A 432,288-nucleotide genomic window follows, 5' to 3' on the forward strand; every position below is an offset into this window, starting at 1 on the left:
ATTCCGCTAAAGAAACAGTCACCGAGCATTCAAATGTTTGCCATGTTTGATGCACTACTGTAAAGCCAGTGGTGAGGTGCAGAGTGACATTTTGTCAACCACTCAAGCAGGATAACACGGGTTTAGTTAGGTGCACCTGTACCTGGGGATATACCTTTCCTCTGGGCTGAGGAGAACTGAGAACCAGTGAATCAAGCCCATACAGTTAGATCAGCATTGTCTCCCTTTTTGGATGACCTATTTTGCTTTCCATGTGTCATGCATTTCTGCTAACATAAAGTTGGATGCCAAATACAAAAAGTCATGCTATTTCTGCTGTTCCCATGGGACAGTAATGATAGTTCCTGTGGAATAAATAGCCAGGGGTTTTGCTCTTGAAGGGATGGGGAGGGTGAGGGTAGGGCTGTGAGTTCAAGAGTGAGTATGTACATTTGTATAGTTGGGAAGGTCTGTGCGGACTGTTCCTCAGATTGTTACTTTCTCAGCTCCTGAGTACTTTTGTTTCCCCTCTAATGTCATGTCAGCTACTTGTAGGACTATTCAGGGCATGTAGCGTTGTTAAAATATACTTTTCTAAGAACTTTACCGAAGTGAATCTATTTCCCTAAAGTATTTCAGAGAAGCAAAAGAAAGCAATGTGATGGGTGCAAGGATCAGTGGGGTTAGGAATATAGAGCCAGATGTCAAATTTCTAAAGGACAGAAAGGTCCAGAATCCTTCACATTGGAAGAAGAAGGTAGAAGTGCCTGAAGAGGTAAATAAGCCCCAGATCTTTCTGGCAAGCTCTGCTTAGGGAAAGATAATATTGTTTGTTCCATATATTTCCTCTAAGCATATGTAATGCAATACACATTGTTCTGGTCAAAATTATAACTTTCATGTAATTAGTATAAGTGCAGTCATATGGGACTCTTTCAATGCAAAAAAAGAATATCAGTTAAGAGTATTCTTAAACATGCTATTTCTGGAGCTGCCCATAGTTTTTTAAGCGGAATTTTGGAAATTTATGCTCAATTGAACCATGGGATCTGCTCATGTGATGTAGGATACAAGATAGCTGAAGTTACCTCCAAGCTAAACTGAAACTTTGATCCTTTGTCCATAAGTAAACATGTCTATACTATATTCTTCCCTAGATGAAGGTTATTTTTTCTTTTCTTCTGGAAATCAGCATAACACTTGAATTTAAACTGTCTCCCAAATATTTGTCATCAAATCTGTCTCAGAATTTAAAGGTGTATAAAGTAACCTTTTCATGTACTTAGGGTAGCCAATAAAGACTATTTAGCAGATTTCCCTTTCGTTATAACCTGGGGGATTATAATGAAATCCAGAGGTTATAATTCAAATACAGTTTAGATGGTCCAGAATCTCTCAAAAAGAACAGATCTGCATTTTTAAACCATTTTCCACATATGCCTAGCTGCTTTGGGCAGGAAATCTTCAACAGTGTGTTCTGATTTTTTTTTTCTTCTGAGGATGTACTGCAGTCTAAAAACTATGAAGGCAATATTACATTTTTTTCATTAGTGCTGGAGGACCTGTGTACCTTCATGCTAGTTCCCTGTTTCCACGGGTGTCTTTTCCAAACCGTGACAACAGAATACAAATCATGTTAGTAGTAGGAATATTTTTATTTGCAGCTTGGGAACAGAGCATCAAAGGAGGTCAAGCAAGCAAAACACCATTGAAAACAGACATAAACAAAGGTTTGTTTTTGTATATGTATTATTTAATAGATTAAAGAATCATACCATACCATATAATTTTTTGTTGGTTGTAATTTGGGGGATAACTTATAAGGGCACTATGGGCTAAATTAAGAAGTGATCTCAGTCTTTGTGGACAGTGTGTGTGACCCAAGAAGTCACGAATAGGCTGCAGCAGAGATACTGGCTGTATCCCATGTCCCATTCTTTCCTCTAATGATAAAAAGGTCTTGCTCTAAGTTAGCTGTGCTATTCTGCCTAATAATCACAGCTCACCTGCTTCTCCTCCTCTTTCCTCTTTAACCTCCGTTGCAAGGGAAAGCTGACCGACCCCTTTAAGTTATTTGCATTTTTGCCACAGCTTTCTGTAAGGACAAGACATGGATAGAAGAGGCAGTCTGAATTCATTTACTACCTTTTCTGGGTCGGAACAGACTGTTGATGCAGTCTGTCTCGAAATGAGTATTTCTCTTGCGGCGCAGCAACACCCATTTAACTTGTGTAAGTAAAACTTTGTCAAGTTACTCTCAAGATGAATTTAGAAGGGAAGAATGTGCAATACCAGGCAGTACTGGAAAGAAATAACTCCTGGACAGGATTTTCTTCAGGCAACAAAGTAAACTCTGTCACTGTGCCTTATGTTTATAATTGGTTCAAGGTGTTCTGCCTTGGGAAAGCACTGATGGGGAGGGAGGGGGGATTAAAAATGTTTGCTAGAATGGAATTTACATGGTGAAAATGAAAAATCTGAACATAAGTTTGAAAATATTACTTTCTAGAAAGCCATTCTTCATGTTGGCTTTCACAGCCTGAATGCGAAAGTTTCTGAAGAACACTGAAAATTATTGAGGCTTTAAGTACATGCTTCAACATCCTTCTTGTGTCTTTCTTGCTGTGCTAGCTCTATGCAATGCTATGTGCTCCCAGAAAAAGAGTAACAGCTGGTCCCAATTATCTCAACTACAGTGTGACTACACACACAAATGTCCCACATTTCCATTTAGTTCCATTGCTTAATGAATGAGTTATTAAAAAAAAAAAAGGAAAAAAAAAGAACTGTGGCATTTGTACTCTGCTCCACCATTTGTTTCTGTTTACTCACATCAGTGAAGCTCTACTCACATGATCTCCCTGATCAGAAGCCAGCATATTTGATCAGAGAAGAAAGCTTTGCAGAATTTAACAGGCACAATGGAAAAGACTGTTTGATACAGAATTACAAAAAGTTCCTCCTGGAACTAAATGACTTTTTTTTTTCTTTTTTAATAATGCTACAAATGAGGACAACTGTACTAATAAGAATATAAGGTGTTTTTTTTAAATTATTATTTCTCTTCTTTAATTATTATTTAATTATTTATTAGATAAAGGTGACTGAAAAGCACTCAGCCTTTTGGACCCGGATGACCTTTATCAAAGTCAAAGACTTCTGGCTACAGCATGTTATTAAGGCAAAAACTGCATTCTCTGTACTGTCCTTGATAAAGGTCACGTGAGACTAAATGTCAGACCTTTTCAATCTCTTCACCTTAAGTAAAAACGTTATTTTATGCACTAAAGCTGTCTCCATTCATTTAGTGTTTTAAGGAATTATTTGGGTCCAGCATGCCCAGAGGAGCTTTGTGTTAGTTTATAATAAATGAGATGCTGAGTTTGGAACAGGCAGCACCCTGGAGCACCTGCTTTATGCATTAGAGAATAAAGTCATGCTGTTTGCCTGCCCCTGTTTGGTACTCACCTTGCCCTTTAGAAGTCGAGTGAGAACGAAGAGGGAATGCTTTAGGAGAAACTCAGGCACTCAGAAATTATGGGTAGTAGTATGTCATTATTATCTTGCCAGTGCATTTGCAGGCTGTGCTCTATAAATAGGGGCATCAGGGACCAGTTTTTTTGCTCACATGATGCTCGCAAAGGTCCTGCACCATTTTTCTCATCAGATGTGGCCTCCTCTAACCAGCTGCACTCACTAAGTTCTAATGAACAGACTGCTTTGCAACTGCAAGAGACCCTGCTCTGTTCTCTAGCCACTCTTTACCAGTAGTTTGGTCAGAGATTTGGGGAAAAAGAATGGCTTGGAGTTAGTGAATGCATTTGTGTCCTCTTCTTTGAGCCAATACTTAAAATATTTTTCTTAAGAATTTCTTATCATTTATATAAGTATAGATAATGCATATTGTTTAGCTTTATCAGAGGTTATTTTGACCAGACTATCATGCATAATTTGGATTTGCAATATGGCAGGGTGTCTTATGCACGTCATTTCATCAGAGCGCAAACTTTGCCTCACTTGCTGCCTGACTTTAGGAGTGTACCTGGCAGTTCTTACTGTGGTGTGTGAAGCAAATTGTCTGTTAAAATCAATAACACAATTGTGAAATACCCATGCATAAAATCTCTAGATGGTTGTGAACTGTTCCTGAAAGGATAACCGCATAATCTGTTAAAGTTGGAATGAAATCTGAATTTTGCTTTGAGGAATCATTTCTTTTCTTAGTCATGTTTTATATATCATCTCTTACTTTTCTACTGTGTCTATTTATATCCTTCTGGATACCTGTCTATTTTAAAGAAATGGAATTAGTACCTACTTGATAATTCAGTTATGGTAAAACAGTATTGACAGCAGCGTTAGCAAAGTTGGTCTTTACTAGTTTAATTCAGTTCCTATTTAAACAATGCTAGTGCCTGTTTCTGACTCGGTTCAGATTAGTGTAAAATGACTGCAAGCTGCATTTGAAAATGCTACCTTGAAAGAATTACATGCAGATGTAATATATGGGATAAATAAACCTGTTATTTGCTTCACAAAAAGAAAGGGATGATTACAGCACAAACCGTTCACTCAGATCTATCCCTTATGTTGCTAAATAAGACAAGCGTTTAGAATAGGTCAATGGTATGCTTGCTGTCATACAATTTACTTGCATTCACCTACCTTTGAAATAATGGTATATGGAATTGTTTGTGTGTCACAATGTCTGGTAAATCATATGAGTGAAGAATACCATGGAAGGTAAGACAAAGGTTACAAGAGCCTATGATACCTATATTCCAGTATTTTGAGTCAAAACAAGATAAACAACAGTTGCAAATAAATTGAATGTTATTTATGTAATATTCATGCTTTAAGAATATTTTGCTGTGTGGAAGAACTACTGACCTGTGGGTGTGTAGTTTGGCTGTATGAGCTAAGATAAGAGATCTTGATGCTTATCTCCTATCTGAGTGGATTGAGGGAGGCTTTTTCGTTAGAAAAAATAATGCGGTGGAAAAGCTTCATTTTCCCTCTTGCTACAGGATGTGACCTCCTCCTTTCACTCTCCATTAAGCATATCTGAGGAAAGCAGTGAGCCTGGCAACTTGTCACTCACTGGGGCAGAAATCTTGTTTGGGAATTGCGTTGAGATCGTCTAACCCTGAGGCACAGGCTAGCTGAACCACTGAGAAAACGTGTTAGACTTTGTGAATATAAGAAGGGATTTTTGTTGCATAAAACAAGTCCATGGCAGCATTTTCTGTGATATCAAAGGAAGCTACTGTATGACAAGTAACTTGCTGAAAAAAAAAAAAAGAAAGGTTATACAAAAGACCTGTGTGGAAGTATCTCCCAGGGCAGCTCTGCATCAGAATGCTTCTACTACAGAAAGTTCTTCTGTAATAACACGAGAGAACGAACATTGATTCTCCTTCAACTGTGTGGTTACAAATGTTTTTAAGGCAATTAAAAAATGCCTAACGTTTTACCATTTGCTTGCACTAGTTCTGGCTGGCTGCCTAAAGTTCACAGAAACGTCTCAAATCCAAGTGTTTAATAATCTCCTGGGTTGTCTGTTCCGTATTTCAAAACACTAACACAGCAACACTTCTAGAATTATAAAAAACACAATCAAGTACCGCTGTATGCTTCCTAGTTTAGAAATAGATTGCTAATGTATGGAGTGTATTTTCAATTTACTATTTTCAGATATGGTATCGAAGAAAGCTTCTCATGGCCGTCAAAAAGTATGTTCATGAAGAGGTTATATTTAATAGTTATAAGAAATAGTTTTTTTCAGGCATATGGATTGCATTTTAAGGCAAAGTAACAAACTTAGTTGTACTTTTGGCGTCTTAGATCTAGTGAAAAATCTCTTTAATGGTGACTGGCTTTATTTCCTTCAAAGACAGTAGGTTTTTATTATTGATTTAAGAGTGTGCTGTTAAGTAGTGCTGAATGCTATTGGAGATTCCACCTACTTTCTAGAATAATCCATAGCGTGAATTAAAGCATATATCCATTTGCACTTCTCTGATTATACTGAGAGCTAATTTAGTAATAGTTGTTTCACACCTATGGTTTTGAACATTTTTATTTCTGTAAGTACTGGTGTTAGCTTTAAAACTCTGACTCTTGCTGTCTGTCCTCTTAAAAATAAGACTTTGGCTCCTAATTCACTTGGATGTTTGGAACATATTTTTTTTCCAGCTTCCTCTAGCTATCTGTTTCAAGAAAGGGATTTATTTTCCAAATCCATTTGGGATCCAACCATTCCCATTTTTCTGAAGCATTTTCATCTTGGGCCTCAGTTCTTCACATAAAATTAAACAACAAAATACTTCAACCATTAAAACAAAGGACAGGACAAGCCATATTCTTACTGTCTTAGAGTATGTAAGAATAATTCCTTAGCGTCTGAAGTTTTCAGTTATAAATCCATTTCTGAAGGAAATGCCTTATTCAGCAAGCCTTTAAAATTGCCTTACTGCCGTTTTTATGCCGTGATCCAAAGTGCACTCAAGTCTATGGAGAGGCTTCTGTGTCCATCAGCAGGGTTTGGATGTAGACCAAAGAACAATGTGCGGTCAGGTAAGAGTCTCTGCCAGAGCGGAGCACGGCTGCAGTCTCCAGAACAGGATGAATTGGCCAGGCAGTTCTATAAAGATTTCTTTAATAATATTACTCTTGGCTGAGTCTCAAGCACCTCGTCTTTCCTCCTTTCTTATAATACTCGTTTTGGCAGAGCTCAGAAAATTCTTGGCTCTTCCAGGGATTCTTAAAGTGTAGCATTTAAAGAAAAAAGTTTTGAAACAATGAGCTGCACCAGAAAGGCGCTAGATTCTCCATTTTTTTTCTGGCCCATATTCAATCTGTGAAGCAATTAAACAGGATGCAGAACAGAAAGTAAACAGCAGTTAGTAGTAGTATGGGAAAGTATCTTTGGATAATAATGAGAGCATGTTCTAAAGAATGCTTGATACTACTTCCTCATTGAAGTCCATATGTTTCAATGCAATTTAATTTATTTCATATTTCACTTTGTCTATTAAAAATATTTGGAAAAAATTGACTATTGATTGAAAAGCATCATTTTTTGTAACTTTAAACACCTGTTGCTGAAATACATACAGGTTATAACATGAAAAAAGAAAAATGCTGTTATATGCACTTCAATGTACAGAGAACAGTGGTACTTCACAGCATGGGAGATCAGCGTAAGTATAGACCCTATTAGATTTTTATTTTTCTGTGATGTGTAGAAGACTTGCAGTCATGGTCCAGTGGAACAGAGATAAAGAATTCAAACTGCTTAAAAATAGTTTTGTGTAATTTTCCCTTTCTGTTGGAAAGCACTGAAATAAAAATTTTCCTGAAAGGTTAACAGTACAATTCCCCTACACACAGAAGGACTTTGCATCTGGGCAATGATTCACTGGAGTTTTTAATCACATGGTTAACTACATGCACATCAGTAACTTCTTCTAGACTTGTTAGAGCCACTCAGATACAAATACTTACCAATGCACTAAGTACCTGACTATTGCAAGGCAAAACGTTCATTTAATTTAATTCTACCTTGTTGCACACATTTGTATATTTTGGAAGTCCTTCTTAGTTTTAAAACCTTACAGAAGCTTTAGAATTCAAAGATTAAAATGTTACAAGCTGGATCTCATTAATCAAATCAAATGGCTGATCCTGAAAATGTTATCAGCTGTTGTTTTCAGACACAGTGGTAATAGTTTTGTTATTGTTTTCAGCCAGTATCTAGGTTAGAGAAATGTGCTGAAAAAAAATATCTGAAATTAGAAGATTCATTATTAACTACCTATTTTAGTATTAAGCTCTGTGTCAGACACTGATTTTTATAAAAATGTACCTAATATTTAAATATGCAGACTGTGTATGATAGATCTTGGTATACTGGTAATTTAAAAAAGAAAATTATTATTCTACCATACTATAGAAACGAAATGGACAATTTCAAATAGTCTCTGAAGTATCGTTCATTTTAACATGCACAAGAAAGTAATTAAAAATACGTAGTAGTAGATGCCTCAGATTTAATGTATGTGCATTGGATTTAAATTATCAAGAATGCCAAGAACCACAGAGCTGTATCTTAGAAGTGTCGATGCAACCTATTAGTTTTTCTGAGATACAGACTGGGGAGCAAGTGAGGAGGGAGAATTATCTATTAGGCAATGCGTAAAGTTTTGTTTGGTTTCTTAAAATCTGGGACTCTTATCACCCTGTGCAGAAATAAGAAAATCCATGAAAAATATCTAATAATTATTTTTGTTAGGCACTCTTGACTGAACAAACCCATTTTCCGTTTTTTACGGTAGCTGGTGCTATCCAGTTGGTGCTCCACAGATTAGCAATCACTGCATCCAGGGGTTTAGATATGTAGTACTTTGTTGCTTTTCAGAATCAGTGTCAGTATAAGCATTGTCTTTAGGATTTTTTTGTGATTGTCCTAATAAAAGGAGGGTAAGAATGTTTTATTTCATTTTGTGTCCTTAAATTAGAATTAATAAATACTAAATCACAGAGAATATTAGGAAGTAGGATGTGTCTGAGAGCGAAAAGGTGTGTGGTGTAACACTATGGACTATAGGAGTACGTTAGACGTCTGGTTGAAGATGTTACTTCCAGTTCCTCTAATTACAAGCTAATTTGTCCTAAGATCTTTTCCAGTCTTTGATCTAACTCCATCTTCAAGCAGAAAGATTTTCTTTCCTTGCTGACATAAGTATGCTGCTTTAGTATCACACTATTCTAATCCTAGAAAAGTTTCCTTATTCTAGCCTTGTATTAATGGCCAGTAAATATCGATATGATCTTGTGCTAACAGAATGCTATATAGTAAATATCATTCTTCTATGATGTTTATCTGCTCAGGGAATTTCCTGAGGACAAATGGCTATTGCTGAACATTGTACCTTTGAATAAATGAGATAAGAGCTTTTGTTTAGTATTCACAGACAGATTCACCACCCAAACTATCCTAGAGCCTTTGCCTTTCTTAGATAGTAAGACACCATACTGAAAAAGGTCTCTGTTTCAATATGAGCTCATCTACCTACAATATTTGTGACAAGAAGTGTAAAACATTGTAGTCAAAGACACAGCAGTGTTTTATACATGACATAAACATTTTTCTGTTTTTGTGGAAATGTCTTTCTTGAGGCAGCAGAACTACATTTAGCTTTTTTTTTTTATTGCTTCCTGCATAGGTGGCTTATTGATAAGCAACTGATACATATGTGTTTTTCTGTTATTTCTAGTTGAAAAATTCCTAGTGTAAGGCAGGAACTCTTACTAGTCCATAATTGTGTGACCTTATACTGTTTGCTATAGCATTTCAACCCTTTTCTGTAACTTCACATCTGAAGATGCTCCTTTTCTTTGCATAATACATTTTCTTGAATTTACAGTGCATCTTGTGTTTTTATCATCAGGAAATTTATCAGCATGGTCCTACTTTTTCTGTCAAGATGATTAATGAACATCATGCATAAGATTGTCACAATAGCGATCCTTGAAGAACAGTATCAAAACCATCCTGTTAGCTCTGGCTTTTAATACAACCCTCTACCCAGGATCTTACCTATCTTACAATCTCTTTTCCACATATTTACTAAACCAACATTTCTCCATGTGCCATGTTGCTCAGTTCTTCACTGAAATCCAATACTATTTCCTTTTTCCAGAAAAAAAGTTATGTAGAAATTTAGCCTATCCAGTCAGTCTTTTTTTATACTATACACACATTCTCTCATTGTCAGAACATTAGCATATAAACCCATTTTTGTAGTTGCTTAAGAAAGTCATATTGCGGTGTATCCACCAAGGTGAATCAATTGATGTTCTTCTGAACAGTGTACTAGGACAGGTATTCCCGACAGCTATGCAGGAGGATTTAATACTTCTCAGAATTGTCTGTGCCCAGTTGAATATATTTAAGAATAAAAAGAAATTCATATGCCAGATTAGGATATGTACATAGTATTAAATTGATATTAGAGAAATCTTGCCTCTTTGATGTCAGTTTCTTTTCAACAGTGAAAACTGACTTACGCCAAGGCCCCTCCAATTGCCTAACTGATGTTCCAAAACATACCGGTATACTGTTTTCAGGCAGGAAAGAATATATTTCCAACATTTCTCTTACTGAATAGGAAAGAAAGACCTGTGTCACTTGTTTGGAAATGACTCGATCCTGCTTCCAATTAAAAATCATCCAACTGACTTTAACTTGCAGCAAGATTGTATCAAGTAAGTTTCCTTATTGCTTTCATTTTTTCCTCGGTTAAACTGTCATAGCTAAAACCATTCCTTTTGCCAAGTCCAAATAAAAGTCTCCCATTTCTTGAATGAACTCTTCCATTTTATGGGCCAGCTCTCCCACTTCAGAATCTGTGTATCTTTTGTTAGTTCTAGTATTCTGTAGAAATGGGGAAGAGGGGGGATGAAGGAGGGAGGGATGCAGGGGGGAGATGCTCCAAGAACAGTTACTGTCTTCATGAAGACAGCAAAATCTAGTGTGTTCTTTTGTTCTCCATTTCCCTTTCTGTGAAAAGTTAATGGAATGCATGGAATTTGGCATTGTAGGAGGTCATGTTGGAAGCTGTCATCATATCCTTTGGGGCAGTTCAAATCATTCCTTCTCTTCACTGTCCCTTTCTGGTCAACTAATGCTTCCTCAAAAATCTATATGAAAAACTGGTCTGAAAGTGTTCATTTACAGACTGGGAAAACCACTGGAGGAAGGGGAAAGAGAAAAAAGGGTTGACGTTTTTTAGAGGTTCGTACATTTTGTTTTTAGTTGTGTAATAGCTTAAGTTGATAATAGCCTAATATCAAAGAGGAGGGGTAGCCATTGTGAAATATTGTACCCAGTTAAGCTTTTCTTCTAAAAAAGGTGTGGAATTGGGAAAAAAATGTACAGCAATCTTCAGAGATAGTTTTCATTACCAGTGTATGTGACTGTTTGAAACTCTACTGCATTGCCATATGTTACATCTTTCTAAAGCAATCTGGAGATAAAAATGGAAGATGACTGCCAGAGAGGCTGTGGAGTCTCTGTAGAGATATTCAGATACAGTCCAGAGCACACTGCTTTAGCTGGCCCTGCTTAAGCAGGGTGTTGTCTAGATGATCTTTACCAGCCTGTCCTGTCCAACTTCTATGATTCTATAACACATTGTTGGTGACCAATAAATATGACCCTTTCTTGCAAGAAAATGAAGGCCAGATTAAAAAAATAAATAAAAAAACCTATAAAATGGCTAAGCTCTTAACCTCTTTTGCCAATCAAACTTTCATACTAGTACATGTTGATTTCAAAAATCTGAACCTAAATATGACATCAGTCATACGACCTCATTTCCAATCTCTGTTGCATTGTTATTTTAAAAATACTGACATTTCTGGTGTTCCACAAGGTCATACAATATAAAATATTTAATGAGCAACTGAAGTTGGTGTAGACTTGAAAAAGACCAAATTTGGCTAGCAAATCCCAGTGTTGTTCTCTGCTTGGCCAGGTGAAAGGGATATGCCATCATTAGACTGGCAGCCTTGGAAGGTCATTTGTCTCTCCTGAGTGTGGAAAGAAAAGAGAAAAAAAATATATCTGAGGCCTACCTGAGGCTTGTGTCTAGTAAACAAACATAGCTTTGGGGATCTGGGAATGCGACCAGGGGATAGGAAAGAATTTGTTTGGTTTGCAGGCTTAGTGGGTGATGGATGAGAAATAATGAGATGGCATCTAAAATTTGTCAATCATTTCTTAGAAAAAAAACACTTTTGTTTTTGTTTTCATTGTTGTCTTTCAATACTCTGCTGAGAGAGCTTTATTCAGAATCATACCATTAGAATGTAGTTGTGTTTCTTTTTCTGCTTGACTCATATCATCTTTTTCTCCAGATACTCATTTTCTCTATCATATTTGCTGTCTTTTGGCATAGCCAGGTGCCTTCTGCTGAGTATTATCTGTCTTACTTGCAAATAGCAGAGTTTTGATCTGAAGGCAGAAGGAGGTTTTGAAGCCAAGTCCTATGGAATCAGTCTCTTCAGGGATTTTGAATCCCAGAAAGTTTTTCTGAAATTAAACTTCCACTGATTTCAATTATTTTCATTTTTTTTATGCATCAAGAAATGTCTTACACAATCTAAATCCTGTAAATTAACTGCAATCATATGCTATTATCTGACATTATAGGAAGCATTCAGATATAGCATGTTATTGTACACAGATTTAGTGAATGTTTAATTTCATAAAAGAGGCAGAGAAGATCAATTGACTTTTTGATATGGATTTTAAGTTCCTGGATTAAATCTTAGTTTTCCAAATCTGTCTCCAAAGGGAAACAGAAATATATTGAAGTCAGGAAGGAGTGCAGTAGGAAAGGCTTAAACCGATACACAGCTTCAGTTCCAGTTGTCCCAAGGGAATCTAAAGGTTAACGTAACTTGGAAAGATAATGTAAATGTATACTCTGTATATCTGTATTACATTTGTGATATGGAGCATACTGTGTGGTTTCAAGGACATCAATTCATAGCTTTTAGTGAAGTACCAATGGGACTAATGTGTCCACATGCAAATTAGCATATATAAGGCATCTTCCTCTTGACCTAGCAGTTAGTTGTTTACCAGAGACTCTGCCAGTGCTGACTTGAAGCCTTGTTACTGAACATGGCTTAAGCACTATACACTCACAGCAGAGAAGAGTAATGTTTTAGGTTGATCTAATTTTCTGACAAATTATTTTTAATCAAGTACATGAGGAAGTGGCATTTATATAGATTGCATGTTGAAAACTCTGCTATTTTTTCCCCTTAGCAGAGCTGTAGCACAGCTCTGTAAACAAGCTCAGTGGAAACAGAAGTGGAAACAAGGGCATTTCTCAAATAACATGCCTCGGTTCAGCTTTTTTCCCTTCTTCCCTTTGCCCAGTTTTGATAGCTAACTAACTCTGACAAGCGCACTCCTGTGGTGTGGAAGTACAGGTCTGAGATTTTATGAAGGATTATAATTCACCATCTAAAGTTCAAGTCATTAAGGGAGGAAAAGTGACTTTTGTTATCATTTCAGTTTTCCTTGCATTAATTCCTACAGGTTTGCAATAAGACTGGCAATGTGTACATCATGCTGTGCTGAGAACAGGCAGTCACCATGAACTAATCTCTCAACACCCATGTGCAGCTCAGGAATTGCTCGACACTTCCCACTTCAAAGCATGTTCAGACTTCATTTCCACACCACTTCTCGAGTTTGGCTTGCTCTGTGAGTACCTAAGTGTGTTTTGACAGTAAGGCAGAATTTGCACTAAGTGTCCTCTGGAGTAGTTTGAAGCTACAAAATGAGGGAGTGAAAGCTGCAAGGTAGACAGAAAACCTCAAAATAGCATTGGTTCAAGGAAAAAGCTAGGTGTGAAAGCAAAACCAGTAGTAGGCATTCAAAGTACATAGCAAGGCACTATTTTCTGCATCTCCAGGTGAAAGGGTGCACAGTTCTATACCAGCTTCTAGGAAAAAATGTCTGACCAAAACCTGCAATGATTTAGAGTAGCGATGCAACTCAGTTCTGAGCAAGTCAGTTCCAGAATCAGAGAGAAGAGTAAAATTAGTTTACTGAGTTGATTAACAAGCTGAGAAAAACTTAAGTCTCTGTGATAAGACATCTCTTCTGCTTCTAGGTTTCTGGCTCCTTAGCTTTGAGTTGAATCACTAGCTATTGATATATAAGAAAACTTGCCTGGCTGTGATACTCACAAAACAAAATATTTTTTTCTTCATTCTGAGGTCAATATATTTCCATAAACATGATTGGGTGGAGGTCTGGCATTCATGCAAGCATTTATCATTGAAACTGGACCACTGTCATCTGACAAACCTACACATTAGTAGAAAGATTTGTTTGATAGTAAATCCACTGTATAAATAAAACCGAAAATAATAGATCTTAGTCACTTGATAGACTTTACAGACAAGGCCTGTCCTTTCCCCTAAGAAATAAGCTAATCCATTTGTAGTTCTTCTGAAACTTCTTCATAGGAAAGTGCTTTTTTAATTTTTGTTTTATTTTTTATTATTAAATCAGGTTTCTTTGTAGAAGCCCTGCTAATAGACCTAATGAAGAATGCATTTCCCTTTATAACGTTTCAAGTCTGAAAAGGCCTTTCAGACTTTCAAGAACTGTTTCAATTGTAACTCTGTATATGCTTTTCTTCAGTGAAGAATTCACATTTCAAACATATTTCTGAGAGGAATTGGGGGCTGTCTTATTCCAAGGGTCAACGGACAGAAGTGTCTATCTAGACCAAATTGCTTCTAAAGCTTACTTGATGACAGAAGAGGAATGCCTTGCTATTGAAAGGCTTTGAATGTCTTCACAACTGCCTCTTCAGTAACCGGTCAGAATTGATGACTCTTTCAGACGTCTGACTTTCCGGAAAAATGTCAGTATCTGAAATAAAATTATGGTACTTAGCCCTCAGCCCTATTCTTTCAGAAGCAGAATACTATACTTCCATTTCTTTAGTATGGAAGAATTTGACATTTGCTATATGGGTCTGATGACCCTTGCTTACTTGTATATGAATGCCTAAGGAGTGCACAAACTCAAGAATAGCCTAGCATGGAAAGAAAATGAGGATTGAAATTGTCAGGATAGATTTAAGTCTTCCTCAGCGCAATACTTTCCTGATATATGTATGGTATATACTGCTTATAATCAAGGAAGAGTAAGAAACAAAGGAAAAGAAAGAAGCTTCAGAAAGGAACGGCTGTCACAAAGATTGGACTAGTTTGTTTAATGTATTTTTTTATCACTGGATACCTCACGTAATGGAATTTCCCTGCTTACCTTTATTCTCATTAAAAGTATTTTTCCTTATTTGTGTTTAGGGTGGAGCAATTGTTTGCAATTTTCTTGTTTCAGGTCTTTATAAATTTCCTTTTTGCTCTCAGAGGTTCTGGCTTTGCTTAAATTAAGAGACTTTCCATTTAATTTTACACTTTTTTCTCTCTTTCTCATGCCCCTTTCCTTTTCCTTTTTTTCCTTTTCCTTTTCTTGTTGCCTTCAGCTTCTCTTTTGCTTTCCTTTTTCTTCTGCTTTTCTAATTCTAATTGCTGCTTTTGGAAAGTTAAAGTGAAAAAAGGGGCTTAAACACTTCTTTCCATAGCACTAACAGACATTAACTGCAGTATCTCTGAACACCTACCAAGAGCTTACGGAAAGAAAACTTCTTTCTTTTCTTTAAACTGCGCTCTAAGCAGTCTGAGTGTGCACTGCTATGTTGTAAGGCAAAATGTTTTGGCATAAGCTCTATAAGTGCTGCTACCTGTACTAGGGCTCTGTAAGCCCTAGTATGTAAGTTCTGTAATTATAAATTATTTTCACCATGTATCTTATGTTTTTAAGTAAAATCATGTGGCAATAATAGCACAGAACTGAAAGTGACCCAATGCTAATATTTGTAAGTATGTAATCATTTGATTTCTATCAGAAGGAAATAAAACTGTTGTAGAAAATGGGTGAACTTGCATTGGATCATCGTGATTCGAGTTACACTGATCCTGTGGGATGAGTAGTGCCTTCTGCCACTGGATGCTCAGGTTCCCAAGGCAATGAATCATGTTCTTGCAGGAGTGACCACTATAAATGAATGTTTCCTTAGGCTAGTTCAGCTTGTGCTGGGCCCTCATGATAAGTAATATGCTTAGCCTGAGGGGAAAGTAAGAGGAATGAGCTTGTTTGGATAAATTTTGCTACTTCACACTGACTTTACCCCTTTCATGTTCTCCCTCCTCCGACTCCTTTGCATGCTGCCTGCACGTATATTGACACATTCAGGCTGGCAAAAAATGTTCATGGGTGTTGGGAGAACCCTGTGAAATTATATGCATACTTTATGCCTTTTCCAACACACATGTTCTCTAGCTGTTAATTTTTTCCTTTGAAACAGTGACGTAAAACTCCCAACATTGGATGGAATAGTTTCATGAGAAATCTAGAGGAATGAATGCTAAAATTATCTGGGAGAATAATAAAAGACTTAGAATGATAAAACCCCTGCCATCTATAGGGCATCCCTGCCCTACATAGTATTGAATTTATACTCTGATTTTCAGAGTAAGGATATTAAGTAATTGTAATAAAAGTAGCTGAAGTTATATTGCACTGTATAGCTAGAAAGCTGCACTAATCTCATAGAAAGAGTGCATGATTTTAAGGGTTGGGGGAAATCATTGTCATTTCAAGCCTAAATAATAAATAGATGCAAAAAGTGGAAAGGCTGCTTGAGCATTCAAGTTGTTCAAAATATGTGAATATGTGTAGTGAAGGAAAAAGAAGTGGGCTGCATATTTTTATTTCAAATCTTCGTGTAATGATCTTGATTCAGCAGTACAATAATTCAGCATTAAGTTATGAATTTTGATAGGTTTTCAAATGGGATGGATTAAAAGCTGAAAATACTAACAGATATATCCATATTAAAATCTCTTCACTGTGTTGTAGTGTAAATGTGTATATTGGTACGAGACATAAGCAGCATAGCTTTGAATGACTTTGCTATGGTATTCATTGTAAAGACAGAGCATAAGGTGAATTATTAGAGAGAAAATAGCATGCTTATCTGCTGATGAAATTTAAACCTCCAAATTAAGCCTCTAAATTAAAGAAAAAAAATAGGAAGACTAAATCCTTCGTCTTTACTATTGAGTGGGGGACAGTAAGATGAGGAAGCCTGTTTTTTCCACGGAAATAAGGACCTTGGGGGAAGATTTGCAGTTCTAACAGTGTTGAATGGGAGTAGGATCACCTGGAATAGGAGTAGAGGAGAGGGGAGCTTGGCAATGAGAAAGGCAGAAGGACATCAGGATATTCAGGCACATCTGAAGCTTTTTAAAAGGGCTATCCAAAATAGTGGAGCTTTATCCAAATCACATTGTTTGTCTCCCTCTACGCTTATTACTTTACCCCTTAACTCAGCAGTTATCCCTATGCATCACTTCTATGGCAGCACACATCAGTATTTAATCTTTCACTTCAAACAATGCAGGAATTATTTTACATCCTTTCCATGTGTTCCTTATTAGTGCCTTGAAAGCAGAGAGACCGACCTCCCAGCATTTCCTGCTCTGAAAGCATTCAGTTTTAAATGTCTAGAGAATATCTGAAAATATTTGTTTACAAACACATTTTTAGAATTTAACTGCGTTTTCAGAGCCAGGCTGCATGTGAAGGTCGTTTATGGTTGTCCATATAGTTAAATCTGGAATGTGATTTGTTTTTCTACAGGAAGAAAGGTCTCGAACAGTCAAATAAAAAGAGAACTGCAATTTTGATAAAGCTTTGTTTAGTCAAAGATCTAAATAAATTCCTGGAGGTTTTCTCTTGCTCTCAGCTACTTGACGCCTTTTGATCATTTGCAGATGGCTCATGTGGGACTGTTGCGAGATCCAAAAGCAAACCTTCTACAGACTTCCAAGCCACTTTATGCTAACGCCTTATTGCAGCTTAGTTAATCCAGACAATAAGCAATAAATCAGATACTTCAATTCATTCTGCTACCATTCTGCAGAATGCAACTCCACATTTCAGGACCAGCAGCTGAAGCTAAGCCGAGCAAACAGGAATAAGGCTAGATCCGTGTGATGTCATTGCTCTAAGGATTAATAATTTGAGTGTTAAGTTTGCTTTATGCTTTGGCCATGTTGTAAACCATATAGCTGATGTGCTTTAAAACCTACTGTCTAATGTGAACTTCAAATTTCCACACACTATAAATTTTCAATATAGCCAAGAATTAAAGGAAAGATAATGATTTTTAAATTTAAAGATATTTCTATTGAGACCTAAAGGGTAGTTAGAAAAAAAATATGCTTGAAACTTTTAAACTGGCACATATATGTTAAAGACAGTCTGTCTGAATTTAGTTGTGGGATCTTGTAGCTGTGGTATCTTGTATTTGGCATCTTTACACAACTGGACTGAAAAAAAAAAAGGTAACAGTCTCGAGAGTTTGTCACTTCTCTGTTATGAAGTCCTGTGCAGATGGCCTTGCTGTGAACCAGATTTACCTTTCTCAAGAGGTAAAGATATTTTGTTTCCTTTCACATAAAACAAATCAGTAAGACTGTGTTGCCAGTTTTTTCTTCCATAAAGAGACATTTGAATTTAGTTAAAAAAAAAAAAAAAAAGACAGTGATTCTAATCTGCATGATTCTTCTTCCTAATAATAAAAAAGCTACAAGTAAACTTCTGCTACATTATGAGAGAAAATGTCAGTGTATCTTTATTTTGTATTCAAATATTAAATGTTTTTTCTGTGTGTTTTCCCAGGGAATGGCTCTCATTTGTGAAAACTGAATCTGACCAATAAGAATATCTATATATTTGCAGAGAAGTGAGTGAACTTACCATTCCACACCTCTTTTTTTTTCTGATTCTAAAACACATTGTCATTTTTCAGCTCAGTTTTCTGCTGTATTTTAGTTATTGCATCTCAAAGCTTTTTTCATCTTATATATTTAAAGAGGTGGTGGATTTTTTTTGTCAGATAAATTACAACACTGTACAATATTCAATTTTATATCTTCCCATCTAGAAACTGTGATTACCTGAAATTTCTCCAGCTATGGCACTCTTCCTGTTTTATGAGGACATCCCAGTACTCAGCAGACAGTTGTTATCAGGGCATCCAGTGTAAATTATTTCATGCAGCCTGGCAAAAACATGGTTGAATATCAAAGGGATTTTAACATTTCAGTTTGCCAAGAATGGCAGATCTGATTCAAAGCTGGCCCAGAAGACTGCAAATAATGGCCTGTTAAAGAAAGGTGACAGATTATTTCATGCTGTGTTTCATGTGCAGTCTAAAAGCATGCTGTGAGACCTGGCTAAATCTCTAAAGAGAAAAATGCATCCTATGGTAATATTCAGTTAACAACAGAAAAAAAAAAGGGGGGTGGGGGTGGGAGAAGAGAGATGCATGCAAATCTCAGTGAATTCCTTTAGTCCAAGTTCACAGGGTGGGATAATAATTAGTAAGGATTTTTACTGTGTTTTTTTTTTTTTGGCTCACAAGTGGCTTGCCATCACAGGACTGTGCAACATCTTCATTCATGCTTGCTTGCTGAATAACTTCTGTGAATAATTTGCAGCAGCTTGTTCACAAGCATTTCAGCAGTCACAAGTATTTGATATGCGAGCTGTTTCCTTTGGAAATGAAGGTCAGGGAATGTATCTGATCCCTTGTTGGAAGGTTTTGATGCAAATTTTTGTGATGAATTTAGTACTTTTTTTTTCCATTTGAAGACGCTTGCATTTCCCAACAGAACATGGTTCCGTCAATGTTTTTCTGATCAGTTTTAGTGCTGAATCTCTGAAAAAATAATTAGCTAAAGGAAAATGCAAACCATATGTCTGTACCTGTCTCTATAGAATGACATGCATATACAAATATCCAGGAAGTACTGTAGATCATAGGGGCCCTATTTAGACTAAATAAAACATGTTTTGGATCTCACAGTTCTTGGAAGGCAGTGCAGTGGGCTAACACACTAGTCCAGACTATTAATGTAAAATATTTTTTTCCAGAGTGCATGCCAAAAAACACACTTAGAGGAGTTGCAGCGAGGAAACCTGAGAGTGGGTGATACATGCTATTTCCTATCATGGGTCTGCCAGGCTGTTCTTGCATCTCCAATAAATCTGAGCTGCAAAACTTTTTGTGCTGTAATAAACTCCTTGCATCAGGATCTTTGCAGTTCAAAAAGAAGTAAATGCATCTTTCTTGGTAATGGGAATCAGATCACTTGGTGTGAGGCAGTCTTTCCTTCAGTTCTTCCTCTGACTGATGCAATTTCTGTCTTCCCCCTGTGAGCACAGTGCCCTTGTCCCATTCTTGTCCCATTTTAGCTTGTCAAGCTCAAAATGGGTGCATTCACTTGAGAAATGTGAACGGGGTTGCATGTCATTAGCTAGGGTTCAAGGTGTCTTGGCTGCCATGACTGTTGTAATTTTCAGTGTCGTTCAATGCATATTCACTGATGAGTCAATTTGCATAATAATTTCTAACAGTTTCCTTTGATCGAGCCCCATCAGCCTGTGGGCAAGTCACTGGAAGATGTAACTAGAGCAGATGAGATGCAGGTGAGAATGTGCTGGATATTTACAGCCATATGTTGAAAAGGTTTCAGTTATGTGATCTCTAAGGGAAAATCAGGGTGCCTGGAAAGGCACGTTGGCACTGAATAAGGGTGATGCTACACCCCCATCACGCTCCCTCCTGACTATTGTTTCTGTTGCTTCTGGTTGATGTTTCCTAGCATGGCTCTCCCAGGAGCAATGAGCTGGGCTCCTTGCAGGCTGCTTGCCATGATGGCCTCAGGCTTCCAGGATGAGAAGTCACAAATCCTCTCTCTGCAGTGCACTTGAGTTCTTGCTCTGTCACACTGTGTTTGCGTGTGACAGGCTTGCCAAAGGTACATGTGTCAGATGAAATGGCAGGTATTCTTTGCATCTTGGCCTTCAGGATTGGAGAAGACAGAAGGGTTCAGGGAATATGGCTGGCAGAGATTTCCTGGGATGCTTAACTGCAGCCACTGAAATGTTAAAACATCATGGAAGAATAAGACAGATTTTCAAATATGCTTGTATTTAGGAAGGTGTGGAGGGACACATTGTCATTTATTGAAAGAGTAGTCTTGGGGCATTTTATTTTTTTTGAGCAAATTGTTATTGAAGTGGTTATTGCAATAGCTAATCTTTCCAAAAGCATGTCTGTGAACATTTTTTTAGGTCACAGAATAGCCAATAATGAAAACATTTGAAAGAGCAACATATTTTTCTTGCAATGTTTTCCCATTATTGAAGCTAGATCAGTCTCAAATGACTATGAACAAAACAACAAGCAGAAAAATGAACTAAACTGCATGACCAGCTCTGCTTGGGAAGAGAATCATCTACTCGCCAGGGCAAGTAAGACCTCTGGATACAACAGTTTTTCATGTGCATGAATATCGGGTCTGGGGAAAACTGTCTGTCTCTGAGAACTACTTTGACATCTTTTTAAACAGTTTGTCCTATTGCTTACAATATAAGCTGAGCTTTTTATTTATTTATTATTTTATTTTACTAATGCAGAAATATCAGGGAATGAATGACCTGGTCAATGCATTCTCACATCTGCCTAAACTCACTGATGACAGTTTCCCAGTGGCATAGGCAAATAACACTTTTGCAACGATTTTTAGTTTCTACTTTCTTCTGAGCTTAAACTGAGCTCAGACAGCTACAGAAATATTTGTGGCTGGGAGGGAGGAAGCTGTAATAGCTAACTGTGATGGGCTGAGTATGCCATTCCCCTCTGAGTTCCAGGAGAGAGAACCTACAATAAAGTTTGTTTTGGGTTATGGTTATTGAAAGAATACTTCTTAGGGAACTCTGCAGTGTGGGGAAGAGTTCCAACAGTGCGCTGAGAATACCAGCTTTGTAATTCATTGTGTAATTCATTGTAATTCAACAATGGGGCTGCACTCAGTGTACAAATGGATACTCCTTTCCTGCTCAGAGTAGTAACAATCCTCATGTCTTCACCTTGGAGAGATGATTATAGTTCTGGTAGGGGAACAGTCTCATCTTTCTTTGGCTGTCAAATAACTTCTCATGTTCCTCCTTTGCAAGAAGGATTGCATTCTTTCTGTTGTCAAGTTTTCCACATTAACATAGGGATTGTTGAGGAGAAGAGTATTAACATGCTCTTTTTCATGTATCTGAAATGATCAAGAATTATACTCTTTATGGAAAATAAATCCATGAGATTTAGACAGGAGTTTTATCTTTGTTGATTTGACCCACTTGACGCAATGGCACAGGTGTAAATGAGAGGTGAATTTTGGTTTGTGGAAACATTTGGGCTTAGGCTTTACCATCAGCTGTCAAAAACTCAGCTTGCTGCAGATCCCAGCTGAGGTCCAGATCTGGCAGCTAGGAAAACTGTCTGCTAATTTGTGAAGAGCCACTCTACAGTTTGTTATATTTATCCTTTGGATTATTCTGGGGACCCTGATATACTTTACTTCAGTGCAGGGATTCATATATAGCAAATATCCAAATATTTGGAGGGTTCATCTGTCTGTGAATGTGGCAAGACAGGGCCATGGTGGTGCATCCTCTCCAGTTCCCTCTTCCAAAGCTCCTTGCGAAAAAAAAGCACTGCTGGTGAAAAAAGCACACACATGATGTTCTTCACCCTGCCCCTTGCCCTAAGGTTGTGAAGCAGGAGGAAATTATTTTCACTGACAGTGAATAAAATCTGATGTGGGAGCCACTGAATCACATATGTAAAGCCACGTAGTGCTGTTCTCAGTCTGTAACTGCACTTAACCCAAGCGATTTGAGTGTATGCCTCTGAGATCTGGACTTGCATGATAGGCCAGGTAATGAGCTAAATACATTTTGCACAGTAAACTGGTATGTGCTCTTGAATCAAATTAAAAGTAATGAGGGTTAGGTGTGCGTTTCATTAGGGGGACAGCCCCAGATCTCAAGAGTCATATGCAGCTTCCCTGCGAAGTGAATGCATTTTTGTACAGCATTGTAAGAGGCTGCTGGAGAGTGAGGGTTGCCATAGCAATGCCGAACAATTTTAAACAGCTAATACTTCCTACACAGCTGAATAGAGTGGGCTGAGTAGTGGAATCTGAAATCATCATCTGCAGCACAACTAAGTTCATTTCAAATGCATTTATTAAATGTGTTCTTATGTCACACTGGATATTCCCCAGACCCTCAAAGCAGCGCACTAGTGTAATGTATAATCTGGTACAGCAGTGCTCAAAGGCAGGCATGTTTAAGTGGAGTGATGACAGCTGCGTAACCCAACATAAAATGATTGAAATGTTGATGAAAAACTAAGTTTGACAAAGACAACTATCATGTGGTGTTGTGTCCATTCGGAAGAGATAAGGACTTGAATTTTGACAGTGTCTTCTGTAATCAGACTTCACTGTAAACTGCGTATTATAGGTGGCTGAAAAAAAAAAAACAACTTAGAAACTTATACAATGGGTGCTTTAGAGAAAGACATCATTTTTTTTTTCTTGCTCCATCCTGCAGCAGTCTTCTGCCACTGAAAACAGACAGTATTGGATGCTTTCTGATGTAAACACAGAGGAGAGAAATGGTGCTCCCTTCCCTCTTACACCTGTGAGGAGCTATCTCGTCAGGCAAACTGTATGTTTGATGCATTTATTCTGAGCTTTCTTGTTCTGTTGTTTGTGGGGTTGTTGTTTGTTTGTTTTAAATTGAATGTGTGGATCGGGTAGAAGTTTTGGGAAAGGGTGAGGGGAATCAGTGCTTTCCTTTAATCAGCTGCTGGGAGGATTCATGAGGTAGGGTGATGAGGCAGGAAAGATCAGGGAGTTCGTAGCCTTTGCCTTAAGCAGAGAAACTGAAGAAATGTCAAGAGGAGCAAGGAAATCCTCTTTTCCTACAGGAAGAAAATGAGGGCTAGAAAATCACATATGCAACTCATTACAATTGAAAGTTTTACTGAAAACCTCAGAAAGAGCTCCGAGGTGACGGAAGGAATTTGTGGACTTGAGGGTTGTGCAGTTTACTTAGAATCAGGAAGTAATTAAGTTAATTAAAGTCAAGTCTAGAAACAAGGCTGTATGTTTAAGAACAAATGGATAGGGATACAATTGCATATAAACTTTTTAATCTGTACTTTGCCTTAGCAGCTGTGAGCTTTCTGTACTTAAGTTGCCTATTCTAGTTTTTTATTCTAACAAACTCTGGCCTTTTTAGTTTAAAAGGCTTCTGGCCTCCTTCTGTTGGGGAGTTTACAGTTGGAAAAGTTTGAGTTGGAGGCATTTCACAGTTCTCACCAGCTTGGCATCCCGCCACAGAAACTCTTTGAGCATGTAGTTATATTCAGTTCATTCTGTTTAATAGTTATCAATTCACTTTTTGCCCTGTGAATTTGTGTAGTTTCTTTATGTACCTTGTTTTACTTTAGCACCCACAACATCTCATGGTAGTGGTTTCCATACTTAAACTCTAAACTGTGTAAGTGCCCTTTCCTTATGTGAGACATACGACCTGGTCATTTAATGTCTATCCCTCTATCCCTTTCTTGACCTGTGGAAATGCTTCCCAGGTCTCTGAAGGTAAAGAATCTGTTTAGGCTCTTGTACACAAGCTAGTGTGCCTTGAGAGTTCATCTCTTCTGAAGTGGGTAACCTGGACAATGCATAAAGCTCAACGTACAGGGTCAGGATCAGGTGTTCTGCTAGTCTCTTTTTCTTACTCTCTTGTTACATTATGATGATCATGCTGCTTTGAAACCTCATTTTTAAAAAGTAGCCAGCATAACTTCATGATCTGTTTTCTGAGTTACTGTGTCCATACAATTAGAGCTACTGGGGAGTGTGGGGGAGAGGTAGTATATGCATTTTTACATCAATTACGATGATGATAAAAACTTTTTGCATGCTCTAACAGCGAATATTGTATGCAATTTTATTATCCAGCTACTTAAAATCACAAGTCTCTTCTACAGCTCACCTCTATATTGATCGTCTTGAGTAATATTCTGTTACGAACAAACTTTCTTACCATTATTTAACGGACTTTTTTGATAATGACTATGTTGATAATGACTATGACTATTGGACTCAAAAGAGATCTTTGTGGGATTTGTGGCAGAAAAAATGTTTTATCTGTTGTGCTAACTGAACATTTATTTGCTTCCTGTCTTTAAACAGTGATTAATTCACAAGCAGATGCTTTCTTTTTTCCTTTCACATCAAGCAACATGAATGTTGGAGCTTATCTATGGGGTTTTGAACATTACTTTTTTTTTTTAATTCCATTCTTTACTAAATCCTACATCAATTTCTAGGGAACCTGAAGGTTTTCTACACCATATTTTTCCCTATCTTGGAAGGATAAAGTTACCAAGTTGCTAATAGTTTTCCCTTGTGATTAAAAGTGTCACAACTAGCCTACATCCAAATATCTCCTATGAGCATGTCCCAAATGCTTCAAATATTTAAGTCTGGCTTTTCTCAACCTTTTGCCTTGATTATGCGTTCAAGTGCAGAGACATTATTCCAGGCACAGCAGAGTTAGTAGGCTCAAAAGTCTTAGAACAAACACATTGTTCCAAAGTAAGTTTGTTATGAAATCACACTGTCTTCAGTGCTGACAGAGGCTATTTCGTTTTTGCTGAATACTGTACAAAGTAATGAATCCAGCTATGGAGTGGCAAAGTTACATTATACAGTCACCCAAGGGGGTTCTCCTTGTCCTTTTTGTGTGTACAGAAATGTGCAGTCTAGCAAGTAACTTGTATGTGGTTGCATATTTTATTTTCCCTCTAAACACTGTGCTGTCAAAATACATCTGTCCTGTCACATGGAGGAACCGTGTATCGAGTTATAACTAAATCTCTTTGAATAAGAATATGGTGCCTTAAGTGCATTCTTTTTTTTTTGATTTTTTTTTTAATTATCTTCACTGCATTTGCTAGCATGTGATGTTTTGCTGGCTCTGCCCACAACTTTAAGTGCAGACAGGCTCATGGCTCGCTGGATGCTTTCATAATCAGCACCAGCTGTGTTCATTTGTAAGCTGACATGCCTGCATATCTGGGCCTGATAGCTGGTGACTTTCAAGAGAAATCTAGTTGTTTCTGTAAACCGCAGATTTCTGCAGTGTTGTCAATAAGTTATGGTAAGTTTTTCCTTGTCAATAATCACAATAGATCTGTACCTTCTTCTTTTGTCTGTATTCTCCATCTAGTGTAATTAAAAAAAAAATCTAGTTTTTTAATTATGATTTCCCTTTGGAATGGCTTCTTGACTGATGCATTACTGAAGTTGCATTTTTTACTGTATGAGCATCTTTGTCCTGATGATCCCCCTAACAGTGATAACACAGAGACTGAGGAACCAAGCTGTCAACAGATCTGAAATCTTTGCCATCTGAGTGGGTTCAGCTCCCTTGCTCTATTTCTGTGATTGTAAGGAGTGAGATGCAATGAAATTACTACCATGAAATATATACAGATAAAAAAGATAGGTAAGAAGGAAATACACATTTGTCCTTGCTTCTTGTTTGAACCGAAATTCTGGAGGCAGTTAGCTCTAGCTCCTCAGTTTTACCCTTCTGATACCCTACCAGCTGTATTTTCTCAAACAAATGAATAGTGTTTCCACCCCTCTTAAATTTTAGAAAAATTCGGAGTAATTGGAGACATTGTTTCAGAGGATTAGGCAGCCAAACTGTTTTGATTTTCAATAAGATAGAAATCCTTAGGGATACAGGGTCACCACAGTATTTGCAGACTCCTCTTTTTAGTCTTGCTTTCCCCATTCCCACTCATATATTGAGGTATATGTCAGCAACAGATAATAATGTTATCATGTCTGAGTGGCTTCCTTTGATTCTGCTCCCATTTGTGCTTTCTCAGTCTGTCCTACTGAGGCATATTAAAATAGCAAGTATTAATAATCCTCCAGTTGCTTCCTACAAATCCTCCCTTCCCTGCCATGTCCCCAGAAGGAACAGCTTGGGGGCTAACGAGAGAGCAGCTGAGCTATACAACATGCAGGAGATGGCTTCAGAAATTTAGTGACATCCCCTCAGGAGCGCAACACCAGAACACAGAAGCACGAGGATGGCTTTAGAAAGTGACTGTGAACATCTGCTGCTAAGCTAACCCAGATGCTTGGGCCCCAGTGTCAATTATCCAAGTTTATGCTATAGTCCAGGCATGTCACAGATCTCTTTTGAAAGTGGATCTTCAGTTCCTCAGTGATGTCAGAGTTTCAGTAACTTTATGATCTCAGCCTACTTGCTTTTGCCCAAATCTGGAAGAATCATTGTAGATGGATGAACGATGAAAAACACTATTTCGGCAGAGAAAGCTCCAAAATCGTATTGCTTCTGCTATATAAGCTCTATTTTAAAGTCGTTTTAAATCAGGGAAGCCAGGAACACTGATTTCTTATGTAATATCTTATAGATTTCCTGGTTCTGAAAGTTTGCATAGAATATACAGCCACTTGCAGATGTATCCAATTAGAAAGTTTACCTGTAAATTATGTGCAGTTTTATAAATATTTGATTGTTGCACCCCTCAGAATTAGGGTGGTTAATAGAATTTTTGCTTCTTATTTATGAGTCTTCCTGTGAGCACTCAAATAGGAGAGATCCCTTCTAATAATGTGTTCTGAGGAAAAGAATACCAGAAAAGCCTAACTAAAAAATAAAATATTTCCTCTCCCCGAAAGTCCTACCACCAGGAGCAAAAAGACAGAGAAAGCAGGGCAGAATGAAAAAGATGTGAAACATGAGGGTCTTTCAGAAGGCACTCTCCAGAAATGAAAGAACACACATTTTCTTTGGCAATTGGGGACCGTGTTATAAAAAGCATAAAATTAAGCAATTCCCTACAGACATTCTGTATCATAGCACTGCTTTAATAATTAAAACAGAAGTTTTTTTTTAAAAAAGAATTGGTTGTACAACTCCCTCCTTCCTTTTGAATGCATTACCCTGACAGACTGGGAGAGCTTTACATAAAGCAGTGCCATGGTATAGCAGTGACAGGTTTGTTTTTTTTTAAATTTTGTAACTTCAGTTTGCTTCTTTTCCTGTTTCTCTTATAACCATCGATTTCACAAGATGATCCGACTTGATGGCCTTTGAAAGCCACAGTCTGAATAGCATGGTGTTTTCCAGAAGTACGCAGCCAGGGAAAGGGAAGCCAGGTGAAAGATTCCAGGGTTTCTTTACACAACTTCTCTTTTTATAGTTATATTGGACCACTGGGCACCTTAAATGTACATTTTCTGCATGTGAGACTTTGTGCACTCAGATCCCATTCCAAACGATAGGAACAGTGCATGTAGCTCTAATATCCCATTTATAAATGTATGCATGGACTGCAGTTGAAAGGTTGGCATGGCAAGTTTCTCTGCTACAAATGGATATGCTGGTCTGGAACAGCCTGGACTTCCTAAAATGCCTGTTGTCATATGGGTGGTTATGAAGCTTTTCTACAAAAGCTTTTCCACAAGATGCCCCAAGCCCACTTATGAAGAGATCCCACCCTGATTACCTGATGGAGAGGCTCCCACTGCCAGGTGCACCTGAGAGTACCAGGAAAGGGGAAAATCTACCAGAACTGCATCACTGAAAGCAGAAAGAGGATCTAGCATTTGTAATAACTGTGATTTTTGATTATAGTTTGGAGCCTCTGGTAAATGCAAAGACTGAGAAAGACCACAGGAAAAATTGTAGCTCCAAGGGTCAGAGAGGGATTGGTTAAGGGCGGGGATTTTGGTTTTATTTTTTAACCAAGTGAGCACTGATTGACAAATATCGCAGTGAAAATATTTTCTGAGGTTGCTTGTAAGTCTTCTTGGGTGACTTTTTGTTTGCTAGTGACACGAACAGAAGAGCTGTATCCAGTTAAATCTTCATGAAGCACAGGTGGGTAGGAATACACAAAGAATATTAGTGAACCATGTCTAATTAAGTAATCGTGACTTCACCAGAAAACAATACTTATAGGAATGTGGCAAATGTTATAATACATACAAAGGAACTAATTTTCTTAGTGTAAACAAACAAATCTTGTTAAGAATATAAACATATTTTGGTCTTTGAACTCCTACATCAGGAATGATATTTTTCAGATGATATTTTAACACTGTGGCTTTGTTGTAGAGCAGAACAGTAGTTTTGGGATAGATACTTGTTTTTGTTATTATGTGGGTGGGAAAAAAAAACTTCCTTAATTTGAGGAGGTGAAGGAGTCACCTCCACAGCTCATTTACTTTCTTAAGAGGTTATCTCTGACTAACTGGGAAGGTACCAAGTATCTTCATATGTTTTCTGTTAGGAAAAAGAAGGAGCTCTGGGAGATGATGTGGAATGCAAAGTGCAGAAAATCATGCGGCTCCCCCAGTGCACTTCTTTATATAAAGTAAAAGCCGTGATCACTGGTTAAATAGATGGCCACTTGATTGGCCCTCAGTCCCAAATGGCAAGCTGGCTATGCTGAACAAATGAGGAATCATATCTCCTTTTAAGAGGCTGTCCAGTAAAAGGTGTTACCTGTTTTTCCTTTTCTTTCTTTGTACTTCTTCAATTTTCTGTCTAAAGAATACAACAATGCACCTGAATTCCTTGTACTGCCTGGCTACAGTTCTTAGGATTTTTCATGTATTGGAAAAACCATAACTGGCCATAGGTTTCCAAAATCGTTTTCTGTCTTCCCACCAAGTTGTTATTGTTTTAAATTGTTATTACTACCCCCAGTCTATCAGAGAAGTCACAATAATGAATATACAGTTTAGCAGGGATTTTTCTGAAGAGTTTTTCGTATGTGACCTTTCCTTAAACTCAACCTCTCCTCTTTTCATCCTTTCCAAAAATGAAACATGATGCAGTGAGAAAGAATCCAGCATAAAGCAGTTTGATAACATTTCCATCCAGTGTACTAGCTATTTTTAAGACTTATTATTTCATATTTCACTGCATCAATTACTTTGGTCTGCCTTGAGCACCACAACTTGGTCCTGGTTATGCCTGAAAATCACACATTGGAAATATGATCTATTCAGTAAATGGACAAACAAGGGAAGGGGAAGCCATAGGAAAATCCTCAGAACAAATCCACTTTGCTGGGTTTTCTATTAAGGCTTTTCTTGGCTCACGTAGAAAATTAGACACCTAGATTTGTATTACGGAGTAATGGAATTTGAGTACAAGTCAGCGGTGTCCTTGTACGTTTACTTGTATGTTTACCCCCTGTTGTCTGAAGAAAATAAGATGCGTCATAGTATGGTTGGCCCAGCCCTGCCATGTGGTCACTACAACTGTCCAAGAAGGCTGGCAAGACCTAGAGTGCCCTTCTCATTGCCTCCCTTTTTAAATAATGCCAGTGCTATTCAGAAAAGCTTCTCTTGCACAGGGATTTTATAAAAAGGAAATAAACTGCTGGAGACTGTGTTTTCTACAGAATGCTGATATTTTTGAATTTAGGAGGGTTGCTGTTAATATCAAATAAAATAGCATATTTTCCTTTGCTCATATGGTGTTAGGGGGTGATTTTGTATTTCAATAGCCTTTTATTGAGAATCAGTGATTTTCAATACTTATATTTATCAAGAAGCTCTTTCTAAAGGAGTCAGAACATGCAAGATGTGCTACATGGAACTCACAATGTAAGTTACATTCTAAGTCATACAGTAGTTTTTCATTTTATTTTCTTTTTCCACACAAAATGGTCTCTTACTAATTTAGGGGTAGTAAGGGAAGTAGTAAGAGGGAATTAGGGAAGACAGTAACTTCAAGTTCTTGTCTCTTGCTGGAAAATGTCTTAAGAGGCAAGCCAGTTGTTACGCAGGTTTGGCATATTGAAGGTTTATATTGTTACACAACAGCTTTCCTTTATAAATCATTGTGATGACTAAAAAAACCCACGTATCATGTTCCTGAATCCAAGGAGTAAAAGTCTACATTTGTTTTTCTTCTCTAAGCATCTTCCCAGATATGTATTCTCCATCTGCATCATAACTTAAAATGGACCTCAGCTAATCTCTATTTTCAAACATTTAAAACTCTTGGAATTTTAATTTAGAAAACAGTAGTTAAAACATCAATAATTTTTAGATAGAAGTTGAAAAGGGATGAAAAGCAGAGGATTCAAAACAATTATGTTCAAAATCCTCTATGAGGAAGCCAGAATGGTCATAGTCTACCATTGGTAAGATGGATGGCACTTTCAGTACCACACTCGTTTAGGTCAACCTTTACAGAGAAATTAAAATGAAGGAGAAAATCATAGAATCATAAAGGTTGGGAAAGACCTCCAAGACCATCTGGTCCAGAAGGCTGATTGTCACAAAACAAGGTCAAATAGGGTGCTACTTTATTTTATTTCAGCCATCCTGCTCCCATTAAGACCATATCTTTTAATTTTAAGGAGAATTAAAATTGTCAATTCACATAGCCAGAACATCAGAAAGACCCTGAAAACAAAGAAAAATCAGAATCAAATACTTGGCACTTTTTGAGGTCCCTTCTACTCCCCTTCTCTAAAATGCCTTTTTTTTTTTTCCTTCTTCTTCTCTTGGGTATGACTTTTTCAGTCATCTAACTAGTCCTTTATGTCTCTGGTACAAAGGAATCCCACAGGATCAGATGCAGCACTTTTAAATCGCAGACAAGTTAATTCAGCATGCAAGAATCCAGCACAGCTCTAAGGAGCTGATATGATACTGTCCTGCCAGGCTACACCACTAAGTTGCTTCTTCAGCTTTAACTTCCCAAATCATCTTGAGTATCCTATTTAGTGATATTATAATCACTGAAGTCACAAAAGCTCGCTAAGGCCAGATCCTCCTCAGTGAGAAAAGTTCTTGAGTAATTTGACTTCTTATGCAAGTGTCACTGGGGTAAGTTGGATTGCTATTCCCTTGGTTCACAGAGGTTTCTTTCTCCCCCCCCCCCCCCCCCCCCCCCCCCTTTTTTTTTTTGAGTTCAGGCATTCAGAGGTAAATGCTCTCCTTCTGGTTCTGTGAAGAGCTTTTACATTTCAGAAGTCATACCATTATAATGAGTCAAGCCAACAGACCATCTGGTCCTGTATTTGATCTCTGGTAATGGCCAGCACCAGATGCTTCAGAGGGCAGAGCAGCAGAATCCACAGTTGAATAACCAGCCAACAAGAGAAGTTTTTTCAGCTCCTGTCAGTTAGTGGTTCATTTATGCCTTATAAAGTGAGCATTTTTATTTCTCATGCTTTTTGTCATCGAATAATCTTAATCTTATTCAATGGTATTTTTTTTATCAGGTAAAGGCAATTTTCAATAAAGAATAGCTATTCTAGATGCATTAGTAGTAAGACAGGTAATCCATTATTTGTTCCAGAGGCCATCCTGTTTCTCAGCTGCTACTTGCTATTTCACTGTAGCTCAGTGGGAATTTGTTTTTGTAGTGTTTGGAGTAGTAACTTGAACAAATCTTAATGAATACTGCAGCTGGATGTAGAAGGGATGCTGGTTGAGCAGACCCTGTTTAGATGCAGGGGTAGACATAAAATTGCATCTTAAATTCAGTAATTCAGGATTATTGAGTCAATTTAATATTTTGAAGCCCGAAAGCTCTGTAGATCTCATCTGTGTCTTAGTCACATGCTTCTACAGCCTTTGCAGCAATGGAGTGCTACCTTCATTAGTACCTTTTAGCTCCATTGCAGTACAAACAATATAATAATTTCTAACTTGCAGTTTTTGTAGGGTTAAGTAGCAACAAGCACAAACTGAGTTATTTCAGGCTGTTGCTTCCAGCAAATGTGTTTCAATGAACTGTACTAGTCAGGCAGTGGGATGTTATCAGTTAGTAATGGCTTGTATATTTCAACTCACTATTTTTAGTTTTTAATCATACCACTTATCCTTTCTTTTCATGAGAAAAAGGTGAACTACTGTGTCTTGTGAGATCAAATTTGATGCATTGATTTTCTCTGATCTGAAAGATCATTTCAAAACTTCATACCAGCTTCTGTATCATGCACATGCGATGGATAGGCAGAGCTGTTTGTCAGTGAGATTAAGTGATCAGGAACTGAAACAATGGCTAAAAACTCAAGTATCCTTTCTGAATAGCTATTGACCTCCTTCATTCACTTTAAAAAATGATTCGGACTCTCAGAATTTCAGTCTGCTCATTTCTCAGATGTTTTGATCTGACTTTTCCTACTTGTGCTGTGCTTTACAATTTTTCTTTCTCATTTTGCTATTCAAAATTAGTTGCAACAGTGAAAAGGACATTTTAAATTTTTTTTCCTTTTTTTTTTTTTAAAGGAAGGTTATCCAAGTAGGAAAGGTTCACAAATTAGAGCTGCCATATAGCCAGAAGAGTACTACAAAGAATTAATTAATATATAGAAGGAGCACAAAGTAGAACATGATTTCTCTCTGAGTGCACAGAACCAGCACGTTTATGACAGAATTGCTTTGCAGCTACCTCAGGGAACACAATATAAAAAATAATCTTATGCGTGAAACTAGAAATAGTGGAAAAGACTGCATGTTATTGAAAGTTAACTGTGGAGTCCTGAAGAGTAATTTTGTCAAGTGTGTAGGAAAGCTAATGAAGTGAAATAGCTGTGAAGTCTCACTGCTGCTTCATGGCAGAGACATGATAGATTTGGCTTCATATAGAACTGCATGTGTCAATAGATCAAAAATTCATGTACACCCTAGAAAATCATCATCCATTTGGACAGGCTTAATATGCAATATGCTACATAGTATAGATGCAAATTTAGGAGGTTTGAAAGGCTTGTAACATATAAGTGTAGGTACAGATTGGTTCTTAGATAATTGAACATGCAAATGCCACCTCTCTGATAGCTGAGTTTTAAGGTGATATCAGTAAGGTAGAATCAGTTCTTTTGAACTCTGCTTGGTATGCATATTTTAGTGTCTCTGTCATCTAACAAAACTCTCCCAGATTACACAGAAATGATATTGGAATGATTTTCTTCTTTGCTGAAGAAAGTTATCTTTGTTTTCAACTCAGTTATTAAAATGTACCAGCAACTTTTACAAATCACTGCAAGTTGTGGGAGGGGGAAGAAATGAGTAAAAATCTCTTTCCAGTGCAAATATTTACTGTGGCATCAAAAGACAATTGATTCTCACTATGATTAACTGCAAGAAATCCTAACATAGCAAAAAAGCCAATGATAAATTGACACCGTGAAGGGAATTGAATGAATGAAAGGGATAGGTTTTCAGTATAAGTATAATCTAAAGCATGGCCTCGAGTGACCAGATGGCTCAAGGGATTAGCAATGCTATATAGTCTTTTCACCTTCCTCCTCTGTCCCCTCGCCTTCAAGCAACAGGTTCAAATATTTGAGTAAGTAACATAAGCATCCAGACAGACATAGCTTAAAGAGTCTTTATCTACAACAGGCAACATGGTAAAAGTTGTCACTATCTAGTAGCGGTATCTCTATGAGAAGAACTATATGTCAGAATTATGCATTCATTTGAGTTACTTTGAAAAGCTTCAGTTTATTTTCAGGCTCTTTTAAAATACATCATTATGTTTATGTTCATTTTGTAAACTTTGAAACAAAATACCATTCTGAAATGAAAGCAGTATCATTTGAAAACCGCTACAAATCTCACATTTGCTCCAATTAGGTGGAAAGAGGTAGACGTAAAATATGAATCTGTGAGCATGCATAGGGAATCTTAATTTTCAACACACGGAATGTTGTCAGAGCTGTTTTCCCGAAGATTGCTCCTGTGCATACTACTTTCTTAGGGGAACACATAGAGAAAAGTATCATCATGAGGGTTAGTAAGTGAAAACCCTTTAGGAAATCTTAGCAGACTACAAACTACTTAAGACAACTTTTTAAGTCATCACACAAGGATGTGAGCTAGAAGGTGCTGAGTTTTCTTTTCCCCTGTATTTGTAGTACTTGTTTAGTAGATAGATAGAAGACTTTAATATTCATCTTGAGGGCTATAGGCTTTCGCTCTTTACAAGAGCATGAAAAGAAATAATCAGAGCTATTCATGTTCTACATTTAAATTATTAATAAAGATTATAGTAAAAAAAAAAAAAGAGAAAAAAGAGTGGGGAAAAAAGGTAAGGCAAAAACCCACTCAGGTCTGTGCGTAAATTTAATTCACGTTAGCGTACCATCTATTTTTGTGTGGTGCTTCTCTTGTTCTAAAAAATACATCTGCAGCTTGCATTTTCAGCACTTGAATGTTCAGGCAAACTCTTAATGTTATATCAAAGTTTCTTTTGTAAACGTTGACCTTTCAAGGCAATATACTGGCCCCAGTGAAGTCACTGTCAAAACTTCTTGGGACCTAACAGAGAGGAGGTTACCCTCAAGGGTGTTATTGTGGTAAGGCTGTACTGCTCCCAGTGAGCTCCTATATTCAGAGTGGATTCATGCTGGCTGTGATTTCACACTGTTTTTCGTCTGATCTAGTACATGCTGAACATTGTATCTCAGATAGCAGTACTTATGCACCAGTTACACAGTGATATTTGGGTACAATGGTACATGTGAAGGACAAAGTTTGGCACGTTAATCTATATTTACCATCGTAAGTCACAAACTACCCTTGTTCGGTTTACAGCTTGGTGCTATTCACCTTCCCCTTTTCTTGCCTCCAAGTATTTCAGTGATGTGTTTGCAGATTCTGGAGCAAATGTTGAGTTAGAACGGGTATAGCTTGGTGAATCTGTCCAACCCTAGAGCACATGGAAATTCCCTCCTTACTTAGCCACAGCATGCATCCTGTAAAGTTAAGGAGCTTCTCTTGCACCCTATATAAACATGAAGACCAAAAAATGAGGTCTATCTGTCCTTTGTCCATTTATATTTAGGCTATACTATTTATATTAAAAAGGGAGGAAAGGGGAATGCTTGACTTGAACAACAGTCCCTGGTTCTTCCAGGACCTTTCAATAAATCCTAACTTTGTGCATAAAGAAATCATTATATTAAATAGCTTCATGGAAGACAAGTTCAAAACAATGTGACAGCCACCGCTGAGCAAGCTCAATACTGAATAGGCAAATTTTTGCTCAGATCCTCTTACTGGCAGAGTCTTAGTATATTCATGATAACTAACGAAGGTAGAAGAATAATGTCAGAAAAACACACAACTTAGTGTTAGCTGATCTTGAATACAATTTGCCACCTGGAAGTAGGGAGTTGCAGACTGAATTGTATTGTCAACAAAGCCTGCACAGCAAGTGAGCAAGCTATACACAAGTTCACTGTAAGTCACCTGACAATAAGAGTTCATATCTGAGTAATCTATTAGAGTCTCTTTTGTCAGGCTGTTAAGATTCTCCCTCAATCTCATTTTCTCTAATTTAATACTTCAGAAGTAGTGTACTATCTTTTTTTTTTTTCTTTATCAACTTCTTTTTGCAATCTCCCTTGGAACATGAAGGATTGTTCTGTATTATACAGAAAATATACAATATATTTTGATACCAGTATGCCTACGTGGTTTTCAGCACACTTGCAGATTTAGCAATTTTATGGTATGGTAACTGCGATGGCTTTGGCAGACGTATGACCTTGCATTTATTATTCAGATAAAATTTCTATAAGTTCATTGAATGTAGTTAATCAATAGACACAAATCATGTTGATGCTGAATTCATGAAACTTACTTTAAGTTTATATCCTGTTCCCCCCCCCCCAAAAAAAAAAACAAAAAACAAAAAACACAAACAACCCGTTGCACAGTGGTGCACAGAGTTTTCAGCCATAGGCTTTTAGCTTCTGGATTTCTACTTCCCCTGGTTAACATGGGCTTCCTTTGGCTTTTTGAAGGTCACTCACCATTTTCTGTTCAGTTAAAATTTTCATTTAAGTGAGGACATGGGGTTAGTCTATTGATCTCTAGCCATTTTGAAATTCCTTAAATATGTTGGTTTCTTTGAAGTATCTGCCATGCAAAGTGATGCTCAGTTTGAAAGTTGCAGAGCTGGTATCTGAATTCATTGAATTTTATTGTAGTCACTATTTCTACCTAAACCGTTTTATGAAGTGCAGAACATAAAGCAATGGACTCCAAACATATCTGTACATATGGCAAAAAAAAAATTTTTGTTGATAAAAATCTATTCCTACTCTGAGTACTGTCATTGTTGTATCAAAAATATTTGAACTATAATATTATTTCTACAGAAAAAAATCTTTAAAACTAAATGTAACCAAGAGTAAGTGCAAAATTCAACCCCATGAGTTTGGTGCCAAAATCCTATGTATTAGACTTATTTTGAAACTGGGTAGTTTGGGACAATTTTACAGTTGTTCTCAGATTACAATAAAATTCAAACCAGACTATAGAAATGTGCAAATGTTATTGTTAGTCTGTCTGTCAGCTTTGGTCTCATAAAATAAATTTGAAACTGCAGATTTTCAGAAGAAAAGCATTCAGCCAGCCAGCCATTCAAGACCATGGGAGATAAAATAGAGGTGGGAGGACTAGCCTTTTTAGAGGTGGGCATAGGCCATGTAAACAGATGTGGCCGCAGTGAATGGGCAAGCCTTCAATAGTGGCATTGTTCCTCGCCTTCCCCGCGCTCTGAGCAGGGACCCTGCACAAGTCACACTTGCAGATGAGAGCTTAAAGTCTGCTAGTTAAAATTTGGAGGGAAAAAAAAAAAGAAAAAAGCCCACCTCCACCCAATCCGACTGCATTTAAGTCTATCAAATATCATGAACATTAGCTCCCCAGAGCCATTTCAGAGGCATTCCTAAGCAGTGTTTACAATAGCTTTTTTTCAATCTGTTGCATAGTTCATTTAAAAAAGACGCCATCAAAGCCACTACAAGAGGAACTTTTAGTCTTTGCAATTAATTTTGTAGTTTATTTTTGAAACTAGCTCATTTTCCATTGTCTGTGACTCATGATGGGCCTATAAATAGTAGCTCTAATACATACACGCATACTTAATGTTGTTCAACGGCTGTACATTAAGTGCATTCCACGAAGGAAGACTGGTGAGATACTATAAACGTATTTTATATAATTACATACGCCCTGCATTCAGTAAAAGCTTCCAGGCTGATTGTAGGGAGATGATTCAACTGTGTTGATACAATTTCAGCTTGAAACTTTCATGCCACTGCTGAGTTACTATACACATGTTCATTGATTTATTTCATAGGGAACTGTTATTGTTGAGTACTTGTAAAGGTCACATATACCAGCATTTGGAAGCTTGCCCAGGTTCCTCTAAATAACCCCAGGGACACAAAGTTTTGTGATTTCTGAGGCCTTTCTGGGGAAGAGGGAGCATTAGTAATGCAGCTCTAGTTTAAAGGTTTAACCAGCATTTCAGTAACAGTTCAGTAAGAAAATTATTCATAAATACATACTGTTGCATTCTGGTGCTCAAGAGTGGCGATTTTTCCTTTCCTCTAGTAATGAAAAAAGTTTGTAAGAAACATACTTCGGTCTTTCATTTTGTTAACTTTGTGTATAAAGATTGTGACTATTTTGTAGAATTTTCTGCGGACTGAAGCTTGCCAAACAACTCCAAGGCAGAAAAAGAGGAAGCAAAACATGAGGAAGAAGGAATGCATGAGTTGTAAGTGCCAGTTTCCATTTCTCTCATATTCAAAAATTAAGTGTAGTTCTGTAACAGCTAAGTGAGCACATGTGATATTAGGTCTAGCTAATTTTCCAACCTCAAAGTCCTTTGTCTGTATCAACAGCAGCTTCAGTAAGTTGAGAAAGTAAAATAAACCCAACAGTAAATAGTAGACTTTAAAATGTTTTTCAGAGTTGCCTTGAAAGTTTGCAGTTCTGCTGCAAACATGCACACAAAGGCAATGTACAGGGGTGTGCTCAATGCCCTTTATTTTTGGGATGGAGCTTATTTGTTTGCTCTACAGCACACTATTAAAGCCTGTTTCATTTTTTCTTTTAGTAGTATAATTCTATCTCAAAAAGAGTGATAGGGAGTAAATAAGGTGGCCTAATTTAATTTCTTGTTCTGCCACACACTCTGACTTTGTGTCTCATGTCATTAATGGATCTAATAGGATTTTGGCGTGAAACCAAGGAGGGGGAGGGTGGAGGGGATGAGCTGCAGAGAGAACTGCTGCCTTTCTTAACTCGAAAGCGATGTCAGGCCTATCAGCCTTCTCTTTAGTCCTCCCTGACAGAGCTGGAGGCATTTCTCTATACATGAATGTGTCTCATGCATTCATGAGGCTTTTTGACACCACAGCCTCTTTTGTTAAGAGCTAGATCACTGCTCTGCCCTTCTCCCAGCTGCCATATGGTGCTGTGGAAAGAGGCTTTCAAAGAGGGAGTGGAACTGAGGGACTGAGGCAGAGAGAAGAAAGAAATCGAACTGCGGCAGATGAAATTGATTTATTTTCATAGCAAAGGGGGCAAGTGACTGCAACTGGTGGAGAGGGGGATGTCTCTGAATATAAAACCGTCTTCAGAGCAGGCAACCGGGCTGTTCACATGACAGCCGTGCTGTGCTTCTTCTCCAGACACAGCCCTTGAAAATAAGCATATGCATTTTTGTTATCTTAGTAATGCTATCTGAGAATGACTTATAGCCCTGATGCCTCAGCACTGGACCTCAGCAACTTCATTTCGGTTTGCAATTTTAACTTTCTTTTTTTTGAGAACAAAATCTCTCTGCTGTACCATGTGTGCGTAACTGTCAAGCATTAGTCTGACAACATTAGAAGTTTCCAAAAAATAGCTGTGCCCAGCATGGCATTTAGAGAAGTAGTTTTTAATGGAAAGTGTCAGATGTTAAGTTCTTCTCTTTTAAATGCGGGGAAATCCACTAACATCAATTAAGTTTATTTAGATTTGCAAGGCATTACCTTGTTTTACTAAGGTAATTAAAAAAAAGAACATTAAAACCAAGTCAGATTTGCTTCTTATTTATTTATTGCTTGTACTTCATTTTGCTTCAAAAGGAAACCTGCTTGACATCTGCCTGTGGTCAGGTTTACTTCCACATTTGGTGATTTTTTATGGAGATTGTTTGAATTTTGTGGCAAATTGAACTTTAATCTTGGTGTCAATATGGATCTGCACAAATATGTATTTAACTGCGTTTAGGAAAACTTCTGATAAAACAGAGCGCAATTGCAATTCTTATTCCCAGAAAAAATGTTAAATCAGTGTAGCTATTTTCATACCTATAGAGGACTGAACTAAAATATGCAAAATATACAGAAAGGGGCCAACAGTATTATGTAGGTTTTTTTTGAATGTTTTGTTTTAAATTAATTTGGTGTCAGTTTTTGTCCCGTGAGCTTCTTCAAGAGACTCATGGGAATTGTAGTTCAAGAGATATGCAAAGAGGACCAGGAAGATCAAAGATATGAACCATTTCCGTAGGATGAGAGGATAAATAGAAGACACAATGAGACCATTATAAGATAAGTTCGAAAAACTGTGATCGGAATGATAGCTAGGGAAGCATTATTCACTGTTTCTCAGTGAAAGAACTGGAAGACACCCAATACCAATTTAAAATTGAAGTTTTGAAATGAATGAAGGAAAGTCCCTATTTCACACTATGCATAATTAAATTGAAACTTTTGTTGTTGCAAGGCGTTCTGAAGGCCAAAAGTATAAATTGATTTAAAAAACAGATTGAAATATTTATTTGAAGATGCATAAAGTAGATATTAGACATAGTGCTCTGGATGCAATCTCTAGATCAAGAAGTCCCAGAAATGGCACATTTTTGGAAGCTGAGACAATAAACCAGAAGAAACAATTAGCCTCTAATTTTGTTGTTTCTTTTTGCCCCTTCTGCTGACCAATGTCAAAAGCACAAATGAATTCTAAATTAACTTTTTATCTGACCAAGTATAATTATTTTTTTATTCTTATAAAATATTTATCACTTCCAGTAAGCTGGGCTCTCTTCTTACTCCATTTATCCTGTTAGACACCATTCATGTGCTTTCTTCCATAGTTCACTTTTGAGTGTTAACTAGAGGGAAGACGTTAAAGCATTTGGGAGATTTACCAGACAGGGTAGACCAGTTCAAAGGGGAAAACTCTGGTCTACACTTCCCAAGAGACACTGTGGGAAGCTCACATGGCTACTGAAAGAGTTTGAACTGGCTCAAAACAAAATACTACTCTGAAAAATCAACTGTTTGGCTTGGGTTTGAGACAAGGTGTGTTACTATAGACAGATTAGTTTTAAATCAAAAAATTACACTCTTTGTTACAGAATAAACTATTACACAGAGATTGAATTTTCCATTTCCCAAAGCATGCTGGGCAGTTTATTGATCATTGCAAATTGCTTTCTCTAAGAACTCAAAATAGTAACCAGGGTTACTAATAATCTAAAGATGGTTTTAACCCCCACCTCCGAAACAGCATTCCATATGTTTGGTTTGTTTCAACCTGAAGGTGGATCTTCCCTGACAAGGTTTAGGACCATATGGTAGAACTGACAGATGATGAAAGCAGTCGACAGGAGAATAGGAGGCATAGCCCCTGGATAAACTAAAAGCAGCAGAGAGAATATGAGAGCAAAGCCAAATGACTATGAAGGACAAGGGCTGTCACTCCTCACTCCATAAAGAATAACCCAGAAGAGCTGCTGTCCCCACAGATGTGTTACTGTGCTGTCATCTAATATCGGCATTCTGGGAGCTCCTGAGGCCCCCCTGTGTTTTCCATTTGTCCCTTTCACACATACGCAGCACGTGTTGTAGATGGTCTAACCGTAGTGTACTTTCTTGCGTGAGGGACTGACAAAAAAATGAGGATCGCTAAAGTTTTGGTGATTGCTGTTGGTAGGATCTTGCTGTGTTAGCAGCGTCTAGTAAGCTCAGTCCCAGCTGTCTGTCCTCTCATCTGTCCCTCTGTCTTTGAGTGTAGTCAGCCTGCAGCAGCACAGGAAAGGAAGGTCACTTTTAAAATGTCCCACACTGCACAGCAGACTTGTTAGGACAGACCACATAAGCCCACTGAAACTGTGCAATATTTTGTGCAGTGAAACAGGATTGTCTTTTCACCATATTCACTGATCAGAGTAGATGGAGAAAGGCCGGTCTGAATTCCTTTGGCTTAGATTCAGCAATGCCTTTGAGTAAGAGTCAGCAAAGCTTGTTTTGAGTTAATGATTGTGCTACATGCAGTCCTCATGGAGAACATGTGCAAGGGATCATGTTCCCCTTTTATGCGTATGTCAGCCCTTGAGAAAAGTAGAATGAGATGAATAAAACCACTTCATCGAGATTATTTCTGAGAATTTTCCACTGAGTCATCCAAGTTTCGTATCTTTCAGACTTTAAATGATCTATGTAGTTGTGTTTTGCCTTCTGCAAATACATACATATGCAAATAAATGAAAGGAAAGAAAATAATATTTTTGTGAGTTGTTGGTGGTCACAAAAAAGCTATTGTGTTGCTTGTTTGTTGTTGCATTTTTTTTCTCCTTGTTTGTCCACTCTAGGAGTGATTCATATTGTCAAGTGAAAAGACACTGCAATTACTAATCCCCTTAAAAATGCTGCTGCTTTTTGCAAAGAGAAGAGCAACATCTGGGCTAAATTCTGACCTCACGTTACAAATCACTGTTAGTCACAAACATATTTATTCAGTATTCTCCTTTACTACCTATCCTTACAGTAAGAAGAGAAAGGCAAGTTTACACAAAAGAACAAGTAAGTATTTTTTTTCTTTTCCTTTTTTTTTTTTCCCTTTCTTCTTATTTGTATTTTTATTATTTGATCTTAAGAAAGGAAGAAGTGCTCAACTGGGCAGACCAGTGGCCCATCTATCTCAGGACTATTTTTTCTAAGTGTCTATGCGCTTCCAGCAGTCCAGTCCCCTCATCTCCCTGACATCCAGAACTGTGGTCCTAGCTGTTTTAGGACTGGGCAGGAATACACTCCCTTTTAGTCCACTTGTTGACCTGTTGACTGTGAGTTTGTCTAACCCTTTACCTGCTGATCCCTCCAGAAGGGAAACTGAAAGAATACATTATCATCTATTTAAATCAATACTTTACAATGTAAAGGAAATTATTGAATAAAACACTTCATGTAAACAATTTAAAAATCATAGAATTTGACCAAGTAGCTCTTGATTTACACATAAGATGCAAACTGACTGTGGCATAGTTTGTGATATTCAGACTGACAGATTTAAAATGTATTTAAAATATATAAGCTATATGTATGAGTTTAATCCTCTCAAGAATGCCTGGTATGATCAAACAAACATAAAATTAAGTACTTATGAAATTAACTGAAGAGAGTCAAAGTACTTAGCACCTTGCTATATTCTAAGTTAACTGTTTATGCAGTATCATATGGCCAAAAACTGACTTACAAGTGAAGTAAAATGTTTTTAACAGGGTCAAGCAAATGATCTAATAATCTGAAAAGAGTCAGTTTCAACATAGATCAGACGCATGAAAAAAAAGATAATTACTTTTGACAAATTTTTTTGTTTCTGATAATTACTGTCTTGACATTGTATTTAGGCTTCCTGGTAAAATTTCCTTATTCTTAACAGCAGAGTGGGGGCTAGATATTAAGTTCTTCAAAGATGGGTTAGACATGTTAACGCAAAAAAAACCAAACAAACACATTTTAGTAGTCCCACAGTGTTTCTGTTATGACTCGCTTTTGTGAATCCCTATTACAAACCTATGAAAAAGGTATTGCATGTGGTTAGTTTGGCCATGTTTTTCAAAAAGGGGGCTAAAGGATTGAAGATCGCTTTTTCAGGTACTGCAGCTATCTAGAGTCCCTGAGGCCATGGGCTCTGAAGTAATGTTTGTCACTGCATAATGTTGTGGAATCCATCTTAATTTTCATTGAATACAGAGTCTGGGAAAATCATTTGACAGGACGTTAGGCAAGAGCTGATCTTACATATCAGTTCATGATTCTGATAGCATGGAAGTGCCAAAATGCATTGTTTTTCAGTTGCTGTTATTCATATATGGTTTTGACAAAGAAGGCATTATTATATCAGATTCATTCAAGTATCATCTTTAGGTGTCTCATCACTTTATGAAAATTGTCCTATCAATAACTGTAATTACAGTAGGTTTTCATATGGGATATCTGTAGAAAATATGCATATTTGGTATTTAAATTTACAACCTGTGGTAATCGTTATGCTTTTTTTTTTTTTTTCAGGGAAAATAACTGACAGCCCTCAATGTACAATGACTGTCCTGCGTGCTCCAGGTAGTTCCTTGCCATAGTTTGACTACTGGAACTGTTCTTGTGTTGTGCCTAGTGTAAGGGTGGGTGGTGTTTTTTTCTTTTTTTTTTTTTTGAGGAGGAGGGTTTATCAGCAGCCCATAGGAAAGGGCTACTCTGAAGGGATTAGTTGATTACTACTTTATCAGAGAAACCTTTCAAAGCTGTTAGTAATGATACTGAAAACTTCTATTTAGAGAAACTTAGGTGAGGAAGTTGTAAGTTTTATATTACATGGAATATTTTATGGAGCACTTAGTGTAGCACCTATTACTATGCATTACTCTTCATTTTATGAGCATTAAATCAGCAAGACTGCAGCAAATAGCTCACAGCCTAACTAAACTGATGCAGAAAAATTCAGGGAGAGCAATATGCCAGAAGTTGATACTAGCTAATCATATGGTTATCATGGAAACATTCTTTTCATTTCATACCCTGTATTTCCCATAGCAAAATGTAGTCAACTTACAGTTATACAGCAAAAAGTGTTTGAACAGTTCTGTTGAGAAAGTACTGCTTGTAAGAGGTGAGTACAACTCTGCTCCCCAATTAAATCAAATCGTTGTAGTTTTAAATATAATTAATAAGTATTAGTAATGAAAATAGATCAATAGATTGCAAACTGAGTGCTTAATACAATTTTAGGGACTCTTTCAGCCCGTATAGGAAAGAAAACATTTTTATGCAAATGTTACTATTACTGAGTTTGCTGTTACCAGAACCCAGTAATGTAGGTTATAACTGTTATTGAAGCAGAAGAAATCATTAGAAGTCATTGTGCTTGAAAATGTTTTAAAACTCAGGGAATAAATTATTCTTAAAAGTAAACAAAGGTTTATTTTTAGGACACAATATAGAACTGACACTGAGATAGGACAGCTCTTGACAATTACTTAAATCTTCATACCATATGAAAAAAAGCTGAAGGATATAGATCCTGCATCTCTTCTGCACAAAATTTCCTAAGTATTAAAGTCTTGACTGCTGCTCTTTGTGGAGATTAGTCTTCAACAATCCAGGTAATTTCAAAAGCCTGATACCTCCTTCGATCTCTGTTTAAATTTTGCTCTTGTTTATGTTATCTCTCTCATATCCACCTGCAATTGCAAACAGCATCTTCCTCTATTTCATATTCATTTGGGTTTAAATTGTAGGAGCAGGAAATGGGAACATAGAAGAGGCCAAGAGTTTATATTTTCACTCGTATCTTTACATCTTTTCAAGAGATTGAATAGTGGTGAACCCACAACAAATGGATCACAAAACATATGCCATATATGTACATGCATGTAGATACACTATTTCTACAGCGGGCAACTTCAGAAGGTGTAAATGCAATTAATGTTTTAGAAGCTCTATCTGCCATTAAAATATCGACGAAGTCACAATGGCCAAGATTTCCCCAGATTGTTGTCAGGTGTCCAAATCCTAACTTAGAAATGCAGGAAGTTAGTTTTTAAGAGCTCAGAAGACTTACTGAGTTTTAGTGATTTCAGCATGATACAAACATTCATGGATATTTTACATTTTTGGAGATAGCAGAACCCCAAGAAAAGCTGTGCATTTTGTATCCTATAAAGGAAGGAAATTTGGAGCTGTTCTTCCCAGCCAATATTCTTTACTAGAAACTTTGAGGTTCTCAACACCATTTGCTGAAAAATCATGTCTTTTACTTAAGTTTACTCACTTAAGTTACCATTTTTTTTCTATGTACGGACTTCCAAAAGTAGTGCACTTTTACAGTCAAAAAAAAAAAAAAAGTGCATACCTTGCATGTGGAAGTATCCAGTGCTTTTACCCACAGAGTTCTTCAAGGGAACCAGTACTGGTTTTGTCCATGGCCTTACACATACTGGGATATACAGGATCACAAACCGTGCAGGTTGGGAAGAAAAAAAGCCTGAGTTGCTTCTCCTGCTTAATGCACAGTAAATGTTAAAGTATTATATAATTACTTTGAGTCTAGTTTCATTAATTATTTTGCTCTCTGCATCACATATGGGTGACTTCTCATAAGTTAGAAGTATACTTTGCTCAGCAGCCAAAGTTTACTCCTACGTGTTCTTAACTTTCTGACACATAGTTTCTGCTAAATTGTGAAGGAAAAACAAACAAACAGCAGTAATAAATAATAATAATAAACTGCATACAGGTTTAACCTTAAATACAAGTCTTCTCAATTTATCCCCAAGTTAAGCACAGGTCACTGGCATACGTTTCTGCACTCTTGACAGATGCAGTAGGTGATCCCTTAAACAAACACAAGCCTAAGCAGAAGCAGTATTTGCACAGATAGCTATCAAGTCAAACAAAATAAGCCCCCTTTTCATTACTGAACGCAGTACAAGATGCACATCCAACCTCTGAACAGAAACACATTTTTCAGTCCTAGAACATATTGAAGGATGCCTGTAGCCAAATAAAGTTGAAAAGCTGTGTGTAATGAGAAGCAGGATATTACCCTGTTCCTCACTGTTATGGGGTTGCATGCCTTCTAATGTTAAAGCTGGATCATATAGCTCTGTAGTAATGCAATAAGTAAGTAAACATTGAATCACCCCTCTTCCTGTCCCTGCTTCTTCCTCCCCGACCCTCGGAGGAACTATGGAAAGATAGAAAGAGAGGGGAAAAAAGACAGCTTACATTTGCTACAATTTAGCTTCTGGCAAGGGACATTATAAAGAATTCATTTCCTGGCACATAATTTACATGTCCAGTCCTCCCTCCCACTCCTTTTTTTTTTTTTTTTCTCCCACCCCACCCCCATATCCCTCCCCAAGCTGCCTTCTCTGCAGTGTTCCCGCAGCTTCCTGCCTCATGTTTGCTTTCTATTTTCATATCCATGGGAAAGGAATCTGCTCTAGCGTGGGGCTGCTATCCTGCCTGTGCCAGCTGGGGCTGCCACCTTTAGCTTAGGCCACAGGTATGTGGACTTCATTAAATGGCGGTGAAGCATTGAGCAAATGATAGTCATTACATTTTAGCAGTGTCAGCTGCAGAATTTTTCTCCTCGCTTTGAGGTTTTTGCTTTCTGCTAGTGACTTACAGACAAAATAAAATAATTTTCAATTTTAAATATTTAATCTAAATACTGTTTTAAGGTTTTATTTTGGGGAAAAGACAGTTGTGTCCTTCTTGCTCATTAAAGGGCTCTCTGTTGTGTATCTTTGATGCTGCTTTGGGCAGCTCTGCTACTTTGATCCTCTTAGAAATAGGCTCATTACAACATCCACCTCACAGAGTAACACTTCAAAGAGCTTTGCGAAGGACAAAGGGAAGAATTTAGAAATGGAGCCAAGTGGCTCTCAAGTATCTTGACTAAATTAACTTTGTACTAAGAGTTACTGGCCCAGTTGCAGTTCTGAAGGGAGGAAGCACAGAAGTAACTTTTTGTGCTTCTTTCATGCATCTTATATTTAAATTAATAAACACACTCAAAATTATAGAACTCACTGCCATAACTTCTGGTAAACTAAGCAGACACTACAGTTTTCATATCAAACTTTACAGTTACTTTGGTGTTTTTGAAAAAGTGAATTGACATCACTACTTGATTTACGTTGTCAATCTGATAGAGGCAACATTATATGGCTAGTGAGAATGACAGAGAAAATGAGCACTTCTCAAAAACATTATCTCTAGAAATACCAGTAACCAAATTTGCTTTGAGATGTTCAGATCTACCATATTTGTAATGATGTAATTATTGGTCAAATCTAATTTCATTATTTCTGACATGTTTGAGTTAGGGCTTCAGTTAAGAATATAATACATTAATTATATTACATGCTTTCAGCACAAATCACAGTGCTAGGTGCTGTACAAATAGAAGCTACTTATGTGGCTTTGTCCCAAAGAAATTACAATGTCAGTTAGAGAGCTCGGCTGATACCATGAGTTGGCACTCAAGGTAGTCATACTGTCTAACAGGAGAGGGCAAAGCAATCTAGCCCCTGTGCGTGACTATGAGCTTAGACCCTCAGCTCATATTGCCACAATCCCTGCCATGGGAAGGGCTTTTTCTTTTGAAATAATGGATGACCATAGTTTAAGTAGTAATGATTATTAAAATAAACCCTTTGCATATCAAAGGTAGTTGGCATTCATTACCCTAATCACAGGAACCTAGTATTACAATTCAAGTTGTAACTACTACTGTGAAAGTATAGTGAGCATGGAATAAACAGAGATAAACACCAGGAAACCTACACCTCTTAGGTGCCAGGATGGAGGACCACAGGTGAATTGTTCATTAGTCCTAGACCACACTCACGATGTGATTTATGATTCCACAAGAAATGTCGTAGTCTCTTGCCCACACATGCTTCTACTGCATCTTCCTGGCAATCCTTAAAATGTTCTTACATGTCTCTTTTCCTCTCATTTCATCCTGTGGAGAAGTATCAGTGAATTTAATTAGTTATGATCTTACTGGGCAACAAAAAGATAGTATAAACTTTTGCTAATATACATTTCTTTCTAAAATACTAGCTGTTAGGAGTGTAAGAGTGCAGGCACCTGCAGTATAACCTAGATATGTTTCTGTATACATGCAGTTTATGTCCCTGCCTTTTGAGTGAATGAGAAAATCTTGACTCGTCAGTCTTGTTTTGGACATTGATTACTGCCATGTCTGGAAAATAAGGCATCCATACAGAGTCGAGTCTTCAAACAGCGTAAATGTCTATGGTATGCTGGGATCAAGTCTTCACAAGAATTGTTTTCCTGTTTCTAGTGAGCTTGATCTCTGAAGGAATTCCCCAGAGCAAAGACTAGGCTATAAAGCAATTTCCTAAAATGTTCCCACTTTTTATTCTGTCATGGGCCTGAGAGGTTATAGGCACTGACAACAAGGCTCAACAGCAATATTTTCTCCACCAGTATATCACTGACAGAGCCAAACAGGCCAAGCAGTGACAAACAGAGCCCTTTCAAAACTGTAGTTATTCCTCACTATTTCATTCAGATTCCTACTGGCATAGGCATGCTGTCAAATTTGTGATTTCAATACACCAGGGCACTAGCACAGTGGTCATTATGACCTTCTGTTAAGCAGAAAGGTGTTCCTTTCTTTGACTGTGCTAGTAAAGATAGAAAGCTTAAGGTATTATTCTACTCTTGAACTGCCCTTGTTATTTCTGTCTCTAAACCTATGGTTTATCTTTTTGCAAGAAACTCAGAAGTGTTTGAACAGCATCCAAGCACTTGCTGAGAGCTTACCTTGAGGAAATAAACTTTGGTAACTAAACTCCTGGAAAAAGCTCTTTTAGGGCAGCTGGAGGTTTACTGTCCTGATGGGCTACACACTATCTTGAGGGCTATTCCTTTGAATTTAGCAGTGTCTCTAAATTTCTCACCATTTTTAACATAGCTGACCTTTAGATAGGGAAATACTGGGTATGATTCACATGCCGGCTCTTCATGATTCTTCCCCCAAAAGGAGACCCTACATTTCAGGTTCTTTTTGATATCTATTCCAGGTATAGCTTCTTAGAGTAATAGACTGAATTTTGCAATGCTATTAGCATACCCAAAGGAACGTTAATGCCCAGTACGTGAGGAAAACCAACTTTTGCTGATCACCTTGGTCTGGTTATAATGTTCAAAAGCTACTGGTCATGTCCAAGCAAAATTTGTTGTTTGATATTTGTTGGTAATATTAGTACTTGCATTTCACTATCTACACTATTTTCCTACTTCACTGTTTCACTGTCTTTTTCATTATCAACTGCAGAAGACCCTAATAGGCTAAATAATTCTGTTTTAAAATATACTTAGTGGAAAGCTGATCTTAGTGCTTGTACAATTTAATTCTGTACTATTATGAGCAACATAGCAGTGTCTGTAACAGATTCTTCCCCTTCGGTCCTTCTCGTAAAGATGAGTAGATTCTTCAGATATAGCTGATTTAATTGTGAAGCAACCTTACCAGCACTATGAGTGCATCTAATTCATCATACAGTGTCCTGGAATGTCATCCTTCTACTACGTATACATATATTTCTATTTTTTAAGACAACTTATCACTTCCATATAAGGAGAAATGAAATCCTGACACCTTTCTTGAAATTGTGACATACCTCTCTGGGAGACTGTTCCTTAACTCCACATTCTGTTCTTAGTAAGTTTCTCTCTCAGAATCTTAGGTTTATTGACTTCGGTAATTTTCAAAAGCCCAAGGGAATTCATAGCCATAGGAATACATTCATGAATTGGGACTGCTTACTTATGGGAATTTATCCATTTGCTTAGTTCCTGAGGGAAACAAAAAACTACACTTGTTTTATCGGGGAAGTTGAGAAATCAGAAGCAACAGTAAAAGATATGATGGAAAGGGCTGACAAAGTGAGGCTGGAGGAAAAGGAATGGTTAGGCTTTTTATTTTCTGTCTGCAGTGAAATGTTAGTCCTTATTTTACCCCAATACTACTGTTCTTGTTTTCTTGGGGAACTACGTTCCCTTATTCCTTTATGGCAGATATAAAACACAATGATCTGAGATCTTTTCTGAGAACAAGGCTAAAAGGTGCAATTTTTCTTTGATAAAATGTTTTTCTAAAGACCTCTAGATAATAGAAATTATAAGCAAACTAATATTTCTTGCATTGTGTGCTGGCTAGTTTGTGAAATATCCTGAGAGTTGACACCTCACTGTGGTATCTAGGTGCTTGTGTTTACTATAGGTTTTTGTATCAGAAGCAGATAGATTTTTCTCTAGTCCATATCTTTTATAGTTTTCCATAGTAGAAATAAATTTTTCTTATAATTACACACATTTCATAGAAAATAAATATCTGTTTTAAATGCAATTTTTGCAATTTTTAAATATAATTTAATACTAGTTTATGAAGAAGCATATTAAAATATAGACAGATACATAAAAATAAGTTTCAAAATTCTATCTACAAAATGGGCTTATCAAGATTATATACAAACAGTAAATGCAATGTGCTCAGCTGTCTATTTTCTCAATGTGAGAATGCAGAAAAGCATCTTGTGGCTGATATAACTCATGTATAAGTACAGAGTTCTCTAGTAATTATTTTTCCTCCATGAATTCATGATTATTTGGTGTTCATGCAGCTTGGGATAGGCAGAGAGTTGTTAACATATTGAGGTATGTCAAATGGGACAGCTTACATCACCTGGGGTTACTGTGATATTAACATGATCACTAAGGAAGGAAGGGATGAGATAGCTGAGTTCGATGAGACAGTAACCCCGGTGGCTGGTCCTACTGCCGCCTGCGAGACCTCTGGGTTCCTCTCACTACCGTGGGGTCAACAGAGCAATCGTGGTGCCAGGCACTAGACAAAAGTCAGACAGCTTCTTTCTGTAAGATGAAAAATGAGATGGAAGAGTTCAGTGATTAAGGCAGTGGTCAAAGAGATTAATGTGACCAAACTGAGACACTAAACTGACCAGACATAATTCACAAACTAGTATTACTCCACATAGCATGACAAAGTGCTCTGGCCTGGGGAGATCTATTTTTGATGCACTGGCATCTGAACAAGAAAACTGGAATTAATAGTCACATAATTTGTTTCTCACTCCCACCCCTTTTAAATTATTGAACAGGGCTCATGGGAGAGCACAGAGGCTTACTGCCATGGCTGATGAAAACTGACCCATTTCAGCTTGTATGTGACTGAGGAAATGAATTTTAGAGAAACTGTGGAGAAAGCCTCATATTTCCACTGATGAATACCCTGCAATTGATCTCTCAAAGACAGCAGATGGGAAATAGAGCAAAACTTTTATATTATGGTGGGACAGAGAGGGACATTTTCAAACCAAACAAAAAGATGACAGTATAGTAAAAAGTACACTTTTATAAAACAAAGGATTATAAATTTAGCTATCAAAAACTATTGTTTTCTCTCCTGCAGTCAGCAGGATTGTTATCAGCAAATAGTACCTCACTAAATGCAAAGGAAATTTGTGCTTTATCTACTCATTGACCACAGACCACAGAACTACACGTACAGATGTATCAATTTAATGATAGTGTGAGGTAAATATTTTATGCTGGGTTTAAGGTACTGCTGTATTCCTTTTTTTTTCTTTTAACATATCACAGGACCTAAATTGATCCTATCAGTATGAAAAGGTGTGATATACAGTAACCTGTGAACAACGTGTATATATTCTTTTTCTACCAGCGTTAGTTTCAAAACTGTATAATTGTTATTGCTGAACGCTGGGCACAAGCTAATATGCATTGCCTGCACAATTTCTGGGCTGAAACTGTTGCTGAGGAAACAGATGCATCTTTTCCTATCCACATAAATCTGATACAAAGCAATCATACTGGATTTTACATCAGCTTGGCTAAATTGACTCATAATTAAAATCAATGCAAGACATTAGAAATGGTTCTAAGTTTCAGAATTGCAGGTTTCTTACAATACCTGCTCACAGCTGTGGAGCAGCAATCTAAGCATGGAAGGCTGCTATACTTATAAGTGACCATTCTGAATTAAACTCAGGTGAAAACAACTTAAAATGCTGTCCATAATTTGCTAAGTCTCATTTGCACAAGGGTAGTAATGTTGTTTTGAAGTGGTACCGTATTTCTACTCTACTGCTTATTGCTGCCTGTTCATTTTATTTTATTTTATTTTCCTAAAGAAACAGCCATTTTTTAATAGTGATCTTTGCCTGGAGCTGTGTGTTCTTCAGACAAAATGGTGTCATTTCTCTCTCCTTGGTGGGTAAACACTGTTCACTAGATGAATTTGAATATTTTTCAGGCAAGGGGACAGGTATTTAAGTGGTACAACCTGGCAATTAGCTGTTGAGAGCCAAGGTGGTTTCTAAGAGTCAGCTGTGAAATAACTTGCAGGCAAGTGACTTCTTTGTAGGTATATATGTCTATGTTGTATTTTCTTTCTAGCAGACCGATTGCTTTGCCCACCTTGTGTAGTTGCATTTGTGAGACAGCAATGTAATACATCCCGTTTCTCCCCAGTTCATTAAGCACGGGCTCAGCCCTGCACTAACCTGGCCATATAGTTCCCAAGCACCTCACAGGCAGGCTGAACTTGGGCTTTTTAGAGCCAAGTCAGACAGCACTCACATGTGCCTGCAAAACCCCATATAGGATTTAACCTTCATTATGTCAAAGGGGCCTTTGAATATTCATTTCTTTTCAGAAATAATGGTTCTGAAAGTTCCCAGCACTGGCTATATGGTAACATTTTGCTCCCGCTACTCTCACCTATAAGGATGAAGGTCAGAATCAAGTGGATGAGTTGATTGTAGCACAATGTAATGTCTACTGGCCTATTTTTACCCTTAGAAGGAGCTAGAACCCTCTATTCACATTTTATATTCATTTATGCCTATTTGTTAAGTAATTCTTTTCTTCTTCATCTTTCTATACCCTGACACCTTAATCTTGCTGACATCTTACAATAGTTAATGAGAAACAGCTCCCTGTCTTTTCGTAGCTCACTTTCTCCCTCTTCACACTAAGGCATCAGATGATAGTTTAGTTTGCAAGGCTTGGAAATGTTGTGTTGTACTTCTCTTTTGAAGAATACATATACATTAACACAGCTCAAACCAAGAACAATAATGACAGCCTTATAAACATGACTACTAGCTGAGACACGAGTACAGACACTCTCTTGAATGTATCACCCAGGTATTATTTTCAGCCCCAGACCTGAAAGCAATTTCCATATTTTATAGACAAAAACATGACACCTAGTTCTAGGAGAAGCACAACTGATCTAATATCTTTGGAAACACAATACTTCTTCTAAATAACACTGTTTCAGGGATTAAACCTGATTAAACCTTCTGTTATGAGGGTATTTCATTATTTCCAGCTCCTTTAATGTCCACCATCTAGTTAAGACACATATGCTTTTAACAAGAAAGATCTGTACCTCAAGAGACAAGGTATTCTGAGAAAAGAAACAACTAAAGTCAGTTAAGTTAGTGCACAATATTTAATGTAATAGACATTGAAAGAAGAAAAAAAAAAAAAGAAAAACAGGAAGGGGGTGAATTTGTTTCTCATCCTATTCTTGAGAAACTGAACTGTCAAAAAAAGATAACATGAACCTTGACCTGGTCTCTTGTTCCAAAGAGAAACATTTTCTGAATATCCTGAGTTGCTGTACCTTATGAAGATAAAGTATTCCTACTCTTTTTTTACTGGGCTTATAAGTCAGAAGGTTTCCTAAAACAGTGGGAGCCAACCAAGACATAGCAGCAGCTCTGCTAACCCAGAGATGGCTAGCAGTTCTTCAAACACTGAATTTCACTGCACAAGTTAAAACCTTACCTCAGAGTTGGACAGTGTATCAGAATGACTGTCATAAGTCCATGCAAAGACGTCATTGGTAAAATTCATGTAACTTTGTTTTCTCATACAGATTCAGATAACTTTCATGGCTCCATAACATATGTAACATAAAAGTCTGTGGTAAGGATGAAGCATTGCCTGAATTGCTAGCAGGTTACAGCTGACTACAAAACATGCCTATTGAATGCTTCATTCATCTACCAAGAAACTATCCCAGACACGGCCTAGAATACAATGATTCGTGAGCTTCAAATTTGAGGAGAAGCTGTACCAAAGGTTAGGGATAATTCAAAGCCTCCTTAAAATTCTCTTTTGCTTTTAACCACAGGCTAACTCAATTCTTCTTCCCTCTGGCCAGAATGCATGCCACTGAAGGAACAATTTATTTCCCGAAACCACGCTGCCTTCAGCAATTTCAAATAGCTTTAAATTATGTGTAAGTATCTCATTTCTTATCGATATTTCTCCTTTAGTGTTACTGAGTGCATAGGTCTGCACTATCCATTTAAGATTTTTTCTTATATATCAATTGTAAATTACTAACCCTGTTTGAACACTTAGAGTGTTTCAAAATACCAAGGATTAAACATCTACCAAAAGTTCTTGTGTTATTTTCTTCTCAGTCCTATCTCGTAATTTACTTGAGTTTATAAAGCCTTGCAAACCTCTGATACTTTTAACTGCCTGTCTGCATTAGCATTATCATAAAACCTTTTAACATTTCACCTTTGCATTCTTCAGGATGTGACTTTTAGCTTTCTCTGGAAGTATTAACATGAGAATTAATTCTCTCGCTCTCCAACAATATCAAATTTGTCTGCCACCAACATCCTAGTTTTGTTCTATAATTGTCCTATTAATTTCATCCTTGATAGCTTGCTGATTTATGTACAGAATTGCAGAGCATAGGTGAGAGTGCCTGGGAACAACTCCATGGATGCACTCCGGTATGAGATACGCTTTGTAACCTGTGGCACATATGCAAGCTTGAGTACGTTTCTGCTATTAATACAAAAGAACAGTGACAATGTTGAACAAAATCTGAACATAACTCAGTGTTTAAATGCCTCCTTATTCCTTGCAATAAAGTTCTTTGGGCCAGGATTTAGAGTTCAGTAATGTTTAATAGTAAAAAATGGAGCCATTATAAGTGTCTTCTTTAATGTAGTAATTAATGAAACATGACTATTGCTCTTTTAAAACTCACTTCTTTATTACTAATTCAGCTTATATATCCCTTTACATATTATATACTGATAAAAAGTCCCTAAGATGACTTTTCACTGTTTTCTTTCTCCTTTCTTAATTCTTTACATATCAATTTTCCAGAAAGAGAATGGTTGACCAGCTGAATGTGCAAATGAAAATAACAATAATAATAAAATCATTAAGCTATGTAAAAGAGAAGTTCCTCAGAACTTACCCTTTTTGACGTTTGTCTTTTTCTGCCTCTAGAATCGTCATTCCATTCTACTTTTATATTTTCCTGAAATAAAAGCCTTAAGAGTTGTTGTAATATGGTAAAGTGTCAGCTCTAATAATGCACCTGCATGGGATATGGTAGTCTTTCTCTTCTGTCATGGTTTTGGCTGGGATAAAGTCAAATTTCTTTGTATGATGTTGTGTTTTGGATTTTTGATAAAGTAGTAGTGATAACACAGGGATGTTTTAGTTGTTGCAGGGCAGCACTTGCACAGTCAAGGACTTTCCAACTCCTTGTGCTGCCCTGAGAGGCTGGGGGTGCCCCAGGAGCTGGGAGGGGACACAGCCAGGACAGCTGACCCAGGCTGGCCAGAGGGACATCCCATACCATATGGCATCATGCTCAGCAATGACAGCTGGGGCAAAGAAGGAGGAAGGGGGTGTGGTGTGGTGTCACATTTGGAGTGATTCATTAATAGCTTTTGCTGTGATAGTGAGGTTTTCTTGCTCTGATTCTTTAAGAATTTTAGGTTGGGGATTTTCCAATTTGCTCTGTTTGAGCATATGCTGTTCTGAATGCATTCTTTTTGTATGCAGGCATTTCTATTTCCAGGTTCTTGTTTACATTACCCATCCTGACTCTGTCTTTACATTTTCAGAGTTTGCCCCCACACAATAGTCCACTGGGAGGAGTGGAGGACATAGTACATCACAGGGGACTGTTACACTCATAACATCTGTGTCCAGTCCTCTGCTGATCACATTATTTAGAAATTAATATGATTCTGTTAAAGTGTGTAAACTTTTGAAAAGAATGTGCTTTATTTAGGCATCCAATTAATATTTTCATAAATAATAAAGCTGTCAGGCACAGATTTTTTTTTAAAGGTATTAAGTTTTAAATATTCAACTGGACTGGTGTTTCACCTGTGTCTAGGTACCTAACTCATTGATTTCAGTGTACTTTCAAAGTTTTCTGCAGGGATCATTCAGATTGTTGGACATTTAAACACCTTTCAAAAATTTTGCCTTGAGGAATTTCGTAGGCTTCTAAGGCATTTCTGAAATTTCTACCAATTCTCTATGGTTTAGTGAGAAATCACTGTGCAGTAAATTTATTTAATTCACCTCTGCCAAGGAACCCAATTAAAACACAGTTTTTATGAAGCATTTAAAAAGGAAATCCTACTGATTTTATACAACTTCATCTCAAGTTTAACCAAAAATCCCTCTCAGCTGTTTATAAATGCATCCTCCTGTGATCTATGCCTCTGTGTTATGGATAAAGATTGTAGTATTTGAAGATTACAAAAACAGACCTAACATTCCCTGTTATACTGATCATATTAAGAATACGCTTCCTGATTGAATATAATTAGGAAATCATCAGAGCAATAAGGGATAGCAGGCATAGCAGTAAAACGATGGAAATAAAAGGAAGAAAATTATGCATAGAAGTAAAGCTGCTACAAAGCAGATGAAAGAGCAAGGGATGCAGTTTTGCTCTCTTTTCCCTCTGAGTGGTTAATTGTTTCTCGGGTTTGTCAAATAAGTCTCAAATGAAAAAGTACTACTAAAATATGACTGTCTATGCAGGGCAGTGAGGTTAGTGATAGCCAAATGAATATTACAGATTGATAAATCAATATGAGAACAAATTATGAAAGCTCTTCCACAAGCATAATCCATTCTTTAAAGTTTTCTTCAAGTTTATGCATTACTGTTTTGCAGGGTTTTACCTGTGGAGAGGAGAATGACCATGTTTTGCCTGCTCCCTTCTATGACAAATTTGCCCACTCATTGTCTGATGCTTATGCAGCGCTAATTTATGCAGACAGCCCTTTCCTGGCAGTGGGATAAAGAGAACAGTTTAGAATAAAAGAGGATTCTGAAAGTTAGTTTTTATGATCTGAGAACTAGATTTTTTTCGTCTTCTGATAGCAATTCCTACTTGTGATTTCTTTATTTTTTATTTTTAGAGTGGAGATTTACTTACATTTGGTAAGCAAGTGAAATAAAAACAAATTCTTTCAAATGTTATGAGAAATGGGGCAGTATAGAAGCAGATATTCTTTCTGCAGCCAATGTTCACTAGATGACTAGTCTTTAGAGAAGTTTTCATTTAGAGTTTTGTTGAGAGAAGCAGGTTCCAGTAACTGTCTTAATTTGGTTGAAACAGCATATTTTGCTAAAACTATGAGTAGTTAAAAATGTTCTGGCCAGCTCTAGCAGGAACACAGAAATTATACCATATTGTTAGGCTGGTTTTCTGTCTGCTGACTTCAGTATGCTTTTATGTTGTTAAGCATCTGCAGAAGCGTGCTGCTGCTTTGAGCTCAACTCATCAAGAAAGCAAAGGAAGAAGCTGGAGCTTCTTATCAGGTCCTTTCTCCTCTTGGCCTGCCAGGTGGCTGGCTCTGCTCTCCTGCTGCTCCCAGGGATTTCTCTCCTTCTCTTTTGCTATACCAGCCTGTGCTGGCTGCTAATTGATCCCCCCCTGCAGCTTTCCTCCCAGCTTCTGCTCCTCTCTCTTCACTGGTCTTGAACACTGATGCTAGAACACCTTTCTGCTGGTCATCTGAAACACCCAGACAGCTATGATCTGGGCATCACTGCTTGCTTTTCCTGCTCCCCTCACCCCAAGACACTGTTTTCTTCCACAGTACGCATTCTGGAGGTGCCCCACAGCTCATTGAAGGCTCTTCCCTTTTCCATTCCTGCTCTTGTTATGAGCTGTGCAAATTCCCTTGATTGCACCCACTGTTTCTTATAGCTGGCAAGAAATTACTCCTTTCCTCCATCCATTCACATCCTGTTCCCAAAAGACACAGCTGGATCTTGAACATGATAATTCCATCCACATGTCCAACAGAGGAAAGTGAGCTTGTAGCCAGAGCTCCTCACTACACTTGAAAATCACAGCACTTAGGGCTTTGAGTGCCCTGAATACAACCACAGTTTGTCCCAGAAACTCACAGAAATCCGCTATTACATGACCCAGTGGGACCAAGGTATCACCTCTAAAAACCGCATAAACAAAATATACCACTTGCCACTGAAATGTCTAATTGTGAACATTCAGAGCATTAAATATTTTGACAGCCGGAGGAGAAAACATGTCCTGGAAATGTCCAGGACTGTTATTTACAAGTAATGCAATGTGCAGAAAATCTAGGTACTTTAATATCTGAAAAAGTGAAACCTTGCATTTCCTGGCAGAATCTAAATAGCATCTTCCATTGGAAAGGAAAAACGGCAGGTGAAAGAAATCCATTATTACCTAGTGACAAATGCTCCGATATCGTCTCTGTTAGACTGATCTGAATAACATTTAAGCCAGACAAGACCTCCCCTGACTTTATGAATCTTTGGATGAGGCTCTTAACCATATAGAAAAGATAGCTTGACATTCTCGTGAAATAAATTATCCTCCCTAGTTTTTATGCTGTTCCAATCTTAACCATCTTCCCTTACACAAGAAAAAAACATGCTCGCTCTGGCCGCTAGCATAAAGAGATTCATCAGAATAAAGTCCTGCTTCCTCCTCCCCATTCCAACACAAAAGGCAAATAAATGGGAGCAGAGGCCAGCTTTTATCACAAGAAAAATGAGTTATGCATTCAAGTTACCTAGAAATAAATTTGCTACAACCAGCTGTCTAAGTAGAGTATAACACAGACCTACAAGAGAGAGGATATTTAAACTTTGAGCATCTGATGCTATGTCTTTAACTTACTTAACTGTGCTGCTTTGCTGAGTGGAAAATCTAGTTACTTGAATATATAAAGAAAATGAAGACTTATATTTCATGACAGAATCTAAATAACATCTTATCTGTCCAAATGAAAATCATGTCCATTACACTAGAATGGTTATGTACATCATCCTTCTAGTTTACGTTGTTAGAGTGCTTCTACATCAAAGATGTCATTTTATCTCCCATCAGACATCTAGGGGTTTCTCATCCAGCCTCTCTCTCTTCCCACTCTGCCCTCATTGCTCATTGTTTTGCTACCAGGTATTACAAAAGCATAGGTATATTTTGCAGGCTGTTTTCACAGGTTGCAGTAAAATATATTTATAACATGAGTAAATTCTTCATTTTAAAACATATAAAAGTATTTCTTTATTCAGTAAACTGTCTGAACTTGGAGCAGCAAGTGTATTATTAGAAGCACTGTTACACCGTAAAAGCTTTAAACGGCGCCTTAAAGCTTTTTAAACACAGCATGTTGTCTTTGTGGCTCTGTAAATCACTAGCCTGTTAGAGGTCAAAAGATTATCATTTAGAGAAAGGTTTCATTCTTTATGAAGGAAACTGGTAAACCAAAGTTATAAAAATAAGCTGTCTGCCCCAAGACAGTCTATGCGGCAAAATATATCTTTGCAGTCAAATGCAAAGATGCTAATATGAAGACAGTACCTGTTGCTTTCCTGCAATGCCTGTGTATAGTAGCATTTTGTTTATTGTGACAAAGTGAGGTTCGTGGATCATATATACTCCCAATGCTAATAACTCTTCATCCTGAAAGACAAGGCGTTTACAGCAGACTGTCTACTATGGCCAGGTGTATGTAAGAAGGAAGCATGTCAGTAAAAACTCATTCATTTCCTTGGTTTATATGTTTGACTTTGGGATAAGTACCACATTCCAATAATATGATTATAGTATTATTATCTTTTTATTTCTTTCATCATAACATAGGTTTATAGTAAAATTGTCAGTGTGCCTGCCAAAATGTGTGCATACATTGCAAAGGAGTTTGTTGTGAAATAGGATACTTGAGTGTAAGGTATATAGAACGTTCAATAGGCTTCTTTGTAAACCTCTAACAAAATTCAAATAAATTCATCTATGAAGTACTCAAGCAAGGCAGCTTGGATGCTTGACTGTCCAATGGCTTTGCCTGTCAGCAACCTTATAATTAGGTTTTAAGAATATAGAAACATAAGGGGCTGCAATTTGTAATGCAGAATTCTAGATGCTTTTAAAAATCCCTTAAAACCAGAACTGAGGTGGATGTAAATGTCTAATTTCTATGAGCATGTCGAAGGAACTGTTTCCCAGGGAAAACATGAAGGCTTTAATTTATATTTTTAGTCTTTTTTTTTATTTTTATTTTTTTATTTCCCATACACTGGCAGCTTAATGCTGAAAGAAAGTTTCATTATCTGAGTTGATAGCTAACAGTCAAAGTTGTTCTCTTGTCTCTGTATCTTTCAGTGGCTGGGAAACTGATTTAAAACAATACATGGATGCACTGAATTAGAAAAGACAGTTTTAGAGCAGTGACATGTTTTTTTTCCTACAGTGCACACTCCGCTGAGATAAGTCAAATACACGCATGAGAGCTGCATGCACTTTGAAAGGTTCTCCTGCCCACTCTGTCATTTTCTTCCTTCCTTTTTCCATTTGTCCTTTTGCCGTCTCTGACTGCAGCTGGACAACTGCTCTGCTAGCCTGGGGGCCAAGTTGGAGGACCCTAAACCCTGCCACTTCATGCCCGTTGTTACAAAGGGCACAGCAACTGGTGAGCTAAAATCCTTGCTCATGAATCTAACTAAGCCTACCGGTTCAGCAACACAAAGAGCTATCACTGCTTTGGAGGTTGTATTTTATTTTTCAGGAAAAGTTAGATGATTTCTTAGTGATGCTTAAGTGTCTTAAACTGCTTCAAAGATTTTTTCCTTAACAAAATGTACATGTTTAAATAAATCTAATACTGTTTTTCTAGGCTGAGATAAGGTTATTTACAAAGGGGAATTTATATTCCTTTTTCATTATTTTATTTAATGAAATAAATTACAGTGATGCTATTTCATAGCAGTAAGCTGTGTATTCATGTCCTAAATATACAGACTGAGGACAATGTTTGCTTTCTACCTAGCTATACCTGGACAGCATAAGGATGTCCTCCACAGCCTCAGACACTTTGACACTTTTCTACCACTAAAACCTGCTTTTTTCTTTTTCTTTTCCCTAGCTCTTCCACTGTTTCCAGAATGCAAAAGGAAATTTCGTACTTTTAAAATCTTTCAAGTCCCATGAGCAAGACATACCTTCTTGCCTAAAATTATTTTACTTCTGATAAACAGTGAAGAACCAAGAACCTTGGAAAATTTCCTGTAAGACATCACAGTTTGAATCTATCTACAAGAAGATGAATCCAAGCTGAATATAAAATGTCTGCTTTCTCCAGCAGGCCCTGAGAGATACAGTTCAATATACAAAAAGTGAAAATTGCTGTGTGTATAGTGTGTGTGGGTATATATATATGTATATATATACATATATATATATGTATATATATATATACACACACAGGCATACATATATGCCATATACAGAAATTTCTGACATAGTCAAAATTGTTACATTCAGGATAGCTTTTGTCACAAATATCCACCTGACTGCATGAATGAACTTAGCCTTTCCACATACAATAATAGCCCTTGGATCTGATCTTCCAAGGAGGCCACCTTCATTTGTAACTGTTGGGAAACTGTATGCCATTTCTGAGAAGTGTTCTAAGGAAATAGTAAATAAGATTTATGAGAAAAATTTATGCATAAATGTTTGAAAAGAAAGATGACAGAAACCTGTGTTTTTCAATGACTAAATATTGGAGTTTCTTAAAAAAAAATGAAAAAGCTTATAAAACAATATAACTTCATAATGGAAGAAATGGCTTTCATTGGTCTTATAACTTAGAAAGGTACTATTATTTAGTAATTTTAGTATAGTACTGATTACATGTATATATGCATATGTTGTGTTCTTATATATGAAAAAGGTAATAACAATGGATTATGTTTTTGTTAGCAAATCTTCAAAATTGCAGAACTAACAATTAACTTATGTTCAGAAGAGTATGTAGGTTTCAGAAATAGCAGGTACGTGAACATTTACATTCAGCCAATGTGGTAAGATTTTTCATAGTTAAAATCAAAACTTTCAGGTCACTCAAGATTGCATTGTTTATATAATTAAGCAACTAATATATATTATTATTATTACTACTATTGGCATTTGTTTTGATTTTCCACAATAACGAGAATAATTCAATATAGATTTTCATCTGTCAAGGTTTCACCGAGGAGCTGGTCTGTAACACAATTTAACACAAAGAGTTAAGATCATACTTGCTAACAGAGTTATTGGAGAGGTTCCATCTTGATATAACAACTTCAAATGCAAACAGTTTTCCAGCATTTCAGCAGTATATTTTGAGTCCTACTTTTTGCTCAAATCTTTTTTTTTTTTAATTTTATTTTCTCATAAATTTGCCTTTTTTTTTTCCTTCCCTAGGAAGTTAAACAAAGGTCTTAAAATTTACAAGAAGTTCTCCATTTGCTGTGTGCATTTCTCTAAGGAAATTATTGCTTTTTTATCTGCCATTCATCTCATCCACATAGGAACAAAGTGGATTTTCAGGTCAGATGCTTCTCTTAGAAATCAATAAGATGTTGAAAAGTTGAGTTTGAAAGTATGTAAATGTATGTGACTTCTGTGTAAATGAGCTACTTAAATCTGCAATACTGGGAGATGTTTGGCCCCCTTGCCACCACCAGAACCCGAGTGGGTTCTTGGCTGGACCATACTAGTGATGGAGATGCAGTCTTACTACTTGTTTTTGTCAAGGAGGTGTGTAGGATGTTTTTTTTTGTTGTTTTTTTTTTTTCCAAGCAACATGTTCCTCGAGGTTAAATACACCAGTGTATGTGGAGAAATTGGGTCATACTCTATTAGATTTTACAAAAACATAACTAGCAAAAAGATGATGTTTTAACAGGCTATGGAAATACAACTGTGAGGCTGTGAGTACCTGGGCAGCATGAACAAGATTCAGCTGTATTGTGGGAATTAGTTTTGAATCATGATAATGCAGTTTCATTATTATTTTTTTATTGATCTGGAACATAAATAAATGATTTTTCAAACGGAAAGCTTTTAAAAATGAAAGAAACCTCCTGTTTAAACTTTACATGGAACCAATTATTATAATTGAGCTATTGAACTGATATTTAAATAATGGGAGTTTTCACAAATGAATCACTCCAAAGACATACCCCAGGCTGGCCAAGAAGGTATTGGGTCAATTTTTGGCTTTTTATCTCACTATTCAATATAAGCTTTATAACAAAACACCTGTCCATTGCCAGGTTTAAATTTTACATGGACTGAGAAAATGGGAACTGACTACTACCACTAAAGCATAATTGTCCTTTATTTCTCCTGATCATTTGTACTTGACTGGCTGTAGCTAGCTTATGAGGTGTTTGGCTATGAGGATATTTCTACACTGTGACGTTTGTTCCATCCTGATTGAAACTTAATCTAATTAAAGCTTATTCCCTGATTTTCTGCTCCTCATAAATGCAGTGATTCCGGAGTAGTTTAATAACATATATTTTAAAAAGTGCTAATTATCAAGTTTGATTCTCCTTTTTGTGCTAATGTGTTGGTTCTGACATTTTGTGATCAGAACAGGACTCCATACCAAAATGTTTAAACAGCTATATTTCCATGAATATATTAATTTCATTACTTTACTCATCCTTCCTCCAATGAGGACCTGAGACCTGTCTCCCACCTAAAATGCAAACCTTGTTATTACATATGTATACATTACATATATGTATATACTCATATATGGATATGCACACGTACCTATATACATATGCTTCCCTATATAAATGTAAGACAAATCTTGATATTCTACAAAAAGATCTCATATCTTCGGCAGGTCTTTGTACAGGAAATTTGCCACAATTCATTAATGCTAATAGATTCCACATCCAACTGGTGCTGATTCTTCAGTCTTTTGAAGAATTTCATGCTGTTAACAAAGTACATTTAGACTAGGTAAACTTCCCGAGTTTTCTTTCCTTTCCTTGCAGTAATAAGCAACAAAACAAAAAGTTTTAAGACATTTTCTTGACTTCTGGGCTCTTCCCAAATGTTTTGCTCTTTGAATCTTCCTCTTTCCTGCTTCAAACTTTCCTAACTTGTTTGGGAGTTAATGAGCCCCACATGTCCTGGCTCCCAGCCCAAGCTAGTCTGCATCAGCAGAACAACCTTCCTGCTCTGTGCAGGGTCATGAAAAATGACATTCTTCCTCAGTACCTTTGTCAAGTCATTTTTGTTGTTGTTTGCTTGTTTATACTCTGAGGACTATATTTGCCTGTCAACTGGCCCTGAAAAAGGTACGCTGAATTTAGAACACAGCAAATCCCTCATGTAGTTATAAAGACAGCAGACAAAATAGCATTGTAGTGCTCCGTTCTCTCTTGGCTTCCTATGAAATATGTTACCAAGAACAAAATTTTAGACTAGATAAAACCCTCTACAGTAATTACCCATTTTACCAAAGGATCTACTCTCTCTGCACTAACACAATTGCAAGGGAGAAAATCATAAGTGTGGCACCCACTTTGAATGGAACTGGTTTGATGGAAGCTGGTCCATGACCAGACAAGTTTACAGCAAGAACGTAAAGAAACAGACAAGGATTTATTTATTTTAAAAAGGTATATGTGTACATATACACATATCTAAACAACTTTTAAGCCATCTCGGAAAGCATCACAATGAGCAGTTGAGAAGCAGCAAAAGCAACTCATCTGATAAAACAAATGAGGGTAAGGTATCTAGATGAAATACAGTGAAAACCATGGTAAAAGGAAAAAAAAATCCCTGAAATCTCAAAGATAGGACTGATATATGGAGTTTTCATATGGATTTTCCATATCAAGGTGGTTATCTATATCTAACTGTGTATGTATTCTCTGTCACTGCCACAGAAATTGCTCTTAGCATTTGTATGCCATAACAACCCTATAAGCCACGTAAAGAATGGTGATTCACAGAAGTAAATTACCTAAACAGATTGGCTAAGGGAATGGTCAGTGGCTTTAATTACTAATAGTTTATACTTAAAAGTGTATGGGTGGGAATAGAAGTTTGATTAATTGTGAGAGAAGTATTTCTTCTTAGGGACTGTTTAACCAACACAAACCAGAAGCGAAGCAAACGAATGTAATCCTATTTCTTTCTAGATTTTATCAGTTACAGAAATGGGTATCTTAAAGGTAATTCACTTTGATTGTTGGATGATAACTGAGTGTATCAGACACCTCAGTATTAACTTGGTAAAGCAGAAAAACAAAACAAAACAAAAAAACCAACTGCTGAAAGAATTGACTACCATCAGTTTTGGGAGTAAAGTCTGATTTTTATCGGTTGTAAAATATGTGCACTATATTTGCCTTATGTAGTATACAGCATTCAGAAGCAAGGCCTTGTCAAAGAAAATATTTGGAATTGGAGATAATTTTAAGGCTGCAGGTTTGGATTTGTTTGACAGTTGCTACAACTGCACCATTGCAAAAAACAAGTTATTCACAACATACAGTGAGAAAGAGATGGAAGCAGGCAGGTTTGGGTGTATATCTTACCTGAATATATGTATCTTACATTTATTAAAATCACTAATTTAATTCAAATCTATATTTTTTTTTCTCATAATATAATAGAAAAGGATAGGCACATAGCTGGAATCTACATTTGGTTTCTTCAGCTTTTTTAACCTCTTTTGCAGTTGATTTTTTTTTCCCTTTAACACTCAGGATAGACATTCATTGGAAGTCAGGAGGACTTTTTTTTTCTGACACGCTGGAAAAATGACATTGATTAAATCCTAATTGTTCTAGACAATGAGCCCAAAGACTGCATAATGCTAAAGTAATGGAAGTTATTTTTCTTCACGAAGCAGAAAGACGATGAATAAGCCTGCTCTGTGATGAGCATCATAAAATCCCCTCACAATTGGTAGTTCATATACTAATAACTGTGAATCTTTAAAATGATAAAAAGAAGCCTGGTAGATACATCAAGAAAAATGTTTCACTTTTCTTTCTCAAAGTTTGTAAAGAGATATTTGGTCTTACAGTTACGGCTGTATTTTTCATAGTAATTTAGATGTCCAGGCTGCTTGGTAGAGCATACTGGCAACTGATTTCTCTTGTTGGTATATTAGGTCTTTCAATATTTTAATATTTAGACTTTCAGTGATTTAGAAGCACAGAAAGGGCTTTAAATACTCATGTTTTTCTACCCAGGGTTTATACAAAAACTTTTTAGTATTCTAAGAAGTTCCTGTTCACATGACTGCACGTGAGAGCCTCGTATGAAATTCTCCTACTATAATAGAAGCTGATAGCACTTGCATGACTACCCTCTTATACTTTCAGTTGTGTGTATAATCTGTTCAAACTGATTTAAAAAGAACTACAAAATTACTAACATATTAACCTCTGTTGTGCTCTCTTTACACGTGGTCCCTTTTTGCTGATCTTCTGGTTTTTATTAAATGTAGTCAAAGAGACCAAGAAGCAGGAAGGGCATGGTAACATTTCTCCTTTCCTTACCTTGTTCATTGTTTCCACTTTTCTTGTATGTCTTCCTAAACCTCTGCTCCCAACAAGGCCCATAAGGGTCATCATTTGTTATTACCCAGATATTTCTCTTTCCACTTTACCACCTGTATGCTGATGTTCAGGTCTGGTAGGACCCTTCCTTTTCCCAGGATTCCTTCTTCACTTCTGAGGTCCTGGTTTTGGTCAGATTTCCAAGCCATGGTGGATTCTTTTGATCCTTTTCAATGTCATGTTATTCTGGCTTGAAAACATGCCAACTACAATTATTATTATATTTTGTTTACTTAAGACTTTGATTTTGTTGCTTTGATTTTGCAGTCAGAAATTGGTGTCTGCTACTGTTCTGTTTACAAGTTTCCTTCATTCCCATTCTTATCATTTTTATGCTATACAATATAGAGATTTTACAGTGTACCTTTGAATAATAATGGTGCTGTCCTGAAAATGTCAATGCGCATCCCTTTTTCTTTCTCTCCCCTGTCCCTCTATGTTTTTTCTCTTCCTCTTCCCCTTCCCTTCAAATGTATATGCGAAGCTAATTTATATATCCACTTTCAGTTAGGGAAAGTTGGTTTTCAGCACAGCATGCAAAACTGGTATGTACCTGCTTATGTTATTTGCATGCCCAGTGATCACAGTTGCTTACAAATTTGCTGCTATCATCAGTAAGATTCATTGCTTGTAGGGAGATGGTGCTTACTGGCTGGGCAGTCCAAAATACTGTGAAAGCAATTTTGCATAATAACACAGAGCCAGGATTAGAAAATATATATGCTACTTAGCAAGGTAAGCACACCAGGTGGGAGCCTGAGAACTAAAAACTACCATAAATTAGTATTTTTTCAGTTTTCAACAAAAAGTAACGTTGACAGAATTTTTCTTAGGAGGCATGGGACAAAGATACATAATAGCTCTTGTCTATTAACAGAGTCATGAAGATTCTATACGATTCGTATAGAAAATGTATAGGATTCATATGAAAATGTATAGGATTCATATGAAAATATATATAGGTCTTCAGTTCAAGGCTGACTTCCAGTTTATTTTTTTTTCTCCTGGGATAGTTATGATTCTTATTTTAAATACATATTGCACCCATTTGTTTTAAAATATTCTAGACTTTCATGGTTTTACAATGTTAGGAAAAAATACGTATATTAAAATCCATAAGTGATAGAATTATTGTACTTTGCACATAGATTTTGCAGTAGGTTGATTGCACTGTAAAATGCCAATGCTAACGATGGGATGTCAGAAAAATGTTCTTTTTCCCTCTTTTCTTTCTCTCTCTTCCCCATTTGTGTATACATATAATGGTAAACCTAATGATCTCCAGGGTGCTCAGCTCCAATAAATTCATTTCACGATTCATGCATTATGGAAGACCTATGGAAAACAGTTTAACCACTTCTTTGTAGCAATTTAGGGGCACAATAAATTACACCTAGTAACTTGAGAAGTAACAAAGATCAAAACTAGTAATTTTCAAAGGTAAAGGGCTATGAAGTATCCTTCTCATTTCATAAATATGTGAATTGTAAGATTCATGAGAGCTCTGTTGAGAACAGAAGTCAGTCATTTTGGCCTCATTTCCACATGGATGATAGCACTTTATATATATATATATATATTTATTTATTTATTTCTGAAAAAGATATATTCCTTCAGCTGGGTTGTTGATGCTACAGTGCAAACTCTTATTTTGCATTTCAAGGAAATAAATCAATATATAAAAAAGAGTGTTCCCTTCAGTTACACTCATTTATAGCAAACGAGACATGAATGTGGCCCACATCACGAGCCATACACTGAGGAAGAGTTTATCTCATTAATTTCATCCTGTTAAAAGGAGAGATTTTAGTCCCCATGCACTCACTGGTGGCAATAGAATTTGGCCCAGTGGCAGATATTCTGGGAGGTGGACTTTACAGATGCAATCAAGTCAGTTAATGTGTCCAATCCAGGTGTTGGTTAAACCCACAAACACCGTACTTCCTACATCCCTTTCTGTCCACGACAGCCAAAGAAAGTGCAGCACAGCGCAAACAAATCAAACCATCCTGACCTGTCAGATCCTAACGTACTGAAATGAAGCTTGAAGAGCAGCTATGAGAATAAAGTCTGCTTGAAGTACTAGTTATGGATCATAACCAAGTTGAATTACTGTCAAATTAGCTGCTTGTCATAGTTGAGGGATGTTTAACCTGGGTGGAAATCAGAAATTGAATATGAACAGAACTTAGTTAAAAAGATATATAAGCTATAACTTCAAGAACTAAACTCTTAAAATATTATAGGCTTCAGATATGAGACCTCTGCATGATCTAGGAGGCTCCTTTAAACTTGGTCTGGATTCATTGGTATACGCTTTGGCTGAAATTAAACCACTAACTCTTCTGTGCACACAGTTACCCAACTCAACAGGCCTCTTCCTTGTGCTCAGATCAACAAAGACGATGGAATTTATTGTCATTAGCTGTAAACAAAAGCTAATGTTAAAGTCAGCTAAGGAAAAGGTTCTTTGGCATCCCTAAATCCATGTGATGTGATTCCTAGTGAAAATTAATATAAGCATTTAAGAAAAAGTTTTCCACAGTTGAAAAAGCAGGTACCCTGTTTCAGTGCCATACTACAGCAGGCCTAGGGAAACGTATGCTATTAACTTTCATAGCACGTATGACAGGTTACATATTGCTGAACAGGTTTAAAAATAGTGCACATTTTCTCTAAGGTGACTATAAAACAAAGCTAACAACAAAAAACATCAACCTTGTCAAAACATTGATGTTTTTCTTGGTATGTACTTTGTACATTTATTACTTGGTTTTATGGGATTTAGAATTCAAGTGAAAAATTGTGAGGAATTTTTATTGTTAGGTCTTGAACCATTTCTTACCAAGGCACTCGAAGAAAGGTTTGAACTAAGTTATAGAAATTACATATAAAATTAGTGTTTAAACAATGCAGGATGGCTAGGAGAACAATTCATAGCAATAATAATACTAAGCACTGTTTTGGAGGTTTACTTGTGTAACATTTAATCTCAATATACTCTCTATATAGCAATACTCTGTACTATAGCAATATACCAAATCTCCTTACTCTGTCCTTTATTTTTGTCCTTTATTTTTTATCAAGTTTTATTTATCAGTGGAATTTCTTTAATGGAAATTATCCATATGTCATACTGTATGTGCTTGATTTACTCTTCATTTAACAGCTTCATTTTGTGATAGAAGTCTGTGTAAGGGCAAAGCAAAAGGCCATCTTAATAGCACAGATGCCCTAAAAAAAGGCACCAGTGAACAACAATTGTAAATAATTTGAACTTCTTGTTTCTCTAAAAGTTGTACATATACATAAACGCATTATATGTATGTGTGTGTGTAACACAACTTATTTAATTAAAAAGCCTACACAGTTGCATTTGGAAAATGAGTGTATGAATTTACAGGACCATGCTTTAAGTTCCAGTCCAGTGTTAGTATTTTCTATTTTAGTAAATTTCTGAAAAAGAAATGCCAGCTGACTCATTGCATCATACCAAAGTGTTCCAAGATCTGACATAGATGTTTTGGATCACAGAATTAGGAAAAAAAGAAAAAGAAAAAAAAGTGGGTGTACCATGTTTATGTAGCCTGGTGAGAGAATACATTCCATTAAGTTAAGGGTATTTTGGAGTAGTCTTACATATTTAATTTGACATCTAATTGAAGCAAAAATCTTTCTGATGGATTAAAACTTTATTTAAACATCTCTAGAAAACCAAAACACATTTTTTTGTATTTCCTACGTATATTATATCTTTTTGATCACCAGGAAAATGCTCAATGTTATAATACAAAAGGAACAGAACTCTTTCATTTGAACTAATGGAGTTCTAATGAATTTTATGAATACTAATATGTACACAATACATTTCATGCAGTTGAGGCATAATGCACTATTTCTAAAATGGTTCTGCACAAATTAACTTTGAAGGGTGTCTGTGCCAGCCTTTCACCCATTAATTGCCTGATGCAAACCCCCACAGCAGCTGATTTAAGCTAACCCCGCCTGATTCTTGCCAGTGGAAATTTGCCAAAATGATTACATCAACTTTCAATAAACTACATGTGTGTGACAACAGTAAGCAAACAATTACTTAAAACCCTATAATTTGTAATTTAACATAACAGACTGTTCTTTCAGTGTTCACATTTTCATGACAAAGCCTCAAGAACTGGGGCAGTTCTGCAAACAAGCATGTACTCTGGATATCAGCAAGAGAGGTAGACCTTGTCTCTCATCTTCTCCATGCTCCTGGCCTGCAAAACTACAGCAGTGCCTGGAACCTGAGGTTAAAATAGTGACAGTTGTCATTTTGGGATGTACAGTAAAATTTCTTTCTTTTTAGCTCTGGGGGGTGGCAATGCCCAGCTTATGTTTTCCCTAACAAGACAGTGAGAGGGTTGAGGAAAATAAACTTGTACTAATGATTTATGGAAACAAAAACACTTCCTTGAGCTTTAAAAACATTCTGAAAATAAATGTCATGCCCTCACCTCATCCCCAGCTATATGCGGTATTTTCCCTCCTCTGGTGTTACAAAGATCTAATAAAGACAGAGTCTGAGGAAAGACATGCTGTGGTAAATTTATTTCTGCTTAAATCCAATATTTTTCAGTAAAGTCACAAATTGCTATCTATGCAACATTCACAAACTGTAAGATTACTGCACACTCAGGCCTTGAAGCCCTTCTCTTTTCTTTGTTCAAAGACAGAGGTCCTTGAGTTTTATTCAGGAGATGGATCAGTTTATATTCCTTGCCTGTTTCTCCCTCCCCTCCTCTCTGCTTTTAGCTGAGTGATTTATTCGAAAACTGTGTCACTTCTCTAATTTTCCATTTATGGGCAAGGGGTTTTTTGAAGCAATAAAAGGACATAAGGCCAGCAAGGAGGAATTATGCGGCATCTATTGTAAGGAAATGAAAAATAGATGCAGTTTTATATGAGCAGGGACACTTAAAGGAATGCAGTCTTTATCTGTAGATATGTGTTAACATTTTGTTTAGGCTCTGGCTGCCAGAGGAAGATGTCAATTAACTCCTACTTTCCCTGATATCTTGAAGAGCAAAAGTCTCATTTTTACTCTTGTTTCCAAATGAACTTAAAGGTGGGAAATGGACTTTTTCTGTATGTAATAATAAAAAAAAAAAAAATCGCAAATTTGAAAGCGGCTGAGAGTATGGAAGAACAATAGTAATATTGTGTAGTATCTTCTGAATCACTGAAAAAGCTTATAAGACACAGAAAGCATACAAAAATAGAAAAGCAAAGAATGTTATTTTTGGAATAAAGTGACTTATGCAGCAGGGAAACCAAAACGCCTTTGCTATGAACACTGAAAGTTTATCAGCAGTGCTGTATGTAAGACAGTTGATTTTAGGCTGTTAGTAACTATTATGTCAATTTGCTCTTCCTTCCTTGAGTGTTTCTCTATGTGATCTGTTTTCACAGACCCTTGGCCCAGACTTGGAGGCAGAGGAGCCCGTACGTTCAGATGAATGGTAATGAGCATTGTCAGAGAGGCAGGAAAATTGAGTCCCCGGCTCTGGCTGCTGGGCTGAGAGCTGCAGGAGCTAATTGTGTCAATGGTAATGAGACCGAGCAGGCAGCAGATGCTCACGTGCCTTTACAATCCAAATCCCACCAACAAATTCCTCCCACAGAAACTTTGAGGGACGTCTTGGCACCCTGGAGATGGTGATAGACCCGGTCCCAGCCACATGCCACCTGCTAGAGCTATTGTTTAAAAAAGGAGAAAAAAAAAAGCCTATTATGATAACAAAGTTGTTTGCTGTCTCTTGCAATGACTTTATGGCACCAGTTTTACCATACTGCAGCTATTGAAAAAAAAAAAAGAGGAACATCTGATTCTTTAAAGAGAAACATTTGTATTGAGCACTGTTAACAACTTACTTGGGAAGCCGGATGTTCAGTATATGTTTCATATTCTGCTGATAAACCATGCCTGCCTTTTTCCCATTACAGCTCCCACTGTGCCTGCTTCCTACAGCAGGTTTACATTTCCACATGTTTTCCCATGACATTGAAGCAGGGAGCATTTTTTTCCTTTTTTTTTCCCAGAAAAATCAGGAATGAAAAATGCAGATACCCATGTGTAGTGCTGTATAAATATTTATTGTGAAATAAAATAAACAACATATTTGGTCCTGATTCACAAAGCAGGCTGGGTGGTGAACTGTGCCTGACGTTTTATAGGGAGGAAGGCCGTTAGCACCCAGGTTCCCTTATTGGCCATTATTTGTAATGCAAGCTTTCTAAATGTTGCAGCAGGGAAAAGTTCAGATTCTTCCAGGAAGCATTTGCCCAAGAACATCTATTTCTGGAGAGGTCTGACCAAGTGTCCTTTATAGCCCTCAGAATTCGTGCCCAGCTTTGCACTGCTGTGAGGCTCACATTATTCAACAGAATTTAAACTGCCCCCCAAACTGTTGAAAATCCTTCCGTGGATCGGGTTGGTTCCGATCAGCAGCAGGGTCAGAGGAAGATAGAAATGCTTTACAAACTCTGGAGTTGCCTCTGGCCCCACCACGGCTGCATGAAGCTGAGCCCAGGCTCTGCTGAAGGTAACAGACCCTTCCCCTGCAAGAGAGCATCCGGTGTCCTCAGATGCAGCGTGTTGGTCGTGAGCAGCTGCTGGCAGTAGGTGCAGATGAGTGGAGTTGGACTGTTTGGCTTAGGCTGTCAGGGGAAGATTGAAGACATGCTTTGTCTGGTCTGAAGACACTTGAAACAGCAATCACGCTCCTTTTTTAAACTCCCAGGGGTAGTGGAGAAAGTTATAGTTCCTTAAAAAGCTTGGGTCGAGCTTTTAATTTGACAGACTATGCATTGTAGGCCTGGCTAAATTCACATCTGCACCAAACCTCAATCCCTTCCTTTACAGAAACCCCGCTCCCATGAAGAAAAGAAGTATCACAAATGCAGCTGCACTTTCTACCCTGTGTAAAGTAAGAATGGCGTTGAAAATATCATCACAAGCTAGTCAGTGTGCTGCAGGGTACTAGAGCAAGATGTTAGTCACAACAGAACAGAAATAGTGTGAGATGGATAGCCTTTAAAATTTATTTATTTTCAAACTCCAGTGCATACAATATATTAATTTGTTAACATCTGGGATAAAACCAGATGTGGGAAATTCAATGCAAGTACACCGGTGCATAAGGCTGAAAACCAGTAAGTGTACTTCAAGTAAACATCACAGATGTTGGCAGTGCTTTCCTTATGGGGAAAAAGAGGTCTGGGGTCTCCAGCTACACCAGTGACTATTCCAGCCCCACGGTAGATGCGTCCATAGGAAACAGGATGTGACTGGGCGTCTTCATTCCTCTACTCACACTGTGTATGGACTTGAAGGTTATAGCCACTGTCTTCAGAAGCATCTGGCTCTTATTACTATCTGTATTTGCAATGGGATAGATAGATGGAAAGAAAGAAGAAAGAAGGAAAGAGAAAGAAAGAAGCATTAGGATCTGGGCAGTTGTACACGACTGTACCCAAAGCTGAGTTTATCTGGCTTGTGAAAAAGTGGAACAGGGCTGCATATTGTTACCTTCATTTCCTTAGGTGTGAGGGGAAAGAAGCATGACATAGTTTTTAGTAATATCCCAGGCATAAATAATGCTGAAAATCTCATTTTACTGCAATGCATTTATTACTCTTAAAGACAATTTGGGGTAAAAGGCTATCAGAGATATTCTACTTCATGCTTTACAAGGAAATAACTAAACAAAAGGATAAACATAACGACAAATGCATTTTGAGTAATGAGACAATGGAATTTTCATTATATACTGTGCCACATTAATGACCGCTCAAAATAATTCTAAAGTGTCTGGTGACATGTTACAGACATTTTTTTGTAACAGAGATTCAGTAAACTGTAAGTCTCAAACATTTTTCTCTCTTGCACTTGGTAAAACTTTGAGAGATAAATGTCTTATTGGTACAGAAAGAGACTAAATATCTCAGTACAGCACTTACCATGCATGAAACATGTACGAGTTTAACTTGCTATTTTGAAGCATAATACTGTATTGCAAAACTGCCACAAAAATTTACTCATGTAGCAGAAAATCTGCTCCCTTGCCCTTTGCCACAATGATTGATGATAATGTAAAATCTGATTTCAAACTCACTTATCAAGAAAAAAATTCTCAACCATCAGCAAATGTATACAATTTAGTGATTTGGTATATTTTAATGAATGAGTATGAACTAAATTTCTCTGTTTATTCTTCTTTCTGGGTACATGGCCTTTTGCTTGAGGGGCTTCATCTGGGCTTTTGTCAGGGTCAGGAAGGTATTTTTTCCTGATATAGCTATTATCTTTACAGGTGTCTCAGAGGTGACAGCTGTCTTTGAGAATGCTGGATACTGCACAGAAGGGCCAGTGCTCTGACTGGGAACAGTTTGGCAGGGTTGTGTTAAGGTAAGGTGCAGATTTGGGGGAAGTTGGGATTGGTATTATCAAGTGGATTTCTGGCCTTTCTGATCTGCCTGTCAGCATCCTCTGACCCAATTTGGGATGGTTAGTGCTGTGCCTTTTCAGGTGAACCATGTAACTGATGCCTGATTGAGGTACGTGTTTTGTATTTCACAGATTAAAATAAATGCTCTAGCTAATGTAATTGGGCTTAAATAAGAAGACTGTGATGCAGAGAAAGCCATATTTGATAATCCAGTGGCCCATTCACCCTCTAATGTCTCTTGAAGTAATCCAGCCTCTAACGCACCTCAATTTTGAAAAAAGTATCAGGTGTAAACATGACTGATGAGATAGCTAATGGATTGGACAAATACAGTATTAATTCATGATGAGCTTATAATGCAGTTGTCCATGCAAAAAATCAGACTGAAATGTCAGCTTTCTTTCCTCCATCCCACTGAACAGTATATGGACCGGACCTTCTATCAATTTAGCAGTGGCTCCAAGAGTGAGTGTAAAACACCAGTTTACCTACATGGATACCCTTTTCCCATTTTGCACTCGCACTGCAACAGATGGAAAAGTACAAAGACGAGGGAGAGCTCTGTCATTAGTATTACTTTGGGAAACAAGCTTGTGTAGGAGGGAGGGAGGGACAGATAGACAGACAGGGACAGACAGAGAAGGAGAGCAGGAAGAAAGAGAAGAGACAGAAAAAGCCCCCCAACTTTGTCATTCATTGTAATGGAAATGTTCTTTTAAAATACACTTCTGACTTAGGAAGACTTGTCTTTCACATTCATTACACAGGTGTCAAATCAAATTTTATCTTGCTATGTCTTGTGCACTGGAGCATAGTGTGTCTGACATTTTGTAACATGATGCAACATAAGGCAATAAATCATACCGAAAGTGAATAAAACCTCATTTCTTTTTTTTTTTTGGGGGGGGGGGGGGTGGATGAGCCAAATGTCACTGTGCTAATTTCACTGTGCTTCTATCATTGTTAAGAAAATCATTTTCTTTCTCCCCTGTCCCTGGCGAGGGACTATTTCTCAAAGTAGCTCTTCAAAGTCAAATTCTGTCACCTAAGTTTTGAATATATACCATGCATCTAGGGCATCAGTAACTTTTGGAAGGAAATCTATGCTTGAGAGCTCAATAAAATTCCTTTGAGAAACAAGTCAGACTTTCGAGTATCTTGACCACAGAAGTAAGGCTATTTTCAGCTAAGTGAAAAATTAATTAATCTGCTGTGTAGTTGTGGTTTCTGAAGTAGTAGCGTAGGCAAATGGAAGTGCTGTTCGGAGATACTTTGTTTTTCTTCCTCAGGTACACTACCAGGGAATTTGAATGCAGCTTTTGAGAAGGTTGTGGTGAATAGATACATACTGGGTGGGAATAACCTAGGTTACTCTCCAGGAGGCCAGCAGCACTCCGCTCACGTGCCTAACAGCATTCACAATACCACTCTCTGCAAGAAGTGTCTGCTGGCTGCACGTGGGACTCTCCCTTTCCTTTGTAAGGGAAGTCTGCCATGTCAAAGGTGGGCTGGAATTTAAGAGACTTTCAGACAAAACTCTCTCACTGGCTATGTGAGGAATCAGCCTTGGGAGGGCTGTGATTGTTCCTAAGCACCCCACAGAAGTATCACTTCTGGAGGCACCATGCGCTTAAACGTTGCTGCCTCTAAACAAACAAAGTGAGGAGGCTGTGTTCCTCCTCACTTATAGGTTCAAATGTCTGTCAGATGAAAAAAAATATGATTAATGCTTTTTCATTACTTTAGTTCAGAATCCAGATAAGGATTATTGTGTCGATGACATCTTTATCTTCTTTGTAAGTGTAAATGGGTAGTGGCATGACAACGTGGACTTAAGTGATAATGTTACAAATAACCTGACTGGTGAACTTGGGGGAAATAAAAAAAAAAAGGGAAAGAGACTGCAATAGGTATTCTATCTATTAATATAGATATTGACATGAGAGTATCTCAGCGTATGTCTCTGAAGAAGACTAAGGTGATAAATTGAAATTACTATTTGGAAAGTGATAAAATTTGCATGAAGCAAATTCTGCATATCTAAATGTACTCAACAGTTACTTGTAAGAACATGTTATCATTTAAATATATATATATAATTTCAGCATTTCAGCAGGGAAATTATTTTTTACTATGAATTATTCATCTTCTGTACTCATGTAAAGGGGTAGTGACTTCTTTTATCAGCAAAATACTTTTTATTGACACTAAGAACAGCATTTAATTGCACCCATTTCCCCAATTATCGTCAGAAAAGAGTTTACACTGGCATTTTTGAAAAATGTTTTAGGAATATTTATCAGAGCTGCAAAAAAAGCTGTCCCTGGCCTAATGGAATTAGATTATCTTTGAATTTGCTCCACCAGAACTTAGAATGACCACTAATTCCTTTCTTTGCTCTTTTGGTGTTTGCAAAGGAGTTCACTAAAGCCTGAATTGATATAATTATTGGCTTGGATTGTTAGAGATTTAGGCCAGATGGCTATGGGTTTCTAAAGTCCCAGTTGCTTGTGTTAGCTTTTCTAGTTCCCCTATAGGGTTTGGGGATCAGCAATTTGAAAGGGCTGCAAACTTGTAAAACAGTATTATTCATGGGGGCAGAATGTTCATCGGCGTGACCCAGTACTAAATACATTCATTATAGACATTTCTATTCTGCACAATTTGCCACACGGCGCTGGTTTGTGAAAAAAGAGACAATGGCTTATAAAATGCTTTTGAATGCTTAAAAAGAAAGAGAGTTCACGCTGAGCCTCCTCTGCTTTCTTGCCTTTTTTTTTTTTTTTTTTTTTTTTCAGCAAGAACCTTCTTAGTGACTTTGGCTGGGCTCTGCTGAGAGTAAATTGGAAGAATCAGAGATTTACTTTTCACATTTCTGGATGGGGTGGGGAGGGGGCAGAAATATATGGGGGTAAAATCAAGAGAAGAGTGATGGTAAAATGTGAAACACCAGTAACCAAGTGGGTAAAGTTAGCAGAAAAAACAATGAAAAGCACGGTTAGGTTGTAGCTCAAGTGATAAATTTTAAAAGAAGTGCAAAAGAGGGGAAATAGAAATCACACTATAAATAGATACATTAGATAGGAGGTGGTATTGGCTTCTGTGACCTGGCTGCAGCATGAAGCCCACTTAACTTAGCGAACTGTAGCATTTCTGGAGTACATAAAATACATGACCAACTCAGCCATAAGGTATTGTGTGTGTCTGCAAACGTGTTGCAGTGTAAATAGTTTGCAGCTACAGAGGAGCGTTAAGGAAATTGTCCAGAACACTTAATCTGTTTTGTGGCTTCTTCTTCTTTAAAACCCTTGGCGTGGAGAAGGTGTACTTAGCACAGATTGTCATGGTGAAGCACGAAGAGCTTTTTCAACCAGGGTGAAAAAGATCTGAAGCAGCAGCACGGGGCCAGCCAAGAGAAAAGCAGGGGAACACACACACACAGGCACATGCGGGAGAACCACGCTCAGGCACACGCCGCTGCACAAATCGTGCAGGAGGAAGGCAGGGCATGGCCAGAAGCGTGCGGAAGGCCACTGCCTTGGCAAGCAGGGGGGAGAGCTCCCCGGGAACGGGGGGCAGCCCCTCTCCGCGCCGATGTCGAGGGAAGCAAGGCAGCTAACGGGGGGAACGAGATGGTGGGGGCGCGGCTGAGCCATCCGCCACCCCCGGCTCGTTTACCAGGCGGACGCCCCGAAAAGACGCCGGCTGGTTAAACGCGGCTCCTGCAGGCACGGCGCCGGGTGTGGGGCTGGCTGTGGGGCCGGGTGTGGGGCCGGCTCTGGGCGGCGCTGCCCCCGCCCGTCGGGGCTCATTGGCTGCGCCGCGGCTTTGTCCGAGCCCAAGTGAAGTTGCGCGGGGGGTTGCGGGCTGCCGGGCGCTCAGTCTGCCGCCGAGAGGGCACTGGGGAGGAGGAGGAGGAGGAGGAAGAGGAGGAGGAGGAGCGCTCCGGGAGGCGCCGCGGCGAATGGAGGGCGGCTGCGGGCGAGGGAGAGGCTGAGGAGCCGGCAGAGCGGCGAGGACGCGCGGATGGGTGTCCCGGCACGGTGCGTGCGGAAAAGTTTGGTGATCCGCTAAGGTACCGGTACGCGGCTCCTTGCACAGGGACCAGATGTGCGCGGGGGTTAAGGCGCCGAAGGAAGCTTTGAGATAATTGCTCTTTACTTCGCTCGGAGGGATGAACCGCAAAAACTTAGAGATGCAGAGCAGCGGCAGTAAGATGCACTTTGTGTTCGTTTTTGCACTGGTGGTGGTGTCTTTCGATAAGGCTGTGCTGGGCAAGAATTTGAAATACAGGATTTACGAGGAGCAGAGAGTGGGATCGGTAATCGCAAGGCTATCGGAGGATGTAGCGGATGTTTTATTAAAAATCCCGAACCCTTCCTCGGTTCGCTTTCGAGCCATGCAGAGGGGGAACTCTCCCTTGCTTGTAGTCCGTGAGGATAACGGAGAAATCAGCATAGGAGCTAAAATTGACCGGGAACAACTCTGCCAGAAAAACTTAAACTGCTCGATAGAGTTTGATGTGATCACTCTGCCCACTGAACATCTGCAGCTTTTCCATGTGGAAGTTGAAGTGCTGGATATTAACGACAACTCCCCACAGTTTTCCCGGGCTCTCATCCCGATTGAGATATCCGAGAGTGCAGCTGTAGGAACCCGGATCCCTCTGGACAGCGCTTTTGACCCAGATGTGGGGGACAACTCCCTTCACACTTACTCCCTTTCTGCAAATGATTTTTTTAGTATTGAAGTGAGGACAAGGACTGACGGCGCTAAGTATGCGGAGCTCATCGTGGTCAGAGAACTGGACAGGGAGTTGAAGTCAAGTTACGAACTCCAGCTCACTGCTTCAGATAAGGGGGTGCCGCAGAGGTCTGGCTCCTCCATTCTGAAAATAAGCATTTCTGATTCCAACGACAACAGTCCTGTTTTTGAACAGCAGTCATATATAATTCAACTCTTGGAAAACTCACCGATTGGGACTTTGCTTATAGACCTCAATGCTACTGATCCAGATGAGGGCGCTAATGGTAAAGTTGTGTACTCTTTTAGCAGTCATGTGTCTTCCAAAATTATAGAGACTTTTAGGATAGATTCAGAAAAGGGACATCTGACCCTTCTGAAGCAAGTGGACTATGAAATAACCAAATCCTATGAAATTGATGCTCAGGCTCAAGATATGGGGCCAAATTCCATTCCAGCTCACTGCAAAATTATAATAAAAATTGTGGATGTGAATGACAACAGACCTGAAATTAACTTAAACTTGATGTCCCCAGAGAAAGAAGAGACAGCCTACATTTCCGAAGGGTCACCCCTGGACACTTTCGTTGCCCTAGTCAGAGTGCAAGACAAGGACTCTGGTGTGAATGGAGAGATAGTTTGCAAGCTCCATGGCCATGGCCACTTTAAACTTCAAAAGACTTATGAAAATAACTATTTAATCTTGACTAATGCCAGTCTAGATAGGGAAAAGAGATCTGAATACAGCTTGACTGTAATAGCAGAGGACAAGGGAACGCCGAGTCTCTCTACGGTAAAACACTTTACTGTCCAAATCAGTGATGAAAATGACAACCCACCCCGCTTCCAGACAAACAGATATGAAGTTGTTATCTTAGAAAATAACTCTCCAGGAGCATACATCACATCTGTGACGGCCACAGACCCAGACCTAGGGGACAACGGGCAGGTGACCTACACGATTTTGGAGAGCTATATTTTGGGAAGTTCTATAACCACCTACGTGACCATAGATCCCTCCAATGGGGCAATCTACGCCCTGAGAACTTTTGACCATGAAGAAGTAAATCAAATTGCATTTATGGTTCAAGCTAGGGATGGAGGGAGCCAGCAGCTTGTTAGTAATACCACAGTTGTACTAACCATTATTGACGAAAATGATAATGCTCCTGTTATTGTGGGTCCAGCACTACGCAACAGCACAGCAGAAATCTCAATCCCTAAAGATGCTGGAATTGGCTTTCTTGTCACCAGGATAAGGGCTACAGATAGAGACTCTGGTATGAACTCTGAACTCAGCTGCTCCATAGCAGCCGACAAGGAAAACAGCATCTTCGTGATGGATCCCAAAACTTGTGACATCTCCATCAATGTGAGTGTCGAGTCAGTTCCAGCAAAACAATGGGAGTTTTTTGTGATAGTCCAGGATAAAGGCAGTCCTCAGCTTAGTACTAAAGCACTTCTGAAATGTACAGTTTTTGAGTATGTTTATTCATTTTCAAGTACAGAAGCTACTCTGGTAAGCCAGCCTTCTCTGGATGTCTCGATGATAACAATTATATCCTTAGGATCAATATGTGCCGTGTTGTTGGTCATTATGGTTATCTTTGCCACGAGATGTAATCGAGAGAAAAAGGACACCAGGTCCTACAACTGTCGCGTGGCAGAATCAACCTACCAGCACCACCCAAAGCGACCCTCACGACAGATCCACAAAGGGGACATTACATTAGTGCCAACAGTCAACGGCACTTTACCCATCAGATCCCACCACAGAGCCTCTCCATCATCATCTCCGACCCTGGAAAGGGGACAAATGAGCAGCCGGCAGAGCCACCACAGCCACCAATCGCTGAACAGCCTGGTGACAATCTCCTCTAACCACGTGCCTGAAAACTTCTCGCTGGAACTCACCCATGCTACTCCAGCTGTTGAGGTAAGGTCCATACCTCGTTTTGCACTCACACATTCACTTAGGAGCATGGAGGTGTTCTTCACACACCCTCTGAGAGCAACGGGCAGTTAGATTGATGCCTGATGCATTACAGATTTATCTTTAGCTGTCACAGCTTTGCAGTTTTACTCCAATGGTATCTGAATCCATTACCATGGGAAACAGGATTAAATCTGTTATTGGTAGCGTTAGTTCTTGGTTCTCCCCTGTAAGGCTGAAACAGTGGAGTGTAACATACACAGTAGCCTGCTCTGTTTTACTGAGCTTTCTCCTTCTTTGCCTTCCCTTTCCCTCTGCATAGCTCTGTTTAAGAAGGAATGACAGAGGATTTATATATAGGGACAATAAAGGACGTTTATTAATGGGGATGGAAAAACAAAAGGTTAAACATTGACACAGTTTAAGTACAGGTGTTCCAACACATTTCTGATACATGCACACAATATCTTTGACACCTCCCATTTCAATTTTTACTGCAGCTTCTGTGTAATGGCTTAAATGAGTGCTGAGTCCTGGTAACTCCTTACATGTAGTTCAATGAAATTTTACTTTGAATTAGGATCCTGGAATGTCAAAGGAATGTTCTAATCTATGAAACCAAAACAAAACTCCAATTTAATTACTTGTTTTACTTGTTAATGACTTAATTGTTATGAGTTCCAAGGCTAACGAACAGCAGTGCGTTTCCTCATTGTTAAATGTCTTCAGATGTTTTCTGTGGCAGACTGTACACTAATAAGTAGTCTGTTGTACTGCATTATTTATGTGCAGGAATTTGATTTAATTAAACTTTAAAAGGAAAAAAAAAACTGAGAGGCTAATTAGTGGTTTTACAACTAGGATTATGAGCTTTTATTTGAAGGAATCAGTCTCTTCACCTTTTCTTTAGCAGGTTTCTCAACTTCTTTCGATGCTTCACCAAGGCCAGTATCAACCAAGGCCAAGTTTTCGAGGAAACAAGTATTCCAGAAGCTACAGGTAAGGATCTGAACTGTTCCCCCAAATGTGCTTTTATATGTATCAGAAAATACACTAATGTATTTTTTAATCCAAGTGGTATATGGGATAATTATATTCCACAATCACTACAATTCTCTTAACAGATATGCCCTACAAGATATGGATAAATTCAGCTTGAAAGACAGTGGCCGTGGTGATAGTGAAGCTGGAGACAGCGATTATGATTTGGGTAGAGAGTCTCCAATTGACAGACTTCTTGGGGAAGGATTCAGTGACCTTTTCCTTACAGATGGGAGAATTCCTGCAGGTAAGAGCACAATGGAAGCTGAACAGGTTATTTACAGTGCTGCCTGGCTGTCACTTAGATAAAGCTACTACTGAGAAAGCAAAAATTCTTTAGCTTTCAAGTCTTGTGTTTCCTTCTGTTTCCTCTGCTTCATGTTAAATATTGAGCTGAAGCCTTCCCGTATCTAGCTAAATAAAAATGCAGATGCAACTGAAAAATCTGCCCACAGCAATGCCTACTTTTTACTGTTACTCACATCATCGTGAGCTGGCTCCAATCCTCCTCCTTCTCTCAATCCCTCCCCCCCCCCCCCCCAAAGCATGATTTGCTCTGTGTCCTTAGATTTTTAATGACTGGGTGGATGTTTTTTTTTAAAGCCAGGCAGTTGTGGTTTGTTAAAAATAGACTGAACTATAATTTAGGAGATGCGTTTTCCACAGTGGGTTTCATCCATAGGATATAAACTTCCAGAGTTCAGAAATGGATTCTGAATGTGGTTGAGAAATATAGATGGCAGAAGAAAGAAAAATATTTTTCCCACTTAAAAATGAATTTGAGGGGCAAGGGAAGAATCTAAATATGTGCCAGATTTTAAATACCACAACCCTAATTTTTACAAGAAGGAGCTTAAGAGAAACAATTCGGGTGTAGAGGGCAAAGCAGTTAAAAGGTAGAAGAGGTTGAATGAAAGTAAGATAAACACACACCTGTACAGACTCGTGTATGAAATATCATTGTTGAATGTTATATGTTGAGTATAAGAGGATATGGGAAATCATGCTGCATATAGACATAAGAACTTTAAAATGATTTTAATAATTATACAGCCACTGGTTGCACCCTAGATCTCGTACCCACATCAGATAATATTTAATTCTCCCTGTATAACCAACAGGGGCTAGATAACTTCAGTATGGCTTAAGTTTACGTCAAGACTGATTAATAAAGTAACCCTGTGCAGAGAAATGCTGCTTTATAGGGTGGTGCAGCACATGTTCCTTCCTATAGTGACCCCCTCACATCACCCAGAGAGAGCTGGAGGAGAGGAGATGCAGAGTAGTAGCTCGTTCCCTCTGCTGCCACAGAAAACACCAGTGGGGTAATTGTACCTCATCTTGGAACATTTTACACTAAGAAACGTGCTAAGCAGGAGCAAAAAAAAATGAGTGAAATTTCTTCTTCTTATGCATTTTAATATTTAGACATTAAAAATCTCTTTGCATGTTGTGCTCCAGACCAGGTCTTGTGTCACCTATCCGGATGTTCAGCTGTCTCCTCAACCTAGTCTTTGGCATCCAGTATTTCAAAACCAGAGGCCTTGAAAATTTACTGTTTTTTTTTTTTTTCAGAATCTTTAACTGAAATCTGGCGTCCTAATACTTTTTTTTCATCCTCATTTCCCTCAGTTCCTATTGCTTATTCTCCTGCCATCTAGCATGAGGCATGCGTCTTTCTCTCCTGTGGTTAGCAAAGCAGGGAGCGATCTGCTGCAGCTCTCAGTTGCCAGGGGAACTTCAAGTGCAGTGGTGTTTGCACTGGCGTCCGGCCCTGCTGCTGCCAAGGAATAGCTGTCCCCTTCCTGCTGGGCGGCTGGGGGCTGCCAGCAGGCAGGAGTGGTTATGCGCTGGGCTAGCTGAAACGCCTGTTACTCATTTTCAGCTCTTGCAATTCGCTCTCTAAACAGGAAGCCTGAGGGTAGGGTTTCCAAAAGTGCCTGGCCTCCACCTAATGCTAATTGAATTCAGAGTAAGGAAAACTCCTGCTGAGTACAGATGCAACTCAGTTTAGCTATAAAGAAGTGCATTTAATCTCACCCAGATGCCCATTTGCCACAATGTGGGGTATTAGTCCATCAGACAAGTATGCTGAGCTCATTCAGATGAGACATGAGCTGTTCCAAATCCCCAGTACAATCCAAAAGAAAAAAAAATCTTCCTGGAGGTTTCCTGTTCTCCATTTTGAAACGTTTCTGCATTGTTAGTCTGGACACAGGCTAAATGCTGTGAGAAAGCCCTTGCAATCTGTCACTTTAAGGTGGAACTGGAGAGGAATAAAGTCTTTGAAACTTTCAAAAATGGCATGATTAGAAAGTTTGATAACTGCTCATGAAAGACTTGTTTCTTTCTCTCACTTTTTAAATCTTCACCAATAAGTTTTAAGTTCCAGGGGAAACAGTTGTGCATTTCTCTTTTTTATTTTATTGCTGATTCAAGGGCAGACTGTGACACCATTCATTTTCCTTAGAATATCTCTTGATCTTATGCTCAAGAATGCCAGTATTTATTATTTTATACCTAAACTAATCCTGATAACATCAGTAGCAAAGCTCACAATGAGACAATCCTCACTGCTAATGAAATGCTAGACCACTGAAAGTCTCCCGTTAATTTATACGAGTCTTCTTAATTAGAAGAGTAATCCTTACCTTCTGGGATAAGTTGAGAGCTGGTCCAGGCACAATGGATCACTGAGATATCTTTTTTCCTTTCTAACTCTTAGGCATTTCCTGTAGAATAGCACGTGTGCGTTTTCAGGCATGGGAATAAATCACTCTAAGGCATTCCAGTCAGTCATACCAAAGTATCAGCCACTGATATTTTCTAAGTTGTGGGTGTTTTTTTTTTTTTTTTTTTATCAGTAGGCCATTTGCAATACCTTGTGCAGTCTGCAGCCTGAACCTACGTTCTTGAAGAAATTTGTACTTGTATAAGAAACGGAGGAAATTTACACTGAGAAGAATGAAAAAGGCATTAGAAAAGCAAACACTATGATAGGCTGTGTAAAGCAGAGATAAATAACACTGACAGTTTTAGGGTAGCACTTTATCAATCATGGGTACCTTTGAAGCTGAAATACACTATTCAGTTCTGCTTACACCATTGCAAAAAAACTTTTGATAAACTGAGTGGATCCAGAGCCAGATGGGAAATGTGATGAGAAAATGAGGAAAATCTACAGGGCATGACTGCAAACATTTAGTTTCAGAAGTGATGTTTCTTTGGTATTTAATATATAAAGGGAGAAAGAAAAAGAACTTCTGTTTTGCATGGGATAATCTAACTAGTAGTTGATGGGGATTAGGGGAAAATTTTCGTATGGTCAAAATATGTATAACGCAAAGCTTGGCATCGCTGAAAACTTTCTTTGGAATTATGTGGCTCATGTTTAAGTTAGTGGCCCCTGAAATGCCTCTATCCTTTCCAGTAGGTCTGCCAGGCACCCACGCAGCGCCCAGCCTCACGTCCAAGGCTTCATGTCCTAAGAGTCACTTCCTGTTGGAGAGGAAAATTTAGCCTCTCTCCTGGCACATGCCTCTTTGCAGATCTGTCCATCTGTCAAATAGGTCTTTCCCTGTCTCTGCTTCAAGGGGTCTTTCCCAGACCTCTGCAATGGGAGAGGTGTTTGTGGGCTACTCTTGCAGTGCCCGTCAGTGGGCCGGTCAGTCACTGGCCTCATTGTATGGCTTCGGCCTGAGACACAGCAGTAAAACTAAGCAGTGAAAGAGGGAATTTTCCACCCTTTGGCCCTTCTTGCTGGCTTGGATGCCTTTGGAGGTCCTTTCTTGCTGGACTGGTGCTCCCCTTGTGCCTACACCTGAGCCAGCACAGCCCAGTAACCTGAGCTGCAGAGCTGCAGATGCAGTTCAGAGTGACTCCCCTATAAACCCTGGGGTCACAGTGGATGTAAATTAAGTATTCTGGTACTGGATTAAAATGTAAATGATTTGGTTAATAGGGTCAGATGTTAGTGGATCACCCTGGTATTTCAACACGCACCTCATTGTCAGATCAAAAGGACATAAGTTAATGGAGATCCCTCTGCACATTTTTGTTCTTTCTTCTGTCTTTCCTCTGTCCGTTTACTCTTATTTTTTTTAACTCTCCTATGTTTCTGCACTTGCATGCAGAAGACTTCACTAAAACAATTGTAAGCTGGAAGGTAGAAACATCTTAATTTTGTTTATGAAACAGTACTGCAGAAAGGGATTGAGTGGCTTTAAGTCATGAGTGATAGTTTTCTCCATGGTTAAGATATGACATCACTTTCCTACATGTTCTGCACTTTGCTTTCTCATTTTCTGAGACTATTTAAAAATAAAAGTACATTAGGATCCAGAACATTTGCATTTACTACCTTCATACATACAGAAAATGAATCCAAACAACAGGTTTGAATGTCTCTGATCTTTAGAGAAGTTCAGCTTTTGTCTGCCTTGGGTGTTAGACGTTGTTAGTGTGATACCTGCAAACGAAGCAGGATGTTCACTCTTATTTTTTCTCTCTTGCAGCAATGCGGCTGTGCACAGAGGAATGCAGGGTTCTGGGCCACTCAGACCAGTGCTGGATGCCACCACTGCCCTCTCCCTCGACTGATTACAGAAGTAATATGTTCATCCCTGGGGAGGAGTTTCAGTCGTCGCAGCAGCAGTTGCAGCAGCAGCAGCAGCAGCAGCAGGGCCTTGAGGAAGATCCGCAGCCTGCTGACACAAGTGAAAAGAAGAAGAGCTTTTCAACGTTTGGCAAAGACTGTCAGGGTGAGGAGGAATCGGGGGACACCTGCACCTCCTCTCTCCTCTCTGAAATGAGCAGTGTCTTCCAGCGCCTGCTGCCTCCCTCACTAGATGCCTACACAGAGTGCAGTGAGATGGATCGCTCGAATTCGCTGGAGCGCAGGAAGGGACATTTGCCAGCCAAAACTCTAAATTATCCACAGGGGGTGGCTGCCTGGGCAGCCAGCACACATTTCCAAAATCCTGCCAACAATGGGCCCACTCTGGGGACTCACTCAAGTGCGCAGCCTTCCTCTAAATGGCTGCCAGCCATGGAGGAAATCCCAGAGAATTACGAAGAAGATGATTTTGACAATGTGCTCAACCACCTTAGTGATGGCAAACACGAACTCATGGATGCCAGTGAGCTGGTGGCAGAAATTAACAAGCTGCTGCAAGATGTCCGGCAGAACTAAGTGTTTCAAAAGCCTATTTTTCCATATTTATGGAAAACTGGAAGGAAAAAAAAGAACAAAAACCAGACTGACGAGAACTGGCATTGCCAATTAGTTGCATTTATCATAAATGTGTCTGTGTATGTTGAATATTAAAATACTGTATTTTCATATGTACACAATGCAAGTGTGATTATCTTTATCTGTATTTTAAAAATACATTTGTACCTTATATTTATGTGTAATTTAACAAATAAATTTTATTTTTGTACACCCACAGCAAGCATGTTTTCCTAAATGTATATAGATGGTACCATCCTTGTCAAACATCCGGCATTCTTGCCACACAGGCATGTAGTTTAAAAAAAAAAAAAAAAAGATACTGCTTTCCATTATTTCTTTTAAGTCTCAAATGTTACGAATACAAATCGAAACCACTGAAACATTATCCAAACATTAGTTTCAATAACTGATCCAACACCTTGTTGCAATGTTTCATTCTTTTAATAAAGAGTTGTCAACTCCCGTGAAGCCTAAAATGTCCTTTTTATTTTGATGTTTGGTCAATAGAGTCATTTTTCCATTTAATTAATGGGTTATTGTAGTCTTGGGTCTTCCTCAGTTTTCAGCAAATGTTTTCTCAAGTGGACAAATCATGGAATTCAGTGGTGGAGCTTCTAATACTATCTTTGCCTTAAAAAAAAAAAAAAAAAGAAAAGGTAAATTTGTTCTGCCATTGTTATTCTGCAAAGCCAGCTGAAGTGACTGTTGTATACCTGAAAGACAGCAATAAAAGCAGAATTTCTGACCTCAGGCTGAATTCTCACCCTATGTAAATAACAAATTGCAGATGACTGCTTTTATGCTTGTAAATGACACCAAAATAAAATGGATGTTGCATCTCTCAGGAAAACTATATTATTTTACATAGCAGCTATTTTTTCTCATTTGAGAAACACGAGTGGGTTCTGGATTCCTGAATCTTGTTTTGGGAGAGTGTTACGTTATGAAGAGCCAGACAGAAAACTAGTAGTTTGGCCTTTCATTCCAGGCTGCAGATGCATATTTATAGGATTTATTTTCTACCAGAAGTGTGTGTAAAGTCTGGCACGTACCTTTATTCTGGAGACCTGCACTTGTAAAGCTCACAAGTACACTATAGAATACTTTATAATTATAGAAACAGAAAATTCTTTTTAATATTAATCTAAACACATGCCAAAATTTTATTTGTCTGCATAAGCTTTATTTGTTTGGTCTGTGTATAAGATAACGTCAATCTCTTACTGGTTTCATAGTGCTGTAGCTGTGACATCTGTAGATGTACAGGTATTTGTTGGCACATAATGGAGAAATTCACACCTCCACACCTCAAGAGTTTACGAGTATGGCTATGCCAGTTAGAAATATCAAGATCTCAGACTTCTAACCAAGTATCCATATTGGCAAACATCATAATGAAGATGATATCACCAGCATGTGATTTTGTCAATATGACTTACACATTTAAGAGAACTGGCTTATCAGCATTGCTAAAAGAAGATTATTTAAAAGTGGAGTCTGTTTCCATCTTGGAGAGTTCTTATAGCACCTTTGATATGCCAACAAGACTTCAGTCTCATTCAACTACATCCAGTAACCAAAAAAGTCCTTTCCCAGGACTGTTGCCAGTGCCCAGCCAGAGCCAGCACACTCTCTTGGATCACATTTTCTCACTCCCAATCCAGCCTCTAATTGTTTCCATCCGTCTCCTTCCCAATGCCTGACACACAGGCTACGTTTATTCTTTGTACTTGCCTGGGCCTTGAGGGCTCTAATAGGCCTTACAGTACACAACCAGCCTCAGCTGGGCCTCCCCCACACCCTCTCTCTGCCCAAGGCCTCCAGAGTTCATTTAAGCTCAGCCCAGGGCCTCTGGCTGGTTGTGTGTTGGTTCTCTTTAGCTATAAATCCTGAATGGAGCTGGGATTTACTTTAGAGCAATGTCTCCAAACCCATCTCCAGTTGCTGAGTTGCTGCTGACTGGAGCCCTCAAAGAAACTTTTGTACTGTCCCCTCGCTACACTGGGGGAGCTGATGGACCTTGTTACCAACACCTGGCTCAACCCTCAGCATTCAGGTACTGTAGGATGACCCCATGGCAGTGAGGGTACTGCCTGTGCTGGGGTTGCCCTCAGGCTTTGGCCTGTACCCCTGTGGGGCAGCCCTGCTCCTGGTGCTCCTCGACAGTGGTCTCATGCCCTGTGTTTATCCAGATCCCTGTCTCCTCATCAGCAAGGTCAAGTTGGCTCTGAGACCAGTCTAGGTGCTGTAGCAGTCCTCCTAACCTTGAAGCTCATGAGGGCATGGCATCCTTAGCTAGGTGGTTTCTGTTTTATCTCAGTTTCCTCGTTCAATTTCCCTCATCTTTCTATTGGTACGGTTTTGGTCTTGCCCTCCAAATTCCCTCACTCCTACCTCATTCTCCTTTCACCTCATCTCTTTGGCTCATCTTCACTTAAGTCAGTCTTACCTGCGTGCTAATCCTGTAGAGCTTGTGGCTGTATTCCTGTACTTATGAAGTACTTATGGGTACTGCTAACATCAGCTACGACTGAAATTCCTCATTTCTACCTCTTCAGCTGGATCTAGTTAACACACATTCCTCAAATCCTTTCTTTCCCTAACTTTTCATATATAGCTGTAAACTGCTGGATTCCCAAGTTTCCCAACACCTTTTAATGGGCCACTGGACAGGGTAGTAGGGGGTGATGTTCCCACCACATCTACCTGATGCTGTCTTTGCACAGAGGTAGAACATGAAATGGAGGCTCAGGCAGAGCAACAACTCCTGAGACAAAATTCATGCCTGCTCAGGAAATCAATGGTTATTTGATTCTAGCCTGGAAACACATGAAGTGTGAGGTAGCACCAGGGACTGGAAGTTATGTTAAAAATGTACACCAAGGGAGTTTGGCAATAGCTAATAAATGTGGAAGTTATTTTAAGTTTTCTATTGGCATGGATAAAATGTTGCTGTCTGTCATGAAATCAACAGCAGAAAACAAAACTTGCCTTCAAATAGGGCAGATCCCTCCTTCATAAATAAATGCAGATATTACTTCCTGTTTCCAGAGGAGGAAATATTAGACCTTCAGGCTCAGACTTGTTTGTGCTGTCTGCTGATTTGCAGGGCAGCCTGATAAGCTCCATTTTCACAGTCCCACCATCCACCAGGGATTACCAACCTGTTTTAAATTTAAAATCCTTAAATCAGTTTATACCCACTGGCCCATGTCACACGGATAGACTCAATGATTTAAAGAACCATTGTTTGCGGAGAGAGCTTTCCAGCAAAAATATGACAAATGAATTTCTCTAGTATTGCTAGGCATCCAACTATCATAAAATACCTAAGGTTTTCCTAGAGGGGATTTCTATACCATCACACAGTAATAGTATTTGGTATGTGCATTGCTGCAAGAATATTATCATGTAAAGGGACCACCTATAAGACCAGTGCAGACTCCAGGAACAAAAGTAGTTATTTAGATTATATGTATGTTATGTTATTTAGATTAATGCAGCAGTCTGAGCTGTGCTTATTATCAATAGGAAGCTTGCTAAAAGTTCTGGAGGTTTTGATACTTGGAGAAAAATCTGTCTTAATTCTACTCTCAGTTTAGTCTTCCTCTTTTTGTCAGACTTCCCTCATAAACATGGAAAAATATTTTATACATATATACGTGTTAGTGTGAAGACACATGCGCACATATATACACACACATATAGGTGAATCCTAGCGCCAAATCTCTTCTATGACAGGAATAGTTCAAACTGATATTCCACAGATCAAAAAAGGTAAAGTATATAAAATCTTGATTTGCTACATGTTAAAAACTAATAGAGGATTATGGATTGATGATGTATTTTAAGCACCAAATGTGAGCATGATTATACTGTCCAGAACACTAGGTTGTTAAAACTGCTTTAAAAACAGCCGTAATTTTATTCTTGAAGCCAAAAAGTTTTCCTCCTTGGTATCATAATGATAGAATGGTCTTGAAAGTCATCAAACATTAATTACCAGAATAATGGTAAGTACTATGTGCTGGTGGCTCTGTCACTGGTGCCATATATGAAATTCATAAGACTTCTGAAGAAATAAAAAGCTTAATTAATAGATAATTAACCATTCCTTTTCTCCAGACTCCAAGCATGCTTTCTTTTTCAGTCATTTCTGAATTTGATACACTCAAAAATATACTGAAATAATGACTAGAGAAAGTAAGTTGTTTCACCACTTACTTAATATTATTTGAAGTATTTCTCTGACCACTGCATCACACTTTACTATTTGAGGTCCATTAGCATAAACACATTGAGAGGATGTGGAGGATGTGGCTGCAAATAATGTCTTTGTTGCATTATGCACCCTGATCATGTTTATAGTTACTTGGTTTAAGAACAGCAATTGAAAGCAAACAAAAGCTACCACAAAATATTTAACCTTCACTGTTTCCTATATTATTTTATTTAAAAAAAAAAAGACATTCATAGAAAATGCCAGGAAACTTAATTTCCTCCTCTTCTCTGCAACCTGTGGAGAATGTCAGATGTTTCCAAAGATTAGAAGAATTGAAATCCTCAGTTGTCAGATGCATATATGAAACAAACCTTCCAAACTGCAGCACCTAGACTGGGAAAAGTTTGTCTGCAAGCTGTAAAAAGGCTGGATTTGTGAAGAAAATCTTATACTTAAACTTTGTCAGGAACAACACACACATGAAGATTAGTTCAAGTTGTTTTAAAGAACAAACACTGAACTGTCTCTTGTTTAGTGATCATTAGAAGGCTAACATATTATCCAAACTGGGATCCCTAGGAGACTATTGCATAATACACTTTTTTTTTTTCCCCCCCCCCAACAATGGAGGTGGTTACAGGAAGGAGAGAAATTGTGCCTTAAATGGTATCCCTGGATCAGACTCTGTCCTCACATAAAACTTACCCTGCAGCATATTCTGTAACATAGTTTATATAAGTAAGGAAGTAATAATACTTTAACTTCAATCAATAAATCATTGTAATTAACAATTCCGTTGCACTTTACAACCTCGGAGCTGTAGAACCATAAATGACTGAGTGTTTAAAAAATAAAAAGAAATGACAAAAAGAAAATGAAAGAAAAAAAAAAGTATTCTGGGATCATTTAACCCATCATTGAAAAAAGAGGCCTCTCTGAAGAGGCACACAGGAACAGTTTAATCTATACTGTAAAACCTATTTACAACAGAGTTTGTAAATAATACCTTGTTAATTAAAACTCAAGGGACACTCATCAGAAATGTCTAATAACCAAAGCTGACATTTGACCAACGTACATATTATCCCCAAACTTGTGCAAATAGCACTGTGGGAAATACAGTGCAAAATGGCCATGCAAACTGTTTACATGAAGCTTTTAAAGCATCTCCATGCCTCCAGGTTCTTCATATGGCTTTTGTTTAGTATTGATTCCAGAGAAGAAAGCACTACCTAGATGCTCCTTGAAGGACTTTTATCATTGTAATGACCACACACAATGAATGCCAGGTAAACTTCAGAAGTTTACAAAGTCACAGAAGAAAATCTTACCCAAGTCAGATTTATCTTCACCCATTTATGAAGAAAAATGTTTTTAAGCAAGTGTTCTAGAGGACAGAACTGGAAAAATCTCTTGAGTAACCGTAAGTTCATCTAACAGTTTTTATCATGTAAATCCTATATATATAGAATCTCAAAATACGGATGTCATCTTGTTAGTTGAGTCTATTTCTATTACTTAGAGAAATGCCTATCACTCTGAGAACAGGGGACACTAACTACATATGTTCCCATGTAAATACAACATCAAGTTCTCTAGATGTTAACATATCTGTGGCTGGCCACACCAAGGTCCATCACTGACTGAGCACGCTAGGTCAAGTGATCCGTTGCCTAACTCTTTTCACAGGCTCAGTATAGTGGAGGTTTGCTGTCTGAGCACATTCACACAAAACTGGGCTCTGGAGAAAATTACAGGAACAGGGAAAAGAGGGCTGCACACTGCAATGGGCACTGGAAGTCAATTGTCTTCCTTTCCAGGTGGTCACCCCTGAACTCCCCTCATTGGCATGTTTTCTCTCTGTGGCTGGATAGTATGTGTTTTAAACATTAAACAGAGACAGCAGCATCAGTGGTAAGAATTGAAATCATATGGTAGGCTAGTAGTTTGGACAAAAAGTGTAAGATTCCTGAGAAGAGAAAATGGTTTGAAGCTGAAATTTCTTATAGCTCCAGTAACATTAAAAGCCCCCATTATAATTGCTTATATTTTGTGAGGAAAAAATTGTCATAAGCTCTTGCCCTGAAGCTAGGATTGATCATAGTGAATTTTTTTATCTTTTATTTTTAACTTTTAGCTTTAACTTTTTATTTATTTGTTGAACTTTGAGCTTTAACCCAGGTCCCATATGCTGCAATCCCATCTTCTCCCTCCTGCAGTTCCTGAGCATTCCTGCCTGTACTCTTTGCTGCCACTGTTGCTCAAACAAGGATATTGTGATCCAGTTGAAGGAGCTGATCTGGCTGAAAGCCAGTGGCTCGTTCATGATTTCACAAGTGCTACTGCAGCGATGTGTTGGGAGTATACAGCAGCCTGGGCTTTGGTTGGCATCGGCTGCTACAGAATTATGCTCTCGATCCTTGCTGAACATGCAGCTATTCTAGTTTGAGTATTGCTAAGAAGGCAGCTATGGGAGCATGGAGTACAGGGCAGGCTGCAAAATCTCTTTTACATGCTAAGTGTTTGGGTGACAAACTCCTAATCCTGCACTTTAGGGCTGCTCTGCTAGTAACACACAGCTGAAAATGGTTCAGACATGTCCGGGGAGGGTGATCTTTCCTTGTAGCGCGGAGGTTTAATCCATGCTGCTATCATCTGGTTTGCTTACTGACTGGTTCAGGTGTAATGTTCCCTGTCAAGGGCAAGAATGTCCTATTATATTGCACAGAAAGCGTGTAAGCACTATAGATCCCACTGTGTTAAGAGGTACAGACATTTTCTTGTGCATTTGGCCTAAAATTGCTGTAAAGATTAGGAAGAGGTGAGTCCTAACTCCTTCGTTTCATTCAAATAATTCCTTCCTCTTTTGTCCCTTCTTGGTGTGGGGACTAATACCCTTCATCTCACTGAAACCCTGAATGAGTTTGGGGTGGGAAAAATATAGACAAAGAAAAAACACATACCCCCTTCCCCCCTTTTTTCCTAAAAAAAAAAAAAAAAAAAAAAGGGAATAGTTGCAGGAAGTAAAGGGGGACTGAGAAGCTGGTGCTCTCCTTAGTGGTCTAGAGCTCTGTGCAGTTTGCATACAGTTTTTTACAGCAAATTGTGAAAGTGATAATTTTGCCTTTTTTTTTTTTTTCTGTTAAATTATTCAGTGCAAAATGGTATTTTTAAATTGCAATATTTACCCGCTTGGCAAGACTTGTTTCCAGCTGGTAAGCCAGTGTCCTGGGGTCCCCATGGCAATGTTAAGTGGAAACCATGAATTATTCCTTAAAAGGAAGCATTCTTTTGCTGTGTACAGAAAATAAAACAGCCTCTCACATATGGTGCTGTGGCGGGTGGCTATAATAACTTGGCATAAGTTAGTGTCTTTATCTTTTAAAAAGATAAGAATTCGGCAGTGATTATATTTAGATCTCAGAGTATTCAGCTATCCAATTATTATGTACAGAAAAAATAGCTACAACAAGGAAAATAAGCAGAGTCCATATAAGAGAGGATTATGTTTGTGTTGCCTTTCCACAGGCTCCAGCTGGTTTTGAAATAAAATGGTTGCTCTCTCTGCACATAAACAGATGTGTTACATGTTTAAAAGTGCATTGCCATAAACATGGCTGAAATGGGATGGGGGGGCGCATGTGGGCCTGGGACTCAATTTTTTATGTTTATGTATGGATCATGGTCAGACTCAATTTTATCCTGGATGGGGATCGTAAGAAAGGCTGATTGCTGATGCCCTGGAAAAGGCTAATTGTAAGAATTTTATACTCTTAATTAGCTGAAAGTACTGCCTGTGTGTGAGAGTATGTGCAAAAATCCACTTCCAAATTGTACAACAAGAAAAGGAAAGGAATAGGTTAAAAAAAAAAAAATGTTCTTTTTTTTTTTTTTTCTTTTTAATCAGGCCTATACTGCAACAAGTAATGCTTATTATCCCCAATATTTGAAAACTAGCAGGTAACCTGCCTGGCTTTTTTACAAATGATGACAAACAACCACAGCAGCTTAGTGCATCTCTGACAAAGAATGATGGGCACTTTTTATTCAAATAAAATGGAAACATAAGCTTGGTAAATTGGCAGACTTGAAACCACCTGGACTTATTTTGACCTATCTGGCTTTCTTAAATTCTTAGAATAATTAGGTCACCTCACTAAAAAGACCATGTTGATTTGTATCCACTCTAGAAAAATGCTAGTGGCAAAATAATCTGTTTGTCATTTTTTCAAAATATCAGTGGGTAATATTAAAATCCTTCTACAACCTCAGGTTTGGATTTTGTTGTTCTTGTGGAAGTTTAAATCTGACCTGATAAGTGCTATAACTTAAACTTTTGCTAGAAATCTTTCAGAAAGCTAATATAATTCAGGCATTACAGTCTCAGTGGTGAAATAGTTGAACGGCATTTGTACTGTGTTAAGAAACCAAGCTATACTGTCACAACCATGCCTTCTGACCTTTAAAACCCATTAAATAAAAAACAACTGTAAAGATGTATGTTGAAGGGCAACCAAAATTCAGGTCTCTTCAATGATTTTTGTCTCACTGTAGCACATAGGACTGTGCATTATTCAGCCTGTATTTCTTCAACATCATTTACAAAAGTCTTCAACAAAACATTCATGGATAATATACAGCAGTTCAGGTTAACTGTGCAGAGCAACAGTGAAGACTTGTCAGCCTACATAATTTTGCATTTTTGTATGTGTTAGAGTAAATTACTTCACTCCCTCATACCAGAAGAAAAACTGCTTTATAGAAAAGGTACATACATTTTTAACCACAATGTTAAAATACAAGCTTTAGGCAAAAAAGTAATATATCAAAAATGTGTATGAAAAAAGCCACCATGATTATTTGGCAATTAAACTAGAATGAAGCTTTAAAAATATATATATATATAAAGCATAGTTACTTGTATTCATTTAGACTTGACTCACAGCCAACTGCAAAATAAAAAAAGAAATAAAGCTTATCATTTAGATCATCTTCTTGTAAGTGACTGCACACACTATGGTGTTGCAATAAGCACTATTCTTGATGCAATTTCTGAGAAATAGATATATTTAAATATAAAACGAGGTGAGATTCTATATTTGGAAAATGTTACTGTTTTGAAAGTAATTTTTTTTTTTTCTTTCTTTCTTTTACTTTAGATTAAAGTATAAACAGATACTAAAAGAGAAAATGCAGAAGTATAGGTGATACTATTCTTTCTGGGTTGGGCACAACCCAGTGTGGGTTTAGTCTTACTAAAAGAAATAATTTATGGTATTATTTTATTGAAAATGACACTGAAATAGAATGGGAAACCATGTATCATCAGTACCAACTTTAAATAATATGTGAAAGAGTAAGAATAGATACTATTTCCCTTAAACTCAAAGGAACCCTCCCAAAAGACACTGCTGTTATGAGAACTTGAGTTAAAAAGAGCAAATAGAAAATACACATTCTCTTTGAATTCCTATCCTGCTTCTTTTCCCAAACTTTGAAGGAAAAGGAAGGGCAGAGGGAGGGCTTGGAGAGTGATAGTGCTGTGCCGTAACTGTGCTCCCGGACTTAAGTACCTCAGAGAAGGTATGGAGCTTGTTTGGAGGCTTTTAGCTAGATGTCCAACTTGCCTTTCTGGATAAGTCTTCTGAGTTGGATCTCGTAATTTGGGGCTGGTAGATCTCATGAGGTGTCTGCTGCCTTGCTGTTTACAATTCAGCTGAGGCCGTTGAGGACTGGGGGGGGTTGCCAATGCAAGAGCTGAGTCATCAAGCCTGGCGGCTCCAGCACGGTCTGCTCAAAGCTTGGCTAGGGACTGAAAGTGCTGGAAATCCATATGTTTTAGTGCGGGGAGTCTGAGTGAATCCAGTGTGTTGTTCCCAGGGCTGCTGGTTGCATGGGTGGCAGCCAAGCACAAGGTGAGCACACAGTGGGCGAGGATCCTCCAACTGGTGGGACCAGGGAGGCTTGCTCTGCTAGCCCATCTGCCCGCTGCCATGGTGGCATCTGCAGAAGGCTCTTTCTCACCTTGCTTGTTGGATCCGTGGCCAAAAAGATTTGTTTACACCCCGGAGGTCTGATTGAGCTGGCCAGGTAGCAAAGGGAGCTTCTGGAGAGAGCCCAGCTTGTAACACAGGCAGTGAAGAGTGTTCTGGGGAAGAGGAGATCTGGCATCTTTCTTTATTGAGTGTATTGTCGTCAGTAATGGTCTTTTTCACTGAAAGCAGCAATATTATTATTCTCTCTCTATGGAGTCAATAGGCAATAAATGAAAGCCTGTCTGACTTCAGAAATGAAAATTGATTCCTTCAATTTGGAGACAGCTTGTGTTCTCTCCATCCGCCTTGGAACTTGAACACACAGAAACTTGTGCCAAAATTAAGATGCTGCTGCAAGAATATCGGACGCAATGCTCATAAATATCAACAGCAGGCAAGCACAAACAAATGTGGGTGCAAAAGGGTAGTGTTCGTTCGGTCATTTTTGGGGGCAAATCCAGAATGAGAGAGGAACGTCACCCGGATGGAAGGTGCATGAGAAAATATTTCAGCCTTAATTTTTCTCTTGAGAGTTGTTCTGCAGTATGTTCCCAGGCAATTTAAAGAAGATTTACTTACTGTACACTGCATAGGGTTGGAAGAGTGTCTTTGGGCGATTTAGTTAAATATTGAGCCTGGGACTCATTGTATGAGACCAGTGAAATTCAATAAGATATGATAGATTTATTCTAAAGAACATTAGCAGCAATGTTATATGTTTAGTAGCATTACTCAGTTAAATGTTATCTTCCCACAAAGCATTCTTTGAAGAAATATCTGAAAGCAGAAATAAGGGAGAGTATGCTGAAGTGTGTTTCCAAGTCCTTAAAATGTGAACATCAATTTTGAGGGGTAGTGGAGACAACGTAATTGTCCTTTCTTACCTCGCAGCTTAGAATACTTATTTCAGAAGAGATTATCAATGAGAGAGAAATTCCAGTTGTAGTACTATAGGAATTGATTTTTCTGTTTTATTCCAACCTACCTGGGGATGTCTGCCTGGCTCTGACTCCCCAGAAAGTCTTCTTGCCCCTGTTGGTATTCTCCATAGTTTTAGTGAACTATTCTGTGTCACATGAGATTTTAATCATATTGGAAAACTCTCAGATGAGCCCTTAGTAAAATAAGTAATTTAGTACTCTAATAAAGTATTTAGAAAAGTAGCATTTAGTAAGCTTAATTTAATAAGCTTGCTTAGGCACAATTTTCTGGTGTCTCCTAGATCTCCAGTATCTGTTAACATGCTGTTCACTTCAGCCAGCGCTGGTGGCTCAATTGAATCACTGAATATTTATGGTTGTTTAATATACTGGGCAAATAATAACCTAGAATATGTATCACTGGGACTCAAATGTATTTTATAACACAATGTGCAAATCAGCAAAATACATTAATCCAATCTGTTTGACCAAGAGCACTATTTGCTAAAATATTTTGGATGTGTTTTCTTGGTATGGGATTGGTTTTTGTTTGTTTATTTTCAATGCATTTTGAGTGCATCAGTTCAGAGCACGTTATATATTAAAAATAAAAGCAGAAAGACTTACATCCCAAGCGAATTGAATTGGCCTGAGGACGAACAAAATATGACTGAACACATAAGTGCTTAAAGAGCTTTTCATAAACTGAACATCAATACTCTGATGAGTTAGTATGGATGTTCTTAACTTTACAAAAGAATAGATATTTTTTTCCAAATGCACTTATTTTGAAAGGTGTTCAATTAGGCCGTGGTTATTTAATTATGAGTGCATAGAGAATAGTGCTGCTCCAGTTTAAAACAAAACACCAACATAATTAGACCACTGACAAAAGCTCTTTTGTAGAAGGCCTTTGTAATCAGCTAAGTACATCAGAAAAGTGCAACAGGTTCTTTGGTCACAATGATCCTATATTGTAAAATAAACACTTTTCTTCTAAGCCTTATTGAAGGGACAAGTATAAGTAGTTCAGTGACTTGAACCATAGCCCAAGTGAAAAACACAGACTCTTCAAGTGACAGGTGGAAAAATAACAGACCAAGTGGAAAAGGTATAACAACTGTATCTGTAGCATTCATTGCACAAACAATGAATAAGATTCACAGCTTGCTAGAAAGTTAGTAAGAATTATTCCAGTTTTTACAGATGAGAAAAGTGATACAGACATAGGCAAGATCAAAGACCAAATGAAAACCGTAAGCAGGAATTAATGTATGAACAGGCAGTCTTCTACTCCAAAACTCAAAACAGAAGGTGAAGCATTTTCAATAGAGTTGTTTCAGACAGATTAACCAGTTCTGCTATATTGATGCAAACTTCTGCTGTACCAAGGCACAACAAAATTTGGAGAAAGGCAGTTCAAGCCAAGTTAAGCTGCATTGCTGATAATGAAAGCCGCAGCAAATGTTCTCTTACTGCATTCTGGAAAACCACAATTACTTTTTTGCTCAAACTTATTCATATTAATAAAGCAATTTAAAATTTTCATACTGGCATATAAAAATATGCTGCTTTCCAGGTGCAGTATATCTCAGAAGTTAGAAATCCAGGGTGGACAAATATCTCTTTAAAAAAAAATAAAAAATCTTCTGAAACAAGACAGATTCCACTAAAATTAAAAGTAAACCATACTCCTATATCTACTGGAATTTAATGCTGGAAGGCTGGATCTTAACTGATGTATTGATAGAGGAGTTAATTTTTCCGCTGGATAGTGAAAACGCGTAATCATTGGAGATGATCTTAATATAACTCTGAATATACATAGGCCTTATTTCCCTCCTTTTCTCTGTTCTCTTTTGAAATGCAGTTTATAAAGAAGTTATCTGGTTCCCTAATTGAGAAAACTGACATGTTAAAAGACCTATTTCCCATCTGTAACAGTAAAAGCAAAAGTTGAGACACAGCAAGGGTGAGGTGTCCTGGAACTTATTCAAAGAGGACATTAGCAAAGGAAATGGCACCTGGTTTACTGAACATGAAAGCTGATCTCCAAAACTTTACAAATGGAAAATGCACGTCTTCATCCTCCTCCTACCTACATCTGAGTTTGTTTTTAAAGTGACTCCTTAACACAGAACATGATCAAGAGAAAAGACTGGAGTATTAGCATCTGCTTGTAGGAGAGAAGTGGAGACACTAGGCTGGGCTGGAGGGGCCTGGAACAGCCTTTCTACCAGGGCATTCCACACATCGCAACCCTAAGTGGTTTGCTTCCCGTGCTCCTAAGCAGAGGAGTTGCAAGACCCTAAGATTTGCAGCTGTGCAGCTTGTATAAGTGACAAAGTTCTGGAGACAGTTTTTCTTCTTTTCTCACTACCATCTGTCCCTATGGTATCTCTTGTGCTGTTCTGTGTTATGGTAATTTGGTGTTCTCCTAGCACCGAGTGTGTTTATTTAGCTGGAGGCTATCGGGTACTACAGTGATGAACAACAGAGGTGCTTGCCAATAAAATGTTTAAATTTAAATATAGGTTTCCAGTTTGTTTTACATTTTTAGGACTTTTAAGAAATAAAACAACTTACGGGAATTAAGAAACAACTTCAGAAAAAACTTATAGGAATTGCAGGACTGCAAAAGGTAGTAAAAATGAATAATATGGTGATTAAAAATGAAAAAAAAAAAAGGAAAGAAAAAAAGAAAAAAACAGAGGCTGGGAACCCAAGTGAAGGAGCAGAAAATGTCCTTTAGTTCAGAGGCTGGAAGAAGCTCTGTGTAAGCAGTTCATTCAGCAAAGCGTAACAGCATGGAAATTAGAGACATAAAGTACTTATTAGGTTATGCAGGCCATTTCCCAGTGCTGGCAGAGGAGGAAAGAAATGGAAAGTACATCTCATGTCACCCACATGTCCCCTCTGGTTGTACTCAGACATGACAGCAATACACTCTGGTGGGAGCCGCACCCTGCCACTTCTGGCCAGGGGGAGCTTAGTGGATGTGAAATGGTGGTGGAGAGGGAAAATTCAGGGGCTGCTCATAGAGGAGGGAAAACCCTTTCCTTTGTGACCTGAGTGTGTTCAATTTATTGGCATTGGAAGTGAACAGACTCTGCAATGGTAATCTGGTTAGCTGTCAGATCTGTTCTCTCTCTGTGTCCGTACACCAAGTGCCTTCCCTCTGCCTGCCTTCTCTTGGGCTTCCATGGTAGAAGTTCATTTTTGGTGGGTGGGGGGTGATGTGCCAGAGAGGATACTTGACAGCAACTTGGAAATTATGCAAATAAGAAGAATAATGGCATTTGAGCTCTCTTTTGACACAGAAGACAGAAAGTTCTAAAAGTAATATCAAAGTTTCACTGTAAAAAAAAAAAAAAAATCTATTTGGTTGGCCTTAAACTGCTTTCAGCTAAAAATAACTGAATTTTAACTGAATGAGGTCGGTCTGTCTGTCTCTTTGTTTCCTGTTCAGCTCTGGGTGCTTTTTTATTCTGTTTTTGAAGTTAAATTCCTGTAACCACTACTACCAAAGCCAGGTCACGTGAGGCAGCAATTCAAGACTGAGTAATTTTGTGAGCCTTTTTCAATCACCCAGCCACAGGCATAACTATGGCTGCCAGAAAAGAATCTAAGTGTGATTTTTTGTTTTGTTTTGTTTTGTTTTTCAGTGGAATTTTATTCAATGTTTTTTTCTGGGTGTTATTTTATTATTTTTTTATTTGTGTATATTTTAAATATGATGGCAGATTATTCTGAAGGCACCTAACAAGGTCTTTGCTTTGTTTAGGTTTTTAGAACTGTTCAGCACATTTTTAGTTACAATCCCTCCCTTCTTTTTGCTGAGGCTGTTTGCCTTTTTAACATAGACTCCCCATTTTAAAATGGAGTTTTATGTCTGGAGTTTTATCTATTATATATATATATAAACAAATTGCTCATCTTAGCATGTGAAAGGTCCAAAGTGAGCTAGTTATGAGTTTTAATGATTAATGAAAGTTGTGTGGTTTTCTTTTGTTTGCTTTGGTGAAAGAGCTGTTCTGGCATTTTGAATGGTGACATGGCGGGTTATGCCAAAATCTACTGGGATCTAATTTTATTGCAAAGATTTTCTACCCTTTTCTGAAACTCTGGAGAGCAAATGTTTTTGCAATTGTTACCATACAGTATTGGCCAGATCTGGGAGTCATCGGTTTATGAGGTACAGTGGGTCTGATCTTTGTGGTGTCAGAACGGATGTGTCCTTTGAAGTTATAGCTGAGCAGATTTATAGCAGCTACAGTATCTGGCCAAACTGATTAACTGATTATTACTCTGGTTTTGGGAAGGCTTGTCTTTGATCTCAGGTACTTTTTGAGTTAAATGAGAGCCTAGTGGACAGTGCATTACTAAAAGGTTTATACTCTGTTAGTGCTTTACTGTGTGGACCTGCGGAAGATCCCAATTACCTTGTTGCTCTTTCAGCAGAAGGAGAAGACCTAAGTGATAGGCACTTTGTTTCAACAACAACAATGACAAAACACCTTTTGGAGAAGTCCAGGAAAGCTCCTGGTCGCCTTCTTAACCATGGGAGGAGGGTAGCTACCATTAGCCTTTCCCTTGAGCAGTGACCAGCAGAGGGGAAAGAATACATCCATCTGGTGTCTGCAAGCTGTGCAGGGCTATGAGGCTTCCAGTGGCTCCCAAAAAATTAAGGACTGCTTCCTGAGCAAGCTCAGACCCACAAGACTCCTACTAGATCAGATAAATAAGATTGTACTACCTCCAGGGGGTGAAAAACAAGCTAGCAAAACTAGATATCCATAGAATACAATTGTTGTTAAAAGTAGTATGAACTGCCTAATGGAAATAGATACTCTAATACCCAGATCAGAATGCTATGAAAAATAAAATTAGTGTTGTGTGTTATTCTTTCTTGCTTTTACTCCAGTTCCACTTAGGACTGCTTTAGGACCCTCATAATGAGGAGAGATGATGTCTTGGGAAAATCAGGGATGGGACTAATGATCGCATAATGAAAGGCCATTAAAAATAAGCAGCTACCAGTTTTTCTAGATGTTGTTCCTAGTTTATATTTTCACTTACAATGGTAAATAAGGAGGCATTTCTTTAACCTGTAAATCATGAATTGAAATTCGTTTAACTGTTAACTTAGAAACTCAACCAAATAGGTATTGTGGTTTCATTCTAGTTAAATGCTTCACAAGCATTCAACTGTAAGTCATTGAATACTGATTTAATTATGTACTGCCAAATCATGAAAGGTTTAAATACCTGTTGATTTTTCTCCCCAAAGGCTTGCCAACTTGTTTATTACATAGAACTAGATTAACAAACAAACAAACAAAAAAACAACGACACACCAAGCAGTTAAGATGTACTATGTGGTTGAGAAAGGTATGGATATGACTCAGACAATAATGGTGTTGTACTGCTAGAAACACTGATATTTGCAGTCATATAAATTGTATAATATTTTAAGTAAATGCAGTATTAGTAGAAACTGGCAAACACTATATCAGATATGGATAGTATAATTTTTATGTATATTTTCATAGGTATTGACACTCCAGATCAGTCTCTTATTGAGAATATGTTCTGACAGAGCTGAGAATAAAAGGTAAAACAGAATTATTGTGACCTGCATGTACTTTTTTGTCAATTACTGTGTGTGTTCAGAAACAAAAAAGCATGTAATGAAATTCAGTGACATGCAAAACAATTTTTTTTCCAGTGAAAAAATTTCAAAACTTCTTTGATTTACAAAAATCCTTGGAACTTTCCAATATTTTCTTTTACATGTAGCAAATAAGAAGTTTAGCTTTACATTTTGACATTTTTTCTATGTTTAAAAACTATAAATTTACACATATATTATTGTCATCTTTCTAAACAAAGAATGAAATTCAAGTGATATAACTAAAGGATTTTATTTTTTTTTAATGATACTTAATATGTATCCCTGAAATACTTCCTTTTTCTGGCAAATAAAATATACTTTCATTTTGTAATTATATAGATCATATTACGCTTTATTACACTATAATCTAAATTATACTTCCATATATGTTTTTTTTTTTAAAGTATACTTACTGTGTTGACTGTCTTATCTACATACCTTTCATATTAAAAAATCTTTAAGCTTTCAGACATAATTATATTTTATGGCAGTAAGTTCTGCTTAATTATATATTAAGAGGAATAATTTTTATCAGTTTTGAGAGGCATATTATATGAAAGACTACACAAATACTTGATCTGCATTTTGTTTCAATATTTTTAAAATTAAAAGCCAACATTCTTTAGGAAAGTGTGGATAAAAATCAAATAAAATTAATGTGAAAATAATTAATCATTACTAATTTAATTACTGAATAAGATTGTTCTTTTAACCTGTGTAATGTTAATAGCGCTAGTTTAAAGTACTTGAGTTACCAAAAACTCATGTCTTATAATTTACAAGACGATAATATTTATATTTCACAAGTGCCATATGTACTGACGAGATTTAAATACTACCAATGAAGATAGGAAGAGTTTTTCAAACTAACCTTTAAAAGGAGGTTTTCCTTCAGAGCATTACACATGTTGTATTGAGGAACTTAAAATTCAAATCAGTATTGGCATGCTATGCACAAAGTAAATAGTAACTCACTGACATTGGTAATAGTAACATAGGTAATAAGTCTACAATCATTATTAGCTTATATTGCGATGCTAATGCCAAACTTGTAAATCATTTGGATTAAGGCTGTATTTGGACGAGTAATCTTAAGAAATATAGAAAAGAACTTCAGGAAATGATTCTGGTACTGATGATTCAGTTGTAGTTTCTTATAACTTTTATTTGAGCAGGGTAGAAATCATGGCTGATTTCTAGAGAGTTGCAGTTCTAACCATTTGAGGGTGCCAATAAGATTTTGAAGTTTTCCTTAACAATATTATATACTGCTGCAAATTTAATCCCTGTTCAAACTACAGTTTAGGCATAACCAACCAACATCTGCAAAGTCTCTGATACCCTTTGCATATTCATCGACATGTGAAAGGATCAAGTAAATGACACTACAGGAACATAAACTATAATTAATCTGCCTTCAACAAGTCCATTTTAAACTATTGTTGCTAAACTTCCATCTATTTTTAGATTTAAAAGGAAAAGCTGGTCTTATAACATATCTCAATATTTAACAAGCCTGAAGTACCAGGGATGGCCTCATATATATTAAAAAAAAAAAAAAAAGCCTTAAGCACGGCTTAGATGTCTACTGGCTCCTTAGCCAATCATCCAAATCAATCCTTTTTCTTCAGTAAGTAAATTTTTTCAACCTCTCTCCATCTGACAATGTTTACTTTTGTGGTTTAATCTGGTTTTGGATGAGCTGGGTTTTTTTTTGTTGTTGGTGGTGGTGGTGGTTTGATTCTGCTCACATGAGTGATATATGCCTTGTTCAGAACAATGCATAGAGGCTTAGTTATCTGAACATTCTCTTATGGCAAAACCAAACCAAACCAAAAAAACTCTACATGGGATAGTGCAGCTGCTTGTAGGTTTTCCTGTAAACCAGATATTAGTAATGCACTTCATTTGAAAAATTATTGCCTCTCTGTGGAAGATAAATATCACATAAATATTGTATTATTTATTATTATTTATTGTATTATGCCTAGACTAACAACTAGCGGTCTTGCAGCAAGAGTGATAAACACGTGCTCAAGAACAGGGGCTTATCACGTTTAAATTTTTAATTCTTGTTAAATTTTGTTGAGTTTTTTTCTGAAGAGATGGTTAGACCTCAAAATGTTAGAACTATCTTATGATCTAAACATCCAAAATATTATTGAGGATAGCAACTTTCAGAGAGGAAAAGTTAATGAATTTGCAGCTAATGTATGCAGTACCTAGCTATATTTGCCATGATTAATGATTTGTATCATCTTTCTTCAAGCAAATTATTGGAATCAGTTCATTTTCACAGCTTATGCAGACTGTGACCCTGAAATATTTGAAAAAAAAATGGGGTTTCAAGGCTCAATACTGCAAATGTATGGAATTTTTATTGGCATGGAATAGCTTAATTGGCATGAGAAATTATACTGAAATTAACTTTGGTAGAAAGGCAACATATGTGGCCAGTGTTAATGCACAATTAGGCCCTCAATTAGAAAATACTTATATATGTGTAAATAATTTTACTATTTTAAGCGGAAAGATTAAAAAAAATCATGTGTTCAGAGATCAGGGTCTAAATTACTTGCACAGAACCCCCAAATACCTTTTTTTTTTTTTTTATGCGTGTGTGAAATTGTTGTGACTTATGTATTAGTTAAATTTCCATTGGAGTTCACGCAGTAGTTTAGTGGGTCTAATGATAAAGTTGCATAAACATTTGTGAAGAGTGAAGGCATCACCCTACCTTGGAAAAGGGGATCCTGGTCTCATTTCCTCATTTCCTAAGCAACTAAGTCATTAAATGTAACCTTTTTTTTTTTTTTTTTTTCCTAAGATGCAATGATTACTGTCTAGATACAGCAGTATGAATGACCAGAATCAAGTGTAATGAATTTGTTCATTAGTGTAATTAATTAATTCATGTTGGAACAGGCTACCCAGGGAGGTGGCTGAGTCACTATTCCTGGAGGTCTTCAAGAAATGTGTAGATTTAGAATTTAGTAACATGGTTTAGTGGTGGATTTTAGTATTAGGCTGAAAGTTGATTAGTCTTTTCCAACCTGAATGATTCTGTGAATTTCTTTTTATTGTATGTCTAATCCATAAATTTTTATTTTAAAATTATCCTCGGCCAATCTGTCCTAAGGAAATGCCAGTATTTTTGTTTTCTTAAATATGCTTTTTATTTTATAAGGAAAGAGAAGAAACTAAATTTCTTAGTAAAGCTGGTGAAAAACTGTCATTTGTGAGCAGCGAGGCACTAGACATGAATAACTCTGTGTGAAACTACAAGAGGGGAAGCACTTGCCTTTTTTTTTTTTTCTTCTTGCCTGCTTTATATCTTGTAAATGATAAATGAAATTTACTAGCAATGCTCTGCAGTAATATTTCAAATTATGTTACAGAATACACTGTAAAAAGTATTGAGTTATGGTAGAATCAAAGAAAAGGCACTCGTTTTTTTTCTTTCTGGTAAAGTGTGTTATATTAGAACATTCATCAATGACAATTTAAAAATTACAGGATGCTACAATGATTCAACTTCAGTGTGTTCAAACATTTTATTTAAATAACTTTAAAAAAAATTATGCCTGCTATTAACATTTAGACTTAGAAATTAAATGAGGCTAAATCTCTGTGTTAAAGTATAAATCTTGGTTGCTGCGGGTGCCACCTAGCAGCCTACAAAGCACTGAAGAGCCTGAGCAGCACAGACCTCGTAGCACAGTAGTGTGAACATTTTTCCTAGTGATGCTCCCCCCACCCAAGACACGTGAGAAAATTTGCATTGACACATTTTTATGATGTTTTATTTGTGGCTGTTGTTGAACGATGAAGACCAAGAAAAAGACATTATCCTAAAGTGGGGTTGTGGATAGTGCCTACGGTGTCGTTTAAGCCCTCTAAAACAGGATCCTTTTGTCAGCTCAGGCGAGTGGTGGCTCTTTAACATTCTGAACCTGCTATGGCTGCTGGGGCAGTTCATCACCAAAGAATAGAAAAGAGCCCCTGGCATATCACATTGAAGAAGAAGAAGGAAAAAAAAAAAAAGGCATGGGGGGAGAGGGAGGAAAAAAAAAGTCCTGGGCGCACAGACAGTGCATTGTGTAACCAGGGTTTAAAGAGCTGGCCGTTAGGTATATTTCATAATATGAAAAGACAGACCGATTTTGGCCCCCTCGCCTGGTGGGATCAGTGCTGTCAGTGCCATTTATTTTCAATCCCCCGTGATTTCTGTATCCCCACAACCCTTTTGCATAAAAATGAACCATAAAGGCAGTCAAAACACCTGCTTTGCTGACAGGCCCGATTAAAGCTTTGATTTATCCTTCCAAGGGAGAGCTGATCTGCTGTTGTGGGGGCCTCGCACTGGTGTGTAATTCATGGGAGGCTGAAGGTCTCCTTTCTGTGTCCCCGAGGTTCAGCTGTGGGCCTCTTTTGTACCTGCTGGAAAGTTCGGCCAACTCTGAGAACACCCACCCCAGCTGGAGGTCGGGCTTTTTCATCAATATCGGTTCGAGTTTCTCGGCTCCTGTTATTAAGTGACAGTAAATTACCAGGCTAATTTGGGAGGCCCCCAGCACACGGCTGTGCGTTTCTGAGGAGCCCACTCTGCTCCCATTGTGGCCTCTGGGGAGCTGCTGTGCCAGATGGAAAAGAATATTATCGCTTCCCCTCAGCGTTTTCCCATCGCTGAAACATTGACACTCGACATGTAAGGCTTATGTCATGTGGGAACCCTTTCTTCCTTTTTTTTATGGTGAAGTTTTGTGCTGTATGCTGAAACTTTCATTGCAAGGGTTGCCCTGACTTGGCTACCCACCATACACAGCCTCTCAAGGCTCAAAAGCAGCATAGCAAGTGGGAGCAAGCCTCCTTGTAATCACTTGTGTGTGTGTAGGAGCTTCAAAGCTTTATTGCTGTAACTGCAAAATTAGGTATTTCTTAAATGTGCTGGAAGGTTGAACTGGCTCTGCTTTTCAACATTAGGAAAAAAAAAAACAAAAAAAAAACTATTAGTGGCTTCTGGGTGTATGGAGTCAGTGAACACATTTTGTTTTTAAGTAAACCCAGACTGTATGCTGCATGTATATTCCTCCCTTCCACAACCCCTAAAGACTTCAGGATATTCTGGCAAAATTGTCTTGTGAGTACATTTGACTTATGCACTATCATTGATCCATTAAACCGCTAAGCTGTTATAGAATCATAACATGGTGTAAAAGAAGGCTGAGCAAATCATTCCTTGTGGATCAATGTTCAAGAATTTCCAGAAGTGAGACTTTTAATTGGAAAACATCTTTCCACTGAGACTAAAACAATCTAAGAACAATATCTGTGTATTATTATTTATAAATAAAATGGGAATAAATAGGAATTAATGCACAATCAAACAGCAAAAATATAACATGCTGTTTCATTTTGATAAAAGCAATCTTTCATTTGGCCAGGTGCAACATTAAAAAAAATAAATCTTGAGGGATAGAAAAAGTTCTTTGAAATTCAGCAAAATCCATAATAACAATTTCCTATTAAAAAATATTGTTTATTAATTGGAGAAATTGTTGCATTATTGGGAACTGGGACTTAAAGTGTGATTTAAAAATAGCTTTACTACAAGTTCTTTAAATCACAGAAAAAGACTGCAAAATTTACATTTGCAGTTGAACTAGTTGACGTTAAGTCTACAGTGTGAAATGTTCTCATTGTGCGGAGTGTGAAGTAAAAACCTAGTTGAAATTTCGAGGTGATCTTCAGTCAGGGCTTTCTAAACTTGTTTCCAGTCTGGGCTTTCCAAACTAGAAAGTTCATTAGAATTAAGACATGGTGCCACAGTCCTTCATAGACCATGTAGGTTATGGTGAAACGGCAGAATTGGAGAGCACCTGTCTGCTTCCTTCCTTCATGGTGAGAAAGGCAGGAGCATCTCCTTGTGGGGGTAAGTTTTTTGTACAAGAAGGAAGTCAGTGCACAGGAAGTCAGTGCACAGGACCCAACCAGCCTTGCCGGGATGTTTAAGGGTACCATTTCCCAGCTCCTACAATAGGCACCTGCTTCATGATGTAGAGGTAGCCCCAAACCCCCAGGGGACTTAGTAAGTGTTCATGTGTTCAGTGTGTTGGTTCCAATAAGAAGCAGGGCAAAGTTTTGTGAACTAATTTGAATAGTTTGTGAACTTACATTTTTACACTGCTGGACAGAGCACAGAAGACATATCTAAGCTAAATCCATCAGTCAGGTAGACTTGTATAGTTATATTAACTAAAGCTCTATGTAACAGTAAAAAGTCTGGTGTTGGTAGAGCACATGTTCTAAGGTGGCATTGGTTTGTCTATTTGTCAAGTTGTTGCTTGCAGGGAGGGAAAGCTTGCAGTCAGCTATGACTAGCTACTGCAGATTTAAACTCATTACATGTTCACTCACCTGTTACAAATACCACTATTCTTTTTCACTTATACAGAGCATTTAAAATTTTTTCAGGTCTCTTTCCTTCATCCATAGATTTGCTCATCTTGAAGGATCCTTCTCATTGCTAGTTCTTTGCTTATATTCCCTTCAAGCTACATTTTTCTTAACTGTCCATGAAACTATAAATGAGAATTGAGTGCTCTTTCCCTCCTAAACTTCCGTCTTCACCTATCTTCTTTCTCCAACCCTTTTCATCCCTATTTCTTTATTATCTGCATTCTTCCAGCTTACTCTTATCTTCATTCAAGCATATACTTCCCTGAAGTTTAATTCTTTGAAATATGAATAAAACCTTACCAACTTTCTGCCTGTTTCCCAGATACCTTGAAAACATCTTAAAAAGATTGTAAAATTCAAAATCATTTAGGAACAAGCCACTTTAAGGATTTCACAGATACTTCAAGTGCTGCTAAAACAAGTCTGTGAGAACATCAGCTCCTCCTTTGTTCCTCATGTATATCAACTTCAGTGGTGCACAGTAGAAAATAACATTGAATCCCATTAGTGTTGTGAATGGGAATTAAGATCGTTTATATATGTTAAAACCTATGCCCACCAGCCTTATGTTGCTTCTGCAATAGTACTGACATATAATGGCATGTCCTGATGGAGAGTTGAGGAGCAGGCAGATAGAGCAGTCGAGGACAACTTCTAAAAAGAAGGGGCATGAATGGCTTCTAAGGCACTGGCACGTTACTCTGTTCATGTTTTTGTTGACATGTCCTTTTTCTGGTCAAAATCTACTGCTAACCCCAAAGAACATCCCTGTACCCCTCATACATGTTTCAGGTCTAGATTTATCTTTCCACTTTGGCAAATTACCATTTCTCAAAGAGACCAGCCTCATAACAATCCTAATCTTTCTATCCAGTTTCTCCAGGTAGGATTTGAACACTGCTTGCTACCTGCTGTACCTAAAAGAAGGGAACAATCAGAATCTGACTGTACAACACTCTAAATACTGTGTAACATAATAGGTTCCAAGCCACCTTGTAAGAGATATTGGAAAATTATGAAAAAAAATTCATTTGACTTTCATTGTGTTGAGTAGAAGGGAGCACAGTGGATGATGTGTAGGTACAGGACCAATGATTCCTTATTCTTCTTTATTATGTTTTATCAAGCCTTTATTCAGAGTATTTTGATGTTGTTTTTTTACTCATAACTTGCAGGCTCGCACAATGGTGCTCTTTGCGAAAAAATATTAATCATTGTTACTAACTATATAACAAAAATACATGTAGGACTTGGTAAGCTCTTTAAAACAAAATGAAGAAAAAAGCTTCAGATGTAAATGTCCCAGAAAAGGCTTGGAAACCCTGAAGCAGATTTGTAGCCAAATCTCTTCAGCTTGAGGTAAGTACAGAAGAAAGCTCTCAGTGATATTCTGGCAAATATCCAAAGCTTAACTGTGATTGAAAAAAATGCAAAAGAAAATAGAAGAGAAACCCATACCTGTTATTACAGACGATATATCAGTTTTAAGGTCTTTTTCTGACAGAATGCTTAGTTTTATTTTGTAGAGTAAGTTTTTCTATATGAAGCAAAATTGCTTTCTTATACATACCAGAGCATCTTTCTGAATTTTAAATCACTCATCCATAACACATATAATAAACTTTGTATATTAGACACAACTGGTTTGAATAAAATATTTGCTTCTCTTTCTGGTCTTTAAAATGTTACTTAGTCTAAAAAACATTTAAATACCTAAGCATGTACATCAAAATGCAAAATTAATAGAGTATTTCTTTCCAGATACTCTCTTGTAATTGATTTTGCCAAGGGTAGTTTAGTTCAGATGCAATCTGTTTGTTCACTGAGAGCCTGCTCATTTTGTTTTATATAATTTCACTGTGTTCTCTATATCATGTATTTTTCATACTGTAAAAATTTAATTTTAGTCTTATTACTGAATGCTTCTATTTACTACTATATGCAACATAGACTTATATGAAAAAGGACAAGAGCAGCTTTCTGTCATAAAAAAGACAAACTTGACCTCACATGAATGTAGCATTTTCCATCTGTTAAAACTGGAACAAACTAAAGAACTTTACATAAAAATCTCATATGGGTCATAAATATTCTAAAATTGACTCTGGATACCACCCTGACTCTAAAGTTTTGCTGCTTACTTCAGGGGTACAGGGCTTTCCTGCCTACTTGGTGTCTTCATACTTGTACAGCTGATAAAAATCCAGATCTGCAATGGGGTCTAGTGGAGTCATGACTACAATGGGATTTCTTGTAACGCACTCATGAGAACTTATCTTTACTGGAATAGAATCAAAACTGGTGGCTAAACATAGGCATTTTGGAATGCTTTTGGAAGCCAGCCTTGGGAGTACAGCATGCCCAGAGAAAACTGGGTTTATTAAATATGCAGTAGTCGAAAAACAGGGAAAAAAGGGAGAGACCGGTAACATATCGTACCTAATGATGTACCACTTCATGTGACAAATTTTACTAAGGAAGGAGTATCTAAAATAGCCCAAGAGGATTGTTTTATAAACAAAATCAGAAAACTGAAAGGCCTGGCAAGACTTATTTTATCTCTTCTAATTTGAAATACTCTTCTAACAACTATACCACAAAATCTGTGCAACTATAACCGAGAGTTCGGTTATAAAAAGTTTCTCATGTACAGCCAGAGTAGACTACTCACCTCCCAGGGACTCGGATAGATGCAAGTCAAAGTCACCACAGGCAGTGCCTGACTGGGCTCAGTAAGTCCTCTCTTGACAAGATCTTTCCTAGGATAGACATCAGCAGAGAGAAAAACCATATGTACGGAAGCTACCTTATGGTAGCTACAAGTGAGCACAAGGACTAAAACCAAAAAAGAGTTTCTAGGATCAGACAGACATTGTAGTCATGAGGAGAGGAACTGGTGGAAATTACACTAACTGTGGAAGAGCTTGACTTGATAAAGGTTTAGCTTTGGTTTGTTTAAAATATCTTCCCTGAACATGTATGAGGAGATTCACTTCTAATATTTTTGCTTTTAGTTTGTTTACTTGAATTTACTCCTGAAAAGGTTGAAGCCAAAAGGGGAAAAAGAACATTCGAAAATGATGCAGAGCAACATCCCTTTTTGTCGTGCCACGATTTTTGAGTCTACATGGCTCTAGTTTTAAAACCTGAAGAGAACAGCAGCACTTATTCGATAATTCATGTTCTCTAATGAAACACTGATGATTGTGGCTAGATGAATTTTATCTTAAACAGAAGTGTGTCCTTAATGTTTTCCATAACAACAAATTGTCAGAAAAGAACATTAGTTGCTGCAGTCTTGTTTGCTTTCTCTGTTGGTTCAGAACATGACTATGGGTTCAGCACAGGTCTCATCAATTTCTTTGATGGTCTGTTCATGATCTTGGGATACTTGCCACCAAAATCTGACTTTGTATGCACATATCCTGAATAAGCTACATATTTCTAGGAAACAGATACTCCACGTTCTCACCGCCTGAAAATAGCTGATCTTCTGCTAACTAGGCTAGAAATGTAGCTTGAATGAATTTTGATGAGTCAAAAGATGTTTGAAAGCATATTGCAAGGAAAACAGAGCTTTGGCTACTTTTAAACAGGTGTCTAAACTCATGCATTTTATCTCCCTTCTTACATACATCTGCTTTTGAAATCCAGATATAATCCATATAAGCTACCTATTAATACTTCAGGCTAGTGCATCTATCCCGTTTCATCTCATTGTCTGCAGTGAGTTTTTCTTTACTGAAGACCAGTCCAGACTCATAAACACAATCAGGCTTGTTCATTTAGATGAAGAATACCTGAGGACTGCTTGTAATTGCATCGTTGATTACACAGGAGTCAATTGTCTGCCTCTTGTGAAGACTGGCTTAAAAGGGAAGGAAAACCTAGTTCCTTCCAAAATAAGGAAAATACAGGTTGTGGGGGGAGTGCTGTAATGAAAACTGAGCTACTGCAAAAATATGACAGCTGTATGTACTGTGTGTTGACTGTTGATATGCTCTTACAATCAAAATGGTGTACGTGGAATTGTGTTATAGCTGCGTTTGCATATCGAGTGTCCTTCTGTTCCCTCCAAAGATTGTCAAACTAACTTATACCCATGATCAATCTAATAGCACTATAGTATTAAGAAAGGAAGATGGTTTGTGGGGATATCTGGGAATATATTTCAGCTTTCTGAAAGAACCACTGCTTAGATCAGTATTTTTGTCTACACAATTGGCTTGCCGTCACACTAGTTGTTTAAGTAAAAAGATAATGATCAGAGACCACATAAAGCTTATAATACTACAGAGACAAAATAGAAGCTTTGGCATAACATAACAAATTATTGGAATACTTAACAGTTTCTTTGAAATTGTTCAAAAGCTGTTTTGTCAAAAGAAAAAAAAAAAGGAATAATTTCTGCCTGGTAGAGCAATAGGTGCAAGATTAATTAGTTTCTATGAAGGAAGGCAAGGGACAGGATTCATTACTGAATATAGTTCAAAGCCTTTTTCTGATCTTTCATGCTCAGAATGGTAACCTTAACATAGGTAAAACTACCTCTGAGTATACAGTATTTTAAAAATTATTTTCCTGCCCTTCAGAATTCTTTCATATTGCTATATATTTGCAAAGCACCTCAAATTTAAAATAGGAACTTTGAAAAAAATGGAAAGTGAGTGCATATCTCAGGCAATAACTAACCTAAAGTAAAACTTATGGAAGGGTTTTTATGCTGCCCATATCAAAGAGGCAGAACTCCCTGAATAATGCTGTTTCTATTTCTGACCTGAAAATAAGTTTGCTTGCTTTAGAGTTATTTTTTTTTCCTTTTAAATTTGTTATTTGGCCTAATAAGTGATGTTAACTACTGCATAATAGTAAGGTTTCATCACACCAGCAAGAAATCCAGTCTCCTTGTTGTCATAATTTCTAATGATAATATTTATTGGAACTTCCATCCAAATTTCTGGGCTTTAACATTAAATTTATCTTTGTACTTGGCTATATCTAGCAACAGTTCATGTATTCATCATAACTCAATGAAATCATTGAATGGCAAGGCACAGAGTTCACCGGCACAACTTCTTGCATGTCAGAATATTTTGATGAACACCTCATGAAAGACAGTCTACAATTTACCTGGAATATGAAATAAGTGACATGAATTTGGCAGGGCTCTGAGTTATCCTGTGCAAACATTTTGAATTGGCTTGTGACACTATGAAATATGTACCTGAAATACTGGATCCAAGGAGCAGGGATACCAAAAAAAGAAAAGGGGGGGGAGGGGGAGGGGGAGTAGTTTTGTGCCAATTTTATTAGGATTGTACACCATTTATGAAAATAAAAATATTCCTTCTCTAAAAATAAAGCAAAAGAGTGGTATTTTCATTTTGACATTGTCAGCTTCTGGCTCAACAGTGACGTGTGGATATTTGTTAGCCCAGAGGATATTTTTCCAGTAACACAGTGTTCTGAATAAGTTATTCATGAACACATGAGCACTGAACAAATTCTGTTAGCATTGCTTTTGATTGAGAAAACAACTGCAACAACTTATGTTCTCCTTTAACTTCCTATTCCAAACACTGGCAGACTAACCACAGATTTGAATGAACTTTCTGTGTCTGGTAAATCCCAAACCAAACCTGACATGGTTTAAATATTTTTAGTTAACAAACACTGTTATTGAGGAAATCAAAAAGACGGTGAAATGGTAGAAGTGATAATGCTGTATATTTTTTTTTTGAAAAAAAAAAAAAAGTCCTGAGGCACCAGGATATCTTTTTTCTTCCTCTCTCTTTCTCTCTCTCTCTCTCTTTTGATAGGGCTGGGATCTGTTGTTTTTCTTAAGAAATACATTTCAAAACATGAGGAAAATAGAGAATATCTTAACAGTTAATAGGTGACTAGAAGGTGGCAAAACCAGAAAGATAGTAAAAAGCTGTTTTAGAGCCAAGATCTTTTGAAAATTCTCAGAGGGTGGGAATTCATACTCAGCAGACTCAGTCTGCTTCTACCCCTAAGGGATGCTGTAAGGATGGAATAATGAATCTGAAATCTATTATCTAACTTTAAGCTCAAGTATAAACTTACATAGCTTGCAGGCTAGGAAGCTCCCTTTGTGAAACATTTCTGGTCTTTTTCCTATCCACCAGAGGTGAAAAATAAATTTCACTGGTAGAAGGTCCTCTACTGCAGGAAGGAATATTCCAGGACACAAATGAGTCTATAAATCATGCTGCAGGACAAATATAAGTTTATAATTACTTATATATATATGTATTTTCCAGTATTCATTATTTTAAACAGAATAAGGCTTGAGTTTAACAGGCCTAAATGGAATAAAATTTCCACTTTTAAAACTATTTGTTCTCCACGTCTCTTCCCCTGCACAGGAAACTCTTATTATGTGGCTTAATTAGAAACATACTTCTGGGATGGGAATGTACAAGACATAATGTTAGCCAGCTGAGGAACAGAGACAGGCTTCTTTGGCAATCTACTATCTGATTAAACAACAAAGGTTTGGAAATGAATTATTCAAGACCGTACTCAAACTATTCAGGAACCTTGATATGGGGCTTTAAAAAAACAAGCCTGGAATCTGTTTAGTGAATTTCTCCAATTCAAGTCTCCTGAGGTTTGATGAGCTCCCTACATGGGAGTAAGAAAGATATGTGTTTTTATGATCTTGAGAATGGGAGGAGAGGGGACATTATCATTAATGATGTGCCAGCATTTCCATCACTAATTCATATCTACAGGGAGGACTGCATCACAATTACAAGAATGCAGCCTGGAGGCATCTACCATGAAAAATAAATTAGATTTATATAATGTCTATACTTTGAGCCAAAGTATAAGAAATATTTTTCTGACAAAACAAATAATCTTGTGTAGGTGAGTGAGTGCACCTGTGTAGATGAATCCAATTTTTCAATGAGAAACTTCAAGTTTATAAGAAAAGCAAATATTTTCTGTGAAAGATGTTTTATCAAAACCTATTGTTTTATGGAAAAAAAAAGAAGAAGGATCTAGATAGAATAATTATACTATTAGATTTATAAATGATCCACTTAACCGAGATGTTTAGAGTTCTGATATGAACTCTCTAATTCCACACAGCTGTACATGAAAATATATTTCTTAGCAAGATCTAAGTTGTAATGAGCATTTGCCAGTCAACTCTGCACCATGGAACAAATTAATTAACTCTGAAGTTTTGATTCATCCATCTTTATTACTATGTATTAATATTTACTTCACACAAGTCAATAGCCATTTTATGAAAATACTATTTACAAATAATATAATCACATTTAAAGTCTTTATATCAATCATTTGAATGTTTTTACTTTAGCAACATGCCAGAGAGTTGAACAATTAAAGACATATTTGATTTCAGTTGTTGCTTAAATTTTAAGATCTACAACTATTTCAAGTGGAGTATCATCACTCCTAAAATAAGAAAATCAGCCTTTCTCCCATCACAAGTAACGTCACTGTAAACAAAAAAGCAGTCTATCACCAATTATATTTCCAATTAATAAATTCTTTGCTTATAAACATTGTAAAGTTTTACAACTTGTTTTTTACAAGTATTTACTTGTTCTCTTAGTCTGAGAGTACAGGGGCAATGGCAAAGAATGACAAAATGCAATCATCAATACACAAAAGCAGTTTGTGTGAATTAACATAAAATGGGACTAAAAACAACCTAATCTGAACACGAATAGGTTCAGTCCAATTTAAATCATTGAAGGTGCAAGGCATCCACTGCAGAAGAGTAATATAAGCTCCAGTTCTACCGTTAAGTTTCATCATCTTTATCTGCCTTGCTAGGATACAATGATAAAGTCACTATTAAAATAACTGCATCAGGGGATGTTAACAGCCAGATAAATCTGGGTCACGATCAGCTCAGAAGTGGCCAAAAGAAGCAATTATGGTGATGTTCCACTGATATGAATTAATCTCTTGGTTACTTAAGAGGTCTCAATCGCATTGCTGTAGTTACTACCTTGTTACTGCAATATGGTATTACTTACATGTGTTCATAAAGTGGTTGATTTTACACCTTCTCTTGAGCTTTTCTAAATATATGCATACATTTAAACGGCAAGTAATGTAATTTTATAATAGTAATGTATGTCACTGATTAACATTTACTGTTAAAAGAGCACTGCTTGTTTTCAGCTGTTAAATGGAAAAAAAAGATCAAATCACTTATAGATGTGTTGTTTCAATATGTGAATGAGCCTAATTTAAAGCTCAATGATATAAACTAACTTCTTCAATACACAAAGCTGTAGAACAGGGAGCTTTCTGGATTTCATGATGTTTTCTACACCAAATCAACTGCTATCAACAAAAATGCCTGAGGGGCTGCAAAGCCTCTGTCCTACAGAAAGTCAGTGTGATCTGAGCACTTCAGTCTCTTCTGGAAATAAGACTTACTCTTCGGAGCCCCTCACACACTGTAGAAAACATTATTTTATGCCTACTAATTTCACAGACGATTTCATGAAAATGATAATTATGTAGTGGAAACTTAATTATAAAATTTATGCTTTCATGTTAGAAAAAAATAGATACTAAATTAAGCCTGTTGTTATGAGAAAATAGCACAGAAATTTCATTAAAGTAGCTTGACTTTTAATTAAGAATGAAGATTAACTGTGTTCTAACTTCAGGCATTTAAAACACACAAACATTTGACCCAGCTTCTAATAGGCACCGTAATGTTTGTACTTGAATACTTGGTTGTATCAAAGGTGTTATTGCTAAGAGCAAAACAAAAAGATTGGAAATTCTCAGTTTTGTAAGTCTCAGACTAATTTTGGTCTGTATACCCAATATTATAAATGTAGACTGTTATTTTTCCTTGTCAGTTAAAACTATTTTTCCATTTTCCAAGGGTGAGTCACTTTGACAAATAAAAATAAGTTTGCTGAACTGAAGGAATTTTTTTTATGATACGTACTCCATGTATTTTTTCTTTCATTTCTTAAGCTAGAAACATATTAAAATATGTATGTTTTTTATTTTTTATTTATTTATCTTTATTTTCATAGTTTCTTTTGTTTCTCTTTTTGACACTGGAGATGAGGAATTTCTGCTTATATTACATTCTGATTTTGAGACGCTAATAGTCATTATAGTTTCATAGTCTGTGAAGAGCAGTAGTAATTTTTCCATGAAATTTGCATTAGACTAGATTCAGTCTCAAGGCAACTTTGAATCCTGTATCTTGTTTAAGTACCCTGGGAACATCTCCTTTATGGGATGTGTGTGAGATGGGCATAGAATTCCAAAAATGAGTGATGGAACATTGATAGGGAAAGTTCATACTGTGAAAGAGATCCCCATTGAAAAACAATCTGTAGAGAGAAAAACAAGCGGTGTAAGAGAAGTATAGTAAAATAATGCTCAAGAACGCAGATTAGCGAAGGTTGGTCTTAAAAACAGGATCTCGAGAAACTGTCGGCTGAGAAGACAAACTAATTGCTTCTGAATCCTACAGGAAGATCCCATTTTCTCACTTTTGCTCTTGTTCTCATTATTGCTTTAATCATTATCTGTCTCACACTGTATAATTCAAATTCACTGTATATTTCAAAGCACACTTTCAAATCTATAGCATACAAGGCCCCCTTATTATAAAGCACAGTACATTCAGAGTGTTTGTATTCATGACGACTAAGCTTTGTGTCAAGTCTTGAATGAATCCATGCCACATCATACTACATTATATAAGTATCTTTATTTACATCACAAAATTGGTTTGGCTTCAGGAATGTTTTCAAAGTATGACATTCATGACAATGGATGAATTTCTGCTCATTTAATTTCTCTGTGTTACCAAATAATATAGCAATAACTACTGTATGCTCCAGAGCTGTTTGCCTTTGCTACAACTCTCCTTGCACACCTCTGCCAATGCAAACTAGCCACAAGGCTTACTACCGACTAACCAAGGATGCCCAGAAGCAAGAAAACCTGCCATCAGCTTTTCTCTATATTATATATTAAGCTATTTTAAATCATGTCCAACATCCTCCTTAGTTAGAGCAAAAGTGGTATGAGTTGTAAGTCGAGATTCAGTGTTAGAAGGCCCTTTCTGTATCGCATCAAGTTCATACATGCCATTTTCAAATTATGGGTGGCCATAGTTCTCACTATTTTTCCTTCTTGCTTCTATCTGACCTGCATTATTTGCTGAACACTGAGTCCCATGTAGATTGGTTAGAAGTACAGCAAAAGGAAGTGTTGCTCCTTATGCTTGCTATAGTTTAAATGCTACATGAGCTACAACTGAGTTATACCCTCTTTATTTTAATTATATGTAATTAAATTTGCTATCAGAATTCCCTGCAGTATTTCCCCAAATGATTCTCCCTAATTAACGAAATGACTACTGATTTTTGTGGAAAAAAAAATAAAAAAGACACAAAAAGAAACAATCAAAGCAATAGATAAATAAATGAATAAATAAGGTCAAGCTGAGATATAATTCTTGCTTATCATAATATAGGAATAACTTACTTTTGGACTGACATTACTGAACGTTATATCTTTTATTAATGAAATTATCAACATAGGCAGCAGTGATAAACTCTGCAGCATAAGTATCCTCAGGGTACCCTGGCCGTGTATAACATTGGAAGAACTTCCTAAAATAGTTATTATGAAGAATTTTCCCCATTAATTTAATTGTGATCTCTGCAACTAACAAAAAGGGCATTGCTTACTGTAACTCAGTTTAATGAATATACAGTAGAGAGGCAAAGTGCTGTCAAGTAACCTATAAGCGTCTTAGTCAGCAGAACAAGGCAAGTTTAAGCAAAATGTTGCCTCTGTGGCAGAGCTAGAGCAAAGCACATGGCACTTGCTCCTTTGCCCCAGACTGTTTTGAGAGAGAGAATGCAGATTTCTCACCCCGTTCACCAAGACATTCTACCTGGGTCCTATGTACCCGCAATAAATGCATCAAAACTTTTCTTTGTGTCCAAGGAAAAAAAGTACATACAGCATGCTGCTGTCTGCCTGGCAGTGTGATCAAGGAGTCACTGAATCTCCCCTCCAAGCAGCTTCATGTGAATTTGGGCACAAGGAGTTATGATCTAGCTTAAACTCAGAGCTTTTCTTACATACTGAACCTAGTGACATTGGAAAAAAATGCAATGTCATATTCATCCACTGTGCATTGATAGAAACTGATAGGCATGCATTAGTCTTGACAGCAAGCAGTGAATAACTGAAAGCTGTGTACAAAAAAGTTGAATTACTGCCACAGATTAAATGGATGCCACACATAGATTGATAGGTACATAGATTTTTTTTTTTGAGGAACAAAAACAAAAACAGAAAGGTGGCTTACCCAAGAACCACATGTGGGATGAATTGCTGACAGAAGCCAGCTTAAACCAAAAAAAAACCCCAAACCCTCCAACAACACACAACTTTGAAAGGTCCCATGTTTATACATGTCATACCCTGACATCTTTCCCTTGAAAGGTCGGTTCATTTTATAATAAGTCTATGCACAATGTGTCGGCACTTTTAGGAATACTGATTGGACATCTGAGAGTTAAAACAACAGCTCTTGCAGTGAGGCTGCAAATATTTTTCAGGTTATTTATATTTATAATAGGGAAAGGTAGGTCAATGGTATCTAAAAAACAAAAACAAAACACAAGTCAAATGTGGAAATTAACTGACATTTATATTTTCTTAAGACAACTTCACACCTGAGCAAAATCAATCAATGAGAAAACTTGATGGTTCTGAAGTGCTGGCTTCCTCCCTGAGTACATTGGAATCTGCTAGGAGAGGACACTGTGCTCCCATGACAGTGCTAGCACATCTTTGAACTTCTTTTTCTGCCATCTCTTTTGAAGGGCTTTGTGGAAAGCCTGCTACACGAAAGCCTGAAGGCCCCTTCAGAATTGGCCAGAAATTCTTCTTCCTTGCTCATTTGCATGTGTTGATTGATGGCACAGGATTTTTCTCACTGTTAATAGATTTATGTTTGATTTGGTAAAAGGATGCCTTGTCTGATGTTGGTTCTTCTGTCCTCTCAATATAAATTACTGGAAAATCAAGAAATGGACGTAAATGCTAACACCTCTTGGTATTGCTTCATGTAGTTCATGGGGCACAAGGCTGCTGGGAGATGAAAAAGTAGCATGGTGCTTTTTCTTAGCAGTAAATCCTCAAAGGAAACATACTATTCCTATACTGATGCCCTTGTAACTAAAATAAAATGGAACCACTGGACTAAGGTTAATATAATATGTACAGAAGAGTCATAGGAGCCTGTGCATATGGCACATCAGCAAGGCCCTGATCTGTCAGAAAAGAGCAAGTCATGAGTCAATGATCCACGGTGCTTGGTTCCTGGCCTTGAATCCAGGTTGGTACTTTGCTGGCATCTGTGTCATTTTGCATCTCTTGTGAGGGAATGGAGCAGCGAGTGGCACAGTGAACATGTCCTGTTCAAGTTCATGTTCGTGGCATGATAAACATGCAATGTGAGAACAGCAGTCTCAAAAGCTCTCTGGGAACTTTCTACCTCCTGTATGTGCAGAGGGACACTGTGACTCTCATTTGTGGAGTGGAAAGAATATAAAATGTAGTGGTCTGTAAACCATCTGTGGGATGTTTGCTTACAGTCCACAAGGAACTAGTCGGTTACATGATACTATCTTTTTTTTTTTTTTTTTTTTTTCCTAACTGGGAAAAATAAAAGGAATGAAAGCAATAAAAAGTGTAAGGCATAAAACTGGACAGGCATCCAAAAACATAAACACATGCTGCACTACAATACTGGGAAACATGCTCATTTTACATTATGCCACATATTTTTATGCACTGTGAATTTGTCTCATAGTATACATATTTACATTTTTTTTTTTCATAGATAAGGGATTGCTATAGCTGCCTTGACATTGTCACGGTGTTGCAGTTCCCAAGCATTTTAAACAATAAATATAAGTTTGACAAGTACATGAAGAGATCGTGTCAAATAAAAGGGTTTACAACAGCAACAGGCCTGCAGCTTGCCTGCAGCTATAGGCATGCTCCTCTAGGGAAATCAGGATTATGGGAGGAACTCTTCTCTTTGGAAAGATCTCTTTGGTTAGATATATCCTGGATGACTTCAGTTAAGAATTATGTCTTCTAGGTATAGCTGACATCAAGAGTTAGATTTGCACTTAGACAGCATTCATCAGTAACTTTGGGCTACAGGATGCACAGTTTTAATTTAGTTCATATTTGTAATTGCAACTCTAAATTTTAATACAGGTGTTTACAATAACACTTTTGTTAATAAAGATCCCTAAACTATCCAAAAATCAGTACTCCTGTTAATTTGACAATGAAGGATGGAAAAAGAGTCAACATTCCTTTTTATTTTCAGCTATTATTTGCTTATCTTGAGATCTAAACTAGCCCCCAAAGCTGCTAGAGAACTTAATTTCTTTTATATAATTGTATGTAATTAATTAAATGTGTCTGACAGCTATGGAAGTTTATATAAAATACATTCCTTTGAAATTAAATCTGTATTTTACCTCAGATTTGAAAGAAATCAAAAGTAAATAAAGACTTAGATGAATATTTTCATTTTATTATTGCTTTTAAATAAAACTATGTAATCTTTTTAAGTTTGCCAGAGCTGAGGAGGCTCATATTTTGTAACTTGTCACTCTTTATGAATACTACTTTTAATAAATATCTACAATATAGAGGTGTACCTAGTTTTGGAGCAAGAAGTTGTGTTTGAAATGTCTGAAATGCTGTTTGAACACCATGGCACTTTGCATGGACAAAAGTCAGTAGAGTACCTTGTTAAAGTCATTAGAAGTACCTTGTTAATCCAAAAAAAACCAAACACCATATTGTCTAGCTGAACCATTGCCTTTAGAGATACACGTGGAAATGGGATTTTTTTTTTTTAAATCCCCAAATGATGTAGTTTATTCTGAGTTGTAGTGCAAACATTTTCAAGTATATGGAAATACAATTTTAAAGACTAATTCACCCAACTGAACCCAATGGGGTTATCTATATCTGACATTTCAATGTCTCGCTGCATTTTTTGAATTCCATTGTGATTTAAGAACCAAAGCTGAAGCTGTTCGTTAAGAACACAGTAAGGAAAGCAAGTGGTTTCACAATTTACAATAGTCCATATTTGATTACATCATTTCAAAATCTTCAATATTCATATGATCACTGTGTATAAAATCTGAGGAAAAAAAAATCCTAATAAAAATGCGGGACTTCATCTACCTCATGTCTATCTTAGGACTTTACATGTATATAAGCTATTAGGAAAATAGCATTGATTGTTTGGGAAGAGTCAAATTGTGGATGATATGTAAGGCATGATATTATCTGGTAGTTTTTTCTTTTTGTTTCATTTTCATTTTAATCTAATCTTCTGACTCATTGCTTCTTCACTTTGGTTTTGAACCTCCTGTGTCTCAGAAGTTTTACAGGTCCCTTTCCCAGTACTTGTTACCGGTTAAAAGTTCACACCAATGCTTCTAGTTTACTCAGAGTACATTTTTCCAGACACAGCACAAACTATGAATCCCAACACCAAATTTCCTTTTAAACTTGCAAGTACTAGGGCCCCAAGCGCACTAATATGTCTCACCTGGGCCCCCACCCACAGCCCTGCCCACAGGGCTGGGGACGCATTTAACCTCATCTCCGGAGCATTTGCTCTTTTCCTGGGTTGTGCTGGTGCTGTGCTGATATCCAGTCCTTTCCTTGAACAGTTCCTTTTTTTTTGTTGTTATTATTATTTTTTTCCACCCCCCTGGGTGTTGGTCAGGCCCTGTTTTCTTGCCTTTGTTTGACACTTGCCAGAAGGTTGGTAGGACCTGCTGCAGTTGCTGGGGTGCCCTAGCTGCCCCTGGGGAAAAGCCCTGTGCTTGTGAACCCTAGAAAACAGGTAGGTGTTTTCCTTGATCCTTCATTGCATGTGTGGGAACTGTAGGGGCTCGGTTGCTACTGTCTGCCTTCATAAAATGTCCCATCTCTTGGAGGGTAGGAAAGATGCTCAGAAACTGGAATTTCTCTGGAGAGTAAGAACAGGCTTTAGAAGTGGAGCATTGAGGCTGTGGTCTTAAACAAACAAACAAACAAAAAAAACCACAAAAAAATAGGTGCCTTAAATCCCTGGAAGTGGTCAAACTTGCTACCCTCTACTTGTCCTTGTGCCAGAGACTACAGGTGCCAAATGCATCAAAAATGCTGTTATTAATGACTCTATAAAACTTGAGTCAAAGAAGGAAGAAAGACAGTATTGTCACTTGTAAAATATAAAGCTTAATGCATGAGAACTGAGGAAGTTTTCCAGGTGAATGCAAAAGCATCTCCTTAAGAAATTTAGTGATGGATGACTTTGCCCTGTGCAAAAATGGAGCCAAAAAAAGGTCAAAGTTTAAATTAGCTGTCTTGAAGAAAACCACATAGATAGAAGTGGAAATAAAGCCACTGATAACAAATGTAACGAACCACTGATACTGATGGAGAGTGTCTGATACGTTTCCTCTTCCCTAATAAGCACAGAAGGCTCCCCAGAGTCTATGAAACAAGTCCCTTGATCTCCTTATTGTGAGCAGCCTTCCTCTAGCAGTGTTCTCAGCCCCAGCTGTTTCCTGTCAGGGTGCTTGCAGTGGGAACCCTGTGTCTTTGATCACACCAACCCAAGTGTTGGCCTCCTACTGCAGCTTTGGTTCCTGATATTTCCAGCTTCTCTGCGCTGCCCACAAGGGATGTGATTTCTCCCACTCCCTCAGAAGTCTGATATTGTAGCCTTTTAAGTTAACCAAACTCGCAGAAAGCCCCCACCTACAGTCACTTAATTGCCTTAAGCTTTCCCCTAGATATCTGCTTTTCTTTTTTTTCTTGTTATCATTCAGCTCTGTTTAGATGGTACTTAAGCAATCTTTCTTCCAATCCACGTGGGCGATGAAGAGGTAGTCAGTCATGGCTGATGAAGACAGGCAAAGAGATACCCTTGTTATGAGGGATGGGAGGAGGTATGTTTAGACCAAGGAGATCAGTCAGACTTTTTCTCTTCTTTATCAAATTGAAATCAGGCAGTTCTTAAGAAGTCTAGCACAGAGATGGTTTCCTGACTTATTTCTGATATTAGTTACCTTGATTAATGGTTGATCAGGCTACAAAGCACAGCAGAGGCGTTTTCTGAACTGTAGAGACTGGAATAAGGGGCCAAAAAAAAAAAAGTGTAGGTTATGTCAACAAACTGAGGAAACCTGTGATGAAAGATCACTTCTTAATGACTTGCAGACCTGAGAAATTTGGGGTAGCATTTTATTTTTGATGATGGCTTGTGACACTTTGTCTCCAAGGCAATAACACCGGATGTGGATATGAATGTGGATATGGACTTATGGTTAACTCTATTCGTATGGTTGTATACTTGCACTGAATTTGATTGCAACTGTCTCCTCTCAGTCCCTGATCACTTGTGGGTTGAATTTATTAAAAGTGTTTTCTGAAATATCTTGTTGCCCATTTTTTTGTTGGCCATTTCTTTTTTGACCATTTGTAAGTGTTGTCTCATTTCTACCACAGTTAGAAGTCCAGGAACTGGTGTGGAAGATTTACCTTGTTCTTGCTATCCCTAGTTATGAAAGGGAATAGAGGTGGAAGAGTTGATGATAAATGGGATATTTCTTCTTCTGGTTCATATACACTAGAGAAAAGAAAAATCTGTGATGCAGAAAATGTGTCTGAAGTAGTAGGGACCATGGCCGATCCACATGGCTAAAGTAAAAAGACAAGTTAACAGATGGATGAACTTGTGTTGAAATAATTATTATGGCAACTCTTGTTTCAGTGCTCTGACTTTGAAGTAAATGCATTCACTTTGAGCTGTTGCAGAGGTGTCTGTTAGTGTGTGGTCAGACTTTGCTATTCACCTGTTCTTTTCAAGAGCGTTATGAAACTTATGATCTTGACTGCTTTTTCTGTCTAAGCAGACTTGCAGACAAAATTGTTAGACTTCAGATTCATAAGCCGCTCTGATCTTTTCAGTGTATCCAAATTCTCACTCTTCCCCTGTTCTTCCAAGCTGAAGGGGAATGCTGTGAAAATGAGCTGGCAACATATCCCTCTTAAGTTAGATTTCCATAAAGTCTGTTTTGCATCACAAGGTCTGGGTCTCAAGTAGATTTCTTTTAGTCTTGCTGAATGTAAAAGATACGGCTACAGGACATTAGTGAGCATTGTAGAACTAAACTGAAATTAAGTTTCTGTTCTGCTGTTTCTTCCTTATTGAAATCCTGTTGCCCTGGTTGGGGTTACAGAAGGAATACATTTGGACTTATTACCACCTCTACAAATAACATACTGTTTGGATAGCAAGCTAAAATGTTTATTGCTGCAAATAGTAAAACTTCTAGAAAGTAAAAATATGCCTTCGAGACACTTTCCCATCAGGAAACTCAACTGTGTTCAAAAAACCTTGGATTGTGAAATAAAATGTCCACACGATGTCATAACAGTTTAATGTTGCCAATGTATCCCTCAGCATGCCTAACAGTTAGTATCAGATTTCCACTTCAGTGTGTATAAAGGTGTCCATGTGAGTCAAGCTTGAACTTGGTTTCTCTGCTACTTTTTCTATGTGACATAAAACTCCCAAACATAGTCATCTCTTACATGGGATTCTTGGATTATAACTATTTAATATTAAAAAAAATTAAAACTTTCAAATGAAAGATATTTTGTGTCATCCTTTTATTTTTAACTTCATGATATATCTGTATCTATATGGCTGTTCACAAGCACTTTGGACTTAGTGACTGTGGCATATATGAATATTTGGTACCAGCTGGTGGAGGAAGCCCTGTAAGCTTGAACTTGTCCTGAAGAGAACACCTGATTCTCTGTGATGGTGGTACAGGTTGCAGGATGCAGAGGTCATGTTCCCTGATTGCCCTGTGAGGGGAGTGAAAAACAACTCTCTCCCTCTGTCAGCATTACTGCAACAATCTGAGAAATATTGCAGATTGTTTCCTCTTTGTCCTACTCTTACTGGGTTTCCCATGGGAAAATGAAAATCTAACCTAAAATGTAGGGAAGCTTTTAGCATTAACTTCACTGGTTTTCATTATCTGGTAATTGATAATAAACACCTAATAAGTTTTTCACATTCCTTCACAATTTCTTTGCCAAAGCAAAAAAGAACAAAAACTTAAATGGTGGTGGGATAGAACATAGCAAGGGGATTTCAATATAAACAAAGACTGCTTCCATATAGGGATAAGAAGATTAAATTTCTTTAATAGCTGGGGAAAGGCTTGCTTGCTTTAAATAACTATAGAAGCTTCCTTTGTAATACAGCATTCCAGAGTGAGGCCACATAATCTCTTGTTGCATGTAAATTGCTGTGTGAATTATGTTCTAGTTATGAATTTAGAACTTTACTGTGACTCTGAAGGGAAAAAAAGAAGAGAGGAGAAAATCTCCCTCCATGCAGCCGTAGAAGAATTATCCAGACCTTAAGCTCTGGGACCTGACATGGGTATTGGTAACATCAAATTCTTGGATTCTTCTTAAGAAAAGGCAGGAGGAAAAGCAGGAAATATTTCACCTTTGTACATCAGCCCATGTAGATGGAAATATGTTGGATTCCAAAAAGCACTACTGCAGAAAGTGTTGCTATGTTTCTTCTGATGCTTCTGAAACAAGGGAGTCCCCAGAGGTACATTGCTTGACTGACCTGACCATTAGGTGCTGTTTTCCTTTTCTCTTAGATGCAGTGCACATGTCCTACATCCAAAGGCTAGGCCTGGAGGGATGATCTATCACTTAGCAATTAACAATTCATTAAAATAATGTAATAATAGTTGATATAAAAATTTTGATAGTCAATTTATTTTTTCCCTTTTTCCTGGATGACACACAACCTATCTCACTGGAGGGCCAGATTTTTTTTCTTGACTCCTGTTTCTTTAGTGAAGTGTATGTAAGCAAGCAATGCATATGAGATAATGTCTCTGGTATGATTCAGCCTTCAACACAGTGGAGTTAACCCATGAAATTATGGGTATTTTAAGCCTCTGAACATGCATTTTCTGAAATAACTGTGGAAAAGAACTACATTTAAAAGCATGGAACTCAGTACTTTAGTGGAAAATAACTTGAAAGAAAATACTGCATTCAAGTGAACATCAGAGACACATCTGTACGTTTTATACTTGGAAAGTAGCCATGAATTGTTGATGGTGGAAAGAAATCTACTGTTTCTTCCTGTTCTAAACCAGTGTGTTCTAAACCATCTGCTGTGTTCACTATACGCAGCTAGAAAGGACTTCTTAGAAAATAACTTAACAAATTGGAGAAATTAGGTATGGGCAAGGAAATGAACAAGCTGGATCTGAATAATGTAAAATCTTATTCAGGCTGTTGCATGAGATGAATAAAAAGAGTGTAGCTGAATAAAAAAAAGTGTAGCTGACTACATGGTTATTAGTGAGATTTACAGTCTTATTATTTACAGTAATTAATAATCATTTTCCTCATTTTAATATCTAAATACCTGTTATATTATGGTTAATTTAGCCCATATTACAGTCCATTTGTGCAATAGCTGATGGCATGGTTTTCATACCCGTTTTTGGTATCTATTACAAGATCCATTTAGAGAGTTGCAAGTGTGTTTACGAGCATTTTTATAAAGACTTATTGTAATTTGCTTTTACTGCGTGTATGTTGTAGGAGGCAATATACTGTGATTTCATGTAATTTGAGTGATAATGAGGGGAAAAATGGATATTGGTAATATTGCAACTGTACTCTGATTCTCTTCCTCATTCTCCTTGCAGTTGTGGAATATCTTTTTCATTAACTGTTTTACTGTATCGTTTTATCTTAGCTGCAGTCTGACTGTAAATTTTAAATATTTATGGATAGAATGTCAATCAATGCCACTTACTTGCATCTCAAGTATGTAGTCTGTAGTTTTTGTGTGCATTTCTGTGTTTACCTATCAAAAGCAACCATGCTGGATCACTTTGAGACCAGTCCTGCCAAATGAGTCATTGGAAGTTTTGTTATTTACTAAATGGAAAGGCCATTCTCCCTCTTTGGAGACTTTTGCAGGATTACATTATCATTCAGTTCAGCTGAGCCCTGGTGTATGCAGGTCACTTCAGGATATTCTCATGGTTATGACCAGATGGAAAATGTCTTTTGCAATCAACAAAAAGCTTGCATTGTTGACATTTCAATTTTTCTCTACAACTGTAACTAATTTGCTTTCTACAAAATTTAAGTGTCCAAAAATGATTACAAATACTTTGCAATGCGATTACTTCCATGGTTCAGAGAGTATGCAGTGTCACAAACTCACTTTATTTTGGTATGCTCAGGATCATCTTGAATTGAATCTGTGGTATGGATAGCTTTCCTGATTCATTATTTGACTTCCATGTGGAGTAACTTCATGGTCTCTCAGTCCACTAATGAAACCATCTTAAAACTCTAATCATGACCTGGTAATTGGATTTCTCTTGCAAATTGTTTCCTTCACAAGCAATTACTGTTGGATCATGTGACTAAAGGCCAGCTTCTACACATAAAGGAGTGCAGAAAAACAAAGGCAGGTGGGGGAACCCCAATAACCATGGCAGATAGGCACCCTGGCCTGCCTCCTCCTGCAGCTGTCCTTATCAGCTACATGATCTGAGAGCGGTGTCCATCATTGAAGGAAAGGCTTTCTAAAGCCACTTTCAGGCTGAGGGGATGTTGCCTGAAAGGGGTGTGGGACTCATCATGAGATGCAAGAGAAAAATATTGGGGTGAGATCATGAGTCACAGGTGTTTGATAGGCCTTTTTACTCTGTGGGTGACTAAGCAATGGAGCAGGCCTACTGAGTCCCTTCATTAAACCATGTCCCTTAGTGACACATCCACGTGTTTCAAATACCTCCAGGGATGGGGGCTCTGCTACTTCCCTGGACAGCCCATTCCAATGTTTGTCCAACTTCTCTGTGAAGAAGTTCTTCCTAATGTCCACTCTAAATCTCTCCTGGTACAACGTGAGACCATTTCCTTGTGTCCTTGCACTTTTTACCTGAGAAAAAGCTGACAACATCCTTCCAGATACTTGCTGAGAAATGAGGTTTCCTATCAGCCTTCTCTTTTCCAGACTAAACAAACCCAGTTGCCTTAATTGCTCCTAATAATGTCTCTTCACCAGCTTTACTGTTTTCTATGCACATGCTTGAGCACCTCACTATCCTCGTAGTGAGGGGCCCAAAACTGAACGCTGTATTTGAGGTGTGGTCTCACCAGTGCCACATACAAGGGGACAATCACTTCCCTAGTCCTGCTGGCCATTAGCTGAGAGACAGGGGGATCCAGAGACAGCTACTGGATGGATGAAGTAGACTAAGTCCAGAGGCTGGAGGGATCCACATGTGTGACCTTCAACCTGACCACCCCCCCCAGAGGGGGGGAGCAGGATGAGGCCATTGGTGCTGTTTGTGTTTGTGTGAGTGCTGAATTTTTGTTAATCTGTGTAATTGGTGGTGTGTATATGCATGTGTTGTAAATGTGTTTATGTATGTATTTATTGGGAACACATGCTCAGCCTCGTTACTGACTGGAACAGCAGCAGCCTTACCTCTATGGAGCTACTTCATTCAGAAGCTCCAGTGCTTACCACATTTCATTTCTTTTATCCGGAAGTGTAAAAGGCTGCTGTTTAAACTTCACACTATGTTCTTAAGCTCCATTAGGTGGTCATTTGGAAAGAATACATTAAATACAGGAAAGTCGGGCCTATTTGGTGAATAGAGGACTAGTTTGGGTGTCAAATCTGAATCTATATATCCAGTTTACTAGATGACCTGCTGTACAACTTGGGGAGTCACTCTAAACACATATACCTATTTCTTCGATACCTTCTTTCCATCATTTTCTTCCTGTTTCTCAAGATTGGGGGATAAGTTACTGTCCATTCTGACAGTAGTATTGCTGAATGGAAAAAGCATTGATGTTCTAGGCTGTAGCCTTGCCTCCAAAGATACAGAAGCTCCTAGGTTACTCTTATACAAAGAAAAATCCCTCACAAAACTAGGGAAACCAACTAGCTGCTTTGAGACCTCTCACTATATACTTGAATAACATTAGACAAAGACTGACCTCAGGTTACAGAACTAATGCACAGGATGGTTAAGAGGGAAGGGGAAAGTATTTACAAGCTGTTTACACTTGTTTTGAGATTTGCATGTGGAAATCTTAAATTGGCAGTTCCTAAATCTTGAAAAACACCCAAAGATTCTTGTAAAGAGAGATCATTCAGAAACAGGAGAAAGCAGTTGTATTCACTCTTTCTTGCTGAGGTAGGAATGTACCACAGCCTGCTCTAATCTCAAACACATGTCCAAATCGGCTGCCTCATTTACAGGGTTAAAAGGAACTTCTAGTCTCTTCCTGCTACAGGAGACCTTTGGGGAGCTTCCTTCTCTTTGAGCATAAGAAAATGTCACAACCCCTTATTCTCCTTTTTAGGCACCCTGTTGGTCATGGCCTTTGCTCAAGCTTTCAAATGACAAATGCAAGTTCTGGGGGTTATCTAATTAAGTTGTGCACACTGTTTCTGACTGTTTGCTTTCTCTGTAACCACATGCCTGCTTAACTGAATGCTAGCACTGTATGCTTTGGAGTAAGTTTTCTGTGTCTGGCAATTTAGTATCAGGTAAACATATGTAATGTGATGGGCTGATTCAATCAGCAGTGATTGCATACATGTTCTTAACAAAATGAGATATGAAAACCTTGCAATTTTAGACTAATAAAGAATAAATCCATGCTGTAAACCGGTAACATGAATTTAAAATAGCTTCTGAAATGAAATAAAAAATAAATGGTCATTACCAAAGATAATTTAAATTCTTTTTCTGCAACATGGCAAACACATAAACAGGCTTTGAAATCTTATAAAAGATTCCTTCTTACATCAACTCAATACATTTGCGTACAAGCTATGTAAATCAGATTTTCAGTTTGAGTAACTTTAAAGCTTTTTTCCCATAAACTGCTTTCAGCAAAATAAGAAAATTAGAAAAGCATTTCCTTTTCCTCTATTAAATATAAATGTCGTGGTTTAACCTGGCTGGCAGCTAAGCACAACACAACTCACCCTCCCTGCCCAGTAGGATGTGGGAGAGAATTGGGGGAAAAAAAATGAACGTTTGTGAGCTGAGATAGACAGTTTATTAAGACAGGAAAGGAAGGAAAATAATTGGAATGATAATAGTACTACTACTGTGTACAAAATAAGTGATGTACAATGCAATTGCTCACCACCTGCTGACAGATGCCCATCCTGAGCAGTGGTCCCCCCCTACCCTGGCCAGCCACCCCATATTAATTGTTCAGTATGATATCTTATGGCATAGAATATCACTTTAGCCAATTTGGGTAAGCTGTCCTGGTTCTGCCCCTCCCAGCTCCTGCTGCACCCCCAGCCTGCCCGCTGGCAGGACAGGGTGAGAAGCTGAGAAGTCCTTGGTTTAGTGTAAGTACAGCTCTGCAACAATTAAAACATCAGTGTGTTATCGACATTATTCTCGTACTAAATCCAAAACACAGCACCATACCAGCTACTAGGAGGAAAATTAACTCTATCCTAGCCAAAACCAGAATGATAAGCAGATTGAATATCTTCTGTTTAGCGAAACCAGTTTTCAGTATCAAAGAAGTAGTGTTTAGGTTTTAAATAAATAAATGATACTAATTAAAAAAAAATAAATATTCAAAACCTGAAAGTAAAGACAGGGATTTATGTGTCTGAAAGTAGAGAAACTTCAAGTAAATGCTCTCACTTGAGATCATGATCTTTGTTCACATGTGGAAAATGATCCAGTTTTGTAATCCATGTATGTAAGATCCTTTGCAGACCATCATCATATGTTTCAAAGTCAGTGGCACAGAAAAAATGGATCTAGTATTTACTTATCTTCTCCTTCCCAGAAGACGAACAAATGGGGTAAGATAGACATCTTCAGACTCAGTGTACATGTCTGTATTTCATGCAATATCTAAAGTATTGGTAGAGTATTTATTGAAGTTTATACATAGTTTTATAAGAATAATGCTAGTTTTATAAAATGTATATATCCAAGATTTTCAAAGAACTCTTTCCAGTTGTGTGATCTTCGTAGAAGGGAGTTTCATAATTTTATCTTAAAGCACTAGATGTTCAGCAGCAAGAGCCTGGGCTAGAGGATCCTCGGAATTTGGGGGTATTTTTCCTACATGAGAGTTCTCACTAAAACTTATTTTAACTTACTAAGTATGAAAAATTGCAATGCCTATGGACAACAAACAGTAGAAGAACTTAGTACAGTCATCTTTTTAGTGTCTCAAAGTCTTTACTTTCCTTTGCTCAAAGATTTCACAGAAAACTTAGCGAAAACTTAGTTTCATTCTACATTGCTTTTTTCCTTTTGCATACTGGTTCAATAGAATCTTTATTTTCAGTTCATTGCAAAATATATTTATTTGCTTGTAAGAAATATTAATTTAAGGAATTGTTTTTTCTCATCCAGGTTTGTTTCTAGAATAGTCTGACGTGTGTGCTCTTCAGTTTAGACCAATGATGTATATTACGTTGCTCTTCCCTGTATACCAAGCAGTTCTTGGTAGATACCTAACTTAAAATCTTAAAATGAAATGCAAGTTCTCCACCCGGGGAGAATACAAATGTGTCACGATTTAAAAATAAATGGAAAAAGTGGCATGAAATGTCTGTAGTACATAACTACAGTGATTTAAACACTTTTTGATTATTGCCTACCTCTCCAAGAGTTTGACAACCCTTTAAAGTCAGATGCCTAAGATATGAGGCAGTTCTTTCTATAAGAAATATAGTGTTCAGAAAGCTTGTTTTATACACTTAGGTAAAGAATGCAGTGGTGGAAAAGACACCCCCCAGCTGCAGTGCTTGCAGCAGTGGTGGGAAATGATTGCTCTCTGTGCTGGACTCCTGGGCTGTGGCTGTGGCAACAGGCAACGGGTGGGATGATTCTTCCCTATCTCTGAAAGATGTGCAGGACAGGGTGGGGAGCACAACTGTTTTTTTCAAAAGTATGACTACTGTAGCTGAGTCAGACCAGAATCAGCATATTCAGGACTTATTAAATGACAAGTACTTTTATTCTTCCTAGGTGGAAAGTGTCAGTCTTATTTTGTGATGACTGAATTGGAATGTTTCTTGGCTTGCTCTTAGAGCGTAGCAGTGCTGCTCTTCAAAATTAGGAAGGTGATATTGATACAGAATTTCAATGATTCGATCCCTTTGTCATGCTTAATTCTAATTTCTAAAATGGATTAAATATATCTACTTTGCTGGTATTTTTTCTTTTAATTTTATATGGCTTGAGACTCTTTAACATTACCTTTAAAGTCTGGCTCATGTATCTTGTTTACATTTACAAGAAAGGATGTCTTGTTTTGATGGGAATATTTACAAGCTACAGGTATTCAACCATGTTATTTTCATACTTCTCAGAAAATAGGAAGTAAGGAAATTGGAAGATTAATTGCAATGTTAGTGAGGTGTCTGCTCTGAATTGCTGAGTTGTATGTTTTACAGTAGCACAGGAATTTGTCTTGATTCTTGGTATATACTTCAGATTATCCTGAGACATCCTGTGGTGAGGAAAATGTCTTTGGCAGTGTCTGGGTGTTTAGTTATATGGATGAAAATATAATTATGATCATTTACAGTCACTTTCTTTAAAGCATCTATATGCCTGGGGTGATAATTCAGATAACCCTCACACATTACTCAATATATTCCTGACAATAGACTGTATCTAAAGATGCAGTGGTATTAATATTGCCTATTTTCGGCTTTTTTAAATCTATTCAGAGGAGAATGTTTTAAGTTATAAGAGATGGGTGGGTATGGGCTCCTTAATCAAGGGAAAAGCTTGTTAGCTATCCTGAGGAATTTACTTTAGAAGACCAAAGGAATATAACTTGCAGCAAAGTTTATGATGTTTCCCTAGATAAGCTATGAAATACTTGTATATCAGAATGCTATGTTATGTGGCAATGAGCTTTCCCTATGTATGCGCATGTGAATACTCGTGCTACCTTTCCAGCAGTGATCCCCGAGCTATCATTAACTTGAGCTGATGCCACAGCATTGTGCCAAGTTACTAGCTTGATTTTTGAAAACCGCATAAAGCCTGAATTAAGTTCCAGACTTGAAATGGGAGTAATCAGCTCAGGTGCTATGCAGGTCTGCATTAATGTGCCATGATTCTAGTTTTAGGGATAGAGCATCAGCCTTTGCAGAGCAAAGTCTGATACCATTGCATGCTAGTTTAGAGCTAGTATGTCCATCTCTTCCAAGTCTCTTGCAAACATTTATCCAAGATGAAAGTCAACCAAAAGAACAGACAGGGACGATTTAAAAAAAAAAAAAAGATTAAGCTGGAAAATAAAATCTCAGTCAAGGGGGGGAAAAGGAAAATGAACAAGTAATTTTTGATTGAAACTATTTGTCTAAAATTTAAGAATAATCTTAGTTTTAAGACATTTTTCCCCTCAAAAGAATTGGCTTTTTCTTTGTTTTTATTCACTCTGAGTCTTTTAAAAAGTAGAGTTAAAAAGTAGAAAAATGTCAACAACATTATCGTAATTTGTTGCTTGAGGCAGTGAGCCAGGTGCTTACTGTCCACTCTTTTTCTACAGCATATTAACAAAGAATTGTAAGACTTGAGATGCTTGAGGCTCTTTATGCCTTTGAATCTCAGCATTACAGCAGATCTGTGCCATTTTAAATAAACTAGACTTCCACCCCCTCAGGAATATTGTTATTAAAAGACAGAAAATGGTACATCTTTTAAATCAACATTGAGCATATAAGCAACTTAAAATAACACTTTCACTGTCACTACTTTGGAAATGAGAACTTAATTCATAAAAGTATGCCTATTACCATAGGCTTTTTAAAGTTTCCTTTTTTTTTTGACACAAATATATGTAATGGATTAAAAGATTACTTAATGTGCAGTATTTGACATTCTTACTGTACCCTTTGTAGCTTGCATTTATGTAAGCTCTCATAGTGTGCTCTGCAATAATATCTAAATTGCCAAATTTAAAAATGAGATTTTGCAAGAGTTTGTTCTTCCTTGTGGAAAACATTTGGGACTAGAAATTGGAACATATGTGAATAAAGTTGTTTTCATCTTATTTTGCCTTTTTACTCTAGGTAAGGGTGCCTTTTTTTTTTTCCTTGATGTAACAGCTTAAGAAAATGGAGGAAAAGTTTTGGGATTGTAACTCTATCCCTAATGGATTACTGGGAGAGGTTTCAATTATTTGTTTTTCACCAACTAATTCTGAGTCCAGTCACTCCATCCGTTTTAGGATTGCTAGATGAACTGGACAGGGTTAGAGTCATCATAGCTGTTGGATAAACCGCTTGAGGAAAAAGGGCTTGAGGGGTGGAAGCAGAAACACTATCATCACTTAGCAGTCTGCCTCCATGTTGTGGCATTGCCTCCAAATAATATTGGATCCCTTTCAGAAGCAAAACAGTACAACAGCTGGTTCCAATTATCCTAACTACAGTGTGTCTGCATACACAAATGGCTAGCTTTTCTAATTTGGCTCTGTGGTTTAATGAATTAGTTATTTAATAATTGGACAGGAATGCTAGTGTTGTGTTTAGCCATTTGCTTCTGTTTAATCTTATCTTTGGAACAGTGTTCATACAGTCTTGCCGTGATTGTTGACTGCTATTGTGATTTATTTACATGAGAAAATGAAATATTTTGGCAGCACATGGCAAGTAGATTTTTTACCTTAGAAGGCCTAAAAGTTGGAAGTTCATTTGATAAACAGGTTTCTCTATTTACGTGAGTTATCACTCAATACAGCCAGGAATGGGAAAAAATCATCACTTTTCGGCAACTCTCATCTTCTGAAAGAGGTACCCATACTCTACTGACCCTTACATGTTCACCTCAAACGATATCTTTTCAATGTTTGTATATGGTCTGCAGAAATCTAACTAGGAATATAGATAGGAGTTTACTCATGCAAGCTGTACAGGAAGATGAACAACTGTCACACTGGGATAAGGAAGTACTGCTGTTTGCACAAATGAGAAACACATACTATAAGCATGCAGCAAAAGCCTGCAAAGAAATGGTCCCAAATATGTTACAAACTAGAAAATACACCTCTTCGCTGTCAACACCAAGCCCTTAATAAATTACTAAGAGGTTGGGGTTACCAAGCAACCAAAACACCATCATTTGTGGTGCAAGACTGAATTCCAGCTGACTGGTGTGGATGAGTAGGGGTTGAATGATGCAACTTCAGAAGAGAAATTATTTTGAAGAGTTTTTTCAAAATGTCTCAGTAGCACAAAAAGCAGCAGCCAATTCACATTCCTGCTGTGCTGTAATAAAAAAGTTACTTTGTCTAGGGTGACTCTAGTGGGTCTCTGATGTAATAGTTGCAAATTATGAAAGGCCTTAAGGGAACTGAAAACTGGATGTTTCTTTATGTTCTCAGTGTTCTGTGAAGTAAGTCTGGGACTAGGGGTGGGTTCACATTTCTCTGGTATCACGAAGCTGGCAAAGCTGGGCTAAACAGGTTTACTGGCTAGGGACCTGGCCTGTGATATTACTGAAATTACCCTGGATCAGAGAGATTTTGCAGATGAAAGATTTAAATATCTGGATAGTATGACATTTTCATTGCTTTGTGATATGTAGATCCTGTGTTGAAACACACAAAAATCAATGGAATTAAACTTGAATTTGGCTTTTAGAAATGTAAGAAGCAAAATGCTCTGCAATGTGAAAACATGATCAAATGCAAATTATAAATCAAACACAAAGTTCAACAGCCAACTGACTGATAGAGCGCATTACTTTCCAAAAATAACTGAGAAGGGGTTGCAACAAGGAAGAAAATGATTTAATCAGCAACAGAGTATCTGTTTCTCTAAAGAAAATATAAGGAAAAGACACTCTAAACATAACTCCATAATAATAAACAATGCTTAGCTAGCAGTAAAAATGAGCAAGAATTCTCATAAGACTTACGGTAATGTTTTTATTTTCCAGTCATATTAATAAATGACATATATAAACATATGCAGTTAATATCTAATTCTTTTCAACTTCCTTTCTTGCCCAGCTGAGAAGAAATAGTTATTACGCTTATCACTGGAAATAAGTATTCTCTATCTGAAAGTTGCGTTGCTTTTTGTAACATTTGGTTCTAACTCATGTCATGTTTGAGCTTTTTAAATGTTTTAAATCTAGATGTAATTTAAATCTATATTTTCAAGTAGCTTTTGAGTTCTTATAGGAAGCTTGATGTGTGCAAAGGTGTGCAAAGCTTGTTAAAAGAAACAGCAGAAAATGCTAAGAGAACTGATTGTCAGATACCTCATGTTACCATAGCAGCAGGTGTTTGGCAGGGTTAAAAAGGAATTATGGGCTGTAATGCAATCTCTTGAGCTACAGAAATGACCACATTCAGTATGCAAGTGCTCAGAATTGGCAGTGGACTTTTCTTTAACCTGAGGTAAAGCTCTTCTCGAAGGAAATTATTTTCAAATGTTGCCCATAAAGACTGCAACAATTACAGGCTGAATGTAAAGTCTATCAGAAAGAGAGTAACATGATGACATGCCAGCAACTGGAAGTTCATGACTTTGCTTTTCATTACATAGGAAGCTCATGAGGTCTGTTTTTCAGCTTTCTCAGTGCACCTCACTGGATAAGAATGTAAGTTTTCCTTTCCACTGTTTCCATTGTAATAATGTTATCACCAAAGATTAGTATAGAAAATGTGTGATTTATAACAGTATCCATATAAATGAGATTTATCAAAGCACTGAAACTAATATGAGAACTGATTCTCTGTCAACCCCCTTCTTGTGTAAACACTGACACAAGTTAAAGGCACAAAAACTGTGAAATAGGTAAAACGGTTTTGCATCAGAATAACTGGCCCCAGAAAGAGACCTGAACTGCCACCAATGAGTCCTATTGGTGAGGCTATATTTCTTTTGAGGTAAAAGTAAAGCTTATTTAGAAGTCATAACAGAAAAATGCTTTTAGAGATTTATAAACAATAAATTAAAACAACACGACTATGAGCTAGAAACATTCTTTGCTTGGGAGCAAACATAATTAAAGGAAGACAAAATTTTAAAGCAACTGTTTCTTTTTAGTATGGAACAGAATCATTTTGAACATGTGGGTTCTACCTCAGTGGAAAAATCATTTTTTTATGCAATTCTAATTGGGAGACTTGCCACTGACTTCAAAGGGGGTTATATTGTCCACAGTACAGCTCAAAATATGTTCAGAGAATCTAAATATTTTACTAAGACACAAATACTTCTCTCCTGTGGATTTACAATAAGCATAAAAGTTATCTTATATAAAATGCCCTCTTTTCAGTTTTACTAGCTCTTGCTTAAATATTAAATAATGCTGACTGTAAGAAAAAACTGATGAAATTTCATATAATATAGCCATGAACACAAGGTGATCTAATCATGATTATCCAGATAAGCAGCTTAAATTCAGTTGTTATCACTCTAATTCAATCCTACATGGCCAATTTCCCTGGGAAGAAACCAAATTAGGCTGCAAGGATGTTACCATTAGAAAAAATGCTATTAAAACAACTTAGACTGTAAAGATGTGTAATAATTTGCAATTATGGGGATTTTTACAGTGTAGAACAAATACTGCAGAGCAGTTGCTGTTGATTTTAAGTTGCTGATGTGTATAAGTGCGCACAGGGATATACTGTACAGAACTGGATCAAAACTAGTCATATGTTAGTGAACTATAACTTTGTAGTCTTATTAGTGGGTTTTAGTGCTTCAAAGTAATAATTTGTAACTTGCTAGCCAAAGTTGCTCATGCAATTGAAAATAAAAAACCAGGGAAACTTTAATATTGCAATACATGTAAAAACAGAAGGACAAAGCTTTGATAAATTAAGACTTTACCATGTAGTAAAAGATACAGTGAAATAATTTCGGTTTCTCAGGTATGGCTGCTGAGCAACTGATAGACTTATTTCCCTAATGACTTTAAAAAGTAAGATGACTTTAAAAAGTCAATAGGAATTGGCTTAATAAAGATTGGATTTGACTTCGGCATATTAAATATTGAGTCAGATAGTCAAATGAAAAATCCAAGTTTTTAAAATATTGGAGGTGGGATTCAATTCACAATAGGTATTTGCTTTAGGATAAGCTTGATTATTTTCCAAGTTTTGTACTTTGTTTAGAAATGTTTGTTCATACCATAATGGCCTAAAAGTACATGGCTGGTACCACATGAGATGTCCAAAGGTATTCAAGATGACTGAAGTGCAAATAGGCTCCTGCACATAGGCAGCTTATTCCTGTCTTTGGTATCCATGAATTCTAACTGGAGCTATACATGCACATGGGTACCTTAATTTTATTCTTCAGCCGGATTTGGCTGGGATGGTTTGATTTGTATTTTCTTTTTAGATTTTTTGCAGATAAAACATTCATGCTCTCTACCAAGGTTAAAAATGTGTCTTTACTTCTGGAGGAGTCACTGTGGCACAGAAAATAGAGGAATTATTCTTCACTATTCACAAAATTCGTTTAAGCATCTGATGAAAGACAAACAGACAAGACAGATTTGGGGCATATTATCATACATTTTGATTACTGGTAATAATTTTGGAATTCTGCTCTTCCCTAAAAATACAAACTCATCACTCTAAAGGGAAAATACCTCATATCTGTTCGGAAATACTGTTGGAACGTGCTGGCTTTCATTAAATTGCCTTTGCATTCTTAGGATTTTTTATACCATGTTAACGTTTCTGGAATGAAATGCTTCGTTTTTCTGTGTTTGATTTTTTTCATCCTTCTAATTGTTCTTTGTGTTTATATTATAAATATAAAAAGACTTAAACCATAGTTTTTGATCTACGTGTTTTGTTTCAATTCTAACTCAATTGATTTTGGAAAATAACATATAGAAAATCTTGAATCCTTTTTAAACCCAAATCTGAAATAAAAGGCCTAGTCTTAAGTTTTCCATTCAAATCAGACAAGTTATTTCAGTGACTAGAAAGATGAATTTACCCTATATGTACTTAGTATACCCTAAGGTATGCAACTTGTGATTTGGGTATGCCCTCTGAGCATTATCTACTGAAGGTCTTTCAATATTATTCCTTTCATAATTCTCTAGCGTGTGTTACTTGCCTTATCTGAAGTATGGGAGGGTACAATACCAAAACTGTACCACAGATGCCATGAATATGGTTTAGTTTGTTTTACCTTCAGAACTCTATGAAATCCATGGCTTGCAATAGTATCTTGGCATTGTTAATGTTGGTGCTTTTGGAAGATCATGAGTTCCTATTATCATTTTCTTATTACTTCTGAAATTGTTTCAATATATCTGTTCTGGATCTCTTCTGGTGTCCTGTGCCTGTTACTTATAAAGACAGAACTTCACTTACCTCACTGAAATAATCAAATAGACTGAATCAAGGGGCTAGCAAAATAGTTTATATACACTGAACAGGGTTTATTTTAGATGCAACACCATACTATAGTAATTTCTACTTTTCTTTCTTGTGTTACAGTTACTAACTGATGATTTAAGCATCAGGAGATTAACTGAATTAGCCTAGGTCATTCAGAGATGGTGTTTCTGCTATGAGTGCAGTAATGGATAAAAAGTTCTAGCCAACTACAAGTTTTAAATAAAGTATATTGTGCAGAAAGTTATTTTTTAAAAAAAAAAAAACAAAACAAAAACAGAACAGCCTTTACCACTGGGGGGGGGAGGCAAAACTTTCCAGGAGTTGCACCTCCTGACACTGACATCTTAAATGTATAAGGTCATTAATAAAGGTTTCTAGCATTTGTTTAGATGTCTTAGGCTATGCCACCTGGCTGTCAGTGTTCCAGGAGTTCATGGGTCTCCTCCTGATTCTTTATCATGTTTTCCACTAGATGGATAGAGCCATTTCAACTGACATTAAACTCCTATGTTTAAAGTTATAAATGGTTCTTATGTTTTTTAATGTCCTGCTTTTTACATTTAGGCATATAATTTCATAGCAAAATCTGCAGCCATAGTGTCTCTAAATCTGCTATGAAATACATAAGTGACTTTGTCCTCCTGTGATCTTAACTTGAGGAAATGTTTCCAAAATCACAATGGCAAGCCAAGACAAATCAGGTAATTTAATTCTCTTCCAAGTCAAAAGATAATGCTATAATTGGACTGCTCTTCCCATTCATGGGATTAAACACCTCAGAGCCTCATCTCTTACCACAGTTTGGTCTTCTGCCAAAAGGTATTTAATTACAAACAAGGCTGGTAAGATCCAGAGACGTAAAATAATCCCAGATTGGAATTTCCATCTCCCAAGTACAATTTTCTGATGTCCTCCAAATTCATTTTCACAACAATCTCATCTAGGAATAAAGAAAAGTAATGATTAAAATGTGGTACTGTATCCAAATCCAAGTATTGCCAAAGCTCAGAAATACTGGTATTTGGAACTCTGTTTTGGACTTGTCTCTTTATTAGCTTTGTTACCACCCTGTTCTGGAAGGAAGTGTTTTTTGAAGCTCGTATAGTGGGGGTGTCTGTAGCTGGATAGACACATAATGAATCCAATTAATTGCTAGTAGTGGGGTGATAATATACCTCCATTCCAATCCCTCCATCTTCTGATTTGCTTTTCACCCAGACAGGTCCCGCACCTGCTCTTTTCTGCTGAGGCCCTTCCCTTGCATTTTCTCTGAACTGTAGAGCTTGACAACTCTGTATATGACATGCTAAAATGAAAAGTTTTATTACATGTCTAGGTGGTCTTGGAAAAAGGTGACAGAAATCCACAGAATTGATGGTGAGATGTTAAAGGCTTGCGCACACTACCCTTTATCATACACTGTATCATACCTATTTTCAAAAACCATTGTAACAAATTTGCCACATATTTCATTAGCCACTGCCTAGACGACAGGAAAAAAACTTGCATCCCCACATAATTTTCAGGTAGAGTTCTGTTATTTTGTGAGAAGGAAAAGTAAATTAAGTCTTGTCATGCTAGCAGCATTTTGGCTTCTAAGGAGATGATTAGTGCACTAAGTTCAAAAATGTCATGAGTTTATTCCTGATTAATTAGTGATATTTGTCAGCACTAATACTTCTGCAGCAAACGGCCTCATATCTCAGGAACATCATGCAAACAAGACTGCACAGCACTTTTTCTGTGTAAATTCTACTAAATGTACAAATATGAAGATTATCTGCTTTCCTCCAAAAACATAGTTTTGGCAAAGCAGCTTAATACTTATAAGCTCTCCAAGTTTCCTTATCCTCAGTGTAGCTATGACCATTTACTAAGAATATGCATCTTTATTTACATGTCTGTATATGTATATATAATTTATCCTATGCAGCAATTCTAACAATGTTCAATACATATCAGATTGTTTTTGTTTTTCCAGTTAATCAGGATAAAATTTTAAATATACTTTCTGATACTTCCTATGCTGCATCATCTGAAACTTGTTAGTCTTGTATTTGAGATGCTTTCTGAGAAAACAGATCTGACATGGTAGAAAATTCCTGTTTTATTACTAACTGAATGTAAGCTACTTGTGAATAATTAGTGTGGCAGAGATGGCTAACTCTGATTTGAGAAAAGGATAAAAATGAAGATTCTCAGGGTTTTTTATGACACTTTACATTTTTTTCAGTGACAGTGTGTGTGGGAAGGATGGTATTGTTTAACTAAAATGTCCAAATTAACATGTAGTTAGTTTGCAGTAATACTAGATATGTTCTGATTTCACCTTCAGGATTCAAGTAGTCAAACTTGACTGCAAAACTCAAAAAATTAACATTTTTTGAATATAAAACAAGACTGGTGATTTAAAATGTGGCCCCAAACGTAATTTTATTAGTTTCCTCTTCTCCTCTCCTGGGCTAAAATAAAAAATCTGGATTCCTCCAGCTCTACAGTTAGTTGTGTAATAACATTGCCCTTCTGAGAATCTTTTCTGGCTGTATGATTTCAAGATAGAACACCTGAAGATTCATTGGCCATATCAGTCTGGAGTAACAAACTTCACTCAATCCAAGAGAGAACATCTCTCAGTCAACGAGTTGTGTTGAAGATACCACACACAGTTTCACTGAGTCCTTACGCCTTCCAAACATCCTGCAGCACCCTGGGAGCCGGCATTGCTTTGGACCTAGATGACGCACCCTGTGTATCTCAGGTGTATGCTTGGGCTTGGTTTGGAGGAAGAAGCAGGGAGCCTTAGTTGAGAGCAGAGCAAGCATGCCTTTCTGTTTATATGTTGACATGAAATTCTTTATTTCTACTGCCTTGGATAAGTCTGCTCCCATAAGGTTCTTGTTTCAGGGTCCTGAATGTTCCCAAAAACTATTGCCCTATAGTATTTGTTCTCTTCAGAAATCCTTGGCTATTCTCTGATGAATCTGGCTGATGAGAGTTGTATATTCATTGAGTTCTTCAGCTGCCCCTTGTCTAGAATTGTTCTACCTTCCTTAAACTAAAAGCTTACTTTGCCCTGCACTTGCCTGAAGTATTCTAACAACAGGCAAGTTTAATTGAAAATAGCTACTGTTAAAGCTTTGATATATTTCTAGAGTACCCAGAAAGTTACCTGACTTTGGTCTGTTTAGATTGAGTTTTGGAAGTTTTCCAGATTTATAAGCTAGTCCCTACTGAATACAACCTGTTTTAGCAAAAATAAATTCATGCACACTTGAAAAATAATTTGGTGCTGACTTGTTTCTAATTTTCTTCTACTGGTATTAATTTTCTGAACATTTAAATGTCCAGGAACTGTTTTGCTGACATTCGTCTGCTCAAGCTGGAGAATATTAAGACTCATCAGCTAAAATGTTCCTACCATAATGTAACTGGAAATGCAATATTGTTTCCAACAGCTCTTTATCAGAACCACAAGCAGGGAAAAAAAAAAAAAAACTGGGCAAGAATCTGAAAATACCTATCACATCCAGGACAGTGCATGCTTAGGCAGCTACTTTATGTGAGTATGATCACAGAAAATTAAATTCAGCACATAATGTCCCAGTTTGTTCATAGGTGAATTATTCTTTCAATTTTATACGCATAATGTTTCAAGTCTACCAATATAACTTATGGTATATGTTCTGGTTTTAATTTACCTAAACAAAAGTTCAGTTTCACAAACATCAAAGATAATGAAAATGCCCTTTTAATTAGTGTGTTAGGATATACATGTTTATTCCACACGAACTTCCTTTATTTGTCAACCTAACACATGAGAAATGACCCCTCCTGTGCTGTTCCTGCTTAATGTCAAAGCTGTAGGGAAAAATGTTTATAACATTAGCTGCATTCTTTCACTGGGGGCTGGCAATTAACGTTGTGTCTGGAATCAGAAAACTTCAACATGTCTTTCATTACTACCTGTCTGGGTGGCAAGGAGGAAATGAAAAGAAGTTTTCTATTCTTGTCACATCTAGTTGCAGGATTTACTAGAAGCGGACCTTGTTCCAGTTATATGGAGTAAGATTATACCAAAGCTGCTGATCTGTTTTCAGAGGAATTGTTACAATCCTTGAGAGAAATAGCTGGGAGTAATAGAATTTTAACAGAAATGAATCTGTTACTAGCCGGGAAAAAATTGCTACAGCCAGATAGACCTGAGGTGCCATGCTTGCAATTTCAAGCATGGTATATGAAATTATGACTAAGAAGAGGGAAAATACATTGAAAGAAAGTTCTTCTAATCCAAAATTTAAACTCCCTGTGATTTACCCCATCTTACTCTTCTGCAGATAGTTCCCATCAAGTGGTTATTAGACCAGGCAATGAACCTCTCTTTCAAGTCACTTCACGCTCAGGCCTCACTCTAGCTCAACTAATCCAAGCAATGAGATAGAAGTTAGATATTTCATGCTTCCCTGCTACAGCTTTGCAGAAAGCATTTTACCTTCTGGGACCAGTCCTGAAAACTGAGGCACTGTGAAAACTAAAATAAAGCTCCAGCAGCTTTTGCTTGGGTTCATAACACTCAAGATTATCATATAAATATTAAATTGCTTGATTCTTGACATTAGTATTTTTTATCTGTCTTTGGATCAAAGAAGACTGTTGTCCAAAACTGTTACCAAAACAAACATTATTCTGTATTGGTTAGACTGATTGTTTTGTTTTGATCAGCAAAGGAAAAAGTAATTTCCATCAGAAAATAAAGTACCTTCAAGTTTTGCACTGGTAGATGTGGCTTATTGCTTGTTAAAAATTTGCCACTGATCTAAAAGAGATGTCTCTGCTGTGATAACAGGATCTATTAGTATGCCTATGGAAGGTCAAGAGATGGTTTATCCATCAAAATGTTTTCAGTTTCAGACTAGTGCTTGTTAAATATTTTTTTCTGCATATAATCCCTCAAACCACAATACTACTTATTGTTTCCAAATAATGGACCTCAATTATGCTGTATGGTAAAAGTCAAAAAGGACGTGGGGGTCCTGGTGGATGACAGGTTGGCCATGAGCCAGCAGTGTGCTCTCGAGGCCAAGAGGGCCAATGGGATCCTGGCGTGCATTAAAAGGAGTGTGGCCAGCAGGTCAAGGGAGGTGATCCTCCCCCTCTACTCTGCCCTGGTCAGTCCTCACCTGGAGTACTGTGCCCAGTTCTGGGCTCCCCGGTACAAAAAAGACAGGGATTTCCTGGAAAGAGTCCAGCGGAGGGCCACAAAGATGATACGGGGCCTGGAGCATCTTCCCTATGAAGAAAGGCTGAGACACCTGGGTCTGTTCAGCCTGGAGAAAAGAAGACTGAGAGGGGATCAATGTGTATAAATACCTGAGGTGTGGGAGACAGAGGGATTTGGCCAATCTCTTTTCAGTGGTTTGTGGGGATAGGACAAGGGGTAATGGCCACAAGATAGAGCACAGGAAATTCTGCACCAACATGCAAAAGAACTTCACAGTGAGGGTGATGGAGCACTGGAACAGGCTGCCCAGGGAGGTTGTGGAGTCACCTTCTCTGGAGATATTCGAGGCCCATCTGGATGCCTACCTGGGCAGCCTGCTCTAAGGAACCTGCTTTGGCAGGGGGTTTGGACCCGATGATCTTTTGAGGTCCCTTCCAACCCCTTCAATTCTGTGATTCTGTGAAATACAAGTTATCCTCTGTGCTCTCAAAAAATGGACGTAAGACATTTCCACAAATGCACCAGTTTATTGGCTTTATATAGAACAAAGCAGGCAAAGAAGGAAGGTGTGGGCTAAATCCCAAACCACAGGTGAGTTCACTGTGATGAGTATAGAAATTTCTAGTCAGCAGCCTGGGAGTCACTATGACTGATGTGCCCTCAAAGACATAAAAATGTAAAGCTAGGAGGATCGTCTCAAGTCCTTGTGCCAGACTGGATGTGCTATCCTAGTCTGTGCATACCAGACGCAGTATAAACTAAGTTATATTAATAAACTTGGCAGGACCTTTCCGTCTGATAGATACAGTTGAGGGGTACAGACTGAGGACAGTCTTAGGCCTGCACAGTGCCAAGCAGTGCCTCAGGACAAAATCCAGGTGTTGGCACAGATGAGCAAAGGCTAACACATTAGAACGATAGAAGCACTGATGAGAAACAATGTGAAATCAGCTCATGGTTGGAGATGTGCCCATAACAATATATTCCAGAGTGTTTGTATATTTTAATTTGTAAGCAGTCTGTCCAATACTGTCGCTATGTGTGTTCAGAAGGGGTCTACTCCCTCTCCTGTGATTCATCTAACGTTGTACCTTACATGTCATTGAACTGGTATCACTAAGAACACGTAATTTCACATCCTAGGGAAATTAACAGTCTTTACATGAAGAAAGACAAGCCATAGGAATCCAGGAAACTTTACTAGTTTTCAGGGAGAAACTCAGATTTTGGTAGAATTCAAGATGAAATCAATAACGTGTGGCTGGTGTTCACAGAAGCTCTCATGATTCCAGAACCCTTGAACATTTAAAATTGCAGGGATTACTGGCATTTCTGAAATATTGAACACCTTCGTATTAAGGATTCTGATTTAAAAATAAAATTCTATATCTTGTGTTAGCAGGCATGCTTAGGTTCACCAAATCCTGAAAAAAAAAATAACTGCAAGTGTAATAGTTAAACTTACATGTATTCCAAATGTATATGCAATACAAATATTCAAGAGGGGAGAGAAGAAAATATTTCTGAGCCTGTAAGTAGTCTCAACTGCTGTGATGCTGATAAAATGTCCACATCCTGATGAGTGGACATCAGCTATGTAAACAGATGTTCTGGAAGAGAAAAGGAAGTGATGAATAGCTGACTTATTTTTGTCACAGTTTTGCTCAAACTGACAGTTATGGGTTTAAAGAGTGGTTGCCATGGCCAGCAAATCCAGCCAGGCTTTTAAGTGCATCTAAATCCAATAGATACTCTCAACTTTACACTTTTGCCCTAGAGATGATTAATGGTCAATAGTTATTTTGAGTTATTTGAGGCTAATCAGGAATGCATGCACAGACGTTGAAAGATTGAATTTATACCTCTGGAATAGATTCAGGTGCGTTTAAAAATATGCTCTTATTAAAATTATTATTTACAATGGCTTTAAGACTGTGGCAAATCTCACTTTCTAAAAGAGATTTAACTGTTGCTTGACTTTCAGTGGACAAAGCAGAAGTATCCTGCTGAGGGACAAAACAGCATGGTCATTATACACTCTATCAATACTCTACTTTGCTACAACTATGTTGTAATGAAATAAAGTATTGTGTATAAATATACAAAACAACTTTGGTTGTTTGCCAAAGTTAGGTTTTATTTTAGTTTGAAAACATATTTTCTTTTTCCTTTTAAAATGCCTGCTTTTGGAAATATATATAGGCAAATCATGTTGCTAGCACTGTAGCTCTAAAAAATTAAGAAATATACTAAGCTGTATGGTAGGCAGACCTTAAAAATACTCCAGGAGAAGCACATTCTGCAAATTGAAATGCCCTGTTTGTAAGCTGCTCAGAGTTTTGGACCTTGATGGAACAAGGTGGCTGCATCTTTTTGTTTAACTAAAGGAGTACCAAGTAAGCAGTTGCGATCCTACATGGTGCATTCATTCTGCCACACAATGCCCATCAGGAGAGTATTTAAATGGCTTAAAGTCTTGGGGAGGGCGAGGGGCAGACAAAGCCCAAGCTGTATTTCAAACCTGAATGCTGAAAACTTTGTCAGTGTTTTAAAATTAAGTTTCATCTATTCATATGTTAAGACTTAGGGAGATGAATTAGGACAGCTGAGAAACTGATTACAGCATCTTGCTGCATTTTTTCTTTTTGCTGTTCACGTAGCCAAGATGACACGGCCCCTGCTGAAATACTTCTATCTCGTGATACACGTATAAAAAACGAATAGATAAGATGGTTGATCTTGTGCCTTTCTTGTTCTGCCACACGCTTTTTCTTCAAACCACATGTCATTAATAGAGCTAATGGGATTTTGGCATGGACCCAAAGGGGTGGTAGGGGAGAGGGGGTAGGGGGGGATGGATGGGAGTGCGATGAACTACTGAGAGAAGCACTGCTGCCTTTCTTTGCACTAAAGCGATGTCAGGTTTATCAGGCTTCTCTTTAGTCCTTCCTGACAGGACTGGAGGCACTTCTCTATACATGTATGTGTCTCATACATTCATGAGCCTCTTTGACACTCTTGCATCTTTTGTTAAGAGCTGAAAATGCAGATCATTGCTCTACCCTTCCCTCAGCTGCCATATGGCATTGTGGAAAGGGGCCCACAAAGGAAGGAGAGGAAAGTGGAAAAAAAAAAAGGGGGGGGAGAAATGAAACTACCACCAGATGAAATTGATTTATTTTTACCATTAGGGGGTAGGGGGTGGAAGCCTCTTGCAATATAAAACCTTCTTGCAGAGCAAGCAAACAGGCTGCCTGCATGACAGCCCTGGTATATGTTAAAAATAACATGGCTTGAAAATAGAAGCACCATTGTTATGTGCAACTACTGTAACAAATTTATATGAAATGGAATTCATCATCTAAAGTGAAACAACTGCCAAGGCTGCCAGCTTTTCTATTTTTCCCTGTTGTCTGTGAGAGGTAAAAACCATGAAACCCCAAATGCTGCATAGGTGCAACTGTTTGGCATCACTGTATATTTTTCTGAAATCTCTCAAAATAGCTTTGGTGTAGTCTGCATTTTTGTGGAGCTAAACCTTTCCTAAAGTAAGCAGCAATTAGAGCACTTTATATAATTGCTTTAAAAACAAACCAAAAAAAATGTGTTTGAGAAAAAGAAACTTGCCATGTCAATTCTTTGGTTATTTTTATGAGTCCATGCTTTATGAAACACTAAATAAATTCTTCAGATGAAATGCTATGTGGCATATGCTATGTATTAGCTAAACTAAATATTCTTACTTACCGCACCAGGTTTACATTCCCTGTTGATATAAATAAGCTCAGTCAGGGTTTAAGTGACTTCCACTTTCTTATGGTAGTGTGGAAAAGGTTAAAAACATGAAACTTTAATGAATCTATTTCCTCATTTTCCTCTATCTTTAATTTTAACGTGCCATTCAGTGAAGAGGTAGCTTTAAAGATTTGCATTGTGTACAGGAAGATCTGTCTGTTTTGTAAGGTTTGCTGTCAGGATTCTGTTCAAGAAGGTATACAGTCTTCATAATGTTATTTATAATACTCTAGTCATTCACTGAAGAAGAGCCATGCTGTGACTAGCAGGGAATAGTCCATACCTTGATAACTATGTGTGGTAAGTATTCATCAGTTTCTGTTACCAATCTGAAAGTAATTCAGATAAAAACAGAGTCCATTTATTAACAAAAGAACAAAAGCTATGGCAAATTTTAATCATAACAATAATCTACTACTACTAACATTTACAATTCTTTATGCACCATTAATAAACAATAACTAGGAAAAAAAAACTATTGATGAGGAGTACAGACAAAATTGTATTTGATGTTTTTTATGCCTTTAGGAATTAAAGAGGAAACAACACAATCAATGTTGAACATAGGTTTATAATGTTCTGTATGGGAAGACCATACATGGCACTAGCTCTAAACAACCAGTTTTGATTCCATTAAAATTTTCTTTTGTCAGCTTTCTTCAGGAACAACAAAGCTGCCATCTTCAAGGGTGAACCACATGAGACCAGGAGAGAATTTTCTGAGCATCTTCATCCAGAATGCAGAATTCACTTCTAAATGAATGGCTGTAAGTACGGTTACAGATTTTACTGTTTTCAAAACAAAATGTAAAGCTCATGTCTTCAGTTTAACCTTCAGTTTAATATCACAATAAAAGCAACAATGAAAAGTAAAGAGAATGAAATCATGTCCCACCAACTGTTTTGGGGAAAGAAGAGAGCAAACTGAATCCTGTCTGACTATCCATAGTATGGAAACTATAATTTGTAGAATACTGACGGATGACTTACTTGTGTTGTTGATCCTTAGAACCAATTCCTAAAATGCTTTTAAGTGGCTCCCTAGTCCTAAACCCCTCCCACTACTGGTCCTTAGTTTTTAGATGTTAAATGTCCTCAAGTTCCATTGCTCTCTCATTCTTAAAACTCCTGGGAGGACTTGCACAACTCAGGAATTCAGGGTGAAGTGTAAGATATTCTGCCTATCTGAAGACCACACGTGGATTGGAATCAAACATTAATTTTTAGGGGTAAATTAAAGCTTTTACTTCCCATCTGCAGAAAAAATGCTGCAATCAAATTTATTTTAGACTAAACAAAAGTGATGAGCAGCCAAAATATTCCATTGGGCACATACAATCAACACGTTGGACTGGCGAGAAAATATAACATGATTATGGCTGTTTGTTTAAAGCATTCTAGATGAGGGGAAAGGTGTAGGTTTTTTTTGGATATCAGACTATCTTGCTTGGATGGCTTGTTTTTTGCATTAATCGGCAGAAGAAACACATAACTTACTTTCCTCTTCCTCCTCAGTGCAAAACCTGCTCTCAAAAGAGTGTCCTAGACATTCACGCTCCGGTTAATTATTTCTTTTATGCAAAGTGTTACAGTCTCAGCAAGAGGAATTGAGCATGCTTCCTCAATGCAATTATAGCTGTTCCTTGGAGGTGTGAGTTTGAGTTTTGCTATGGAGAAGAGACTATTGTATATGGAGCTCTTGACCCCACTGGAATGCTTTAACAAATGAATAAAACAAAAGTGGATGTAAATGTAGGAACAGGAAAAACACCACCGCTACAGTTTCTAGCTGTGATATTTTAAGGAGAACAACAACTGTTTTTAAAACAAACACAAACATAAACATTTAATGCCACCGTCTATAAAGAGAGATACCTTTCCAATTCCATCCAAGTGCTTTTTCCTTTCTAAGAATATCACAATTTATGTCCATTTTAGTGAGTTGATGGGTTGATGTGGAACTTCAATATGTACTCTAATAAATAGACCTCAAAGTATAGATAATCTCTGAATAGATAAAATGTATAGGTTATGTGGAACTATTTAGGCTTATTCCATTCAAGGAAAACTAAAGAGTTTCAGAAGGAGTTAACAAACCAAGATCTAGTTTGTAAAGTCATTGCTTATAAATGTTAGACAATGTGCATGTGAAGGATTAATTTGAAATCCTAATACATGTAGCTGGGACTTAGAAAGATGGATCCAGGCATTATTGTGTCTGGTTTATTGTAAATCTGTCTGGTGCACAGTAATGGGAAAAAAGTATGTGTGTGTATATTGAGGGGGGATGAGAGTAGACCACAGTTAGATGAATAAACTTTCAGACTGATCCTGCATGGATGGAGAATGTGAACCAGCAATGTCCTGAGTAGAGGTGACTGCTTTGATTGATTTATTTGTTTATAAATGGTTCATGCACTAGTTTGAATGTAGGGTGACCAATTTATCTTCATTCCTCACTTCTCCTTTATATTCATTATTCTCATATTTTATTATTTGTATTTTTATTTATTTATATAAAGTCAAGATAGAAAGCACTTTGGAAGCGGAGATCTAGTGGAGCCACAGCAGTATTTTTCACTAGAAGTTAGTTGCTTGTGTTTACCCACTGCACTATTTTCACTAGGTGTTAGCAGGAAATCTATTGCTGTGTACCTGTAGAGGAGGGAAAACGGTCTTGATGTCGCTTAAGCAAATGGTCAAAGATTTGCAAATGCCCACCATTTTAGATGTAGTTGTAGGAATTCTGTGTTGCAAACTGAGTTCCTAGAAATCAGATTGACTTCTAAGAGTGCTATGAAAGATTAGTTCTGAAGAAGCTTATATATTTGGATGTGCATTATAATGTATATTTTGCAGTTTGAATATCTTATATTTCTTAGGTTGAAAGAGAAAGAAAAATTTCCTGAACTTTCCCTCTTACAGGCCCAGAATTTGACAGGGGGTTGTGTCTGGGGAGGTGGCATGTCCGGCCTGCTGACAGGTTATCCATCAGTATCAGCAAGCAGGAATGTGATTTGACCTTCACTTCTCATGCAACTGTCACATCAGAAGATTAACCAGAAATGGACCGATCATCTGAGGCATGTTTCTGAATTAGACTCAACTTTATCTCCCTTTTCTCCTTCACTGACAGTGCGGTTTGTGGTCATAACAGAAGCCTGTTTTAAAAGTTTAGTCTTTTTAGTCTTTTGAGAATTCTGAAGTTTAACGGTCCTGGAAAATTTAAATGAATGGAGGATGGGAATAGATCTTGTACCAACTAAACCTCTGGGAGGTATAAGGTCAAAAAGAAATAGGCAAAATGTAAGAACTCCTCCTTTTATGATCTGTGCCTCACAGTGGAAGGTTTTGAAAATGACAGGAAGTAAAGACATGGAGCAATAAAGGGAATGAATGCTTGAAAAAAAAATGAGGATTTTATTACATTAAAAAAAAGGTCACACACAATTAATTTTTCTCCCTATAAACCAATAATCAAACCTTAAAATTGGGTGAAAGACTCTACCGTTCGAGTCAAGATACTTTGTTGCTGACAGTAGTACGCTTCGGTATGTTTTCCCTCTCTCCCCTGTGCCAGTTGCTAGGAATAGACATTCCAGCTGAACTAGTGGGTTGCACAAGGAAACTGCAGTAAGAATAATATCCTTACATCATTTATATGTAAACGTTAGCCATGAAATCTCTTGCCTTCATGTTACTGTCTTTTCACAGCATGTTTGAAATTATTGGCATATATATATATTTTTATCTCTGCTCATAGAATGTATCTGACTGAGATTGTACCATATTCATTTGTGTTTGTTGTATTTTCTATGTAAAGGATATTACTAAAAATATTGATGGTGATTTCATGAGATAAGAAGAGTGAATTCATAGCCCAGTCATGTAGGTGTTCAAACGTTTGGAGTTCAAAAAACTTTGATAATAGTATTTAGAAAAATTATGAAAGTCTATCATGAACTGTTAATGCTGACTACAAATCAGACTTAAGTCCACAGTCTTTAGATTGCTGGAAACAGGGATTGTTTTCTAGGGGATCATCTTTTTCTATTTTAATAAGCATCTGCTAGTGGATACTGCCAGAGACATAGAACTAAGTCAAATAGGTCCATATTCATATTAAGCTTTGGGTAAGTGATATTTTTGATATTTTATTTACAGCTGAATATCAAGTATTTGTGATGTATATATATCTTTTTCTGAGACTTTAATAACTTGTGATACAGCTCAAGAACTAAACATGATCTTATATACCACCACTTTCAGAATTTACCTACCACTGAAACAGACAAATGTTTCATGCACAGCAAGGGGTCTACATTCAATGTCAAAAGAGCCTTTGGTTTTAGAGTTCTGGTGGAAATACAGCCACCAACATACCTCAAATGTCAAAAAATGTTTAAAAAAGTTTCATGACATTGTTTCATAAGTCTATAATAGAAGTAGGCATCTGTGTGTTTTTAAGGCATATACCATTTTGTGGACATTCCATTATCATAATCATATGCATAAGAATGTATATACAGTTGTAAAAGTATATATATAGTATAAAAGATAATCAATTTTAGCTGCATCATTTGAACAAAAGGCTATAGCAACTATCTACACTTACAGAGCTCCTGAAGCAGATAAAAAACAAATACTTTTTTCTTTTCTTTCTTTCTTGCATGAATATCCCTCTCTTTTCAATGTGCTTCTTTCAAAATATTTTGTCACAGAATATTTTATACTTGGTCTCAGGTTCCTTCCTTATGCTGAAACAAAGCCCCTCAACCTTAGTTTTGAGCATGCATACATATAGGATAAATGTGCTTTAGTACCAGAAAAAGGGAACAAAGTGGAAGATTCAATCATTATGAATTAATGCTTTATACAGCCTAGAGAAAGAAACTACTCAAAAGAACACCACTTTTAAAGTTAACTTTGCTTTATGTACACACCAGTGGTGGCATTATTGTGATCCTGCTGTAATGTCTTGTGAGAAATCATGTAGGATAATGCAACAACCATGAAATTAAAACGGACTACTTCTGTAAAGCAGACCATTATTATGTGGTGTCTTATTTCTCAGAGGGTCCATTATCTCTTCATCACCAGAAAAATCAGTCTCGGCAATGAAATGCCACAGACTGAGCCAGAGATGAGGCATAACAGTAGAGGAAAGGCCATGGGAGGACAGAAAGTACCAATGTCACATCTCACTACTCTTTATTTAGTGATCAGAAATTTGGATTTCAACAGTTTTTAAAAATTGTTTCATTTATAAGTGCCAGCTGCTGGAGAAGATAAGGAAAGAAAGTAACCTGTTTAAAACTAAACAACCCCAACCCTCTATACCTGAAAGTACTTTAGTTTGTTTTTCAGCACAGCCTTTGAATTTTAATGAAACATTTGGGGAAACTTGTAAATGAAAATGGAAATGTTGCTTTCTGAGAAGCTTGCCCAGCACCACATGTGAATTATTTAGAGACAACTTGTATTGTTTCTGCTTTTAAGGAGCAAAGAATTTTTTTTCTCCATTGCCTCAGTCTTAATTGTTTTTATTTCCTCATCACTGTTTTTAATTCCAAAATCTCTTCAAAACACAATAGCTATGCCTTATAGTAATTAAATAAAATTACCTAACATACTAGCAGTAATAAACTTTTATCTGCTCATCTACAACTAAAAGAGGAAAAAGAAATTTCTTGATAAACTCTGCCTGATCGCATTACAGAGATGTGAAAAGACCCTAATTATAAGGAAGAGTTAGGTAAAATCTTATGTCAGAAATATCATTGAATACCCCCAAAAGCCTCAAAAGATGATAATATCCAATGTAGGAAACTGAGGAACTCTTAGTCGAAGAAGCAAACTCTATCTATAATCGCAACAGTATCTAGAACACCTTTTTGATTTGCCTAACTTATGTTTTTTCTCTTCCTCTCTCCCTCTGTTATCCTCTTTTCTGTTTTATTCCCATCTTTCAACCTTTCGCATCTCTGGTCATATTCCTGGCTACTGTGTAGCACACGTGCACACATGCATTCACTGATTATTCCAGTACCTGCCATCTCTTCCTCACTTGTATCAAAGGAGGTTAAGCTTCATCTTAACTCTGTCTTTTTATGCAAGCAGAGATATTGGTGGCTAGGCCCAGTTCTACTCACCACCTTCATTAATAATATTTTTAAAATTAATTAGAAAAAAAATGTGCACATCTGTGTTATAATTGCTCATTTAAAACAAAAAAAAATCTACTGGATTGAGATTAGGTTTTATCTTTTGTTGTTCCTATGCAGACATTTAAAGTAAATCTAACCCTGTACAAACTAGGATTTTTCTTTTTAAGTTTATGTTGGTTTTAATCTTTGTATTAAACAGAAGCAACAGTACTGAGTCACATACATATCTCCCAATTTTCCAAAGTATTTTTGGAGGTACTTGTATAGAATAGAAAAATACAGGGCTATGAAAATCAATGCCAATGAAAATCAGAATCAAACCCATTCTTGATTCAAGACTAGTTTTGCTATGATAAATGAGGATCTATCAGATCCGGGGTACTGAAATGCACTTTCAGGTGCTAACTTTAAAACATTTCACAAAAACAGTGTATTTGATTCTGCTTATGTATTTATTTGTATGTGCATGCCAGAGATTAAATTTTAGAATTACATGAAAATAGTCCATAAATCAGGGGGCAGAGGTTCTCTTATTTCTCTGAAAGATTTAGTTAGTTAATACTACATGTAACTGATTCCAAATCTTGTCTTCTACTTCATCTGGCCTTCCTGCAGTTCAAGAGTCATGATGTTGAGACTTTGAGTATAATATTCCCCAGGTATAAATTTTTATATACAATTCTTGATAAAGAAGTCAACCAGTGAGGAGTTAGGCAGTGCAATAATTGCAAAATGTGTAATTTACACATGGGAGGGCAAGTGAAAAGAACAAACAGTTTGAAAAGTAAAATCATTAAAATACCTTACAATTTCTATTAGGCTTTTCTCCATCTGCTTTGTTTTCTTACGTAAGTAGGGAGGCGAAAAAAATCATTAATATTAGCTTTAGGGGAAAGCTCTGCTAGATAATTCTGTTCACTAGCTGCTGATGGATCAAATTATGCTCGTGTGTATGAGTAGTTTTTTATGCTTATATGCATACGTATACACATTCGTGCACACGCCTTAAATGAGTGGAGTTTCTTCAGATGTAGAGATACCTTACTGTATGACTAAGTGGTTAGATTCCAAAGTGTACTTAAAATTTGAATTAATTTGCAATAAAATAAATATTTGACATTTTATCAGTGAAATGAAAGAAATCATAGACCTAAGTGTACTTTATTTACTATGTCTGTGGAAAACATCTGTTTGGGATAAAGGTTTCAAATCTGTCTATTTAAATTACACCAAATCCTGCAAAGAGCTACTCACTGCACAAAACCAATGTGATTTAAGAAATGTTGTCCTCATAAAGTGCTTCCATCAATATATATGCTGAGGTCTAGTCTTAGGTTTGCGTTTGGCTAGTGTCTGAATGCTGTGGGTCCTTTAATATTCTGAAGAAATTCCAGGACTGCCATGTCATGCTTGAAGAAAGATTAGAGGGAGCTGAGTACAGGTAGACTTCTCTGGGTGCTGCCCAGGGCTTTATTCAGTTGCTCACATATAGGGATCTGGTGAAATTTGAAACCAAAATGACAACAGTCACCTGTTCACACTGTATAATCTCTGTCAGCTCCATGCAGTACCATATCTTAGGTACCTTGAAATACCTCAGATGATTCTGGGGATCCCCTGTTTAGGCAAATGAATCAAGCTGTCATGTGTAAATCAGAAAACTGTTTTCACTGATGTAACTTCTCACCCTATGGAGTGAGGACTGCGAAGTATTGCTTTTCTTACAAGAGCACTCAGAGGACCCTCAAGCATCCTGGTCTTCAGTACACCAGGATGTTCTGCAGACACAGATGAAATGCCTCATATCACCCCTAGGTTAGAGTCCTATAAACCCTGGGTGGTATACTGTCATTTTAGCTGCTATATAATTATAGAGAGTGTATAATGTTATTTTTAAAGTAATTTAGCATAGAACTCTTGTTTCTAAAAAAAAAAAAATATATATATATATTTTGCTTATAGATAGCTATATCCAGAGCAGATACAGACTTATGTCAATTATTTTAAGTTTATACAACATGAAAAGAAAAAAAATGGACCCTCATGGGAGTTAGTAAATACAGTTTCACAGGAGAATAAATTGTCATATTCTTACCTGAAGTAAAAAAAAAAGATCTTGAAATTTACACTTTGGTAACAAACAAAAAAGAAAGTCCTCTTAATATTATTTTTTTAACGTATTGAAGATTGGATTCTCTCATTTTACCGAGTAAAGTGCCTATATCTTTTGCATACCCCAGAGCTTCATGTTTCCTTTCTATTTTCATATCTATGGGAAAGGAATTTGCTCTTCAGTATTCAGCCCATATGCCTCCTGCTGCTGTTGCTGCTGTTGACTTAAGCCAGTTACCATGTCTTTTTCAATGATGCTGAACCACTGTGTGTTTTGCAGTCTGAGGATTCCAGCACAGGGTTCCCTAAAATGGGGCTTCTTACTGTCTTCTTTCTGGCTCATTTCTCACAGGATTTTCAGGTTCACATAGAACCATTTGAATGTATTTATGCTGGAATACACCAGGATAACTCCATTCAGTGCAGTTTATATTCATATAAAGAAGATCAGAATGGGGCTCAGTAATTTTTTTTTTTTTTAATTTATTTTTCTCTAAGGAAAACACAAGGTGAAGCCAAGTTGGAAGGCTTTTTTTCCCTATATCTGACAAGGATGATCTACTTTTCATAGAATCATAGAATCTTTGAGGTTGGACAAGATCTCCAAATAATCTAGTCCAACCACACCCCTATCACAAATACCACCCGCTAAACCATGCTCCTAAGTACCGTGTCAAACCTTTCCTTAAACACTCCCAGGGACGGTGACTCCACCGCAACCTGTTCCAATGCCTGACTACTCTTTAGGATGGATAAAGAAGATGGACCCCAACACCGACCCCTGGGGAACACTGGTCATCATCTGGTTTTAACTCCATTCACCGCCACTCTCTGGGCCCAGCCATCCAGCCAGTTTTTAACCCAGCAAAGAGTGTACCTATCCAAGCCATAGGCTGCCAGCTTCTCCAGGAGAATACTCGATGTTTTATGACATTTCCTAATCAACTATTCCTGTTGTAATTCTGATACTATTTCTCCTTCATTTCTATTTTTCTAGGTCAGAAATACTTTTGTTTATTCTCAGTACCCTCTGATAATGTGTGCAGAATAAATGTCTATTTGATTCTTAATGCACTTGGTAGTTACAGTGTCACTAAGAACTAAATCCTACATACAGAAGATCAGAACAAATTCTGAACTTTCAGTGAATCAGAGTTATTCTTTGCTAATGTCAAGAAACAGAAATGATTGCTCTGTTTTAGATATACTCAAGGAAGATTATAGCTTTAGAATTGCTGTCTCCAGCTGTCTCACATTTATAGTCTATTTTGTTCTTTATTATCTGTATGTCCTGAATGTTTTGTTCCCTTGCTTTCAATTTTAAACATGGTGCAGACAGCTTACAACAGTGTTGGATGTGGGGCTTTAAACTGTCAAAATTGTTCTTTTTATGTCCTCTCCAACCCTTTCATTGGATTTCATGCTTTAACTTTGCAAATATTTGTGATGATCATAAAGAGATCAGGGAGAGAAGTGTTCCAGACAAACGAGACCAGTATTTTTTTTTTTCTGAGTATGATTTGTTCTTGGTCTAGTCACCATTTATTTCACAAAAAGCCAGGAAGTCTGGACATTATGAAGCTTACAAGGAAACTGTGATATAAGATATTATGAAACTTAGTACTGACTGAAGTTACCAAACAATGAATCTGACAAAAAGCAACCACCAGAGAAAAGATCAGTGTGTGAGAGGGAAGGAACTAGTAGTTCCTAGTATTAAATTAGTACTAAATAATAAGGAAAGCTCAATATGACAATGTAAATAGGTCAGGTGAGATAACACAAAAATCTATGTGATCATTAGGATCATTAGAATTGAATCCATATCTGTGTCTGTATCTTGCACCACTTTTTACTAAACATTTTCCTTTGTGAAACATACTGATAAAATACGATGCTTAATGCACTGACTACATATCTTAGTTCCTTGCAACAGTTACAAACAGAGCTACTAAAATTACAGGATGCTGTATCAGAAAGTGGAATTAGGTGGAAACTTTAGAAAATAAGATGTATAGACTGGATTCTTAGTTTAACACTCATTTAGTGCAAGACTCGGTATAACATAGAACCAAAGCAGTTGGGCAGTAGGACTGGAAAATTCCCAGAGGATAGGGGAATGATCACAAAGCTAGTGAAAGTGACCCTGTTACTTTTTGTGACAGAAGAACCTTTTGAATGTCAGAGATGGGAAGAGACCAGAAAAGTGAAAAAAACAATAACCAACCAACCAAAAAACAACCAACAAAGCAAACAAAAAACTTGAGGAGCGTGGTACTGCATGGAAGATCCAGGCCTGTAGATAGCTTCAAACAACCAAGTTACAAACTTGAGTTTACAAACTATGAGTTACAAACTCAAATTCATACTCCTTATCTTTTCCTTATTCTTGTATTAAGGAAGCCAAAACAATATCTTGCCTATTTTGAGGGGTTTCATTCAAGCTGAGACTGTTTAAGTCTAAAAGCATTTTTTTTAAGTTAAAATCAATGTACTTTTAAAACAAAGTTCATTCCAACTCTAAGACATAAACATAAGACAAACAAAATTAAAAAAGACCTCCATGACAGGTTGATCAGGATGGGTATTCAGGTAAAAGTTTTTGTATTCTGAAGTATATGAGAAAGCAGATCATATAGTGAAAATATTGTAGGAGTACATAGGCAGGTAACAATCTATGAAACAGGAGAACATAAATGAACTAAGTTTTGATATTCTTAGCCATTAACAATTTTCATGAAGCACTTCTTTGATAAATACATGGAGTGAAGTAAAAACCTACCCTATACCTGTAGTGAAGCAGACATCTGACATACCACAGAATTTCAGAAATACACACCATTCTTGCAGTATAAATAGAGGTAATTCACTTTAACAAGGAAGAAAAGGAAAGAGATGTAGTTCAGCTGTTGTCACAATAACTGTAAGAAATTGGCAGATGAAAAGAGAGGATCTATTTAACAGCTACACCATTGAACAGTAAATTAGTCAATCATGGTTGCAGTTAGCTTGCAGCAATCTGCAAAATGCCTTTGGCCCTTTGCTTACATAGCCACATCAAGATAAGTATTGTCATATATTGACCAACAGTGGGCTTAAATGCATTTACATTAAACTGGGGAATCAAAACAATAAAACTGCCTTTATCAGCTTGGTTGACTACCTCACAATGTGAAAAAAGAAACATTCAAAGGTCTAAAACTAAGTGCCTCTATGCCTTTCTTTATGGATATATTGAATTAAACAAACAAACAGAGAATGTTTGAATTACTAAAGTTGAGACAAATCTAAAAAAAACAAAAAAGCAGAATGGGTTGAAGTTACTTTTTTACATCCGTTTATGTTTCACCCACAAATATCATGGGACTGTTAATCTTATGATTCCTTACTGTACAGCAAATGTTATAAGATTAAGAAAAACTAAGAACATCTGTGGTGTCAAAAGATAAGAGCTTTTTTGAAGTTTAAATCTCTTTTAGTTTTAAACAGGTAGCAGCTCATTCCTTTTATTTAAGTGGGAAAGATATGGAAGTCATACTTCTACATACTTATACTGTGTTTACATGTGCATCCATGTCTTGAAGAAGCTGTCATTTTATTATTTAGATGGCCATTTTTGGGTCAGGAGATACATGAGCAGATTTTCTAAATAGTTTAACTTTCCTTTGTGAGAAAAGGTACAGTGTTATTTTCTTCTCCTGTGTAAATGTGGCTTTTAGGGACCATGACTCCAATCAGAGACCATGAATATCTGTTGACAGAAAATAGGACCAGCTGGTGCCATTGCCTGGTACTTTTTACATTTTCTTTAGGGTACTGGTTGGGAGGGGGGAGGTGGAGGAGAGCTGTGCATAGAAGACAAGAAACAGAAGTTGTGACTGGAAAAAGACTCAGAATTGGCTACAGCAGCACTCCACCAGCTGCCATTACAATGTGTATTGTGTATATTTGCACGGTGTAGAATCTAATTCAGTTTTACAGTCAGAAAAGAATAGGAGGCAATCGTCAAAGCATCCATCACCAAACAGCATGATAAATAAGCTGTTATTTGGATCATGTATCTAACCCAGTCAAGAGACCTGAACTGGAAGAAAAAGCTGACAGAAAGGACAGAGTTGAAAAAGGAGAAAAAAAAAAAACAAAAAAAAAAAACAAAGCAAAACAACAACAAAACCCTCCTGTGAAATAAAACAGCAAGACAAAGAAGTATCTTTGGACCAGGAACACTGACAAGAGCTAATATATGATTGCTTTTTATGAGTTTAATTTGAAACTGGAAACTGCAGTAGTGTGAAATAGAAGAAAAAATCACCAGTTTTGTGAGGGTTTGTTGACAAATTTCCGGGAAGGTTCTAAATGTTTGTAATAGTGAAATATTTGCTTATTGGCAATACTTTGAAAATCATCCTGCATTTAAGTGAAAATATAGGGGGACATAAACACCTAAAGAAAATGAGTCTATTTTTCAAAAGTAACTTCTGTACTTACAGCCAATATTTAATGATATTTAGCCCTCGACAGATTCAGAAGGGTTTCTGGGTAAGTGTTTCAAAACCATCTATAAAGCTGGCTCCTGAAGGTTATTAACTGCTTAGGAATTTTTCTTTTTGTTTTGTGGTATATCTTTGTTTGCAGACACTTAAACAAAGCTTTATTAATATGGTTCTACACACATGTTCTACACACATATGTAGCAGCCAAGCTGGCCTTTAAAATGGAAAAAAATAAATAATAAAAAAATCCCTTCTCTAATATATCCTTATGGAATTTTCAAATAATCCATTTCCTCCTATGACATATTGCCTTTTAATATGTGATTTTAGACATATGAAATCCATACTCTAAGGATTTCCCAAACATGTGGTAAGAAATATTGGCCTGCAGTTGTTTAGTAACTCTTCCCTTGCATGATAATGCCCGGGCTCAGAGGGCACTAATAGGCCTTCCTGGCCCCAACCAGCCTCACCTGGGCCCATACCTCTGGGTCCCATTTAAGCTCAGCCTCAGGCTGTTAACCCTTCACTGAGTTAGGAAGGCTTTGCTCTGTCCCCTGGTATGTCAGGGGTTGTGTCTGAGCCCCATTACTGGCCCCCAACTGCTGCCTGTCTTGTTTGAGCCCTGTGGGACCCTGCCCAGTAGGCCCAGGCGTGGCTGCTGCCTCCTTCCCTGAGAAGAGCAGCCATCTTCCTGCTGGGTCTTGACAGGTAACTTCAGCAAACAAGTATTCAAGCATTTTTTTTTCTTTTGGAACAGGTCTAAATCATTTCAGAACTTTGGAAAGTATTGTTTTGTGTAGGTATATGGCCTGAGAAGGCTGGGGGTCACTAGGTGGGAAGGTGTGTTAAACTACACCTAATCATGATGGCCTTGCTACCACCTGCTTCATCTATGTTTGTAAAAGCTGCTATTTTTAGCTCAATAGCCAAACCAAAAGGAGAGATCTTCAGGCTTTTTGAAGAATTGAGGGAAACTTTTTGTCCTAAGATGGTTTCTTCAACATGAAAAGTTTAATGATGGTTTCAGGAAAAAACAAACATATTTATAAGAAAATAATTAAAAACTGAGAAGACCAGTCTGAAAGAAAAACTACTGAAGCTGTCAATATGGAAATATTCTTGTTTCTGCATATATGTATTTTTGAATTGAAGTGGTTCTCCAACTTGAACTTAATTCAGCAAGGATTTTGCTTCTTCTGAAGCTGAACTTTTCAAGAAATTTGTTTTTTACTGTTGGTTTTAGCTGTCTTGCTGATGCTGTTCTGGGTGTGGTTAGGATGCATTCTTTCCACTTTTAAGAGAAGCCACAAAATGCCAAGAGATATTTTTTCCATTATCATCAGTCTGCAACTAAGCAATTATATCAGTTTTTTTTTTTTTTCCTTGTGTTTTTATAAGCTGTCTTTGCAAGATCATTGTGGCAGTGAATGTGGCTTTTAGGTTTACAGTGGAGGTTGTGTACCATATTTCACATTTCAACTATAGTTCTTCAGTTTCAACATCTCGAGGTTTTTCTGCTAGGAATCTATCTCCAATTATCCTATTGCAGAATCTGAACCCCCTCATATAAAGGCTTTACGTAAGTCTAAAATGATCACTTAAAATTACTGATTTTAAACAAACAAACAAAAAACAACAACAAAAACAAAGAAAAACAAAAACAGAGAGCGACTGGGACAGTAAAGCTGCAAATCCACGTCTTAGTCTCATACCACTTGCGTCCCAAGTCCCAGCCCTCTCCCTCTATCTCAGAGGTTGAATGCCGTCAGCATTTCCCTATCACACCCAATAAGAAGCTCGTGTCAGTATTCCCCCACAAATTTCTCAGACTTCCTCCTCTCCCAGCCCACTTGCGTGGTCTTATAGTTCTCTCTCTCTAACACTTCCTTCCCATATTTTTGTCCAATACCTCTTCCTGCTCTAATCACATCCTTTCTCAGTTTAGGTTTCCACACCTGCTACAATTCTTTGCTTGCTACAGTTTCCTCCAGTTCTCCCTGGCTGTGTGTAGCTGTTACTCCTGCAGTCTTTTGCAAGCACTGATTTTGGACACATTCATTGCCTCTCCTCCCATGGCTTTTGCAGCCTGACAGATTCTCCTTTTCACTTGGCTATCAGAAAAAAAGAAGCTACTGGCTCTCAGAAAGCACCTTCATATTCTTCTCTCTTGGGTTTTCAGAAGTCCAGACACATTTGATACTTATGCAAAATGCAGGACAGGACTCTGAGGGCAGTAATGCAGAAAACATTAATCAGAAGTGGGTTTATTAAGGTTTTAAGACTTGTGAAACTAAATTCTCTATCATACAATATTTGCAGATGTGTTGGGTTTTATTTTTTAGTGGTAATTCGGAAACAAGATAAACCTTCAAGTTGTTAATGATAAATTACTTTTAATTAAAACACAGGGTTTTCTGTAGTCAGTTTGGAATTCTAATGAGTTATTGCAGCTGCCTAACATGTTCAATAGAATGGATTCATTAAATCAAAAAACTAAGATTCATGGGAATCTAATACTTTTAATGGAAAATGTTCTAAAGTATTTCTCAATCTAGTTGTTCAAGCTGCTTGTTATTAGTGCTGTGCAAGACAGGATGGGGCTATCTCAGTCTTTCTAGATGTTGTTCATTTTAGAGTGTTACAATATATGCTCAGCAAAATTGTATGAATATAATGTATGGAGAATAAGAAAAACACTTGAAAAATACGTGCTTTCCCCAAACTCTCTGCTGTGGCATGAAGCATTTTGAAAGGACTTGGGAAACTTTGTTCAAATTAAATTACATTTGATCTTTCCCTGTACTTCTACCCTTTCAGGAATACAGCATATAATGCCATGCCCGCACCCCGCACACACTGAAATGCATATAGACCTTGTTAAATGTGTATATACAGCACAAGCCGATGCGATTATTGTACGGGTGTAAGGGAGACACCTACTGGCTGCATAGCTGGATATACCTCTCGATTCTTCCCATGCACAGCTAAGTGGCCCTTCAGAACATACACTAACAGGGAAATGGCAAAGTCAAACTTAGGAGTTCATAATCAGTCCCATCGCTTATTTACAACAGCTGTATAGTAAGGAGAAAGATGTGTAGCACAAATTAGAGTGTAAGTTGCACCTTTCCTCCAAGCTGAATTACTGATTTTTTGTTGTTGTTGTTGCTAGAGTACTGAGAACAAGTCTGCTATTTTTGTTTGGAAGAGACAACCCCTCTGGCATTTTGATATAATAAAATCACAAAATTAAATGATATGATAGAGGAAAATGTAGTTAAACTGAAATGGAGTACACAGACAGTGAAGTCAAATGTATACATATGTATGTTTTAAGCAGTGTTCCACGTAGAAAGGCATAAGACCATGCTAACAGTTGAAGCAAAAAATAAATAATAAAAAATACTTAGTTGAAAGTTATTGTGAGGAAGATAGGTACATTTACCAAGAATTACAAATAGCACAAATGGGGATGTATTATTCTCTGATAAACTGTTATCAAAACTGTAAATAAGGTCTTATATTTTGACATGTTTTCAGACTAAGATTTTAAGGAAAGAAGGGAAAAAACAAACAAACAAACAAACAAAAAAACCAGAAGTCACTAAAGAGAAGCCACTAAAGCATTCCATGTCAGAGACTGGAAGATTGAAAAAATGTGCTAAATATAAAAGTACTAAACAGCTACATATAAATTTTATTAAATACAATGTAAAAATAATATATTCAGAAGTTGGGGGGGGAGGGGGTGGAGAGGGAGGGCTACAAAGCTTATACGTTGTCTCTAATTCCAGATGATTACATTTCCTCCAGTTTGTTATATATTATTTACAGAATTGTTTGGAAACACCTATTTATGCACTACGATGCTCTACGTTAATAAGTAAAATATACAGAGGTATGTGATCTTAGGTGTATTCAATGTCTACCCAACCATTCTCTAAGCATTTCAAGTCCATCTATACAGAAGTCACGGGTATATTAGATATATTACAGGCATTAATAGGGCTGATCTAATAACATCTAATTCATTCAGTAATGATTTTTTGTTCTCTAATTCAGCTGGCTGTGTAGCTAGTTTAACAGTGTTTTATTGATAGCTCGTTTCACTGAGGGATGTTATAGATGGACGGTTTATTTCCTGTATTGTTTTGGGTTTTTCTAGGTATCAGGTTGTTCTGATAAGAAGTTGCTATCCAAACAGAAATACATAATCCAGCTACACAACAGTGTTAGTTATTTATTTCCCTATTTTGAAGGGTAGTTGCACCACATAATTATCTATAGTGGGTATTTGGAGGACAGGCCCTTAAGGATATTAATAGAGTAGTCTTAGTCCCTTAAATTTTCAGGTTATTCGTTGTCTTCTCAACATCATTTGCCTGACTCTCTTGCTGTGTGGTAAGGTGTAGGCAACTTAAACTCATATAGACTAATTTGACGAGGTATAAACAAACTTCAGTCTAAAACCATAAAAAACCTAAGATGAGACTAAGGAATTGTTCAGCATTTGCTCAAGTCCAAAATGATAGAAAAAAGTTTCCAGTATATGTCCCCAAGTGACAGATTCAGCAGAGAATAAGTAACTGAAATTGAAGACTGATGTTAACATCTATTGGTGCCTTCTAAGAAAACTACTGAGCTTTTTTTGGAGTCATTTTCTATTTATAAAACATTAACAATTTTATTGTTTTAAAATTGTATAGTGCATACCCACTCTTCCCAGTCTTTCTAGAGTGGTAACCCAAAATCTATGAGGTCTTAAAAATATATATATACGAAAATATCATAATAATCATAATATAAGTATGCTCTTGCTTTCTACATCTAACTGATAAATACAAGAATATAAGGTAGATAAATGAAAATACTATTTAAAATTGCTGATAGTTCCAAGAAATTTTGGTGAGGGGAAAAAAATATCAATGAGATTCTAGTCACCAGGTGTGAAAAATGACAGTGTAGATCACTCTGAAGAAGGAAAGGTGCTATATCTTTTTAATAAAAAAGGACTCAAAGCTGAGGACTAAGGTTGCTATATCACTAAAGTGCTACACATTTTAATTTCTCTTCACATTGGAATTTCATGCCCTAGTGGGAGGTGAAGTGGGGAGGTGACAGTACTAGGGGTTTTCTGACTAATTTTGGAAGAAGGTGACAGTACTCGAAACTATGAAAAAATATAGGAAATTGGTGCTATATTATTACTAATTAAGAGGTGACTTCAGCCATTTATAAGTAGATTCCAACTAAAAACAGAAGCTACATCAAATAAGGATATTTATGAATAGGAAATTAAAAGGATCAGCCAAAGCAGTTAATTCTTGCAGGTGTCTCACATACTGCCCAAGGGGATGCAGCAAGTGAATTGCTGGGGAGACATTCTATATAAACAAAAAGGAAGTAATTAAGTTGTCATTGGCAAAGACCTGTGTAGTCACCAAAAATATGAATGAATTCAAACATTGCCTAGGCAAAATTCATGGGAAAACATGCTAATCAAGGGCTATTAAACAGCAATCTGGGGATATATTAAAAAAAAAAAATAGTATCATTATTTCCCAGCAGTATCAGTAGAAATAACTTTGGGATAAATTATATGTTGCAAATTGCAAATTGTGAATGGCACTCACACAAGTTCTGTGTTTGAGAATATAACCTGAAGAAAGTGTATTAGTCCTCTTTGATTAAAAAAAGTCGTTGTTCATTACAGAGATATCTGTGTATCAGTGTGCATAGTTAAAAGGCATTAAGGACAAACCTGCCTTCTCTACACTTCTAGGATGTGTCAGGAAAATAGATCCAGCTAAAAGGTTTGGTGTTTATTTAGCATCTGTGGATGAAGTGTTTTTAAATACTTTTAAGTGCCTTTTTTTTTTTTTTTTTTTTAATATCCCACCACACTACTTTAGTGAAAAAGTTCCTGTGTAGAAAAATCAGCAAAACTGGGTATTATTTAAATTAGACTGTGGCAAAAGGGTTGGAAGAGACTGTAGGTGTTCACTTTTTATACGCAGTCTTCAGAATAAGTTTGAGGTACGTGAAGCTTCATTTATGAAACTACTTTGCAGATTTATCAAAATCACTAAATTTAAATTATATAGACATAATAGATGCATTGTGCTATATATTTTTTCAATGATAAAGTTTTTCTGCTATATTGCTCTATAAATATGTTTTGATACATAGTGTAAATTATCACTGGTAATGAACACTTTATGCTTAACTAAAACACATTTTGGCCTGAATATAAGGCAAAGAAAATCTAAGCTAACTGACAGGCAAACGCTCCTTTTACCTAGCCAAAAACATATTTAGTGCTTAGTTAATTAACACACACTCATTTTTTTCCTTGATGTGCTAATAAGTGCCAATGGCTATTTTTTTTTTTTTTAAAGTATACCTTAATTACTATGGAAACCCCATAGGAAGAGGCATGACTACTGGAAACCCAAGTAAAGATGACAGTGACATAAAAATATATCTTAGATCTCCAAGTGGTGGCAGGACCATTAGAAGTAATTTTGCCTCACCGAGCATCTCTGTCCCCTCAAATTATATATATTCACTGGAAAGGCCATTTCTCAAACATGAAAATAGCACTACTATTCCATCCCGCTTCGAATATAATAAAAACGCTCATTATAATAGAAGCTGTGTCAAATTCCCTGACTTTACTTATTCTTCATTTTAAGCCATCTTTTTTTTTTGAAGAATTGTAACATTGGAGATGAATGTTTTCTCCTCTCCCACCTTTGAACTAAAGGAATGTGGTTATGAATGGTTTGAGATGGGTGAGGGAGGGAATAAGGAAGAAGGAAATTTCTTCATGTGGTAAAGGATGTATTTATCAATAAAAGGTTTGTCCTTTTATGTTAGGAGATGTGATAACTTTGACAAAATTACTCCAGGGGATATATAAAACAGTTTCAAGAAAAAGCTTGTCTTATTAAATTTTGTTCAACGTTTTAAAGGTAGGAGTTTCTAAAATATGCAATGTATGCATTATGTACAGGCAAGGTTTTGCTGATTACAGATATTTGGAAAGACTTTAAAAGGCATGCAGGTCTGCACCAGCTCCTATTGACTTTTTATACAATTTAACATGCAGTAAATTTCTAAAAGGAGCAAGGATTTTTAAGCTGAATAGAGATATTTCATAAATCCATTCACATTTGGGGACTTAGCTGCATTTTGGAGCAGCTGAAACACTTTGTCCATAGTTCCAGAGCTCTTCATATATCTCTTATCAGTACTGCATGGCTCTTAAAAGGCTTTATTAAAAAAAAATACAGAAAACCTTAGATTCATAGATGCACCATTTACCAATTAATAAAATATTCTCCATATCATTCTTCTCAGCATGGGAATCTAATTCTCCACTATTAAAAAATTCTTATTGTTGATACATGCTTCCTGCTGCATACGTGGGAAAATCCTGTTTGGGGCCAAGCAGTTCAAGGAGTATGAGTTGAACTTTAACCATCTTCCCATTTTTTCTACACTACAGTATGTGAATATTTAATATTTCAGCATTATTTAAGATAATTCAGTAGGAAGGTTGGTTGGCTAATTTCAAATAACCCTCATAAAAAGGAGCTTAGCAGACATGGGCAACAAATCCTACATTTTAGATATTTTTTTTTTCTGTGATTAATTTAAAAAAAAAGTTTGTTTTTTTTTTTTTTTTTTATAAAAACAACTTTTTTCCTTCCATTAGTGCAAGGCTTAAATACAGAATCAGTTCTTTGTGGATTTCTCTTGCAACTCTCAGCAGCGTTTTAAAGATGTTCTTCAATTATAGTCTTCATCATACTACCAGAACTGATGCTGACAGCTGGATAGCTTTGTGCTGGTATCACAAAATGTATGTCACTAAGTAATAGGCTATAAAAATGAGTTGCTATTCATCCTGCAAAAAGATTGGGCACCAGTGAAGACTCCTATACCGTGTACTGTAGAAACTTTACTTATTTATTGTAGACATTATACCACAGAAGAACAAGAAGGAATACAAAAGGGATAGCTTTGTGAATATTTAGGAGTACTTGCCAGGGAAAGGCTAAAATAAAGCACACATTTATTTTGAAAGGGGAAAAAAACAGGTTTTCCCAGTCAGAAAAGAGGATATTTAATGAATAGAAATTCATAATGAGACAGATTTGAAAAACTAGCTATCTGAATGAGAAGTGATATAAGTATAAATAAATAAATATATATATATATTTCCATTTTGATAATGTCTCTGCCAAATCTAGTCCACTGGACTTTGTTCTGCATATTAATTTGAGTTTATTCTGCATTCAGTTTTCCAGCAACACTGAAGATTTCTGTTTTAAAAGTGCAAAAATTATAACACCACTTCTACTCTGCCATACAATTAATGATCACAGAGTAACTGCCTTTGACACAAGTTCCAGACTGCTAGGCACATTTGAAGAGTTAACTGTACAAACGTAGGAAGTAATTTTTGTTACCCTTTTTATTGGTTGCAAAATGCCAGAAGTGGCTCAGAATGAAACAATTAGTGTGAATAGGAACATGAAATGAGGAAGTTTTGTTGCTATAGAAACATTATGTCTTCTTGATGCTCCTTTTTCTCTAAATAGCAATGAGCCTTTTTTTTTTTTTTTTTTTTTTTTCTGAAATGAGAGAAATTCTCTCACGGACAAATCAAGAATACCTCCCTGCATTACTACTCATTTGTACAGAAAGTCTCATGTTACAGAACTGATAGAGTGGAACTTTAAAACAGTTTTATTCTAAGCAAAAAGTTTATATTGAAGTTGAAAGAACCTTACTTTTTTGTCTCCCAGGAAAAGAAGTTATATGATGTACTGCAAGTAAGAACTAGTTTACTTCATTACTGATATCAGTATGTTCAGGATCTAAAATCTTGAAACACTTTGCAAGCCCTTTGTGCAACCCTGTTTAGATCTCGGAACAAAAATATAAACGGTATCTATGTTCCTGCCTGGTACTGGTTATAGAAAGACAACATATTTGGTTTCCACAAGATAACCACATTTATTGCATAATGGAACCAAGATACCACCATTGTTTTCTGCCTTACAACTGTAGTAAGACTGAAAAGAACACATTACCTTTTCTTGTATATAAATTGTTTATATATTGTTTGCATACATGGCTGTTTTCCCTTCCGAAATAAAAAGCAAAAATATGACATCTTGCTCAAGATTAAGAATATGGTAGAAACACTAATAGCATTTTTTTTCTTAAAATTGTTAGATTCTGGATTCAAGTGGGTTCAACTAATATAAGCAAGGAACTCTATTCTCAGTGCATAAAAACTGGTATCCTATTATGTCCTACACTAACCTGTCACTGAAGATCTTTACCAGAAAGTAACAGTAGTATCTCCTTTCTCTCTCTCTCTCTCTCTCTCTCTCTCTCTCTCTCTCTCTCTCTTTTAATAGAAGTCTGTCTTGACTTCTCAGTTCTTAATTCATTCCCTGTGCCCTTTATTCAGAGGCTGGTTGCTAAAGGGCACAACAGCATTAATTAAATAAGTCTCACCCACAAGATTTTAGCATGGCTGTTTGTATTTTGACTTTTGAGAGCAGCACTGTAAGATTGTTTGCCGAATGCTTTTTTTTTTTTTTTTTGTGCTGGAAAATACCAGTTTGAAATAGACATTTCTCAGGAGGACATTAATGTCAGTGAAGGTTTGCTTATGCAATGAAGACCAAGAGAACTCATGGGATGACCCTACTTTTCCACAGACAACCATTATATTAAGTGGGAGTAGTTGTCTGTGTGACTCTCTTGGAAGTGCCAACACTGCACTGCTTATTGGAAAAATGTGAAAACTACTTTTTAGGATGTAAAGCAAAGTACTCTTAGACTTGAAAGAATGTCATTTTCTCAGACCTTCAGAGTCATTGCTGTGCCTCATTCTCCCCACTAACTGTAAGAGATGCACCCGCTTTCTTACTACTATTTCTGTGGTTTGGAGATACTGCAGTAGGAAACAGATGCTTAGCTAAAAGATAGCAGATGAACAAAATTAATGCCTACAATTCTCCTGATTGTCTGTTCTACTGCAAAATTAGTACAATTTGTGAAGATGCTGGACACTGGCAACAAGTGTGTCTAGGTGTTCTAAGACACAGAGGATCAGTTTCATTTCCTTCTGAAAAATCAGTGTGATTTTTCTGAGGTGTGCCAAATCAGTGGGGTTTTTTTGTTTTTTGTTTTTTTTTAATGTAATTGTTCAATATTTTGGAAAATGACAAATTTGTCCCTTTCTTTCCTGACTTTCCCCGACTGCTTGTTTGAATTTTTTGTTTGTTTTGTTTTGTTTTGAACACTGTATCCATGTAGGTCCTTATTCTTCCTAAACTTCAAACCTCATAGGAAAAATTGAATGTGTAGTTTTATTTTTGCTCAAAAGTGGGTTATCGGCCTGTCCTTCTTCTCACATTATAACAGAAATTTTGTATAAGGGATCAAATTTTATTTGCCTAATTTTATTTGTGCCAATCAAAATCATTAAGCGTGAAGTCTGTTTGCTTTTCACAAACCACTGAAATAAATATAATGCCATATCTGTCATTTCCCATTTAAGAAGGACTGCGCCTTAATAGCTGTTTATATCTCACCATCGTTGCTCTCAGCCTGCCATCTATACTCTAACGTAAACATATAGTCCTTTTTGCTTGTAAATAAAAATTGATTAAATAATTGCTTTTAATACAAATTCTGAATAATGTGTTGTCACAAGATATGAGTTAAAGACCAAAACTCTGCAGAGTTTAAAAAGGTCCCACTTTTCTACAAGATTGACATGAATAAATGAAATTGTCAGGTAATAGTAAAAGTACAAAATGCGTAGAGACATAAATTAATCTCTAATTAAATAGCAGTTCTGATATTTGACATAGGTGAATATTTTACAAGTGATACTCTCCGTAGGAGATTTCACCTGAGCATTAAGTGCTTTGGTTTGTAATGCAAAGGAACAATTCAGCTATAGTCATTGAAGCGTGATGTTTTAACGTGAGGATGGTACAGGAACGGGGTTCTGCAGGTTCCTTGCTCAATTCCTGCTCAGAGCAAGGCTAACTTCAAATTTGAATGAGGTTAATCAGGTCCTTCCCCATTCAGATTTTGAAAATCTCTGAGTATGGGCATTCTGGAGAAACTATTCCAGTGTTTATAAATATATTTTTTTGTATTTTTGGACTTTTTGCTTCCCTTCTTTCTTGTGCACCTCAGCCTTGCCAGCCCGCACATCACCTGGTCCTGTCAGGTTAGTGTAACCGGAAAACGTGGTGAGGATGCACTCCCTCCCATTGTCCGACCTCTTGATGAAGATGTTAAGTAGGCTTAGCTCCAACATAGTTCCCTTAAAACCAACTATTAAAGCTAGCAATTACAACTGATAATAATTTGTTAATATTTGGTATAGATTTATCTTTCTTTCTGGGATGCTGAACGTAACATAAGCCAAGCTGTTCCATAGAAAATCTCTTAAAGCTGTAATGGGAGGCTCCATTTCACTAATCTCATAAATCCTTCAGACTAAATCTCACCCTTCAGTTACTGGAGAAATAGTGCAGATACAGTAAAACCAGCATATTTTACTAAAAATATCTTAATATCATTTTACTGTGTCTCTCAGGGTTGCAGAGCTGCTGCATAGGGGGAGTGAGCTGGAGGTTGGCAGCCCCACCATGACTGGACCAGCCAAGGAGCTGAGCTGTCCCACAGCCTCCGGGCAGGGTGGGCAGAGATGGGGGCTGGTTGCAGGGTCTGTGGCAGCCCATGACATGGTGAGGGGCTGGACTGGGGCCAGGAGGTTTCTACCAAGGGGTCCAGGTAGAGGTGAAGGTCCTGCTGAGGCTGGGCGTCCTTACAGCTTGCTGATGCTCACAGAGCCCTGAGTTGTCTCTCTACCATCCCTGTGGTGTTTAAGCTACCACAAAGATATTTGTCTGGCTTGAAAGATTTGTGTTAATTCATAACTCTAACCAGATATTTATCAAACAACTTGGCAAAGTGACCTAATCAAGCTTTTAGTGTAGCATGGAAAAGTCACAAAATAAAATTGTAATTGTCCTAATCATTACATATGCTAAAAGTTTTACTTCCTGAAGTAATGAAAGTCTTTTTTTTTTTCTTTTTTTTTTCTTTAGGAAGTAAAGAGACATTGAACTCCTTCAGACTTCAACAGCAATGGTTTGAAATAGTGAACATGATGTTCATTGATGAACAGTTATAAGACCTCTTTTCTGTCTTAACTGCCTATACAAAGTAGTATTTAAATCTTTCCAATAACAAAATGGAGACAGATATAAGGAACGTATCAAGACTACAGAAGACACATTGCAGCCTATTCTACTATTAAACAGTAAGTATGTTATTTGGCTTTACGGTTGTGAGTAATTCATCTGCGCTTTTTTTTTAATGTTTGAGTTCTCTTTTTCACCTTTCATCTCTTGTGCAGACATTTCAGGTAAGTCCATGTTCACTAAAAGAGTTTTTACTGTGAATTGTACATTATTTTCAGTAAATTGATGAAACTAGTAATACCTTTTGGGGGTGGGATTAAGAAATTTTGAAAATTAGAAATTTCAGTGATGCAATCGGTAAGTAAAATTATTCAAGAGAAACTCCTAGGGAAGTCACATCGAAGCATAAGAGAAGACCTTAAGTAAAATTGCATAAGTAAGGGATTAAAAAAAAGAAGAAAGTCTATCACGACATCAAAGAAAGAGGAGGGAGGCAAATCAAAATATCATTTAAAAAAATCCCCAAAAGAATGTGGGATATTTTTTCTTAAGGAAAAATATCTTACTTTTCAACATTTGGGGAGCATAAATTTCTTTGTATTCATCTGCATCCTATGCAATAAGGCATATTTGAAATTGGAGAAAAAGGTTTTCTTTTGTACCAGGAAAAGTTACGTTCATGCGATATGTTGAGAGGTTACTGAATGTTTATTATATAGTTGAGAATCATTCAAGAACATACTCATGATTTGTATGACTTGTTATTACTGTATCCTGCTCCAAAAGTATGCAGTCTGTTGCATGTTAAATAGCTAACATAGGACTTCAGTGTTTACATATAGAATATTCTTCCTTTTTGGCATTTAACATGAAAAATGAGAACACTTTATGTAAAGAGGAAAGCTTCCACCCTAGTTTCAAAACAAAACATTTCTCAAATAATAATAATTAAAAAAAGACCAACTCTTACTATGATAATGAAACAAAAGCATGCAAAATAATACAGCATATTCAAGAAGAATCTCCCTAATTGACAGTGTGTGTCCATGTCCATATCTCAGTCCATGTGTGAGACTGAGATAACTCCAGTATTTCTAGCCCTTGAAGGTACAAATTAGCTTTGTTTTCTGCTTAACCTTTACCCAATATTTTATACTGTCTAATGGTCACATGAAAATAACTTATGTTTATTCCTGGAATTACAAAGGAAATTATATTTAGAATGGAACTCTATATTATACAAGTTGTTTAATTAACAAAATTTACTGTGCTAAGGAGTTAGATATCTCATAGGAACCCACACTAACACTGCCTAGAATATTTCTACAGCCAAGCATTTTATAACGTCTACTTTTGATCAGGCTTTCTCTTTGGATTTGACAAAGACTGAAATCTTTAACGCCGTGGGTTCTGGCAACTTTAAAGCTGTTTCAGTCATACTCCCTTGTCTCAGTTTTGTTATCTAATTTCAGGGAGCGATATGAAAGAAAACCAAGGGAGAAGATTAATATCTGTGAACTTCATAATGTGACCCAGTTATTTAGAAGAGATCTTTATTCTCTTGGACAGAAGTAAGTGGCATACCAACAATGTGACCAGTTTAGGACAGGCTCTAAGAAGTTAGACTGTACTGGTTTATTTGTGGTTTTCACTGTAAAAGCTGTGTTGTTCCAGATAAAATAATTGTTGGACCGGTTCTTGCTGAAACTCTCATGACTGATCTAATTGCTGATGTAGCAGGACAATACGGGGTAAAGCCTTAACTAGTGGTTTTCCCTTAAAGACAAGAAATATTTTGTTTCAAGGGCTGCAACTGGTTTTGCTTGATATCGTATGTTCTTTGTAGAGCACTCAGCAAGGGTTTTCATTAACACACTGCCTTGCACTAAAAGCAAGTATTACATCGTTCTTTCAAAGCAATTCTCAGTCTGCTGCTTACCAGTCTGTTCCAACTGTGATATTTCTTGCTCCTCCAGCAGAAGTGATGTTATATCCCAAAACTGCCTGAACAGAACATTTTGAGTCACGTGTCCTGATGAGGGCATGACATGTTCCCGTCTTTACACCTGACTCAAGAAAGCAGTTAAACTATGTGCTGAGTATTTTATAATGTATTCAGTATTTGCAAAATATGATTGCATGTGCATATTTGATAGTGACCTGCCCATACTGGAAGGCATCAAATGGTGACTCAAGTTGCCTTTAGTTTTAGATAAGTCACAGCACTGATGCACCAGGAGAGATGAGAAGTAAATGGATAGGAAGAAATTTAAATGCCAAAATGGGTCTAATGTTCGGCTTTTGAAGGATTTGGGGGATAGGATGTCATCCTTGGAGGTTTTTATTCTGTATATTCGGAACTTGTTTGGGATACACTGTCATTCAGACCTATGCTACAGACCTATCTATGTACTCCAGGATAGGGCAGCCCCCCGCCTCTAGGGCCAGTTCTTGCAAATACTACATCATGAGATGAAATAAACCTTTTGCAATTCCACGGCAAGAATAAATAGTTCTAAAGTAGTTCTAAAATTTAGTGTTAATAGCATGGTGTAGGTGACTTTCAAAACCAATGAAACCAGACAACTGTAGAGATATTTTTTGTGATGCATTTTGCAAGATGTTTTTCAATCAATAATATTAAGCATGGGAAATAAGAATAACTGATTTCTGCACCTGCAATGAACTGCATTTTGTACATATGTTGTGTACCATGTACTACATTCTATATTGACACCAAAGGTAGAAGTAGAACAGGAAGGTAAGACAAGCATACAGAACATCTATTCTGTGATTTATTTCCTTGTCTAACATTTTCTCATTTCTAACATGAGATGTTAAAGATATAAAACTATCACACGTATGATTAATAGCACACTATTTGCCTTCCACATAGAGATTATTAAAAAAATATATAAAACAAAGAACCATATATCTTAACCAATGTTAGAAAAATCACCCTCTGGTACTAAACACTTTGAAAGACATTTAGAAAAAAATCCATTAGAACTTTGCTCAGTCATCAAAATTGGATGTTTTTATGACAGTGATTCCATTGAAGTAATGGCAAAAGCTAGGCAGGGTTACATTACAATGTGCTAGTGAATAAAGAGGTTTCTGGCTTCACGCCTCAATGTCTTTTTGGGCTGCTTGCTTAATTCTTTCTCTCTTTTTGAAGAAAACCCCTTCAGTGTCATTCTTCTTTACCCCATTTACACAGAAAACACTCAGGGAACCTGAGGATCTCCAGGGCCTCAGGATCCATGATTTTTAGGAAAAAACACAAGTCCAGGCTTAGTCTTCAGATTCACATAACGAAGAATGTGTTCTGTCCTACACCAATTGGTTGAAAGCTCCAGTGATCCTCTGACTTATTTCCTGAATGGAATAAAAGCAAAAATTATGCAAAACAATATACTTTCTTCTACACAAGATTTACAAAACTGTAAGTGCTAGTGAAGAAAAGACCTCAAAAACTTGAGTACCTCATATCAGTTAACCTTTAGTTATTAAGATTAACATTGTTTCCAATTTATTTAATTTATATATGTTTCTTTCACTTCTTTACATTTTTGTTCTTAGGGTCTCATTTTATTTGTGAACAGTTCTTTAACAGAAAAGAAGCATGATTCATATGCATTGTAGGAGTAAAAAGAGAATACTTAGGAAGAGTTTTGATCAGATATTTACATACTTAGTACTGTATATCTAACTGCACATTTAATTCAAACCTGAAGATAAGATTTTATTCCACATGCAGCCACTGTTTCTTGTTCTGTTTCTTGTTTCTTGTTCTGGCCAGCCAAAAAATCTGGGAAATACACTGTCTGCATCTGGCAGCCATGCTGTACAAAAGGTTCCAAGGGTTTTGACTCAGTTGTGTGTCTTCTGAGACCATTGCCAAGTCCTTTGACAACTTCTGTACTTCATGATTATTGTTGTGATGATTTTCCTGTTTTCTTTAGTTGTTATGCTAGTCTATGTCAGGCTTCCATAAAGAGTGGCCAGTGATTCATGTCAGGGGCCACCATCCTCTTCCTCAGCCAAATATTTTGAGATGTTCTAAAATGTCCATAGAAAGAGAGGTGCTATGAAGTATACATTATTATTTCTGCTTCTGACCTATCTGCGTTTGGGTTGCTCTCCTTCAACTGCTCCTCCCACCAAAAGGCTTATTAAAAGTGCTGATTTTAGTCATTAGATTGGCAATGTGACATCTGAGCTTAATGCTGGGCACATGGTACTTGAAGCATTTGGACATTTAAGGTTGTGTGCATTCCTTTTTAAAGGTTTAAAATAGTTCTCACTATCAACATTTCATGGTAAAGAAAAATATGAAAACTTACTGTATTGTATGTATCTGGCTTGTTCTTTGTGACAGGTCAGAACCAGCAAGGGGAATTGTGTATGAAAACTTTTTTTCATTAGACAATCAAATAAAAAAAAGGATTATTTCTCTGTGAAAGCTTTTCTTCCCTAAATGTTTTTACAGAAAAGATATGTTCGTCCCCCTATAGGCAGGGTACTAGCACTGGTTTGATTTGTCTTAAAAACAAAGAAATGGAATATTACTTGATCCTAAAGAGAGATTTCTCTTCCCCTCCAGCTATTTCAAAATTGGTAACATCTTTCCTGCTTATATGCCAACATCTCTGGACAGCAGTTGCAGCTGTCCTGTAGATGACACTTCCCTGCTTCACTTACAGTATTCCACAGATAACAACATTTGGGCTGGATGGACTAGACGGACTGATTTTTTTTCCAACCCTCCTAAACAGAAAATGCTGCAGTGAAAACACAGACTTCTCCAGTTGGCTGTTTCCATTCCGCTCCTTGTGTTTTGACAGAATTAGACATCTTAAAGCGTGTCTTATTGCTTTTACACCACATTAAAATTAAAGTGTTTTACTAGCATCATAAGATAAATATTTCCATTATACCATGCTTCGCCTTTTTTATTTTTACTTTTTTTTTTCGAAAGCTATTTAGATGGAGCATTTTGCGAGTCTTTGCTCTTTAAGCAAGTATATTTTTAGGACACAAGTGGAATATTTCTTTGAAGGTGTGAATCTGAGGTAATTTTTATGGTGTAAATAGTGAAATTATAGAAGAGATAATAAACAAAGGACAGGAAGCTTATCTTTCTGGAGTCCAGTGTGGTGACTTGGCAGGCATCAATAGGTCATGGACTGGCTGAACAGAAAACGCATTTGTCTGCCAGTGCTCTACGTTTCAAAACTTTTTTGGAGCCGGGGAACCGTAAGCAATGAAAAATGGAGTTCTCTTAGACCTAAAGCATGACATTGCAGCCAATTCCCACTTTGAGAGCCTAAGTTTATACACTGAAGTATACTACAAAACTTCACCCCCTTTTTTTTTTTTTTTTTTCCCTTTCCACTGGCTCATCATTAGAAATTTTTTCTTTGCTCAAATTCACCAGTGGTAAAATTTATGGGGAGATAAACTGAGTTTAAACGGGCCCTAAGAAAAGCAATTATAGTACACAAAAATAAGTGGATTACTTTAACTAGACACTAATGCTTCCTTTAACTTAATTTCTCCCATGTCTTTCATGTTTCTTAAAGCTGTCAGTAATTTAAGAGCAATAGATAAAGAACTGAATAACAGTCCATAAAATCGAAAGACTTGTCTAAAACAGAGAAGAGAGAAAGTTCCAGAGTCTTTTGAGCTTATTATGGATTTTATTGCATTTGATTTCACTTGTAAATAATTTAAATATTATGGTGACTGATAGTAATATAAAATCCAAAATAAAGGGCAAATATTTCAGATGTTTCTAACTCTGGATAAACTTGGATTCAACATTTTCTTTCAAGTCTTGGTTTTCTCTTGAAATAATGGTAAAGGAAAGACAATGCAAAATTTTTAATCTTGACCTAAGAATTCATCTTAAAAATAGTAATAACATCGCTCAAGAAATCATGTTAATTTTTTGTTGTTTGTTTGTTTTTTTGTTTTATGGTTTCTAACAGACCTTCAAAAAGTTGCATTTACTCTACAGCTACATCTCTCTTTGTATTTGAATGGAGCATTTGTTCAAGACCTTGTCAAAATCACTGTCCATGGTGAAAGGGAAAAGTTGAGCTTCTGTCCCTGGCCACCACATTGAGAACTGTAGGAGTTAACTCTGTCAATGATAATGAGATTGTGCAGGCAACAGATGCTCACGTGCCTTTACAATCCAAATCTACCAAAAAATTCCTCTCACAGAAAATTTGAGGAATGTCTGGCACCCTGGAGATAGTGACAGACTTAGTATTAGCCATATGCCACCTGCTAGAGCCATTGTTAAACAAACTGCAGGATTTTACAGCACTATGAAAAGTTGCTTACTGTGACTCACAATGAGACTTTGTCCCATTCCAAAAATTTATCATCTTCCCTTACAACCCCTTTTTAAATTACAAGTCATGCTAAATTGTAAAAATCATGAATGTATTACAAAAATAGTAATTTAAGTAATTCAATAAGTAATTTATTTTAGAATATTTTACAAGATATGCTATTTGCAATCGTTCATGTACAGAAATGTAGTGTTTGCTACAATGTGTTATTTTTCCTGTAAAAGCTCAAATACTATACTTACTCTTTCACATTTACAATTTCAACATCTGTTTCCTCAAAGGTTTGGCAAGGGTCTGTTGCTGTTTTCATGCATTATCTTATTTGATGCGATTCTGAGCTGAAAATCTATTCTGTAAAATATGCAAATTTCTTCATTTACAAAACCTGTAAACCAATGACACCTCACTGCAAAGAGGAGCACTTTTGAGAGCAGTAGAATGTCGTATGCATATTTGTAATGCTTTGCATGGTAAAAATAGTAATAGCAATACATGAAAAACATATTTAGACTTCATTTCTTGAACAGATAGGTATCCAAAACAAAACAAACAAAAAAACAACACCAAAAACACTGGCCAAAGTGCTCAGAAATAAGAGTCATCATCTTTCATTTCCCCATCAATATGATTGCACTAGTGCTTAATGGTACAGTGTGCCCTCCACTTACACCATAAACTCTCCTGCTTTTCCTGAGCTGTGTTGTACCTTCTGCTGTACCCAGCCTTGTACCTTGGTGTCCTTGCCCCTGTCTTCCTGACTTGACTTCTCTGCCTTCCCCTCAGAACTGCCTCATCTCTCTGCACTTGTCTGCCAATCTCTGGGCTGTCTTTGGCATTTCGAAAACTGCAGTCCTGACTGTGTTTGCTGACTCAGCACTAGTAAACATATCAATGGTACATGGTAATGAATGTTGTGTTGGAAAGTTTTGTTAGGAAATAATACATAAGACGAGCCTTTACAGGAGTAGCTAAGAAGGCCTATCTGAGCCTTCCTTGCCTTTTACTCAGCTGGCAGCTTAGCCAACAGCAGTTTATGGATAGTAGACATCTGCGGGAGAGTCATTTCTCACTGTATTTTCTGAATTTATTACCTTGAAACTGACAATTCTGTACTTCTCAGAAATATTTATTTCATGGGTTCAGATTATCCAACAGTGCAATTAGACTCAAATGTAGAAAGATTTGAGCCTGAGAACTGCAGCAGACCATTTAAAAAAAAAACAACAAACAAACAACAACAAACAAACAAACAAACAAAAACAGGAGACAATTTCATCATTTAGAATCATTTCAGGAATCTGAGACAGTGAAAATTGTCCTTGCTTCCAAATTACTGAGAGTTCCTAATATCATATGTTGAATATTCCATTCATTCAGGAACTGCATTTGGCCTTGTGTCTTTGGGTTGTTTTTATTTTACAGTCATGTAATGTCAAGAATTGTAAATCACAATTCTTAAGAAAAAACAAAAATGCTCAATTTAAGTTGAAGCTCAGCTGGTCTCTAAGTATAGGTTGGATGGTATGATTTAATGTCTTGGACAGTTTGCTTTTAGTAGAGAATTCCTAAAGTCTCCTCAAGGATCGAACTACATGTAACTGCTCATTTTAAAGCTTCAGCCAGTTGTGAGATACCTTAATTAAAAGAATGAACAAACTATTTGTTGATCCAACCACTGCAATGTGGCAATGTGGAATCACAAAACTCAAGGGAGTGCTTAGCAAACACGGGCATTTCATTTCTCTTAATTTCCCTTACTCAGTTCACTGTAGTAAACTTACTTTATATAGCGGAGATGCTGAAGTTGGAATATATATATATATATTTTTTTTTTTTCTTTTCCCTGAAGTAACTCATTGAGATTCAGGCTCAAATTTATTTCAGTAGGAAAAGATTGGGGTTTATGTATTTTAGAGTTTAGGTTTCAGCATGAAAAACAGTCTGCTTGTTTTATAGGTAAGTTCCAATTTCAGGCATTTTTTAATGTGGTGAGCAGACAGAAAATTGGAATGAATGAAAAATGAAAAAAAAAGTGCTTATTATTGGATTTATACTCATTTTCAACACTATCTCAACTTTTTGTACAAACATTCTAAAAAGTTTCATCATTTGGAAGAGTTTGTTCTCTTAAGTTTTTTTTTGTTTTGTGAATAAAAGTTGTTGCAATTCTTCTCTCAGAGAATTTTATTTTAAAAAATATGGAAGTAGAAAAATAATTATTCTTAGTACTGACTTTACTACTGAAAACATATTCATGACTTTTACCAACTCAGCATCCAGTTGCATGATTCAGCAAAATGATAACTGAAAGAGAGACTGTCTCACTGTAAATACACCATAGAGCTCACACCAACAGAGCACTATTTTCTGAAATGTCTGTGAATATTTTATAAGCACATTTAGTCTGGCAATTAGAAGATACTATAATAATATTCCTAACCATCAATAAAACCAGGTATAATGCAGTCTTTCAATGGAGTCATTAGGGGAAAAACTCTGCTTACTACTTGTAAGATAAAGTTGATGCGTTATGAAAAGGTTACTTGGTGCATTACCTGAGATAATAAGGTGCTGTTCATTAAGAGATAGAAAGCTCCTGATAATCCTGTATTTTTAAATACACTTGTACTTCTTTGTACTCATTCTTTGAGTATGTTAAATAGCTTCCACAAAGAATGCATTCTGCCTTTTGAATATTGAAGTAGCTGCTGCTGCAAAAGCTTACCATATTCATTTCAGAACAAACAAAGTAACATACCCAGTAACGAACTGCAAATCATGTGCGGTGTTTGGAAAGCCGCGAGTGTTACCGTCATTAAAAAATCGAGCAAATGATCTTCTAGGGTTTGCTCAGCTGCAAGACAACCAGCAAGGTGCTGACACCAGCTCTATAGTTTTACTTTAATGGAGATGTTCCACTCTGCAAAGCATCATTATTGCTTCTATTATATCTCTTCACCTTATACCTACTGTTTAGAATGATTGATTCAGGAAAATTGAACTGTTGCATGAGCAAGATTTTTTTTTCACTTATTACCTCCATATCTGGTCATTCACTGTAATACCTATGCAAAAGAATGTAGAGTTAAGATTGCAGCTTATCTTCAGGATTCAATACTGATCTGGGTTGACATTTTATTCTGAGTGCTCATTCTATTATGCAGAAAATTATTTTGGATCTCATTTCAGAAAGCTGACGTTCAACACATGGGTTCTTGTTTGGGGGACTGCAATAAGCCATTCCAGTTCCTTCAGGTAGAAGGAAAATCCTTGTTTTGCAGGGTAGCCTGGTAAATTATTTTCCATACATTCTATTTTCCTTATTCTCTCTCACATTCACAAGGTCCTGCCACATGGTTCTTGTTCTAATGCTTTCCCTCTGTCCTCCAGCTATGGCATCTAAACACTTTTTTCTGCAACCACAAACTATTCTTCCTTCTTGGATGTCCCTAAGAGACTAAATAGGGTAAAAATAACTAAGTGGGAAAAATAACAAAAGGAATTACCTTTCTATTCATGTTTTTGAAACAGAAGTGCTGAACATTTTTTTGAATTAGATTTTATAACATCCAAACACTGAACGTTTATTTGCTTATGACTAATATATTTACCCTGCTTCTGGAAGGTGTGAAATGTAATAAAATATTAAATAGCTAATGTTATACTTCCTGATAATATTCTAAAACATTTCATATAATAAGTAGAACCACAGAAGATGTTGATTAAAATTTCTCAATCTCTGGGTATTGTTTCAGTAATTTCCTATTTTTTATCATTTCTATCTTAATATGCTTTCATTCTGGGTTATTCATTCATACAGAAACTGACCGTAAAATTAATATAAATAATTTTCTTCCCTCAAGTGTAACTATGACAGTATAAAAACTGTTTAAATCAGCTTTTTATTTTCTTCCTTTTACTGTTAGGACAGAGTTTTTTTTTTTTTTTGGCAAAGGTATGGTTAGGGGACATTTATCACAGATTTAAGAAAAGCTCTAGTGGTATAATGAAATGTATTATCTTTGAAACATCTCTTAAAATGTCTTCTAATTCCCATTTTTTACTTTCTCGATCTTTTAATGAGCATCACTAAGAATACTGAATTTGTATTGCCTCAGATTGTTAAGAAGGTATAACAGATAGCTATGGCTTTCAAAAGCTTCAGTTTTTTATGTTGTCTTTTCTTGTCTGAATTTTGAATTTTGAATTGGGAAATGAAAAGTGCTGGAAAAAATGTATCACTCATAACAATTTATTATTATTATTATTATTATTATTATTATTATTATTATTATTATTAGGGTGGTGGTGGTGTATCAGGCAACATTCTAACTCACTACAAGACCCTCTGTCATCTTTCAGGGCTATCTATATTTCTGTCTTCGAAAAGGATCTTGGTCCAAATAACTTATTAAAAACATGTTTGCATATTTAATTTATTTTGAAATAAAAACACTAAATAATTAATTCAATTCTAAATAATTCTTTGTACAATAGCCCTTAACAGATTAGTAATATAAAATTTCAGACCAGGCAGTTGAGTTGCGTTTATTGTGGCTGTCATAACACATTCCGGAGTGAATGATATACCATGCAAGTTCTCTGTCTTTTGAGCTTGTTGACAGATCATCTACATAGGAACTGGGAAAATAGTGAGACAGAGAATGTTTGCTAGTTGGTTCCACAGGACATCATGCAACAAATGAAAAATATCAAATTCTATTCTACTTTATAGAAACCTGTAAAATATTATCATAGAATACATAACGAGTCAGTGTATTTATCTATACATGAGAAGTGGAGAGAGATGGCAATACTGAAATGGGAATTAGATGTTTCAGAACACCTAATTTAATGTGATATTAAATATTTTTCTAATTTTATATTAAAAAATGATCTCTTCCATTCAAAACTGTACAATTGTAAATGAGAAAACAAAGAAATAAACAAAACCAAAACCAACCAACCAACCAAAAAGCTAAAGCCATTATTCTGATCCTAGTTAACTAAATTGACTTTGCAAGTTCTTTTTTTTTTCAAATTAAAACTCTACTTTTTTTCTCTTGTTGGACTCACAATTTTTTTCACAGCTTATTGTTCTAAATACATGACATTCTGTACTTAGGATGGTGAGACTGACTTTATTCTCTAAGTTGTAAGAACTCATTTCAGCTGTACTGTCATATCTAGACATGGTATTATCTTCAGAACTTCATGAAGATCCTCTTATACTGAAGATCTGGGCTTCCACAAAATTTGCAGTAAAAAAATGTTAAAGAGGGTTTGATACCTGTTTTCAAACATAATGAATTCTTACTGGTGCCAAAATACTATTTTCAGTAAATAGAATTTAAGAATAAAGTTCTTACTTTTGAAGATAAAAAGACACACAAAAGGTTTAGTTTTCATACTGTGCTGATTAATCCTTGCAATGTTGTTTCAATTCTTTTAGATAAAACCCCACAAGATGAAGAAAGATCTTTTTTTTTTTTCTCTGTCAGCATCATGCTCACATGATCTTAATTTTAACTTCAAAATTGCTATGTTACATTTTAAACCTATCTATGCTGCTTACTTTAAACATAATATGTCTTTTTTTTTTTTTTTCCCTCTCTCTCTCAGTAACATTATCCCAGAAAGGCTAACTATAATGATAAGAGAAGGATTGACAGGGAAGAAAGAGTCATTCTGCCAAATGTTGTGTATTAATCGAGGAAAAAGAAAAAGGAGCTTTGCAAGAATCACAAGGAGAGAGAGCTTAAGGAAACATTATATTTCCTTATTTTATTTTTATTTTTACTTTTATTTTTATTTTATTTTATTTTATTTTATTTTATTTTTTATTTTTTTAATTGGTTTGATTTGTAATTGTACTTTCGTTGTAAAAATCATTGAAAGTTGGCAACAGCTACTAGAAAAATGATCTAAGAAAGTAATGTATTCAGACAGAACATGATTTCAGTTTGAGGTTTAAAGATAAAACAAAGTTAAAAGTCATGCAAGTGTATGAATTCAAACCTAAAGAGCTGATGGCAAACAAACCTTTTTAAAGGTTTCTAGTGTTATTTATAATAGCACTGTTCAGCTAATAAATGAATGGTATTTGGTTTCAGAAGTGTATTCCCAATGGATAAACTGGGGCAGAACAGTGAGATGAAGAACCGTGAAGTTAATCCTGACCACAGGAGAGCTAAAATTACTTATGTCAGAAATGATGCTATTGTTCCTTTTACTATGGAGTTAGATCTATATAACTGTTTCCAGTAAAATGTTATTATTTAGAAACTGAGAGTTCTAGCCTTTATGTATTGTCCTCAAAATGTACTTTGAAGTATAATTTGACTTGATTTTAAACTGCTTAGATATTGCAAGGGCTATAATATCCTTTCACTCCTGCTATTTTATGCACACACATATGCACATGCACAGCTAAAGAAACTTAAGTGCTGTTCCAAAGAAGCATTGAGAAGCATAATTAGGCAGAGATAGATAAACGGATGTATTATTTTAAAAGAAAATATAAATAATGTAAATTACAGACTCCTTACAGACATATTATATGTAACATTCACAGTTATGTGAACTGTATATTCTCTATGTGAACTAAGTATAGTACTATATGTAGAGATATATGGGATCTCTACCCAGTGTGGGACTGGAAATCTGAAAAAGGTAAAAAAAAAAAACACCTGAAACTTAAAAGAAAATAATAATAATAAAAAATCTTTGTTAGTCAAAGCTACTCTTCGTTAGTTAGAGACTGATAAAATTTTAAGGATTTTTTAAAAATGAATATTGCATTTATTTTTTTTTATTTCTTCCAATTCTGTACTTTGTGGAGAAAGGTGCTTACAGAATTATTATTATTTTCTTTGTTTTTCACACAATTTGTATGTTTTTAAATTCATACGTATATAGATGAAGAGAAAATCTTGAAGCCTTGAATCCCAAAAGTTTTGAAACCATAACTCTAGAGAGGAGAGCTAAAGATTTGGTTTGGTTTCTTTTCAGTCTAATGTAATTTACTAATTTTGTGTGCTTGTTAGAGAACAGAAATATGTACTAGTTGGCTTCTTCTATTGTCTTTGCCTCAGATTTCTATGTTATTCTGGGAGACAGAACTGAGGTTGAACAGACCAGTTCCATTTTTCTTAATTGTTGAGCTCTCTGTTTCAAATTTAATTTTTTATTTAATTTTTTTTTCCCCACAGTGCAAGGAACACCATTTCTCTTTTCATTGAGTCTTTCTTCTACTGCCTTTTTCTGATTCCTGCATAACTTCTACAGTGTGACACAGCCATGTGATTTCTGCTGCATCATTTTTCTTCTGGTTGCAACAAAGAGAAGAAATATTTACTTGTAAGTGTCTGTATCTATGGGGATACATTTCGGCAGATACTTTTCCTGGTATTAAATAATCAGAGTTGCCTAAACAGAACTGTGATTTGAGAAACTCTTTGCAGTCGGAAGATGGCTTTTCATCCTTCTAAGATATCTTGCCTGCCTATCTGCACCATAAGAGTTGCTTGAATGAACATGTCCATGTTGCACACAATTGGAAAGGAAAATAGTGTTCTAGCTAAGTGTACCCAGCAGGAATTTGTAACTGTAATGTGTTCACTCTCTAGAGTATTTTAAAGGGTTTTCAGATCCTTTACAAAAGGAAAGAATTGGGCTCCAGCTTAAGCAGTTCAAGTTATGTTCAAGTCTACAGAGGTGAAAGTCCTCTGCTAGAGGACTAGTTCTTTAGCTGAAAATGAATGAAAGTAGCTCACACCTTTATGAGATGAATAGGGAAGAAATAATTTACGTAATTTAAACTGAACAGTACAGGTTTTAAAGGACCTCTGGAGGTCATCTGGTCCAACCCTCCAGCTCAGGCAGAGCCAGGTGACAAGGACCATGCCCAGACAGCTCTTGAAGATCTCTGAGGAGTGAGACCAGACTCCACAACCTCTCTGGGCAGCCTGTGCCAGTGCTGTCACCCGCACAGTGAAAAAAATGTTTCCTGTTATTCAGACATGTCCTGTCACTGAGTACTACTGGAACCAGACTGGCTTCATCTTCTCTACACCCTCCCTTCAGATATTTGTACTCATTGATGAGCTCCTCTTCTCCAGGCTAATAGTCCCAGCTCTCTCAGCTTCTCTGAGTTTGTTCTCTGAGAAGCATCTGACTTCTTCCAGCTGTCTATTCCCACATGCCACCACCAGAAGTCAAAAGATCAATTGCATTGTAAAATGAAAACCTAGAAAGTCAGGAGATGCCAGAATTAATATAAAATTTTCTATCACTGGCCATATGCTTTAGTTTGCTACTTTAGGAGATTATAAGCATGTCTCTGATATTGTCATTTTACCACATGAGTGCTGGTTTTATTGCTGAAGGTCTGAGCACCAACTGCTATAGCAGTAACCAGCCTTATGATTCCCTTACTGATTGTTTTGACATGAAGGTACATTTTTGCTGCAGATCATGAACAACAAAAGGAGTACAACAAGTTTTAATCTCAGGAAATGGTTAGAAAACATGTTTCTGTAGCCTGAGGGCATTCCCAGCCACTGCTACTTGCTACCAATAGCGGAGTTCTTAAGGCTTTTCCAGGAAACAGAGTAATCTTTCATAATGGCAAGTAGCAGGCAGCTTACATCAGGTTATTACAGCCTAGGCACCCCATATATTTTGGGATATTATGTAGCGGAGTCAGTTGCAGTTGTTGCAGAATATCCATTGATGTTAAGAGGACATGATTTCAGATCACTGGAAACCTGTATTAAAACTGTCTTATCAGACATCAAATCGGATTTCTAATTTTTATCAATCAAAGCACAACTATCACTCAAAACATAAAAAATAACGTCATTAACATTCATGCCTGTTCATCTTAATGAATACCCAAATGCCTTTGTCTTAAAGCAGTTTAACAGTGGTGTTAGTAAATAATACATGTAACTTTTATTTATGGAGCATACATGGAATGACATAAAAGTACATAGTATTGAATAACTGTCTTGTTACGTATCACGTAACACTTTTCACAGTTTTTGTCTTACAGTAAGCACCCTGGAAAAGCTTAGAATTTTGACAGTAAAAATATCACTGTAGATTATTAACCCAACTTATAGCTAGTAAGTTATTCATGAATTTGAAACTATAAAACAGCATGGGAAGAGTAGTAATGCTTATTTCTTTATATGGAGAAATAAACATTTCTGTGAGAAAGTCTTATCCAAGAAGGACAGGTTCTGTGGTCAATAAAAGCAAAGAAGACTTTTTATTCTGTTATCATTTTGGCCCTAGTTACCCATCGTTCCTCTTATGTTCCTTATTTATTTGTTTGGGCAGGCACATGCTGTGACTGGTTCACAGCTATGCAAATGTTGACTTGCTAGTCAGTACAAGCTTGCAGAAATGAAATGTTAGACCACTTTAGAGCATGGTTTGTCTGCCAAATTACAGTTTCTACATTTAATGAGTATGCATTTGGCTCTCCTACAAGCTAACCTTTTAAAATTCTCCCAGCTGCTGAGGTGTTTTTTTTTTGTTTTGTTTTGTTTTTTTTTTTACTATCCCCTTTCTGAAGGTCAAGAAGGAAATGCACAGTCTTTCCAGGTCACTTTGATTACAGCCTATCTGTGGGACCTGAGAATGCTGAGTAGCTTTAAAGAGGCTTCTTTAGCCTATAACCACCTTTTTCACTTTTGTTGCATTTGAAAGGCTAACCAGCTATTTCATTTAGGACAGCATAAGAAAGAACATCAGAAAATCATGCTCCATAACATCAGGTTGTAGCACACACTTGCTTTTCTTATATTTTTTAATTATCATGCCTATTGTTCATATTTTTTTCTTTTCTTTTGGTGGAATTTTGAAAATGCACATAAATAACAAATGTCATTTTAAAGGAGAATTAGGTCCACATGTTTTAGTGAAGGGAGGCTTTTTCCATTTCTGTCGTATACCTTTCTATTTAACCAGTTTTTGTTCTTATAATTTTATGATTTAGTTGCACAGCTTGCTGATTGAGCCCACCAATACCACTTTTCAAAATCAGTGTTTGTGTATAGTGACTTGTTGGTGAGATTGAGTGTTCTATTAACTAACCAGAGATATAAGTCTTCTCTTTTCAGCCTGCTTTACTGATTTAGCTCAATTTGTTTAATGCTTAGTTTTCATTCTTACAGAGGGATTTATCTTTTAAGCTTTTGACTCTGTTTTTGTTGTTTGTTTTTTAAATAATAATGGGATACTTCAGTAGTTGAATTTTCAGACACTTCACTTTGCTGACAATATTGCATATTTAACTGATAAAGAGGCTATCCTGGGGTATTTGACTGGCGCTATTTTACATGACTTGTTAATTCAGGTGTATATTTAAGCTGAAGACTTTGATATTTCAATCCTGACGTATTTAGGAAAACAATTTATGAATTGAAACTCAAGTATTTCTTGAGTGAAACCTGTTGTATAACAGCTGTGTTATGTGTTAAGATGTTCAGAAAATACAGCATCAGAATATAGACAACATTTTATAAAACTGCATTTAGAAATTAATCTCCCTATATTAAGAAAATTTTAGGAACCATAAGAATAGGAACTAACTGTGAGAAAAGGAAGAGAGTATGTTTACCCTGGGGAGACAGTTACATTTTCATTATATTGAAGCGTCTTTAAAAACTATGGAGAAAATTCTCACAATGACATTGGCCGGCTCTCAACATGTTCAGGTGCATACCATCTGGTCCTGTGGACTCATGCATTTTGCATTACCTCTGATGTTATTTATCCTCGTAGGATGCATCATCCCCAGTACACAATTATTGTGATCTATGGGGATGGATTATTACAATGCTACATCAAGTCTTCTGTTCTGACTAGATTGTAGCACTTTACTAGCACTTCGGTTTTTTAGGAGTACTGTATTTTGTATTAGTTACATGTAGAATCATGTCATGTATTGACATAATTTCTGTTACTAGATTTTATCATATGTGATAGTCTGTTACTGTGCTTGAGTTTGGAATGAAATTTATCAGTGTAGGGTACATATTTTGATTGCTTTCTTCTTTTACTAAGTGGTGTACTAGCAGTAGTTGCAAACTCACTGAAAATGTGAGGCATTATGAGTGTACAGGCTGTGCAGTGGAAATTGGTTTTCAGTTCTTTGTCTTTTCATCATTATTTGTTCAAGCTTCTACCACTCCCAAATAAATCCATATTCTCAAGTAATATTTTAAGATCTATACATTAATTCATTTCTCATACTGGATACACGATTATATATAGATTCATGCACAGCATTTTTAGGTTTGACACCTTCTATTAATCTCTGTTTTGTGATAAACACTCTGAATGGGCCTTCTCTCAGCTGTTACATTCTTAATGCCTAGTGCCATAACTATGAAGGGTGCAGCATTGTAACTGGTATTGAGGTAAACTTGTGGAAAGCTATTTTTATGAAAAGTGCTATCCAAACAGTATAAAGTAGAACTGAATATTGTGTATAGTGTACCAGAGGACATGATGCTCTACTGGGATGTAGAACAAACCATCTAGTGGGACAGAATGGTCATGCCAAACCACATTCAGAGAGACTAGCTGTGGGGACGTTAATTTTTTATAGAGCTTGATTCATAGTTGTTTGGTGTGAAAAATGTTCACCTTATAATTCTTATTTTTAAGAAGTTTGAATATTTTTTTATTTTGCCTCTCTGGAACGCCTTAAGTATTCACAATTCTATCTCTTATTATAATCAAATCTTTCTAAATGTATCTGAAAATTTTCTGAAGAACTCCATAATAAAATTTCTAGTGTCAGTGTGTAAACCACAGGAAATTGCTAGATAAAAGCTCTTGTAAGTGCTAAATATAGTACAAATTATGTTTATGGTGGTGCATGTACTGTTAATGATTACAGGAGCTGTTACAGACTTGCATGAGAATATAACTCTCCATTTTTCTTCTTTAAAATCAGAAAGTTTGCATATATTTTAAATTGCATTTTACTGAAGTATTTTTGAGATTTTCTCCTTATCTGACATAGCTTGCATAATAGTGTGCATTTAGGGATTGTGACAAAGGAGGAATGTGATTCCCTTCATCCTTCTGGTTTGATACCAAATCTGCAGAATGCATATATGAATTATTAATTCAGTAGAGAAGTCTGACTTATTTTGATAGGACATTTCAGAATGTCAGAGAAGGACATAGGGGACAGATACACAACAAGTGACATTTTAACGTATTGTATAAGGATATGCAGAAGTAGAGAAAATAAGTACTAAGATGGTGGTACAGTCACAAGCACATTGCAGATGGGAAATACAATGCTCAACTGGCCTGAAAAATTTGAGTGCACAGTGAATGATAGTATCATCTGGTATCTTGATAGCAAAGATGCAATAATTCAACATCAGCTGCACAGTGCTTACTGATAAAATTTCAAATCAGATACTGTGTGACATTTAAGCATCTACTGACAAGGATTTTCCATTAAGGAATGACGACAAACAGAACAAATCTATAGAAAACTTGCACTGATATAATGGAACAATTCAACACAAGACCTCTATAGTTTTTTTTTTCCCCCCTGTAAAAAACATCTATATTCTATTTTTCCCTTGTGTTTATATTCTTAAATGTCTACATTTTTTTTTTTTCTTCGAATACCATGTTTTCAAAATAAGCCATGAGGTTAAATATGTGAAATACATTGGCATACACCACTTGAACTATAAGGGACCTTATATATCCAGCTTCTTAGAATTATCATTGGGATTGGGAAAAAGGAATTCATGCTGATTTCAGTGCATTTGTGGTTGACTGCAACACTTCTTCAGGTATTACAGATACCCACCTAGATTTTATCGTATGTACTATTGAATAGTATATTCTCTGAGGCACTTGACTATTGAAAGTTGTCTGTCATATTGTCACAGGTGAGAGGAACACAGCTTATGACAGGCATTCTATTGATAAGTAAACAGCCAATGCTGTCACTTGTTTATATCTCAAATAGCAGAAAGACATAATATTGAATAATACGTATTTGTATTCTCAGGAGTGAAATCTATTCTGTCTGTACTTCAGAATTATAAATTTTGAAGCACCATGTTCTCCTTTCAGGCAAATGATTTGTCTAATTCATTTAAACTGAGTTAGAAAAATAACCTTTTTATTAATTATTAAAACTGTCATTGAGTCCAGGCTGGGAAACCAGCAAGGTCTGTGCAAAAGCCATAAGTGACGTGAGGCTGGGAATCAGGACAGAATGAAAGGGACATCTGAAAAAGGGAAAATGGAAAGAATTGGAAGAGAGAGGAAATGGCAGACCCAGTAATTTCATTCATATAAATGCATCTACTTTATAGGTACATTCAAGTCTGATCGTTTTCACTAAAATTACTTCTTAACCCTGCAGCTTTAGGGGATGTATTAAAAAAAAAAAAAGTGTAGATACACTGCAGATATCTCTCCGTTAGATAATTCTTTGTCAGGGAGCTATAAAGTTATCTTCCACCTATGCTTACAGGTAAATATCTATGTGAAAAGTAACCCATATGCAAATTTTATGTACTTCAGCTGTGCTGCAGATATTACTGGATACAAGTGCTGGTTTTTTTTTGTTGTTGTTTTTTGTTTGTTTGTTTATTTTAACATTGTGAGAAGAAGGAATAGAAAACAGAACCAGCTCGCAAAAATAAGTATTTTTTTTTTTTACCACTGGATTTTGAGATTTTTCTATTTTATTTAAACATTACAGAATTCAGAGAGTAGAAAGCAGAAAGGGGTAGAAGGGAAAAGCTGGTATATATTTGGCTTTTATAAATTTGTTAAAGGTTTCATCACAAAGAAAAATCCTACTGGTGAGTTAGTTTGTTAAAGTTGTGCTGCAGTACTAAACATAATGTTTTTATCAGTCCGTTGCTTCATTTTTTATTTATTTATTTATTTATTTATTTTTTGCTTGGGTGCATGGTTGTTCCTGAGGCTTATCTGCTTTTTATCTCATCGCTGATAGAACTGTCAATGCTGATCAAGTTTCCTAAAGCCACATGAAAATTGACTTGTTCTCAGCTTCACTGCTATTGTTTTTCAATACTCCTCTGTTGTGTCTCTGCTCAGTTACGCGTGCTTTGTCTTCGTGGCAGTTATTGTAAATCCAAGCTCAGTACACAGAACTGGTAAGGCAGCAGAGAGTATCATCATTCAGTCAAGCTTATCTAGCAAGTTGAGAGCCCATTTGCGTAAGCCGTGGCACTTAACTCCCTGTCAGCCAATGTCACGGCCCCCAGCTCCTCTCCTCTCCTTATGTCCAGTTTCAGAGCATGACTGAAAGTGACGCAGATTCTATGTCTCTTTGTGTTCCACCAAACCCTGAACCAGCTGCTTGATTTTTCCAGCAATGTGGTGGTGTGGAAGGATTCTTCCTGTGTAGTTTTTATAATTGCAACTGGTATATATCCCAGGCCTCCTCCCCTGCATCTCTCCCTGTATGTAAGATATCATTAAGTATTCTCCCATGTCCTATTCAGGTTCTCAGCCTGCTCCTTTGCCATGGAATCCAAACACCTAAGCCACTTAGTGCTATAATACCTTCAAATGGAGTCTATTTTTTTTTTTTCTGCTAATGTTCATGTAGCAACAGAAATTCCTACACTCCAAGGAAATTAACTGTGACATACATGTGTGTGTGTTGGGGGGGCGGGTATCAGATAGAATGAGAAGTAACAAGTGAAATGCATTTGGAACTTTTCCATTATGTGTAAAATGACAATGATTTTTTTTTCCTGTGCTTGTAAGAATTCTCTTATGCATCTCTGTGAATGTTTCAAATGCAAAAATCTTTTACGCGAAGAAAATGAGAAGCACTGTTGGAAGAGATTCTTTTGCTATGGGCTGTGAAGTAAAACAGCATTACATGCTGTATGTATATTTAGTATTAAAATGAATTTGAACATCCCCCTTAAAGCCTTTTTTCCTCACAATTTTTTCATTAAAACCCAATTCTTGTTATTAAGCACATTATTACATAATTAAAATTAAATAAGTCTTGGGGGAAAGTAATAATTTGATGAAAAAGTGCCCTTGATTATATTTCTTTTTCTTTTCTTTAAATGGGTTGGCTCAAAAGAGAGATTCAGTCTGAGAAATACCATTATAAGTTAAGCATGTTTTCATTATCTTACTTTTCTAATTTATATACTCAGAAGGACCACATGGATATAGTAATTTGAAAAATCTTTAAATTATTAAAGAAACCATTTGCCCAAAGCTTGTATGCCTTCATATAACCACAGTGTGTTGTCATGTAATATTCAAAGAATAGATTATAGCAATTGGTCTTTGGCTTGCTAACTTTGCCTTCATTGATGGTTGTATTGGCTTTTAAAAGAATAGCAGACATTAAGATTTAATTAACATTTTAAAAAATGTCTTCAAATATCACATAGTGTTAGAAAAGCAGGTACACTGGACTTCTAAGCATTTTTCTTTACTACAGAGCTCTAAAATGTACTTGGGGCAGGGGGGAGGATGACCGCACACACACAACCAAAAAACAAATGAATATAGACTGCCTACTTTACCTGACTGAAAAACCTTTCCTATCTTGATTAAATGGTTATGTAGAGAGAAATAAAAACACTCAAAGTAGCTCAAATGAGCAAGGTACTACAGAGAGATGCTATAGTATCACATTAGTCATTGAGAGTAATCAGTGATCACAGGAGAACAATGTTTTACCCTTTGCATTTACGGCTTTGGTTGGCAAACTCTTTGTGTTCAAAGAAAATATTGGTATATAGTACCATAAAAAGCTTAATTCAGAACATGGGTTCTGCTGTAGAAACCACAAAAAATCTTGGTCTTTTTCCTAAACTGTAAGATCTTCATGATATATTTTTCTGGAGTTCACACAATTGGGAGCTCAAAACCAACTGCTTTTTCTGCTCTGCACAGTTCTTTCAGTAGCAGGTATGTGGGGTGCAGAATCATCTGCGATGTTTACTGTTCCCGATGTTAAATATGGTCATAGAATAACAAAACCCTTTCTGACCACTTATGATAACTAGTTGACAATCAAGTCTGTACATACAGTTTTGTAGCATTTTGGGGAATGATACTGTTACATGTGTGAGGCTATGCCATTCACAGATAGAAAATTTTAGGAAAAAAATATGCCTATTATGAAGGCAAAGTATCTTTTCTGGGAGACTCTAATGCAATGTAATCCTTTCCTCCTATTTGGCAAGGGAAAATTAATTCAAAATGGATAAAAACAGAATGGTTCATAGACAAGTTGACCAACCTGAAGGGTTGCATTAAAAATCAGTCATACTTTATGTACTACCCACCAGTGCTAAGACTCAGATTAGAGCCTAGTGATACTTTTTGCCATTTCAGTATGCCCAGAAATCTTACAGAAGTTTTAGTCTTCCTTATTTCTCTATATGCAAGCACAGGCCAGGGTATAACCTAGCCTTCTGCAAATGGAAAACACTTTAAAGATTTAAAATAAACAAGCAAACAAACCTATGAAAGTTATTTTAAGTTATGTAGGTTAAATATTTACAAACGGGAATATAACCTGAAATTTATTATTCTGTTCTGATTTTGACTAGGGTCACAAACTGACAATTGAATTATATTTAGAGCAAAGCCTTGGTACTTCTTATGTTAACTTACTTTCTGTTTTTCTTGGCCTTCTTTAATTGCATGCTATTTAGAAGGAAATGAAATTATAAAAAAAAAATGAAATTATAAAAAAAAAAAATCCAAATGGTGGATGTGAGTCCTCAATTGTTCTTATTTGTGTCATTTCACAAGACAGTAATTATTTTTTGAAGGTACAGCCAATATTGTGGTATCTTGTTCCCTATCTCTGTGATAACCATACAAAGATTAGATACCGTTTTACGTACTATCTTGGTGAAAAAATAAACACCATTAAAAAAAATCCAAATACAGTGAAACACTTTTCTAAATTACTTTATTCTTGGTAGTAATCTTTTGAACTGTAAAGTAAAATAAGATGATGGGGCAAAATTTTGATTTAAATTACAACTCAAAAAATGTAATATTTAACACACTTTTTGTGTATTCAAAAAACAAAAGGCATACGTTGTAACTTTATAAAGCAAACTTGCTGCTTATTATAAAATAAACACCAAATATAGCTTGCTTTAAGCTTAATGAATGTTCTTTAATACTTCAAAATATGTGTAGTCAGTTTGTATCATAAGGAACGGGCCATTAATTTTTAGAATTAGTCTTTATTCTGAAAAGCAGGCTGTGGTGTGGCATTTTAGTATAAAATTCAACTGCTGTGAGAGCTGAAAATGTTGAGTTCTTCAAACCAGAGACTTCTAAAAGAGAATTTCTGAACAAGTGCTGTTGGCTCCCTCCAATGGTAGGAGGTTACTATTGCTGGGGTCATGATTTTTCTAGAGGAAAAAGCTATTAAACATGGAAAAAGCTGTCCTAAAGTAACAATAATGTTATAATTCTGGGAAATGCATCATCAGTTTCTTTGCAATATACTACTTTTTCACTGTTTGTTAAACAAACAAACAAACAAAAACATTGTGGGATTTATTATTTGTCCAGTAAAAATGTCATGAATGGGGAATTCTCTCTTTTTTTTTCTTTTTTTTTTTTTATTGTACATTATATCTGTTTGGTTATGCAGAGAAATACATTGATGGAAAAAGTCTGAAGTCTATCAGAGATGAAGAATTTACAGAATATTTAGTTGATAGATCAAAATTGTAGTACTGATCTACTGTGGAATAGACACAGGGATAAGATTTTTTTTCTTTTATCACTTAAGATAGGACAGATACCTGCCACCTGTGTAAAGAAAAATTTGAAAAGCAAATTATTAGATCACTTTTTCAAAAACCAAGTGTGATCTGTAAACAAATTCAAGTGTTCTTTGTCACTGTTAAGACCAATTTTGCCATGTATTTCACACTAGACAATACTGAGGATTTTCCTCATCTCTAAATGTCATCTGTTGTCAAAGACTGAGAATAACAAACAAATTTCCAGAGACGTATACCAAGTTGGGATATTTTATATTAACCACTCAACAACTAGATAGTTACAAAAAATCCTTGCAACTAGAAACTACTATCTAATGTTTCAATAGGACAGGGACTGTGATAACATCTGATTAAACATATCAATCTTCTTGTTCTCTTCAAGCTACTAGGTATTATTATCTTCATACTCAAGGTCTTCCTGAAAGAACTTCATGGCATCATCAAAATTTATGCCATATGTTTCAGAATAAATGTATTTGTTTAAAAAGAAAAATGTGATGATTTATCCTTTTGCTCTTAATGGATCTGAAATAGTTGATATCAAAATGTTGGGTCTACATTTCTCTTACATTTATAGAGTAGTTTCCTAGATTTCAATTCCATCTCTGCTTCCAGTTTCACTAATGTCTCATACAGCACCTCATAGCTGCCTTCTGTTTTAGGGTTTCCATAAAAGTAATAAGTAAGGTTACTTTCTTTTGCTGTCAAATTGTAATTCAAGATGCTTTACAGTTATTGCGACTCCATTATTAAAAATAAGTACATCCCACCTGATTTCCTCCCAGCAGGCCAGCTGAGGGTCAATACAGATATTGGCCTCTTTGCCTTGCAAACCTTTGAGCAAGGATTTTTGACAGAGTTGTATATGCTCACAGAATATATCACAATGAAAATAAATGATTTCACATGTATAGCAACTGATGATTTTTATTGTACAACACTTTTTGGGTTCTTCTGACAATATCTTTGCCAGAACAGCCACTTTAAGTGGGACAGAATTGCTTAAATATTGTGTAATGTGAACACTCCTGGGTGGCTGAAAAATCCTGCTACAATCTAAAAGCGGTGATGTGGATGACTTTTTGACGCTGCTGCAAATGCTATGTGTAACATTAAACATCAGTCTCTACCTAGAATTAAGAATTCTTGGTTTTGTTATTTTCAATTTCATGAATTTATACAAGATGAACATAAGCCTTTCCTTTTTTATATGCTCAGTTTCTTAATTTTTAATTTCTTCATTTTTCATTATGGTATGAGCAAATTTCTTATTGATTATTCTACTGGGTAACCTACTTACAGTTGTAAGTTGTTATAAGAGGTGTATATGTTAGAGGCAGAGTTTTCCAGCTAACAATAAATGACATAAATTTGTGAACTCATTAACACTGTATTAATAGCATGAATCTTTTCTTTTGCAAACATGAGGTTGCTTGTTAATAGAAATTGCTAAAATCATTCTCTATCACTGAAATTGTGGAGCCACCTGGTAGGCTTGGAAAATTAGAATGATTTTCTGAATAGGTGTTGTGTTTCTTAAGCTATACAATTCAAAGATGAGATACATCTAGGTTAAATTCTGCCCTTCTCCCAGCATCCTTGGAGAAGTGTGATCAGGCATTAAAGACATTGAAAATCAAGTCTACCAAAATGTACTCCAAATTATGTTTTAAAAGATGAAACGAATAGAGTGCTTTCTATTGAAATTTGAGCCTGAAAAGTGAAAAGCTTCAAACATCATATTCTGTATGTTCTAAAGGCATGCTTACAGAGAACTAAATTTTATAGGAAATAGTGTTTTAAGAAATGTGTACAGGTTATCTTAATATTTTAAACAACAAAAATCTGTGGAATACTTATACATAGTACAAGTAAGACAAGTAGAATGCATGTTTGTGAAATTTAAACATGCTTTTTGTGGCTTGCACTTTTGCCTAAAAAATAGCCAACACACTTGTGAGAAGCAAATGTCAGGGCTTAAGTTTTGTGCAGAATTCATGAGGAATAACTGTCTTAGATTAGAAAGAGGCTTAGAAGACATTGGAGTCTTATGAATTATTATTTTTTTCTCTTTTGAAAGTGGGGAAATGACAGTTTCAAAGATTGAAGATTGGGAGACTTGGTCAGTATGGAGGAAATGTAGTTCTCAGGGTAAAACAAAATCAACTGTGATTGCCTACTGGAAAAAATAAAAAAAAAAAAAAAGAGAGAGGTGGAAGGGAGAGAGCTTGTGAAAGAGTGAGCTGTTGTAGGGTTGTCAGATGAATTGGATTTCTTCAGCTGAAACACATATGCTTTATTGAATGTAGTTGGCATTACTGAAGTGTATTCATAGTAGGACCAAATGCTTTGCCACAGAGATATCTGCTGTGACAACTGTGGTACATCAGCTCTTTTCAGCAACATTTAATACTATATTTTGAGGTTTTAGGTATTTATGAAGGCATTAAAAGCAAGATTTTGTTAGTATATTTTTATAGCCATTTTTCTATTTGGAAGTTTCAAAATAAAATGATAGGCCAGCTCTGGGTTTCTTCTGTGACAATTGTCATTTAACACCTATTTTTATTGCCTACTGTTCACCAGCAGTGGGAACCATGTGACTAACGCTCAGAGTAAATAATTGCTACATGTCAGAAAACTACAGCTATTGAGAGATGTGTCTTTCTCTTCTCTGCAAACTGTTATAGTGCCCTTCTTTTGTCTCTGAGTACCAAAGAGAAATCAAAAGAAAACAGGCACATAGTTTACCACAAGAATTCAGTCACCTGCACATTGGTTAGCATCGAGCAGAACTGAGGGCCAAGCAGCAATCTAGGGTGGACAAGACACTCGAAGAACTAGTATTACTTTCACAAGAATTCATTATTTAGAAGTCTATTAAAATTTCTTAAACCACAATATAAGAGTGGGCTCATCTAAGTTTTCCATCTCCTTGTAATGTTTTTGGTAGCCTACATGAAAAATAATAAAATTAAATGCCACCTTTCTTTCCTATATTTGTAGAAGCTGAATCTGCAACATTTTTTTCTTTTCTGGTCTCTGTTATTCTTTGAATTTGGCTGCCTTAGCAACTACCTCTTTTGCCAAGTTACTTGTGTCAGTAATGTGGAGTGGTTACTGAGGGCCACAATGCCTGAAAAAGGTCTTGAGAATCAATCAGAAACGTCCATGAGTAGTTGCAGGTGTTCTTTCCGTCTGTCTTTCTGTCTGTCTGATCTGTCCACAGAGTTGATTAATTTCTGAATGTAAAACTGGTGTGAGGTATTGAGAGGACTTTGTTATGGATTAATATCCTGTATTATGGATACAAACATCAACACAGAGTCAATCAGTAAAGACATATTCAATAGCCAGAATGCAGGCTTCTAGACAAGAGAAGAGAGCACAGGTGGAGGTAGAAGGCACTTGTGATATATCCAGAAACTGCACCTACACTGAAATTATAGGAAACACCTTATAGTTAGCAAAATCATAAAGAGGAACTCCCCCCCAAATTGTAAACCATGAAAGGAAAGCAATTAATACTCAGGTGTGGCCAGTGTTAGAGTATAAAATTGCATTTCTGGCAGCTGAGGTTAGCAGCCATGCTTGCACATCACCAAATTCAACTATTTCTAGCTGATTGTTAAGGCTATGATTATATGAACTAAGGAAAAAAATAAAATGTTCCTATTTGTGCAATACTGGTATTAGCTCATGCTCTAATAAGTCTCTCTCTCTCTTTGGCTTCTATAAATTACTAGGAGAGCTAAATTCTCATGACAGCACTGTCAGTCAGATGTGGTGCCAGCAGACCTTTCTCATGCAGTTCTTCAGCCTCACCTTCAAGATGCAATTCCTGCAGAGTTGTCAGTGAACTAAAACACGATATGCAGAGACCTCTAGAGACTGGAAAGCTAAACTACACCTAATGACATGCAGATATAGTTCAGTGGTGTGTAGTAATGAGATCACCTGGGGAGCTGTAAAGCAGACTATAAAGAGAACGAGGTAACATTCAGACTGTTTTAATCTGTGTGGTAAAAGTCGTGTTCTTGAGAGTGATGGAGTTTATCTTATTTCCTTCAAAGGTGGTTAATGAAGGTAAAACACACTTTCCTTTTATGATATAAAAAGGAAGGGGAAAAAATCCTAAATACAGATGCTTATTTTATACGATGCTAAATTACAGAATCTTTAAAATAGCTGTGACTTCAATTACTCTGCTGCAAGCTCCTGAAATTTGGAATTCATTTGCAGACTCATTGAAATATAAGACTGCGTTTGTTTTTCATTTGCCTGAAGTCTGTTTAGAGGCTGCATCTCTTAACATTGTCTGAGAGAAGCCACAAGGTTCCAGTTGAGTTCAGAGCTAATTACAACTCTGAAAGAGACCTTTGCAGGATTGTCATTAGCCATGCTTATAATTCAGACCAAGGTGTTACCTCATTTATTTTCCTAGTGAGCAGCTCTTGATATGTTTGACCATGGAAAAATGTGCTCACCTTGAAGTACACTGAAGCTTGCAACTATAGTTACAGTTTAACCCCTGTGTTGCTGCTTCAGTATCCTGTAGTGCTATTCAATTCCTTCAAAATTTCAGCTGTATGCTGCATAGAATTCATTGCTTCAGTGGGTAGCTTTTCTTATGGCTCTCCGAGCACAGAGAATTTGACTTAGAGAATAACTTTGGCAATGATCTTGGGCATAGCCATCTTTCACAGTATTGGGACAGTGCAATCGCTCCCCCCCCTTAGGCCTTGATTGTAGATATATCACTAACACCAAATATTGGGCATTTCAGAGCTCTCTGATTCTCTAGAGAAAGGGCAAAGAGAAAGTTCTGGTTAGCCCCCCCCCCCCCCCCCCAACCCCCGTTGATGCTAAAGGACCATCATACAGATTCAGAGATCCTAATTATTTCAACACCAAATGTTGCTGCATTCAGTTTTTAGAGTCCTTGCCAATAAATAGAATTGACTCACCCAGATCAACACTTCTCTGCAAAATAAGCAGAAACATGGCCTTTTAGGTCTAAAATAGTTGATAAGCTCATGTTATGCTAACATTACTTCATGGACCTATACTTGTTCAAAGCAAATTTGATTGCATGGAAAACTGGTGACTGTGTCAAAGCAAAGTAATGTAAGCTTCAATTCCAACTCAGGAAATAGGTTTCTTTTTGGGATCTGCAGTGGTTTTTGTACCACAGCTACTTTTTTTTTTTTTTTTTTTTTTTGCCAGCTATCACTCAGGTCTAAAGATTGAGTATTAATATCTTTGATTGCATCATACCTAAAAAGACATTTTACACGTTTAGTCTGTTCGATATTTTGTCTTTTGGGCTAGTACATTGGCTTTTAAGCCAAAGATTCTACATTCACTTAAGATGTCAATGTGAATGTCTAATGAAAGTCCAAGAGAGCCAGGATAATTAAGGGTCTTGCTCTTAAAAATGAATAACAAAGGCAGAACTTCTCTTTTTGATGTTTAGCACTCTGTGAAATAGACTGTATTTCTAGACAAAAAGAGAAAGAAGAAATAAGAAGCAGGGCTATTAATCTGTCCTCAAATTACCCCTATGAACAGCATTTCTGAAACTTCTCTCAAGGAAACCTATCTAGAGAATGAACTTGCCAAATAAACCTTGAAGATAAAATGCAATGTGTGGGAGGGAAACTAATCTGCTAGACCATGTCTAAAATAGTTTGTTAGAGTTCAGAGGACCTTTTTCTCCCAGAAGATTTAGGCCCTACTGAGGGCAGGCTGGAAGTACTTAGTGGAGGTGGTCTGCCTTGAGATGTGTGTGTATAGGCACTACAAATGTAGAGGTAATTTTCATAGGCTTTCAAAATGCATTTTGAGAATTTGTGTGTGTACTGACTCCCAAACTTTCAGGGTCACTTCTCTGAGCACATTCATTTCATGCTACCAGCCTTCATGAACAGAAACAGTGTCCTTCAGGAGAGAAACTAGCGCATTTAATATGTGCTTGTAGGGACTAATCGTAAGGGCTTCAGCTTTGCTTTGAGTTTCCAACTAGAGGTACTGAAAAATGCGCTCATTATCTCGCATGTTTTAATCCAAACATTGATCTAATAGTTGGTGTGTCACTTCATGTCAGTTCTTGTGTTCATTTACAGTTTCATGTGTAATGAACTTTAATTAGATGCACTGGGGCTTGAATGACTATTTTTAAAAGTCAAATCACATGACCCTATGTTTTTTACTTATAAAGTTAACAAAAGATGCATTTGTGAGAGTAAAAGGAATAGATTTCTGCTCCCCCAGGTCCCAAACCCCTCTCAAACTTTTTTTTTTTTAATCTTCATTTCTGTAAGTTAAAAACAGACAAGAGTTCTAACCTCAAAATAGGAAAAGAAGATATGTGCTGCACTGATAGTTTTATATCCTGAAGTGAGCTCTTATGAAATATGAAAGACTAGGGCATAAGGATAAAAAAAAAAAAAAATCTAATAACTCTAAAGTATGGTTATTAAATGTTTTTTTTCAAATCAACGAATTTGTAGTTGTGGATATTTTTGTTTTGTTTGATTGGATTCTTCAGAGTTAGTTAATGCCAATAACAGATGCCAAGACAAAATAAAACAGATGAGATTTTTGTGGGGTTTTGTCTTCTTTCTAAGTTAAAACAACAACAAAAAAATAGTTATAATGTTAGATAAAAATATGAATACTCATCATTCTGAAGAAAAAACCCACAGTATTTAAATGAAAGAATCCAATGAATTTTTGACAGATCAAGTTCAGGATCAATTACACTCTATATCAACCCTTTACTTTAATTCAATTGGAGATATCCTGCTGGGTGCTGCGAACATCTCATCTGGCAGATGAATGTCCCAAATAGATTAAAAAAAAAATAAAAATGCTACCAATAACAAAGAGGAAAAAAGAAACGTAAAAGAGCTCTCCTGTCCTATTTTCTCCAGGTTTTCAGGTCACTGTTTTAAAGTATGTTAAGGTAATATCCTTTTTTTTTTTTTTTCTTCCTTCTTGAAATTACAGTATTGAAGTTAAAAGTCCTGGCTGCACTTTGCAAAGAGACTCAATTATCTACTACACTTCTGATTTTCTATCAAGAAAGTCCTGTGTAGGTTGGGAAGAACTGAGTAGCAATCTTACTTCATTGTTTACTCATGATCTGATGTGGTTGTTTGACTAATATCCAGGTTGTAAGCTGGATAGTTCCAGCTAGAATAGTTCCCAATGACTATTCTCCGTAAGTTTCTACTGCTTGTATTTTTTTTTTTTTTAGTCCAAAGTCTTCTATGTAAAGGCAAATATTTCTACTACCACTACTGTCAGCCATCGGTGTCTCTCCAGTGAGGCCACAGCATTCTTGTTTGCCACCATGTCAACTTTGCTATGTATCTTACAATGTATTGCACAGGTTTAACCTAATTTAGAATTCAACTAAAAAGTCTTATTTTATTGAAGTAAGGATGTAAAAACTTACACTATCTCTATGCAGCAGGAAATTGTTCAGTAAAAAAGCTGTAGATAAAGAGAAAATACTATTTGAGGTTTTATAGATTAATACCTAAAATACATAAGTCCATTCGCATTTGGAACTTCACCATAACAAAATTGACTGACTAGCTATACTGGTTGTCCAGTATTTGAGAACGATGAATTTCAGTGAATTAACTAAGGATAACCGCTGCTGTTTTTCAGGAATTCTTTTTGAGAGCTGCTGAAAATAAATCAAAACAAAGGTCATTCAACTTGGTATGTTTAATAAAGGAACAGAATTAAAATAAACAGTTCTTAATGCATCCAAAATAAGGTATGCTTGACTAGAATTATGGTGATATAATCAAAGTCTAACATCACCGTAGTAATGCAGTGAGAGGATTGTGTCCCTAGTTCTGGCTTTATAGCTAAATGTCAAGTCAGTAGAATCATAAGTTTATTCAACTTATGCAAACTTACTAATATCTATGTCCAATGTCAAAAGCATACCTCAAATGAGATATGGTTTATTTTAATAAATTAAAAACAAATAAAGTTTTAAAATCCTCTATAAACTCATAGAAGCCAAACTGTTTTCAAGCTGTACAAAAGCATCTTATTTGATTTAGCTGTGTTTGTATTTTGAAACATTTTAATTTGTCAAATAAAAGATTTGCTGCATATACCAATGTGAAAATTTACCTTTCACAATCCAGAACCCCACAATTTGAAATTTTAGTTTGCTATTATCTTTTTTTTTTTTTTCATTTGTTTGGGAATTGAATTTCCCGTTATTTGGTAGTCCACGCTAGGGTCAAACAAATGATTTTAGTAGGTTCTCACAAACATGGATGTATTGACCATAAAGTTTTCACCTATTCAGTCTGTTGGTATCTCTGGGATGAATAACATAACTGCTGAGCTAGGATAGAATATGTTCTTCTGTGTCCTGAGTATATTCATATTAAGCAGACTAACCATAGATCCAGGAGACTCAGGGAAAATCTTTCTGTTTTTACATTATCACAGTAGTATCATGTTGGTGATTATGAACTAGTTTTCTATACATCTATTTCTATAAATCTGTTATGTCTGTAAAGCTCCGGAGGAGAAAAATAAAAATCTCCCATGTCTCAAGTAACCATTATGCAATATTTACTTTTAACATCTCTAAGAAGCCACAGTTCTGGAATTGAGAAACTGCTTAAAAATGAAGTTGTATGTAGCAAAAAGCCATCTTTTCAAACAAGAAATGCTTTGTTGAAATATTTCTGACTTGAACAAGCTTTATTGCTCTTGTAACGTATTTTAGATACAGATTCATTGATTTTCATTTCAGAAGGTCTTAAGATTTTGAAATGAAAATAGTTAAATACTTGCAGTAAAATTTCAAGCAAACAAGTTGATTGTATTGCAATGTAGTTGAAGTAAATAAAATTACCTTGATAGTAGAAGAACCATAGTTTTGAATTCAGCTCTACTACTTTGTTTTGCTTGTATTTGTCCTAAGCCATTCATCCTAACCTACCAGCAAATGTATAGAGGCAAGCCATCAGCAGGTATAGGCATAGGTTGTAGCCTTACTGATGGGACGATTGGAACTTTTTAATATAAACTATTTTATAGCAGCTAACAAACCCCAATCTAGACTTGAAGAGACTAAAATGCAGAATGCAAGCTACCTTGGCTGCCCCAGTACCATGTAATGGCTACCTGTGTTTCTTCTTCCACTTCTGTTTCATCCCATAATTTTTTGGTCTACACTGGACACAAAATATGACTGTTCAGCTGGATGGGCTGACAGGAAACCAACTCTGAAAAGAACGCTTGTTGCCATATATTAAACAATGGTACCAAGAACAAGACAGTATTGCAAGGCCTAGCGGATTGGCAAGGGTAAGGCAGCCACAGCTGATATGCTTTTCTGTGCTGCAGGACCGTGTGCCTCATGTTGCACACATTTAACACGTACATGATGCTGCAACCGCTGGAAGCAGCTGCTACGTACTTCTGCTACTGTGTCCTCCATAGGCTTATGCTCACAGTAGCCCTCCTGAGATGACTGTCAAAGCTTGCGGTGCCACACAACAGGGAAAGCTGGTCAGGTTTCTTTTGCAGAAACTTGTTTGACAAGAGTGTAAAGGCTGGTGGAAGTATGACTTCCTCCTGTTTGCAGGTCTGCTTCAGGGGTGATCTGTGTTGTTTATTGTAGTGCAAAGCGAGTATAGAAGCCAGTCTTCAGGAAAACTATAGTATCTAAATATCTGCAAAGATGTAAATGGACACATTAGATGGGTGGCAATACAGAAATACTCCAGTGGATTTGCCCGAGTGAAATGCTCTCTGTGAAATGCCTGAGTGCTCTGGCAACAGTTGCCAGAGAGAGCTCCTCAAAAAGAAGGGCTGGTATAGATCCTTTTTTCTGGATAAGTCTTTTATATGGTTCTCTCTGACACATGTCACAAAGTATGGAGTGATCCTCCAAGGGTTATTCTGGTTCATTTTGTTACAAAAGAACAATTTCAGCCTACGGAAATCTGCTACTCCCATGGCAGTTAGATATTTAGTGCTGTTTGGAAAAACAAACAAATCATAGAAATTAAACTTAATTGTATGCAACAGACTTGCCCACATAATATTATGTAGCTATGGTCTTGTATGGCGTTTTACTGAAAGTCCATTCCTCATGACAAAAAGCGGAGGTGATGCAAATTATTCAGTCATTTATATGATGGGGGGAAAAGCAGCCGCTGCTAAAGTTCTGCGCTCCTGTGCATGGTTCTTCAATGTTCTGCAGGAGTAACCCAGAAGCATTTAATAGTCACAAGGGAGATATTAACTGAAGTGGAGAAAACACTGATTGGCGTGTTAATTGTAAGGATGTAAGGAACTGGATGAATCAGATGCAGCAACTGGCTGTGTTGAAAGGGCTGAAGGAATGCTACTGGAATAAATCTTCTGTTATTTAATTATCTTGCCACACAAGAAGGATGGCGTGAATGAAATTTACTAATGATACAAAGCTGGAAGGCCTTGCCTTGACAGAAGAGAATGAAAATGTCAAATAACAAAACCAATGCCTAAAGGAACTGAATAAGAAAAGTAGGATGAAGTTAAAAATGTAATCTGCATTTATAGTTTTTATAACAGACAAGTATCATTCATTCTGTCATGGGAGTGACCAACTTAATTTGATTGGAAGAAATTAAAAAAAAAAAATAGTAAGGCTGAAATTCCAAATGTATTGCCTAGTTTGGTCTCTAACATTAGTTCTTTTTCCAGACTCCCACTTTTTTTGAGTTCCTTCCGGCTGGTTTTCTGTGCAACTTAGGAAAGGGCTTCCTAAGGGCAAAGAGATCTCTGTCAGGTATCTGCTGAGTGGCTCTGGTGACATTTGAATATTTTAAAGATTAATGTCAGTAGGTAAACCCCCTAATTCTGGCTACTCAAAACAAATCTGTTTTTGCATTACTGCATGTGGCCTCCCTGCTTCTGCCCAATCTATTCAGAGTTTTCCAATAGTTACCCAGGAGCATTTAGTCACTGCTCAGAATTAGTTCTTTCCATTTCTTTGCAGTGATGACTAGGCCTTAGGATTCCAGCTAGATCTGAACAAACAACCTCTGTGCACCCCTCCACAGACCAAGTAACTTCTGGCAGAACCTGTGCTGGCTCTGTCAGAACAGGTTAATTAATTGAACTAGAGGCTAATTAATTGAACCGGAGAAAACTCTGCTCAGCGTACCAGTTATAGGATAGGATGGTAAGCAGCAGGGTGATTTTTTTTTTCCTTTAGAAAGTCAGAGCAAAAAGATTCCACAGTTCACTTGAAAATGTCAAAATGTGAGAGGCTTTTTTGTTTCTTTCTTTCTTTGTTTTCTGTAAACAGACTTTCATCAAAATTAAGCGTAGAACAAAATATTTTGTTATATTTTAATTATGTATTTTATTTAGCATTAAAGAGCTTTGATTCCTTATTGTGTATATAACTAAAAAGAAGATATGTCTGCATAGGAACGTAAAGATACAGTCTAAGTTCTCAAAGCAGTGAAACTTATTGTTTTAGAAATGTTATAGAAAACATCTCTTGAAAATAAGTTCTCATTATTTCTTGCTAGAGGTTTCTCTCCCCTCCTCTACTTTGGAATCATTCCTAATAATATTTTACAATTATCTGCAGTGTATTGAAAATATATTTCACTTCATTACCTCACACATGTACACGAAATATTAAATGTGGAGTAGAAAATCACCAGATGGATAAATATGAACATCACAAACATACCTGAAGTGTTGCATTTCATGTTGCGGGCAAAAGACAGAGTGAGAAACATTTACTCTACCAGCTGATGAGGATTTTGAAAAGAGATGGGCATTCAAAACTCTCTAAATTTGTTGAAATAGAACTACAGCGTATAAAATACTATCATGCTGTTTACTAAAAAGGAATGCAGAATACATAGTAAAGAGGCAGATGCTAGCAGTATAGGAATCGTGACCATTAGGGAAAAAACTTTTTTCTTTTTTTTTCTAGTAGAAAAAGTTTTAATTTCATTCCTCAGAATCTGATGTTAAGTGTTCCATGAATACTAAAACACCCTTTATTTCCAGTTGCATTTCTTTCCCAGCTTTTCAATTTATATACTTCAGAGGAATTGATTTCCTTCTTAATGAGTCAATTGTAATCAATACTTGCAATGAATTATAACCATGTTCTTCAACATTGCTCTGCAGGGAGATCTACACGGAACAGTCTGTTGAGCACCCAAAGTGTTTGCAATAGATTATGCAGTTCAGTGAACACTTTCCTGTGGGCTTAAGGTCAAACAATGCAAAACACAAGCTTCACTGTGCTGAAGAACTGGAAAGAGACTTTTAGATAACTGATTATTGCACGAAACCACCATCATAAATGACCTATTAGAAACTATTTTGAAGATGGAGAACTAACAGTTAACTTGCAATCCCCTCAGTTACCAGGTTTTGAGCACCTCAGACCATTAACAGGACTTCAGTGCAACAGCTGAAAAAAAAAACAAAAAAAAAACAAACAACAAACAACCTCCCCCCCCCCCAAACCAACCAACCAAATATAACACCACCAAGAAAAAGCAGAATCATACTGATTTTGTACTTCAGTGCAATCTCTGATAGTCTCAGATCACGTTTTAATAACTGTAAAATAAAGCTGTAGTAGGTTATATGAAAGTCTGTGGAAGGTTGGCATTTCTAGTGGATTTGTTGTTTATTTTTTTTTTTTTTTTGTCAAGGCTCTATTGGAATGGAAATAATGAGACGTTTCCTTTACTTGCTAATGAGAATTATCTTTTCATATGAACTCAATTGCTTTCAGCATCCTTATCAACAATTACCTCTGCATAAGGGCGTCTTTCCATTATGGCCTTTCCTTATTTGTCATCCTAATTATACTTTTCTCTTCAGAAGGTTTCAGGAGATGAAAGAATGACATTGACATAATTATCAGTCTATCTTTTTGTAAGGAGCTGCCTACCCACAAGTTAAATACAGGATACCATACCTATTAGCTATTGCACATGGAAGCAGTAAGACTCAGCATTTGTTTTGGCAAATTGATACAGAAATAATTGGTATTGTATTATTAAATCTCATCATTAAATTTTTCTAAGACTGCACGTGAAAAGTGGAAAAAACAGGCTAGTTTCTTACTGATTGTTTCCAAAAAAGTTTGAGTTCAGGTAGAGTGTGCGCAGTATTTTTCAAGTAGGATATCCCAAATTTTTTTCTGTATAAAAACCCAGCTGTGAGATAGAAAGCAATCTCAAAAATTCAGTAAGTGTTTTGTTCAGGATAAAATATACAGGATGAAGATGGATGAGAATGGAAGACAGAATGAAAAGTGCATGCTGAGATTTTTTTCACTGATTTTTTTCCAAAGCGAGTAGAAGCAGCTGGTTGTTTGATGTGCAGAGAGAGAACCTGTGGAACTTAGGAAAGAAGGGAAATGTCAATAAAATCAGTCACTGGTTGAAGGCCCAGATTGCTATTTCCTTTTGCAATATAAGGAGCAAAAATAAGGAGTCTAGAGGCTTTCAGAGATCGCTTCTTGCCATCAAACATTCCATTTTTCCTTGGCTCTTCTTTCATTGGAAAGAAACATTCACCTTTATTTTCCTCTCACATACAGGACTCTTGAAAAAGACCCTTAATAATTTACTAATATTTTATTCTTGACTATGTTGGTTTTAATCCTAAAATCTCCTAGGTGAAGTTCTGCCAACTGCTAGACATATTGTTGTAGCAATAACTTCACATATGTGATGCATAATCTGTGAAATGTCACAGACCTGTAAAATGCAAACAATACTCCAATTTCAAAACAAAGTGAGAACATTGTGTGTCATTCTCCAAAAGGCCAACTTACTTATGTCCAAAAAATTTCCTTTTCCTTAAATATCTCAGATTCTCATCTTTTCAGTGTTCCGTGGTGTATTATTTCTCTTTTCTTCCATACAGTCAGTTTCTAAAACTCAAAGTACCTCATCAGCCATAGCTGTCAATATGTGACCTTCTGGGTTCCTCTAGAGACCCTCAGCTGCCATGTGGTTCTGTTTCATTTTTCTGCCAGATACCAGATGTATAAATGTAAGCAAACATACAAGTAAAAGAAAAAAAAAAATCCAGTCAGTCATACATTATTCATTTAACAGTAATAAGCTTTCATTAGGAACAGATTCCTTTTTTTTTCTTTCCATAGCCTTTTAATTATTAATGAAAACATTTTCAGAAATAACTTGAAAAATTATCTAATATTTATTTTTTTCCATAGTCTACAGAATGCAAAACTGAACTTTCTTCTGCTTTATGAATCATTAGTCATTTTCCTAATTTTCCTTACAGACAACATTAATACTAAAATTAATCTACAATGCTGTATTTTTTCATACTTGAACAACTGTAAATGTTCTTGTATTGGAGTGTACCCACGTCCTGTGAAGTCATGTAGGAGACCCACACCAAGAGAAATGCACAATATGATCACATATATTTTCTGTTGTTATCAAACATTCAGAAGCAGGCATGATCAAAGTATCTAGATGATGCATTGTTTTGGCATGGAAATTTGAAGCATGTAAATACATATTAGCAGACTGTTGGCTGTTCTTCATTCTCTCCACAGGCTAATTTTCTCACAGACAACAAATGTTGTGTACATACCCTATCAAACTCTATGCTGTCTTCTTCCTTTCTCTGAAATGTAGACAAAATTAAAACTAGCTTGAAGGTGAGCCTAGCTCTTGATTGAAAACGACAATTTAACTTTACAGAATAATTCCACAATTTTCACTGCTGGAATGTAGCTAGCTTTCAAGTCAAAAAGGGATCAGAAATCATACCTCCCAGCACACCTTTCCTCAGTTAAGCATCCTTAAAAAGGTACTTATATTCCAAACTGTAAGTCCAGAAAAAGTTGTCTAGGTTGTATATGAAACAGTTCTTCCTCCTCTGAAAATTAACAATTTCACCAGGGTTCGAATTGCTGGGAAGAGCTGTTCACAGATTTTTTTAAATTTATAGTTATTAAATACAAATGGTAGGTACTTCAAGATCAAGAACAGGGAGATCATGTGCAAGTTGTCTTTCTATCTGGAGAACAGGGTTTATTATAAGACAGCCTATTTAAAAAATAAAAGGGGGGGGGTCATATTATCCTGTGATACTTTATCATATATTATATGATATAGTGATGCATTATATGATACACTGATATATTATATATGATACATTATCATATATGATATATTATCATATTATCTAGTGATACTTTTATTAGTTCTGCTGACAATTTTTCAACAGCAGAATTACTTATTACCTTATTCATAATAATTCTTATCTGAAATTATAATGTAACATACATAAAATATGATTTACAGTTTATGCAGTATGGAGGATGAAGTTCTAAAATTTTAATGTTAACTAATAATTTGATAAATCAAAGTAACATATGCTCATTATATATATTTATATATGGTCATAAAATACTTAATATTGTCTGACTACATGTAACATACACAACTCTTAAACGACTAGGTAATATGAAAGTATCCTGTGAAACTAATCAGATAAAATCAGGCTGCTGTAGCATTCTGTTTTGCTATTAGAACAGTTCTGTAAAGGTAATTTGCCACCTTTTTAGAGACAATGAGCCCAAACATCTGTTCATATCTATCCATCATGCATTTTTATCAATACCCAGATCATCTGGGCACAACAGTCCAACTGGCAGAACCATAAGCTACTTGAAGGTAGACCAGGGTATTTTCAGTTTAAAACTTCAAAGCATGTAAGGCTATTAAAATATAAAGTGATTTTGTTTTTCATATTTTATATGTTCGTATCAGCTATTCCTCATTTGTCCAGGTATACAAACATTAGCTTTAGAAAATCTAACGATAAGAAAGAAAATGCTTTGTCAATAGCAGAGAATTTCAAAGACCTCTTTTTATTTTGCACGTGTAACAGTTAGATGAGATATTACCTGTTGCTCATAGAAGGATGGTTGTTCTACGCACTATCCAGGTAAATTTTGGAAGGCTAAATTTAAGTAAAGGTGTATGAGAATTATGAGCTGAAGTGAGTTTCAGGTGTGATAGAGTAGAAAGCAGATGTTGAGTTATGCAAGTGAAACACATGGGGAAAAAACAGTGATTTCCAAAAAAAAAATGTCAATATGACGATAACATAACTTTATCAACATAAGCACGTTATATGTATATATATATATATAAATACATATGTATATCTTCTGGTTTTTTATATATATATAAACAATCGGAAGAACAGCTACTTGTGCAAACGTTCCAAATTTCCATCACCAAATCTCAAAATCAAAAATCCGTTTTATTATCAGTTATTAATGAAATGGTATTTAAGACCTTTATTTTGTTTGAATTACTTTTATAGCTCTGGAAAGAGGGAAAAAATACTTTGAACTGCTATGGCTTTGAATTCTTTCATGTAACTTTCATTATAATCAACCAAATATCTTTGGTAGGCAGTTTATGGAAATATAACTCATTGTGCAGATGCTATCTTGAAGCATTTCTGAGTCTGATACGCAAATGTGTATTTCACTAGCAAGAGAGGAGAAGGAACATTTGTTCACCTGGTATTAATGACTGCATTTTGCACTTAAAATGCCATATTGTTCAGTGCAAATGAAATAATTCCCATCACAATTTTGCATGGCTCTTGGCATCAGAAGGTCTGTCTTACTGCTCGGTCTGCAGAGGCAACTGGTATAGTCAGATAGTTCAGGTAGATATCAGCCTATTTCTGAGGTTCCCCTATATACTGTTCATCTCGTTTATGTGTTATTGTCTCCTACTGTCCCTACCTAATAGAGGGGGAAATTGCTCACAGCATGTGCTCAGAAAACGTGCACTGTGACAGTCAGTATTGCCTTTTCGTTTGGGAACATAAGAGTAAAAAGTAAATTTCACTGATTCTTGATTCATATGACAATGATAGATAGTTCCTGCTGAAAAGTGAACTATTTATTTGATAACAATATGCCATCTAATAATAACTCAGCAGGGAAGTGAACTAAGCAGCATATTCATCAGCGAAGGGGATTCCCAACCAAGTGATTATCTGCTTTCCAAATTTTATATTGAAGGCAGACTGCTGTGAATCACTCCAGTAGCTATCATTACTTGTGGTCTATGTAGACAGCAATCCCTGTGTGCTATGAATATTTATTGTCATAATGAGTGACTGAGTCATCTGGTAATCTCAGATCCAGTACTAAATATCTTGCATGAAATAACCTGTAGAATTGCTATCTTTTCTTTCCCTTAATGTTTTTGTTTGTTTGTTTTGTTTTGCTTTTAATTCATGGAACTGATCTGAATTATTCAAAGGCAGCAATACAGTCTATTTTATGTGGCTGAGCCAAGTCTCATTTGATCACATTCTCTTCTATTTGTATTCTGTTTACATAGAACTCATGCTAGGCAGCTAAACATGAACCATGTGAAGGACAGTGCTTTCTCGTAGTGTTGCATGCTGTTGGGAAAGCTGAAATTCTTATTTCTCTGAAAAAAAATAATCTGTATTTTAACATGGTAACAGACAGCAAACTGAAAGCTTGATTGTATTACTAGACTTGACATAATTATTGTGGAGTTATCTCAGGCATAATCATTTTTCCTCATAATGCTTGAACTGTAAACTATAGCCTTGATCTTAAAAAGGCCACCATCTAAGGGTGACATTTATATAGATCTCTCCAGCAGCATCACTGCTGACGAAATCTGCAGAAGTGATGGGAATTACAACTACAGACAATAAAGTAAAATAAAATGAACAGCTTTAAAAACCCTGAAACATTCAAAACTGTAGAAAAAAATATGCAAATATAAAAAATAGTCCAAGGATAGCTAGGGTCACAAATATTCTAAAAACTCAGCTGTGGTGTTTTACAGCTGAAACACAGGAGATAATCAGTGCACCAAGAACATACGTGAAACTGTTATGAACCTTTGAAGTAAAATCTTTATACCAAAGAAGATAAAGAAAAATTTCCTCTGTCCTTTTTTTTTTTTTTTTCCTTCCAGCTTTATTCTGGATAGATAACAAGTGAGATGAATTTAGTCTGACTTCTTAGAATTTAGTCTGACTTGTACAGACACCCACGCTTATGGCTGAATGGGGCTCTACACCAGATTGCCTTTTTTTTTTTTTTTTTTTACTTAATATTAAATGATGGTCAATAAATTTTTCAGTTACTGAATTCATTTGCAGATAATTTGGCTATTTTTTCTCCCAAACAAGAAAAACAGGTTGTTTCAAGATACTTGTGTATGACTGATTTCTTCAACTTCAAAAACATATCCATGCTTTAAGGTAAAAACAATTGAAGCTGAGATGAAACTCCATCCATGCAGCAGTAAGTTAATGTTAAGCAACAAAGCTGTATTTTCTGAAGTTGAGATTATTTTCTTCTGATTTTCAAAATATAACTACATATATTTTCTATTTTTTCTAATACTTTCAATGTAGCAGGCAGGAAGGTATGGTGCTGATCTATTCTTTAATAATGAAGTAGCTTATTTCTTCTTGTCATGAGCAAAGCCTTCCCTAGAATCTCTGCTGTACATAGCAGTGCCTCTTTGGGTGCTGCATTATAGAATGGTAGGATTTGCATATGCTTACACTAAACTTAGATTTGACAAAGTTATATGTTCAATTAATTTAAATAATCTTGTCACTCAAAAGTTTGAAGGTGATTGATTAAGTGAATAAATAATCTGTGTTGTTTTCATTAGTATCACATTTACCTTGCATGCTAAATTGAAAAAGATAAACTCAGGAGCACTCTAATGAATCGCTAGGAATATGTGGTAGTTATCTAATGGTACCTTTCTTTTGGAACGTAATTTATCTTCTTCAGTTTAATTGACTTGTTTAGTCAAATATCACACTGCCAAAGCAGAGCTTTTGAAAAAGATACTTCAACAGTTTGCTAAACTATGAACTCATACATATCTAATGAGACTTCAAAGCGAAGTGTAGTACATGCATGTGGTGTGGTAGGAACTGTTCCAAACAGAGGAGACTGTTTGACAAGGGTAAAAGAGACTCTTCTGTTTTGAAGTTTTCTTGTTATTCAACATTTATCCTTAGAAGCCTTTGAAAGCAAGACAAAACAAGAAAAGGTGGAAAGTTAATTCCTTGTCATCAAAAAAGTCGGACACCTCCTTCTTGCCCCCCACATATTTTCTTTATAAAATAAGTTTAAATGGAAAAAAAAAAGTGATAGTTAAATGACGAATGTCCTCTGATTTCTATTTTTTTTTCATAACCATGGAAGTCTAATGAATATTTTTGTCTGGCATTGAAAAAAATAATATTTATTTTAATAACTATTTATGCATAAAAAGATATGTCTTGATTATCAAGTAAGACTTAATGAGACAACAAATGATTTTATATTATTAGGAAAGGTAAAACACTTCCAGAAGCTGAAGGAATTATTTCTTAGACAATACAATATTCATTGGATTTTGTTTGTTTTACCTAACTCTATGAACTTTAGTCCCTGAGTAAAAAAAAAAAAAAAAAAAGTTAATCTTTCCGAACTGAGATGACAAAAGGCTTAAGTCTCAAGATGATAGATTACATATTTTCAAGCAAACTAAGAAACACTTCATCTGACTTTCCTGGAATATATATGACTAGACAAGTAGTTGACTGAGCAATGAAATTTATGAAAGATAATTGCATTTTGCTTTGTGTCTCATGGTTGGGTACTCCATAACTAATAAGAGATGAGCTCTGTTCAACGAGGTTTTCCTAATCTTTCTCTTCCATGTGTAATTTTAACAATATACCTGACCTCACACTGCAGACATAAAGGAAAAATAGTGTGGGTAGCATGCTGCAATTTTTTCTTGGAGGAAGTGCTAATTGTTCAATGGATCCAGAAGCTATTAAGCAGAGAACAAACAAAACATTTGTGTAAACCTGATTTTCTTAAGAAACCGGATGAAAAGTGTCCACAGAAATGCAATGGCTTTTATAAAGATTCACTCTTCACATGCAGATAACAAAATTGGTGAAGTAATACTAAAATCTACAATGCAGTTGTACATTACTCTCAGGACTTTGGTTCCTAACATATTTCCTACAGTTGTTTGTAGTTTGTTTGTTTCCCACAGGTTAAAAGATTCTCCTGTATTTTATACCAGAGTCTCAGCTTTTTGCCTTACACTTTTCTTCAGAGCAACAGACATAATACTTATAACATTTTAATGTATCAAGAAATCACTTTCACTTATAGGCTAGTCCTATGGCCTCTTGCTTTCCTACTCTAGTTTTATATATTTCCTTTCAGTTTTTAGATTCTCTAGTGAGTCCTTCCCACAGAGGCAGAAAAGAACTCATCCTGAAGATCTAGAAAAATAAGAAAGCTCTATGAGATCTGAGTTGCACCAATAAACTCATTTGAACATTTTGAGAAGGAGAGTCTGGCCTTTTCTTTGCATATCCGACAGCAAAATTTAGGCAAGATAAGAAAGGACTTTGAATAAGAGGATAACTTGTTGTTCCCTTGTTATGATTCTTGAACTTATTCCTAAGAAAAGAAGGCACTGAGAGCTCCCTTTGAATAGGATGTTTAGTGTAATGTATGTTTAGAGCAATGTGACTGAATTCTCAGTATAAGATCTATACGAATCATAAAATTAGCGGTTCAGTTAAGTATGCATATATTACCATTAATAATAAGCATTTTAATTCTTAAGTGTGGGTGGGTTTCAGTGTTCATTCTGATTTGAACTTTCAGAGAAGTCAGGTAAGCTCATATGGGTTTACAACTCAGATGTGCAACAGACAAAACTTCAAAAATAAAATACTTTTTCTAATTAGCAAAACAATCATTATTTGCTGTATATATTACAGTAAGCTGCTGAAAACAAAGGTTTTGCATCAAAGCTGAAAAATTAAAAACATGTTTTGTGTACTTTTCTCCTTGTAGTGAATACAAAGTTTGTCATAGGTCCTCATTTAAGAAATGTAGGAAAATGTAATAGTGCAGTTTGGTGAAAGTCAAATCAGCTGCAAATAACAATGCAAAAATTACAAGAATTCCTGTTTCGTCCTCTTGTAACTACTAGGCAGTAAGCTGAACACCAAAAAAAGATATATCTCCAGCAACTGGCATGCTCTGCTCCTGATATCATCCTGTGATACGCTTTTTATTTAATTATAAAGTTACAAATTTTTTGTGGGAGTGTATGAAGAATATTAAGGTAGTCACAAGAACAGATTAAAAAAGTTAGCTAGGTAACTTTCTGTTTCCAGTAATACCTAAGTAACACATGTTGACTATTAAAAACAACATAAACCCCTAACCCTATTGAAGTTAATGGAAGTTTTTTCATTAATCCCTTTGCGGTCCAAGGAATCCAACCACGTATGTTGTTACAGTTGTTTCTGAAAAGTTCTTTCATAGGTTTCTTAATGTAAAAATTACTGATACACCAGCAAACGGCATTGTGATAGCTGCCATGATTTAATTCTATAATGTTCTGTTCTCCTTTGAAGTCTGTTAATGATTTATTTTCTGTCAAATCTGAATCTACCTGAATGCACTATTATGCATGGCTGATGTTTCAGAAGTATTACATCACTCTTTGCAAGACCTAAACTTTATGTTAGCATCAAGTATTGTCTGGCACAATCCATTTAGATACTGTATTTCAGCCCCTAAGCTTTTGATGAATATAAAATCATGGCTTAAATATTTACCATTTTCCATTCAAGTGTGTTACAAGAAAGAGATTATGCATGCAGAAAGTGTATAGGGAGTTTGAAGATAACAAATGATACATCAAGCACAGCCTAATGTGGTTTTACTGGAGTAGAAACAGTGGTAATAAATCACCTGCCAATGTTGATAATAAAATACTGCATTGGCCTCCGTCAGCCAGAAGAGAAAGGTTAAATGTTATTTCTCACAATAACCATGTGGTCTTCATTCCTGACATCTTTGATGCTAAATTCTATTATTATTTTCTCTTAAAAGTCTGATCTTTTATATATATATATATATATATAATCCACTAAGAATAAAACCTTATGCTTGCAAACCTCACGTATCTCCAAAAAACCCTCATCTATTTTATGGTTATTGTACCATATAGATTGTCTTCCATTTTGGGGTAGATCTGGCATACATAGTCTGCTATGCAAATGGTAGAAGGTAAAACTTGGAATTCACCATAACCAGCTTTGGCTAACATCTGAAGATTTGTTTCATAGACACTAGAGTTTAATTGCATAATTTAGTGCTCAAGGCTGTTAAGGACAGCAGTGTTAACCTGTGTGATGCCATTTCTTTATTTATTCTCTTGTTTATTTGTGAGATTACTTGTTAGATGGAGTTGTGTACTGGGGAAGAAAGTTGAGGTGAGAGAGAGTGCAAGGTTTTTTTCTGGATCTCAGTAGGGAAGGGTGAAAAACATACGGCTCAATAAAGTAGCTGATTTAATAGGACAGATTAAGGAGGGGCATATCGATAGAAAGTAAATTGTATGGCCCTTCAGATGCTGAGCATGCCATGTTTGTGCAGTATCAGACAGAGTCAGGTGGATTTTCCCATGGCATGCTGACAGGGCAGAGTAGATCCTGTCTGGGGAGAAAAGCTCCCCATTTTTTGGTCCTTTGCACTACTATATAATTTCCATACAGGAAAACAACTCTATTCCTTAGGGATGTGGATGTCTTTTCCACCTTAATGATTCTGATTCTAAGATATTCAAATGAGAACACTTTGCTGCACCATTAGATGAAGGCAAGGAAGACAGGTACCTATACAACCTCAATATTAAAATATATATATATACACTTGCTTTCCATGGAAAGTATTTGTGTGTGCTGCAAAAATAATGAGCAGACATATGCTGAGTAGTATGGAGTTAGTATGATATGTAATAAAAGGTCCTGTTCACTTTAGAACAGCTGTCAGCTTTTGGGGAGAACGGTCTTCTTACAAGACCTGGGGCAAGTTGCTTCTTCATTCATATTCCTGTCTTTCCCATTTCTATTTTGGTCATCTATGTTTTTGTCAGTATATAAGTTCTATTTACAATTTTAAATGCTTTTGTTATAATTATATATGTACTAAGTTTTCAGCATATTTTCCATGTATCTCCTGCTGATTGCGGGAATCAAAGGAGACAAAAACCTGAAAAATGATTAAGTAAAAGAGCAGCACGTATGGAGGAGAAGCTCATCAGTACGTCCTTCACAGTAGTATGGTCTTCTAGGTGCTGGTCAATTTATTAGGCTGACTCAACCCACCTCCTCAAGGCACAATGCACAAATATTATCCAGCTACAGTGTTAAACTTTTCTGGTTGCAATTAATTTGACTGAAGACTCAACAGCATTTCCACTTAATGTTGAAATACTACTGATGATCCTGGAACAGTATTTTCAATACGGATGGTTCTTATCCCTTTTTCTCATTTTCCTAGCTGTGACATAAGTCTCGGTCTGCTTTACAGTACAAGCTACATTAGTAAGCGAAGTGAAACATTGAATTTTCACCCTTATCTCTAGCGAAGTTACTGGAACTGGCATCTGCATAATGCTGGCTGCCTTCTTCCAAGCCAGATCAGTAGAGTCAAATCACCTTTACACTTCATATCTGTTTGCTCTACGTTGACCAGAGTCTAATCATCTCTCCATCCATTACTTAGCTAATGAGATGATTTGAGGTAGTTTTATGTCCTGATCAGAATATGAATAAATAAATTCTTGTATAAGAGAGGGTGTGTTCATGTCTGATGCACTTGGGAACAATGATTAAGAGGAAAAAAGAATTAAGATGAGAAAAATGAGATAGAAAAAGAGAAAAAAAATCTTTTTCAGTATGAAAGAAATAAGAATGGAAAATACAAAGGAAAGAATTTAAAACATTTAAGCTGGAAGGAGTTTAGATTTTACCAGAAATTAAATGGAAGACATTGAGTTTACAGAGTTATAATGAATTAATGCGGTAAATGGACCAAGACTGTATATGCTTCTTATAAATATTATAATGTAATTTTCCTGTAATATTCTCAGAGTACCTCTGAAGGAAAGAACATTTCTAGTTTTCCCCTTCCTTTATGTCTTTATTCTGTATTAGATGAGAATTTTCTTTCTAAAATGTATAAATCGAGGCTATATCTCTTTAATGGCATTCCTTGCAACCTTTCTTCAAAATCCTTCTGTAAGCTCAGAAGTCAGTCTTGTTAGGACTATAAATAAGAGGAAATATGTCATTCTTTATTCACAGTGTGTTAGTGTCTCTATTCCGTACAATACTCTTCTCCAGGAAGTGGCTGGCTTTGCAATAAGTTTAATTTTGCCATCTAGTTTCAGTTGCTTAGACACCAGTTCATTTTGAAAAAATAAAAAATAAAATAAAAACAGCTTGAAAGCAACAAGCTATAGAATGAAGCAGAAATTAACTATAAATGCAATAGATAAAACACATAATTCTCTGCATGATATGAGGGAAAAATACCCATGCACCCAGCTGTATATGTTAAAACTTGTGTCTACTTGGTGTCTAGATGTGTCTTAGACTACTTAGTGTTGGATTATTCCTTTCACAGAAGCTTCTTCTTAGTTTTTAGTGAAAAGAGGTGAACCTTATATATACCTGCTGCAGAATGGGTACAGTTTTTTGCCTGAGATTTCTGTGTGTGTGTAGAGAGGATGCTTAAGAGCAGCTTTGACAGCTACCTGGAGTAGCTTCTCTTAAAAAAAAAAAAAAAAAAAAAAAAAAAAGATATCTAGATTCCTTCAGTTTTCAAATCAGATAGCCAGTTTTTACTGTTTCCTCCATCATGTTCCCAATCTCAAAAGAAGAAAAATCTCAATTAAAGGAATAGCAACTTTTCTTTCTGCCTGTTTGCCTTTCTTTTAAAGGGGCAGAGAAAGATTTAGATTCTTCATTCAAAAACATTCCAGCCTAACACTTAGAAAGCTATGTTTTTATTTCACTTGCCAAAAGCATTTAAAAAAAAAAAAAAAAAAGAAAGAAAAAGAAAAGAAAAGGATCTCAGTGTTCCCTATGAGATTCTAATGTAATAATGTACATTGCCAGGAATTATGGAGAAAGCAGGAAGTTCTTATAATCCTCATTAACAAAAATGTAAGGGCTAAACTATTTTTCTTTTACAGAGTTGCTTAAGGCACTCTGTCATTGCATTGATCGTTCCAAATGCAAGTGTGTTAATGATGCTATATTCACTTCGGTATGAGGACAAAAAATGTTCATTTCAATTTGATGACACTGAAACCTTTGAAAATTGTGTGCAGGGTTTTTGGTGTAATTCATCATGCTGGAGAGGAGTCCCAGTCTCCACAGCTGAAAACATACTGAATGGCTTATTGTTTTCAAATGATTATTTCTGCTTCACTTTCTAAGATCATTTTTCACCATCTGGATATATCTCACTTGACTCCTTTTGCTTGGTAATTTTATTACAGTTGGAGCCCTTTGACATCAGAACAGTCCTACCCTGATTTTTAATCTTCACATCTCTCTTGTGTGCAAAAATACTCAAATAGCTTGTGCAACCTGAAATCTCATTGGAAGAGAAACTCTCTGTCATAAAAGGTCATTTGTGCAAAGATGCTGCAGAGACTGGGTCACATTACTATGATGTATTTAACTGCCATGTTGAGGAGTCCCATGGTCAGATCTCATTATTCAGAAGATGTTCCCTGTTATTTTAGTGCAAATCATATATATATATACATATACATAGATATATATATATAATGCAAAGTGATTGCACTATTTGCCAAGGGAGAAGTTCTTAGTTTTTTCTGTTATGGTGTTTGTTTGTTTTTCTCGGTGTAGGTAATTACTTTATGAATTCTACCTTTTCTTCTTTCCCTTCCCCCTTTTCCCCTTTTTATTTTATTTTTTCTGCTAGTGAATTTAAGTGTGTAACTGTTTAATATCAGCAATTTAACCCAATCAGGGAAGCTTTGCTCTATTTATTTAACTTTATCTCACTTGTAGAAATTGTTTCACCAGTATATTATTGGTTTATTTTTTTCCCCTAGTTTTTTAACTTGGGATGCTTATGACCACTCCCTTACCACCATTTTCATTGTTATTCAAAGCTCTGATACAGTTTTAATCTGATACGGAGGATGATAAAGAATTGCATTTAAATGGAATAGGAGACAAATGCAGTGAAGTGTAAAGTGGAATGAAGGTCTCAAAATCGTGTTGTATCCTGAGATAGCAGGATACAGCAAAAGATGGCAGAAGTTTCATAAGAAGTATTAGAAGTGAGGAATGGAAGAGCTTAAAGACGGAAAAAAAAAAAAAAAAAAAGAGAAGGAAAAGAATGTAGATGAGGTGGCTTCTTCATAAGATCCTGTTGTATCATTCAATTATTTTTAGCTTGTTAGACAAAATATGTTTTACTTATGTTATGCAGATGACGTGCCAAACTTAATTAGTCTATCAGAGTCTGTTGCCATTTTTAATCAGGTTGTCAGAATCTAAATCTCTAGAGCCCTAATGTAAACACTTCATAGCAAGCAAGTACTATATGAAACACTGAAACATCTCCAGACATTTGTGAAGCCTTTCAGCAAGACATGCCTGATTTTATTTTATTTTTTATTTTAATTTCAGAACTCACTGCTTCTGCAAAATTTGATTGAAGCTCAAACATTTCAAATGAATATGGGATCTGTTCCCAGGACCAACTTGTATTATAGAAGTTCTGTAACTTCTATAGTTCTGTGAAGCTTCACATTGAATCAGTACAAATACGATGTTTTCAGTGTAGATTTATTCAGAGTTTTATGGTACATCAAGCTCAAAGAGGACAGACTTTTCATGTGAACTTTCTAAAGAAATCTGAGATTTCAATTGCAGTTACTGAATGTGGTACCCAAGATTCAATATTGAAATTATATTTCTCAATCCATGAACCTTCAACATATTCTTTCTGGTTGACGCTATTTTCATTCTGGGAAGAAAAAACAAAAAATATATATTTGATTATTTTTTTTGGTTTTATTTCAGAATGTTGACCAGTCCTGTTTCACTCATTATTAATTAAATCAGTCTAACAGCAGCTACCGACTGTGGTGGAGTAAAAACATAACATTTAGACTTAAGTCCAGAACTTTGGAGAAATGGAGACTTTAAGGAAGTTATTATTTATTCTTTGTAACCAAATAACAATACAAGTACACTAAAGATTCTACTACATGTATAATGATCTTGTATATTTCTAATAGAAGCAAGTTTTTGCAACTTTCTACAAGGCATACTTTTTTTCTAAGAAAATCCAGTAAACTTTTCACTGAACAGTTTCAACCCTTAAAACATTACCTGACCTTTTTGTTTGCTTTAAAACTTACGCACAGCTTCATTTTTGGATCAATAATTTATCTGTGGACATCTTCAGCTTATTTTCAGTCAATTCACAAATGGAAAAATAGATGGAGTTTATTTGAAAGGCTGTTCACTGTTAGACCCAGAGAATATCAACGACCCTATACAATAAAACCATACCAGCTTTTGTCTCTCTCTAAAACAAGAAAAAATGGAGACTTGCCATTGCTATATAGAGCATTAAGAATTAGGGCTATTTCCAACTGAGACACCAGGGGCCAGAATCAGTGTTGAAATAATTTGTCATGATTTCATTAAATAAAAGTGGAGTTGTGCCCACTTACATCAGCAGCAGATTTGAGAACATATCCATATAGCTCCTACATTTATAGCGGAGAGCCTCCAAAGCCAGTAGACCAGAGATGGCAAGGATTAATTCAAGTACATAATTTTTATTTCACTAATCTGAATAAAGTACACATATGTGAGGGAAAAATATTCATACATCAAGTATTCTCCAAATTAATTGTTGAGCTATTAGATGGATGAATTCTCTCCGCATTTTTGGGGGGAAGAGATTTTTCTCTTAACTCGTTGAAATTGGAGTGAATAAGATGTGTGGAAACTTTAATGGAGAAGTTTCTATAATTCTCTGGTAGCTTATAATTGTTTATATTTATTATATCTTGAAACATGACTTGTTTCTTTCACCAACCTACATGATTTTCTCCAAAAACTATTCATACTCTTTCTCAAATCTGTTTTCTTATTCAGTCAAGTTTTAAATTATCTAAAAATAATCAATACTTATTGAGATGCTTGCAAGGCTATTGGTTCTAAAACAATGTATAACCACATAGCTTTTACCTGAGTCCACATGCAGTTAATTTTCTATCTCTTTCCACTACACACGTTGCCTCTGCAGCTATGTCGCATATTCTGTTTGAAGACAGGTATTACAATTCAGACTTCACTCATCATCAAGTTGCAGTGCACATCTGGTGTGTTTGTGGTGTGTAAGATAAAATAAAAATCACAATTTCTTTTTGTTGGTTCTTGAACAAATTGGAGTATACAGTGGTGGCTCTCAATTATCCAAATTTCATTTAATTTCTAAGGTGATACTGCTTCCTAATTGTTTTATGCTTCCTAAGTGTTATAGACTCATTTGAATATATCATTCTTTGCTGTGGAAAATGAGCAAAAATAGGACCTTGCTCATGAAACTATGAACACTAAAGGAATGATGGATTCTTTCTAAAAAGTTAATGGTCCCAGTCCTGTTACTACAGGATTAGTATCTGGATTGCAAGGACTAGCATTACAGTTGGCACAGGTTGACGTTTACTTGTTTTCTCAAGAAAAAGAGCAACTTGCAAGGTGTGTGGAGACTGAATTATCTTCCCCCCCTCCAGAGTTTTACTGACAGGTAAAGTTGAAACATGGAGAAATGTCAGGAAGATGCTGATGGCCGCAGCATCCATTTCCAATGGTAAAACAGGCTCCTGTGTGTCAATGATTTTGCCGGGTTTAACCCGGCTGGCAGCTAAACACCACACAGCCGTTCGCTCACCCTCCCCCCTCCCTCTCTGGGATGGGGGAGAGAAACGGGAAAGTGAAGCCTGTGAGTTGAGATAAAGACAGTTTATTAAGACAGGAAAATAATAATAACAATAATAATAATAATAGTGATAATGGTAATAGTATTAACAATAATAATGTGTAAGAAAACAAGTGATGCACAATGCAATTGCTCACCACCCGCTGACCGATGCCCAGCCTATTCCCGAGCAGCCGGCCCCCCACCCCGGCCAGCCACCCCTATATATTGTTTAGCATGACGTCAGATGGTATGGAATACCCCTTTGGCCAGTTTGGGTCAGCTGTCCTGGGTCTGTCCCCTCCCAGCTCCTGCTGCACCCCCAGCCTGCTCGCTGGCAGGACAGAGCAAGAAGCCGAAAAGTCCTTGGCCTGGTGTAAACACTGCTCTGCAACAATTAAAACATCAGCATGTTATCAGCGCTCTTCTCATCCTAATCCAAAACATAGCACCCTACCAGCTACTATGAGCTACTTAACTCTGTCCTAACTGGAACCAGGACAGATATCCACCCCTTATTCCATACCATTTATGTCATGCTCAGGTTACACTCTGTCCAATACATTCTAATTAATCACCATTTTCATCTATGATATATAGCAATCATGGTAGTGATGACATACATTATTATATAATAATTAACATACTACAATTCAACTCATGGGCTATTCTCACCCAGTATCAAATCCCCTTGAGGTACACACCGGACCTCCCCATTCTTTTGCATTACCCACCAAGTGCATCCAGGTCCCTGAGCAAAAGCAATTCCACGAATGGGTTTGCCTTTTCCTGAGGCAGGAGTAGCCCAGACTGTTTTACCCAGCATGTTTCTTACGTGCACTACAGGAACTTTATCCCCTTCTACAGTGCGTAACAGGTTTGATTGGGCAGGTCCAGCTCGGTTGGCAGATCCCCTGGTATTGACTAACCAGGTGGCCTTTGCCAAATGTGTATCCCAATTTTTGAATGTCCCAGCACCCATTGCTTTCAGTGTAGTCTTCAACAGTCCATTGTATCGTTCAACTTTTCCAGAGGCTGGTGCATGATAGGGGATGTGATACACCCACTCAATACCATGTTCTTTGGCCCAAGTGTCTATAAGGTTGTTTCGGAAATGAGTCCCGTTGTCTGACTCAATTCTCTCTGGGGTGCCATGTCGCCATAAGACTTGCTTTTCAAGGCCCAGGATAGTGTTCCGGGCGGTGGCATGGGGCACAGGATATGTTTCCAGCCATCCGGTGGTTGCTTCCACCATTGTAAGTACGTGGCGCTTGCCGTTGCGGGTTTGAGGGAGTGTGATGTAATCAATCTGCCAGGCCTCTCCATATTTATATTTCAGCCATCGTCCTCCATACCAAAGAGGTTTTGACCGTTTGGCTTGCTTGATTGCAGCACATGTTTCACAGTCATGAATAACCTGTGCTATAGTGTCCATGGTCAGGTCCACCCCTCGATCACGAGCCCATCTGTAGGTTGCATCTCTACCTTGATGGCCTGAGGTGTCATGGGCCCATCGGGCTATAAATAATTCACCTTTATGTTGCCAGTCCAGGTCCACCTGAGCCACTTCAATCTTAGCAGCCTGATCCACCTGCTGGTTGTTTTGGTGTTCTTCAGTAGCCCGATTCTTGGGCACATGAGCATCTACATGGCGTACCTTTACAACCAGGTTCTCTACCCGGGCAGCAATATCTTGCCACAATGCCGCAGCCCAGATGGGCTTGCCCCTGCGCTGCCAGTTGTTCTGCTTCCATTGCTGTAACCACCCCCACAGGGCATTTGCTACCATCCACTTTTCTCGTTCAGCAATATCTAAAGCCAGCTGAATGGCTTTTACTTCTGCAAACTGACTCGATTCACCTTCTCCCTCAGCAGCTTCTGCAACTCGTCGTGTAGGACTCCATACAGCAGCTTTCCATCTCCGATGCTTTCCCACAATACGACAGGACCCGTCAGTGAACAAGGCATATTTCTTCTCATTTTCTGGTAGCTTGTTGTACAGGGGGGCTTCTTCAGCACGAACCACCTCCTCCTCTGGTGATATCCCAAAGTATTTGCCTTCTGGCCAGTCCATAATCACCTCCAAGATTCCTGGGCGACTGGGGTTTCCTATTCGAGCCCGCTGAGTAATCAGTGCAACCCACTTGCTCCATGTAGCATCAGTTGCATGATGCGTAGAGGGGACCCTTCCTTTGAACATCCAGCCTAGTACCGGCAGTCGGGGTGCCAGGAGGAGCTGCGCTTCAGTACCGACCACTTCTGAAGCAGATCGAACTCCTTCATATGCTGCCAATATCTCCTTTTCAGTTGGAGTATAGCGGGCTTCAGATCCTCTGTATCCCCGACTCCAAAACCCCAGGGGTCGACCTCGAGTTTCCCCAGGTTCTTTCTGCCAGAGGCTCCAGGTGGGACCATTCTCTCCGGCTGCGGTGTAGAGCACATTCTTTACATCTGGTCCTGTTCGGACTGGCCCGAGGGCTACTGCATGAACTATTTCCTGCTTAATTTGTTCAAAGGCTTGTCGTTGCTCAGGGCCCCATTCAAAAGCATTCTTCTTACGGGTTACTTGGTAGAGCGGGTTTACAATCAGACTGTAATTTGGAATATGCATTCTCCAAAACCCCACGACACCTAGGAAAGTTTGTGTTTCTTTTTTGCTAGTTGGTGGAGACATAGCTGTTATTTTGTTGATCACATCCATTGGGATTTGACGGCGTCCATCTTGCCATTTTATTCCTAAAAACTGGATCTCTCGTGCAGGTCCTTTAACTTTATTCTGTTTTATGGCAAAACCAGCCTTCAGAAGGATTTGGACTATCTTCTTCCCTTTCTCGAAAACTTCTTCTGCAGTGTCACCCCACACAATGATGTCATCGATGTACTGCAGGTGTTCAGGAGCTTCCCCCTGCTCCAGCGCAGACTGGATCAGTCCATGGCAAATGGTAGGGCTGTGTTTCCACCCCTGGGGCAGCCGATTCCAAGTATATTGGACTCCCCTCCAAGTGAAAGCAAACTGTGGCCTGCACTGTGCTGCTAGAGGGATGGAGAAAAATGCATTAGCGATATCAATTGTGGCATACCACTTGGCTGCCTTTGATTCCAGTTCATACTGGAGTTCTAGCATGTCCGGCACTGCAGCACTCAGTGGTGGCGTGACTTCGTTCAGGCCACGATAGTCCACTGTTAGTCTCCACTCACCATTAGACTTTCGCACTGGCCATATGGGACTATTAAAAGGTGAATGAGTCTTGCTGATCACTCCTTGGCTCTCCAGTTGACGAATTAGCTTATGGATGGGACTCAGGGAGTCTCGGTTGGTGCGATATTGCCGCCGGTGCACAGTTGTGGTAGCGATCGGCACTTGCTGTTCTTCAACCCTCAGCAACCCCACAACAGAAGGGTCCTCTGAGAGACCAGGCAAGGTAGACAACTGTTTAATGTCCTCTGTCTCCAAAGCAGCTATGCCAAAAGCCCAGCGGAACCCTTTTGGGTCCTTGAAATATCCTCTTCTAAGATAGTCTATGCCAAGGATGCATGGAGCATCTGGGCCAGTCACAATACGGTGCTTTTGCCACTCATTACCGGTTAGACTCACTTCAGCCTCCAATACAGTTAACTGCTGGGATCCCCCCGTCACACCATAAATACAGATGGGCTCTGGCCCTTTATAGCTTGATGGCATTAGAGTACATTGTGCACCGGTGTCTACCAAAGCCTTATACTTCTGTGCGTCTGACGTGCCAGGCCATCGAATCCACACAGTCCAATAAACTCGATTGTCCCTTTCCTCCCCCTGGCTGGAGGCAGGGCCCCTCTAGTCCTGGTCAGAATCTTCATTTCTGTGTTTAAAGGACTGCCTGCTGGAAGTTGGAGCAGCAAACCTTTCAGAGAACTCCTTTTTCCCAATTGTTTTCCTTTGCAATTCACGTACCCGTGCCTCTAGGGTCGCAGTAGATTTTCCATCCCATTTTCTCATGTCCTCTCCATGGTCACGTAGGTAAAACCACAGGGTGGCGCGGTGTGTGTGCCCACCATATTGTCTTCCTTGCATAGATGAACGTTTACCCCTAATAGCTGAGACACTGGTTTGTACAGGTGGGGAGGAAAATAAACTCTCTTTAAGTTGGTGGATCTCTTCAGAAAGTTTCTCCAAGGTATTCTCTTTTAGCTGGTGGACACTGGTTCGTTCAGGTGAAGGGGAAGATAATCTTTCTTCAAGTTGGTGGATCTTTTCAGAAAGTTTCTCCAAAGCATTCTCTTTTAGCTGGTGGACACTGGTTCGTTCAGGTGAAGGGGAAGATAATCTTTCTTCAAGTTGGTGGATCTTTTCAGAAAGTTTCTCTAAAGCATTCTCTTTTAGCTGGTGGACACTGGTTCGTTCAGGTGGAGGGGAAGATAATCTTTCTTCAAGTTGGTGGATCTTTTCAGAAAGTTTCTCCACAGCTGAGACACAGGCCTTTAGGGAAGAGGAGAGATTTCCTTCGTACTGCCGGAGTATTTTAGTCACTTCATTCACTGTGGGATTCTCCTCCGTTTTCCAGGCTAGCATTGCCAATGAGTTGGCATATGATGATGGGGCACTCTGTACAAACTTCCGCCACATGGGTAGTGTACACCGGACTGCATCTGGATCTGCGGATGTTTGTGCGTCGTCTAGGTCCTTATAAATTACTTCCCGTACGGCCAATTCCCTCAGGTACTGAATTCCCTTCTCCATGGTGGTCCATTTGCTTGGTAAACATACAAGTTCTTCCTTGAAGAGATACCTTTCCTTCACAGCTGACAGGAGACGCCTCCAGAGGCTGCGAGATCGTGCTCCATCTCCAATTGCTTTGTCAATGCATGCGTCCCTAGCAAGGGATCCCAGCCGCCTGGCTTCCTTGCCCTCCAATTCCACATAATTGGCTCCCGTGTCCCAGCACCGGAGCAGCCAGGTGACAAGCTGCTCGCCTATACAGCGACCAAAATCTTTTCGCACATCTCGTAGCTCACGCTGGTATAGAGTCCGGGTAATTACTGTTGATTTTTCGACATCCTCATCCTCATCTTCAGTCTTCTGCACCTTTGATGGCCGGTGTAGAGTCCGGGTAGTTACTGTTGATTTTCCGACATCCTCATCCTCATCTTCAGTCTCCTGCACCTTTGATGGCTGGTATGGAGTCCGGGTAGTTACTGTTGATTTTTCGCCATCCTCATCCTCATCTTCAGTCTCCTGCACCTTTGATGGCCCAGCCTCGTCTTCACTACGCCCAGACTTAGCAGAAGACTGTCTGCGTTTTAAACGACCTGAGCCTCTATACCATTTTTTCACCTTGTCTACAGGGGCAACTTGCACTGCTACAGCTCGTTTCTCTGACCCAGCCACAGGGTCTGCCACAGGGGTTGGAATACCCTCTGCGGGGTCAACTTGCACTGCTACAGCTCGTTTCTCTGACCCAGACGCAGGGTCTGCCACAGGGGTTGGAATACCCTCTGCGGGGTCAACTTGCACTGCTACAGCTCGTTTCTCTGACCCAGACACAGGGTCTGCCACAGGGGTTGGAATACCCTCTGCGGGGTCAACTTGCACTGCTACAGCTCGTTTCTCTGACCCAGCCACAGGAGTGGGAGCAGCTGCACGAGCTGGGGCAGCTGCAGGGGCTGGAGCTGGAGCGGCTGCAGGAGCTGGAGCTGGAGCGGCTGCAGGAGCTGGAGCTGGAGTGGCTGCAGGGGCTGGAGCGGCTGCAGGAGCTGGAGCTGGAGCGGCTGCAGGAGCTGGAGCTGGAGCGGCTGCAGGAGCCGGAACGGCTGCAGGAGCTGGAGCGGCTGCAGGAGCTGGAACTGGAGCGGCTGCAGGAGCTGGAGCGGCTGCAGGAGCTGGAGCGGCTGCAGGAGCTGGAGCTGGAGTAGCTGCAGGAGCTGGAACTGGAGCGGCTGCAGGAGCTGGAGCGGCTGCAGGAGCTGGAACTGGAACGGCTGCAGGAGCTGGAGCTGGAGTAGCTGCAGGAGCTGGAACTGGAGCGGCTGCAGGAGCTGGAGCGGCTGCAGGAGCTGGAGCTGGAGCGGCTGCAGGAGCTGGAGCTGGAGCGGCTGCAGGAGCTGGAGCTGGAGCGGCCGCAGGAGCTGGAGCTGGAGTGGCTGCAGGAGCTGGAGCTGGAACGGCTGCAGGAGCTGGAGCTAGGTTGCTAGTAGCATCAATTGCAGCTCGATAGGCACAAGCCAGACCCCAGCACGCTACAGTGATTTGTGTCACTTTGGAACTGCCAGAGTCATGACACCTTTTTTTCAAGCATTCTGCCAGCTTTTTAGGATTTTGCAGTTGTTCAGGGGTGAATGTCCAAAACACTGGAGGTGACCACTGCTCTAGAAACCTGCCCATATCCTCCCACACTCCCTGCCACTCGCAACTATCCCGCCTCAAGGCAGATCTCCGGATGAGATTCCTAAGTAGTTGTTTAACCCTCCACAAAATCTGAAGTGCATTCAGGAGACATAACAACAAGAGCAGGCTGGTCTGAGTATCCCAAGGATATTCAACATCTCGGAGAACCACCGTAACTAACTCGGGGGATAAGAGGGTGGTGGTGAAGGAGAAAGGGAGAGTGAACAGGTAGGGAAACATGTCTTCCCCTGTCCCCTTCACAGATTGGCTCCCTAACGAAAACAGGCAATAGGTGTAATTGCTAATAGTTTCCGAGATATGGGTTCCAAAGTATAGAGTCGACGTCAGTGCTGAGTACAAATACCAGGTTAAAGTCGTGACCAGATATTTCATCATTTCATAAGCCATTGCTACACCGCACAGTACCATAACAATCTTAAACCAGGGCCCGGAAAGGATAAACAGTGCAACAGGGAGCACATACAGAAAGTAACGCACCATAAAACTCAATTTGGAATACAGGTACAGCAGACTGGAGATTAAGGCAATCAACATCGTGACTAGCAACTATTAAGCAGGTCCAATACTTATACCAATTTTAGTTTAACACACTCTGGTCAGATTTGTCAATATCTCAACCCTTCGGGCCCCACGTTGGGCGCCAAAAAGACTGTTGTGGTTTAACCCGGCTGGCAGCTAAACACCACACAGCCGTTCGCTCACCCTCCCCCCTCCCTCTCTGGGATGGGGGAGAGAAACGGGAAAGTGAAGCCTGTGAGTTGAGATAAAGACAGTTTATTAAGACAGGAAAATAATAATAACAATAATAATAATAATAGTGATAATGGTAATAGTATTAACAATAATAATGTGTAAGAAAACAAGTGATGCACAATGCAATTGCTCACCACCCGCTGACCGATGCCCAGCCTATTCCCGAGCAGCCGGCCCCCCACCCCGGCCAGCCACCCCTATATATTGTTTAGCATGACGTCAGATGGTATGGAATACCCCTTTGGCCAGTTTGGGTCAGCTGTCCTGGGTCTGTCCCCTCCCAGCTCCTGCTGCACCCCCAGCCTGCTCGCTGGCAGGACAGAGCAAGAAGCCGAAAAGTCCTTGGCCTGGTGTAAACACTGCTCTGCAACAATTAAAACATCAGCATGTTATCAGCGCTCTTCTCATCCTAATCCAAAACATAGCACCCTACCAGCTACTATGAGCTACTTAACTCTGTCCTAACTGGAACCAGGACACAATCTCATCCTTCTCACAGATAAAACATTATTTTCAAGACTTTTTATGTTTATTTTTTTGTTCTAGTAAGGGTAAGAAATATCAGTGGAGAGGTCATAAATAAATATGGGTAGCTTCTGTGAACTTCCTTTGGAGTAAAATATTACTTGTTAATCTGTGCACATCTGTATCTCAGGGGCCGACTTTTGGTTAAGTTTGTCTCAACCTGGATGCCAAGTTATCATATTGCTATTGACCAAGTCAACAATGATGCTATTAGTTGAATAATAGGGTTTAGTTTATGTAATCCCATTTTTCCATACTCAATAATTTTCATTAATTCTTTTTCTGTCTATTTTTTCCCCATGTTTTTGCCTTTTTTTGCTAATGTGATGTATAAGGTTTTGCTTCAAACTTCTTTCTGAAAAGTCCACAAGAAGTAACACCCAACTCACTTTCCTGATATGCTGTAGGGAAGCTGCTATGAAGATAACCATGCCTAAAAGCTTCTTGCAAATAACCAAGTATAATAGGAATAAAAAAAGCCATGTGATATTTTTCTGGACATATCTTTATGATAGAAAAGAAAAGGAAAGGAAAGTTGCTTCTTCTTTCTTCATTTTGCCCAGTGAACAACTCCAAATTTAAGTAATTTTGTATACTAACCTCTATTAAATTCTGTTTGATCCACTGGGGCTATGTGGTTTGGGTTCCTTTTGGACATACTTTTGCATACTTTCTCATAAGCCACAATAGCAAAACAGTAACCGTGAGTTTAAAAATATCCTGCTTGATAATATTTTGTGTGTGTGAGAGTCATCATGGTGTATCTTTGAGCTCATAGGGGTTTAGTAAAAGAAGTTCATGTAAATATAGCTCCTCCTTGCTTGTAACAATAGAATGCTTAAACATGGCATTGTTATTGACTTCATTTTATATAGCAACAGGGTCTTTTCTCATTAAAAAAAAAAAAAAAAAAAAAAAAAAACAGTGTCCCCCATGGAAGGAGGAAAAAAAGAAAGAAAAGGAAAAAAAAAAAGAAAAGAAAAGAGGGGAAAAAAAAAGGAAAAAAATAAAAAAGGAAGCATTTTGAATGAATCAGAAGACAAGGGCAATAGAAAGAGGCATAAAAGGATAAGGACTGTACTTGGTAGAGCCTGCTGTCAGACGCATCTTCTCACAGACACTGAAACTGTGTTAAGTTGTTCAAGGACTTTCACAGATGGTCCCAGCTAGAGACTGAAATCTTGAAAAGAGAACATTGCCAAGATAGAGAAAAGTCTTTATGGTTCCTATCTCTTTGGAAATATTTGGACTTTCGTGATTTTTAAATTATTTCCTAGTTCCAAAACCAGAGCTTAGGAGGAGAGAATTTCAAATCTTCTTTCTGTTTCATTGAAGGACAAATTGGAATCAAGACTTTTACTCTTCCATAATACTGCCTTATTAATTTTAGTATGCAGAGTATTAGTGTGTTTCTTTGTCTCTCCTGCAGGAACTGCTTTACTTAAATATTCATTCAGCCAGAGAAAATTACTTTGCCTATTTTTAGGGCACTTATGTGAGAGGTGAAACCCTGGACTCTTTTTTATATTCATTTAATAATAAAATAGTTTATGCAATACAGAGCTCACATAGAATACCTCATAGCCCATTAGCACTCAGCAGTAAGGTGGCAGACCTTGATTTCTGTTGTGAACCAAGTAAGTAGATAAACATGAACTTAGGTCTCCTTTTTGTAAGTTAACTGTCCTGTCTTCTTCTGTGGAAGTGTGTTGATTCACAATTCCCTCCTGCCCTGCAGAGATTTTTAAAGCCTGCTGCTTATTGCCAATTAAAATTCTGCGATACAAGTGTTTAACTCATATTTGTTTTAAATGAGAAATTTGGAAAGATGTCACTTACATGCTAAGACAAAATGGATTATAAATTTTATTATTAGTCAAGGACCAAATGGGGAAAAATCAAGCTTTTGCATAGTCTATTTCTCCAATCAAAGAAGAGTCATCTTGCAAATCAGAGTAATTTTTGCATAAGGAGACTAAAGTGGGCCATATGGAATCAAGCAGTACCACAACATAGCGCTCAACTGCTATTTCAGCTGGATTTATAAGCTGTCCTACATCTTGATGTTAAGGATCAGAATTTGATTACTGTACTTGATTAAGTAATATACAAATATTTTAGGCAATTTGTGGCAGGGCAAGTGTATGTGATCATGAGTCCAAAAGAGGTTACAAAAAAGGTTCTTGGCAAAACCTAATGCAAATGTAAATTAATTTAAATCTTATATAGGAAGTCTGAAAACAATACTATATTCCACAAAAAAAGTTGTATATTCCAGTAGTGTTACAGTTAGTACACAATATTTAATTAATGTTGAAAAGTTTTGTTTTAATTATTTAGATAAATATTGTAGTGCTTTTTAGCTAAGAGATTAAAAATAAAGACTTTTTTTTTCCTAAGCAGAAGCCCATGAAGGAAATCCTCTAAAAGTAAAAGTAACTCTTTTTGAAGTAATGAAATGTTCCCACTGAAAAGTTTATTTATTGAAAGTAACATTAAAATCTGTCAGTTTTACAAAATATGTTCTTTTGTCAGGATAAAATCATCACACATGTCCAGTTCTGTTTTAATGCTAGTTCAAAATAATTGTATGTTTATATCCCTTCTCATATCAGACACATTTGTTAGCATTTTACAATTAAGGGGAGCCCTACTATATGCTGAATTGAAGTCTGCATAGCCTGCTTGAGCACCTGAGCCATCTGAGAAATTAGTTTAAGCTGGGATGCTGAACAGTCTTTCCCAGCAATGTGGCAGCAGGGCTGCTCCATGCAGGGAGGGAGGCAGAAGCAAGGTGGGCTGTGTCCACACTGACAAGTGTTCATGCTTTGCTGCTGGTTCAGTCAGAGCCATCAGGTACCACCTACTCATCCTCAGTTGTTGCCTGTAGGGCAAGCACCCAAAACTCCTTTCTGCCTGTTCTCCACATACAGTTTAAACTGTTTTAACCTGTTTTCTCAAAACAGGAAAAGGGAATCTTGATGGGAAAAAATGTAAGGAAAAACTAATAAGAAATATAAATAAATTATGTAAAAACCTCTTTGAGGCAAAAGAGGCCACAGTGGAACAGAGAGGCCACAGGGCATGAAGGTAGCCAGAGATGTTCTTAATATGATACTAGAGAGGACTGGGATTACATACAGCCCCTATGAAGTTATATGAGGGGTGGCGTGAGGATGACATAGCATATCTTGTATGGGAAGAGTGAAGTCTGAGTGGGACAAAACCAAAAAGGAGCAGTAGCTGCAGTGCTCATTTTGTCTGTAGAGTAATAATGGGAATTATTTTTACTGAGAGAAGGAAAGATGGCATACTGAAATTCACTGTCTGAAAGACTTTAAGTGTAGGGCCTAAGGCCAATCTGTTTTTTTCTACCCTCCCCTCAGTGTATCCAGCACAGGTGCTTTGAGTTCCAAGGGCCAGTTGGACAGGGTAACTAGCAGGCCAGGCACCTAATTTAAGTAGATCTTTGAATGCCTTTGTGGAAGGTGAATCAGTGAGAAAGATGGTACTTATGTTTGTTTGGTTTCAAATAAATTGCTGGTAATAGCAAAGAAGTTCTAAGTTACAGGAAAAGAGCCATAAGGTGGGTCTGAGAAATCAAAAGAATTACTGATGATACTAATGAAGTAGGTTGGATCCTAAAGAATAAACATTTTGGAAAAAAAAACAAAAAACTGGGGTGTTGATAAAACATTCAAAAGTTAGGATGAAAGAGGGAAAAACTATCTGTGTAAGTAGAGGGCAAGTTTTTTTTTTTTTCCTGATATTTTACTTTTCAGCTGCTACGTATCTCTGTGTGTATATATATCTACATATTTGTGTCTTTCTAGTTTATAAGCATATTATAAGACAGAACTTGTGTGTCAGTCTGCTTCCTTCCGTATCAGTATTTTGAGGTGTATGTATCTGAAATGTCACAAGTATGTGGCCATATGCTTGTTCCCTAATATTAATGGCAAAAAACAGAAGTGTTTATAGATTTGAATGTATTTTGTGGATAGATTAATGGTTCCAAATAACCTGGAGCTCTACAGGAAGAATGGGTGCTTCTATAGCTTTTCAGGGTGGTTATTTTTTTAATTATTATTATTATTATATATATACTTTTTTCTCTTCAAGGCTTTTCTAGGCCTCTTGAAAGGTGAAGCTTTAGCTAAAGTAGAGGCGTTTAGAAAATAAAGAGAAAGGCAGCAAACAGAACTTTCTAGAAAATTTCTTTCCTTTAGCAAAGAGCTGATGCACAACTCTTCTTTACACTTATCTTTTATGATGGTTGCTTGCTAACAGGGTCTTTATTCCTGGGAAGTTTAATTGGAAAATGGAACTATGTCGTCTTTTGGTGGTTTGCACATGTATGAGAAGAATTTTTTGATAAATAAATTCTTTTTGAATCACTTCAGTTGAATGAGGTGTGCAGATACACATTTGGGATCTGCAAAAATTTGAGAGTTGGCATTGAAGTATCTAGAACTTAAGAAGTGATATATTTGAGCGTAAAATAGTTGAATAGTCAAAATGGTTCTCTTGCAATGTTTTGGTAATATAGATTTTTCTGAGCTAATAATAATTCAGCTTAACAACGTAGTAATACATAAATATACTGAACAGTATAAATGGCAGACAATTATTCCTCTATTCCAACACTTACTAGAATTGGAATGTTATGTGTTTTTTGTTTTGTTTTGTTTTTTTGTTTTTGCTACCTGCTTTCTTAAATAAAATTGCCTGTTGCTCTGCTTAATCTGAAGGTTTTCTAGGTGACTTATTGTGCTGGGGACTACCACCAAAGGAGACAGAAAAACTATTGAGTCACTTTTTAGAGGATTAGTTCTGCTTTGCTTCCATAAGGAATTAGACTTTTGACCTTGGCTGAATTTGGTAGCGTTTGATATATGTTTAAGACATTTGCATAAAATGTAACTATATAATTTCATTTAATCCAACATATAACATCAGTATTGTTCCCATCTTTCATCTTTGCAGTGTGTTACTGGACTTATGATGAAATTTCAAGTAAAGGACAGAAATGCCATACTTCTTGCAGTACTGCCTGGATTCAAGGTAAGTCTGTTTCTGTTACTGCTTGGAAAGGCATCATTGGCTGTATCTAATGAACTGTAAACCTACATTTTCATATTACTGACTTAAAGAAAGACAGAAAAGCTTAAGCCTGGCCTTTGAATGATGAAAACAAAGCTTGCAAACTCAGGTGCTTAGATTGATGTAATAACTGTAACACTCAAATAGTTTTTTGCGGTGCAGAGAGTGTCTGTGGAAAGATGCATGTTCTAAATTGTCTGAAAGAAGAGTATGTTTAGAATTAAACCAGTGAATTAATGACATGTTGACTCTGATATTTTTTCCACTCTTTAATATGTACAGACTTACTAACTTTCAGTATTCAACTCAAAGTTAAAATTGTGACATTATTTACAGCTGGAGGGATGTTAATATTCCCCAAAGAGTTTTGAAAGTACACTTTGCACTGTGTTGATGACACTTAACATGGATTTAAAAGAAATACATTCTTCCTAATCTCCTCAGGAGGGACTATATATCTTTCTCTATTCTTGAATAAAACTTTTTGCATGTTAGTTTGATTAAAATAGGAAGGTTAATTAAGGTAAAGTAGTGACTTTCAAAACGATTTCAATTAAAGATAAACAAAGATCACAATTTATTTTAATACTTTGATTGTCAGTGGTTATCACTGCATTTTTTTTATGACAGTCAATTATTGGTAGCAATCTTCCCTTGATGCTGAAGATGGTGTATAAAGTCCCTTGAGTATTTAAAACCAGAGAGCGCTCCCAGCACATAGCGGTGCCATGGAAACCAATATTTACTCTGATACAGAGAGATTAACCTGACATCTGGATTTGTCAGTATCTTCTCACTTGACATAAGGGAACATGCACTCATCATAGCATGACACTACAGTAAAAAAAAAAAGGGGGGGGGGAAGGGGAGGAATTTTGCATCATTAAATAGAAGCAGTGAAGAGCTGTTGCTAAACTTGCATGTACGTGATATTTAGTAGGACAGTATTTAGTACAGCTGTGGCTACGTGTTGTTGCTAGATGAATCCTTACAGTCAATATCTGAAGAGCATGCTTCTTCAGAGACCGACAATTGAATCCTCTTCTGTGTTTCTATCTTCTAAAAACACTGTGGGGAGCGCCTAGTTCTTGGTGAGATGGCTGGGAGAGGTGGTGGTCTCATCACCATGCACGCACATGAGGAAAGATATGCTAACACATTAAGACTATTTTGTTTGAATGGTTTACCCTTATGGCTAACCAATTGCTGTTCTGAGTAATGTATTTCTATGAATATGGAAAGCACAGCTAAAGATGAGATTTAAGTAGTCATAATTTCATGGAGGGAAAGAAGAACTTAAGTACATCCCTTGGGAGAGTCTTCATATGGATTATTGTTTTTATTGGTTTTTGAATATGGCTGTAGCTGGTGTAAATAGTACTCAGAAAAGGCATAGGTACACTCAAATACTTACTTAAAAGAACAGGAATAAAATTTCCTTTTGCATTGCATGTGATGATAGCAAAACTCAAATTTTGAAAGCTGCACCTCTTTTTTTTTTTTTTTTAAGTACTCACGGGAAAGTTACTCTGACAGAACAGGTCAAATACCTATTTTTGCATTGTTGCCTAGCTTATTGTAGATTTGCTGCAATAAATTGAGCATGCGGGTGGTAGTAAATATTAAAAAAAAATAGTGGTAGCTACATCTTTTTTTATTCAGAACAGAAGAAAACTACAACTTTTTATATTTGTATGTTTCTTTTTCATTAATAATATGTATCTGATTAGTTTAAGACAGTGACTGAAGGAAAAGTAGGTCAATGGTTGATAATAGTTCTTTATTTGATAATAGAATGAATACTTGAATGAATACCCAAACAATTTGGCATATCACAAAAGAGAAGGTAGTTAATTGTTCTTTGTATGTCCAGTGTAGGTTACAGACAATGAAGACAGATTGTAGGCTGAATTGCTCTCAGCACCAGGTGCAGGTTAGGTAAAATGAGAAGTTGGGGGGGGGGTAGGTTTTTTTTGCCTTTTTTTTTTTTTTAGATGTGCACAGCATTACATGGAGAAAGGCTTAAAACCTTACTTTAAGTGCTGATGTCTTTGCTATGGAATATTCTGGCAATTAGACCACTTCTTATCAGAATGAGGAGCAACACCCTGGTAGCTGCTTTCTTATAGTTAGTGATGTCCTAGCTCTTCTCATTTAAAACTTAGGGTAGCGGAAGTGCAATTTGGAATTTAAGACATATTGACCTTGACCAGTACCATAAAGCATAGTCTCTCATTTGTCTGCCTGTATAAGGAAAAAGTTCTGGTATGAACACTGAATTCTAATGCTTTCTAAAACTTTAAGCAAGGTAGATTCACTTCATATAGTAATTTACAACATTTGTTGTTGTGTTATAAAATACCTACTGAATTCATCTTCTTAGGTTATGATTTATGTGGAGGGTCTTCTGAAATCAGACACTAAATCAACGAGTGTCACTCAAATGATGGTCTCTTTTGTTAAAAACTTATGGCAGGTTTCCCAGATGACTGACATTTCAGAGATTCATGGCTTTGGGTGTTCTTAGAAGAACTTCAGGCATGAAATGAAATTTCATTTCTTGATTTTTGTTGTTGTATATAAAAGTGTATAATAAGTGTATGTTTTTAAATTTCAGAGCTTTCATGTTTTTGAAGTGTGTGTGTATGACATGGGGAAAAAAATCGAATCTCTATCTTCTATTAGCAGTGTGAAAATTAAGTGGCTTGATTTCAATGTGCATAAAATATCTACAGGCTTACTATATATCCATGTTCAAAACTGACTAAAGATAAGTAATAGCTTTTTTTTTTTTTTGACATAATAGGGAAGTAGGGATGCAATAGCAATGTTCCTGGAAGTCATCACTTTCACAGTGCATGTCTTTATCAAAGTTTCCTGTATTTAAAAGAGAATGAAAAAAGGGAGGGTAAGTGGCAGGAACTGTTGGGTAAATCATGACACCCTAAGTTTAAGATAGTCAGACTGAATTGCTTCTTTTAATTTAGCTGTTCACAAATTCTTTAAAACAGACCCTAGCTTTCTCTAAAACAATGCTTCATAACTAAAAAGATAATTATAAATCCTCTGTAAATGTCTTCCCAGCTTTGATAATTTTAAGCTTCTCAGCAAGAATTTACATATATTACCTAAATGACAATAAGAGTTGCAATAAATTAAAATTATATTTGCTGTCTGACTTCATGATCTTAGAGGTAAAAGATAAGTAGCATAGAACTTCATACAAATGCATCAGTTTGAACATCCATGGGCTTTCTTTCAGTTTCTTATGCATTGTATGAAGTGCAGTAGCTTTCAAGTACTCTGTTCCTTGAACTCATTAACTCCTCCATGTGATTAATTACGTATTTATCAAAATGACTACCCACCTGCTGTCTTTTGACATTGCTAAATGCATAGGTAGAGTTGTCTTTTTTTAATGTCTCTCTGTATATCCTCTGAAACATAGGGAGAAAAAAAAATCACAAGCTCTTAAATTTAGTGAGTCAGTGACAGCTGTTCTTGCTAAAATAGTGTTTTTGCAGCTCCCATGTGTGCAGTCTGGGATTAGGTGCAGGTCTCAAGGCTTCAGGGTTATTGAGATAGAACTCTAAGGAATAGAGAGCATAACAAAGCAAGTGTCAGGAAGACAACTCAACAAAATGGTTAATGAAAACCTTTTTCACAGAAGGCTAACAAGTGAAACACCTTGAATGCGATAGCACTAAGAAAAATGCCTTGGAGTAGAGTCTGTTGGCTTTGTTTTCCTCAGTCTGCTCAGTCACAAACTCTACACCATTTTCCAGAAGTGTGTTTGTAAGGATTGACTTGCTGTGCAGTCCTCAGTGATAGGTTCTTGCCTTGCAAATGAATGGAAGAACCGATTTCAATGTCTCCTATAAAATGTATGATACTATGCCATGCCAAGTCATCACTCTTTTGGAAGTATTTTCTTATGTGAGAAAGGTATTTTTTGAGTAAATTAGATATATGTGAATTTCTCAGTGGTGTAACAAGCCACCTGTTCTGAGAAACAGAAAGAGAAAACAGCAAATGTTTTCATGTGAGGGTACGTTAGCTGTTTATGTTTCTTGGTCTGTCTCTAGACTGACTTGCTAATGTTGAATATGGAGGTTTTGCCCAAAATCAGGTCGAGAGTGCAAATTCAGTCAATGAGTTCCCAGCAATACACATCCTTGCTTTTAGGAGAAGAGCATAAAATCATCATTTCCAAGCATCAGCATAAATTTGTCCTTTACCTGTTTTGTCTACCAATCTAATTTTTTTTCCCCAAGTTATACTTCGCTAGCTTTGAGGGGCGGGGGGGGGGGGGGGGGGGAGGGGGGGAGGTTCAAGGTTGTGTGCAAGTGACATTAATGCAGATCACTCGCAAGTATTTGGGACTCGGAATGCTTGTACCCTAATTTGATTTGAGAACACTTGAGAAATATTTTGAAGCTTATCTGACCATTTGCAATAAACTGCATTGTATGAATTTCTAATCAGTGGTTATTCTTGTTTTTAATACTGAAACATTGAAATAATATTATCATTGAATGAGAATATATTAGAAAATCATGGACACTTAAAATGTGGCCGAATCTGGTTCATGAATTGTTTGCTAAGCTTCAATCACCATTTCATTTCTCTTTCCCCCTTATTAATTCTTAATATCAGCATTTTTCCTAGCATACTGGTTTTGCCCTTAGAATAAATCAGGTAAAGTTCTCAATCAAGACAAAAGGAAGGTATTTGTGGCTACAAAGGTTTCTTGGCATGTTCCCCATGTAATTAGAACTGTTACTATCTTTCTTCTTAGTGACATAACTCTGTGGCAACCCTTTAAGTCAATTGATTAATTGTTGGCCAAAGGGAATAACATTCTGGCCGACAAAGCTTTTTCTATATGTGCTGCCTACGTGAGTGTGTGCTTATAGATGTCTTTTTGCTCAAGAAAGATTTTTGATGAACAATGAGAGAAAGTGTGAATGATGGTCCATGGTCTGTCAAAAACAGTTGATCAGGGTTCTGATTTCGTTACTTCAGAGGCAGCAAGATAGAAGAAGGACAAATACAATGTGTAGTATCCTATCCTGTCATAGAAAAAAGAAGTTCTGCCTAGCTATTTAGTTCTTTCAGACCACATCTCTGCAAAATGCTGAAATACTGAGCATTCTGAGTCACAATATACTACTAATATATTAATAATGTGATACTGCTGGAATAGGTCTGGAGTAAGTGGGCTAAAATGCTCATATTAGCAGTGGGAGAGGCAAATTTAAATTACAGGGGAAGAAGAGGAGTGGGTTTTGGATGTTTAAGGATGCTTTTTTAAACTGTAAGCTGCACATTTTTCAGTCAAATAAGCTAAACCATCTTCAGATATTTAGTTACAGGAAAAATAGCTTTAAAAAGAATTTAGTTAGATTTTTGCAACAGGTACTTTAACAAAAAAATAAACCACTTGATATGACCTCATTTGTTTTGGAAACAGGACGAATTCTTTTGGCAACAGAGTACATTAGAATAGTATTACTAGTTCATGTAATTCAGCCCAAAGTAGCAAGTTAGTGATAAGAATTGGCAGCACTGAGTTCTGGGTGTCAGCAGACTGATAATTCAGCATGATCTAGAAACACAAGAGGAAGGAAAAACAAAAACAAAACCAAAACTTTATTTCTTAGCTGAAGAGGATTCTATTTTAAATTGAAAACATGTTTTTACTTTCTGGACTTGGTCACCTAAGCTTTTTTAGGTAATTTCCCATGCTTGATTTAGCTGAGGACATAACTAGTTTGTGAAGTTGTCTTTTGTGATACTAATAACTGAAAATAACTTGCTTAGGCTCTCCAGATATATTGGAAGTATTTGGTAATCTGTGCAGGCTTGAAAGTTGACAGAGGACAATTTCTGTTCATGTGAGATTTATAGCATAGGACTATATGTGCTGTAATATCATTGTCGAGGGGAAGAAAAATGGTCCTATATTACTGATGTAGACATCTTGTGTTACATATCCAAGTATTGTACAGGTAATCTATTTTTGAAGAACAGTAAACTTATTTTGAATTTTCCTTTTGGATGAGAGTTGCAATATAGCCACTTCTACACAGACACCATTCTTTAGCCGTGAGGTTTTGTTAGTCTAGGCAAAATTAAAAAAAAAAAAAAAAAAGATGGCTTTGAAATTTTTCTCTTTAAAGTATCATGCTCTGTGAAAAATGTCACGAAGACTTTAAGATGGAAGAGAGACGGTAACAACTTTTGATAGGTAAATAATTTAATAATCTTCATTAGCAAATCCATTCAAAATTCAAATTTCATGGCAAAACTCAGTGAATCAAATGCTTTTGACTTGCAGAGAGTCATTTCTCAGACCTTCAGGCTGTGACCCCTAAAATCAGCCTTTCTACTTAGTAACTTAATTCTTGCAAGTAGGTATGGAATTCAAGTCATCAAACAATTCTAAGCATAGTGACTGCTGCAATGAAAATGCTTTTTTACAAAGAATAGATACAGTTTGTTTTTAGGATAAAAGCCTTTAAAAAGACATAGCTGGATATACGATATTGTGTTTACCTACAAATGCAGCATAAGTACAGTAAGTATGTCCAATTTCTTAGCTCTGCTACTTTTCCACAGATAACATCTTTCTGGGTCGAAAGAGTGACCTTACTCCTGAGCTTTTCTTTCTTTTTTTTTTCTATTTAACGGTTTCCTAAAATTGGTTCAAATTAGGGCGTTTTAAATTGACAGTCTCACTACTTCTCCCTGTTCCTTTCCATTCTTGTTTCAGAGTTGTCTGAGATTTGTCTAGAGAAATTCTATTATGGAATCTATAATAACAACCACTACATGAAACTCAGTTATGGTGCTTATTGCAATGAAGCAGTCCCTTTAAATATGTGTTCATATATGATGTCCATCATGTTTCATCATTTTTTAAAACCTCCATGATTTTTGCATCTGCTACAGGATAAGGCCAGGTAGTTTATAAGTTGTAAGGACCAACTCTGCAAGTGTAGAGAATCTTGTGACTTAGATTTTGTTTTACAGGAGTCTATAATGCAGTCCCTGAAGTTTCATATTTCTTGGGTATTGTGATATGTATTTCTTGAGAGCTCCCTGCTGATGATCAGGTTTTATACTCCAAAAATGTTTCAGACAAATACTACTTACATTCCCATTTGATTTGAATATATCAGGTTAGTCTTGAAGGGAAGTAGAAATGTGGAAAGGGAAAGCATCTCTGATTACAGTGATTGTGTGATGATCAGCCTTCTTTGGTAATGAAGTCAATAGGTGCAGTGGAACTTAAACATCAGGTATTTCTAAATGAGCTCATTTGTGTATTGGGCTCAGTAGATTAGGCTATTAAGCAACTTCTCTTGGTCTAATCTACTTTTTGCTTAGAGGTAGCATTGATACTGCAGTTTTGCAGAGCAGACAAGGTAGAGAATCAAGTTTCTTTTAAAAGAAATTAGTCAATGTCATAAATAGAGCATTAAACAAGAAGAATTCCTTGGCGTAACTTGCCTAGTTTATTCACCTTTGTACAAATTGATGGCTATAGAATATTCTCCTAGAAGCTTTCCAGTTGCAGGTTACTTAAAAAAAAAAAAAAAAAAGAAGAAGAAAAAAGCATACACAACAACTTAGTCTGGCACCTGAAACTCTTTCATGAACTGCAATTTGTGCAAACTTGTAGGTCCCTATTTTAAAATACTTACATAACTTAACTTTAACATTGGGTTAATCTCGTATGGCAGACTACTACTTTGGTAGTCCTTTGGTAGGGCTGCTCAAATTATACACATGTATATACTTAAATACACTTGCACAAAGCAGTAAAGTGCAGTATTGATTCACAGTGGATCTAACTAACTGGATCTTAGCAGCATAGTCATTATTAACAGTGGAAGAACAAATCTGTGAAACCTGGCAAATGCAGTATTATTTATGAAATATCTCATTTGTGTAAATTCTTGTTAACTATGACCGATGAATCTAAAAAGGAAAATGAAGTCTGAAAGATGAAGGATTTTTGGTTCCATTGGAATAATAAATTAAATGACTACTTAAGTGTTTACCTTGCACACACTTAACAAGCAAAAATGATGAATAATTCACAGAGGGTGGTGACAACTTTAGTGTTCTATAAATGGCTATAAAACATTGTCTTCAGTAAAGCCTGCCTATTGTGTGAAGGTCATCTCAGATGTATTTAAATGCTCTTGATGTTTTTACGGGAAACACTTATATTAGCAAAATATAGTTTTTAAATTATTGATCTTACAGGTTGGAAAATATTAATAAATGTCAATATGAATTGCAATGTGATTCCCAATATGGAATTTTAAAGGGAAAGTGCAAATATTTTTTCTATTAAAGCTGAATGAAGTTAGCCTTCTCACCTGCTCAATACTTAGCTGAGACAAATTCATTTCCTTCAAACACATGACATTTACCTGGTCATAGTGAACTCTGAATTCTACTGCTAGTTTTGAGGATTTTTGCCTTGAAAGACTGGGATGAAATGCCTTCTGAAAAGTTATTTTAAATTAACTTATGAAGTGGCTAAACTTGAACTCTAGAACCCTAGGACTTCAAGATATTCCTAATATGCCAGGTGGGAGAGTACTGCCTAGAGTACTGTATGAGAAATGAATGTTGTTGCTGTACCATCAATTCTAAGTAATGCTGCTACTGTATCATAGTATATATTTCTTAGAATTTCTGTAGCCTAGTGGCTCTGAATGAACTATTGCAATTCAGATCATATACTAAAGTGCATATTTTTTTTGTAAATACTTCCTTGTAATTATTGCATGTAAGTTGTTTAGACTGAGCTTGTGAAGCAGTGTAAAAAGCATTACTGAATGTTTCAATATGCAAAATGTCAGCCTCAAAGCTGACCAAGGCTCCATCATGCTTGATCATTGGAAATTTTCTGAAAAATTGTGGGGCAAAGCTGTAACTTCTGAAGACTGCTATGGCTTCGTAAAAGAAAGGATTTGAAATGTAATAGAGCCAGAATTTCCAGAATGGTGGGCACAGCGCCTTTGAAAAGGGTAGGTGGGTGGTGGGAGAGGACGAAAAAAAGGTATGCGTGCTCTTTAAGGATTTGATATATCATCCAGTACTGCATATAAAATGAAAGTACAGAAAAGCTTTAGGAAAGGGGTCCAGAAATGTGGGTAATAACCAGGAAAGTACTTTCACGTGGACTCTGAAGAGTACTCTGTAAAACTGAAGACATGGAATTTTGTTTTTCTAGACAGTTCATCACGTTTTGTGCCTTGCAAAGTCTTAGATGGCTCTGTGCTTGATTGTGTTTCTGATCAGAAACATGAAACCAGATTTCCTCATGATATAAATAATGCTATGGGCCGGCTTTCAACAATATTGTGATTCACTAATCTGGTTTTCCTTTTAAGATAAGGATCAGGGCTTTGTTTCTTACTCTGAGAAAAGGTTTGCAACAGATCAGAGGCAGGAGTCATATATTTTGGCTATATTAAACAAATGAGATATTGAAGTATTTGAATATGGTAGTAATTTAAATACAAGTAACTGAAAAACGTCTGCTCTGAAGGGTTCACTCAAACAACGTATGATTAGAAATACAAGTATCTGCTTGACTAGCAGTGGAGAAATTCTGTGCTTATAGCCCATTAAAATACATATTGTGTATTTCTTACACTCAGACACTTCCTTTTCTTGTTGAGTGTGTTATGGATTATGCTGTTGTGATCATTTATCAATTCTCAATAAAAGGGATTAATCCACATCATAGTATGAAGTGAGGGAACAGTGAGAATGGTGAGGTTCTTCCAAGAAAATGGAAAGACGAAACAATTTTGTTTTCTTACCCTTGAAAAAGAAAAAGTTATGTTCTGAGCAATTTGTCACTGAAAAACAATACTTGTGCACAACCTTTAATAAAAGGCACTATGCTCTTTTTGACAGAGGTAGACTGTGTTGCTCTTAGCCTAAGTCCCCTTTATTACTGATTTCATGGCAAACCTTTTTTGAAGACTTTGCAATGTCCCTTATTTGTGAAAGCGTTCATTTGAATATAGTGATTATTTAGTTAAAATTAAAAATCACACGGAGCCAAGAAAATTAAAGTAAAATGCTCCTAATATTTAGTTTTCTTATACTGGTTTGCAGAGATTTTTATTTAATAATTCATTCATTGGAGAGTAATTTGACTTTATTAAAGGACAGAACTCCTGAAGAAAGGGGAACGGTGGCATAGTGTAATATGAATTACATAGTTATTCTGAATATTGCTTTAAAAACAAAATAAAACACTAAGCACCTATGGACTGAAACAATAAGTGCTGGATAAGAAAACAGTGTGTATAGAACCTTGAGTTTTATTTAGACATATTCGGGGCTATAAGTGCCTTTTGCTTCTTATTTAAACATCTATTCTGCATATGTATGAAAAAAATCTGAACTCTGGCTTCAGAAATATATAAGTCATGAACCCGACTCATGAAGTCTTGCTTCTTGGATGGAAAGAGGTGAGGAAGAAAAAGTTAAGCTTTAGTCTGTCTTAAATTTTTATCTGTAGTTCCAGTAAGTACTGCAAATTCTTATGTAACTTATGCAAATGTGGTATTCTGGATCTCCTACCCGTAACTAGGAAACTACTTGGAATAATTTCTTGTTGATATTTAGCTTGGGCAAGATCTTTCCGTGGATAAGAGTGATAATCCACAAGAACTCCTAGTGACTGGCAAATGCCAGACAAACATACAAGTATTTCCAGCGTCTCAAATGTGCACCTATCAGTGGCAAGTGAGAAACTCTCTCTAACCCAGTTCCTGTAATTCTAGACATGTCACTTCTGGAGTGTCACTTCAACTTAGTTATAGTTCCTTGTCAAAGTCAGGCCATTGTGAGTTTACTTCAATTGCCATAACCTGGAGCATGGTACCTGGTTGCTTGTGTTTTCCTTTGATTTACTAACAATTATTCCGTGCTAAAACATGGCATTATGGGAGATTTATTACCTTGCTGCTATGTTACTGAAATGGGTACTTTAGTAGCTATTTTTTATTTTTATCTTGTTTCTTAAATAGTGAAGGGAAAAAAAAAAAAAGCTTGTTTTCTGAGATCCTTCAAAATTATATTAGATATGAGTACTCATTTATCAATGTTCTGATTTCCTACTGTATTTTAAATCTAATTATAGTATTTTGTTTTGAATTGAGATGCTCTTACACAGAAAACCTTTGCTCTTTCCCATAAATGCTGTGCATTTTAGCTATGTTGTAGCTTTCTTTTTTTGTATAGAACACCACTCCACCACTTCTGTTTCAACTTTTTACTTTTACAAGCATTAAAGATGTGCACACTGCACTTAGTTACAATTGAAATTTCTTTTTAGATATAAAGCACGATCAGTCTGCAACATTTAAAAAGTGAGTGTAGAACAGAAAATAAAGGAAGACTGTCAGCAAATGTATTATGTCCTGTGAATGAGCTGCAGCTGTTTGTTTTTCAGTCTTTATGGATGGATACTTTGTCCTATCAAAACTTGATTATATTTAATTTACATTAATAATAGGATTTATTAAATTTCAGTAAACTCTTGGAATATAAGCTGTAGAATGGCATTCAAGATCAATTCCTCACTAAGCATAATTGGATTTCTCAAGTTGAATGTACCTTCTTCGAAGTCCAAACTTCCTAATCTTAGGTTCTACCTAAAGATTTGCAGCAGAGAAACTGATGGGATTTTTATGTTCCAGGGTACACAGATCAGTTTTTTTCACTATGATACTAAGCTGGTGTTACAAAAAGAAATTTATAATTTGATGATGTATTAGTTCCTTCTGACTAATCTACTTCTTCCTGCATGATTGAAAATGGTTGTTGGCAATTCTTCCTGTTCTAGTCAATATTTTTACCAATCACTGACTGGAGCAACACAGAAGTTTTGCTTATGTTGTTCTAATGCAGGAGAAGCTTTATAAGAGGCTACTTTAAAGGATTTCTGTTAGAGGATGTTAAACTATAAAGTGTAAGAGTTCTGATTTAGTCCTAATTACCATGTACTGCTATTGGGACATATATGGATCTTTTCTCTTACCTTACCCTCTGGCTTTGTTTTGTGTATCCATCTGCTGAAGTAGGATGGTACACTGAATAAGCTAAGTTCTTATTGGAGACTCTTGATATTTACTTGGTGAGAAATTGTGTGTAGCTTGCTTGTTTGTTTGTTTTTAAATAGATTCTATGATTCTAAATGGGACAGCACAGGAGCCTGCAAAAATGCAAGCAAATTATTTTCATTTTGCTCTGAAGTCATTTATTTGATGGAAAGAAGACTAAATGCTTCCACAATATCTTCATTCCTAAGTAGCTTCACAATTCAGAGAGCATAATAACATCTGTGTTTCATTTGGGAGTTATGTCCAATGATAATTTTCCTCCTGTTTCATATATGTCTTCATTGACAACTGTGCTGCATAGATTTCTGCAGGATGTTTGTATACCTTTTTCATCACCAAATCACTGGTGTAAGTAAAGATACAGTAATGCTTTCTTTGAAGCATTGTTTCTGACTAGAAAATGTTAAAATTTGATATCATATGTTGGCAGATGAATGTAAACTCTAGACCATCTGGAGTGCTTTCTTTTTGTAAGTTTTTTTTTCCAATAAAAGGATTTTAAGTTTTCAGCAATTTCAGACAAACTTACTTTGTCTTGTAGGAAATTCTTACATATGACAAATGCAATAACCAAAATTCTAACTTTATAATAAATGTTCTTGAGTTCTAAGCATTGTTGTGCTTTCTTCAGTTTGTTGCAGCTTTCAGATTTTCAAATTGTATATGAACGATGTAATCTAGGGAGAAGTTATTAAAAAATATATTTTTGTTTTAAAGCTCAATGGAAAATCTGAATGTATGGTTTGTGCATCAGATTTATTTCACTATGTGAATAAGTAGAATCCAGTGATTCTCTAAGAATATTTCAATGAGACTGAGACTGAATTCCTGCAAGTTACTAAGTATCTGTATAAGAATTCCTCAATTTTTCTCCATTCCAACTCTCACCGATGCAATTTGGTACTTTTCATGGTACCGTGGTACATGGGCTCTAATGTAAAAATAGACCTGAAAAGCATTAGTAAGCCTGAGAAGCTGGTACCACTGATTGGGACTATATTTCTGTATTGTGGACTTCATTCTAAGATGCATCTTAAAGTAATATAAAGAATACATCTGTTTTCCTGATAATTAGTGAATACTTGGTTTGTGTTATCTCTGCTTAAAAGTATATAATCTATACTTTTAACAAAATTTGTTGCAGCTTTTGTGGTAAGAGCAGGAAGCTAAAAGAACTTTCTCTTCAGGAAACCTGGAATACCATCTAAAAACAAAACAAAACAAAAAAAAAAAAAACAACCAAATGAAAACAAACAACAACAACAACAAAAAACCGCTATGGTTTAGATAACACCTGTAGTTTCATGAAGGCCACATGTTGCTACAGGAATTAGTACAAATACTGCACAACCTGTGAGCAAGATCCATGTTTAAGTCCACAAATAGAGATGGATGTACCTGGCAATTGCTAAAGCATACTAGAAATGCTATGCCTCAAATTCTTATTTGAAGGTGTATGTAGAATTTGTGCTCTAGAAATAATAGGCAGCTAAAACTTAAACGGCTGTTAATTAAATATAATTATACTCTGAGACTATAAGCCCTATAAGGACTGAAGTATAGCACAGAAAGTATATTAGGAGGGAGGGAAACATTTGTGTTGGTAGGGATTTGGAGAAGTACTCAGTTTTGCGCTTTCATATAATCCAAATACAAAACTCTTCACAGAATGAGTAATCTATTTTTTTAACCTTACTGGTATCTTGTGGATATTTTGTGCAGTAAGGAGATACTTCTACTCTGGTTTTATAGTGTGTATTACTAGAAGGCTCTGTTTTAATTTAGTTCTAGACCTTGATCTAGACTTACAATTTACTTTTCTAACCCTTGAATGTTCCATTCTTCTCTGCAGTCTGACTTTTATTGTACCTTTATTTGGAGGAATAATCATATATGAATTTACATGTCAATAAAATAGAAATTTTATTTATGAATTACATGATCTGTACTATACTTTTTTTTTTCTTTCTCCTTATATGTCCTGTGTTTTCTACCTCAATCTCTTTCTAGGGTAATAGAAGAAAGTGATGTTTGAGGTTACTTTGTTCTTATTTGGACTGTTAATAATGGTCACAAATTCAGATTTACCATGCTGTCAGCCTACACAGTGGGTAGTTCATGAATAAGGAGAAAGTTTGCAATTTTTTGTTTGCGTATTTCTTTCTTCTCTTTCTTCTGTATCTTGGGATCCTTTTCATCCATGTGTGACATCACGTCCCTCTTTGTGAAATCTGATTTATTTCCATAGTTGTTAGTTGCTTTGTGCATTGTGTTATATCCATGTCTCCAACAGCATGCGGGATTCAGTTTTTCACCACACTTTTTGAGCATTTTTTCTTAGTATTCTGTATAGGGAGTGTATTTGCATGTTGTCAGAAATACCTGTAGACTGTGGTGAATTCTCCTTCACAGTTAGTAGAATGATAATTTTGGGGAATTTATAATCAGTTTTCTCAATATTTTGACAGGAGAATCAGTGATCTGTTAAACCAAATAAGCATGCTGAGAGAAAATGTTGGTAATGGGTCTAAAAACGAGGGGGGGGGGGCAGCATTATTTTGTACTAATTTATATTCCAAAATGAAACTTGGATATTACCCAAGCATTTAAAATTATTTTTATTCCTTCACATATCTCTATACTGGCTGACACAATAACACGACATTTGTGGTCAGCCTCTTCTTTACCATCTGGATAACTCACTGTTGTTTACAGACCTTGCCACCTCTTTAGTTCACACATAAATGTGAAACCAAGTCTTAAACAAGATATGTTCCAATGCAGAGCCCTGAGGCAACTTCACCTCTCTGTTCTTATAAATTCTACCAATTTACTAGATACAGTTGTCAGACTTCATGGACCTTAATTTCTGAAATCCAGTGCTTTCAATGCAATATTTTCTACCTGATACCAAGGTAGTTTAAAGCAAGCCATTTCAGTACAGTTAGCAACTTCAGCAAATATCAGAAAAAGACAAGTAACACATGCCCAGAATCCTTCTTCTTGAGAGATTAGTAGCAACTATTTCTACCCATAATCTTCATTGGTACTAGTAATATAAATAGCTGCATTGTGTGTCTTTCATGAGATTAAAACACAACTAACACTTTCTGATAAGTTACAATTAAAGGAAATTGAAAGAAAAATTAATCAGTCAATTTCTTCCTACTTCCAGATGACTACAAAAAGGACACTCTATTGAAAAGACATTGGTTTCATCAACTTATTTGTTGTTGCTGAGAGTTTTCTTATCACAGTAAATCTTACAGAAATTGATCGCTATTTTTATAAGATTCCATCCTTCTGCAGTACCTTGTTGTCTTAAGATTTAGCATATTATTTAGCATTAATATGTTTTTATGCACAGGTTTTCTTTTTTCCTGAAGTGTAATTACAAGCTGTCATTCAATTTATTTTTTTTACCTTAATGTAAAGCTTAAGTAAACACTTTTCAGAAGGCTTCCTCATAAGTTAAGATTTATCTAGCTGACTTCAATGAGTTAATTAAAAAAAAAAAAAACTATCTTAACTTCATATAGCACAATAAAGTGGTCTTAAATGGAAAGGCATTATTAAATTTCCTTATATTAATGATGTAGCTGTATTATTAATGGCTTAAATGGAATATGCATGTGCTATATATATAGTATAAAATGCACTTTTTTTATATGTTCTGTGCCCTTCATTAATAGTTGCCTTAATGGAAATGGCGTTTCCGTACAAATGCAGGACACTTCTCTGCATAGAATTGAGGCAACTTTTCTCTGTAGGCTTAATTTAAAATCTGATCCACTTAAATTTTACATTTTTAAAGTAACTCTTTGCACTTTTTTCCCCCAAACAACCCCTTGAGTTTGAGAAGCTTTATATGGTTTTCCTTTCTTTAGCCTGATCACATTCTGTACCCAAATTTAACTTAAATTAAAAGCAGGATTTTTTTTATCAGTCTTCATATATATATTTTTTAAAGTGTGGATAGATATCATGTGCCAAACTTGGTACAAAGTGTGTAACAAGGAGATTTGAATGGCTTTTTTTATAAAGAGGAAGATTTTGAAACACTCCTTCTCCTATTACATTGCTGTTTGCCAAAGTTTAATTTTAATTGGAATGAAACTTGTTTTGTTATATCAGAAGTTTCTTACACATTTTTTTCTTCATATTAAGTTATTAGGAGATATTACATTGAATCTTTACAGTTATCTGTTGTATTTTTAGGGAGTTCCAAGTCATCAGAATACCTAGTAGCTGCAAGCCTTACACTTACTACTTTTCCTTCACCCTTATTAATTGGATAAATCTTTGAGTTTCTGTTGTATTTCTAATTGCATAGAATGTTCTTTAGCGCACTCATTTGAAGGTTTCAACTGCAAAGTGTCGTTTAGTGAAAAGCAAAATAAGAAACAGCAGTGAAAAGCTGTAACAAAACGGACTGGGAATAGACCTTCTTTATAAGATACCTTCAATGTAGAGTGTATTTCAGCCATGCATATCTCAGAAAATACAGCTAAAATCAGACAATATGCAGTACTTTACAGTTAATTCAGTATGATCTGATCTCTCATTTCCACTGACTCACTAGTACCTTATTTAGAAGAGGACTGATTAAAAGTATTAGTTCATAATTAATCTGTGCTGATCTTGGAGTGTTTGGTTTGAGCACCAAAGGCAGTGGTTTGAGGCAGTACAATTCTGGCACTCTGGGTTCTATTTATGGGGTGTAACTATAGTACAAAGTAGGGGTAGATTGCTGTGTCGAAAGAAAAAATAAATATTTAAGAGGTTATTGTATTAATTTTGCTTTAACTTTTTAAAGTAACCGTTTGTGAGGATCATCTTGAAATTTCTATGTGGATTTAGAGAATGAAGCTGGCAAAGGGTAATCACTGTAACATTAACTCATTCAATGACTGTAAGAGGTTCCAAATTTTCCTCAAAGCAGCAGCTAAATATGATTTGCTGCAATCTTTGTAAAGAGAATGAATCAACACCTGTAAAAGCGTTTGAAAGAAGCCTTTTAGCTACACCAGAACTGTTAACAGTCTCTTGCAATGATTGTGACCCTGAAGTAAGTCCCCTAATTTGAAGAAATACTTTAAGCACTTTTTCTGTCAACTTAAAGTACTGATGAGTATCCTGTATTCCTTAAAGTTTTTGGAGAAAAATAAATCATTTGATTGACTTAGAAAATATGGAAGTAAAATGCTACTTCCCAAATCTGACATGATTTTTTTTGACAAGGGTCATGTAATAATTTACATAAGAAGCAAGCTTTTAATGATTTTTCCTTTCTATGTAGTCCTTGCAAAGGGTTAGCTTAATACCTGATTTGCCCTTATGCTTTTTCCTCACGCTAAGGGTGTGAGGGATGATGGCTTCATTAGAAAGGTGATGATGATTTCATTAGAAGGGTTTGAATTTACAGTCTTAACTTAATCAGAATAAATCATGGATGCTGATGGTCTTTTCCAGTTTAAATTACTTTTGTAACTAGTGGAGCAAATATTCGTCGTGATCAATAAAAGAATAAAGCTACAAACACTTGTTAAGTTCTGCAAAGCACACTTAGTTGCTGCTTTGAGGAAAAATTGGAGCATCTTAACAGTTACAGCATTACCTGCTGTATTTTTGTAATGGTAATCATTACTTTTACAGAAGGAACCCTTACCTGTGTAAGAACCTGGGGCAGGAAAGAAAACCCAAATCCTTCCTGTGTCAGTGCATGTTAGTTATGTTTGCTCTGTGATGAAGACTTAAAATAATACTACATTTTGGTTTTATTGTAAAGATTTTTTTTTACCACTCCTTTCATGCTTCTAAGCCAAGTTGTTGCACGTGCTGTGTGTATAAAATAACACAGTCCACCTAGAATATACTGATGTTCTGGTTTATTAGAAGAGTTATCTGTTTTTTTATTAGTTTAGATTAGAGAATTAGATTTGAGGACTGAACCTTTAGTGATGAGCTTTCTGAGTAAGTTTACACGTGCACAGTCAAAGTCAGTGGGATATACGGCAGTAGAAATTAAACTGGGAGGTAGTTTAGTTCTCTTCCTTTTCAGTGAATGTCACAATAAAATTTCTATATTGACCAATTAAGAACATTGGGATGTGCTGTAATGTTGTTTTACAGTATCTTATGCATATGCATGCACATGTGGATACGAGGGATGATTACTTTCTTATCTCAGCACTTGTATTTAAAACACTTTTCTACATCAAATGGCTGCATGAATATATACCATGAGAACTATGTATGTGTGAAAATAATTCATGTGGCTGTGCTAGTATTTCACTGCAGCTAACAATTATATCTGACTCCAGAAAATTATAAAATAAAAAAAATATATGTGCATCATTATCAATTTTGATCACAACCTTGCTTCTGCTACTGCGGCAGCTATTTCAGCCATTTAATATGAATGGCTAAGAGCACTGGGCACTAGCAAAATCTGTTCGAATTGTTCATTGTAATTCTGATGTGCCCTTCTAAAGGCTTATTACTGACTGTGCTTGAAGATGATGCCAGGAATTTTAAAACAGCTGGTTCTAATTTCGTTTCTCTGAAATGTTTTAGTTATGTTCCTGTTTCTCCCACTTCTTAATGTGACGGGTATGGTATAGAATCTTCTGAATGCAGACTAAGGGCCAAATGTTCTCATGCTGATTTATAGATGGCACGACAGTCCTATTACTAGATGTAGAGCTCTGAGAGCATAGCATAATGCTCGTTTGGATAGAGAAATCTTAATTCCCTTACTATTCTTGAATATGTATGAAGTAGAGTTTTATTTCTTACTAGATACTGATGTAGAATACTGAACACTTCAGGAAGCTGTTGATGAGTAGTGTTAAAAGCACAAGGGTATGTTGCAGCTTACCATAAAATTTTGTTCAGGACAAATGTGTGAAATATACATCTATGGTATGTAATTCATCGGAAGAAAAAAAAGGTTTTATTGAAAGTATGTGTACCTAAACTTGATTAAAGTTCTAAAGCAGGTAGGGGAAACCTGTGAAAGGAAAAAAGCATCTCTGGATAGAGGAAGCAATACGTACATTTTGACACTTTTTCTAGAAAATTCTGCAAAACTACTTTTATGTAGTACACTTCAGATGTGCAATTAGTTTCCAAGGATTGAGGAACGCTATTTATTATTTTCAGAATAAGCAAACTAATAGCATAATACACCAATCATCATCAAACTATTTGTCACCATCCTTGTGTTTTGCTGGTATCCCTAAAAATACAGCTAGGGTCCACTCTTTTGATCTGTCTGGTTCTATAAGAATGACTTAAAAGTATATACTTCTATGGGGCCAATTTTCATGGCTGGTTAGAGTGACACAACAATCCTTACCTCATCTATTTCAAGATCACCTCTCTTGCGTTTGCCCACTGATTTACTGTCTGCCTGCCTGGCAATAAGAACTGTAAAATCTCAAAAGGATGTAATGCCTAGCAACCATTATGTAGATTCATTTTAGTCTTGTAGCTTTTTATGGAAATTCTAGGAGTTCTTCTAATTGTTTTCAAACACTTTTCCAATTAATAATAATGAAGTTGTTTTCACTTTATTTCTGTGTTTCTACTTCTGATTTGGGATGGAATCCCACAGAGCAGGGTGCCAAAAAAAAAAAAAAGACCAGATATTACTAATGAAGCTGGATTTTTACAATCCAAGCAGTCAATTTAGAGGACTTTCACAAACTTATTTAAGGTGTCTTCCTACAAATTTATTACTCAAAACCACAAAAAAGTAGTAGCAAGATTTTGCTGATATCTCTGCTATGATGATACTTCAGTGCTGACCTGGAATAACCTGATTTTCTATTGCTCATCTTTTGTGATTGGAAGTGTCAAATTACTTCTTTTGGGGTTGTCATTTTGTTTGCTTTTCTGCTGAAAAATATCCATGGATTACTACTTAATTTTTATAAGAACCAGCACTTGCTATCACATGTGCCAAAATGAGCATTCTACTGTTCCCTGTTAGTCAGACTGTGTTCTGCCTGTGTTCTGCACTACCTGAATTAATTACTACTGCTGAGGCACATTTTCTCATTTTGTCTGATGATTATTTCTTCATAAGTCTGGGGTCTAATTCAGCTTTTGACATAAAAATGATGGCAGGGGTCCAGTGTTCAATTAAGATGCGTCTCCTGTTAACTAATGGTTGAATTCTCTGTTTTGTAGTCATATCTTTAAAGGTTTGAGATGCTCTAGCAGATCTGGCTAAATTCCAGTCATCACAGCTGTTTGTCTCTTGTCTTGAAACCTTTGCTAAGCCTTTCTTAACTTGAAGTGCAGCTTTGCTCTTGTGGCTAAAGGGGACAGAACAAAATACCCCTTTGGCATTGTAGATCCTCATGGCTTTTTGTTTTGTTTTGTTTTGCTTGTTTGTTTTCTCAGAGGTCTTCATAACAATAAAGTACCTGTTTTCTTTTCAGCAGTTCATCTCTTGAAAAGAATATCTGGACTTTGATGTCTTGGGAATCATTGCCTGTTGAACAGAGCAGTTGAATGTGGGTTACAGCACTTAACAAAGACTTAAGTGTGTTTTACAGATGTGCCTTAGACTCCGTTGTCACAATTTCTGTGCTAGTGCTAGAGTAAAAATAAATAGGTGTTTGAGGATTCCATATAACTGATGGTGTACCAGAAAAATGTTGGGACTTCTTAAAGGAAGAATCAAAGCCAACTTAAGCAAAATAGTAAGATAATTTTAAATGATTTTTGAGCCATCCATAACTACCCATGTAAAAGCAATTATAGTTTAAGTATGCATATTTTCCTGTCTGAAATGCAGAAATCAATAGAAATAGAAGAAAATGAGTTTTCAATTGAATAAGGAATAGTCCATTAAAACAATATAGATAAGTCTTCTGGATGGTTATTAAATTCCAAATTTAGTGAGTAATTTTGTGAATTATTTTCAGTGGAATAAAAGTCAAATATTAGCTATTCCTTATTTCCTTGAAAACCACCTCAATCAGAGCTGCTTTTAACATGTGAAATATGATTTATATCAGCTTCAAAGGTGTGTGTATATATATATACATATATATATATCAGCAAACTTATAAATTCAAGCTTTTCCTCTGATCTGTGAAACATCCAGATACATTAGTTGTTTAGCTGGGTTAAGGAGTTATATTTCTTTTTCTTAGTCCCTTCTTTCAATTCAGGACTTCAAGTTTATTGTTACATAATTTAATGAGGGATGAATGGATCATTTCAACCCTGTCATTTTTTTTAATGTTTTGGCACATGAATTTTTCATAAGTATTTAAAATATTCTTTCCTGATCTGTTGAGCTTCAAAATTTGAAGTAATTCATACATAAAGTAGAGATAATATATAGATTTAGACCCAACATGAAGGCTTGAAACTCTAGTTCTTAGCTCTTTCTCTAATAGTACTTGATATTTCTCTTCTAGTGTTTAGTTAACAGTGGGTAAATGGAAGGAATGGGAGCTTCTTTCCCCTCTTCTTCAGTCTTTGGATATTTAAGAGACATGCTGTATGGCAACAGCATTTATTTTCATGTCTTCACATAATTTATAGTATTGTAGTCAACTGTATGAAACAAAACCAGGTTACAAAACACTTTTTTTTCTATCTGCAACCAAAGTGTTTACAACATCACAATACATACTGAAAAAGGCCCCATGTGTTTGCATTAACACTGAGATGGTTCTAAAAAGGTCGTCTTAGAAATATCCTTTGACTGTGCCGTTTTTAGTGGGTTATTATTTCTGTGCAGGTCAAACACACACCTTATGTAGAAAGTGAAGGGTTTCAAATATTACACTTCAGTATGTTTGGATACTGTTGGACAGAAGAACTATTTAATGTATCCATTTCTGTTGAGATTTAACACCTATCAGAAATGCTCATTTGTTCTGTAATCATATATAATGTATACCTACTACTGTTTCTTTTGCATAAAAGTTGCTATGAAACTTCTGAGAATAATTTTACTTTATTTTTCCTTCCTTCTTCCATTTAATCGCTTAGACATAGGACTGAAATTTCAAAAGCTGCCTAAGTATTTTGAATGCCCAATTTCCATTAATTTTAAATCCCTTAAGTAGCTTTGAAAAACTTAGCATAAAGGCTAAGTCACCCTAGGGTGACATTCCAACTTTGCTGAAGTTGATGGTAAAATTTACATTGACTTGCATGGGACGAGGGTGTTTGCGGTGTTGCATGGTGGTGCGGATAAGGCTCTAAACTACTCAACAGTCCATTCATTAGGCAAAATGCTGAAGCACAGTCTTAACATTATGAAAGAAAGTATCTGTTCATTTTAATGAGGCTAATCTCCTGCTTAAAGGTAAATACGTTAGTATTCTCACAGAACGCCAGACTGAGATAAAGTGAATTTTGGTCTTGTTATAGTAGGAAAACTATCTTGCCTGGATTGTCAAGAGGTGCAGAGCTGAAATTGTGTGCAGATAACAAGATTTGAAATTCCTCTTCTTTAAATCTTACTTTTCTAAATATTTTTTAAAAGAGAGGATCAAACAAGGATCTCAGAAGTAGATGTCTCTTTTAGTCTATGTGGATAGTGGGTGTGTAGCATTACTGTTAACAAGACACAAACTTTCAAGGGGAAAAAGCATGAAATTTCAAGCGTTATTGTTTAATGGAAAAACATCTTCTAAATTTGCAGTGTTTTGATGTATAGAAATGTAGCCCTTTTCAAAAAAACTTAGTAGGCATAACTGCAGTTTTTATCCAAAGTCATTTTTGGAGGGAAGTAAAGATAAGAGCAAATACAATGCAGCTTTTTATAAGCTCTGGTAGTATGGCCAGTACTGTTGAGTGGCAATTTCAGACAAGTATCCATATGCTTTATTAACATGCCTTCAGTAGACCTAAGGGCCAGTGAATTTCATTATCTTGTGCAGTATTAAATAGCAAAATCCTTTATTAGACTTCTCCTCCTATTAAGGGAAATATATTTAGAATTCTTCCTTTACGTAATGATAGAGCTGTGTTTATATTGAGGTTGTTTTGTGTGTGTGTGTGAGTGCAACTAATATAGCTCGAGATCACTGAAAATCTGAATAGAAATGTTGTTTCTTTTCTGGACTTGTTTTCCATGCCTTAATATCTTTTATTTAATAATAATGAAGAAAGATTCAAAAATAAACGGATAGGACTCCCCTTGGGAAATGAAACCTACAATCACTACTCATTCTTTTTTGTCACAAAATGAAAGAGAAGATTAGTAACAGTTTAAATAGTTTAGAAACCTATTTTTTTTTTCCAATACACCTTTTAGGTTTCACTTAGAAGCAAACTAGAGGCATTGATTGTGTATAAAAATAATGCAATTATCAATTAAAGAAACATCTTCAAAGATTATTTGCTTCTATTGTGTAAGAAGACTGACTAAAATGAGGAAATATTTGAAGTGCTACAGCCTTTGCTATTTTAAAAACGAAATCAATTAAATCTGAGTATGTTTCCATACTTTCATGATTTAGAGCCAAAAGTGATATAAGAAAACCCTTGCACAACTTCTTTTGTAAGCATGAGCCAAATCTTCTAGTTAAAGCTGTCAAAAATATCTTTTTCAGCTTGCAGCTTAAAGATAAAATCATTGCTTCAAACTTTCTCCAAATCATTTTGAGCCATTAAGGTTAGATTAGAAGCACTGAAATTGAAGGAACAATGTTTCAAATAAAATGTTTCGGTTTTCTGGGGATTTCTCTCTTCCTGCAATTTTTCCCTACCCTTTTAATTTAACTTTAATTTTTATCTTTACAACCTTTCAGTAGAATACTGGAAGTTCCCAATTTTAAGAAATTGAGATGAGGGTGGGAGTTATTTCAGTGCTCTAACCTATGTGTACTCGCTTTAACCTGCATCACTCTTATGGCTGTCAAATTACTCCTTTTTCTACAACAGGATACAAACCAGGTGGCTTAGAGCTGCATGTGATTATACTCAGAGTATCATTCCTGCATAAAATCTTGTCTGCATGTGTAAAGTCCATACACTTTTGACTTCTAGGAGTGTGTAGGCTTCTTTCTGGTACCTGTTTATAAACTAGCTCTCTGGTATCAAAGTGATGATTTGACTTAAATTCTGTGCTGAGTAGAATAATTTTCCCTTTGCCCTTGATCTTTTCCCTCAGTTTAGTTTATGGATAAGGACACTATGGAAGACAGCAAAGAATAACATGTTTGCTTAAAAATGATGGCTATCTAATTTTGTACTGAATTTCCTACCTTCAAGTATTAAACTCTTTAGAGAGAAGCTGGGGTCTCGAGATAAAGATACAGTGACCTTGATTCACATCTCACAAGTAGTTGCCAGTCTAAATGTAAATTCTACCTCAAAATGAGCAAGAGTTAGTTACCTGCATCTCAAAACTGTTGGGGGGAAAAGACCTTTCTTCTCTGAATACTTGTCAGTGCAAAAAGATTGAGGCTGTAACTGGGATTAACTCCTTTCTACTGTAAAGAATGATATCTGTTAATAAACCTTACCTTACCACTTAATGTAAAACAGCAGGTTTTGGTACAGTTCTGGGGTGGCTTATTATGATGGAGATAAGGAGATACAAGAAAGAAAGAACAAGCAGTAAGTTACAGAAACTGCTGGAAGGCTGGTGGAAGATGAAGAGAAGTAGGCAGTGCAATTTAAGAAATGGGAAGAAGAGCCCAATAAATGCTTAGGTAAAAAGTGACTAGAAATGCTCAAAATGTAGACAGAGTACAGTATTTTTTTTCCTACTAAGCTCTCAAAAATTTGCAGGACTTCTATGTCAGGAGTTACATTTAGACATATTCCTATACTTGCTGAGTTTTTCGGGGGGTGGGGGGGTGGCTCATAAGTGCTCTAAAGTGTCACTTTTAAAGTATGCAGGTTTAAAAATAATAAAGTAAAAATCCATGGTCTGGAAGTCATTCTGGATATAAACACAAACCCTAAACTTCAATCCCCAAATTTTGCAAAAGAATGGGATTCACTTGATGCCAGTTTAGATCTGGTTCAATTGTGGCATCCATCACAGGAGTTGAAGGTTATATTCTCCTACTGATATGTGTGAATAGCTCTCACAATGACAGTGATATCTTGAACACTTGTTTTGTGGAGAATAGCTTCTCTCTAAGGGGGGAAACATTCCTCTTTTTTTCTACCAAGTAGAGAAATGTAGTTCAATGTAATCAAAGCTTACTGTGTGGTTTGCCATTAAGCTTTTTGCAGTACAGAACTGGGAGAAAAGTGTATGTCTGTGTGAAGCAGTCATAGTAGTCTAGAGAATTTAAAATTCATGTTTTGCTCTTTTGTTTTTATACTCTATCTGGAAGTTTGAGAAATATTTTTGTTCAAGTTGTAGTATTCCTTTTTTTTTTTTACTGTTTCCTGAAGAACAAGTGCATTGTCAAAGGACAGCAGTATCACAAGCAGGAGAAACAGCACTGCAGGAATGTCTCTCACTGCTGCTACTTCATGGCATGAAAATACTCGTACAGGTTCTTTTCAGGTTTGTTTATTTCCCCCTCTTTTGTTTTCGAGCAGTGAAGGATATGAAGGATACCCACTTTGTAAGTCCTCCACATCTCTGTGGAGCACTTAGTGACAGCTGCTGTCCAATTCCCCGGGGGCCTTAGGCCACTAAGCAGCCACGTGGCTGCAGAAGGCAGCGATCTGCTAGGCTGAGGAGCTATCACCCTAACCCAAATCCAGCCTGAAATCATAAGCCTCTAAATAGAGGGATCTAAACTTTGGTAAACTCCCAAGCAGGGACTCCTTTGCTCCGTTAAAATATCCCTGTAAATACACCTTCCTCGTAACTTAGCATGACAAATTAATTGGTAATGCGTGGTGAATAAAGAACCGCTTTGGGCTCCCCGAAACGAGACAGAAGACAAATAATTTGCCTTCTCTCACCCGCGCTGTAATCCCATTTTTTGGGGAGCTCTGGGGGCGGCTGCTCCAGGAGGTGGCAGCATCGCGCTGCGGCTCTGCCCGTGCCTCCTCGGCGCTGCTCCAGGCCTCCTCCCTGCACACCCGCTTCAAGTTCGGCAGCTGTGCTGCGTTTTGTGGTTAAATACTGTGTGAAGGATTGGGTTAAGTTCAGAGTGATTTTTTTTTCCCCTTAGTTTTTGTTGTACTGTAAGCCAGTCTACAGGGATTTTGCTCTTGATTCATTACATGCATAACAAACTTAAAAAAAGAACTCGGAGACACAGTTCAAGAGCAGGAGTAGTCTTGGAAGGAATTCTATGTGCATTTAGGCTCCAAAGAGATGTTACCCTATTGAAGGAGTGAGGAAAGAAAGTTGTTTGTAAGAAGGCACCGTGTTGCATGATGCTGCTTCCAGCCTTGGGACCCAGGGCAGTGTGAAGCCTGGTGAGGCGGACATGGAGGGGCTGACTCGGGGAACACCTGCACCGTCAAGGTGTTCCTTCTGATGTAGAAAAACTAGTGGGATGACCCTAGGGCTGTGACACTGAGAAAGCTGAGCTTTTCGCTCAGCCCTCTCCCAAACTGAAGGTGGGAGGTTGCTTTCTGGCTTGATTCCTGCCTTCAGACACATCGGTGACAGTGCTTGCACCAAAATTTAGTCCCAACAGTATATTTGGAGTAGCAGAAGGCCTTTCCACTGAGCCAAGCTGTAGGAGAGAAAATATTTGTTTTCCTGCTCTATTTGCTTAGACCTCAAAAACCTGATAATAAGCCTGATATTTTCTTACGTGCAAGTCTTAAAAGAAAAATCATTTTTTATTGAGAAGAAATCATACTAAGGTGACAGACAACATGCCTGAAGTCTGTCAACCGATCTTTCAAGAGAAGGAAAAATGAAGGAATAAGGTTTAGAACAGGGAAATTAACACCAACTCAATAAAATCAACACCTATGACAGTATGAGGTAATCCCTATACCTAAGAATGAGACAAGCAAATTCAAAGCCACTTACCTTGATTGATGAGGATTACCAAAGGAAGAAGAGCTCTAAGTGGTCTTTTAAAATCCTGAATTTAGAGATGAAACAGTAAGCAAGGTTTTTGGCTGTTACTGTGAGAGCAATTTATTGATGGGAGGGAAAAAGTGGTCTGTTCCATATCCTTTTGTATTTGGGAAATATTAATACGAACCCTCCTTTTCCTTGCTTTATTGGGCCCTAAGTAATAATTTTTCTCTAGACTCAGCTGGGAAGTTGTCCTCTCCAGGACAGTGAGCGATAAAGAATAATAGGCCTGGGTGGGGGAAGCTGTCATCTTCTAGCCTGGGACTGAACTGGCATACCTTGGGTTTGGATCTGGCGTGGTTCAGCTATGTGGAAGCTGTTGTGGGCCATTTCAATGATGATGAAAAAGTTTATTTCTAAATATGATAGTGTTGGCATGATGGTGAACTCCAGGGTGTTGGGTTACTGTCAAGATGAAGGTGTAGGCTCTGTCTTTTGCTTCCATAGTAGAATCCAAGCGTGCCTAGTATTTCATCACAGCGCCTTCAAGAAAAGAACTGACTTTCTAAATCTGCAGAGCCAGAGAAAAGCTGTAGTGCAGCACTGCACTCAAGAATGAGTAATGTCAGCTCAGTTGTAAGACTAGGCTAATAATGTATTAAACAAAGTCTCCTGACAGCCTGATTTGCAAGGATTTTTTGATATATTGCTATTTAATATTACAAGCTTTCATATATTTTGACACTTAAACTAGGTGCTTAATACATGTGGGACTGCATCTGCACACACACACCTCACCACTCACAAATAATAAATTAGTTGATTGGTCTGTAAATGTTGTCCTCCATACTGTGCAACTGCAATAGCTTTTTCACTAATCTATATGGCTCAAACTGAAAAGGAAACACAGCTTCTAACTTTTTGAATACAGTAAGAGTAACAGCCATGAGGGCATGCACACCTGAGACCACTTTAAAATATAAAAATCACTTTTTATCCCTGGAGTCTTAATTCTCTTAAACTATTAATTGATTTATTACACTACAGTTAATGCTACAGATTAATGCTCTGGCAGTTTTTGGAGTACACACTAGCTTCTTCAGATTATCCAGATTTTTTTAGTTTGTTTTCCTATCTTCTTCCCCTTTTTGCTGTTTCCTTGCAGCATAAGCTCAACAGAACTGGAGTCTCAGGTTCTCTACCAAATGAGGCATTCCCCCCAAATAGCAGAGAGAGTAAAGCAGACCTACCCTGGATTGAATCATGTTTCTACATCATGATTTCCAAGAAATTTTCAAGTCTCCATTGCTTGTCAAATCAGTTTTACTTACTTAGGACCACCTACTACTTTTCAGAATTTAAAGATTAAACAAACTCTATACAAATTTGGTTTTGGTGGAAGATGTATGTAAATAGGATGTAATACAGTGTAAATGTAGGAGGCAGGTGGTAGAGGGACCTACTTGCTAACAGCAATTGCATCTATCTTTTATTACTAATGTTTTAAAAAACTATTTTTTAATTCAGTGGGAAATCAGAACAAGGAAAATCCATGATGCAAGCAAGTTGATAGGTATCAATTAAATCTTTACATTTCCATGAAAATGTCTTCAAAGAAACTAGGGTAGGGCTTTTCTTCCTCTCTTGTCCCAGTGGATTCCTCAAGTGCTGTTGAATGCTCCCCTGAGTTGGAGGCTTCCCCCCCACCCCCCCCCCGAAGCCATGCAGCTAATTTTCCTCTAGATGGCGGGACCACTTTAGGCTTCGTTGTAGTAACTGAGTTATTGCAGGCCTCTGGTCCTGCAGGTGGTAATGCCTATTCCATTTCACTCGGAGAACTTTCTACAGTAAATGACTGGGGAAAGAGGTAGGTGAGAAACTTCTTATGAACAGCTTGTATAGAGTGATGTACCACCCATCACTTTGACATTTTCCTGTATTTCTAAGACACTCTTAAGAGAGATAGTTTACCATGAAAAAAAAATTCCCTTACATGTTCATAGTACATAAGAGAAAAATTTTATGTGAAATGGGGATTAAATGTCTTCTACAGTCTTTTTGTGTTCATTTTGAGAGCAGACTACATCAAGTCATTCCAGCAATTAACAGTCCATTTCTAACAAGAGTGGAGGAACTAATGGTTGCATGCTGTTGGCTTATCCAATCGTCTCCATTCTTTTTGCTTGTTTTATTGTACAATAACACTTCCACACAAACAGGATCGGTACCTGCTGTGCTGACGCTTCTCTTCCATATGGTTGGGGTCAGTTGGTCCTGTTGCCCTGAAGACCTCTAGTTTTTGTTTATTTATTTATTTATTTTTCCTGAGGGAAAAGACAAAAGAAATGTGGATGTTTTTTCTTTTTTTTTCCTTATTCAGGAATTTGAACTCTGATTTAATTGTGCTCATGTATGTGCATGACATTTGGTCTGGATTACTGACTGTCTTGTAGCAGGTACTTTTAATACTAGGATTAAACTTAAGCGTCCTGATGACTGGGCCAGGAGTAATGCTTTCTTCCATTTACCATGAGTTTAGAATGGAAAAAAATGGATAAACTTATTCCTCAGAGATAAATAGTTGAAAAATTCAATTTTCCCTTTCCTGACACTGAGAAGTCTATAAAACATAGTAATACTTAGGTCTGCATAATTTATAGTTCACTATATTCCTAAAAGCTTTCTTGAAGCTCAAATTTATAGCTATTTCCTGACAATACAAATTGAAAACTATACTTCCAGTCTCAGTTTAACACCCCCCTCCCCCTGATAACTTAACAAAATCATGCTTTTATGAAGCCATTTTTATGACAACGCAAAAAGAAATATCTGTTGCTTTAGTACGCTGACAGTGGTTAGAAGTACCACTGCTTCTGAAGCTTTTATTGCAGTGGTTTGCAAGTGTGATCTAGTTGACAAGTGAAAATTAAAGAATTTCATGAAGCGTTGGACTTGCTTAATGTAGTGATGATGATGAAGATAAGTATGTAAATAAGAAACTTGCAAAATTGTTATACCTATTGCTCCAGGTAATAACTTTGTCAGTGTTTACTTTATACTTATTAACTGAATACACTTTCAGGTTGCAGGGCTTTCTTTGGTGCTTTTCTGTTTGTTTTTGAATAAAATCTGAAAGTAATCTGAATATAAAAGGGAACAATCATAAAGAAAACTTGCTAAGACTTCAAAAGTCAGTGTATGCATTGCACTTTCTTTGGCAAGTCAATGAAAGCTAGGCCTCTGGTATTTTCTTTGTAATCAGTAGTTCATGCTTGAGGTTTTATTATGGGAAGTCCTTCTTAAATTCCTATTATTTAAATATTTTGTAAGAAATAGAATATTTTCTATTGTCTTAATGAAATATAGAAACAGCTGTGAAATGTTTCCTATCAAATTACTTTATATGCCTTTTAAATGCTTGCAAATCTTTCAAAGACCCTCACTTAACATGAACTACCATTTTGTATGGTAAATTTTTAATCCTATGATGTGTTTTATTTGTTTTTATAAGAAGCCAATAAAGCTACTTTGTTAGACATCAAGAAACACAAAAGACTCAAGCCCTAATTTAGTTGGAGAAAGCAGAATACATTCTTTTTTTCTTGAAGTATTCAAGTGCTTATTTAGAACAATTTCAATTTCTGCTATTCAAAATGAGTTACCTATAAAAGTGTTCACAATACAAGAGTTAAATCTGTAAAGACACTAAGCATTCCGTATATAAATACTAGGGCAGTGAAATTCCTGTTGCCTGTGTATTACTATGCTGGCTATTTATGAACTGAATATGCTACTAGCATAACTATACAATAATAGATGATGAATAAGCCATGGTAACTAATGTGTCATCAAGTTACACACAGAAGAAAGTATATTGTGGACATTAGTGGAGTGGTAGAAAAATACACAATTCCTCTCTTCTTGGTGTACTACAGCTTAAAAATGAATCAAAGACTAGAAAATTAACAAAGTCACTATTTTCATGTACCCATAAAGAAAAAAATGTTGGAAAGAGAGTCTTTAGCATCACACTGAAAGCATTTAAATTGTGGTAATATTTAAATGGAAAGCTATTATTGTAAAAGAAGTTCCATCATAGTCTGGAAGAAAGAGATGAAGTCACTAAAGCTTGTGATGTTGTTTTAGTAAAATATAATTCAATAATGGCTGTTGAGTGTTTTTATTTCTTTGTAGAAATTAAAGAAAGCTTTGGTTCAGATTGATTATTAACTTTGGTTCATATTTAATAAAGTTGGAGTAGTGAGTAAGGAGGGGAGAAATGTCACCCCTCTGTATACTTGAAGGACAGTGAAAGAAAAGCAAAGGTGAAATGGGATGAACATACTTGTATCAATGTAAGACGATGAAATGAATTGGGAAAGCCTCTTAAGGTAGGAATGTTATGTAGGGGTGCTTTTGGTTCCTAACAGTGCATTTCCTGAGTATGCTGGAAATCTTGAATCATTAAAACAAACAAACAAAACAACAGAACCAAAAAAAGCCAATAAGCAAACAAAAGAAATGAGGAAAAAAAAAAAAAGGAGAGATGGCTCAAGCATTTAAAGTGTCATTAATGAAAAAAATCCACAAATAGTTTGGGCTGTGAATTTCTATGCATTAAAGTACAAAGCTGCCTCACAGCTATTTCAAGTAACTGATTATTTCTGTCTCAGAAAATAGTCAACAAATTAGCTTTATATGAATATTTTGACTAATGGCAAAGTATTTGATTCAAACAGCATTGGCATGCTACATTTCTAATTGATCTACTTGATTCATCAGGGACAGAGTACCATACCCATGAGGTTAGACTATAAGTATGCAAAAAGCCTTGCAAATATAAAGCAGCAACATCTTTGTAAGCCACGAGCTTACTTCATAAAAAGATATTTTATTTCTTCAGCTGAGGATTGTTTAAAGCCAAAGAAGTTCCAAACTGGTTCTGAAACACGTACAGCCAGCTCTCTTTACAGCTTGCAAAAGATTTTATCAGGAATGAGTGAATAGTGCTTTTATTTTTCCCCAAGTTTTCAGGAATCAGTACTTATCCAAAGTGTCTGGGGCTATTCTTTCTTGCATTGCTTATCGCACTAGTAGCTCACCACCAGGCTCGAGGTGATGTGGAGGAGTTCTGTCCTGCTGACACTTCTATTCACTGTACTTATGTCTCTGCCAAATGCCAGCTGAATGTCACTGCTGCTCACCAGCCAGGCCAGCAGAATAAGGGAATACCTCTGTCCCCAAGGTATATCAGGAAGGGCAAACAGCTCCTCAGACAGCTGCAAGGCTCTAAAGCACAACATGACTGACATCTTGTCACTGGTCATGCTGTGTGCCTTTAGTGTCAACAGCTACAGGCGGTGCCAAGTTTACTTACTGCTGATGCACAAAACTACAGTTCAGAGAGATTGATCAGACCTCACATAAGGCTGTGGAGGGGCCTAAGTCCTTGAGTGTTTTTTTCTTTTTCACACTTTATTAAAAAAAAAAAAAAGTCTTTTGGGCAGGACTTTCCTTCCCATTTCCTCTTCTGTCCTGACCCCCATCAGCCAGCCTCTTCAGAGGCTTCAAGCTGCTGCGTTGATCCTATTTCTGAGTCAGAGGCTTCATTATACGCTAGGAATGATCAATGCTTGCTCTGTGCTAAAGCTAGATATGAATAGAATTTATACGCCAATTGCAAAGGAAAATAGCTTAATCAACGCTACAGAAATATTCTACTGTAGTCATATGGAAAGCAATGACTGAAAAAAAAATCTATAGTTTAATAGTTTACTTTTTATAGACTTTGCCATGGTTACTTTCTTCTGGAGTTTAAAACTGGGTGCTTTAAATAGTTCACTAAAGTTTCTGAAAGTTACTTCTAAGCACAAAGCCATGCATTTTAATGTGTGGTGCCTTGTCTAATCTTACTGGAACACAGTTGGGTTCCTACATCTCTATAACTTTCAGTGTCCTGCTGGGGTTGGTCTCAGCTGAAGGTATCAATGTTGATCTGTGGTGCTGTATATTGCAAGCCTGCTTCTCTGTAAGTGATATTGGCAATTTGAGGAAAACCTGAAGTGCTCATTGTCATAGTTTCTGAAGAGATGAAGTCAAAACACGTTCAGTAAAGAAATCATGTACATTATAATCCGTTCAGAATGTTTATGATCTCTTGGAGTCTTTGAGAAAGTCCTTCCTTGAAGGCAGGGTAGGGAATTACTTTGAGAGGAGTTGATTTCAAAGTTAAATTGTAAATGCTTGTCTTGACATCTTGAAAGCCTATAGCTGAATACGTTTCTCTGTAAGAATGTTATAATTAAGAATATCACAAAAGTGATTGAACATAATCTTGGATTTAAGAAGCTTCCAATTAACAAAATAAGAGATATTGAAGTACTTCAGGTTCCAAAAAAAAAAATAAATAATAATTTTGGCACGCACTAGCTTCTAGGACATCACCAAATGGTATAGTGACAAATGGTTACACCCTTTAGTGTACTGAGTAGTTCTACTATGTTATATTATCATGCATGCTAGATATGAAATATATGTAACCCCTTAAATTTTATGAAACCCTCTAACAAACAGACAAATGTATTGGCAGCTACTAATGGAGAGCCAAGGTTCTTCCTGACCACACTGATTTGATGCCAAAGTATGCCAGAGTTGTCAAATTAAAAACAAAAATGAAATAAATGGAACTTTCCAATTTGCAATTTAATTGCATTTGGAGGAACTTGGTTGCGGTCTCACTGCTGAAAATTGTCAGTGTACATATGTGCAATACTATGGTGAAGAACACTGTTGGTAGCATGAAGTACAACATCAAAAGCAATTAATATGACTTAATACCTGTTAAAAATATTATTAGAAATGTCTCACAATTTAAAGCTAACAATGACATAGTATCTAAAAGTTCTGCAGAAAAAATTAAAAAAATCTTCAGTTCTTTGTATGCTTCACATACTAGTCTTTCATTTTTAATAACTGCCTCTTTATTTTTTCCTTTCCCTAACAGTACTCTTGTTTGTGATTTTCTGATTTTTTTTAACGTTTTCCTTTTTATCTTCACTTTCTTTCCCTTGACTACTCTTTTGCTTGTTTTCATTCATGTCTCTGTAAAATAGTATATCTGTGTGTGTATATGACTAGTACTGAGCTTTTTAGAGGGCATAAGCTTATTTCTGCAGAGAACTCAGGTAATATTTTAAGCTTATTATCGATCTTATCCACTTAAACTTGTTGCTCTGAACAGTTGTAATGAAACACCTCAAAGACATCTTTTTAGGAGGCTTTAGTTTCATGAATGCCTCAATTTTGGGGTCTATATTCCATTCAAATAAAAAAATGCATCTGTTATCAAACACCATGTTATTGACTTTTCTGAATCACTGGCAGTTGAAAAATGGATTTTTTTTTTTATAAATGCTATTTTGAATCTCTTTCATGGTATGAAATTTGATTTAAACTGAAGTCTTATACCATAGATCTCTTAACAAATGTTATTTCTAGGTGCTACACATTTTTGCTTTCAGAAAGATAAGCCTTTGACAGATTGGATTAAAATGAAATCATCTCTTCTGTAAATTCCCATCTGCGTATGTAATATAACTCTCTTAAATGAGTGTTATGGAATAATTTTTTGACAAAAATTAACAGGAAAAAAATCACATGATGAAATTTCATTGGAATTACAGTTGCATCAGGCTGTAGAATATCATATCCTTTGATCCAAGTATGAAAACCTTTATTTTAAGTACTCTGCTGTATATGATATTGCATGTAAATAGAAAAGGAAGCAGGTTTTATAAAAGGAGCTATTGAAAATGTTCTCTGAAAGCATTCAGATTAATATTGATAATATTGCAATTATAGTGAGAAATATCTGTGAAATTACACTTTTTTTTGTTGTTGTTGTTGACAGTGAGAAACTCTTTGTGGAAGTATTTATCCTTACTGACCAAATATTTGTATTTTATGGGACACTTGGAATAAGAACTGCATTCCTGCTGAGCTCTAAATGGTTAACTTTGATAGCAACTATTGAAATATGACTACAAACTTTATTGTAATAAGCATGTGATTAAAGGACAGCCAGGACAAAGAGCGATTACTCTAAAAAGCAGTCACTTATATTTTTCAAGAACATTATTGTAGGGTACATATCACAAGATGGCTAACATCAAACTGACAGTTACCTTTTAAACATTATTCAAGACGCAAAATGGCCAATGATACATATCGGAAGAATAATCTGCTTTTCTTGAGGTGTTTTGCTCATATGTTAGTATTACTGTGATTACCTATTACACAAAGAATTGGAATGAAAAGTTAAATACTGATGGATTAAATTAACTAGTACAAGAGTTATAGAATAATTATATTGATACTTAAATAACTGCTCAAGCTATGTCATTCTTGCAGACAAAATTGTGCATTCTTACAAACTCAACCAGTTGTATTTAAGAGAGGACTTGTAATCAGTAGTTCAGACTTTCCAGAAATCCACTCTGGAAATTGACTGGTAGTAAAAGTTTTGGGAAGACTAGAGGCAACAGAAGTGAATACAAGAAGATTGCTAAGTTGTAGTCTTTGACAAGGAAGTGCATAGGCAGTGTCAGTGAGTTCAGTGTAAGTCACAACTTAGTGAAGACTATCATTTAGTAAGATAATATTTAGTATTTGAATAAAATAATGAAAAAAAAAATGATAGGAGATTGGAGGTGCTTCTTACCTATTCTGCTGCTTTAGAGGTGAAATATCTTAGTGGTAGGTGTGAAATCAGTGTAAATTGAGCTTGGTAATATAGAAGTATACTATACAGAGACTTGTGTGAACCCCTGGAACTATCCTTTGTTTGATATGTATTGTCTAAGTTTTTTTTGGCCTAAGTTCTCAATTCAAGTACAACTCACTAAAAAAAGTAAATCACTTGCTTTGCCATTAGAGCCAATTACTGATAAAATATGCTGGAGAAAACCGGAATATATAATAAAACAAACAGAAGCCAACAAACATATAGCACTTGATTGCACAATACTACAGAAAGACTGTCTGGTTTTAGCAAGATGATCTTCTGTCATGGCAATGAATGACAGTATATTCAACAGAAATTAGCCTGTTGAAAAGGTCTGCTCTGTTTGAGGGAAGGACCGGGAAGGTTAACAGACTTAACTGAAATACTGTTATTTCTTGGCAGGGTACCACTGTTTAGCAGTTTATCAAGCTTGCTTGTTAAAAGGCTTTGCAACAATTTTAGAATTAGTGGTGATTTGGTGACTATCTTACATCTTATTCTCTCATCCAAATATAATTCTTTCCCTATGAGAAGCTGCTAGATTGGCCTAACTGCATTTTGGTGGCTTTGAGCTGGGGATCTCTGGTGCTTACAGACAAACCTTAACCAGGTGAAGAGGGATGTGAGAGCATCCGGATCTGGTGTATTTGTAGGCAAAACAATGAATTCCAGTCCAAACAGTACACAGTATCTTTTGGAAAAAGTGGAAGTGGTTTTGACAATAACTTCTTCCAAAACATGACATCTGATGCAGATTGATTTTGCAAAAGAAGTTGTAATACATGGGCCATAAAATTCCTGAAGCAGTCAGGAGTCTCTTATACAACTTTAGACATGCGTTGTGTGAATAGTTCTGTCTTTTCTGAGGTATCTATCTTCTGACAAATCCAACTGATCTTCGATGCAATTTTGATTAGTGGAAATAGTCATTTCTGATGACAGAACATGCACAATAGTGTGGTTTTCTGTGCTGAGATCTGACCCAATGTATTGTTACTTATAGAAACAAGTTTTTACATGAATGTGCACTGAGTAACACGTTACCATTTTTTCTTGTGTACATTCAATGGGATAAGCATACACTGGAGTTAGAGAAAATAAATACAGAAACAATTTTTCTTTAAAGTTAAAGGGGTGGTGGTGGAACCAAGGTTTTATGTTACTTTTATCAGTTGTTACAGTTGGGTTGGTAACAACTTGACTGAACTTCCTCATCTGTTTCATGAAAAATTTTGGTTTGGTATTTTTTCATATTTTCACTGGTCTGACTGATGAGCAAAACAACTTCCAGTATGGAGTTGCCCACAAGTCCATTGCTTCTTGTTAGTTGATTGATGACAATTGATTACAATGTACTTAATCAATGTAATTAATTGTTGTAGTTGATAACTGGAAATGGGATCAGTGCATTGAAAGCGAAGCTGAAATCTCAGACTGACATGAACACATACAAAAATTATTCCTCATTTTCCCAACTTTGAGTGTAGTTTGTCTAGTTTAGCATGGTCTGATATTATACCCTGACATATTGATTTTTTTTAAATTTCTTTATATAGTAGGAACTTGTTTAGAATAGCATCTCTTACTTGCATGTATTGTTTTGCTGTAAATAATTTTCTTTGCACTTCATTGTTAGTCATGTACTTTGATATAAAGTTACCAGCAAAAGATGAAATGTAACTTCCAAATTATTATTTTAGGAATTTTTACTAATGCTTAGAAGTAATATAAATATGTAAAATCACTGGGTTTAACTTCCTTTTGAAGAGAGAAAATGTTCTAGAATGTATTAATGTTATGTGAAGAAGAGAAACACAATTGTTTCTTAAAAAATAAAATGAATTAATATACAAGTCATTTAAGAGCAGGGGACAAATGGTGGTAAACCATTTGCTAACATGATTTGTGAGGAAAATATGTATTTAAACCAGTAATTCTTTGCAGTAAATATTACAATTTGTGGTCGTCTGATGGATAAGCGTGTAAGGTAGTGTCAAGAACTCTGCTGATCAAATAAGGTTGTCGTGTTCTCAAGTAGTGTGATGTAACTTTCTAAACATTTGAAGGGACTAAATCTTATAGGCAACTCACAAACCTTAAAATAAATGGTGCCGTTGAATGTGTATCATCTCTCTCATGCATTCTATGGCTCTTACCTATGTGGTATGGGTTTGGTTTTTTTTTTTGGTTTTCATGGTTGGAAATTTTTCCACACAGTATTACAAAATCAGCCCTGTCACCCTAAATTCTGTAATATGAGAAGAATGGATTTAAAATCCCATCTCTAAACCATCTCAGGAAAAATGCCAATGTCTTTTTTTGAACATGGACTACCAAAAAAAACCTGAATGGATAGCATTGAAATTAGATGTTACTTCCCTTAAAAGCCTGAGGCAGCAAAACTTATAAGGGTTTCAGAAGAAATACAAAGGAAACCAAACAGGACTGGGTAGGAGTTACATTATATACTAGGTTTGGGAATAGTTCTTGAAGCATTTGGACAAAATGTGCTTTTCCGTGGCAAACAAAATTCTAGTGCCATATCATTTTGGAAGTCTTACTTGTGGATCAGTACACGTGAAGATTATTTTTTTTCTTATAGGAAAGTAAAAGCAAAATTCAGTCTTCAGAAAGCAGTTGTATGTTAGAATAAGTATTACAACATTGTTATTTTAGGATATTTCAACAAAATATTTCAGCTCCTATTGCAGCGAATATGTTTTGGCTATTAACAATGTGAAATTCTGCTTGGTGAGCAAAGTGGCAATGATATATCAGCAGATATATCACCTTTGGAAACCATTGTAATTTCAGCATTAAAATAAATGAATAAAATTTAATGCCTAGAGACTAGGAAATCAACGTTATCTGTGTAAAGAAATACAGGAATAGGGCAAAGCATATGTGATGCTTTCTCCCTAGAATTCTTCCAGTCTCCAGCTACTTGCTACTCAGGGCAGTCTTCACTGAGATGTCTGTGTTTTCAATAACCTCAGCTGCTTTTTTTCCCCCATAAATGTGTTTACATAGGGTTTAAGAATGAATGTCCTTTTGGCATGGACGAGGCAAATTTCACCTTCATTTAATTACGCATTACATGATTTTTATTTATTTTAGCATTTCTGGTCCTGTTTCCTGATGGTTTGTTTTGGTGCCTTACTTATATTGGAAAAGAAAGTAAATTATTTCTTCTTGCTGAGCACAAATGCTTGTGATTTTATTGGCATTGTGATATGTATTTGAGTCTTGGTCTTTGTCAATATAATACTCTGTGTGCTTAACAAAGCTTTAACAGCCCTTTATTCATTCGTAGCAGGCAAAAAGTGATAGACACAGGCAGGTGCAGATGTAGGAGGAAAAAATCCCTTTAGGTTGTTTACGTGCATATGCATGAATACTGGGGGGTGGGGAATATTCTCAAAGTGGGTTACATGTATGTGGGAGTATAATGGAGAATTCATGAATATTCAACTTCCAGTTGTAGTTTTGTATATTTTTAGACCTAGTAATGTGCTATAATTAAATATAGGAGGAAACATGTTTATGTGGCAGTAAGCAATTCTGGAAATAAAGTTAGAAGGATTTAAAATCAAAGATACATAAGGAGCTTAAGATCCAAAATATGTTTTTTAGAAGAAAGTTTCATTTAAATGGTTGTCAACATCTTTCCAGCATGATCCAGTAATTCTGTTTAAGACCAATAATGCCAGTGTCCTAAAACATGCTTAGCAGTAGCATTTCAGCTCTTGACACGTTTCTCCTCCTCTTGTTTTTTTTTTTGCCTTGTGAGCAATGTGTAATAGCGGAGCAGTATTACACTTGACCTGAACTTGTGTTCATTTTGTGCATGCGTCCATGCAGCAGCAAAGCAAACTTGACAGCTTAATTCCATGTTAGGGGAATGTTTGCAGGGATAATCCTATTCACTCGGCAGGATAAGGATGCCCTGCTAGTGGCTTTGGCCTATAAAACCATTAGCTCTAAATTGTGTGCTGGCATCGTGATCTTCTTAGCTTGTAAACCAGCTTTTTCTTAGCAGTTTATTTGTGAGAGAGAGTAACTTTGTGATAAATTTTCCTAGCACATGCCCACTTTTTTGTTTGAAGCGTGGCTGACAAATACATCAAAAGCAACACAATCTTCACTTTAAATGGATTAATTGATAGAAGATGTATGATATTATGTTTTAAAGCTATAAGTTATTTGCATTAAGCTATATTTAATGGAAAAAAGATCAACTTGGTGTAGAGGCCTAAAGATAATGTTTTACAAATCTCCATGAGTGAAGGCAGATAAATAAGTAGGCTGAATATACTTTAGATTTTTCTCCTGACTCTTTCTGGTTAACTACGTTACAGTAGCCCAGTATAACTCCCATAGTATAAATTACACTAAATGTTGATATAGGTCAGTGTTTGTTTTTGCTTTTCAATATGCTTTGCTGGGGATTCTGACTGGGGACAGATCTTGAGATTTTATTTTGTATACTAAACTTAATCCAGTGCTAAGAATCAATATAATGCAGAAAAGTGAAAACATGTCTCCTCCAAATATAATGAGAACATATGTTCAAATAGATCTACTTCTGGTTTTTCCTTCATATTTATCAATCTTTATTTGGAAGATAGATTGACAACAGACTCAGTCTCCTTAGTGCAGTCAAAGGATGAAATATAATGCTTCATAAACACCAGCAAAGTACCTGCAAGTCTATAGTATGTACCTTGTTAATATCTTGTTTACAGCATGGCTGTATTTCATTTTAGCTAAGGGTCATTGTTCTAATTTCCCAGGTGTGGAAACAAGAAAGTTTGACTGACTTGTTTAGAGTCATGCAGTAGATATGGAATGATCCTTTGTCTGTTTTCAGTGTTAAACACTAGGCAAAGCAGCTGCTTGCTGAAGGACAGATGCTACTTCACCTGGTCCACTGGTGACCCAGGGGAATGTGCTACAGCTGTGAGCACATTCAGTAGGAATGCCTGCTCCAGCCTTGTTTGCACATGTGTGCCATCTTGGACAGTATAAGGAAGGTACTGACCCAACTTGAGTCTTTGTCCACTCTGCTCATATGACATTTTATTGTATTTATCAACTGGTTATTTAGTACAACAGATATCATTGTACGTACACCCACCATAGCTCCTGTTTTTCCTACCATAAATCTGAATTGCATCGAAACACTAGGTGTTCACTTGGGCTTCTACCCTGCAGAGGCAGTCTGAAGTCCAGGCCTTCGTGTTCTGAATTGCACAAGATCTACAGGAGATTAAACCCTGAATTTACGTATACACTTTGCATTAAAAGTCAAGGTTCGTGTCTGATAAATCCTCAGTAATATCGCTGTTTGCAGAATACAGCACTTCCAAGTACTTTCTAATGCTGAAACTAAAGACTTTATAGGCCCAGGTAAAAAGACTTCACTTAAGAGTTTGTAATGTTTGTAGGAATTGAAAGTCTGTTATAGCTGTGGTTTTGTGTGGTAAAAAGCCATGGCTTTTCTGTCATAATGTAAGCTTGAAGAATTGGTAATAATCACAAGAACCACTAAGAACTCATCAGTATTTCTTTAATAATCTACAGGGGAAAAAAGTACTGCAACCAGAGTGATTTTTTGCTTTGGGAATAACAAATGTTCAATATCTGGGAAACTTTGGGAAATGGGGTGAATGATAATACTTTTTTTCAGATATTGTGTACCAGATTTTCTTTTACTTACTGAACCACTATTGCTTTGGAAATGGGAACTCTTTGCATTGCCAATCCATGTGACTAGAGAAGAAACAGCTATTTCATTAGTAATGCAGGAAGATATGTAATTAAATATAATGTAATAGATTAAAAAAATGTATCTAACTTGCATTCGTAATGCAAGTTAGATAAAAGAAACTTGAGAGATGAGGGAGGAAAAAGGTATGGCCACAGTGCATGAAATTAAAGACTTAAACTAAAAATGCCTTTCTATGAAAAGGATTTTTAAGGTTCATGACTAGTAGTAGGCAATATGATGTGGATTAACACCTGCTGGATTTATTTTTTGTGTGTGAAATATCCTTATATTCTAGTGGCATTGGGATACTTCTTTGTTTTTATGTACATCAAGCATAATCTTTAGATTTGTGGTGGTGTTTATTTTTAACTTCTCGAAGTATTGTGCAGTACCATGAGTGGAGAATCTTTTCTTGTTTAAGATAGTATAGTACTGTTAAAACTCATGGATTTATGTGAAATTATTGCTACTTCAGATAATGACCTAATTGTTTCTTTTTTTTTTTTCCAGTAAAGCAGAACAGTACCTGTCTCTCTAGCAACATGAGTATATGCATCATAAGCTTTAATATTTTAATCCAAACCAGGAATAGCTTGGGTGTACCCTGTGGTCTTTTTCAAAATAAAGATTAGAAGATAGGTTGGTGTGATTTATGGTTTACTGTGTATATTAATGCTTGTTATGGTTGATGGCAAACTATAAGCGTGGAATACAAACCTTCAGTGAAGTGTGTAATCTTGATCTAAATATTTCAGAATGTGAATTTTACTCAGTGCAAATTTGTGTTTATAATGCCACATAATATTAATGATATTCTGTAAATATAGCTAAATATTACTCTGAATAATAATAATAATAAAAAAGATATATTTAAAGCTCAGCTATCAAAATAACAGCAATGCCATTTTGCTATAAGAAAATAGCCAGAATAATACTGAACTTATGTTATGTTGGTGATAGCCCTTTTATTTTGTTTTATAAAGTATAGGAAAATATGCTTTTGGAAAATAAATGAAAGTACAATGAGAAATGCTGAAAGTGAGGAAGCAAGAAGCAATTCTCTGAAATAGAGGAAAAAAAAAAAGGCAAAGTCTTTGTTAACATCAAGTTAGGAATAGCTGAAAGGAAATACAACCTTTTGTACTAAAGATCCAGATTTTCTTTAGCTCTCAGGAAGAAGACACTGAGTCCTCTTTGTGTATTCAGGATCTAGATGTGAATGAGGTATTATAAGAGAGGAGTGGCAAAGATGGTGAAAATTTTCTTCATTTGCATGAATTCAGATATCTGAAGCATGTGAGGAATCCTCTTCCATTAAGGGAACTTATCTAGGTGTTGCAGAACCCTTTAAAATATGTTCCGAGGGCTCATTGTTTCAAAGATGAAAAGAAATGTCGAAGTGCAAACTGAGTGTAAATCAATATTGCGATGAGTGGTTTGTTGATAGATGTTCAGTACAATATGTTAGCCGTAATAGTCAGTAGAAGACCCAGATAATCTATTTAAGTGTGTCTGAAGTCAGTGCATAGCCCATAATGTCCCTTTCCCTTAATTAGTTGTTTGACAGAATGGCAATGCTTAAGTGCCTAGGAATAAAGAACACGCATCTTGAATAAAAGTCAATCCGCGCTTGAGCCAGTCCTGAGCAAAAAGAAGCAGGAAGAGGGTAAGTTTTCAGAACCCAGGGTTAATGACAAATATATCTAGCCTTGTAAGCTAGACAAAATCTTGAACACAAATAGGACTCCAAATGTATGAACTCATCACCTGTCATAAAGATGCGAATATGCAGTATGCGCTAGATGATATTGATGTATGCATTTCATACACCTGGTTCTCTTTCTGCAGAAACAAAATTTTTAGTGATCAGGAGTAGGCACAATAGCTTCTGACAGGCTGACCTCCATTTAGTGGCTTTAGAGGTATAATTCCTTTGCTTATGAGGTTGTGCACTCAGCAGAGCAGTTTTATAATCCCATCTCTGATACAAATCGGTCACACTTCTGTGGATTTTAGCTAAAACCTTATAGAGTATTTGTGCCGAGTTTGTTTTACATGGGAGAAAGGAATACTACCTGATCTGCAAAAATCTCAGTGATAAGAAGGCAAGTTATCAAAATATTTTATAGTAATTCAAGTTTTCTGGACAACTGTTTCACCTTGTCTGGGAAGCCCTGAAGTAAGATTTATTATATTTCTGATTATCTCCTGTAGATGTATAACCTTTACCTTTTTGTCTTGTCTTGCAAACAAGTACTTAAAATAATCTATATCCACAGCTGTGCTGTTTCAGACTGCAGTCCCTGGGGATGAAGTTAAGTTTGTGTTGATATGCTGGCTTGCTTCCTGCTTTGGCTGGGTGCTCTCACTGTTTACCCAGCATCAGGTCTGGCAGTCACTGGAGCTTTGTGAGCTGATTCAGCACACTAACCTGGGAGAGAGGGAAGACAAAACCAATGTGTATGGGTCTCCGATAGAAGTGACCTGAATTATTTGAGCAGTAAGTGTCAGACTTCTCTCAAGAGAGAAAGCAAAAAAATATGCATATGGAGTGAAGAGCAAAGAGATGTCCTATGGCAATGATCTGTTGATTATCTTAATGATCCTGGAGGACCTTGTCCAGGTGTGAGAAAAATCTCAAATAATTTTCTTCAGACAGGATCTTCTGTGAAGCTATTTTATTTGCGATTGCAATGGTGGGTGTCCTGTCAACTAGAAGCACATTTTAGTAAACAAATCGTAACCTTTTATTCCCTATTACCCGATGCCTGATCACCTCCTCTGTTTCCTCATTGGCTGAGTACTACAGGTTCAGAAGCTACTGTACGCTCCTCTATACCATATATGTACAATTTTTCTTTTTTTTTTCAACCCTTTAATTTCTCCTTTCTTATGTTTTGAGAACTTGTGATCTTTGTTTTGCTGTTCTCACACTGCTCATCCAGTTTTTCTCAAGCTTCTACCTTATTTTGGAACAGTGAGGCCTTCTACTATCCACTTATCTACTTAGCATTTCTCCTTATTATGACTACACAACTACCTTGGATTACAGAGAAGTAATTCTCCACTGCAAAAACACAACTTTGTTTCTCACACAGGAATGCTACTCTGACAGGCTCTTGAAGAATAATCTGCTGTCAAAAGTGGTGGGTCAGTACCCCACTGCACCTCTTGTCCGTAGGGGTTATTTGTTTCACCCCACAGAGAGCAAATGCAGAGAGAAAATGTTAGGTGCTTGAAGCCATATTCAGTTCTGACTTTCAGTGTTGTGCTTACATATTAATTAACAATTGAATTAAGCAGCAACAACCAAAAGATTGAACAGCTTGGGGAGGACAGTGGTATCTCTCCAGGTTGGAAGGGTGCAAGACTAGTCTTAGCATGAAGGAGCTGAAGTGGAAAAAAACTTTGTTACCTATGTATAAATCATTCTGCTGAATGAAAGGGTGGGTGTGTTGGCTTTGGTTAAACTATGGACAAGACTGGTGAAAATCCAGTACTTCAGTGAAATGTTTCTGAAACAGGGGTTGTCCTTTTTGTGTTTTTTTTGGGTGAGGCTAATTGCACGTGACTCATTTTCTATAATCTCATTCAAGATACCCAGGCATTTTAGACAACATGTATATAAAGTGAAGGTGAAGTGTACTTACTGGCCAGTGGGCATACCATGGTGTAGTCTGTTAAAGGTGCTCATCCCTGTTGTGTTAATCCATTCATGACAATAAAACTAGTCGCCAGATGCCGATAAGGTACTTATTAAGGTGAGAGAACCATTGGGGGTGGGGGGATGGAGGGAACAACACCAGTCTGAGAAAGTGAGATATCAACATGAGTCTGTTTTTATTTTTGCTGTCTAACTCCCAAAAAGGGCCATTAAGACCTCTAGTGTGGTACCTCCAGCTCCTTCCAGGTGTCTGACTGCTCTCTGCTCTCTCATCACAGTACATTAAAATGCCCCACCATGCAAAGGATCAGCTGCTGTTGGCAGCAACGTATTGAGTATTTTGGAAGGTTTTAAACTCTAATAATAATAACCAGATACAAAATACTGTGACTGCATCATGATTTTTCTCATCAGAACTAATTAGAAGAATATAGGAGCGGATCAGCAGTCATATTTGCCTGTTAGTTCCTAACCCCTTGAAAAGAGCCCTAAGGGATACAGACATCACTTTTTGTAACTCAAGCTGAAAGGAGAGCGTAGGCAGACTTTTCAAAGTTACATATATAAATAAATAAATAAATCTTTGTTACCAAAGTAATCTTGGCCATGCTATCCAACTAGACAGTTACTAATTCCAGGCTACGTGGCTGGCATGAAGAAAATTGTATGTGATATGTGCTATAGGGTGACTGCTCGTTATTGAAACAAATACCAATTTTTGTTTTGCTGTTGTTTTTCCCCACACTCTGAGAACTTTCCCCACTCACTTGGCAGTGCAATACTCCATTTAGGATTGAAATGAACCAACGGCAAGGAAAGTAGGAGTCATCTTAATAGCTGAACCCTGTCCCATTCAGTTGTGTGCGTGGGTTTTGGTGCTGCTCAGGTCACAGCACTGTTTCCTCTTGAGCTTAACTGTGATCTCTGGGCTCTCAGCCGCCTTTGGCAGGTACCCCTCACATGCTGGGAGTCTTACTGCCTAAGGAGGGACTAAAAGCATTAGAGTTTTATTATCTTCTAAGTTTTCTTTACTATTTTGTTGGGTTTTTGGTGGTTTAAAAACTAACAAAACAAAACCCAAGCGAAGCTCTTTAAGGACAAAACCATCATAAAAAGGGTATTAATATCTGTTTGTTTTCCTGCTCCTTCACTTGTGCTGACTCTTTCTTCTGAAACACCATTTTGTCACAGCACATCAATGTTATTTTAAAGCCAATGTTTTTGGAGATTGTTTTCTCCACCACAAGATTATTTCTGGTGACTTGTCTTATAGCAGGTTCACACACACATTTGTATCAGCACAACTACAGGGGTGAGAATGAGTGACCAGGACAGGCAAGTCTAAAGCCGTCTTCACTGCTCAACAACAAAATCTTGAGTATGTTGTATAGTTCTAAAACAAAAGCATGATGTGTATATATACGTACGCACAGCAAATGTGAATTAATATCTGAACGTGAAGGAAGACAATGATACTGCAAGGTGGGAAATGAGGTCACTTCAAAATATTCCAGAAAAGCTATGAAATACAGTTCTGAATTAAGCTCCTTAACAGCTCCTGGATGAGAACTTGTGTAAAGTGTCAAGCAAGATTAAACGTTTTCCTGAAATCTGCAGATTTATTTGTTAATGCTTTTAATCAGACAGATTTGAGAAAGCAAGAAAGAGAGGACTGAGATGGCTTAACAGTCAGGGTGAAGATGGAGAGGGTGAGGGAGGCAAAAATCTACTTGTCTCATTTTGAGTCCTGTGCAATATAATTTTAAAGGGAACTTCTAATCAATATGCAAGACCGTGTTTTAAATCACCCACTTTTTTTTGTTACCTACAGTTGAATTGTTAAGAGAGGAGGGGAGGGAAGGCTGGAAGGGAAGGAGAATCATATTTCAGATCTTTTTCTTGACACCTACAATAACTGCTTTTTAATGATTAACACCAGTCATCAGATCTTTCTTTTACTGAAAAAGTATCATAAAGATCTCCTGCTGTTCCCAGCAGTGCCCCACTAATTCAGCTCACTAAAAAAATTAGCAGCAGGAAACAAGCCTTTGAAATTTTCCACCGTTTATGAATAGCATTGTTCATTCGGTGAAGGATATGGGCTCCTGCTGTAATTGTTCCTGTGTTAAGAAGGCTGCAAGTTATTTTCTCTCCATCAGTCTTTATATATATATTAAAAAAAAAAAAATCAATAGAAATAAATACACATACAATTAAATAGTGGATTAAACAGCTGAGTAACTAAGAATTTCTTTCACTTTTGAACTCTTCTGATTTTTCTCTCTGAGGGAGGACTATTGTGCTGCCATTCCTTCGCAGCAAACACTCGATAATGCTAAAGTGCTTTGAAGTTGCCATTGGAGAAAATAGAACAACAGATGGAGCATGAATAAACCCACACTGCTGTCTTTTTAATCTGAACAAAAGCATTTTTTCTTGGCAAAAATAGTTAATATTTAATTCCATTTACTTATAGAAGTTTGATCCCAGATGAGAATACAAAACCTGAGGCAAAACTGTATACACAACCATTGAGTGCATTTGTATCCTGGATTTTTATTAGGATGATTAAAAAAAAAAGTACAAACACACCCTTTGTCTAGCATGCATTATAATAGCTGTAATAGATCTTGTTTAATACTGATCTGGAGGCCACTGGACCCAAAGGAATCTGTGAATTAGAATCTCAGTAAAACGCTGTTACTTTGTGGTTTCCATGGTGCAAAACACAGACTCTGGACCTCCCATTTAATATGACTTTCCTCCTGTGTAGCTGTTATTAGTGGTTATAACTGAAGTTGCCATTCTGGCAGTACAAATAGTGTTTGAACCTCAGGTGTATTCTCACCATAAATAAAAAAGTGTACTTTAGTACTGTTTTCTGAGATTTTTTTTTTGTTATATAGCTAAATACAAAAATTTAATGCCTTATCTATATGGTTTTTCCCACACCAAATTTTCTAAAATTCTTATCTAAAAGATTAAAAGAGGGTGGTTGTATTGTTGTTTGTTGAGAGAGACATGGAAACACCAGTCTCATCTTGCTTCTGCTTCAGTCTTTATCAAAATGACTGTTTCAGACCTTTTGGAAACAAATGTTGTGAAACAAGCTTTTTATACATTAGCTGTTGTAGGTCATACAGGATTTTTCTACCAAAATGAGAGTTTTTCCTCTAAATCTAATGAAACAGCTGCTTTTTGACATTCAGAAGTCCTGCATCTTCATATAAAACAGTTATTGCTGCGGATTTGCTTCCTGTTTCTGGCAGACAGTTTCACAGTGGAGATGCGTGACCTGAACACTACTGCTCTTAAGAAGTGAACAGAAAGATGCACAATGAAATTAAGGTCTACAAATTTAGGCAGTATTATTTTTTCTCCAACTTGTGTCATGCTTGGGTTTGAAGGGCATTCCTTCTAAATCAGCCCTTCCAGTCACAGTGTAGGTGACATTTTACCTGACTTAAAACTTGGTGAGAGACAAGATGTGGGAAAATCAAGAATTAGATGGTAAAATATAGTCAACCTGTGCAAGCTAAGTCAGTTTGGATGGGGATATTGATGTCCTGTAAAAGGAATATAGCAGGGCAGCACAAATAAATAAGTTCTGCTTACATAGGGTTTATTAGACATTCCAGTAACTAGTCGCAGGAGCCCAAGCAAAAATTTGCAAGCTTCTTATGAGTCTCTACAAACAGACCCCTTTTTTCATAACACTTAAGTGATGACATCAATACAAGTGCTGCAGTACAGTTGCTGTTACAGAGAAACAAAGGAAAAGGAAATTACTACAGAGCAATCTTTTTTTTTTGGGGGGAGGGGGGGACACCAACATGATGCATGTTTTTTGCTTAAGGATATGTGTGATTGAAATGATCTTGGTATTGCTAATGATGCAGTTCACGCTAACTCAGAGTAAAGGATGCAGCTGGAAGTATGCTGTGTGTATTAACTATGCTGCCACAAAACCATTATCTGTTTTTATAAGTAATTAGAGACTAACATAAGCAGAATACTAGCATTCTGGAACGGGAGACCACATGTTATAAGCTTACAAAATGTTACTTTCTGCCTTCAAATCTAAGACTCTGCAAACAACTATAGAAGTACTTCCAGCTTTGACTGTTGGACAATAATTGGATTAGGCTTTCCCTAGTTGGTAATTGTAATTTTCTGACATGTGTTTTAAAGTTCAGTACAGGAGACGTGCAAGACTGAATTGACAGACTAAAAGTTTAGCTGGTCTGCCAGCTCAGGAAGTGTCTTCAGTATCTGAAGACATACCTGTTCTAGATAACCCTTACAGGCATGAGACAAATGTAATCGGATGTTGATGCTAGGACAATGATGTTGGCACAATGCAACTGAAAATAAACCTCAAGATTACGCATGCCCAAGGTACTTCAAATTGTTACATATATTAAGAACACATGTTGAGAGGGAAAAATAATGCTACTGAATCAGGCCCTCAAAGGAGGCCCTCAAATACTTTTTAATGTACTGTACTGTGAAAAAATAGGTGAAGAGGAAAAAGTATTTCACTAGCTTAACATGAATTCAATGCACATGTTGTTGCACACAACGTTTTTGGGAAGTCTTCAGAATTCAATTAAGTACAACATAACCCTGCTGTGCGAAGATAAGAATATCAGAAATTTTAGGAACATGAAAATGTTATCTACACAGCATGCCTCGTTGTTGTTGTTGTTGCTGATCTCAATCCATTTTTCAGCTTTCTTACTATACCCTTCAATCATTCCCTCCAGAAATACATCTAGATTGCTCTTGAACTAATTTATATGCTTTGCAGCCGGTGCTTTTCTCTATAATTTATGGTTTCTGCAATAAACAATTTTGTTCTGACCAAGTATGCCATTTTCTCTAAGGTTTCTTAAAACCTTTTTTTTTTTTAGATTAATTTCAAAGGTTTTCTTTAACATTTAGCTAGCAATCTAACTTAATGAAAAATTAAAATTGCCTTTTAAGTATCTAAAATGTCTTGATTATGTCAAGATTTGACCTTTCAAATAATATGTATTTTTTATCCTGGTACTAAGATCTTGCTAAAACATGGAAGGGAAATTTATATGTGAATTTGCACTGAAAATGCATGGTAAAAACTCATTTAAGCAAGCATGTTTGTGTGTCAGGACTTGTTGATATTTCCTTTTCTGGCTGCTTTGCTTTATTTTTGTAGTGAGCGTTAGCAGTTGTGCTCACAGGTAAACTCAATAATAAACATACAACTGAGCCAGTATCTTCAAAGAATGTTTGTGGACCATGTGTGTTTAACAGACTCCCCAGCTCACCCAGGAAACCTGTATCCCCCTTTACTTTTGTCAGTGCTGTTACTGTAAGTGACAGTGTTCCCAGAATGAGAAGCTTCTGCTGCAAGCCAGAGAGTATGACTGAAAAGAGGCAAATAGAACATGAACTTTAAGTCAAATAGTTGAAGAAGTTGTCTTTTTATGAGAAAGAAGTTTGAATTGTCTTATTTAAATAATGATTTATGATGTGCACATCATTATTGCAAAGCTTTGTGAATGATCTTTGCTTCTGATAAAGACAGGCTTTGTGGTGAAGAAAACTTTATCCGATTATGGGTTCTTTGAGAATCTACCCTAAGTGAAGTGTCTTTTGGGAAAGGAAATAGACCTAACAACTAGGTCACCAGAGTTCTCTGCCACCTCCTAAAGGTTTGGGGTAAAGTAAAAGTCAGATATGTAGATATTTAGGAGCCTAAATCTTATTGAAAGACAAAGGAACTTTTAACATGCTTTGTGCTGACACTGCATATGAAAAATTTTGGAATCCAAATTAAATTACTTGGAAAATTTATTCAGGGCTGCAGTGCATCTATGAAGCTCAGGTGTGCTTTCATGATAAAACACAATAGTCCACTGTTATTTAAAAAAAAATTAAATGCTAGTTGTAGGCCCACATCGTAGAATTTTCCAAAATGAGAATATTCATTCTCTGTAGGATCAATACAACTACATAATTTGTGTTCATGTTATTGTCTGCCTTATTCAGGAACATATCTATTGAATACATTTTTGTTGTTTTGAAAAACAGAATAATAGTTGTTTTTTTTTCCCCTAAAGGAAAAGATGGTGTTTATCTTGGGGAAAAAAATCATTTTTAATGAGAAGTTTTTTATAGTTTATTTTTTTAATAACGTAATCAAGAAATGTGACATATAAGAATTCTTTATTTGGTTTCTCTTTCTACATATCTGAAGGTTGCTTTGGATCAAAATTGATGACAGTGTCTTGTGGTCAGTACGGGAGTATCAGAACTATTACCAGATAATTATCTTCTGTAGAGCAAGGACTCACAGTATTTCAGTTGGACTTCTCATACTACTGATTATAAAATATTTGTATCTTGTTTGCTTCACGTATATTTTTTTCTTATAATTTTATGACTATCTGCAGTTTACATCCTTGAAACAGATTCTTGTATCTTGGATAGTAAAAGTTCCTGTGGAAAATGTATAAATATATGTATTTATTGTTTTTGAATGTTATCTTCTAATCTTCTGTAAATTGAGCTTAGAACAGCACTCTGAATTACTTAAATAGCCAAAAAGCCTTGAAAAAACAAACAAACAAAAAAAAGACTGTAAAATTAGGAAGCCATACCTGCATAAACTATGGAAATCTTATGGGGAAAATATATGGTAAGAACAAACTTCATTTAAAAAAAAAAAAAAAAGTTTTGCTCAGGTTAACCTGAATCATTTTCATGTTATATGTTGCATTAAAAATTTCAAACAGCTTAATACTGATGTGAAATCTTTATTTCTAAGCTTTATATTAAAATTTAGTTGTTATAAGACTAAAAGAACTTTTTAAGCTTATTTAAAAGCCTTGCTAAAGCCTGGTAAATATCACTTTTTATTTAAATAGTGCGTAATGCCCAAGAGATAAATTCAGAGAAAATAATCAAACCATTTTCCTTTGCTCGTTGGCGAAATGTCCATAAATAGTAAATAGAGGCTTTCCTTAAACCAACATCTTTCATGGATACTGAAATGGAAAAGGTGTTTATGACAACGATGTGCTTGTTGCTGAATATACTTGCAAAAGAAGGTTTCTGTAGTTGTTAAATATTTGAATTCTACTATGATATTTAATAGTACTTAAGTCATTAATTTCTTCCTGTGCTCTTAATTTCTGTGAATTATCCTTTAAATTACTGTTATTAGATTTTTAATATTATATTTTAAGATGCTATTTGATGCAGCTTAAACGGTTATTGAAATCACATTTATCTGAGTAACAGGTGAGCCACTAATAAGCAATCTTGTTAAAGAACTCTAATCTCTGGGTAGATTTTTTGTAGCTAAATTAGGGGAGGAGGGGTAACTGAAGAAAATTCAGAATTTAAATATGGAAGATGAAGAGGCAAGAGGAGTTGTTTCCTCAGAAACAAAACGAAAAGCTATTTAGAGAGAAGTCTTTCCTTCTCCTTGCATTGCTTCTTGAAAACCTATCAATCAGTAAATACTACAAAATTTTTCTTGTGCCTTAAGATTCAGTTCCCATGTCTCAAATTCTTAGGGAAAGTTTCTGATTCTCATAACTTCTAGAGAAAAGTTATGGCTTTTCCTCTTGAAGGAGGAAAAGCTCTGACTGTAAAACCTTATAGCTAAGGGAAAAAAGATGGTGTATGTGAATATTTCTATCTGAATTTTTTTTGCAAAACATATTAAGAAACGCATATGGATTTGTCAGAGAGATTGTGTGTAAGATAAATGTGTCTGATAAACACCTTGGGGCACTCTGCTCTTTCAGTTGTATTCCTTTTTCAGGTTAAATCATCTGTAGGATAAACAATTCTACCTGGACTGGTAGCAATTTAATTCATCTCAGAGTATATATGCTCCACGTTCCTTGCCCCCAAAAGTGAATTGTAGTTATCCAAAAGTTTGGTAGCTTTTTATGCTTAAGCTTAACTTTGAATCCTAAAGCATGTGAATGAATGTGATTGAGTTCAAAGTTCAGAGACAGTTTAAGCTTTTCTTTCAACAAGTGACTGAAGAGGGTCATAGGTTCCTAGATACTAAGCCAGAGAAGCTTCTGCGAAGAGAAAATGAAGTTCCAGATGAGAACATGGAGTATAAAAATCTCTTCAGTAGGTTATTGCCGTGCTCTCGCAAGCTCTCAGGAGCATCTTGGATAACCCTGGAGCTTACTTAAAAACAGATTTTGATACTAAACAGAACAGAGCTGCAGAAAATAATTTATGGAGGGATTTGAGTTTGTGTCTTTCTCCTACATTTTGTCCTAATTAGAAATCATTTTGCTATGTTTACCCACCTACCCCTGTAAATTTTACATAACATTATTATAGCCTACTTATTATCTCTGAGCAAGATTTTTATTACATTATTTATTTACTGTAATTAATGTCTAGGAAGAACTATATCCTTAAAGATTTATTTTATTTTATTTTTTTTTTATGCATGCTATTCTAAAGCATACACTCTACAGAACTTTACATTCACGGTGTGAGATTATGTATTCTCTGAAGCTGAGCACCACAGTTGTTTTGATTTGTCCTTCAAAAGAGAAGAACTTCCAATATTTAACTGGGAACTGGAAACTTTCAATTAACTTGTAGCATCAGTGGGCAGTATTTGGCCCCTCCTTTGCTGTGCCAACCGTATGCAATAGCACTTGTCAGCATTTGTGGGCTCTGAGAATCCACTCCTAGGCTGTGGAGACCTCCGGTGCCCTGGCTTCCTTGAATGTAGAGGAGAGCAAGACTAAGCTTTCCAAATGCTTTTTCTGCAAAACAGGATGAAAATTCCTGCGTGATGCATTGCTGTTTAGAAGTTGTTCCTGTGGATGTGTGTGGTGTTGATGCTTGACAAATTTCAGGGTAATAGAGAATAGAAGTCAGGTTTTTCATCACTTTCCTGTGGTGGAGTGGGCATGGTTTTCACTTGGAGCCTTCTCTTCTGGGCCTGGCTCTGGCTTACTTCTTTTGACTAAGAGTGAAACAACTTTGTCTCTTACAGTATTCATACTTAAGGCTTTGCAAGCAGTTACGCGTTCTTTAGGATGGACTATATCGTGTTAATTTGAGTAAGTTTTTTGTTAGTGTCAAAATCATAAAGAACGAGACAACAGATTCTTCTCTTTCAAGTTTATGTAGCTCAATGGAGATTTTATACCCATGGAGTAGCTGCTTATTTTTTATTTTTTAATCAGGAGTTCTCGTGTTAATTATCAAAATAAAAGTAGGTTGTGTTATGCTTTTTAAAAACAAAACAAAAAATGGAAACAAAACAAAAACATGAACATGCTAATGATTTGAGTTTTACATTTCATCTGCACATATAATTGCATAATAATCACTCCTCTGTATGCTATAAAGTGGATTTAATTGTGAATGTTAAGAAAAGAAAAACTGAAAATTGAATGAATGTGCTTATTTGACTGAATGAAACATATTTGCACATCAATCATTTGCCCAAAGAAGAATCTCTTATTTTTTTCCAGTAATATGAACTGTTTGTTTTGCCAGTGTTTTTCTTGAAATCTCCTTTCTGCAAAGAGCATTTTTGTTGTAACGTAAGTTCTACAAATATGATCAATTGTGTGTGAAATGGTGCTGTGTTTTGTTGTTGTTTCTTTTATTATTTTTTTATGATTTCTCCAGTTGTAGTTGACAAATTCAGAGTGCTATCACCATTAAGTACAGGAACACTGTCATGTTTCTGGAATGTGTGCTCAGTCACTAGGAAAATCTTGTATATTTTGGATCCATTGTTCTTTATTTGCTCTTCATATAAGAGTGAGCACTCTCTCTGCTAGTTCAGTAACTTTTTTTTCCCCACTATAATAGGCAGTTAAAAATGACTTTTTCTGCTGTCATCTAAAGCGTCAATTATACTATTCCTTTTTTTATTGATAGTTTAATGACTGGCAGCTCAAATTACTACAGGTATGTAGTAAATGTTAAAAAGTTGAAGCAAAAAGAAGTGCCCAAATATGGAGATATTCCATAATTCTAGATAAAATTTAATGGCACGTAATCTGTCTAAATTCTGTAACTCCTGTAACTATAAAAATAGGTTAAAGTGAGTGAGGAAGAAGTAGCAGGAGTACCTATGTTATTTTATCAGCTGGTATTCTCAAACACAAAATCAACATGAGAAAAAAGGCAAAATTCAAACGTAAGTGAAGAGTGAACAAGGCATTCTGAAGTGACGAAATGCTGAGTAATCAAGCAGAAAGTTCAGTTCTAAAGTTCAGTTTTTTACTACTTAAATTATTCTCACCTTCCCCATCCATTCTTCATTGCTTTTCTTTTCAAACCTCTCAGTACACCCTGAGTACATTCAGAGAGAGATACAAGACTTAATCAGAGTATTATTTATGTTTAAAGCAATGGATTGAGTGACTCGAGAGTAGAACTCTAAAGCATTGGTTTGTTCAAAGTTAAATGATGTTCCAAGATGGATTTCAAATAGATTTAAGAGAGACAGTAGTAGTGGATTTGGGGGGGGAAGGATGGAACAAAACAACAACAACAAAAAAACTTTGCATAACATATTTTTTTTTAATTGATATATATATTGGCCTCAAAAGGTGAGGCTTTCATTTCAGCTGTATTGACATAGCTTCCAGTTGAATCTTTTTTTTTTGACTATTTTATTTCCTGTATATTTATTAACACTTTCTAAGAAACTTGGAAGTCTTAGTCTCTTTTCTAATTTAGAACTTACTGCAGAAGTTAAAGTAAAATTACGAGCTTTAACCTCTTTAGAGGGCCATTACTAATAACTTAAGATGTCAGATTTATCTTCAAACTTACTATCAGTAGCATAAATGTTATTCCAAATGAATAAATCTGTTATTTTAAATTCCTATTAGATAAAACATTGGTTGCTGCAGCACTTATTGGTGACTGAAGACTGTTTTTTCTATTCTTCTTTAATTCAAATTGTATAAATACAGCTCCTTATTTCTGTAAGTCTGCTTTTCTGGCCAAATGTGTTAAAACAACCTTACTATTGTAAGGTAAATTGATTTGTATATCAGTATTTCCTATCTGATATCTATAAGTTTAGGTTCCTACTTTGAAATACTGGATGTTACATTTTAATTTGTCTAATAAACAGTTTAGAGAAGGAAATTAACTTTTCTCCTACTGGGTGACTATAACTTATACCTTTATGGTAATACTATCTGCATGGTTTTATGCATTTTGGATATGAATACTTGCAAACAATTCCTAAACGCATTTAAAAGGTAGTCAGTGTTATGCTGCAGATGAACTGGATGGAGTCTTTCTGCATGTCTTCTGTGAGCAAAAATTTACGTAACACTGAATAAACCAAAATAGCATTTTGGCCATTGCATTCTGATATGCTAGCATGTATTTACAAATGCCTTGTATCAAAATACAAGATGTTTGATAAAACTGATTATCTGTGAAGCAGTGGTATATATGTCAAATGACAAATAAGCTATCTTTAATTCATTTTTTCACTGGATTTGATATATTTTTTTTTAATTATACTTGAGTCATGTTTCATTTGTTCTTACAATGCCTCCCTTTCATTTTGTGTTATGGACTGATATATGGGCAAAAGTGTTATGCTGTGGTACTGCAATAGATGCACCTTGTCCAGTCAGCTAGGTGAAAAAGGTGGATTCACTGAAACGGTAACATTTGGTGAGGTGGAAGAAAATACTGTGAAACTTCCTTGGATCAAGGATGAAATAAAGAAGGGTAAAGAAGAGTAAGCAGTAAAGTGTTCAGGTATAGGAATTACCTGGCATGTGTAATAAATGACCTGAAGCAGAGTTAGCTACTTTGCGCACAAATTACCTCATTTCTATTATCATGCTTCTAGCATAAATTCAAGTGTAGAAATGGATTCATATGTTTGTCTGTGGAATAAAATCATAGGATCTGGCTTGTGTTTAAAAAATGAAAAGAGGTCAAATCATTCACTGTTTGGTAAGACATTGTTTCTGTCTGTACCTGTGTGGTTGTTGCTGTTTTTTTGTTCTTTGTCATTGTTAACTGGAGCTGCAGACATCAAACTTATTTCTGTAAAAACATCCACAAATTTTGTTTGTTTGTTAATGTTATTGTAAAATGTTTTAGCAGAACCAGGCATGAAAATCTTAATTCTTCTTTTAACAATGGATTTGAAAGTTTGTTTAGAATTTGGCAGATGTCACCTTTTATAAAAAATAAGTTGTCAGACTTGATTTATCAAAAAAAACCAGGCAAAAAACAATAATGCTAACAAAAACCACCGTCAAAAAAAACCACAACAACAAAACTTACAAAGCTTAAAAAAAACAAAACCACTTTTATGCCTGTGGGTGGTACTTTTGAGAACATGAGAAATATTATTTTTCCTCACCACCAGCTTTTTAATTAGTCTCAAAATATTCTGTAAAATCAAGTGGAAAATACAGCACTTTTATTTTTAAATTAATCACATTCACTCATTTGCAAAACATAATTATATCCCAGAAGATGTAAGATTTTCTGTGGCCTCCCACATGCTGTGACATTGTTGATTTGAACAATATTTTTTCTGTCTTTATTTGAATGATGAGAAATGGTTCTTAGTGATGTTAATGATTGTTAGTAATGGCTGATGTTTCAGTTTTCTACAGGACTTTCTTTGAGTGTTTGCTTCCAGTCTTTATAGAAAATCCAGGTTTTGTGTTTCCTATCCTGGTTCCAAGTACATAGTCAAGGTTGGGCATCTGAAGTACTGAACTCTGGTAGATCTGCTTGCAAATTCCCTAAAAACTAGTATTTGTCTTTAGTGTTGCATATGAGTGTAAAAAAAACAGTAATTTCATCCACAGAACAGAACAACGTAAATGAAAGAAACCTGTTTGCAGTCGTATGAGAGTTACTGCAATAACTCTTTGGCAATCTTATTCTCAAGCAGGACATACTTCTTATATGCATTTTTTTTGAGAGAGGTGTTTATTCACCTCTCTCCTATTCTGTTAAAGCTACAATGCTTCCTCTTACCCCTAAGTTTCATGTTGGAAAGTTACCTGACAGATTAATTGGTTGCGCAAGGCAAATAATATCCATTTACACTTGCTGCTTTAGACTATTTAAAACAAAAGCTTCCTTGATGCATAGAAGTCTTAGAAGACACTGTTCCATCCAGTCAATAAGCATTGCTGTAATCTATTTTGTCAACAAGTTGCAGTTATGGCGTGAAAATGAAAGGCTAAGTGGTGACATTTTTACTAACTCCACTCTTTTTTTTCTTTTCTTTCTGCTGCTTTCTTTGTGTGATATGCTGTAAACGTACTGTGAACAGAGCACTGGTATCAGTATGTCTTGAAATTCTTTGTGGCAATGGTACTTAAAGTTTCTACTATTACAGATAAAAACATTTATTTTCAAGAAAGTTTGCTGTTAGTGATGTTTCAGAAGTTTTTTGCTGGCAGTCATTGGTAGAAGTATTCTGCAATGCCCAGATGATAAATACTTAAATACGTTACTTCCTGAAGTTAGCAGTCATAGATGGATTATGCTTGAGATGTATCAGTGCAAGCTCCCATATGAAAACTGAGTTTTATCCTTGGCAGCAGTGATTAGGCTTTCTGTTTTCAAACTGTAGTACAAAATTCCTCCTAAGAAAAAAAACAAACTCTGTGCCACAACCATCAAAAACTGCTGCCTATAGTATGCAAGAGAGGAGTGAGCTAAGTCATTGCCTTTTAATGGAAGACTCTTTAAGAAGTGATGTAAAACAGTCTATTGGTTTATTCCCATTTTCTTTTGTACGGTGGAGTGTTTCATATTTGCAAAATAACTTAATCTTTACCTGTGTTAGTTCCTTCTTAGGAGAGCAGATTATAGCTACATAGCCACTTTATTTGTTGTGAAAACAATGAATGCTTTTAGAAAGTAAAAATTTGAAACTGTTTATGCAGATTTAAATACCAATTTAGCATTTTTATGCCAAATAGTGCAGTTTTATCTTGGGATATGAAACTTTTTACATGAGCCTTTTTACTGACTTTTATACCTTTGTTATTTTTCCTCTCATTTAGTGTTTTACCATCTCCATCTCCTATTCTCACCTGTATTCTTAGAAGAAGATGGAGATGATGAAACAGCTAATGCCTTATGCTTAGGAGGCTACAACTTGTATTATTTTGCTCTGTGGCACTGCAATGATGTTAGCCTTCTCCCTTATCATTTCACATGAATGATAGTTATGGAAGAGGATTTATTTTCACTATCCCAAAACACACTGGGAGATTAGAAAATCATCAGTGGGGTGAAGTTGATTTTTCTAAAACTTTCAGAATTAGGCTATATCAAGCCTGTCCATCATGCCACAATTTAAAGCCTTAACCAGCTTGCTAAGTTTGAATGCTAGTTGTTATGACACCTTTTTTTATGGTACGACTACCTGTCGAGGTATGTATCCATGAAATTAATTTCTTCTAGTTGATCAACTGGCATAAGATGGATGAAATTTCTTCATCCCTTTTGACTTGGACTTTTTAAAACAGGAAATTAGTAGAGGAAGGTTGTCAGTCCCTTTACAAATTTCGGACTTTTTCAGACAGTGAGAAATTATCTTCATTTAGAAGAAAGAATTAAAGAGAATAGTGAAGTACTGACAAGTTAGGAGTAGAAGAAAAGGTGGAGAAGAATAAATCTTTGATTCTGAAATAATCTTGAAAGCTGTCATTAAGTTATAAAGACAGAAATCTTACTCTTAGCAAGCCACATTACCAGCTGCACCCACATTTATTACCTGAATGTTAGGTTTTATGGGATTTCTAGTTTACACATAGGTATACCAGAAACCAATGTATACAGCTGTATTTGCTGAAAATCTGAAAGTAGTCAGGAGTTTCTAGTAGTAAGAAATCAGCTTGCAATAGTTGTGTTTTTTTATGAATTGTTAAGAGTCCAGAAACTTGGACTAGACAAAAGTATCTTACCCAATATGTAGTGTTGACGCTTACTACATCATCATGAGATCTGCTGAAGAATAAGAATGAAATTGATTTTTTTCTGAAAGTGTTTAAATCTTTCTCACATAGTATTAGTAGAGCTAATTGAACATTAGCCAATGAATCAGTTGAGACCATTTATATGTCTAAAATCATGTCACATCAGTGTTAGCAGTCTTTTGTTTGTTAGTGTCTTTTTTTTTCTACTCTTATACATTCAGAATATTTTCAGAATTTGTCTGCAGGTGAAGATTAGACCTGAAATCATAGCTATCCAATAAAACTTTCAATACTTATATTGGCTGAAGACAAATATTTCTGCCAATGCATTATTTGAATAATTTAATGTTATAGTAAACAGTAAGCATCTGACTCTTCTTATTTTACCTCTAGAGTATTCCAAGATAGCAAAGAAAAGAAAAAACATGCCATATTTGTTGCATTTTATTGTACCAATCTCCCACATGATGTACTAATTTAAGCAAGATTTTTATATATAGTTCCTAACAACTTGCTAAAAGCTGTTTTCATTTGAAAGCAGTAATAACAATACTTCCTGATCTTACTCAAAATACTGGCCCAACATAACATATGCCATAATTCAGTTTCCAAAACTGAAGTGTTTTTTTCCTGCAATTTGTTACAGTTCTTCTGAAATATATTGTATAAAATCAGCTCACATCCAGAAGAGACGGCTGCTTTAGTAATTGTGATTCTTATTTCCAGGAGTTTTGCAGTGAACATAATCCTTCCACAGCCATGTATTACTTGCCCGTTGGAGTAACTGTAGAAGTTTAACTTTTAATTTAGTATTAATTTTGGAAAAGAGTCTGGTATATGCTTATAAGTTAGTATCGTTGGATGAATGGCAGAAAAAGTTGAAAAGTTGGACTCAAAAACAAGTGACTAAGGTTCTAGATTTCTTGCCTTTTTTTTTTTTTTGGAAGGGAGTGGTATAGGGGAAAAGAGGAAAAATTTTGACGTTGCTATATTGGTCAGCCAACTTTGGGTACTTATTAAGGACTATGCTTTCATATAGATTATTGCTTAAATCTTCATCAAAGGTATGAAGAGTAGAATGAGTTTTCAAGTATTTCAGAAATCTTACATTTCACACGACCACAGAAATATTGAAATAGTGACTTCTGGTTGATCAGAATCTTGACTTTTAGAAGGGGAAAGACGGCAGGAATCGTGAAGGTCAACATTGGTCATTTCTGAACCAGAAATGTGTTTCACTCTTTTTTTTGTCTCCTCTGAATGCAAATTGTAATTAGATAGGATTATTATGTCTTTTACCACTCTGGACATATAAATATTGGCCCAAATTACATTCTACCAATGAGCGATATTCTTATGATAATCCTTCTGGTTCTTTGTCATTATTTTTTACTCCAAATTACAGAAGAAAAATAAGTTCCACTTGAATCAAAAGACTGAAAAAAATCTTTATACTGCTAGTAATTCTTAGGGTTTCACGAGATCTGATTACTGTTTGTTTGCTTGAACACAAACCTAGCACTGGTCAGATATTGTGAAACCTTAAGAATGTTAGTTGCTTGCATGGTTTCTCTAAACTGTCCTGGTTTTATTATAAATTATACAATAATTTATAACTATTGCAATTACAATTACGATTGTGCTGTAATTGCAATAATGATATAATTACAATAATAAAATTATATAACAAAATTATGAAATTTATAATAAATCACTATACTTTTAAATATCTGTACATATGTGTAATGTGATACTTGCTGTGGCTCAAAATAGTGTTATGAAGAACTGTCACTTCATGAGAAATTTTAATCATCCTAATACTGATATAAAATACACACGTACAATTTCAGAAGTACATTTTCATACATCCTTTATGTGAAATGCTATATTTAGCAACATTGAAGATCATTTTAATTACTTGCTATTGCATCTTGGGGGGATAGTTTTGTTCTCTGTAAGCAGTTTATGCATTACAGTCTCAGCCTAAAAACTTTTTAGGGTTATGTCCTAATATACTATTTCCTGCAACAGTTGTGTATAGGATGACTGCTAAAAATGAAGGAAGAACTAACATAAAAAACAAAAAATCACCTGTGCCACACCTGTCTAGTACATGTTCATAAACATTACAATACGGTTATTAATTACATGACATAGTGTTATTTCCATGGGATCTTTGCCTCATTTAGCATGCAGATTGAATGGCACACAGTTAATGATGCAGCTGTTCAATATTTATTTTTATTTTCACTGTTTAATGAGTGAGTACCTCCCTCACTCATTTGCTGCAATCTCAAATATCATGGCAAATTGGCATGGGAAACTCCAGTTCCCTGTCTCATCCACTACTTATTCTCTTTTGTCTATTGAAGCTGAAATTAGCAGTGCTACACTAATGTAAAAACAGTTTTATCTCATGTTTACAAATAATAATTCAAAGGTGTTCATTTGTGTAAACACAGATTGGCCCAGAATAAAAGCAGATCAAAAGATCCCATATTATTACTTTTATATCCATTAATCACTGTGCCCCACTGAGTTGGAGACTTATTTTATTTTATTTATTTTCAGGCTGCTGAGCTCTCTGAAGTCAGTCCCACAAGACAATTCTAAGCATGGAATAATTACAATGCTATCCTTGTCTTGAAGTCAGTGATTATTCCCCCTAGAATCAATAAAAATCTATGCTGCTTTACTTTGCAAAGCTGCCTGTAAAGACTGACTATTAACAAACATGAGATATTTAAACCCTTAGAATGAATCTTAGCCTCATGGAAATCAAGAGAAACACTACAGTTACATATGATTACAAAGGTTCAGCATCTAAAATCATCTTTGAACTTGAGGAAAATTCATAACCTTGAGCTATGCTGAAACTTAACTAGATCTCTTTCTTCTACTTGTATATTTGGAACAGAATGGGTAAGATGGACTATTGAAACATTTGTTTAAGTGAAGTCGCAGTAATCTAGGAGCTTTCTTGTATCCCGGCTAGCATACTTGCTATGTTCCACAGTCCCTGCCACTTGGCATACCTACAAAAACTGGAGTTTTCTGATCAAAAAATGAATGAAAGGAAACACATTACCTGTTTCTGTAGATGGAACTATGAATGTTCAATTCCACAGAGCTAGGTTATAATTCTAACAGGAATAATTGACTGACATGATCTGATGAAAACTCTATATTTAAAAGGGGAATTTTGATTTTAGCAATTCCTTTTAAGTATAATTGAAGAAAAAATCAGCACTTTGCCTTATGAAAGTTGTGACAAAAGTATGAATGTACCTCAATTTATTGAATTTCCCCCATACATTTTCTTCTCAGACCAAGGAAAAATTTTTTGTAATTACTGTGTCATGGAATTTACATTTGATGTTTCTTGTCTGTTCAAGGACAGTCTCTACAGACGTAACTTTTGTTCTTGATGTGGTTATCTGTTAATCAAATGTAGATTGTGAGACTGTGAACAATGAACTTAGTTACTGATCTGCAATGGAAGGCATAGTTGCTGTGTTGCATAAGTGTGAAATAATGCATAGAAATAAAGAAAAAAAAGATTAAATACTATTTAAAACAAAAACATCAAAACATTTAAAACAAAAACATCAGCAAAAAAGCAACCATCACCACCAGTTCTAGGAAGGTCTTAATGCTATCATTTAAAATAAATAAATAAAAATTAAGATCTTCCTAGAAGAAAACACAAATTTACCTGAAGTTATACCATTTCAGATTTTCATTAAAAATAAAAAAAAAAATAAATAAAAATTCTCTTCCTCCCTAACCAATGCCGGAATTTCTTGTAAGATAAAATTTCAGAATAGATTCTGAGGATATGCCCTTTAGAATAACACTTGGAGTGCTTTTGAAAAATTTGTTTTTCCTCATACCAAATTGGTTCTACTGACACTTGTATTGTTTGTGTTTCTAGTGACCACTTAGAAACAGAAAATGTGGTTACTCTGCTGTGGGTTCATTTTATTGATATATATGTGACTGTCGTTTGTCAAAAGTAAGAAATGTTTTTAGTTCCAAGATATTATTTGGGGGACTGCAGAATCTGAGTTATATCCCCATTTTTGTTGTGAACTTCTTATGAACCTCTGGGTTATGATGCATGTCATGAGTGTACTTTTTGATAAAGCACGTCTCTTCTTGTATTGACATTACACCCACATTGTTTATGTGATAATCTGTTCATATTCTAATTGATTTCCATACTGAAAAGAACAATGTCAAGCAAAAATATTTTTTCAACAGGCATGTGCATGTTTTCTTAATTTCTTCTATATTCCAGCTGTGTTATTTCAGCTGTCACCAGGTAGCTGTATCAATATACCCCACAAAGTTTACTTTTTCAGAAAGAGTTTTATATTAGATGTGGCACTCTTATTTAGGATAATTTCCCATGTGTAGCTATTGATTCTGCCAACAGTGAAATTTCTTCAAATCCTATGAATTACTGTTGACATTTTTACACTGGCATAAAATTGTGTTACATTTCTTAAATGTTAAACATCAATTAGTTCCATGTACTCAATCCCCCTGAAGTAATTATAGTTCTGTAAGAGAAACTCACAGAACAGCCAAAGGCTGTGCGTACTGTACTGTACAAGCCAGAGAATAATTGTCTTGCATGGTAGTGTCAGGAAATGTTAAGTGATTCCAAGTTGAATTTGCTTGCTGATGTCATTTATTTTTTTTAAGCATTTCTAGGGAGGATAAGGAAGAGCACAAGGCTAATATATACACGAAGACAAAAAGAATCATAGCAGTTCCTCTTTTGGTAATAAATAAGCAATGCTGTCTTGACAAATAGTATCCTTAAAAACTCAAGCTTACTTTTTCTTAAGCTACTGATACTTTCCATTAGGAGAGATTTAAGGTAGTGACTACCAACAAAGTCATGCATTAATGCTCAGAGGTGCATGTAAAGAGCACTAACATAAACAATAGCAAAAATAAGTTATCAATCTGTAAGAGGGTGTGGGAAGAGTTCTTGGTTTTTGAATTTTTTTCTGATGTAAGTCTATATATTGCACATACATTGTTGTAGAAATACTGTTGTTTTTACATGCAGCTGAATGCTTGAGAAACTTGGCCTTTTTTTTGTATGCAGATGAATAAGTAAGAGTGTAAGTTCAGCTTTCGATTGCCACCCTAGCACTTGAAATTTACATAACATCGCAGTGATATTAGAGGACTGAGCTTGTTGCTTGGTGCGTCCTTTTTAATAATCAAAAACAAAACAAAAAAAACCAGCAATTTAGTGTAATCTTCATACTTCAGTGTTATACCATATGGATTTCTTGAAATTCAGCAGACCGAAGAAATAACTATTAAAATGCATGTTCAAAGAAATTTAGTGTCACATGTCGGGCTGGAATACTTTAATAATGATATGCAGGTGCTTTGGACCTCCTTTATGGTTAGCGTTCATTTGTCTGTAAAGGTTTGTAGTTTTGTTTCTTAATTCTTGGGAGGATGTTCATTTTATCTATTTTTTTACACTTGGTAATTATAACCAAGTTTTCTCCTTTCAAAGCCATAGAAACCCTAAATGGCAGTGTGAGGAAGTAATGCCTTGGAAAACCTATCCCTTTCAGAGGTGCCCTCATCTGATCATATTTTCAGTAGGACTGATAGAGTTAATTCTATGTAAGCAGTGTCTATTTTTTTTCCTCTTACCTATTCCAGGATCCATCTAATCATCTATTAGAAAGTGATTTGTATACCTTGTTCAGCTGTTAATGTTTCATTACTGTTTGTAATATTGAATTTCCAGTATTGTATTATTTTGCGTTGTCAACATTTTAATGGGAATGATTGAATGCTCTTGTCTTTTAATTTCTTATGAAGGCTTTAAGTTTCAAAAGAGGGCAGGGGAAACTCAGGATCAATCTTCATGTTGTTATAAAAGTTGTTAGAAGTCCCTCAGCTACCACCCTCTTTTTGGTACCTTAGCTTTTTCACAATAGAGCCATTCATTTATTTGAATAGGAAGAGCATAGAGTTACAATATTAAATGAAAACAAACAAAGAAACAAACAACAACAAAAAAACAAACAACAATATAGATGGATGTTTAAAAGGAATACAATTCTTTTCTTCCAGGGCACAAACCAGTATCTATTGAAAGCTGGAATAAAACTTTCTCTGGGTACAAGTTATCTCATAACTGCCTATTGCTTTGTCTTTACCTGATATTACTGCATATTTCTATAGTAGTGAGCCCAGGGCACCTGATGTTTGCTGATATCCCTAGATTGTTGCCTAAGGCAGCCATAAGACTCTTTAGCATTACTGTGCCACAAAAGACAGCCAGTGATCAGACTGTATTATGATTATGGAAATGACCAGTGTAATAAGTAGAAGTAAATGTAAAATAAGCCAATATCTCCTTTAAGGAGGAGTTATGAGAACTACTCTAGAGAAAATATCTGACGAAGGTCTAGATCAGCTGCTCAAGTCAAAGCACTGCCTGAGGAACCAGTTAACTGGTTTTCACTTTTTATTTTTCTCTGAAGTTGATAGGGGAGAGATACAGGGTCTATCTTTGTTATGGAGAGTATTAAAATAGTTTTTTTTTTGTAAAACGAACTTTGCTGTTAAACTTGTCTTTATTGCTCAAGCAATCATAAGGTTCTTGTCCTACCAAATTTATTGAATTAAACGTATATTTCTTCACATTGGTAGCATTAAGCTTCTAGATCTTGTTGTATCAAGTTAATCCTCTGTCAGTTGGATGTTTTTGATCATTACTCCAAGTGTAGAGTTTCTTGCCTAGTGGGGAATTGTGTGTATGCAGGTATGTATGTTTCAAAGGGCACTTCTGTCATGGAGTAGCTTTTCATTGATAATTTTCCCTCATAGCTTATTACATTTCCATGTTTTAACATGGATCTTCTTAAAAGTAATAGGCCTATTTATTGAATACTACTTTGGAGTAGTTAACCAAGTGATACAGAAGGACATCGAGAAAAATTGAGGAGTTGTGTTGCAGGGAATCAAAAAGAAAATGCAAATATGATACAAAACAAAAAAGTTGATGTATGTCAAACTGCAACTATAAAAGTGTAAAAAATTACAAATAACAAATCATTTGCTTTATTATAGTTAAAATGCTAATAGCACTGAATTGTCTGGAGCTTAATTATGATATTAAAAGTTGTTCAGCTAAATTTTACAACACAAGACATCGCAAAATGCAACAAAGTTGTGGAAAATCAACTACACTTGAGGTTCATTTGTTCAGGTCTATGTAATGATGGGTCTTAATATTTTCATTAGAAGTTTCTGTTTTTACAAAAATGCAATGTGATTGGTAATTCTTTGAGATAAAGGATGGGTTTATTTAACAAAGATTTTGTGTATGTAGCACTTAGCAAGTTCATATATGACTTAAGTATTTTCCCCTCTCTTGTTTTTTTTTTTTTTTTTTTGGTGGGCTTCAGGGGGTGAGGAGTCTTCCTATCACTTACAAAATATGACTATTAATGTGTAATTTTGTGTGAAACGTGCTTTCTGTCACACATTTCCATCCCCATGGCAAGTCACAGATGTTGTAGAACAGCGATGTTTTGATCTTTATCTCTGAGTTCATATCAGACTTTGTCTTTACAAAAGTTTTTTGTATTGTTGTTGTGCAAATAGTGTAATTATAACAAGAACACTACTGTACCATGTATTGTATAGACACCAACAAAGACACTTTATTTGTCCTTGAAGAATTTATTTCAACATGTAAAGTGCTTTATTTGTATGTGTTGCAAAGAACTGGGAACCACATCATCAGATTCAGAGTCCTGCAAACTATCTGTGTCTCTCTATATATTTTAATATATATATGTTAAAAAAAAAAAAAAAGAAAAAAGTCCACAACCACTCTCTTCTTTGTCCCTACACACAAAAAAATAATTCTCTTTTCATTACAGTACTCTAACTTTTTTCACTGCTGGTGCAATGTATTTAGCAGTTCTTAGCACCACTATGTATTTTCCACTGTAGTAAAGGACATAGCATTGTATTGGGAACAATATTTGTGACTTTTTCAGGGACAAAGTGTGCAGTGAAATACAATGACTGCCTGAATAGCTATTGTTTCTTTGGCCCACTTGGAATGGAAATTTCAGTTTGCTCAAAAAAAAACAAAAAACAAAAAACGTCTGTTAGATCTAAATGTATGAAAACTTGAATGTTTGAGAACGTGACTTAGATGATTAGGCTGAGCATAACATGCATGTAACTGAAGATGGTTAATTTGAAAAACAAATGAAAAGGAATAATGGAGTTACTGATCTAGCTATGTCCTTTTTATTTGAAAATACTTCTGTAAATCCATAAATGTATGGAAAATCAAACCCTTCTTGTAAGAAAAATAAGTGAGATTGTATTTAAAAACTTTGTTATTGAGGATGTTCTTAACTTTCTATATCACATAGTAACCTTCAAGAAAAAAAGATTGTGGTGAAATAGATTGTATTTACTCTTATTTATGCATATGCAAAAAATATTAGAAATCATATATAGATTTTTGTGTAAGATGTATTTTACAGAAGGATCATGTGCATAAAAGCAAGCTTGTCTCCTTGCTACTGTTTTCTACCCATAAGACCTTCATATGCTTTGTTTGTAATGCACAGAGACTTTCAGATCAGTCAGATGTTACAAAAATGTGTACAACATTTTTCACTTGGAAATCATCTGATAAAGTCAAAAGAAACTGGGTAGTTTATCTGAAGCACTTTTGACCAGAATAGGGAAAAGGAAGTTATACAACAGCATTATTTCTAAAAATGCCAGTTTAAGTGTATTCTTGGAGGTGTAGGCATTCTGTGAAATTTACCGACTAAAGTCTCATTGATTCTCTTGTTTCATTAAAACCTTTCATAACAGTCTGTAAATTAACTCTTAAGTGTTCTTTTCCTGCTGATTACTCCCACGTGTAGTCATAAAAAGCCTTTGTGATGGGATAAAGCCAGGTTCTACAACACTAGAGAGATGTGTGTACCCTGTTATGAAAAAAAAATACAATAGGGGAAAAAACCATAATGGGAATTCCTCAGTTATGCTTTGTAGGTTGCAATAGTGCTACTAATAACACAGTAAATTTTATTTGTCCTGAACCTTCCATGGCCTGTTAGATGTGTCATCCAATGCAAGAAATAAGAGTATAGCAAAAATATTGCCTTTTCTCTTTTTAATTAATATGAAGGAATGAAAGTATACCTGCTTAATATCCTAATCCTGCAGTTTTTCTTGTGTGTGTGTAGATATATGTATCTGCTATGATTGTCTTATAGTCATGAAAAACCCATATAAATAGTTACTTGAATGATCGTTTTTATGAAATGTTCCTAAATTTCCTACTTATGATTTATCTGAAGAAAAATGGAAATGCTACATCCAAAGACCTCTAGATGAAATCTTTGCATTCCCCTGATACTTTCGGCTTCAGTCTGGTAACTTCTGAGTGTTGTTAGATGCACCTGCCTGCTGGTTTTGGCTGGTTATGGAGAATCAGTTCTGCATTTTGTAAATCTTGTATGGAAGCTTTGGGCTGTCTGACGTTCACACTGGCTTTCACCAAATGAAAGACACATTTACTTGTGTGAGTTTTTCTTAAGGATATTTTGATAGGCATCTGCAAAATGTTGGAGATAAATAGGAATGCTATTGCATATTTAAAGACAAATACAGGAATCCTTCACAAATTATATAATTAATAAAAAAAAGTCACCTGTTCCCCTGCAGGGGCTACAGTTTGTTGAAATGATTACACTGAGTATAGTCTCTTCAATGTGTTTCAGTGTTGCTGTTCAGACATTATTCTGCTGCTCTCAAGAGCAGAACAGCAGAGAAATCTGTTTCAAGCATTATCATCAGTGGCACAAGACTAAAGTTTTGCAGGATTTGGTAATGAAGTTAATCTGAGAAGTGTCAAGCAGAGAGCAAAAAGGACAGGAATGACAGAATAAGCAGGTATCGAAAATGAACTGCTGCTATAAAGGGTGAAGGAAACTGAGTATAATAAAAAAAGGAGAAAAGCAGAGGAAATGAGAGGGAGGAAATTTATTCAGTCTGTAGTGTTGAAATAAAATGTATGAACAAAGCTGTGAAAAGGAATTTGACAACATGTGGAATGAGGAATGGAGAATTGTTTCAGAAATAATGATACGTTATTCAAGACTAAGTTTTGTCAGAATAGGTAGGATATATGTAAAGAATACTGACAGTTTGCTAGGTAGCAGCTAGGCTATTTTAAACAACAACGAAAGTTGTTCAATAGACCATACAATGAATAAGAAAATTATCCCTACTGATACAGTTGAAGATACATTTCATAAAATTATTGGAGGTAACTAAATGAGTACAGCTTCATCAGTTTTCCATTTGAAAACATGCCAGGAAGCTAAAAAGTTTGTGTATGGTAGCTGGGAAGAGCAATGCTGCAACCCTCTTGCTTGCTTCTTTTTGCAGGGCATGTTGTTTATTTGTGGGCTTCTGATACTGTGCTGCTATCAAGCCTCCTTCAGATGGGCCTTACTCATGGATTGGGGTACACAAGATGCGATGCAGTCCTTTTGTGAGGGGAAGGTGGGTTGCTGTTTTTGTGTGTGTGTGTGTTTTAAATGGTGACACACAATGTATTTCTTGGCAAAATGATAAGTTTTATATAAGCTACTGATGTTACTTGACAAGGAAGACACCCAGCATAAGATGTGCTTTTAGTGAAATACCCATTGAACAAAGGGTGTTGTTTTTTTTTTTTTTTGAATCTATTTAACTAGTATAATCTATTTTGATTTTTAAATAAACATCAGAATACTGCTTTCTGAAGCTTAACAGATTGTAGCATAATAGGAGCTATCAAAAGTAAATAAATCTTTGCTAGTGACATCCAGGTTTTATACGCAAAGAAATTCAAATGTTTGTAAATAAATTAGCATCATTTTTAGAGAGAAGTGTACTTTTATTGTAATTTTTTTTAGCATATTAAGTTAAATTCCGTAGCGTGTCCTGACTTCAGGTGTATGAAGTTAATTCATTCCAGTATGTGACAGAATATGATATTTTAAGGAGCATTCCATATATTTTTGCTGTTCTATAGTGTTCTGTTGCTCTAAAGTACTGTTCTACAGAAGGAGAGGATTGTTAATCAAATCTTTGTCCTCAAAGATTTGAGTGTTAAACGTTACTTATTTTTCTATTTTCTGTAATTCTTAGAAGTATAATTATCAGGACATTTGAATGACTTTCTATTGGGCATTAAGGAATACATACAAAACTTATCAAGAGTAGCTGTCTATTCTTTTTCCCTGGTTTTGGGAGTCATGCTTTATGTGGTCACGTTGTTTTGTTTTCTGTTATGTAAGTAGTTATGTATTCATTTAAAAGAAAATAAGTGGAAGCAAAGGATAAGGTATAGAGTTTTCTAACAGTAGAGCTATATATGTTTTATTTCCACATGAAACAGTTATGCCACCCCTATAGACTCTTCTAAAGTGTTTAACCTGAATGATTAGGCAGTTTTTCACACCTCTTGGGCCTGGCTTAGGAAAAAAAATAAAAAATGAGGTAAATAAGATAAATGAATGTGTATCATATCCTTTCTAGCAAAGGGAAAAATTCTCTGTAGTGGCTTCAAGGCAGATTGCAGCACTGTCTCAGTTAGACTATGGTCAGCCATTGGCATCTCAGTTTACATTTAGTTTGTTGGGCTGTTGTCAATAGTCATAAAACATTTTTTGCTTCTATTGTTTTGAATTTCTCGAAGCCAGTTGACAGTTTCCTATTCTGCCTTGAAAGCAGAATGGTGAGGCTCCTCTTCCCAAAAGAGGAGGAAAGGGCAGAATGCTCATGCACTGTACTCTTACCACATTGACGTAGAAGAATGAGAACTTCTTGTGGTTTCCTGTACACTCTTCCACATTTTATCAAGCTTAGAAAAAAACCTCTTGTCTACTTTCAGTTTTCCTTTTTCCACTCTGCTGCATCTCTTCATTCTTGCCTTCCATCTCACCTTTAAAGCAGATACAAATGAAATAAAGGGAAGAGAAATATGAGATGATAGTAGTGTCATGTTTCTGTTCAGAGGAGGAGACAGAACTATAAAACAGTATTCTCATGTAAGTACATACTGTTTTAGTGTCCTTCCTAATAATGACTTAGTGGTTTTTTTTTTTGTATGAGCGCTTTTAGGTTTATTTTTACCTTTATTTTTTTTTCTTTAAGTTTTCTCATAGCCTTATATATGATGGAAGTTCTGGGAATGTACGATAGTCTTTGTCTCACAGAAGGCTAGGTAAAATGATAATGATGAATTACTCCTATTTATATGAATTAAATTTCTTTTTTTTATTATTTTTGAAAGTGACATAACACAACAAATGAAATTTCCACTAAACAAATCAAACAAATTTCCACTAAACTATATTTCATTCTGGATCAGGAGGAAAAAATATTTTATAAAAGAGTTGAGGGGAATACATCCTGAATTTCGTACATCTTGAAATAAACAATATCTAAGTAGTGGGGATATTTGAAGAGATAAGTTTCATGATACTTGAAGATGAGATGTAACTGGAATTAAAGACTAAGTAGCAGAGGAAAGATGGTAGTAGTGTGAATAGAAGCAGAAAAGCAATACAACAATAATAGCATAATAGGTAAATTAAGTCATTTACTTGAAACTAGTGTGTCCTTAGACAGAGCACTTACTTGTTCTGTCCTCATATCTTATCTGTGTACAGCAATATTTTTTGGATTTTGTAGAAAGCTACCATAGTTCTAAATGTATAGGAAAACTATCTGAATTAAACCTGCTTACTCATTCTGGGCTGGATCACACACCAGGTGCAAAGCTGAAGCTTGGAAAATACAGATACACGCAACAATACAGTTTCAATAAGACATGAAACTGGATCTCCTGAGCCTCTCCTTAAGCAATAACATGCCTTCTTATAGACTAGGTTGTTGTAGTCTCCTGTTATTCCTCCTTAGTGTGATTTTTCCTCCAGTGAAAAAACCTGTCTCCCATGAAAACCAATACCATGCAGAGGCAGACTGTATTAGAACGTATCCCATTAAATATAACCTCAGGTTGTGCACTTCAGACGAAATGGATTTCCCAACCCATCGCTAAAGCACACTATGACTTAGATCAACATAATGAGCAGCAGAGCCTGAGGCTGTTGTATCTGTTCTAACACAACGGACTTGGTCTAAATATATTCATAGTCTATTCATTTGACATCTAAAAGAGTACAAATAAGACATAATGGGAATTATATATTAATTCTCCTTTTTTTTTAATGTGAACTAAAGCTAGTTAGCTGACTATTCAGATTAAATCAGTTTGTGTGTTTGAAAAAATTGCATATTTTTTTTTACCTGTGCAAGTATGCTTTCTAATTCTGATAAGAGTTCATTTTGGTAGTAATTATGATGTATTATGAAAATTACATGGGATCTGAATACACATCTCATTTAATAATAACAGCTTCTATTAAATAGATGCACATATGCATACACATGTGCATGCACACACACTCTTGCTCTGAAGATCTTTGAAAATTAATCCAGGATTTAATGAAAACTTCCTCAGTCCAGTTCTTAGCTTATGTTGTTTGGGATAAGTAGAGAACAAATATTACAATATAATCTTCCTGGAAAATATTTGAGTGTGGTTAATAATAATAAAGGCTCTGTTTAAATAGTGTGATAAAATGACTAAATTAATTACCAGCAGAGGTGATGTGAGGTATGATTGTGGACAATACAAGAAGTCCATGGTCTGTCTAAATTTATTTTTATTAATACAGCTCTCCTAGAACAATGGAAAGTGAGTTGTCCCTTTGCTGAACTAATGAAGTTGATTAAAAAAAAAAAACAAAAACAAAAAAAACCACAGCCCACTATTCTGACTTCCTGTAAATGCTAACATTCTGCCATATCCATTGTGTTTATATCTGTTCAGTGAGGATGAAGGTTGGTTTTTTTTGTTGTTGTTGTTTTTTGGACTCTGAAGATTTTAAGTTAGAGGAAAAAAAAAAAAAAAAACTGCTGTTTTTCAGCAGATGTGTTCTGTTATAGTCTAGTTTGTATGTTGCCATACCCTAAGCATACTTCTAAACAATTGTATTTCCTGAAGCCATCTCACTCAAGAGATCTGTCTTCTCTGGGTTCTATTGACAGCCTAACTTGCAAAGAAAAAGTATTCAGATTGTTAAGCATGCTTATTTGCTTGAATATTTCCTTGCTTTTTATATCAATAGAAATACAAATACAGATATTTCTTTTATTTTCCTTTCTTGAATAAATAAAATTCCAATAAAATTGGACAGAAGTAAGAAGACTTTTTTGTGGAGAGGATATGAAATTACACTCATGCATTTTTATTTTATTCAGTCTGTTGTGATTATCTCACAATATTGATTTTAGGTACAACATGTGTAAGAGACTGGTGCACATATACACGTTTGTGTGTATATATATATGTATATATATTTTTTACATTTCCATGAAGGACTATGTGAGGTACAGTTTGAGTTAATGTTTGTAGGAAGTATTTTAAGAAAAGGCTTTTTTGGTTTGCTTATCAAAGGAGTAGAATTTCGTGATCCAGATATTAGCACCCAACAAATAAAACTAACTTTCTAGGACTGTGTTGTATTGACTATGTACACTGTGTTGGCAGGAAAATGTGGTTAAATCTTTTCGATTGTGGGCGGTGAGAGAGGGAGACTTTTTGTAAGATTTGAACAGAGCTTTAATAACATTTGTCAAATTGTACTAGTGTGTCTTTTCATGTTGAGAATTATGTTTTTAATCTGCAGGTAAAAATATCAAGGAAGTGCCAAAACTTGTACGATACGTACTGAATAATAAATTTATCAAAATTATGTATTGTTTATCTGATATTAAATTATATTTCAAGAGCAGCATGAATTTATTTTCAGAAAATGAGATGGGAAAATAAATAGCTTAAGATAGTTACAAATAAATATATCAATAGAAACTTACCCAAAATGTGCTAAACTTTTTAAGTTATATTTGAGGAAAAACTTTACTTGGTGTTTAACCTGCAATGTTTTGTGATTTGGTAAGGAAATGAGCTTGTTTTTTTCAAGTCTCATAAAATTGTCAGCAATATAAGTTCATAGGAAGGTATCAGGTACGCTTTCATATTGGTATGACTGTTTTTTCTCTTTTATCTGTTCTGCACAAAATCATATGTGATGCAGTTTGGATGTGATAAACGGTAAAAAAAAAAAGTTTATTTGGTTTGACGTGATTGATCTGTCTTGTCTGGAATATTACTGTTCAGACTGGTTGGGACATCTAAGATTGTAAGCAGTTACTTTAAAATGACTATTCCTGCTTTGGAAAGTTGGTTTACTCCTGCACTCGGAGACTTTGGAGGTTTTTTTCTTGTTCTATTTAACACTGTCTGCATAATCTGAATTTTCTATTATTTATCTTTATTCCTTTGTGTTTACACCAAATTAAGAAGGGATGCCTTAGCAAAACTCTTAAAGCATTTAGCAATAAATTTAAGTGACAAACTTGTGCCAAGACAGCTGGCAGAACTTCCATTGTGTTTTCCAGAATTGAAGTTGTTTTTCACCTTCTGTTCCTTAACAGATGTGCAAGTCCTTCATTTACTTTGCTATGCATGTAAGAAAATATTTCTATAAGTTCTTGAAATTTCATGCTTTTTGTTTGGGAAATTGAATGACAATGGATTGGATTTGATGTGACATCTCTTATGTTTTCATTGGAAGTGTACTAATTTTTTTCTTTTCATATTGAGGTTTACTGTAAATTTTGAACATCTTTTTAAGTAATGAATAGATAAGTTTATGAAACAATTCCCTGTGGGGAATTAAGAGAAGAACCTTAGGCTTTATTAATCATCTGCTTTTCAAGTAATAACTAATATGATCCATACATTTTCTACTGAATATTCCTAATTTGATTTTTGCATGGCTTTTTTCCCCTTTTTAAAATTATTATTATTATTAGAACAAGAGGTCAGGAATATGCTAACTTGTATTCTTTTTAGATGTGCAACTAAAGAAACAGCACCAAATTTCTTTGGAGAAATAAGCCTTTGGTGTCTCCTTATGCACAGGGAGTGTAATACCACAGGATCATAGAATATTCAGGTTGGAAAAGAGCTCTAAGATCATCTAGTCCTACCACATATTTCAGATTGTACATTCTTCTACCAATGGAGTAGATACAGTCATTGTCTAAAATTCTTTGATTTGTCAAACCACCTGTGGCAGCATATTGGTCAGATTCTAACAGTATTTGCAATCTACATCCCTACTTTTCTTCACAGTCACCTGAAATAAGTCACTGTTGATCTGATGGGAAATGCATATTACTTATCGGTGGTGTATTCTGTGAAAACTTGAGAGTAAATTTTTGTCAATGCATCTACAATTGCAACTCTTTTCTAGTGGTATATTTCCTTGTTTCTCAAAATTCTGTAATTTGTTTTTCCCAACCTCAGTGGATATACCCACACAGATTTTAAAGAAACAATTTTCTGATTGCTCTAACACTTTAGTAGGTGACACTTTAAGATGCAATATTGAACTTGTTGAGTTGCAGTCAACTGGCACGTCATTCTAACGAATGTATTTTCTGCTCTGTCCTTCTCTTCTTTTCCCGTCCTGATGCAGATCTTGCTGGCAGTTATGCTTGAGAACTGGTTGCTACCGCGTATTCCCAATGGATATGAGCGATTCTATCCTTAATTCAGGATGGAGACATAATCTAGGAGAAATACTTTTGTTTTACTGACCAAAGTTATTTTGACACTTGCTCTGGAACTCCTGTCTTCAGAGGGCAGAGCTTTGTTGTACCTTGAACAAGGCAGGAAAAGAATTTTTCGAAGTAATTGAAAAATCCTATGATTTTTTTCTCCAGTATACTGGAAATAACTCTCTGCTGTAGACATTTATGTAATAGCTTTCATTCTTAGGGATCTGGCACCATGCCATCTTTAATGATTGCACACATAACATAGTCTATTTTAATTTGTAGTTGGTTTATTGAATTAAAAAAAAAAAAATCTCTTCTGATATTTCTACAATCTGACAGATTTTCAGCAAGGTAATACAGTGTACTACCCAAGTAATATTATCTATCAGTAGTTAAATTCTCTTTAAATATTGCACTGTAATAGTTTATCTTACTTTCTTTTTGTGGTTCTTGACATCTTGCTTATTGCAGCACTGAATGTGATTTGAGTGTGTTCTAACAGTGAATTGGTTTCTTTCAGCTGCTGTTTTTGTAATACTTCCTCTGGTTGGTGTCATTTCCAAAAGCAAAACGTTTTCCTGAAAAATCGTTTGCCATATGTACTCTTTATTTTCACAGTAGATTGGACCTCTGAGAATCATAGCAGGGTCTTCTTACTGTTTTTTGCACATTCATAAAGTACTCAAAAAAAAAAAAAAGTTATATGAAGAAAAGGAGCAAAGAAAACAAAAGTCATATTTTTTATATATAAAAAAAAAAAGCTGTGACACATGTCAATAATATCAGTGGTGGTTTCCATAGAAACTAATATTGAGCAAAGGCCTCACTGATAATGAAAAACTATGGCTGATGCTGGTGAAAATAGGTCTGATGCTTTCTAAAAATATCCTAGCTTAAACATAATATATGGCAAATTACAGATAAAGTGAGCATGAAATTGATAATTCTGAATTAATCCTGCAATAGCAAACAATAATTAACATGAAAATGTTTTATTCTGGTATTTGAGTCAATTGTGAAGCATCTGTTTTGAATTTAAATGACAGTAGTTCAGAAATACTTTTAGTAAGATTACTTTTTTTTTTGATTTAAATTATATGACAAAAAAATTAACTGAGTTTAAAATGGAGAAAACAAAGCAAAACACTTTTCATAGATAAACTATAGCATATAGATACAAGTAGGTCCAGCTCAGGATAAAAGAGAATTTCAATAATTTACTCAAACTGGAAGATTAATCACGTGTTTTTTTTTTTAAGTGCTTCTCACAATTTTTCAGTTTATATTCTAATCAATATTTGAACAGTTAAGTTTTGCATGCATCAATTATCTGCTTTGGTAGCCATAATCAAAATGATATTATTTCTTGAGAGACAGAGAAGAAATACTTTTTTTACTTCTAGTTAATTTTGGTTGTTTTAATTTTTGTTGTCCTTTTCATCTCAGAAATATTATTTTCATTGGCAATGGATGAGAAATGAACTGAAATAGCTGGTAGTCGAGTCGGAGAATAAACCGTTATCCCAAACAATTAAGTAGCCTCATGATAATGACATTTGATTTTGATGTGGGATGCAAATGCCTTACATCTAGAAATATTTTTGGGAAGGTTACTAGCCAAATGTGTTCTGTATTTTTTATATGTTTATGATATTTAGTTCATGATATGTTTAGTGACAGCCATTGTGTAGTAAGTCTTTCTGGTCTGCATTTAGTGTACAATATTTTACTGAGTGGCAGATACTAATTTACATTAGTAAAATTAGATATTTGGCATAAAGGATCAAATTATTTTATGATGAAATAAGTATGTATTGCTACTCCTTAAGGACCAATTTTTGGATAGCGTTTTCATCCCAAAGTATGTTATATAAATTTCAACATATTGCCATCTTTATATTTCATGTTAATTTGACATTTAATGTTAGCTGCCTATCATTCTAACAATAATCCATCTGAACTAGAACACATGAATACCAATTACTGAAATGATTGGAGCTCATCTCTAAATCTCTTTTCTAGTGTTAAGTAGATTTACGTCATCAAACATGAAATATCAATAATATCATAGTCTTCCCGAAACATAGTTGCTCTCTGCAGTTCTGTTGGCTTATAGCATGGACTTAGGGGAAAAAGAGATTATTTAAGTCACTCATTTGCAGAAAAAAAAAGTGTAATTAAAATGTCTATAATAGTTTCAGTGTGTCATTCGATTTATCATCTCCATTCTGGTGTTATTTTGGTTAATTGCAAAACCTTTCTCATGCTTGTATTAAATTTTGAACATTGTTGGCAAATTTCAAGTTGCATACTGTTGTCAAATATATGCATGTAATTTTACCTGCATGTAGCCATTTAAATATGAGTGTTCAAAAGCCAGCCTTCCCCTGTGACGCTGAATTAGAGCTCGGGAAAATACACAGTCTTTTTGTAAAAATAATTGACGTGCTGGGATCTGATTATGTGAAAGAGCAAGAAATGCTTTCAGCTACTGAATTAGGAGAGCTTAGTCTGGCCCATGCAGCCTTAACTGTGCAAATGAAATAAAGCCAGATACAGATTGCTGTAGCATACGTTTGCTTTAACAAAACATTATCACAAAGGATTGTATAGATCATTCTTCCTTGTGTAGGAAGTTCAAATAGAAGGATAAAAAGCGAACAGATTATTTTGCAACCTTACCAGTTAACTAAGGTGCCTTTAGGAATGTTTATTACTGCATTAAACGCATAGTGTCTGGAGTAATCTGTGTACTTATTGTTTTTTATAATGGAATAATCCACCCATTAGGCACTGAAGAAAAAAATATTTTCCTTGTTGATACATTATGCTTCTGCTCCTCATGTTACATTGTTATGTAAATGTTACATTTATTCACTCCATATACCTGTCCAAAGAGTAGAAAGGATCACCTTTGAATTGCTCTAAGAGTACCTCTTTAGTTCTTTGCATATGCATTAGATTCCTGTGGAACGTATGGAAAATTAAAGCAAGCCATTTGCAACTCTGATTTTTATGAACTCTGATCTTGTAATTGTAAAGCTTAAATGATACCAGATAAAGATATCATAGACTTGCCTCTCACCCATTTCATTGTACTCCTTCCAAATTTTAAAGACATATTTTTTAAAAGACTATTCTTTTTGTCTCACCCAGCCAGGGAAAAAAAAAAAAAAAAAGGAAAGAGAAGCTTATAGTAAGAATAGTAAGACAAGAGAAGATCCTTTATATTTATAAGAACAGAAGTTTTCTGGCTGCTTTTCAGCTACACTAAAGTGATCTGAACTTCTGAAAACCAAAATGTTGAGAATAGTAGAAAAATACAAGTATGTTGGGCTTGATGGTAAGAGGAAGCTGATTCCTTTCTTCTTCAGCATATAGCATATTTCATGTTATTTGCTTTAACTAACACAAACACAAAAATATAGCACAGGAAGCTTGTTTACTATATGCTCCAAATCACCTTACAGAAGAAGAACAGAATTACTTTGTTGCTGAGGCAGTAGAAATAGAGATAGTGGGGAAAACTGGGTTGGGGTGGGGTCATGTTTCCTAGGTTGCAGTGATGGTTTGGTGCAGGTAGTTGATCTGTCTTCTGGAATAGGATACAGCTCGCTTCCCTAGGGTTGTAGGGGAGAGTTGAAGTGAAGAAACTGGGGAGAAAGTGGGAGTACGCTGGTGATAGTGTACAGCTTGTACAAATGTTTTCAAAGAGTATAATTCCATTCTTTCAAGAAAGTAGCAGTCCTTTGAATCTCTCCCTGCTAAGTCTTCAGAAGGGTCACACTAAGAATAAAATAAGTAAAGCAAACTTTTTTTTGTTTGTTTTCCCAGCCTTCCTGAATACCTTGCTATTGTGTCTCAGTCTTAATCTGGAGGCTTTATTTAATTCTTGACCCTTTTAAAGTAATCTTTACCTATTCTTAGTGGGAAGTTCATGTTCTCTTTGTTTTGAATATGCCTAAAATTTGTTCTTTCACACATTTCTAATATATCACGTACATTGGTCTCATACCAGAATTGAGTAGTAGATGAAGGATGAATAAATTGACATTAATCTGTATCACCTTATCAACCTGGCAAAAAGCCCTAACCTCTCAGTGGTCAGTCCTTTCAATGCTTGCACATAACATTTTGTTGATTTCTCATGATTGGCTAAAATCTGATCTATTATGAAACTATATCATTATTAAAAGTAATTTTATTTTAACATTGATATTTTTTCCCTCATTTCATGTTAAAGGTGAGAATTGTCTGGAAAGTGTACTTTGTGCATGGTATTTGAAGCATAGGTAAACTGAATTAGCAGTGATCTCACAGGTCATACTGTAGCGAGAATTTGAACCCACAACCTTTGAAACAGCTGGCCATGGGTAATAGTTGCCAGATTGTTTGTTTCAAGTTGTATATGCTTGTGACTAGCTCTGAAAAGATGGCAAAATGCGGATAAGTGGTTACTTTAGTTTACTCCTATTTATGGACATAAATGCCATCCTTTTTAGGCACGTTTTAAATAGGCAAATATGTTTCATATAAAAAATGACAACATGGGATGGCTGAAATCTGGGTTATCCTTGTATGCACATTGTTTTAGAGATTTACAGTTATCAGAATGGTTTAGTAGTTTTAATTTTAAGTATTGAAATTTAAAATTATTGTTCTCATCTTAGTAACTGGAGTATACAGTTATATAATAGCATTACAGATCATCTAATACTCAGGCTGTCAAAATTGAATTAATACTGTATACACTTTTGTTTATTCTCCAAAAATGATAAGGATTATCTGCTTTTCATACATTATTGTGCTTTCTAGATGTTAAAAATCATTGTTTCTTTCTTGTCTATAATATAAATCTATTTTTCAAGCCAAATACTACAAGTCTTTCAGATACATGAATGCCTATCTGTATGTTAATGATTACCTTCAATAGGGTCAGTGAATTGATAAATTTAAAAAATCGGCAGATAGTTTGGCCAAATCAGGATCCTGATGTTTCAGGGCATACTGGAGGTACTTTGATAGTTACACATAAACGTGCAGAGAAAAGGTAGTGTCTTAATGTGCAGATCTGAATAACTGCTCCAATCTGAATGAATTATACACCATGCTTTCCATCTGCTAAACACAACTAATAATTATTAGTTGTAATAGAAGAAAATACAGAGAAGGAGTGATAGCTAATGATGGAACATCACAAATGACATCACTTTCCTAGAAATGCAGGCAGGCTGAGGTGGAAAAAAGAGATGATAAATGCTACACACATTCTCATCAACCTGGGCTGCTTAAGAAAAAATTAAGAATGATTTATGACTAAATCTACATCTTTTGTGAACTCAAGTCTCTTTGAATATAGTTGTTTTTGTTTTTTTTTTAACCCAAACTGTAGTAATATCCTATTTTGCAGTAGTGCTTGCAGTAAAGACTTTCGTCAGCATTGATGATGGCTGATGCATTTGGAAATAATTATTAGCAGAATCAGCAGGACACTCAATAAATTACAGATTTTTCATGTTGGTTTATTTGCCATAAGTAAATGTTAGTCCTTTTGCCTTTTAAGTAAATGACATTTTAAGAACAAAGTTTCTATGGTTATAATATGACTAAAATTTGTCTGTGTAGGAAAAGCTTGGAAACTGCTCGAATAATGCTTTATTTCTTCATTCAGCTTTGAGTGTTGGAGGAATTATGTTTCCAGTGTATAAATGCAATTTAACTGATAACTGTTTAATTTTGAGTAACTGTTTCCAAGAATATTTATAGTAGGTGGACATTCTTATTTAATTAATTGTAGTTGGACTTGAAGCTGAACAGAAAATTTGAGGATTTGGCTTTTACATGATTCGAATTACCAAAAAACCTCTTTAATAGCCATAGATGTGTGAAGTCACAGAACAAATTAATGCTTTTTTTTTTTTCAAAACCCACTACGTGCGATTCTCTTAAATGTCTTTGGTTTAAAGAACATCTTACCCAAAAATACGCTTTTGTTACTGAGGTGCCGAAAGAAGGTGATACTCCTGGGATCACTTCTAATAGTGACTCCATGAATGTACACACACACACAGTGCAAGTCAGGGAAGGTACTGTATGTTTTAAGTTATTGGACTTTCTTATTGGACTTCTTTGTAGGATTGCAGATGAGGACACAGTGCACACTTGGTTGATTTCACCAGAACTCTGCAATGATTGTTGTGAGGTCCTTTTGGCGTTAACTGTTGAATCAATAGACCTCTTTCAGGATAGTTATATCTTTTTCCTTTGACACGCCTTAGAGTTTACCAACTTTAAATTATTCAAGAACAACAGTATATGAAAGAATGACATGTTGTGCTGAGAGGAAGGGAAAGTCTTATGCAAGAAGAGGATGCTGTTCATAAACTTCATTTAACCTTACTGAAATATTATTCCATGTTAAATAATCAAAATTGTAGTGTTTGGGTCAGTACCAAAATGCATAATGATTCCTAAAGAAGCCACGTGTGTGTGTGTGTGTGTGTAAATCATAACTTTGAAATGACTTAAAAAAAAAAAGTCAGAGTTCCTGTGTAAGGCTGTAGACCAAAAACTTCATAAACTTAAAAGAATACTTCTACATCAATTTATTTTATGAAGTGGAAACTCATTCATTTGTAGCCCGAAGGATCTCAACACATACAAAACAGCTAAACTGATGGCAGGAAAGAGCTTCTTAAAGATAATGTAAAAGAGAGGATAAAAACTTTACTTACAGTTCTTCTGGAAGATAAGTGTTATTTTCCTATGTGCTAAAATGGCATCCATAAAAACACTCTTCCTGCTAATGTAACCTTATAGAGTGAAAGAAGAAAACAAAACCAAAACTGCCTTGTCTATTTTTTGTTATAGCTATTGCAAATAATGGAGGGGGGGGGGGGGGAACAACTAAAAACATTTTATAGCAATTGAATGGCTAGCTCGGGGGGTTGGGAAGTGCCAGTATTTGGGGGTATTGAAACAGATCGAGTCATTGTATAGCAACTATATAGTATAAGCCTAGAAATGTTTCCCATTCAAGGTCAAGGGAATTTCTTTCATTTCCCATTGTTATGCCATTTTCAAACTATGCCTCTTTTGTTGCTCACAACAGTTTCTGGCTTTGCTGTTCCTTGAGCATACATAAGACAAAATGAGCACAAAACTGTAGGTCTGATAAAACATAATCAAAAAAGACCCCAGAGAAGGACAATCTTTTTTCAGTAAAGCTTTAGAGATATTACTGGAAGAAGTTTCTCAACTAACTGAAAAGCAACTGAAGATAGGGTTAAAGTTTGCAAGGAATCAGCAAAATAGCTATTGTAAAGGGTGTAAGTCTTATGCTGTCAGGCACCAACTAGTTAGCTTTAGATATGGAATTCAAGGAACTGGACTAAGATGAAACCAAGAATAGATATCAAATTAGAGAGCTAAAATGATTCAAGTAAGGTTCTAGGTCTGCTTCAAGTGATGATTGTCAATTCTTTTGTTAACTTTGTGTCCCTCTAGATGAGGGATGAACCTGAAACTGAACTGTGCTTAGGATGTTAATTGAATTTGTTTCCAAGTGGTTCTTAGGGGTGGGGGAAACAACAACAACAAACACATCACATCACAACAAGGAACAAGTTGAGAAGAATCTACCAGCATGGGTGAAAACCAGGAAGGGGTGAAACCCAAACATGGCTTCTAAGCAGTTCTAGTCAGAGAAGGAGATCTAGATGCAGTATGAGTTCCAGAAGAAGTACCAGATGGTTTGTCTGGACCTCCAAAATATGACCCTTGCCTAAGATCAGGCAAAGTTAGCACTGAATTTTTAATTAGGGCTGAATTTCTGGTAAACTGTGTTGAGTGAATTAAGGTTAGCTATTCAAGTGGAGATGTTAGCTTTGCTGTGTGTCTGCTAGGGTTTACCAGGTTAGATTGAGAAAGAAGGTCTGAATTTGAAAGCAGGGATTATAGCTAGATTTAGAAGGGGAATTTGGGGCATGTTTTACGACTGATGTTACTTGTCACCACCAATGTACATTTAGGAGAAGGAACAGATCACTAAGCTAGAGCTAACTTTAGGGTCAGTGTTCCGGTCTGCATCCAAGAGAGGTTATACTTTGGCAATGGAAGCAAAATCTGGGTCTATGTATACCAGGGAATTTTTGATTTGGGAGCAAAGGTAGTAAATTGGGACAGCTTTTTTCAGTGCTATGTCTATCCCTTTTCTAACTGAACTCTTGAGGAAAAGCTTAGTTTAGAGTTGCCAGTAGATCCTGTAGAAGTTGCTGTTGAATTTAGTAGTGTTGAATCCTGAGGCTGGCAGAAGACTTTCAGCTTCTGTCTAAACTTCTTTTCTTAGTTAACTTCTATCTTAAATATGATTTTATTTTTATTTTTTTCAGATAAGTAACATTAAGCTTTTTCAGTCTTAAATTCAGGCTGAGATAAGGCGCTGAATTAAAAATATTTTTACTTCTTATGAATAGTGTAAGGTTAGACTTACAAAAATTCAAAAGAATAACTGCAGCACCAATTTCTTTGCCTAGAGTAACTTAACTGACATGTTCTGTACTACAATTTTGTGATGATTTTCGTTATTATAAAATGAAATGAATCTCTCTGGATGACAATGTCTTTCAAACTCAACTTTTTAACAGGCTTAATATATGCAAGAAGAGTTTCTTTTAAGATTTTCTTTGCATAATTCATGTTCGTTACTCTACAGTGAATGTTTCTTTCAAGAAAAAAAGGACTTACGGAGAGTATGTTTAGAAATTATGACTAAGTCTAACAAATTTACATATAGATGTGACCAAATGTGCTCACAAACTTCAGGAGTTTCTGAATGTGAAATGAATTAAATAGCTGTCACATTTTCATACCCATTGAACTACTACATAACTATCTAAATCTTGGATTTATTTTTCCTCTCGCTCAAAAAAAAAAAAAAAAAATAAGCTCTTGTAGTGAAAGATTAGTTTTGCAACTTCAGGTAGACTGAAAATGAAAGAAGTTTTTGTTCTGTGTAGAAATGTTCATATTTCACCTGAATTGTTTTACTTTTCCTTTATAATTGCTCTTTAAAACTTCTTTTCACAGTTCTTTCTTCTATCTTTATCTAATACAAGAAATTTCCACCCATTTCCGCATGTTCAGTGACTTTCACTTCACAATCCTATAAAGCAACCTTTATACTTTAATATTTATTTTACATTTTCTTAAAGCTCCACACTTTCTATCATCTTATAATAGAGTCCTGTACTGTTTGAAAGTCTAAAGCAGAATGACAGTTGGGAAATTCCTGGCTGAGTGCAAAAATGTATGCTTTTTCTTTATTCAGTAAAACTTGTACTTCTGAGAATGCAAAGCAATTCATGAATTTGAATGTTTTACAACATACTTTTAGACAAAACAATAATAAAATTAAAACATTAAAAAGCATAGTTCTATGTTTAAGATGGTTAATTCTAGCCAGAATGAAACATTTCAACATTTAGCTCTTTGACCAGGTATAGCAGGGAGAAGAGCATCTCCCCTTTTCCCTTCCAAGGTAGGCTTATTTAACATGGTTCTTTCATATCTTTCATATCTTCACTGATTTCTCTTTTAGTGGGTTATTCTAACCCAAGTCAGGGAAATTGCATTATGAAGGTAATCAGAAACACAAAAATTTTGCTCTAGTAAACAAAGCAAGAAAATGAAGGAAGCCGACAAGGCTCAGATTCAAGATAGATTTTTATTTTCTGTGAAACAGTATTCTTAATCTAAGAATTCATATATACACCAAATGTCTGTAAAGTTCAGTAAAATCTAAATTACTAGTTCAACTCTGCCCACGTAGTCACTGAATCTTTCTTTTTTTTTTTTTTTTTCAGGTATGACTTACCATGCTCTTGGCTTTCATTTATAGCTACAGGAGAAACCATAGGAAAAGCCATTGATGGTTTTGACTTTCTAAACGTTTAATCTCATCTATCTGCATTTTATAGTTCTTGCAACTCCATGCAACACATTCCACATTAAGTAACAGTTAACATATAAAAGGCTGCTTCTAGTGATTTCTCGTCTCAAAATTTCCTGTTTAATTTCAAGTTTGATTAAAAATTTAACAGTTTAATGGCCTCTTTTGCTATATCTGAGATTTAGAGTACACTAAATACTTTGATTAATCATCAGAAGTGTTTGGAATAGATTAGGTAGATAGTTATAAGTTTAATATCGCTATTCCATGCTGACATGCTTCTCTAAGTTTTCAGAATTTCAGAGCATCCTATTCAGCTGCCACATGCTTGTTCCTAAGTAGATGTTGTCATGCTTGAGTTGACTCCATTTTTTGGTGTGAATTTCAGTTTGTTATCAGAAGAGCAGAATCTGAAAACCAAGGGCTGTTGAAAAAAGGGAACTTCTCTTTCTATTTATAGTTTGTCCTCATCAAAGATCTTTTCAATGGAATCAGATATCTCTGGGTTTCACAGTCCATTTACATGCATTTTGGCCTAATCTAGTATGAAACAGCTTGCAATAGGCCTGGGGAAACTAGAAATGATATTGGATTTCAAAAAGTGAGGAGACTTCATAAAAGGCTAATTGCACGTATGTATGCACACACATGAGACATATACAAAAATGGAAGTATGTATTGGAAAATATGCAGGTTTACATATGTATTAACTAGGTGTTAAGCACAGATTCGTAGCAGCTAGATTCTAACAGATATTGTTACTCTTCTTTACAACAGTATAGATCTTAAAAGTTTCCAAAATAGGAAATAAAATATGAGAGGATGGGTAAAAGAAAATAAATGTCTCCCAGTCAGAAAAGAGAGAGGCTTTTTTCTTTATTTTGGGCTGCTTCTTTTAGTGTTTAATTATTGTTTTATGTTGTTCTTTTGCATTGACAATTCATTCCAATTTGTAATGTCAAGCTGGTTTTCTTTGAATATGTAACTTTTTTTTTTACTTTAGTGAAACAAACAAAAGAACTAATTTTATAGCTTGTCCGTTAAATTCTGCACTGCCTTGATGTGTAGTGGTCAGAGAGACATAAATGAATACAAAGGTTGGTTGTGAAATCATAACTTAGTTAAAAATTCAATTGATGCAGAAATGGCAATAACCCATTTTACTTGCAGATATTTTGAATCTGTTCACTATGTGCCAAAGTGAAATCAAATCAGACATTCCCACCCCTAGTAAAATCTGCAGATTTTTTCAGTTTTCAAAGTTGCTGTTAAAACCAGGAAAACAGTTTGAGATGATAGATTTGTTAAATAGCCCCTTACTCCACAAATACTTCTGCAGAACATGACTTTCAATGGAGTTTGGACTGCAGCTTTTGGCTGTATGTTGCCATTTGTTCTGAAGCATAGTGTGTTCTTTGCAGCCTCACAAGTAGTTTATCATCCTTACCCATTTGGCAAGAACGTCCTTACCCTTTCTACAATATTGCTAAAACTGTTTTTCACATTGTCTTCATGAAGTTCAGGTGTGACAACCTGACAGGTATGTGTATGAACAATCTATGTTTGGGTCACTTCACAGTACAAAATAGTTTTAGAGATTTGGTTGGCTGCAGATAGGTTTCTTTGTTTTTCTGTTTTTTTTTTTTAGTTTTGTTTTTGATTTTACACTTGATATTCTTCAAGTTTATAAAGGCTTGTAATGAAATTGCAAACAGAAGAATATATAAAGAGAAATGTTTATACTTTCTACTAGGAAACATTCATCTGCTTTTATAGTGGAAAAAAAATATTGAGGTGGTAAGAATGTAGGTTTTGAGGCCAGGCAGTTTGAAATAAATAACAATAAATATAGTTGTAGGATGTATATTGCCTCTTGCTCCACTACTAGCAGCAAAAGCTTTATAATTAGCTTTATGAATTTGAATAAACAATAAGTTTGCATATGGAAATATGCTTTATGCTGAAAAAAAGTTAATCTTTACAGCCTGTGACAGAAAAATGAAGACCTCAAAGCTTTCATATATATCATGTAGACACGTAGAACAAGTGAGTAGTTGGTAATGCAAATGAAGCTAACAATGGTTTTGCAGTGTTTAGCTTGAGGCAATGTATCTGCATTCATTGAAGTGTGGGTCATCTGTATCTATTTGAAGATATGTTTAGGTGTTTTTTTTAAATCCACTTTCTCAATAAAATATATCTTGGAAGGATACTCTCCCAAGAAGAAACACTTGAAATAATCTACTTATCCTGCATTGTCTGCTCTCCCAAATAAAAAGCATTATCTAGGTTAATTTTAATGTTGCCTTTCAGCTTTTATCTAGTGCTTGTTCACACTCTCATCAGGTATCCTGAGGACTGGAGACTTGCTGTAATTATTCTTCATTTTCCTGACAGAAGTCCTTGTATTTAAGGTTAGATCTTCAGCTTAATACATATTTTTTATTGTTGATCTTGATGACAAATTGTGAGCAATGTATTCTTTGTGTAAAACCATTGCTGAACAGCTTCATATCTGTTCGTTATTTTTGCAGATTGATATCGTATTGAAATGAAGGGTATTTGAAGAGGAAGTGTGTAAGGTTATGTACCTAATGTAAGGATTAGCATTTTCTTACTTGTTTTATCAGTGATTCAGTCCCCTACTACTTCATTATATTCAACTGCACAGCAACAGGTAAAGAGCTTCGTGTACTATGCTGATCTAGCGACAACTGAATTTCTCCTTCGTGGCTGATCCTAGTGAATGTAATTATTTAATAACTTTCCTACAAATAAAGAGTAGGTCTTTAACTGTGGGGTGAAGTGACGTTGTTATAAAGGTTGGTCGTGACCTACATAGACAGGAAGACTAATTTTTAGTCATGCTCTGTGAAGTATTATATCTTCAGGGACCAGAACCACTGGGCTGTGTAATCTTTTTGGGTTCTAAGAAGTCAGTGAATCCATGGACTGCATCTTGTGTAAACAGGCTCAAACATTGGACAAATAAAATTATGCCCAGTTACCAGCCAGGTACACTCACTTTGCAGCCTTATGCCTCTTTTCCTACCTTTTTTTAGTTGTCCCTAGACTTGCAAAATCATTTTCATCATATGCTGTAAGGAGTATATCCTTTGACTAGTGCTTGCACTGATTATTTCAAAAATAAATAAATACTGTCTATATTTATAGACTGTTACTGAAGTTTGTAACATGTATGTGAGGTACTGTTAATACTAAACAAAGCCTTCCAGACCATCTGTGCATGATTCGGAGGTCATTATTACAATAAAATATTCCTGACTTACAAAGAAATATGGCAGCCTGAAGGTTAAAATTTCCTGCAAAAGTGAGTAAAAAGTACCTTGTAGCAAGTCTTGCTAACTTGAGTTTTGTGAACCTGCACTTTAAATGAGTAAATGGAATGTGAAATGGAATAACACTTTTGATCTGTTTGTAGTCCAAAGCCATCAGTAGGGTGTATAAATATGAAGTTCATGCCAGTGATACTTAAGTGTACACGAGAGAGGTAGACCTAGTGGAGAGAACCTAGTAAAGGGATGCCAAGGTAGTTAAGGGACTGGAACACCTCTCCTATGAAGGGAGGCTGAGAGAGCTGGGACTGTTTAGCCTCAAGAGAAGGAGGCTCAAGAAAGCTCAAATACTTGAAGGGAAGGTACAAAGAGGATGGAGCTAGGTGCAATTCAGTGGTGTCCAGTAACAGAACAAGAGGCAATGAGCCCAAACTAAAACACAGGATATTCACTCTGAATGTCAGGAAGCACTTTGTCACAGTGTGGGTGAAAGAGTACTGGAACATGTTGTCCATGAGGTTGTGCAGTCTACCTTCTTGGAGATCTTCAAAAGCCACCTGGACATGATCCTGAGCAACCTGCTCAGTGTGACCCTGCTTTGAGCAAGAGGGTTGGACCAGATGACCTCCAGAGGTCTCTTCCAGCCTCAACTGTCTTGTGATTCTTTGCAAATGTCCTATAATGACCAGCCTCGTTCCTGTCTCCAGAGAAAATTCAGATGCGTTTCCTTCTTTGGGTTACTGTGGGTCAGCTCCTGCCATGTTACATTACACTGTGTTGTATATGATGAAGATCATACAGGTAACCCAGAGTGGAAGCAGGAAAATAAAGGATTTTTTTCTAGTTTCCCTACAGCAGTATTTTAAATTGCTAGCTTGTTTTTGTAGTGCTTTAATTTGCTGAGAGAAGCTGTGAAATCACCTTGACTTGGAGTGTTAGTTTTGTTATCCATCTAGTTAGTCTACTAAGTTTACAGATAACTGATCTGAAAGTGATGGAAGGAAATAGAGAAACAGCTCTTTAAATGACAATTCAGTGGCATGAGTCACATAGTGTAACTTAAAAATAAGTAGGCACAGTTTACACTAAGCAAGAAATTTTAAATTCATCTGGGTACTTTTATAAATTTATAGTACATAGCTTGTAAAAAAAAAAAAAAAAAAAAAAAGCTGTCACCTCCCCAGTTCAGAGTCTTCTATACTCATGTAATACGAAGTTTCAGAGGCTCAAGAGCAACTAGAAAATTATCTATCCTGTTACAGTTAGCCATGGAACTTTACCAGAATACCACTCCACGGCTCAGAAGACACTTCATCTGAAGTAATTGACTCTGAAGAGCAGTTTAAAATACTTCATGTTTCATTTGCATCTTCAGCTTAAACTATGTCATTTCTAACCCTTGGAGGAAAAAAAAACAAAACCTAGAAAATATCTATCAGCCTTAAATGATTATGTGCTTCACCTTATGGCTGTTCTGAGCAAAACCCTCTAATCATCTATTTAAACTCCTTTTCTAGTCCATAGGACTTATTCCTAGACCTAAGGATGCTGAAATCCATACAAATTTTAATATTATGAGTTTTATTAACAAGAAATAAAAATGAAATAAAGGAATGTGATGTAAAAACATCTAAATGTGTGTGTGGGGAATTATACATACAGAAATGTATATACAAATTAAAATATGTGCTTATAGGAATAAAGCTACTCACACTCTTCTATGAACTATGTTTTACATGCAACTATTTTCACGAATCATTTCTAGAAATAAGTGTGTTGGGATTTAGCATTTACCCTAGTAATTCAGTCCTAAAGTGAAAGTGATGATGGCTTCAAAGCTTTTAATCGTACAAAAAAAAAAAAAGGCAAACTATGATTCCTCTATATTCTCTGGCTACAATGAAAATGAGACAGTTTACAGATCTGATTTCAATCCTTAATGCAAAAGATAAAATGCCATTAAACACATCTTCCTTTTAATAGTTAGAAGTCATTGTGCAGGTTTGCACAGTTGCATAGCTAATTGAGCTTGCCAGTGCAATGTTTGCCTTACCCTTTGAAGCGAAAATAAAGGAAAAAGAGAACTTAGGAAGGATGATAAATGTTATACAAACAAATCTATTATTAAAAAGCCTGGATTTTAGCCCCTAAGTGCATCTGTAAGTATATTTTCATATTTCAGACAGGACTGAGCTGATTTTCCTTCTACAGTGGGCACCACCAATTTTTGTCTTTGCTATTTACATTTGTGTAAAGAAGGAAATTTAAATGTTTTGTTGAGCTTTGCATCTATTTGTATGAAAGAAACTCACAGGAGAAAAACAGACAGAGGACAAACTTAACTAACAATTATGCATTGCAGCAAAATTTTTAAAGGTATTAGAATAAGAGTTGGAAAATTAAACAAAAAAAAGCTTTTCATAAGACCTTCATTCAATCCTGTTGCATGTCTTAAGTGAAAATGTGTTGTGATCCTATCCTAGTACAAAGGAGAATATATATATATATCATTTAACAGAAATACGTGCTTCGGTGCTGATTACCTTCTCACAAGTTGCCAAGTACTTGGATGGCAGCATTTAAAAAACAAGAAGTGAGCAGAAAGCGTGGAAGAACACTGCTAGTTACTACTCTAGTCAAAAAGATATTGTTTCAGTTTCTTGACTACTTTTAAAAAATAATACTTTTTTCCTAGTGGATTTTCTAAGTCTGAGAAGTATCCTAATTGATCACGTTCTATTGTTTTGTGAAAGTGTAAACCTGTGCACTATAAAATGACCCAAAGTTACATTCTTAGAAGCTTTGTAAATAAGTGTTCAGATATTTTTAACATAATTTTTATCATTTCCAAATGTTAGAGAAAGCTTATACTAAAATATTTGATACGTAACAATTAATTTACAATATGCCAGGGTGATTGTAATGCACGTAGATATTGCCTTTGATGTGAAAATTAAGGAGTAGGAAAAATCAAATTGAAATTACTAATCCCTCCAGTAATTACAGAATGTGATATATTCTTCCTTTCAAAGGCACATCAATTTTAAGAGTTCAGGCTATTTTGCAAGAGATGCATGAGAACTTAATTTTACTAACATTTATTCCTGAAAAATGAGTAACACGTCTAAAATAAGCATTTATAACAGAGTTGCAAGGACTGGTCTGCTTGTTATGCAAAATCTAATTTCATTTAACGTTTAAATCTGAAAAGAAATGATTACATTTTTCACTAAAGGATATAGGTTGAATATGTTTTTTACTTGTCTTAATTGATATGACATGTCTCAGACAAACTTATAGGAAACAGGCAAACCTCTGTAGGGCTATTACTGAATATAGCAACAAGCCATGGAAGAGTAACTTTCCTTTATTTAATTCATTATCTACTGGTCCTTTGTAACAATGTAGGCCTTTCTTTCCTTTCTCAGACTTACATTTGTTTGGGGAGGGCTTCCCTCAGTCCCTTCTCCTCTAAATTTTTTCTGGCCAGCTGCTTTTTTGTTTTTACTATTTTTATTTTGTATTTTCTGGAAAGCCATCTCTAAAAACTTCTTTCAACTTAGTCTTTTTCAGGGCATCAGATTCCAATGCAAGACACTCTTCATTGTCCTGACAATTCACAGTGGCTGTATACTTAGCTGTGATGGGGAGGGAGTTGATGAAGCTTGATACACTCTTAGCCAGCCTGTTTCAGAAGAAAAGCTTTCACATATTCTGAACCACTAAAACTACAAAGCAAGTGGAAAGTACTAAAACTCTATGCACATATTAGCTGTTCCCACCTCCTTTATCTGCCCTTGCAGTAACATCAAAGTGTATGAGACAGGGCTCCATTCAAAGGCCCTGATCTCACCTGCTTAAGAGAAGCCTGCTTTGAGAAACTTCTGGTTTGGCTTTCTGCTGCTGGCCAAAGACCAGCTGTTAGGATGCGTGAAGCCCCAAGTGTTTTGATCAATAATCCTTCCTGTATGAGTGTCAATTCTCACAGTCCGTGATGATTTAGAAGTAAAAATGAAAACAGGAGCTATGAATTACTTCTGAAAATTACTTCTGGGAAATCGTATATGAATAACAAGCTAGAAAATATGATTTTTATAAGTTAAATAGGAATGCGATGTTTCTTTTCTACGTTGTACCTTATCTTTAAGATGGGGTGAGCCATTTGGCTGACATAAGCTAGGGGTCCTGATGTCACAGTGCCTTTGCACAGAGATTTAATAATCCACCAATTCCCTTTTTTCTTGTAGTGTGTCACTTACAGGTAGCTTGATCTGCTAATCATTTATATTTGCTAATCTGCTAGGAATCTGTTTTTTTTTTTTTTTTGTTGTTGTTGTTTTTTGTCAACCCACCTTGAAATTTGAATTATCACTTTTTTTTTGCTAGTATGATATTAATTGATAGTAAATCTTGAGAGGAACAAACACTAAGGTTCTTTTCTTGTTTGTTAATTTAAATGAGAAAAAACACCTCTGAAATACTTCAAATATTTTTCTTATATCTAATCTTCAATTCAAGAGCGTATTCATTGCTCATTGCTATTAAAATACAACCAACCAACAACAACAAAAAATAGTATGAGATAATTTTGGAGAAAGAAGGGTAAGGATGAAAAGAGTGATAGGATAGATAAAAAGGAAAGCAAGCAAGATGCTAGGAGAACCTGTTTCTCTGAGAATACGAATGGAATGCAAGATAAGCAGAAAAGGTGGAAAGGCAGAGTAACATAACAGGAACAGAGTTCTCCGTAGATCGCTGTCTCCTATAAGTATGCATAGATGTTTATAAGGCATGGGAGGTTATTGCCAAGGTGTGTTTCTAGTTGAGCAAGGAGGGATACACCTAAAAAGATGATGAGAAAATGGTGCCCTTCAATAGGTGAGGGTGAAGAAAGGCTGCACAGTGACTGTTACCATTAGAAAATCATGAACTGCTTTCATGTTGTTCTGCGTTCTCTATATGTTGACCTTTGGTTTACAGGCACATTTTCAGATTGAAACTTTATGTATTTTAGCTGCAAATATCCCATTATTGGTGTTGAAACTGTTTTGCCCTTTAAAACTGATAGTACTAGTTTACTTAAAGAGAAAAAAGAAATGAAATGAGCAACCTGATAGACTTTCACACTTATCCATTTCCCTATTTCCATAGTCTTTATTCTATGGGGAATCCCGAGATTTGAAGAAAGAAATATTTGTTTGTAAAATCTTGGGACTAAACACAGATTTTTTTACATAAATTTAGAACATACATTAAGTGATTAGTGCATATTTTTTCTTCTTAATGTATAATATAGAATAATTGCTTTCATATATAAATTTGTCTGTAAGATCTCAAATTTCTCGCTTTTTTTAATCTTTAAAAAAAATAAAAAAGCTTTAAACCAACAGATTTTTCTTCTACTCTTACTTCTACATAGAAATGCCTTATTTCTTCAGTTTTTAAGCTTTTTGTTTTCTTTCTTTTTTTTTTTTCCCTTCACTATAACCAGTGATTATTCTGTGCTTGGGCTCTTTAAAATACCTCGGATGGCATTTCGTCAATAGTTATAGAGCGTCTAAAGTTCAAGTAAAGATCTTCCTACACGATATCTAACCATCTTAATTTTATGTTGATCCTTGATGCATTCATGATTCTAATCACCTTACGGTTTATCTAGTTTTCTGATATGAAAGTATTTTAAAAAGAAAATGCGTGCAGCAAGTACAAATCAAAAATACATATTGTTTGGGTCGTATTAAGCAGTGTCTTTTTAATAATATTCTGATTTCTGATGTCCAGAAATATAAGAAGTGTTGTTGTGCAAGAGGCTCTTATAAACTATGCCATAATGTTGTGATAATATCAACACTAAAGTTCTTGCTGCCCTGGTCTCATTGCCAGTTGTTTCTCAGAACCTTTTTGCACACTGTGATGACTTGCTTTCTCTTTAAGACTGCTGCACGGAGAATAGGGATAAGAGGAAGCAGAGGAAACAATATTGTGCTTTGAAAGCAAGTCAATACTTCTCTCCACACATTTTTTAGATAAGTTCTGTTGTGCAGGTTAGAAGGATTCTGTATATTATTAGATATAACATATGCCTCAAAGTAGGATAATTGTAAATGTTCTCTTGAAAGCCTTCTATGGCACAATTTGAATACTTAAAGATGATGTACGCTGATAAAATACATTAAACTACACAATGAGATTTTATATGCTTTAATGAATTGTTTTAAGTAAAAAATGAACCTTGTTTTGTGCAGCATGAAAGGAAGCTTAGGGGATAAGTACTACCTGCTGTGTCTGGGTTTCTGCAGGCTGAATGTTAACAGGGTTAGCAGCACTAAAGCTAACAACAATATAAAACTAACAACAACAAGCACCAAAAGTAAAATCTGAATGGGAATTTCAGGTTCAGGGTGAGGGGAAAAGGGAGACGGGCTTTGGGTAATTTTGCCGAAACTCAGGTTTTTTGGTACATTCTATAAACTCTTCAGAGAAATAGAGAAGAATGTTTTCCCAGTTGCTTGCATTTTATTCCAAGTGGGAAATAAAAGATGTAGTAAAGTTTCACAGTGTGAAACGTCAGAGAGGGAAACAATGTTTGTGAGAAACACCTTTCAGTGTTGTACTTCATGTAATATTTTACTTCTTTTTTTTTCTGAGCTTCCTTCGTTGCTGAATAAATTAAGAGGTCACTTCCAACCTGTACCATTCTGTGATTTTATAAGGATATGGATCTCAGTTACCACCCAGGTTTACTTCCATGGCACATAAGTGACTGTTAGACAAAAATAAGTGCCTATTTCAGATCTGTCAGTTATGAAGGTAATTGTCACTCATGATTACAGATGACTAAGTGCATTTTCCAAAAAACATTGCATGACCAATTACTGAGAAAGTGAGCGCACAAATAGTGTGACCAGTGCTTGGTTACTCATGCTGACCAATGTTGTCAGCTCATGCTGATGGATGTTCAACTTGCTATGACTGTCCTGCAGAATGAGCACCTATAAGGCACAGGCATTACCCTGTTGATGGGTCTGGTCCAGATCTGAAAGGCAGAGTAAAGCCAGATGTCTGTGTTGCCAGCTGCTGGAAGAAATGGTCCATTGTTGAAGTATAGTCATTGCTGAGTCCATTGGTCCCCAGGTAGTACATAAGTGCTTGAAAAGCATTAAGGATTTAATTAATGCTAATGAATTGATTAAGATTCAGGCTATTGAAAACCATGGAAATGAATTTTCTTGATGAATTTCCTCTGACTATCTGGATTGCTCTGGATTGTTGCAACGCATTTCAGCCAGTACTATGATTCAGGTCAGTAGAATAAAACATGTTCAGCAAGCGATGTGGCCCAAATTACTTCAGTGAAGTTTTGCTGAATGTCCTGAAAGGCAGGTTCTGGAAAGATCTGAACTTGAGTGGGATTTCTTGAATTACAGACTCTAAGATGAAAAAAATTTTAAATGGCTTTGTATACTGTTCAGACGATTGCGTCAGTGTCACTGCTCAAACAGATTCAGCTTTTGCATGGAAAGCCAATAACTTTCTCCTTACTTTTAATGCAAGCCAACATTTTTATTATTTTATTGTGTACATTTTCCTGTTGTTCCTGAAAGGTGGTATATTCTCCTTATGCAGATGTACAGTAGCAACACAGTTAAGAGATTTTTTTTATGTGGTGAAACTCATTGGTTTATATAATTCCAAATTTATTATGATTAATGGCATAATAAAATTCTTGTCCAGAGCAAATACTTTCTTTTAAGTTCAGAAAATTATGAAAGTCACTACTCTAGCAGAGTAACTGTTTGGAAGTGATAAACCTGTCACTAAGATAAAAAGGATAAGCCAGTTTTTCAATAGCTGTCTTTGAGTCAGATATCACAGGTTATTAACAGAAAACAGTTATTTTGAAGTATAACAAGGAACGTTTTCAGATTATTATAAGTTTTAATGTTTGTGTCATTTACCAGTTAAATATTTCCAAATAACTTGTCGTCTGGTCCCTGCTGGAGAATTCAGAAGGGCTATGCCCATTGAAATGAGTTAGATACCCATGAGTTCTTGAAAAGTGAACAAATGAAAGATTAAAGAGAACCATGGATGCTAAGAGTTTATGAAAGGGGATTTCATCTTTCTTTCTTTCTGCTTTATTTCAACCTCATTTGAAATCTTAAAGAATTTAAAAAAAAATGTCTGATTTTCTTTGTCTTTACCAAGGGTTGTGTTACACAGAAAATGTTATTTAGTAAATGTTATTTAGCAACAGGAAAAAAAAAGATCTATGAATAAGTTCATCTCATAAAGAAAAATGCTAGTGTTCTTCAGAACTGCAAATGAATTTACCTGTAGTTTACCTGTCTAAGCCAGGTTTTCTTTCAGTCTTTGAAGTTCGTGATGTTTCTTGTACAGTTTTGGAGTTGCATAACTTCTATCTATATTTTTTCTATGAAAACTTTTTTTTTTCCCCCTATATAAGCTGTTGGCAGATAGGGAAGCCTCTACACTTCACTTGTAGATAAAATAGAGTGAGTCACAGAAATCACTTCTTGCTTAAGATTAAACACAGAAGTAGCCAGCACTTTTTTCTCTGATTTGAAACACAAGGGCTTGCATTAGGCTTGTATTTACTATGCGAAATTTTCTGAGACTATCAAGGGTACACATCCATCATGTTTATATCTCAGGATTTAATCTGACTATTGGATGTTGATTCTCTAAAATAAACATTGTTTCCCCCAAATAAACTATTTTTTCCTTTTATTCTGGGGAGAAAAAAAAAAAAGGAATTGAACACAGTTGTTCAAAGTATCAATAAGTTTCTAGGCAAAAGAATGATGGATTTCAAAACAGTGATTGAAGGCTTAATTTAAATGTACTACGAAGTTTGCATGCATGAACATTTTTCATAATATATTGGCTCAGGTGTATCATTCTACCAAATGGAGATGTGAAGACAGACTTTTTTTTGGGTCTGTGTGTGTGTGGTTTGTAAAGAAATGTAGCTGGCTGAAAATCACTTAAATTGCTTCTACTGGCAGCAAATGCAATACGATAATAATTTAATTGATATCTGCTTAAAATTAATAACAATTGAATATATTCATGTTCACTTAGATATTTTATAAATATTTTTTATCAACTCCCACTAACTTTCTAAAGAAATTTATTATGTTTTATCAAGTATCTTAACAAATTCTTTAGAAACCTTTTATCAATACGATTAATGAGAAACTTCTGTATGGCTTTCTAGTGTATTCAGAGAATGGTGGAGTATTTAATCTTAAATGGGGTAAAAAAAATATTAAAAATGGAATGATAGAACTTTGATCCTTTAATATTGTTCAGATATGCACATTAAAAGAAACCCTGGAAATCTTTTCTGTGCTCTAATTTTACTGTATTTTTATGCCCACAGCTAACCACACAATGTTACTGTGTCTTTCCCCCACTATTTCAGTCAGAAGGATCTGAGATTTAAAATTAAAATTAAAAAAAAAATAAGAAATTGGTAATCCAATTTGAGACAGTTGACTGACAAAACTAATTAACTACTTGAAGGCGATCTTTGAGGACATAGTAAGACTCTGAGATTTGAGAGAGAAAACAAGAGTTCCTCTGAATCCTAGCACTGCGTAACAAAGCACTGATATTTGTCAAATTCTGAGTAATATTTTCTATTTAAAATTTTGCTTCTAATAGAATTTAATCATGAAAGGTATATATGTAAATAGCCTTTCATAAAAATGTTATGTTTAGAACATACGAAGCTTTAATGTAACAGGCTTTTTTTAATTTTTATTTGTAAGGGGAACTAGATCTAACGTGATCAGTATCTTTACTTTTCTCAAGTGATTTTACTCTTGTGGACCTGCACGTGAGGCAAAGAACCACAGTAGTAGTACTTTGTAGTAACGGAGTGTGCTAAAACTGACTGGTTGTGGTTAGTACTGACATCTTTTTGTACTGTGTACGGTTTCTGGAATGCTCAGGGAGGGCTCCCTGATAATGGCACTTTGCATGCCTTGATAATGCTGAGAGAGTGAGATTCGGAGAGGTTTGATGAGCTGGTGCACAACTTCAGGCTTAAATAACCTTAAAATGACCAAGTAGATGAACCCATGACTGCATTTATTGTTTAAGTAGACTTGACAATATCTCCTTGAATCAAAATGCTTTCTTACACTTAAAATGTGTACTTAGATGCAAAAAAATATGCTTTCTGGGAGATATATTTGGAGTATATGGAAATACTTTACACAAGGTGATTAAAAAAAATCTTAGACAATGTTATTAAGCAACATTGAAGCTTGTTTTTCTTTAGAAAAGTTCTGATATAGCAGCGAAGTGCAGCAGAAACAGAAAAGGTTTGTGTAATAGCTTGGGACTTAAATCTTTGAAAGTTATGCAGGCAGCTGAAGTTCGGGATGTGGGCATCCTTTCTATGAGGAAGACGTAGACAGATACTTCCTCTAATCGAGATGTATTGCAGATGAATGTTACTGGCAAACAGGAAGCAGCAGCATGGATGAAAGATAGAATCTGTGCTACTGATAATGTGGGGAAGGAGGATGGGGGAAAAAAATCCCTTCAACAAAAAGTGAAGATTTTAGCTGAAGTAAGGTAACTGACTAAAAGTATATGTTTTTATCATATTTTTAAAGCCATTTTCGTTCTTAGTGTAGTATTTCCTGTTTATCATTGCATCCTGCAATGCATTTTTTTTAAGAGTTTTTAAAGATCTTTACAGTTAAACAACATAAATGTAATTCAGCAGAAAGAATGCCACTTACAAGTGTAACTGATCATAAGAGTACTGTAAAATAACATGGTTTCAAATATTAAATGTATCCTCTGCTGTGGTAAAAAATGATGGATGCTGTCCTCACTCTGAAAATAGTAAAGCAATAAATTGCACATTTTCATTCATACAGCTTTAGTTTTATGATGCTATAATTGGAGGCTTAAGCCATAGAACAGCATGAGACTGAGAACAAACAACAAGGGGATGAGCAATTTAGTTTTGCAACAAAATTATTAGTATATATGAATTAAAAAAAAAATACACCACAAGTGTGAATGAAATAACTCTATGTAGTTATTAATTGTGCCTGTGTGTGTAAAGTTAGGTAATCAATAGAAAGTAAATTTTCTTAAAAGATGACAAGAATTTGTGGTTTGAGATATAGAGCACATCTGTGTTTTCTAATATTCCTATTTTGTATTTGTTAAACTTTGATAGATGATATTACCATTTAAAGTGCGAGAGTTCAAATCAGTTTTTCATTATTTTAATGGAAGAACTTAGAGAATGCAAATTTAAATCTTCAATGGACCTATTATATACACACATATATATACTTATATTTTGTATGATATCTGTAAAATTTAGATATAAAATATATAATACACATATTCACAACAATGGCATCCAAACATGCATTTCACATGAAGATATTTGTATTTGCACCATGTATAGAGAAAACAGAAGGTGACAACATAAGAAAGGTACACTATTAGGTATGGAATGGGATATGAAAGATATGGGTGTATGTGTTTGTAACACTGAAGTTAAGAATATGAGAGAGTTTTAGCATCTGATCTACGTATCAGAGTTTGCAGTTTCAAAGTCAATGGTGTTCAAGGAAACAAGGTAGGTGGCTAATACACTGCAGTAATTTTTGTGTAATCTTGTTAAAAATAGAGTAAAATGAATATTTAATACAAAAATCAGCTATGTAACACAAAAGCTCAATCTCCTACCAGGCCAATTTGTTTGCATAATAAAATGGAGACAATTTTATTACTAATGAAATCACTTAATAGTTACAATTACAGCTACCATTAACTTTTTCTGTAAATGAAAATTACTGCTGCTGCTTTAGCTCACCTATTTATTTCAGGTTAGGGTGCTTTTGAACAGGGACAGATTATTTCAAACTTGCCAAGATATATGGAGAGGATAGGGGCAGGGGAAATTAGAATAAATCATTTTAATTATGAATCTTGATGCTTTAATTACTCAACATGACCATGTAATGCTGTTTTTAAATAACTCTGGTACAGAAACATTAAACGAACTCTGAAGTTACAGGACAGCTAATTTATGATATTCATGAATTGTACTGATTCAATGCTTAGGAAAGAGCCAGCTTAAAGCAAATCAGTTAGAAGTAATGGCAGAAGGATGGGGTCTATCTTAATGAAACCATTTAGACAGTTTTATGGATTAAAAGAGGTGTTCAAATCTTGAATAATGATTCAGATTGCTGGTGTTCATTTTTTTTCCTCCTCTCCTCCCTTTCAGAGAGGTTTTCTTGTGTTCTTCAGAGCTCAGAAAATTTGTGAGGGTAGTGGTTTGTTTTTGTAATTATCACTTTTGCGGACCTGACAAAAGTTAAGTTTTCCTGATTTAACAGTCTGCAGTGAAAAGTATAGATGCAACATTATTTGTAATGTGGTACTCATATAAAACTTGAGCCTCACTGATTAAAAAAAAAAAAAAAAGCCCTGTCTTCTCATTTCCAACTTATTGCATGCAGATTGCCAACCAGGTTCAATACATGTAGGTAAAACAATTTCTGCATTGTTAACAAGTTAAATGTGTTACACATTTTATAAAAACACTTGGATTAGGTTATCATAAAAACTACTTTTCAAAGACAAATCTAAATAAAATTGATCTCTCTAAACCTACTGATACTCTCCAAACAGAATGGGTCAAGTAGATTTATTTATTTATTTACTCCCCCAAATTTCGTAAAATACGTAGCCTTAAGGATTGCACCATCTACTCAAGTACTTTGCATTCCTGGAGAAAAATCTAGTATAACTGCAAGCCCCGAGAAAGGAGATTTCATTTTTAGTAGAAAATTCTGCATTGCTTATATGTTATGTTCATCAATAGTCATCTAATTTCTTTTAGAAATTATTTTTTTTTCCAATTAATTACTGATTAATTTTGAGAGATCCAAATGATCATCAACTTGGGATAGTCTCTTTTTTTTTGTGCAGAAAACAAGATTACTAAAAGCAGAGAGGAAAAAATTTAACCATCTTGGAGGATTAGGAAATTAAGATTAGCGTAGACATGTAAAATCGTAATATAGCTACGGACTGGTATATCACCAGTCAGTGAATCAGGTCATCTTTTTGGTTAATATTCCTGTTAATGAATGCTAGAAATTCCCAGATGCCTTTGCAGAAAAGATATGGTTAAGGACACCAGTAAATGTCAAGGATGGTCTTTCACTATTATCAAGTGTTTTTTGTTTCCTGGGAAAAACAATTTCTTGGTGTAGGGAAAGAAGGTGGATAAAAGGTGGTGAAGTATATGCGTGTGCGTTCACAGTCACAAGCTCTATACCACACGTTCAAGGAGAAAGAGGAGGGAAAATAACAGGAGCAAAACCCAGCTTGAGTTTCCTTGATCTCTCATCATGGGAGCTGACTTGCTTTGCAGATGGCCCCAGCCCAGTTCATAGAGAGAAGAAAGGCATAGTATTAGAAATAGCAAAATAATCTCAACAATAAGAAGAAATAGCAGAGCAATGTAGGGGCAAATAAGTTTAGGCTGTTATTGTGGGTGTAAGCAGTATTGCAGTAATAATGAAGCCTAATAATTTTGGTGTTGGATATATTTAAGATTGTAATATAGCTATGGACTGGTATATCACCAGTCAGTGAATCAGGTCATCTTTTAGGTTAATATTCCTGTTAATGAATGGAGTGAAATCGTAAGCAGTGGCTCTTGTTTTTCATGGTAATATATTTCTAGTATATAATAAACGCTACCAATACCCAGAAAAGTATTTTTGTGTTATTCACCTGTATGTAGAGGTTTATATGAACAATTCAGTAGTTGAACTAGATGGCAATCAAAAATGTATAAACATTGTATAAAATGTTTAGGTGTAAGTTCTTGAAAAATGCAAAATGCAAACTCCTTTTATTCCTGAAATTTTATATGTCTGTGTTTTGCAATGATGATACAGTGAAATGCAAACTATGCAATTTTTAATCTTAATAGGAAAAAGCCCAACATTATGCTGCACAAAGCTTACTAATTTAGCAAATGTTTTATAAATCTTTATTTTAATTTTCTGTCAACTTGATTGCTTTGATCCTCATATTTAGCAATATGCTCAGTAATTTCCAGAAGAAATGTTTTTTCAATAAACAGCTTGATTTTTCTTTTTCTTTGAGAATACTGCTTTGCTTCTGAAGCTTACCCAAGAAAGTCTTGGCAGACTCCTGTATTTGAAATAAGCAAAGATTAGCTTTCTCTCCCAGGTGAGTGTACAAGGAAAATATGAAATACTTAGAGGGTTTTTTGTATGAAATATATATTTGGGGAAGCAAAACTATTTCATGCATTAATAACCTTGTCAAAAACACTTCATTCTTGCTCTTGTTTCAACACCGAGCCAAAGAGTAGCTTAAATAATTATTTTCTCTGTCTTTGGAATCTGTTTTGGCAATTCTCGACATTTTATTTTTATTTTAATTTTTTTTTTAGTTTCCTACAGATAATATCAAGACAATAGATATTTAATTTCCATAGATTTAAGTGAATTAAGTTCAGTAATTTCACATTCTGGAATTTCTGGAAATATATTTCTATATGGATTTTCTTTTCTTTTTCTTTTTTCCTTTTTTTTTTGCTTGGCTTTTATTTTTCAAGCTTTTTATATGTATCTGCAAATAACAAATATCTAAATGTATCTTTATACTTATTTGAGATATCTGCTCAAAAAATTATCCTTGCCAGGTGAACACTGTTATTCTAAGATGAATAGTAGTATTTTATCTTACTATTGAAGTAAAGGTACTTAAGCTCCCTTGGGATGCTTGCAGTAAGTCAAAGATCATTTTTCTACGCTGATAGCTTAGCATGTTCCGTTTCGAAATGGGCATTTGCACAGTTATTTCTCGCAATTTGAAGTTGTTTTTCCCACAATCACATTGACCTAGGCCATTATTTTTGGCAACTTTCTATTACTTGTATTTGTGCTGTAGTTACTGTCTTACTATCTACAAGTACAGACAAAGATTTCATTTTTCTAAATCTTTTGAGATATTTCACATCTACTTTTTGAAATGTTTTTTTTCTCTTCTTTCTTTTTTCCAAATTCTTATTTCAGTTTACTTTTCTATGAACGTTCCCATGGCTTTCTAAAAACAATAACTTAACAATAGTGTAAAATAACTGGGGGACATCACCTTTAGTGATGAACGACGGAACGTGCTGTAAGAACACTTGTAGGAACGTTGCTGCAGATGTGAGAATTCAGGGAACGAGATGCAAGCTCATCTCAGTGGGAAAAAGGAATCAATACAGGTAAATAGTCTCCAAAACCTTTTTCTACCAGAATATAGGACACAGCTATTAATCAGAGATTCCTAGAGCTCTCTTTGTTCTCTGAGCTTCTCTGCACTTCAGGGCCATCTGTTTGGTTAACAATTGTCTGCCACACCAATAATCTGATTTGGATGGTTTTTTTTTGTATTCAATCCATTAAATTAATGAGTTGAAACAGAAGACAGCAATAATCAGGAAAGAGAAGGAACATCAGTGGGAGCTAAACTCAGGATTAAAGAGAATCCACCTGCCAGAAATCTCAAAAACCTCCCTGAAGTCAACGGAAACGTTTGCAAAACTGGAAATATGTTTTCCTTTCAAAGAAAGAGGGAGTCGTTTTTTTAATAAATCTTTCCATTGTCCATAATCCTCATATTTTCAGTACGATGAAAGAAGAGCAAAAAGGGTCTACAAGGATCTTACAACTATTAGGAACAGAGAAATACAGACACAAATTTATATTATCACTTTTATCAGTGAGCATATGAGATAGCAGTAAGAAGAACCGGATATCTTCCATTCTCATAAGATGTTAATGAAAAATTTAATTAGCAATAGCAGCATTGTTGAATAATATATCAATTAATCTCTCCTGCCCTTGTGAACCTTTAGAAACAACACAATTAATTAGCTGAAAACTTCTCGCATTTAATCATTACTCTGAATTATCCTGTGATGCAATAGAGTAAAAAGACATATTTTTGATATGAGGGATGACCCTTCTAACTCGAATTAATTTACAGTGGTTTTGCAGATTAATTCAAAACAGATTTTTTGCTCCTTAGTTTGAAATTTGAAGGGACTATCTCACTGATATGCTTGCTGATTAAGATCAGTCAATTCATACATAGAGACTATTTACATGTAGCACATGACATATATGGTAATATAATTATAAGATATATATGTCTTTTTTCATATTCATCTTGCAGTATATGTCCTCTGTTGCTACACTACACTACACTATTACACTGTGTAATCAGATCACACTATTGCTCATCAGATCACAGAATGCTTCTCTGCTGTAAGTGCTCATATGAAGAGGGTATATGATCATATGTACTTGTGGCAATTATTTAATTTCGGAATGTGGTAATAGCTTAGCCACCTTCTACCTCATATTTCTCACAAATCAAAATACTCAAACTGTTTGAAGTGGAAGACGAGGGCAAGAATTGTCTTAATGCTCTTTACTCAGAAGATAATCTGCTTAAAGAACGAAGGAGTGAATAAGGAGATTTTTTGTTGTTGTTTTTGTTTTAGTCTCTGCCCTGCTTACAAGCTCCTGTGTGTCCTTGGGCCATTTATCTACAGCACAGCCTTTGTTTGTTCACTCATTTATAAAAACAGGTCAATAAATCATCAAAGTTTATTAAGATCTGTTGGATACCTTCAGAGAAAAGATGTTGTTATTAATGCTGTTTTTTATATCTTACCTCTGTTCTCATTTAAGGATTAATGTGCAAAACCTATCATTTCATAAAATACTTAGTGTCTCCCACAATTACCATAGCCATGCCTGAAATCATGACATGTGAGAGCTGCAGCCAGCTTCTCTCCAAAGGTCAGTGGATGTTTGAATTACTTTTTTTTTGCCATTAAGGTGACTGCTATTAGACTCTCTCTGCTGCTTGGTGTGTTTGTAGAGGGTTAAAATAATTGTAAATATAAAACAAAAATTCAGAACTGAGTAATACATATTTATAAGGAAATCGTATTTGTTGGCAAAGTTTGTTTTGCTGACACTGTTTATAAAAGCACAGGTGTGTGATAAAAGCTTTTGGGTTGAAAGGAATATGCTCCTGAATTTTGATTGGAATGTTCTTTTCCTTTTCTTCTGCCTCTTATGAAGTACATTTCATTTTTAACAAATTATCTACTCAAAAATAATCAAGATGCTCTCAACTATTTAAGTTGCCAGAGACTTTCTGCTTGTTTTATTTTTGTTTGTCTTAAAAGCACAGAACAGAATTTCACTTCACTGGAGTAAATGCACTGTGATTAATGTTTTGTATGCAGATTTCAGATTGCGTTATCAAATCTGCAGTGAGGAGATGTTGATCAGAAGGTCTTAAAGGAGAAAAAAGACACAAGTTTTACTGACAGAGAACTAAACCAACAGGTGCCACACTGACACAAGTGGGCACCTGAACTCTCTTGTGCCAGTGCCAAAGCACATCCTGATCTTTTTGCCCAGACTTGCTGTTTTGACAAAGGTTACTTGACCTGTATTATGAAAACCCTTGTTCCCACCACTTGTATAAACTGTAGTCATATCTTTGCCAAATGTGTTTATTCTTTGCCATGTGCTGAGTGCCTCTTCTAGTGCAATGACTATTTGGAAAGGTGTTTTTCCAGAAACACTACCTAGAAAAGCAAGTGTTGAAAGGGACTGTTGATAGATGAGCTTCCGTGTTTGTGGAGTAATTAGGTGAAAATACCCCAGAAGTGCTGTTGACCTGTAGTAGCTGCAGATATAGACAAACTCCCTTAGCTTGGGTTTGAGTGAAAAGTTTAAACCTAGTTCGTCATGCTGTAAAGAACCTCTTCTTTCTGTATATCACTTAGTAAATCAGAATGAAGCAGAACATCTTTGGTTATTGTATGAGACATTTCCTTGGAGACTCAGGCTAGAATTTACTTGAAAGAGAATGTGCATTTCTGTCAATCAAATTACACACAATCTTTTCAATAATTTATATGATAAAAACATAAATATTTTGATAAAAGCCCATCTTCTGTTTGCCAGATGTTTTTTGTCCTTTAAAAACAAGATGTTAACATACAGAATACTTATTCAGCTTTGCCTACTTACTATAGCTCTTCACATTCATTATTACTAATATGGACATTTCTCGATGATGAGAATAGGGCAATAAAAAGTAAATCATTCAAAATTAAAATGGTTTTCAGACTAATTGACTGACTTAAAAGCAATACATTAATAAAAGTATTAAATGACAGCTCAATTGTTGTGAATTGATATATATGTAAATAAGAACAAAAAATTGGTTCAGAAAAAGGACAGCAGTGTTAGCTTTAAATGTTAGTGGTTTTTTTTTTCACAAGTTAGTTTTAGAATACTAAATATGGATTGCAAATGTTAAGTCAAAGATTTCAGAGAAATATATTAGTTTCATAGTGTTCTTTTCTAGAAAACTTAAAAGCTTTCAGCTGGGCTTTATCATTCTTTTACTAAAGGAAATTCAAAGGAATATTGTAGGGATAACCAAGTCAGAGAAATCTAGGATATCCCTGAGAACTAAGAATAAATCTGTGAGGTAACCGAACCATTAAGAAAATGATATTAGCTGGTGTAGAATTTTATTTTTTAATAGCAGGCCTATGAGCATGCTGTTTTTTTTTTCTTTAATTGTCTCTGTGCTGCAATCACTAAAGCTACTGAAACAAAAACATCGCTAAGCAGATGATGTTGCTAAGCAGATGATGTACTAGAAAATGGGTCCAGTTCATTAAAAGTATTCATCTCATTTAAATGATTTACTACCATTAAAAAAAAAAAGACGTGAATTCCTTCCTCATAGAAGTTAATATATTTCACCTCCTAAAATTTAAAGCTAGGATATTCACAAATGATAAATGATAAGCTCTATTCTCTTAGTATGCAATAACAATCCATCTGTATGAAAATTCTCATTTTTATATGGATAGTAGCACTTAAACACAGAGGGGATAGGGAATGGCAATCCTGTATTGTAGAGCTTTGCTTTCTTGTCTAATTTGTTTCTAATAACTTCATCTAATGCACATTTTCAAACTTACTATGAAGCAACTTCTGCAACCTTCAAGAATAATTATTTTCTCTATTTTATGGCTGAACCTAATGAACTATTTTTCATTGGGTTTTATAATTTTCTATTATATCATAGTTGTTAGGGTTTGTCATAATACTTTGAAGCTTTTTGAGGCGTTCTTGAAGACAAGTCTACATTCACATTGAAACGACACATGAAATGCTGTCGCATGAACTTAACACAACCACCGACAAAATCTATAGCTTCCACTATTCTGTTTTTGTGTTATATTTCCCACTGGAATTAGCCAGCATGAATTTAGCAAGTGCAAATTGTGCTTGACCAACTCAATTGACTTGTGCTATGAGATGAATTGCTCTGTGGATAATGGGAGTGCAGTAGATACTGTTTACTTGGATCAATGTACCTGCTCTTCATTTACGTCTCCCTTGGAAAATTTATTTTGTCCTGATGTTCATACAGACTTCTTTTCAGGGGAAGTCTAACCATTTTTTGAATATTTCATAAAATTATGTTTTTACTTTTTTTTCATTTTCTGTCATAAAACCTGAATCATCAATCATTTTTCTTGTTGATTTTTAAGAGGAATTTATTATTATATAAATTGATCTCTAATGAAGTTTCCTTTAACCACTTTCATCAATAACAAATATTAACGCTTTAAAAGTACCTTGTTGTCTGTAAGCTGTAGGTCTGGAATTAATGTAGGCCCTGTAGGACAACTAGATGAAGAGGCTGAAATCAGAGGGCATTTCTCAATGTGAAAGTTGTGAGAGAGTTGGAAATTGCATTATTCTTATCTCCTTTTCACTAGCTTTTTAAAAATGCATTTTCCTTTGTGAGACGGTTTGTTAAACATCTGAATCTAGTTTACAAACTTATTTCTGTTTATATTATATGAGCACAGAAAGATTTAATGGTCATATACCAGGAGGAATTTGTTTCTTTGTACATCTAGTGTTTTGGGATGGAAAGTTGCTCTTAGTCAAAAGAATGGTGAGTTAGTGTACAGTAATACAGAGCTAGCTCTGAGATCCCAGCTGCACAGTATCTGTCATGCTCAAACTGGCAATAAATACCTGTTTTTGTTTTCAGTATGTTTATGCAGATCTTCAGAGAAGTACTTTTTAACGGTTTGTCTTGCATGGTAAAGTGCAAGACAATTTTGTAGCACTACCAAGGGGAGTGGCATCCACTTCAGCTGCTACTGTTTGGTCTGATGCTGATCATGAGTCAGAGCCATCAGTTGTCACAGTTCAGACTAGTGTATTAACATTAAGGGAAATCAATGATAATTTACATAATTACAGCAGGCTGTGAATGACAGCAACTAAAGTGGTCAATCTGTCTTTTACCAGTAATGTCTGTCTGTAAACCTTTTAAATATGCCCTAGCTTACTTTGCTAGGGTTTGCATGAGCCATTTAACTGGGCAGAAGGCCAGTTCACTTTTAATAATACTAATAACAATAAGAATGCTAGTCTGAGACTACCATGGTACGCATGATGTGGTTCAGAGTAATTTTCAAATAAAGACAGGTGTTTCTCTAAAACATGGAGCTCACGTTGTTCCTAGTGGAAATCAAAAATGCGTTTATTAATCCAACTCTTCTAAGAAAGTCAGCTGATCCTTCCATGGTAGTGATTATAATGGGCATAAAGTGCCATGTTAAAAATTGCAGTTTGGAGGTAGATGCTGAGCACAGGTAAGAGAAGCAATAATTCATGTGTGTGCAATCAGCTTTCTGAATGTGTAAGGAACATTTTTTGACATAGACTTTTAAAACTATTGCTTAATATTAATGTATGTGTTCCTCTTCACTGTTTTCTTTTATTATTTCTAAAATTCTACAATGATTACTTTTTTTTTAGTGCTTTTTAAAAGTACATTTATGAAAGATATTCTATGCCAAATTAGCTAATTCCAAGGACAAGCCTTATCTCAATCTTTGAGTCCAGCCAACGGATCCAGTTACAATGATGTGTATATATATATATGTATATATATATACAGAGAGAGAGAGATTAGGCATCATGCCCGAATTCTAGCAATTCATCTTGATTCCATCAATTCTAGTGGGGGAAATTCCAGTGGGGGAAAATGAAAAGGCATAACAATTCTAATTGTTTTGGTTTAATACTGCATAATTTCAACTACATTGTTATTGAAAAGTGTCGCAATTCTAAGTGAGCTACATAGGTATAAAACTAGTTAGTTTGCTATCAAACTACGATTATTTAATATAAATCATTTATACAGTTTGGTGTTGAAGTCATTTGAGATGCAGTGAAATAACCTGGAGCAGTCATTTCCCAGTTTTAACTTCAAATTATAACTCCCGGTTAATGTTTAAAATTTATTCTTTACTTTTATATGTATTAATATTGGATCTTGTTAATTTTGACATCTCAATTATTTTTTCTTAAATTTTCTGAGGATTGTTTTGAAATTTGGAATTATTTCTCCATATACAAGGCATAATCATATATTTATAAACATGCACAATGTATGTATTCATTTATTTTTAAAAAAATCAAAATATAGTAAGTATATTTATTATGAAAAAGTGACATATTTTGATGTTAATTTACAATTTGAAACCTCAGTCTGGGCAGAATAGTTTTGATGTGTCCAGAAAAACAAGACAAAACTATCGTTACATTGTTGTTATTAATTTCAAGAATTAGTTCATTTTAACTTTTCCTTAAAATAAATAAATAAATAATCACATCTGCTCTGGATTAAATCTGTCCTGAATACTTCTTGGATTCCTTACCTAAGTTAGATTTCTGTTCATATTTCAGTTAAATTGTCACAGATGGCTTTCCATACTTTTCTCTGTTCCCAGTAGCAAACTTGTTTTTTGTTTAATGTATTAGCTCAGATGAGTCTCTAACAGTTCTTAATTTCTAGTCTGCATGTATCCATCTGCAGATTGCCATCCAATACCTTTAAATTAAATTGACAAAAGATATTTCTGCTGCTTGTTGATATAAATATCTTATCAGTCTTATATAAATTATTTTAAATTGTAGTATGTAACAAACATATTACATGCTACAGATTTTGTAAGTAGCATACACAGTGCTTCGTATTATTTTCATAAATAATGTCACTCAAATATTCTGTCATTAAAATCTTTTAGTCCATCCTTGCATAGCCTTTTAACCATTTATCTATGTTAATCTCAATTTGATATTTTGTTTCATTCTATACAATGTTATGAAAGCAATTGCTTTAGCAAAATTTGAATATTCAGAAGAATTGGACAATATATGTGAATAGAGTAAATGTTGGTCATTTACATTTTTATTATGAAATAGTACACAGAATATATGTTGAAAGAAGTTTGATATGAACCTAATTATATAATGTAACTCAATATTGATTGGACCCATGTTAGTGACTGACAGAACAGAGCCATTAGCCACTAAGTCAATTCTTTTTGCTTTAGGGACATTTTATGCTATACTCATGATTAAACACAGCTTCTGTCTGTTCTAGCCTAACCTAATTATATCTGACCAAAACAAGATACATTGTGAATGCCTGCACCTGTTCATGTAAGTATGGACTCTGGTCCAAAGTATTCACTCTTATTGTGGCATTCCCACTTTATTTTACAACACTGTGTAATCCTTACTGGAAAAGTCTGTATGGAGTCATAAAAGCGGTATGACACTTTAAACTGTTATAAAATTTAATCCTGTTTCTTTGTTAGATTAATGAGAAATAAATAACATCCTTTTTCCCTGGTGTTATTTAATTTCTTTCCAGAGAATTTTTGCATGATAGTTTGGAAGGACTTATACGGTTGCTCATGACACATGCCCCTAATAATTTTAATACTTGCGTCCTTCAAAACTTTGCAATCGGCAGCACACCCACACACGTTATTTGGTTTTAATCTTTGAATTGAACCGTTTCTAATGCTAGTCTTCTAATGCATGACAGATACAAAATATGTCCTAAATTTCACATGGGTCAGGTGAAGTTCGATACAACGAGGCAGTGTCATACTTTTAGTTGTTCAGGATGACAGCTCAGACTACCTCAGGGCATATCATGCTGTTATGTTACATGAAATCTTTGGAGAATACAATTTACCAGAGCTGTGTTGACCCAAAGATTGAATAATACTGTTAGCTTCCTTATTCTGATCTTTTTACACAGTGAAGCAATTTCAGATTCTATCACATTGGCTTCACAAAAAAGTCACAAAGGGTCTTTTTTAACCAACCATTGACCTCATCCCAATAACATGGAGCTGAGTGCATGTGTAGCTACTCACAAGAGTAAAGCCCTGTATAATCTGCACAAGGGTACATTAAACAGAACAGGAGCTAGTAATATTTTGGGATAAAATAATGAAGTTTTTGTCTTTTCTTGATCTTATTGCAGAAATCTAGTGACTTTCACTATTTTTTAACATGTGTAGACTAGGTTATGCATTAAATGATCATTTTAAGTTGGGTTTCTCTGAACAGAAAAATAAGAACATTCAAAATCTTTAGCTAATGAAATTAGCTTGGAATTCCTACCAGGCTTGTGCTTTTTCTAGCAGAACCTTATATCTGGGGTGGCTCACCACAGTGTGTGAGAATGCTTGCCAGAAATAGCCAAAACACTTCTGTTCTGCCCATAGAAGACTCACCCATGTTGTAATACTGTTAAATTTGATATGTGGAGAGATGGGAAGCAAGGTACAGTTGTTGCAAAATGTTAGGTGCTGTTGGTTTCATCAACTTCTGTGTTAAAAAGATCAGCAATAAAGACATTAAATATTCAGCAATTTTTGGAAGTGAAGGAGAACAAAATGTTTTCTGTTCTAAAACTACCTGAGATACCTTGCAGCAGGATGCACGTGTCAATGTCACTTTCACTTTTGAAAATGTTTCTTTAATCATGGGATGGCTCTGGTTAGAAGGGACCTTAGATATCATCTAGTTCCAACCCTGCTGCCATAGGCAAGGACGCCACCCACTAGATCAGGTTTCTCAGGGCCTCATCTAACCTGGTCTTGAACACCTCCAGGGATGAGGCACCCACAACCTCTCTGGGCAACATGTTCCTGTGCCTTACCACCCTCTGAGTGAAGGATTTCCTCCTAACCTCCAAACTAAATCTCCCTTCGTTTAGTTTAAAACCATTCCCTCTTGCTCCTGTCGTTATCTGATTGAACAAAGAGTCGCTCTCCGTCTTTTTTTATAAGAAATTTCATGCACTTCCCAGGAATGAGAGATATCATTGATTTCACAATAAAGTGGTATTTAAATATCATGGTAATTAAATTTCCCAATGCAACTGTCTAAATGGAAAAGATTAAGATTTTTTGTTTGTTTTTAAAACTAATACAAACTTGTTTGATATGTTATTGTAATTTTTATAATTATTAGAAATGGATTTAGACTTTATCACAATAGGCTCAACCAATGCATGGTTGGGCATTTTGCAAGAACTGTGATAAACTAAAAACACATTTGATCACATTAAGTTTTATATTATTATTTCATATGCTGTGTAGTTATTTTACGGGATCCTCAAGTATTTCACCTATTTAATTCCTTTTATGTTTTTATATCTCTTAACATCTCTGAAACGTTTTTGCCTCTACTTTGTGGCACTGTCAGTAGATGCTATTGAAAAAATTGACTCCAGTTTCTTCTCATTTCTTTGCATAGTAGTAGCAATGACTGCATTCACGTATATGTTTACAAAGCCTTCTAAAATACTTGCCTCCAAATGCTTTTTCCTTGTGTTGTTGTTGCTGTTATTTGTTTGTTTTTGTTAACAAAGCTCCCTTTCTTCTTCAGTAAAGTGAACATCTCTAAATGCTTCAGACTGGATAGTTTAGGCTGGTTATGATTCATGATAGGAAGACTGGTCCTGTGAAGAAAGGTGTTAGAAAAGAAAAATGAACACTGTCTAATTCTCACTGGGTGATGTAAACAGTCACAGTTGCGTGGAAATTCTTTGTCATTTTTCTTATTGTTCTTCCACTGAGTCTGACATCTTTCACCTACAAGAGTCAATTTTTCACATTTTTAAGTGAATGTTCAAAGTCTGGAGTCTCTGCATTTGTATTGTCCTGGGGCTAAAATTACCTTGAGATATGATTTTAGGTTATCAGAAAAGTAGTGTAGTCACAAACCAGATGCTTACAAATTGCTGAACTGCCTAGGATTCATTCAATGAAAATATAAAATAGAAAAAGATAAAGAAAAAGGAAAAGAAAGAAAAGGGTTGTTGTTGAAATTGCTACTTTCTGTTTAAAGATCATGCAACAGAGAAAAATATCATAAGCAGTCAATACTTACGCAAGTTATGTAGAGATTTGTTACTGTCAGTCACTTTTTCATATTCAAACTTCTCCATGAAACATATGGTTTATTGGAGGCACAAATGAACATTCATTTAATGCGTACTTCATTTGTTAGATCAGGGAATTTTCTGAAGACAGTTGAAACTAAGAAGGAAGCAGGAGAAGGAATTTCAATCAAGTGATGGGTGGAGAGGGATACAGATGCAAAATGTGGAGAATGAGAATGAGTGTCATGTTATTCATAGGAAGGTTTTATCTTCATATTAATTTACTAATTTCTGGCAAATAAGTGGTACAGTTTGCCCAGTACCTTCTTTTGATGCTTTTCAGTCTAGGAGACTCATACAGGAAGCCTGGAAATTGAAGCTATTTGAAGTTGACAGATGCATTAAGACTTCATATCTTGTAATTAAAACTGCAATTATAGTTATCCATTTAGAGCTTAGATAACTCTCTCTCTTTCTCCATACATGTGTGTGTGTAAGCATATATATACCCCACCTTCTTCCGCCCCCCTTTCGCCACCACCAATATTTTCAGAAACACTTGATATAATTTTTCTGTGCTCTCATCTCACAACTAAAGCAATGATAAATTATCAGTCAGGTTGAGCAGACCATTATACATTTCAATATATCATAGTTTGGGAAAAGGTGTCTGAAGTACAGTCTAAATTTGCACTTTATTATTTTTGCTTCCATCTTAATTCCCTGTTTATTTACCTAGTACATCTTCTGTCCCTTTTAAGTGAAGATTGTCATTACCTTTCTTCAGTTGTATTTACCTCTTTAGCCTTTCTTTGTGAACTCCTACTGTAGATACTCTAATTTAAAGATGAAACAGTAGAAAGGATAGACAAGTGTGCACCAGATTGTACGTAAATTAGAAGAGTGGGGTGATATATCAAACCTTTGCAACCTCTGTATTTTCACAAGTTCACCAATGCTGACAGAGATGCTTAAGAGGCAAAGCTTTTGTGTCACATACATGGCAAAAAAGAGACAGAGATGGTTTTACTAAACTGACAAACCGTTTTCCTGGAGTTTTCTGGTACAAGCTTTTACCTTAAAATGACAGTTCCAAGGGTAACAGAATGTTACAGTAATTAGATATAACCCAGTTTTGAATGTCCTTCATTAAGTACATGAAAAGTAGTATTAAAATAGAACTGAATAGGTAAAATGTATGATTTCTTTAACTCTGTGTTGTGTTCACTTTTATATAGACAACTTTTTGCTTATTCTTCCTTATAATTCATGCAGAAAGTAATCTCTTTGCATACCAAAGTATGCATTGTTTGTGGGATTTGGATGTGTACATATTTAAATAAGGAAATGTAATATGGGTATGTGAAAACGTTTTTTTGTTTGCCAGTAGAGGACACGGGCAGTCACTGGAACATATTGAAATCCTTATTTGATTAGACAGCAATAGCTGCATTTTACTAGACTATAACAAGAGAAGATGGTGCTTGGAAAGCTTTTAATTTTGGTCTAGCTTCCACTGCTCATATCTGTAAGATTTCTGGGTTTAGGTACTGAGAAAGATGGACCTTGCACAAAACAGAGAAACTTATGATTGAGGTCTGTAGTAAAAGAGTCACAGTAGTTCTCTTGAACGTGATTTGGTAAAATCTAGTTGCTAGGGATATTCAATTTTTGTAGTTTTTCTAAGTGTGTTGGAATGGGTTCAGTAGTCCTACTGCTGTAGGACCTGCTGCATTAAACTAAAGAGTTGTATATTCTCTAGGCTTGGGAAAAATCTACTCTGCTCATACAGGTATTTTCCTGATTAAACGGCAATTTACATGGGGAATATCTCCCTGATAAGAAATAGAAAATATTAAAGAGAGATAAAAGTTTACTTTTTCTCAGTCATGCCTGTGAAAATGTAGTAAGGAAGAAAACTGGCTGGTGGCCAACAGAACTTAAATACATGTAATAATGGATAACAGCTATGAAATGGGCATATTGTGGTTTGTGTCATTATTTTGATGAGATGACTACTGTGTGCAATGACTTCCTCTGCTGTCTGATGTTTTCTATCAGTGATGTGACCTTTGTGAGGCAGGCTGACAGCTTTATTGAGAGTGAAAGTCTAACCACATATGTAATTTTTTCTTCCATATGGTTGTAGGCACACAATTATTCATCACAAAATTAGAAAAAAGAATCATAATCACTTTACCATGCAGTTTCTTAACCAGTGAGAAACTGGAAAAAATAATAATAAAAAAAAATATGCAAGGCCTTAAAGGAAAATTGTGGTTCATTTTACTATTCATAGTGATGGCTGGGGAAATCTGGCAATGCATACAAAAAAGATCTTTTATTAATGAAGTTTATCATCAAAATAGTTCAAATTCTGCATAATCTCTCTCTAAGTCCTTTTTTCCTTGCTTGTTGCTCAGATGCAGGGAGAGGGCTCTATTTTACATCATCTGTAACATCCAGTTCCTTTCTAGCCAATTATAATTACTGTTGGGTTTAGATAATTAACTAGTGGACGTTGAATAAAACCCTTCTTTCCTATATAACTCACTGATGATAAGCATATGAATAACCCCATGTGAGCTAAGTGTTTCTTCATTATCCCTAAACTTCCTAAGTCTTTCCTGCTTCAGCGTTGTCATCATGCCAGCATGTATCTGTATTTTTCTGTAAGCTGCAATTTTTCTTTACAGGAAGAGTCTACACTGTAAGTCATGCATAGAAATAAGTGGATACATTTGGGTAAACTGTGAAAATTACTTGTTTTTATTTATTTTTTACATGTAGCCCACAGTCATAAATATTTCGAATATTCATGAGTACTTTACTGGTATTTGTAGGTACTGCACAGTGTACTACTATTAACTTAAAATACAGAAGAAGTGGAGAGAGCTAAAAACACTTGAATATTCATTATTTGGCATCTTGATTATAAGCAAGGTATAAATAAGTGGCTGCCTGCATTAAGAAATTAATTTTATATGTCTACTGAAAATAATAAACAGAACTTGTTTGTTCAGATTAATGAAATCGAAATCTAAAAGCATATTTTAACTGTTCCCTGTTGAGAGATCACTTTGTTCAAAGTTTGTGCATCATTATCTCTGGGGGTAATATAAGCCAACTGGGTAGCTATCATCGCATGTGTAGACCATAGCCCATAAATTCATTACTGTATGTTAGACTTCCCTTAGGGCAAACCCTGTTTCCATCACTGCCCTTAAGCCAGTCTCTGTCAGTTTTATTTATTTTGAATAGTGATAATTTATTCAAAACTACTCAGGCTGACTTAAAGAATTGCTTAGAAACTAACTCCTTCGCATATTAAGAGTTGTGACATATGGATGTTTATGTCTATAGCACTCAAAAGTTCTGTTTCAGATAACAATTTCCTTTCATGTATGTGTAAAAACTGTTCTAATGCCTTTCAAGAACAGGTCCCTTTCTGAAGAGTTGTTTTAATTGGTTAATCTTATCAGGCAAATGAACTATTCTTTTTTTTTCCGCGGTCCAACGCTAATTTTCTTTTCCCATTGTGGAGGTATGTTTGGAACTGCATGTTATCATAGATCACATTGTATCTTTCTTGATTTCCTTTGTTATTGTTATTTTGCGTGCGAGTTCATGCACGCAGATGGCTGTCAGTAAGGTCCATGACGTTTAGATGTTTGTCTCCTGGAACTTATCCTGAAGTTGTAAACTTTGGCTGGTGCAGAGAATTTGAGCTTTGTTATGATTTGTGCACATTCTCATGTCTGACAATTTAATAACCGCTTGCTGCTTCTCTTCTACTACATAATACTGAACAATAACTACACTTGAAGGTTTGTATTTTCTGCATGTTATTAAAAGGAAAGTTATGCCTCGAGGCAGTTTGTAATAATTCTGCAGTCAAAGGCAAAAATCAGAAGGAACAAAACTGATCTGACACTGTTTCAGCTCATGTGAAACAGTAAACGTATTAACTTTGGTTCATTTGTGAGTAGACATAATTTGTAATTAAATATTACAGTGTATGTAATCAGGGTTTACTTCTTTAAGCTACTGAAACAGTACTGTTGGAAAATATTGAACCATAAACAGACTGGAAAAGTACTGGAGCTTTTTTTCTTTTTTATTCAGGCATTTAGTACAAATTGTTAAAACAAAATAGCAAAGTATTTTCATTGAATTTTGCTCACATCTGAATAGAAATGTTTTGTTATCATTGCTTAAATCGGATTTAAGATATAAAATTATTTAATACTATTCATATATTTATTTGACCTAACAAAGTTAATTCTATAAAAACTTACAGTGAAATAACCCCTTGAGATACCTCTGAATTAGAAACAATTTCATGGTTTCAAGAAGTTGAATTTACGTATATACACAAGGTCCTATGATTTAAGTAAGGGTCTATCCCTTCCTTCCTTTCCTTTCCCCCATCTCTCTTTTTTTTGGAGAGAAGCACCTATGTGTACAGGTCCTTTTGTAAGAAGAAATTTTTATGATGTTATTTATTTGCAATCTCCCATCTTATTCTCTCTGTTTTCTGTAGGACACTTCAGAAATCTTTTTTTTTTTCCTAGTACACAGTCACATGGTTTGAAGATTTACAGACTTTTTAAAATCCTGCTTTATTTTCAGTGACTTGGCCTTTTCAAACATGCTAATGTTCCTCATGAGAATTTCCTATTAGAATTACTGCTCAGGTTAATAAATATATGATCTTTTTTGATATCTAAGTGGGAGTTGAATACCTTTGAATCTAGCCAAGAAATCTGTAGGAAAACCTAGCTTTTAAGTAAATGTTTGCCTAACAAACTACCCTGACTTTAAGCTCCATTCATAATGAAGTGCTTTTCTGGTCTCGGTCCAGCAGCCTTAGCACCTTGCAAAATCATATCACTGATTTCCTAGTGTGCCATTATTTCTCATAAGGCCAATGCCATAAATCTATTCACACTTTACTGCAGATAACAAGTAGCGGATTCCCTTGACTCTTATCTTAAAATGGTCAGCATAAAGTTGTAGAGTTCCCAGAGTTCGAGTTCCCCTACTGGTGTCTAGGCTTATTCTGGGAAAGGAGATGCATCTTGGTAACTCCAGGATCTTGTAAATGCAAAAGAAAATATATAACAAGAAAACAGTTGTCATTTCAGGGAGTTTCATATATTTTGTTTACTGAAAGACCTGAGCAGTCATTTGTGTAATTTGATATGCTGCATGTTTAATGGCCAGAGGGCTATTAAATGGTTTTATTGTTGCCCTTGCATTAATTTCAACAAAAGTGTTATTTTCAAAACTCAGTGTCTAAAGTTTGTTTTCTAAACTTGATATAGGTAGCTGTGAGTTGCACACCTAAATAATGCAATCCTCCAAACAGGCTGGCAATTCAGTATCATCCACTGAAGGACAAAGAATATCGAGTACTGGAGAGCCAAAGACTACTGCAGATATTTGTATTATATATTTAGATTAAAAATAAGATTGCATTATAGAAAGTAAAAGCGGTAATTTCTGAAGTTCCACCTAGCATAGCTATGAAAAACCCTCTGTTTCTTCCATCTTTCAAAAGATACTACTCCTTTTTTGGCTGTCAATACAGCTAGTCTAGAGACAAAATCACGCTTGGTTGACAAAATATTTCTCAACTGATCATTGTTCTAATAACTGAAGAACCATAGTATAATAATAATCTAAAAAAAAACTTTATACCTTCTGATTTAGCATGACAGTAGCTGACTTGTTGACAGACTCAAAGCTACTGGTATGTAGAAACACTTTGGAATGGGAAGACGAGTCCCTTTCATGGTAACAGCTCATTTTTCTTCCTTCTATATTAATAGAATGTTGAGCAAGATTTTCCATTTAGTTTGGCTGGGATTTTTTTTTAATTATTATTACTGTCTTTTTAAACAATGAGCTGCTTTAGCTTTTAAAAATTGGTAAAGTAGATTTAAATTTCAAAGTACTAATTACTAAAAGGAAGTACTAAGAAATAAGATAGTAAAGAATCCAGTGGGCATGCACTCTTGAATGGAGATTTTGGCTATTGTGATGTCTTCTCAGGTTGTGATGCTGCTTCATGACAGATGCATACTGGGTATATCATCTATGGTTGCTGGGTATATCATCTATGCATGATTGCTTAAATTAAATCCAGAAGAGTAACCAAAACCCTTACCTGATTTATTTCAGCTTTTCTAAGAGTATTATTTCTATGTAGAAATTACAATATACCAAATAAAAACAACCCTAGAATGCAAGTCTTATAGTTAAAATCTATTTTTTAATTCTATTTCATTTAATTTTGTAATATAATGCAAGGTAGACTTAAAAATACATACTATTTTGGTGGTATTTAAAATTATACATGGGTGTGTGGCCAGTTTCTCCTTCCACATAAACAATTTCCTTCTATTTTCCTTCTTTTTGTGATCTATTTTCTTATTCTTACTGCATTGAGGTTGTTATTATGTTTTGCCAGAGGCTTGACTTGTATGTGGTTGTGTTTGTGGAGTACTTATTTTTAATGCTAACAGTTCTGATTAGGCTAGTTTTGTGAGTTTGTCAGCTTTATATATAATCCTGCCTAAAAACTTGCATTTAGTCCTAATCTCTAAAATGGTACAAAAAATAATCATTAAAAATGAGGCTTCTTACAGGGTTAGCTTAAATCCATTTTATTATGAAACCAATCGCTTTTCCTTTCCCCCTTTCTTGTTTCCAGTATGGATTTTATAAATGCTGCTTTTTTTTTGCTAGCAAACATGCAAGATAAAGTTAAATACATGTTATGAAACTTCCTGTATGGTTACAGCTGAGAACTCAATTTTTGACAGTATAACTCTGCTCACTGCTGATAAACTAAAAAAATGCAAACAATTGGGGGTGGGAGGAAGGCACATCAAATTTTTAAGGGACTAGATTTTTCTAGTCCATAAACTGTTTTGTATTTTGAATGTTCAAAATACTTCCATGTTGAAATTATTCTGAGAAAAGAGACAGATAAACTTAAAGTCATTTTGCTGGTAGCCTGAGCAGTCACCTATGATGCAGAAGAATGAAACAGTAATTCTTTATTCTGCCTGACTACAAGTGGTCCAGACAAGGTATTGCTTCTTCCACAGCCTAAGTGAATAACCTCACCACTGGGTTTATGAACTCAGCCTTTCTCTCAGTGGTCCAGTGAAGGCTCAGCTATTTGTTTAATTCTGCTGCAAAACTTGTTGAGAGACTAACTCAACATTGAATATTGAGATAGTTCTAAGTAAGAACTGAACTTCAGTTTCATCATATTCATCAGCGATCCTGGCTTTCCACCAGGAATCAGGCTGTGTCCTATTGCTAGGAATTTTACTGCGATATTTCTTCCCGGAACTTCAGAAAATTTTTACATTAAACATTCTTGAAACCAGTGGATATTTTCCATGACGAAGTTGTGCATCAATACACTACATTTTCTGATTTAAGAACAAACAAACAAAAACATTCTGCCTCATGAAAGAAAAACAATTGTTGTGACTGGCTCAGAAATTTATTAAGGCATATGAAGATGACTCTCTAATTATGTGGTTTTTTGTTGTTGTTGGTTTTAAAATCCTATAATTAAAATAAGTGATACAAGTTTATCAGTTTGTCACAGCCATCCATAGGGAAACTTTTATTTCTACAGCAGTCTATTATCTTGTTAAGCTTTTAAGTGTTATTAACTTTTTTTTAACATCCATCTTTGCTAAGCATGCCTATTTTCGAATATTTTACACGTTCCAAATGGTGGGGGAAAAGAAAAACCTCAAATTTTAGGCTTAATTTTAGGTAAAAGTGAAAAAATCCTATCTTTCTCAATAAGTGTAAACAAACCTAATATTTCAAATGCAAAATCTATGAATATACTTTTTCTTGCATGATAGAAAACAATGAATTATTTCTTGAAAAATATTGCATATTTTTAATTTTCTGTGACGTGTGTTCACAAAGCGTGACTCTGATTCCAAAACTAAATGTAATCATACATACACATACACAACATTTTTTTTAAAAAGAGAAATATCTTTGTCTTGTATTAAATTACATTAATTACACTGCACTGGGCTTTAAGTTCTGTTCTTTTAATCTGCTGTGTAAAAAAGCACATGAGCATGGGCCATTGAGATATTTGCTTCTGCTCATGTCAAAAGAATTTATATGCAGTGGAAACTGGAGAAAAAAAGCTGAAATATTGTAATATATAAAATATAGATATGAAAAACAGGTACATTAAACTATATACATCATAGATGATTGGACCAGGGCTTGCTTTAATTTAATTAGTTGTGGCTCTCTGGCACTAATACCCAGAAAATGTTCTGGTCTTAAGGTCATTGTTCCTATAAAATGCTAATATTCTAAAGGTTTTCTCCCATTCCAATTGTCAGTGCAGCCATTAATTCATCTGGTTTAGTGTTAAACACTAGGAACTAAACAACAATTTGAGATTCCTCCTACCATAAAATTTGGCTGGTAATAGTTATCCTCAGCTGGGTACAAGAAATCACCTTCCCATTGTCTTTTTATTTACAGAGACTCTTCTCTGGAGGATGCAATTCCATGTCATTCAAGTGCTCTTTACCCCAGAAATGTGTTTCTATAGAAAGAAACAGTATACTGGTTAAAATCATTTTTAATTATCTCTTTTTATTTATCATTTTCTCATAGTTTCTAATTAGATTTTAAACTTTGATACAGAAGCTCTCTTTGTAAACAAAGCTCTACTAATAATTGTTGCTAAAGAAAACAGTGCTTTTTGTGAGTATAAGATGATAGCAGCCCAAACAAGGAGTTTTTTCCTTTTTTCTTTTCTTGGCATTATATGAAGTATCACTTCCTTTTAGTGTACATAAATATATGTATATATATATTTTTTTTCTGCTGTTTAATCTGGTATCACACATATGCCATCCAATGAATATAGTAGGATGAAGTTCTCCCAATATCAGTGAGTTGACTCATAGTCAGGTTCATGAGTGAAGTAGAAAAAAATCTTGCAGATTTCAAAACTCCTGGTTTCTACTCCTGAAGATGATAAAACTAAAAACAATAAAAATAGATGAAGGTACAGCAAAACATAACATTTCAAGACTAAAACTTGAACATGATTTTTGTGCTTTATTGATTTTAAAGTGTTTTAATATTATGAAAGTAGAATTAAAAGATTACTCTTACAGAAAAAGTAAATCTTGACATGTGGCAAAAAACAAAAAAACTTTAGCAATTGCATGCTAAAATATACAAACAAGTTTTTCAGAATATTTATTTTGCATCTGTGAAAGAGTGGGGCTGAATTGCTAAAAAGCTAAAACATAAAAACCAAATAAAAAACTCACCTAGAATATTACTTATTAAGGATTTAGACTTTTTAGTTAAAAAAAAAAAAAAGAAAAGTTATCAGAAATTTATAATCCTGAACACTGTCCCTAGGATTAAATTGTTAATCACTCACAATGATTGTAGAAGTATTCAACCTATAAGCCAAGTTTAACAACTTCTTGTGTGATTTGAGGCTGAATGAGATCCAGAGAACATACCAGTAAACATATGTGCTTTTTGATTCTAAGATCTATGGACAGGCAGAGTTCAAAATGTTCAGCAGCTGGAAAGTGATCAACATTTAGTGATTCCATACTATTTTTCTGATTTTCTTCCTTTCCAGCTTGTAGTTTCACTCCTACCAGGCTCTTTTCAGATGATGTTAGTGTGAATGTAAATAAAGGCAAAGCTCTTTTCACACCTGACATTTTGAGTAATCCTTTTGTCCTGGGCACAGATGAAGACAAACAAGAAGCAAGAATATGCAGTAACTGCAAAACTTAGCTCTTAATTCTTCTTGGAACTGTAGTAATTTGTTCAGGGGAGGTCAAAATTTCTTTCTTACAGCTGACAACTGTTTCTGGAACAGTTGTTGGAGCCCTGTTGACTTGCTTTTCCTTAAGAGAGTGGAGAAATTATGAAACTTTTATTACTATTATTATTAGACCTATTTCTAGATTTTCCTTCCAGATTTTTTATGTGTATCTTTTTTTTTTTCTCAAGTCCAGAGCAATTTTGTTATGTTTGAGAAGCAGACTATCTTTGAGGAGAGCTTCGTTAACCTGAAGAATGTGCCTACACCAGGATTTCTCCTGCTATATTTTTAGAGAGCTTGGTGTTTATCTAGGTAAGCTTTTTCTATACAGTGATATACATACTGCTTCTGAGGCACCTGCTTACAAAGTGTGTAGAGTAATGCTGACATATTTTTCTTTATTTGTTTTTTTGTTTGTTTTTTTTTCACTGTCATCATATCGTGATGTATTTTCTTGTAAAATCCTATGCTACTGCGCTTTTTGGGACACTTGCATGTGAAATCTCTCTTAAACGCATACCAGATAATAAAGTTCTGGACCTTAAAGTATCCCAAACAATTTTCATCTGTTTCGTATGCCTATCATAGTGATAGATTTCAACTGCAAAATCCCACCTAATTTCCAAATATCCTGTATATCCTGTTCTTGCAGAACTAATACTTACATTTTTAGTGAATTTAGAGCATGCAATATTTGCCTTTATGACCCTTTCATTTGCTGAAAGCTGTCTTACCACTGATGTACCAAAGGAGAAACTGAAGAAAACTGCACTATGTCCCGTAATATGTGGATGAATTTTGTTTGAATACTCTGTTTGCTCTTCCTGTGTCATTTTACAGCAAGTATGTTTGAGAACTGCATCTGGTTTGGGCTTTTTCCTTTTTTTTTCTTTTTTTTTCAGCCAACCCAGTGAAAGTAAGCTGATTGTAGGATTTGATATACAACTTTCTAGCAAAAGAATATCACTGCTATCTTTCTGTTTTAAACCAACCAGGGCATTAATTTGCTTCATGATAAGGTAGTGCTTCATTGTATCATATATCATTAGTTTGACACAGTAAAAGCTAACACAAATCAAAAGAAAACAAATCCTTTTACTAGTACTTCTTCCAAGCTGACTAATGCTTCTTTTTGTGAAATCTCACCTAATTTGCCTTGCGACTATATTAAAGAGCTCCAATCTCAAAGAACCATCTTTCTTTACTTCCACTACCAGAGGTGGAATTGCTACACTGAAGGATGTGGATGCAAAAATGCTATTGCGAATTAAAAAAAAATTTAGGTCAAAACGTGCCTGCCTACATAGTGGAACTGTTGTCTTTGGTAACTGTTAATGTTGACCAAAATTATCTTACAAAATAAGCATACATGTGTGAACATAAACAAGTACTTCTAGAATTAAAAAATAATAACAATCCAAAATACTTCTTTGTAATATGATATGGTCTATTCATCTAGCTCTATGTTTTGAAACTGAGCACAATGGCACTGTAAAAAATATGAGTACTTTTAGTTCATCATGGACAAAAAATATTTTCTAGTCATATTGAAAAGCAAATATGTACTGTCACTCACAAGATGAGTCTTGATATAGAAAAGAGAAAAAAGTAGTTAGACTTTGTTCATTACAAAAAAAAAAAGCTGCAAAGCTGGATAGGTTGTGTAGGTTTGTGTAATTTAATACTATTTTAAACCAGTTTTGATGCTAAAGTGAATAGTTCATATGAAAGTTCTATTCCAGTAGTTTTGTTGCAGTAATCCTATATAGCAGGAGCAGGTCTCTGTAGACTGTCACAGGCGTTGTTTCATTACATCATGACAATGAAATGCACAGATAGTCCCAACAGATTTTTTCTGTCAATATGATGAGATTGGTGTGACATCTGCAAGCTCCTGAAATAAATAGGGAATTGGTATTCATAACATCCTACAGAGGGATTATAGTGGGCACTTAAGAATTCTTTTTAATTCACTATAAATACTTTGGCCACCACACATCAAAATCATTTAAAATTTTACTTTAAAAAATGATTTAGCTGTTTGAAAACTCCATAACTTCATTCTACCTATCAATATGACCAGCAAGGCAATCTGTATGGGTTTGTGAAATTGATCCAGGCTTCAGGTTTGTTTTTATTTTAGTGTGCTATTTAGAGAAAGGCTTTTTAATACACTTGGAAATTACCCTTCTACTTAGAAACTTTTTAACATATGTAAAGAACATCTGAAAACATAGTTCTTGATTTGGATGAAAATGCATATGTTTTGAAATGGTTACTATGCTTTCTCTGAGGCTTAACAGCATTATCTGTAGAACCAGGAGCAGAACTGATAAACTGATTTGTTAAAGAAATCAGACTCAGTCTCTGAATCATCTAATGACCTGCTCATTGAACCGAAGGCAGATGGATGTGATGTTAGTTGTACAACACTGGCTACAGAGTGACGTACATTTAGCAAGCTATTTTTACAGTCTTTTTAGGTTACGGGAGACCTATGGCTTCGATTCCTGTCTTGAGTTTGTCCAACCCTGTTGCAAGAGAGGACTCTTATTATCAGTTCTGTTGGGAGAAGTATTTCATGTTTATATTTTCATTCAAGAATGTTACCTTCTAGCATTAGGAAAAAAAAGTGATTTATATATATTCTTTGGCTGTGCTGTGGATTATTTTAGTGTACTCTGGCTCCCAACCTTATAAAAGGCCGAAGTTGTTATAGATGGGTCTATTTAATCTCCTACTGAAATCAATGGAAAAACTTCATGACTTCACGGGGAGTTTAAGTAGCATACCAAAGTCCTTCTGAGAAGTACTGTGTTGCCTAGTTGAAATATACAAATTATATTAGAATTTGTTGCGGTATCTGGATGATGTTATAGCCATGAAAGTTTTCAGTTTAAGTACGTGTTACTGAAATTCATATTGCATCAAGTTATCACCATTTTTATTAAGCCGAAAATACATAACTTTAATAATTATTGTGTCTTGTTTGACATTTACTGGAGGGCTTATTCTGATTTAGTTTTTCATTCCATAGTAGTATTGTTTTGCATTAGAGTATGGTCTTTGTCTCACAAGTACATAATCATGTAAGAAAAAGAAAGTTACATTTAAGCCTTTTTTTTAGTAGAGTCCAAATAGAGGCTGTGCCTAGGATATTTGCACCTACAGATACACATACATTTTAACTTTTTCATTATTCTACAAGCTTTCTGAAGTGATGATCGTGTGTAAATAATCTACTATGATTTTCTGTTTCAAACTATCATTTTCCTTGATTCAAGTGCCATGGAAAATTTGTCATTCCATCGTCTTTTCTTTTTTGCTAAGAACTTGTGAACTATCTTTGATTTACTCCTTTCTGAGGGAGTCCCTGCCTGGCAATAAATAGATAAATCTCTGCTTTAATGCTATTTCTCCCCCTTGGGTGTGTTTCAAATGCTTTTAACTAGAAGAGATTTTGCTGGAGTAATCCATCAGTGCTAGTAAGACCTTGTTCAAATTGTGGAAGCCAGTAGTGGTAAGATAACTGGCTCTGAAGGAGGTTAAAAGAACGTTAACCTTGAAAAAAGACACGACTGTTTCCCACAAGGATGCTCTTCTAGGTTGGACAAGTTTAATTAAGGAAGCTGAGTAGAATTTGGAAATGTTCCCTGAGTTTCCTAACAGCTGGGAATTGGTTTGGATCTAGATAAAAGCAGGTGCTTTAGTTTCAGAGGATGAAAATGGAAGGGGAGGGGAGTTGGGGAAAAAAAGAAAAAAAGTCCCTCTTTTGCTATTATCTGTAAAGGAGTCAATTAATAATCCTACTACAAAACTATAGAAGTTGTGTGGTTTTGTTTGTTTGTTTTTTATTACTCAACTGGTGTGAAGATAGAAGGGGAAATCAAAGTATCAGTCAGTGAATTTACTGGTTCTCTCCAGCTACCTCTGATTTTTCAGATTGAGAATCAGCCAGTAAGCTCATAGGATCAGGAAATGAATTGCTATAAATTAAAAAAAAAAAAAAAAGTAAAAATCTGTGACAACTGTCATTTCAGGAAAAAAAAATATAGTTTTCTGAATAGTTCTGAATAGACCAATTATTTTATCCCTGGGGCTTAGCTGTGTAACAGCTAAAGTGGAAATCTGAAAATGATAAGAGTTATTTTTCATGTTTGTCTTGTTTCATATGTAAAGCATGTACTTTATTTTCTTTTTCTTCCTATACCGTAATGACCATTGCACCCTGGATATTTATGTACAGCTTGATTTTTATTTACAATATTACTGTTATTTATTATATAAGAATACTTTTCAGATATTTTTTAACAATAACAGGACTGAAGTGAAGAACGCGCTTATAGGTCTTCCAAGGGAGGCAAGTATTTCATTATAACTGACTTCAAAGTATCTAAATGCTGTAGCACGATTTGGGAGCTTGATGTCTATGGCTTCTGGAGAGACTGAAGGTTACATCTTACGTCCATTACACCTTGCAACTCAGTACCAGGCTAGAGGCACCAGGCCAGGTGGCACGTCCAAGTGTTTTATTGCTGCAACATAAAAGGAGATTAATTTATGCCCAGGAAGTAGAACCTAGTTATTCCTGCCTACGAATATGTGAATGGTTCCTAATCTTTACACTGAAATAAAGTGAATATACCACTTGACCTACTAGCGTGGTTACTTGCCTGGTACAGCAATGTCCTATTCAATCTGTCATCCTGTTCCTGGGTATATATTTCATAATAAGGTGCTGCTTCATGAAACAGATGGAAAGGGGGGAGCAAAGGTTTGCATTTCCTTGAACAGAGAAGTGGATTAATACCAGGTGAGATGCTGTTTTAACCATTGCCTACAAGAAATGCTTCAGGTGAGAGTGATTGCTGGCTCAAGTGCTGCAGATGGCCCAGGCAGAAGAATATACTGTATGTGGCTCTGAGTACCTTGCTGGGTGTTGGATGGGTGCAGTTCAAATGAAAGTGTTTCTGAGCATTCCCTGACACAGAATTGGTGCAGCTAGGAACTCTAAAATAGAAATGTTGATGCCTGCTGGCTCCTAATCTCCTCTTCAATATTAGAGATAATTCAGTTAATTGTTTACATACCCTGGGACATGCTTTGGTTGGAAATCCAGATCAGTGTGCAGTTTGGCAAAGACTGCTTGCAGAGATCAGTAGTCACTCAAAATGTTGCTTTAGCATTGGCTTTGTGTTATGTTTGGGAAATGGAAGAGGAAGCTGCCTTAAAAATTGAGCCATCTTTTAACTGGGTGAATTCCCCTCTTTTTCAGCTGATACTGTGATCTAATGCTGAAAATTACAGCCACTATGTCAAATCAACCCCACTGGAATTGTTAAGATCAAAATAGATCACAGCTAATTCTAGTAATGATTAGTGACTATTCATATGAATAAAAACCTTGACATATGGAGATGTATCACTGCAATCCAATATTTATCAAGTGATAGTTTTACACAAATAATGAAATGTGATTATTCCCATGAGAGGTTTTTTCCACTTTAATGTTGTAATTAATAGACTTGAAATTGCAATTTGTCAAAATGCCAACAAGTGAAAAATCTATTTTCTGAAGAATCCCACCTGTTAGTAGACAGCAAAGAAGAAACTTAACTTAAGCTGTCTTTCTGAAATAAATAATAATAATAATCCTGTCTACACCTTAAAAACACTCTAATATCCACACAGCCTACTCTGTCTCATTCCTCTGTCCATTTTTTTTTTTTAAGGCAGTTCTGGGGAGAGAGGTTTGGAATCAACTTTTGAAAATAATATTGTGTTTAAAGAATGGGAGAGGAATAAAGTTACTGCTTAAAAATATCATTCTAATTTCAACTTCCATGTTCTTCCATAATTGCTTGGAAGAGCTAATTAGACTTTGGGGAACAAAGAGTATGTTTATACTATACAATGCAGCCTGATGCAAGCTGGCTTTTGAACCAAAATAGTTGACTGACTGTATTAGTGTAGCACTGAGCAGAAAAATAAAAATAAAAAAAAATCATAAGACTTGCTGAGAGGTTACCGAATATTTTGCAGTGGGTAGCCAGCATTTGGTCATGTGCATACAAACTGCCCTTCTTTCTCTCTCTCCTCCTGGGCTCATCTTTTGGATCTGGTATCATACTATGGATTTGCTGCTGCATGTTCTGGGTAGAACACATCAATCAGTAATGCTTATTGCCAGGAGTTTTGAGGTGATCCTATGAAAATATCTGGCCTAGCTCTTAGATTGGTTAGTCCAGATATTAGCTAAATTATTTGTTGTGCCCCCAGCATGCAAGGACTTGATGTAGATACCTATTGTCAGGGAAAATACTGACATAAATCGGATTTTCAAAGGTTTAACTACCTGCAGAGGTTCTAAGGATTCCAAAGAACTGCATGAAAGATATCCAAGACATGCATCATTTGTTTTTCTTGTTCCCTAAGGTAAGGAAAGGCAAAAGTTTTGCTTCTCTTTTGGTTTTAATCTATGCATGACTGCAGATTTGTGTGTGTGCCCCCTCACTTTTTCTTTTCTTCCCGTGTGCTTTTTATTTGTTTGTTTTCATGCTGGATGAAAAACCCACAGACCAAGCTACCCTATAATTCTGGATAATTGAGTTATTCATTTTAAAATCCTTAGTTGGTAGGAGGAAATAATCACTGTGCCTGTATGAATTAGAAAGGTGCCATTCCATTGAAACCTAGGTGAGACAATTTGTTTCTGGAATACCAGCGAGAACTGAGCTGCTGGAGAATGAATACCTTTTGAGATAAAACTAGACAAAACAGCTTTAAGCCTCCTTTTACTTGTTGGTACCTGCAGTTCTGAACATTTTAATTGAAGTTTGTCTTTTTTTCCACATAAAAGATGAAAGCTTTGTCCATCTGTTCGAAATGTTATTTTGCTTAAAAAAAAAAAAAAGAACAAACATTTTGATGGTTAAACTGTAATGTATTATTTTAAAAGCACTTGGTCATATCCTCAGTTGGTGTAAAATCAATTCTGAAGTTAACTCTACAACAGAAAATAATCTAATCCATTTACCTCTTTCACAACATTCAGTTTTTGAGAGGTCCAGCATTTAATAATATCTGAAGGAAAACACCATTTTTGTTTATCATATGAGTGGTTGTATCTGTACTTTTTCATCTGTGAGACTGCTAATCCTTAGCTACTAATTAAACAGTCTGGAAAACAAGGTTGAAATGAATGATCTGATATATTTATATAGCGGCATTATTTAATGTGTCATAGCCACTAGCTGTTTTGAGGGATGCCACTGTCAGGATTTTCAAGTTGTAACATCTGTCCTGTGAGAGAACAGCTCTGGCCTTAAACAGGGCATTTCAGCTTCGCTTTCTCTGCCTTCATTAAAAAAAAAAAAAAAAAAAAAAGTTAAAGAATGGAATAAATATGTCTAAATTGCTATTGTAAAATATTCAAATGCAAGCATCTCTAAACTTCACTGCACGTGGAGAAAGTAATACACAGATGACACCACTACTATTGAAAGGTGAACATCTGAAGATTGGCTTTATTAATAAAACATTCTGACACCAAGCACCTGAATACATTTTAACATACTTACATACTTTAGCAGTTGTCCAAGCAAAGCAATGAATCTGGAGAAAGTAAAATGATGTCACATTTTCTTTAATAATGGACAAATACTTCAGGGGATATGTTTTTATTTCCTTTCTGATTGTGACCAAGTTTTGCAAAATTGTACAGAATGTAATGAGCTATTGAAGGGTATACAAAATTATAGCTGTAGTCAGTAAGGACATTTCCTTGAATGTAAGCTCTCTAATGTTACAAATAACTGATTATAATCTATAAAATCTTGGGCTGAGTTTTTCTTTGGAGTTGGTCAGTAGCATTGTCGCTGTTGAATAATGCTGACTATAAGCAGTTTAGGAAATGCAGAAAAAAGAAATCTTTAGCACTTGTAAGAAGGGTAAAAAACATAAAAGCAAGTTTCATTAATTCAAGGAATGATCACTGGATAATCAGTGATTTTAAAGAGGTTTACAGTAGTTCATAACACCTTGTTAAAGCAAGTGGCTAGAAAATATACTGTATATAATTATTAATATTTAATAACATGAATACATTGAAAAGCATTACCTGTGGGCTGATGATAATAGAGGGCATTTAATTAACCCATTCATTAATCAGGACGGAGTTTTCACAATCCTGGTCTTGCTGTTATGGAAAGATATAGAGGTGCTTCAAATAAATGTTAGGTAATCTCGGGTAAAATATGTCTGAGTAAATATGAAGTAAGACATTAGAATGACACAACTTTGAGAAATATTGGTAAGATTTTAAATTTCAAAACAAAGGAAAAAACATTGAATCTGTACAAATATTGGAGAAAAAAGAGGTGTGAGAGTGAAACTGGGATAGTGAATTATAGAAACATTTTCATCTGTAACATTTCTCTTCTGCATTTTCCATATTCAGCAACAATGTTGACCTCATTGCTGCCAGAAAGAGTAGTTCACATAGGATGTCCAGAAACCAATCCAGGGAAAGCCCATGATCTACGGTTTCCTAATTCCTGTTTCCAGCTGCCTTCATTGTGGAAAAGAGTGAGTATATACAAACGCATATCAAACAAACAACTATTAATTTGGATATCTGTATGATGTTGCATCAGTACCTCAGGTTGCTGTTATGCTTGCAAATTATACGGGTTCCCAAAATTATCCTTTTGGTGGAACATGTCTACTGCTTATGTGATGTGATTTCAGTTGTAAAATTAATATGGTTAATATTAAAGTATTTGTGGAATCCAAGTTGATCTGTAATGTAGTCTTAGTTTTCTGTTGTCAATTACAAAGAAAAGGAAAAAAAAATGCTTACTACTTGATGGCTTCCATCAAGTTTGTCCGTTTTCCATGGACAAACTAACTGTTGGAATCTAAGTTCCTGTGGGTTTTTTGTCTCATGACTGAACCCTCTTGTCTTTAATATGTAATGAAATCCAAGCAAAAGTTTCCTCCCTGATAAAAATTAATTAAATAAATAAAATTTAACTCCTTTTGGTAGCTCAACTCCTTTAAAGGAGAAGCCAGAGAATACTCCTGTGTTGTTCCACACATCTGTAGTAACTGACAACTTTTGAAAACTAAGATTTCTCTGTCAGGTTAGACTTAAGTGTAACAGTGACTTCAGAACTGATAAGGAAGTGAGGATAAACTGATTTCCATCTAAGAAGTGTGATCCAGTGTTTTATAACGTGGCCTTCTGTTTAATTTCTTGCATGTGCATAACTCCCATTGATTTCAAAACCTGGAAAATGGCCTAGGGGATTATCTTCCTTATCTCCAAATTTAAATTTAGTGTTGGAGATGAAAAATGGCATTTCATTGCAAATGCTTAGCAAAACAAAGTAACTTTAATTTAATAAGCCAATTATTTTCCTATTAATTAAACGTGTATTGATTGTTGCATGAACAATTATTGAGTTTAGCAAGTATGAAAGAGATTAATCTACTTTTAATCTAATTAGTTAAGAATTGCAGGGGCAATACAAATACATGATTAAAAGGTACTGTACTTGTGAGAAAGTTAAGGATTTATTCATAAGAAAAAAAATTGTATGAGTATATATTGTAGAATTTACATTAGAATTTGAGGAAGAAACGGCTTTAGAAATCTGATAGCTGACCATCTCTCCCTGTACCTAAAGATTATATTTACATGTGTGAAGGAGACAATGATGGGATATGTACCAGTCACACTTATAGACCTTAATAGTCTATTTACTAATGCCAATAAATAAACATCTGTTTCCTTACCACCAAAGGACTGGAAACCTCCTAAAAATAAAAATAAAATAAAATGCTGCACCTAGAGTAGACAGTTGAGGGAGAAATTCATAAAGAAAAAATGCTCTCTTTAAAATATTGTGTTTCCCCCTGCAGAGTAGGGGCTGTGTAGCAAAAGAAAGCACAGGACAGCTAGGATCTTTTCTGCTAGAGGATATAGACGTGTAAATCTTTTGGATAAATCAGGGCACTGAGAATGTGTGTGGATGAGAGGGATGAGTGGTGCAGGCTGAACAAGGGTGAATAGCCCTTTCTGCCTCTACGTAGCACACACAGCAATCATGAAAAAGCTTACACTCTAATTGTTATGTAATTGTTAAATGATATAAAATTGGAATGGTTTCACTGACAAGGATGACTGATTTTATAAGGGATTTTTAAGGAGATGAACCACAAATTTAAGTAATCCTGGGCACTATTTTATAGCTCTATCAGACAGATGAGGTTTGAAGCACTTGCTAGCTAAGCAAGCAAGTAGTGTGTTTAATTCTATTTTCATTAATGAGAAAGAGACTGTTGCGATGTGTCCCATAAAATGGTCAGAGAAATCTGGTGAAGAATTGTGTTTAAACCAAAACAAAATCAATTGAAGAGAGAGTGAACTAATTGTGTTGCTGCAAGATTATGATCAGAAGAGACTTGAAATGTTAGGTAGTTCAGAAAAACTGTAGTTAAGCAGGTGTAGTCAGACAGAAGTAGCATTGTAATATGCATAGTTTTTTCACTGAAAGATTTCATTTAGCTTTCTAGCTGTTAAACACAATGGAAATAGACGTGTAGAAGTAAAAAGAAATTAGAAAGGAATACTTGAAAGAAACTAACAATCCCCTATCGGATATGTAGAAAAAAGAATAAAACAGTGTACTTAGTGATCAAACCCACAACCAGGTAAAATGATTCTAACCCAGAAGTATCAATACTTACACGTGGCTGAGACTGGGCAGGAAACGGTGAACTTAAATATCAAAGGCATAGAAAATTTTCTACTATTTGGTCATGCAAGCTACCATAAACCACTGAAAGACAAACGAATGCCTTCTGTGTCATTGCTTCTAACTGCCACTGCAACATTTTTATATCCGTTGTAGAGTTTATGAAGTCTAGAATTTCACTTTTTAGTATTTTGGAGATAAACTTAAGAGGATAAAGATCTGTGAGCATTCACTGTGTGATTTCATCTCATGTTTCAAATTAATTAATTTCTCTTTTTAAATGTCAGGCCAAATTACCTGCTAACCTGCTCTTATGTGGATTTGACTCCACTGATTTCACCCATAATTTATACTAGTTATATATTAGTGAAGTCCTACCTGATACAAGAACAGATCTCTCTATTTTTTTTTCCCATTTGGCTTGCTCCTTTGTCATAAACTACATTGGCCAGCCACAGAAGGAGTATCACAAAAACCATCACTGTCTTTTCCCAGATGCATAGAAAAGAAAATGTGTCTTTGTGTCTTTATAATTGATAAAGATAAAAGGTGCTTGCATCTGAATCCTTGGGAAAATTTCTTCAAGTTGTTTTAAAGCCAATAAAAATTCATAAAGCTTCTCAAAATGTGTCATAGAAATTCAGTATACCTAATGGTAACTGTCTTTCAGAACATATAACAGTAAAATGACTTGCCCAAGGTCAAAGTGGATCAACAGTTTCAGCGTGGATCAAATCCTATGAGCTCTTGTTTTAGTTCTTTGCTTTTGCTATGAAGCTGTTTTCTATTTCTTTAGCTATGACAATTTAAAGCCAGTCAAATACTTGTGCATATTTCATCTTTTCTTCTATAATGTCTTCAAAATTATTTATTTTGTGAAATAGAATGAAACAACCTCTGTCTCAATTTGTTTGATTTCATTCTTCTTCAAGCACGTCCTGATTCCAGGTCATAGGCTCGTTGTAGATTATCTTGCCCATGCTTTTCTTCCCATTCACGGTTTGATGCTGCGAAGGTAGGGGGAATTAGCAGTCTTCTGCAGCAGCTGTTTCATCCACTGAAGACATGGACTGTGCATTACTGGCTTTTAGAGTGAATTAAGTGCCCTTTGACCTATTGCTCATGTGTCAGTAAAAGAAGCTGATACAGCTGTTTCTCAGAGGACAGCAAATGTATCAACAAAACACTTTGTTGAGAGAGCTGCATTGCACACATCTAGGCTCTGTACCTAGATGTGGCGAATGAAGGCTATTTTGGGTTGACAAATATATAATAACTCAAGCAGAGATTTGTAAAAAGCAAAGTTTGTTCTGCACGTCTTGAATCTTTTCAATGTTTTGGGCCTAGGAAAAGCTGGGATTGTTTTAGGTCAAGGAAACAAGATTTGCAATGTTTTCTCTTGCAGGCAGACTTTCAGAAGGATTTTAGGATCCCTCCGTTGTGAGACTGTCCTGAAACACTCCTTTCTCTGTTTCTCTTTTCTGTCCGTGCTTCTTTGTTTATTGAACTAAATTAACTGTTTAAAAATTATCATCAGTGCGTATTTCTGCAAGTCTTATGGGTATGAGTGGTGAGTGGTGGGCATGCACTGAAACTTGGCATGTGAAAGTTCTTACACTTGCATACTTAGTTTTTAGTAGTCACACCAAGGTGAACAGGAAGTGTTACCATCCAAAAAGCTGCCTTTGTGTTTACCAGTATTGTTGTATTCCTACCAATAGCTGGGATATTTCTTGTGTAAGTCAGAGCTCTGTTGCCATTAGTTTCCTTTCTTATTTGATTACATTCACTTTTGGCCATCAGAGGCCTGGACATAAACCTACTCCTGAAAAGAGCTATACTTAAAGGATGAGAAACCCTGAAACGAATTAGTTCAACATTAAAAATGTGTGTATTTGTAGGAAAATGGATGAGTAAGAGGGATTTCTAGACAAACTGTTACATCCTAATCATACTGTAAAGTATTATCAATAGCTAATACAAGAACTATTAACAATTCAATGCTATGTGATGTATTTTCAATGAAAGACAAGAAGTGTGAGTGTCTGACAAATACTTCAATGATGGAAATAATATTTGATTCTCTTGGCATGCCTTTGAATAACTGTTTTAAACAAATCACTTCAAACTTAAATGATTTTTTATTACTATTTAAGGATTCTGCAAAAATCCAGATCCCATTTTTGGATCACATTTAAATGCAGAATCTCTTAAATCAGTTTAAATTTGTAGGTATGAACAGACTCTTTGATTTATGTGTTTTTGCAGACACGTTTTAATCTCTGAATTTTTAATACATTAGAAGGTGTGCATTTAGCAAAGAAAATATCTTGTAAGGAGATATAAGGTGTTTTTTAAGCATATAGTTAGTAAACAGTGGTAACAAGGAAATGTATTTCCATTCCCACTTTCCTACAGGCATGGTACAATATTGTAAACCAAAGTCGTTTTATCCTGTAGTACTGACTATTGAAAACTACAAGAATTCAGTATGTTTCAGCTGGGAGTTATTATAAATCAGCTACTGTTAAATGCGATAGCTTAACCTTTTTGAAAATCTTATTTGTACTCCCCAGAGCCTGTGGTGCCAATTTAGAGTAATTGTTGAACAACAACCATGCATATTTTCAAGCAAATTAAGTTCAAGCTGTACAGACTGAAACAGAATTCTTCAAAAGTGTTTGGACAACAGAAATTTTTCACTTTACTGCAATTTTTTATGTTTCAAATGGAAGGTCACATTTCACCTGATCACTGCTGTTTCGTGGCATAAACGGTTTTGATATAGCCCATCACCTTTCAAGACTTCTTTGGATAAAAGCTTTAAAAATTAGGAAAGCTGTCCAGAGAACAGAGCCTCTTAATCCTGAGGGCTTTCTCTGGTTCAGAGAACAGCTGAATATATAGAAATTTCAAAAACACATGGAAGGCAGAATAAAGACCAAAACATATGTCATGCTGAACAGTACATAGCATAGCAATTCTGATCTATACTGCACCCTGGGATCTATATAAGTGTATATCTGGGAAGAAAGAGTGAACAGACACATGCCTGGGGTGATAGTTTTAGCTCTCTCAATTTAGACATAGCCAATGTTTGCCTATCATTTTCTCTGATATTATGGGAAGTTGCAGGATTCATTTAATATCTCAAAAAATACAATAATGATTGTATTGATTTGACAATTTTATCCCCTAGTAAAGCTATTTAAATTATGTTGTTGAATATGATATCACGAGGCTATTGTAACATATAGTTAAAGTGTGTTCTGATTCATGGAAAGGGAGTTAAATCCTCTTTCCTGACCATCAGAAATCATTGTGTGGCTCTCGTGTGGAACCATTCTGGGCTTTAGGGCAGGAACAGTGATGAAGCTGGTAAATAAAGTGGGCAAAGAGCAGATAATCCTTTGAAACACGAAAGGAAGACAGAGTATATTCATATTATGAAATATGTTTGGCTGAAGTTCTTCTCATGGAATTTCATTTTGTTCCTAAATGTCCAGGTTATATTTGTGTTGTGGGTTTTATTTGTTTTTAGCAATGTGTTTGGCTATATGGAATGATTTAGTGCTATATCCTCTCCAGGAAGCAGTTCAGGTGAGAAACCATAAACATCAGCATTGGATGATGTGTAGCTGCCACTACATATTTGTGCTGTTTGTCTGAAGGGTACAAAATAATGAATTTTTGGTGAAAATACCTAAATATAAGCCATAATAAGCAGTGTTAAATATGTTATTTAAAATCAAGAAAATCGATTGAGCAGAATAAAGCAGACAAAATGAACATGCATTTTGTAACAACTGAAGATGAATGGATTTCCAGTTGAAATGGTAATATTAACATTTTAGGAAATAAGGGAGTAAAAAGATATATGGTTGGTGGAAATTTATAGGGTATGGAATGTACTTTATATTAGTCAAATATAATATAGGAATCATTATTAATTCTGTAAAAGACATTGTCACTACATTTTAGAATGTAGTTTTAACTATTAGAACAAGAGAGTTATAAAGTATTCTTCAGAATGATCTGCTGAAAACACAGCAGGTAGGTAACATTTCCTAAAAGTATCCCTCAACTTGCAAATAAGATGTGAGTGTTCATTTCTGTGCATACTGCCATCAGAAAGAATGTATTTTCTCTTCTTGAAATGCTGTAATAGAAGTTGCTGTTATCTCACAGGTCATTTGAGAATGATGAAACTGGTAATTTCTTGAAATGACTTCTTACAGTGACTGAAGGCTGTAGTCTCTTCAGTTGACTTCTGTTGCCATCAGGAGAGCAACACACATCATAGTGCGGTACACCTTTCCTGAGAGTTCATAACTACTTACCAGTTCCATTTATTCTGGAGAGGTTATGGATGATGTTTTTGAATGCTGCACCTCTGGTTCATCACAAACATTGAGTTGAAATTCTTTGTTTGTTTATGTTTTATAACAGAACTGTCAGCTGCCTTCCTCTTTGCTTTTGACATGCAACATTAACATAGTTTTTGTGGTATATGTTGCCAAACAAGTAGTTTTGAAAATAGATGCTGACTGGATAGCCAGTGAAGCTAACAGATGGTTTTGTAACACATTCTTTTGCATCACTAAAAAAGAAAAATAGATTCTCTTGAGCTTTTTTTTCTATCAGCAGACTAGCTCTATGACAAACAATAGATCCTGCTGGTTCTTAGTCAGTTGAAAAAATACATTGTCTGTCTATAGAAGACAAGGAGAAAGACAAATTTCCTAGGAAACAGAGCCGTAGGTGATATCTGCTCTCTTAGTCTAACAGTGTTTCTAAAAAGAAAAATTGAAGAGCATATGCCTTCAGAACACCTATGTTATTGCAACACTATGTTGTTAACGCTTTTTTTATTTGTTGATTTGAAATAGTGATTATCCCTAATCATGGCCTGCTCATAATTGATCGTTGTCAGCTCACAGATGGCAGATGATTTTGAAAAATTTTATTTATACAAATTCTGTTTGGATACATTTACATTTTCTATACTTTATTGCCTTTTCAGCCTTCAGAAAAAGGAAATGATTTCCTTCAGAAAGGAAATGTATACAAAACAGGATTTTTTCTTTTTAGAACCTTGATTTCATTTGCTGTTCATAGCCTGTGGCATGAACAGTTAGCTACTGTGTAATGAACATAACAGTAACAAATCTAGATCAGCAAAAAGAGAAGATGTGAAAATTCCTAAAAACATATTTTTTCCTATACCAGCCTTATGAAGTGACCACTTAGCAGTAGCCTTCTATAAATGAGTGTCTGATGTAGAGAGCTTTGAGAATACTTTCTACCCACTTTGCATAGCTGTTGTAAAGCTCTTCAGTGACAAAATAGATTTGTCATCTGATGTTCTACTATGTGAAATCTTTGTGAAATAAGCCTGTCCAGTTACTTAAGTGTGCTCAGTCTTGAATTGAAGTTTACCAAGTCTAAGTTTCTCAGTTACATAGTAAATCATTTAACTATGGCTTGAGCAATGCAAAATATAGGCTTTTACTTTTGTATGTACTTTAGATAGAAAAAAAAAATCATATTTTTTGAAACTTTTTCTGCTCTTATTAAATACTGTAAGAGAAGTTGCAAACTTGGATTAAAAACAAACAACAACAATGCCAAATTTAAACTCATTGGGAATCAATTCTCTATCCCAAAATGTGGACTCCACCATTGACTCTGAGGATGGGATAAAGACTTTAATAAGCAGGATAATCTATACACTCAAACTCTGATCCTAAGGAGATGGATGACTTTCAGTTGATTAAAACATCCATTTGTTGGTGTTACTAGCTTGTTAAAGATGCCTTTCACTAAGGTAAAAGTGCTTTTAAAAAGTACTATTTTAACAAGCCCACCCTGTTTATTTATGTAGACTTGGTCAGTGAGCTTCATCCATGTATCAGCATAAATTGACAGAGTCAAGTGCAATGCACGGCAAGATGTCTGTATTGATTGACAGACTCAGCCTGCAAAGCTATTATGAGCATGCAGTGAATTTCCTTTGCAGTAACTGATTGGCATCTTTGCAGCCATAAGCAGCTTGATGAGGGCTAATATGGGTAGGGAAGAGGTTCCAGCACGTCCTTGATGATATAGGTCTAGAATCTATTGATTTTGAAATGGAAATGACAATTACAGTGTGTTGTATGTGTACTATGTATAGCAGATAAGGGAGCTACATTCTGCCACCTTCTGTGTGGAAGATTCAAGTCTCTCCTCCTTATTTTGCTATTCATTCTCTGCAGGTTTCTTGTTCTGTTCTGGGAACAAATTTTGATAGTAAAAAGATGTCAATTCAAGAGGAAAAAAAATCAACTTTCACGTTGTAACAGACAAATATTCAGAATGTAATGTTTGTAGTAGAGATATAAACATACACATGCTTTTCTGGTAGAGATGTTGTTGCAAAAAAAGAAAGCTGCATCTAAGTATTAATGTGGTTTATTTTGCTTTGAGGAAAAAGAAAAAATATTTAAGCCCTGAGTTCTGAATTTTTCAAATTATTATTTTATTTTTTAGTTTGATATTGTTTCTCATTCTTCAAATTGTTTTTTTTGTTAAAGAGAAAATTCAAGACCAAAACAAAATAGAACATATGAATTTTTCAAAATATTTTTCTAATAATAAAATTTTATGTTCCAAATTGAAAACAAACAAAAAATAACTATCTGGAAACCTTTAAATCTACAGTAAACCAATTTTCTTTTAAAAAAGTTGTCTTTGTAGTTATAACATAATAGTTTCTGCAATATCTCCATTAAAACGGGAAAAAAAAAACCTTGCATTTTTAAGAGCTTGCATTTCAGAAATAGTTTTCTAGATAAATCACACCTGTATCATTATGCATGCACTCATATAGTAGCCTTTTCAAAATTCCTTCAAAGTTAGGTTAATTTCTAAACGGCAATTCATTGTCTCAGCTTTATAGATCTGGTCTGCTGATCAGCAGAGACGTGTGCTATTTCGTGTCACTACCCATGTTTTTCTCCTCCTTTCCACATTTGTCCACCACAGGAATAATGAATGTCTTTGACATACTGAATGCATCCTTCTATTTCAACAAGAATTTCAGTAGTTGTTCTAAAGGAGCAAAACTGTACCACTCCATATTAACTAGGAGTCCACAAAACGAAACTTCCAAAGCTACAATTGATTCAGATCCCCTGTTTTTGACTGAGGTTCACTCATTTCTCCTTCAAGTTAAAACTTTGTTTTGGGGAAGGGGAGTGGAGGGGTGGCAACCACCATCCCTGTATATAAAAAGAATATAATCCTTAATTGCTAATCAGGAAGAGGAGACTCTTGAAGGAGATATCAGTGAAGAATAAATACTGTGCAATAATAAATGCACTTAAAAATAACATTGCCTAAGTGATGCAAAGGGAAAAGAAAAACATCATTAGGAGACTAATCAAGGAGATTCGTGATTGTGTTTTTTTTCTAAATATGATAAGTAATGTTAACATTCATACTTCTTTTCTTTTGATGCCACTTTGAACTGAGCGCAGCACTTCATACATTGTACAAAATATATCCCATTAACCTTTTTTCCCTTGATAGAAAACCAAAATGATCCTTAGCCTCCTCATAACCTCTGCCAAATATTAGTTTTGCCACAGAAGCTTGCATTTCACAGGCTTGGCCCCATTTCAGATAATTGACCCTAAAGAACTTTCCTCAGAGAGTCTAATTTACTTGAGAACATTCCACCATAGGTTTTGTGAAAAACTAAGAGATCAATACTCACATGACTCATTTTTCCAGAATCTCAGAATACTGTAACCTTTAAAGAGGAGATAATTCTTGTTTAAAAAAAAAAAAAAAAAGTGCTAGTGATAAAGATCTTTGATTCTTCTAAGAAGAAGAATCATGTTTAAAACTATTAGGAAATTATACTGACATGTAATGTGAGAAAATTGTGAGAAAAGGAAGTTGTCCAAGGAATAGCTCACTATTTGCTGAAAGTTATTCCTGCGAGGAATATGACAGTTCAAATCATCTTATAGTATTCTACATACATCTCAGTTGTCTAAATATCATGATAGTATCAAACATACATCTTTTTACTCATTTTTATGTGGTGCAAATTTAACTTGTCATCTTGTACTATGCTAAAAATAGGAAATTAGGTATCTAGTCCTGCAATAACTGTTTTTGTTGTCTTTTTTTTTTTCCTTCTACACTACCCATGAAATCCACCTTGCAACTTCCAGCTCTACTGTTCCTTCTTGTTGCACACCACCTTGATGGGGTAAAGAAGGGAGTGTTAGGGAGTTGAGATAGCTACTGCCATATCTCTCAGAACAACTTGTTACATTTTTCTTATTATTTAGAAAGAGCTGCAGAAGTAGTCTGGGACATCCTGCAGTGTCGCAGCTGCTTATTACTCAAAAATTAATATGACATAAATTATTTCCTGCTTTAAATATGTCTTTGGTTGGCAGTCTGGGAAACTGAAATTAGTTCTTTTTATTTTGGCTTCCACCTTCATATGGAAAGTTCTGTCACATTGGCAGTTACTGGCTTTTAAAATAGGAAAGTATTACAATCCTATTGCCAGACTTTCAGTCATTTTTGCAAAATGAAGTAGACATTGTTTTATACTGAAATTTTTTGAGGATCTCCCATAATGTCAAGATTAATTCAGCGGGTAAATGTTTCACCTGAACCTTTGCAGAGGTTAAGATTCTGATTTCAAAATAGAAGTTATAATAATTGGAATTTACCATTTGAGTTATGTATTGCTATTCTCATCTGCTAAGGTGCAGACTTGTTTTTCAGAAAAAAAAAAAAAAAGCCCTTAAAATAGTCTATTTAACACCTTCTCTTCTCCCTCCTCCCCCCATAACCCACTGACTTCCCAACACTTATGGCAAACTGGAACAAAATATTACTAGCAAAATGCACCTTTATTTTCTCACAGGTAAAAACAAAAACCAGTCAATATCAACAACAACAAAAAAAAAACCACCATGACTTTCTGCATATAAACAAATACTAAAAGTATCTCCTCCTTATTGCTTCTTGTTGCTTAATGTCTGTCTACAATCCATTTATTATCTTTCCATCTTAATCCATTTGTTAATCTCATTTTATTACATCTTTCTTATTAAGAAAGTGAGAATGCAGTGAGATATTACTCACTGCTTTATTCTCAGTATCGGTATAGTGACCAACATCATGGGAGTTAACCTGGCTGAATACTAAATTACTCATCAAACCTGTGCTACTAGTGAATGACTGAATGCATATTCAGTTGCCACCATCCAATTTTTATATCAGCTAAGGCAAAAGTCCCACAGATGACAGGCTCATTCACTATGCAGCCCTAATTCATCCCTGGAGCACTGTCTGTCCTACACAAAATGTAATTAAGTAATTAAAAATTGTATCAAAATGTATACACATGGGGGTACAGGGAATTAAAAATGCACAGTCAGTGTTAATTCTAGCATTTCTTCATTTTTCAGTGCTTGACTTTGCAGGCTTAATGATCTTTCAACAGAGTTTTTGCATGTAACTCACTATATTTGTTAAAAAGTAAGTTGAAAGTAACTCAGAATGGCTATCATGGGGGGCTGGTTTGGAGGCCTATGAAGCTACCGTTAAGAGGGGTTGAAATCCTTAAATCAATGGTTTCAATTCAGTTAACAAGGTCTATAAACGGTAAAAGTTGTAAATTGTGACCCCTTATGAAGATCAGCCACAAGAGCTGTAGTTTGCCAGGGGCTTCTACACTACTTGCAGATATGAAATGACATTATGTAAGGACTGTAACTATTTTTCTAGATCTTCTGTGTTTCTGGTCTCCTCTTCCCTTTGTGCCATGTCTGGGTACCCTACACTCTATTGGTCTTCTATTTCCTGAACTTCAGAGTTCCTGTTCTGTTTTTTAACATGTATGGTTAATAATTTTAATGTTATTCATGATGATATTAGTAAATTTAATGCATTTTTTCCTTTGTCCTCTAATATTTTAATCTGACCATAGCTATGTATGCCAGTGGTTCAGATCTCCTCTGACTTCAAAGTTGTGTGAAATCCTCAGATGGGGACTAAGACCTGACTTAAAATGAATGGCATAGGTGACAATCAGTACAAGAATATATAGAAGTACATGGTAGGAAGCTAATTAAAAAACTGTTTTTATTTACAGAATTGATATGGCAAAGTGGAAAGTGATGAACACTTTATCACTATGAAATCTATAATCTTAATTTTGGTAAATATAATACAGTAGAACTACAGAGACTTCAGTGAAATTCATAATCAAAGAAACACACCTACATGCATTGTTGTGGCAATATTGCAAGCATCAGACAACAACACATCAGAGAGATTTGGACATAAGGTGAAACCATTTTTGTCTTTTTCTTTTTCAATATAATTACTGTATTCCTCATATATGCTAGTATTAAAAAGAGAAAATATTTATATTTCATGTCCTTCTAAATGCATTTGAATTATTTTCCTATTCTTTAATTCTGCCTTTGAAGCACAATATCTGACCTTGCTGTCCAGTAGAATTATAGTTTAAGTGAAAACCCTTGCAATTTTTCATGGATCCCCACAGGCTTTCAGTTAGAACTATATGTCAGTATATATTACAAGCTGCAACTGCTGTGTAGTCCATCAGCATAGTGACATTGGAAACTGCTTTTAATTTGAAACTCTCTTTTAAATAAGTGATTACACTTGATTTATAATCTATTGAATCATTAATTGCAAACAATACCAGTATTGTCTTTGGAAAATTTTGTAGTTTACTGTGGAGCACAATAAATGTCTACATGAATATGCAAGTCTGAAACTCCTAGAGAAAGAGGTATGGTTTACAGAATAACAATAAAATAAAATTGTAATAATTATGATGTCAACAAAATATTTGTGTATATAGCCTTTCATGCATATAGTCTAAAACGTTGGAGAAAAAAGCTCTTTTTTGTTAAAATAAATATTGTTTTCCCAACTTAGGACTTCCTTTATAGGTTTTGAAACCTGTAATAGTCCTCAGGGGAGACAGCACAGTTCTTGAAACATGAGTCTAAGGCCTGTAGTGATGTTGAAAGGAATAACAGACAGATGCCTCTTTGTACATTTGAGTGTAATGATGTTTAAAGGAAAATGAAATGTTTAAATGGTCCCTGGTTGTCTTTTTGACATATTCAGATTGTAGCCAGCTCTGCAGGGAGATTTAGCTGTCTATTCTGTCAGACAGAAGGCTGGGGACTATACAAAAGTTAGAAGCCACAGAGTAAATTTGCTTCTTCAACTACATGATAAATTCTGTTCACAAGAAAATTCTGCATTTCATTTTTAGTTTTAAATGTGCGCTTTCTTTTCTGTACCCATCCTGCCAGACTGAGCAGATAGTTTCTCAGCTGGAGGCTGCTATCAACGCAAAGTTCAAAACACTGATCCCAGAAACGGGCAGACGACATTAAAGATATGACATTGAACCTAATTCTAGAAGGGAATTTACAATCTAATGACTCCCAGGGGTAAAATTTGGGTTTAAAACCAAAACAAACAAACACACACACACGTAAATAAACAGAATCTGAGCATTTATGTTTAAGAGTAAAGAAGTGAGAATTAAGACTAAAAAAATGGGAATTATTCTGTACTGTTTCTAGGCTTGCTATAGTGAAGGACCTGGATGCTTCCCTCCTACAAAGGGATACAAAAGCAGCACCAAACTTCCACCTCTGCATGTTACAGTAACAATGCAACACTTGAAAGGCATTATAATAATGAATGTACATTTCTTTTATGTAAATTGTACATTAGTTGTATGTCAATTGGCTGAACAATTAGCATGTATCTCTGCCATGGCATTAAAAATGTGATGGCTCCTGAAACATTCATCATTTCTCTGGAAATGAATAAGTTAACTTGCTCCAAATAACATCTGGTTCAGAAAATTTGCAGGTAAGAGATGCATGTTTGGGGGTAAGACCTTGTGTGGCAACAGTGAACAGAACATATGAAAGACATTGGTTATAATTTTATGTGATTATTTTAAGGCTAAAGAAGAGTGAGTGGGATGTTAAGTACAAAAATAAAACACCCGTCTCAGAAACTGTCTCAAAGTTACTAAGCTGCACATTGTAGTTGGGATAGTTCTACTTGGAGATACTTTGCTTCTCAGCTGGTGGCTCTTTAGGATCCAGGTAAATCGGGTTACAATTAGTCACTGTCTTCCAAACCTAGATATCAATAGTAAGGATCTTTGTTACTCAGTAATATGTATGTCCACAGATATTACTTTTCTAGTCGTAACTGTAGACCTTCTGCAACATCTAAACATGCTAAATGGGACTATTCTATCTTGCTAAGATTTGACTGTTCAGAAAATGAAAGTATCTCAACAATGTGGTAAAAATAATTTTATATTTTAGATCATAAATGTTCAGGGAAACAGGAGATAGAGCTTCAACACAATAAGGAAGTACATGGAAGGTGAAAGAAGGGAGGGGTTACCCAAGAGGTAACTGTCTGGACATGCAAGAATGGAGCTAGGAAAATCAAAGTTCTGCTAGTCTTGAAACTACGAATGGAGGGTGACACTAAATGCTTCTGTTTAGTACTAAGAGAAAGGTGAAGGAAAATGTATATTAGTTGCTCAATGTGATAAGTGACTTGGTTATAAAGGACATGGAAGAAGTTGTGCTATGAGGAGAATCTGCAGGAATTTGGTTTGTTCAGCCTGGGGAAGATAGGGTCCAAGAGCTGATTTCCACACAGTCCTATCAGGTAGCTGTAGAAAAAACAAGAAGATGAAGCCAAACCCTTCTCAGAGGTGCACAATGAACATAATCTGTAATAAAGGTTTTGAAGAAGACATAAAGGGTGTTTGTTGTTTCTGTGTTTGTATTCTCATTTTTGTATTATTTTTATTTTTTTCCCCAAGACTCCTGTCAAACACAGGAACATGTGGCTCAACAAGCTGTTGAATGTCCATCCTTGGAGATATTCAGAACTTGAGTAGTTATGGTCTTGAGCAACCTGGGAGCAAAAGAGATGACTTAAATGGCCTTTGGAGATCCTTTCTAACATGAATTCCATTTTTGTGATTATAATGTGGACTTGCTAAATCCTTCTAGAGTTATGGAGATTCTTTTTAGTGACTTCTGTTTGTAATCAAAATTGTCCTGTGAAGTGACTCAAAAAGAATGCAAGTGAAAAAGCTCTGGTTATACAGGGGAGGTGTTGGAGCATTTAGAATTGGTTTCAGTTTTTGTCTCATACCAACACGTATTACTTCTTCAGATATGAGCTGGCTAATAGTAGTAGTCAAGTGTTCAGTCCGATATTTTTCTGAGTTTCAAAAGAAAATTTCTGGGTCAGTGAAACTGCCTACAGAGAGCATCCCTTTCCCACAGCTAATTTTTAATTTTGAGTTTAAAAGGTCTAAATGTGTTTCTATTGATTTACCTCCCCTCATCTTACAGATACCTGTTACATCAACTTAAACTGCAGTTAGCCTTGCTTGCTATATTTCTATGGTTAAGCTTTGCCTTAAAGATACAGAGTCTAGAAATTAATTTTTTTTCTCTCAATTTTGAAATTCAGTCGGTCAAGCAACTGTGTGCAATGAGAACAGCTTTCATTTTTTCCTTGTTATAATCTAGGTCTTATGCATCTCTGAAATGCAATAAAAAGTGAAAAATATAAATACTTGTAAGAATTTTCTTTCCTTATTACTAGCTGACATCTGCCTGAGGAAAGGGGAGGAAAAAAAAAAGAAAGGAAAAATTAAGGAAATTTCAATAGACTTGTTACAATCAGTATTCTGTGTTTTTCCTGTTACTGTTTTGTTTTATGATTTAATCAGATTAAAGAAATTACATTTATATGTGGATTGGGGTGGGAGGAGGTGGGAGGGTTAGGAGAAATGTTCAAACCAACCGCCCCCCCCCCAAAAAAAAAAAAAACATAAAAAGATGCAAACTGTTCTGACTTTACAGATGGCTGTTTTTCTTAATTATATGGATAACAGTTTAGAAATACATAATTGGTCATGCTTGATAAGTAACAGCAGTTTTTCCAAGATAAACAAATGCTTGCATTTTTCATACTTAATCAGTGAGTTTGTGTGCAAAAATGACCAAATGTATCATCTATTCTAAGCCTCCTATGTTATTTTGTAATAAACCACCATCTGTACTTTGATTTTATGGAATCTATGTGTGATGACCACAGAATCTGATTAAATGGCAGATGGTTTGGGGAAAGAAACTAGTTATTTATTTTTAGGTAAACTACAAAAGCTCACTTCATTAATTTAGAGATGTCCCCAAAACAAGTTTATTTTGCTTTCATCTGGTAGGTAGTGCTCTGAATACTCTGCTGTCTTATTCTTGCTTTCCAGTATCTTCCAAGCTCAGACTTTACTGGATGGGTATATTCAGCTTGTGATGCTGTGTATTTATATTTCTACACCATATATTTTCATACTGCTTCTATTCTGTTTATTTTATCAAGTACTTTAGTTTTATTGAACAACCTTGTCTGTTATGGTAAAGGTATTAATTTAGGTGTATGCTGAAAGCTTGGCAATTTTATCTGTTTTGCTAGATACTAGTTTTATGGAACTTTTATAACACTGGGATTTGACCCAGTGAGTAAATATGCTCAAAATAACTGCTCATTACTAGCTTTTTTCTTTTTGGTGAATGCTTCTTCTTTCACATAAGTAGTATTTTTGGCTTTTGACGTTCAGGTAATTTTTGCAGAGTGTAAAAACTTTTCCACAGGGAAAAGTCTGATCCATTCTCCCTTTCCGTTTGGAAGTGCTCCGAACATGTCTCTGAGCCAAACTGGGCACATACTGTGCACATCTGATTTTAACCATGTGTGATTTAAAACCATTTATGTAGGAAGGTAGTGAGGAATACTTAATGGAATCCAAAATCTCGCCTTGTCATATTTCTCAATAACTTCTCCATTTAGAAAAAGTCTTAGACATATCAAAGGAAATAATCTGAGAGATGACCTCCTCTCTACTATTCCCCTCCCAGGCAATTCTCCCAGCTCCTAGAAAAATAGAATATTTTTAGTGAAATTGGGAAGATATTCAGCAGGAAGTTTTCAGCTACTAGGAAAAACATACGCTGACCTTAAAGTCACTTATGCTAACTTTCTACTCATTTTTTTCTAGTCTTTCCTCCTGATCATTCTCAGTTTAACCTTCAAGGGTACCTGTATCTTAACTGTTCTCCTTAGATTGCTCCAAGCATGCTGCCTACTTCTGGCATACTTGTCATGCTTTCAGGGAAAACAGCTGATGCTGGAATAGGTGTTAACAAGATTCCATGCGATTAAAACTTGTGGTCAGTGGAGACGCCCAAATGAGTATAATCTTGGCGTGAATAATCATTAGAATGTAACAAGAATGTAGTTTTCTCCACTGTCATGAGCTAATTTAAGCTGGCTCAGATAGTGTGAAATGACAAGATTAGAGTAGATATTACCAGATTTAGAGCAACTTCCACTTGGGCTGAGTTTTGAGAAGCAGTCTATTTCCAGGCTAGCATCTGCTCTTGTATCTGTGCTGTACAGATCCAGTTTTAGTAATATTGCATATAAAAAAGGGGATAAAACTGTCATTGAAGATATTATCAAAATAGTTATGGCAGTAGCTGGGGATGTTTCATTCTGTACTGGTTGTAGAGATATATATATATATATATGTATAATTTTTTTCCTTGGTTAGTTTCTAGTTTATTGCTAGAATGTAGTTGATTTAATTGGATATTTAAAGCTCCAAATAATTGATGGGGTAGTGCCTGTTACTAAAGAATGGAAGAAATATTAATTACACTCCATAACTGCTCTAGCTCTTGAGGAGTGGCCAGTCTGAGCTGCAGGTGAGAATGTCCCCTTTTGAGTGAGTGAGGATTGAGGCACCAGAAGAAGAAATGTTCCTAGTATCTTTGTCCACCTGTGCACTTCTTTCCTATTGCCCTGGGGCAAGGAGAAAGAACATGAGAAAGAACTTCTTCACGATGAGGGTGACGAAGCACTGGAACAGGCTGCCCAGGGAGGTTGTGGAGTCTCCTTCTCTGGAGATATTCAAGGCCTGTCTGGATGCCTACCTGGGCAGCCTGCTCTAAAGAACCTGTTTTGGCAGGGGGGTTGGACCCGATGATCTTTCGAGGTCCCTTCCAACCCCTACAATTCTCTGATTCTGTGAAGGAGGCCTCTAGATCTAGGAAAGATGCCCAGCGACAGGACACAGAATCACACAAAGAATCACACAGAATCGTCTAGGTTGGAAGAGACCTCTGAGATCAGGACAAGAGGCAATGGGCACAAACTGAAGCACAGGAAATTCTGGCTGAATATGAGTGGGCACATCTTTACTGTAAGGGTGACAGAGCATTGGATCAGGTTGCCCAGAGAGACTGTGGAGTCTCCTTCTCTGGAGATATTCAAAACCTGCCTGGATGCTGTCCTGCACAATGTGCTCTAGGTGATCCTGCTCAGCAGGGGGGTTGGACTACATGATCTTCAGAGGTCCCTTCCAACCTTGATGTTTTTGTGATTCTGTGTGCTTGGAAAGATTTGCTTCAGGCAAATACTCAGAAAAATAGAAATACATCTAATTGAACTTTATGACCTTAATAAATTTTGAGAAGTGGCTTGAATTATTTTAAAGAGAATAGGCTCTCTCCCAGGATCATGGTACCTACTGTTCCAGGTCATGCTAGAACAGCTACAAACATAAGCTTTGTTGTGGTATTTCAACATTTTTATTTCCAATCTCAGCTTGAATCAGGGAGTATAAATGTATGCAAAATGGAAATGAGGTATTAAAAAACATATGGTTTTCTTGTTTGTTTGAATGTTCTTAAAATTCATTTTGGACTTCTTTCAACTTCTGCTAGAATTTGCATTACTTGTTATTACATAAAAGTATGCATTTTTCTCCTTTGCAGATATATCAAAAATATATGACAAAAATATGGAATAAAATATTATTATGGAATATATAACAGTATATACCCACTATATATAATATATACATAACAACAACAAAAAAATTTTATGCCAAGCAAAAACTACTTAGATATTAAAAAATATACGCTGAACTCTCACAATGTGGAATTCAGTATTTCCCACATCAAAGAAAGTAAAAGAAAACAGTACAAGAATAAATAGTTGCAAAGTTGGAGGACAGAAATAAGATGGAAGGAGAAAAACCACGTAAGATATCTGCAATAAACATATTGTAGGCTGATTCATATGAAGAATGAATTTCATTAAATTACTGGCGCTTTCTTCATATATAAGGCTACTTGCAAATGGTTGTAGATTTGAAATCCAAGATGTGTATACGTTATATTCTATTAGTAACTTGAAAGGAGTTTCAGAAATGTAATGGTTACTCTTTTAAATCTTGGGATTTGATAAACTTCTTCCAAGTGGCTTAAAACCATTGAACATGATTTAGATTTTTATCAAAGCTTGGAATACTAAGGAAAATGCCAGAGGACTGAGCAAAAACACTGTTGTGCTAGTATACACTAGAAAAGCTTAAACCTGATCAACATGATAAAGATTGAACAATTAGCTTGAATTGTGGGGTTGCCTTATGGAAATACTCTTTTAAGATGTAATAAATAAAGGCAAATTAGTGTGATTAATATCCATCACTGCTTGGAGGGGTGATTTCTGTTTGATTTATTTGTTTATATTTTTGATGAGATTGTAAGTGAACAGATGTAAAGGTGTTGGTATTGACTTCTGCAAATTATTTGAGTTACTCTTGCATGATATTTTGATTAAAAAATAATCAACATTATAGAAAATCAATATGCCTACATTAAGAGGTTTTTCATAGGTTTTATAATAGGAAATCTTCCTCCATCAGTGTGTTTCTAGATAGATCCCTCAAAAATTTACTCCTAACCCAATTAAATCTATCATCTTCCGCATTAATCCATAGGATAGATTAAAAAAAAAAAAATCACTTGTAATGTTTGTTCATGACATTGAAACTGATGGAACAAAGAGCAAAAATACACATGTACAGACTGAAATATATTCTTTGAAAATACAAACTCAGTTAATATCACCAAACGCAGTCATATAACTTAAACTTTAGTAACCATTTCAATGTGATAAGGACATTTATAAAATAGAAAAGATTGAGGGCATGACATTTTTATTTGCGTGTATATAATCAATGAATATATACATTTTATGATAGATGCTGTAACTAACATAAGCTTTAGGAGCACGAGCATGTCACATGGAAGATAGGAGACATTAGGTACATTATAGGTAAGACAGTTACTGAATACTTAATCTGGCATCCCCAGCTTTGAAATGAGACAGAAAACTCAAAAAGTGATTACAGAAAACCTTTAAAACCTGGGGGGAAAAAAAAAAAAATCCTTAGCGACTGTTTCAAATGTATAGATATGTTTAGTATCCCAAAGCAAGTTAAGAATTTGCCTTATCAGTGAATGATAATGTTGATATATTTATGGATAGAAATTTCAATAAGTTAATGAGAGTTGAGGAATGGGAGGCAGTGTATGAAAAAACTTGAAATTCAAAGGTGATTTTCCCTTGGGAGATGACACTAGAAATCAACAACTACTTAAATGTGGAGAGAAAAAATAGTCTGGGGTGAAATAGGGATGCAAGGAATATTTAAAAGTCTTTAAGAGTTTGTATGTTTCTAAATTATAGTCTTAAGATAAAATATACATCGTCAAATACATAGAAAATATTATGTGATGTAGCTGAGCAATGTTAAAGTTTTTAGGTTCTAATTGATATATGTTCTTAGTTGGTAAAAAAAAAATAAATCATAATGCAAACAAAAAAAAAACAAACACAACTCTTCTGAAAATAGGAAATAAGAGAGAATAAGATGTACTCAGAAGGTAAAGACGACATAATGGCCTTCTGTTTTTTTTTTCAAGAACTTAGAAAAAATATTAAAATATCGCTTAGCCCAAATGAAAGTACAGTTACAGATCAGAATCAAAATTGTATTGAGCATAAAGAACACATTTCGGCAAAGAAAGAAATCTTGACCCAAGTCACTTTAGATCACTTGCAGTAAGTTATATTCTGCAGTGAACAAATGTTTGTGAACTTGAAATGCATGTTTCCTTGAAAGTGACTCTAATTTCCTGTTTGTTGTTTGATTTTTAGTTTGAAGCTTTTTTTACAAAAAGTCCTTTCTACTTAGGTTGCCCGATATTTTCATGTGATGAAAATAAATAAGAGCTAAAATGTGAATGAATTCTGGTTTTATGCCAAATACTTAATGTCAAATACTTAATACATGTGAATTTGCCTGCAAGTGTAAATTTAAAAAAAAAAAAAAAAAGCATTCACACACTTTTTCCTCTTGCCATTAGTGTTTGTCCCTTTCCAATATCTTCAAGAAAGTAGGAAGAGATTCTGAACTGAGGCCCCCACAGCACAGGGAGACCACATACCTGTCTCTGAGACACCCATGAAGAGATAGGAGCTGACAAGAAAATCCAATAGGGTTAAATTCCTGATTTCATCAATATCATTCAATTAAATCAACACAATCTCTCTCTCTCTCTCTCAAAATTATCTTTTAAATAACTATTTTTTTAATTTTTCAACAGGGAAGATATACTACTTGCATCAGCTGTACCCTCCTTGGAACAGGGTGAAAGCCACTTAATAAGGTAAGTGCAATTTTTCTAATAGAATATTTTTGTCCCTCAGAAGAAGAAGTTGACTGTCTGACTATCACAGGAACTATAGGTCCGTAGTCCATGGCAGTTAATTGGTCCTTGGCAACTTTTTGTTGTTTCATTAAAGGAAAGACCAGCAGTTGCTGTCTTTTCTTTCATCTAGTCATACTGGTGTCACACTGTTATGTTGCTATTCATAACTTTATATATTTTAAAATATTTTAACTGATCTGCAGAAGCAGAAACTTCAGAGATATGACGACTCCCAAACTAGCCGATTGTTTAGCATAGAAGGAGATTTCCAAATCTTCTAAAATAGAAGGAGATTTCCAAAAATAAATAAATAAATAATCAAACGTTCTGATCCAAAACAAATATATCTGTATGCCAAAGCTCATAAACCCTGCCTTAAGCAGTGGAGGATGCTATGTTTCATCATATTTTGTGGTGAGCAGGGATCTTAATTCTGTTTTTGTCAGTGGTTTATCCCTTCTGTTTTCACAAGTGATATGTGAGTATTAATTACATGATTACATCATGCATTGCATTGCATCCGTAATATGATGCTACCTCTCGTTTGTCTGTGAAAAGAGTTGACAGTGCAAGCTTTGTAGGTTTCCCCTATTTTCAGGGTTGCCATATTATACTCCTCATTTTCCCCACTCTGACAAGAGTTGTTCTAGATTGTTAAGGTCTTGATACGACCCTCCTTTCTTGCTGTTAATGTTCATGTGATAGTGTCCCAAATGTTGTTTTCAGGCTGAGAAATTTTCCTGTGTGTCTTAAAGAGACTGTGCCTAAAAATAGAAGAAAAAAAAAAAAGGAATTTTTTTTCACTTTTTCTGAATGTTAGAATCACAAATCACACATGCTATTTTTTCTCCTAATTCTTATTTCTGTAGAGAGTAAATAATAAATCAGTAGACATCCCTGGCAGATTTTTAGTGGTACATGTTGTCGTCAAAGTTTCACTGAGTTCACTGGAGCAATGACAGCCTACCTAGATGATGATCTGTTCCCACTAATAGAAACATGACAGGCTGCTGTAGCTGATATGCTCATTTTTCTACTGCTGTTCACTCTGAGCAAACATGGCTTACAAGAGCTTGGGTAAAAATGTTCTTTAGGTCAATTACAGCTATTTGTTATAGTGGGATTCAGCAGCTGAAGCACAGGTGTGTAGTGAGTGACATTGCAGCTCCTGGTGTTCAAGATATCCATGTCAGGATGGCCAAAATGCCACAGGGCTGACAAGAAGCCCATATCCTTCCTGTAAGGCACATACAGCGGAGACAGAATACACTCTACAGTATCTAAAATGTTGCTTAGATTCATCTAAAAGATAATTTGGTATAAAAACCTTTCTGTTCTCATATTTTTTTCTGCAATTTCTCTATTTTCATAAGCTATCTGTTCTGTGAAAAACAAACAAGGAAAAAAAAGCAATAGAAATGAAGGTTGAAAATTAAAATAAAAATAAAATAAAGAGCAGTAAAATGAAAGAAAGAACAAAACACCACACAAGCCAACGGACTTTGGCCTCTCCAACCCCTACAAAAGGTGTTCAAGATTCCAGAAAGTTAGGAATTTGAAAAAGTATTTCAGGGAAAGTATTTCCTATCTGCAAACCTGAAATGTATGTTATCACAGCCCTGCTTTTTCAGTTAATATGTAAAATCAGTTTTTGAAAAGTCAGTGGAAGACTGCTATCATTTTATTATTTTCTAGTATCTGAATATAGTTTCTTGATTCAATATTCCTGTTACTATGCTCATTTTGTACTGCTTTGCAATATTGAATAGCTGCTCTCAGACCATTTTAATTTTATTTATTTTTTTAATCCCGTGTGTGTGTTTGTTTCCCAACACTTTTTTTTAAGAGAGAATTTGTCTTGGACCAAAAAATTGCCTCTGAAAACTATCAAGTCTTGTTAAAAAAGAAGTTCTGAATTCTCCTAATCAGAAAGCATGTTCTGTCCTATATACTTGTTGCTTAATATAAACAAAAACAAATGTATCTGTTGTCTGAACCAGTCATTGTCTGAACCTGACGTTGTCTTGATGATATTTTCATACTTCATTTTGTACTTTCATACATCTCTGTGCTTTCAAACATTGTCTGTACTTTCCGATGTATTTTGTATGTTCTGGCAATTAAGGTTCAAGGTCATTCTGAAATTCTGCTCAGCACATCACAGAACTTGTGTAGTGAATAATTCCCTCTTACTACTTATATGAATTTATTTTCAAAATTGTCTTGTAAAACCTAATTCTATATTTATATATATGTATAAAAGAAACAGTGTATTACAAATACATTTTGATACTGTATATCAAATGAGAAGTATACGTGCCTGGATTTTACATTTATGAAAGCCCTGCTTAATAAGGTAATTTGGACAAGGATTGTTTCTTACTAATGGTTTGTGCTAGCCTAGTACTATTTGTCCTGGTCTTTGGCTTGTCTACGAAGGTGCTACTGCAATACAAATAAGTAATAATGGCATTTTAAAGCTACTTGTCTTGCTGAACTTAACCTATAACATCTCATTTCTTTAGACATAAGGCCAAGTTCTTGTGCACTAAATCAAGTCTTCCTCTCATTTGAACCTTTTTAAAATTCTACATGCAGATTGCAAGTTAAGTCATTGCAAGGGCATATCCCAGCCTTTCAGGCATTTGAAGGAACACAAGGGAATAAAGGGAAGCTTGGTGATTGCCTTGATATACTTTTATTTACTGATCTCCTGTTTAGTGCACTTAATTTATGTCAGATAAATCACTTGAATTCCTTTCAAAGATCAAGTGAGGAAAATGTCATAGCATTAAGCATAAGTATCCATTTTATTCCTAAAGGTCTTGTTGTCCCTAGGTACATGCATATAGAAGGATCCTTGAGACAAGCACATGCCTTTTATTTTGAACACTTGTTTTCTGATTTTTACAATATTCTGACCTTTTTGTTTATATTTGGCATCAAGTTACACATGTGAAGATTAGCTGCTTTGGTTAAAACAAAAGTTGTTGGGATGAACACGTGAAAAAGAGAAGTTTGTATCTGTTCAGGTGAAAATGTAGATTTTTTCTATATCTTCAAGACTGAAGTCACCAGGTGGTGCTATTACATAGTTTTGCAAGGTTCTCCTCTGTAATTTGTTTAATTCTCTTTCAAAGAAACGCTCTATAGACCATTTGCTTTACAGTGGAGAGAAGCTGTTGCAGCTCACTGACTGGTGGCTTTTTATTTGGGAGTAGAATGACTGTGGGAGGTGGGTGTTGGTGGTTATCTTCTCTAAAACAGTACAATTTGCATAGCTGTCTTTGTTCTTGGTCTGGAATAATACATAACAGAGTTTCTTATAACCCGATAAGACACATAACAGAGTTTCTTTCACCCCTTGAACCAGAAGGAAAAGAAAATAAAACTTGGTAGTGCATCAACAATAGCATTAGAAAGAGAAAATAGATGTCAGAAGAACAACTATGTTATTCAGTAAAATATCATGACTTTGTGTTTTTTTAATCCCTTTAAGAAAAAATCTTCATGGATAGTTCTGTTTTTGTTTTCTTCATTGGATTATATTAGAGAATAACCATTAGATTAACTATTCATTCACATGACATCGATTTAGAGACTTATCAGGAAAAACAGTTGAATCCATACAAATGTAAGTTGGAGAAAAAGGTAAATAGTCATTATCTGACAGTGCATGCTGTAGTATACTAGAGTGATAAAGAAAAACACTGTAATGGAAAGGTAGCCATTGGAGTTTAAGAGAACAATGATTCAAAATGCTTCTAAAGATTCAACATTTTTTACATAAAAAGTCTTGTTAGTGACTGAGATGAGCATCTTTTTATCACCCTATGAGTGGAATGTGGATGGTACTACTTATATCACCTCATTAGCATTCTTAGTAATAGAAAAGAAAAATCTGTATGGAAAATTCAGTTGGAAGAAAAAAGTTTTCCTGGTAGCTATTGATATTTATCATAGAATTATAGAATGGTTTGGGTTGGTACGGACCCTTACAGGTCACCTAGTTCCAAGCCCCCTGCCATGGACAGGGATGCTGCGCACTAGATCAGGTTGCTCAGGGCCGCATCCTACTTCTCCTTAAACACCTTCAGAGATGGGACATTGACAGCTTCTCTGGGAAACCTGTTCCAGTGCCTGAGCTTCTTCTGGGTAGAGAATTTCTAACTAACCTCTAGTCTAAATCTCCCCTCTTTCGGTTTAAAACTCTTCCCTCTTGTCTTATCACTATATGACCATGTAAAGAGTCCATCTCCATATTTTCTATAAGTCCTCTTTAAGTACTGGATGGCTGGTATAAGTTTTCCCCGAAGCATTCTTTTCTCCAGGCTGAACATCACCTGCTCTCTCAGCCTTTCTTCATAGATGAGGTGCTCCAGCCCTCTGATCATTTTCATGGCCCTCCTCTGAACCACATCTATATCCATGCATCTGTATCCATGCATTGCATTTCTTGTCTTCTGGGATAGGCTTTATTTCTGACAGCACTTGTGGTGATGTTTTTCTTCCTATGACTTTGCAGGGTTGAATGAAGTAACTTTAAGGGTATCTGAAATGGATACTGTAGTTGCATGATGATTAATTAGAATAATGTCACCATTTATCTCATTTTTTAACTTTTTTTTTCTTGGTGTTTTAAGCTACTTATTTCTATTTACTAATACAAAAATCATTCATTGTCTAAGTCTTAGAAATAGACATTTATTTTGCTTGAAATATAATTCCAAGATGTCTTAAAAATTATTCTAGGTATATAATACTTGCCTAGTCAAAAGAATGAGAACTTCAGTTTTGCATCTTTCTGGGACTGTTGTTTTGTGCCTTTCTTACTAACTAGTTGTGGACTGTTAATGCAATTTAAAAGAAGGATAAATTGGATCATCTAGGATACCACTACAATTTAAAAAGTGTTCTTGGGAGATTCCATATTTTGTTAATTTGCCTGACCCAGTAAACAATTTCTTGCATAGGGTAATAGTAACTAAGAAAGGTAAGTTATCTTCATATGTGTTGTGTTCAAGAAAATAATACATGATTAGTATTTATTACACTAGATTATTCCTACTAAAATGTCCTTTAGTTGTTCACATCATCTTCATCAAGCTGATGACACCTTATTCATAACCATTAGAGCAACATTCTACAATCAAACTAACAGAAAAAAAAAAAGTGTACAAACTTTATTCTACAGGTAGAAATGAATAGGAATTCACATAAGAAAGTATAGACTTAAAATGTGATCAAATCTTCACTTTTTTTCCTCTCTTCACCAATTTCCTGGACATTTTCCTGGGCATTAATTGCTATTAATTACACCTCTGTATTGCCTTCCATTCTGCTCTAATTCTAATTGATATTAGGAAGTTGAAAACATGTTTATGGTTACAACACTAAAAAAAAATGCTCAGAAGATGTAAAAAGAAGCACAGTTTTGAGCAACATTTTGATCTAATACCGATTTTACAGTACCGTTATTCTGCTATCATCATTAGATTTTCCCTTTTCCATTCAAATGGTTACATCACAGGAGCTGAATCAGGTTCTCTGGATCCTAGAGAATATTTTAATTTTGTTGATTGTCATTGCTTTTTTTATAAATATATAAAACTAACACATCACTAGTTTTCAAAATGTCAAGCTTTATTTTGAACAGTATTCCTGAGTTTTAAGGTACACAGTTGCTCTGAGCCTGGAAGATGTGTGATGCAAAAATTATATCCTATAAGGTTTTTAATGAGAAGGAGGTTGGCAAAGTGAAAATGTATCATATGGTGAATAGGCGAACAGTTGTATTTACACATGTTCTTTAGCTGTCCAAATACAGGAAACACAGGCAAAATTATAAACACCTTTTCAAAGATTTCTTTCTTTATTTTAAATTTCTAGGTAAATATAAGCTTCAAAGTGTCACAAATATATTTTTCATCCTGAGAACATCTGGGAGATATGCCCTGTTGGGAGTTATTACAAATCTAAGTTAAAAAAAAAAAATAAAAAAGTTTAGACATAAAATAGTACAGAGTGTGTGCTTGTATACAAACACACACATATATATATATATGTAAAATAAATTGTGGGTCCCTTGCAATTTCTCTCTATAATCAGAGAATAAAAGAGATCTTAGAGCATGAATCTTAAAACGTTGGGCTCAAAGGATTAGGAAGTGAGATATCTAGAGAAAGAAGGCAAAGCTACAAGTCATTTGGAAGAAGAACACAGATTCTGTGATGTATTGGATGGCCATACTCATGTAACATGTCCAACAGGATAAGAGCACCACTACTGCATTTTATTTTAGCCTTTTTTTCTCTTATATTCACCTCTCTTTGGAAAGTCTCTTCGAAAAGCAGGAGACCTTCCCAAGAAGGATAGAGTCTGTTGTATTTATTTTAAGAAAATAGAAGTCACGTCCCAAATGAATCCAGGCAGCTGTTCATCAGGCAAACAACTACTGTTATAGTTATGCACAGGTGATTTTTATGATCTAGCATTTGTGAGAATGAGTAAATGATGGACTTCTGCTAAGAAAGAGTTTCTTGAGCAAGATATGTATCTTCATTGATCCATGTCCATAGAGCTCCCTGTGTTTTCTTTTTACTGTCCTATGCAATGACAGACCTCATGTGACCAAGATGGGAAGAAGGGGGAGAAATCAAACAACGAACATCTAGTTCCTAGTTCTGTATTTTGTCTTTCCTCTTGTACAGATGTCTCTATACTCTTCCTTCTAGAAGTGGAATTAAGTTTCTGGAATGGCTAAGAACACATGCTACTTGATTTTCTTTTTCCAACTCAGTCTACCAATAGAAGTAGTTTACAATTACATAAAATTAATGATTTTGCCACTAATGCATTAACAGTATTTGAAAGGGTGCATGACCCTTTTGCATAGAAGCACATTTTGATGCCCAAATTTCAAAGGACCTGTTTTAATCATTCTTCATTCTTTAATTTCATTCTTACTAGTCTGTTAGTCTGTGTTGAGATAACAATTAAGTCAAGATATATGATATAACAATTAAGTCATAGATAACAATTAAGTTTAATTAAATCATACTGATATAGTTAAGCATATTCAGTATCTATTCTATATACATGTATTTAAGTAGAATAATGCTGTATTATTAAATTGCAATTTTATTCATTACGTATTTAGGTCTTGGGAAAGAAATGAGTTATGTTTTTTTTTTTTTTAATATATATATATATATATGTATCTTCCCAGAAATCTTTAGTCTGTATTACTAAATAGTAAGAACTAAGGGATACGTTTTCTTAAATAAAATTGAAGAAAGTTAATTGATAGTGGCTCACAATTAGCAGACAATAAAATGAAAAGATAAACTTAATATACATAGCACTAACAAAGTTATGAAACAACTTTGTTATATATGTAATGTATATATGATATGTATATAAATATATAATAATATTTGTGAACTAAAAAAAAAAAGAATAACTAAAGAATAAGTATTAAACCACCACAACCAGGGAATCTTTAGAGTAGTTATGATAACAAAACAGATGACAAGTGACAATGTGCATGTTAATTAGCTCCAATCAATTTGTGTTCTTTAATCTACTTTGGTTTGAAGGACATCACATCAAGAATGTATTGCAGAACAAGTGACAATCACCTGACAGTAGTATTTCCCTCTGAGGGAATTCCTATCTAAAACAGCAGAAGTATTTGTGAAAAACAAAGAATTTACCATATGAATTAAAATTAGGCAATTAGAAAAACTAAAATGTAATGAAACTGTAGTCAACGAAACAGGAAAAAAAAAAAGCTAGCAAGTTAGATGATGCTGAGAAAACATCATGAAATCCACAAAAGAAAATCAGTTTCTTTGGAATTCAATGTATACTTTTACTTTTTATAGCCTGAAGATAGATAGAGCTGGGTTATGTTGGTCCTGTGATACAAAGGAAGGTGAAAATAAATATTTTTCTTATGTTTTTCCTTTTGTTTAGTATCTTCTGCTGTTCTAACAGAAGTCCTAAAGAAGTATTTTACCAAGAAAAAAAAAAAAAAAGATCCAGTCTTGTAAATACTTATGTTCATTTTGTTCATTATATTTGGGGAGTCCCATGGAATACCTGTGTTTTAAATCAAATGTGCAGGGAGTTAATTGCAGTATGATGTAAACTGTGTGTGCAGGGATGTAAACTGTGTGGTTCATAAATAGAAGATTCGCTCAGAATACAGATTAAAAAACAAAACAAAACAAACTTACTACTACTATTATATGTAACTGCATGAAGTTCAACAAGGCCAAGTGCCGGGTCCTGCACCTGGGGCGTAACAACCCCAAGCAGAGCTACAGGCTGGGAGGAGTGGTTGGAAAGCTGCCTGGCAGAGAAGGACCTGGGAGTACTGGTTGATAGGCAGCTGAATATGAGCCAGCAGTGTGCCCAGGTGGCCAAGAAGGCCAACAGCATCCTGGCTTGCATAAGAAGCAGCATGGCCAGCAGGTCTAGGGAGGTGATTGTCCCCCTGTACTCGGCTCTGGTGAGGCCGCACCTCAAGTACTGTGTTCAGTTTTGGGCCCCTCGCTACAGGAAGGACATGGAGGTGCTCGAGCGAGTCCAGAGAAGGGCGACCAAGCTGGTGAGGGGTCTGGAGAACAAGTCTTACGAGGAGCGGCTGAGGGAGCTGGGGTTGTTTAGCCTGGAGAAGAGGAGGCTCAGGGGAGACCTCATCGCTCTCTATAGGTACCTTAAAGGAGGCTGTAGCGAGGTGGGGGTTGGTCTATTCTCCCACGTGCCTGGTGACAGGACAAGGGGGAATGGGCTAAAGTTGCGCCAGGGGAGGTTTAGGTAGGATGTTAGGAAGAACTTCTTTACCGAAAGGGATGTCAGGCATTGGAATGGGCTGCCCAGGGAGGTGGTTGAGTCACCATCCCTGGAGGTCTTTAAAAGACGTTTAGATGTAGCCCTTAGTGATATGGTTTAGTGGAGGACTTGTTAGTGTTAGGGCTGAGGTTGGACTAGATGATCTTGGAGGTCTCTTCCAACCTAGACGATTCTGTGATTCTGTGATTCTGTAAAGCTCATGTTGATATTTTTAGTGAATATTTAATTACTGACAACATTTGATTATTAATTATTCTTGTATTGCATTTTACTATACTTGGTACCATTTATAGTTCTTGCAGTCCGCAGTCATGCTGAAAAACCCTGGCAACCAGCTTGAATTGTTCCTTTCCTCTGATGCAGTAGGTGCCATTCATTTTTAATCATCTGCCTGCGTTAAATAGCCAAACAGATTCCACTGCCTTAAACATAAAAGGAGTCTTATGGGCTGCTTTGGAAGGCCTAGCCAGATAATGAAGAATTCAGGGCCAAGTCTAAAATACCTGAAGAAAAATTCTTTAGGGATATTGACCACGGTCCTAAACTTGTGTGAATGCTGTCATAATACTTTGAGTGAAATAATTACAACGTACTATTGTTTCTGAAATGATTTACTGGAACAAATCTCTGGTTGTTACTTTGCCTTGTTTTCATGCTTATTTGAAATGTGAAAATCTTCAGAGGAACAAGGCAATATTTTTTCTTCTTCTTTTCAAGTAGGGGTGGTCTGTGTACCGAAACACACAAGCTGTTTTCATGTTCTCTCAAGTAAATCATAATATAATGGGTGAAACAACAGGTATTCTGTGCATAATTGCCCCAGTGAAAATAATTTATCATCTAAGCACAACTCCCATCAGGGAGCTCAGAATATTTACTGTATTTGTTATTGTATTGAAAGAAAATCTTACAAAATATATGATTATCTCTGCTAAATTCAGATTTGCCTGGATTTAGTTTGTCTTCCAAGCATTTTCATTTTTCTCATATTTTGTTAAATAGGTCATATTTTGCAGAATGACTTAGAAACCTTAAGACCAAGTTTCAACTGACTTCTATGATTTTGACTCTAGAGTTAAACTATGCGTAGATCGATAGAAGAAAAGTTTTTTAATGTGTTGTTTGTTCCCAAATCCAATTTCAATGAATTAATTATCAGGTAATATGTTTATAGATTTCTGTAAACATAGCAGTGATAAAATAGGGAAAAAGAGAGGAAAAGACTGCAATTCTGACTTAAAGAAAAGTATTCATCTGGACTGACAAGATTGGATCATTTCTGCTGAATTATTGTAACCTAAATGAGCAGAGCCATCATTTCAATTTAGAAGTCTAGATCCAAACTCTTTTGTCCAAATAAATGGTGACAGGAAGATTGGCAATAGGGACAGCTTACAAAAAAGCTTTCTACTAAGATGCTTAAAAGTTGCATATAGCTTCAAGTTTCAGCTTATTAGCTCAACATCATGCTAACTGAGGCTAATCATTTTTGGTTTCGAGAAGGCTGGCATCTGGTTTACTTAGAACATAAGCAGAATGTGTTCATGTCTGCCTGCCAGAGTCCATATATCCATATTAGACACCTTGAAATTGGTACCCTGTATAATTTTTGGCAAGTGTAGCTTTTCCGCATCATTAGTGAGCTTGTTGAGTCAGTACTGCAGAACCACTTTCAGTATCAGTGGTGATGCATTAATCCTTTGCAAAGACCAGCACCTGAGCAGACAGTTCTTAAATATCTTGTTTAAATCTTTATTTTGAGTCATTAAGCAAGATTTACCTAGATTTAACTCTGTGCTGGCACCCTGAATGTGTGTGAACTTCACAGCATATATTTGATTTTGGCACTTAGTGTAAAGGTAGCATTTGCACATTGGAAGAACTGACTTCCACTTTATAGTTCCTAAGGGGTACTAAGCAATAATGCTCTCTACTAGCTTTATGAGGCTTCAAACTGCTTGGTAACTTAAGTGTTATGTAAATTCCACAGGGACAGATTAGTCATTCATAAACAGTTAAGATTTTGTGTACTGTCTATTTGTTTCCTGTTCAGAAATATTTACTTATATTTTGCCATCAAATATGAAAATATATGAATAACTGAAAAGGACAGAAAGATATAACTTCAAGGTACTGTGTTCATAGAAGTTCTTCGTAGCATTATAAAGCACTCTTTCTCTTTTAATTCTCATTTATATTGTCTGGCTTCTCGAGATAATTTTCATGCTATATTGCAATTATTCAGCTAGGAATTGCTTTGATAGGAAAACTTAGAATTAATGTATTTATTCAGGCCAGAATCTGAATCAGCAAACTCAAAATGCCTGAATATATGTGCGTGTGTATATATATATATATATATATATATATAAATTGAAGTAGAGCTATATGCTAAAAATACCTATGTTGATTTGTACATACATTGAGATATGCTTTGGTATAGCTATAGGTGATTTGTCTTTTGTCTTTTAACTTGTTTCTCTCAAATTCTCTTAGAAATCCCATTAAGATATGAATTCTGAGAGACTAGGTATACCATAAAGAAAGTAGAAAGAGAATAAAGAAAGTATAGAAGGAGAATACATATACCTTTATTTTCTTTTTTTAACTAGTTTTCAAGATGTCATTAAAACATTGCTGCATTGTAAAGCAATGAGTTCTTATACAAGCTATGATTAAAGAAGGGAAAATGACATAACTTCACAGGATGTGAAGTTTACTTCACAAGATACAAGGTACCATATGGGAGATATGATTTGCAATTTAAAAAAATTTGTTAATTTTGCAAAATCTGAGCAGCAGTAATTCAATATTTTATGTATGTTTTATTTATACTTTGTTTCTTAAAAAAAAAAAAAAAAAAGAAACCTGCAAGACCGGGGAACTAAAGGACCAGAAATTATGAATCTCCAGACACTTTTTTTTGCTAGTTGATTATAATGTATTAGTAGTAATACCATTATAGATTGTTATGTTATGTACTTCAGAAATATTGACGTGATGGCAATCAATCAAAACTTTTTATTGGCAGAGTGGAGATCCCAAGCTTTACACTCATGCTCTCCGCTCTTCCCCCCACCTCCCTCTGAAAGGTCATGGATATTTCCTGTCTATCCTCGCAGATGCTCAAGCCTAATATTTCAGTTTTTATCTTTGGTTCTGTGCTTTGATTTATGTGTATAAATCCTCCTGATTTATTTCACACTGGCATTTCAAGATGTGATATTCTTCTTTGCTCACGCTTGCAAACTCACAACAAAACCCTGACCACTTTGCATCTTCAGTGTTGTAATTGCCTTTCTAGCCTTGATGGCTTTTACCTCTCTCTCTCTCTCAAATGTATTAAAAAAATTTACTGTTAAAATTAGCTTTCTGCATCATTGCTCCATTTCTTCATCTTCTACTGCTCCTTTTTCACCTGTTTGCATGCAAATTTTTTGTCAAGTATGCATAGCCCTGCAAACTTGTCTGTACTTGATCTTTGTTCAGATGTTTTAACTTCACCATTACAAAATGGACACATTTCCATAAGTGATGCTCCAGCATTATGACCAATTGTTCTGAAAAGCATGTTTGAAGTGTCTCTCACTCGACATGAAAGCATGGTCAACCATTCATTGTGTCATCAGTTTATCCTTCTATATGCCCAAATGGGATGTTATTTCTGTCACGTTATTAGCACATTGTAAGCTAATGACTAGGTAGGAGGTAAAGTTGGTTCACTATTCTAGCAGTCTTTTCTGCCTCTGTATCTACAAATGACCCTAAAAAAACCCTTCATCTATTATAAATTTAAAGCAGGGTCACTTCTATTTTACACAGTTGTCAGTGAAACACAGCTCAAAGATATTTGGCTGCCATTCTTGTCACACCTTTTTCAGAGGTGGGTTTAAGCATTTTGTAGATATATTCATTTGGGATGCAGTAAGTCTTTCATGTCTTTCATTTGACTCTATTCATGATACTGAAAGTACTGTTCTTAAAGGTAGGATACTAATTGTGATTATCTAATATTTTTCCTTTTTTTTTTTTTTTAACATAGTAAAGTAAAATAAAATTGTCGTCTAGAACCAGACAATGAAAATCTAAAATGAAAATGTTTTGTCAGAATCAGAAAATATTTCAGGGACATTACAACTTTAAAATATTTTCATGATATGAAAGATGCATATATTTAGTCTCAAAGTTGCTGGGTTCTTTCAGTGGTGCTATTTAAAAATTTTGTTTTAAATTGACTTTATGCTAATACCCATGATAATTTACTGTTCAAATATATGTATTTAATATTTTCATTTATATCCTTAAAGACAAGGCATTTATATATTACAGAAAGCACAAGTGATTTTTTTTGATGTCATTGAAGTGCTGAATTACATTCTCCCCTTTCCTCCTCTCTCCCTCCAGAGTTCACTTTTTAAGAATATTATATTTTTACTCTGGTACCTTTTTATTATTACTACACTTCTCCAAAGAACAGAAATTCCTACTGCTGTTCCAGTCCTGTTGTTTTATTTTTACTTTTCTTCATTTATGCTGGTTGTTACTGCTGGTCCATAGGTGAACCAGGATGGGTTTGTTTCTGAAAATAATTATATTTTATTCCGCTTTTTGTGTGTGTATTATTGTTCAACCTTAAAAACGTTGGCATTTTAGCTGTGTTCAGTGGTATCAAATTCAGAGAACTCACAATGTTCTGGAAAGGTTCTGTATAATTTATGTTCAAGGCTGCAAACACAAAAAAGGCAGAAAATGGCTATAAGTGACGTATATGCAGTAGTATTTTTTGTTTAGTCTTTTCAAGAGAATTCAGCACAAATTTGAAGGTACTGATTAAACAGCATAGAGTAAGCATTATTGGGATTTTTTTAATGATATTTTACAGATTAAATTAAAACTTGAAAAACAAAAGTGAAGTCCATGATAAAAATACATCTTAATGTAGAATCTGTTTAAAAATTTCTGTGGCTAAATGTGGAGACCTGTTTGTTCTAACAGTATTTATCAACAATTCCTGGAAAAAAAAAAAAAAAAGAGGGCAGGTAGGTAGATGATGCATATCTGCATGCCGGTGAGCATAGCATCTCTTCCTCATATTGGATGGGTGATTTATTTGTAGAAATCAACTTTACGATGAACTTGCATGAAATTTCCTTTCAGCGCATGAGACTTCATTTTGTTTTGATATCAGCTCTGACAGAACAATAACAGGTGATTGGCAAGAAAAAAAAGCCAGCATACTATTTCTCATAGAGAAGAAATAGGTCCTATTAAATGTGCGTATTTCTATTTGATGCACTGTTCAGTAGATGCAAAATAAATATTTTAAAAGTGTACTGCATTCCAACTCCCTGGGTAGTTATGCCTTACAGAGAAGGTGTTTTTTTGTTTGTGGTGGTTTTTTTGTTTGTTTTTCTCTCTTCACTTTTGTTACTATTGAATTAGTTGGTCTCGGTTTAAAGACTGTTGCCTTAACTCCATTTTTTTTTCCGTTCCTTGTAAACAAAACTCTTCTGGTAGATTTTTCTTTGGCTTGTTTATTCCTTTTTTACTGTGAAAAAGACAGCTATGTACAGTTTGACTAGCCCACAGCTAACTTTGAGGTATTTCTGAAGTATACGATGAGGAAGACATAAAATAAAGGGGAAAATATCTGATTATAGAAAATTTAATAGACTTCCCTGTCTTTCCCAAAACAATGAATGACTTAAGTAGAGATGCATATTTACATAAATCTAATGGGCAGTTAAGAAAAAAGAAGATGCCTCATTTTTGTTACATTCCCTTATTTTCATGAGAAAGACATTAAAAATGTAAATCCTAGGTCTTTGAAGATACCCAATGAGTAACAGAAAATTGTTGTATGCTCAAATAAGATTATTCATCTTTTGGAACCACATTAAAACCCAATAAAAGGAATGCAAATCTGTAAAAAGATGTTTGAGATGCTAAACTCTTGCAGGTGGCTAAGGTCAAGTCATTGGTGGGTATAGAAATTGTTCAGGGGAAATTAAAGTTATGGCTTGGAGTTATTACAAAAAAACCTTATTATTTCTGGATAATCTCTAAAAATAAACTTCTCTTTTTCAGTATTATTATTTTTTTTTTTACATGTGGAAGAAAGAACTGTCTTAACACAAAGATCCTTTTTTTTTCTTCCTCTCCTATGAACTTAGTATAAGTAACAAATACGTGTAATACAGTTTACAACTGCTCTTCTGACAATCCTGATGTTAGGAATTTAGAGACACCAGGAAAATGTATATCTTTTTTGTTTTAAAATTATATGGATAAATAAAAAATACCAACCTCCATCCTCAAAATGAAGTCAGATAGTATGTTTTTTCTTTATCAGTCTTTGATGGGCATATAGTTTTTATTGTACTTACAAAAATATGCATACTGTTGTCTTATGGAAAATAAAATAAATTTGAAGTTTTCACTGTGAATTTGATAGATGTGTATATTTGCATTATACTTAATTGTAGAGTTTTGCTACAATTATTTTTCTTCTAAATATCAAAGTGAGAAGCTCTTATCTCTTTACAAGTTAAGAGAATGAAGCTGGCATGATGAGATTATAGTCTAATGGAAATTTCTCTTCCTACTTGACAATAAATATAGGCTCTAAAGGAAATTTCATTTGGTTTTAAACACTATTAAAAATAGATTTTTTTAATAGCCTATGGGAGTTTGTTTTTCATTATTTTTCTTTATGATTGGCAACAGTAAACACTTGAAGCAAATGAGATAATGAGGGATTGTTTGCAATTTGCAATGAACTTCTTTAAATTGAAATCTGAACTTTAGGACTTTTTTTTTTTTCATACTAGAACAACTTGCAATCTGTAATTTATTCAGGGAGTCTCCTAATACTTTCTACTAGCTTAATTTAAAAATGGACTCACTGATGTCTGACAGTTCTTAAATTCATATTCCATTTTGAATAGATATGTACATATATTCACATATGTACATATATCTCATGTGTATATATTCAGCCAAGTTCTAATAAGAAACTGAGTTTTTGAATATTTGACTCCTCTAAGTACATCCTCATTTGTTTTTTTCAGACCATAGGAGCCAACCCAGAATTTATTTACCTTATAGCTGAAATACCATCTTTTAGAAGTAAAAAATGTCATTAGAGAAGTAGCGGAGGCAGCCACCAAGCTGTAATATCTCTTTTGTACTGGTCAAGGCAAATAATTCAATTTCATCAGTTTCTATGAATGCTGGCTGAAATGTTGATTCTTTCAGAACTAATGTTATTTTTGCCATGGCCCAATAAGGCCAAAGATTTCACCTGAATAAGAAATACATACACAGGTTCCAAGCTGGATCGACTTCTTCCAAGTCACTTGATATGCTATTTTTATTATGTGTTAAATGTACAGTGGAAGTTCAGTGTGTAAGTTAAATCACTGTTCCACAGACACAGGTTGTTCAGAAGTTGTATGGCAGGAGCATCATGTTCCACTCGAAAAGGAAATTAACACTTTAAAAATCATTCTTCAGTTCCTAGTGACATAAAACCTGGAGTTGAAGTTCTCCATATCAAATTGCTTTTGAAGCAAACTGTTTTGAAAATATTGGCTTGGCATCCAACATATCTGCCAGATATCTGTATTCTATTTTATTTTTATTATTTTATTTTTCCTTTGGAAAAAAAAGGTTCTAAATGAAATGACCTAATTATATGAAACATTGATTTCACCATTTTTTAATGAAGTACAGTCTGAGCAAAAGTGTTATGACCTTGGTAACTTGGATATAATTGCTTGTAATTAATACATTTTAATTCTTGGTTTAAAAAGTTTTTGAAATTTTGCTACAAATTACTTATGAAATATATAAAACAGCAAACTAGAACAATATATCTTCTGCAGAGATAAATTGTCAATCAATAAAAATATCAACCCTTTTTTGAGAGTTTTGGAGGGCTTAATATATTTTTATCTGATAACCAAAACCTGATAGAATACATATTATTATTTCATGCTTTAAAGATGATCAAAATATATTTATTAAAAATGTTTTATAAAAGTGGATATATTAAAAGTAGTTTTGGATAAAAGTATTGTTGAATTCAAAAGTATTGTTTGTATATGTCTGCATCTTAATACTGTATCTATAGATAAGTGTATATATATATCTATGTAGGATCTATTTACCTTAAAGCTGCAAAGTCATATTTTGACAGTTGTCACATAACTTCAGAGTCAATTTTACTTTTTTTCACTTGTCTGATCTGAAAGTTGTGTGATAAAGCTTAGAAGCTCTGTTTTCCCACCTCCTCCGTGTAATCTCCTGCATACTTTAAGAATTTCTATTTTTCTCCACAGGAATCCTACAAGGACTACTGCTCTTGTGATCACCCAGAATTGTCATCCCTCATTAAATTAGGTAGTTTAATTAGTATATTAATTTCCCTGTATCTTTCTCATGTTGCAAAATGCTTTGGTGTTTAATATTTATATATTACAGAATTATAGTCTAAATAGGGGAATCTAAACAGATTAGCCATGACCCCATTCATAAATGTATTCCAAAAGAGCTGACATAGAAATTAAACAGGAATGGAACTTGGTCCACAAATTGGAATGTTTTTTAATGTGGGTAAGAAAAAAAAAGTCATATACAGTGTATATTGACCATGTCTACCTTTACAAACTAGGAAGAAAATCTATTTGTTATTACCTTCAGATTGATAGTGTTGATATTTGCAACCAGAGCTCTAGTTTTCTTCTCTCATTAGTTGATCATTACTGCCTATAGTTCTTCTATAGCCTTTTTTTTTTCTCCCAGTCCCACGTTCAATTCCTGTGAATGTGTACTAAACATAATGCACCATGCTAGTGATAATGTTTCTGGGTTTAGTTATTTACATTAAGAGGTTGAGCAAGGAGCATCAATTTTAGTATAATATGTCTCTCCCAATAATGGACTCAGTGTAGCTTCTGATACTTAATCTCAGCCTATTATGAAACACAAGGAAGTGGCAGTCTACCATCAAGTGTAAGAAGATAATGAATAGCATGTAAGAATGCATAAAACCATGTATTTTAGAAAATATCTCCACGTCTAATATTCACCTAGAACTTCTATGAAACATACCACAGAGTATCGTGAAAGCAGCTAGAAATAATAAATATTAAATTTAAAATACAATGGAAAGTTTGTTCTGGTATAAAAAGTGTAGGTGTTGTGACTTCAGTTAGGGTCTGTTGAGTATTATTTCTGCTATGATTAAGATACAAGGCATAAATTACATCAAAGTGCATGCTTGAAAGGACATGTTCTTCAGACTCAGTCTAACAGTGCTCAGGCATGAAGTAGTATGTCCACTGTCCAGTAATGATATTGGCAGTAAGAGGTAACAAGTAACATAGGCACCAGATATCATATTTCTGTATTTTCTAAATTATGGATTTACCCTGTCCTTCTGTAGGTTTACAAACTTTGAGAAGCATACAAATTTAAAAAATGCACTGTTAATCCCGATGATTTATCATAAACTGCAATGACTTTTTTTTAATATTCACAATACGACTTTCATTTCTCCAAAATCTAATGTCTGTAGAACATTCACAGTAAAGAAAATTAAATAATAAAAAAAGTTTTTGTGTTTAAAAAAAAGTTTTTGTGCTTACTGTTTCAGAACGGTTACTCTGACAAGGGGAAATTTGAAAGGCTAACGGACTTAGCAGTCACTGCCAAGTGTTATGCACTGCATATAGACATGCGTTAAACTGCAATGATGAAAATGGATCTGTAGCTTTTTTGGTAGAAACACACTGTCTTCAAAACTTTATCAATGAAGTTGTTGACATATACAGGCAAACATTTAAGATAAAAATACTGCACTGAAAAATATAAAACTGATTATCGAGAGTATTAAACTGTTAGAGTTCAAGAATAGTGTGTATTGATGCAGTATAGACTTTTTTGCATAATAAAGAAATAACAACGATTATTTTACATCATATATATAAGGGATTTTTGTGAAAATAAAAGGAAGATTCTTGGATCAGTGTGAATCCACAGCAAAGTTTCCAGAAAGTTATGGATCCACAACTGATCCCGAAGGGTTTTTGGATACTAAGTAAATGACTAAGCTGTTCAAGACTGCCCTGACTATTATGAATTCTCTGGGGGTTGTTTTTTGGGTAAAAAATGCATATGGGTTTGTCCTTGAAAAGTGTATGTCTAATGTGTTCATGTGTATAACAAGCTCAGGTGAACAGATGTGTAATGTGTGCAGTATGATGATGAAAAGACATAAAGACATGTTAATGAGACAATGTGCAAGGTGATGTTTTAGAGAATAGTGATCTGTCTTTAGAGGATGTATGAAATATAATTCTAATTTGCTCTCCATCAGAATTGTGCTTCTACAGAACATTTAAATGGCATATATAATTTTGTATTGATTATTTTTTTATTAGTGAATATTCATCCCTGAAATCTCGATCTTAAATCAGAATACTTAGCTGCTAAGACTATAAAAGGTAAAATAAATAAAATAAAAAAACATTCCATCCAGGTATATTGAGTAAAGCAAGCAGCAAGTTTTTGACAGCTGAGGGGCTGCAGGGATGTCTGTGGTGGGATCAGCCCCTAGTCTCTTCTCACAGAGGCTGCCCCTGCAGCCCCTGTGATCAAAACCTTGCAATATACACCCAATACACCAGGTAAGAAGAAATGTCTTTGTCATAACACTTATTCACCAAAGGACTGAACTGAACACGGTGAAAATTTTACCTTTCCTGAACTCTGAAATTCTTGCTCTGTTTTTCACAATATATATGCGTACTACCTAAATTAGTACTTTTATGCAAAAATCTGTAACATATCTCAGTAGATGGCATAACTGGTAGTCTGTATGGGATATTGACAAGGTTGTAGCCTTTAAGAATGTCATGAACACTATCATTACCTAAACCAGTGGTATATCCAGTAATAGTAATAATTAATCCCTACATTATTTATAATTACAAAATTTAGAATGTTTTCCTAGTAGTTTTCCCAAATATTCATTGACAGCAAGAAAATAGTTTGATTTTAGATGTTTTGTTCTAGCCTGTGCTTTGGTAAGGATTAGCATATGTGTGTTCCAGAACAAGTCCTCCAATTTCACTAAGAAGGTGTCTAATTAAGAGTGTTTTAATTACACAGCTTCTGGTTCAGTCTCTGATAATGCTCAGTTGGGATAACTTCAAGGATAACTTGGAATAACTTTCACAGCTTTGTTTAGGTAAGTGTGGATGAGTTTTTTGAATTTAAAGAAAAGAAGAGTGATAGTTAAGGATAATGCCTTGACATCTCCTCCCTGTTCCTGCTTTATAAAAGTCACTTTCCTGTGACATTGTATTTCTGAACTGGAGCACAAAAATACATCACTGTTTTGATAACATAAATCAAGGTGCTCTTGTAGGTAAGAGAAAGATGATTGCAAGCTTGCTGTACTTCATTAAGCTAGTACTCTCATTCTGTCACCTTATTTAATCATTTTCCCTATTCATTTAGAGTATTTTCAGGCTTGATTTTCTTTTCCTCACTTGTCTTAATTTCAAATTTTTTCATCACTTTTAGTATCATCATTTTTGCAGCAAAGACTAATCATATAATTGCAACAATTTTGAATAGTTCTGTTATAATTACTTAAATGATTTTTTTTTCTAAATTAGTATGGCTATAACCTCCCCATATCATAAAAACACTCAGTATGATCTCCTAATCTAAAAGCTGGTATTTAAGAATAAGTGAAGAATATTTATTCTCTTTTCTTTTTCAAGGCCAGAAGTCTAATGATCCTATATTAGCTTGCTAAATGCAAGCATTGCATCCTGGTATCATGTCTTTCTTGCATATTTGTTATGTGTTTTTTGCTTCATGTCATAGAAGTATGCAAAATATTTCCTTGGAAGATGACTCAAGGGATGTGTGATTAAATATCTGTGTAACAAGTATATAGCATCGCTAGGATAATATGAGTATTAGGTAACATTGTGCTATTACTGATTTTTAGATGGCTTGTTGCTTGAAAATCCTTCCATTGAAGTGTGACAAGTATTATCCTTTCCACGGTTCCTTAAGCCTTGGAATTTCTTTCACTTTACAGAAATTATTAACTGATGAAAGCTGTCCTGGATTTTATATATATATATATATATATATATATATATATGTGTGTATATATGTATGTGTGTATATATATATATATATATATTCATTTTTGAATGTTACTTTTTCACTAAATTGCCCTAGGTCTGATTTTGCATTTTTAGATGAAAATACAAGAAAGATGTAAAGTTTCTCCAAAAAGTTCCATGGACAAAACATTAACATAAATTGTAGCTCTGTTGATTCAGTGATATTCCTAAAATGAAGCTGACAGCTGATTTTAACTATTCTTCTATGATTTATTGTATGTAATTGCTTTGTTGTGGTGGAAGGAGGGTAACAGCATCTAAACTGTGCTGTGAACAGAGACCTACAGGAAACAGGCAGATTGTGCAGAACTCAGGCCAAAACTGGGGAAAACTTTGCCTTAAATACAGCTCTCAGCCTTCTCCACTTTCCCTTGCCAGAAAAATGCTGGCAGTGAAGCCAGCTCCTTGCCTTGTTTTCTGTGGTTTCAGTAGGGCAGCTGTGCCACACAGCTCATGAGATGGTGATTGCGGCCTCCGTCTGGGCTCTGACGACTGCTCTGTGAAAGATTAACATCTCCAAGAACTGTGTCTGATACATAAATTATTCACAGAACTATGTCACATGAAGGTATGACTAAGTTAATCTTACAGCACTGACATCAGTCCCTTTTTCTTACATGAGGACTGTTGATAGTTACACACTGAGAAAGAGGAAAAGATTAGCACAGGATTGTCTTTCCTCTCCATTAAGCTTATGCACTTTGGCTTCACTTTATGATGCACAGTGTGGTGGAACAGAGACTCCTATGGAGAGGGCTGTTACTTTTGCATAGCCAATACTGCCAGTATAGTTAAACATGCACGCATAAATTTTTGGAAGTCAGTACTGCCTTGGAGTTTGGTGAAAAAGTTTCAGATAAAACAATGATAATTCTCTGTGAATATGATAATTCAACTGTCAGAGTCACGAAAAGATTCTGAAAAAAAAAAATCAAAATTAAAGCTAACATTCTATCCAAGTAAAAACAAAATTTCTACACTAATGTAGAAATTAATGTGTCCACTAAAGTGTGCTTTTATTTTTTACATTGTGTCATGCATAAATGATTTTTACACTTTTGTATTTTTCTTACATTTTGATTTTTAAACAAATGAACCATATTTTATTAAAAACTATAAACTTCATTTAACATGTCAGCACCATAGCAACTCCTTTGTTTTTCTATAATGTTACCTTTATGTCCTCCATTTATAAACAATAGCTAAAAATATATTATTCCGTGAATTTATTGGTTTTAAACATTGCTTATTAACAACTGATATGTGTGAATTTATTTCTGTTCTAGAATTTATGCAAACTGTAAAAACTCAGACTCTTAAAGCCGTTTGAAAGACAAATCATCATTTGTCTTGCCACTTTAGTTGTTAGACACCTGTTAATAGCACTTGTCAGTGTTTGTCTGTTCCTTTCTTCTCTCACTTTTCCTGTTAAGAATTGATCATAGTGATTTGCATAAGGAATCAAGCTCTTTCCAAGCGCCAAAGAATGTATTGATGACAGTTTGTCATTTGTCATTACTGTATTATGTGTATGTAAATATATATATATGTGTAATCTTCATAGGGGCTATGAAATATGCATCCTTCCTACATTCAAATCCATTCAATGTGAATTATTAGTATTGTTTTCCCCCATCTAGACTAAGTCATCTCAGTAAAGCTAAATTTGGAGGATTTAATTAAATTAAGTACTTTTTTTTTTTCATCATTCACTTGCTTCACTTGCATATCTCTAAAGAGAAATGTAGGTATCATTCCTTGAAGCTGTTCTTTGTATTCACAAAGAATATGAAGGGCTTCACAAAGTAGGGCTTAAACAGGGGTTATGAAGGTAGGGAGTTTGTTTTTATTTGTGGTTCTTGGAAAAGGAAGAAATGGAAGATTTGGATCCTCAGCTGAGGGTACTTCACTTAGGATGAGACTTTCTTTCAAAGGGCAGCTTCAGCATGTCAACAGGTTGTGTTTGATGCCATTTTCCACACAATAATCACCACTGGACATCACACAAGCACTTTCTAAAATGTCATGCTGTGGCCCAAAGCCTATCCATATGCAGATATCCATAGGTGATGTTTATAAAAAGGAAAACCAGCAACAATGAAGAAATCCCAATGCTAAACTATGAATTTTTGTGCTTACACTGTTAGCACCAAGCTACCTCTGCTCTTTCATTTCTAGCACATGCAGATATTTTGACATGGAAGAGTTTGCTCTGAGGTAGTAAGCAAGGAAATTGTCAAACTACAAAACACAATTTTCTTGCTGAACAGAAAACTGGGTGAAGTTCTCTACTGTTCTGCCAAGTATGAAGTGATCACCAGTAATCCCTCAGGCTCCCTCTGCTCTTCTGGTGATAAAAACAATGAGTGATTTGGCTGCCTGCTGATTATTTTGCTGTTTTATTCCCTGATTTAGGGGAGGAGTTTTTGAGCTCTCTTTTCAAAATTAATTTTTGTTTTCTAGAGTTCTTGATGGGAATGAGTCTACTCTAAAAGTATTCTCTACAGTCCTGAAAGCTTTTCAGTACTGTTAAGCACTGCAAGACCTTTGCTTAAGAGGAGCATTTCAAATCTGCCACAGAAAGCTCATATTCAGGTGATGTATATACACTACTGGAAATGCAAATAATGCTGTGAGGTTTTTCGGGTTGTTGTTATGGTTTGTATTTAGTATTAGCAATTTACTAACAAAATCTACAAAAATCTATGCAACCTATGCTCATTTTCTGACAAAAAGGAAAAGAATTTTTCTTGTTTCCTCACAAGGTTATGTTGCCACTAAGTAATGGTGTTGTGTTCATCTTTGTACATGTTGGCATCTTAATACATGTTTCTACTTGAAAATAAAATTCTACTTAAAACTGTGATTGATCATTGATATTTTGGACAGATTATTATTTTCACTCCAGACGTATTTCTCATAGAAATGCAAGAGGCATTATATAATACTCATCCAAACTTACAACTGTCTTGTAATTAAATACTAGATGTGCTTATATTAAAGAAAAACAAAACAAGAACCCTGTAGGCAAATATTTTCTGCTCATTTCAGTAGAAGAATTTTCATCAAATGGTAGTTTACTGAATTGAAGGAATTTGGTCTATGAAATCTTACAGTAGGATATAAAAAAGTGGTCTTGAAATGGAAAATTCACATACAGAAGTGCTGAATGTATAAATATTTGAAACACAACAGATTTCATTTTCACAGTAAGGAAAATGTATATTAACAACCAGCATATGTCAAATAATGTTAATGCTTAAAATGTGTGTTCAGAAGCCAGGTATCATGACTAGTTCTAAATTATTTTTCTGCATTATTACCTGTCAAAAATGGAGAAAAGAATAGCAAACAGTTCTGTATTTTCTAAGTTGAAAATTATGTTCCAGATGTCTTCTCATGTGTTTTAGTTCCCTTTTTGGAATCTTGATTCATGTTCAGGCTATTGGAATGCCTCCAGAAATTGGTTACATAGCATCAGATATCTAAAATGACAAAATAATCTACAGGGCTGAGAAAAAAAAAAATGATGGTGAATCTTGCCCACATTGCACTTCAGCATGGGTAAAATCACTGCTTACAAATCTGAACATGATACAACTTTTGTTTTGACTCAAGAAGTGACTGATGACTCTTTTTTTATATATATATTTATTTTAAATTTCTATTGGTTTTCATCCAGTAGCTAAATTTTTTGAAACCACCTTAATGTGCTCAAATCTTAAGTGCACTTGAAAGATAACTGCTTTCACAGACTATAGCTAATTGAATTGGCATTTAATTTATTCACCTATATCATGAAGAATAAACTTTCAGTAGAACTATCAAGGTAAAATTATTCTTCTGAATGCTATTTCTCTTCTATATGCTGTTGTGCTGTAATTTCTGAGAATTCTTAGATAAATGATGAGGGTATATGTCCTCTCCATTTTTCATTGAATTTAGATTTCAATAAAGAGATCGTCATACTAACAATTCATTTCTCTCAAGGCCACATTATTAACTATTTTTATCTTCTAGTTGCTTCTCTTTATTTGTAGAAAGCAAGAAATCATTTCTTCAGCTGTTCAGTGAGAATTGCCATGTAAGTAAATTCACAAAAGCTGGGATGTAAGTATAGCATGAAGTAGAACTCTGCACCATAGTATACCACTGTTAACTTGGTATTGTTCAATTAATTAATCCTCTTTCTCCCGTGCTGACAAAAAACGTTATACAAAATAAACCTATATCATATTGGAAATAATCATATGGAATTAAACTTATTAATTTGACTGTTACCAAGAATATAAGGCAAATATTTTCAAAAGCAAGAAGTGAAGAATGGAGTGATGAAGGGAGAAGGGGTTGCTTACTCTAATGTATAAATCAAATTTGTTAATACTAATTGTATTACTTTGTCTGTTTCTTAAATACTACCTATTAAATATTCAGAAATCCCATTCGAATATTGTGGGAAAATTATTCATAGATATCCTCTTGAATAGGTACAGCAGTCTACCTTCTCTGAGGAGCACCTCACTGCAGATCTTGGCAATGCTAATCCTGGACAAAAAGACATCTTAGCGCAAAGCAGAAAATCTTCAGGAGGATAGGCTGAGTTCATCTCACTCCTGGTGCCCACCATGGAGTATGTGCACTGTTTGTAGAAGGTAAAAGGTTTTATATTCTCTTAGAGAGAAGAATTGAACTGTGGTTTCCAAACAACTTCAAAGTGCTTTAACTGTAAAACTGTTGGATATATGTGTGTGTGTGCGTAACTGACACATTGAAATAAATCATCTGTTCCTATGCCAGGTTCAGCAAATTCCAGCTATGAACCTTCAAGATTTTGAAGGCATCTCTGTATAACAGAGGCTTGTGTATCTGGAAGATTCTAGGATTCATTTTAAACTACCCCTTTATACTGGTGTGTTATGTTTGGCAACATACTGTGTTCAGTCTTGTTAATTCTGCTTTGAGGTGTGTAACTCTCCTAATAAAGCTATGTAAGAAACCGAAGCCCAATTTAAAGATGTTACAGATGCTACAGATGTTACAGAAACTAGGCACATATGAAATATTTTGTAGTAGCCCTTCTTCTCTTTTTTTCTTTGATTACTAACATTTCCCTAATCTTAAGAATATCCTTCTCCAGGCTGCAGCTGTTGTACTGTATCAGTTTTCCATGGGTAATTTTTTTTTTTTGGGGGGGGGGAGGGGTAATTTTGAGGACATTATACTTGTCTATTTTGTTATTATATAGTTCAAAATTTAGTTTTTATTAATTATTAAATATGTTAGGAAGAATACTTCTTTATCACTGGCTATCAATAATTATTTGTGGCAGAAATGTCATAGTTTCCAATCTGATACTTGCAGTCTATTTAGTTCAATAATTAATAAGAGGAGGAGTATTAGATTAAAAAGCCCTTCTGGGGAAAAATCTAAACACAGTTTTAAGTGGTCTTTATATTTTTTTTAATCACTTCAAAACTACTGCATACTTCTACAGTCCCACCACCAAGTCCTACCAATAAGCCTGCTGTATAATAAGTCTAGATAAGAATCTGGAATTTACTAGATAATTTTTTTTTTAAAGATATGAGCTTCCATTTTGATATTACGGCTAAGACAATTGAAACTTGGAAATCCACACAGTAAATCATTATGAGAAGAAACTGTGACATAATTTCAGTTCCAAGATCTATATCTACTGGTTAAGAAAAGAAATGTGAAAATGTGTAAGGAACTAAAGTAAGGATACTTGACAAGAAACACTCTTTAGTTTCTATTTTTTTTAGTAGGAAAAAAAAAAACATTTGCAGTGTTGTGATGGTTAAGTAGGTAAGAAAATAGAATGGTTACTAGGCTGGTATGCCTGTACAGAAACGAATAATGAATGCCATGACTGAATTTGTCTTGCTTCAACTTTAAAATAAAGAACTAGCATACCATTGTCTTGATTTAACCATACAGATATATCTATCCAATACTTCAAATTTGTAATTCAGTAATGGAGAAATTCAGCAGCTTGTGGTGTATATGAGGTCAAACTTTATGATCAAAATGATCATCACTAAATAGCTTGCGAATCTATATGGGTGAATCATTTTCATGAAGTCTGATTTCCTATACGAATTTTTCTAAAAAACAATTCTTAAAACATTCACTAAAATACAAACTTGTCTGATGCCAAATTTCCTGAAACCAGTCATTAAGATTTACTATTTCCATTATGAATAATGTCCATTATAAAAGAAGAAAACATGACTGGAAGGCAAGCATATATTTTCTGTCATGGCACAGCAGTTTGTCTTCAATGACTGATGTTGTTTGCAGTTTGGGAAAGTAATAATATAGAAACAGCAAGTAAGAGTTGCGTTTTTAGCAGAAACTTATTGTTCATCACATACATTATTTTCACTCTTTGATAAAGTGAATGCTTATTACTGTCAATAATGAAGACAAAAAGCCAGATGACCTACTCCCATAGCTCAATAAAACTATAAACATTGATGAGCAAAGCATAATGAAATAAACATTTACAATAGACTTCTGCAAATTCTACTTGTCATGGCATGTTATGAAGACAACATTCTTTTATAAGATACGATGGTCTCATATTCTTTATAAGAAACAGTAGGAGCATGGCTATTAGATATAAACTGAAATATATATGTTTCTTAAACACTTTCAGAACACAGAGCTAGTCTTGACTCATCATTTAGCAACCTTGTGAGCTGGTAGCAGCTCAGCTTCTCTGGAGGTAGGTTGCAGGCAGCTTTATTTTTTGCTTGTTTTCTGTTCTCATTCTCCTGCATTTGAGAGGAACACCTTCCAATCTCTTCTTTCTCTTCCTCCTACTTTATTTAGAGGAGAGCAACTGCAGTCAGCAACTAAATAGACAGTTCCTGTCTAGTGTAAATACCTGAAGCCAGTAATTAAAGCCTGCTCTCATTCCCTACATTGTTTGAGGAACTGAATTGCTGATGACTCAAGGGAATCTGAGCTGATGCTGACTGCTGGCATCTAGCAGTTGGCAATATTCGCAACCTATTTTTTGACCTTGGAGAGCTGTGATCACTTGCTTGAGAAAAGAAAGAAATAAAATATTTCCCCAGAAGAAAAATGTTATTATCAAAGTAACAGTAATTTTCTGTGCAGTATCCCATTGGAGGAGTCTGGCATTTCCTCACGTACTTGCTTGCTAAGGCTTACCAAGGGTACTAATAACTTGTACATACTATAGGTGATACAGGGTAGTATAACACTACAGAAGCTTTCTGAACAAGAAAATTCCCATGCCACATTGCAGAATTCACAATGATTTTATGAAAAGTGCTCATTTTCTCTTTGATCTTGCCTGCTTGCTTTATATATCATTGCAAAGCCACAGAGACTTGCAGGCTCTTTCATCTCTCTCATTCCTTTGGGATTAACTGTGCTTATCAGAGACCCATACTGGTGCTGTCACAGAGCATAGCAGAAGGTACGTGAAAAAGCTGAATGGGAGAAGGACAGAGGGCAACAGTTCTTTGTGCTCTCTCAGTTTCTACCTACAGCCTGTCAGCCAATAAAGCCTATGGCTCTTAGAGATCACTGTGACAGCTACAATGAATGCAGGCAAAGCTCTTCAAAATTAGTATCAGTATCTGCTTCATAATTACAGCTTAGAAACACTAGAAATCAAAGACACTGAAGTCATTTTGTCCTATATCGTACTTCACATGTACAAAATTTTGCAGCTGAAAAATAATAGTTAAAAACAAAACAAAAAGCAAAAACAAAATAAAACAAAACAAACAAAAAAACAAGCCTCTAGGGCTTAAGGATTGGAAACATCATGTTCAAGGCTAGGTTGTAATTCCATTTCCTCAAAATAATGCCATATTACAGTACATATGTTTAAGCAGATGCAACCTCCACCAGTCCTACTAGGAAATGGGTGGTGGTGTCTTTTTACACATTTTCTAACTTTTTCTGTCAGTGAAAAGGCCCACCAACTTCTGTGTGAATCCCTCTAAATAAGTATCCAAAATAATTTCTTCTAACGTGCTAAAAGTATTAGAGGTAACAATTTTACACAAAATATACACAGTAGATTTTGAAATGTGCTGTTACTACGTACTGATCTGTCATTATCGGTGTGTCTTTAATGAGATTTAGATTTGCTCCTTCACCATGAAACATTTTTAAACAAACTTTCCAAAACAAAAATCAAAGAACACCTCAGGACAAGAGGAAAGAAATCCGTAACAAAGACAGTGCTCTGTTAAACTAGTGAATGAAATGCTAGAAATGCTAGTAATTTCATCATAATTTTTCATAGTAAAGATGTCATTGTATTAGAAATATGTTTTTGAATTAGTGACATTTGCAAATTGGTTTCAGATTTATGAGAAAGCTGTGCTGGTGGCAAATAATCCAAGAAAGCAAGCTCAAGAATCTGCTAATTACAAAGTACAATTCTTTCTATGTCTTGAGCTACCAGAAATATCTGCTAATTTCTACTAGCCATCCCCTTTCATTTCAAGCTGATCTAATTAATTTCAAAACACACTTGAATTTCTGAGTCTGGATTTCTAGGTTTCAGAAAAATTATTTTCCCTTGAAGACTTTAATAACAACTCATGTCATCTTGATTAAGTAGCTTTCAGATACATCCCACGTTATTCAATGAAATATTTTCTTTCCTGTTCTCTTCTTTCTTTAAACAAAATATTTCTGATACATGATGTTCTTCATGTAAACATTTGAGATAGCTATGTTTTTATGTATGAAATAAATTATCTCTATTTATATGTAGCAGTTATGGATAATTTAAAAAGGTTTTTTAAGCAGCATCTATTGATATACAGCTTTTACTAATCCTTCACCTCATATGAAGGTGAATTATTTCACAAATTAATTGTGTATTGATATTTCCTGGTTATATTTTGCATTCTGGAGCCGTTCTTCAGTATTTCAATTCAAATTCTATTTTGTGCTTATAACAAATTATTTTTTTCTCCCCTAAGCTTATGAATATTAGCATGTGATGATACCGGAAGAGTTTTTTAATATTCCTTATATTCTTTAAGAATTACACTTGATTTCTCTTTTATTTTTGCAAATTTAGAACATATATTTGGTGATAAGATTTTTGTTTTGAATCATGTAATTTTAGGAAATTTCGTCAGCTGTTTACTAGAAACATAATTGGAGGTGGAGTAAGATTTCTTAAATGCCACTGTAAAGTAAACCCGATTGAATGTGGTATTGGTCATTAAATTAAGTTAGCAATATCTACTGAAAAAAGTCCTCAGAGTAAGTGGAGGTTTGCACATGCATTCAGAGAATTTTACTTAATTTTTTTTGAAGTGGAATGAGAAAGCATGTCTACATGCTTTCCTTAGCAATGTTTCTGTGATTTCCTACCAGAGTTAAATTGTGTTGGCTGGTTTGTTTGTTTATTATCTGTAGAAATTACACATGGAATGAAGGTGTTCAGCTTTTTCCCAAATTGCTCTTCTGTGTAAATGTAGACCTTGGGATCCTTGTTTAAGTCTGATTGAGAGATTGCTATCTTTAGACATTTGACTAAGTCCAAAAAGTGTTTGTCTAGTGAGTAGTCACAAAGTGTGCTTTCATTCAAGTATCTGCCCAATGATCTCCCTTTTAGCCTGAAGCAATAATTGTCTGTGCATTTTAACAGTTCATTTGCTTTCACTACACTACTTATTTCATAGCACATTGAATTTTATGCAGTTTTGAGGTAACCCCTCATGATGGTTCAAGGGAGCATTTGTATTAGACGCAGTGGAAGAAATCACTGATACTAGCTGTGTGTGTTTTTACATGGGTAAGTGGTATGTATGGATGCCATCTCAAAAGGTATTTATTATGCCTCTTGTCTTGTAGCAATGATAAATGAAGGTACCACATTTAGCATGTATTAGTATTTTCCCAGGTTTTGTTTTTTCATGTACAAAGACAACCATAAATCACTTACTCTGTGTGGGCTATCAGTACCAAATTACACAGGGAGAGATACGTTTTTGTAACATAGTCTTATTGGTGTCCAATCACAAGAATCATTTCCCAGGTGGATAAAGAAAGAAAAATAATTAAGCACGCTGATTTTCTGAGCAACTTTTGGCTTAGGGAATTTTTGAGGATATTGTGGCATTCATAAAAGTCCTGTAAAGCTGTGCAGTCAGCCTTTGCTGGAAAATAGCAGTCTGTACTAAAGTAGTAATGATAGGGGATGAACTGAAATGCATGCTGCAGCCTTAAGGGGCAGCATAGTTAGAGATTATGAACATGCTTTTATTCCTGTTTAAATACATTACAGTGAAATTAAACCTTATTTCAAATGATTTTTGCTATTGAGTATTTTTTTACAGTTAATTACTAACATCTCTCTGCATACAGTGGACTGTTTCTTATTCATAGCAGAGCAATTTTGGACCAAAGAAATTAGAACAATGTTATAAGAGAAATAAAAAAAAATAAAAATAAATAATAATTTTAAAAAGCTAGAATAAAGTTTGAAGCATATTACATATACTGCATTCTTTTTAACAGGACTGTCTCTCTTCTCTCCTCATTCAACAATATTGTAAGTATTTTTAAACCTTTTTAAACTCCTTTTTATCTTCGTACCTTGTGTGAAATTGTAACTGTAAAAAAAAAAAGGGGGGGGGGGCGGAGGGGAAGTGATTGGCCACTGTATAATTTGCTTTTAGTTTCTCTTAATTTATTCTCAGATATTTTCA

The 432,288-nt window shown here is 35.7% G+C and overlaps 3 protein-coding genes and 1 long non-coding RNA gene across 35 annotated transcripts; 3 read left to right on the forward strand and 1 right to left on the reverse strand.

Annotated features, from left to right (window-relative positions):
* The first annotated feature begins 313 nt into the window (after window positions 1-313).
* On the forward strand, window positions 314-76,441 carry LOC310898585 (uncharacterized protein). 11 transcript variants are annotated; one of them, XM_083833841.1, is made up of 10 exons: window positions 314-2,210; window positions 18,329-18,392; window positions 23,108-23,224; window positions 38,086-38,170; window positions 42,044-42,254; window positions 43,743-43,793; window positions 54,460-54,567; window positions 62,863-62,988; window positions 72,492-72,628; window positions 75,395-76,441. In XM_083833841.1, the coding sequence occupies exons 6-10, from the start codon at window positions 43,765-43,767 to the stop codon at window positions 75,457-75,459; spliced, it is 465 nt and encodes a 154-aa protein (XP_083689967.1). In that variant the 5' UTR covers window positions 314-2,210; window positions 18,329-18,392; window positions 23,108-23,224; window positions 38,086-38,170; window positions 42,044-42,254; window positions 43,743-43,764; the 3' UTR covers window positions 75,460-76,441. The 11 variants fall into 11 exon arrangements, 3 of the variants coding, with proteins under 3 accessions (XP_083689967.1, XP_083689969.1, XP_083689968.1); XR_014583452.1 differs by lacking the exons at window positions 314-2,210; window positions 18,329-18,392; window positions 23,108-23,224 and adding exons at window positions 9,485-13,264; window positions 54,202-54,407; window positions 61,538-61,679 and having other exon boundaries at window positions 54,490-54,567; window positions 72,492-72,541; XR_014583453.1 differs by lacking the exons at window positions 314-2,210; window positions 18,329-18,392; window positions 23,108-23,224 and adding exons at window positions 9,485-13,264; window positions 54,202-54,407 and having other exon boundaries at window positions 54,490-54,567; window positions 72,492-72,541.
* On the reverse strand, window positions 22,721-46,581 carry LOC310898589. Its single transcript, XR_014583479.1, has 2 exons — window positions 45,580-46,581; window positions 22,721-23,021 (listed from the first exon to the last, which is right to left on the reverse strand). It is a non-coding gene; the product is annotated as an uncharacterized lncRNA (long non-coding RNA).
* Window positions 76,442-78,305: 1,864 nt separating the features above from the next.
* Window positions 78,306-88,942, forward strand: PCDH18 (protocadherin 18). Of its 2 annotated transcripts, none has more exons than XM_083833839.1 (4): window positions 78,306-82,208; window positions 83,116-83,204; window positions 83,330-83,493; window positions 87,761-88,942. In XM_083833839.1, exons 1-4 carry the CDS (start codon window positions 79,704-79,706, stop codon window positions 88,435-88,437), a joined length of 3,435 nt encoding a protein of 1,144 aa, XP_083689965.1. In that variant the 5' UTR covers window positions 78,306-79,703; the 3' UTR covers window positions 88,438-88,942. The 2 variants fall into 2 exon arrangements, with proteins under 2 accessions (XP_083689965.1, XP_083689966.1); XM_083833840.1 differs by having other exon boundaries at window positions 83,119-83,204.
* A 36,575-nt stretch (window positions 88,943-125,517) lies between these two features.
* LOC310898586 (uncharacterized protein) lies at window positions 125,518-426,639 on the forward strand. Of its 21 annotated transcripts, XR_014583460.1 has the most exons (14): window positions 125,518-126,751; window positions 154,051-154,164; window positions 178,331-178,545; window positions 179,899-179,997; window positions 192,003-192,150; window positions 244,229-244,306; window positions 315,130-315,246; window positions 348,865-348,951; window positions 349,803-349,999; window positions 351,474-351,584; window positions 370,165-370,288; window positions 378,435-378,562; window positions 400,374-400,436; window positions 401,852-402,789. XR_014583460.1 is itself a non-coding variant. In XM_083833845.1 (5 exons), the coding sequence occupies exons 1-4, from the start codon at window positions 242,066-242,068 to the stop codon at window positions 329,844-329,846; spliced, it is 258 nt and encodes an 85-aa protein (XP_083689971.1). In that variant the 5' UTR covers window positions 241,995-242,065; the 3' UTR covers window positions 329,847-329,856; window positions 331,288-331,459. The 21 variants fall into 21 exon arrangements, 3 of the variants coding, with proteins under 3 accessions (XP_083689971.1, XP_083689972.1, XP_083689970.1); XR_014583461.1 differs by lacking the exons at window positions 400,374-400,436; window positions 401,852-402,789 and adding an exon at window positions 393,662-394,628 and having other exon boundaries at window positions 125,519-126,751; XR_014583463.1 differs by lacking the exons at window positions 378,435-378,562; window positions 400,374-400,436; window positions 401,852-402,789 and adding an exon at window positions 372,451-372,583 and having other exon boundaries at window positions 125,521-126,751.
* The last annotated feature ends 5,649 nt before the right edge of the window (window positions 426,640-432,288 follow it).

This window comes from Anser anser, assembly GCF_964211835.1.
Source record: "Anser anser genome assembly, chromosome: 4".
Lineage (NCBI taxonomy): Eukaryota > Metazoa > Chordata > Aves > Anseriformes > Anatidae > Anser > Anser anser.

Bases quoted from the DNA above. Each gene is read 5' to 3' on its own strand.
- PCDH18 (XM_083833839.1), top strand. From the start codon at position 79,704: ATGAACCGCAAAAACTTAGAGATGCAGAGCAGCGGCAGTAAGATGCAC. The intron at 82,209-83,115 runs GTAAGGTCCATA...CCTTTTCTTTAG, and splicing joins ATGCTACTCCAGCTGTTGAG to CAGGTTTCTCAACTTCTTTC. The intron at 83,205-83,329 runs GTAAGGATCTGA...TTCTCTTAACAG, and splicing joins AAGTATTCCAGAAGCTACAG to ATATGCCCTACAAGATATGG.
- LOC310898585 (XM_083833841.1), top strand. From the start codon at position 43,765: ATGTACAATGACTGTCCTGCGTGCTCCAG. The intron at 54,568-62,862 runs GTAAGTATCTCA...TTCCTTCCCTAG, and splicing joins CAAATAGCTTTAAATTATGT to GAAGTTAAACAAAGGTCTTA. The intron at 62,989-72,491 runs GTCAGATGCTTC...CTGTTTTCACAG, and splicing joins GGAACAAAGTGGATTTTCAG to ACCCTTGGCCCAGACTTGGA.
- LOC310898586 (XM_083833844.1), top strand. From the start codon at position 242,066: ATGCTTTGCTGCTGGTTCAGTCAGAGCCATCAG. The intron at 242,099-244,228 runs GTACCACCTACT...TCATCTTTGCAG, and splicing joins GGTTCAGTCAGAGCCATCAG to TGTGTTACTGGACTTATGAT. The intron at 244,307-315,129 runs GTAAGTCTGTTT...TTCTTTTTGCAG, and splicing joins CAGTACTGCCTGGATTCAAG to GGCATGTTGTTTATTTGTGG.